The 576,716-nt window shown below is 39.6% G+C and overlaps 5 protein-coding genes, 3 long non-coding RNA genes, 1 other non-coding gene and 2 pseudogenes across 29 annotated transcripts; 5 read left to right on the top strand and 6 right to left on the bottom strand.

Moving 5' to 3' along the window:
- The first annotated feature begins 3,924 nt into the window (after positions 1 to 3,924).
- RASGRF2 (Ras protein specific guanine nucleotide releasing factor 2) lies at positions 3,925 to 192,364 on the top strand. The gene is made up of 28 exons (XM_054715119.1): positions 3,925 to 4,212; positions 66,630 to 66,736; positions 74,631 to 74,778; positions 77,146 to 77,235; positions 82,026 to 82,279; positions 84,923 to 85,002; positions 85,392 to 85,585; positions 91,170 to 91,279; positions 91,949 to 92,067; positions 99,072 to 99,232; positions 100,066 to 100,132; positions 100,672 to 100,808; positions 108,446 to 108,528; positions 113,660 to 113,908; positions 114,525 to 114,913; positions 123,939 to 124,064; positions 126,560 to 126,649; positions 160,701 to 160,807; positions 172,637 to 172,749; positions 176,559 to 176,619; positions 176,876 to 176,979; positions 179,094 to 179,178; positions 182,162 to 182,359; positions 183,618 to 183,697; positions 185,198 to 185,315; positions 185,894 to 185,962; positions 188,094 to 188,495; positions 192,053 to 192,364. Exons 1-27 carry the CDS (start codon positions 3,925 to 3,927, stop codon positions 188,184 to 188,186), a joined length of 3,720 nt encoding a protein of 1,239 aa, XP_054571094.1. The 3' UTR covers positions 188,187 to 188,495; positions 192,053 to 192,364.
- Positions 192,365 to 195,122: 2,758 nt separating this feature from the next.
- On the top strand, positions 195,123 to 210,204 carry CKMT2 (creatine kinase, mitochondrial 2). The gene is made up of 10 exons (XM_008161989.3): positions 195,123 to 195,146; positions 198,656 to 198,827; positions 200,087 to 200,285; positions 201,593 to 201,688; positions 202,111 to 202,332; positions 203,971 to 204,056; positions 205,217 to 205,340; positions 205,549 to 205,683; positions 206,958 to 207,083; positions 209,946 to 210,204. Exons 2-10 carry the CDS (start codon positions 198,676 to 198,678, stop codon positions 210,063 to 210,065), a joined length of 1,260 nt encoding a protein of 419 aa, XP_008160211.1. The 5' UTR covers positions 195,123 to 195,146; positions 198,656 to 198,675; the 3' UTR covers positions 210,066 to 210,204.
- On the bottom strand, positions 205,369 to 207,243 carry LOC129148722 (uncharacterized). The gene is made up of 2 exons (XR_008555686.1): positions 207,161 to 207,243; positions 205,369 to 205,674 (listed from the first exon to the last, which is right to left on the bottom strand). It is a non-coding gene; the product is annotated as an uncharacterized LOC129148722 (long non-coding RNA).
- Positions 210,205 to 219,601: 9,397 nt separating the features above from the next.
- ZCCHC9 (zinc finger CCHC-type containing 9) lies at positions 219,602 to 231,652 on the top strand. Of its 7 annotated transcripts, none has more exons than XM_008161991.3 (6): positions 219,602 to 219,676; positions 221,207 to 221,616; positions 225,801 to 225,951; positions 226,191 to 226,283; positions 228,377 to 228,445; positions 230,105 to 231,652. In XM_008161991.3, the coding sequence occupies exons 2-6, from the start codon at positions 221,233 to 221,235 to the stop codon at positions 230,221 to 230,223; spliced, it is 816 nt and encodes a 271-aa protein (XP_008160213.1). In that variant the 5' UTR covers positions 219,602 to 219,676; positions 221,207 to 221,232; the 3' UTR covers positions 230,224 to 231,652. The 7 variants fall into 7 exon arrangements, with proteins under 7 accessions (XP_008160213.1, XP_054571091.1, XP_054571093.1 ...); XM_028139728.2 differs by having other exon boundaries at positions 219,603 to 219,681; XM_028139727.2 differs by having other exon boundaries at positions 219,617 to 219,787.
- Positions 231,653 to 231,711: 59 nt separating this feature from the next.
- Positions 231,712 to 245,618, top strand: LOC114230168 (uncharacterized). 2 transcript variants are annotated; one of them, XR_008555855.1, is made up of 2 exons: positions 231,712 to 231,885; positions 244,623 to 245,618. It is a non-coding gene; the product is annotated as an uncharacterized LOC114230168 (long non-coding RNA). The 2 variants fall into 2 exon arrangements; XR_008555854.1 differs by lacking the exon at positions 231,712 to 231,885 and adding an exon at positions 235,351 to 236,261.
- Positions 235,351 to 268,250, bottom strand: ACOT12 (acyl-CoA thioesterase 12). Its single transcript, XM_008161993.3, has 15 exons — positions 268,124 to 268,250; positions 265,019 to 265,088; positions 260,843 to 260,903; positions 260,204 to 260,305; positions 256,494 to 256,629; positions 248,661 to 248,817; positions 247,040 to 247,159; positions 245,732 to 245,882; positions 244,848 to 244,903; positions 244,509 to 244,572; positions 243,772 to 243,855; positions 240,118 to 240,251; positions 238,221 to 238,346; positions 236,145 to 236,271; positions 235,351 to 235,531 (listed from the first exon to the last, which is right to left on the bottom strand). Exons 1-15 carry the CDS (start codon positions 268,248 to 268,250, stop codon positions 235,382 to 235,384), a joined length of 1,665 nt encoding a protein of 554 aa, XP_008160215.2. The 3' UTR covers positions 235,351 to 235,381.
- A 3,246-nt stretch (positions 268,251 to 271,496) lies between these two features.
- On the top strand, positions 271,497 to 281,016 carry LOC103305355 (vesicle-associated membrane protein-associated protein A-like; annotated as a pseudogene).
- An 8,001-nt stretch (positions 281,017 to 289,017) lies between these two features.
- SSBP2 (single stranded DNA binding protein 2) lies at positions 289,018 to 510,984 on the bottom strand. 13 transcript variants are annotated; one of them, XM_054715105.1, is made up of 18 exons: positions 510,745 to 510,982; positions 453,445 to 453,519; positions 439,595 to 439,667; positions 431,972 to 432,033; positions 423,803 to 423,887; positions 361,056 to 361,145; positions 340,871 to 340,930; positions 330,022 to 330,088; positions 329,657 to 329,727; positions 323,996 to 324,063; positions 318,779 to 318,827; positions 314,658 to 314,693; positions 312,597 to 312,651; positions 311,320 to 311,390; positions 307,876 to 307,954; positions 303,942 to 303,970; positions 297,146 to 297,244; positions 289,018 to 289,609 (listed from the first exon to the last, which is right to left on the bottom strand). In XM_054715105.1, the coding sequence occupies exons 1-18, from the start codon at positions 510,804 to 510,806 to the stop codon at positions 289,580 to 289,582; spliced, it is 1,161 nt and encodes a 386-aa protein (XP_054571080.1). In that variant the 5' UTR covers positions 510,807 to 510,982; the 3' UTR covers positions 289,018 to 289,579. The 13 variants fall into 13 exon arrangements, with proteins under 13 accessions (XP_054571080.1, XP_054571081.1, XP_054571082.1 ...); XM_054715106.1 differs by lacking the exon at positions 340,871 to 340,930 and having other exon boundaries at positions 510,745 to 510,984; XM_054715107.1 differs by lacking the exon at positions 361,056 to 361,145 and having other exon boundaries at positions 510,745 to 510,984.
- Positions 356,807 to 356,913, bottom strand: LOC114230192 (U6 spliceosomal RNA). The gene has a single exon (XR_003616054.1). It is a non-coding gene; the product is annotated as a U6 spliceosomal RNA (small nuclear RNA).
- On the bottom strand, positions 405,387 to 405,532 carry LOC129148901 (small nucleolar RNA SNORA48; annotated as a pseudogene).
- Positions 510,985 to 519,452: 8,468 nt separating the features above from the next.
- Positions 519,453 to 531,098, bottom strand: LOC129148721 (uncharacterized). Of its 2 annotated transcripts, none has more exons than XR_008555685.1 (4): positions 530,929 to 531,098; positions 528,617 to 528,679; positions 528,231 to 528,420; positions 519,453 to 519,819 (listed from the first exon to the last, which is right to left on the bottom strand). It is a non-coding gene; the product is annotated as an uncharacterized LOC129148721 (long non-coding RNA). The 2 variants fall into 2 exon arrangements; XR_008555684.1 differs by lacking the exon at positions 530,929 to 531,098 and adding an exon at positions 529,413 to 529,556.
- Between the last annotated feature and the right edge of the window lie 45,618 nt (positions 531,099 to 576,716).

The raw sequence follows: 576,716 nt of genomic DNA, 5'->3' as shown, positions 1-576,716 counted from the left end.
TCCCTCCCTCCCTCGTCTCCTCCCTCCACCACCTCCTTCCTTCCTTTCCTCTCTTCCTCCCTTCCTTCCTTTTTTTTTTTTTCGTTAAATTATCTGGATACAGTCTCCCTCTACAAGTAGTAATTAGGGTTTCCAGATATGGCAGTTAATTGCTAACATTTTTTCTCTTAACTTGCCTAGAATAAGACAAAGAGGATTTTCGCTGTTATCAGTGAGCAATGCTTTGTTGCCCTAAAAAATCAACTTAAAACTGACCCTCTTGGGAAAGAGTCCATGAACTACAAGAGGGGAAAACAATGGCTCTACAGAAGAGCTTGTTCCCACCCCTGGGAACAGAGTCCCTTTTACCAACCTGTTTGATCAGCTGGGGAGAAAGCATCCTCATTTACATAACCTCCTGGCCCTTGGTGTTTCAAGGTGGCACAATTCCAGGGATGCAGTTTCTGTCTGAAAGAAGGAGGCTAAAAAGCCCCCAAATGCCCATCAGACATTCACTGATGTAGCTTCTGGAGATTGTTCAGGATTTCTCACTGTTTTCATCTCGTACAATCGTGTGTGGAATGATCTAATATTTGCACATTTGTATGCTCTCTTCCACAATTCAATCACTGAATATTAATTTAGAAAATAGCCATGCATCATTTGTGTGCCCGCTGCATACACATTCTCCTACTGGGTGCTGCAGGGGTTGGGGAGACAGCCTTGCCTTGGAGAGCAGCTGGTCTGGTGAGAAGCAGTGCCTACACATGGAATCCTATTCCTGACAGAGCACACAAGGAGCAGAGTCTTTTCTCTATATCGCCCGTCACCTAAATACTGTGTTGAGGACATAACAGGTGATTAATAAACAGTTCTTGCAGTGAATTTCCAGAATTAAAGCCCTCTCCCCCCCCCACCCCCCCAGTGATTACCAGCCAAATTGCAAAGGAAACCAGTTACCTTCTGTCACTGTTAGGGGTCATATGACAGCCATAACAACTTACATGGTAGGAAGTGATGATAGATAAGAAGTTGAGAAGCATAATTCTTGTGGTTCCAATCAAAAGGACATTTGAGTAGACAGAAAGGATGAATCAGCACTGAGATTAGCTTCAACACCATAGATATTGCTTAATGGGGAAAAGAATGGTTCACATCTGAAAAAACAAGTGATTAGAAGGTTTGAATACTCATTGCAAAATTGTTCTTGTATGAATTCACACCCTTAATGGTTTCCTCTGAAAACTGGAGCTCATCAACTAAGCAGGTGTCAACTCACTTATGGTTGGTTCTCGGAGCTGGAATATGACCACAGAGAAAGAAATAAAAGGTCTCCTGAGGCACTTGCCATCTCCTCTGCATTGAGAATCGTCCACATTTACTTATTGTCTCTACTCTTGTATCTCCTCTAAAGAACAACCCAGCTGGATGAAACCCAAATTAGCACAGCACTGTCTCTTACACATTTAAAATATGTAAAGAGAAATAATCACTGTTCTCATGCTACTTTCAATTGGCAATTTCCCTATTATATTGTTTTTAATAGTAGAAGGCCTATTAGGTTTTTTTTCTTCTTTTTCTAGGTAAAATGGAAAAAACACTCAACTGCTCAGTGAGGCAGAGTTAAAATATTCTGTAAACACAGCACTTACAAAACAGGCAGAACCCCTGGGCTACCAATTTGTGAACATACAACTAGTGGTACAAGACATGTGTATTGTCACAGATTCATGGCCCACAAAAGGATTTTATTATTATTATTATTTTTCACAATAAGCACTCCATTGCCAACCATTTTTATAAGTGACTAAGGGGAATAAAAAAAATGTATATAGCAGAATCAAGCACTGGTGTTCCCTGGGGCTTTCAGAAGCTTCCTACCACAGCTGCTGGGCACATTATTTCCCTTCCACTCACCTTTTATAGTAGAGGGTCTTCGTTTCCTGGATGTATCTGCAAGATTTGTTAATCAAATGAATTCCAGTCCTAGCCAGGGTGTCAAGCGTGAGCAAACATAGGACAGCATGGCTTCTGGGGATAGGTTCTGCCAGGGGCAGCCAGTCTCCCTTGTTTGGGTATATTTTTATGGTTAAAAACTCCATGCTGAAATTCTAGCTTCCTTTACCTTAATCCTGAGAAATCCCTGTCATAGACAATTGTAGTTTAATATGAACTAGTGTAGCAAGGCCCATTTGATCAAAGTCTTCTCTGTGTCCCATAGTTTCAAAATGGCCCCACACACTTTGTTTACTAAACATAACTCTTCGTCTCCCTGTGCACTGTTTTCCTCACCTTTGAAGTTCCAAACCACAACCCTCACCCCTTCTCCTTAGCTCAGAATAGCATATAAACCGTAACTGACAGATTTTCCTGAGTCTCACATTTGTATGGAACCCCCATATGTAAATATGTAATAAACTTGGTTATTTTCTCCTGTTAATCTGTCTCATGTCTGTTTAATTTTTAGACAAGCCAGAAGAACAGAGAAGGGTAAAAAGAAAATTATTTTTCCTCCCCTCCAGAGCCAACAGCATCTGGTACCTTCCTGGGAATAGGGGGGTTGCACTCCATTCTTGTTTTAAGTATAATAGTGCAAGTATGCAGGGAAGAGTCAAGGTTGCCATCATGCAAAGCCACTTTGTGACTCCACCCCCTGCCATGGAAACACATTCATGGATAAGTGTGAGTGCCTGGATGTAGCAGAGGAGTATGTGTTCTGTGTGAGTGGGTTTGGGAAAGTGTATGATTTCCATGAATATGTATCCATATGTTTGTGAGTTCTTGTGTATGAGTATGTGTGCATATTTTTGAGCGAATTTGTATGTTCATGTGTATATGTGTGTTCATGTTTATTGTGTTTGTGTATTTGAGTGTGTGTTTGCCTGTGTGTGTGTTTATGACTGTGTGAGTAAAAATGCTTTGTGTATGGGTGTGTTTTTGTGTGTAGCTTGTGTTGTGTATGAGTATGTTGAGTGTAAATGTGTGCATGTGTCTGTTGTGCACATGTGTGAGGTTGGGTGTGTGTGTGGTTTGTGAGTGTATATGTGCATTTGGGTGAGCATATCAGTGTGTGCCTGTGGGTGTATTTGTATATGGGTTTGTATTTTTGTGTGTAGGAGTGCACATTGTGGGTGTGTGTATATGTGAGTGCATACTTTTCTGTGTGAGTATTTTTGTGACTGTATTTGTGTGTATGAGTGTGTGTGTCTGTGTATTGTTTGTGTGAGCGATGTGTGTATAATTGTGCCAATGTGAGCATTTGTGTTGTGACTGCGCAGTGTTTGAGTGTGCATTTGTGTGTATATATATTTGCCTGTGTGTGTGCCAGCGCGCGTGGGAACGGGTGTGCGCTGTCGCCACGCGCCTCCACCTCCCCGCAATCCGCCCCATTGCGCCCCATTGGCGCAGGAGCAGAGACAGCGGCCGGGCGCGCCGGGTGAGCGGGCTGCACGCTGCTGTCACCGCCGCCGCGCGACTTTGCCCTTTAAATCGGTCTCCAAGCCGATTACAGCTGATCTCCCACGTGACGTTTTACCTTCTGTCTCCCGGAGCGAGTTGCCCGAGGACAGTCCTCCAGATCTGCCGCGCGTCGCGCCGCCCCAGCCCGCGGCGGGGTCAGCGGCTCCCGCAACTTTGGGCAAAGCAGCGGGTGGCCCGGGCGCCCTCCCGGGGCCGCTCTCCCGGTGAACGTCGGAGGCTCCCGGGACTTCGCCCGGCCAGGAGGGCGGCGGTAGCGGCGGAGAACGTGCCTGGACGCAGCCCAGCGCCCCTCGGACCCGCGCGGCACCGCGCCGCGCCCCGGAGGCCGGCCGGGGTGCCCTGTGCGCAGCGTCTGGAAAGGGGGCGCCCTTTGCCAACCTGGACTCCAGCGAGCGGGCCCTGGGGGGAGCCGGCCGGGAGATGGTTGCGAGGCAGGGGTGAGCCCCCCTCCCCCGTGCCCTCACCATGCAGAAAAGCGTGCGCTACAACGAGGGGCACGCCCTGTACCTGGCCTTCCTGGCCCGCAAGGAGGGCACCAAGCGCGGCTTCCTGAGCAAGAAGGCAGCCGAAGCGAGCCGCTGGCACGAGAAGTGGTTCGCCCTCTACCAGAATGTGCTCTTCTACTTCGAGGGCGAGCAGAGCGGCCGCCCGGCGGGCATGTACCTCCTGGAGGGCTGCAGCTGCGAGCGGGCGCCCGCGCCGCCCAGGGCCGGTGCCGGACCAGGCGGCGCCCGGGACGCGCTGGACAAGCAGGTACCGCGCGCCCCCCGTCCCGGCCTCCCTGCCTCTGGCCGCGGCGCTCCCCACACCCTTCTAACCCCAGAGGTCCAGGGCTCCACCGAACCCTGGGTCCATGCCCGAGCTTCCCCTGCGGCGTTAGCGGCACGGAATCTTCACGCGCCTCCCCGTCTCCATCCCTCCTTCTCCCCACCTCCGTGTCATCAGTGGGAATAGGGACTCGACTGGACCCAGTCAGCGGTCGGGACTTTTCAGCTTCGTTACTAACCACCCATTGCTTTCGGAAGGACTTAGTGTGGTAAAGGTGTTGACACCTGTTGGATTTTAGATCGGCGAGACGGAGCTAACTTATTGGGGAAAGTTAGGCGTCCCCCTGACCCCGCTGGTGCCTTCTCTTTGCCTGCAGATGTTTGACCGCTGGCTGTGCAGAGACCAAGCGGGGCTCCCAGGGCGGACAGGCACTTTGTGTTGTCTATTTTCAGTCCGTCTTTGTGGTTTTTGCCAGTTTACCTCGCTCACATTTGACCTACTGGGTCTAATTATGAAGGTAAATGTGTATTTAATTCCCTCAGGGATCACATGGGCACCGCATTCCTGCTATGTTTAAACATGTGGGTATTTAAAAAAAAGACCTCTTCACTGTACTTTTAAATGAGTGCTTTGAAAACTAATGTTACCTTTTAATTCTGGACCATGATTTTGTTAGTTTTGCTACGTACTACTCAGGGAGGAAAAAGCCCCTGTAGATTTAGTAACTCCCGCACCCCATTCCTGAAAATGCGAAATTTGTCTTTTTTTTTTTTTTCAATCACCATTTGGTTATTAAAGTTAAGCAGACTAATTTTATGCTCCCAAATGGTCCCACGTCGCTTCTAGATCTCCACCTTGGAGAAAAAGAGGCTGATTGTCTTTGCTATTGCATAAAAGCATTTCGCAGCTGAATTTTCTATGCGAGTCAGATTAAACAGCGTCTACTGAAAACCACCTAGGGTGGCTGTGGGAGGCGCTGGAGATGGGATAATGGATAAAAATGCCTGCCTACCCCCTTGGTGCTCAAAACAATGTGTAAAATTAAGATGAGTTCAAACTAGATGGATCAGAAGTTTGATGTTTTTCACGTGGGTTTCACTATAAACTATGAACAGACTTAAGTAATTAAACTTGTTATAACACTTATAAACCTGAAAATTTAAAAATATGTCTTTTGGTTTTAAGGGCAAGTTGAGGGTCATTTGAAAAGCTGATGTCCAATTTTGTAGATATGGATACCAGAAATATAAGTTTAAATTTCAAGTCATTCATTCCAGAATTTAAATTGTGAGGAGGAGAAGGGTTTTGAGGAAACAGATTTTTTTTTCCCCCCCAGGATCTATTTTTTTTTTCTATTGGTGAGATTTTATTTAAAGTTATGTGTTTCAAGGCCCTACAAGCCCCAACTAAAAGGTTTTTTAAAGTGTTGTTATGTCTAAAGTAAAATAAGAGACATTAGATTATTCTGAAGATAACAATTGACTTAATTCCAAATTATGTTTTCTCTTTGTATTTATGCTAATATCAGCAGATAGCACATTTATTTATTTGAGCTGGGGTTGGGGATGGCTGCCTGTTAGTTAATATTCTATGAAAACCAACATTTCTCTACCTGGGGCATAGCTGAACACTCACATTCAGGAGGGGTTTCTTTACACCACACTTTGCTAAAGAAATGTAACCTCCAGATAGTTTGACTTTTATGCCACTTTCTAATGGCAGTCCTAAACAGGTCATCTTATGAAAAAATTTTCTCTGTTTATCAAACAAGTTACGAGTACTTCTCAGTCATTTCATACATCTCCCAGAGGCTGGAAATGAGAACCTCTGGTGTTGGCAGAAAAACTGAGATGAAGAGAACAAGCCTTCCAAATGGATTAGCGTTGGACTGGGAAATCTGTCGCACTTTGTCTTCCCTTAGGCATGCTTCCGTGGCTTGGGTTAGTTTAGCAGATTGGTTGATGCTCTTCACCACTGCCTGTCTGGGTGTGCTTGAAGAATTAAGATGAAACTGTGATGATAAGAAACAAGAAAAACTTCCTACCTTAAACCTACAGTTTATACAGTTGGTTCCCTTTCAGTTAATTTGTGTTGCTGATGTGCTCACTTCATCTCACACACCTAGACTGCTGGGCCTCGTGAGACTGGGGAGTTGGAGGGCGGATGTGAGGCACCGGGCAGGGACCATTTCAGGGTCTGCTTTTCCCAGCATGCTTCTGGAGCGTCCCACATAAGTATCTGCATCAACCCCATAAACAAGGTTGAAGGTTAGGGCTTGACATGGTACTTAGGGAGGCAAAGTGAGTTTCCTATACTACGTTTCTATGTGACTTCTTTAGGCAAATCTCTTAACGTTTTTTTTTCTTCTATTTTTTTCTTCTGTTAATGAAATCTTTTTCTTAATATGTAAAAATTAAAGGTTTGGCTAAGATGATTTCCAAGTTGCTTTCTAATAATGACATCTGTTTCTAAGGTTATAACAGACAGGGTGAGTTTTTTGCTGTGGAGAGGATGTGAAAGATAATTTCACAAGCTTTCAAGATTACCAGTTTCTGTAATAAATACTGCATCTGAGAAGCTAAGGACAAGCGGGTGATTGAAGTACACATTCTGATAAACCAGTTAGGTTAGCAGATGTGCAAACCTATAGTAACATTATTGCCTGAGTCAGAGACATTCTGATCATTCACATGGGAGAGTGACATATTGTAATGTCACTGACAGTTACTATAGTAGATAAAATTTTTGCTATGAAATGCCTCTAATCATTCTTGCCAGTTTAAAATTCTACTCCTTCAAATAATTTTAAAATTGTAATTAATTGTGTTTTTAAGTGACCTATAAAAAGAAAACACTCATTGATTTGATTCACCCAAATAATACTTCAAAGTAAGTTGATTGACAAAAGAAAAACAATTTTTTAACCACTTCATCTTAAACTGTTTCCAGGCAAGAAGAAAAAAGGAAGGTGTTTTTCTCTTTGCAAATGTGTCTTGGTTGAAGGAATATTTACAGTGCTCCATTTTTTCCATAGTGTCCCAAGATTTCACTTTGGTAGGTTGTTGGGAGGTTGTAAGGCTCTCTTATCAACCTTCCATAGTGGCTACTTCTTAGCGGTAGTTATGGTGATATGATCAAAATGAGTTTAAGTGGTGTTCCTTTGTGTGTTGTTGGTAGTTCTTTCTAAGACAGCTCCATTTATGGAAAATAAAGAACATACCTTTCATTCCAGGTGAAGGTATTTAAGAAAGAAGGGAATTTGCATTTAGTAAGTCTATTCTGTGTGCCAGGCTTGGTGTTATCCTCCATTATCTCATCTAGTTTGAAGCTTACTTCAGCTCTTAGAGATTAGTAGTGTTTTGTGTTTTTTAAAAAAATATATATTTTATTGATTTTTACAGAGAGGAAGGGAGAGGGATAGAGAGTTAGAAACATCGATGAAAGACCTCCCACTGGGGATATGCCCACAACCAAGGTACATGTCCTTGACCAGAATCGAACCTGGGACCCTTCAGTCCGCAGGCTGATGCTCCATCCACTGAGCCAAACCGGTTAGGGCTTAGTAGTGCTTTTTGTTTTTACCTATGCTAACACTAAGGTTCAAAGAGTTATTGGGAGATAATAAAAAACTACTCCAGGTCTGAAGACTGAATAATCTTGAAGACTGCCTTACTAAGGAGCCAATTCAAATCCACTGAGCTTCAAGAAATTTCAAATCTGGGTGGGATGGGAGTTGTAGTTGTAGTAGGTGAATCACTTTTTTGTTCATTCTTATTTCCCTTTTGAAAACTACTTAAAGGGCAGTTGCAATTCTTGAGAAACACAATTGCAGACCATTACATTTTCAAAGAAAAATGGGACTTATGCTTAAGCAAACATGTTTACAGGGCATTCATTTAGCTCAGTTGGGATCTTGCAAAGCATTTGCCCTCTGGGTGACAGTGCACCTCTCAGTCAGTCTGTTTAAGTGGCTGTGTCTGTCTTGCCTGCTAGCAGGAGAGACATATAGAAACAAAGGCATTTTTATTCTTATTTTTTGGGTAATGTTAAGTGTTCTCTTCGGCTTGATTTCAGTTGTTTTTTGGGGAAAATATCTCTTTAGTTCTGGAGGTTAAAGTAGTAGCTGCATATCAGATTTGTACTGAATTAAACACATTGATTTAATTTTAGAGGGAGTAAATGTTATATGATTTCCCTGTCACCTTATGACTAGCTGCCAGTCGTTTTAGCCTTCCTGCCTTGACCATAGGCAGAGGATTTTAATCATTTTATCAAATTAGGCGGAGTTTCATGTAAATCCTGAAACATTTTCGGAGGGTGAGGAGTGTGGATGGTGGGATTTCATTCTAGTTCACGTTCTTTAATTGATGCATAATAGCCAACTCAATATTTTCTTTTCAACCATTGCTTATTGAACATAAATAAAGAAAATATGGGATAAAAATATTTGCTAAATCTTATAAAAAGTTTTAAAATATAAGTTAGGAAAAATTATTTTTTTACTGGAACTTTGTAATCATTCTTCCATGTAAACTTAAGTGAAGAAAAATTATTCTTCCATTTAAACTTAAGTGAAGTGGATTAGCAAAATTTAGTTATGTGAATTTTGGCTACTGTAAACATTACTATTTATATTATTGTACTTATCATTAAGAATTTAACATAGAAAAATCCATCTCTGATGCGACAGATTTACATAAAAATGCATTTTTATTGTGACAAATATTTTTCAAGTGGGTTTCAATAAGTGGGAGCTAAATGCACTATTAAATGGTGGAAACTATTTGTAGTGTGATGACATATTTTTTTTCCTTTTTCAAGAATTAAGATATATTCCTTATATATACTATAGAGATATATTCCTTTTATTGGGTAATGATATGTCTTAGAGTAAATGTGATAACCAAATGTTTCTGGTTTAGTGAGTCAATGCTAATAGTTTATTAAAACAATTGTTGATATTGCAGTGTGTTTAAGGCAGATTATATTTTAAATTTGATTGTTTACATATTTTCTAACAAAGTTGCCTTCTATAGTCAATATAATTTTAATTTTGTGGAATACAAAAACTTAGTCTTTAAGGTTATTTTGTAATGAAATAAGCCAGATGGGTAAACAGTATGGATTTACTCAGGTCTTAAATCCTAATTTTAAAATTTTAAAGTAGCTTTGTGTTTTTATGCCTGTTTTTTTTCCCCCTATAAGAGAGAGATATGTGTGTGTTTATTGAGTGTGCTATCTTTTATCATTAAATAATAAATATTTGTTTTGCAGTTATATGTGTTGGAGAATACAGATTTAAAATTTCAAGATGTGAGCTGTAAATCCAATCTCTTTACAATTTAGGTAGCTTTAGTTTTCAGAAGTAAGGATGTATAATGACTATATTAAATTAATCACAGTATAAATTCCTCTCTGAAATTAGTTTACCTTAATTTAAGACTGCATATAATAAAATCTTAGTTAATACTTAAAACTAGAAATTATATTTATTAAGTATCAATCTAACACTGTGGTAAATGTTTGGTTATTTTATAACATTTGGCCATTATTAAAAAAATTGACTATTATTCCAAAAATTCATTACATTTCAATTGGTATAATTTCTAAATATTAGCTGATTGAGAAATTATAAATACATTATTTTGGCTCCACCAAAGAGCATATTTTAGCATTTTCCCCCAAGAAATTAAAATCTGATTATGTATATGTTTAGGAAAAAAATAATAGCAGGTTTTTTTTTTCCTTTTTTTTATTTGAAAAAACATGGTGTTAGTAGGTGGAATGAAGATGCAGAAAGCACATGTTCTCATAGTGTTCCTTTTTATTGGCACTTGAAAAACATGATTCAATGAAAAATAAGAACTCAAATTATTTTTCCTAAACCTCCTCACAGTGAATGCAAAATATCCCAAATATACTTTTAGTGAGATGGCAAAAAAAAAAGTGTACATTTAATAATAGTTCTTTGCAAACTGTAAGGAAGAAATGAGAAAGTTGGGGAGGCACATATAAGCATAACTTACAGCATCAGAGTAGAAGTTAATGAAAGTTAGAATTCTCATAAGATTGAGAAGACACAAATAAAATAGCAGTAATAAAAGATATGACTAAAAATAAAATTGATTGATCCTTTAGTGCTTTATTGTTTTGAAATGTAGGTCACAGTTTCTTTCATTACCTCTTCCATACTTACCAAGGTGACATTGCTGAGACTTATGATGATGGAACAGCAGGGATCTGAGGACTCTGATTCTTTTCAGGTTCCTGAAATGTTTTATTTTGTCATTGTCTGATTTAATTTAGACATTGCCTGATTCATTTCCTGAACTGTATTTATGAGCCCATGCCATTTGTGTGACTAATTTAAACAGTGAGTTTAGTGCTGTCACATAGATGGCCGATGAGAAAGGAGGAGGATTCCTGGGGTTAGCTCTATGGGAATGGGGAGCTGGTAGCCTGGCTAAGGCTCATTGTGCAACACTGTAACTCATTACAAGATAAGTCACGATGAGATAATGTCAGTGACACATAGGAATAGGAGACCGCTAATACCCAATATGAATTTTCTTTCCTTTAACTTTAAGAATACCAATGTCCAGTTCAGATGGTGGTATTGTGTATGGTTTAGTTCAGGAGTTAAACTGTGGGGCTTTCAGTTTTGATGCAGCTACTTACCAGACATATGATGTTGAGCAATCTCTCTTTCTAAGGCAGGACCTCTGCCTATAAGAAGGGCATCATGATAGTACTTACCTCATCGGGTTGATGCAAGGCTCATAGGCAATAATCCACATCAAGCGCTTACCATTGGGCCTGGTGCATGGAGAGTCAGCACATTTGTCAGCTGGTGTTTTTATTACCCCTTTCTATATAATTCTTCTTTGACTTCTTTTTGTTTTCATTACTAGAGTCACTCAGGAAGTATTTTCCTTCTTTTCTCTTTAAAAAATTTCCTTCTTTTCTCTTTAATACGCACTAAAAAGAACAATTCAGGGAATGCCAATATACCCATTACCCAGCTTCCACAATGAACTGTCTGCTTTCTTTTTATTTCTGTTTCCCTACACACATTTTTGTTTTGTTTTTCTCTTAGACTATTTTAAAGCAAGTGCCGGACATCATATTTCACTCATAAATAAAGAAGTTTTTCCTTTTTGGCTTAGCCCCTGTTTGGCACTGAAGATTGTACTAGATGTGGCTCTGAAAAGAATGATATTGGAAAGAGTTTGTAAATGTGTTTCTGTTTTAATGTGTGTTATTAGGATGGTTGCATTCTTTTGTTTTTTTGATATTATTATAAAGAAAAAAACTTAAGTCAGTAGTTAATACATAAAGGTGGTGGAGTTCACTTTTAAATAAGCTCTGGAATATTAAATCCTAAAGCAAAGAAATTTGACATCAGTTGTTTAACCGTGATTATGGTATAAAGGTATTTTCACAATTTATCCTAACTCACAGGGAAATCATCGGTGATTCTCTTGCTAAGGACTCTATTCCTTTTTGAAGTCCATTTACCAAACTCTCTCAGCTGGGCAGCTGGAATGGTCTTGTTTAGAATCAAGAAGAGCGCTTCCACCTCTGATGCCATTAATAGTGTCAGGATTTTACATAGTTTTGCAACATTTAGGACGTCATCCATAAACCAATGTTTCATCCATCTTTCAAAATCAATTCCGAGACCCAACAGTTAGTCAATGTTATTTCAAGGCAATTTCTAAGGTTTCCTTAATCAAGTACCTAGTTTGTTTTTTCTACTGTTGCTAAACTTTTCTAGGGTTAGTTGGTTTCTGTCATATGGTTATTTGCTTTAGGCCCTTTCATTGCAAGGGAGATATACGAACTCAAGTTGTCTTGAATTGTGGTCACCTCTGTGTGTGGTGGGGAGACAGTGGGAATTCTATTAAGCAATAAAAGGGCGAGTCTCGCTCAACTTTTATTGTGATCTAGCTATTCTTTGGATGTTGGTACTGGCTGACCTGTTTTTCAGCATGTTTATGCCTTTTTGGTTCCTCACTGTTTTCTCACAGCTCTTGCTTCCCCTAACTTCAGGCTGCTGTGCCCCTCATTGTACCAAATCAACGTGTTGTAGCCCCTTTCTCTCCGCTTTTTTTCTGTTTTAAGTCTCACTGCAGCATCTCTTCTTTCCTCAGTATATTCAGGCTCATATTTTGTGGAAGAATCTGATTGGCTAAGTTCACATTTTGGGTCTAGACAAAACCACTGGCCTCTGACTAGTCCAAGGATTTGCCGTCAAACAGCAAGGGCCATGGATGAGGTAGTTTTATGGAAAGCGTCGTGGGTATGATAGACATTATTATTGACATGTCTATAACATGCTAGTTAATATTATTTTTACCAAAGTAATATTCATTCTAAGCTACATTCTCTTTCTTCAGTACCAGTTTTATACCCTTATCAATATACCCTTGTCAATATAAGATCTTTCCAATAATACAATTTTGATATTCTGGGCCTCATTGGCCTCCTGTATTGCCTTGGGTTCATGGTCACATTTTTCTTTACTTTTTAATATTTTAATATTCAAATATTATTTGGACATTGTTCTGTTAACAGTAAATTAAATGTAAAGCTCTTTTTCAAAGTATGGCATACATACAGAAAAGTGCACAAGTCATAAGTGTGCCACTTGATGAATTTGCACAAAATAAAAATATTTCTGTATTTTAAAAAATATATATTTTTGTTGATTTCTGAGAAGAAAGGAGAGGGAGAAAGAAATAGAAATATCAATGATGAGAGAGAATCATTGATCAGCTGCCTCCTGCATGCCTTCTACTGGGCACTGAGCCCGCAACCTGGCATGTGCCCTGACTGTTAATCAAACCGTGACCTCCTGGTTCATAGATTGATGTTCAACCACTGAGCCATACCAGCCAGGCAGTAAAAATATTTTTGTAAGCAACACCCCGATCAAGCAATTTGATGTGAAGAGCCCTCCAGAAACTAATCTCATATCTGTTCCTTTTCACTACTCCTAATCATGGGTAGCCACTATCTTTACTTCTAACATTGATTGCTTTGGTCTCTTTTTAACTTTAGCATGGACTCATGCAGTAAATACTCATTTGTGTTAGGCTTCTTTCCCTCAGCATCATATTTTTGAGATGCATCCATGTGTTGGGTGTTGCATTCATTACATTCCTTTGTAGTATTTTCCTGGGTGAGTACACAGCAATTTCCATATCCACTTTTTATCTACTGCTTGATGGACATTTGGGTTGTTTCCAATTTGAGGCTATTAACAAAAAATATGGTTATGGAAATTGTGGTACAAGTCTTTTGTGAACATAGATGTATGCATTTCTGTTGAGTGACCCAAGAATGAAATTGTTGGTTCATAGGACACGCATATATTCAGCTTCAATAATTATAGCTAAATACTCTTCCAAAATAGTTATATCAATTTGTGTTCCACCAGAATTTCAGTTGCTGTGTATCCTTGCCAACACTTGGTATCAATCTCTTTAGTTTTAAGCATTCTAATGGGTGTGTAGTTGTATCTCCTTTTGGTTTTCATTTTCATTTATCTGATAATGAGGTTGAGCGCCTTTTCAAGTATTTATTGACCATTTGACTGTTCTCTGTTTCAAAGTGCTTGTTCAACCTTTTACCCATTTTTTACTGAGCTGTCTTGTCTTATTGATCAGTAGAATTTTTCTTTTAATTTTTTAAAAATGTTTTTATTGATTTTAGAGAGAGAGAAAGATCAATGAGAGAGAAACATCAACATCTATTGGCTGCCTCCCAGCTGCTCCCTCTGCCCCCGCTGGGAATCGAGCCTGCAACCTGGGCTTGTGCCCTTGACCGACAGGGTTTTGGAATCAGGGACCTCCTGGTGCATGGGTTGAAGCTCAACCACTGAGCACGCCAGCTGGGCAATCTGTAGAAGTTTTTAATATTAAGTTAAATTATATGAATTACCATTTTTATATGTCAAAATGACTGAATATCAGAATTTCATATTGTTCATCTGAATGTATATGAAGACATGAGTCTTTTGTCAGTTATGTGTATTGCAAACATTTTCTCATACTCTGGCTTGCCTTTCTACTCCCTTAAAGGTTTTAAAATTTAATGTAGTATAAGCTGTCTATCTTTTTCTTTTTGCATCTATCTACTCATGGAATGGATGGGGGTGGGAACAACATCCACAGGTGCTTTTTGTGAAAGGCGTCGGAGCTGGGGTGCTCCCGGCTGCTCTGCGGTTAAAGCAATCACATGGATCACAGAAGACAAAGCAGTAAGCAAGAGAGTGCACTTGCTGTGCTGTCTTGGTTTGTCACATGGGATGTTTTCCCTTTGGAGGAAGGCTCCAGGGTCAGTTCTAAGAGACAAAAGATCACAATGTTCTTTCCTCCCTCACACTTCCTCGGGTCTGAGGTGTTCCTTCCCCAGCACTGGGTGTTGCTCTTCCTCTAGAATTTTGGTGCATACATGTAATTTGCACCAAAAGACTTACACTCCCCCTCCCCCGCCCTTCATCTCATCACCCCCTGCTCGAACCTTTACCTTTCATCTGGACAAGTCAGGTGCAAGAGGGTCAAGGGCACTTTCCTAAAACTAAACCAGAATTAAACTTGAATCCCTGACACACCCTTTCAGTTATGCTGCCCCCTGGAGGATGTGCCAACCAAGCTGGCCTCGGAGTGTTAAGAGAGAGAAAAATGTATCATGCCCAGCAGTGGTAAAGACAGAATCTTCAATTTCAAAATGTATCTATATAATGCCCTGTAACCCTGCCCCACTTGGCCCTGATCATTACCCAGAAAGTGGCCAAGAAAGAATACCTGCATTTAGTGATCAAACTGCCTTACTAACATATATGGACCAGGAGGGAATGAGGGAGAGGCAGTTGGACAATCAGTCCATTGTTGAGTACACAGATTAGTTTCAAGGGCCACCATGGTGTGGCCGGAAATAGGTAGCCAGGGACCTGAAGAAGTATCCGCAGTGGGGAGGCAGCAATGACGACCCTGAAAGGGTTCCGAGGTCTTATGCAGCCAATGTGCCAGGAGCAGGAAGGGGTTGACCCCTTGTGACTTGGTCTCTCCTCCTGTGAGACAAACAGGTCAACTTTAGTCAAGATCACAAGTCTGCGCTGCATGGTAGCCTCTGCGTTAGACACAGAGTCAGGCTCCATCAGCAGCTTCATTCCAATTGGTTCCCATAGGCATCTACATGAATGTTCCAGACAGTTCAGTCAGCAGTCATGGTTTGTCCCCAGGTTCATGTTTCCCAAGAAGAGTCTCTTTAAACTGCCAGTCTGTAGTTTTCCAGGTGGTAGACCAAACAGCTATGCCATTGGCAGTAGCCCCGAAGTCTCAATTTTGCCCCCTGACTGGATCAACTATGTCTGCTTTTGCTTCTGCATAGCTGTCTCAGAAGCTGTATACCCACAGGACCCCAGCAGGTACGAGTGGGTTTCAGTTTAGCCAGACTCTCAGTGAACCGGGCCCAGACATTTAGGAAATCTCTGTGAATTGAGGGCCTCATTGAGTCACTGGCTTGGCTTCAGGTAGCTGAGCAGATAAGTTCCCCGTGGAGGGATGATTGCTATTTTTTTTTTTTTAATGTAAGGCTGAGATGCTGTTAAACACAGACCACCAATGTTCTAGACCAGTGGTTCTCAACCTTTTAAATGCCGCGACCCTTTAATACAGTTCCTCATGTTGTGGTGACCCCCAACCATTAAATTATTTTCGTTGCTACTTCATAACTGTAATTTTGCTGCTGTTATGAATCGTAATGTAAACATCTGTGTTTTCCGATGGTCTTAGGCGACCCTGCTAGCGGTTCTCAACCTGTGGGTCGCAAGCCACAGGTTGAGAACCGCTGCTGTAGAGCCTAAGCTCGGTGCACTCAGATGGGGTGGGGGGGGAGGGGCGAGTGGTGTCCCTCAGCCTGGCCTGTGCCCTCTCACAGTCTGGGAGCCCTGAGGTTGCCCCAAATGGGGCTCTGTGATGGATCACCCCCGCAGAGGGAGGCCCTGCCCACTGCTGCAGTCCACCAATTGGTGGCCTAGGCCTCCCTCTTTGGGGCAATCCTGGAGGCTGCCCCCCCCCCCCCCGCTCCTCGATTGATCGCCCCGCAGGCTGGTGGCCTAGGCCTCCCTCTGTGGGGTGATCAGGGAGTGATGGCCAGGCCTCCAATCAATCACATTGCACTTGCCTTGGCTGGCCTGGTGCCAGTGGGTGTCATAGTGTGGTAGTCTGGATGGTTGTTCTGCTGTTCGGCCGTTTGGTCGATTTGCATATTACACTTTTATTATTCTAGATTAGAGGCCCAGTGCACGAAATTCGTGCATGGGGGTAATCCCCTCAGCCCAGCCTGCACCCTCTCTAATCCAGGACCCATGCGGGGGGATGTCCGACTGCCAGTTTAGGCCCGATCTGGCAGTTGGACATTCCTCTCACAATCCAGGACCACTGGCTCCTAACTGCTCACCTGCCTGCCTGCCTAATTGCACCTAACTGCACCCCCTGCTGGCCTGGTCACCCACAACTGCCCTCCCTGTAGACGTAGTTACCCCCAACTGCCCCCCCCCCCCCCGCCCACCCCTGCCAGCCTGGTTGCCCCACGCAGCCTGCTGCTCAGTCATTTGGTTGCCCCTCACTAACCCCCCCCTGCCGTCCTGGTCACCCCACACAGCCTGTTCGGTCGTCCGTTTGATTGTTTTGGATGCAATGGTCACTTAGCCTTTTATATATATAGATTTTGGAATTGAACTGGTGAAAGCATTTTTAGGTACACAGTCTTTCTGTTCTGAGCCAAAGTATCTTTTTGTATTTGTGTTTTGTTAGCAATTTTCACCTGTTGTCTCTGGAATTGTGGAGTGAAAGGGTTGAACAGTAGCATCCCGTGATTGTAGTGCCTTGGCTGTAATTTCCTGCTGTGAACACTGTTATAAAAGTTCATTTTCAGCATGCCAGCTTCAGCTGAGACCATCCTCCTTCACACTCACCTGCCATGCTCCAGTTTTCTAGGGCTAAAGATGCAATGGCATTCCATCTGATTGAATGGCACAGAATGCCCAGTGTATTGAGGCAAAGTTCTCAAGTTCAGGTTCTCGATCCATCATTAACAACTGTAAATTGTCAAGCTTAGTCATTTTCTCATCAATAGGCACAATAATTCCTATGACATAAATAAAGTGGGAATATTAAATTAATTAATAATCTAGAAAAGTGTTTTGTAAACCAAAATCCTACAAAAATATTATTTTAAATACTTCACAATTACATTTTTTTCCACTTAAATGAGGGTGGTTTGAACAGCAAATAAGTTGAAAGGTTGGTTACTACAGATGTGTATTCTGTTCATTTTTATGTTCCATTTTGAGAACCAGCTAACTTCTCTGCCCAGTTTGTAAAGCATCTTTATGAGTCCAAGTTTAAAAAGTTTTATGGAGACTATTTAGTGGGTGACAAATTCCTGAAGAAATAGTTGTAAGATTACTTTTACTAACTGCAGGAAAATATTAAAAGAATAGACCAGTGAGTGGGTTTTTCTTTGTCATTTAAATCCTTTCTGTTGTATAGATCCCTCTGACTATAATAAATATTAAATATATTAAAGTGAGATTAATAGGGGATTTATTCAGAAGCAAAATGTAGCTAAATAGATTTTGTGCTTTAAAAGTTCAATTTTTTTTTTTTACAGAGAATGTTTAAAATGTATACTGAAAAGTCAATTAATCCACAGCTTACTCATTTCTCTCCCTTTTGGTATAAACTGTCATGTTAATAGAACATTCTTAAAAACAGGCTTTTAAAAATAAAAGCAATGTTTCAGGGGATCTAAGGTACAGTGTAGTGACTATAGTTAATACAAATTGCATCCTTGAAATTTGCTAAGAGAGTAGATCTTAAATATTCTCTCTCTCTCTCTTTCTCTGTCTTTCACACACACACACACACACACACACACACACACACACACACAAAGACAATAATGTGAAGTGATGGCTTTGTTATCTAAATCTTATCAGAGTAACCATTGCACAACCTATAGTGTATAAAATCATCATGTTCTTCATTAAACTTACATAATGTTATTTGATAATTATATCTTCATAAAGCTAAGGCAAAAACATAAGTCAGTGAATGGATACAGGTAGTGTATATTTTTTGACTCCACGAGTTTTATATAGATGTGGCCGGTTGTTCTGGCACCATTGAACCCATGAAGATACCAGTCAGAATACCTGCATCAGTATTCTAGTTTTGTGAAAGAATAGCGGAGGCACTATGTAATTTCTTGCACATTTGGTAAGGGATTTATTCAGAAACAAAATGTAGCTACATTGATTTTTAAGTGAAAAATAGAGCTTGCTTGTTTATATATGATTAAGTGTCAAGAACTAAAGTTTGAGATCTTGAATCTGTCCAGGTGTCTCAGACACCAACTTATGAACCCAAAGAGACATCTGCCTTAAGTAGTATGCAATCTTCTAATTTTATGCAGTTTCAATGGAAATTAGAATAGAAATTATTTTAACATTTTAAAAGTAAATAATGATATGTGTATAATTCTACTTAGCTTTCAAATATTTTTGCCCATTTGCTTTCTTAATAATTCTGTTACTTGTGTTTCTTTTACAATTTCTCACTTTTTAAGACACATTATTAAAATTTAAATTATTTTCAAGAAAGGAGTAATGTTTATTGCGTAAAATTTAAAAATCTCAGAGAACTATAAAATAAGAAAATTAAAACCTGAAATCCTGTCACTCAGAGAAAACTATGTGTTGAATTGTTGAAGGATTTCCTTTAAGGTTTTATTTTTTCTGTGTATGCACATAATAAATATATACTTTTTAAAGGGGGGCATACTTCAGGTCACATTGTATGTTTTTGGATCCTGATTTAAAAAAAAATATTTTTATTGATTTCAGAGAGGAAGGGAGGGAAGTGCTTCCATTGAAAATCTACTTGGAAAGATGGTAGATATTACTGCCATCTGATCTTTACTGTGATTCGTGTTTATCTTTCCCAGAAGCCCCCTGGGTCCACAAGATCTTCGGTCACTAAAATTCAGGATGCTGCTTTTTCATACAACTACAACATTATCTACATTTTTGGCAGTGGGTTTTCATATTCTTCCATTGTGGTTAGAGAATGGCAAATTTGAATGTTTGGTAATTTTAGCCTGTCCTTAAATTTGATAATGCTACCTTTTATGATTTAAAAAGACCAAAACAAAACAATTAAACCCTCCTGAGTTTGGATCCTCATTCGTTCCTACCCTTAATGTTGCTAACAGCTGCCTTGCCTCCTTGGACTTACTGTCAACCTTTCCACTGAAATTTTGGCCACAATCAGAACTCCCGAAAGAATACCTCTGAACTTGTTACCCACTGTGGATTTCAATAAATGGGCTTTCTAGTTTTGATGTTAAAACAAAACATTTTTGCTGAAGATTATTTTAGGATCCTGGAAGGCAAGTTTGTTGGGAGACTGTCACTTTGAGTAAGGGAAGAAGGTCCATGGCTTTTCACCTGGCAGCCTTGCTGGCCAGCGAAGTGGGATGCTTCCAGAGAGTCCACTCGCCACATCCCCTCTGACCCCAGTCACCAAATTCTGCGGGATGGCTGCTAATGACATCCCAGTGAAATCCAGGCAGGCATTTTCCAGATATTTTGTAATCTCTTTTGCACATTTGTCTGAAAGTCACTTAAAGTTTTGGAGCTATGTATTTATATATTGGCTGTGTTACTGTAGTCCCAATACACCATCACTAGTTACTTACCCAAGTTGCTGTTACGAAGTGAAAATCTTCCACTTTAGGTTTTATTAAGAATTGTTATTTTTAATAGTATTTGTCTTATCACTGCTTAATTGATACCGCAGCATGGGTTCCAAGTTTTCCAGGACAATCTTGATTTAAAATATTCTTCTTAGTCCCCTAAGAGCATTTGGGTATTCAGGACATGGGGTCATGATTTGCTTTGGAAATTATGGTACCTGTACTTCCTGATAGGTTTGAAAAAATCACAAAGTGCTGGTTAGACTCTTAAATGGCATATTCAGCAGTCCATGATACAACTGAGATGGAAAGAGACTTCTTACAATGAGGAGTGTTCATTGTTGCTGAGGCTTGTGAGTGCACGTGTGCATGCATGCCTGTGTGTGTGTGTGTGTGTGTGTGTGTGTGTTGTGGTGCTTTAGTAACTAACCTCCTGTTTAGAAGGTATCCCACACAATACTAAAAAGCACATTTTTAAAACAAAGCATCTAGTTTCAATGGGAAAATTGCAATGTATTAAATCTCTTTAGAGAGCAATTGTGTATGAACAATGATGTGTGTTCCAAAGGGAAGCAGGACGTTTGACCAGGGATGAATTCCCTAACAGTGGAGCCCCACAGTGACATGGCCCATGCCTAAAATGGTAGGTCAGGTTGACTAGTAGTGGGGCTTTTCTGCCTCACCTCCCTGTGGTGGCTTTAGGAGGCCTTGATGTGCTTATACGCCGGACCCCCTTCATCAGAGTGCAGGCACTTCATTCCTCATGGATACAGTACACTAAGCAGGCTTTGAGCATTTGCTTGAAAGCACTGTACTGAGGCGGATGAGAGAAGTTTGAGGTCTAATCCTTGCAATCCTAAAAGTGCCTGTCTGTGGAGGAGATGAACTTGTGCGCTTGAAGGAGTTCTCTGACCATGTGTGAGGCCTAGCAAAGGCTGTGCATGTTCAGAGGAAAAGGACCTTTTTCTGACTTTGTGTCAGGGAGGGTTGCAGGAACATCCAAGGTGTTTATGCTTATACACGTTGGAATTTTAATTAAAAAGATAACTTAAAATATCTCTAATAATTTTTAAAAATTTGATTAGATGTTAAAAGGATTTTTTTTAATACACTGGGTCAAATGACATGTATTATTAAAATTAATTTTACCTGTTTCTCTTTACTTTTTTTCTATGTAGCCACTAGCAAATTTAAAATTACATATAGGATTTGCATTTGTGGCATACATTATTTTTCCATTGCACAATGCCGATTATAGTACAGCATCCAAAGTTTATTGCCCACAGAGCTCTATTTTCAAGGAGCTTCTTGAATAAACCTAGCCGATTGTTCTTAGGGAACAGTTTAGCAAGCATGACAGAGCCCTACATATATTCTGAGAGTTTGTGTTTCGTTGACAGCTAAACTAAAGGTAGATGTAAACTCTTACCTTTAAATAACAATACATACTTTGTGTTTTTCAAATGCAGATATATTCTCATTATGTATGTTTTAAAATCTATGAGCTATATTTTTACTGTGATGTAAAAATCATGACTTCATCATGTCTACTCTGATTCAGCAAGTCCTCTTCCAGGGTTTTGTCCTAAGGATACAACTGGATGAATGTGTAAAAACGTGCATATAAGGATGCTCATTATAGCATTGCCTTTAATAATGAAAAGTTGGAAACAGCTCTGATGCCCAACTGTAATGCTAGATTACTTAAGTTGTGGAATATCTACACAATGACATTGCCAGTATAAATGATGCCAGTGAGTTATTAAAGAGTACTTATAGGCAATCAGAATATTAAAGAGAAATATATGAATTTATACTTCAAAAATTCTGAAAGAAAAACAAGTTCTAACTATTCATACTGATTCTCTGCAGATTTTAGGTTATTTTAATTTTCTTCATGGCTACTTATATGTTCTAAGTTTCTGTAATAGACATGTATATCTGATATAATTAATTAAAATAATTATTTGTCATTTAATAACTAAGTATGAAATAGCTCCTTGGAAATATGAAAAGTTCAAAGTTCTAAGTGGATATATTTATATGGCATGGGAATTCAAAAAATAGAATTTACTGTGATATAATAAGAGATGTTAGATAAAAAACATTTTCCCTAGATTAGTTGCACATTGTAAACAAATGCTTCTAATAATAAGGTAAGTAGCCATTGGTAGGGAGTAAAGAAGTTTGTACGATCTAAAAAATGAAGTTCTTCTTATTTGAAAGGCTTCTGAGATCTACCCTGGGTTCTCCACGTTACCACAATTGTGATGGCCAGTGATGTTTTCCGCTAAAATAATTTCCTGAAATTTTTAAATGCTTCGTGGGTAGTTATTTTTAAGTGACCCAGTACAGGAAGGATGTGGAGCGGGTGGAGTACTATGGCAACTCCTGCCAGATAATGGAAAACTTGTTTGAAAGTGAACTAAGGCCACCAAAAGTAGTCTGAAGAGATTGCTATGTACAAAGCAAAGGCTTTTAAAAATATTATTTGATTTTTTAAAATTTATCTTTATTGTTGAAAGTTTTGCAAATGTCCCCTTTATTCCCCTCCCCAGTGACCCCCTCCCCCTATTCCCCCTTCTCCGCATTATTGTCTGTGTCCATGGGTTACGCATACAAGTTCTTTGGTTAATTTCTTCCCACCTCACCCCTCTCTGAAATAGGTCAGTCTATTGCATACTTCAATGTCTCTGGGTCTATTTCGTTTGTCAGTTTATTTTATTCATTAGATTCCAGATATAAGTGAGATCATGTGATACTTGTCTTTCTCTGACTGGCTTATTTCACTTAACATAATACTCCTTAAGTCCCTCTATGCTGTCTCAAAGGGTAAGAGATCCTTCTTTTTTTTTTTTTTAAATATATTTTATTGATTTTTTACAGAGAGGAAGAGAGAGGGATAGAGAGTTAGAAACATCGATGAGAGAGAAACATCGATCAGCTGCCTCTTGCACACCCCCTACTAGGGATGTGCCCGCAACCAAGGTACATGCCCTTGACCGGAATCGAACCCGGGACCCTTGAGCCCGCAGGCCGACGCTCTATCCACTGAGCCAAACCGGTTTCGGTGAGATCCTTCTTTTTTATAGCTACATAGTATTTCATTGTGTAAATGTACCAGTGTTTTTTATCCATTCATCTACTGATGGGCACTTGGGCTGTTTCCGGATCTTAGCTATTGTAAATAACACTGCTATGAACATTGGGGTGCATATACTCTTTCTGATTGGTGTTTCAGGCTTCTTAGGAAATATTCCTAGAAGTGGGATCACTGGGTCAAATGACAGTTCCATTTTTAATTTTTTGAGAAAACTCCATGTTTTTCATAATAGTTGTACCAGTCTGCATTCCCACCAACAGTATACAAGGGTTCATTCCCACCAACAGTATATAAGGGTTCCTTTTTCTCCACATCCTTACAAGCACTTGTTGTTTGTTGATTTATTCATGATGGCCATTCTGGCAGCTGTGAGGTGGTGCCTCATTGTTGTTTTAATTTGCATCTCTCTGATGATTAGTGACATTGAGCACTTTTTCATATATATCTTGGCCATTTGTATGTTCTCTTTGGAAAAGTGTCTAGTCAGGTCTTCTGCCCATTTTTTACTGGGTTGTTTGTCTTCGTTTTGTTGAGTTGCATGAGTACTTTATTTATTTTGGAAATTAACCCCTTATCAGATGTACCATTGGCCAATTTGTTCTCCTATACTGTGGGTAAAGGCTATTTTTAAAAATAGCTTTCTATTTATAAAATTAAATTTGTTATATAAAAAAAAACTTCTCACAAAAACGTTAGGTCCAGATGGTTACACACATTTTAAAAATTAATTGGGGTGACACTGGTTAATAAGATTATATAGGTTTCAAGTGTACAATTCTATGACACATGATATGTATATTACATTGTATGCCCATCACCCAAAGTCAAATCATCTTCCCTCACCATATATTTGGCCCCCTTTACCCTTTACTGCACTTTACCTTACCTCTGGTAACCACCATACTGCTGTCGTCTGTGTCTATGAGTTTTAGTTCTATATCCCACATATGAGTGAAATCATGTGGTTCTTAGCTTTTATTGATTGACTTATTTTGCTTAGCATAATATTCTCAGGGTCTAACCAAGGAAATAACACAAATGGCAGTATTTCACCTTTCCTTATAGCTGAATAATATTTCATATGAACCACATCTTCTTTATCCAATATTGAATCGAAGGACACTTTGGTTATCTCCATGTCTTGGCCACTGGGACACATTAATTCTATAAATGTAATAATGGAAAAGAGGGTAGTTGGAATGGGTTATAAAAAATCAGCTTTAATATCAATAGAAATAATGGCCAAGAGTCAACCTTACACAGGTTCTAAGTGCTAGACTAGAAAGAGATAGGAAATCAGTTTGGATGGAATTAATTTTTTCTTCCCTTTCAAAAGCTGGCAAATAGAGGTGGGTCCATTTGTCCTTTGCCAGTCCCCTGACAGAGGAGTCTTGCTGCCCACTCCTGGAGAATGCCCCTGCATCAGCCCCAGGGCCATCAGTTCACACTTGAGCTTCTTCAGAACCAGCAACTCCATTTGTGTAACAGAGTTGAGTGCCAGTAAATCTATAGCTTCCTAACCAATAGTTGTGTTCCCCGACTGGCTTTCCTCCAGTTTGGCAGTGGGAATGTTTTCCCAGCTTCTCCTCAGCTGCCTTGGCAGCTCTTTCCCCATCAGTCATTCCTTTTGCCTCCTTCTCCTTACTCAGTCCAGCCCTGGCTGCTTCCTTTTCTATGGGACCTCTACTCTCTGCCTCCCTTTTCTCATGGGTTTTCTGTTTCTGTAGCCCCACCTTCCTTTCCACCCACTCCTGGGTAGATGTCGCTCCCAGGTGAGTACACGAGTGTTCTGAAATATCATTTCCAGAGTCAGTCACAGGGCTCTGTAGTTTTTCTGGTGAGCCGGAGTCTGTACTCAATGCTCTTGCCCTCTGAGAACTACTGGGAAATTTGACTGCCTTTTCCATGCCACTTTTTTTTAACAGGAAAGCTCATTGCTGAAGTACTAGGTCCTTCTTCACTGTCATCCTCTGAGCTGTCAGAGCCAGGCCCCTCCACTTCTCTAGTCCTTCCATGCATTTTCTTTTCACTGCACTGGATCCTCCTTCTGTTTTTGATTTGTTAGGCCCCTTCCCAGTCTTTCCAATTTCTGCAATACCATCTTGCTGCGGGGAGCCTGCATACCTTGAGGACAGATTCCCCCAGATGCTCAGCCACCTCGTTGCACTGCGAGGTTAGTGAAGCAGTGCCTGGGGTCTGTGAGCTTCTGTTCCTTTCACAGCTTCTCCCTCAGCTTGCTGTTTTATCCATTCAGCCATTGCTTTCCCATCATTGACATCTCAATAGTTTCCTTCCACTGAGATCCCAGCAACCTTCTTGATTGGTTGTCTTAATCTGAGCACCAAGTACTCAGAACACTCCTCTTCCCAAATCTCCTTTTCTACCACAAAGTCTGGGCTCTAAACTATAAACAGCTCCATGCTGCACTGTGTCAGTGGTGTTAGTGAGAGACCCATTGCATTTCACAAAAAGCGTCCCACTGGAACATGCCAGTCTTGGCAGTGGCAGTGGCAGTGGGTGCACCCGAAGCTGGGGCAGGAATCCACACCAGTGCTGCATCTCTGCCATCTCACCTAGACCCAGAAGCTGAGATGCCCTGTGTCAAAGCAAAGGTTTATTGTGTTAGGTAAATACAGAGTGTGTGCTTCATCTCAATAGGTCTTTGGATATTCTTTGACATTTTGTTTATTTTCATGATAAAATTCAATGCTAAAAGTTAGTTTAATAGTTAAAACTTGGAAAAAGAATATGACTTTCACCATAAGTAGTCAATAGGTAAGCCCCAGCTAGCACACAGAGCTCTACAAATAGGATTTACCTTTAACATTAATCATGTTAAACATTTCAGAGACTCAACTACATTTTCTAACCCTGAAATTATACATTTTAGACAATTTATAGCTTTAGCTAAGGAAATTTCACTGGCAATATGTATATCATTTAAAAATTGATGACCGGTTTGGTGAAGTGGATAGAGCATCGGCCTGTGGACTGAAGGGTCCCGGGTTCGATTCAAGGGCATGTACCTTGGTTGCGGGCACATCCCCAGTGGGGGGTGGTGCAGGAGGCAGCTGATCGATGTTTCTCTCTCATCGATGTTTCTAGCTCTCTGTCCCTCTCCCTTCCTCTCTGTAAAAAAATCAATAAAATATATTTAAAAAAATTGATGACAGGTCCTTTAGATTATTATGACACTAATGGAGTCAAATATTACCTTTTCATCCCAATCAGGTGGTTTGTAATTCTTCTCTGTGCACCTACCGCCTCATACACACCTCTTACAGCATTGAGATTGTGGTTATTATCTGTGTATCCATCTGTCTTCTATTAAACTCTGAGCTTCTTGGCCACCCGAACTGTGTCTGTCTTGCTTTTGTATCCATGACGACCAGTAGCAGACATGTAGTTAGTGCCTAGTAGATGTTATTGAAAGAAGCAAAATAGGAGAGGAGTGCTTTGGGTGGTCAAGTTACCAATTAGGCCCCGTGTTCAAAAGACAGTAGTCTGAATTGCTCCATGAGGATGCTTTTGGGACACAAGAAAGATCCAACACTCTCTTAGGAGTTTAAGCTACATTTTGCAGGGAGAAATCTGTTAGTATTTGTTAAAGTCTATCCTTTTATCTCACTCCTCTCTACTTGAGTTCAGACCATCTTACCTCAGTTGAACTTCTAGGTGACCTCCAGACCTCCTTTCCAACCCATTCTCTGCATTGCCATCATACCTGTCTCCTATATGATATGAGTATAGCCATATTATTTCCGGCTTCGTGTCTATTACTGGCTCCTTGTAACTGCTAGGTAATCCCCCCCTCTTTGCAGGACACTGGAGCCCTCTGAGATCTGGCCCATTTATTTCCACTCTCCCCATATCTGAGCCCCAGTCATGCCACACAGAGGTAGTCATCGTTCTTTAACAGGTCACACGCTTTGCTTTTTTTCTCTGCTTAAAATGCTCTCCAGCTTCATGTATCTATCAGATCAGCTCCTCTTCTATAGAAGACCAGCTTTCTGACCCCTTCTGGTGGTCCCTGTCCAGTGCTTATAAAATCTCTGCTATACAATGACCTTCTGTATTTGTCTTTTTCTTGACATCTACTTCTTCAATTAGATGCTCAGGAAATGGAAACTCCCCTTTACCAAGTGCCAACTTTGTGCCAGGCATTGTGTAGACTTGGTTCCCACTGGATGAAAAACCCTTGGGGGTAGCAACAAGAGCTCACCCGGGGCTGAACATTAAGTTGGGCAGGGGTTTTCTTTATCTCTTTAAAATAAAAAGGCAAGGAACCTAAGTCATTTGAAGTCAAACACATTTTATTCCAGCTTCACACAAAGACAGTTTTTGGAAATAAGTGGGTGGTGGGTGAATGTGTAGTGATATTGCTCGTTGACTCTGTTTGTTTTTGAGCAAATCATTCTACGCTGGTGGGAGGCAGATCAGGGAGGGAACACAGGGAGATGGTTTCCACTTAACACTCAGAAGGTTGCCTTGGAACATGGAGAGGAAAGAGAATAAAGCCAGAACAGTGAGAGTTGTAAGTGTAAAATGTATTCTTGATTAAAGGAAAAGCATGGTGAAAAAGCTCATCACAGTTTCATTCGACATGAAATACTTCATGACATACATTCTGTTCTCCAACTGCCACCTCCATCTTTCCTGTTACTTCTTGCCTGTTTTCTTTTTTTTTTTTTTTTTTTTTTATCATGGTGTGAAATTCTCTTCTCTCATTCTGCCACTCCAGGCAGTATTTCCTTAGGAAGCTATGTTAGGGTCACCTCCACAGCACTTCCTGTTATATCTGTCACCTTCCTCTTTATTTCAGTCATAGCATATCATCACCTCTACTTAGAAGTAGCTTTGAAATAAATGTATATTATGTTTATATTTTTGTGTCTTTAATTAGTCTGTAAGGTCCCTTTAGCCAAGGAACATATTTTTCTTTTAAATTACTTGGAGTTCTTAGTAACATTCTATGAAGGTTGCTGTCAAATGTTAGAGACTTGCTGAATTAAGTCAGTTTTAAACGTTTAAAATCTTAGTTAATGTATATATAGTCTAGGCACTGATGTATCCATTTATTCAATAGCAACTGAGAGAGGAACATGCTGCCTGGCTTCAGATACTGATTTTGCTAGATATTATCAGTCTAACCTTTCTGTGCTTCGGTTTTTCATCTCTTAATGAGGCTAAAATAACATCTAGCTCATAGATGCAGCTATAACTGTGCTGAGAGAAGGCATATGTAAAATGTTTGACAATGTCTGGCACATAATAAGTGCTTGATAAATATTAACCATTGTGTGTACTTTCTACATGCAAACAAAAAATAAAACATAGTAACATGTAGTTTGTATATACATATATATATATATATATATATACACACACACATATATCCTATGATTATAAAATTGACTTATTGCAGGCATTTAAAAATTAAGGGACAATAGTAGTGAATTAGGAAGTTGAACATTATTACTGTTATTTTTTAAAAGAAAAAAAACTCATTTTTTTTGTGTTTTGATAAGGCACTCAAAATCGGATTAAGCCTGCTGTGTAAATTTTAGTCTAAAGATGCCAGATGTTAAAAGAATTGAGCAAAAACATACTTATGGAAATGTTTTTCATGATTTTGCTCATTTCTGTGCAACCATTTTTAGTTTGGACATTGTACTGTAGTGGGGGTTCCATAAAGACTCCTCTGTGTGAAATTCTGGGTTGGAGCAACCTTTATCATTGGAACAACTAATAATGCTGCTGCAGTTTGGAGCTATTACTGTAGAGTGGTGACAAAATGTTTTCATAAAGTGCCCCATCGTGTTAGCAAATGAGAACTGCAGGGCGGAGGTGGACCGTGAGCAGTGCAGTCACCCTGCGCCCCTCGCAGGCTGAAATAGCTCCATGGTGGAAGCACGGGCTTTCCTGGGGCCTTGCATTTGGAAATGTATTCCACGACTGCCAGCGTACTACAGTGTAGATCTACTGTAGTTAATCATGCCATTGGTCAATTTATAAAACTCAATGCAATCATATTGTGGTAAAATGCAATTACATAAGAGTTATAATGAGATGAGGGGTGGATATGTCCTCTGGGAACTATTCCTTCACTTCTAGAATACAATATTCTTTGTCTGGATTGTTTATTGGATTCTGAGATTCTTATGCTTATGTATTCTCCCTTCCTCTTCTCTCCCACCCTACCCTGGAGGTTGCCAAAGTGGAGAGGGCACATTGGTTTTGTAGATAAACGGTGCAGACGTGTATGTTGGGGGGTGAGTGGGAGCTATGTCCGCTGGAGAAAGGAGGGCCATTATTTTGAGCACGCAGGTGCCTTCTATTTGCTAACCACAGTCCTCCTTCGCCCAAAGGAAAGGCCCTTTAGTCATTTGACCGCCAGAGGGGTGTTTCTGCCCGGCTGGAGCTCCATTTTCCAGAGTACACAAAGCCACACTATGTTGTCTAGTAGTGGCTTGATGTCCAGGTTCTATGGGAAATATGTGAGCTCCCTCACAGCCACATGACCAACCCAGAGTGGATTCCTGGCGCCCTGAGGGTCCTCCTGACACTCCTGTGGTCTTGTTGTCCCTGGAAGCAGTGGGGAAGGATCTCCGACAAGAGCAGGCAGGACCTCCATTCTGAGCCCAAGGACTTCCGAGGTGTAGGCTTCCTGTCTGCTGGGGCCCTTTTCTCTTCTCTAGCCGGCTTGCACGAGGAGCTCTGGGTGGTAGTGGCCTGCTTTATTGAGCAGGGTGTGGGGCCAGGTGAAAGCCTCGTGGGGCCTGGGATAGGGGCTGGGACCTGTCAGGGTGGTGGTCCTGCAGCCAGTTACAAGGGCCTGCACTTGTCATGTCCCCCAGAACCCCACAGTTTAAGCTCTGAGCACCCAGGCACTCTGGGTCTGTTGGTAGTTGGCCCTTTCTACTTCCCTACCAGGTTTTTCCTTCTATGGGTCGACTTGCTGGCTGACTGATATGCCCTCATTCTGGTGGTTTTTAACCTCTATTCTGTAGGAATTTCTTGGTATGACTCTAGAAAAGAGCAGGTGCAAATTGTCATCATGCATTAGAAGTGCGGACTTCTTAGTACACGGAGGTTCACACAGGGGGAGCTGCGTAAGCTCAGGTTAGTGACGGTAATTTTGTGGGTCAGAGGGTTTGTAAATTAGACTAGAGCAGGAAAGTTATTCGCCTCCAGGAATGTCAAAACCTCAATTTCACTTTACTCTAGAGTTCTGAGACCCCTTGTTTCTACCAGTACCTCCTAATTATAAGTTCACTGGTAGAATCTCAGAATTTTAGGGGCCTTTAGAGCAGCAAGGCTTCTAAACCTTACAAAGGTCTGCAAATCTCCCTGGGGCCTTGGAAAATGCAGACTGTGATTCAGTATGTCTGAGACTGTGCATTTCTAACAAGTTCAAGAAGACCTATGAGGCATTCTGGCTCAGTAGGACCTTTTTCACTTTTTCCAGTTTTACCTCAAAGTACTACCTGTATTTTGTCTTGTTTTACTTTATTAATAGAGCTGTTTCTGGCGTTCCTATATATACATTGATTTCAGAGAGGAAGGGAGAGGGAGAGAGAGATAGAAACATCAATGATGAGAGAGAATCATTGATTGGCTGCTGCATGCACCTCCCCTACTGGGCATAGAACCCAAAAATGGGCAGGTGCCCTTGACTGGAATCAAACCTGTGACCCTTCAGTCCACAGGCTGACACTCTATTCACTGAGCCAAACCTGCTAGGGCTGGTGTGCCTACTTGCTTTTATATCTCTGAGATGTATATTGATATATATTTAAAGAATCTTCTCAACTATTGAATGTGTACCTAAGATAACATATATGAAAGAAAAATAGTTGCTTTTACTAAAAAAATGTTTTCCTTTTGAAATTATATAAACATGTTCAAATTTTACAGAAATATTTTGAGTAGCTGCAGTTTGTGCAGAAACATTACCAGGGGAGGTGTCTTTTAACCCAACAACATCATTACAAATCCTGGAGTCAGAAGGCCCCTAGATAAGAAGGTGCTGCCATGGGTAAATTTAACAGGCTGGTGGCCTTATATACAGGGAGTGATTTTTTGGGTGGGATGTGGGATGTCCTGGCAAGAAATTCCCATTAGGATGGTCATACTGTAGATGATCTTCCATATCAGTACCTGCCACATCACTTCCCAACCTTTCTGGTCCTGTCACACCCCTTCCCTAACTCCTATCCTGGACCAGAAAAGTCTCATTGCCATTAACACAGAGAATAGCACTCCTTTTTGTCTTTTAAAGTCCAGAATTTTTTAAAATTTTATTTCTCATCTGAGGATATGTTTATTGATGAGAGAGAGAGAGAGAGAGAGAGAGAGAGAGAGAGAGAGAGAGAGAGAGAAATATTGATCGGTTGCCTCTTATATAAGCCCCAACCAGGAATCAAACCCACAACCTCTTATTGTATAGGGCAGTGATGGACAACCTTTTGAGCTTGGTGTGTCAAACTTCGCCAAAAAACTGAGCATAACTCAGGTAGTGTGTCACTTTGAGGAAAAAACTAACTCCAAGACTCTAGTCGCAAATGTTTCATCCTCAGGAGCAGCAAATGTTTCATCCTTGGCATGCGGCTGCGTGTCATCAGAAATGGCTACGCGTGTCAGTGCTGACACGCGTGTCATAGGTTCGCCATCACTGCTACAACCAAGTTAGCCACCTGGGCAGGGTGAGAATAACACTCTTTGCACACATAGCGTACACACACATAATGAGGCAGAGGGGGAGAGAGAGAGAAAGAGACAGAGCGACCAAGCCCGTGCTGTCCTTGGGGGACCCTGCCTCTCAATCCCACTCAGGAGCATTGGGGCCTTCACTGCCTATCAGAGACACATCACAGGGACTTGAGTTTCTTAAGGGTTTCCGCAAGTTTACCCAATATAGTCTTACTAGAGGCCTGGTACATGAAATTTGTGCAGGGGGAGGGGGGGCGCTCAGCCGGACCTGTATCCTCTCCAATCTGGGAGCCCTTGGGAGATGTCCAACTGCCAGTTTAGGCTCAATCCTGCAGTTGGACATCCCTCTTGGAATCTGGGACCTCTGGCTCCTAACCACTCACCTGCCTGTGTGCCCTAACCACTCTGCCTGCATGCCTGATCCCCCTAACTGCCCTCCCCTGCTGGCCTGGTCACCCCTATTAACTTTTTTTTTTTTAAAATCTTATCCCCTTCACACACAATTGTATTTGACTTCCTTATTGGCTTCTCCTTCTCACACAATTTTTCTCTCTCCTTTATGTAACACTTTTTCCTACTGATTCATCATTTATGAGCTTTTCTTTCCTCCTATTTCCTACTTCTGTTCCATCATCCTTCTTCCCATCTTTCTCCTTCCCTCCCTTCCTCCCCACATTCCTTCTTTCCTTTATCTTTACCCCTGCCCTCCTTCCCCTTTTCCCTCCTTCCCACCTTAATTTTTTTCTTCACTTCCTCCCTCGGACCTGCTTTGCTCCCTCCCCCATTTCTTCCTTCTTCCCATTCTCCTTTTAAGCTCTACCGGCTTCCCTTTAAAACTTTTCTTCCCTCCCTCTTTCTCTCTCATCCTACCTTTCCCATACATTCTTCTATACTTACTTCCACTATTTTAATATCTATCTATCTACCTGCCTAATTATTCACTATCATTTATCTTTTTTCTTTTCTGACTCCTACTTTTAAAATCTGTCCCCAGTACAGAACTACACTTGCTTTTCATTATAGCTCCTACAGTTCACTCCTACATCCTCTTTCCTTCTTCTTCTTTTTTTTTTTTTTTTAATATTTTTATTGAGGTATTATATGTGTACATATCTTACTATTACCCCCCCCACCCCACACCCACACATGCCCTCCCCCCCCAGAGTTTTGCGTCCATTGTTTATGCTTATATGCATGCATACAAGTCCTTCGTTTGATTTCATAACTCCCCCACCTTTCCCAAACTTTCCCCCTGTACTTTGAAAGTCTGTTTGAATCTTTACTGTCTCTGTATCTATCTTTTTGTTCATCACTTTATAATGTTCTTTACTATCCCTAAATGAGTGAGATCATGTGGTATTTTTCTTTCATTGACTGGCTTATTTCACTTAGCATAATGTTCTCCATTTCCATCCAGGTTGCTGCAAATGATGAGAATTCCTTATTTTTTATGGCAGCATAGTATTCCATTGTGTAGATGTACCACAGTTTTCCGATCCAGTCATCTGCTGATGGGCACCTAGGCTGTTTCCAAATCTTAGCTATTGTAAATTGTGCTGCTATGAACATAGTGGTGCATATATCCTTTCTGATTGGTGTTTCTAGTTTCTTCGGATATATTCCCAGGAGTGGGATTACTGGGTCAAATGGGAGTTCCATTTTCAGTTTTTTGAGGAAACTCCATACTGTTCTCCACAGTGGCTGCACCAGTCTGCATTCCCACCAGCAGTGCACGAGGGTTCCTTTTTCTCCGCATCCTCGCCAACACTTGTTGTTTGTTGATTTGTTGATGATAGCCATTCTGACAGGTGTGAGATGGTACCTCATTGTTGTTTTGATTTGCATCTCTCGGATAATAAGTGACTTTGAACATGTTTTCATGTGTCTCTTGGCCTTCCTTCTGTCTTCTTTTGAAAATATTCTGTTTAGGTCTGTTGCCCATTTTTTTATTGGATCATTTATCTTCCTCTTATTGAGTTGCATAAGCTGCCTGTAGATGTTGGAGATTAAACCTTTATCAGTGATAGCATTTGCAAATATGTTTTCCCATGCAGTGGGCTTTCTTGTTGTTTTGTTGATGGTTTCTTTTGCTGTAAAAAAGCTTTTTATTTTGATGTAGTCCCATTTGTTAATTTTCTCTTTAGCTTCCATTGCCCTAGGGGCAGTGTCAGTGAAGAAGTTCTTGTGGCATATGTCTGAGATTTTGTTGCCTGTGGTTTCCTCTAGTATTTTTATGGTTTCCCGTCTTATGTTTAAGTCCTGTATCCATTTTGAGTTTATTTTTGTGTGTGGTGTAAGTTGGTGATCTAGTTTCATTTTTTTGCATGTATCTGTCCAGTTTTCCCAACACCATTTATTGAAGAGACTGTCTTGACTCCATTGTATGTTCATGCCTCCTTTGTCAAATATTAATTGAGCATAGTGGTTTGGGTCGATATATGGGTTCTCTATTCTGTTCCATTGATCAATATGTCTGTTCTTGTGCCAGTACCAGGCTGTTTTGATAACAGTGGCTTTGTAATACAGCTTGAAATCTGGTATTGAGATCCCACCTACTTTATTCTTCTTTCTGAGGATTGCTGAGGCTAGTCGGGGTCTTTTTTTATTCCAGATGAATTTTTGGAGAGTTCTTTCTAGGTCTGTGAAATATGCTGTTGGTATTTTGATGGGGAGTGCATTGAATCTGTAGATTGCTTTGGGTAGTATGGACATTTTAATGATGTTGATTCTACCAATCCAGGAACATGGTATGTTCTTCCATCTGTTTACTTCTTCCTCTATCTCTTTTTTCAGTGTCCTGTAGTTTTCCGCGTATAGGTCTTTTACCTCCTTAGTTAAGTTTATTCCTAGGTATCTTAATTTTTTTGGTGCGATGGTAAATGGGATTGCTTTTTTAGTCTCTCTTTCTGTAAGTTCATTATTGGTGTATAGAAAAGCCATAGATTTCTTGGCGTTAATTTTGTATCCCGCTACATTGCCGAATTCATTTATTAAGTCTATTAGTTTTTTGATGGAATCTTTTGGGTTTTTTATGTACAATATCATGTCATCTGCAAATAAGGACAGCTTCACTTCTTCTTTTCCAATTTGGATGCCTCTTATTTCTTCTTCTTGCCTAATTGCGATAGCTAATACTTCCAGTACTATGTCAAACAGGAGTGGTGAGAGTGGGCATCCCTGTCTTGTTCCTGTTCTTAGGGGAAATGGTTTTAGTTTTTGCCCATTGAGTATGATGTTTGCTGTGGGTTTATCATAAATAGCTTTTATTGTGTTGAGGTATGAGCCTTCTATTCCCACCTTGTTGAGAGTTTTTATCAAGAAAGGGTGTTGGATTTTGTCAAATGCTTTTTCTGCATCTATTGATATGACTATGTGATTTTTATCTCTCAATTTGTTTATGTGATGTATCACGTTTATTGATTTGCGGATATTGTACCATCCTTGCATTCCTGGAATAAATCCTACTTGGTCATGGTGTATGATCTTTCTGATGTACTGCTGGAGCCGATTTGCTAGAATTTTGTTGAGGATTTTGGCATCAATGTTCATGAGGGATATTGGCCTGTAATTCTCTTTCATTGAGTTGTCTTTATCTGGTTTTGGTATTAGGGTGATGCTGGCTTCATAGAAGGAGCCTGGAAGTGTTCCTTCCTCTTGAATTTTTTGGAATAGTCTGAGGAGGATAGGTTTTAGTTCTTCCTTGAAAGTTTGATAAAACTCTCCTGTGAAGCCATCTGGCCCCGGGCTTTTGTTTGCCGGAAGCTTTTTGATGACTGCTTCAATTTCTTCCATAGTTACTGGCATGTTGAGCTGTTTAGAATCTTCCTGATTGAGTTTTGGAAGGTTGTATTTTTCTAGGAATATGTCGATTTCCTCTAGGTTGTCCAGTTTGTTGGAATAGAGTTGTTCGTAGTATTTTGTAACAATCCTTTGTATTTCGTCGGGGTCTGTTGTTATTTCACCTCTTTCATTTCTGATTTTGTTTATTTGGGTCCTCTCTCTTTGCTTCTTGGTGAGCCTGGCCTCTTTCCTTCTTTAACTCTGCTCTCTACTGACTCCTTTATAAAGTTCTTCCCTCCCTCCCTCCCTCCCACCTTAAAGCTTCCATTGGGGGGGGCATTAACCCCCAGCCCAGGGCTCAGCCCCAGCCAGGTGTTCATCGCCCCCCCCGCCCCCTTCCCTGGCCTCCCCACCGCCATCCTGCTCCCATTCCCTGCCGGGGACGCTGGGCCCAGTGAGGGTGGCTGAGGTCCCCGCAGCCGGGTGCTGCTGCTGCCGCCAAAAGCAGAGCGCCTCCGCCCAGAAAGCCTTGGACTGTCCACCACTCCATCCCGGACCGTGGGCGCCTTCCAGCTAACGGCCCATGCTGGGGGCCACCACTCTCCTCCCGCCTCTGGGCGGGGCTCCTGCCCCCTCCCCCCTCCCCCCCCCCCCCCCGCCCCACAGTTGCCACCCCCTCCCACCTGCAGCCCTGCGTTTCCTTCCCTTTTCCATTCCTGCATCTTTTTCTTGTTCCCTTTCTGTTTCTGTTTCTCCTCTTGGCCTATTTGCATGCAAGCTTGCCTTCCTCTCCCTCTCGTTTCTTATCCCCTCCTATCCTATCCTATCCTATCCTATCCTATCCTATCCTATCCTATCCTACCCCAGGCCTTGCAGCTGCCTGAGCAGAGGGCAGGACACAGCCTGCTGATCTGGTCGTGATGTGACGCTGTAACAGATAATTTGAATATTTGTCTATTATTAGTATGGATATCTGTTATACTTTTTTTCTGGTGAATAAAGTGAAATCTAGTGTTCTAATTTGCAGAGGAGAATTAGATGGAGGTGCAGCCAGAGTCTTACTGTGAAAGAGAGGAAATTTAACAAATAGGAAGGAATTGGTAGGATAATCTTAGGGTACGGTGTAAAGGTTATCATCCTAAGTTTGGTTTCTTTATGGTCTTAATGGAGTTTTAAAATATAGATTAAAGTTCATGGGGAAATATACACTTTTTTTCAGCCATTTTTGAAAGTTTATTACTCTTGCCTTATTTCAAAAAAGGATTTGGTACAGCCTGTCTTAGTCTGTTTGTGCTTCTGTATAACAAATATCATAGCCAGGGTGGCTTATGAACAACAGAAATTTATTTCTTACACCTCTGAGGACAGGAAGTCCAAGATCAAGGTGCCAGCTGATTCACTGTCTGGTCTGGAGATCAAATTCCTGGTTCGTAGATGCCATCTGCCTGTGTCCAGAAGGGGAGAGGGAGCAACCTGGGATCTTTCACCGGCACTAATCCCTTTCATGAGGCTGCACCCTCATGATCTAATCACCCCCGAAGACCCCACCTCCAACTACCATCACTCTGGGGATTAGGTCTCATCCTATGAATATTTTGGGGACATAAACATTCAGCCTATTGCACAGCCCACAAAAATAATAAAATAAAATATATGAGAAGATGGGGTGGAAAGAAAAGAAGCTAGGGGTGGGGTCAGCACACAAAACATCTTCTAGAAGAGGCTGTTCACTTGTTGGGAGTGAGCTACACATTTGGCTGGGAGTGTCCAGGCTCCCTGACCAGTGGTAGGATCCATGGAGGCCCGAAGATTAAGGTGAAGCAGTTTTCCCGGTGCCTAGACTTGGAAAAAAAAACACACCTCCTAAAGAGAATACAGTATGTGTAGTGAACTACACTCTGAGCTACATTCCTCAAATAGATGGTAGACTGCTTTGTGGGGCTATTTTTCAAAAGGTCCTGGGATAGAGGCTGATGGCATGTGTATGCATAATTTAGTGAAGACCTTTTTGCAAGGGCCCCAAATAATGAAGTCTAAGTATACAGCTCTCCGACTGCCTCCGGGAATAAAATTACACCATCTGCAGGAACGGAGGGGCCCTTTAGCCATTATGCAGTCTTCTATATGTATTATTTTGTTCAACTGAGCTATCATTTGAAATATGTTAAGTTTAGTTGCTTAAAAAAGGAAGAAAATTTGTGACCAAAGCTCTCTAGCAGAAAGTCATCAACTTTAATTTTAGGGAAAGTATATACAAAGTAGATTAAATGCCATGGCTGCTACTGATCATTCATTTCCCTAATTTGTATACTTAGAGGGTTTTAGTACTAGTGTATCCTCAAGGTCCCTTTTGTCACTAAAGTCTTCTGTATTAGCCAAATTCTTGGAAGGTAAGGACTGATATTCTCAGGCTGCACAATTGAGGTGCCTTCAATAAAGAGACTATAATGGTGAGGGCAGGGTTTTGGGAAACCAAAAGGCCTAGCGCACTGTCCAGGCTGGTGATAGCATTTAGGGCTGAAGTCATAAGGGCGGGAAGTGGCTACAGAAAGCGAAGAGATTAGCTTTAGGGAATTGTCTATTTGACAGAAATTGTAGAGGATACTACCCGATCTGGTAGGTAGTTGAGCTGGAGAATGACTACCTCAATGTTCCTCTTTCTCCCTCCTACCTCCTGATGGTGGCGCCCCTGGGCCACACCCAGTAGAAAGCCGGAGGGTTTGCACACACCTCAGCTTCCAGGAGCACAGAGCAGGGTGAAGAAGAGAGTGTGTGTGTTGGGGGGTGAAGGGAAGACCTTTCCCTAACTTCATGTTCCTAAACAAACCCTATGAGTTTTTTTCTCAAGGTAAAAAAAGTCTGTCTTCCTGTTAGCTTCATGAGAAACCTGATCTCTGGTTTATTGCTGTAGCTTCAGGGCCTCACACGGGTCCTGGTCTACAGTAGGGTTCAGTGAATAAGGGGCTGCTGGGCAGCGAGGCACACCTTGGGAAACGGTGGTGAGCAAGTGGCAGCGATCAGCTTGCCATGCTGAGGAAATACAACAGAAATGGTGAGCTGACAGCGTGGCCAGGTTTCTGCACGTCTTTGTTGTCCAGTCCTAATGACATCTGTATGAGAATAGTTTTCAGACTGCAGAACAAAAATAAAACCTCCCGAAGGCAGTACATTTTCATTATAGTGTTGGAGAAAACACATTTTCTGTCTGTATATCTCACAGATGAATGACAAGATGGCATTGTGGCTTTGCCTATGTGACAGTGTCTATTGTGAAGAACCACTCTCTTACCTTGTATTCACTGACATGTTAGCTTGAAGCAAAATCAGCCGTGCTGCAAAAAAAAAAAAAGGTGTAATTTGAAATAAAATATGGAAATATACTCTCTTGAGGGAATTATAGTGGATTTCCCCCCAGCTTCTCAAACAATTAGTACATTTTTCAAAAAGTTCAATTGGAGTATATTTATCTATCTATCCTACCTAATAATAGACAAATATGCAAATTGACCGTACCTTTGCTATGCTCATGATTGGCCAGGAGGTGCGGGGGGGGGGAGGGACTTGGGGTGGCTGGGGTGGCCGACTGGGCCAGCGGGACGCTGAGCTCGTGTTGCCAGCAGCGGCGCGAGCTCAGCGTCTGCGCCATGGCTGTGCTGCGGCACAGAAGGGGCCTCTGGGACAGCGAGCTCACATCCCGCTGCGGACCATCAAAAGCGGGGGAGCTGGGTGCCTGTCCGCTGGTGCACCAGGCCTTTCAGAAGCCTCCGCCGTGCCAGAGGCTTCTGAAAGGCCTGGTGCACCAGCGGACAGGCACCCAGCTCCCCCGTGATCGAAAGCGAAAGCATGTAGGGGATCCTACACGTGCATGATTTAATCATGCTCTGGGCCTCTAGTATATATATAAAAGCCTAAACGACCGTCTGACTGTCCAATCCTCTGACTGTCCAACCATCTGACTGTCCGGTAGCTATGACACTCACTGACCACCAGGGGGCAGATGCTCAACGCAGGAGCGGAAACCACAGGCATGGAAACATGGAACAGACTGCTGAATCTCAGAGGGAAGGGGGGAGTGGGGAGCGCGGGAAGAGATTAATCAAAGATCTTACATGCATACTAGAGGCCCAGTGCATGAAATTCATGCATGGGTGGGGTCCCTAGGCCTGGCCAGGATCAGGGCCGAGGAGGCGACAGTCACCAGGTTGGGCATGGAAGGAATGGATGCTGGACACCAATGCCACCATCGTCAGCACCCTGCCACTGAGCAGTTCCCTGCCTCCCCCTCCTCCTTCCCTTGCTGCTGTGCTGCCACTGCTGTGGGCAGGTAGTGGGCCAATTGGGGCTGCCGGCTGGGAGGAGGGACAGGGCACAGGAGGTTGGCCACCAGCCCCAAGGAGGGAGCTGGCCCTCAGCCCTCCTGGGAAAGGGGCCATGTTCGCCACCACCCAGCCTAGGGCCTGGCCCTGATCTGGTGATCGGGGCCTGCCGGCTGAGGGGTAGGGACCGCAGGAGGTTGGCTGGCCAGGGGGAGGTTGGCTGTGGGAGTGCACTGACCACTAGGGGGCAGCTCCTGCATTGAGCATCTGCCCCCCTGGTGGTCAGTGCATGTCATAGCGACCGGTTGTTACAGTTGTTCTGATCATTCCAGTTGTTCCAGTCTCAGGCTTTTTTATATATAGACTAGAGGCCCGGTGCACGGATTCATGCCCCGGTGGGGTCCCTCGGCCTGGCCTACAGGGATCTGGCTGAAACTGGCTCTCTGACATCCCCTGAGGGGTTCCGGATTGCAAGAGGGTGCAGGCTAGGCCGAGGGACCCCCACCAGTGCATGGATCCATGCACCGGGCCTCTCGTCTACAATAAAATCCATTCATTTAAAATATACATTTCCATGAATTTGGACACATACATACAATTGTGTAATCACCACCATAATAAGAATATAGGATATTTTTATCACCTACCAAAATTGACTTGGGCTCCTTTGTGGTAGATCCCCAATCGAACTTCCTGTCCCAGGCAATCTCTAATCTGATTATTGTCACTGTAGCTTTGCCCATTGTAGAATTTTATATAAACTGAACCATATATAGAGTACAGTCTTTAACTTTAGAATCTGCTTTTCAATTTCTACAAAATCTTCTGGGGTTTTATTGTATATTTGTGTTTATATGTTCACACAAATGAACAATATTTATGGTAAAAATGATCTGTGTAGTAGTACAAAAGGGTTTAAAATGAAACTACAAGTCTACCACCTACTCATTCTCTTTTCTAATCCCACTTCTCAGAGCCAACAGCATTTAATTGTCTTTCCCTTTAGTTCTTCTGGAGGTTTTAATTAATATACAAAGCACTGTTTCTTGACAGTATTTATTGACATCGTGCAGTGAGAGGTGATGATTTTTCTCATTACATTACCTACTCTTATACCTCCCTTCCCCTCTTCCCACTAGTTATTAACCAAATCACTATTTTTATTTCCTCTATTGCTTACCTTTGAACCTTGAGTGCTTATTCTTGATTTTATACCTTAAATTAAATTAGCATGTTGAAGAAAATAATTACAATTACTGGACTCAATAGACCAGTGGTTGGCAAGCTGCGGCTCACGAGCCACATGCGGCTCTTTGGTCCCTTGAGAGTGGCTCTTCCACAAAATACCACGTGCAGGCGCACATGTACAGTGCGATTGAAACTTCCTGGCCCATGCGCAGAAGTCGGTTTTCGACTCTCAGAAGAAATTTCAATCATTGTACTGTTGATATTTGGCTCTGTTGACTAATGAGTTTGCCGACCACTGCAATAGACTATTTTGTAGGTAAAATAAATATAATAAATCATAAATTTCAGGATGACCATATTGTAAAACAGCTCAATTAGACCTCTGAGGTTAAAAATGTAATTTTTGTTAACATAACAAAGAAAATTCAGAAGGCAATTAAAGTAGATTTGAAAAAAGCTGTGTTTGTTTTCCTTCTTGGTGCATGAGTTCAACAAAGAGAACTAAAAAGATGTTTTATCTTTCTAGCAAGAACATGATATTTAAGTGATAAAAATGAGCTAGTCCACATTTGAGTGAAGTCATATGGTACTTGACTTTTTCTGACTTACTTTGCTTAGCATGATATTCTCAAGATTCATCCACGTTGTTGCAAATGGGAGTATTTCATCTTTTCTTATGTCTGAGCACTATTCCATAGCATATATGCACCACATCTTCTTTACCCAATCATTTATTGAAAGACACTGTCTTGGTCATAGCAAATAATGCTGCAATGAACATAGGGGTGCATATATTTTTGCGAATAAATGTTTTCAAAATTTTCAGAAGAGGGGCTGCTGGGTCATATGGTAACTATATTCTTAATTTTTTGATGAGTTTTCATACTGTTTCCTAGTGTGGCTGTACTAGTTTACATTCCCACCAGCAGTGAATGGGGGTTCTTCTCCAACACTTGTTATTACTTGTCTTGTTGATAATAGCCATTCTAATAGGTATCTCATTGTAATTTTTTTGTTGTTGTTGCTGTAAAAGGCTTTATTGTTTCAATTTTCCTGGAGAGGGCTCCAGAGTGGTGAAAAGGATGCCTAGTAGTTTCAGGGAGAGGCTCAGGCAAAAGCCAGACACCAGGGGAATACAGAGGGGCCCTTCAAAGGCCTCTGGGCTCCAAAGGCTCCAGTTGTGCTTGAAGGTGAGGCTTTCGAACAGACACTTGCCCAGCCCACCCTGGGGGCTGGCCAGCCTGTGGAGGTTAGTTAGGTGATCACCCATCTTATCGATGATTTTCACCTCCTTATCCAGGAAGTGTTTCTCCAGGAAGTCACAGAGATGAGGGTCTGTGCTGGTAGAACCCAGGACATGCAGGGCTAAAAGGGCCTGGTTCAGGTTCTTCTTCCAAGGCCATGGCGGCTTCCATGGTGTCCTGAGTTTTGCCCCACTCTTCTTGGGACAGCTTCAGCATGTCCTGGAAGAGAATTTGGCCACCGTGCTGGTTTTGCATCTTTTTTTAAAAAAAATAAGGTTGTTTTTTTTTTTAAATTGATTTTAGAGAGAGAGGAAGGGAAAGGAAAAGAGAGAAGCATCGATCGACTGCCTCCTGCACGCTCCAAAGGTGGTGACTGGAAAAGAGGTTGGAGGGTGTCGGAGGCTGGAAGAAGGGGTGTCCCTGGGCCTGTTCCATACAAACACTGTTGAAGCAAGAGACAGATCCAGGGGACCCCCAAGAGCACTGCACTCTCATTGTAGTTTTGATTTGCATTTCCCTAACAGCTAATGAAGTTGAGCATCTTTTCATAGATCTGTTGGCCATTTGTATGTCTTCTTGGGAGAAGTGTCTGCTCAGGTGCTCTGCCCATTTTTAAATTGAATTGCTTTTTTGTTTGGACTGTTGATATAAAATTGAAAGCAACAATGAACAAAGAAGAAAAACAAATAAAAACTCAAAGACACAGACCACAGTATGGTAGTTACCAGAGGGAAGGAGGGTTAGGGGGTAGGAAAGCGTAAGGAGGGTCAAATATATGGTGATGGAATATTTGACCTTGGGTGGGAGGCATACAATGCACTATACAGATGATGTATCATAGAATTGTATACTTGAAACCTATATAATTTTATTAACCAATGTCACCCCAGTAAATTTAATTTTAAAAAATAAATAAATAGCCCTAACCGGTTTGACTCAGTGGATAGAGCATCGGCCTGTGGACTGAAGGGTCCCAGGTTTGATTCCGGTCAAGGGCATGTACGTTGGTTGCGGGCACATCCCCAATAGTGGGTGTGCAGGAGGCAGCTGATCAATGTTTCTCTCTCATCGATGTTTCTAACTCTCTATCCTTCTCCCTTTCTCTCTGTAAAAAAATCAATAAAATATATTTAAAAAAAATAAATAAATAAATAAATAAATAAATAAAATAAAACACTAAAAATTAGCTAGCAATTAAGATTTTACAATTAAAGAATCCTTATACTGGCAATTAATTGAGTTAAAACATTCTTATTAACCAATGTTACAAAAAAGAAAAACAACACACACACAACAACCTTCCAGAGTAATATTTATGAACATAAGCACACTTTCTTTGTACTTCTATAAACAATCATCTTTGAAATGTTAAAAGTGGATTCTAGCCCTGTGTGGCTCAGTGGTTGAGCCTTGACCTATGAACTAGGAGGTCACAGTTTGATTCCCAGTTAAGGCACATGACCGGGTTGTGGGCTCTATCCCCAGTGTGGGGCGTGCAGGAGGCAGCCAATCAGTGATTCCATCTCATCATTGATGTTTCTATCTCTCTCTCCCTCTCCCTTCCTCTCTGAAATTAATTAAAAATATTTTTTAAAAAAGTGGATTCTGACTGAGGTTTACCTCTAGTTTGAGGAGCTGCAGAATGGTGACTTGTTGCACAGCCGAATTGTGCACTAGTGAGTACTATCACAGTTATTTTATATAGTTTTTCATTTACTATTTAAATAGATTGAGCATGTCTACCAGACACAAGGTTGCAGGCAGCATTAGTTCACCAGCACAGTCCTAAAGAAATTGTTCTAAAGAGATTGAAATGATACTTGTGATCCAACAGGATGCTTTTCTTTCAATGTTGTTAGTATGCCTTCACTCCTGGGAAATAGAATTGTTACCCAGACAATAGCCTTCCAGCAACAGTCTTTTTTTATTAGATTTACAAATGAAGTTATTCTTTATTACATTAGTCTTCTCTAGGATAATTTTAATCGAGGATAAGATACTCTGAGCAAGTGATGGGTTTAAGTGGTGAGTTATTTCCCGTTATTGGGTTTCTTTGCTGCCTAAGTTTGGATTCACTGCGGGGCCCACAGACTTCAGTTACACTATTTGGTATTCCTGCAGTCTTGGTATGTTTTATTCTTTTTACACATGAGCTCTCAGTTTTCACTGCCATTTTAGGGCTCTCTTTGTCTTCATTGGTAACAAAGTACTATAGCCTGGGTGGCTTATAAGCAACAGAAATTTATTTCTCACAGTTCTGGGGGCTGGGAAGTTCAAGATTAAAGCACTAGCATATTGCTTGTCTGGTGAGAGACTCCTGTCTCATAGATGGCCAGCTTTTCATTGTTCCTCACATGGTAGAAGTAGTAAAGGATCTCTGTGGGCTATCTCTTTAATGAGGGCACTAATCCATTCATGAAGGCTCCACCCATGACCAAATCACCACCCAATGTCCCCAACTCCTAATACCTTCTCATTGGGCATTAGGATTTAACATATGAATTTTGGGGGGACACAAACATTTAGCACCTTCAGACCTCATTGCTTTTCCTTTGGGACCATGAAGATTTTCCTTGGCACTCTGAGAGTCAAGGATTATTCCCTCCTTCTTGAGCACTGATGCTACTCCTGGGCAATTAAAGGGTATGATGGGGATGTCTGATGCCCAAGGAGCTTTCTGACGGATATAAACATATACTGTTCTCTTTTGAAACCCCAGAGCAGTTTCCTCCTGGAATCTAATTTTACCCTGACTTTTGTTGTTGTTTTTCTTGTTTTCTTGCCTCTCTTGTGCTTTCAGATTATGACCTCCTTGAGGGCTGAGAGGAAGAATTTCTCATCTATAGGCCAGCAGTACTGAGGCCATGGTAGACACTTAGACATCTGTTTCATAGAAGGGAAATCTGGGCTTCGTCTTACCTGCTGGTCTGAACAAGGTCTTTGTCTTCTGTGTCCTCTTGAATGGTGACAGAATTGGTGGTTCCAGGGAATGGAAGGAAACTGTCCAAACATTTCAGTTGGTAATGGGTTCATCTGACTGGTTTATCTATGAAGAGACATCTACATGTGGAATTAGATAATTTGGTTACCACTGTAGTTTTTTAGCGAGTGACTTTGTATCAGTAGTCCAATTGGAAACTGCTGTATATATTCAGTGGATAGTCTATATTTTTGAAAGGTATTCCAACAACCTTTCCTTCTAGTTTGATTTCCCTGGAAGAAGTAAAGGCGGCATGTTTAGTACTTCACATCCATGCCCATTTATATAGGGGGTAGTTATCAAATCAGCCTACTTCATTTCCAGGGCCTTTTTCTTCCCCACAATACCTGTAATTATTTATTTGCTTTTCTTTCCTGCATTTGCATTCTGAATACTGGTTTAGCATTATATTTTGACCAAAGTAATTGCTAAAATAGCTAGATGACAGTTAAAATCCATTCATTTTCTACCTGTTTAAATGATGGATGATGAAAAAAAGCTATAACTGAGGAATAGTTAAGAAGGATCTGGATAATAACTTGTGGTGACTTATCCATTCTTAATATTTTCTGTGGCTCAGAAGATGCCATTTTGTCATTGTGAACAACTGATTATATATATTAAAATGGAAGGGCCTTTGACTACTGTTGAGTAAATTTGCATCTGTGGAAGAAGTAAACAATAAAGAAAACATCTTTACTGTATCTTTATTTAGTAATGATATAGATTTTAAAATGTATTTGTACTTGTAGAATACTAAGATCATGTAAACAAAAGTGTATGTTGTATAGATCTGGGAATTTTGTAATTAAGCCATCATTTTTCAGGATATTGCAAGATGTTATCTCACTGGATAATATGGTTATCGTGTTCTCTGACAGGAAGATGTCAGCATTATATTACACTTATTATAACAGGTTTGGCAAGCTGAATGGCAGAACTGGCTTTGGTCATTGGGCTACTGAGGGAAAAATGCTTTTGGGGTATAAAGGATCAAACCAGATGGTAACTGTCAATGAGAGTCCCTTGAACTTTGTCCAATGGACATGAATTTAGTCAAAGTAATGATTATTTACCACATGAGAGAAAGAATTTTAATTTTTTAAAATATTCACCAAGGCAGGCAGTTTTTTTTTAAATAAAGGAAAAGTAAGTTGGTTTGTATTTAAAGTTTATTCATAAAAAAGAATAGTTTTTTTTTTTTTAGGTTTTATTGAGGGATAACAGACCAGTAAAATTGTATAAAGGCAATTTGTTTTGATTTCAAGCATCAAAATAGAAATCTATCTTGAAACACATGGTCCATGTTGAGGCTGAGCTACAGACCTACAGAAATAGAATGCCTACCTTTTCTGAATTGTTGTGGGAAAAATAAGCCTATATTTTCCTCCCCAAACAGCGGTGAGCCCAACCTTTTGACATGTGTACGATTGTGTTACGTCTTTGATCAACGTCCTGGAGGTAACAGTTAAGGGCTTTGCCTAAAGAGGTGCTCATTTAACTTTATATGAGTGGTGCTAATAAGGGTGCCAGTGAGTTGCACACATCCCCACCCCACCGCATAAAGATTCCTGCCTGAAAGCAGGGTCCCTGCCACAAAGCTGTTGGTGAAATGAGACCGAAGAATTGGCTTGTATGCCTTGCGTTTGTGTTCATGTTGGCAGGAGGGTCTGGTCAGAGCCTAAGAGCATTTGGGTTCTCGGGAGTGATTTGAGGCCTGTAGCCAGAATAAAGCTCTTGCTTGCTGCTGAACTCTAAACACAATGAGCTATTTCCTGTTATTTAATAGGGGAGAAAAAAATAATACTCAGCGACAGAGTTTTGGATGCACTTGGATTTTAGTGCTCTTTGATTTGAAAGGCGATAGCATGTGGCCTGTTCCTTGTTGCACGCCCTTTTGTTTCCAGGCAGTGATCCACCTACTGATCTCACAGTGGTGTTTATCTTCCAGTGAGTTGTGGATTCTCTGTGGGTAAGAAGCAGGGCTCCCTAAGAGGCTCTGGTTGTGTGCAGGGCCACGAGGCTGTACATCCAATAGCAACATTCTACCAACTGGCTTGTGCCTGAGAACCACCAGACATCTAATTACTTGGTCAAATCATTGGAAACAGATTCATTTTTAAATAACATACTGTTCTTTAAAGCAGGTGGCTTCAGAACCATGAGATGGTACACCCAACTATTTCAACTGGTCATTTCATCCGTTGAAATGGTACTGGAGAGTTTGCCATCTTAGCAGACAGAGGCAGGAGTCGTAGAGCTGGGGCAATGTAACCAATTGTAGTTCAGCAAATATGGAAAAGGTGTAAATGCCCTGATTGAGATAATAATCTACAGAGATAATTGTTTTCTCCTCGGTGTGATGTCATCAGTTTTGTTCTTGGAACAGAAATGCAGTGCATGCTGATAAGTTTTGGGTATTTGTTTGTAGGTGCATTCATCACCATAGTGAATTTTAGAACATTTTCATCACCTCAAAAAAGAAACCTCTCGTCACTTAACTTTCACCACCTTAACTCCTCCAACATCCCCCGGCTCTAGGCAACCACTAATCTACTTTCTGTTGCCATGGATTTGCCTGTTCTGGACATTTTTTATAAATGGAATAATCTCATCCTTTGGGGTTGGCTTCTTTCACTTAGCATAATGTTTTCAGACTTACCCATATTATAGCATGTATCATTCCTTTTTATGACTGAATAATATTCCATTTGATGGATATACCACATTTGTTTGTCTGTTCATCAATCGATAGATATTTGGGTTGTTTCCACTTTCTGGCTATTATGAATAGTGCTGCTGTGCACGGAATATACAAGTTTTTGTGTGGACAAATGTTTTCATTTCTCTTGAGTACATACCTGGGAGGGGAGAGACCTTTTATTTTGCAGTGCTTTTTTTTTTTTTTTTCTATTTGGGAAATAGAAGGAGTGATTTTCTTGGTGATATGGGCTCGGCATTGGAGAGAGCATTAATTAGGAGGTGAGAATTGTGGGTCAGAGTTCCAGGTCTGCCCCTGCCTGGCCATGTGTTAGGAAATTTACTTTGTCTCCTCAGCTGTAGAATAAGGTATTTTTTATCAGACAATCTTTGAGGTCACTTCCAAGTTAAAACATTTTCCTGAGTGATAATAAAAGCCTTTCAAGATATGAAGGCAAATATTTCCAGTGAGGTCTAAATAACAAGCCACACCCCACTAAAGTCCCTGGATGCTGTTTTTTGTTTCCTAGTTTGAAAACAACTTGGACTTTAATATGTTTTCAAATAGTTAAATGTTTGTATATTTTTCAATAAAAATAAACACGCCTTTAAAAAATTGGATGAATATAAAACCAAAGTTACTGAAACTTGTAATACCCAAAGACATCTACTTTAACATTTGGTGTATTTTTGGTTCTTTTTCCCCCATTTTAAGTTGTTTTATTGTTTATTGAACTGTAATCATACTCAGTTCATAGTTTTCTGTTGGGTTCCTGTTTTGATTGCCCTTCAGACTTACCTTGACTTCACTTTTATGCTTCTTACTCTGATTGAAAAGACATTTGAAAGGGGAAAGTTTTTTTATTTTAAATGGCTTTGAGAAAAACCACGATAGTTTTGAAAGTGTAAAGGTGTTTCCAAAAGTGTGTTTCTGTTAGAAAGATTTGTAGACAGTAGACAGAGATGATGGGTTCTTACCAGGAGCAGCTAACCCATTTCTTCTTCTTTTATTTTGACTGATTCAGATGCCATCAAAATCATGTGTTTATTCTTTTTCTCCATGCAATCTATCCAAAAAGTTTCTGATTGTGGTTTCAAATTGACCAACTCTTCCCAGAAAACATGCTCCCAAGATCCTTTCCTGTGTTGGAAGGAAGATTGAACTTGAGTTTCCTTTTGCCTAAATGCTGGTTTCAATCGCAACAAGTTGAGAATTTGTGTTGATCCTTTCTGGTTCACTCTGTTCCGTGAAACAGCCCTTCTTGTCTCGGGGGCTGGGGCAGAGAGTTCAGTCCTTCCTGAGACCTGTCCCAACCTGGGCCCTGATGCCAAAGCCTCCCTTCCTTAATGACACCAAGTGCCTTCACAAAGCTCCAGTATAGGTTCCCAGGGACGCCATCCCTTCCTATTGTGGTGGGTGTTAGCTGGGCACACACTCCTATTTATTTATTTGTTTGTTTGTTTTAGCTCATACCACCAAACTCAAGTTTCTTTTTTCTTTTTTTTTCCTTTTCCCAAACTCAAGTTTCTCCTGGTAGTTCTTTTCTGTTGTAGAAAATATTGCTTTGCATTTATTCAATTAGCCTTGTGGCACACCTGCTGTGTGTCCAGCATTGGGATTAAAGTGATCAAAGTCACATTTCTTGATTTGATAAAATTCTGTACTGTATACAGAGTCCTTAAATATCTGTCTAGAAAATGTGAAAAAAATATTGGGTGCTGGATTTTTTTTTACACCTTGACTTGAATGAATACTGAGACTTCTTGCAGAAGGTTATAGAGAGCTTGCAGATTAATCCTTGTAAAGCACAGTTTTCATTATCTCATGGTTTCAGCTCCAGAAAATATAACAACTTACTACTGTCTATAGAATAAAATTTATTTTACTTTCTAATAATATCTGCAACTCTTTAAAACCAGATAAATGAATTGAGTTAACCTTATGTACCTTCTGTTAGGGGTTTGGGTTCCTTTTCTCCTTGAGTGCTCTCATCAATGGACTGTATACAGAAGAATATCCAGTCAAATGATAAATGAAGGCAAGTTTATTAATCTGAGCACACCTCACCCCTCAACTATGTGGGACAATGTGGCCTGAGCTTGACATTGAAAGAGGAGCTTCCTATTTCCTTTGAGACTGGAGCTTTGAATCTTTGTACTTAGACCCTGCAAATAAAGAGCTAGGAAACCCCAAATCTGTTAGTGAAAATACTTTCATGTACAATAAATTCTTGGAAGAACTCATTTATGTTCACAATAACTCTGCGAGGTAGGTATGACAATTATCCACATTTTAAGATAAGAAAACTGAAGTACAGAGAAATTAAGCAACTTGCTGAAGGATATATAAGTTTATAAGGGACTTTAATGGAACTTGAACCATGGCAGGCTAGCATTGGGACCAGCAAAGTCAACCATTAATATCAGCTGCCTCTTCGCGATGATGGCTAGCCTTACTCACATAATTGCAGGTACAACTGAGATGAAAAAGGTGACTCATGCTGTTCTATAAAGCAGTGACACCAACTGCAGGGAAAACCAATCAATTGAATGGGAAATGCTGAGCAAGCAGATCAGATGTGGCTCCTCATTTGGGAAGGGGATGAATAGGGAATGAGATGTGAGTGGGAAGAACACAGAAGTGTCCCCATCTGTTGGCAGTGGCAGTAATGGAGAGGTTCTAAAGGCCCTGAGCTTCCCTGTACCATCCAGCACAAGATCTCTGCCTCATACTTGCCAGTCTGTTCACACTTAGTCTTTCCATATTCTGGACCATACTTATCTAGATGCTCCAATACTCTGAGTCTTAGCTTTTGGGAGTGATTCAAATGTATTTTGATCTGTTTGTGCAATGATCTCCTATAGTATTTATTGTCAGCATTTATAGTAAACATTTTCTATTAGGCCAAAATTAAGACGTGTGGTCTGATATACAGGACCAACTATTTCAAATGTGTAATAATCTGAAAAAAATGGCTGATGGTGGTTGCCATTTTCTTACAGCTTATTTTAACATGTGAACACATCCTTACACTGTTATTTAATCTTACATTGTTATTTAATTGTTTTATGAGTGCCTGATTTAACTCTTTAGTTAAATTGTAATATCCTTAAGACCAGACAATCATACATTCATTATATTAAACTAGAGGCCCAGTGCATGAATTTGTGCATGGTTAGGGTCCCTAGGCCTGGCCCGGGATAGAGGCCTTCTCGCCCAATCTCGATCAGGGCCAATGGGGGCCAACGGCCTGGGAGGGACTGCGGGAGGGCTCCAGGGCATGTCCAGCCCTCTTGCCCAGTCCCGATCCGCCAGACCCCAGCAGCAAGCTAAATTACTGGTCGGAGTCGTCTGCCCCCTGGTGGTCAGTGTGCTTCATAGCGACTGGTTGAGCAGTCGACCAAACAGTTGACCTATCGGTTGGACACTTAGCATATTACACTTTTATTATATAGGATATCAGCATGATACTTTTTAAAATAAGGTGGCTGATAAATACTTAATGGATTTCCTCCTTCCTCATTTTTTCTCTTTTCCCCTCTCTCCCTTCTTTCCTTTTGTAGCACCTCCTATCTCTTAGATTGTTGATATAAATATTAGAAATGAGATGGAAATGGCTAGAGTAGCAGATAGGGGCATTATAAAGTTCAAAGGAAGAGTAGAATTGTGTAGATTTGATGATTTTTGAAAATTTATTTTCTGGACATAATATTGTCTATATAGGTTCCAGACTATCTATTTCTTCTTCCTATGTGGTCCATCCTTGCATGGTGGGTTGTCTCAGCAGAATAGACCTCATGCCAAAATCCTGGGTTTTGGACTCCTATTACCTGGTTAACTTTGCCATAAGCAAAGCTTCACAACAGAGAATATGGAGCAGAGTGTGGGTGGACGAGTGTGAGTACTCCTGGGTCTACAGCTTAGGGCACATGTCTTGGTGGATTGGGGGATGACAGTCATGCCTCTTTAAGCCTATTTCCTCATCTGTAAAATGGGAATCAATCATTGGGCTATTGTGAGAATTAAATAAGAAAATGCAAAAGGTATCTTAGTCCAGTGCCTGGCATATGTTAGTTATTATTATCATACTCAGACATGGAGGCATGAACATCACTATATGCTGTCCAGGTTAAAGAAGGCCCCCTGATAGTATAAACTTCTAGAGGTTAGGGACCACTCAGCTGCTTATAATCTTCCATTATGGTATCATATATGGGGCTGAAATTGTGGTGCGAGTGCTATTCACTTGCTGATCATCATGCTTGTCACATGCAGCCTCGCATCAGCTTTGGGAAACATGTGGAGCAAAGATCTCTAAAGAAAACCCAAAAAACAGGTTTAGAAAAAACAACAACAACTATTCATAACTTGTGCTTATTCTTGAGAATCTCAATCAACAAACTAACTCAAAATTCAAATAAAAAAACTGTATATACCAAGATGTTATGAGGAATAATTGAAGACCCTCTAAATCAGTGATGGCGAACCTATGACACGCGTGTCAGCACTGACACGTGTAGCCATTTCTGATGACACGAGGCCGCTCAGGCGGCCGCATGCCGAGGATGAAACATTTGCTGCTCCTGAGGATGAAACATTTGCAAAATAATGTTTTTTCCTCAAAGTGACACATTACCCGAGTTATGCTCAGTTTTTTGGCGAAGTTTGACATACCAAGCTCAAAAGGTTGCCCATCACTGCTCTAAATGTTTCCAAAATAGGCATACAAATTTAAGGCATACAAATATATAGCTTTATAAATGTTTGGCACATTTAAAATAGCATGGAAAAATACTTAGGTTATCTTGTGACTTGAAAAACACTGGAATAACACTGTGTATACAGTATGAGCTCAACTGTATGAAATGGTTTTAGAAAATAGACTGGATTGCCTGGCCAGTGTAGCTCAGTGGTTGAGCATCCACCTATGAACCAGGAGGTCACAGTTCAATTCTTGATCAGGGCACATGCCCTGGGTTGTGGGCTCGACTCCAGTAGGGAATGTGCAGGAGGCAGCTGGATGATGATTCTCATCATTGATGTTTCTATCTCTCTCTCTCTCTTCCTTCTTCTCTGAAATCAATAAAAAATAATATTTGTTTAAAAGAAAATAGACTGGATTGATATATATCAAAATTTAACAGTGGTTATCTTTGGATAATGTTGAGATTATGGGTAAATTTCCCTCTCTAATTTTGCTTCTTTATATTTGCTATATTTATATGATATATGGGTATTGTTTTCATGGGCCAAAAAAATAAACTTTTCATAAGTAATGTACATAGGTGGTAGATAAAAGCCATGGTATTTGGCTGTATTTTCACAGTTAAAAAATTAGAGGCCCAGTGCATGAAATTCATGCACGGATAGGGTCCTTAGGCCTGGACAGCAATCAGGGCCAATCTGGGGTGAATGGTGGGGCAATCGGGGATCCCCTGCTAGCACCCACCTTGGCTGGCCTGGTGCTGCCCGCTCACTGGCCCCGGCCCCCCACTCACTGGCCTGCAGGCTGGGGCTCCTGTGTTGAGCTCTGTGTTGAGCTCTCAGCTCCTGTGTTGAGCGTCTGCCCCCTGGTGGTCAGTGCATGTCATAGCAACCGGTTGTTCTGCCGATCTTTCTGCGGCTCAGTTGATTTACATATTAGGTTTTTATTATATACTAGAGGCCCGATGCATGAAATTTGTGCAAGGGCCTTGGCCCCCGCCACTGCGGCAGCCACCTCTGCCTTGGCCCCTGCCCACCATGGTGGCCGGGTTCCTCTGCTGCCTCTGCCTCAGCCCCCGCCTGCCACTGCCGTGGCTGGGGCCTCTGCCACCTCTGCCTTCCCGCCGTGGCTTCGTCTGGAAGGAAGGCCATCCGGAAGGATGTCCAGTCTAATTAGCATATTAGGCTTTTATTATTATAAAGGATAATCAAATGCATAAAGCACTAACTGAATTATTTGTTATGTATTCCTCAAAGACAAAAGAGAGTGTGGCATAAGCTAAATGAAAGACACACTACTTTGGAGAATTTGGGAGATGTTTAGCTTTTTGAGGATTTTGGGGGAAGCAAAAAAATAAATAATGAAACTCTAGGTAATGAATGTTCGCATGTATCTATCTTCTTTTCCAGCACTATAGTTTGGTATTCTTCATCATTCTGATTGTTGGAGATTTGAGACTATCATTATTTTTCCATTTATTGAATTGAGAAAGAGAGAGAGAGAGAGAAAAATATTTGCTGTTCCATTTATTTATGTATTCATTGACTTCTATGTGCTCTGACCAGGGATTGAACCTGCAACCTTAGCATTTTGGAATGATGCTCTAATCAACTGAGCTACCTGGTCAGAGCAAGGCTGTCATTTTCTGTGAAATGTCTGACAGCTATAAACCTTCAGCCATCAGCAAATAAGGCAAAAATGTAGTTTTAATAGTGAACATCTTTTTTGGGAAAGAGGCCCAGCAAAACCATCAATAATAATTCACATTCAGGCAACATTTTAAGCTCCTGTCCTAATTCTGCTCCTATGGTATTTAGTAGCCAGGTATGTTCACCAGATGTGCTCCAAGTCCTTTTATTTATATAGATGTTTCCAGCAATTCATTGTATGTTTTTCTACTTATAAATAAATGCATGCCAAATAGCCCTATTTTTCTCATGGCTATGCTTCAGCATATTTGTTTGTTTTAAAGCAGGAAAATGTCTGGTAGAATTACTGTCTATTTACTCTAATGAGTATTTTTTACATCTCTACTACACATAGAACTATATCTATGTCTTTAAAATATATATGCTCATTCTGGCTAACTTGAAATATGCATACAATGTATGAACAACAACTACTATTAACATTTTGGTATGCTTCCTTTCACTTAGTTTTATTAATAATTTTTCATAAATGTTACTAATTCTGTATTCTCTAGCTTGCTTTTACTGCCTGTTTTGTTCATGTTGATACATGTAAAACTGATTCTTTTAAACTACTTATTCATGATATGCTGTGGTGTGTTGAGCTATCCTTTTACTAATAGACATTAGATTGTCTCTTTTTTTTTGCTATTAAAGCTATATTGTATGTGCTCTTTGAGAACATGAGTGTTTTTCTAGGAAGTAGAATTACTCAATGATGGGGTTGGCTTTTTGAATTTTCTCTATTTAGTATGTGTTTTCAGTATATTTCTTTATCCATTTACAAACATACAAATTATAAGTAAATAGATGCTATCTACATTTATTTTCCTTTTAGAATAAAGTGTTAGTTGCATTATCCCCATTGCTCTAAATCTTGCTTCTTGACTTATTGACATAATATTAAGCTCTTTCCATGTCATATATACAAAAGTGGTACAATGTTCCAGGTGGTCTGAACTCTTATAGCAGATATGCAGATACCTGCAGATATGACTGTGAATTTGTCTTCCAGAAATCTAAGTTTTAAACACCTTTGCATTTTTTATTTCAAGCACTTGCTCAAGTCTCTGTGTCAACATGTTCTCTTCGTTAAGAGGTATGAATCGCCCTGGGTGTTAACAGCATACATTCTCATTGTACACACTTTCTGCAAAAATGAGAATATGGTTGGCAAATGGAGAATAAATAAGACCAATGATTGAATTGAGAAAGTGATGAAGGGGCATGAAGTAAAAAGGTTTTGGAGGTTTCATTCTTTAGAACCACTGAAGTTAGAGGTTTCAGATTAGTTCAGGAGAGGTCAGGATAGAATGGACATGAGAGCGGTGATAAAGTGTTGTCACCTCACTGTAAGGACTGTGGCAAATGTGAATTCACAAGTGTGCTCAATCAGTGGCTCTGAGGCTAACCAGAATTAAATGTCTCTTTCTAAAGAGAATAAGTAAATGGGAGAGCTGGGAGTGGGTGAAGCCAATCACATAGGTCAGACATCCGTGGTGCCTGAAGAGAAAGATAGGAACTTGTATGAGAATTTAGCAGAACATGGAGAGGAATTGTTGCCTTTTCCTGCAAGACAGGGATGATGACTTGAGCCACCAAGCACCACATGCCTTGTAATTTATGGGAGCTCAGATCTCTTGGTCCATGAAAGTTTCTCTGTTCCAATTTTTATAGGAAAACTCTCAAAGATTTAAAGAACATATATCAAGTTGTTTTAGCCATTCTTAAAATGACAGGTTTTCTGACCCCTTGACCTTGTCGCTCTCCAATGAGCACAGTTTAATCTCCATTCTTTGTGAAACTTGGAAGCCAGACACAATGTATTTTTCCTGTTGTGCTAGAAAACCACAGAAGGAGGCAGTTAAATTCTTACTCCTTGAGCTGGATTCTAAATTAAATTCTGGCTCAATTAAAATCTAAATACGTTTAATAGAAGAATACATCTGAGCTAGTTCTTAAAAGCTGACATTGCAGCATACTGTGGATTTTGTGCATGCTAATGCTTCGCTTTATTTTCAAATTTACAGTTTGTGTATTGGGTTCTGTGGTACATATCATTCAGCAATCTCTTGCATGTCATCAAAGCTTCAACATACAGCTCTTCCCTAAGCCTTTGGGAGAATTAGAAATCTTTTCATCATGAATCTCAAACAACCACACAAAAAACCTCACAAAATCTAAACAACCAACAAATAACCACCACAACTAAAACAGCATGACCTCTTCTTAATTACCAAGTACCCAGTGTGCTGGTTTATAATTTTAATACATTCTTTTCTTCTTCTCCCACATACTGAGGAAAGCAAGAGTGTGTGTTGGGGGGAGGGGGGCGCGTGAAGAATTAATACTCCAACTACTCTGTTCTGCACATCTTGTCTGAGTTCAGGGTCCTAGGCATACTTGAGGTGACTGGTTCCCAGGTGAGATGTGGCCATTCCACCTCCCTGGCAATGACAAGACACAATTCATGCCTTTCAAGGCACTCTGAAGTGTATTATTGCATTTGATCTTCACCTTGGGGATTAGTGGGAGAGGAAGCCTCTTCTTTTTCACTTGGCCCAAGAGCAAACTGAACACAGAGGAATTTGCCGGAGTTCACAGAGGCAGGAGGGAGACTCTTGATGTCCCGACATGTAGCCTGGGGCTCCTGCTGAGCCACACTGCTTGCTCAGGTGCTGGTGTGAATCTGTGAAGTTGGCTTGTACTGAGGCAAATACACCCATGGCAAGAACTCTGAATCTTGGAGTTGAAAAGGAAGTGAACCAACAGGGAAGGAGAAAAACCTTCATCATCTTAGGTCTTTGTTCCTAAGAAGGCCTGGAGGAGGTAGTTGGATGATTTGACACAGGTTTTAACAATAAAGAATGAGCTTCTATATATAACCATGATATGAAAAGATGGAGTAATTGTAAAATCAGTCTCCTTTAATTTACATAGAATCTTCTTTGGAGCTAAAAGTGTCCATGAGAGAGAGCTGTGGACACGGACAATAGTGTGGTGAACCCTGGGCTGGGTGAAGGGAGGAAGTGGGGGGAAAATAGGGGACACCTGTAATACTGTCAATAATAAAAAATAAACTAAAAACAAAAAAAAAGATCAGACCGTCAAACCTCAGAGGGAAGGCAGGGGAGGGTCGGGGGAAGAGGGAGAGATCACCAAAGGACTTGTATGCATGCATATAAGCATAACCAATGGACACAGACACTAGGGGGATGAGGGCACGGTGGGAGCGGGGTGGAGGGGGCAATGAGGGGATAAGGACACATGTAATACCTTTATCAATAAAGGGGGAAAAAAAGAAATGATCCCAGTATATAAAAACATTTATTGAGGCAGGAGCGGGGAGTGCTTTTGCTCCTGGAGACCAAGAGAGCTGGGTCAAGGGTACAAGGCTTTAGACCAGTGGTTCTCAACCTTCCTAATGCTGCGACCCTTTAATACAGTTCCTCATGTTGTGGTGACCCCCAACCATAAAATTATTTTCGTTGCTACTTCATAACTGTAATTTTGCTACTGTTAGGAATCATAATGTAAATATCTGTGTTTTCCAATGGTCTTAGGTGACCCTGCTAGCGGTTCTCAACCTGTGGGTTGAGTTTCATTAACAGTAGCAAAATTACAGTTATGAAGTGGCAACGAAAATAATTTTATGGTTGGGGGTCACCACAACATGAGGAACTGTATTAAAGGGTCGCAGCATTAGAAAGGTTGAGAACCACGGCTTTAGACTTTTCTTCTTCAGTCAGTGCCCCACCAGCTAGCCCAAATGGTGGCCAGATGCAATGAGAAGTCCCTTGCAAGTTTCAATGACAGGAAGTACAAAAGAGTAAGAATGCTGGGAGGAGAGGGGAGGGAATGGTATCTAGACACATGAAACGTTTCCCCTTTCTTATGCCCACCTTCCTGTTATCTTCAGTCTGTCTTCTCGTAGCTCTCCCTCACCTGCTGCTGGGCTGTGGTAGCAGATCAGCGTTAGAGCGATTCTTCTGTGCTTTTCAGGGCTCAGGGATGGGACACTTTCTCATACAGAGTGCTGGTCACATATCAGGAAATGAATTGATGTTCAGGAAATGAATTGGGTGAAGTTAAACTCTTCAGAGTCAAATTTAGTATAAGGGCGCAGAAAATTCCGTTTCATCAATAGAGCAAATGTTTAAAATGTATTTTGCTTCTACTTTGCAAGCTGTTACAGAAAGAAGAAAGGGCAGAAGAGGAGAAAGAGGAGGAGGTAATGAATCATAGGAAGAATAACATGACCACATACTTTATTATTGCTTTAGAGGTGCACCTAGACCGGAAAATTGCCATCCATGTTTTTTTCCGCCTCCACATCATGAACCACTTGGAGTTTCCCCTTGACTGGGATGGCTGGTCATGGCAACCCACAGGGCTATTGGGGAAGAAATATGGTCTGGTCTGCAGAGGGCCATTGAATAGTGTGTTGTTTTTTATTAAAAAATATTTTTATTGATTTTAGAGAGGAAGGGAGAGGAAGAGAGAGATAGAAACATCAGGGTTGGGAGAGAATCATTGATCGGCTGTCTCCTGCACATCCCACACTGAGGTTTGAGCCTGCAACCCAGGCATGCCCAGGAATCGAACCATGACCTCCTGGTTCATAGGTTGACATACAGCCACTGAGCTACGCTGGCCGGGATGAATAGTTATTCACATTTTGGGGGGCTAGAAAGGCCAGACCCCAAGGTCCAGGGAGGGCTGGAGAGCTCCTCTCCCTTTGGAGCCCTCCCGTGGTCCCAGAGGCACTGCCACCCCAGGCTGCTGTGTTACTGTGATCATTAGCCCCATGTGTGTAAGTCATCAAGCCAGGGACAGTTGAGAAGGCATCCACTTCTTTATTCAGCCAGCATCTGACTATCAGGGTCAGAAATCTGACAACCCAGGAGAAGACCCTGGCCAGTTCCCGGGGGGCCATGCTGGAAAGGGGTTTGAAGAGGTTTCTGTGCCTCAGTGAATGCAGAGTGTTGGCTTTAGTTCTCTTAATCTAAAACTGAAATATTTCAAGAACATATATAATAATTGAAAACCCTGCAGTAACATCCAAATAATATTATGTTCGGCAAAGCATTTTTTAAGACATTCTTTTTCTGCTGTATACTTTTAAGGAAACCCATGGTGATTTTTAATCTTCCTTTGAACATTACTTATTTGACCAACATCATTTACATTCTCTGTTATACAGTATAAGTAGTATTATAAACACCTGGACATAGGTTTGCAAATGAATAAATATTTTTAGTGTTGATTATATAGCTGTATGTGTTTATTATAAATGATGATTCAAACAATATAGGGATGATCAAAGTAGAAATGGTCCTATAATACCATCCCCCCTGCAATTGCCATTGTTTGCTATAAATTCATTTCTAACTTGCAGAGGCTTAAGGACAGAGTTTTAAGTGAGCTTGTGTTTTCGTATTGGGTTACATTTGCTCTCTCTGCAAAAGCACATAGCATAAAGAGCAGCCAACCCATTATAATAAAAACCAGAAAACTGAAAAATTAAAATTCATATAAAGCTACAGTAGATACCAGTAGTACCCTAAACATTTAAATTTCCCAGGTCTGTTCATTATGTTGTCTTTCTAGGATTTTATAGTCATTGTATGTAAAAATGACTTTGCTGAATCTGAGAGTTTATCCAATGATGCCACGATACCTTCGCAACTCGAAAGACACTTGCAATCAAATCACCCGGATTTAGCTAAAAAAACCACTTGAATATTTTCAAAGAATGCGTGAAAATATGCAAAAGCAAGTAATCGCCCTAACAAAAATGACTGTTTAGGAGATAAATCCTTACTAAAGGCTTCTTATCTGATAGCACTTCAGATCGTGAAAAATGAAAAGCCCTATGCGATTGGAGAATTGATTAAGCCTTGCATGTTGCAAGCCTATGAAGAGGTTTTGGGAAAGCAGGCTGTCCAGAAACTGAAAGCAATTCCTATGTCCGCTAACACTGTCAAACGCAGAATTGAAGACATGGCTGAAGATACTGAAAATCAAGTTATAAAAATGGTGAAAAGTTCACCATGTTATTCAATTCAACTTGACGAATCAACGGACGTGAGTAACAAGGCCTTCTCCTTTGTTTTGTGAGGGTTGCCTGTGAAGGAGTTACAGGAAGAACTACTTTGTCCGCTCAACTTGCTGGGAGCAACAACTAGCTCTAAGATTTTTGAAGCACTTAATAGTTATTTCCTGGGACACGGAATTGAATGGAAAAAATGTATTGGGATATGTACAGACGGTGCCGCAAACATGACTGGACATCTTTCAGGAATTGTTGCAAAAGTGAAAAATGTTGGTCACCCAGACATTTTGTCTACACACCGCATTATACATGGTGAGCAACTTGCAGCCAAAAAAATGTCCCCAGAACTACACAAAGTATTATCAGATGTTATTAAAATTATAAGTGAAATTCGACACAAAGTGCTCAATTCTCAAATATTTGAGGCACTTTGCGAAGAAATGGGTTCCCATTATACTCACCTTCTTCACGCTGAGGTGAGATGGCTGTCGAGGGGCAAGATACTAACCCAACTGTTCGCTCTGCGCAAAGAAGTCAAAATCTTTTTCCAGCGGCAAAATAATCTGAAATTACAAGAACTCTTCTCCGACGATGAGTGGGTAGCCAAGCTTGCATACCTGGCAGATATTTTTTTGCTATTAAATGAACTAAACATATCCTTGCAAGGACAACTTAAGGACGTGTTCACGCTACGGTAAAATGGATGCTTTTCAAAAGAAAATGTAACTGTGGCAAACGCAGTTGGCTGAAGATCTGCAAATGTTTTCAAACTTTGATGAATACATGAGAGAGAAGGATGTCAACCGGCAGGTGGTAACCATTGTTCAACAGCACTTAGAATCACTCACAGAACCTTTTGGTCATTATTACCCAAAGAAAGAAGATCCCAGACATGGCAATATGTGGATAATAGATCCATTTGCAGCCAACATTGAAGATAGCAATTTAAGCATGAATAAAAAAGAAAGCCTCGTCTGTCATCCGATGACAGTCTCAAAGCTAAATTCCAGTCATCCTTATCAAGACCTCATTTTTGCATCTCCATTAAAAGTGAATACCCATTGCTGAGTGAAAAAGCGATGAAAATTTTGATTCAATTTTCAACAGCATATTTGTGCGAAAAATCATTTTCATCTGTCACAGCAATTAAAACTCGGTACCAGTCTCAGCTTGAAATAAATACGCTCTCGGTCTTGCAGTAACGTCATAGGAGCCAAAAATCCAAAACGTATTTCAAGCGAACAGGAGCAAATATCACCCTCTAAAAATGTGTAATACTTAAATAAGCTTTAATTATTTCGTAAAAATTAAACTTACTTTAATAAATTTGTTACAATTAAACAACCTTTGAAGATTTTGTTATGATTAAATAAGTATTTATAATGTTGTTATAGTAAATAGGTGCAATTCATATTAATAAAATGGAGGTTCTCTGATCATTATTTTACAAATGTATTTATCTTTAAAAAAAATCATATTAGTGGTCTGCGGGTTTTAAAATTATGAATTTAGTGGTCCGTGAGGTCCAAAAGGTTGGTGACTGCCAGTCTATATCATTGTCTTCATTTTGTTCATGAGGAAACTCAGTCTCAGAAAGATTACATGACTTGCCCAAGGTCTGGTAAGTTGAGTTAGCACTTGGGGGAACCAGGACTCACACCCGGGCCTGACGACTCCATAGACGGTCTTGTCAGTAGCATGAGGTCCAGGAAAGAGCTTGTCTTCTTGGGGGGAGTGACGCCAGCAAGGGTTTGCAAGCAGACACAAGAGCTCAGGATGGCTGGAGTGCAGGGTGCACAATGGCAGAAACAAGGTTAAAAATGGAGAATGGGGCCAGTTTATGAAGGGAGTCTGCAGCCTGCATAAAGTGTGCTCTGAGTATGAAAACGCCAGCAAGGGTTTGCAAGCAGACACGAGAGCTCAGATTTATCTTTTAGAAAGAGAACTCTGGCCACCTAGGTTGGGTTTGAAGGAGTTGGGTAAGACTAGAGGTAGGGTCGCAGATTTATCCTCACTACACCTAGATATGCAAAGAAAGTATTTTTCTAAATTTTACCTGACTTTTTCCTTAAGTCTCCCTCCCCAATTTCTAAGTGGAGAAAGAAAAAACCAAAACCTGCATTTAGCTGAGAGTGGTAAACTCAGTCTGCTTCAGTAATGTAAAAGGTCTCTTTTGGTAATTCGTTTTTCCTCTGCACCTCACTAAGATGGTGCCTCAGTAAGTGGGACACACATGTCCTTGAGTGTGTGTGTGTGTGTGTGTGTGTGTGTGTGTGTGTGTGTATCAGAGTTTGGGGGTTCCCCACTGGTGCCCACTGGAGTCTGGCGTTGTTCTAAAGTGTAGCTGGCATCTGTTGCTAAAGTGTAGGTCACCTGTAACATCTTGTTCATAGTCTGGTAGGTCACTCAGGGCCTGGCTGTCCATTTTGCTTACATGGTCCCACCGTGGCTCTTGCTGGGGCTGCATAGCACCCCACGAGGTCTGATGGTGCCCTTCTCCCACAGTCCTCAATAGTACACTTGGAATATCCACACTAGAACCTAGGGAGGCTCTGGATCAGTGGTCGCCAACCTTTCGGACCCCACGGACCACCAGTGGTCCATGGACCACCAGTTGGCGACCGCTGCTCTGGATAGCTAAACTCAAAACTTAGGCCCTACCTGCTATGACACCAGTTTTACTGACTTACATGACATGGTCACCACCCCATGTTGTCATGAGGAGGGGGTGGGGAAAGAGGACAGTCTGTGAGATGACATTCTGTAGATCCCCAAAGGGCAAGTGATACAGAAACTCCTTGGCTTTGGGCTTTGTCATCAACCCTTTTACCTCCTCACCCTTTTATGGGATTTCAGCCCCCAGTGGGTCTCTGCCCCCTTTTGCTTTCTGTATCTACCTGGCCACTTCTTCTCTGCATGCTTCTCCTGTGTTCCCGACTCACCTGGACTTCTCTAGGTCATCCCGTCCCCCTTCTGGAGGGGCCGTTAACCTTCCACTTTGGACTGTAACGGCAGCCAGGATACAAGGAGGGAGAGAGATCAGCTATAAGATATCGTATTTCAAAGCTGTCATATCTGTCATCTGGGATACAACTGTTGTGGTAGTCTAGGAGAGGGACAATAAAGCCGACGGAACAGGTTCTGAGGAAAGAGCTTTGGTGAAACCAAATGTGGGGCTGATGAGAGGGAGAAGTTGAGGGTGACTTTCATGTTCTTAGTTAGGACAACTGTTAGATAAAGATGTTCTTGACAGAGAAAAGACAGGAGGAGAAGGAATAGTCGTGAGGGCAGGGGGTTGGAGGAGGAGCATTAGGTAGCGGGAGGGAGGAAAGGAAGGCAACAAGTGAGTTCCGTTTTAGACATAATTGAAGTGGGAGAAATGCGGGGCCCCCATTTGGGGGAGAATCTGCTTAGAGAAAAAGATTTGGGAACAGGAGAGACTATCCAGGAAGTAAAAGAAGAGACAACACTGTCATTTTAGATGCTGAATTTATAGGTATAATCAAGGTCATCACTCTCTTTTAATTCTTCCTTGCACTTCATGATGACTCAGTGCTTTGGAACTTCTAGCTCCTGCAGTGGGCAAGGTCAGAGGACACAGAGTGTCCGCTGTGACTTTTGACCCCCAAGGGGACCTCTAAAAACCCAGGACATGTAAATCCTTGGTATACAGAACTCATGTCAGAGTGTGGCCAGAAGATACAGAGAAAACGTTGATGAGTGGCTAAAAATAAATAATTTTCAGGTACATGCAGAGGCAGTGTTAGTTTTTGTGATTGAGCTGAATTTTTCAAATTGAAATCCTGGTAACATAACTTGTATTTCTCAAAAATTTCCCCCTCATTGTTATGCCTAAGACATGGCTTAACCTTTCATGTACTCTGCTAACATAATTGCCTTGCTGTCTTATAAAGGTGGCTTTTAATTGTGCTCCTGAGCAGCAGCTGCTGTTGAGTTGCTGGTTGCAGTCTTTCCATAGATTGGGCTGGTTCATTAATTGTTTCCTCTCCTTGGACTGGGCATCTGGGCTTGGATAGTAGCCAGCAGCTACTGAAATGCCATCACTGATAGGATTGCCCTTTAAGCCACTGATTTGTTATTGTATTGCATTTCCACTCTTTTTCTCCCAAATTTAAATGAACCTTTATTGGATACAGTGCTAAACTCAATTTTTTCCATTCTCAGTGGCCCTATCAGTAGGTTATTCCTCCCCTGCCCTCCCCCCCGCCCCCCCGCTAATTCATAGCATTTAGTCCTCTGGCTGAACAAGAGGTTTAAGAACCAAAGACGGCTTGTCATTCATGGGGCTCGGGCCTGCCGTGGGGCAGTGCCATGGATTATCACAGGCATGGCCCAGGCCTCCACTGGCTGCTGATTTATGCCCAGGTAACCTGCAAAGTCTCTTAGCCATTTATTGTTCTTTTTTGGTGCTCAACACTCTTATATCCAGGATTATTGTCCTGAATGTTTTCAAATTTTTTTTTTTTTTTTTTTGTATTTAACGGTCACACAGAAGTTTGGGGGTGGGTTGGGAAGGTGGGACAATAGAAAGAATCCTGTGTTTTGGTCTCTGGTTCTCCCTCTCAGAGCAGCTCTGTGGGGCTGATCTTTTCATGCCTTAGGATGTAGTCTTGGGCAGCCCCAGTGAATTTTCTTGTTATTCTCATAATAAAAATTTCTACAGTCACATTTCCTTCCCAGACAGCCTCAGTTTGGTAATTAATATGTCCAGCCTGAAGTAGATTGGTTTAAGTTGAAATCTTCTTCTACCCCTGACTCAGATTTAGATTTAGTTTGTCAAATTGGACACCTGGCACTCCTCTCCAAACCTATACCACAAAAAACCGATTTATTGAAATTATAGAATAATTTATTTTTAGAGGTGATAAACATATTTTTTATATTTATTAAGCTTTTAAAAATATTTCTTTGCTATTGCAAATGCCGTGTTTTCAAGATTAAGTTTCCTGATTGTTGGTATTGTTACAAAGTGCAATAAATTTTTATATACTAATTTTATATTCAACAATTTTGCTGGATGTTCTTATCCTAATAATTTTCAATGAGTTTTTAATATAAACAATTATATCATCTGTGGATATGATTTTTTCTTTGCTACCATTTCTTGTTCTTTTATATTTCTTTTAATATTTCTACTAGAGGCCCGATGCATGAAAATTCATGCACTGGACGGGGGGATGTCCCTCAGCCCGGCCTGCCCCCTCTCACAGTCCGGGAGCCCTCAGGGGAGGGAAGTGACCCAGCGACCAGGGGAAGGCAATGCCCCATCACACCTCTGCTGCTGCCACTGCTGGCAGCGCAAGCCTCGGCCAGCCCTGGTTACCTGAGCCTTGGGCAGCCCTGAGAGGCTGGGCAGCCACCATCCGAGGCTTGCCTGTGCCTCGGGCCAGCCTGGGGCGGCTGGGGGGCTGAGGGAACGGGGGGGGGGACTCCGGAGGCAGGCGTGCCGCTCAGTGGGGCCGAGGGGACTGGGCGCCACCATCTTGTGGCTGTGGGCACTGCCATCTTTGAGGGCGGGGCAGTCAATTAGCATATTCCTTCCTTATTGGCTGTGGGCGCTGCCATCTTTGAGGGCAGGGAAGTCAATTAGCATATTCCCTCCTTATTGGCTGTGGGCGCCACCATCTTTGCAATGGCATGAGGGTCAATTAGCATATTCCCTCTTTATTAGATAGGATGTTGCCCTCCAGACAGAACTGGTAAATAGAAGTGGTGATAATTGCCATCCTTTCCTTCCTTTTGATTTTAGAACCGTTGCTTATAATAGTTCACCATTAGGTAAAATGTTTGTAGTAAATTTCTGGCAGATATCTTTTGTCAGGTTCAGAAATTTCACTTTCTGGTTTGCAAGGAATTTTATTCATGTGTTTGTGCAGAATTTTATCAAATACCTTTTCTGCATCTAATGAGATGTTGTGGGTTGACTCTTGCTGAAGGGGTGTTAAGATGCAACCTATGGTATCTTCTAGGTACAAAGTCATTGCCGACTGGGACTGGGAGAGATTTTACATTTTGAAATATGATTTACATAATGCAAATGCATTTTTTTAAACATATACCCGTTGTGGAGAAGTACCATGTTGCTATGCTGTCATGCTTGAAATATAAAACTAAATGTTGTTTGTATGTTTTTCTTTTCAGTATTACTTTACTGTCCTTTTTGGCCACGAAGGTCAGAAACCACTGGAGCTGCGCTGTGAGGAGCAGCAGGATGGTAAAGAGTGGATGGAGGCCATTCACCAAGCCAGGTATGGGCTCAAATCCTCTGTGTGACACTGGGTTGTCTGGGTCTTTCATGGGTATGTCACTGTCGGTGGTAGCTTTGGAAGAACTTGCAGTTCCAAGATGAGTTACCCCTCGATACTTCCCCCTTAGTCATGTGTGAGATGATTCTTTGAGTTTTCTATGGTTATTTTTTCTAGCTAAAGAAAGGCAATAGATATAACAATAGCAATGATAACAGATCACTTTTGTGGATTTGTTCCTATGTACCAGGCACTGTTCTATGTGCTTCTCAATTGAGGAATTTATTAAATGTGTTGATTGACTTATCTTTTCAACAGTCTATGAGAAAGGTACCTCTTTTACTCCCTCTAGGAAACTGAGGTCTGGAAAGGTAGTTTGTTTGCCTGAGGTCACACAGCTAGGGAGGGGCAGAGGGTCACACAGCTAGGATCTGGACCCAGCCCTGTGTAGCCTGGTTATCAGGAAATGTGATACCAGTCTCTGTCTAGGCCCTATATATCTGTGTTTTCCGATGGTCTTAGGCGACCCTGCTAGCGGTTCTCAATCTGTGGGTCATGACCCACAGGTTGAGAACCGCTGCTATAGAACCTAAGACCATCGGAAAACACAGATATTTACATTATGATTCATTAACAGTAGCAAAATTACAGTTATGAAGTAGCAACGAAAATAATTTTATGGTTGGGGGTCAGCACAACATGAGGAACTGAATTAAAGGGTCGCAGCATTAGAAAGTTTGAGAACCACTGGTCTAGGGCAACAGAAGAGTCTAATTTTGCTTCCTCCTTAGAAATACCAGGAAGATGGAAAGGAACACACTTGGCCTAAAAAGGGAATGGAAAATAAAAAACGCAGGCAGACCTCTCCCTTTATTTTCATATTCAATTCCAAAGTCCCACCCATTTCTTTGCTTCAAATGGCTCCCATGCTCACAGCTTTTTGCGTGTCCCCTCCCTAATCTAGGCTCTCCTCACTCCACAACTCCCTGCTCATATCCCCAGTATTTCAGTGGCAAAACTTGAGCTAGGGCACACTTCCTTTTTCTTCACCTGATATGCCCTCCCTTCTAAATGTCCATACATGTTGCTTCCACCCCTTCATGGAACCTCCCCCCACAGGTCAGTCCACACTGGCCCCCTTGTCCAGATTGCTGAATCACTTGCATTATTACATGTGGAATATTTAACAATTACTACAATTTAGGTGGTTTTTTTTTTTTAACATATTTCATGTGTGAGATTTCTGTTTCCTGAACTGTGTCTTGAGAGTGAGGAAGAGGATGAGGGCACATTCATTTCTGAATGAAGCACAGGCTAATTGTACAGTAGATGAACAGAAAATATTTTCAGATGGATTATAAAGACAATGAGAATGTTCTGAGTGAGTTTAGACTGATCTTTTAACCCTTGAAACTTTTCTCTGAAAGTCTCCTCCCATCCCCTCTTCTTTCCTCAACTTCTTTTTATTGACCACCTCCTCTGTGACATGCAGTAGGCTAAGTACTTCACTTACTTAAAAGTCTTTATTCCTCACAGCTAACCAGGGGAGTATTGTTAATCCCATTTTACAGATGAGAAAACAGAGTTTCATGATGATTAAGCAGATTGTCCAAGATCTAACACAAAGTTGTTTAGCTGCAGAGCTGGGATTTAAACCCAAGTCAGTCAGACTCCAGAACCTTTAATCAATGTGCAGAATTGCACCTCTCTTAGTTATTGTCTCTTTCTCTTCAGTCCTTCCCTTTTCCATTTCTTTTTCTTTTCCTTGATTCAGAGATGAAAATGGATTTATGTGAGGTCAGGGTTGAGAGTATAAGGTGCTAGTTCCAAAATATTTCAGTTCCTTTTCTCCAAAATATTTCTCAGAGATGTGCAGGGGTGGCGACTAAATGCTGTTCTCCAGGTGGGCCTGGGGGGCAGCTTGCTGGCATCATGATCTAGGCACACTGTTCAGCTGTCTTTGCTCTCAGTGGCTCTGACTGAGGGTTTTGCTCCAGAGTTAGAACTAATGTAGAATGACTTGCTGTAGAAAAAGGTCAGAGCTTCAAAGGTGAAAGAAGTATCAAGTTGGCAAGGTAGAGCCCTTGGGTCATTTCCAGACACAATCTTTGTCACCACTTGTGTTCCCTTCTACCTGGGAATTACAGTGAAGTAAATAATTTAAAACGTGTATTTGCCTATCTTTTTCATTCCAGAAAAGCCAGGTACTACTAGTAACCAAATACAGAGTATAAATTACTTTTAAAATGGTGAGATTTCAAGTAATAGATTTTTTTCTATATCATAAGAACTGTCATATAAGTGGAACTGAGTCGGTAGCTACGTAATATTGATCAAAACCAGGGCGTGTGTGATCTTGTTAGGAAACAGACTTTAGAAACACTTCAGTGGTTTAGGTAACCAAATGGTAAAAATTCTCTTCTCTTTCGATTTGAAGATTTGGTTAATAATTGATCTTTTGTCCTGATGTTCTAACTTTCGGTCCATTATATTTACGTTTCCTTTGACTTGAAGCCCAGGATTAGGTTATTTGATGGCCTCCTTTTCATCTGACGGCTTTATACCTGAGTTCTCCTATTTGACTTTTTTGCATTGTGATGCTTCTTTAATTTTTGTTTTTTAAACCAGGGAAGATAAAAACTTTTTCATTAAGTTGAGTTCTTGGTGTAATCTTGGATCTGTGAAGTTCATCCCGACTTTGTTAATACATAAGCAGAGCCAGAAAGTTAATGAAACTGATTCAGAGAAAGAACTTGTCAGCCACTTTTGCTTGGCATTGTGCTAATTAAAGCAATTGGTTGGTTGACTAAATATTTCACCTTTAGAGGACAGTTTGATGTCATTAATTAGGTACTGCTGCCTTATTAATAGAAAATGCTCAATAATTATGATTTCATTGATCCTTCTTTTTGCACCTCTCTTGGTTATGAATTTGAGCTTTTAATTAGCTAATGACTACTTTAACCTTAGCTGAGTTCTTTTTTCTGAGCAAAAATCCTCCTGCAGATACTACACAGACACAGGGTCTGTTCAGAAACTACATAGAAACAGGGACAAATCAGAACCCCTCTCTTGGTCACTGCTGTTTTCCTGGATGGCTTCTCAGTACCAGCCTGGGTGTGCTGTCTTTTTGTGCCATGAAAATCACATTCTTGCTGCTGGCTTTTGTACACAGAGCTGAATCTACTTGCTTTTAGAAGCCCTTTGGGTCATTTTCTGAAATGTAGAGTTGGATTCCCCCTTAGACCTGGCTCAGGGAAAAATTGTTTTGAAAATTAAATTCTCTTTTGAAGGTTTGATCTGGTCCAGGAAGCTTGTTTTATACTTTTGCTTGTAGTTGGCCATTATTGTATTTTGAGAACACTGACACATTTAAAGGTAATTTAATCACATAATACTGGCCCCAGTTCATGAGAAACTGCTAGCAAGACTCAGTCTTATTTTCATCTGAATGATGTGAAGCCAAAGCATTTTAATAGCAATGAAGTCTATGCTTATTCCATAAGTGGTCTGCTAATTGGGTATGAAACTTTGGATATTTCCAATAACCTGATACTTCATCTTTGTTCTCTTGGTCAAATCTGTCCACCATGGTTGATTTAGTTATCGACATTAAGACAATCAAAACCACTAACTCAGTTGATTGTGGATCCTTAGGGCTCATAGGCTGTAAAGACAATGCCCATTCATTGTAAAGGGGACAGCTTAGGAGAGGAGAGCTGGCTTTGGAGAGAGAGGAGATTAGTGAGGGTGATATAGTGTTAGAACCTCATGCTAATGTGATACATAAAAAATATTGATTAGTCAGTGGGGTGGAACTATTGATATAAGAGAATTTGAAAGCCAGAAAAAAAGTGGAAGGCAGTAATGCTGAAGCAGCCGTGAGTAATGAATGCTCCAGGGCCTTGTGCAGCTGTATTGGGTAGCTGCTGCCAGGCCAAGCACTGCTTAGTGGGGCACTGCACTGCTGTCATCCAGGACTGGATTTTCCCAATTCCCAGAGACACTGTCGTACGATGCGATGAGAGGAGGAATGTTGTTCATAAGAGTTTTCTCAATGAAATTGAGCATAATCCTGAAGCTAGTAGCAGTTTTCTTTAGTTAGTTGTTATATGACTTTTCAGTTTGTGTTTTACTCTAGTTCTTATTCTTTATACCTCATTAGCATATTGGCTATAATATTACTCTCTCATTTGTAAGTATGTCCTTAATCAAAGTAACTAGGATGAGGTTCTGGCCCATCTAATAATTCTTTGTTCAGCAAATAGGATTTTTATTCTTCTTTAAAAATAATTAAGGCTTATGATTTTATACTGTGCCTTTGACTGGACTTATCAGGATTTTATTGGAATGTTTCCATTGATCCTATATGGAATAGTGGTGGTTTGGATTTGATTATAAATATTACACATGAATATTTTACATACTTGTACATATACCTCAAATTTGCCATCTGCTGGTATTTGACAGATGAGTTGGCTTTCGCCATGTTGATTTAATGGCTTAATTTTATTATTTCCTTTGGCAGTAAGAAACCCATTTCCCCCTTGGTGGACATTAAACTAAATAAAAAACAAACAGCACAGAAATAACGAATAGGTTAGGCAAAAAATTCTTAAGCTTGAGCATTTTCTAGCAACTAGAAAATGTAATCAGATGAAACCTATATTGGAAGTACAGAAGGGAAATACCAAACCTCTGAAGTGTCTTACACTGAAAGGAAGCCGTGCATGCAGGTTCAGATGATTTGATGCAATTCTGAGGTAGACGTTCATTTACTAGTGGGAAACCCAAAGGGAGCTTTGTGATATAACGTTGAGAGGATATCTCAGTAAGAGTAGTTAGGCATCTAAGGAGACCCAGTGAAATAACTTTAAAATTACAAAAAATGAAAATTATTGTGTGAAAAACAAGCCATAGAAATAAAAAATTAGATGACTTTTTTTTTTCCATGTGAAAATGACTTTTTATTTGAATGAATATTTTGTGCCAACCCCATGTCAGGTGCTGGGCCAAGCTTTAACATTTTGCCTCGATTATTGTGGAACCTCCAACTGGTTTCCATCACTCCAACCCCTACTTTCATCCTTTCCTGTCTCAGCAGCCAGTGTGATCCTGTTAAAAAGTCAGATCTTGCGATGCCTTCTATCAAAACTCTGACATCTTATGATGTGAAGCCAAAGCATTTTAATAGCAGTGAAGTCTATGCTTATTCCATAAGTGGTCTGCTAATTGGGTATGAAACTTTGGATATTTCCAATAACCTGATACTTCATCTTTGTTCTCTTGGTCAAATCTGTCCACCATGGCTGATTTAGTTATAGACATTAAGACAATCAAAACCACTAACTCAGTTGATTGTGGATCCTTAGGGCTCATAGGCTGCAGAGTCCTTCATGCTTTAGAATCCTGTTCCCTGGTTTACTTTTATTATTTATTCTCTATCTATAAACTTTTAAACATTTAGCTCCTTTACTCTAAATGTAAGCCTCTGTTGATTCTGAAAATTAAAAAGCAATAAGGGTCATTTACATCCTTGTTATACAAATATTGTGTACCAAAGTATCAAGGTTGATGTTTGGTTCCATGGAGAATGAAAGGTAATCATATGCGATTGAATATTTTCTCCTTGAAGGAGAATCTTGCATGTGTTAACTTCTCATGTCTTTCTAGCTTCCTTTACTTTCTCTGGCTTATATTCTTGCATTCCATGTCATCTTATGCCTTTGTTTTCTGTTCTATTTGGTTGGGAAAACTCCTCATAAATTTTCTCCTGTTGTAAGTGTGGAGGTTACCAAACTGGTTTTTGTGTTTGTTTGTTTGGAACTGGCACTTAGTCTATTGATTGGTTGCCACGGGTAGGAATTTCAGTTAAAAATATTTTCCCTTAAATTCTCTTTTGTGATCTATCATCTCAAGTTACAGATTGAGAAGTATGCCATCTTGAGTCTCACTTTCTTTAGATTATCTGTGGTTTCTCTTTGGGAGCTTTTGTAATTTTTTTTCTCTACCCTTAGAGCTCTGATGTTTTACCAAGACGTGTCTGGGTATGAATTGTTTTCATTTATCCTGTCTAGATTACCTTTTATATTTGAACTGTGCCATGTTCAGTTCAGGGAAGGTTTCTTTCATTTTTTGATGCTTCCCCCCCATCACAGTCTATGTTGTTTTCCTTCTGGAACTTTCATATGATAGCGAGTAGACTTTTTGGATCTATACTCCATATTGCTCCATTTTTCTTTTATTTCCAATCTCTTTGTATTTTTGTTCAATGTTCTTTATCTCGCCAACTAACCAGCTTAGTTTTCAGCCATGTCTGGTGTAGTGCTTAGCACATTCATTGACCTGTAAACTAGAAAGCTGACAGGAACCAGGTAGTCATTATTTTTCTGACTCAGACTTTCTGTGTCTCCTGTCTCTACTCTTCTGAACATCTGCTATTCTTTTCTCTCTCAGAAGACTCACCTTTTCTGGGCATAGTTGTGGCCAAATACTGCTGCCCAAGAATGCCAACCTGAGTTGCCAGGTTCAGATCTTCTCAGTTCAAGCAAATAGGTCAGAGGCACAATCCCAGATTCTAGGGAGAAAGAATCTAATTGGTTTAGCTTGGGCCAGTTATATCCGTTTAGGCCAGTTTAATGTGGTCATTGAGGGCAGGTTTTGTGGTACAAACATAGCTGCTAGGGCCCACATTCCCAAAGATGTAAGTGGGTAGAAGACCGAGCTTATATCTCAAAATGTATCTGCTGCAATATTCTTGTTTATACACAGTGCACTATTTCTCACTAGAGAAAGTTTAGCTTGTGGTTAAGAACATGGGCTTAGAGTCAGACAGACCTTGATTGGAATCCCACTCAGCCCTGCCACCTCCTAGCTGTCTGACCTCTGAGGATCAGATTCTTTGTCTGTACAATTGGGATGATAAAACCTATCTTCTCGGGTTACTGGGAGGATGAGATGAGAATATGTATGGTATTCCCTACACATGCAATAAATAGAAATGATTGTTAATTATTGCTATCATCATACCATTTGGGAAAGATTATGTGAATGGAAGAACATCAATTTTACCATCTTGAATAGTGCAAGAAGATCTGGAGACAAAATTTAGATGCCACAGACTGGCATAATCAATAAAAATCTCAGTCAGTTTGCCTTTATCACATTTGTCAAAGAAATGGACATAGGTTAGATTATTGGAGTTAGGGCTCAAAGAATCTACACTTATTTCCAGAATTAAATTTTTTACTTCTGTTGCTTCTGGAAAGTGCAAGGGTAGTCAGTGGTCTCAAAATATTAAAGAGAGCTAAGCAAGACTGGTGGTTCTTGGTAAAGTCATCATAGTTCTTTTCAGCCAGTGCCAATTCTGTTGATTGTTTCATTTATTCTGCTTGGTGGCAAGTCTGTTCTTATTGGCTAGTGCCTTATCCAGTGCAATATTTTGAATATCATCCCTGGAAATCAAGTATATGCCATCAATTCAAAAGATTTCAGTTTCTTTGTTTAAAAAGATGTACTATATTCTTTATAAAACAATAGATTTCCTTTGCACTTTTCTCACTGATGTGCTAAAATTGTGGGTGGCAGCTGTCATTAAATGAACTCTAATAAAAAATATGTAAAATGATAGTGATTCAAATTCTATATAGTTAAAGGATGCCAAACATAAGCGAAAACTTAAATGAACTCTGTGAAAACAATATATGTAAAATGATAATTATTCAAATTATTTATAGATGGAGGATACCAAGTGTAAACCAAAGTTAATGTTTTCATAAAGTAGAGTTAGCCAAACAAGCTATGCTTATGGCTTCTTTTTAAAATGTAGTGCATGCTTTTCTAAATGGAACTATAGTAGAACTATATGACTAAATGACTAAACTACTTTTCTCCCAAGTTATGCAGACATTTTGATTGAGAGGGAAGTGTTAATGCAGAAGTACATTCATCTAGTTCAGATCGTAGAGACAGAAAAAATTGCAGCTAACCAACTGCGGCATCAACTCGAAGATCAAGATACCGAAATCGAAAGGCTTAAATCAGAGGTATTTCCCAGTTGATGGATTCTTTCTCATTGTTTCATGTTGACTGTCATCTCCTTATGATTACTTAAGGCCTATCAGGGTATATTTTTAATCCCAAACTTAGTTTCTATGCTTTCAACACATACATGGCCAGGCTACTGATCTCCATTAGGAATGACTCTAATGTCTATGTTAAAATTAGGCAAATATGCTTCAATAAAATATCAGGATTGTAGACTTTTTAAATTATTTGTGCTCCTGATGTCCTTCATTTGATCAGATATGAAGAGTTGAATACAATATTTAACTGTTTCCAGATGGACTTCTAGGGTAATGGTAATTGTGAGTCTGTCATAGATTCAATTAAATCCAAATGATAACTAAGGAAGGACAAAAAATGAATTAATAATGACTTTCCTTTCTCTAGATCTAAAGACTCCAATGTCTCCTCTCTAGAATTTTGAAAAACATGTTTAAAGTAAAATATAAGCCATGTGTTAGGGTGCATTTTTTCCCGAAGTTGGAATTCCTATATCCCTCTTCTTCTCCCGCCCCCTTAGCATGAACTTCAAGCCCTATACTCCTAAGTAGTGAGACCGATACCAGGTTAGAGCGGAAGGTGGTCTAGTGTCTGCAACAATGGCAGTGTGCCTGGTCCTCCCTCTCTCCAAGAAGCCTCTGTGTGTGTGTGTGTGTGTGTGTGTGTGTATGTGTGTGTGTGTGAGTGTGTGTGTGTGTGTGTGTGTGTGTGTATACTATATATATATACCTTTTCTTGCTATCTTGTCATTCCTTGTAGGAAGTGTTCAATAGTTGAAGATTTGAAGAGGAATGTAGAAAATGATTTTTCCCCCTCTTTCTGACCAACAGTGCATTAGTACTTCTTAGCTTTGAAGAGAAGAATAGAATAGAATGAAACCTACTACTAATTATATCCTTGTTGACAGAAATAATTCAGGTTCCTCAGCCTTGGTAACTTTATCACTTTTCTGACATTGGACAACATTTTCTTCTTTGTTTCCTCACATCTTCCTCCTAGACATACTCTGTGAATCCTGTGAGGGGTTTCACCCCCTGCTGCCTGTGTGCATCACCTCCAGTGTACAGAGCATGGGCATAAGCTGGTTCCATCTGGGATCTGCTTGCTTTTCCGGTGATGATAAGTTGCAGACCATGCTCACCATATCATTAGTGTTGTTCACTTCCCGATTCAACCCTGAAATCTGATATAGTGAAAAAAAAACACCAACAACAGAAAACTTAACAAACCTGCCTTTTAAAAACTATATCAGGCACTGTAATTTAAAACAAAATTATTGTGTTCTTTCTTTGCCACAGTAAGCTAGAGCAGATTCTTGTCTGCTAAGTGAAAGAGGTTGGCATTTCCTCTATAAGAGAAACTCAGCACCAAGCGATGTTCCCCAACATTTATCTGTGTGTGCTTCTCTGTATTCACTACATTCTATTTTAGTCTGAACATAGACTGCAGTTAAAAACTGTCAGTAGCAGGTATGTCTTGTGTGGTTGCTTGACAAGAGCCATAATTTATTTCCTACTCCTTTTATTTTCCCACTTCCCTGCCAGAACATGGTGGAGATGTGTATTTGGTCTTGAGGATAAAATATACACAGGTCAGAGGGAGCAATTATGATCCCGTAGCTCTGAGTTTGCTTGTTAGTAAATCTATAAAGGTTCTTACATTTGTAAGAGCCTTCAATAGAGTGGCAGTCCAGTGAATTTTATTACTCAATGCAGTTGAGAGGCCATCTGGTCTTGAGTTGCCCCTCGCAGGTCACAAAACTGAGCTGGAGATAGAAAAAGGTCCCAGGTTGTTTCAATCTTTTTTATGTTTTAACCTTTTCTTGGCTGGCTGGGACCAACCCTATGGGTCTGAAGCTCCCTATGCAGTTACCGTTTCCCCAAGGAGATCTGTGAGTCTGCTGTACTGTGTGTAGTTGGACGGCCACAGGCTAATTATTCCCACAGGGAAGCATGAGCATTGAGCTGACAGTCATTGCATTTGGAGACCACAGGACATTTCAGGCAGCTACCTTTAGCAAGGTGGTTGACATGTCACTCAGCTCCTGAGAAGGCCTGGCTTGGTCATCACTGGCAGTTAGGGTGGAGTTTGGTCCAACATTTCCTAACCCAGATCCCAGTTCACACTTCCACAGGCACTTCTTATAATAGCTAGTTAGTAACAAACCAATACAGGCTTGGGGTGAAGTTCACGCTTCCCCTGCCACAGCACCAAAGGCAGAGAGAGTGAATAAAAACTGAATGTTTCCTGAGAACCTCATATGCTACCTTGTAGGCATGACTTCTTATGAGTTATGGTAATAATCTAGTATTTTCCAGATCATGAAATGGACCTATTTTGTGTTCTAGATTATCGCTCTTAATAAAACCAAGGAACGAATGCGGCCTTACCAAAGCAATCAAGAAGACGATGATCCAGACATCAAAAAGATTAAAAAGGTAGGATGCTACCAGTTTCCGGCTGCGGAGTAGCACAGCAACCAGTTGTCTTGTAATAATGTCTTTGCCACCCTGTCCCTGAGCTGAGAACCTTGGTGTTTCTGTTCTAATGGCTCTGAGATTTGCCCTTCAGAGTGATCCAGACATGACTACTTTTTTGGAAAAGTTTCAGCTTGAGATTTCTTCCCAGTCCTGAGAATCCCCTTTTGGATTCTGTGGGAAGGATGCTATAACCAGACATTAAGATAATGGTGTTCCCCAGTTGGGTTAATTAGGTGCTGTTTAACCTCCTAATTTTATACTTCTTCTTATTTTGGGGGAGTGTTTTTTTAAATTGCACTCAAACGTATTTCTTTTAGCATAGTCTTTAGTGCTTATTTTTTTGAACATGTGAGAAGATTAGGTAAATCACTACATCTGCTCAGATTTCTGGTTTATTATTATTTCTTTCTTGTTCAACATCCACAGAATCAGCAGATCCTTTCCATCTTACTGTTACGTATAACTGTACAACTTTTGTAATTAACCAGACACTGGTGCTCAGTCCAGTCTACTGTGTTTGCTTTAGGTCATCTAGGTTTCGAGTTCGGGAATCTTAATAGTTCTGTGGGAAGCCCTTACTCGGTTTTGTTAACATTATGTGGAAAGCCTCACCATTAAACTGTTTATATGTTCTTTATTTCTTAATCCTGTTTTCCTAAGCTAAATAATTATTCCCTTTCAGTTGTAGCAAAATTTTAGCTAAATATTGCTTAGAATTTGAAAGAGAAAAGCTTCTTAGGACTAAGTTATAATGCTTTTAGTTTTTAAGAAATAAAAAAGTAAAATAACATTTCTTTCTTAGAATTTATAACTTTATAAATTGAATTTGGTTTATGTTATTGTGTTCCAAGATTCATATTATTGCCTTTCTTTTGATAGTATGCAGTTGCATGTAAGCAACAATATCAGTAAAATATAATTTTCAGTGCAGTTGTGGACGCTGGTCTGTTAGGAAGTGAATGAATCAGCTTTTGCTCAGCAGGAGATAACTGTCCAAATAAATAGAAAAGTTTTATTTAATATAAAATTCAATTTAGTTGATTTTAAAAAATACTCTGTTAAATGGAAGAATAACAATAAAGTAAATAGATTTTACATTTAATAACTTCCTATTTCTTAATAGAAAAAAGTTTAAAACTATTTTTAAACTTATTACATAGATTTTGAAATTAACTATATTGTTTTTCTGTTCCAAATCAAACTAATACCTGTGTGGAAAAGGCTGTTTACAAATGAATTATTTTCTCTATTCTGATCTTGACAAATATCAACATAAGTTGTTAACTTCAAGAGACCAAAAATTAAAATTGATTATAATTCATAGAAATTTGCCATTAGATTTTTCTAAATAATATACATATAATTTCTCCCCACATAATTCTATTAAAACATGGTTAATTTTTATTGTTTGGGGTAAGTCAACTGTAAATGTCTGTAGAAAATTTTTAGTATGCTGACAACATCAGTAGGTAAATGAGAAAATTTAAACATTGCAAAAGAAGAGTAGTTGTTTAAATACATGATAATTTAGACCACATGGGTAAAACAGTATGGAAAAAATAAAAAGTGTAAGACTGAATGGATAACAATGATACTAAAAAAAGATTTGGTAGTGACTTAATGCTCTCATTTATGTGTGAATTTGCAACCTGCTTTGTTGCTGAATCTGCCACTTTAATATAACAAATCCCAATGAATTATCATATAGGCTTTTTACATTTAGAAAGGACCTCCGATATATTTGGTCAATTATTTTATAGATGAGGAAAAGAGGACCAGAAGTCAAGGTCAGTCACAAGGTTAGTTGCAGAGCCTTTGGGCTAAGGATTACAACATATACCTGTTAGCTTAGCACCCAGCATTTACCTGGGCATTTAAACAATGGTCAGTAAATATTTGTTGGCTAACACACACACAGGCCAGTGCACTTCATGAGGTTTGCCTATTATTTTCAAACCATACATAGGGAATTTAGATAAATTTTTTAGAGGCTAGCATATGCAAAGGCTAATATGCAAAGTGTCCCCTCGGGAGTTCGACTGGGAGACCAGGAGTACAATTGCTTGCTATGATGTGTGCTGACCAGCAAAGGGGTGGCGCGGAATGAAGGAAGGCCCCGGCCAGCAGCCGGCAGCCAGGGAAGGAAGGCCCCGGCCGGCAGCCAGAAGGCCCCAATTGGCCCTGATCGCCACCCAGGCCTAGGGACCCTACCCGTGCATGAATTTTGTGCACTAGGCCTCTAGTTTTCTATAAAATTGATTTTAAACTGTATTTTATGTTTCTTTTCACAAAATAATAACAATTGCAAATTGTTAACATCTATTTTTTACATGTGGCTGGAAAAGAGAGTCCTTATAGTTAACAAGGGGCAGTTAAAAGAACACCAAGGTACCTTGCAGCCTTCCTAGCTGTGTGATTTACTATGAAATTTAGTTTACTCATCTATAAAAGTAAGAAGTTGGATGAGCTCATCACTAACACTTATTTTTAAATTTAAAGAAATGACATCTCAACAACACAAAAATCAAATAACCCAATTTAAAATGGGCAAACGACTTGAATAGACATTTCTCCAAAGATTACAGACAATTGGCTATATATATATGCCTAAGCGACTGTTATGACCTGAACAACTGGAATGACTGGTCGACCAGTCGCTATGATGCGCACTGACCACTAGGGGGCAGCTGTTCAATGCAGGAGCTGCCCCCTGGTGGTGAAGCCGGGTTCACGGCTGGTGAGCGCAGCTGTGGCAGCGGGCGCCTCTCTCGACTCTGCCGCAGTGCTACCTAGTGGCAGCTGCCGGCACAGCAGGCTGGGATGCTCATGAGTGGTGCAACGCCAGCTCAGACTCCTCCTTGGCCGCCTTTGTGCCACTGCTACATCCCCCAAGGAGTCCCAGATTGTGAGAGGGCTCAGGCCAGGCTGAGGGACCCCACCCTATCCTCCACCCCCTGCCATGCACAAATCCGTGCACCGGGCCTCTAATTTGAACATAATCTTTGGAGACATCATATGTACATGAAAAGATGCTCTACATGACTAAGCATCAGATAAATACAAATTAAAACCACAGTTTGATATCACTGCATACCTATTAGTATAGCTACTCTCATGATAACAAAATAATAACTATTGATGAAGATGTGGAGAAATGGAAATTCTCGTGCACTATTGGTAACATTGTAAATTGATTCAACTGCTATGGAAAACAGTATGTTGGTTCCTCAAAAAATTAAAAATAGAACTACCATATCATCCAGCAATCCTACCTCTGGGTACATATCCAAAGTAATTAAAAGTAGGATCTTGAAAAGATATAGGCACTCTTATGTTCATTTCAACATTATTTACAGTAGCCAAAATGTGGAAGCAACCCAATGTCCACTGAATGGATAAAAAAAAGTGATACATATGTACAATGGAATATTATTCAGCTTTAAAAAGGAAGGAAATCCTAGCACATATTACAACCTAGATGAACCTTGAGGGCATTATACTGAATGAAATAAGCCAGACACAGAAATACAGATAACTACCAGTATATAACTCCACTTATATGAGGTATCCAAAGTAATCAAACTCACAGAAATAGGAAGAATGGTGGTTATTAGGACCTAAGGGAAGACTGAAAAGGCGAGTTGTTTAATGAGTATAAAGTTTTTTTTGCAAGATGAAAAAGGTTCAGAGATCTGTTGTACAACAATGTGAATACAGGGTGGAGCAAAATTAGGTTTACAGTTGTGAGTACACAATATACAGAGTGTATTCTTACATTAAATAATTACTGTATTATTTTCCACATGAGCACTACTATAAAGAATAACATAAAATTTACCATCTTAGCCATTTTTAAGTGTTATGTTATTCTTTTTTTAAAATACAATTTAAAATATTTTTTAAAATATCTGATTGTTAAAGAATAAACATTCCTTTCTTGAAATGTTAATAACTAACCATGTAATATTATTATACTAGAGGCCTGGTGCACGAATTCATGCACAGTGGGGTCCCTTGGCCTGGCCTGTGGGATCGGGCTGAAAGTGGCTCTCCGACATCCCCCGAGGGGTCCCAGATTGGGAGAGGTTGGAGGCTAGGCTGAGGGAACCCGCTGGTGCATGATCAGGGCCGGGGAGGGACATGGGAGGAAGGCCAGCCAGGGAGGGACCGTGAGAGGGCTCCAGCGCATGTCCAGCCCGTCTTGCTCAGTCCTGATCGGCCAGACCCCAGCAGCAAGCTAACCTACTGGTCAGAGCGTCTGCCCCCTGGTGGTCAGTGCACGTCATAGTGACTGATCAACCAGTTGACTGTATGCCTCCTGGTGGTCAGTGCACATCATAGCGAGCGGTTGAGGGGCCTTAGCATATCATTAGCATATTACACTTTCATTGGTTGAATGGCTGACCAGATGACCGGGCACTTAGCATATTAGGCTTTTATTATCTAGGAGGATTCTGGTGTCCATTTAGGCAGGCCTAAACACCTTAAGCTTATGGAAGAAACTTGTAAACCTGATAAAATTATTATTTTTAAAATCATTTATATTCTGTTATCTGAAAAAAGCCTGCCATTACATATTCTAGGGGTGGGACCATTAGTGCACCAATGAAAGAGCAATGTTTCATATGGCACAGGATGGACACCTTTACTGACAGACTTAAAAAGCCTGTCTCACAACTCCCTGAGGTTTTCTTTTCTTTTCTTTCTTCTTCCCCTTCCCCTTCTCTTCCATCTTTTTTGCTCTATAGGTTCAGAGCTTCATGCGAGGATGGTTGTGTAGAAGGAAATGGAAGACCATTGTGCAGGATTACATCTGTTCTCCTCATGCTGAAAGTATGAGGAAGAGAAACCAGATTGTGTTCACCATGGTCGAGGCTGAGTCGGAGTATGTTCACCAGCTCTACATCCTGGTCAACTGCTTCCTCCGGCCCCTGCGAATGGCCGCCAGCTCCAAGAAGCCCCCCATCAGCCACGACGACGTCAGTAGTATTTTCCTTAACAGGTTTGTCTTGGCATAAATCAATCATGTGAAAAACCCATTTGTATTTATTAGAATTTTTACTCTACTTGTAAAAAATAGGTTTCATAAATTTCATAAATTTTGTGAGTTTATGATATTGAAAATAAGAAGGCTATTATTTGTGTTTCATTATTAGTCCAATTTGTATATCTTTATCTTGAATCTTGGCATGTAGTTTTCTGTTTTTCTCCTCTATTTGACATATGTTTTCTTATCATTGTGTGGGGGTATGTGTATGTTGGGGAAGATCATCTCCCTCATAAAACGAAGAAGAAAATGAAATGATTAATGGGTCTTTACATATGATTTATACAAAAGTACTCTAGGAAGAGCAAAAACTAACAGAGGGCCTGAGACTTTCTAGTAAATCTATTCACTCAATAAATATTTATAGTATCTTTACTGCTGAGGATTCGTCAGTGAACAAAGCAAAAAAATAAAAAATAAAAAAAAAAATCCCTGCCTTCATGGAACTTAAATTTTGATGTAGGAAGACAGACAATGAATAGTGATTAAGTGAACTGTGTAGTATATCATGTGGTGATGAGTTCTGTAGAAAAATGAAGAAGCAAAGTAGAGCCCTAGCCGGTTTGGCTCAGTGGATAGAGCGTCGGCCTGCGAACTGAAAGGTCCCAGGTTTGATTCTGGTCAAGGGCACATGCCTGGATTGTGGGCTTGATCCCCAGTGGAGGGTGTGCAGGAGGCAGCTAATCCATGATTCTCTCTCATCATGGATATTTCTCTCTCTCCCTCCCTCTTCCTTCCTCTCTGAAGTCAACGAATATATATATGGCAAAAGAGATAAGTGGGGGAAGAAAAGTGCTTGGGTGTTCCACTTAAAATTTTAGTTATTTGTTTTTGAGTAGATAATACAAGTTCACAAGTCAAAACAACATGAAAACATCAAACAACAGTTAGAAATCTCATTCTTATCCTGCCTTCGCCCACCTCATTCCCCCACTTTCTGTATGTAATCATTTAAATTAATTTCTTATATATCCTTCCAGTGTTTATTAATGTAGGTGAAATCAAATATGGATTTTGAGTCTTACTTTGCCCCTGATTACACAAAAGGCAATGTATTTTTAATATAGATTTTTCTTTCATGTATCAATATATCCTGGACATCTTTCCATATTGATATCTAAAGAACATTCTATTTTTTAAAAAATTGCTACATTGTATTATATTATGTGAATGTGCCATATATATATATATACACACACACACAAAGACTATATATATATAGTCTTCAGAAAGCCCTCAAAAATAAGTTAACATTTGAAAAAAGGCTTCAATTGGTGAGGAAGTAAGCCATATGACTATCTAGGGGGAAAGTGATGCAAACAGAGGGGACTGCCTGTGCAAAGGGCCTGAGTAGGCCTGGCTTGCTTGTTTGAGAAACTGCCAAGGTCTGTGTGGATGCAGGGGGAAGTTAAAGTATTAACAGTAAGACATTATAAGATCATTTACTTTTACTTTGAGATGGGGAAACGTTGGTGGGGTTTTGAGCAGAGAAGTGGCATGACATGAGTTATGATTTGAAAGGCTCACTTTGGCCTCTCAGTTGAGAACAGACTATAGAGAGATCAGTAAGCTAGGTGAAAGGTGGTTATAGCAGGGAGGCCTGTTAGGTGGCTGTTGTGATAAACCAACTAAGAGATGATTGTGATGGAGAAAGTGATAAGTGGTTGGATTCTGGGTATATTTTTAGTATAGAGCCAGTAAGATTTGTTGATGAGTTTGATGTGGATTTTGAGAGAAAACAAAAAGCAGGTAAAATTCCAAGGTTTTTGGCCTGAACAACTAGAGTATGGAGTTGCTATTTACTACATGGAGGAAGACTCGGGAAAAGATGAAGAGCTTTTATTTTGGAACTGACAAGTATGAGATGCTATTTGCCATCCAAGTGGAGAAATCAAATGAGCAGGGATTGGATATTAGACTGGCATTCAAGGTAGGAGTCTGGGATGGGGATATAAATTTGGAAGTCCAATAGCATATGATTAGTAAGCTGTTAGTATTAATGAGATTGCCAAGGGAGTGGGTACAGATGGATGAGAGAAGAACAAGGTCTGAGCCCTGGGTTATTCCAACATTTAAAGGTTAGAAGATGAAGAAGAGCTATAATGTGATAGTAAAGAGAATCAGAGTTGCAAGGTGAAAAACAGAAGAGTGGGTTGTCCTGAAAACAAGGCAAGAGGGAATGAATAACTATATCAAAAGGTCAAATAAAATCATAACTTAGAACTGACTGTGGGTTTAATAACATGGAGCTCATTGGTAACTTTGATGAGGGTGTGGGTCCAAAGCCAGATTGGAGAGAATGGAAGGCTTGGAATTGGAAGAGAGTATGTATAGAAAACGCTTTCAAAGGAGGGATATTATATAAAAAAAAGAGCAGAGAAACAGGGTGGTACTTGGAGATAAATAAAAAAGTGTTTGTGTGTGTGTGTGTGTGTGTGTGTGTGTGTGTGTGTGTGTGTGTGTGTGTAAAATGAGAAGTCTGATAACATGTGATTAAAAGCCTGGCTTTGCTGTTGTGAGGAAGGAGGGAGATTTCCCCACATTGGGTGGCAATGGCTCTACTCAAGACTAAATTATATTCTTTTTGCATTTTTATAGTGAAACAATCATGTTTCTTCATGAAATATTTCATCAAGGACTGAAGGCAAGGTTAGCAAACTGGCCTACTTTAATTTTAGGTAAGTGCATGCTTTGGTTTCTCTTACTCTGGCTACAATTAGGGTAAAATAATTTCAGCATTATTCAGCTGAAGCTGTTGAATTTTCCCACTGATCTAAGCTGCTTTAGCCATTGGGAATTTGTCTCATTGGCCTTTGGGCCCTGCCCTACTACTTACCTTTCCCCTGGCCTGTCATGGTCATTCTGGGCTAGAGTCAGGCTCTGCCCCGGAGAACACTCTGTCAGATCAGTCATTCAGGCATCTGATCTGGCCCCCAAGCATGTGTGACACCTGGTACTGGGAGGAGCCACTCCCTGCCACTCCCATTGAGTGAACACAGTCTCTCTCCAGTACCTTAGATAACTTACTGAGCACCAAGAGAAACTGCCATTTTACTTCTTCTTTCAGCTGATCTGTTTGATATTTTGCTCCCCATGCTGAACATTTATCAAGAATTTGTACGTAACCACCAGTACAGCCTCCAAGTGCTTGCCAATTGTAAGCAAAACAGAGATTTTGACAAACTCTTAAAACAGTATGAAGCCAACCCTGCCTGTGAAGGGAGGATGCTGGAAACGTTCTTGACCTACCCGATGTTTCAGGTGAGTCCTCTGGGATGCATTTTATGAGTCACTAGTTCCAGCTCAGTGTTCCTGATGACCAGAGGGAGATGTGCAAGGATCCCCTGTGAAGAATTATAGCACACATGCATCACCTCTCATCTTGATCTTGACCTTGAGATAATCAAATTTGTGCCTCACATTCGCTCTCTGCCTAGTATATGTAAGAAAGCCAGGCATTTTTGAGACAATTACATAAAAAATGATTTTTTTTTTGAAAAGCGGCACAATGTTCTCTTTATAGAAAGATTCCACGCAGACCTCTTCCATGAAGTCTCCTCCTCCAGCATGGTTAAAAATATTATTAGGGTTACAGAAATAGGATGCTGTGCAAATGTTCCAGGATATGCTGGTTGCATAAAAGGTTCCTGGGAAGTTGCGTGGACCAGTGGGAAAGTCTTGTGTTCCTGGCCATCCTCCCCACCCTGCTGTGATTGCTGTTGAGTCCCCCTTGGCTGGAGCTGTGGAGAGCAAAAGGAGGACCTCCCAGGTGACAGAGGCTGTGGAGGCTTAGGAGCCAGAGGCATTCGCTGGGCCGGGGACTCTTGGCCCCTCTCGGGCTGCTGCAGGGAGGCTGGGGCTTGTCGTGACATTCACTTTGTGGGATTAGAGCAACCCAAGGGATCAAGTACACTTGTGTTCTTTCCTATATCTTGGGCTTTACCATTAAGAGCCCTTGAGTGAGAATTGCAGAGGCCAAAATGTGAACTGAATTGCCTGTTCTCTTGAAAAGTGTTGATGCTGTTCTTTTGGAAAGGCATCAAGTGTTCCGATGTGGAATTTATGGGGCATCTGGCCAGCCCTTTAAATTGTCATGTGGTAAACCGAATCCCCGAATCATGTGTGTTAGGGTTTCTGTGGGGAGCTTTGTCCCCCTCAACGCTGACCCCGGTGGATCATTTTCTAGCCTCAGAAAGAAATGTTGGCCTGGTTTGTAATGGTTTGTCTTCAAGTTTGTCAAACCTGTTTGAAATCCTGGAAATTACTATAGAAGTTTAGTAAAATCTCTATAAAAACCAAAAGGATGCATTTGAAATAACTTAAGTATAGTGGAACTTGGTAATGTTATTGTGTTTTTTCATGGAACTGAATTGTTTGAACTCTTTGCCTCTCTGAGGAAATATTTCACAAGGAAAACTTCAAAGAAAAAAAGTTTTCTTTTTTGGTAACCTTATACAAAATTGTAATTTAAGATTTACTTACAGTGAAGCCAATTTTGCATAGTGCAATGTTCTTCTGAGATTCTATTTGATTTTTTGGCAATTGCCTCTAGGTAATGACTAAAATACACTAAGTTGATTCTGTTCAGCAACCCCAACTCAGGTGAATATACAAAGGTAGAGTGTGAAAGACACATGGAACGTTCAAAGAGGTTCCCAGCTCCTTCCCCACCGATGTCTTTCCAATTGCTATTTAACTCCCCCTGGTAAAACTCTCTCAATGTTTTAAAATGGCAGGCTTCACTTGCACTTTAGGTGACATGTCCAAAAGTTGAATGTAGGGTCTTGGAAAGGTCTGTGGATTTCTTAAAAAATGCTGTGATACTCTTCCACCATCTCTCCCTCCCTCCCCATGGAGTTTAAGCCCAATAACAATGGGCATTTTGATTGACCCCAAGGACTTCCCATAATACAGACAAGGACCATTGGACTGGGAATCTTCAGGAGACCTGGATGTCTTGCTTACCCTTTAATCATAGCTTTGGGAAAAATAATCGAACCAATCTAAACCTCCATTTCTAGATCTCAAAATTGAGGCAGCTGAGCTGTGATTATCTCCCAGGCACTAGCTCTCTGACTCTGTGATACCACTCGCATTACACTGGTTCTGAAAGTTTGGTTGGGTAACTACATGGTGGTGTTAGTCTAGGCCCTAACCCTCTCCGCCTCTGCCAAGACGGTGGTGGCCCCAAACCCTAGAATTTAGCTGAAGGGTCAGATGTTGAGATTCTCTGGCTTCGTCCAGACCAGGGTAACCAAAAGCCTCAGCTTATGAGAGCCATTGCTTGCTCTGGGAGAAACCTCAAATTTAAAGAATTTGGCCAGAACTGGTCCAACTGCAAGAAATGGGCAAATGGAAAGAGCACAGAATTGTGCTCTTTATTTATTTGCTTCCTCATAACTATTTTGCTTCCTTATAACTATTTTGAATAGACCAAGAGGGAAAATCATCAGAGTTTGCTGCCCAAGGGCCTCATCCTCATTGATGTCTCTCCTCTGTCTTGTTCATTTGGTGTCTCTCCCTCCTACTGTCTCTCTAAAGTGACACATGGAACACTTGGCGGTGGGGTTGCTCTTTCTAGAAGTTGAAAGGTTTTTATTGCTAGGCCCATGTCCATTCTACTCTTCTTGTTCTCCATTGGTCCTTTCGAGGTGAAATAGGTGAAATAGTCATGAGGCACTTGCTCTCTCAGATGGTCGAGGCACATCTATGTCCCTCTGCATACATTGTATTAGCAGTGGCACTTCTGCCTTGCTCTGGTGTAGGCTGGACACCTTGGGATGAGGGTGGCAGATTTCAGTTTTTTGCTATATAGCAACATTGGAAGAGATGAGCCTAGTTCATACCACCAGATTTTTTTTTTTTTTGAGCCTGTATATGGGGACAGAGGTTGGTGTGGAACAGAGAGAGGGGAGAGGTGATTGGCAACTTTTAGCCTGTGGATGTGTAGGAAAGTATTATATTCTACCTCCTCCTGGGCCCCTTGTCCAGTGAGTCAATTGCTGGGGTTAATGAACTACGTTGAACTATGGAAACACGGAGGAATTGTAGAATTCGGATGATACAGTGAATATACTAGTATCCTCCATTGAACTGTCAGATAAGCAAATCCAAGTGTTGTCAAGAAATTTGTTATGGAAAACAATGTAGTCATTAACATATTTTTTATTTTGCAAAGACAGTGGCATGTCTAGAACTGTTTAAATTGGCCTCAGCTGCTCATAAATCCACAGGTAAGCTGATCATGAAATCTACTTCTGGTGAGACCAGCACCGTTAGATGTTCACCAGAAAGTAGACACCTGTTTATGGTTATTGGAGAACAAACTAATTAATGTCTATAAAGTGACAAGTATTGTTCCATAACTGAAAGCGGAATGATGATTCACCTAGATCAGTGATTTCAACTGGTGTGCCGCAAGAATTTTTAAAAGGCGCAATACCTGACTAATTTAGTCAGGGGCACTGACCTCTTTTCCCTTAGATTGTCAAATTTAAAAAATGACAACAGCTAACACAACAATAGCCATCCGGTGTGAATGAATCAAAATTATACCTATATATTTTTTGTCAGATCGGCAAAAGATATAATGAATTTTTTGGTGTGCCACAGAATTTTAGTAATTAGTTTATGTGTGTTATGAGATGAAAAAGGTTGAAAACCACCGATCTAGACAGTACTTTCTGTAATTCTTGGGTTTTGGGGGAACAGATTTATAATCAGCACTTGAATATACAGATAAGCTCTTGGGAGAGCCTTCCACTTCTCTGCAGAACGTTCCTTGCCCACTTTTTGGCAGTTTCAGGCATGTCTGTTCCTTCGCTTTCTTGTGGAAAAGGCCAGTTACTAAATTTCAAATCTATTCTCTTGAACCTCAGCCAGGGAGCTCTCTAAAATAGATTGAATTAATGGGGGAGGATCATGGAGGTATTGACTAAACTCAGTTTAGTGAGGTTCCAGTGTACTATAAGTAGTCAGGCTCTCCCACTCCTGCCCTCTTTGTTATGAAAAACTGAGTACCTTAGCTGGTGATTTCTTTGTGGACTACTAACTTAGGAGAAAACTTTAATCAATCATGGGATTATGAGAAAGGGGTATTGGAAAGTATACTTACCCCAGGAGCTTCACCAGGTGGCACAGCCCTACAGGCTATCTCGCTGAGAAGTCTATGGGGTGGGAAGCAGCAAGCCTTCAGAGGGAAGGGTCTGCTATTCCCCACCTCCCATGACTAGGGCGTCTGTAGCACTGCTGAAACCTTGACTGGATGGCATTCCCTAGGATGTGATCCCGAGTAGGAGCTGCAGATTGATGTCTGTGTTGATGGTGCTGCCCTCTGTGCTTCACACGTAAATGTGGGCATCCAGTAAATATTAGTAAATTACCCAGTGAAGGCCACCACTGCCAAGAGAGCAAACGCAGATCTGTGGAGAGACGCACCAACACCATGTCAGGTCAGAATGCAAGAGCTACCCACGGGGCCCTGGGAAACTTTTACTTCCTTCATTCTCAGGGGTGCTTTCAGGTGTTGAGTGAGAACCCAGTCCTGGAGCAGACTTACTGGGCTAGTGCACTGGGCAGAGCTGGGCTCATGGCTGGCTCTGCCATTTACTATGAGGCCACATTGGGAAAATTACTGACCTTTCCACACTTCGTTTCCTTATATGTAAAATGGGAAGGAATCTTACGTTGTTGGAGGATTACATGCACCTGTAAACCTTGAGCACCTGATCTGACTCACAGTGAGCCGTGTTATGGTAGCTATTGTTCATGTATGTTATTAGAATTAAACCCTCTGCCCCTGATTTCTAACAAACTTTAGTTTCTAAGCCAGTAAAATTTAAATACGTTGAATCACTGAAATTTGAGTTAAAGCTCTGCTATGGTCTATTAAAACCTTCAGAGGGTTGGTGGAGTTTTTTGTGCCTTTGGCAGAATGTGGGTAGTCTGTAAACAAAAGTACAAGTAAGTAACCTCATTAAACAATACTTTTTACTGCTAGAAGGAGGATCAGAATATAACAAGGGTGAACATATCTTCTCCCAAATTTTAATTCTTTTTTTTATAAATATTGATTTTTAGAGAAAGAGAAGGAGAGAGGGGGAGAGAGAGATAGATAGATAGATAGATAGATAGATAGATAGATACATTGATGTGTGAGAGCTGAACATTGATTGGCTGCACTCCCCCTACCTGGGATAGAGCCTGTAACCCGGGCATGTGCCCTGACCAGGAATCAAACCAGCAACCTTTTGGTGCATGGGACAATGCCCAACCAACTGAGCCACACTGGCCAAGGCCCAAGTTTCAATTCTTACCTGGTAAAGAGAACGTTACAGTAGGATTGTCAATTTTTAAAAAATTATAAACAGACAAATATATATAACAGACAGACTCTAGTGACTTGATGATAACTATATCTGTTTCCCTATGAACCAATTTTCAAAAATTATGATTAAGAAATGTATGATTATATTAAAAAATCTAAAGAAACAATAACAATACTTTATTACTCTTTTCATGTGTTCCTGGGGAATTTGCGCATGTGTGTGTGTGTGTGTGTGTGTGTGTGTGTGTGTGTGATGTTTGAAATGTAGTTCATTTTAAATGTTTTAAAATATATTTCTTTTTTTTCTTCTTTATTGATTAAGGTATTGCATATGTATCCTTACACCCCCCCTTTGCCCCCCACTCCCCCACTCATGTATTTCTTAAAAAAATGTTTGTAAAACAATTACAACTATAAGAGTAGAGACGAACTTCTTGGAAGTGATGAAGGCATAGAAGAGAATGTCCCGGTGTTACTGATCCTCACCTCATGCTCACACTGGCCTTTGTTTGCATTTAGATCCCCAGGTATATCATCACAATTCATGAACTGCTCGCTCATACACCCCATGAGCATGTGGAGAGGAAGAGTCTGGAATTTGCAAAATCAAAACTGGAGGACCTGTCCAGGTATGCAGAGAACCTAGAATAGCAGCCTGTTCCGGGAAAGCAGCAAGTTAGTCTTTTGTGGAAACCTAATTGTATGTCTAGGGAACAAGAGGCAAGACACACAGCTTCTCAGATTCACCCGAAAGTTTAATGATAGCCTTGAGATCAGGTGTACTTTGGATTAAGGTGGAGAATGTTCACATTTCTTTCAGCATAATAGAAAAATGACTTTTTGTTGCATTTTTGTATTCATATTTGCCAGGGAGCTGGAGAATGTATATCTTGGATTTATCAGTAGCTTTTCAGTGTTTCAGACAGTTATTTATATCTGTGTTCCTTTAGCTTATCTGGGATAAATGGTATAAAGGTTTCTAATTTACTCTGCCTCTAAGAAATGGCACCCTAATTTCAATCTTCATTGAAAGCTTTTCAGAAAATAATATGTTGCTTTCCTGTTGCATTTACCAGCAGCATTCCCAGGGTACTCTCTGATCACTGACCCGCTGATCTGTAATCATGGTGCACATTGGCCTTGCTTTGGGTCATGGCTTGTTGAGGCCGGGACTTCCAGTCTGCTTCCCTCACAGCCCCACTTACATTGATACATGTTCCCAGGTGGGGCTCTTTGTTCACGGGCCAGGGCAATACAAAGATCTCTGATAGTGATCCTGTCTGTGTCCTGTCCGACAGGATAATGCACGATGAAGTGAGTGACACTGAAAACATAAGGAAGAACCTTGCCATAGAAAGAATGATCGTGGAGGGCTGTGACATTTTGCTGGACACCAGCCAAACTTTCATCCGCCAAGGTACGTCCTCATGCCGCGCACCCACCACCTGAGTGGTCTCTGCGTTTGTTACATTATCAGATCCAGGAAAGCCTTTGGGAGCCGGCTTGGTTTAGCTGTGTGATTAATGCGGTTCCTGCAGGATCTCCCCATGGTCTTGAGGGAGGCGGTGGTCCATGCCCACCTTCATGCTGTCTCTTTTCAGGGGCCACGAAAAACAGCAACACACTCATAGTACAGCAGGAGTGGCAGAGTCCCTTACGTTCTGACCGACTCTCCTTAGTGGGCCAGACGTTCTCTGCAGCTCCAGTGAGGACAGACCCGTCTGGCCGATGGGAGTGTCCGTGCCAGGTGGTGATAACACCCAGGCAGAGGCCCGAGAGAAAGTTGCGTTACTTAAAGCCCTTTCAGGTGGCAGTGGGGGCCGTGTCCGAAGTGAAAACAGCGGTCTTCTGTTCCCGTTTTTCGTCAGCACTTCTGGAGGCCCCGCATGCTATGTTCGAGTCAGCTGGTGGCTCCAGTGACCAGGAAATGTCACGCTAACCCCTGCCAACCTTTGGAAGTGGCGAAGGCATCTTGTCTGTGGGGTGTGCTTTGGTAGCGTCACCCCGTAAACTGAGCTTTTGAAGAGCTCAAGATACTTGTGCTGGAAACCATGGAGAAAGAAGAGCCTAGTGGTGCATATCTCTTCGCGGCTCTCACAAAGTGCAGAAAGTAAACCACGTCCCAGGTTATTTCTAAGAACTGAGGCGTCCCGGGGGAGGGGAGCATGCCTCATGGAATTGATGTGAGACAGTGGATTGTACACATGTATCATTTTGAACCTGGTGAGAAGCGGCACAGAAATTTGGGACTAGCCTTTAACGTAATTTCTGTTTACAATATTTCAATATTGTTTGAAGATAATTTGCATTTCTGTTGCATACCAAAATGTGCTGCTTAAACTATTGTTTACCTCATCAAACCAAACATTTGTGCTGTGCACATTAATTTTTGCACAGAATACTTCCAAAACGTAACACATGCAGTTCTACTTTCCATTATTTATTTACAAAGAGAGAAATCACACAGAGGTTAAAGTTTGGAAGTATAATGTAGGAAATGATACCTTTTCTCATTTTGGGCTTTCGCTATTAATTTAAAAAATAACAATAGTGGAGTATAATGCTAACAACACCAGGCCTTCTGCATGTCCCCTCTGTGGCTCTGCACAGACTGTGTCCCATATCGGCTCCTGCCTTCCCGGCACTTCCCTGCCTCGGTGTCCTTAGTGTGTTGTCCGCCAGCCTGGCGACCGGCAATGCCCTTACCCATCTCTTTCGTGCCTCTTAACGGTCTACTTGTCCTACCAGGCTTAGGTCAGACACATCCAAGTAAGCCTTTTTAACTTTTCTGCTTCTTCTCGTCCCCTCCCATGCAGTTAGAATGAATTTACCTTCCTCATCGTTTCCAAGGCCCTTTGCTCCAGGTGCATGTGTCTCAGGCTCTTGTGTATTATAAGTGCATGTCTGCATGCCTATCTCTCCCAGGAATTAGAATTCCGAAGGGCAATGCCTGTGAATTCTCTCTTGCCTGGTATAGCGCTTTCCATGATACCTGGATGATGGGTATGGGATTAAATGGAATTGCTTGTTCAATTGCAGCTTGGGTTGGAAGGTGTCTTCTTTTGTATTTTTCTTGTGTTTAGAGTTTACTGAAAAATACAAATTGACTTGAGCTTTATACTATGTGGGAATGGAAACAAAAGTTTCTCTAACTATTATTTCTCTGATTTCTGAAAGGAATTTTGATTGCGAAGGATGATTATACATAACCATTTAGTATATTTCTACAAACTTAGACTATTTTTATCCAAGTTTGTAAAAAACATCTATAATGAAAACTGCCTGAAGGTTAAATATATTGAATTTTTTTTTTCCTGGCACCTGGAAGAAAATCAATCATGAGCCACCTCTCCCTTTGACTCAAGTCCAGATGTTATTTATCGATTGTTCTGTATCACACGTTTAAGGCACTCCTGTCAGCTATTAATATATCTGATGTTATTATTGGGTTGATGTTGATTTATTGATTTGTTTTTCAGCAGTATTTTTCTGTATTGTTTGGTTTGGTTCGTCTGTTTAGGAATTATTCAATAAAGGTGGTTTTAAAAAGTCAGACCTTAATCTGAAAGTGGGAAGTAATTGAATTACAGATTGTCTGGAAAGTTTGCATTGTTTTGGTTTGGTTGTGTCTATTATCACTTTTACTAAATACCCTTTAGCAGGCTTTAAAACCCATTGAGGTGGGCTTTTAAAAAATTGTTTTAAACTTTGAGGGATTCTGTTTTCTATGAAATGTACTACAATTTATCTCTAATTGTGTGTTAGTATTTGTGTTATTTACTGTTAAGGATGATATAAGGTCTATTTCAGTGTGGTATGTATGTGCATGTGTTTGTGCAAGTGCACATGTGCACGGTTTCAATCTTAAATGACATTTTTTATTTTATTTTGAGGACTAGAAAAAATAAATCATCCAGATTCTCTGAAAGGCCTCTTCAGAATAAGGGCATTAGCTAATCTTAAATGTTAGTCCATGAGCATTTAGTAATTGAAATAACAGAAGTTTTATTATAAACTAGAGGCTCAGTACACAACATTCATGCATTTGGGGGCGGGGGTCCCTCAGGCCGGCCTACGCTCTCTCACAGTCCAGGAGCCCCTTGGGGGATGTCCTACTGATGGCTTAGGCCCGCAGGGAGTGGGCCTAAGCCAGCAGTCGGACATCCTTAGTGCTGCCTCAGAGGCAGGAGAGGCTTCTGCCACTGCTGCTGTGCTCACCAGCCTTCAGCCCTGCTTCTGGTTGAGGCGTCTGCCCCCTGGTGGTCAGTGCGCATCATGGTGACCGGTCGTTCTGCCGTTCAGTCGATTTGCATATTACCCTTTTGTTATTATAAATTGATTCCAATTATTAAATAGTTAATGAATAGGATGCAAAATGTATCATAGCAGTGGTCTGACATTGTCATTCCTTTTCCAAAATCTATTCAAAGTTTCTCAATAAATAAATGTATAAGTATCTGAGACAATAATAGGAAGATAATATAGCCATGTCACTGAAGGTCAAATGCTGTCTTCTCCATTTTTTTGCTGTATGATATTGGGCAATTTAATTAACCTCTCTTTGCCTCAGTTACATCTCCTTAAGTTGTTTATCTTTTACTAGTAGGGTTCTCCTGAAGATTAAAGGAACTAATGCTTACAAAAGCAAATAAACTAATGCCTATGAGATTATGATATAAACTTTAAAAACCAAGATCCAGCCCTGGGCTGTGTTGCTAAGTGGTTAGAGTATCTGCCTGTGCACTGAAGGTTCTCAAGTTCAATTCCCAGTGAAGGGCATGTACCTGGGTTGCAGGTTCAATTCCCAGCCCCGGTCAGGACGCATGCAGGAGGCAACCAATTGATATGTCTCACATTGATGTCTCTCTCTCTCTCTCTCTCTCTCCCCCCCCCCCTCTCTCCCATCCTCCTTTCCACTCTCTCTAAAAATCAATGGAGCCCTAGCCGGTTTGGTTCAGTGGATAGAGCATTGGCCTGTGGACTGAAGGATCCCGGGTTCAATTCTGGTCAAGGGCACATGCCTAGGTTGTGGACTCAGTCCCTAGAATGGGGCGTGCAGGAGGCAGCCGATCAATGCTCCTCTCTCATCATTGATGTTTTCTCTCTCTCTCTCCCTCTCCCTTCCTCTCTGAAATCAATAAAAATATATATTTTTAAAAATCAATGGAAAAAATATCCTCGAGTGAGGATTAACAAAAACCCCCACCAAGATCCAAATTTTGAAATGTTTCTATTTTTGATAACATAAAATATATATGAAATTTAGTAAAAGATCAAGCCACTCCAAATTGACATTTTGTATAAAATCTATTATGCAGATTCAACATTGCCTTATAGAAATGTGAATCAAGAAAATTAAATAAAGGAGCCTAAATTCAGAGTGAAATGCACTGAGAATGAGCCATGGGCTTCTCTGGTACCTTAAGCATTCCCACACTCAAAATCATGTACTTTCAGTGTTCTTTGAAATTGTAACATGGGGGCCAGCAATATTTACGTCTTCTCAAATGTCTAATCCAATAACCTGGAAATTGCTCTTCATTCTTTTTCACGACTGAGTGAAATTAAGATTAATGGCATTATACAATCAAAGAGACAAGAGATAAAAAATGCTCGTGTGAACATGGAGAAAAGGGAACCCTGTGTGCTATTGGTGGGATTGTAATTTGGTGCAGCCATTATGGGAAACAGTATGGAGGTTCCCCAAAAAATTAAAAATAGAACTACCATATGATCCAGCATTTCCACTCATGGCAAAGCTGGAAGTTACTGCCTTTTCCCGTTCATTCCATTTCCAGATTTCAGTTTTCACGATGCTGAATCCACTGCTGTGTCCTGGCCATGCCGCCCTGAGAGCTGTTTAGCCTCTTAGGCCTCAGTTTCCCTTTCTGTAAAACGGTGGGAGACCCAGGTCCTCTAAAAGATCTCCTCTGGCTTTGATTCCATCCTGTAAGTCCCATGAGTACAATCTTTTTGCTGCAATTACTTGCTCATCTACTTCTTTAAGCAGAAGTTCTGCCTTGAGCTTTCCCCATCCCTTCTTTATGCTTGAAATTTAATAACTGCCTTTGTTCTTTGTCAGTTTGCTCCCACCTTTGCCACCTCTCTCATTCACTCTCCTCTTGCCTGTTCCCTTCAATGGAATCAAGCCTTCTCCCACCCTCTGCTCCCCAGTCCCATGCTCTCCCCAGGATGGTTTCCATGCTATTTTTGAGGCCCCAATAGCTGCCTATTCTCTCAAGCAGCCTCACCTAACACTCACCTAAATAGATGGAATCTGGGCATGGAAGCTTTGAGCCCTTTACCACCTGTACACCTTTAGATCTTTATTAAAAAGTAGATGCTATTTGGAATATTCATATGTTAATGTGAACATTTTGTGACCCACAATCATAGTTTTACAATTTTGTATCTTTGAAGAATTTACTGATTTTCTGTTCACTTTATTCTGTGCTCATTAAAAAAATATAATGGAACCTAAAAAATGTATGAAAAAGAAAATAGGGCTGCCTGCAACCTCACCTCTTAGAGATGACCCACTGTTAATATTTAAGGGGTCAGGATGCCTTGAATGGTTCTCAAGAGGCTGATCTGAGCCTTTCTGAGGCTGCATTTTGGGTAAATGGTAGATTAAACCAATAGTAGAAATAATATTGGCCCAGGCCATTTTAGAAGTCAGAGGCAGGGTATTTGTACAAATCTTAGTGTTTTGGGGTTTCATATTTAATTTATGTTGGAATTTTATTTGTGGGGAGAGAGAGGTCATTATTAGGGTGAGATTATATCAAGTCTATGCAGAGCTTCTCACATGGAATGGAAGATAGTTTTGCTCACAAGAATGCCCTGGGTATAGACTTTATGTGGTTTCTTTTCCATTTTGATTCCACAAAGAATTTTTGTTGCACAGTTTAAATGTAACCTGAAGGTCAAGGTGTTAAGCAAACAACAAACAAACAAACAAACAAAAAACCCCAAAAGAAAACCAGAACTCATAGACACAGACAACAGCATGGTGATTCCCAGAGGGGAAGAGGGCTGGGGGGAGGTAGACGAGGGTATAGGGGGGATAAATAATGATGGAAGGAGACTTGACTTTGGGTGGTAAATACAGAATGCAATATACAGATGATGTATTTTAGAATTGTACACCTGAAATCTATATACTTTTATTAAGCAATGTCACTCAATAAATTTAAATAAAAAATAAAATAAAGTAAATAAAAATAAATGTAACCTGAAATAACTGTCTTTTAAAAATAGTCCTCAAGTTAACTATATTGTGTTAAATTGTATATTGTTATAATATACACGTATTGAATATTCTATTTTTTAAATACTATGTAAATTCTATCAATATACTATTTATCTTCCTTCACTGCTTCAGGAAGACTAAACTCTTTATGCTTTCTACTATGTTATTTTATTACCATACTAGAGGCCCAGTGCATGAATTTGTGCACGGGTGGGGTCCAGCTGGCCTGGCCCCAATCTGGGCGGATCGGGGCTGGGCCTGTCGGGAGGAGGATATGGCGGGAGGTTGGCCGGCTGGCCTTCCCTGATCAGGGCCCAATCAGGGCCAGGCTGGCTGGGGGGAGGGGCCACAGGTGATTGGCCAGTGGGCCCCGCCCCCAATTGGGGTGGGGGGGCCGATTGGGGTTGGGAACAGCCATGAAGAGGGGCTGTGGGCAGTGGGCTGGCTGGCCCTACCCCAGAATGGGGTGGGGGGTCTTATCGGGGGCCAGCAGCTAGAAGAAGGGCCATGGAAGATTGGCCGGCCAGCCCCACCCCCTATTGGGGTAGGGGGGTGTGATCAGGGGCAGGGCCAGCTGGGGGGAGGGGCTGTGATCCGATGGGGTGGTGGGGGCCCATCAGGGGCAGGGCCTGTCAGGGGGAAGGGCCACAGTGGGGGGGGGGCGGTGTTGGCCGGCTGTCATGCCCTTGATCAGGGTGGGAGAGTCTGATTAGGGTGGGGCTGGCTGGCAGGAGGGGCTGCAGGAGGTTGACCAGCTGCCCCGCCCCCAAATCAGGCCCCACCCCCTGATCGAGCCGGTTCGCTGGCCCATGTGGGCGTTCTGGTAGCTGGCTTTTTATATATATAGATGTGACTATACAATATGTATCTTACTGTTAAATTAATCAGTTGATTGAGATCCAATCCTCATTCTTTGAATTCAGTTTGGCTTTCTTTCAAACTTATTTTCCTGCTCAGAGATGAGTAATCAAATCTAAAGTGTTTTATAAAAATAGTAGGAATTAGTGTGACTCTTAAAACACAATATATTGTTTCTTCTGCTCAGAATGTAGGGACTTTACTTGTTCCAATGGTGTGTCCAGTGAATCATTGGTGTTGATTGCGTCAGGAAGGGCTCTCACTTCACACAATTTTAATTGCTGTGTATTCTCCACTTTCCTGATCACCAGGTTCTCTTATTCAAGTACCTTCCGTTGAGAAGGGGAAACTTAGTAAAGTTCGCCTGGGTTCATTGTCTTTGAAAAAGGAAGGAGAAAGACAATGCTTCTTATTTACAAAACACTTTTTAATTTGCACAAGAAGTTCAGGAGGAAAGCTGCATCTGCTCAAGGTACTGGTTTTACATGTTTATTTTATTTATGTTTCAAGAGACATTCAGGTTAATTTAATTATGACTTTCCCATGCCTGGTATCACAAAACGTTATCACAATTGCAGAGTGAGGCAATGTACAGTTACCAACCTTGACATTTACTATGTTGTCACTTGGATCTACAGTAATAGAAATTTAAATGTGCATTACCATTAGGAAGTGCAATTAAAATCCTAACTTGGACAAAATTATTACTAGTTGATGACTACTGAGCTATAAAAATCTTGTCAAATTATTACAGTGCCTATTTTTGTTAATAAAGTTTTATTGAACACAGCCATAGTCACTTGTTTACATTTTATCTGGGTCTGCTTTCATGCTTCTTAAAATGGCAGATTTGAGTAGCTACAATAGAAATCAGATGCTTGCAAAACCTCAAAGATTTACTTTCTGGCCCTTGACAGGAATGATTTGCCTATCTATACCTTCTGTTATTAGTGCCTGAAAATATTGGCTTTCTACTGCTCCAGTCACCTCCTGGGTAATGAGCTCCGCATTTGCTGAGCTGCACTCTCAAAGACCCCTACGGGCCCATCTAGTTGCCATAGACTGACGTGCTACATTTCATAAACATTGGGAGTGAGAGTGGTTTGGGGAGAAGAATCATGAAGTTAAATGAGCTCAATTGTTTTAACACATGTAAATTTCATTTTGGAATGTATAAAAACTTATTTATGATGTAAAATTGCTATGCTTTCTGCTGTGGCAACTTGAGTATAAGATTTGCAAATCAGAGCTTCTGAACCTCTGCATGATTCTCAAGTCTCTTAATGGAAAATTGGCTCTTTCCAGACAGGTGGAGTTCTCTCTCTAATAGAATGTACCTTGATTGAGGAGTCAGATGCAAGCGATGATGACTGTAAGTCACATTCTATCACTTAGAATTACACTAGAATTAAACATTCCTATGGTTTTTATTTTTTATAGCTAAGAAAAGCTAAGTAAGGAGGCAGTAGAGATGCTGAGAATAAACTCCCTGAAGTCATTTCTATATGAAAAATTCTGTTGAACCATCTAACCTGTAAACCTTGTTAAATCATCTTTGGGAATTCACATTTTACTGAATTTGTCTCACAATAATGACTTTTCAGTGTTAGGCAGAAAAGAAAGGAATTATATTAGAGCATTGGAACTCTGTAGATTATGGAAATTAAAGCACAAAACAAACCAAACCATGAAATGAGAAGGAGACCAGGATTGTAGCCCTTAGTAACCTACTGACCTCAGCTTTTTACCTGCTTACGAGCTTAGCAAAGCCTCCCCCATGCTGGAGAAGTGCCATATCGCTGAAATGAGATTCTGGACTTGGACACTGATCGTATTACTAGAACTACGTGGAAGCAGCTGTTACTCAGATTTTGCATTCACATCTAATTGTTTGGTTTATGTGTGTTGAAGCCAAAGGTTCTGGGCAAGTGTTTGGACACCTGGATTTTAAGATAGTGGTGGAGCCTCCTGGTGCCGCCCCTTTCACTGTAGTCTTGCTAGCACCTTCACGCCAGGAGAAAGCTGCCTGGATGAGTGACATTAGTCAGGTAAGCAAGTGGCTTTTGCCGTAGTTTATTTTCTTGTTTTGTTTTTATGTTTCACAACATTAACTTTTGGAGAGGATTTTTTTAGAGTTAATTTATTTTTATTTAAAAAGCGCATCTAGGTGCTGTGTATTACCACTATGTATCTTGATATGCTAGAATCATTCATTGTTTGTTTGTTTTTCTTGTTATGGTTAAAATTTACATGAAATGTAGCAATTACATTTTAGTTCCTGGGCATTTTGTACAATCTTTAAATGTCATCACTAGTGTTGAATGGAGTTAAAATATCCCTGTTAATAATACATTCTCCAATGACCCCAAGGATTTTTTTTTTTCTTATTTGTTTCTGAAGTAGGAAAATGGTGAGAAATACAAAGTCAGCTAACAAGGGCTATGGTGAGGAATCACAAGGGAAGGAATTGCATCAGACAAGAGATACTGTCTGTAGTGTGAAATCTGAAAATGAGCTCCTGTATTTCTTATGGAAAATAATAGCAAACAAATTTGCTTATTTTTTCTTTATCAGCAATATCCAGTTAGAGAATTGTTGTATTTATTCAGAATTTGGAAATATGTCAAAATTAGTCATGATTGTGATGACGAGGACGTGGAGAAAAGGGAACCCTAGTACACTGCTGGTGGGGATGCAGACTGGTGCAACCATTATGGAAAACAGTATGGAGTTTCCTCAAAAAGTTAAATATGGAACTGCCTTTTGACCCTATGATCCTACTTCTAGGAATATATCCTAAGAAACCCAAAGCACCAATCAGAAAGAATGTATGCACCCCTATGTTCATAGCAGCACAATTTACAATAGCTAAGATCTGGAAACAGCCCATTAGTAGATGAGTAGATTAAAAAGCTGTGGTAGATTTATACCATGGAATACTATGCAGCAGTGAACAAGAAGAATCTCTTACCCTTTGAGACAGCATGGAGGGACCTGGAGAGTATTATGCTAAGTGAAATGAGCCAGTTAGAGAAAGACAAGTATCACATGATCTCACTCATATGTGGAATCTAATGAACAAAATAAACTGTTGAACAAAATAGACCCAGAGACATAGAAGCATGAAACAGACTGTCGAATCTTAGAGGGAAGGCAGGGGTGGGTTGGTGGGTGGGTGGGAAGAGATCAAAGAACTTGTATGCATATATGCATAACCCATGGACGCAGAAAATAGGGTGATGGAAGCCTGAAGTAGGGGCAGGGTGGGCTATCATGGGGCAATGGGGGGGGGGAATGGGGGACATATGTAATACTTTAAACAATAAAGACATAAAAAAATTAGTCAGGATTGGACTTGGGCATTTTTTTTTTTACCCAAGCTCTTCACTCTATTAACCAACACAGGAGAAAAATGTTTGTATAAGGAAAATATTAAAAGAAGGCTTGATAATTATCTTTAAAGTTGTTAACTCAAGGAGGATTGGGCAAATGGAAAAGGCATATACTACAGATTCTTTAGCCTCTTTTTTTATGAAGAGTTCATAGTATTTATTATATAAGACTTAAGTAAAAATCTGAATTATACAATAGTTCTGTAAGTGCTTTTTTTCTGAGTAACTGAAAACTGAGGGAAAGTAGAAAGAGAATAAATGTGAAAAATAATTATTTTTATACATCAAAGAAATGTTTCAGACTTAGTCTCATTTGACCCTTACAAGAGTGTACTGAAGGTAAACAGCAATATTATTCCGATTTCACAGGTGAGAAACCTGAGATTTGGAAGGCTAAATGTTTGTCCAAAGTTATATAACTGAATTGAGTCAGGACTCAAATCTAATCCAGGTCTTTTATTAGCACTCTAAACATTCTTTATAGGAAAGCTGAATTTTTACGTATATACGCCCACAACTACTTTGATGGTGAATAGCTAGAAGTGAAGGTATTTCTTTTTTGGCTAACGAAGGAATGAAAATGTGGGATTTTCTATATTTGCATAATTACATTCTTGTGGTGATTTATTAATGCTTTCATTAACTCTATGTTCTATTAATACTTTAGATTATGTTTGTAATGCATCTGACCTTAAGACACTCTGAATCATTCACTGATTCTGTGACTGTTTATCGTGCAGTCACCATGTGCTGCCAGGTGTTGTGTAGGTGCCATGCTGTCAAGAAGACAGGCAGGCTAGTAAGGAACAAAAGGAAGTAGACAACTTAATGCAACAAAACTTTGTGAGTGTTATGAAGCCAAGGTGAGTAGGAAGAATGGGGAGAATAGCAGTAGGCAAAGGTGTTTTTCTAGTTGCTTCAAGCTTCTAGCTTCCAATGTACCTGGGGCTCCTACGATACACAGTTGATAACAGCTTCAAGTGACCTTAGGGTGCCCGGTGAGGCATTATCAAAAGAGAAGGGCCCTTGGGATGCGTGATTGGTTCTTTAAAGATAGGTACTCAATGCTTTGCCTGCCACACGCATTCAAGTGAGACTCTTGACTTAGATACATCTTGTGGCAGAAATGTACAACTTCCTCCTATTTCTCCAATTTGCTATGATTAGGATGTTAAATTGCATTTGAATATATCTACAATTGAACTGGAGAAGGACACTAACAGAAAGTTTTATCTTTTTGAGGGATGATAACATCATTAAATGAAATTACTTTGTTTAGTAGAGCCTTGATACTATGTGGCTTTGACACTTAGGATGGCACTCATTCACCAAATAAATTTATTCAGTGATGCTATGTGTCAGCCACTGTTTAGGTACTTGTGATATATCATGAACAAAAGAGGCAATGATGACAAACAATTCCCCTGCTTGTGTAGCTTATATTCTAGTGTAGGAAAGACTGAAAATGTAAACATAATGAATAACTACACACTATTTATTTTTTATTTTATTTTTAAAAATGTTTTTATTGATTTCAGATTGGAAGGGAGAGGAGAGAGAGAGAGAGAGAGAGAGAGAGAGAGAGAGACATCAATGATGAGAGAGAATCATTGATTGGCTGACTCCTGCACACCCCCTACTGGGGATCGAGCCTGCAATCAGAATCAAACCCGGGACCCTACAGTCCTCAGGCCGATGCCCTATCCACTGAGCCAAACCAGCGAGGGCTACACACTATTTATGTTAGAGGGTGATTGGGCAGGGTAAGAAGGTGACTGGGCTACTGGAGCTGTGTGGGTTGGTATAGTTTTTCAATCGTAGTCATCTCATTCTGAAGATGACATCTAACAACTTTAGCAGGTGATAGAAGTAACATGTAGATATGTGGTGAAGGGAAAGTCATCCCACACAGAGGGAACAGCCATTTCAAAAGCTCCAGACCAGGACGACGCTGCATATATTGAGTAATAACAGGAAAGTCAGCGTGGCTGAGTAGAATGTGAGCGAGGGAAAAAGAAACAAAGGAAGTTGTTAAGTGGAGTTGTTAAGTAAGCAATGGGACATAGAAGTTCAGTGTTTAGGTCCAGGTTCTGCCATGTAGGTGATATTTCAGGCTGCAAAACTGTTGAGATCACCCAGGGAGTAACTAGATAGAAATGAGAAGATGTCCATGGCCCCAATGAGGGATCAGGGAGAACAGCAAAGAGGACTAAGAAGGAATCGCCAGTGCAGTCGGAGGATAGCTAAGAGGGCATGGTGTCCTGGAAGTCAACGAATAAAATATATCCAGGAGGGAGTGGTCACTTGTCAACTGCTACTAATGAGTGTCCTGCGATACTTAGTGATTTTCCTGGTGTGGGGTTGGAATGGTGAGTGGTAGGGAGGCAGGGCTCCACTGCTGACTGAGCCTGGCCTGCTGCCCAGCAGCCTGCATCTCAACTGGCTTTGTTCTCTGGTTAAAGCGTTTTCATTTTCTGGGGGAAATTATGTGCTATACATACATTGATGGAATTTGTCAGTCTCCCAAGTATGTCTCTGGACATATTCATTATTAATAAGTTGAATCTATTGAATGCTTAAAATGTACTGTTTAATATTTTATGATGTACTAGTATATGTAAAAATATGGACACAAAAGGGAACTGAAAATTACTTCCAACACCCAGAACACTAAATAAATGTTTATCAAAGTATTGCCACTGATCACTCTGTTAGAATTACCTGGGGGCTTTTTAAAAATGCAGATTCCTGAACCCCCATTCCAGATATGCTCAAGGTTTAACAAGCTCCAAGATCATTTTAGTACAATTAAATCAGAAAATCTTTACCCTGAAAAATCAACTGTTTCCATCTCTAAATCCTCCACAGTCTGGCTATAGAGAAATAATTTTACAGTTTGGCTCTCAATGTATATATGTATAATTTTTGTTTTTTGCCTCATACACATCTTTCTATAGATCTGCAAATTCTTCATATTGGTGTCTTCTAATATATATATATGTAAATATATATTAGAATATGTATTTATATAAAGGTATATTCTACCACATTACTGTACCACTTTTTTAGTTTATTCAAATATTAGGTATATCATATGGGCAGTTTCCTGGTTTTAGTATTAATATATGCCATGGTGCTAAATATCTTTGAAAGAGTTTTTTCCCTTTCAAGATCCCTGGCTGTGTATCTTTCCCACAGTAGGTGAGGCTGGTACAGGCGCCTGATCACTTTCATGATTTCATAATTCATGACTCGACAGACTACCAAAATGCTTCAAGAAATACAGAACTCTTCATTTCACTACATCATCAGAAAAGAATCTACGCAGCTTTCTTTTAAGTCCTGCCACATATTTGTCACCATTTATCATATTTTCCTATTTAATGGAAAAGCGGTATTGCTTTCTACTGGTTTTAGTTTACATGTCTGTAATTATCAATGAGATGAACATTTCCCACTGTTTCTATTTCTTGTCTGTTCATGCCAGATGGACATTTATTCATTTTAGCTCTCCTTGAGACTAGGGAAATGAACATTTTCTTTCAATTCCTATTACGACTATGTTTTCTATTATTTTGTCTTTTTATTTGTCATCCTTTATTTTGCTAAATCTTAATATCTTTGTGACTTTATTTGAAGTCACTGTGCTAAGCTATCGTGTTACATTAAGCACACATGGCTATGATTTTAGATAATCAAGTGGCTTCAGCGTATTGACACAATCCCAATTTCACACAAAGCACTCTATTCAAAACTGCAGGCTAAGCCAGGGCCCGTCTCTGAAGCTGTAATTTTTAGAAGTCACAATTGCTTCAATGATTAATTGCACTTTTAGCTACACCAGTAAGGCCATTATTAACCCTTGGCACCTCCAACAAAACTCACAAGTGGCTAATGGTCTTGACCAATAATTATTCCCTTTTTCATCTATTTATAGAAAAACACAACCTTGAGACTGGAGATTTGACCATTCATTTCAATATAGTGCATTCATTTGTGCTTGTCTTACTGTCCTACAATAATGGTGTCTTAAACAAATCTTTCTGTAATTATGGGTATTAACTGAAATGCAGAATTAAAATTCACCTCTTAGCTTCTTGATTTGGGCAGATGTGTCAAAATATAGACCTGTTTAGACTAATTTGTAGCATGCTGACATGCTTTTTTTTTTCTTAAAATAGTTTCTCTGGAATCAATAGGGAATTTTCTATTTTAACCAAAAGGTGAATTAAAAAAGAAAAACTTAATCTAACCTTTCTTCCCTCTACCTAGATGTATTAAGAAGGTAAAAAACATGATGACATAGTAGACTACTGACCTTTGAATAGATATTGCCTGAAGGAAACCCCTCAAAAACCCTGCTGGAGAAGTCACTGTCAGGGACCAGCTGCATCACAATTACTTGGGGCTTTTGTGAACACACATATTCCCAGCCCCAGCCTTATCGTCATCACTGCTGAACTAGTGTATCCATGGCCCAGGAATCTGCTCTTGTTATCCTCATAATTTCAAGGTTTACTGTAGTTCACATAGGTTCAACGTTGCCCTTAAAGATAAGCGACACTTCGCTTACTTTCATGTATTTCTTGAATGAGTGAATTGAATTCATTTTCTCAAGGCACAAACTCTTCTCCCCAACACTACCAAATACATGCTTATGTGATCATGAGTATTTACCACTCCTTCCAATGAAAACATTTGCTCACGTGTGCGCGTGCACACACACACACGTGTGTACAAGCTTTTTGTTACATCACTTTGCTTTTACAAAAGACCTATATTCTTTCAAGGTGCTGTAGTGTAAGGAAGTAAATTAAAGAGGACTTAAAAATATTCAATTTTATTTCCACAGTTGGCATCCTCTATACCTGGTCATTGAAATAATGGCATAAGACATGAGGAAACAATTTTTCAAAGGAAAAACCAAATAAGAATGGCTGATATACTAAGTAGACTGAATAGTCAAGTGATGCCAGTGATCTGAAGTTTCTTATATGCATATTCACTCTTTCATTAGATGTTGGGGTTTAGGGTGAACTCTGAGTTGAGGATCTATGTGAAGTCACTTGGCAGTCAGCTTCTCCACACCATTTAATTGCAGTCATACACTGAGTGGCCAGATTATTATGATCTCTGAACGCATAATAATCTGGCCACTCAGTGTATAGCCTATATAATAAAAGGCTAATATGCAAATTGTCCCCTCAACCAGGAATTCAACCAGCAGGCAGGCCGGCCAACCGCCCATGTCCCCTCCCCCTGGCCAGGCTGACCGGACCACACCCATGCACGAATTCATGAACCAGGCCTCTAATACATACATACATATATATATATGCTGAGTGACCAGATTATTATGTGTTCAGAGATCATAATAATCTGGCCACCCAGTGTAAAGCTCCACATGGTGGTTTTAGTTACTAGAAGTAATTTCTGATTTTAAAATTGTTTAAATCTTTTGTATTTTCTGCTTTTCCCCCAAAGGGAATATGTATAATTCAAAATAAACCCTCTCTAACCCAAGATAATTGCAAAGAGAAAATTTTTAATTGATAAAGCATACATATAAAATAAAGAAGGCAGAGAAAATTAGCAAAAGTTCCTTTTAGAAAAAAAAGAGAAAAAGATGAACAGCGTTTGATGTCTGCCAGAAATAGGAGAAATTACACCATGCATCCTCACCAAACCAACATGGTGCCAATAGAAACTGCTACAGAAACTAGTAAAATGTGGGAATTTATTGGAGAAAAAAAAAAAAAAAAACCACCAGGAAGCAGGCACAAAGCTTACTAGTGAAAGAGAAGATGAATTTATGCTAAGGAAGCCACCATATCTCCTCTGCCTGCCACACACCACCCGTAGGGCAGAGAGTGAATACAGCAGGGGGTGTCCCATGAGAACGTACTAAACCTCTCAGTAAGTGCTGCACCTGCCAGAGAACTGTGACAATGTGACGTGTGGTCAGAAACCTTGGGAACCACATTGCAGGAAAACATAGTCCTTATACCTACCCTCAGGTATTGACCAGGTGCACAGTTTTGGTATCTAGACATTGAATCTGTTCATCAATGTATAAAGTTTACCTGCCACTGTGCGCGTGTGTGTCTGTGTGTGTGTGTGTGTGTGTGTGTGTGTGTGTGTGTGTGTGTGAGAGAGAGAGAGAGAGAGAGAGAGGGAGGGAGGGAGAGAGAGATGAGAAACTAAATTGTTTTGTGGCTATAAACAATTCTGGGAATATATGATCTGCCTAGGTTTTCATGCGGGTTGTAATTGTCTGTTTTTTAACTTCACAGTGTGTGGACAATATACGGTGTAATGGTTTAATGACTATAGTGTTTGAAGAGAATTCCAAAGTCACTGTGCCACATATGATTAAGTAAGTGGTGTAATACTTTCCCTTGCATTTTAATCAAGATCAAATTGGTAGAGAATGTGAAACCATGAATAAAATATTGCTTCAGTAGCATTCTGCTTCATATTGTGAATGTTTCTTGACAGTAATATGATAATTCATGACATGCTAATATAAATAAGACTATCAAAATGGTTTTTCAGATGTATAGTTTATTCACTCACAGCATAGAAACATTGTTTTTCCTACTGTGACATATGCCTTCACTCAGGAAAACTTATTGAGATTTTCAAGTTCAGTGTAAGAAGTTGTGACAGCCAGATGTGTCCAAGGTCAGAGGTTGGCAGATGCTTTTGGTGTCTTCCCAGTAGGTGTGAATCTTATCACTCAGATTTGGTTATAGAAGTATGTTTAGGTTTGGGAAACACCTAATATGAATATCTGGCTGTTCCATGGTACCATCTACCCACTGCCTGTACACGGATTTGTCCTAGAGGCTATTTCCCAGAGCTGCCAGCCTGCTCTCTGTTTTCTTAACAGAGTAAATCCTATAATTTCAAGTGATCAATAGGGAAACTGTCATTGAAAAAGAGAAACTATATCAATAGCTATGTGCCATAGCTCTCTGTATTAATGCTTTCACCTTTATGTACATTTTTCTTTCTAAATTCAGAAATTGATTTGGGAATATTTAGTAGCTGACCAATTTGTTAATCTCATTCTTTTGGGTATTTTCATTCCAAATTCTAAGAATAAAATGTATTTATAAAAGCAGTTGTTATATATTTTTAAAATTAAAAAATGTCTGTCTTCTATCCCCTCTTTGTGGACTCTGTTGGGGTCTGAGCTATTTTTGCTAAGGCAATAAATAACATTAACTTTCCTCTTCATAGGTAGTAGCTATAATTAGCATGATTCTAATGGTAAAAATTTTAAAACATTAAATATTGTGTTAGATGAAGGCAAGTACATTATACTAGTGTCATAATTACTATAGAAAAATGATGAAAAAATGATAGTATTTTAAATTACTAGTTAAATTTAAAGATATTTGCGGTAGAATTATTTTTAAACTCTAGGGCAAAGATTCCTTTAGTGTTCAGTTTTCTAGGTTTCTAGTTTAGTATAGTCTTTTAAGAACCAGATTAGTTAAAAATATGTGATGCTAAGATTAAAACCAAGCATGGACTATTAAGTCAAAAGGTCCAAATTATGACTTAGTTTTATAATTCACATTATTGGGTTAGAATTTTATTATTAATTTTCTACTCATGGGATTCTTATTTTTGCATTTCACAATATAATATCTACCATTGTTACTTGTTTAAAAAGTACTCTCTTGAAGGTTAGGCAGTCATGAAAGTCCAAACTGCTTTAGAATGAGAATATGTAAGTTGGACTTGGTAGCCTCAACCCCAGGGCAGTTGCATGCACACTACTTACATATTTTGTTGACTTTAAAAAATTAATACAGATAAAACTTCAGTGTTGCGCCTGACCGGTTATGGCTGGTACCCAAATGCATCTTCTGTCCCCTATGAAGGTAGTTTGACCAGCGTCCATATCCAAGCTTGTTTGTGTAACTACCTCCCATACAGATCAAGACTTTCCTGCCTTTGGGTACAGAGGTGACACTTGAACGAGTAGGAACCGTTCTCCTGTGAGGACAGAAACCTGTATCTTGAGCTGTAAGGATTTTCTGACAGAGTCACACATATTTTGACGCCATCTATACTATACTAGAAGTATACCCAAGGCAGTTTCATGTATTTCATATATTTCTTTCTTCTATTTCCCCTGCCTCATTGAGCCTGGTTCTCCTCAATCAGGAAAGGGGGATGATTTTGTAATTTCTGTTCCTTATGATAGTCTCCTCCGTGGCCCTCTTTTACCCTAAATCCTGTATTCTGGCCTCCCTGTGCATCTCCTTGGCAGTACACCGTGGGGGGGGGGGGGGGGGGGGGGGGGGAATGACATTTTTCAGAGTTAAAAACATTATCCTATCTTAATTGTGTCTTATTACTGACATGACATCACTTTGCAGGCACTCACTTCCTTTGAAGACTTCCTAATTACAATAGGTGATATGAGTTTGATGTTTTAAGATTTATTTTAAGTGTTTACCAAAAAGGAGTTATTATCATAAAAGGCTTAAGTAACAACATTATATCGTTCTTGGGAGTCCCTTAGGAAATAAAGACCTTGTTCGGTGTAATAAAAGAAAATTAAATAATTTAATAATATTTAATTTCTTTTCTTTACTTAAAATGAATGTGATTACAATTTTGAAGGACAGTGGTGTAATTAGTCAGTTTTATTTTAATTTCATGTTGGCTACAACATATTTTATCCTCCTAGTGTTTTGATTGAAGTAATTATAGTCAAAAGATGCAAATCTGCCCAGCCAGTGTAGCTCAGCAGTTGAGCATCGACCCAAGAACCAAGATTCTTGCTCAGGGCACATGTCTGGGTTTCAGGCTCGATCCCCTGTGGAGGGCATGCAGGAGGCAGTGGATCAATGATGTTTCTCTCTCATCAATGTTTCCATTTCTCTATCCTTCACCCTTCCTCTATCTCTAAAAAAATCAATAGAAACATATTTTTTAAAAAGATACAAATCTCAAAGTACAATTAAAATGCAAAATCGTGACATTTATTAGGTGAAAATATCCCTTTAAGTGGCATTTTACATTTTATATATATAGGTTGAGGTTTGCTTTCCTTTAATAATAGTTAACCTCAACTTTCCTAGAAAATAGATTTCTTTGGTGGAAAATGGTGGGAGAAAAAGTGACTACCTCAGTCAGGCATCTTTACCAGTAGATAGACTGATTCATAAAAGTTTCTAAGGTCTTTTTCACAAGTGAGGAAATGAAGAACCAGAAAAGTATAGTTGGTTGAGGGTCACATAGTGAGTGGAAAGAGCCATGCAGTTTTCAAGAATCCCCAAAGATGTGCTTGTGCATTTTCAAGATCAGTAATGAGACTAAAACTAGCAGCCCACCCTTAGTCGATTCCTCAGCAGGGCTGAGCGGCTCATTTAAAATGCCATTTCAGGCCTGCAAAGGAAATCCTTCCACCTGCACTGAGCTTACTTTGGGGTGGGAAGTTTCCAAGAGCAAGCTAAGAAAGCTATTGATTCCTTTTTATCCCAAAGGAAATAAATATATAATTTGAAACCCCTCCAAGTGCTGAAAGGGATAATTAAGGGCACTCACACAACAAGCCAACTGATTCTTAGCAAGCAATTACCTCATTGAACATCCCTGGCCCTGTAGCATATCTTTTAATCAAGTGGTGAAACCCAGGGCTCATTGACCGCCTGCGCTGAGATGCTGCAAGGAAAGGGAATAAAGGATCTCAGAAGGGAATGTGAAAGCTCAGGGCAGTCCTGGCAAAGATGGGCATTTCTCTGAGCCTCGCTCGGATTCAACCTCTGCTTCGAAGTTTTTCCTCTTATCAACTTTGCTTCTCCGAGGGCCTCTTTCACCCTTTTTGCAAATGCACACCACTGGCTGGGGGCTCTGAGCGAGGCAGAGGGTCTTGAGAGCTGCTGTGAGTCCTCTCCTCAGTCTGCTCTCCACCGGCTCCCAGTGGATATATCCAGTCAGGTTGAGGAGCAACCAGAGGGAGGTTTCATAGAATGAGAAGGAGCGGAGCCTCGCAGCAACCTCTGCAAGGGCTCACAGCCTATGTTTCACCCGTTACCTTTCTTATTGAGGTAAAATTGGTACATAACATTGTATTAGTCTCAGGTATACGTTACAATTTAATATGTGATGCCCCATAAGTCTAGTTACTACCCATCACCACACAATTGACCCCCTTTGCCCATTTTACTTTAAAAAATATGAAGACATTTTTAATACTGCAAAATATTGAAAAGAAAGCCTTTTACACAACTTATAGATTAAACTGTACTCATAAAATGGATAGCCTTAAATGCATTAATAATCCAGGAAGAATGGAGTGAACAAAGTGTTCAGTTCAAGATGTTAAAGAAAGAATGACAAAATAAACTGTACCGAAAGTGTAGGAAGGAAATAAGATAAGCACAGACATTAATAAATTAAAATATAGAAAAAATAGTAGAATTGGTAAAGAGCCAGTTCTAGAGGGGAAAATTCCTTATATTACCATCTATTAGTCAGTCTGGTCAAGAAATAAGGGGAAGCACAAATGCACTAAATTAGAAGTGAGGAAAAAAAATAACCACAGAAGTACCAGTGATATCTGTCTCTTCCCCTCCCCTAACCCCTCTAGGGGAGAATGCCATCCATTAGTTTTTAAGGGCCTTTTTGATATTCTGATTAAAGGGCATAAGCAAAGCCCCTCCTAAATAGGGCTGTTGGCCTCATTTCTTGACATGATTGAACTAGAGAGAGAAGGGAAGGGTAGCAGATTATGCCACCTCAAAATATGCCACTTTGCTATATTGATTATTTTGAGCAACAGGAACTTGAAAAACAGCTAATGCCAGAAGAGGCTTTCTCTAAACTCCCTTTATCTGCCTAAAGACAGAGTCCTCCAAAAGGTACTTAATTGTCACAAATCCCTTCCCAGGGAGTTTCATCAAGCAGAGAGGATTCACCCTTATCACAGGAGAGGAGACTAGACGTCAATACCACTCCCAGACACACTGTCACACACTATTTTATCTTCCATCTATTCTTCTAGAGACCCATTCATCTTCCCCCCAAATCATTTACTCTTCTTTAAGTGGCCGCCATTCCTCCTCCCCTTGCCCTGTTAAGATGGTGTTTAATCCTGAATCTAAGCCACCCCGGGGAGTTACTCATTTCTTCCTGGGTAATTCCCATGTATAAAATTGTTTGTTTTTCTCTTGCTAATCCGTCCGTTATTACCGGGGTCTCAGAACTCAGAAGGGCAGAGGGAAATTATTTTTCCTCCCCTACAGAAGGAATCCACAACATGAATGAGTGATTGTTATCTTCTCCACAATCAGTTCTGACCTCCCTAAATTATAATGGCATAGTTGATGTTTTTATAGCCCTGCCTTGTTTTATGTAATGTGTCATATCAACATTCTTTTAGCAAATGCGGTGAGTGTGTGTTTACCAGCGCATAAATAAATACTCCGTGGTCGAGAGGCACGTGTCCTGGGTTCGTTCTCATGTTCCTGCTTTGTGCGCAGGTCTGATGCCCGTCTTCATAAAGATGACATTGACATTTGCTTCAGTAAAACACTCAACTCCTGCAAAGTGCCCCAGATCCGTTACGCCAGCGTGGAGCGCCTCTTGGAGCGGCTGACGGACTTGCGGTTTCTCAGTATCGATTTCCTCAACACCTTTCTGCACACCTATCGTATTTTCACAACGGCAGCCCAGGTGCTGGCGAAGCTTTCCGACATATACAAGAGGCCTTTTACCTCCATCCCCGTCAGGTAGGCCCGGGGTTTGCCTCTCATGAAAGTGTGGCCTCCTGGTTCCTGGGTCCCCCGCAGGTGAGCAGCCCAGCTCTGCAGAGCTGTTCTGAGGGTACTGTCTCGCCTTCGAACAGTAGAAGGGGGTGAGTAGAGGTCTCAGATAGGTCTCGAGGGAAGAATGTGAGAATCCTAAAGTCCTCAGGTGGTCTTTGCTTGCTCTATGATTACTTGGAAGATAACTCCATTATTTGAGGCTTTTCTATTTTATTATTTTTACAGTTGGGTTTTTCAAACTTGAATATGCACAAACTTTAATATGTTGTGAAATTGCAGGCTCTGATTGCAGGTCTGGAGTGGAGCCTGAGTCTGCATTTCTAAAAGCTGCCCGGAGACACCAATGCTACTTGTCTTTGGACCACAGCTTAGTAGCAGGGGATTAGACATGGCCTAAAAAGTGTCTGTGTTCCTTTGGCAAGTGTGTGGAATATAGGTGGCATTGAAAGGAAGGAAATCCAGCAAAAGACGTGCAATGATATCGTGGCCTTTTAATGTCGGGAACACGTTCTTAAATGACGTCGGGGGAATAATTTTCACTTGGCTACAACCTGTTAATAGCTTTTGCTCGTGTTTCCAGGTCACTGGAATTGTTTTTCGCCACCAGCCAGAACAGCAGAGGTGAACATCTGGTTGACGGCAAATCTCCACGCCTGTGTCGCAAATTCTCTTCCCCACCACCCCGAGCCGTGTCCAGAACATCCTCCCCAGTGAGGGTCAGAAAACTGTCCTTGACTTCTCCCTTGAATTTAAGGATAGGAGCCTTGGACCTGACCACCACCTCGGCGTCCAGCAGTCCCACCACCACCCACAGCCCCGCTGCGTCCCCACCGCCGCACACTGGTAAAGTACCTTTGGATCTTAGCAGAAGCCTCTCTTCTCCAGAGCAAAGCCCGGGATCTGTAGAAGAGTGTGTAGATAACCCCCGCGTGGATCTGTGTAACAAGCTCAAACGAAGTATTCAAAGAGGTATTATCCAGTTGCCACACCCCGTGTTTGCTGGCCACCTGCTTCCCCGCCGTTCCTTCTGGAACCCTAGTTCCCCTTTCTTATGACTTTCCTACTTCTGCATAGAGCGTAGAATGTATGCAGTGAGTAGTTGGAAGGAAAAACTCCTATAGTTCCCTCTAGCTTTTGTGGAAAAGAGATCAAGGTTAGTTCTCTTACTGCCTTCTATGGTAAAAGCCGACTGCAGCCTATGGAAGAATAGCATGATCTGAATGGTATTATTGGAAGGTTCTTCATGAAATATGATTAAGGCTGTTTGGATAAAGAACCTACCTAGCCTGATACTCTGCACAGAGGTAGGTTGGGGGCACCTTCACCATGAGCTTGGCCCGTACAGCCTTCTTCTGCAGCGTCTGCCTTAAGCACCTGTACTGCTTCCAGCCTCCCCTGCAAAGGACAATCTAGCCTGGAAGCATTAAGATGGTTTCTTCCGTTTAGTTACCAAGGCAACACTCCATGTTACAGCAGAGATATAAGAAGAAAAATCAAATCTGAGACAGTGTTTATTGTCCTTGGCACCTAAAATGGTTTTTAAAAAAATAAAATAAAAAGGTAGATTAGATTATTTGTTTCCTGATTAAATTCTCTAAAGACTTCCTATCACACTTAATTAAAGTACATTCTCCCTGCCCAGGCCTTCAGACGCTATCAGACTTGGATACTATCTCCCTCTCAACCTCTGCTCCTGCTCTGCTCCCTCGTGTACTAGGCTATAGTCACATTGGTTCCCTCTTTGTGCCTCAGAAACATCTCAATCATTGCTGCCTCAGGGCCTTTGCACCTGTTTTCCCCTCTGCCTGGACAGTCTTTCCCCATGTAAGCTCCATGAGATTAGCAACCTTATCTATCTTGTGCACTCTGTACACTCAGTGCCTTGGCCAGTGCCTGGCAGGTAGTAAATTTTCATTAAATGAATGAATCAAGCAAAACTCTCAGTGACCTGTTTGAGAGTCCTATGGAATATCGCCTTACCTACCTCAGCTTGGTACAGTGTAGATAGGGATTGGAGGAGGTGACCCTTGTGGCTTCCATAATCCAGTATTTCTGTAATGTAAATTAAAAAAAAGGTTTCACAGCCAAATTAGCAAACAGCTTTATTTATTTATTTATTTATTTATTTTATTTATTCATTTTGCTGTATAATAACTGCTTTACTTACTGATAACAAAATAAAAATCAAGCAGTTAATCAGACAAAGTGTCCAAATTTCAAGGAGGATCTCCCAGATGGAAGCAGAGACCCCTGCTTTTCTATCTGCTTGAAGCTTCTCTGTACTTTCTAGCTCCGTTCTTTAATATAAGCTTCCCGAGTGAAGTACTTAATGGAATTTTAACTGGAGTGGTTGTCATCATCAAAAGTAGCACCCTTTAAAAAAGAAATTCTTTAATTAAGTTGACAAGTTAGCAACTAAGGAGGAAGAAAGGAGGGAGATAATTAAAAAGTCATTAGAACAACAGTTTTCAGCAGAATCATGATGGATTCTTCTCAGGAATAATAAGGCAGAACACAAGCTGACAAGTGCCCCTTGGGTTTGACCCAGCACCTGTGCCTGGGCACCTCCACAAATAGAATGACTTAGGGAGGCTTCCTCAGCCCTCCCTCTGTGGCGGCGTGCCCTGAGAACTACAGGAGTTTCCCAGAATGTGGGGAGTGCTTTCCACTCTTTTATTGGATTGCAGTAAATAGAGGAGGAGAAATCTGAAGATAAGTCTAGATTCTCGTGTTATGTTGAATTCGAAGAGCTTCAGGAATAAGCATGTCAGTGTCTGACATTTGTGGCTCTGAGGCTGTGGTTTGATTGCCTCTGGGGCTGGAATTAGAACATAGCAGGTGTGTTCAAGAGTCATTGCTTTGCCTTCTCTGTGCCGGTTGTTGTGCCATAGTGTGTATGATGGTAAATAAGATGGTGCCCTGGCCCCTTACACTCCAGTTATGTGGAGAAGATAGACACCACATAACTGGGAGGGCACATAGTACAGGAGGTGCAGACAGAGTGCTCTGGAGGCTGAAAAGCACAGGAGATCATGTCTGGTTGAGTAGAATCAGGACATGTCACTAACATGAGCCAGACGAATGGATAAGTGGGTTGGAGATAGGTGAACATATGAGCAAAGAGCTATTGTTAAACCCAACTGGTGAAAGCCATTTCTGAGGGCAGGAGACATCATTGCTTCAGAAGGGACAGCTTTTATATATATATACTAGAGGCCTGATGCACAAAGATTTGTGCAAAAATGGGCCTTCCTTCCCCGGCACCGCTTTCGCCCTGGCCCCGCCTTTCCACCTTCCCATACTGCGGAGGCCTGGAGTGGCTGGGGCGGTGTGGAATGCCTGCGTTGTCGTCATGGTGATGACGCAAGCATCTGGCCCTGCCCCCAGTCACTTGGTGCCGACATATGCAAATTAACTTGCCATCTTTGTTGGGTTAATTTGCATACTCACTTCTGATTGGCTGGTGGGCGCCATGAAGGTATGGTCAATTTGCATCTTACTCTTTTACTAGTGTAGACTAGTGGCCTAGTGCACGAAATTCATGCACTTGCGGGGAGGGTGAGAGGATCCTCCAGCCTGGCCTGTGCCCTGTCACAGTGCGGGACCCCGCGATCCATTGCCCCAATGAGGTAGGCCCCACCTACCCATTGAGGGTTCCTCAATGGATTGCCCCAAAGAGGTAGGCCGGAGCTGGGGGAAACCTGCGGACCCTGGGCTGGGCCACGGCGGAGGCCTCCCTCTGTGCGCACCTGCCTAACCCCCGCTGCGGCCCCATCCCTGTCCCTGACGCTGCAAGGCCCCGCCCACTCATGCCTGCTCTGCATACCACCTGCTGAGTGGTCATGACATTACAGCGTCCTGGACAATTTGCATATTCCTCTATTGTTATATAGGACTAGCGGCTCAGTGCACGAATACATGCATGGGTGGGGATCCTTGGCCTGGCCAGCAATTGGGGCTGATTGGGGCCATTTGGCCAGGGGGAGGGACTGCGGGAGATTGGCTGACTACTGCAGGAGGTTAGCTGTGGGAGCCCCTGTTGGTTAGTGCGCATCATAGTGACTAGTCAGCTGGTCGTTTGGTCGACTGATCGTAAAGGTCACTTAGGCTTTTCTATATATAGATTTTTAGAGAGGAAGGTAGAGGGATAGATAGAAACATCAATGATGAGACAGAATCATCGATCGGCTGCTTCCTGCATGCCCCCAACCAGGGATTGAGCCCGCAACCCAGGCATGTGCCCTGACTGGGAATGGAACTATGACCTCCTAGTTCATAGATCGGTGCTCAACCACTGAGCCACACCGGCCAGGCCAGAAGGGACAGCTTTTGTCCAATTCTGATGCTATGTGCAGACCTGCAGAGCAGACCCTGTCACTAGTCTTTTAGGGCTTTCTAGTAGTGAGGAAACTTTAAAAAAAAATCTCCTAAAAAATCATTCTTCTCCTTTTTGTTCTTCTTGTTCTTCTTTACCATCTAAACCATTTTTAACTGTATAATTCAGTATCATGAAGTATAGTCACGCTGTTCTGCAACTAATCTCCAGCACTTCTTCCTCTTGCAAAACTAAAACTCTATGCCCATTGAACAGTGCTCCATTTCTCTCTCCCCCCAGCCCTTGAGAACCACCATCTGCTTTCTGTTTTTAGAGCTTAACTACTTTAGATACCTCATGCAAATGGAATCATACAGTATTTGTCTTTTTGTGGCTGGCTTATTTCATTTAGCATCATGTCTCAAGGTTCATCCATGTTGCAGCATGTGCCAGAAGTTCCCTTTATTTTAAGGATGAACAACCTTCCATTACACACACACACACACACACACACACACACACACACACACACACACACATTTATATATTTATATATATACATTTCATCTTTTCTTTACCTATTCTTCCTCTGATAGACATTTGAATTGCTTCCATTTTTGCCTATAGTGAATAATGCTGCAGTGAATAGGGGAGTGTAAATACATCTTTGAGATCCTGCCTTCAGTGCTTTTGGATATCTACCCAGAAGTGAGATTGCTGGATCATATGGTGATTCAATTTTTAATTTTTTGAGGAACGTCCATATATTTCCCATAGTGGCTGCACCATTTTACATTCCTACCAATGGTGCACAGAGTTCCAATTTCTCTGTATCCTTGCCAACACTCATTATTTTCTGTTCTTTTGATAGTTTCCATCCTAATGGGTGTGTGTTGAGAATATTTTCTCTTTTTTATAATTTCCCAGAGATTTTTAATTGGCCTAGGGCCTAATATATCAATGTTCATTTTTTCTTTAATAGAGAAGCAAAAGAAAAATCTATTTCTTTCTGCATTTTAGTCTAATATGTGTCATAGTTCTAGGGGTCCTCAATTAAACTGCCCATTGCCCACCATAATTAATTCTTTTACTTTAACTCAGTGATTTTCAACGGGTGTGCCACAAGAATTTTTAAAACATGCAATACCTGACTATTTAGTCAGGGGCACTGACCTTTTCCTCCTTAGATTATCAAATAAAAAATGACAACAGCCATCACATTAATAGCTGACTGCTGTGAATGAATCAAATTTATAACTTTTTTGTCAGATCAGCTAAAAATATATTTTTTGGTGTGCCACAGAATTTTAGTAATTACTTGGTGTGACATGAGATGAAAAAAGTTGAAAATCGCTGCTTTAATTTGTTATACACAGATTTATTTTTTTTGCATTAGTCACCAAGTTCCCTGGTTCTAATTTTCAAAGCCCAAGCCCAGAGTTTATGGTGATGGCCCAATGCCATACCATAAAGCCTGTTCAGCTGACTCTAGGATGGAAGGAGGTATGGTCACTAGTAGGAATCAGTAGTTTTTTTCTCTGGAGCAAGTTAGACTCAGGGAAACCAAGATAAATGAGAAATAACTAGATCCAGCTCTCGGGGAAGGACACTAGCAAAGGCTGCCAAGACTTATCAATGCAGATGCTGGACAGAGGTGGGATCATTGTGGACACAGCTAGAGGTGACTAGAGAGCTTGTCACGTGGCAGCATTGATTGTTTATGACCAGGGGCCTTCGATGGGGAGAGCCATGAATAACGGGGTGGTAAAATTATTCGGTTCTCTCTCACATTACAGAAATAGCTGAAGTTCAGGGCTTAAGGCCTCCATTCTTCACTGGATTTCCTCAAAACAAATGATTTGCAGTTAGATTGTCAAGGGCTAGTTTATCCACGTGGTTCATGGGTTAGAAATGTCACTGTGGTGTGCCAGATCCTGGCTAAATGCAGAGCTCCTGTCACTGGGGTGATGGGGAAGTTCAGGATTGTGTCTAGGCGAGGCTCATGGCCAGCCTCCACTCCAGAGGTGTCAGTGCCCCTGCCCACCCACTCACTCACCCCCTTCTCTCTCACTTTTACCATGACGCCCCCCCTGCCCCCCAGCACTTTCATTAAACACTTTGTTCTTGGCCACATCTATGCATCTTTATTCCCACACCCCCCTGCCCCCCGTTTCTGTAGCTGTCTTCTGGTGACTTTTAATGTATTTACTTCCCATTTTGTTCTTAAAAATATTTAAGGTGGCCGTTCAAACAGGCATGTTATACAACTGGATTAAAAATAAAATAATAAAGATTTTAAAAAAAAGTTGTTAGTGTAACACAGCAACTTAATTGATACTTCTATTAGATTTTAATTAATTTAACTTTAAATAGTCACTGTTTTGGACAACACAGTTTTAGCAAATGTCATTTCTCCAAGGAGCTCCTCATTCACCCTTCTCACAGGAAGGGATCTAGAAGCTACTTATTCATTTTAAATTAACTTTTCTCTGAAAATTTTCCTTTATATTAAAATGTTTATGAATAAGTGTATGGAGAATTCATGTCGGCAAAATAATTAAACAACTATGTACCTATAATCCACACGTTAAAAAAAGATTGCCTTCAAGAGCTAAAAAACAAATACATAAAATAAAATAGGCAAGGAAATCAGGCAATGAAAAAAAAATTGCGGGAGGCTAAGTGTATGGTTAGTGAACAAATAAACACTGTGTGGTCCTCTGCAGTTCCGAGTTGCCCTGATTTTGGTTCTGAATGTAATCAGTTACATGATTCCTATTGAAACCTAAGATAGATTGGTGTGTGGGCACATCTTTCTTTTTTTTTTTTACTGAGACTTGAGAACAATTTATCCTGTGGGTCCTTATCAAGAAAACACTGTGAGTAGGAAGCTTAGAAGCAATACTGAGGGTCAGGGGGCTCTTTGCCGTTTTTCTGAATGCTGAAACCAAGGAATTACAGACTTAGTTTTAATTTTATTTTGCATTGGAAAAGGGTTCATTTGGGTCGTGAATAGTTCTAGGCAAGTCAGGAATGAAACACGTTACTTCAGCGTCAGCCGGACAAGCGCAGAGTAGGTGTGTGCACGTGTGTGGGTGTGTGTGAGTGTGGGTGTGTGCATATGTTCACGTGTGTGTGCAACGGCTGTAGAAGTCAAGAGTGCTGCTGTGCTAACTCCACTGTCTAGTCTTGAAAATTCCAATTGGCAAAGAAAAGGGAGACGCTGATCTGCCTTTAATTTGAAAGATGTTTGCTTGTGCTTTGCATAATGTTAACACTTAAAACAGTTGGCAAACTTGAATAAGAATCCTGTGCCAACAGTTTACACATTTTTCTGCTTTTTACTTCAGGATACAGCACTACACAGCCTCATTGCATAATGCCAGCTCCCCCCCCATTAGGTCAATACTGAGGCAGGGGTCTCTCTCACTGCCATCCAGCTATACAGTTTCAGGGTGTGCTCTTTGAAAAATGCTAGTGACCTTTGTCCAGTTTTATTGTCATTGCAGTTATAATGCCGGCCTTACCAAAATTCCTAGCAAGAGAACTTCAAGTGACAAGAAGGGAAATAAGAGAAATAGGAAATATCTCTAAAAATGAGTGAAACTGTGAACTTGTGAGGGGAAAACTAATGCCATTTATTTTTCCCCTAACCCAGTCCTTCAATCTGTTCTGGACTAACCCAGCATTCATTCATGCTCTCCTTTCTTGCTAGCAGGCAGTCCCACCTTCTTTTACCCTGGATTCTTCTAAAAAGCACAAATATCAGCCCAACTCACATCCAGACTCCATCCAAGGGTGGAGTCTCAATAAAGATCAAAGCAATAGCGGCAAGAAAAGAGAGCCTTCAGGGCAGGGGCTCACTGAATGGGGTCCCTCGCCCAGTCAGCATTCACTTGGGCCTCGGCTGTGCAACCTACCCCGAGCATCACTGAAGGGCCTTCATCACTGGTGTCTGTTTCTGTGTTCTTGGTTTGAAAATTGCCTGCCTGTGGGCTGAATGTGCTCCCAATTTTAGCATTTGTTTGGAACCAGCTCTCTCATTTGTCCTGTAGACAAAGCTGTTTGCATGGAACTTGATTAAAAGTGAACAGCCCAGAAGGAAATGCTTCTTTGCCCCCACCATGCTGGCATGGTTTCTTCTCTTTATAGGTGTCGATCTGCTGACACTGTTATTCTTAGCTTTCCTGTTCTTTCCGTGGATATTCAGGGCCTGTCCAGCTCTCTTACTGGGAAGTTTTTTGGGCTCAATGTAATTGCTGACTAAATGATTTTCTCACTTGCCTCAGAGGAATGAATGGTTGGATCAGAACAAGGACATGTATTTGATATTCTGCTTGTTCTTGCAGAGCAGATGCCTTCCGTTACTGAATTTTGAGGGAGTTATTTAGATAATAATAAAACTAACAGCTAAGCACTGATTTTTTTGGACTGCATTTTGCATCATTGCCAGCTTTGCTGTAATTATGTCATTCAAGGAAAGATGCTAACCATTTCCCTCCCCTGGCCTTTGTGTGTTTCAGAAAGGCAAAATTGTGGCCATATTTCTAAGGGAGTAAATCACATGCAAGTGTGAAAATGGCTTTGTATAAAGTCATTAGGAGTTTTGTAAAATTTATAGACGAAATCTTGAATGGAATGGCAAAGGGAGTTGTTGAGCGTATTTCTGCTGACAGGGGTCATGTAAAATCAGTGGAGGTGACACAGCTTTTGTTGGTTAATAAAAGCCAAAGGAAAAAATAAACGAAAGAATTGTTAGAAATTTATGAAATGTCTATAGTGTATTTCCTTGAAAGAACTCGCACGATGTTGTAGTTTTACCTGACTAATAAGCCAGATGGAAGCATCAGTAATAGCCTAGGTGTGACCCTAGAATGATGTGTCTTTTATTCATGGCATGTTAGCTGCAGTGAAGAGGCTCAAATGATCTCAAAACCTCCCAACCGTTCGTTGTAAAACTCTCCTCTTGCCTCCCGCTGATCTGTAGCTGTAGGTCTGGGCTCTCCAATAGAACTTCTGGGAGGAAGGAGATGCTCTCTGTCCATGCTGTCCAGGACTGCAGCCACTGGCCACATGTAGCTACTGAGCACTTGAAATGTGGCTAGTGCCCCTGAGGGCCAGAAATATTAAATTAACTTTAATTTTAACACAGGTCTACGTGACCATATTTGGCTAGTGCTACCAGTTTGCACAGCGTAGCTCTAGGGCCTTAGGAGTCCTCAGGAGCCACGTTGGTAGAGATGCGAACTTCAGTTGGCTTAAGGGGGCAGCCCTAGCCAAGAACTCGTGAAGTCCCAGTTTTGATCCCAGACTGATTTACACTCTGGAAAAGTTCCTCTTTCCCCACTCGAAGTAGGCGGAAAGATTCTGGAGGGCAGGAGACCGGCTCCCCATCCCCTGTTGCTTTAAACATCTGCCGTTGTGTTGGACAGATGGGGCTACCTGGAGTCAGTCAGGCTCAGCAGGGTCAGCAAGACATGGGTGGGGAAGATGTACATTTAGATTTAGTGTCACCAGCATGCTGCCAGGAGGAAGGACTCCGTTTCAGATGAAACCCCTCTAAAAATGTAGGCTAGTGCTTATTATCCGTAACAAACTTCTGTGTTTCTGTGCATGATACTGACAAGAAGCTTCTGAATGTACAGCCTGCTTGTTAAAATTCACCATGTTTTAAAGCAGCAGTCCTAGAGTCTGCCCCCGTGGAGCGAGCAGCAGTGCAGAGCTCCCCTGCGGTGGATGCCACGGAACTTTCACCTGGCAGGTCGCCCTCAACGCCTCGGCACCTGCGCTATCGCCAGCCTGGAGGTGAGTGTCAGAAAGGGACTCGGAAATAAGAAGTGAGAGATGATTTCTAGCTTCTGGGTCTTTTGTTTGCCTTACTATCTCAGATATGAAAATTATTTAGGTGCAAATAGTATCACTATTGGACCCGGTAGTGGAAAAATAAATGGTTAGAGAATATGCCAGTAGTTTCACCAATATTTATGTGACCCATTATTGCATTGCACTTTGTGTGGAGTGATGTGAATCAACAGGCCTGTACTCACTGATTGCCAGTTGAAGAATCTCAGTTTAAAACAAGAATTTCAGAATTTTATTTTACCAAGATGTTCCCAGACTCTGATACCTTACCATAAGTGTGTAGGCTCATCTGGGACACCACAAGTTTTGGGCTAAGCTTATGAAGAACAGTATTTCATCTAAAAACAAGGCATAGCTGCATGGGACCCTCATCATTATTGCTAGCGGCAGAAACCAGTATATTTTCTGTAGTTATGAAAATTAGAAAGTATTACCCATTCATTCATTTTAGAACACGCCAAATGTCCTCTAATTGGAGGAAAAACCATCAGAACAGGAGATAAAAATCTTTTCTCTCTTCATTTGCCCCATTGCTCAAATAAATATAGCCAAATAACAGTTGTTTTTGAAATGTTCCCTTTTTCCCCTCAAGCCAATTATTTCAAGTTGGAAGGGGGAAATATACAATTAGGAAACCAGATTCTACTCCAGTAACTGAAGTAAAATGTAAAGACATGTCTTTGGCTTCAGTACTTGTGCTTCAAGTAGGGCAGTTTAGCAAAAGATAGAGGAGTGTGCATGGCTCCAAACCATCATTTCATTTATAGCCTCAGCCAAGTGCTGGAAGCTGTCATCACAGCCATCAGCTCCAAGCCCAGCCGGCCTGGGTCAGGCTGTTGTCTGATTTGCCCTGATGGATGGTAGACCTTGAGACTGATTTCAGGCTACTGGTCAATTATAGGTCTTAGATGGTTCTGGTAAATGAAGGTGACAAACCAGACTTTCCTGGCTTGTCATAAGACTATTATATAATTAGCCAAACCTCTTTACCATTCTTAGAGCCTTGGTCCATCCAGGCCTTGGCGACTTTTTTGACAGTTGTTCATGGGACAGACCCCCTTGAGTTTGGGGCCAAAGCCCATGGAAGCAAACTCTACCAAGGTAAGAATTAGATGCTATTCACTTGGTTAGGGGTCTCTTTCCATATGTTTATATTCACATAAAATGTTTAATTTATAGAAACTTTGTTTTTTTTGAAATCTGCATTCTGTTTGTGGATTAACTATCTTTTGCTTCTTCCTTGATATGACTAAGTCATAGTGACATAGGAACATAGGAAGGAAGCAGAAATCTATAATAATATGGAGGATCCAAATGGGAACAGTATCACACATTTTCTCAGTGTGTATCTGAAATTTTGCCTGTTCATCTGACCACTTGCTACCTTGTTCCCACCCATGTTTTAAAGCTACTGCTGAGAGGATAGAGCTTTTCTGTGTCCTTGTGTGTGGGTACATTAACCAGCTCTCTGCTTCCCCTCTTATTTATTTTAAGCATGACTGTAGAACTTAGGGGCAAACTAATAAAAACCCTTCAGGTCACAATCACAGTGACCTATTTTCACTAAAAGCCTGAGGGAGGAAAAACAGTGATGTTGGCATCAACATTATCAAATGCTGTGTGTAAAATATCTGAGGAGGGAGAGGGATTGCAAAATGGTGCTGAATGCATTTTTTAAAAAAGTTTAGAATGCATTCCTCCCTTTAAAGGTGTTTTGAGAAGAAAATTCTGTTGGTAACATGATGTAGAATATTTAAAAAATGCTTTTCAGATTGAGATATAATTTGTATACCATAAAGTTCACACTTTTAAAGTACAACTTAGAGGTTTTTAATATATTCATATTCATAATGTTGTGCAGCTATAACCACTGTCTTATTTCAGAACATTTTCATCACCCCCCAAAAGAAACCCTGTAACCCATTAGTCACTCCCCATTTTTATTTCCCTCCACTCCCTGGCAACTATTAAACTATCCTCTATGGATTTACCTATTATATAAATGGAATCATATAACCCGTGACTTTTTGTGACTTTCACATAGCATAATGTTTCTAAGTTTTCTTCATGTTGTAGTATGTATGTACTTCATTCCTTTCTGTGGCTAAATGATATTCCATTGTATGGATATACCACAGTTGGTTTACCCCTTCATCAGTTGATAGACATTTGGTTGTTTCTACCTTTTGGCCATTACGAATAAAGCTGCTTTGGATAGTCATGTGTAAGTTTTTGGGTGGACGTATGTTTTCATTTCTCTTGAGTATACATCTAGAGTGGACTTGCTGATGTAGAATCTTATTATTTGCCTATTAATAAAGAAAGTACAGTGCATTTGGCCCAATCGTTCATTCATTACAGGAATGAAATGAGAATTTTATTATAGACTATTATCCTTCTGCCTCACCATGCCATTTCCATTCTTTTTAAATAACCAGGACAGATGGCTGACAGCTCCCACTGCTCTGTTTCGCCTGCTTCTGCCTTTGCAATTGCCACAGCTGCAGCAGGACACGGGAGTCCTCCGGGTGAGTAGGGGCCAGCAGCTAAGTACAGACACAAGGCAATCCATATTAAATCGTGATCTTTGCCTGTCAGTTTTGTTATATACTTGTTAAGAATGCAGATTCCCACATTGTAATAACTATGTATGCCACCAAATGGGTACTAGACTTATCAGGATGATCACTTTGTAAAGTATATAAATGTCTAATCACTATGTTGTACACCTGAAGCTAATATAATATTGTTTGTCAACTATAATTGAAAAATAATATTGGCCTGGCCAGTGTGGTTCAGTGATTGAGCATCGACCTATGAACCAGGAGGTCATGGTTTGATTCCTGGTTAGGGCACATGCATGGGTTGTGGGCTCGATCCCCAGTAGGGGGCATGCAGGAGGCAGCGGATCAATGATTCTCTCTCATCATTGATGTTTCTATCTCTCTCTCCCTCTTCCTTCCTCTCTAAAATCAATTTAAAAAATAGAAAAGAAAAATAATATTTAAGAAGAGAATGCAGATCCCCAGCTGCCATTCTAAGTCAGTGTGTCTGGGGTGAGACTGTTAAATAAACACCTGAGGTGAGTCTCACACAGGTAGTCTATGGGTGACACTTTTGAGAATTTCTGTATCAGAGAAGGATGTGTTGTTTCCCCATGTTTTATGGAGTTCTATAACTTTTTTAGCCATTTACCGAAAACATGTACTAGTATTTCCCTTTTAGTTGAGTGCAATGCTACAGGCATCTGCAAGGTGGGAGGGAAGTCTGTGGAGGGGGGAGGAGGAGGGAACTATTGCTTCAACTGACTCATAATTTATTTCCAGTAGCTCCTCAATGCTTTCTGAGTTGCTGTTAGTTAATTTTCAGGGTAAAGCAGGAATAATTAAAAGCACAGTATTTTAATAGATGAAAAGCATATTCATTGTCTCTGTCCTCGTCTCTCACATGCAAGGAGAACATTGTGTGAAATAATTCTGTATGTGGTTTCAACAGCCTTGTTGCTGTGAATGGCTGCACCTAAACTAACCCAATGGGTGCCGATTGTCATCCCTTGTAGATCAGTGATTGATGGAGAACCGTTGTTCACTTGCCACAAAGGAGGCCATTTCCAAAGCCTAAGAACCTATATTCAACAATAGTAACTCATAGCTACTATGTATGAATTTTTTCTACAACGAAGTAGGAACAAAGAAAGATGTTCTATAATGAACATGAACTACCGTAGTAATGATATGTATTCCATCTGAATGGAAATATTTGCAGATTGACCACATTTTACTTCTTCAGTATTTTTGCCACACCCACTGCATTGGATGTGGTCAGGCACATTGGGGTGTTTGGTGATTTCTGTCCTAAACATTTCCAAAACCTTCCCCTCAAAGTCCCATCAGCATAACACAAAACAGCTCATAATGGTAATGATATTGATATTTTGCCATTGTTGATTATATTCTATAATAATGAACATTTCTTGGTGACATCATAAAGGCGTCCTCACTAGGCTTTCAGTAGAGTTAGTTATTGACTGTGATTTGCTAAGACCCTCTCCTGGCTTTGTTCTCACAACCTGGTCTGTCTTTGGAAAAAGTGAAGCACAGAGCTTCCTCACAAGTTTCATAATTTAAATATGGTTTGTGAGGGAAATAGTTTTTTAAAATATATTTTTACTAGAGGCCCAATGCACGAAATTCATGCAAGAGTAGGCCTTCCTTCCCCCGGCTGCCAGCACCGGCTTCCCTCCAGCACCTGGAACCTGGGCTTCCCTCGCAGAGGGAGGCCCCGCCCACCTGCCTCAGCCCACCAGTCGGTGGCCTGGGCCTCCCTCTGTGGGGCGATCATGGGGCGATGGCTGGGCCCCCTTGACCAATCACATTGCATCTGCTTTGGCTGGCCTGACACCGGTGAGTGTCATAGCGTGGTCCCGGATGGTCTTCTGGATGGTCATTCTGCTGTTCGGCTGTTCGGTTGATTTGCATATTATGCTTTTATTATATAGGATTGATTTCACAGAGGAAGGGAGAGAGATATGGAAACATCATTGATGATAGAGAATCAGATTGGCTGTCTCCTGCACACATCACACTGGGGATCAAGCCTGCAACCCAGGCATGTGCCTTGACCAGGAATTGAACTGTGATCTCCTGGTTCATAGGTTGATGCTCAACCACTGAACTACATTGGCCAGGTAGAGAGGAAAATAGTTTTAAGTTAATTCAGGATGAGTCCATTTCCCCATTTGCTGGAGGAGAAGCTTCTTTTTTTTCACCTAAAATTGCAGCAAAATTTGAATAAGTTTCCAAAAATGGCTTTCTGACTTTGGCTTTTCCTGGCCTAGTGGACCAGAGGGTAAAGTAACCAAAAAAATCAAGTCTTCCTCACTATCTGAACATGCTGCCTTTCTTTCTACTCCTTCCCGCAGCTGAAGTAACCTTAGGAAGAAAGTGCATTTCAGTAATCTGGCTGAGGAGGGGTGGACTGCTGACTGATAGCCAGTGTTGCTAGATGCAGGTGATGTTCCTATAATGTGGTCTGAAGCCATATGGTTCAATTTTAGCAATAAAAGGAAGGACTGGATTTGGCAGGGTCTGTGGCCTCGCTATAAAGACAGCAAATTGCACATTGGTCAATTTTTAGTGGCAGGTTATGGTAAGACAGAGGGGCTTTCATTCGGAATGCAGACCACTATGTCCCTGAGGCTTAACCACTCAGTGGCATTGGTCCTGCAGGGGAGTCCACCAGCCCCGGGAGAACTTAGCAGAAGAGCTCAGGTTCATTGGTTGCTGAGAACAGTTGGCTCAGAGCAAACATGGGAACATGCTGAGATAATCTGGATTTATTGGCTAGCCAGGGACAGCATGATGCTACCCTGGGAAGGGCTAGACACAGATGGACAGGTGTTCAGAGGAAGAGGTGCTAGATAATGGGTAACTCCCAGACTGGACTTTGTCTTCACTTTCTGAACCAGAGGCCTTGCTGACCTGAGTGGTCTCTAGAACCTGAAGAATTGCAAAGGCAAGTAGGAGGGAAGGTTGTGTAAGGAAGTGAACACCTCAGACTTCAGTCAGTCTTTGCAGGCCTCCTGTCTGCGTGTATGGCTGCAATACGGGCCCACCTGGTGGTGCGGCTCTGCTGTGTCCTGGCCCATAGCAGGAAGCAAGGTACCACCGGCCAAGCCATGGAGTCTGCAGTGCAGAATGGCTTTCCATGTTTCAGGCTCCTCTTTAGGTTCCCTCCCAACTTAATCCTCTCCCATCTCCATCTCCCCACCGCTACCCCCATCAAATGCCCCAGGAACCTGGCAACTCTGGGTTAGAGCTATCAACTCATGATTATGCTTTCAAATATTCACTCCAGACATTTGCATGTTAAGCCATTCCTCTTTAATTATTGGTTGGAAGGTTTTCTTTTTTACTACATTAAAGGACTTTCAAATTTAGCAAGAGCGTGGACAGAAAATGTTCTTTGCAAAAAGGCCAGACAAGATGCTCATGGCAGGCCCTGAAGGCACAGAAAGCTGATGTTACTTGTGGAAGTGACCTGGGATTTTCATAGGATCAGCCAGCCCTGCCCCAGGGCTGTGCCTAATTTCCACACACACTGGAAAAGCCTGGGTTTTTTTTTGTGTATATATATATATATATATATATATATATATATATATATATATGTTATTGATTTTTCACAGAGAGGAAGAGAGAGGGATAGAGAGTTAGAAACATCGATCAGCTGCCTCTTGCACAACCCCTACTGGGGGTGTGCCCGCAACCAAGGTACATGCCCTTGACCGGAATCGAACCTGGGACCTTTCAGTCCGCAGGCTGATGCTCTATCCACTGAGCCAAACCGGTTTCGGCAAGCCTGGGTTTTCATCCCTGGTTTCTAGAGCCTAGAACCTGTCCTTTCCAAAGAAGGATGGCTCTCTTCTTTCCACCTTTGCTTGTAAATCAACAATAATATCTCTGTTGGCAAGAAAGGAAAGCCTAATTCTGTGGGTAGGATTGCAACCTTAAACCAATGATTGTTAATGCCATATTGTAAAGATTTAACAGTTTATTTAGTGTTTGCCTTCTGATTGGCAGCCAAGTTACATTAGGCTCACTTATGGATGGATCCAAAATTTGTGGGGTCTAGCTCTTATATATTTTGCCTCAAGGGAAAGAATATAAAATTACAAATACAAACATTTAGGGTACCTCCTAGGGCTTAGAAGAGGCCCCCACACATTGAGAGGCCCTGAAGCTTGAGCCTCATTGGCTTCCTGGTAGATCTGCTTATGAGTCCAGATCTTTCTTGGAATCACCACAGCTGCAAGAAATTTTGATTGTTTTGGAGTGGAGATGGGGTGGACCAATGACCACCGTCAGTAAAGTAAGAGCCCTTTTCTGTGGTGGGAGCTTTAACTCTATACAAGATTGAGATCAAGGACAATTGACGGGTCTTGTGTGCCACCACACTGATTGCAATGTGTTTTTAAGCATCTGCTTTAAAATAGAAACTAAATGAGTTCTGCATTAAAGTAGAAGCTGAAATGCATGCATTTCAGATGGCTGCTGATGCAAGGACTCTGCAGGTGCTGTTTGGATATAGTTACGATATGAATAGAAATGCAATCTAATGAATACACATATCAGGGCACATCATGGCTCTCACTATACACCTGAAGCTTTAGGATTAATTATAGAGTTTATGATATGATCTAAAATGAAATATGAAAGTGTGAGGTGGGTTATTTTTATTGCAGTACAAATAATGGCAGTGGAGGTATGACAAGCAGCTCTTGATTATCTGTGAGCAGATTATATGTTTCATCATTCTATAAAAGCCAAAGTAAATTAACAAAATAGAGGAATGGTTGAATGCATTTAAAGAAAAATTAATGGCATAGTTTACAGTTGCTTAGAGAAATAGTGAGTTCTCTGTTGGTGATTACTTGGTACTTGTAAAGTAGAGAATTCATAATCTGTTTTTACTTCTATCAAACCACTCAGATCTGTGTAGTCAATAGTAGATCTCAGCTTGATGTGAATTGGCCCTGGACCTGTTTTAAAAAATACTGACGCTTGGCCCCACTCCCAGAAATTCTGACTTGATTGGTCTGGATAGATGCGAGGCATCAGGATTTTTTAAAGTTCTCCAGGGTATAGTAATATGGAGCCAAGGTGGGGAACCACTGGACTAGAGAGATGCTCATGTCAGGTGGTCATTGCCTTTTCTCCCTGGGAACTTGCCCCATAACAAGCTAGATCATGTGGCGTACCTCTTTTGCTCATCAGATGTCTTTGATATGGCTTCCAAGCAGACCCAGGTCCTTGTTCCAGCTGGCTGAGCACCTTCTTTCCTGACTGTGTTGCACTGCCAAGTTCTCTTACTTGGTGCTGCTCTTACCTGGGCTCCACGCAGACCATTCTCCTCCATTACTGTCTCTCCTTGGCAAAGGTACAATATGGTTGATTGTCCTTGTTCACTTCTTGGATTTACTCACATTGCTTAATTGCTACTTGATCGCCCTACAGTTTCATCCATTTCAGGGCCAGACAAGTAACTGCAGCAGGGGCCGGAGAGCTGATGCCTGGGTAAAGGGGGTAGCCCCTGATCAGCTTCCTCTGAGTTTTGCCACACAAGACAAACTAGGGCTATCAGATCTGTTTTCTTTCTTTCTTTAAAAAAAATCCAGGAATATGAATATTTATATGAAATCCTCTGGTTTTAAATTGTGGAAGTGAATTCTTACTTAAAAAAAAAATACTGTCCAAACCAAGTACTCCTGTGGACCGACCACGTTTGGCTGAGCCACCAGTATGTGACCTCAGATTTACTGTGACCACTCATAGCTGGAGTGTCAGTTGACACAGAGCAGACTTCCTGAGACACGCCTACATTTTAGCAATGGGCCTCTGAACCTCCTCAGTGCCCCCACCCCCACTATTTCCTATTCCTTTATAGAAAGTCCATCTCTTCTTGTCCACTGTGGATTGACCACTTTCGCTTTCACAGGGTAATATTTTCTCAGATCTGCACGATGCTCCATTGTTCATCCCATCACCATGGAAAAGGATAATGGGGACCATCTTTCTCCTTCTTATAGATTCTGAAGCAAGTGTGGGACCCAGAGTAGTGGAGGGCCTTGCCCAGGTTCTCAATTATTAAGAATGAGGCTCAGATCTGTCCACTACCAAATTGCTGCTTTCTTTGCCTTGCTATTGCCTCTAATGCCACATTTACTTAAAAAAGAACAAGATCTTGGGAAACTTGAATTACTTAATTTTCTTATTGCCTCTTGACCCCGTCTCCATCTGTAGCACACCCATTTCTTTCCATCTTCTTCTCACATCTGTGCCCACCTGCATTCATCTGACAGATACAATAGCAGGGTAACTCCAGAGAGATGCGCATTGGTCAAATTAGCAATCTGTGGGTAGATTCTTACTTGTCTAGTAGTTGGCATTGAGGGATATGTGATTTCTTCCACAGAATTGCAGAAACTAGAGCCTTACTACAATGACATAATCTAGTCAGAGAAAGCATTTATTTCTCTATTGAGAATTGGGTTAAATTTGTAGCAAGAGATTGATTACCAGGAATTAAGTTAATGTCACATCTGTACCCTGCTGTCTGTAGCCACTTTCAGGATTTGTGAGAACACTCAGCTCTGTTTAAATAGCTTATCTATTTATTGAATGAACTTATGAGAATGGCACAGAATATGGGCTGTTTCCAATGTCTATCTGACAAGCTAAAATTGTAACCTCAGGCAGGAATCACAAATTGATTTCTGTTTCAAACCCAGAAAGTTAATATTATGTAAACATTTTATTGCAGTGATTCTCAATTGGGTGCAGGTAGGGTGGAATGAGAACAGCCAGGAACTTCTTCAAAATATACCTGTCCTGTTGGGGATTCTGAGTGGCCTCCTCCTAGAGGCAGGCACTCCAAGAAAGAGAGATGTTATTGATGGAAATGTGCTATACATGTGAATGGTATGAAAACAGAAATAGAGTTAAGAATCACCACTCTGCTCTCTGCCATTCTTAGAAAGACTGTCTCAGTTTCTTGGCCTTTCTCTATTTCCTGGTTAGTCGGGGCATAGCAGGAAACAGGCTATCTCACCTGAGTTAGTGACAGCATTCACAAGTCTAAGGTCAAAATGTTGGCCGCATGTAGTGTTTCTCGTATGGGCCCTCACCATCTTTTCATTTTCTGTGCAATCAGCAATCCACTTGTCTTAGTTCTTATTCATCTCCCCATTCCCTGTGTCCTGTTGTCTTTTTTCAAAAGATACGTTCTTACCTTTTGGAGTTCTGCACTTTTTTATACATGTATGTCCTGTTGCCAGGACTGGCTGCATTCTTTGTAGGGCCCAGTGCAACAGAAAATGCAGGTCTGCTTGTTTAAAAAATTATAAAGGATTTCAAGACTGGCACAGCTAAGCCTTAAAACAAGTGTGGGCCCTTCTAAATGTGGGCCACTATGAAACACAGTCCCCCCACCCACACACACACAGACATGAAGTCAGCCCTGCCTCTTACAGTCTGGTCAGGAGTCCAGTAGTTTTCTGATGCTCAGGGTGTGCCTTTCAGGGCATTTCAGGACTTTCCCCTGGTTCTGGAGAACTTTCTGTGGTGAAGACTGTGCTAATAGAAAACAATCTCTGGCTATGGGGAGAGTAATTAGAGAAAAAATTATCTAAACCCAGAATTCCTGATTCTCTGAAGAGACTACACATTTTTAAACAGTTAATACAGAGTAAAATACTTTCTGCCCTAGCCACGTAGCTCATTTGGTTAGAGCGTCATCCTGATACACCAAAGTTGTGGGTTTGATCCCCAGTCCGAGTACATACAAGAAGCAACCAATTAATGCATGAATAATGGAACAACAAGTCAATGTTTCTCTCTCTCCCTTTCTCTCTCTCCTTAAAAAAATAAATAATACGCAAATAAATATATTTTTTAATTAAAAACATAAAATACTTTTAACAATGAGAGAGCATAATCTCTGATGAGTCAGAAAGACTCACTATCTAATGATGACTCAGAATAATAATAAACCAAAAATAATCATCATATAAGACTGAAAAACTTTCCGGTTTCCTGGAATTTTTGATTATTTGATTATTCATGATAATGTTGTGATTATGCAACACTGCATCAGCTCTATACATGAAAAAGGATGAGATAGGATTTCAGTAATAACATTTTTCAAAGTAGTTAAAGGTTAAGTATGTGTAGAAATGTACTCCTTTTGCATAGTTAATGGTGCAAATCAGCTCAGGTTTACTGAGCCTTAAGACTTCTGAAGTATGTGGTAAGGGAGGAGTGAACTTTTGATCTGCCAGAAAATGTTCTATATGTATTCCTTATTTTATACAACCAAAGAGCATGTTATTGGCATTTGTAGCCTGTGGCTTCATAAGTGCTTGGATGACCTAAAGAGGTAATGTGATTAACATAAAATTAGCCTGTCTTATTAATTGTAAATACACAGTAATTGTGCGTAGTGTTTGCAGAGGGTCTCACTAAGTCACACCCACGTTGTACAAACCCCTGTCTTTATTGTCCTGTTGGGCATTTTTGTTTTCAAGTGGAGTAGTTGTACTTACTACCAACATGACAGTAGTAATAACAATAAAGTTATGAACTCCTATAAGATACACTATATACTGTACACTATTCAAAGCTTATTATACTAACTGACATGACACAGTTATTACACTCACTTTCAGTAGAGAAACTTGAGATACAGAGAGTAAATCACCTAAGGTCACATAGGTATAAGAGGCAGATTTTACTCCTGTCATCTGGCAAATGAAGAGAGGACCCACAGGATCTATTACTAGTCCCAACCTGTGCCTGAGGGCAGAGCTGGGCTTCATTCTTTGGGTTTTTTCAGTGCCACCATTTTGTTTGGAGAAGGACAAAAACATTTCTGTTGGGTGGTCTGTGGTTTTAAAAATATGCCCACAGGAAAGAACCAAGATGGCGGCATAGGTAAACACCTATACTTGCTGCCTCTCACAACCACATCAAAATTACAACTAAAAGGCTGAACAGCTACTACCCAGAACCACGGGAAAGCTGGCTGACTGGAAGTTCCACAACTAGAGAGGTGAAGAAAGCGCATTGAGACTGGTAAGAGGTATGGAGGCGCAGAAAGTGCTGGCACCTGGATGTGCTACTCTTTTAATCGGGAGGGAGATACAAGCTCCCACTTGCTCTGAACTCCAGTTCTGGGCAAGACTCTGGGGGACCCAGACACATACAGGGAGAAACTGGACTGTCTGGCATCGGGGCAGGAACATGAGGGTGGCTTTCTCTCAGAAGTGCTCGCAGCGATCATTGTTCCTGCATGGGGGCGCAGGATGCGGAGACCCGGGGACCTCTCCGGTGCAGGGCTAACTGGCAGCCATTGCTGTTTGCTCTGCCTTGATGATTCCCAGAGACCCCGCCCCACCCAAACTGTGCACAGAGGCTTTTACATATCAATGGCCTGTCCTTTCTCTGCTTAAAACCTGTCAAACTGCAGCTGGGTCAGAGAGCCCCAGAGCTTCCAAAAGAAGGCCCAAGGCCTGGCAGTAGCAGCCAGCCTTGCTTCACAGCTGGGCCTCGTCTGGGCACTTCCAAACCTTATACAAAGAGGAGGAATCTGCAGATGTCTCTGTAGCTCCTCTGGGTGGCCCCAGACAGTAGCTGACCTTGCACCTCCTTGGAGATCCAAGAGCCAGTGTACCCAGTGGTCAGTGTGAGACCATACCAGATTACAACTCTTCACATCCATAAGAGACACACTCAAGGGGCAGACTCAGTGAGCACCAAAGCCCCACTGAAGCAAGTCCTGCCCCATAAGGGTGTCTCCTGCACAACAGATCTTCCAGTGTAGACACAGCTGGTCATCACAGCCAATTGGCCTGGAGGTCAATTCCTCCCAGTGATATCAACAACAATCAAGGCTTAACTACAACAAAACTGTGCAAACAGCCCACAAAGGGGTGCATCAAGAGCATTCACCTCAGGTGACTGGGGAGGCTGAGCCACTGGGCCCTATAGGCCACCTACTACACAAGGCCACTCTATCAACTCAAGGAGACTTAGCAGCTACCCAATACATAGAAACAAACACAGGGAAGCAGCCAAAATGTGGAGACAAAGAAACAAGTCACAAATGAAAGAAATGGATGAAAGCAAAATACTGGATATAGAGTTCAAAACCACAGTTATAAGGTTACTCAAGAATCTTCTAGAAACCTCCAAGAAATTTGGTGAGACCTTCAAGGATATGGAAAAGGACCAATAAGAAATTAAGCATACACTGACTGAAATAAAGAATAATATACAGAGATTCAATAGCAGACTAGAGGATCCCAAGAATCAAGTCAAAGATTTGAAATACAAAGAAGCAAAAAACACCCAACCGGAAAAGAAAAAAGAAAAAGAATCCAAAAATATGAAGGTAGTGTAAGGAGCCTCTGGGACAACTTCAAGTGTACCAATATCTGAATTATGGGGGTGCCAGAAGAAGAGAGAGAGCAAGATATTGAAAACCTATTTGAAGAAATAATGACAGAAAACTTCCCTTACCTGTTGAAAGAAATAGACTTACAAGTCCAGGAAGTGCAGAGAAGCCCAAACAAGAGGAATCCAAAGAGGACCACACCAAGACACATCATAATTAAAATGCCAAGAGCAAAAGACAAGAGAGAATCTTAAAAGCAGCAAGAGAAAAACAGTTAGTTACCTACAAGGGAGTACCCATACGACTGTCAGCTGATTTCTCAAAAGAAACTATGCAGGCCAGAAGGGAGTGGTAAGAAATATACAAAGTGATGAATAACAAGAACCTACAACCAAGATTACTCTACCCAGCAAAGCTATCATTTAGAATTGAAGGTCAGATAAAGAGCTTCACAGACAAGAAAAAGTTAAAGGAGTTCATCACCACCAAACCAGTATTATATGAAATGTTGAAGGGTATTCTCTAAGAAGAGGAAGAAGAAGAAAAAGGTAAAGATAAAAAAAAAATTATGAACAACAAAGTGACAACAAATACATATCTATCAACAAGTGAATCTAAAAATCAAATGAATAAAAAGAAAAAGCCTGATGAACAGAACAAACTGCTGAATGTAATAGAATCAGGGGCATGGGAAGGGAGGAGACTGACAATTCTTGGGGGGAAGGGGATGTATGGGGTGTGTGAAGAGCTTGGACAAAGAGCTTACACCTATGGAGGAGGTCAGCGGGTGGTGGGGGGCAGGCCTGGAGTGGGGTGGGAACTGGGTGGAGGGGAGCCAAGGGGGGAAAAAAAGAGGAACATCTGTAATAATCTGAACAATAAAGATTTAAAATAATAATAATCCTACCTAATAATAGACAAATATGCAAATTGACCGTACCTTCGCTATGCCCACAATTGGCCAGGAGGCACGGGGGGCGGGACTCGGGGTAGACGATTGGGCCAGCAGGATGCTGAGCTCGTGTTGCTGCTGGTGACGCAAGCTCAGCGTCTGCACCATGGCTGTGCTGCGGCACAGAAGGGGCCTCTGGGGCAGCGAGCCCATATCCCGCCGCGGACCATCAAAAGCGAGGGAGCTGGGTGCCTGTCTGCTCCAGCACCAGCGGACAGGCACCCAGCTCCCCGCGATCAAAGAGAAAGCGTGGGAGATGGGTGCCTGTCCGCTCCGGCACCAGACCTTTCAGAAGCCTCCGCCGCGCCGGAGGCTTCTGAAAGGCCTGGTGCACCAGCAGACAGACACCCAGCTCCCCCGTGATCAAAAGTGGGGAGCTGTGTGTCCGTTCCGGCACCAGCGGACCCCCTGCCATCAAAAGTGGGGAGCAGGCTGCTAGCATTGTCCGCGGAGCGTGCAAGGCTTTGTGGGGCAGTGGATATGGCCTGGATGGCAGGTTAGGCCTAGGGGACTCTACACGTGCATGATTTAATCATGCACTGGGCCTCTAGTAAATAAATAAAAGGGTATATTTTGTCATAAAAAATATGCCCAGAAATTTTTTCATACTTCTTCCTTCAAGAGGCAGAGCTTACTTTCCCTTCCCTTTTGCATGGGTATGACTTGCTTCTAACAAATAAAATTAAGCAGAAGTGACCATGTGTGGCTTTGGAGCCTAGGTCATCAAAAGGCAAGCAGCATTTGTCTTAGTCAATCTTTCTCTTGGTTCACATGTTCTGGGGGAAATGGCTTCCATGTATGAGGAGAGGCCCATGAGACCAGCAAGAAACTATGAAGCAGTATTCTTGCCAATAGTCTTATGAGTTAGAAGTGGATCCTCCAGCCCCAGTCGAGCCTTCAGATGGCTGCAGCTCTGGTGCACATCTGGACTGCAAACTCATGAGAAACCCTGGGCCAGAGCCACCCAACTAAGCCACTCCCAAAATATTGTCCTGAAGAAACTATGAGAATAAATGATTATTGGTTTAAGTCTCTAAGTTTTAGGGTAATTTATTAATGCAGCAATAGATAACTACTACAGGTGGTTTCATAGTAGCCAGTAAATCTTGGCCAAATGTTCATAATCAAATTGAGTTTCAGGAACATATGTTCATTTTGGAAAAGGAAGCATGTCTGGCTGTTTCCTGTGGGACAGATCACCCCAAGCTTATTCCCTACCAAATATTTTGAAGTCATGGGTCTATATCTAAAACTAGTATATAGTTTAACTCTACCTCATATTTCAAGATCTCTGACTAGTCAGTCCTCTCTTTTCCCTTTACCTGTAGTGCTCTGAATTGAATAAAATTATTTTTCTGCAATTTGAAAGCTGAGAGCAGTTTGATTTTAACACAACTGTTGCTTAGCAATAAGAAGAAACTTAATGGCTCTACTCTCTTCTGCAAACTGAGAGGAGCCTCCCTGTGTAGCTATTGTCTGTCTGTAATGCTGAATTTAAAATTGTAATGCTCATTTTAGGATAAAATTGAAGTTGGCCTATGTGACACATTATACTTACTCTAACATCTCAGCTTCCCAGGGGGTTGCACTGTCCCAGTTTAATGCTCCTTTGCAGAAAAGCCAGTCTCTTGGAATTATGGGACATTTAGAAGGCAAAGACAAAGTTCTAAGAAGCTAGTAAATTCCTTATTTGTAGATGGTTTTTATTTCCTATATACTGACTTTGTGATTGTGGGACTAAAAACTTGGTTCTTAAAATACTGTGATTAGCAACTGGGAAGGGGTTATAGAGGAGTAGGGTTTCCGGAGATTTGAGGGAGTGGGAGAAGGTGGGAAGGCTAGCTGTATTGGCCTCAATACCCAGCTCTTTGGAAAGGCTCCTAGAAATGTTAGCTGCTTACATTTTTTAAAAAGCAAGTTCTAAATTTGATTGTTCATCAGAGAGCTTGGTTTAGAGACTCAGAAATCTCTGCCTGAATTAAAAGCATTATTCTTTCCCACTCTTCAGATTAAATGATACATGAGTTTATTTGATTTTGTTTAATTAGTTATATAAGTATGCCCAGTGCCATACCAGATGCTGGAGAAAGATAAAAATGAAATAGGAAGCATTGCCTCCGCTCTAAGAACTGACAAGCCAGTTGAGGAGATTAGATGAGCAGGCGGAAAGTAAATCTTAAATGATCAAGATATGAACTCCAGGATCCTGATAATAACCAGCATAATTACTGGCCATGTTGTTAAACTGCGGACTTGAAAACCAAGGGAAAATGTCACATTTGCAAAATAACAAGGCTTCAGTGCGTGACCCTGAAAGAAAAGGTTAATATAGTTTCAAAGTATTTCATACACTCTTCCAATTAGCTTGCTCAAGGAGCAGGGGTTTCTTTCTTTCTTTCTTTCTTTTTTTTAACTTTGAGACATTTTTTCCCCTCTGGATCTCCCTTTATTTCTTTATGGGTGCACCCTTTATGGTATGTGTAATAATTTTAGGAATTTAGCTGATATTAGATCTAGTGGAGACAGTATCCGTCATACTGGACTAAATTAATATTTCCAAGATTTCTACACATGCATCATAATGAGAAGTAATGAAAGATTTATACTGAAGCAAATTACATTTCAGTGGCTTCAAAAATGAGGAGCCGTAAGCCCACAGAAAACCCAAAATAGACTAGTTGAAATAGAGTAAAATAATCGTATTATGGTCTGTTTTTGTATGCATGTGTGTGTGTTGGTTTTAAAAGAAATGTGGCAAATAGTCATGGAGGACCAAGAATCTCTTTTTTCAGGTATGATTGGATCACTAGCTACAAAGGCTCTGAAGCCAGATATTGAATTATGTGTAGCATTCAAGTGGCAACAGCTCAGGTGCTACCTGCCTATAATCTTCCTCCTCTTTACAGACTTTTCTTTGTGCTTGTTTTTAATTTTCCAGATTCTGTTCACAATTCAGAATCCATTCAAAATAGTAGAGCAGCTTAGTCAGGATAAACCTTCCCCTGGCAAATAAGCTTACACGGCCAGAGTCAGTTCTCTTGGTTCTTGTGGATTGTTTATAAGATGAGGCACAGTCCCCTTCAGAAGCAAAGGCACCCAAATTCAACAATCTTTGCAAAGGCCAGAGTTGCCTGCCTCTGTCTTACTTACCTCCCTCACTGCAGTGTTAGAGATTTGAAATGATGCTCTCATTTGTTTTGTTCTGTTTGAGCACTGTGGATTCATGAAGACCTAATCTTATGCCTTTTGTTTGTATACTACCTTATGGTTTTAAAGCCCCTTAAAATAACAGCATATGTGTCCATCACATACGCCTGGGAAATGGGAAAGCAGATGTCCTCATCATCCTCTGACTATATAAAGAAACAGGCTCAGTGAGGTAAAGTGACTTACGCATGAGAAGTTATAAATTGCAAGGCTAGGATCTGAGTCCCGGTCTCTGGACAGCCAGTCTAGTGCTTATGCTATTAACACAGGTTACTTTTGTAAAGTGGTATTTCAGAGCCATATGCTTCTGATATTTCAAGGGATAATTGAACAATTAATTGGTATGCAATCATTTGGTCTCCAATTAACTGGCCTCCAATGATTTTAATTATTGATCATCTTCAAATGTGAATCTCAACTTTCTTCCCTCTCAGATGCAGTGACTTCCTGTAAGTAAGGAGGTTTAGCGGACTGCCTTTCATTCCTGTTTCCTTGGTGTGTGTCACAGTTTGTGTTTCATTTCCCAGAAGGGCTCAGGGCCTAGCACCAGAGTGTTCCTGAAGAGGGTACTTGGATAATGGTTGATACCCAGAAAGACGTTTTGAGGGAATTTGAACATTTTCCCTTGTTCTCCTAAACACTCCTTCAGATAAGCATTATGGCAAGTAGAAGAAACTCCTGCACTCACCAACCAGCTTTTACTGATTTATTTTTTCGTTTAAAAATCCACCCACCATGCATTTCTTTGAAATGCATTCTGCCATTCAACTACCTTCTATAGTGACTTAGAGATAGAAAAGCCTCTCATTTTCAAAGATTGACTGCCCTTTTATTTTTAAAAATTTAAGCAGCTTTATTAAGATATATTTCATAGATCATACAATTAACCAATTTAAACATACAATTTGATGGCTTTTAGTATTGCCCTGCCATCTTTAGTGGGCTCCTAATCTTAATTTTGAGAACACTCCGCTGCCTACGGTGGGAAACAATTCATTCGGGATCCATGGTGGACTGATTGTCTGGTCTTGCTTGGTCCATGTATAGGTCATGGGTGGAGAATAGAGTTAAGAGGCTCCCTTGCCTTCTCAGGAGTTAATAGTCCTGAGGATTTGAGCTTGTCTGCTTATGACTTCAAGAGTGGGAAGAAAGGCTGTGTGCCCCTTCCTGGGGACGGTGCTTGCTGGAGAAGTGGCCTCTGATTGCTGGGGTCCGGCGGTCTGGCAGTGAGCAAAGAAAGTATTCAGGGAACAGGGGCCACAAGGGCCTTAGAGAGAGGAGGGTATTGATAAGGGCAATTAAGAATGAGTCTCCAAGGAATCAGGATTGAAAAGTGGTGAAGAAAGTGGATTTTGGTGACAAATAAACCTGCGTCTGAGTTCTGCCACTTGTCTAAGGTGACCTAAGGCAGCCCCTCTGAGTCTCATTTTTCTCATCTTTAAAGTGAGGGTAATGACTGTACCTATGCATAGAGTTGTAATGAGGATTAACTGTGATGATTCTTGTACTGTTCTTAGCTCCACCTTTGAAACCAATTAAGTGCCCTATGAATATTTCTTGTTGTTATTATTGACTGTTTCCTCCATATGATTTATAAGCTTCTTGGGAATAGGGCCTGTTGTGTTTACCATTACCGCCTCTATTACTGTGACAAGCCAGAGTGTTGAATTGAAATGAATGCATTCCCCTGTCGCCCATTTATTCTCACTTATGAGCACACGTGTGTATGTGCATACAGACACGCTCACACACACATGCATGCATGCTACCCACTGCAAAAGTGTATCAATTGTGTGCTATCCTGTGGTCTTCTGATGAAAGGAGTATAGTTTGGGGCACTCACAAGAGATCTAGAAATGGCTTTGTTAAATGAATCCATGCTTAGTAATGGAATTCACTATAGCAGACTCTTGTGTATATTCACAGGCATTTTGGGAGAGAAGAGGTGAGGCTCCCGATATGTTTTTAAAGCAATAATGGTAGGACATGCTTAGGACTTGCATTGGACTGTTCTGGAAGGGGTAGGAGGCTGAGAAATGTTAGTGTAGACATTTTCTATGGATTCTATATGGGACATGGTGGAAAGGAAAGAAGTGATGCAGATGATTAAATTTCAAGTCCAAGGTCTGGAAGACTAAGTTAACAGTGATCTCAGTTCATAAGCTAAGTGTTAAGTGTCAGCAAGAAATCTAAATAGGGAGAACAAAAGAGAGGGGACTGAATACACTTCCAAGACGGGCTTGTCCAAGCCCTCAGCCCTGGAGCTGCACCCCCTGAGGCTATTTATGCCTCTTGTTCACTTTGGAAAGGGCTAGAGGCAGACAGATCCCTGGTTGCATTGCGAGTCAGAAGACAATGCCTGGCTCCATCTGGACCCAGTCTAAGGGAGACTGAGTTTTTGGGCAGAGGGAATGGGTATCTTAATACTAAAAATTAAGTTTGTAACCTTGTATTCTGAAAGCATCACACATTCCAGTGAACAAATCTTGTGCAAATTGTTACCAATAGGTGTATTTGCTGATCCTAAAAACATGCATACCTTTTAATATATATATTAGAAATATCAGCAAGATTTTCAGTTTCTTTATCTTTTTTTAAAATTTTTATTGAGTACTAACATTTCTATGGAAATGCAAAGGACTCAGAATAGCCAAGACAATTCTGGAAAATAAGAAACTAAATTGGAGTATGATTCCATTTTTATGTAATGTCTAGAAAAAGTAAGTCTACAAAGACAGCAAACAGATCCATGACTGCCTGGTTTGGGGTTAGAAACAGGGATTGACTACAAATTGCCACTAGGGGTATTTTGGTGATCTTGAAGCGCAAAAGTTTTCAAATTTGATAAAGTCCAATTTATCTATTTATGGATCTTGCTTTTGATGTTGTTTCTAAAAATTCTTTGCCCATCCCAATGTACTAAGATTTTCTCCTGTGTTTCTCACTGAAGTTCATAATTTTTGCCCTTCCATTTAGGATTAAGTTAATCATTTTAGCTTGTAGCCAGCCAATTGCTCCATCACCATTTGTTAAAAAGACTATTCTTTTCCCCATTAAATTGCTTTAGTACCTTTATAGAAAATCAGTGGACCATAAATGTAAGAATTTATTTCTGGACTCCTACTTCTGTTCCATTGATATATATGAATATCTTTATGCCAGTACCATACTATCTTGCTAAACTTTTTTAAAGTTTTTATAAAATTGGATTGTGGTTATTGTTGCACAGCCCTATAAACTAAATATTAGCAAATTATGCACTTAGAATGGGTGAATTTCATAGTATGTGAGTTGTATCTTAATAACCTATTAAAATTATTTGTACTTTCATTTATTTTGTCCTGTTATTTTGCTGACTTAACCATTTCATTCTTATTACTTTTATTTTCAGTGAAAAACATATTTTATTAAGGACTCTAGTATTCAAGCTAAGAGCAATGCTTAGAGAGTTTTATAAATGCCTTTGAACTCTTCCCTCTAGAGTAGTGGTTCTCAACCTTTCTGATGCTGCGACCCTTTAATACAGTTCCTCATGTTGTGGTGACCCCCAACCATAAAATTATTTTTGTTGCCACTTCATAACTGTAATTTTGCTACTGTTATGAATCGTAATGTAAATATCTGTGTTTTCTAATGGTCTTAGGCGACCCTGCTGGCAGTTCTCAACCTGTGGGTTGCGACCCACAGGTTGAGAACTGCTGCTGTAGAGACTAAGACCATCGGAAAACACAGATATTTACATTACGATTCATAACAGTAGCAAAATTACAGTTATGTAGTGGCAACAAAAATAATTTTATGGTTGGGGGTCACCACAACATGAGGAACTGTATTAAAGGGTCGCGGCATCAGAAAGGTTGAGAACCACTGCTAGAGCAAAAGTTGATATGCGTTAGGTGAGTGTTTTTCTTTTTAACTCTTTCCCAGGGTCTTATAAGAAAAATCCTCGTTACAACTCTGAAGGAAGCTTTCTAGCATTATCAGTGCCACAGTATCTGGAGCCAAATGCCAGGGATTGTAGTTTTGAAGGTGGATAATAATGGAGATTTTAATTGTATGTTTTTTTCCCTGCCTTCTTTAAAAGTTCTTATAATATCTAACCTAAAGTAGAGTTGGTTAATTCATCCAATGCTGAAGGAATTGCCCATGCCTTTTGAAGATTATGCTAAGAAGAGAGCATTGATGTTTTGCCCGTTGTCCACTGTGATCATTGCATCCCTGTCATGTGATCAGAGTCTCAGATGGTTCGAGGACTCAACTCAGATTCTGTCTGGGGATCATTGCCTAACTGCCCACTGCATCTTACCAAGTTAGTCAAGTATAGAACTTGCCTATGTATCAAAAATGGTATTCTGATACATAGGCCAGTTCTCATAGGACAAAAAGTTACCTTGCTGGTGACAGAATTGATCATACATGATGGCTGGTGTGCTGCTCTGCTGGTTTGATTTTATTTCCCTCATCAGAGAGCATTTCCTAGGTGTGATCATGAAAGAAAACAGTCTTGTGTCTGGGATGATGTTAGGGAATAAGCTCTAATGAATGAACTCACTGTGCGATTGGGATGCTATTAATCCTCGCACTTAAACCTGAGTATATGAGCTGGATCTTAGAATCTTCAGGAGCCAGAAGCAGAAATGGACCCCTAGGAGGATGTGCTGTTTACCAGTCATGGGCTTTTATAATGTTGGCTGAGCTCACTGAACATTATACAGCTGGAGAGAACCTCCTAGTCCAAATATAAATATTGTTTTGTCCCCAGTGTAGCCTCTCCACTTTACATACAAAGATCCCTGTATATGCACTGCATGCAAATGATTTGCTACTTTAAGTCCTCATAACGAAGCTATTACTATGAACATTTATTGGCACCAATGAATTCATTGGCCATATGTTAGTCCTATATGGATTATCTCTTCTATTTAAATTCTTTCATTTTGTTAGTCAGCCTTTTACTCTGAATCTATAGAACGATCTTTTGCAGTGGTTAATTTTTCATTTTAATGAAATTCAGGTTCTGCCAGGCAAACAGAGACAGAGACGGGCTTTTTAAAACTCTCACAGCTGACTATCTTCTAAACACGGGCTAAGAGGGCCTGATTCACCCAGGACTGTCCTCAGGGTGAGAGGGAAGCTTCTCTGTGAAGTCTCCTTACCTCTACTGGGGTTCCTTTTTTCCTCCCTCCCTCCCTCCCTCCCTCCCTCCCTCCCTCCCTCCCTCCCATCCTCCCTTTCTCCTCCTCCTCCTCCTCCTCCTCCTCCTCCTCCTCCTCCTCCTCCTCCTCCTCCTCCTCCTCCTCCTCCTCCTCCTCCTCCTCCGTCTCCTTCTTCTTCTCCTTCTCCTTCTCCTTCTCCTTCTCCTTCTCCTTCTCCTTCTCCTTCTCCTTCTCCTTCTCCTTCTCCTCCTCCGTCTCCTCCTCCGTCTCCTCCTCCTCCTCCTCCTCCTCCTCATCCTCCTCCTCCTCCTCCTCCTTCTCCCCCTCCCTCTCTATCTATCTCTCTCTCGGGGGCGGGTGGGGGGCGTGGGGGGGCGGGCAGAGTTGGAAAGCAAATGTAATCAGTATGAGTGTTTACGTAGAAATCAGGCAGGTTTGTTAGAAGACAGGCCTCAGCGCAGCAAACCTGAAGAGCCCCAAGGTGCAGTGTCTCTAAATGGAGAACATGCTGTTTTAATTGAATGCCAAGACTTGCTCATGGGCATTTGGCATCGGGCACTTGCTGTCCGCTATCTATGAAAGCTTGGGTGTGGGGAACATATTAGCTATTTTTTCTTGGGAAGAGATTTATTGTAAGGACTTGGGTACATTGGCTTGAGGCTGGGCTTCCTTCCAGGAATCACTTCTGAGACACCAAGTAGAACTGACCCCCCAGGGGGCACTGCCTCTGCTGTCCTAGATGGAGAGCAAGTAAGAGATGGCTGTGGAAAATTCTGCCCAAGAAGACACCCACTCGCTGCATCAGTGATCGGGACACTGCCGCTGCCTCTGTGGGCCCGGACACTGGAATGCTGCTGCACTGGCAACAGCCTTCGTCTGCCTTCCACCTGCCAGGCCCTAATTTGCATCCAGAACCTGAGTTGCAGGAGAGTCTGAGAAATGCTTTCTAGCTTTTGAACCGTCCAGTTCAGAATACAGGAAGGAACCCCTCTCAACCTTCGTCTTTTACATGTAATTCGTTATGCTTACAAAAGAAAATGTGCATTTTTAACCATCTCAATTTAATACACATATGAATATATTAGAATAATGTGCAAAACATGAAATAGTCAAATAGACACATAAGGTGCTGTCCCAAAATTAAATGCATCTCTGTTGACCCCCAAACTCACTAATTTAAAATATCTTTAGGCAAAGCAAATTTTGTGCAATATGTGGTCTAACTAGAAAAGAAACATGCAACTAGAGGGCTCTTGTGGGATTCCAATTTCTGTGCCTGTGAGTGTACATCAAGCTCCATGCTTCGATTAAGTGGTGCTTTTTTTTTTTTTTTTCTGACCTGGGCAAAGTACAGATGGGATGTGTGTCCCAGCATGAGATGCTATATAACCAGAGAGCTAGGCTGGCCAACCAGGAGGTGTTTGTTCATTCTAGAAGTCTTATAAATTAGACTTCTAGAAATTAGAAGTCTAAATTAGATTAGGAAATTAGAACCTGTGACTACTATAGTCACATCCATCGTTGATGTGAATGGTACCTGGTGACATTGTGCAGTGCAGAAACTTTGCTACTCGATGAGGTCATTATGGGGGTTAAATAAGTTAATAATATGTGTAAAGTGTTAGAACAGTGCATGCATGTAATAAACACTATAGATGTTATTACTGTTCTATCATTATTATTTTCTATAAAATGGGGATACCTCTGACTTAAAGGATTGTTGTAAAGGTTAAATGAGTTTAGTCCCTGGTATAAGTAAGCCCTGAATGAATATTAGCTATAAACAATAACAATTACAATGTTTTAACTCTTAGAATGATGCTTTCACTGTAGTGTGTTTCCTAGGCCTTCTAACCCAGAGGCCTTCTACTTCTGAAGAGTTAAGACAGAGATGCTGGCTTGAATTGAGAGAGGCTCACAAGAGCCATCATTTCTTCAAGACAGAGCACTTCTTGGCACCGTGCACATTTGCTCCACAGGGTTAGTATTCTTGACAGTCTTTCAGGGGAATCTCATCTCCAAGAAGTTAGTTTGCTTTGGGAAAATTACATTTCTAACCAACATGATTTCACACCATATTTATTCACTGTGTGAATAAGGTCTCTGCCCTTAAAATTGGGCAATGTTTGATGAAATGTATAGGTTAGGAGTCGATATGGTTCATGAATTCACATGTACATTAACCAAATACTTGGGCCTAGTTTGGTAGAAAATATTTTTGTATAAGTACCTGGTAGATCATTTCTAGATTGCTGAATCACTTCTTGGGAAATTAAATAAAAAGTACTTTCAGGATTTGTGGTTTGAAAAAGGACTTTGTCTATCTCCCTTGATGAATAGTGACAGTAACATAGACGTAGGGAATGGAATTCTTGGGAGCTTCTGTATCTTCTGGCAGTTGCATACCAGTTAGTAAGTGTTGGCTTGATGAACAAAGTATGGATTCTGGGGAAAAGGAAGATGAAATTCCCATATGGGAATTGAAGTCCTATGTAGATGTCATGAAGGCTTCAGGGTGGGACAAAGAGTAACTTCGAAGCTCTGAATCAGGTTTTAAGAATTGCTAGTAGACTATTTGAAAGTTTCAACATTGAGCATTGAGCAGCCATCTTCCATTGAAATTATACAAATAGACTTTGTCTGAAATACTCTGTGGGGACATACCAGACAGGCAGAGCCAATCCCCAGCCAGGGGGGAGGGTGCTCCAAGGCTGTGCCCCATGTTGCCCTGTGCAGGGCGTTTTCCTGAAGCCGAAGTTTCCACAAGTGTATACAAGCCTCTCTTCTCAGTCCTCAGTTACTAAACTGAAAACACTTTAACGATACCTCAAGTCTTGTGGTTACAGACCCTGGGGAGGGGAGTGTGGGAAGAGAAGTGTGGTAAATTCCAAGGCAGGGAGGTTCAGGAATCTCCTGACTCAGGAAATACCAAAGTCTTCCAATAAATTGAAAGTTTGTGTTAGTATATTTATCCACAACTGATAAAGTGAATATACAATCTTGGATTTTAAAAAGTAAAAACAATTGAACAGATTGACTGAGTTCCCACTGTGTATAAGATCTTTTGCATGCAGGCCCAGTGGTTCAGGCCTGCAGTGTGGGCCCTCAAGACAGGGCCAGTTTCTTCTGATACTTGAGTGACAGTAATGTGAGAACTACTTCCCCCATCCTGCATCCAATATTGAGCATCGTTGGAAAATCCATCTTGCAAAGAAGTCTTGGGAATATTTCCAAATTCCCAGTGCTGTTTTCCCTGTCCTTAATTGCCTGCTAGTGCTCCTCGAGGCCAGATGTCATGTCCTAACTACTTCAAACCCTACCTGCTGGTTCCAGGTGCCTCTGCTGCTAATGCATAAGCTTTGGCCGATCCACAGAGATGCTCCCATGAAGCCTGCTGTCTTAACAGCCATCCCTGGAGCTGGTACAGATCTCTGCTAACTTCACTAGGCCACTGGCTTCCACATTCCCGAAGCCTTGTGACTTATTCCAGGACACCAGCTCAGACTCTTCTTTGCTTCTGGTGACTTGACTCTTAAGAACCCCCATCATCCTTTCCTACAGTCTGAGCTGATTTTGTCTGTGCCACACAGATCTACTTGATGTATCTCAGTGTCACTGAAACTTCAAAAAAAAAAAAAGATTGGGTTGTGGTCTATTTCCACTCAGGAGGCCTTATATAAACTCATGGATACAGTCAGTGTATGGAATTGGTATTGCTCAACTACCCCATGAAGCACTCAGGACCATTGAGCAAAGTGACATTTCATTCCTCCTGCTGAGAGCTCTTGCCTGCTTACACATACTCTAAGGTTTCCTAGAGCATGATAAGCGAGAAAGACATGCCTCCGTTGTCACATGTGAGAGAGTGGCAGTGTTGAGGAAAGGCTTTTGATAGCAGAGGGGAGGGATCCAGGGAGACTGAGGTGCTAGAGGAAAGATGGGGGGCAGGTGATTGATGATGCCAGGGAAGTGAGGGTATAGGATGCATTGTGAGGACCTGAGTTTTGTCCAAGGAGACACGGAGGAAGGGACTTTAGAGGCATCTAGATAAGCACCTCTTGTTACCAAAGAGGAAACTGAGACCCTGAGAAATGAAGGGACTTTTCCAAGGTCATTCAGCGAGATAAGCCCATTAAACAATCCCAAGTCCATTATTTCTTCTATCACATCTTGCCGCTCTCTCCAGAGTTGAAGGAAGAGAGAGAGGATGGAATTACAGAGAATTTGAAGGAAAGGAGAGTTAGTGTCTCTTGATCACCCTCATGAGGTGACTGCAACCTTCAAGGCACAGGTGGGGTGGCCAGTGTGCTGAGAGGGAAGGAATGGGGTGATCCGGCAGCATGCACTTAGAGTGTTGCCATATTGTGCTGTTATCAGCACTGTGAGTCGTTGGAGGTTGCCCTTGGAGGATGAGGGGATGGCCCCAAAGCGGTTGGCATAAGGGACTGGGGGTGAATCACTGATTACTCAGCATTGTTAAACTAATTCCCTGGAGTAGAATTCTGCAGCCAGCTGCTCAGAGTCAGTCTGTAATCCTGGAGGGTCTTTAAACTGAACCCTTCAGTACACAACCAGAGGCAGGGATAGTCTCCTCCCTGCACTTTATGTAGTTTCAAAGCAGATACAGAACTTAAAATGAAAGGCTGCGGAGCAGCTGCAGGCACGAATGTCTGCGTTCTGACCCTCCACCTCTCCGCAGCCGCCTCCGGGGCACAGAGGAAAAGTGGAAGCTAGCCTGACAAGTTCTGATGGTGTGATCGAAGACACAGAGTAGGGGCAACAAACACAATAACTGAACCTGGGCAGGACCAGACAGACCTGCTATTCAGACAGAGCCGAGCCCTTCTCTGGAGAGACTTGCAGAGTTGGGTTGCCTGAACTCACTTTATGTCTGCAGATCTCCAATCTCTGCCTCTGTCATCACATGCCTCTTCCCTTCGAGTGTATCTGTGTCCAAATTCCCCTCTTATAACTATATTTCTTATAACAAATCATTGGATTTAGGGTCCACCCTGATCCAGTTTGACATCGCAACATTTGCAAAGACCCTATATCCAAATAAAGTAACATTGACAGGTTCTGAGTAGACGTGAATGTTGAGGGACACTATTCAATTCGGCACAGACCTCCACATCTGATCCATCAGTAAGCCTTAGCCCCTCTGTTTTGAGCAGTTTCAGCACTCCTGCCACAACCTGCCTCGCCGGGTTACGGCCTCATACCTGGTCCACTTTTGCCCCATCCGGTCCTCACTACACAAGGCAGCCAGAGTAACCCTTCCAAATGTAAATCAGACTATATGATTCCCCGGCACAAAACCCTCTGATGGCTTCCTAATATTAGAGAATAAAATCCAGCTTTTACAGCTTCCGGGTTGGTGAACATGTGAAGATTTAGGGAGAGTGGTGAGCCTACAGTGGGCATGGAAGCTTTTCCCACCCCTTGTCCTAGGCATCACCTCAATTTGGCTGTTCCTTTCATACTAAACCAGTGATGTCGGGGAAAAAGAGAGAAAGAAAAATAATCCAGCTCTTTAACTTGGCCTGGAAGATCTTGGTGATCTTGCTCGCTGTGTAACTTCTCCTGTCCCCATATTCACTGGACTCCAGCCACCCTGGGCTGCTTTCTGCCCTCAGTCAGGCTGAGCTGTCTCATTCACTGTTCTACCGAAACATTCTTTCTCCCAGATCTCCAGATAACCACTGTCTTTTCAATGTTCAAGTCCCAACGCACGTGTCTCCTGCTTAGAAAGGCCTTCCTCAACCCAGCCTAGTGACTGTGCTCTCTCTCACATTAGCCTAGGTACCCTCCACATAGCTCTTTCCAATATCTGAATTTTCCTTATGTACCTGTATAGAGATATCAATAACACTACGTTATATCTTTATTTGTCTCCTCCAGTAGAAGGCCAGTTCCTCTGAGCAGCTAATTAATTTTCCTTGTCCATAGCTGTATCCTGGGTCCTACAAAAATTACTGGCACAAAGACGCTCAATAAATATGTTGTGCTTACTAAAATTTTGTGTTTTGTGGCTTCTACTCTCCCTCCCAAAGTACATTTTATTTTTAATGGTAAAATCTACCATTTTTATGCATTAAAAACACTTTGTAGACATCCTTATATGTTTACAATTGAGAGGGAGAAAATGGCCTGTTTTCATACCCTCTTCCCAACCACCTCTAAACCCTCTGCTTTAGTTTCTTCAGGATACCTCAAATAGTGTTGTAGCCATCCCCTGCTCCCCTCACCCGCTACCCCACCCCCGGCACCTGAATGCACAGGTGCATACTCATTCACAACTTTATACACACCTTCCTGCATAGGAAGCTATCATTCATCTCCCACTCCCACGGAAAAGCATTTTCAGATGTGTGGAGGATTCTGTAGAAAGATATATAGCAGGATTTAAGATTATTATTATTTTGGTTTGTGGGGGAACCTTACCTAATGGCAAGGATATGAATATTGTTCCATATACACCAGGCTGAGAGCATCTTACCCAGAAGAGGTAATGAGTTGCCATCAGGGAATTCAAACTAATGTACAGGAAATCTTTCTCTCTTCCTTTTCAGACAGTTGGTTATGAAGTTGGGCTGAAAACTATCAGGAAATTTAAGGTTTGTCCTTTTTTGGGGTGTTCTTCATGTTAACTATTTCTAGAACATTCTCTATTTTCCAAGACCTCTTTAGGTAAGACTGGTTTTGCTCTCAAGAAACTCTGACCAAGAGTAGTAGATATTTGGCTTTTTTAATAGATTGCTATATTTCAGTTTTCAAACTGGTCCGGTTGTCTCCTTTGTCACCTTTAAGTTTCCAGCCTTTCTTTTCTTCTTGCCTCAGCGATTTTCTTGAAAGGCCATTGAAACTTGCTTACTCTGTACTTCTCATCAAGTCTTCAAACACCCCCTCTGCTTTGGCAGAAGCCGCCGTCGCCCTTCATACTGGCGGTTTGTTCCTGTTATATTTCTACATCAGCCTGAGACCCGATGACAGCAGTGATGCCAGGGCTGAAAAGTCACCCAGCAATAAACAGCGGCACTTGCACTCCCTGCAAACAGCCTCTTGAGCTGTGTGCTTCAGTGGAAGAGCCTGGGTTTTAGCATTGAGTAATCTGTTTATAAATCCTGGCTCTGTTTTAAGTTTCTGTGGTCTTAGGTGACCGTCAAACTTCTCTGAGCCTGTTTTCTCATCTGTAAAAGCAAGAACTATGTTTTACGGACTTGGGAGAATTAAAAGAAGAAATACACAAAGGTTCTCAATATGTTTTATTTTAAACTCATTATAAAATCATTCCTTTAAGAATCTAAGCAGAGATCTGAGAACACCCTGTGGGCAGGGCATCATGCTGAGCTGTGAGCTGAGTGGTTGGCCTGGTAGATGCACCTGCATCGTATTTGCATCAGAAGGACAGACAGACCGTGGGCCTGGCTGACATGTGCTTTGGAACCTGTAGCCCATGAGGCCTGACTCCCACCTACTTGCTTAGCACCCTGAGCAAAGTACTTGACCCTCGAAATTCCCATCCTCACCTGTGGGATGGAGCGAGTCTGCCTGCCTCTACTGTGTGCTAATTCCACAAAATAATACCTACAGCCTGTCATCGCCCCTGAGAAATGGGGCCCTCAGCTCTCTGGGCTCAGAACCCACAGGTGCCTTTCTTACTCCACAAACTGCTGGAAGGAGCTCTCAGACCCGAGAACTTCAGGAGGTGTCCATGGAGTCCCGACTGAGAAGCCCTGATACAAAATCGCTGGTGGCTTACTAGAAGGATGACGTGTAATTCTCCAGTTTAGAGCTTGCTTTCCCAGCTCCCCTGGGATGAAGTTGGAAATCCTTAGCAGGAGGGCTTGTACAGGCCCTGTGCAAGCTCAGATCCCACGGGAAATGGCAGCTGCAGGGACGGCATTGTCCCTGTGCTCTGGGTGTGCTCAGCAAGGGGCCCCAGCCAGGACTTGCATATTCTTCATCATCCTTAAAAATAAAACTTATTGAGAACCTTTGTGTATTTAGGGCTCAGACTCCCTTTTGTCCAAGACTGAGCGAGTAGTCGCCCTTCCCTGTGATTGGTCCTGGAGCACTGACATTCTGCACAAGTGAACAAATGGGACAATCATGTCAGATGAATATCATGACAAATTTGCAGGCAAGGCACCCCCATTTGACTACCCCATGTTCCCACAGCCATTCTTCTTGGACCTGCCTTACCATCTTCTTAGGAGCCCACATCTGGCCTGATTAAATGGGTTCCCAAATTGTTGTTGGGCACATGGCCACCCAGCTAAGGCTTATACTTGCTGGCTGTTCTCTCAAACGGTTGTGGCCGTAGAAAGAAATGCCAGCAACGGCAGGTGCCAGGTTTCCTTCCTGTGGTCTTTGCCTTGCTGTCCGTCTCGCTAGAAGGGTCTGCCCCAAGATCTGCCTCTACTACAAGTCTTCGATCAGACGCGGGATTTAAAGTCACAACTCCTCTCACCTCCCAACCCACTTCTCATGCTCTGTGTTTTTTCTCACATCACTTGTCTCAGTCTACTATGGAATATATTCCTATGCTACTGTTCTCCATGCTTCCAAATGTGAACCCCATGATCATAGGGGTTCATGTCCTTCTTCCAATGATGGAGATTTGGCCCCTACAACATACTCGCTGTAGAAAGGACTCTAGAGACATGCCCACTAAGACATCCATGCTGCCCATGAGAAGTCAGTTACAACCAAATTATCTGTACTCTACTCATTGTAGTGCTTCTGACATGGTTGGTAAATGCAGCAGTTTGGAAATACGTGACTTATTCCCCCATGGCCCATACCGCAGCTCTAATCGCTTTAGAGACACCAGATTTCTCTAAGTCCAGCCTAGAAATGGATATATATGAAGCAGAAACATTCAGTCCTCAGACAAGGATAGGCTCTCCTGAGGGGTCATGCTGTGTTAATACCTCTGTCCATCCTGCCCCCAGCCCAGTACCTGCCCACGCTTCCTCTAATCCACGTTGTGCAGCTGGTGCCACCTCTGCCAGGCCGGACTTCTGTTCATCTCTTCGAATTTATCTTCACTTGGTCTTGACAATGATCTTTGCTTGACCAAACTTTAGTCAAGTTTTTGAATCTTCTCCTAGGCCTATCTGTACATTTCCTTCCAAAATCCAGTTTTAGTAAGAACCCTGCTGAGTTAGTTTAATCTCTCCACTCTCCAATATCTGATCAGGTTCTTCTTCCTCCCATGTCTGACCACCTGACTGTCCTCAGCAAGAACCCTGGTAGATTGGATTAGTCAGAACTCCCCACCCCTGCCGTTTCCTCAATGATTTTCCATCACTGACAACACCACCTCCTGGGCTATAAGTTCCCAGGTGCCCACATTGTATTCAACCTTGAGCCCTTCTCCTCCGCCCACTGTAAAATCCCACGCAGGGGTCCCTGTACCTATTGGGATGGTCCTGGATAAAGTCTGCCTTACCACCTGTTAAAAAAAGAAGGAATCTAAGCAGCACACCTTTTTAAAAATCCATAAGAACAATTCAGCTGTCAGTTATTGATTTCCTTAAAAAATGAAAGAGAAGGAAAGACATTGATTTTGCCATTCTTCATCACAAATAATGATGGACCAGCTGAGCTACTTTTCCTCAGTCTAGAAAGATGCATTTTTTCATTCTGTTACAGTTAATTACAGGTAGAGAAAAAATATCAGGTTGACCTGCGTAAGAAGGAGAACTTAAACACTGAAGGATAAGGACACACTTATAAAAAAAAAGGTTTTTTAAAAAGAGGCAAAAACAGTGTAGCAGTTGTTCATTGCTCATTAGTATCTTCAGGGCCACTATGCAACATCAGTTGAAGAACAAAATGAAAATTTCCTTGGTTTTCTCTGTTTTTTCAACGTCCTTGCCCTTACTCCCCATGACTTTTTCCTAAGTTCTGCTTGTGACAGATTTCATATTCATAGTCTTCATGGTAGTATGGTGAAAGGATGACCTTAACTCAGTTATGTAGCATTTGCAGACACTTCAGAATCATTTCTACTGGGAGCGGTGCAATTTTTGATAAGAAAAATATCGGCTGAGTGTCTATGTGCAAAGCTCAAGAGCCTACAAAGATGCTTGAAATACTAGTAAAATCTCTTCTCCAAGGAGTGTATAGTTTAGTGAGAGAGGTGGCACATCTGCCAGTTGCTTTAAGGGGTAGAATGACTCAGACGGTGTCTGGGGGAAGGACCATGAAGGTGAATCTCATTCTTAAATTCATATGTATGGTGATTTGGTCCTTACCACTTTCCCAGATGACTTTTGTTGCCCAAATTAGCCAGTTTTACCAGCCAGTGCCTACAACTAAAAAATAATATGCATAAATTTGATAGACACTACAGACACTCGGGGTGGGGGGGAGAGGGGCGGGATGTGGGGCTTCCCCGGGATGGGAATGGCTGAGGGGGAGAGAGGGGATGTCAAGCAGGGAAAAAAGAAGACATATGTAAAACTTTAGACAGTAGTAAAACAAAAAAATTTTTGATAGACAGGAATCTTGGAGTGACAGTATTCTCAATGTGTGATATTAGTAAAATAAACTCTCCCGGTACATGTAGAGTTTGTTTGTGCTGTCACACTTGGCAAGTGAAAGATGTTCCAAACCCCACAAAGATTTGCTATTTGCTGTTCCAGGAATGACACAACACTCCTTGGGGGTGAATCTATGATTCTAGGACAGAATGGCCTCTACTTGGAAATTGTCACCAATTTAGCTGGGTAGTTCATGTTTAAATTAGGAATATTACCCAAGCAGCCCCCAATTTAGATGGGTGCTGGCAGGAAGGAGGAAATCTGGCCAGTTGTGGAAAATTATGGCTCTGATCCTATAGCTTTCAAGACTGAAAAATGGGGAGACAGTCTTGTCTGATCAGGAGGGTGGATCTATATGCTCTGTTACAGCGAGACCACACATGTCAGCTAAACACATGAGGCAATTTCAACTCCTGAGTAAGCGGTAGCCCCTTTTATAAAACATGATCTATCGGGATTTGCCTCAGCTATGCCCCCCAGATAGGTGGCTTGTGCATCTGGTTAAATTGTAGGTGGTTTACAATAGAACTGAGAGAGTATTTCTCTCTAAGATCAAAGACCTCTATCTGTTGCTCAAACAGTAAAAGGGGTCTTTCAGAAAGAAAATGAAGAGCTTGACTATCCTTATGACTAGCATGCTGTCCTGATGACTAGCATACTGTCAAAAGTATATTGTGAAGGCCATTGGGTCAAGGGGATGAATAGATGAAGCTATAGGTGAGAACTTTATATATTTTTTTAATAATAAATCTATTTCTTATTTACAACTGCGTGTGGCAACACTATTCTCTTCATTTTACGAGTGAGAAAACTGAGCCACAGAGAGGTTAAATAATTTGCCCTGAATTTTACTTCTTGTTCATCCTGGAGTCATATCAGCGCTGGGTCCCCTGTGAAGGGGAAGGTAGAAGGTGTGTCTTTGGAGTTTCCCTTTCCTGGTTCTTGGTGTTCCCGCTGTACTTGGAAGGCTGGTCCTACCTTTGGCTGACCCTCCTACTCTGGCTGAGTGGGCATTGAGGAAGGTCGCTTAAGTGAGTGGTCAATTTCCAAGAGAATTTTTGAACCCTGAGAGTGGCAGAAGGTGATAAACTCTGGAAAGCGAACAGATGTTCAAGAACTTACCAAGCTATGCTCTACATTAAAAAGTTCAAAAACATGGTAATTAGAAGTAGTTATGAAGAACATCCAAGTAGTATAATCAAATCCTAACCTAAATGGTAATGGAGGTTGGGATTTGAATTTATGAAAATACTGGAAACTTTATAAAGAAAAACCTCTTAAGTGGCCTTTTTATGTGTTATATTAAATAATTTGGAGAGCAGAAGGAAGTTTCTTTCAAAGTAAACTCTCCTCTCCACCCACCCCTGACACAGACACAAGGGACCAATGGTAGTAAATGCTTCCCCCCACCCCTGCCTAAAATATTTTAAATAGCAGCTCTCTTAAAATTGCTTTTCTCTCTTACCATTTCACTTTGATTTCCATCTTTCAGTCCCTTTCTCATCTTCACTTTTCACCCTTTCTGTTCTTGTCTCACTGACTAGCCATCTGTATAGTTATACATGTGCGTGGGGAGCGGTCTCATCCCACTTTTTCAGTATTTTAAGAGCATTTGACATCCTCCCCCAAAATGCTGACTCATTATTATTACCCAGCTCTCACTGCAGTTGAGGCCTGTGCTCTAATTTGATTAATATACTTTCCCCATTTCCCATCCTCTTTTTCTGCCTGTCCCTCATAGATAACATATATATTCTTACCAATTGCTTCAAAGATATCTTTTCTTGGAGCTCTACCATTTCACAGTTTGTTAAGGTGTGGTTTCCACTTATTTATCTGGCTTGGGATTCATTGTGATTCCTAAGCCTGCAGATTCATGTCTTTCATCAAGTCTGAAGAACCCTTTTCCTACAGTGCCTCTTTCTAATTTTTTTTCCTCTTCTTCTGACACATTTCTAGACACATGTTGAAAATTCTCTTACCTCTGTGTCTTTTAACCCTTCTTTTCTGTTTCCAGAAAATTTGGATAATTTTCTCAGATCTAATTTTCAGATCTCTTTCTAGTTTGCTCTTTCTTTATTCAGCTGGGTCTAATCTGTGTTATCTCTCTGTTGGATTTTAAATGTCATCTTTTCTATTTTTCAATAATAATTGAAAGCATAATTTTATTAATTTGAAGAAGCTTTATGTGGTTCTTGGAAAATCTGACTTTTAAAATACTTACTATTCTTTCCTCATGTTTTCAATATCCATTTTACACCGGTTAGTCTTTGTAAACATTTTAATTGTGGTTCTCATAGTTCTAGTACCTGAAATTCTTGGTAGTAGTGATGGGAGGAGTGGGGAATTCTTGATCCCTGTGTCTACTGATCCTTGTTCATGGTGGAGGGTTTGTGTGTTTTGTAATTTTGATTGTGAGTTTTCCTTCAGGGGCTTTCTTAGTGGTAATCCAGGATAGGCTGAGGTTGAGTGGGTGTCCCTTCAGAGAGGTTTTGTGTGTGCTTTTGTCAGGAGCCCTATGACTATCACCAGCCTGGGCCACTTTCTGTTGTAACTTCTCATGTAGAGGTGCTTATCTAACTGCATGGCTGGTGGTGTTCCTTAATTGAGAGAGGAAACATGAAGAGGACAAGGTTCGGTGGAAAGGCCATGTGTTTGAAACATCTAAGAGGAAAATGTCAAGAGGAAGTTAGATATATGGATCTGGAGGTTAAAAAAGAGATCTTGGATATAAATATTTTCTTATAGGTGATCATAGGAGGAGGTTTCTGTTGAGAGATGATAAAGATACCTTGGCTACAGGGGACATGGGGGTTATTAGTGAATTTAATGGCAACTGTTATGGTGATGAGAGGTGATGAGAAGCTTGGAGTAGGACATGAGGAAATGAAATCAGTAATTTAGACAGCTTTCAAGAAGTTTGCCAGTAAAGTTATGTAAAGCTTGAATTAATTTTTAAAGGAAATGTATAACTAATTAATTATGGTTAATTATGATTGGAAGGCAGAATCTTTTTAAAAAAGTATATTAAACTAGTTTCTTGATAGTGAAAAGGTCGCTAAGATGGAGACACAGGCCAACACAGAGAGGATTCAAAAGACACTGAACCAATATGCTTAACATATGTTAAATAACTTAATCTCCACAATAACTCTATGAGGTAGGTAGACTTACTATCTCATGCAGGACATGAGGAAACTGGTTACCAGAGAGGTGATGTAATTTGCATGGTAGGAGAACAGTTTTAATCCAGACTGTGGAGTTCATGTTCTTAACCACTACACAACACTGCTTCTCAGAATATCCATGCACAATGAAGTATTTGCATGTGGTAGCCAAGATACAGGCTCATCCATCTACAAGTATTGAAAATGCTATTAGTTATATAATCACTTTGGGGCAAAAGTATAAATTAATGCTGACCCAACTACTTGTTAAAACTTCTCAGCTTTATATTATAGAGCAAGACAGGCAGAAATGGAAGTGTCATTTGACCAGCTTTAATCAGTGACCATTAATAAACATGGACATTATTCATTTAATTGCACCTGTAATTCTGGTGGACTCATTTCTGAGGGTATACAGGTAAGTAAGCAGAGTTCACAGCAGTCAGAAGCCACTTGCATCTCACTGCCAAAATGTGTCATTTCACTGTCAAAATGTGAGTTTCATTAACAAATGTCCTAAAATAAATGACTTTTTCCAGGTTCCTGAGGACTGGCTTTAACTAGAACATGTGTGTGTTTCTTTCCTTCCTAAGGATTTAACAACACCGACAGAATATGTGACAAAGAGTTTATTATCCGTAGAACAGCCACCAATCGAGTACTGAATGTCCTCCGTCACTGGGTCTCAAAGCACGCACAGGTAATTCAGTGGCCTCATCAATTATTTTCAAGAGTTTTTTTAATCAACTTTTTAAGTCTTATACATGTACAATGCCTCCTGATTCTTTGGGGTGAGAATTTCAAACCTTGAAATTGGGATGTAGGAAGGGAAGAAATAAGAGGACACACATGCTGATCAAAACAAACACATGTGTGTTGCCAACGTCTACTGCTTCAGACCTACAAGTGACATGTCCTGTGGGCACTAGAGCCACAGCAGGGCCACTGTACTAAGCCGCACAAAAGCACTGTTCACAGGGGCCTCTCTGTAAGTGGAGTTGTGCCAGGTGCACTGGTGTTCAGTAGAGGTAAACAGCAGGTGTCCCTGGAGGTAAACAGAAGGTACCCCCTGGAGGTAAATGGCAGGTGTCCCTGGAGGTAAGTAACACCCTGGTACCAGACACGCTGGTATCTGGTAAGGGAGTGCTTTCTCAGCCTGATTCATCATTTGGGCTCCACGAAGAGCAGTTAGAGCAAGGCAAGGAAGGCTCTTGGTAATGGATTGGTTCGACAGTTCAAATACAGAGAGCTGGTTTCAGCTCATGTTCCTGGAGGCCACACTGTGTGCCCTCCTCTCACGGACTGTGGGGATAGCCTGAGCCAGTGAGCTCAGAGGAGGTGTGAATGCAACCCCTGACTTGATGGACCCTAAGCAAGCTGACCACTCTGATGCTCAAAGAAAGAATAACAACTCAGCTTTATCCAAGTTCATCTAAAGGTATGTGCTCCTTTAAAAGCAATGTCTAGCTATGAGATGAGACCGCTGGTCTGAAAACCTGGGTTATAATCAGACTTTGCCAATTAACTCCCTCACCTTAGTTATCTCTGGTTTTCATATCACAAAAAATGAAGGGCTTGAACAAGAGGATTTTTCATTATCTGAGTCATTCTGTGCTAGTTGCGTTCATTTAAGGAAGAATGTAGCATTATTGTGGCATCCTGATTATTTTGATTAATAGCTTTAAAAAAAAATGAGTAGGAAGTTGCACTCATTTAAAAAATACAGGCCAACATGGAACGATTGTGTTTTTCCTCACATGGTAGACTAACCAGGGACACCACTTCATTTTATAGAAAACAGAAAAGCTACAATGAAGCAACAGGGTGTAAATTCACCCCCAAATAATTAGATAAGCAAGTCTACCACAAAGTATTAGATAGCATGTATTCATTTCTCATTTTTTATCAAAGGTGACTAATACTGGCAGATTCTACCCTGAACTTGATTCAGGAGAAGTAAAAAGTTGCCAAGGTATAGGTGTTAGTTCTCCTTAGATGTCATGCTCAACTCCCTCCACCCCAATGTAGTGCCAGAATGCCATTTCTTTTTCTAGAACCTTCTTGCCTTTTCTTTTTTTATTGATATTTTTTAAAAAAACATTATTGTTCAAAGTATTACATATGCCCCCGCCCAACCATTGCCTTTTCTTTTCTTTAGTAACTATGTGGTAAAACAAGAATGTTTCATTTTCTTTTTCCTGATTCTAAAATTTTGCACCTGTTAATATATTCTGCCCCAGTTTCTCCTCATTTTGTGTACTTTTTCACTCATTATTACCTTTTGTGTTGAAAGCAAAGCCATGAGGCCAAGCTGGGTTCCTCCCATACGCCTGTCTATGGATTAGCAAGAGCAGAAGCCCAGGGTCGGGGCAACTGTGTCTTTCTTCCAACCCTACCACTCTGTCTTCTCTGGTGCCCTGAGCTGGTCACTTGGCCTCTCTGGGTGTTAATTTCCTCTTCTGAAAATGGGAACAACCACTACCCTCCTACCTCCTCCAAGGATGTGGTGAGAGTTAAAGGCTATGTTGAATTGAAAAGCATGAAAGGCATAAAGTACAATATAGATATGTGTGACTAAATCCCTCCAGCGTCCACATTTCATCTCCCTACAACTAGCCCATAAGCTCCTTGCAGACGGGGCTTGTCCCGTTCGTCTCTGTGTCTCCCTTCACGGGGTTCTGCAATGTTGGGCACATGGTCATAGTGGTCAAGTTGAGTTTGCATACTAATGTTGCTGTTGTTCATCCTCTTGGGGAGGTCATTCTCTAGCCTTTAAAGTTCCCAACTCAGCACAGACCGAAATCAGGGCTGCGTGTGTGGAGAATCCAACTTAAGGACATGTTTGTATAGTCCACACACTTCACGAGAGTCTCTGGCTGGGAGCCTTTGTATGTCATTTGCATGATTCCAGATGCCAAGGTGTCTGCAGGCTCCAGAGCAGCTGAGCTTTGTAACCAGATGCTCCTGTGGCTGCTTTGTCTTCTGCGCACAGACAGGTGGGTGTGAGGCCACTGCCAGTGTGGCCTGGATTCAAAGACCTGGAGAAAGGGCTGATGCGCAAATTAATACACAAGACAAGAAATATAAATTTGGAAATTATGGGGGAAGCCAGTTGTGAGCTTGGCACAAGGGACCAAGTTCCACTGAGTCTCCCTTCCCATCTGCCTTTTATTTACTAGAATACACAATTGCCTTTTAGGAATGCAAACAGACATATCAAAGGTGATGTTTAGTAAACAGTAAAGAGATCACCAGGTTTGGGGGGTGGCCTTTGGCTATTGAGCCAGCAGCAGGTAATAACAATGCAGACATTCAGCCTTCTGAATATCAAAAGCCCCATTCAGCCTTCTGACCGGACTTCTCACATTTATTATATTAATTACTGTTGATCTTGGCTTCTGGCAGGTGGGGGGAGGGATTTGAGGCTGGCTGTAGACAGTTCAGATCTGTGCTCGAGTCTCTGTCCAAGGCCTTGTATGTATGATCTTTAGCAATTTTGGTTTTCCTGACTTGTTTTATTGGCCAAAAATTTCTGAAAAGACACTCTGTCCACTAAGTTGAGGAATTTTACAGGCCACGGAATGGCACTGATAGAGGGGCCTGCAGCTGTGTCCACGGGTTACGACTCACTTCACCAGTCTTGGTACCATTTGAATGACAGGTGCCTGAGAATGAAACAATTGCTCATTTTCTTAATTGTGGGCTTAAGGGGAATATTTTTAAAGTATGAGATCAGACAAAAATTATCTACTTACATAAAAATTTCCTTCCCAAAGGAGTGTATGGAGGGAAGGTTGCTGCTCCCTTTTCTGTGTGCCCACCTCCTTCATTCAGTAACTAGTAAGGATTGAGCTCCAGAGTGTGCCAAACCCTGGGGTGGATGTAAACATGAGCAGGGTGCCAGCAACCTCTGACCTCATGGAGTTCCCAGCCATTGGAAAAGATGCCCACTGGCAGACGTTGCACTTGGCGTAATTACTGGGTGACGGGCTAGTAAATCTGCTTCTGATCATTTCAGACTTGAAGGCAGAGGACCAAAAGCCTGCACATCTTTAAGAGAGTTGCTAGGCCACTAACCAAGATAAACTAAGGGCCCGTGAAACTGACCCTGGGAGCAGTTGTGATCACCCACCTGCGGGTGAGGCAGGGACTCAATGAGTAGGTGATTCCAGAGAGAGCTGTCAGTGTAAGTCCTCTACCTCCTGGGGGAAGAGGAAGAGATCTTCCTTCTCACTTCAACCAGGTGAGAGAAGCTTCCAGGAAACGGCCCCCTCCCCTCTGTGAAGGTGAAAGGTGTTTGCTGGGGCGAAGTGAAAAAAGGTGGGTTGTTGGGAATGAGTGGCATTCATTCATGCTTCCGTGAAACAGGTGGGTCCATGGGGAATCGGTCTGGGCTGCCCTGGATGCTGTCCAGGATGACTGCCTGGAGGGGTGAGGTAGACCACTGGCAGCCCAGGGCCTGGGGGAGTGGAAAGTGACCCACAGGAGACCGGATATTTCCTGAGTCAGCGTAGCTGGCCTTAAGTCTCCAATAGAGAGAACTCTAAAAATCCCACCAAGTGCCCCATAAGAGGAAGAGCTAGTCACTGTCCATCTGCCACATTCAGAGGAGCCAGGGCCGGCTCCACCTGCTCCAGCATGTCATGCCGGGCTACGTCCTTACCCCTGGACCCCAGCCTGGATCAGAAGCCATAGCAAGCAAGTGGAGAGGAGATGATGGAGAGAGAAGAATGGGTCTCCATGTGGGCTTCCAGGCTTGAAGCAGCCCAAGCTAGGACAGGAGGGAAACATCTAAGTCTGGACTGAACTGGACTTTTGATTACTATATTAGACTGGACATTTTGACCGAAGAAACGAGATGGTTCTTATAACTAACAGGCTCTGAAAGGCTTTGGTGCCTGCTTAAAACTACATGCAGGGTGGGGAAGGATGGACTATGGAGCAGTTTAATGGGACTGGTGAGTAGTGCTCCTGCTTGGTGTTTCCGTCATTGTTTATGATACAGGAAGTGTAGGTAGCAATTTCACAGAGCTACTTTCCTTCAGGAGTCTGTTTTGTGTCACTTAAACAAATGATTTTTCTTTGCTAAAGGTGGGTGTGGGGAGCACTCCCTCCCTCTAACAGCCACTGAGGACCTGGGCTGTGAGCAGGCTCCTGCTGGGCCTCCAGGGGTCCCCAGCCAGGCAGCCGGTGGAGCCGAGCTCATGCTGTGTCCAAGGTTAGGGTCAGGAAACCCTGCTGTCCTGGAGACCCTGGATACTCTCCCTCCCCCCCCCCCCACCACCACCTGACAGGTGGGTTAGGATGGCTGCCCCACTGCTCCCGGGCCTCAGAGTGCAGTGCGGTTCCTGGGACCTGTCCCCTGCCAGTGAGTGGGTGCTGAGGGGCTACCAGGAACAAGAAGAGACAAAATAGTTACAGTGTGAGATGCTGACAGCTATGAAATACTTATTTTTTTTAATGACAAATGGGTTGCTTACTGCTTCTGCCTTGCAAATGGTTTACAAAGTCGCCACATGGGAAGATAATCGGTGGGCTACACTTTGTTAGTCTCATCCTTATCAGCCAGTGCCCATTGCTTCTAGTGGTCCACACTACTTCCTGTTGACCTCTGCATAGCGAAGCTAAGGAATCCCAAATGTCCACCAGAACAAACCAGTGTTTGTTCACAAACCTGATATCCCATGAAAGCAGCCAACGTGAAATAGGGAATAATCTGTTAACTTAATTAGGCCAGCAACTGAGGTTCCTGTTGGCTCCTCCTGATTTCAGGGGCCTAGTCTGGTGCTCACTTTCACGCTCTCACAGTAGATCCTGCCCACGTGATTTTATCTCCCTTTGTCCTCTCCTTCTCCTGCCGGGACAGACTGCTTTGGGCATCACATCTCACTTCCATTCCCGGTGAGGACTCAGGTGAGGACGGAAATCTGGAACCGTCAATTCCATCTGGATTCTAGTGTTAGCTGGCTATTGTCCTCCTCTGTAAAACTGCCAGGATGATCTGTATGGGGTTCTCATGCACAAATGAATTATGTGTCAGATTGCTCTAAGAAACATAAAATGTAAGCATCTATCGGCTAGATATGGATCTTCTTTTTATTTTTTTAATCCTGAAGATAGATTTTCGTTTCCTTACTCTTTTTTTTTTTCTGTGCAGCCCAATAACCAAGTAAGAAGCGCCTAGTTCCTGAACTCCATGCCTCAGTTTTTCCTTATCTTTTATACATCTCTATTGTTATCCTTTAAACAGCCCCTCAGCTTCCTGTGCTTGTCTGTAACAGTGCTCGGCGAGCCATTGCAGCAGGATCAAAGTCAGTGTGAAACAGAATTAAATGGAACTTATTTTCCATTCCCATTAGTTGCCATGACGGAAATTTAGCTTTCTCTGTAGAGCCAGTGGGATTCTTGAGCCTTTGTGGATGGATTTCGCTGGTGGAAAACACTGGGAGGCCCCACATGGGATTTCATGCACACCAGTCGCTTCTCATCTCTGCCGCAAGAGGTTTCCGATGGAAGTGCTGTGGGGAGCCCTTGTTTTCCCCAAGTCGCATCCTGCACGCTCCTCAGCACTCTGGGACTTTGGAAGCAGGCAGGGCGCATTCCTCAGGCCCCTCCCCGGCCAGCAACCACCCATCACGTGAGAGCTCCCTGGGGACCCCACAGAGCCGCAGAGCACTGGGGAGCTGGCTGCTTTGTTCAGGCCCCCCGGTTCCACCTCACTGTGGCCTTTTCGTTGTGTTCCTCTCCTGCCCACTCTTCTCCCAGTGCCGTCCACCTGTATTTCCTGATCGCTTTGCTCGGAGCTTCTCCCTGGATGCAGGTCAGAGGCTCCACTTCCACCGCAGTCCTGTGACTGAGTCTCTCCTCTCCATGGGGAAGGGATGGAGTACAGTCTGCCTTCCAGCTGTCTTCATCCGCCTTTTCTCCTCAAATGGAGCAGGGCACGGAGAACATTTTCCAGAGGCTTCTATTTGAGTTAAACTCAAAGATCATTTTGGGGGCATAAATTAAAAAAATAAAAAATCAGGAAGCAGTCCCTTTTCAAACATTTCCTTTTCCCTTCAATCTTTGTCATTGTCTTGAAAGCTGTAATCCATATCAATTAGCTGCCTATCTAGAAACCAATGGAAAACATAGCATCTGGGGAGGGGAGGTGGCGGGGAGGAGGGAAGGTTCTCTTTTTTCCTGATACATGCTTTTTTTAAAAAAAAAAAAAAACCGACGGATTCTCTTTAGAGGCTTGAAGATGTAAGCGTGGGAGCTATCTGATTTTAAGGCTGTGGGGCAGTATTTAAAATTCTTATAAGCACAGCTGTTCAGGTCTAGAGGCTGGAATTTAGCAACTCATTCAAATGCAGAGTCATCTGTTAGAAAATGATCGAATGGATGATATTCTGCAGTTTTTCCTTCTTGCTGAGTTGGTGTCGTTCATTGCCATTTGCCTCTGCTCAGTTATTTTTGTTCTAACATACCTTCCACAGTTTGCATTGTGCCTTTTCCTAGTAGCCTCCCACTTCACATCTGCTAAAATCATTTCCCAAACTGCCCGTTTAAGAAGAATTAGGTCGCTTATTACCACTTGTCTCAAAATCCAATCCCCTTCCCATGAACTTTGGTCCATTCGTTCAGTAAACATTGGAGAGCCACCAGGAGCACCTGTGCTTACCGAATTTGGGGGTTCATTACATCTGGGCTTGACTACCTTCTCCTGGTACCTAGGCTCTTCCATGACAGTCAGGTGCACGCTTCCTATGTGTTCCGTTCCTCTTGGACGGTTCTAGGACTTCATGAGTCAGTGTTGAGCAGCTATCGGCAAGTTTAGCATTACCTGGTATTGCTTCCTAGGGTTTCATTCCAAACTCAATGCCTTCCCTTGTGTTTGTCAATTAGGCTGTTCTCTCTGTTGTGGTGAACAAAGAGGCTTTTAAAATGTTTTTGTAGTTAGGTGATGGGAAGTGCTGGAAAACCCCGCCTGTCACTTTTCCACGGAGAAACCCTGATTCAGAGTCCAGGTGGCCCAGGGGTGGCAAGAGGGTCAGCAGGCTGGAGTTGGTGGTGGGTGGATAAGGCCCATAGGTGCAGTGCAGGGTCGCCCTTGACAGCTGGTAGCCAGCACGGCCTCCCCTGGGAGAGGGTTACAATGTTAAAGTTCTGAATAAAGATTCACCTCCTTAAAAGAGCTGAAAACCACACTGGTAAGGAGGCTTGTTACCTCCAGTTTATTAAAATGAGGAATCCCATGGAGGGCGCCCTAGTGCTGTCAGGGTGCATTTGCATAGATGTTGGGATGATCACTGGGCATCTCGGTCCAGTTTCCCAGTTGATAAAATGGCCCCAGATACTAGTATAACCCACATATACACCACAATTTAAATTAAATGTTCATCTCCTCTAGTCAAAAAAGACAGAAAACAGTAGTGTGCTTTTCATTTTTCTGAAAATCATTATGTCAAACCCCTTATGTTTGAGCCTAACACATCCTAAAACCCTTTTTTATGAGCCCTTCACTCCAGGTTTTAAAATTATTTATGTGGTTTTACTCCACTCTGCAGTATTTCCACTTTCCTTTAAAAAATTCTGGCCATTGTTAGGAATACATTGTACTGATTACGGTGAGAAAATTACTCTCATAATTCTCTTTACCCTCAAACTGTGTTTATTGAATCCGATTTCCCAGTGTCCTAGAATTCCCTTGGCCATACGCAGTATATTACTAACGATCACCCTGCTCTCCTGAAAGAATGAATGTAATTTCCATGATGTCTAAACTATCAACAGGGATTCGTTTTAAAGTGCTGGAGAATCTGATTTATTGACTCACAGATTATTTTTTTCTGTTGTGTGATCTCGTCTTATTAATATAGACCTAAATCTCAACATCTCTATCTCAAATAGTTGCTAGTATAGGTGGGAAATAGTTCCCGACTTGGCATGGTAACCAGCTACTGTGTTATGTCTTGAAGCCCAACCCACCAGCACTGATTCACTGACACCCACTTTTTCTGCAGAGTCTGTGTGGTGTAGCAGTTAAAAACCTCAGGCTTCAGCCAACATTCCCTGGACTTGAGTCCTGAGTCTGCTACCTGCTACCTGTGTGACTTTGGTCACGATACTAAGATTCATTATACCTTGACTTCCTTGCACATAACACGGGAATAATAATGATTGTAACTATGCTGCTACTGAGGGTTAAAATAGATAATGAAGTTATTAAATTATCACTTAGTGTGTGGAAAATTCTCACTGTCTTGGTTATGATAACTGTTCCAGGCACTGCTCCCTAACCTAGAGGAAATACTGGCTTTCTAATCATGTAATCACGTGTTTGAGTAGCCTCAGTAAGATCTTGGTAAAATATCCTCACCTCACAATATGTATCTCTTGAGAGGATTATGGCACCATCCATCAGTGATGTGTTCCTAAGCATTTGCTGTGTGCCACTCTCTAGTCCTTGACACTTGCTCAGGCTATCCCCTCCTGGCAGGGTTCAGACCTACATTTCCAGGCCCCGCCTCTTTCCTATGCCCCAGTCAGGCACTGCCATGCTCTCACCTGCATTTGGATGGCCCCTCCGGCAAGCCTCTCTCCCTGGGTTTCACGGGTTAATATTTCTGCCCATCTGCCCAGACTTCTGTTCCCTCTCTTCTTCTCCCCTAAAGCCTCCTGTATTGAGGTGCTCAAGAATAACAGAAAAAACGAGCTATAGTCTCCTTTGTAGAGATTTAAATGTCAAAGTCTCACATTTTCTGGTCTCTTCACCTTTGAAAATAAGATGGGGTTGTTGTTGTTTTTTTCTAATCTTCTGTCTCCTTATCCCTGCTTCATGAATTGGAAAACAAAAACCACCCTAAACAAACTGTTGCTGTGATAACTTCAGTGAATGCCTTGGGTCCTCGGGGTGCCATAGGGTTCACTCACCTGGAGCATGAAGCTGTGTGAGATGAACTTCAGCAGGCAGCTTTCCTACACAGGACCCTGCTCCCTCTGCACCGGCTGCCAGGTCCAATTCCAAGGCAATGCCCAATCCCAGATACTGTAATCACACGGCCCACGAGCGCCATCTAGTGAACATCTTGAGTGCTGCCACGCCATCTTCTACCACCTAATAGTCTCATTTCCTACTTCAGGGCCTAGGGAAATACAGCCAAAAATTAGATTCTAGATAATTACAAAATGGCTGTCAGGAAGATTTATTATGAATAACCTATCTCTGATTTAAATAGTGCAAGTGACTTTTAGCTGCTTCAGATTTCATTTTAGTGGGTAGTAGTTAATATGTTTTTGACCGGGACTTTTGAATGGCCAATTTTGCATTTTACATGCATTGGTTCAAAAAGGAAATTTTACATGCTAGGTTGTACATCAGATGATTCAGATTTTTTTAGTCAGTTTTGGAAGAGTGTTTTGCATGATTTTTTTTTTTAAGGCAAAGTCTTGCTACTCCAAGGGTGATCCTCATCACTCAGGGGCTCCTTAGAAAAGTGGAATCTCAATCCCCATTCCAGACCTGCTGTGCCAGAATCTGCGGTGATTTGTGGCCACATGACAGTCTGAGAAGTGCAGGTGTAAAGGACTCTTACCAGGGCCAGAGGGCAGACCCATGTTCCTCATCTGAGCCACCCGCTCCTTACACCTCTCCTCTCAGCCCAGTGGCCCCTGCTGAAACCAGATCATGGCTCCAGCCTTGTCTGTCCCTGGATCAGCTGAGGAAGAACTGAAATCATATGCAGGAAGTCACTTTGAACATGGTAAAAACCTGTGCAAATGTAAGGGGAAATTATGAGTGAGAACTTTTGTATTTCAGACTCATCCATCATCAGATAATCTGCTTACATTAGCTACATCAGCGGCAGTGCGCGTATTCACCTGTAACCATTTGTCATGCTCCAAAGAGTGTTTGTGCAGATGTGACCAAGTTTTCAAAGGTCTCTCTCAGGCTAATCTTCCCAGAGGTCAAATAATAAAATTATATTCTGTTTTTCGCAACAAGACCTTTCATACAATTCACCTTTCTTGGGTCTCAGAAGGTTCCCTTTGTAAAGCCCAGCATGGGGCACAGTATGTGTTTCGTGATGCTTGTTGATTAAACCACGAATTAGCCTTCAGCAAGGTCCAACACTGGCCTGAGGTCCTCATACTAATCTATTTATGATAATCAGATTATTTATATCATTAGAGACCTAACATTACTACGGAAGGATTTGATCATCTCACTAATAAATACCAACTATTCATTAAGAAAAAGACTCCTGATGGCTGAGAAATCTTCGGTAGTGCACACAGATTGGAGTAGGTGAGATCATTACCTGTTAAAATGAGGGAGAGGGTGGAACAAAGAAAAAACAACAGCCAAGGCATTACTCTCTTCTTGCATACATTTTAAAAGAAAAATCAACAGCTGAAACTGGTTTGGCTCAGTGGATAGAGCGTCGGTCTGCAGACTGGAGGGTCCCAGGTTTGATTCCAGTCAAGGGCATGTACATTGGTTGCGGGCACATCCCCCAGTGGGGGGTGTGCAGGAGGCAGCTGGTCGATGTCTCTCTCTCATCGATGTTTCTAGCTCTCTAGCCCTCTCCCTTCCTCTCTGTGAAAAATCAATAAAATATATTTTTTAAAAAAGAAAAATCAACAGCCAACAATCTGCTGGACAATATAGGTGAAATTGTAGGAAAACGTATTTGAAGTTCTATGATTGGTAAGGGGTGTTAACATCTGTGTTGCCCTGGGCCCCTGCAGCTCCTGTTCCGGAAGAAATGGTACTAATGGTCAAACAGGGAAAGTGAAATATTGAGAAAAATGTATCCCATGGTTCTCACCAAACTGAGGTGCAAAAACATTCAATTCAAATTAGGTCAGACTCTGGCACTGTCTTCATTTTTTGAAATTATGAACTTTTTTGCCCCTAATTTACTAAATATAACAAAAGTATGTTTTTTTAATTGAAATTATTGCAATTAATTCTTTTTAAAAAATATTTTTATTGATTTCATAGAGGAAAGGAGAGGAAGAGAGATAGAAACATCAATGATGAGAGAGAATCATTGATTGGCTGCTTCCTGCACGCCCCACACTGGGGAATGAGCCCGCAACCCGGGCATGTGCCCTGAGCGGGAATTAAACCATGAACTCCTGGTTCATAGACCAATGCTCAACCATTGAGTCACAGCGGCTGGGCAGGGCAAAGCTCTTTACCCACTGGGTCAACTAAAGAAGGCTCCTGGGAAAAATGGCATCACTCCCTGGACTTGAAAGATGAATAAAAATAAAAGTGGAGAGAAGGCACAGTGTTCCAGGCAAGGGAAGCACATATCTCTTTGAGGAATTCCCATCCCTGGAAAGCCTGTTAGAAATAACAACAACAGAGCCCCGTCCCAAACCAGTAAGTCAGGACCTCTAGGGGAAGTCTAAGGCCCATACATTTTATTTCCCACACATAGCTCTAGAGAATTTATCATGAGGAATGGTATCACGTATCACGGAGCGAAACCCTTCAAAATGGAAATTTAAAAATATCCATTTTATTTTGTAGGATTTCGAACTCAACAATGAACTAAAGATGAACGTCCTAAATTTGCTAGAAGAAGTTTTGCGAGACCCAGACCTTCTTCCCCAAGAAAGGAAAGCTGCAGCCAATATCCTGAGGTAAAGGCAATTGCAGGTGCCTATTAATTACGTTGGTTGATTTGTGCTGTGTCACAGGAGATGAGATCCTATACAACTAGACACTGGGGGCAGCAGGGATTCTGCTCTCAAGCGGGGAGGGTTACCTATCATCTTCATTTTCCTGCGGTCTCGGGAAGACTTCGGGCTGAGCCACATAGGTTGTGTGGAGTGCAATCATTCCTGTTTGTGTGGGCAGACAGTGGTTTACTGTGGAACCAAAAGTGAAGGGGGGAAGCCTTGAGGGTCCTCCCCTGCGAGCCCAGCAGGCATTGGCTCTGGTTTCTTGTCCTCGCTTGTGTGTGTGAGCAGGTGGCAGATTTCAGCAGAAGCCTCCTGCAGCTGGCTGTGGATGTGCCACCCAGCGGAGTCATGCATTTTCTCGGCTCGGTTCACTGGTCCTAGACCAATTTTACTATCAATGTCACATCATGTAGGCTCTATAAATCTGGACCCCACACTTCCATGTCATAAAGGCTTGAACCAAGCAGGTAACAAGCTGTCTTACAGCTTCTTGAACTAATGGTGGATTTTTTTCTAGTTCACGCTCTCTGCAGGGGCCAGCCATCGGTGGCTTTGTACAGACATTTAAGTTTCCACCTCCCGCACGGCTCTGTGGTCTGTCTCTGCTGGGAGGTGGGAAGCCAACAGCATCTGTCTGCCCTGCCTGGTGCTCCTCCCGTGCTCCGACTTCTAGCTCCCTCTTCACTTGCAACCTTCAGAAAGAATCCCTTTTTCCCTCCAGCTCTGCTCTACTGGTTCTTTGTGACAAGAACGCTTATGTGTGGAGGGGAGCCCATTTTCACTCAGCCCACCAGGTTGTTCAGAGTCCATCCGTGATGTGGCAATGACAGATTTGGGTCCGTAACGTTTCAACAACTGGCCCACAAGGCATTCTTAGCCCCATTAGCTCAAGATCTCATAGCCAGCCTTCTCTGATCTAGGAGTTGTCATGGGTTGAATTGTATCCCTCTTCCCCCAAAATATACTGAAGCCTTACTTATTTGGAAGTAAGGCCATTGCAGATGTGATTAGTGAAGATGAGGTCATACTGGAGTCAGGTGGGCCCCTAGTCCAATATGACATAAGAAGACGGCCTTGTGAAGACAGAGATGCAGAGAAGATGCACATGAAGATGGAGCAGAGATTGGAGTTATGTGGCTACACACTAAAGAATGCCAAGGGGCTCACGGAAGCCTGGAGGGAAGGAAGGCCATGCTTGGGGAAGCATAGGAAGGAGATGGTCTGGCAGGTCCCAGAGCTGAAGCAACAGGAGATGGAACATTCACACCATGAGGAGAAGCAGGGTCTGCGCAGGCCGAGCTGTGAACACAGCCTGCGGTGGCAGCAGCATGCCAGCAGCCCAGAGAGTGTGGCCTGGTCCCAGGCCCGTTGCTCCTGGTGCTGTTTTTAAGCCTACCGGATTTCTACCATTGAAGGAATCGTTTTCCAGGCACGGAACTTGGGTTCCATTTCCATCTGGTGTTTCATTTTAAATGCACAAGTATTAAACTGGTCATACTGACCCATACATGTGAGGGAAACCCAGGATCCTGGAGTGTTCGTGAAAGCTTTGGAATAGCCAGGAGACTAGAAGCAAATTCAGCCTCTCTTGGAACTGGACCAGAGCTAGAGGGGACCTCACATCTGAAGGGAAACATTTTGTGAATATCCCTCCCAGTGAATCTGAGTCATAAGTATGAGAAATAAAAACATACCATGTAGTGAAATGTAGCCCTTGACATTAGAGATTTATATGCATTCAGGTCACTTAGCAGGGATACATAAGCATGGAACATGTATTTAAACATACATTACATGAATAAAGCAAAGTGAAAATTGCTGTGATGAGCCACCCTGCCTCCCACAGTCACACAGGGGTTACTTTAAGCTTCATTGGCAGAGGCAGCTTGTTGCCCTGTCTGTGAATAAAAACCTCTGCTCAAGAATTTTGTATTTCTATAACTCCACCCCTCCAACATTGTCCGACTAGCTGGCCGCTGAGCCTCTGCAGTGTGGAGCTTTTTGTAGACAACTAATGGCCCCCAAAGGAAAAGAAGCAATGACTGACTTCTTGGAATGTCAAGTGGAATGGGTTCACGTCATAAAAAGGTGACCCCCGAAAGTTCACAAAGCCCCCAGAAGCATCAATAAGCTCCAGGAAGAGAGAAAATGTTAACTGACTTAATGGGACCGGAATGTGTCTTGGAACATTAGGGTAAGATCAGTGAGGAGAGGAACATTTGATAGAAGCTAACTAATTTCTTGACCATTTCTTTCCAAGGGAAGAATATAGTCCATCCTCATAGAAAAGATCTTTTCCTTGGGTACACAGAGTTATGTGGCCACCGATCTCTCTCCAGAAACCTAGCCTACAGTGGAAAGAATGGCAAACACTCTAGAAAACAATCACTTTTATTCCCTATGTGTCGGCCTTCAGTGTGATTTAACAGTCTTTGGAGAGAGAGTCGTGTGTACTCATTTTTTTTCCCCTCACCTATGTCTGTCCTTTACCCTATGAGGACTATTTCCTTCTGCTCACAAATGTCATGGCTAATCGCTGACAAGGAGACTGCCCCTCCTATGATCTAGAAGGATTCTGCTCCCTGGTAAAGAGTCAAAAGCTTTTGTAACTGGGGAGGAAGACGAGGAAAGGGAATTGAGTGTGTTCTGTGCTGAACCTTAAAGAGGTTCCTCCTGTAAGCCTGATTACACAAACACAAGTAACAGGAGAGCACAATTGGAACAAACCCTGGCCCGCTTAGTCAATTTCTTTGAGCTTTTGTTTCCTCATCAGTAAAATGGAAAGGATAACACTTACTTTGAAGGGATTTTTATGACACATGAGATAGTTAGGGCATGTCAAATGCTTAGCACATACCTGGCATGCCGTGGGCATAGAACAACCCATCTCTGTTGATATTTTATTTTGGAGGATGGTAGTTTTGTTTTAATCAATTCAAAACACAACAGAAATTCACAATATTGTTTCTTTTGAAACCAGTTTCCTCCAGTGGACAGGCTACGTGCTTTGAGACTGTTTAAATATTTTAATACTTTTAATATGTGACTCTGCCTTCATTTTGGAAGACTTAAAATGCTTGGCTCAGATGGTAAGTTACATAATCAGTATAATTCTGGACGCTGATCTTGTGCGGGACAGGACGTATCCCTCCCACTGTGAAACCAGCACCCACTTCAGTGATAATTAACGTCTGTATTTATTCATCTGTTCATCACTTATCAAAAAAGGATTTCATTGAGAGCTGAATGACATGTGTGGAGACACGGTGCCAAATCTCAGGGAAGTCCATCTGGGAAGTGGGGGTGAGTTCACCTGCCGGCTTCCGGCTCTCATGGTTCAGATGTTTGCCATGGAGGAAGTCCCCTGAGCTACAAGTGAGTGGGGATGGGGTGGCTCTGCGCCTTCCACCTCAGCAGGGAAGGGTCAGGTTTAGGGGACAGAGGAGCACAGATGGGGCACTCACTCCCCCTGGATGGAGTATTGCAGGAGGCCCGAGTCATCCCCAGGTTCACTTTGATGGTGGTGTTTTCCTTAACAACCTCCTATGTAACAAGTCAGCTCTCTGAACAATCCTGTGCCTTTAACATGTGTGTTTATCTGTTTCCTTAGCCTCCTGTCTCCAGCTCAGGGCCCCACAGCCTGCCGCTGGCAGCACAGCCCTAAACCCTCTGACTCTTCATCCAGGGAACACCGTGACGCTTTGCTGTTTCATTCCTGCCATGTCTACTTCCTTTTCACGGGGGAATTTTTTATTTTTATGTTTTAGAGCTCTTTCACAAGATGATCAAGATGACATTCACCTAAAATTAGAGGATATAATTCAACTGGTAAGTTCCCCCAGGGTCTTGCGCAGGCCACCTCTCAAAGGCCAGCAGTGTGCCTGGACTGAGTGCTGGCCACATGTTCCCTCAGTGAGGCTCTGGGGGGTGAACCAAATGTGCGTGGGGTTTAGCAACTGGTCCATGATGCGAATGGTCTTCATAGCTAGAGTCTTCGATGGACTTTGTACTTCAGCAGCTGCACTGAGCACACTGGAGCCTCACTGGGGTGTGTCTCACGCCCCTCTTCCTCCATATCTTGCAGACGGACTGTCCGAAGGCCGAGTGCTTTGAGACCTTGCCAGCCATGGAGCTGGCTGAGCAGATCACCCTCCTGGACCACATTGTTTTCAGAAGCATTCCCTACGAGTGAGTGCTGCCCTGGCAGCCCTGGGCCCTCTCAGGCGGGACAGCGGCTTAGCGTTGAATTATGCCTAAGGCACACGTGTGTGCCGCGGTGTGTCTTAATCTTAAAGTGCTATGGTCCCACGGAATGTCTTTTGGTTCCGGTTTATATTGGAAATGTTGATGTGGAAATAGTGGGGACTCTCAAGATGGCCACACTGTGTTTCTCTATGTATGATGATGAGCATAGAATGTAAATGCTCTACATTTTGCTACCCACTTGCATAAATCAACAAGTATTGCTGAGCTTTGACACCATGGTCTCATCACACAGCCTTTTGCTTTCTCGTGTAAAGTGAGGGGGGCTCTTTAAGCCCCCTCCCAGCTGTCATATTTGGTAGCCCATTAACAAGGCCTTTGCTTGGACAAATGTCAACTGTTGGCAGATGTTCTCTCTGAACAAAGAACTAAATAGAAGGTAAAGGAGGGGCTGGGCAAGAGATATGAACATGTCGTACAGAGAGAAGAGGACATTTGTGAGGATGGAAGGTCAGGCCTGGCAGGGTGGATGGGCGAGGGGTGGTTAGAGGGTCAGAGCCACAGCTCTGTTAGGAAGGCATGAGGCAGGGGCAGAGGACACCCCTGCAGACTTTTATGTCGTTTGTCTTCTTTCCCTATCCCTCTTCCAGCACTCCCGGACAACCCATGAACATGAAAAAAATAAAATAAAATCGGAATGTGGCCCATTGGCCATACCCAGTGACTATCTGAGGACTTGAGTTAGGAACCACAGTGCTTCTTCCCCCCACCTCCTGACCACCCTCCAGTGCAGTGAGGATTCAGAAGGAGATGAGCATGACCTCTGTGGAGGAGGAGAAAGAGTAAAGCCCAAACCTTTGTGGTGACCCTTGGTGCGGTTTCTTTCTGGGACCCTCCCCACCTCTCACCTCTGTCCCTTTGTGCTGGTGTGAACATCTACCAATTATTTCCATCCACGGAATTGGCACACCTTTTGTCCAATAGCCTTGCAGGATGGGAGCAGTACCACCAACACTACCACCACAAAGAACCTTGCCCGGACACTCAGTCAGCATTTCTGGGTTAAGAATATGTCAGAGTGATTTTATTTCTAGTTACGCTTTGTAATGACTATCCTATATAATAAAAGAGTAATATGCAAATCTACCAAACGGCAGAACGACCGGTTGCTATGATGCGCTCTGACCATCAGGGGGCAGACGCTCAACGCAGGAACTGCCCCCTGGTGGTCAGTTGCTCTCCCACAGGGGGAGCGCCGCTCAGCCACAAGCCAGGCTGATGGCTGGTGAGCACCGTCAGTCGGACATCCCTCAAGGGCTCCTGGACTGTTAAAGGGTGCAGGCCAGGTTGAGGGACACCCCCCGCCCCCCAGTGCCTAGTGCACGAATGTAGTGCACCGGGCTTCTAGTATAAAATAATTCCTGTATGTTCTACCTTGATGGTCGCTTGCTGTGATCTGGTGGCCTGCTCAAAGGTGAAGTGAAAGAGCAGGAATGTTATTTGGAAGACAGGCCTTCCACCAGGCTGAGCTCCCAGCTGACTGCCTTCACCACATGAATGGGCTGTAAAGTGTTTGTTTATTCAGCCCTTACCAGGGTGTACTGTTTTGGGCTCCTAAGAGAGCAAAGGAATGTCCTGCCCATGGAATCATATTCGTCTGGAGACAGCAGAGCAAAGTGGAGGAGAACATGCTGGTCTTGATTAACATTTTTGGTAGTGATTGATTTTTTTGGACCTTCTGCCAAGGCTTACATTTTTTTTAACAAGCCAATCCAAGGAAAATAGTCTTGGTTTCTGAGTTAGTATTTAACCTCTTTATTCCTCTGTGTTGGTCATTGTTTTCCAACTTTAGAGAAGCCTTTATAATGATCCTAACAGGGACAAAGTTCCAGAGAAAGCTGGAAACTGGAAAATCTCTTTCTTTTTTGCATGGCATGGTGAAATGCTAGAGTTGAGCTAAAACTCATTTGAGAGGGTCAGCAGCAGCAGATGTTGGGCAATGTCAAGTTTAATATATATCATATTAATAATTATTCACACAAATAATTGACCATTTTTTAAAAGTTTAATTGGTTTTATATTTTGCTTTGAACTTTCAGAGAGTTTCTTGGGCAGGGTTGGATGAAGCTGGATAAAAATGAAAGAACACCTTACATTATGAAAACCAGCAAGCACTTTAATGATGTGAGTAACCATGGAAAGAAAACCTTGGGCATGTTACAGGAAGACGAAGACCAGGGCCTTAAGATTCTTTAGCTAAAATAAAGCTACCCACATGTAAAACAGGAAGATGGGATGTTAAAGACACACTTTAGATCTCCTAAGAGCTCACAGTGATGTCAGAATTTTCAGTTAACTTCCAGATGCAAGTGGTTTACTTTTGATGGTGCCCGAGTCTGGTAAGTGCTCAGTAATGCATAGGTTGGGGTAATTATTTTCATCATAATCATTACTACTTCATAGATCAACCACTTCTGACAGAGTGAACAGCACATGGGTCCCTGGTCCCTGGTGGTGTTAGGGACAGGCAGGTTGGGTTGGTGCACCCCTCCTCATCATGACTGAATACATTCCAGGCTTGGAAGGGACCTCTCTTTGAGAAAGATTGTGGTTCTGCTGTGACCAGCAGCTGGCCTGTCTCCCACTCGCTTTTCTCAGCAGTAAGATGGAGTTGCTTTATACCCACTGACTCCTAATTTGTCCTGTTCTAATGGCCTCAGTCCCAAATTAGAACCACAGATGTTGGAGTGTCTTCAGGGCTTCCCAGGGAAAAGGGAAGGCCCTCTTTGCAGTTACAGTAAAAGAAAAAAAAAAAAAAGACTACCAGGTAAATTAACAGGTCATCTGGAATCAAAATACAAAACAGCAGTGTAGATTCCCAAGACAGTGCTTTTGCACAGAGTACTTGCAGAGTACTTACAGGCCAAGTGAACGTTAACACATAATGAGCAGCAGAGCCACTGCTGCCTACAGGACGGGACACATGGCCCACCTGGGCCACTCTGGGAAGCAGACCCCCTGCTGTGGAAAACGAACCTCCGTCGCCTGTGCCGCACACACACTTGGGGTGTAATGGACACTCAAATCAGGTTCCATCCCAAGCTCCACACCCACATCGCCACTGCTTGTGCCCTCAATTTGCAAATGAATTTATCGTTAGCACCCCAGGCCTTCCAAGCCTGTTTCTGCATCTTATTCTTTATTCTCAGTCTCAGATGATGGCCTCGCCATCCACCCACTCGCCCAAGCACAGAATCTAAAGATCCTCCTTGACTCCTTCTTCTCCCTTGCCCATCCCCACCACCGTCCCCAACGTATTAGTGAACACTAAATCTACCTATGTCTCAGAGCCTTTCCTCTCCTTTCCCACTGCTATAACCTTGACTTGGCCTTTCATCCTTTCTCCCCAGGAGCTTCTAACTCACTATCCCCTGCTGCCTCACTGCCCTCCCACCCACTCCTCACACAGGAATCGCTTCTCTGAAAGGCCAATCTAATTATACTGATTTCTTTGACAAAACTCTGTAAGTGGCTACCCCTCACCTTCCAGATATGGTTCAACTGCTCAACCTGGCCTACAAGAGCCCTGCTCACCTGTCATCCTTGTCTCTCCTGACCCCTGGGCTCCTCAGATGGCTGCCAGATCCTCCCTTGCACCATGCCTTCCACCTCTGTCCCTGTGCAAATGCTCTTCTACTTTGGTGGAAAGCAGTGGCTAACTCCCGCCGATCCTTTAGGACTCAGTGCAGACACAACCTCATTCCAAAAGCCTCCTCTGTTCTAGGCTAGATGTCCCATGTGCCTCTGTGCTCTCAACCACGCCCCCCACCCCGTGCAGACTTGGCTTTGCATTTCACTGTGTGGCATTTGCTGTTTATGCCTGCCCACCCCCTCACCTTCCCATCTAGCTAGACTCAGTGCCTTAAGGTCAGGGGTGCTAATTTATGTCTTTCTGTTTCTAGCACCTAAAAGAATGCCTGGTTCATAGTAGGTACTCAATATAAAATAAATTTTTAATGAATATGCATATTGATAATTCTGAGGCACTATATCTATCCTAAGCCCTAGTTGTTGTTTTTTTCATTATCCCCAGCTTTAATAAATGTTCCCTCAAAATTTCAAAAAAAAAAAAAATATCTTAAGTGGTTACAAAATCATCAAAGAATGTCTGTACCCATCAGATTTAGTATCTATATAATAAAAGGGTAATATGCTAATTAGACCGATGTCTTCCGGATGTCATTCTGGACATCTTTCCTGAGAATGACATCCTTCCTGACGAAGCCAGGCCGGAGGGAAGCCAGCCCAGGTCCCGGGTGCCTGCTGGCGGCTGGAGGAGGGAAGCCTGGGTCCTGGGTGCCAGAGGGAAGCTGGTGCTGGCAGCCATGGGAAGGAAGGCCTACTCTTGCACAAATTTTCATGCATCGGGCCTTTAGTACAGATATAATATTAGACCCCATATTCTCTTTTTAGCAATCAATCCTATTCTTCCCTTTTCCTTTCCATATTCTGTATTGAGCTTCTTAAGTTATTTCTTTTTCTCTTGGCTTTTATTAAAAGTATTACAGTGCTTAGCCTTGAAACTATAGGTCCTTTTTCTGCTGGTGGGAAAAAAATTCAAGAAGATAGGAAGGAGAAAATATTCTCTCTTCCATTTCACTGAAGTGTTTCTGGTTTGAGAGTTGATCAGGTTAGAAACAATTTGATTGGGGTAAAGTGTTTTCTTTCTCTGTGATAACTGAGACTTCCTAGAGTGACTATTCCACACCAAAGGGGGCAAGGAGCATGTTGAGAGTCCCCAAGAAGTAAGACCCATGATCTGCAAAGGTTGCCATTCCTCGGGGGTTAGCTCACTCTATTCCATTTCCTCAATAACTGTTGGAAATGGCTCCTTCATCAAAATTACTGATGAGCTAAGCCACCTCTTCCCCCAATAAGCTGATTCTAAGCACTGCCTCTCTTCCCTCTGAGGATGAACAGGTGCTCATTAGTTTGTTAGTATTAGTATAGACTTCAGTCACTCCAGAAAGTTGTCTAAATCTGGATTATGGTCTCCATGTCCCTTGGTACCCTGCTTTCCTGACATTTCTGCAGGTAACTCGAGTATGTGGCGTGAATGCATTACTTTGGCTCTTAGCCGCCTCTTTTGGCTTTCCCGTTGTCTCAGATGAGTAACCTGGTGGCCTCCCAGATCATGAATTACGCAGATATCAGCTCTCGTGCCAACGCAATTGAGAAATGGGTGGCGGTGGCAGACATTTGCCGATGCCTGCACAACTACAACGGCATGCTGGAGATCACCTCGGCCTTAAACAGGACCGCCATCTACCGGCTGAAGAAAACCTGGGCCAAGGTGTCCAAGCAGGTGAGCATCAGCGTGCGACACATCCTGCTGCAGAGAGGCTGGGAGACCTGAGCCAAGATAAATATTACTAATTAGGAAAAAATTAACTGAAACGAGCAGCTCAGTTGCCAAAGAAAGGTGCCAATGTGGGTAATTACTGTGTTCTTACCACTTAATTGATTCCACTCAGTGCACTTCTAAATGGTTCATTTAGAAAAGAAAATACAACCCAAAACGTTCATTATGACATACTTGGGGATAACCTCAAACAATGTGGTTGACAGGAGTTTTTTCCTGAATTACTTAGAGAGGGCACACTGATCTCAAGTGATGTCGAGTGAACATTCTCCCTCCCCCAAGGTAAGGGTGCAAATGCCTTAGGGCCAAACACCAGGGATGAGGGGCCTCAACATTCATCTCTTTCTTTGTTATTCATGTAGTGAATGTAAAGTTTTGGCGTGATGACTTCGATGTACAGATACAGAGCTTTATTAATTTTCTCAGCATGCTCATGCTGTCGTTTTCATTCAGATAACTTCAATCACAGTTTCCCCTGGCTTTTCCTCCTGGCCTTCTCCATGGGTGTTGGCCGGTGTTGGGAGAGCCCCTTCCAGGCTTATGGGACTAGGGTAGTCTGAGGAGCCTCAACCCGGGCATTCCTAGTGCTTTTCCCAGCCGAGCTGCCTGGATGCAAGTGTTCCCGAGTATGTATCATTATCCCCAAGGGCCACCCTCTTTTCCTCCCATGTGCCATGAAAGTCCAGATCAATGTCAACAACAATTCCATTTCTTGGTAAGTATCAATTGTATTTTTCTAACAGTTGATGAAGATGACCACAAAAAAAAAAAAAAAAGATTTGGAGTAGAGGATATTGGTAGGTCAATAACCAATCAACCAATATGTACTTCGATGATTTGGAAATTAACACTCAAAGAGATTCATCACGAAACCCCCTGACATGAGACTTCGCCTTTAAAAGTCTCTATTCAACATGTGCCTTTCAGTCCTCTAAGACCCAGAGTTTCTCATGCATTACTATTTTTACTTTCTACACATTTTCTTCTCTTTTTGGCTAACTGAGTGGTATAGTCAGTTTTTCTTTTCCACGTTTTTTTCCCCCCACATCAAACTTAAATATAATACCTCATCTCAATACTTTGAAAATGATATCACATCACAGAAATCTGCCATTGTGGAAGAGAACTGAGCATCTTTTGGTAACTCTTATCAAACCATAGTAGTATTTCATGATATACTAAGGCATTTGTTTCTTTCTAGACAAAAGCTCTAATGGACAAACTTCAGAAGACTGTTTCATCTGAAGGAAGATTTAAAAATCTCAGAGAAACCCTTAAAAAGTATGTATATCTTTATTAAATTATCCATAATTTATAAATATATTTAAATAATTTATATAGTGTACAGATAGAGGCCTACCTCCTACTTTGCTTTGTAAAGAAAAACAAATAAGAAACAGCTTCCATCATCTACACATTTTTCTGATTTTCCCTTTCACTTGGAATACTGTGCATATAGTAAGTGTCATATAGACATACTCACAGTATGCAGAGTATTCCAACAAGAAGAAAAATGTCACCACAGTAAATCAAACTGTGATTTACTATAAAAAATTTGATTGGATATTTCTTAAGCTAAGTGCAATAATATCCTGTGATTTTTAAAATTTAAATATTCCAGTATCTATTGATTATTTTTATCTATTTTTGGCCTTTTATTGCTGGATCTTTCACTGTTGAGAGAGAGAAAGAGAGAGGAGAATAAGAAGGAGAAGAATAGAATAGAATAGAATAGAATAGAATAGAATAGAATAGAATAGAATAGAATAGAAATATATCTTCTACAGCTGGTTTTCTCACTATCTGCACATAGGTCCTGTGATGCCAGAAGTAAAAGAAAGACTCCTAGTGATAACAACAACAACAATAGAACAATAACTATTCACTGAATAGTTATTAAGTTACAGACTCCATGCTAAGTGCTTGATGTGTTTTATTTAGGCCTCACAACTAACTAGAGACATACGTTTTATTGTCTCCATTTTACAGATGAGGAAACTAGTTCAGAGAGTTAGGACAGCATAACTTAGTAAGTGGTCAAGCTGGGACTCAAACTCACTTCTCTCTGGATCAAAGGCCCATGTCCTCAGCTCTAGACTGTGAGAAGACCCAGTGTAATCCTCCTAAAAAAACAAACTGGGTCTCACTTTAGTGTGCAGTCATAACATTCATTACATCTATAGGTTTAAATACTAACTAAAACAGAAAACCAGTTTATAACCTCTAATCACAGTGATTTTTCCACCCTGTTCTTTAAGGTTGAGTGTTGGCACTTTAATGAGGTGAGGGATTAGGGATTCCCTACCTGTGTTTACCCCTCAGAGGAGTGTAGCCAATTTACAGTACTGTAAACAAATACTGCCAACAAGCACTGTTAGCAAATATTTTGTATTTGTCTATGAGTTATCCTGTTGTTTGAACATGTCATTGTCTCAAACACATAGTAAAGCATGGACTGTAATTTGTGTTATATTCTATTGTGAGATGATGTATTTAAAACTCTGCATATCAAGATTGTCTAACCACTATGTTGTACACCTGAAACTAATACAGAATAATATTGAATGTGAACTATAATTGAAAAAAAAGATGGAAAATTGTATGTTATATATTTTTCATCACAATCAAAAATACTCTGTATATCGAATGAGTGCTTTTGAAAATGGAATTAGGAGACTTTATTCTTCAGGATGAAGCAGCATAGTTGCTTCCTGTTTAACTGGGGAGGGAAACCGACATGTGTGTGAACGAGCATGGGAACAGCTCCTCTTGGTCTTGCAGTTGTAACCCCCCAGCCGTTCCTTATCTGGGGATGTACCTGACAGACCTGGCATTTATTGAAGAAGGAACACCAAACTTTACTGAGGAAGGCCTTGTCAATTTCTCCAAAATGAGAATGGTAGGTGATAATTTCCTAATCAGCCCATTTCAATGACTTCACTGGCTTATGGAGAAGAGGCTAAGTCATGAAAGCCAGTGCTTGCTTTTTAATCTCGAGGTGGACGAGGTGGTGGACACTGGGTCTAACCCCGGATGTTGGCCAATTGAGGAGGTTTTCATCTGAGCCATTTCAGCTTGCAATCTGAGCAAAGGGGGTGGGGAATAAAGCTGGGATGGCTGTCTAAGCCTGACCAGTGATAGACAGATGCTGAAGGCTTCTTGCTCAACAACGAGGTTCTGAGCACCAACCTTAGCAGCAAGGAGCACATGGACAAAATCATCCAGAGCTTGCCTCTCCTGAGCCAGGCCACCCAGTGCCAGCTGCTTCCCTGATTGTGAATTCAGTATTTCCTTGCTGTTAGCATTTCCTATAGCTCATTGAAAGGAAAGAAAGCCCTGTGCATAGGGAATGATCGGGCAGAGCTCCAGATACCTCACTGAGGAAATGACTAACTACTCTGGGCTGGGCTCCCAGAAGAATGTGCTGCAACACAAGGAAATACTTTCTTTTTGCTTCTGTTGTTGTTTCTTTGTTAGATATCACACATCGTCAGAGAGATACGCCAGTTCCAGCAGACATCCTATCGAATAGACCATCAGCCAAAGGTAATATTGTGGTTGTAAGAGAATTTAATAAAGAAGAAATTATTGAATTAGAAACTGCAGTAGAGTTGATCAATAATACCAAAAGCTGTCTCACAGAAAAGACCAATAAAATAGACAAATCTTTGGCAAGTCTGATTTTTTTTAAAAAGAAATAAGGCAAAAGACACCAATTTATCATCAAGTTCTATTGATTTTACATCCTATATTTCTCTTGAATCTGTCTACATCACCACCACCCCTGGTCCAAGCTACTAATATCTGTTACCTGGTCTATTTGTATTCACTCTAGAACACAAAATCCATTCTACAAGTTACAGCTGGACAGAACACTTTGAAACACAAAATAGAATATGTCTTCAACTTTCATAAACTATTTTACTGGTTTCCCATTGCTCTTAGGATAAAGAAAGAAAAGACCTTGCTATGTCCAAGCAGTCTTGGGTTATGTGGTCCCTACTCATCTTTCAAGATTCCTCTCACATCATATACCTCTTTTACCCTTTCTTCTCTCCCTCCCAGCCACAACTGGCAAGCCTTCCTTCCTTCCTTCCTTCCTTCCTTCCTTCCTTCCTTCCTTCCTTCCTTCTTTCCTTCCTTCTTTACATTTTTAAGTGATATTGTTTTTTAGAATAGTTTTAACTTTACAGAAACATTGAGAAGGTAGTACAGAATATAACTTACAGCCAGTTTTCCTTACTATTTCTTGGAACTTGACAAACTTATCCTAAAACTAATAAGGAAGCTTAGATAGGCAAAAAACAGACAAGATTTATTTTTTTTTAATAAGAAGAGTAAGGGAGAGCTCTCCTTACCAGATTCAGACACATGTCCTAAACTGTAGTGAATAAAATAGGATTATATGGGCCCTGGCTGGTGTTGCTTAGTGGTTGGAGTGTCAGCCAAGGACGATGCACCTGGATTGCAGGTCAATTCCCAATCCCTTCCACTCTCTAAAAATCAGGTGAGGATATTTTTAAAAGGATTATCTAAAAAAAGATTATACAGGTACAGCAGTGGTTGGCAAACTCATTAGTCAACAGAGCCAAATATCAACAGTACAACGATTGAAATTTCTTTTGAGAGCCAAATTTTTTAAACTTAAACTTCTTCTAACGACACTTCTTCAAAATAGACTCACCTAGGCCGTGGTATTTTGTGGAAGAGCCACACTCAAGGGGCCAAAGAGCTGCATGTGGCTCGCAAGCTGCAGTTTGCCGACCACTGGGTACAGGAATACAAATTAAATGGAGCAGGATAAAGCCTAGATGCATATTTTATCTACATGAAAATCTAATCTATAATAATAAAAGCGTAATATGCAAATTGACCGAACGGCTGAACAGCAGAACGACTTCCAGACGACCTTCAGGACGAACTTAGGGGCTGCGAGGGCCAGCCTCTAGTATGGTATAAAGGAAGCTTTTTTTAAGTACTGGAAAGAAATTGGCCATTCAGTAAATGAGGAATTTTGGCTCTCCATCTTATATATTATTCATAAAAATAAATCCCAGATGACTTCATTACCTAAATAGAAAAAGCAACATTAAATGAGTTTAATAAAATATAGGAGAAAAATATTTATGATCTTTAGATTTGAAAGACCTCCTTAAGCACAGAATGCAAAGCTGTAAAAGACAAGCTTGATAAATTTTACCGCATCAATTAAAAAACTTCTGCATGACAAAAGGCAGTTGTTTAAAAAGTCAAAATTCAAGCAGAAGAATACAAACCAAATGATAACAAGGGTACCTCTTGAGGGAAGAGCCCATCGAGTTGGGAGAACACTAGAGATGTTTGGTTTTATTATTATTATTATTATTATTATTATTATTGGCAATATTATGTATGTTCCCATTTCTCCTCCCTTTGCCCACCTCCACCCAGTCCCCATTCCCCTTCCCTCTGGCCATCACCATACTACTATCTGTGTCTATGGGTTATGCCTATATGTTCTTTGGCTAATCCTTTAATTGCTTTTATTTTTTTACATTGAGCATATATTAGTAATTTTTAGTTATGTGAATTTTTAAATGTTTAAGAGAATATGTTGAATTGTCATATTCAATTCAGAAAAATGCAACATACCAGTGTTCTGAAGAAACTAACAGCTAGGATTTCCTTTTTTCTTCAGGTCACTCAGTACTTGCTTGACAAAGCCCTCATCATAGATGAAGATACACTGTATGAGCTGTCACTAAAAATTGAACCTCGGCTCCCTGCTTGAAGATTTGGCCTTGCCCTGGGCCTGGGGAATTTTCATGGAAGGGGGGACAGACAGAACTGTGCATGCCATGCCTCCCACAGTACCGTGAGGACGGGGGATGGAGACCAAAACAGGTCTCCTTTGTCCATGGAAGAAGGAACGTAACTGGATTCTGCCTCCAGTGAGGGAAGCCCAGCTGTTTGGGGTCAAAGACAGATGCTTCAGACCTGGGTGGGAAGGTGAAAAGAATGATATTTGGTAAAGTTGGTGGCACATTCTGCAGAAAGAGAATGTACGATGGGAGATGTGGTAGCCATTTTAATGACACAGGTAAGAAGGTAAATTTCAAACTGTGCCCCAAGTTCTGTTCAAACTTGGGGATGAGGATTCCGGGACAAGGCCTGTGATGATTCTCTGGCACTTTACTGGCCTGGGCACACCTACCCATCTTCTCCTGGGACTTCACTGCTTCCGCTACATTTCCTTTGTTACAAGCTTCCAGAAAAGCCCAGGCTTCCTGTGTAGGGATGGGCTGGCATCAGCAACTTCAGTCTGCAGCATGTGCATGAACATAACGGCATGTTCGGAAACTGCCTTTTCAGTCTTTAGGTAACAGGAGAGGAAAGATACGATGAAGTCAAGTGCATTTGTACATAACATTTCTTTCATTAAAAACTCAGCAGGCTGTGCCCCAGAGGATTCCAGCCAGGGGCTTCGTGGGGTGGCGGGGGGGTGGGGCTTCTTCCTGAGGCTGTGGTGCCAGAGAAGCCAACACCCTTGGAGGGGCAGGTGCAGAGTTTGCAAAAGGTGCCCACGCACCTCACCGGCAAAGCTGTGGAATAAGACAGAGGCCACAGAGTGCTGTGGGGAAGAGTGGGTTGCAATGCTAAGTGAGGCGGGGATAGCGCTTACAAATCTTTGCACCCTGCTGTGCTTGTTCGCTTCCTTCCCCCTCCCAGCAATGTGGGAATCCATTCTGATGTACACAAACCATTTTCTAGGCTCATTATGGAGGCTGGTTGTATTGTTTTCAAAGTTGGTTAGTGAGAATTTCTTCTTAAAACCCACACTTCCATGTGCACTTGGTAGACAGTTCTTCCCCTACCATCTTTGTTTTTAAATTTTTATATTTTTGAGTGGAAATATTGTATGTATATGGAAAATGGGTCCAACCACTCAACAGCTGTTATATCAGAAAACCAACGGCTGGGGTTAGTACTGCTATCCTGCGAGGGGAAAGTGACCTTGCTAGTCCCAGGATTGTCAGTTGTTGAAGAAATGGGGCTCTCTCCATGTTTACTTCCCTCTCCTCTTCTCAGGGAGACCTCTGCTTTAAAAGAAGGAAAAGAAAAAAACAACATTCAGTTATTGTTGTCTGAGCCTATTGCACCTGATATTTTCACTTCGAGGCATGAAGTGTATCGATGCTGACAATGAACAATACTGATCTGTCTGGCTATTTTCCCTCTTTCTTTGCACTGTAATTATGTTGTTAGAGCTAGTAGCTGACTGACATTCACCTGGCTGGCTCATAAAACCTGGTGGAAGGGCCAGCTTTGATAATGTACCATAGAGATGGAGAATGTACATTTTTCCTGCATGGTAAGTGCCATCTCTGTACATAACTATATATTGAAATATCAAGTAAGTAAAAGAAAATATTTATAATATTTGAAGACCATTCCAAAAAAATATTTTCAATAGCTCATATTAGCCAACAGTGTAGCACTAAACCCAAGGAGGGTTACTTATGGATGCTTTCTTCTTTTTTTACAGAAAGTTGCTTGTTTGTTCTCTTTAGTTTCAATTAAGAGGTTGAAGCATCTTGATGCATGATAAAAAGCATGGGTTGTTTGGATCCTAACAGTGCATAACTTGCAATTTATTTCTCAGTGTTCAGAGACTGAGGGCTTGAACTAATATGTCAATTGCACCAAGCACCTCAAAGTCTTGCATAAGAAAAGAAAGTAAAGGTTAACTTTCTTGACTCAAAAACAGTCTTGGAAGGTGAGTGAAAACCAGGACAATCAGTGAAAGGACCACACACAGTACTTTCAGGCAAAATAACTCCTAGAAATGTTAATGCCTTCAATTTTGCCTTGGAGTCCCCAAAGTCTTCCAGGGGGAGGGGGTGGGTCTGTGTGTGCTTTCCCTGGAAGTTTGGAGCTGTATTTATCTGACTCGTATGTTCCAGAGCCACTGCAGCCATTCTTATTAAAGAAAAATAGGAGATAGAGAAATTTCTAAACTCTCCCCGGCTTTTGGTATGCAGGTTTTCTTCAAGTAGTGACAAAGCTTTCATGTTTATTTCCTGCAGAATGTTGGAAGCGCCCCCCAGTGGTCAGCAATGGGCACTGTCAGTTGCTATGCTGACCTTTAGCATTTTATTGAGCTTTCCAAGTTCCTCCAGCTTCCTGAAGCCTTGCTGGAGCGTGGAAAGAACCCCGCCTCCAAGGGAGTTCCTTTTCATGAACTGCACCATTTCTGAGCCAGTGGGGATAGGAGTGCACATTTTAAAAGCCTCAATTTAGTCACATTTAAAATCCCCAAGAGCAACTTGTGATGTTTCCTCCAGTTGTTACAGCACCTATCCTCTTCTGCTTTGCAAGCTTCGTGTGTGTTGTTGGAGCCTTCACTCTTGGCTGCATCTGCCTATATTCCATTATATGAGACCCATTTCTCAGAGGAGATGGGAAGTCAGCCTCTAGCAACGAAGTAGCAAATACTTTTATTAGTGCAAAATTAACCCAGAAAATCAGAAGTAAAATTCAATTTCATGCTTGCAGATGAATACCCACATTTCATACTATCAATGAAGTTATCTTGCAGCTTTTAGGGGATTCCATTGGTTATCGACTAAGACATCCAGTTTTGCTACAGGGACAAATCTCTTCCTTAGGCCAATATATTATGTGACAGACTCAGGCATGAAGTAGAATGTTGTCACTTTTCCTTAGTGTTTCTCTGAAGGAACTTAAAGAGGGGAATTTTAAACTACTGTTGTGATAGTTTCAAGGGGCTCTCACACAAAGTCCCAATTACTGTTTGTCAAATTTCAGTACATCTTAAAGTACTACTTAAAAACAAATGAAACTCATAAATACTGAGTAACTTGAAAGAAAAACATCCATTACATTTCAATCTTGAGTGTGTGTGATGATGGACCACACCTCTCCGTCTCCCACGGTGTCATATGAGACAAGACTTTTGGTCAGCAATGATTGGACCACTTTTAAATTCTCAACTAAAAAGAGTAATGCAGCAAGAGGGGTTGTTCTCAATAAAATTAACTTTTATTTTAAAATAAAAGGTTTTATTTAGCGTTTCTTTTTAAAGTTTGAGTTTATTTTTCTGAAAAAAATATTTCCCTTCATTATAAAGCATATAAGATTATTTAAAAAACCCAACCTGTAAAGTTTATCATTTTGACTACTATTGAAATGGGATAAAATGATAACTGTTATTTATGGCTAAAGAATAGAACCAGGTTAATGTGCACACCCAGAAGAAATAAATGAGTAAGAGTCCTTTTCTTTTCAGTAAGACAACAGATTGTAAGTTTAAATACTGACTTGATTACAGATGCTACTGTGTGAATCCTGTTAATAAGACTTGAGTCAATGAAATCTGACCTAGTGACATTTCTTCATTTCAGTTAGTGACATAATAGTAAGGCAGGGCAGAGACAAACAGAAAGTAGAAAACAACCACTTTGTTGTAGTTATGAATACATGAATAATTCCAAAAATTCTTTATCTGGGCTGCCACACAGCATGACTTTAACATTAAGGTTGATTGTACCTGATCTCATCTGCTCAAGGAAAATAATAATTCCACTTAATACGCTGAACCACTGTCTTTTACTCACCCGTTTCCCTTTCCCCTAGAAAGGCAGTTATGACAGGCCACTGGATGAGGCTTCCCAGCGCCGAGTCCCAGACCCCATTCTACATCCACAGCTGGGAAACCTCAGGCCGTGCTGAAACCTCTCTGAGCCTGTTTTCTCGCCTACAAGTGAAGTAAATAGTAATTTATGTGCTGCCTACCTCACAGGGCTGTCATGAGGACAAAATGGGTTAGTCTGTAAACTGTAAAGTGCTGTCCAAATGTGAGGTCACATGATTACCATCCTCATCTCTCTCTTGCAGAAGATTTAAATGTATTTCTGTGTGTGTGTGTGTGTGTGTGTGTGTGTGTGTGTGTGTGTGTAAGGGACAGACCCATGTGTTACTTTGAGAAGCGTACTGTTTGTGTCCAGTTACTTTGGAAATCTACTGACTTGTGATTCCGACAGAGGGATTTGTGCTTTGGCCTAACACTTGCCGTGTGAGGTATGGGCTATGCCTATATGCAAATTAAACTTCGCCTTTCTTGAATTCTCGAATGGCTCACTCGTCTCTTTTATTCTTTTTGTATTTTTCTACAGGGTCTTCTTCATAGCAATGAGCTCCTTCAGAAATGTTTTACTTCTAAAGTTTAGGGGTCGGGGGGAGCTGAGCAATCAGGCAGGTGGGGATTCAGGAAGCCTGGTTCCCTTCATCTCATTCCTTGGCCATCCTTGCCTGTCAGTCAATTCTGGGTCCTGCTATATCCAGATTCCAACTGGATTCAGGGGCAGAAAAGAAATAAGCCCCAAACAGATTTCCTTTCAAGCAAATGATATGGCAGTTGTGTATTTCATGTCTGTTCCTGTCTCAGTGGCAAGAGCCAGCCACATGGCCGCACTGGCTACGAGGGATTGGGTGGAGCCCTGCACTTTGAAGAGAGTTGGAACGATGAGAGAGGAATAATGGCATACAACAAGGGTGGCATTTGAAGGATTTTGGGAAATCTGGAATCTCTGCTGTGCATCACGTGTAGAGGTTGCCATGCCTATCAACCACCTTCATAATATGCTTGAAGGTGACCAGGCCCCCAAAGAGTGACACCCCCTTTTCTTAACCATGTCCCAACTAACTTACATAAAATTACATTATAAAATGAAGGGTTGAGATAAGGTTTATAGATGGGCACCCTAATGTCCATTTGTGAGGAATTGGGAAAAGAGCTAAAAGAAGGGTTTCTTAATGTAACTGCCATTCTTTACACTCTACATTCCTGTGCTTTTTAAAGGCCTTATCATTTTCGCCCTTGTCGGGTGCTCGGTTGGAGCATAGTCCGGTACACCAAAAGGTTGTGGGTTCGATTCCAGGTTAGGGCACATACCTAAGTTGCAGGTTCAATCCAGGGTAGGGGTGCATATTTGGGATGCCAATTCGGGGTGCAAACTGGAGGCAACCTCTCTCTCTCTTTCTCTCTCTCCTCAGCCCCTCTCTCTAAAATCAATAAACATATTCTCAGGTGAGGATTTTTTTTTTAAAAAGCCTTTTGTTTTCTGTGTCTGGGATGTGGGCTATTTCAGGGTTTTATTTCACTTGGTACCTGAACTGACTTGAAACTGTGTGTGTGCAAAAGAACTATTTGGGAAGAAATAAGCCTAGACGCCCCTCACTCCTGTCCCCCATCCTGACCCGCAGAGCCCAGTCCCCTCAGCAGCTGGTCAGCCCCACAGGCTTCCAGTTCGCTTTTCCTTCGGCCAGGAGCGGCCCGCAGGGGTGGGAGGGCCTTGGTCCATCAGGAGAGTGTGCACACTGGGAACTCTGACCCTTAAGAGGATCATGCAATCCGTTTGCTTGGTCCCAGTCTACGACTGTTCTAATGAAATGACGTGGAAGGGCCGAGAAAATATCTGAGTATGCCAGGTGTAGAAAGGGTAAGTATTGCTTTGTAAAAATTTCAACTCAGTGTGGCAGGTCATTGTGATCACATATGTACTCACTGAGGTGTGACAGATACACAGTTAAGTGCTTGAATCCTAAGTGTACAACTTGGGAAGATTTTACACGTGTGTGCACCCACACAACACTCCCAAAGCAGGGGATTTTCCAGCCCCCGGAAGGCCCCCTCCTATGGTCTCCCAGTCAGTACCCCCGTGCAAAGGGAAAATAGGTGCTTTGCTATGGGTTACTTGGAAAAGAACCGGAAACCCTGAAAGAGAGCCACTCTAGGTGGAAGGTTATTCCCGGGCTCCACCCCCTGCTCCATCATCGGCTCTGAGCACCGATTGGTCCCAGAGAAGAAAAGGAACCAGTTGTTGGTGTGCACGTGGCCGCAGAGGCTGCCTACGTGACAGTCACCAGGGGCTAGGCGGCTCCAGTGGCAGGGCAGCTGTCCAAAGTCCTGGTGGGTCACTGCTATTTACGGCCAACCTTTCCGGTTTGCGGTGCCTGCCCCAAGGAGGGCTATTTTTAAGCGGGAATATGGCCTGCTGGGTTTGCTGGGTGGCATAGTAAGCGGGTGTGGATAGAAAGCGAGATTACCTAGCAATCTGCTTCCGAAGTGATTGTGATTTCCCTGAATCGGGGCCCCAGGCTAGGTGGGAGGAGGTCCCTAGTCCCTGGCCCAGAGCTTGATCAGCAGCAGGAGAGCGGGAGCCTCAGACATCTCTTCCTCTCAGACCTGGGCGGCTGGGGTGGGGGTCATTCTGCAGACCTGACCGCAGCCCCAGGGGTCGTGCTCCTGAGGGAAGGTAGAAACAAGTCCCCTAACTGGTGTGACCGTTTCCCTGCAGGCCCTTCCACCTTGATGCAGGGTCTTGCAGGACTGGGCAGCCAGGGATCTGGGCTGCAGGCCCCCAAACCCCGCCCAGAGCCCGGGGGCGGCAGCTTCCAGGACCACACTTGGGCGAGGGAACCATTTCAGAGAAAGGGCAGGTGCTAGAAAGAGCGCAGGGCTGGTGGCAGAGGAGTCCGGGGCTGGCCTTCAAGGGCACAGCTGGGGGAACAAGTGTGGCCAGAGATCCCGGATGGGATTGGCCAGAGGGGCCCAGCCCCGCCCCGCCCCGCCCCGCCCGAGCCTTGGCCAGGCCGGGCCCAGCCAGCTCGCGTTACACACCGCTTGGCTGTGTGCTTGCGGCAGGACGCGAGAGACTCCGGCTCCAAGGTCAGTGAGACCATGAAACTCAGCTTTATGCCTCGTTAGCGGGGGCCTTGCTAGAGCCGGTGTGGGGGGTCTGGTGAGCCGTGGCCCCAGGGCTGGAGGCCGGGACCACCTGTAGGACGGTTATCCTGGCACTTTGGTGGTAACTAAAGAAGCCCTGGGCTGAAGGCTCCCCTGTCCCCTGCACACGGGCACAGGGACAGGGGACAGGTCCTTCCCGTGGGACAGCTCTGTCTGCATGAGGTGCCGGAACCCCACCAGCACCCTGCTTTGCAATGCTTGTTTTTGATAGAGAATCAGGATTTTTTTCTTGATGGGAAAAAAACACACACATCTAAATGCCACTGGATGTGGGATTTTAACCTTCAACGTTCCCTCCCTTGTAATTTACAGAGACTAATGGGTTTGTTTCCGGGAGAGGTTTTCCTCCGCAGCAAGCAGAGGTGCAAGTCAATGGCTTGGGATATACTAACTGGAAAATGAACTTTGCGAGGCCCCCAAAAGGAGCTCATTACCAGTCGGCCCAGGAGCTGGATCCAATTTAAACTGGTTCACATTATTGCTAGAGCATCGTTCTTGAAATGACGAACACATTAATAACGGGCCAAGTACTGTTTCTTCCCCACTGGAGGGGAAAACTGCTGGGCATTGCCTGTATGTGTTCGGCTAGTCGGCTCTCGGTGAGCTGCTGTCAGCCCTGTTCTTGTTTCGTGAGTGAGTGACATCTGTGCCTTTGAATGACCTGGTGCATGTGGAGAACTGGGCAGCTCCGGTGAGGATTTGCCAGAACACATTTGCCAGAACAAGCCAAACCCTCCGGCTCTCCTTAGTGCTGCCCTTCAGGCCTTCCTGCTCTGCAGACCCCTCCCCCCCGCCCCCAACACACAGGGTCAGCTGGGGCCACGTGCATGGCGGTGAATGCCCCCATGACAAGGCCACGCTAATGCAACTGGTGTGCTGTTACCAGAGGGCCTTTTTCCTGCCTGCAGCTCTCACACTTCCCATGCCTGGTGTCCTTGGTATGTTCTCTCTGTGGAGAACAAGACCACCTCAGGGACTTGACTGACCCAGGGGCTTCCTGACCCAGAGGGCTCTTGGAGAGATCTGGGCGTTCCTGGGCTGTGTGAGCACCCGCTTCCTCCTTCGCATCTATAAGCACCTCTTCCAAAGACCCCCGCCTTTAGCGCTGAACCTCCTGTAGGTGATGGGTTAAGGCGCCAGCCCAGCAAAGCACAGGAGTGCCACATGCTCCCGTGTGCTCTGCCAGCTTCAGGATCAAATCACATCCTCCGAGAATGGGCAGGTGGATTTTCCTAAAGGACTGGCTGAGGAAAGTTCAGGAAACTGTGGGGGAGGGAGAGGATTCGGCCTGGGGGGTCGTGGGTGCTCAGAGGCAGGAGGGGGATGGGTTCCTGGCTCGGAGGCCTTGGGTCTCCATCTCTGTGGCAGCTTCAAGAAGGACCTTTTTGTCTTCTCAGAGGAAACCCAGCAGGAGCGTGAGTCAAACATTCTTGGAGTTCCTGCTCACTGAGTCAGGAGCCCCAGAGGAGGCCAGTCTTGAAGGTGACTGCTGGAGGTCACATCTACCCTGCCTGAGAAGCCACAGAGAATCCTAACCTTGGGCAGGCCAGGAGGCACCTCCTCCTTTACAGCATTTCAAAGGACTAGATGTTTCCAACCGCCTATTTTCTGAAAAACCATGTACCCTTAGAGGGGAGGCTGGTAATGGTCCTATGTCTTCCTCACAAGGAATCCTAGGCAAGGCCTCTGTCTTGTAGGTAAAGGCTGTGAACATCTCCTGCCTGTGACTTCCTACTTGCTGAGTAAGACAGAGATGCCCAAGGGTGCCCAGTAGGTGATGAGTGATGTGAATCCTTTGCTCTCTCAGAATGGGAGGAGACAGCCGTTTTCTGCTGGCCTAGGAGGCTGGCAACTGTGGGAAGTGGTTCAGAGTGTTCTGTGGACCTGGCTCAACCCTGGACATTCACTATTTTGGGGGTGATTCTTTCTGGATGGAAAGCTGACACGTGGTCTTGCCACTGCCCTCCGTCCCCAAGGAGCTCAGACACATGGGCACTGTGTCCAGCTGGACCAGAAATGACTCTGAGTCAGCAGAAAGGCACCCACGGTGTCTCCATCCAGGATATTCAGGACAACCAGGAGGCTCAGAATTGAGGCAATGGCAGAAGTCAACACCTGCACGTTCCAAATGTCATGGAACCAGACAAAACCCTTAGACCCGGACCCAGACTCTCAGTACCCTTGCCTGGGGCACAGAGATATACAGCTCCTGGGCACCCTGACAAAAGGGCATAATCTGGTGGTCCTTGTTTTTTAATGGAGAGGGTGAGTGTAGGAATAAAACACTATTATTGTCTCTGGCTGTCATCTTGCACCCCAGGTAAAAGTCTCCTTGGCTTGGAGCTCAGCAATTCTGCCAGATTTTAGTTCTGATGCTGTAAACAATGCTGTATAAGTCAGGAGTCACAAAGGTGTTCCAGGTTAGGGAAACTGAGGCAGACAGCTTCTTCAGAGCGAGAAATGACCTCCTTCTTCACCCCTGCAATCCCTAGTTCTGTACAAGGGAGGAGAGAGAAGGGAAGGAGACAGAAGACAAGAACAAATCTCAGGGGAAGGCAGACTGGCCCAGCAGGCTGGCTGTTGTGTCGGGCACCTGGCATCAGAGTGGAGTGGGCAGAGGTACCCCTGGCGTCCAGGCCACTTCAGCAGGAGTTTGAGGACAGGGAAAGAGAACAGGCTTAGAAAGAATATTCTGGGACTCGGGGAGAGTCACATGCTCTGAGGTGATAATCCTATGACGAGGAGCTGCTGTGATAAATGCATTGCTGTGGTCTTAGGGGTTTAACGGGAGTGGAGTGATCTGTGGCACTCCTAGGTCCTCAACCACAAAGGTCATTTCCCCGGTAACTGCTGGTCAGTGAGGGGCTGTCTGTAGGTGCTGGGGTTTGCAAGAGGCTTGAATCCAGGGCTAAAGACAAGCCTGGGTTCAAATCCCAGCTCTTCAAGGTGCTGGCCCTGAGATTTGGAGGTCATGAACCTCAGTTTCCCCACCTGTAAAATAATGCCCACTTGGCAGATTGTTGCAAAGACTAAAGACAATGTTCATAAGGCCCCTTGCATGGTACATGCCTCATGGTAGGAGCTTAATAAATGTTAGTTAAAAAAGACAGTGAGGCTTGCTTGGGCATGAAGGGATGGAAAGGACCTTCTGGGTAGCCAGAAAGTGGAAATCCTGTTTGGGCTCATTTTTCCCATATCATATCCCTGGAGAAAGGGTCATGGACTTCAGGGAGTTTGACATTCCCAATGTGTAAAACCAGCCAGATTCCCCCAAGCAGTGTGAAGGGGTGTGGGGGAGAAAGGAAGAAAGAGCAAAACAAACCAGAAGTCTGGCTCTGGCTGCTGCAGTTCTTTCTCGTGCCGGTTCATCTCCACGCTGGCGTCCAGGGCCATCCAGTGAGGCTGTCTAATCCAGCTTTTCTGCTTTCCAGACACTCAACCAAGAGGAAGGATGGCCAGTGCCTTCTCCAAGTTGCTAACTGGCCGCAATGCTTCTCTGTTATTTGCTACGCTGGGCACCAGTGCCCTGACCACTGGGTACCTGGTGAACCGGCAGAATGTGCGTGCTGAGGCCCGGGAACAGCACAAGCTATTCCCTCCCAGGTAAGTCCTCTTGGCTTTCAAATAGCTCCAGGTGCCAGCCCGAACTCTGCTTTCCCCTGTGGACACTGCCTTGGAGGACAGCGAGGTGGCGAATACAGGAAGTGTAGCGTCACCATTCCTGCCCAGAGCTTGCCGTCTAGTTGGATAGGAATAGTCACAGTTAACATTTGTTGAGCACTGTTATGTGTGTTAAGCACTACACATGGAGTATCTATGTTATTTATTCGCCTTAGCATCCCTTTGTGATGAAACGGAGGCTTAGAAACATTAAATAGTGCCTAAGTGCACACAACTAGTGCAGCCAAATGCAAATTCAGGGACACTGGTTGCAGACTCAGGCCTCATCCAGGGCCACAATGCCTTCTGGAAGATGTAATGACAGAGTGCTGATTTTAAGTGTCAGCTTTAAAGGGCATGGCAGGCGAGATGTGGGGGCGTGGCTTGAAGATGGACTTGTTTCTTCAGCCCTGGGAACCTGGCCAGGACTGAGACAGCACACACTAACTAGAGCTGAAGTGCCGAGCTGACTAAGGGATTCCACATGCAGGGGTGGATGGGAGAGGCGGGGAAAGCCTGGAGTTTCTCAGAGACATTTACTGGTTCTTGTGGGAATCAGGGTCTCTGAGGGGATGACCGGCTCCCACCATGCACCTCAGGAATTCCTGAGCTGAGATTGCCTGTGTTTGAGCCTGTGGTGGTCCCCCATCCCCTATTCTTCAACCAACTTATATCCCAGGGTAGGACATTTTATTTCTTTCTATGTATTATTCCGACAGATACTTACTGAATGCCTGTTTCAATAGCCAGACTCAACAAAGCAGATAGTCACAGAGCTTGCATCAGAGAAAGAGGGCGGATAAATGGCTGCATTTCTGTGTGGTCCCACCTGCAGGGTTTCAGCCTCTACCACTAGACCCAAGGCACCAAAATGCACCTGTTGTACTTTACCAAAACTTCTGGGTTCAAAAGTGCCTGCCACTCAATTTATTTTCTAATTATTTTCACTCTACCTCCCTTTTACATGAACATGAGCCGGTCTGGGCCGCTGCAGCCAGGTCCCTTTCTTTGGCAGTTCAGGGGATTTTGTGTTTGTTTGTTTGTTTTGTTTTACGCTGGCTTACAGAAGTCATGGCTCCTAGCCAAGTGTCTCGTGCTTACTGGCTAAGGAGAGCCTGGGGGAAGGATGGGCAGACACAAAGCCCATTCACAGGCCCCTCCCTTCAGGCTGCTCCCTGAAAGCCTGTCCCCTTGGTGCACAGTGCAGACTACCCTGACCTTCGCAAGCACAATAACTGCATGGCCGAGTGCCTCACCCCCTCCATCTACGCCAAGCTCCGCAACAAGATGACGCCCAAAGGCTACACTCTGGACCAGTGTATCCAGACTGGAGTGGACAACCCCGGTCACCCCTTCATAAAGACTGTGGGCATGGTGGCTGGTGACGAGGAGTCCTATGAGGTAAAACTATCGGCTGTAGGTTCTGGAGTGGGAGGGGGAGGCTCTGGGTGCAAGTCCCTTTCTGTAGGGTTCCAGCTTCCTGCCTTCTCAGGCAGGGCTGCCCTACAGGGAAGCCAGCAGAACATCCGGAAAGCTTTCCGGAGCAATGAGGTCTGCAGCTTCCCAGGGACAAGGCTTCCCTTGCTGTCGCTCTAGCATCCCTCCCAGGGAGGAATTGGTTGCATGACAGAGCTCTCTGAGGTTGTCAAGGGGACGGATTGGGAAAATATGTGCTTTTTATTTTATTGGTGTGTATTCACCGTAAGACGCTAGGAGATGATGTGTTAGTGGCTGGGCTTTACTGAGGGTGGAGGACGGTGTGGTGTGTCTTTAGTTCGAGAATTACTCATTACACAGCCACTGCAGCCCAGGCTTCTGAGTTCAAGTCTCTGGGAAATCCCATAATCTCCGCATCCTCGTCCTTGGCACAGAAGCACAGGATGGCCCGCCGCTGGGGAGCTCAGCCACCGGCTGGCCCTCTCCACAGAGCAGCCTCTAGTCCTGGCAGCTGCCTCCCCGAGGCCCCCTCCTTGCCCTTCTGTTGCAGGAGCTGAAGGCAGTTCCCTGGGAGGGCAGCCTTCAGGAGGAGGAAGGGGCCGTCTTGAGGCTGGTAGCTCCCTCAGGCACAGCAATGCAATTCGCAGCTCTGGGCTCCCCAGAGTCGCAGACTAGAGTTAGCTCCCTGGCCCCAACACCCCACCCCCACTCCCCACAGCTCCCTAAGCCTGCAGGGTGCTCTGTTATGGCTTCTCTTAATGTTCTTTTACTTAAAGGTTGCTCCTAAAGTTTTTAGTTTTAAAAAATAGATTTTGCACGAGGTATGTCGGGTTGGGAAGGTCCTCACAGCGTGAGGGGTCCCTGCTCTGCCCTTAACTGATGCTGGATGCTTTTCTTCTGGTGCAGCCGGAGGGTTCCACGAATGTATTCTGTTGCTTAAACTCTAGAAACTCACCTTCCCTTTGACCACAGAACCACTTAGCCTCTGATCTAGCGGCTTCTTTTACCCCGCAAAGGCAAGACCTCCAGATCCTTAAACGCAAGATGTCCTTGTTCAGTCAGATGGCAGGGAGCTTAGAGCAACCTTTAGGGAGGAGGGTACCACGGCGGAGTCCTGCCCCCAGGAGGCTTTCTCGGGTGGAAGTCGACCGTCACCATCATCACCTTCGTCGTTACTAACTGCTAACCCGCTCACACCATTTCCTGCACGGTCGTCTTTTCCTAGTAGACGAACCAGTTAAAGAGAAACAGGAGCATCTTTCCTCCTGCAGGTGTTTGCCGACCTTTTTGACCCTGTCATTAAACTCAGGCACAATGGCTACGACCCCCGGGTGATGAAGCACCCCACGGATCTGGACGCATCCAAGGTAGGCTCAGCCGCCTCCGACCCTCCTGTGCAGCGGGCGCTCCAGGCCCACAGAGAGGAGCGCCCTCACCGGAGAGGGGCCCCTGGGTCAGATGCCCCTTAAAGTCCGTGACACCGGAGCGCAGCCTGCTTCCTGGAGGGCCCCGAGGTCAGGGAAGTCCCAAAGGTGGCGGTGTGGTCAGCATAGGCCTCTCCTAAAGCAAGTCCTTTCTTCGCAGCGCACCTAACGGGCTGCCCCGTCTCGCCCATCCCCAAAGCCCCTGCCGCCCGCTCCCACCCACGCCCAGTCCCAGAAGGTTCCCGCACTGTTAGTTGTGCAAATGCGCCCAGTGCCTGCGGGTCTCTCCGGGGGTCCCTGCCCGGCGGTGGGTGTGGCCGGGGGCCGGGCCGGGCTGCTGCGTGACCCCCCCGCTCTGTCCGCAGATCACCCACGGGCAGTTTGACGAGCGCTACGTGCTGTCGTCCCGGGTGCGCACCGGCCGCAGCATCCGCGGGCTGAGCCTGCCGCCAGCCTGCTCCCGGGCGGAGCGCAGGGAGGTGGAGAACGTGGCCATCACGGCCCTGGAGGGCCTCAAGGGCGACCTGGCCGGCCGCTACTACAAGCTGTCCGAGATGACCGAGCGGGAGCAGCAGCAGCTCATCGACGTGAGTGGCCCCCGCACCAGCACCACGCGGGCCGCCGGGGTGGGGCTGAGCCCGGACCCACGCGGTGCCGGTGCCGTGCGGTCTCTCCCCGAGCTCAGGCCCTGCCCTGGCTGGGAGCTCGTGAAGATGAGGCCTTAAAAACTTTAGGTCAACCCACGCAAATACTCTCAGGGTAAAATCTGCAGAGGAAGCTCCTCTGTGGACTGGGAAGGAGTGGAGGGGAATGGAGGATTTCCCTCCAGCTGGTAAAAGAAAACAAAAAAGGTGTGGAAATCCTGTGCCACACCCACAGAAAGTGGCGGAAACTAGGAAAACCTGGACAGGAGCTTATCCAGGTGGAGGCCCGCCCTGACTGGCAGGGGAGCCAGCCTCTGGGATGCCTGCCGCCTCCACAGCTTCACTCCAACACTGGAGTGGACAGAACCAGGCCCCAGAGCACAGCTAAAACAGGATGGCAGCTTCAAAAGTAACTTTTAACTGAAGTCCAAGGAGCAGCAGAAACAAATATCTGTCATTTCAGAAGATGCAACGTCACAAAATATGCCTCATTTCCAAACCAGGCAGGCCAGTCTCCTGGTCTCTGCAGCCTCGGGCCGACCCTCCCCCTGTCCCATTACAGAATGAGCCCTCCTGCACCTCACGTAGCCACTTCTGGTTTCCAGCGTAAGGAACACTGTTTTGGGGGCAGTGACTGTCCACAAGTCTGTCCTGGCTCAAGTCTCCGACCTCTTCTACTTCTCAGAGATTGAAGAAAGACTTCCCTGCCCATAGCCTCTTGATTTCTGACTTCGTGTAACAATACCTGAATGCGTGGTATCCATAGTCACACTCTTTACTGTGTACACACAGAAGGAAAAATGTTGGTCACTCAACATTGATTTCCATATGTAGAGTAGTATATTGTAGTTGAAGGCACAGCTTGGGAGTCATTCAGGTCTAGGTTTGAATATAAGCTCTACTTCCTCCTAGCTGTGTGATATCAGATAGGTTATCTTCTCTTTCCGAATCTCAGTTTTTCTCACCTATAAAAGAGAATGATTATACTTGCCTCATAGTGTCGTTGTGAGACTTAAGGAAATAAATTAAAAGCACATAGCATAGAGCCCAGCACAGAGTAAGCATTGAATTAGTGGTGGCTCTTTTTATTTGTAGATCCTATTTCACAGGTCTAATACGTTTTAATGAAAGGAATGATAATAAATGAATCAGTAATGTCAGAAACGTAGAGAATGGGGGCTGTGCAGAAGAGACTTTTCAGGAGAGTGCCCCTTACTCACTGCCCACTCTGCCACTGCATGGGGCTGGTGCTGGTGGGGTTTACACACTCCATAGCGATGAAGTGTTTCCATTGGGCTAACCCGGTGGGTTTCAACCTTAGCTCTACACTAGAATCACCTGAAGACCTTTTAAAAAGCCCACTGTCCAGGCCACACCTCATATGGTCAGACTCTCTGGGGCATGGGCATTAGTACTGTTTTTTTAAGTTCCCAGGTTATTCTAGTGGGCAGCCAGGGCTGAGGACCACGGCCTGAGAGACCTCAGCCATGATTACTGAGTAGGAACTTGGACACCCGGCACTTGCAGTCATGCCTGATCTCACCCGTTTCTCCTTTCTGCTTTGTCCCTTTCGGCCTGCAGGACCACTTTCTGTTTGATAAGCCAGTGTCCCCTTTATTAACATGTGCTGGGATGGCCCGGGACTGGCCTGATGCCAGGGGAATCTGGTATGGACACAGCGTTTCACATTTGCAGTGTGCGCAGAGGCTCTCCTGCAGGCCGTCTGCTTGTCCTAACCTGAAGTTGCGGTGACGTGCACTTGACAGCATGCCCAGCTTGAGCTAAACGGAGAGAGAGTATTTAGAAACTGTGCGTGTGTGTATGTGTGCGTGTGTGCGTGTGTGTGTGATGTTTCTAAGATATGTAGGGACATTGGCTGGTTTGCATGAATTATGCATGAGAAAAAAATTATATTTTTTAAGAAAAAATTAGGTTCATAATATTTGACCTCACATAAAATGTTTCATGACACTAAAACAAAAGAGCAGAAAATGAAAAGTAAATATTGAGGATTTAAGCAAAACCGAATGAGGAAGAATGGATACCGAGTACACATATATTTGATCTTGGCCAACAGTTTTCAGTCCACTTTGATTCCTATACCTTGGTAGGTTATTATGACACTACCCGAAAGAGATGAGATTAAAGTGTTCCTGAGCAGCTGCTCAGTGGGAGTAGATCAGCAGGATCTATATAGCAAACACAAGTAAAAATTTTCTGCACTTCCGATACCTTAGGCTGCAGGTAAAACCTTTTTTTTTTTTTAAGGACTACAGATTTTGGTTGACTCTATTAGGAGATAAAACACTCCTGTTAGCGTCAAAGCCAAATGTTACCATAGTTGAATTATTGTCATCCTCATCTGAGGAATGAGGGAGATTATATTCTTGTTGAGCAAAAACATGACATATATAAGGGTCGGCGTGGTCTTATTCTTCATTCTGTCATTGTAACAGTATTTAAAAAAATATATTTTTATTGATTTCAGAGAGAGAGATAGAAACATCAATGATGAGAGAGAATCATTGATTGGATGCCTCCTGCACACCCCACACTGGGGATCAAGCCTGCAACCCGGGCATGTGTCCTTGACCAGAATCGAACCCGGGACCCTTCAGTCCGCAGGTCAACGCTCTATCCACTGAGCCAAACCAGCTAGGGCTGTAACAGTATTTTATAGTACTTGTTCAGGCACAATTATGAGATTAGGGCCATCTAAGAAATGAGGAAGATGAAATGAAGCAATCAAGCCACAGAGGTAATGGGAATTTTCATGTGTTGAAACAAATATAATTAACACTCAACACCATATTTCTCTCTTCATTAGGCATAATTTTGACAAGACATTTCTCATCTGGATTAATGAGGAAGACCACACCAGGGTAATCTCTATGGAAAAAGGAGGCAATATGAAAAGAGTATTTGAGCGATTCTGTCGTGGACTAAAAGAGGTAAGATGTTATCAGAGATTTCTGAATATTCACTAAAATAAAATACCTTTATTTTCCATTCTTAAAAGAAGACAATGCAGTGCCTTCCAAGATGGGGCTCATGTATCCTAGGGATGATGGCACTCACATACACACACTTCTCCCTGACGTTTGGGGTGTGCTGAATGAATGGACATTGGAGAACTCCATCATTTGTTCACTGTTGTAGGTAGAACGCTTGATCCAAGAACGAGGCTGGGAGTTCATGTGGAATGAGCGCCTCGGATACATTCTGACCTGCCCTTCGAACCTTGGCACAGGATTACGGGCTGGTGTCCACGTTAAGATCCCGAAGCTGAGCAAGGTAATGTGATGTAGCCAGCAGCCCTGTTGGGCTCCTCCAGCATCCCCTCAGAGGGGACTGCTTTGTGGAGGGAGAGAATGTCACTGCCCATGCCTTAATCCTTACTTTCTGCACCTACAACCAAAAATAGTGAGCGAAGGTTAAGTTTACCACGAAAGACATTTGTTTCAGCAGGACAGAGGTGAAGGGGCTCTAAGAAAGAGCTGTGGCTTCAAGAACAAACGTTCACGTTCTCCCTCCTATGGCAAACCCGGAGAGATAGAAGGGCTGCTCTGCTCCTTGGGGTTCCTCCCAGCTCCTTCTCTGTCTCTCCTAGTGGAGAGGGTCTCAGACCTGAGACTGCACCGGACTCACCGGAGGCTTGTAAAAACACAGACTGCTAGGCCCACCTGCCGGATTTGCATGTCTACCCAGTTCCCAGGTGACGCTGATGCTGCTGGTCAGGAAACTGCGCTTGGAGTTCCACTGTCTTGGGACTTGCCCCCTTTGCATGGTTACCATCAGGCCCCACGTTGGAGCTTATGGGAAATGGAGAGAGAGAGAGCGCGCAAATGTTTCCATGTAAAGATTTCAGGTCTAGGCCTGGAGGCACACATCATTCTGCTCAGACTTAGCAAGAACTTAGCCAGTGGTCACTTCCTCAGCTCCACTGTGGAAGGGAAGGAAAAAAGGATTCTGGTGGGCAATTAATTTCTGCCACAGCAAGTGAACCAAATACTTTAAAACAATTTTAGAAAATGTGCTTTCTGCCAAAAAGGTATGAAAACTTTTATTGTTCAAAATTCCAATTCTAGAAAAAAATGCTTGATGTGATTTAACGTCATGATTTAATCACATCAGTGATAACTATTATAAAGATGAATAATGAAAACTCACCAAAGCTGGCATCCAGAGGTGACAAAAGCAGTATAGAAATTAACAATAATACACTTGAAACCTATATAATTTTACTAACCAATGTCACCCCAATAAACTTAATAAAATTGTTAAGAAAAGAAGTTAAAACACAGCTCTGCAACCTTCTAGATGTGTGACCTTGGGCAAGTTAATTCCTCTGAGCCTTAGTTTCCTCATCTGTGAAATGGGGGTGAAAGCAAAACCTACTTCATAGGGTTGTTGTAAGGTTAAGTTCCAGCACAGAGCCATGGTATAGTAAATATATGCTTAATAAACACTAACTGTTATTAGCTTTCATTATATGTCTTTTCTACGTGAAAGTGCCGATGACAGTGCATGGGTTTTGCCCCTACAACACTGTGTTATCCCTGTCCCAGGATCCCCGCTTTTCTAAGATCCTGGAGAACCTGAGGCTGCAGAAGCGTGGCACCGGCGGCGTGGACACTGCGGCCGTGGCAGACGTGTACGATATTTCCAACATAGATCGAATTGGTCGGTCAGAGGTAACATCTCTCTCACTCTCTGAACATGAACTAACAAAATCAGCCTACGAGAAAAAGAAGTAGCCTAACAGCCTTACCTTATTCACAAAACCCGAGACCTCCTGAGTCCCAGTCACGTTAGTGTTTGGTTCTGTAGGGCTATTCTTCCACAGGAAACACTGCATGAAGGTAAGCACAATGTCAGCTGGGACTGGACAGGCAAGCAAAGGACGCGCAGTGGGACTGTGGTCGCCAGCCTGCCCCTGGGAGCTATTCCAGGTCTTCAGCAGCAGGAGCTCTATTATGCCAAAGGACAGTAGTGGTGCCTCCCTGTGAAGTCAGGGAACACGTGTGCTCTCTCACTGAGGGTGATAAAATAGTGGATTTTTCTCTTGATTTTCCTTTGGTGAATGAAGGCCACATACTGTCATCTTCATTTAGGCATTTTTAGATACCTGATACTTTCTGAAACATTATTTTTAGGGCTACAGATGAGAAATAAGCTATGCACTAGGTATACATATGATTATGCTCATAAAATAACCCTTAGGATTCTGTGAGTATATAGGATGGAAAGGATTCATACACTGCATGCAGGCCTGGAGCGATGCAGGAGGTGACTCGTAAAGAGCACACTTAAGCAACATGCAGCTGAATCCTAAGCAAATACTGACCTCAGTACATTCTATCAATTTATCTGGATGTGATCCCATTGGATGTATTATGCCCATCACTAATTTAAAAGCCTCTTCTTATTACATACAATGCTTAGTAACTCAGTGGCTGGTTATTCAATCTGTGGATTATCGATGCTCTTTCTTGCCAGCTTTTGAATATTTCATTGCCTATTGGTATGCCTCCCAGTAAACTAAGGAAAAGAAAGGAGAAAATACTCAAAACAATTAAACCAGCCTATGTAAACCAGCTCTGGCGAAGAACTTGAGGAAGAAGCAGCTAAAAATGCCACAACTTCTGAAATGTGCTAACTAATGTGTGGTGTAGTGAATGAAGAAAATCTGGGCCTAGCCCTGTCTGCTTGTAATATTAACTAGATTTTTATTAATGGAAAGCAAGGTAGTCATTGCTTTGAAAACATTCTATGTCTAATTAAGTTAATAGATAATCACAATAAAAGCTAAAAAAAAATACCAAAAAGTATTCAAATTTAACCTAACAACCCTGAGATAACCATCATGGACATTATTCTGAATTACCTCCCACTTTTATACTTATTCAAAAAAAGTTTGGGTTTTTGTTGTTGTTGTTGTTGTTTGGTTTTTTTAAACAAAATTTGGTATTATAGTATATATTTGATGTTATAATACAGCTTTCCCCAATGTATTATATCATGAGCATTTTCCTATATTACTCTTCAAAAACATAATGTTTAATAACAGTCCATTAAAGATAGTCAATTATCTATTTAATATCTCCCTGATAATTTGATGTTTTGTTTGGCCATCTCTATATATAAGTCTATGCCAATCTCTTTGCATAACAATAATCACAATTCTGATTATTTAGTTAAAATAAAATTCATAGGAAAGGAATTTCTGGGTTAAAGATGAGGGGTCCTTATAACCAAGTTCCCTATCAGGAGATTTATACCAAGATACAGTCCCACTGGCAATCAATGAGAGACCATCTCACTCCACCCTCTTCAACACTGGGATGGGTCAATTGGATGAATACAAAATATGCTTAGTAATGACTAACTTCCTGATCCAAACCTTTCATGGAGCCTCGGTTTCTTTCTTTTTCAAAAAGAAAATATACTTTTTATTGATTTCAGAGAGGAAGGGAGGGGGAGAGAGAGAGAGAAACATCAGTGATAAGAGAGAATCACTGATGGCCTGCCTCCTGCATGCCCCCTACTGAGGATTGAGCCCACAACCCAGGCATGTGCCCTTGACCAGAATCGAACCTGGGACCCTTCAGTCTGCAAGCCAGTGCTCTATCCACTGAGCCAAACCGGCTAGGGCAAGCCTCAGTTGTTTTAGGCATGAAAAGAGGTGGGCAGGGGACTGGATTCCCTCATGCTTAAGGTATGTTCAGATATAATATTCAACTATCCCTTCCATCCTTACTGTTCATCCTTGAGTTAAATAATGTATTTTAGTGCTGTCTGGCATTATCTAACTAGTTACTACCTTAGTTTGGGTCTCTGCAGGAACAGTGCAAGTAATTTGTTAGGGAGGTGACCCCAGAAAAAAAATTCATATGTAGGTCTGCTCTAATTTTAAAAACATCAATATTTGTAAACCAAAGTTCTAACATTTTTTTCAAAAAACAGAAAACTTAAGTTTATCTTAATATCATTCACCATTTCTTTTCAGTAGCAAACTTGTCTGGTGAGTAAAAGCATTATTAAACTGTTAAACATTTGATTTTAAACCAATTTTCAGAAAGACATTTACTGTGTAAACGATAATATCTGAACGATAGCATATTCAGTGCTTGGATAGCCTAGTGGGAGGCCAGAATTCAGATCCAGGCCAAAGAACAACACAAGGGTGTCACTGTGTAATTTCACCTTTAGACAAACTCTGTTATTTTACAGCTGAGACTGATGGGGGGAAAGTATCTGAGATGCAAACTGATGGTTTTCACATATGAAAAAAGTTCTCACACACAAAGTAGTAACCCCAACTTAACTAAAGAGACATCATGAGAAGCCCTGTAAAATGTCTCTGCTTCCCATCTCTGACAGTGACCAACAGACATCCTTCTCCCACAACCCCATAAAGAAAAAATGAGAAAGAAGAGATGGTTATAGTCTATCTAATATGGCAAGTTCTCATTGTCCCAGTATTGTTCCTATTGATCAATGCATTGTATGTGTCTCCTATGAAAATTAATCATTCATCTTTTCCACTGTCACAGGTTGAGCTTGTTCAGATAGTCATCGATGGAGTCAATTACTTGGTGGATTGTGAGAAGAAGTTGGAGCGAGGTCAAGATATAAAGGTGCCACCGCCTTTGCCTCAGTTTGGCAGAAAGTGAACTTTCCCTTTCCCAATTTATAAGTAATCTGTCTGCTGGTATGACAGACAGAAAGATATTTCTACTCTGAGAGTTTTTGTAGACTTGGGAAAATGTAAAATTGTATGTCTTATCTTTAGAATAAAACTCTCCTTAATCTCTTTGGTTTCCCTGATTTTTTAAAAATGTTACTAAGAAGGGCAAGTAACATCCAATTACAAGTAGCAGGAAGTAAAAATATTTTTTAAGGCAATGATAAAAATAATATTTGTAAGTCACCTCATTAGAACAAAAGACACTTTTATCACCTAGGAAATTCCAAGGGATTTGCGTGTCATGAACTGGAGTCAAAGACCAAATATTACAACAAAAAATGTTCCTAGCATTCTTATCACTTAGGAAATTACAAGAATTTTAGAAGCTCTGTGACAGGAACAGGAGGCAGATATGTATTATAACACACACACACATACTATATTATTTCACAGGCTCTATTTAATTATTAAAGTAGATTTCAGAAAAAAAGGATAAAGGAGGACATTTCATATGTACATACATGTAAATTCACTAAGAAGACTTAAAAACTCAAAATACATGTTCATTTAATAGCAAGTTTCAAAATGCATAAAGCCCAAACGGACAGAACTGGAAGAGGAAACAGACAAGCACACACACACACAAACTCCTCTCTCAGTATTCCATAGAACAAGTAGACAAATTATCAGGAAGAATACAGAATATTAATTGTGTTTGGATCTGCCTAGAAGCAGATGCCAAGATAGGATTCAACATGCAAGCTGTTTTTGTGAGGAGGGAACAGAAGAAGGAAGATGCATTCAAACAAGCACAGTGCTAGATTGACAGGGAAGGAGGAAAGATTGGGTAGGAAAAGACTACAAAACAGTTCCAAGAAAGTTTTATCCAGGCCAATGGGAAGTCTTCATGCCTGTTGGAAGGGTCTTGTATCTTCTAAAGCAAGGATGAGCCTTGCTCATTTATAAGCTGAAAGCAGAATACAGGTAGCGTGGCCTTAGTATGAACACAATGGTTGATCCATAGGGGCAGTAACTAGAGTTGTCAGCTCGACTATGCAAGGGAAGATCTCAGTGATACATTTTCATGGCCACCACAGTCCACTCTTTGCATCAATACAGACCCACTTCAGGGAGAAGCTTCTTCATGGCTCCCATGGATCTCACTTCCTAAGGAAGATCTTAGAAAAGGGGGATTAGCTGTATAAACTGAAATCCCATTGCTGCAACTGCTATTCCTCCTCTACCTCCTCCATTATCCACTCTAAATTTCCCTAATCTTTGTCTTGGCAGACTTTGGTGGCTTACTTTGTTGTATGAGCCAAGCCTTCAGTCCTGAGGCCTTGGCAATTATATCCTTCTTGGGCCTGGTTTTCACCTGCCGTTATAATAGTACAAGGGATACCACTTGTATCACAGGGGTTCCACATCTATTCCGCCCCGTCCCATAGTGTAAACACAGCTCTTCTCTGCCATCAGCCCTGATCACCCCTTTCACAATGATGACGCCTCTTCTCACCTGCGGTCCCAGACATGGTAAGTCTTATTATCTAATCTAATAATAGACAAATATGCAAATTGACCGCACCTTCGCTACACCTAAGCCACGCCCACCAGCCAAGCCACGCCCACCAACCAATCAGGACGAGTATGCAAATTGCCCCAACAAAGATGGCGGCTAATTTGCATATCAAGACAGTGTCGAAAGAAGCCAAGAGCTGCAAAGGGGAGTAAAGCTTCGAAGAAGCAAGCAAGCCAGGGGGGCGGGGGGAGGAGAAGGGAGGAGCGAAGTCAGGGCCGTGGGCGAAGGGAAACGAAGGCGGGCTGGAGGAGAAGGCGGGGCCGGCGGCAAGGGCAGAGCGGAGGCGGGGCTGGGGGCGAAGGGAAACGCGGGCGGGCTGGAGGAGAAGGCGGGGCCGGTGACAAGGGCGGGGCGGAGGCGGGGCCGGGGGCGAAGGGAAACTCGGGCGGGCCGGAGGAGAAGGCGAGGCGGGCGGCAAGGGAGGAACGGAGGCGGGGTAGAGTGCACCAGGAAATCCCATTGCAGGAATTTTCCTGCAACGGGAAAGCTAGTTACTAAATATTTCATAACAACTTTTTAAAATTTTAAATTGAATTAAGCCCAATTTTTAATGTAAAGGGATACATAGCCATTAATTGAAATGGAGGAAAACGTTCGTATAAATTATGGAATATCTACTGTATTTAATCCAATAATCAAGATAGAAATAAAATAATCACCATCTTTCTACATTAGAAATATTCCTTTTTCTTGTATATGTAAGAAACTATACAGGCACTTAAAGTTTTATTGGGAAACAACAAAAGTGACAGAGATCCCACAAAACCTCAAAAAATTTAAAAAGGCAAATAAAACTACCATCTAAGCTTTAAACTAGAAAAATCTGCACATAATGGAGATTAGCCATCTGTAAGACTAAAACCAAAGAATTGCCTGGGATCTAAGAGTAACCTAAGAACTGCAAGACTGCAATCAGATGGTTCAGAAAAGGAAGCCAAGTAAATTACGTTTTATCCTTTCTGTAAAAATCCTATATGAAGCTAAGGCAATGGGTTATCATAGAACCTGGAAACAGAGGATGGAGGGATCACATCTGGTGGACAGGCCTTTTGCATCATTGGAGAAGGCCCCACCCAGTTGCTACAAACGACCAATTCTTCATTTGTTCCTATTGTAGATATGGGATTGGATTATCTGACCTTCTTGCTCTGGGCTCATATGTTCAACAAGTCATGTATTCTAATGCTGAAAATACTAGAGGTCAAGGGTTAAAGAGGTGTACCATAATTAATCATGTATTCATTCTGTAAGCATGACCTACACTTGACAATGAGTAAATATCATTTAAGAAATGTAATTATGGAATTATAAAAGCAGGATTTAAGAAGAGGGTTTAAAAAACAGTTTTATGAAACAGAGTTATAGCGGAAATGCAATGAACTGACAGTCATTTAGTTTTTAACTTACACATCAGTCTCCTTCCTTTTAAAATGTACTTAACTTATATAGGCTATTTCTATATTCAATCCAAAGATTCGGGGGAGAAATGTCATAGTTTGGCATCTCCACAAAATCTTTGTTTGCACACAGCTCAGTTGTCAGTATAAAAGCAGCTCTGAAAATAGGTATCTCTCTTAACTAATGTAGGTGGGGCTGGAAAAGAAGACACTGGGCTCCTGGAACGTAGAAGCTGTGCTGCTGAAGTCCCGGGCAAACAAGCGCAGAGTAGCTGTAAATAGAGACATGTAATCTGTGATCGCTCTGCAGACATGGGCCGAATCACTTGGAACTCATCAGTGTTGATGAGGCACAAACTGCATTCAGGTGCACTTCAATCAGAACTAGATTATACCATTAAAATTAATGAAGCACTAGAAGACTTTAATGAGCAAAAGAGGGTTGGTTTTAAAGTCTTTTATGCATTTTACGAATTTGACAATTTGCTTGATGGTGTAATCACATCTCTCTCTGGTAGACAGGTAAAAAGTTTTGGTTATTAAAGGTTTTAAATAACACATTATATTCAACACATCTTTTCAACTTTTACTTACATGGCCTAATGGTTTAGTTTAATTAAAACAGATCAATGTATCACCCTGTTGTGTGGGCTTTTTAAGTAGAAACTAAACAATTGTTCTCTCTCAGATTCCAAGGTTTCTCATTACATAGCTGAGATATCGATTTTCCCTCTTTTAAACCGCTAGCACACTCAAAGCCAATAAGGCTGTTTTTTTTTTATCTTTTCTAGGAATATATTAATCATGAATACATGTGTGGAGGAATCCAATCACCTCCAAATATGGTTTTACTATGAGATTCAGAATATAAAACTGGGAAAGAAAGATGAATATTTGCCAGGTATCAATGTGTGTTTTAATATTAGCCTAGCACTGTGATCGGCAAACTGGGGCTCGCGAGCCACATGCGGCTCTTTGGCCCCTTGAGTGTGGCTCTTCCACAAAATACCACGGCCTTGGCGAGTCTATTTTGAGGAAGTGGCGTTAGAAGAAGTTTAAGTTTAAAAAATTTTGCTCTTAAAAGAAATTTCAATCGTTGTACTGTTGATATTTGGCTCTATTGACTAATGAGTTTGCCGACCACTGGCTAGCAAATAAGAGAATGAAATATAGTAGTACCTCCTCTTATCCATGGGAAATACATTTCAAGCCTCCCAGTGGATGCCTGAAACAGTATGTCTTATCCTCACAGGCTGCTGGCTGCTTAAAGGCAAGGACTCTATCATTTTTATACATCTAGCATTTAACAAGGTACTGGCAAACAGTAGATATAAAAAAGTGCTTTTCCTCACCTACTCCATTTTGTAGAATTCCATTGGTAACTGACTTCCCATTATTCTCTCTGAAGGAACAGTCTAAGGCCCATGTCAGGTAGTATTTCTTCAGACAAAGGAGGGGAGGAAGTACTCACTTCGGAGACAAGAGCTTGCAAATCTTACCACTTACATGTAATTTAGGTTTGAGTATTCTTTTGAAGCACTTGACACTCCAACCACTAAAACACATGACTAGAAACTTGAGAGACAAACCAGAAGAGAGTGAGATGAGCGTAAGGCCATATTGTGATTAACAGTTCCCATGCTATTGTTTCTCATGTTTAAGAAAAGACTATGAAAAAGATGCAAGCTTTTTCAGAGAAGAACACAGCCTTCCTATTATTCCTATTCCTTATTGCTTAGCAACCTCAAGCAACTTCCACTAATGGGTTTCTCCTGTTAGACACTTCAGAAACCATTTTCTTTCACGTCTGAAATAAAGTAATACAGGCGTACCTCGGAGACACTGTGGGTTCAGTTTCAGACCGCCACAATAAAGCAAGTATCGTAACAGAGCGAGTCGTAATATTTTTGTTGGTGGAGGGTCTTGCCTTCAGTTTATAAAAAAATGTAACACCTGTGAAGTGCAATAAGGTGAAGCATGGTAAACAGGGTATGCCTGTTCTGCTTATAACTTCATTATTGAGAAAACCAGCAATACAAATGGAAAAAATAAAAGTATAGGGTCACCTTTATGTGTATGCCAGGTAAGAAAACTATCACCGAAGTGTGCCCTATGGTAATCACTTAACTTCTCTGATACTTTGTTTACTGACCAATGTCATTTAAAAACAATGACATAAGATTTTTAAAGGTATGTGTTTCTAAAGGTATGTATTTCTATGTAGTTGAAAATTCTCCTGTGTTGTCTCAAAACTCCCATGGATTAAAAAACTCTCTAATAATTATTCTAACTGTAATGCATACTCATTAAAGAACATTTATAAAATGATAAAGAACAGGAACTCATAATTCTATTACCCATGGGCCTTACTGTAAGGGTTCATAAAGCAGGTAAGAAAATCACTGAGAGATTTTTAAGAAAAAAGTTGTTAGAATGTCACAGTCTGGACCTCATTTTTATTTTCAACAGTAGGGTCATTAATCCTTTTCCTTTCTCTCCTGCTTTATTTTTCTGTGTATTCAAATGAAGTTCAATAAGTGTCCAGACAATTCTGAACACTGCATTAGGTACATTTTTCCATACACAGCCCTCTTCTCTAGATCAATTTTATGGGATCTACTGTATGATCTAAAAAGCTATGTATAGTTCTTCACTGCTTAAGCTCTAAAGGATAAAATGCACTTTAATTTGGTTAAAAAAAAACACACGACTTTAATTTGTCAAAATCTGATCCTAGCCTTCCTTTCTAGATTCACTATCCTCCCTCCCAAACTACTCTATAAATAGGTTGTTTTGAAGCAGCTCATGCTAGTAGGAGACCCAGGCTTGGCCTTGGACACTCCTAGTCCCACAGTACCCACCGGTAACTTTAGCCAGGCTGGTTAAGCACCTCTTACTCTGAGAATCTAGGCAAGAATGAGGATTTAAATTCTAATGGTAGTGGCTCCACTTCCAGGTAAGATGGAATGAGCACACTCCCTCTGTGTCCCACTGAATGCAGCTATAAAACACAATGCATGGATCAGCTATCTGAGGACACTGGAAAATAAATAGTAGCAGGCAAATTAAGGAAGAATAATTCTTGAAGACTGGAATCCAAAGTACTGCTGACCTAGTTCTAAGTTTACATTCTGGATTTTATTGGGACACTGTAGACATCATTTTGTATATACTCTGAGTTGTTTTATTCATGAAAAAAATTTAAGCAGGCAATTAACTTGTTTAAACTTGTGTTATGGTGGGTAGCAATCCAGATCTCAGTTCATTTCTTTAAGCCTTTGAGCTTGTCTTGTGCATGTGGGTTCAGGGATCAGCTTGAGACTTGTGAGGGGTTCATGTACAGAAGTAGAGGAATTCTCTTTGTGGCTCTCTTCCTTCCAGGATTCCCCCTCACTATCCGCTATCCAGGTATGGCTATTGCATGCTTTTATTAATGGTTCCTTCAGCCAGAGAGATGATAGTGGGCTTTCTACTGCAGTTTTAGCTACTTATGCACTATGTGAGTGTGGCCCACCCCAGGGTAAACACACACACACACACACACACACACACACACACACACACACGGGACTCATTCATGTGGTAGTTGCTTCTTCAGATTTTGACTCCCCTCTACAAGTGTCTGCTTTTATTTACTCTTCATAATCCCCATGTAGTTGTTTTTTAATATTTTGTCCAGAATTTATAGTTATCAGGATAAGAGATGTTTTGTAGAAATTTTGTATCATCATAATAAACTATTTTTGATTAAAACATAAAAATCTATTGCCCATGCAAAAATTGCATTAATAATTTTTAAAAAGCCTCACATAGCCCTAGCTGGTTTGGCTCAGTGGATAGAGTGTTAGCCTGCAGACTGAAGGGTCCCAGGTTCGATTCTGGTCAGAGGCACATGCCTGGGTTGTGGGCTCGATCCCCAGTAGGGGGCATGCAGGAGGCAGCCGATCAATGATTCTCTCTCATCGTTGATGTTTCTATCTCTTCTCCCTCTCCCTTCCTCTCTGACATCAATTAAAAAAAAAAAAAGCCTCATAGGCAAGGGTAACTTAGTAAAGTCTGTTTTAAAGTGGGTTCAAGCAAGCAAATAATCCCCTGCAGTTTTACAAAGTAGTAGAGCCCACACATTTGGACTGAGACCTTGGTCCAAATCCCGAGTCTACCTCTTACTGGATGTGTAACCTTGGATAAGTTACTTCAACTCTCTACACTTGTTTCCTCCTATTATATGGAGAAAACAATAGTACTTACCTCTCAGGATATTGGGTGGATTAATTAGGTGATGAATGTAAAGCATTCAGCACAGTGTTAAGTACCTATAAAAATGTTCAAAATTAGCTATTATTAGCAATAATAGTAATATTTTCTCCTGAATCCCAAAGGATTTCTATGACCTCTTTACTCAATTACTAATCCTTATTTGATGTACTTTCACAAAAACAAATTGAGATCATGTTCCTTCACTTCCAGAAATGAATCACTTTCTACAGTTTAAAATTCAGCACAAAACTAAAAAGACAAATTTTGGTGAATGCACCCTCTAGTGGTGTACATTATGTGCAAGTACCTGGCTTCTGTGAAGAAAATCTCTTCATGAAATATCACTAGGTTAAAGCTTAGAACCTGAAGCCTGCTGTTTGAGAACATTATAGTATGAATAGCACTCGCCTACATCTTTTATAAAGCTCCCTCTCTTCCAGAGCTGCAGGATTTGTCTTTTAAAAATGTCACCTTAACACCTAGAATATTTGTGATTGTTATCATACCAAATCCCACCACTTCTACAGTATTGACTTTATTATTTCCTCTTAAAGAAAATCGGTTACTTTCTAGTTTGCTTTAACAAACATTAGAAAGTACCTATTCCTCTTTTAGTTATCAAAAATGAACTGAACACCAACTATATACCAGGCAATGGGGATACAATAAACAACCTATTGGACAATTCTCTATATAATTACACATTTGAAGTGCTGTAATGAAGTATAAACTGCCATGAGTGTGCAATAGGGGCCTGGCCTAGTTTGGGACAGAGGGGCACTGAAGGATTACTTGAGAATAAAAATGTTAAAAGCCTTGAAGGGTGAGTAGAAATTAATTGAAAGAAAAGGATTGCCATACAGAGAACATCGTATATAAAGGCCTGGAGATAGCAAGGTGCATAGGGCATTAGCTAAATAGAGGGAAGTTTCCTTTGCATGGAGCTTGAAGAAGAGGGGGAAAGATTGTGCAAGGTGAGGCTAGTGAAACAAGCAGGGACTCAATACCATGTTAAGGAGTTTGAACTTCATCTTAAGAATAATGGAAAACTATGGAAGGGTTTTAAGCAAGAGGGCAACATCTGATTTACATTTTCACAAGTTCACTTGGCTAAGGCATGGAAATGGATTTGAGGGAGTACACATAGGAATGCCCCAACCAGCATTCCTGTCAGTAATCCCGGTGAGACATGTTGAAACCTGTGACCAGGGAGGTAGCAGAAGAGACAAAGAAGTGGACAGATATTTAAGTGAAAAAATGGATCGAGTATGAAGGTGGGGATGGGAGCAGCAGTTCTGGTGAACTGAGTGGATAAGATAATGCCATGTTTGCCTAGCCAGTGTGGCTCAGTGGTTGAGGGCCGACCTATGAACCAGGAGGTCAGGGCATATGCCTGGGTTGCCTGCTGGATCCCCAGTAGGGGGTGTGCAGGAGGCAGCCATCAATGATTCCCTCTCATCATTGATGTTTCCCTCTCCTTTCTTCTCTGAAATCAATAAAAAAATTTTAAAAAAGATAATGCCATGTTTCCCACTAGGTACAACTAACTTGTGGTGGTGTCCGTTTGAGAGGGGTTGTTGAGATGATGAGTTGTTCCGGAGACCGAGGTTTTCCTGTTAAAAAGGGAACTTTGGCTACAGTGTACTCTTTCAATGGAATAATGCGTGGACCATGAGGCGCCCAATGGTCTATCCAATACAGCCCCAAGTCTTTTTTAGAGATCTATCACAGTGAGCCACTCCCACTACGCTAATTTTTAAAATTTTACATCTGCTTGGAAAGCCCTTAATTTCCGCCTAAAGTCATTTCACCAGATTGTGTTTCAAAGTTCAAAGGTCACCTCAAGGCAGCCTTCCTCGCGTCCCCACCCCTCCCTCCCCCTCCGATCCTCCTGTCCATTTGCCAGCACGGAGTGAGCACTCTTCAGCTTTGTGCCCCCGGCCTCCAGCGCAGCGCCCTGCAAATTCTAGGCGCTCCACACACTTTTAAAAAACAACATATTTTTATTGATTTCAGAGAGAGGTAGAAACATCCATGATGAGAAAATCACGGATCGGCTGCCTTCTGCATGCCCCACATTGGGGGTCGAGCTCGCAATTTGGGCTCGGTGCCCTGATCAGAATGGAACCAGCAATCTTTTAGTTCCTGGGTCAAAGCTCAACCGTTGAGCCACACCGGCTGGGCCGCACACTTTTACTTGAACCCATTTTCCCGAGAGCCAGTCGGCTGAACTGCGCAACAGCTCCAGCGCAGCCCGGCGGAAGTGACGTTATCCAAGAGGCGGTGCTTCCGGTTCTGCGAGCCGCCGTAGGGGGCGGGCTTCTCTGGCACGCTAACTCTGCTGCTCTGGAGGATTCACGCGTGGTAAGGTGTGCTCGGCGGAACGAGAGGGGGCCCCGGGACCCCCCAGAAAGCGGTAGAGTGCCCTCCGCGGTTCCTGGGACGTGGCGGGAGCGCGGAGGCACTGGCTGAGAGGTACCCAGGAGCCCCCGCGCCAGGTGGGGGAAATGCCGGGCTGCCTGCCCGGGCCGCGGGCGGGGACGGCCTCAGCTGCGGGGCGCTGGCCGCTCGGACGGTACGGCCAGTCCCGCGGGGCCCTGCCCTGCGAGTAGACCCGGACGACCGGGGCTTGATACACAGAGTCTCCCCCTTCCCACGTACTCGGGGGAAGACTAATTCAGGCGCGCGCGGTGAAGTGGCGCACAGCACCTCGCACCCATTTCTTGTTTCCGCCCCGCAGGTGTGGGGAAGGGATGTTTGGAACTCGGGAGCTGAGGTGTTTGTCTGTTGTTGCACGGGATGCTCCTTTAAGACAGGTGCAGCCTCACGGAGGATGATGTGATAGACCCGGCATCGTCACGTGACTGTGAACACTAATATAGTTCCCTTATCAATCTGCCGAAAAGAGTTGTGATGACAAACCACGTCAAAACGCCGGATTTCTGTATACAGTTTGCCAACGCAAATTGTTTGCGTTGAAATGGCATATTAACAGGATTGGAAGAAAGTAGCCCTGGGACTTAGCGGTAGGAAAATAAACGACTAGGAAAGCTGCAAAGTTTGGGAAGAGTAACTTCATTCATTGTCTTATTTGGTGATTTAAATTTTGCGGAATAATTTGGTTTCTTATTTTCCATTTTAAAAAAATATTTTCCAGTTTTAAGCAAGTATATTATAGTAGGCATGCTTTTTAAAAATATGTATATATTTAAGCAAGTATAGTAGGCATGCTTTTAAAAAAAAATATATATATATATATATTTATTGATTTCAGAGAGGAAGGGAGAGGGAGAGAAATGAAACATCATTGATAAGAGAGAATCATTGATTGGCGTTTCCTGCACGCCCTTGATTGGGTATCCAGCCTGCAACCCCACCCCTAACTGGTAATCCAATTGTGACCTCCTGATTCATACAGGTGGATGCTCAACCACAGAGCCACACAGGCTGGGCTTGTTTTTTGTTTTTTTTTTTAATTGGTGTGGTAGCTTCTCTGGTAAGGGCTGGATTTACATTACAGGCATTATAGAATTAAATATGTAGATCTCTAAATGAAGTAAAAACCCATTTAAACTTTAACATGGCATATGTGATATATAGCATGTATCTTTTAAAAAAATACATTTTTATTGTTTCAGGGAGGAAGGGAGCGGGAGAGAGAGAGAAACATCAATGATGAGAGAGAATCATTGATCGGTTGCCTCCTGCATGTCCCCCACTGGGGATCGAGTCCGCAACCTGGCAATGTGCCCTTGACTGGAATCAAACCCGGGACCCTTCAGTCCTCAGGCCGACACTCTATCCACTGAGCCAAACCAGCTAGGGCTATAGCATGTATCTTAAGTTTAGTTTATTTCTTTTAAATGATGACTAACTGCCATGCTTGTCTTAAAGATTGATACAGTACCTCTGATGAAACCATGACCAGATGGGCAAGAGTCACTACCACACATAACAAAAGACCCTTGCCTGCAACATCATGGGAGGATATGAAGAAGGGGTCCCTTGAGGAAAAAAGCCAAAGCCTACCAAAGAGTAAACAACTTGAAGCCAATAGGCTGTGCCTTAAAAATGGTGCACACCAAGCAAAACACAAAAAGAACAAAAAGAAAAAGGAGTACTTAAATGAAGATGTGAATGGATTCATGGACTACCTAAGGCAAAACTCACAGATGGTTCACAATGGGGAAATGATAACAACAGACAGTCGGGAAGTACGGGAAGAAATTGCAGTTGCTTTAAAGAAAGATAGTCGCAGAGAAGGAAGACGGTTAAAAAGACAAGCAGCAAAGAAAAATGCAATGGTAAGATTATCACTTCTACCAAAGTATTACTTTAGATGGCTAGAAACTATTAATCATATACTCAGACATATTTAGCAGTTTGATTGCTATTATGTACTAAATTATAAAGTACCTTTTTAAGGGCTAGTAATAACTATTTGCTAGATACTTAATGTATTCATTAATTACCACAACAACACTATAAACATGGTGTTCCCATCTTACAGGTAGAAAACTCTAATATGTAGACAGGTTATGTATCTTTCTGAAAACCACATTTGATTACTTAGAGTGCTGACTGGCACTATGTAATTATTTGCATTTTTTAATAAATGTGAACCTAAATGGGCTGCTAACTCTGCAGGCCAGCCAAAAAAAAATTTTTTTTCAAACCCAGAATCTGACTTCGAAACTGTTCCCACATTTACCTTCAAATAGCCATTTTACAAACAGCCATTTTAAAAAAAGATCAAAATAAGTAGGAAGGTTAAGTACAACAGGTTAAATATGTGTGGTTCCCATTACTTAGAAAGGATGTTTTTCTGTTTCTGTCCATGAAAAACTTGAGACACAAGGAGATCTAATAAGAATCACAGTAGTTAGTAACTGAGCAGCAGAGTTAAAACTTCTTGAGACCTTCCCTAGTCATTGTTCCCTCCCTCTCCATTTTACACTCAGATAATGCTGGGGACTGCAGGTTTATTTCTGTGGTGCCCAGCTGTAGATTTTATTTTATTTACTAGGGGCCCAGTGCACGAATTCGTGCACCTTGAAAGGAACTGTGGGCCACAAGGCTGCGGTGGGCACAGGGACGGGTCTCGGCCCATCCTCTGTGCCCCTGCCTGGCACCTCCCACTGTGGCCCCCAGTCCCCTGTCTGCCGGCAGCCCCGCTCCTGCTGCTCCCATGCTCTGACAGCACCAGCCCTGCTCGCACCCACTGATGGTGCAGAGTGCCAGCAGTGGGTGCGAGCGGGGCCGGCGCCATCAGCAGGTTGAGCGGTGGCTGCTGCCCCAATCGCCCCACAGGAGCAGGGGGAAGTGGAGAAGCCCTGAGGGGTGATTGAGGCTGGCAGCCGCCGCTTGCACCTGCTGAAGGCGCTGAGCGATCGGGGCTGGCGCCTGCAGCAGGTGCAAGCACCAGGCAAGACCGTGGCACGAGGGAGCAAAGAATTTTCAGTAACCACCAGAGGCTTGCCCCAATGACAGCGACCAGCGCCTCGCCTTGGTCTGGTGCCCCCACTCACCTGCTCCACTGTCCCGCCACAGCTGACGCCCACCATGTTCTGCGCTCTGCCGCCTGCTGCTGATGCATGCCATGTTCCCCACATGCCCCCTGGTGGTCAGCGCACGTCATAGCGACTGGTTGTTCGGTTGTTTCGCCGTTCAGTATATTTGCATATTAGCCTTTTATTATATAGGCTAGGATTTTTCTCACCGTAGGATGTATTTATTGATTTGAGGGAGAGAAATATCAACGTGAGAGAGAAACATTGCCTCTCGTACACTCGTATTTGCCCTGACCTGAATTGAACCTGCAACCTTTTGGTGTACCGGATGATGCTCCAACTGACTGAGCCACCTGGCCAGGGCCTTCCCTAGATCCCCACAGGAAATGAAATGTGTAGTATAATTCCTTCCCTTCTCCCCTTTTTAAGTGAATTTCAAGAATCAGGATTTATTATCATTTTACACTTTCTTTTTTCTTTTATTAGTAAATGTACAGCACTGTTAATAGCAGTGCAGGTTTGAAATGTTATAGCCACCATACATGTAGCTTCTGACATTTGCAGGATTTGTTCTGTGCAGTGCCATTTAAAGATAATTATTTAGCCCTGGCCAGTGTGGCTCAGTTGGTTGAGGGCCGTCCCATGCACTGAAAGGTGGCTGGTTGGATTCCTTGTTGGCACAAACTCAGGTTGCAGGTTCAATCCATAGTCAGGGTGTGTGCAGGAGTCAACTGGTCAATGTTTCTCTTTCACATTGATGTTTCTCCCTGTCCTTTATCTCTAAAAAAAATCAATAAAAACGTATTTTTTAAAGATAATTTTTTAGAGACAATACTAATCAGACATTCCTTATGAATGAATTGGGATAGAAAAGATAATTTCTGTTTGGATCAGGATAGTTTTAAGTCAAGATAACTTAAAGATAATTTAATTGACATAAACACTATGGTGAATTGCATACTATTTGAAAAAGCTTAATATGACTTTTTAAAAAAATATTTTTATTGATTTCAGAGAGGAAGGGAGAGGGAGAGAGAGATAGAAACATCAATGATGAGAGATAATCATTCATCGGCTGCTTCCTGAACGCCCCCAACTGGGGATCGAGCCCGCAACCCGGGCATGTGCCCTGACAAGGAATCGAACCCTGACCTCCTGGTTCATAGGTTGATACTCAACCACTGAGCCATGCTGGCTGGGCTATTATGACCTTTTAAGAGAAGTTTTATGTTTGTAGTTAAGGGGGAAAGATTTTTTTTTTTTAAAGTAATGCTTTATGTTAAAACATATACTTTAAAGACTATGGCTTGTTGTGACCCACATTCAAATTTTTTTGTGTGTAATTTTCTTAATACCTGATACTTAGCATCAGTTCTTAGTTGCTAATAAATTAAGATATTAGACATTTAGTAGTGCGCTTCCCACAACCCCATCTACATCAAATATAAGGATCAATCAAGAAACTTGTATTTGAAATTTATATAAAAAACTAATCGGTTAGCTGTCAGGTTATTAGAGACCGCCTTAACTTCACCAAAAATCCAAACTTATGTTGGTGATCCAAAATTTAGCATTAACTTTTCCTCCACTTGTAGAATAAATGCATTTTCTTTGTTTGGACTAGCTCAGTGGTCGGCAAACTGCGGCTCGCAAGCCACATGTGGCTCTTTGGCCCTTTGAGTGTGGCTCTTCCACAAAATACCACGGCCTGGGCGAGTCTATTTTGAAGAAGTGGCGTTAGAAGAAGTTTAAGTTTAAAAAATTTGGCTCTCAAAAGAAATTTCAATCTTTGTACTGTTGATATTTGGTTGTGTTGATAATGAGTTTGCCGACCACTGGACTAGCTCATTCAAAATGTAAAAGTTACCGAAGAATAAAGGGACTCATTCTTTTCCATTGTTATTAAACAGAAAAAAAAGAAAGCAAGGTTATAGTTGTAAAATGTTATGTTTTATTTTGCCTGTTGAATTTGCTTTTTTAAAAACCTGTGCTTATTTGGAAAAAAAAAATTACAGATGAACTATTTGTTATCCGAGAAGTACATATATCTTTTTCCAGTTTAAATAAAATAGTTTAAATATCTACCATCTTGGATTATGACTGATGTTCTCATTCGTTGCAAAAAATATCCTCCAAATTACTGGAGAGTATGTAATACAAGCAAACCATTGTTCTGTGTTATGTTGGAGGCAAATAATTCATCTTAGAATTATTCCTTTAAAATGAATTGTATATACATTCTAAGAATGAAATATCTATTTTTGAATATTAACGAATATGTATTATAAAGATATGAAAACCGTAAGGTATACTTTTTTTTTTTTAAAATAGATTTCAGAGAGGAAGGGAGAGAGGTAGAAACATCAATAATGAGAGAGAATCATTGATCGGCTGACTCCTGCATAACCCGCACTGGGAATGAGCCACAATCAGGGCATGTGCCCTGACTGGGAATTGAACCGTGACCTCCTGGTTCATAGGTCAACACTCAACCACTGAGCCACTTTTTGGTATGAAATATATTTTATTATTTGAATCATAATTTAAATCGAATTATTTAACTCAAATTCATTCAATTATATGAACTTTAAAAGTGAAAGTATTAATTTTGAGGGATAATTTTTATGGCCATTGTCTACTCCAGAAAACTGTTTTGCTAGTCAGACATCCCCATTAATGAAATACATAGTCCATAGTTGCTTAATTCATTTAAGTCGTTATCTCCTACAAAGCCACTTAATAACTTTATGTCTGAGATTGACTGATTGAGGTTTTTCTAAAACACTGAGACCATGAGGAAAATGACATTTCTTATTGTTTAGCATTGGGTGAAACAATTCTACAGATAAAATTTGAGATTTCAGAAAAAGTGCTAGATATCCTTAAAATGAGAAATGTTTTAAAGATATTTTTGATAACAAGAATTGATAAAACCAGTGCAGTTTTGCATTGTGGAAACTCACATTTTGTTTTCCCAGGTATGTTTTCATTGTAGAAAACCTGGCCATGGGATTGCAGATTGCCCGGCCGCCCTTGAGAATCAAGATATGGGCACTGGAATATGTTATCGGTGTGGATCTACAGAGCATGAAATAACTAAGTGCAAGGCTAAAGTAGATCCAGCTCTTGGTATGTTTTTTTCTTATCAATTTTTGATTTGCTTAATCAAAAGTGGGAAAGTGGCCAATAAGTAGCCAACTGGGTTTTTCTATTTACAGGGTTGAGTGTGCCAAATTTTTAAATCTTAATGAGATTAAAATTTAAATTATGTAGATACATGTTTTCTTCTCGGAGTATTTTAAAATAATATGAATTATATGACTTGTAATATGTATAACCAATTAAAAGGAACTGTTTGATCCTTACAGGTGAATTTCCTTTTGCAAAATGTTTTGTTTGTGGGGAAATGGGGCACCTGTCCAGGTCTTGCCCTGATAATCCCAAAGGAGTCTATGCTGATGGTGAGTACTCTTACCTTTGTATGCCAGAAGTTGGAGTCGTCATGCAGAGTTATACTTCATCTACACTGTTAATAGTCCTTGAATATATATTTTTTAAATATATTTTTATTGATTTCAGAGAGTAAGGGAGAGGGAGAGGGAGAGGGAGAGGAAGATAAAAACATCAATGATGAATGAGAATCATTGATCGGCTGCCTCCTGCATGCACCCCACACTGGGGATTGAGCTTGCAACCCAGGCATGTGTCCTGACCAGGAATCGAACCATGATCTCCTGGTTCATAGGTCAATGTTCAATCACTGAACCATGCCGCTCGGGCTTGAATAAATTTTTGAATAAGTAGCAAAACCTTGAGAATTTTATTATTTTTATTGAGTACTATTCTACCTACTGAACTTTTTGGGTACTATGACTTGATGTATTAATAAATCAGAAATAACTTGAGTGAGTATTTCAAACTGCTTACTTTAGCATCATTATGAGAATATATCAAATTTCTGCTTTTAAACAGAATAGAAGTGAAGTTATAATACTTCAAACTAATATAAAATTTTAAATATAAGATTTAAAACATAGTGTGAATTTAATCTCAGCCTAGCATACCATTTTGTATAAAGGGCTGCTATGCACTATTCATATTTGTAGTAGTTTTTGTTTCTGAATGATTTCCTTAGTTAATTGTCTGGCATGGCATCATGTAATTTTCTTACCTTTAGCTCAGCTAATGTCTCAAGGTCCTCACAATAAAGTCTGATGTCTAAAACTTTAAGGAGATGGTCATTTGTTAATGTGGATCAGATATTAATGTGATGGCTGGTACCTTCAGGTTCTAAACACCTCTTGTGTCATGTCCTGGGTTCCATTGGAGAAGTCCAGTGGAAAAGCATAGTTTTTGGAATTAAACAGATTGGTTATAGTCCAAAGCGCCACTTATTAGCTGTGGGACTTTGGTTATGTTATTTAACTTTTCTCATCTCAGTTTCTTCACCTATAAAATGGAGATGAAAAAAAAAACAAAACCCTGTACGTGTTTCATTGATTCTAAGATGCATATTTTTTCACATTTAATATCTCTGAACTCGGAATGTATCTTACCATTGGTAGGTCCCACATAATTGACATGTTTTCTTTTTTCTGAGAAGTATGTAAAAGAATGACACATCTTATAATCAATGGTATCTTAGTTTTAATGAGTTATGGTATTTACAAAGATGGATAGTCAACCAAAATGACTAGATATAAAAAAAAGTACATCAAGAGGAGTAAATCACATAGAAGTGGGAGCTCAACCAGGTTTATATTCTGTAGGGTCATTTTCCTGGATAAATCACTTAACATTATGAGCATGATCGTGATCATTCTTTACCATTACACAACAGATTCATTTTAGAAATCATGTGTGTTGTAATTTACAGTCCTGGAATGTTGCTTAAAGTAGGTAAATGGTCCTTTTAATTAGGGTTAGAATCCCTGGCAGATAGAATGCCTGGAAACATGGCTCTGTGGGACATTTTAAGAAGGATTGCCCTCAAAGTCAGAATTCAGATGAGATCTCTGGGCTTCCATTTAGAAGGGGTAGAATTAGCAATCCACTATGTTAATTTTCATTCCTTTCATAACTGCTCACCCCCATCTGATCTATATAATAGAGCAGTGGTTTCTAACCTTTGTTGACGGGGGTGGTCATTGATCATTAGGTAATGTGATAAAAAACTGTGGACATCCTCAACAAATGCATCAGCACACAAATTTTGCTCACAAGTTTAAGAGTTCACAAACCCTTGCCTATTTAACCATGGTCCTGGCTTTTATGCAGGGGCTTTTGGACACTCCAGGGAACAAGTGCCTGCCATCATCTCTCTCTCCTCTTTCCCACTACTCCCCTGAAGGCCAAGTGGAATAAATGGGTAGGTGAAGTTAGTGCTCTGTGATGTCAGAGGAATGGAGAATGACCTTATCAATAGGAATGGTGGCACCCACCTATGTTCCTGGCTGACAAGTTGTGAGGACCAAATAAGATATGAAAGTGCTTTGAGACATTAAAAGTCCTAAGTAAGTGTGAGAGATTTTCAATGACTTTGTTCTTTTACTAGGTGGCTGCTGCAGACTTTGTGGCTCTGTGGGACATTTTAAGAAGGATTGTCCTCAAAGTCAGAATTCAGGTGAGATCTCTGGTCTTCCATTAAGAAGGGGGAAAATTAGCAACCCTCTATGTTTTTGCTGCATTTTGTTATTAATAACTCACTGGGGATTTTAAGGCAACCTAGTTTCCTGCTGCAGTGATGACTCAATCATTTCTCTGTCAGCTGTAGACACAGTACCAACTGGGCATTAGATGCTGTTCTCAGGTTGGGAAGAAAGGGACCATTAAGCCCTGAGGACCCTGATCTTACAAACATCTTGTTCATAAACATTTATATTTACTTAAAGAAAAGTATAGATTCACTAAGAAAATAAGAAATATGAAAATAGCTTTCAATCCTGTATAATAAAAGCCTAATATGCTAAGTGTCCAGTTGTCTGGTCAACCAATCAAAGCGTAATATACTAATGATATGCTAAGGCTGCTCAACTGCTTGCTGTGACATGCACTGACCACCAGGGGGCAGAAAGTCGACTGGTTGACCAGTCGCTATAACGTGCACTGACCACCAGGGGGCAGGTGTTCCAACTGGTAGGTTAGCTTGCTTCTGGGGTCCGGCTGATCAGGACTGAGCAAGACAGGCCGGACACACCCTGGAGCCCTCCCGCATCCCTTCCCAGCCCCTATCGTTCACCCATGGGGTCCCTCGGCCTGGCCTGCACACTCTTGCAATCCGGGACCCCTCAGGAGATGTCAGAGAGCCAGTTTCGGCTCAATCCCACAGGCCAGGCCGAGGAACCCCACTGGTGCTCGAATTTGTGCACCAGGCCTCTAGTAGTCTTATAATTGAGTATCCTCATATGTGTTTTGCTTTTTGTGTACCTGAAGGATTCAGAGTTGGTCGCAAAAACTACTGAAAATATTAAAATTGTGTTGTCCACACAGTATCTGCCCAGTTATATTTTCTTCCTAATGAAATACTACCTACCCCTGGTCACCAGAAACTTCATAAAGCTTCACTATACCTATGATAGATTTGGGGAGAAGAGAAGATCATATTACCTATTTTACCTAGATTAGAATGATGATAATTCTGTGTGAAAGAAAGCAAGACAGTAGGATACCCAGTAGTGCTTCTTATGGAAAAAAACCCAACATTTCTTTTTATGTCAAATAGTGATGATACAAATAAGTACCCGTTTTTACTTCCTACCCCTAGCGTTTAAATTTGATAACCAAGAGTTCTTGTTTATAATGTTGTCTAGAAGATAGTGTTTACTACATTGTAGGCAGTAAGATTGAAATGATGAAGTGGAATTTGAATTCTCCTTCCTGGGAGGATTGCCACTTCCCAAATGACAAGACTGACAAGCAGATGTTGTATAATTTCACAGGTGGAATCTTGTGCATTTAAAAGTGATGCTTCATATGTCTTGCTGTTTACAGACACTTGGAATTCATTGACTCTATAATGATGAACTCTGGGAAAGAATGAAAGTGCTTTCTCATCAATTTGTGCATTGCAAAGCAGTTGCTACATTTCCCTAATTGGGATGAGAAATTGCCTGTGGTACTCGGAAATCAAGGGTTATAATCAATTAAAAATTACTTACTTTTCTTCCGTGATGGAGTATTCCCTCCTTGTGATTATTCATGTCAAAACTGGTTTCTTTGCTAAGCCCAAACCAATCTATGACTACAGTTTTTCTTACATTCTGACTTTTCTGTTCCTTTACAGATCGAATGGTTACAGTTGGTCGCTGGGCAAAGGGGATGAGTGCAGACTATGAAGAAATTTTGGATGTGCCTAAACCACAGAAACCCAAAACGAAGATACCTAAAGTTGTTAATTTTTGATAATGACTAGTACTATCATAAGTTACCATCTCATTGTTACATTCTGAACTGGGCCTTCTTCACAAGTTGGAGCTGGGCTCCCTTGGAGAGGCCTGTATTGTAGATATCAGTATGATCTGAGGAGGTCAAATAGTTAACTGAGTTCTGACCAAGGAGTACTTCTGCTCGGAGAAAATCACTGAAGAGAAGCGTAAGATGTTTAAATTGGATTCTTTAAAAGAACTTTTTTACCAGAACTTATGTATAACTAAGTGGTTATAAACCTAATTGTAACAATCATCTTTTTTAAAAATATATATATTTTATTGATTGCAGAGAGGGAGAGAGAAACATCAATGATGAGAGAGAATCATTGATCGACTGCCTCCTGCACACCCCCCACTGGGGATCGGGCCTGCAACCCAGGCATGTGCCCTTAACTGGAATCGAACCTGGGACCCCTCAGTCCGCAGGCTGACACTCTATCCACTGAGCCAAACTAGCTAGGGCCAATCATCTTTTTCTTAAAAAAATTATGCAGCCCTGACTTGGTGGCTCAGTTGGTTGGAACATCGACCTATACACCAAAAAGGTTGTGGGTTCGATTTCCAGCCAGTGTGAGTAGGGGAGGAGGCAACTGATTGATGTTTCTCTCAAACATCGATGTTTCTCTTGCTCACTGTCTCAAAAATCGGTGGAAGTATATTCTTAGGTGAGGATTTAAAAAATAAAAAACAAAGTATGTATTCATCTCACAGCCTGGGCATGTGCCCTGACCGGGAATCAAACCTCCTGGTTCATAGGTTGATGCTCAACCACTGAGCCACACTGGCCGGGCTGCATATTTAAAATATTTAATAAAATGTATTTGGTATTTTTCTGAATACCCAATTCTGGATTTAACTAGTCATTGTCTCTTAATGCCCATTAACAATCTCTTTGGAATCACAATCTTTTATGAACCCAACATTAATTTTTGTTTCAGATTTCACATAAAGAATTACATATTTTTTTGAGGTTAAAATTGAAGAGTATCTCACCTTAGCAGCTCTTTCTTTGCTCTTGATGTTCAAGAAAGAAATTCAGTTTGGAATATTTAGCCAGAATAATAGCACATAACAGACTGTATATCAAACTTAATAGCATTTTGTTCACATGTTTTAGATGAGTCTGGGTGCTTATCACCATAATAGAGTTAGAACACTAATCAGAGACCCATTAGTGTCTTTGTTTGATTTGATGAATACATGCATACTTAATCCATATATTTCACAAGGCTTAGGGCTCCTATTGTGCTGTATAATGCAATGACTCTGGTGGATTGTGTATTTTATTTGAAATTTTACCTGATTGGATACATTTGTAACCGAAGGAAACAGCTGTGATTATTTACTGATGCTTCAAAGGCAAAATATTTACCAAATAAAAAAACCACTTTTCTCTGTTTCAATATCTAACAACTCAACAGTTCTAGTCTTAATAGGAGCTGTTCTTTTATTTCAGTGAGAGGAGAACATGGCAGGATATGGCTCAGCATCCCAACGCCTAAGGAAATGGTGCCATGTAAGAGGAATTGCACACGCATACATCTGTGAAAGGACAGCAGTGCTGCCTCTAGTCCAAATTTGTTTCATTTGTCCTGTCAGGAGCAAAGGGCTCCAGCCTGCCAGCTGCAAGATAAGTGTAAGGTTTTTCATATAGGTTTCGATGAGGAGATGTTAGTGTCCATTTTGTCTTCCTTGGGTTACTTTTGTTAAATTTTAATGGTCTATAAATAAGTGAAATAATTAGAAATAAACTGCAGGTACCAAATGTAATTTTAAAAAAGGGTAAGGACACTGGCAATGGAATTCATCAAATTCTGACATCCTGAGAGATTGTGAATTTCTTGAAAGGAATTATAGATGTTTATTTTCTTAGCTACAAATGCCTAAATTATAAAACAAACATATATTCATTATTTCCCAGGAACCTACTATGTTCCATGTTCCTGGTATTCTCTTAGGCACGTGGGATTGTGGCAGTGAATAAGACAAGCAAGACCACATGCATTCTAATGGGGCTTTAAACAGTCTTACCCCTTCCCCTTTTTTGCTACCATTATATTCCAAGCTATTAGGCTTGAATCGCAACTTGCTCTTTTCTCGGCAATCCCCACTCCCAACCCCCATGGTCAACTCTCCCTTATGTCCTTCAGGCCTCTTTACAGTCAGCTTAATAGTCTTCTATGACCAGTCTTAGAGAAAATATCTCCTTCCTCATCCCAATAACTTTTCTCTAATTTTCTGCATAATTTATATCCCCACCTAACACTATTCTTCACCAGATTATAGGTTACATCAGGACAGGAATTTGGACTTGCTCATTAGTATATCCCGAGAAGTACTCAGCATATAGAAACTTCCACTTTTGTTGAGTGAATTATATTAACAAGTGACATAATGGGAATTAACAGAAAGATGTTGCAAATGATTGTATCTACTTTAGATAATAATGGGAAGGCCTTGAGGGGGAGATTTTTCTTCTGAAATCTGAATGACAAGAAGGAACCAGTTGTGAAGATAACGGGGAAGAGCATTTAGGGAGAGAATTGAGACTGGCTTGTCATATTCAAGGGGGAGAAAGATGTGGTCTTTTGTGACTGTCTTCCTTCACTTAATGTTTTTAAAGTTCATCCATAACCTGTTGTATAGGTATATAGCAGTGGTTCTCAACTTCCTAATGCCGCGACCCTTTAACACAGTTCCTCATGTTGTGGTGACCCCCAACCATAAAATTATTTTTGTTGCTACTTCATAACTGTAATTTTGCTACTGTTATGAATCGTATTGTAAATATCTGTCTTTTCTGATGGTCTTAGGCGACCCTGTAAGCCTAAGACCACCGGAAAACACAGATGTTTACATTAAGATTCATTAACAATAGCAAAATTACAGTTATGAAGTAGCAACGAAAATAATTTTATGGTTGGGGGTCACCACAACATGAGGAACTGTGTTAAAGGGTCGCGGCATTAGAAAGGTTGAGAACCACTGGTATACAGGGAGGTATATAGGGGTAAGGCTTGGATATCTTGATGTGAGATAATAGATAAATGCAGTTATACTGAAGCCAATATGACGAAAAGAGTGAGGAATAAACTAGTAGGAAAAGGTCAGATAGTTAACAGGGATCATAGTTTATAGGCTCTACTAGTTAGTTCTTGCTGTGGAACCACCACAAAAATCTCAGAAGAATGCAATAATAAACCTTTACTTAGCTCATGCCTGTGAGTCAAATCTAGGCTGGGCTTACTTGGACCACTGCTAATACCAGAGTTGGCTTGGTCACATCTGTATAAAGTTTGGTTTGGGGTCTGCTGATCTAAGCCAGGCTCAGATGGAGCAGTTCTGTTCCACGTCTCTCTTCCTTTTCCTGGGACCAGCAGGCTAGCCCTGGCATGTTTTTCTCATGACAGTGTCAGAGATGTAAGAGGGCAAGTGCATTTGCAAAAACACTTCGATTGCATCATATCTGCTAACTTTCCATGAATGAGTCACATGGCCAAGAAGATGAGAAATAGACTAGTACACTCCATTCATGGAGGTGGGGATGGTGGTGAGTAAATATTTCTGAAAAATAATCTAATATACCACAGCCTTATTGACCATTATAAGGTGTTGGCTTTTACTGTGTGATGTGCAAAATTGTTCATGTTTTTTTTTAAATATATTTTTATTGATTTCAGAGAGGAAGGGAGAGGGAGAGAGAGACAAACATCAATAATGAGAATCATTGAGTGGCTGCCTCCTGCATGCCCCCCTACTGGGGATTGAGCCTGAAACCCGGCATGTGCCCTTAACTGGAATTGAACCTGGGACCCTTCGGTCCGCAGGCCAGTGCTCTGTCCTCTTAAGCCAAACCAGTTAGGGCTATTCATGGATTTTGAAAAGAAATATGGCATCATCCAACTGCTGGGTTGAGAGTGGAGTAAAGGAAGAAGCAATAACAAACAGGTTATAATTCAGGTGAGAGAAGCTGGTGCTTTGGATTAGGGTTGTGGTAGAGTTGATTAGAAGGACTCAGGTATTGGTTATATTTTTAATAGGGCTATAAGGTTTGCTGACCAGAGGTGGAGATTTGACAAATGAACAGCAGGATGTATCTAACCTCTTTAAGTGGTCTAAACTCTAATGGAGACGTCCTTCAACTTAAAAGTTATCCTGTAGAGGGGGCTGAATTAACATATGCAGGTTTGTCTTATGAGTTAAGGTAAATCACAGAGTAGAAATAATGAATGTTGAAGTCAAGGGAATAAAGTGCTAATGTAATGGTTATGAAAGAAGAGCTCAGTTAATATTCTCTTTCTCTGCAATAACACATTTTGCAGGTACTTTTCATGTGTATATATCGCAGTAGATACTAAATTGGTCAGCCACCTTGAATATATGTTAAATGACACTAGTAAAGTAGTTCCTATTACTAAAATTGATTGGCTCCCATTATGCTTTAATGTCTTCCTAATTTAAAGCTCTAAAACATGTAATACATCTTGTCAAATGCTCCTGACATACAGATGCCTGCGGTGCATGGAACAATCCCACACTATTAATCAGCTAACCAACTTGTCATCTTTTATTTTATAAAATTTCAAACAACACATTTCACCTCTGTAGTCTAAAAATATTTATGGTTATTTTAACCATATTTGTACCATTTTACAGAACACACAATATTGCACATGGCAGTTTTCGAATGCCTGTGCCCATGGACGGGGGCATCTAAAAACAGTTTTAATGCTCTTTTAATGCTAGCCCAAATCAATGGTCTTTGACCTGAGATGCACTTTGGTTTTTAACCTCTTCCTAACTGCATTTTGCTTAGGCCTGTGGTCGGCAAACTGCGGCTCGCAAGCCACATGTGGCTCTTTGGCCCCTTGAGTGTGGCTCTTCCACAAAATACCATGGCCTGGGTGAGTCTATTTTGAAGAAGTGGCATTAGAAGAAGTTTAAGTTTAAAAAATTTGGCTCTCAAAAGAAATTCCAATCGTTGTACTGTTGTTATTTGGCTCTGTTGACTAATGAGTTTGCCGACCACTGGCTTAGGCCAATAGTGGCCGAAAAGCTTGCCAAGTGTCATGGATAAGGGTGCTTGGAATTAAAAGTGGGAAATCAATTACAGGTAATTGAAAGTTTATCACTTAAAATATGCTTATTGACCCATCATCAGTAGCATTCTCTATGAATCGTATACAGGAACCTGCTGTCTCTTCAATGGATTTTGACCAGCCACCAAGATTTCCAGCAAAGTAAGGCAAGATGCTAGCAGAAATCTGGTTAAAATAAGATACCTGTTTCAAAAAGAAAATATGGTATTTCAGTTTCTTATTGACATGGAGCTTTTTCAAGCAGAGAACTGAGTCTTGTTTGTATAGGGAGGCTATTAATCCTACTCTTCGGGGACCTGGAATGGATCTGAAAGGATGACAGGATTCCCCTGGTATGGACACACATTGTAGAATTATAGTTAACTAGAGGCCCGATGCATGAAAATTCATGCACTCAGGGGGGGGGGGGGTCTCTCAGCCTGGCCTATGCCCTCTTGCAGTCCGGGACCCCTCGGACTAAGCTGGTAGTCAGACGTCCCTCTGGCAGCCTAGGAGCCCTTGGGGGATGTCCGACTGATGGCCTAAGCCGCAGTCAGACATCCTTAGCACTGCCACAGAGGTAGGAGAGGCTGGCTTGTGGCTGAGCGGAGCTCCCCCTGTGGAGCGTCTGCACTGCATTGAGCATCTGCCCCCTGGTGGTCAGTGCACATCATAGCAGCTGGTCTTTTCCTAGTCATTCAGCCTTTAGGGTCAATTTGCATATTACCCTTTTATTATGTAGGATTAGGAAGCATGAGTAAAAGACTTCTCATATCTGTAGAAACAAAGTAACCTGCAGATGTTTCATCAAACTTACAGTGCATGAACTGCTGTCAATAGCATGGATGAGAAAGCCAGCACATGTGATTTCACTTCTGACGTACTGTGGAGAAGGTGGGACCGATGGCAGAATGACCGACTTCACTGCCACGGTGTAAGTGTTACTGAAAGATAAAAGGACACTTTCCAAGTTCTTGTGAGAGACGAAGTATAGTTGTTAGAACTATTCTAACATTCTATATGGCTATATTCAAGCCATAGTAATATGGACCAGAAGTGTTTTCTAAGAATTATATATACTTTCAGAATTCCACAAAGATGGAACCACTCTCCAAACTGGTTTTATTGTGCCCTAACGGGTTGTAATTTCACTTTCCTTTTAAATGAAAGAATAATACCCATTGTTTTAAAGAAGCCCCAAACAACAAGGAACCCTACAGACTAGGATATAGAAGTTTTCTTCAGTTCACCCTAGTCACAATGCACTCCCTTCCTCGAAATAATTACTCTTAACGTTTTGATGTGTATTCCTCCAGACCTTTTTATAAATATATGACATTTATGTAAGAAAATGCACAGATAATAGATTTTTACATAAATATAATCATTTAACAAATATGTTTCTATAATTTGATTTTTCACCTAACAATCTTTGGAGGTGCCTCTAGTTACTTTATCCTTTTAAATGCTGGCAGAGTACTCCATAGCATGGCTCTACCACAATTTATAAGATGGTATTTGGTCTATTTCTAATACCTTTTGCCATAATAAGTGATATTACACTGAACATCCACATGCATTATTATATACTAGTGGCCCAGTGCACAAAATTCGTGCATGGGACGGGGTTCTCAGCCTGGCCTGCACCCTCTCCAATCTGGGATCCCTCTCGCAATCCAGAACCACTGGCTCCTAAGCGCTCACCTGCCTGCCTGCCTGATGCCCCTAACTGCTCTCCCCTCCTTGTCTGATCCCCCTAACTGCCTATCTGCACTCCCCTCCTGGCCTAAACCCCCTAAATGCCTATGTGCTCTCCCTTCCTCTCTGCGCCTTCAGACCCCAGCGCAGGAGTGCTGAGAGCTCTCTGCGGAGGCCCTGCCCCTGTCCTGACGCCCCCTTCCGGGCTGGATGGCACAGCAGGCCTGCATGCGCTTCCACCAGGGAGGGGGAGGCCGCCTCGGCCTGTCCTGGTGCCCCACTCTGGGCTGGGTGGCGCCACAGGCGCGCACTTCCGTGTGTGTGTGTGTGTGTGTGTGTGTGTGTGTGTGTGTGTGTGTGTGTGTGTGTGTGTGTGTGTGTGTGTGTGTGTGGGTATGTGTGTGTGGCTGCCGTGGTCCGTCCTAACACCCCCCCCCCTCCGGGCTAGGCGTGCCACGGGCCTTCGTGCACTTCTGCTGGGGGTGGCGCAAGTCCCCGCCCCCAACCCCACCCCCCTAGCTCCTATGCGCGCTAGGTTTGACTGGTCCTGACTTGGACACAGTAATGGACAAATTAGCATATTCTTTCTATTATATAGGATGTGTGGGATTATTTCTACAGGCTAGCTTTGACATCAGGAATGATGCTGGCCAGTTTCAGTGGTAGACCTTAACTGTCCTGGCAGCTTCCACTTGTCTCTTTGAATACTTGCTCTTGGGGCCCTTCTGCCTAGAACCTAGGCAATGCGTGTGGAGAAGTACAGTGCCCAAGGAGAAGCCATGGGAAGATGCCGATTGACAGCCCTAGGGGGCAGCGACCATTTGGATGTCTAGCACAGTGAAACCTTTGTAAATCCTAAACCAATTCCTGGTATTTTATTTGGCTTTTACTACATTTTTACTGATAGTGGAATATTTCAATGGTTTGCTAAATATCAGTTTTACATCTGCACAGAGAAAAAAGGGAACTGCTTTAGGAATCTTGTATGGTGCTTTGTACATAACTGGCACTTAGCATATGATTATTTGGATTGTGTGTTTTTTTAATAATAACTAAAATACATCTAAAAAAATTTCATATGAACATCATTCAAGACCAGAAATGCTTACATTGACTTCCTTATTTTCATATCAACTTTTGCTTTCTACTCTATACTATAAAACATTGCTGTAACACTTGAATTTCATTTACTCACCTATCTTTAAGAGATCTTCGTGATACAAGTACGACCAAGTCTTTGGGTTTGTCACCATTTGCTATAGGACAGGTGATATAATATATTTGGTCATCTTCACTCACCCAGTCTATGACTTCACAGGACCTGTGTAAATAGATCAGTGAAAGAAAGGCTGTACTTTTCTACCTGATAGAATAAGGCAGTTAATTCTTTTGTTTGCATAACTTCATTATTGATGTCTACATTCACCCTTCTGCTCATATAACCATCCCTCCAAAGCCAGCATCATTTCTCAAAGTCCATCTTTAGAAAGCTGTTTGGTCAGAAGAAATAACTCCGCATGTGATGGTGAACATGGTGGCCACCTGAGTCTAAGGTCACTGGCCACAACACTTCAGAGAAAAGCATTTAGCTGTTTTCCACAAAAATTATTTTCTGTAGGATCAAGTAATAACATTTTGAAGACTAGTGAATTATATGGACAGTCCAAGAAGAACTCGGGTAAAGGGATATGGTATATTAGGACACTAAGTTTGGAATCAAACAACTTGCCTTTGAATCCTGGACTGCCATTTAGTAGATGTGTTATGTTAGGGCAAGTCACTTTATTTTGTCACTTTATTTTTTCCATCTCTAAAATGTAGATAATAATACATATGGGGTTATTGTGAGGATTAAATGCAAACACCTGGCACAGTACCTGAATTATAGTAGGTACATAAGTAAGTTGAATAAGAACTCATTCCTCCATTATTCAAGTTCAATATGGCTAGAATGTCAGGTGACATAGCAAATAGAGGGAGAAACATTTGGAAAGAATTAACACCAAAGTTTAGGCATTGTTCTTACTAAAAGCTTTGTACTTACAGAGTATCTACAAATACTGATGCAAGAAAATCGTGAAGTGTTTCTCTTCTCTTCGAGTGTTTTGATAGCATTAACTATATTGTATCATTTAGGCATCTATGCAATGTAACATGACTCTGGAGCTGTTTCACTTTTGTGGTATTACCTATTACATCGTATTAATCATAATGAGGTTTAGTCATTTTAAAGATGAACCTCTACCTCATGAGGATTAGGAAGTCAACAGTAATGCTTACTATTATAGGAAGCCCACCTCACCACTCCTTCCCTTTCAGCAAGGTGTCCTGGAAGCCCTGAGTGGGCCCAGGAGCTGGAACTCCTTGGAGAAGGCGGTGTGGCCTGAGTGCGGTCAGTCCCTGTCGGTACAATTGACAAGGTACACAGCTCCCTCTTCCAGGAAAGGAGGGCAGGTGGAGGGACTGAATTAGGGATGCGGGAGACAGAGGTAACAGAAGTAAGAGGTGTAGGCTGACAGGAGTGGCCCCTGATCAGGCAGGGAGAGCAGGAAGGAATGCCTTTCACCTCCGCACTCACACAGCTTCCTCCCAGCTTCTCACCTGGGAGTGCTGCTTCACAGAAAACAAAACAAAGGGACCACCCATTAAATATCAAGAGTGTGAAGTGAAAAGAACAGTTCGATAATCATTTCCTCAAGAGCAGTGAAACTGTTCAAGTGTGGAATTCAGAGCCCGATAGACCTGGGCTCCAATTTGGGTTCCATCGCTTTATTGCTGTGCTGTCTTGGCAATCTCTCTCATTAAATGAAAATACTATGAAACTTGAACAGTTATTAGCAGGATTACAATAGATGTGGGTAAAGCATGTCAACTCCAAATAGATGATAAGTGATTATAATAATTTGGTTTTGTGTTTCTTAATAGCACCTAATGCCATTTTCTATGCAGAGCAAGCTTTACTAGTAAAAAATAGACTTTAATTAATAAAACAAGAGGTCACGTGTTGGGCAATGGAGATGCAATGCAATCTGGAGGTTATCTTTTCTATCATGTCGGGGTTGATTAAGAAAATATTTTAAATTTATTCTTACACATAATGGGGGTCCCACAAAGGTCGCTTGGTAAAGTCAGACAATAGATGATAAGCCAAGTGTGCCGGTTTTTCCACGTGCTTTTCAACCCAAACAGATAAAATATCCTGTTCTTCCAGAGTATATATTTTTATCTAAAAGAGAAAAAAATAAATTACAAAAGAAAAATGGATATTTTTACTTAAAAACATCACAGATGTGCCCTACCAGTGTGGCCCAGTGGTTGTTGACCTATGAACCAGGTCAACCTATGACCTATGAACCAGGAGATCATGGTTCGATTCCCTGTCAAGGCACATGCCCGGGTTGCAGGCATAATCCCTAAGTGGGGGGCATGCAGGAGGCAGCCAATCAATGATCCTCTGTCATCACTGATGTTTCTATCTCCCTTCCTCTCTGAAATCAATAAAAACATATTTCTAAAAAACCACCATGGACATACACATGTAGTCATAGGCTGCTGGCATCCAAATAACAATGAAGCCAATGATGGAAACTTAACTTCAAACACTTGGATGTCTAGGGCTCTAACCAGGATGCTGTACTTCTGTATTCTCCAAACAACATAAGACTTGAGGGTGGGTTATTTAATTATTGTGCAATAGTTCAGGAACAACAAAATATCATCAGATTGTTAGGCTGCATCTCCTGCTAAGACCTTGGAGCCGAGGCTGCAGATGTCAGGTGTACCTTCTAGTGGGCTGAGGTGACCCCAGGAAGTCAGCTGACCACCTGTAGAACCAACTCAACCACTCAGTGGAGTCGCTGAAGTACCATGTTTCTTCAGCACAAAGCGTTCTTTCATTAGTGACTCATAGGGCAGGCCAATTCCTGGGTTTCTTTCTAATGCCTGTTATTCCTTAGCTCAGAGGAGGCCCGTCTTAGAGAGCCATGTGACTTATACTGAATCATTAATGTATCCCTGTTACTCTGAACTCTCCTTCTACTGTGCTTTTGCCAATCATCAGAGACATGTGTTCCACTAAGCACACATTTCTCCCCTGCCCATTTAAAATCTCCATCTCTTTCAGGGTGCTTTGAAGTTAGTGTTGAAACTTGTCATCTTATAATAATTCCCATGGCAACAAGCTGTGCGGAGACAAACAAACATAGGGTTAAGACTTCCCTGCAGGAATCAAGCAGATGGAAAAATCAAGCTGTGAGGGAGAAAACCTTTGTATAAACATAAATATCTTCAAGAAGAGAATGAAGCAATGAGAAAGTGACCACAAGCGGCTCAGAATGGAAAGACGGGACTATTTGCTTATTCCGTTTTACCTCTCCCGTTGACCTCAGTGCCAAGCCCGTCTTTCAATAGAGCCCACAGAGGAGGACATAATGTCAGCCCAGAGCTGACCAAAAAGCGAGAAAACCACGCACAGGGCTCCAGTTGGTGGCCAAGACTCACCCAGCATGGGTATGCCTAACTGCCCCTTGTACAGCAGGAGTAGAAGGAGGTTCATTGGTGTAAATTCGGAGAGAAGTCACCTTGTCAAAGCTTGGTGGCCTTGCAGCTCTAAGCCAGGCTGCTGGAGCTCTGCAGTCTCAGAGGAGGTGAGGGCAGGTGGCCAAGTGAATTCCATACCCTCAAGCATGGTCTGGCCTTAGGGCAGCCATTGTCTAACCAGGGTGGAGTGGGATATAATACTGGGCTGAGTACTTGTTGAGGGTTGAATTGTGTCCTTTCCAAATTCATATGTTAAATTCCTCACCCCTAGGATCTCAGAATGTGACCTCATTTGGAAATAGGGTCATTGTAGATGTAATTGAGTTGAGGTTATACTTCAGTAGGATGGGCTCCATATGACCTGTGTCGTTATATAAAGGGGAAATTTGGCCCAGCCAGGGTGGCTCAGTGGTTGAGCATTGACCCAGTAACCAAGAGGTTACCAGTTCAATTCCTGGACAGGGTACATGCTCAATTCCCAGTAGGGGGTATAAAGAAGGCAACCAATTGATGTTTCTCATGGATGTTTCTATCTCTCTATCCCTTTCTCTAAAATCAATAATGTGTGTGTGTGTGTGTGTGTGTGTGTGTGTGTGTGTGTGTGTGAAATCTGCATCCAGACATGCACACTGGGAGAACGCCACATGAAGATGAAGGCAGAAATTGGGTGACACATCTACAAGCCAAGGAACACCAAAGATTGCCAGAGAACCACCAGAAGCTCAGGGAGAGGCCTGGAATAGGTTCTCCCTCACTCCTTCAGGAGGAACCAAAGCTACCAACACCTTGATCTTAGACTTCTAGCTTCCATAACTGTGAGACAATACATTTCTATTGGTTAAGCCACCCAGGGTGCGGTACTGTTATAGCAGTTCTAGGAAACGGCCACAGCACTTTTCCTGGAAGCTGCTCCCCAGGTTGCAGGCACATGCTGCTGCTTCCTACCCTCGAGCCAAAGCAAACATCAGGCTGAGCAGTCACCTTTAAACCCTGCCCCTGCAGACCCCTCTAGACTTACCAGTGCCGAGTACAGTACTATGTGAGTGAAGGATATTTTGACCATTCCTCAGAAGGTGAAGGTAAAGGTAGCAGGAAATCCTTCCCATCGCTGCTCTGTCAGAATCAATGACAGATGCAGATGAAGCAGACAAGGAGAGGCAGAGGTTGGTGTTGGCTCCCTTTAGACCCTCCTACTTTAGAAAAGCCAACTTTTGCTTAGTGAAAAAATTCTCCAAGACCAACTCTCCAAGAAAACCAGTTCCCTTTCATGCTCAGAAGAATACATGTTAAATTCCATTTGTAACCAGATCATATGAGTACCCTATTTCAGAGGCTACTGCTTCACTGATGATGAGAAACAGTGCACATGTTTCAGAGAGCTGGCATTATCGAGCATCTCCTGAGAGTCAGCCACTGCTGTTCTGGGACCACAGTGGTGAGCAAAAGGGCCCTCAGAGAGCGTGCAGTCTAGTTAGTGTGGGCAGAGCTTCGAAGGTCTCCCAACATACCTCTGAGACCAGATACAATTAGAGTCCAAATGATGCGTGTTTAGTTAGATTTGATGACACACAAAATATTGTAAAAGGTGTTAAAAGAGACACAAAGACAATTTTCCTTCTTCAAAAGTTTATAATCTAGTTAGGAGAAAAGACCGTGTGTAAAAAGCTCTATTGCTATTAATTCTGTTATCAGTTCAACGTAGCTGTGGAAGAAATGCCATAAGACAGTGCATAATTAATTGACAAGCTGATTTTAAAGAAGTAATTGTGAAGGGAGTTCCTAGAGGGAAAAGTTCCTTCAATCAGGGCTGATAGGAGCGGCTTTATGGGAAGCATTTCTGCTGGGTCTTGAAGACCAGCTAGGATTTGGGCAGAGGGAGAGGAGGAGAGAGGTGGAATATGACAACTAAGCTGAGAGGTGAGGGGGTGCAGGGTGTATTTGAAGGACCCCAAATCAGCCAGCATGGAGTAGTAGAGACAGGGCTGAAATGAGGCTTGACTTTTAGAAATAGTTTTCCAAAAAGATTTTTTACTTTATTAAAGGCAGTAGTACAAGCAGAACCACCACCACCATGATCATTTATTTTTTATTTTTTAAATTGGATTATGGGGTGACATTGGTTAATAAAATTAAATAGGTTTCAGGTGTATGATTTTTATTTGTGATGTATAATGAGTTGTTTGTGCATATACCTGGATGCCTCCTACCTTTTCCACAGCACTGGTGATCTCCCAACCACTTTTGGCCACCAGCTTTTTGAAAGCCTCCACATTGTCATCACTCAGGGATACCTAAAATGCAAATATTTAAAAAGCTATGAGTTCAATGCACAGGTATGTGAACAAATATTTTCTGCTTAGAAAATGGGGACTTTTAGAGCCAAAGTGATTATGTCGAGTTTAAAACTATGCTACAGGTAATAACTTCTGTCTCAAACTCTTAATTCAGAATTCAGACAAGGTGACATGAGGCCTGTATGTTTAGCAAGTTAATATGATTTTAATTGGTGTGCTAAGCAAAGACAAGATTGCCCTTTAGTATAACTTATTAATAAACTTGGATTTTCCTTTACATTTTATGGCCCAAAACATGAAAACAACTAATACTTGGTTGTTGTGTTATAAAAATGCAAGCTGGTGGGCATGTCATTCAGCAAAAATCGTGCTAAGACAATGTCCTATGCTGCTCAGATGCATTTGAAGGCAGAGCATCCTGCGTTTGTAATATGGGAACTGTACCTACAGTTCAAACAAGGCAGCGACGCAACTGGTTGGTAACCAGTTACTGACAGCTTGGTTCTGTTTCATTGTGAGATGACTGGTTGCTATGATTCACTTTTTCATCTAACCTGTGTAAGCACAACCTGAATCAGTTAAACAGGGAATTTCTGTTTTTGTAACGATGTGATCTTTACACGAAGAGCTCCAAATCATAAAACTGTTACCTGGTTGCGAATATCCCAGTGTATGCTAAGTGGAATCTCTTGTTTGTGGGAAATAACATATTTTCTGGGAAAAAAATAAAAATGTTAAATAACAGTTTTCTTCCCTGTATTTAGCACCCAACAGTAATCATCACACACTTTCTTGAGCTGAAATCAGCAGTTTAAAACGCTGCTTTTACTGGTGGAACAATCAGGAAGAACAATTTTCATCACTGTCAGAAAACATCAACCTTCTCTCCTTTCATTATGTGGGACAAGACTCACAGAGAGCAGCTCTTTGTTATGCAATTTGCAAGGTAAGATCTTACACCATAAAATCCTGATACCTAGGTCCCTTACCTGCCCAGACGAATTCTCTTGCGTGCAATAGCTCCACAATACCGTCTAAAATCATCCTTTAATTAAAAAAAAGTAAAATCAATAAATTTCTAATACTTTAGTGCTATAATCTTAAGTCTCTCTCTCCTAAGTCAGTTGAAGAAGCTAACTGGGACCCAGTGTCTGCGTGAATGCTGCTCAGGTGAGAGTTGGCAATAAGGCAACTGCAGGTAGTTCCCATGACCGTGGAGCAGCACCGAGAAGCAGATGTAAAGTGGGAGAAGAGAATCAGAAGTGGGAAGGAAGACAATATGCTCCCAAGAGCAGTGCATGGCCCAGTTGAGGTGAGGTAGGCAGGGCCCCCATTGAGACAGCATAGGGGTAATATCTGGACTCCATCTTGGAGGCCTGACTATGGCTCCTTGCTCAGAAACCTTCCCATAGTTGAAATTAACCTAATCACACCCTTAAAGGGAAGAATGCACAACAACATCCCTTCTTCACATCGTGTTCTGCAAAATAGTTGCTTTGTCTATTAAAGGTAACTAGAATATTTGCCCAAGCATTATTTCATAGGCCCTTTGAGTGGTCCACTGACCACGGAAAACATCTGTGACTGCCCCGGGATCAACCACTGCCAGGTGACGATCATGGGACAACTGACCTCCTCCTCATTCCCTAGCCCTACACCCACCCCAAGCCATCCACAAGAACCCTTCGGGAGCGCGACCTCTCCTTTGTGGTCGACTCCCTTGTGCACAAGCTCTTTTCAATAAACTCTACCTGCTTGATCTTGTTCTGAGTGCTCATTTCTATGACATTACAACTCAAGAACCTGGCATTTCAACAAAGGATTAGAGTACTTTGGGGGGAAAAAGAAAAAGTCCATGGTGCTAGTAACTTACCTTAGACATGGGTTTGATTTTGGGAAATGTGACCAGTTCTTCCTTATCATCGACAGCATTATAAATGAGGAAAGCACTGTTGATGTGACGGCCCAGGCCCTCAGACCACTCCTGGCAGTCAAAGGCCTCCACGCGCACTCCCACTTCGACACTGCAGAGGGTGACACAGGGCGATGGGCAGAGGACCAGAGCTCACTGGGCCTCCTCTGCCCACCTCCTCCTCCTCCTCCAAGCATGGAAGGAAATGAGGGTCCTGGTTTTTCCTCTGTGGTCTGCAAATCTATGCAACTGTTAAAATCCATTTCTCCAGGTCGACAGATCAGATGTGCAAGCCCCTGAGGGCATTTCTGCTTTACTTTCCCACTTTCAGGTGCGAAAAAAGGCCAGTTGTGAGTTTGTATATATTCATGAACATATTTTGGTAATGGGGAGGGGAGTTTAAATTATGCCAAAGTCAAGTTTTCTCCCCTCAAAATAATAATTCTGTGATTAAAAAGCATCAAACACTGAAATTGGACAGGAAATACAAATATTCTTTTTTACATTTAAAAAGAAAAAAATACTAAAAAAATACAAAATAAAATCTTTTCTTTGTATATTGAGAGTAATAAAAATAACTGGAAAGTGGCTTGGACTTCATGGTGATAAATGGCAGGTCCATTATGAATAGGTTGACCATACCGCCACTGGGACTCTTGAGAATGAAAGGAAGAGTTAATAATTACAACAGGTATAAACCAGGACCATTCTGGTCAACTGAGGCATACAGTCACTCTTATTATGAGAGAGAAAAACCAACCTACCACAATTTACTCAGTATAAGGAGGCCTCAAGCAGAATATAGGGTTAAAATGTGTACCAATTTTGAAAATTGAATGAAAAAAAAAAAGAAATAGAAAGAACTTGGTTATTTTAAAATAGTCCCTATAAAGCATCGATCAGACTGTCAAACCTCAGAGGGAAGGTAGGGGAGGGCGGGGTAAGGGGGAGAGATCAACCAAAGGACTTGTATGCATGCATATAAGCCTAACCAATGGACACAGACACCAGGGGGGTGAAGGCATGAGTGTGTGTGTGTGTGGTGGGGGGGGGGTTGGGAAGGTAATGGGGGGGATGAGGACACATATGTAATACCTGAATCAATAAAGAAATTTAAACAAACAAATAAATAAAAAAAATAAAAGAAAAAAATAAGACAAAAAAATAGTCCCTATATTCACCTCCAGATTGAAATAGAAATTTTAAAACATATTTATGTGCAAGTTTAAATTCGTTTATAGCAGCCGAAGACCAGGGCACACACTTTACCAGGTCTGAAACGTATTGTTGACGACGGCGTTGAAGACAAGACGATCTCCCACTGTGGATGGGCCTCGGAACTTAAACATGTCCACAGACTTCAGAAGCGGATGCGCTCGACAGAGGCGGCTGATGAAACAAAGGGAAGGAGAGGAGAAATAGATCATTTTCTCCCAAATATTTTCAGGAACCGCTGATTCGCTTCTCAGGCACAACAGACCAGTGTTCCATGTACTTCCTAAGTAAACATCTTTTAACGCTAGTGAAACAAATGGCTAGGTCATGTGCGTTGAGGGTGGTTCTGTACACCGCCTGCAGATGCTTTGGGAAATACCATGTCCCCAAGCCGTGGGGTCTTTACCAAGACGCTGGTGCTCCTCTGGCGGCGACAGTCCTGCCCTGGTTTTGTCCCCCGTGAAAGTCCCTCTGAAAAACAAGCTAATGTCTTTCATTCTAATTTGAGGGCCATATTCATCCTGGCAGCTCACGGCTACCATCACAGGGAGCAGGGACTGCCAGGGTGGAGCGGGGCACAGTGCGAGAACTGCCAGCCAGTGCCATCCACACCAGTTCCTTAACTTCACAGTGAACAGATTCACCCACCTATCAAAAGACTGAACATTTTTCCCTCACAGAAAAATTACCTAGACTGCTGCACAAAGCCTAAAAGGCTACAAGTTACTCATTTTACAATTTTTTGTGTGTGGGAACTTTTTGAAATATCTAGAAAGAATATTTAATCTCAGAAATACTTCCATTATTTCTATATTTTAGATTCCCACTGTGGCCATTCAATTACTCTAAAGAATTGTGCCTACACTCGCTGAATAGACTCTGCCAGTTAATTATATTGTAAGCTTTTAAAATAGAAGAGGTTCAAATGCTTTCTTGTCATTAAGAATGACAATCTCATTTTAAAAACAAGCTGTCTTTTATTTGTGCATAATTTATAGGAAGGATAACTATAGGTTCCTAACTATAGTAATAACTACAGGCACATTAATAATAAAATTCTTGTAGTTTTGGGAAAAATAAAACCTTAACAGTTTTCAGTGGTTACAAAAATTGTCAGAAGGGCAAATCTTGTTGAAATGCATTTTCAGAATACACATGTTCTTTAAAGCTGATAAGTTACTTACATGTTCTAAGAATAAAATAACCTTTTTTGAAACTGAGGCAAATTTAAAAGGATTCTTTCAATTCTTCCCCTTTTTCCTCTTATTTTTCAGTTGATCCATTAGTCATAATGACTCCAACACACCTTTGAAGGTCAGACCTAACTGTAAATTGCCGTTAAAAAGTTTGTGACTTGACTATTTTTTAAGTGTAAACGCTATCTCCTATTTCTATTCTGCATCTACTTTGTTATAGCCATTGTTACAAGGAATTTTAATGTCACAAGGTCAACATTCATAATTCAGAATAAAGTATGAGAACTGTCACTTCATTTTTGTTTTTGAACCAAGTTTATCTGAAGGTAAACAGGTAAATGACTAATTTTCTCATTTTGATAAAAGACAACACTGTCCTCTCCTTGTCTGCTTGACTTGCCCAATAACTGGATCTCAGTCCCTTTCTGCTCTCACCCCACTGGTCCCAATATCACATGTCGAAGGTCAAAACTGAGAACCTTGCAGAAATAGTAGCCACCGTCTCCATCCAAGCCATAATCTGGCCACCAAATGTATTTCCATGATGGTTTGCATGGGGTGGGAGGACAAGTTCAATGCTCTGAACAGAGGTGCCCCTGGTAGAAACTGCTCCTTCCTCTTCATCACAAATGAGATCTGAAAGGTGGACGTAAACATTAATGATGGCGGAGTTCTCCACAGGACGGGAGACTACAGCCTTGCTTTCCCACCAGCACTCTCAAGCCATGAGACTTTTAGAAAAGTTAAATTATTCCCAAAGACTTAAAACTCCTGAGGAAATAAATAGGTTTTATTCAACAGAATGACTTTCATCTGAATGGTAGATATTCAGAGTGAATTGGATAATAGATCAGAAAGGGCCTTTCAGAGACTATTTTCCAACCTACCTTACAAGTCCACCAGAATTTTGATTAAAAAATGATTAAATTTAAACTTGAGTTGTTTGGGGTGGAGGATGAAAAAGTCAGGGTAGGAAGGGGCAGAAAGAAATTTGGGGACTGATGGATATGTCATTATCTTGATTGTGGTGACGGTTTCATGGGTGCATACGTGTCTCAAAACTTATCAGATCACTTTGTAAGTTATACGAATGTCTAATGATTATGCTGTATACCTGAAACTAATATAGCATTGTATGCAAACTGTAATTATAAAGCTTATCAAATTGTACACTTTAAATATCATGTCAATGAAGTTGTTAAAAATAAAGAAACTGGAGTTACAGAGGGCCATAGACACGGAGAATCTGGAATAGCTTGCTGTACTATATGAACTTCAGAGCAGGAATGTGGCTTCCCCTGGTTACTGTTTTGTAATGAATGCAGTCACGAACAGAAAAGACACAATATGTTGTACTTCTCAGTGTCCTTCTGCTTCTTTTGAATCATATCTGCTTCATTTACTGACAAATTGGTTTTTACTCTCAACAATGGAGAAATCATTTGCTTTGGCTGCAAAGCAATAAATGTGTTCAATTATGTTGCCTGCATCATCAAATGAATCACCAGGCAGGCTTAAGTCTCGCTCGCTGTTGTTGAGACGGTAGAGGAAGACTTCCGAATCAGGAGGTACCATCCTGGCTGTCCAGTCAGAGGCAGAGCTGAGCTTGCAGTGTGAGAACACAGATGTGCCTTGCTGCTGTTGGGAACTGGGAATGGGGCCATTCTTGGTGGAGTCACATGTGAGCAGAGAAATGTGGTTCTAGAGACTTTTAACTCCATTTCCTAATGGAATTTTAAAATTTATAATTAATTGATGGTCTTTTTTTTTTTCTCTCCCCCCCCCCTTTGTTCAACTGATCATTTCAGTCATCTGCTTAAAAACATGTTTGTACTTCCCATCCTCCTAGTATAAAATCCTTCCTATTGCCCTAGCCCTTCCTTTTTGGTCTGTCTCCCTCTCCATCCCAGCTGGTCTGATTACCACTAGCACCTCTCCCTTCTGCATCATATTCTCTCTCTCAAAATTTCCCTCTGTTTGTTCCAGCCACAATAACTCTTTTCAGTTCAACTAAATGTTGCCTTCAACATCAGGGCATTTGCACATGTTGGTTCCTCTTTCAGTAGCAATTGCCCTAGCCACCACCACTACCACCTTCTTCCACTTACCTCCTATTCTCACTTGGCTCATCTCAGTCATCATTCTCTCAGGAAAGCCTTCCCTGACCTCCGCGGCCAATCCCCACTCTTACAAGCTCTTACATGTCCCTTTATTCCACAATTATAGTTTTATGTTTATTTGTGTGATTTTTGATTATCTGATTCCCTAGGTCCTAAGATCCTTTGAGCAAAGACTGTTTTGTTTTTTGAATTTTAAGATAATTTCCTGAATAGGTGCTCAGTAAATATTTATTGAATGAAGAGATGAATAAACTTAACTTGGCTGATTTTTACACATTCATAGTCCTTACTATCAACAGATTATTTTTAGGTAACAAAATAATAGCACTGAAATATACTTCTGTTGCTGTTTATTAGAGTTCCACTGCTCTCCATTTTCACTTAAACAGTATTGTAGACTCTTCTATTTTCCCCCAATTTTGTGAGAGTGAAATAGTATCTCATGTTGGTTATAACTTGCATTTTCCTAATAATGAGGTCTGACATATTTTCGTGTGTACATCAAAGTTTTTCACTAAACTTTCTTGTTACCTCTTAATGAAATGTCAATGGCATTTGCTTCACACGTTACTTTTCTCCCATTCTTTTTTCTCTCTCCTTCTGGAATTCTGATTAGATGCTTGTTAGATTTTTTACTCCATTCTCTGTGTCTCCTCGCCTCTCTTATATAGTTTCCATCCTTTGCTTATCCATCTGCATTCTTGGTAACTCCTACAGATCTATATTTCAGTTCACTGTCTTACCTGTTGTTTAATTCATTGAGTTTTAAATTTAAATCATTATATATCCTTTTTGTGTAGAAATTCTGTTTCTTTGTCAAATCTTCTAGGTCATTTTCTTGTTCCTGCAAAATGCTTTTGATACTCTTTTATCTCCTAAAATAAATTAACATTCTTACTTCATATTATTTATATAATAAATTCAATATCTGTAGTCTTTGTGGGCTTCATTCTATTGTCTGGTGCTTCTTCTGGGTTTTGGTGACTTATTTTTATTTCTTATGATATTTTTTTTTTTTTACTAGGAGCTCATATTCCTAGGATCTTCATCTGTGGGAATTCTTGAGGGCTGGCTTTAAAGTAATCTCTGCACAGAGAATGCACATTTGTGGCTGCAGATCATCAGGGGGTACTGCAACACAACACCATTTCACACGTGGTCTGTTTCAGGCCAAACAAGTAATGTGAATTCTGACACAAAATCTGCATGAGCATGTGCTTCTGATTGAGTTCTCAAAGGGAATTTTTCCGTTCCACCCAGGTGAAGTGTGAGGCAGGAACGCATCCCTAGCAGAGCTCTCGCAGCGTTGGGATTTTTCCAGTTGACTCATTGAGGATATCATCTTTTGGGGGTTGCAGCTTCAGGTAAGGTTCCCTGATCCAACCCTCCACCTAACATGGGCCCCTGGCTTGGTTTCCTGAGCCCTTTCAGGCCCATAGCACACAAGGTCTAGGACTTCTAGCACTTACAACGTCCTCCCACAGCAAACGCCAGCTCTGTGTCTCCTTACACTGCTGCATTTTTTTCCTAATTATTTCTAGACTTCAAGATCTTCTCCCATTTTTCTTCCTGATGAGATGTGTTTGCAAAGATGTTTGTAGATATTTTATCTAAAAATTTTAGTTTTTTCCAGATATTCAGTCTGCTGTAATCAGAATTAGATTGTTTCCTAAAGTGATCTTTAAAAGGCATATGAAATCTTAACTCCCTTCCACCTTCTCTCTCTCTCTTTTTTTAAATCCTCACCAGAGGATATGTATTTTACTGATTTTTAGAGAGAGAGGAAGGAAGAGGAGAGAGAGAGAGAGAGAAACAATGATGTGATAGAGAAACATCGATTGATTGCCTCCCCTACATACCCAACCAGGGATCAAATCTGCAACCCAGGTATGTCCCCTGACCAGGAATAGAACCTGCAACCTGCCCGGCCAGTGTGGTTCAGTGGTTGAGCATCCACCCATGAACCAAGAGGTCACCTGTTTGATTTGCACTCAGGGCACATGTCTGGCTTGTGGGCTCAATCCCCAGTAGGGGGCATGCAGGAGGCAGTTGATCACTATTTCTCTTACAACCTTTTACTGTATAGGAAACACTCCAACCAATTAAGCCACCCAGCCAGGGCTCTCTCTTTTTTAATAACTGATTTTGTTAAATGATGTTCTATATAAACATCCCAAACTAGTATTAATCTAAGTATTTTAGGTTAAATTTTCTTATTCAAATGGTTTATTTTTCTTCCAAATAAATTAATATAAACTATCTCTACAATATATTGCTAAATGTAAAAGAGAAAGGTGCATAATTGTTTGAATATTGTGTTACCAGTATGTGTAACAGTAGTTGTCTCTGAGGAAGGGAATTGAGTAACTGGGAGACACAGATAGTAGGAAGACTTACCTTTTAAGTAAGTGCTCTCCTATACCCTTTGAATTTTTCACCCTGTGCATGTGTACTGTTTTTAAACAATTCAAAAATAATTATAAAATAGGAAATTAATAAAGAGGGAAGGTGGAGGTGGGGTGGGCAGGGGGAGATTAAATCGGGGAACTTATATACATGTAAGTATAGCCCATGACACAGACAATAGTATGCTAAAGGCTTGGGAGGGGTGGGTGCAGGGTGGACAGGGTCAATGGGAAAAAAACACACAACAAAAACAAAGGGGACATCTGTAATACTTTCAACTATAAAGATACAATTTTTAAAAATTAATTAAGAGAAGGCCTTATAATGTGAGAGACATTGTAAATACTCAAATATAAAGCAATTCCTTCTTTTCTGAGAAATAACTTTTAAAAAATCTACTCGATTCCTATGAAGACATACATGGCACACACTGGGACACATAGAGGTGGGTACTAGGGCAGACCATATGCGCATAAGCATCAGCTGCGACATGTATACAGAAATATACTGAGTATAAGTGACTCCAGGGCAAAAGCATGCCTACTCGCAGGTAACTGCCAATCAATGCAGAGACAGGGCTCTCCCAGGTTCAGAGGCTCACAGTTCTGCTGTGTACACAAGTTAAGCACAGTAAACAGACCTCATCCTCTCTGCAGGCTTCCAAATATGCATACTCACCCAGTGGTCTATCAACACTTGTACTTTGGATGTTCATTAGGTATTGTGTCATCATTCTACTTGGACAATTTCACATTCATTCCACATGTTCAAGTCATTGTAGCCCTAGTTTTCTTTCCCTTGCCAGAAAAGACCAACACAGGGCAATGCTCATAGAGATTTGATTCTTTACTAAATATTATCATGAAAATGCTCCAAATCTTTAACCAGATCTAAGTCTTCCCCAATATGCCCAGCTTCCACATGCCAGTAGTACATGAGCTCATTCCAAAACAGTCTGGCTTTTACATCATCTAATCTCATCTTTTCCCTGTTTCTTCTGTAAGAGAGTGATTTGAATTCAACTTTCTCACTTTTCTAATGATATGCCTTTCAATCATACATCTTGAAAGATTCCAATCTCTTATGTCTGATATGATAACCAATACAGAACCCTGGGTTTTCTGAAAACATAGTTCAATAACAAAGATGATCTAGCTATCTTCCTTCTGAACATTATGTCCTGTCCAAAACAAACTCCAATCAGATCCACAGGGCAGCAGGTCAACAAATCACATGCTCTATGGCAACGTCAAGCTCCTGGGTCTGGCTCTTATACTAGTACTAGTAGCCCTGTGCCCGAATCCGTGTGCGAGTAGCTCTCTGCCGCTTGCCTCAGGGGACCGCCTGGCCCACCACCGCTTGTAGGTCTCTGCCCCACATAGCTCGCTGCCCTGCCCTCCTGTAGCTCTCCACCCACTGCCCCGCCCTCCTGTAGTTCTCGGAGGCTTGTAGCTCGCTGCCCTGCCCTCCTGCTATTTGGTCGTTATGCCTCACGGTGTAATGACCATTTGCATATTACCTCTTTATTATATAGGATACCTAAGAAACATTGCCTTTAAGTTGTGATACCTTTGAAAGCTAGTAAAATTTCTAAAGAGACAATCAAATCAATAAAGTTAGGTAAAGTGGTTTCGAGCAAAGGAATGTAGAATAATCTATTTTATGGGTAATTTAAAAAAGACATAAAAAATCTATAATTCTAAATTAAACCAGACATATAGATCTGATCTGCCCAACTTCCTCACAAACTGAATAAACTAAAGTCAATTGCAATCATTCTACTTTTACATTGAATGACTGTAGCAAGTACCTGTTATTAATTCAGAATGTACTGTTGGTATTGTAGAGACAGTCTTTAACTGTTGTTCTAATCCTACCCATGAATGGGGACCTCTTAAATAACAATAGTAATAATAATAGCATTTTCCATATGCTTGACACTGTTATCAAGAATCTATCTGTGTTAACTCATTTAATCCTCACACAAACCTATCGAATAAGTACCATTATTATCCTCATTTTACAGTTCTTATTGTTTATTTTTAACCTTGCATCAGCCAGCTGGGGAAAACAGAGCAGAGTCAGTGGTCTGAGTATGGGCAACAGGTACAGAGATAAGAAAATAAAAAGAGCAACTTCCTGTTGGCCATGACCAGTGGCTGCAAGAGGAGAAAGGTGACATCCCCTTTACTCCTCTAATACAGGGTCATCAGAAGGTCTCCCTTCTCATACTCTATTTATTGCACTCATATTTCCACTAACCAGGCTCTTGCCAAAGTCACCAATGATTTCCCTAGTCCCAATTCAGTGGAAAAATGTTATTCCTCACTTCCTGGAACACTGGTCATGGCCAACAGGAAGTTGAAGACAATGCCCATTTGAAGACAATGCCCATTACCAAGTTGACTTCATCATTTATTTACTGTGCTGAGAAGAGTGAGTCAAGCCACTGGTCATGGCCAACAGGAAGTTGCTCTTTTTATTTTCTTATCTCTGTACCTGTATCCTGACCCTTTCTTGTCTTCTCCTTTCCTTATCTTTTTCCTGTGTCTGCTTTCAGAGCCTCTGTGACACAGTTCTACCTTTTCATGGCCGCCTCCTTCCACCTTGAATTTTCTCTCTAGTAATGATCTTATTCCCCCGGTTCAGCTATTTGATTACTTTAGCAAAATGCATTTAAAACATATTTTAGCACTGAGGTCAACTTTACAAAAGGAGACTCACTCTTCTCAGCACAGTAAATAAATGATGAAGTCAACTTGGTAATGGGCATTGTCTTCAAAAGATCATCCATGAGTAGAAGCCTTTGAAAAACTTTTTTCCAACCCAGAGGTTGTCTGTGAGGTGGTCCCAGGACCATGATGATGTCACGTGGGAAAGAATAAAGCCCACAGGTGTCAGTCACCCCTGCCTCTGCCTTTCCTCCCTCCTCTGGCCTTCATATGCGTTCACTCTTCCTCCTTCTCCTTTTCCCACATTCTTATCCTGACCCTTTCTTGTCTTCTCCTTTCCTTATCTTTTTCCTGTGTCTGCTTTCAGAGCCAAGGGGGTGGGGGTGGACCCTCTGTGAGCCTCTTCACCCTCCTACAGCGGTGATGAGAGGGGCTCGGGCTGGCTCACTCATTTCACTCTTTGCTCTCTACCACAGGTCATCTTCCCCGGGGCTGCAGGAGATGGGAGTCAGATAGGAAGGGCAGATGAAGGGCAAGGAGACTTCCTTTCCCTGCCATTCTGGCCCCGTCAGGCCTCAAAGAGCCCAGGAAATCACCGCCAAGAACTGAGGAACTTTGGCTCATCGTAGTGTTACCGTGGAAGAGCCGAGAAGTAGGAGTAGAATCTTATCACTTCCATTCATATTCCCTGTAATCTTTAGCAAGGTTCCTCACTACTCAGTGTCAGGTTTTTCCTCTGTTGAGATTATATGCGGCCCATATGAAATAACAGATGAGAAACTGCTTAGTAAACTGTGAAGCACCAGATCATTGTCCTTCTTTCCTGCGTCTATCATTACTGAGCACACAGTTACTAATAGGAACAGCATGGTCCCCACGGCCCTTCCACATCTCCTCCCCTGGAGAGCCTCTGACTTAAAGCGGGGTTAGGTGTCAGCAGTTCTATTCTGAATGGCCAGGCCCTTCCTTCTTCAGTCACTGGGTTTGCTGGAAAAGATCTCTAGCATCACCAGGACTGAATTGTAATAATAAGATGAGAATAAGTGTGCCCTAAAGAAGGACCCTGCACTGTCACAGTCATATAGTTCAAGTTCCTCTAGGTAGATGTACTGACCCTCAAACTTGCTACTCTTCTCCATCAGGTTTTTAAAAGTCTCTTCATGCCGTAATCGCACTTTCCTTCTCTCAGAAGCCCGGTTATGTTCCACATGGTCTTGTTCAGTTAGAGGTGTGACTGGTTTTAAATGAATCTAGAGAAAAAAACATTTACCTCTCATCGCGTTGTTAAATTATAAAAGCACAACATGACATTTGCAAAAAACAAATGATATGCCACATTGTTTTCTAACTCAAAGTAAATAATGTATGGGTGTTTTCACACACATTTCCTTTTGACTAAAAATTTTCCTTGAAATATTTTTAAATTAAAAAAATCAATATAGACAATTATTTCTTTGCCCAAGATATGCACTTTAAGCAGTTTTTCAAATATTATTTCTCCTGATTTTTAAAAATTTTACCAGAACTACAAAATAAGAAATTCTTCAAATTAATGAATGAGGAGATGGACTTTGATGCCACTTAATTCTTATCAGGAAATGTTTTCTGCCTGGCTGGTGTTGCTCAGTGGTTGAATGTGGGCCCATGAACCAGGAGGTCACAGTTTGATTCCCAGGTCAGGGCACATGCCCAGGTTTCGGGCTTGATCCCCAGTAGGAGACGTGCAGGAGGCAACCAATCAGTATTTCTCTTTCATTGATGTTTCTATCTCTCTATCCATCTCCCTTTCTATCTGTAAAAAAAAGAAAGAAAAAAATGTTTTCTACCTTTTGCAAAGTTTAGACATCAAAGGAAGGAATAAGGATATCTTAGAGAAAACTATTATTTACCAAGAAATATTCTCAATTTGGAAATTTCATCACATGATGAAAACATCTATATATATAAAAGCCCAGTGACCAGAACAGCAGAACGACCAGAATGACTGGTGGCTATGACATGCACTGCAGCAGCCAACCAGCCTAATCCAGGCCCCAATTGCCACCTCCACCTCTGCCAGCTCGGCCCCCATCAGCCCCCAACACCCCAATTGGGGGCGGGGCCAGCCGCCAACCACCCACGGCCCCACCCCCCTGCTGGCCCGGCCCGATGGGCCCCCATCAGGGTGGGCTGGCTGGACCCCACCCGTTCACAAATTCATGCACTGGGCCTCTAGTTATCTAATAAGCAAACTTAAAGAATTAATTTGTCGGAATCAAGCTTTAAACAACCTCTAGAAGCCTGGAAATATGATGCAATACTACCAAGGGCTCAAGCTTCTTCAGAAATGCCTGCCTGCTGACCTGTGAGTGTCAGGAAGAGGCACCTTGCAGCTGGACTGTGGTAGCACCATGCTTATTTCCAGGATACTGAAGGCCAGTGCTCACCCTTGGCCAAGGTACGGATGAAGTATCTAGTGATTTATAATATGCTGCTTCAAGTCTAAACTCCCTTGGACTGCCTTGCCTAATTCGTTTAGGAATGGATAGACTGATAGCTTGCACTGGTTTAACTGCTTTCACAACCTTGTTTTAGTTGGACAACCAGAGGGGTATGAAAAGGTCACCTTGTAAACCAATGCAGATAAACTACATTTTGGGTGACTGAAGAGGACCCTGAGAGCAATGCCTGGCAGTCTTGAACCTCTCTGCTGTTTGCCTATGGTTTCTTTCTCCATTAATGGACATTTGGTTTTGTCCAAAACATCCATGGAGACATCTGGTCCATGCCCAAAGGACCTTGATATTTGGTCCTGTCCAAAACATCTACACTTACAAAATACCCCTGGGTTCAAAGAGTCTATAATGTTTACTAGTATTTAGACTTTTGGTTTACAGATTAATAAATTTAAAATGCTCTCGTGTTTTATTGGTCCAATAATTGTGTAGTGGCTGTATTGCCAATAGTAACCCTTCTTGCCTTGGTAGCCTAGCTGGTCATGGCACATGTGAAGGACCAAATATCAAGGAGCTTTTGGCATAGACCACATGTCCTGCAAGTTCTTTCTCCTGCTGTTCTGCCTCCTTTTAGGTTGAATAGGCTTTGCACGAGCATGCTCTATGGGGTCTTGTGAGTCCTTCAATGATCTAGCTGTGCAATTGTTGGACTAAGCCTAGTTAATCATTGCCCATCCTGTCCTGGAAAAAACTCACTTTGGACAGAGATCCAGGTAGGCCTATCTCTTCAAATCAAACACTGATCTTTCATGGCTCTCTTTATGATATTCTAAACAAGAATGTCACCAAGTGGAAAATAAATTAGTCTGGGAAACATGCTTTACAGTAAAGGTTATCTGAGCCAACCAATTATGGCAGAACCATAAGGCCCCTGACTTCCCAGAAATGCTTTCAGAAAAACAGTTCTTCAGTCTCAGCAGAAACTGAAGTGTGACTATTCCATTCTGTTTCCATGAGTCCCTGAAGTTGGAGTGAGAAGTCTAAAGCTGGAGGGAAAATGATGGCCCTCGTTTTCTCCTTCATGTGTAGGAAGAAGTGGTTGGGGAGACTCCTTTCTGTCACTTGCTCTCAGATATGGGAACTCTGCACCCACCCCCACATTCTCTCACTCCCAAGAGTCTGGAGATTTCTGGGGACTTCAGGAAAAACAGAGTGGTTGGCAACACCTATCTCAACATCTTAAATTTCAGTGAACATAGGATCCTTGGGATACTTTGTCAACGTATAGATTCCAAGTTTCTAATTCAGTAGGTCTGGGATACAACCCAGAAAGCTGTATTTAAATAATATAATAGCTTAAGTGAACTTCAGTTTGAAAAGCAATGCCTTTGGGCAATGTGAATTTGCCTGTGGCCTGTTTAATCTTGGGAAGAGAGTAAGGGAAGTGTCCTAGTGTACATAACTCTGCAGGGACATCTGCTACCTGGGACCATTGTGGGCTAACTCAGGTCGGCCCATCTCTGTGACTCCTTGCTCAAGTGAGACGTAGCTGTGGAGTGTGGCTCTGTCGTTCTTTCTAATGAGTACAGTGGGAACATTGCTTGTCCCACCTCTAAACTCTGAGGCAGTCTGAGAAGGACACTTTGGCAGAGTGAGAAGTACTGCTTGTCACTTTCAAAGTGGAGCTAGGAGAAGCCACTGTGCCCACCTCTGGAGCAATCCCTGCAGTGAAAGGCTTCGATTCTAAATTGAATTATCACACTTAAAAATACTTAGACTAGATTGGGATCGTCCCTGTGGCATGATGACTTTAAAAAGAAAAGCCAAGAAATGATAATGAATAAATCTCCAAAAGACCATGGAAAAGCTGTCCTGGGCAAATGGCCAGGCTAGTCCACTGGGCACATACATTAGGCCAAAGTACTTCCTTTAAGGGCGTTTTTACCCCATATGCCCTGAAGCTTATTTTTAAACTTCAATAACTCAGCAACTTTGACATCCTTCCTTCAGGTATAAAAAAGTGATTGGACCAAAACATGCAACTGCTCACTAAATTGCTCTTGCTAAAATAAAAAAAAAGATATTTTAACTCAACTCGGAGTTATATAACCCCAAAAGAAAAGAACTAAACCAGTAAGCAATATTTTTGAGAAACTGATATGACCTTTAGATAATTTAAAACACAGTATTTTTCCCTCTTTCACACAAACTGGCTACATCTTTTGTCTAAGGTACTTAATACTATAACATTACCACAGACTGATCTTTTATGATAAATATTGATGAATAACAAATCTTGGGAAAGCATTTCTCATGCTAAGATGAATGTCCTTTTCCTAATAATCATTCTGATGCAATTTTTAATATGTCCCTCACACAGAAAATTTACCTTTTCTTTTCCAACTGGTTTGGCTACAAATGTAGAGAAGGCCACACTAACAAGTTTCTCAATGCCAGTGAACGTGTCCTGCACGATGACCTTGATGCTGATCTAAAAGGAAAAGAAAATAAATAAACTTTCAGCCATCCAGACAACAGATGGGATTGCAGCATTCAAAATTCAGTTATGCACGTCACCATTCTTTTTCTTTTGGTTTTTCAATGAAACTAGCATTTTAATTTATTCTTAAGCAATACTCTTGTTTTAATCATGTTCTATAGAGTTGGGAAAATAAACTATTTTTCCTGATTATAGAAAGATACATATTTGCCATGGAAAAGTTGGTAAATATAAAAATAAATGATAAAATAGGAATCTAACTATCCAGAGGAAATATCAGTAACAGTAATCCCACCACTCAGATTAATTTTCTTCCAGTTACATATATACATGAAATATAAAATGTATATTATTTATTCATATGTAAAATATGAAATGTATGAGTCTGTGTATACATGCACACAAAATTACCATATTGCATTTACAGTTTTATATCATCATTTTTTAAAAAGTTGGTATTATGTGACAAGCATTTTCTAATTTCATTACTAGCACCAACAGACGGAAGTAAGGAAAGGGGCCTCTTACCTCCATGCTTGTGCTGAATGCTCTAGTAACTTTTGCTTTGATGGTTATAACTTGTCCAACTCTATTAAACAACAACAACAACAAAAAAAAGGATCTCAGTAATCCTAGCATAGCTCATTCCAGGCTTAAAGGAACTTTAGTTAAATGCATGTGCCATAGAGCAGTTTCACCTTATCACACTCATAATGTTTGTGCGTGAAAAACTCAGGTTAATGATAACATAGAAAAGACTGCACTAAAAACAGATGCCAATCACTGTGAACCACACATATGTTAGCTGACTACCTCTATTTAAACAGCAAAGGGCCTTGGCAAAGATTGTGTGCAAAATGACTTCCAAATCTGCAACAGATACTTTGACAATATGGCAGCTGTTTTCTTAAGAGAAATCAAAACAAACACATAAACAAAACCAATACAATTGGTATTTATTTTAAAATATTAGTTAACAACTAAGTAAATAAACTACGAACAAGCTGGCCCTAATACTGATCAGCTTTACTAGGTTTACAGGGGCCCTCAGTGCTGCCAGGTGATCCATTTACTCCACATTATTGCTGATGAAAATCTACATGTCATTTAAAGCCTACATTCAATGCTACCTCTGTCATGAAACTCCACTGATTTCCCAGTCAAAATGCACTTTTTAACTACCCCAAAGAACTGAGTTTATATCTCATCCTAGGCATGTACCTATTATACTTTCTATTCTGATGATTATGTATTTATCTGACTCTCACCAGACTGAACAACTGCCACACTCCAGAATTGTGCCATTATCATTCACATATCCTATTGAGCACAAGTGGTACTTTTCATATAAGCAATACGTATTTGTGAATTTAAAAAATATCTAATATGGCTTACAACTAAATTATATGGTTCCCTATATATTGCTTTCAATTTTCTTTTTTTTATGGTGCAGGTTGCATATAAAAAATACAAGTTCACTTTTTATCAACTTAGTGACCACAAATTCTTTTTGATAATACAAATGCAAATTGGCAAAACCATATTTCAATGATGAGGCTATTAGTTAAGCATAAATTACAGAATTTAGGATTGAAAAGTACGTGATAGACATGCCATTACTCTGTACCACTGGCATTCCTAAATTTAATAATGGTGCTTTAATCTATTCCCAAATAAGTTTGAATCCACAGTAATTTGTAATTTTGCTGAGATAAAAATACATATCAATATTTTCTACTTAGTATGTGAGCTTAGTCAATGCATCTGGTTCTATTTAACTTAATTTTGTTTGTATATAAATAAATAAATGCCAAATAGATAAATGTAAGCAGTTAGGTTGGAGAGATGAACTGGGCATCTCATTGGATAAGACTACTTAAGGTTTAAAAACTGGTGACACCTACCCCATGGTCCTAGAGAACTATCCCAGACCAGAAACAACCTGTTCTCTTCCTTTTTCTTGTAAATTCTGCTTATGTCTTTAAGGATCAAGGTATTTCACATAGAACAAAACAAAACAAAAAAACCACCAAGACTAGCCCTGGCTGGTGTGACTCAATGATTAGAGTGTCAGCCCATGCACTGGAGGGTCATGGGTTTGATTCCCTGCCAAGGGCACATACCTGGGTTACAGGTTCCATCCTGGCCCCGGTCGGGGTGTGCATGGGAGGCAACCAACCAATGTGTCTCTCTTGAATGATCTTTCTCTCCTTTTCTCTCTCTCTGTCTCTCTCCCTCCCTCCCTTCCACTCTCTCTAAAAATCATCCTTAGATGAGAATTAACAAAACACACACACACACACACACACACACACACCCCAAATCCCCCAAACCAACCAAGATTATACAAACATAAAATTAAAGAAATTAAGTAGAACCATATAATCCTAATTGATTAGAGGTATTAGTATAAACCAGTGATGGGCAACCTTTTGAGCTTGGTGTGTCAAACTTCGCCAAAAAACCGAGCATAACTCGGGTAGTGTGTCACTTTGAGGAAAAAACATTATTTCGCAATATTTATAGTTTAAATAACATAAATGTTTCATCCTCGGCATGCGGCCGCCTTAGCGGCCGCGTGTCATCAGAAATGGCACTGAGACGCGTGTCAGAGGTTCGCCATCACTGGTATAAACTCTTTAAAAAACACATAATTCCTAATTCTGTCCACTGAAAAGGCCTAAACATAATGACCAACTCTATATTGATGAGAATGTTTCCTGCCCAGATTGTGATCTCTATTTATCATTTCTTTTGAAGAAATTTCTGATTCTGAGTTTGTGTGAGAAAATCTATAAAATGAGCCCATCTTGTCATACCAGAAAGCAAAGGAGTTATTAAAGAATTCTAACTTTGGGGTTATGTCCAAAACTCAGAGTCAAACTGAAGAAGTTTCCATTGTCCAAAGACAGGGCAGTGTGAGCATCCATAAGAATAATTATATCAGGATTGAAATGCATCAATTATGTTAAAAATCATGGGCTCCTAATGATACTATTCTATATAATAAAAGGGTGCTATGCAAATCAACTGAGTGGCAGATGACCAGTCGCTATGACGCACACTGACCACCAGGGGACAGACACTCAACACAGGAGCTGTCCCCTGGTGGTCAGTGTGCTCCCACAGGGGGAGCGCTGCTCAGCCACAAGCCGGGCTGATGGCTACAGAGAGAGAGAGAGAGAGAGAGAGCGAGAGAGAGAGAGAGAAGCGGAGATGGTGGGAGCGCTAAGGGTGTCTGACATCCCCCGAGGGCTCCCGGACTGCTAAAGGGCGCACCAATGTCGTGCACCGGGACTGTAGTATAAAGAGAAAGAATTAAGTCTATCTTTCCTGGACAAACTTTACCTCAGGGTAGCAAAGTAATTAAAGAGATAAAGGGTCTCTCTATACAAATATTTCAGAAGATAAATGAAAAAAAACCCCACATAGAATTAGCATTACTACTATTTTACCAATATCTAATAAAATAATGGTTCTAAATAATGATCATTAGATAGTATATGCTCTTGACAGGAACTGGTTTTACTGAAATATCAAATTTCCATCAGATCAATTTTTAGGCATAACTATCTGTTTATAAGAAATACAAAAGTATGTGAACATGCTGAACAGGGATACAATGAGAAAATGCAAAATGTGGTAAATTCTTTAAGACAAATGACCAGGTTTGTTTACAAAATAAATTGCAGTGAAATGTCAAAGGAAAAATTATATGTTAAAAGATATAGCAACCATATTGGATCCTGATTTAATAAATGAATTGTTCAAATTTTAAAAAAATTTGAGACCATTGGAAATGATAATTTCTGTTAATGATATAGTAATTGTTATTATATGTTCTCTAAAAGAGCCTTATCTTTTAGAAATATATACTGATAATGCAAACACAAAATGGCAAAAACATTTCAATGATGAGGTTACTAGTTAAGCCTAAGTTACAGATTGTAGGATGGAAAGTATATAATAGATATTTTATTACAATGTACTGTTGGCATTGCCAAATTTAATAATAGTGCTTTAATTTATTTCCAAATAAGTGTGAATTTGCAGTAATTTTTAATTTTTACAGATGATCCCTTGGAATTATGTCAAAATAGTCCAGGTATGTGGGAATCTAGAGGGGAATTGATAAAACCAGAGTGTTCATGAGTTGATCATTGTCATAGTTACTGGCAGGTGAAGCGTCTTTGGAGATACATGGTACTATTCTCTCACCTTTTGTATATGTTTGAATATTTGTATATCTTGAAATTTTCTACAATAAGATATGGTAAGCACATGCACATTCCCACACATTAAATGTTTTTCATAATTTAACATCTTTACTCAGATAAATTAATGTTTACCCAACAACCTAATGATGCCATTCACTATCACAGAGATACTTATTATCATTAATTATTCTTCTAGTAGAAGAAGGAGCCATTAGGAATCAGCTTCAAGAAATCCTGCTATGCCTTAGACCAGAATGCATATAATACATAATGCCAGCAGCTATTTCTCAACAAGATCAGGACTGAATTTACACTTAAGTAAGTTTATTAAAAGTAGGTCCTGCAATTTTTTTTTACTGACTTATACTGGGTCAAATGTTATTTATTTTGTTAAGAAATTGGCTACCGACTTAACACGATTAAGCTTGCATGTTTTAAATGCACCAATACACTCAGGAGAAGGGCACGGAAGAGCAGTTCCCCTTACCTAGCTGTCTCCTCAAATTGAATGTCATCCACTGAGGCTGTCACACAGGAAACCCCAGCATGTTTCTCAGCTTCAAAAAAATAGGCAAAAATGGGCTGCATTAGTAATGTTTGAATATTTCAGCCTAGGGGGGAAGGAGTACAATTTAAGTGGGTTTGTTTTAGTAACTCATCCTCTCATTCAATGTAAGACTCCTGTGCCCGCACTCCGGATGGTCTGAATCATAACAGCTCCTTTGCTGTGTAAGTTATATTTTTCCACTGCATGAAAATTACTATAGTTTCTTCTTTGATTTGAAATTCAATACCAGGACCCAGCATATCAAGTAATTCAAATAGCAATTTTAGTAACTTGGTGCCAACTTTAAACGTTTTGCTAGGTACTACCTTCCTTTTGTTTTCAAAACAAAGCATCAAAGCTGTATCCATTATCCCACACAACCAGCAGCTAAATGTAGTTAAGCCACTCAGCCAGTGTAAGCACTGAACGGTATGGGAGACCTTGAGAGCACACCCCAAATCAGAGAGGAACTTCTCTGGACACCAGAGAAACACAGTAGGTAATTAGTGAATGTTTGTTATTTTTTTATTAGTAGATTCACACCAAACTCACTGTGCATTAACTATATTGCAGGAGGAGAGTACTGACGAGGGTGGAGCGAGGTTAGGGAGGAACTCCAGTTATTTCGATGTTCTATGTCTGCATTTAATTTGTTGAGAGGGTTTAATTGTTGGTTTCACTTTATATAAAAATACCAGATTTCATTCTCTTTGGGAAAATTTTGGACATGTGCTTCTGCCAGAATTTGACTTTGAGGAACACTCACTTAAAACCCAAACAGAATGATTGGCTCTTTAAGAACTTTTAACCCCGCCGAAACCAGTTTGGCTCAGTGGATAGAGCGTCGGCCTGCGGACTCAAGGGTCCCGGGTTCGATTCCGGTCAAGGGCATGTACCTTGGTTGCAGGCACATCCCCAGTAGGGGGTGTGCAGGAGGCAGCTGATCGATGTTTCTCTCTCATCGATGTTTCTGGCTCTCTATCCCTCTCTCTTCCTCTCTGTGAAAAATCAATAAAATATATTAAAAAAAAATTAAAGAACTTTTAACCCCATTTTGGAGACTTTACTCCCGGTGCCACATTATGAAAACAGTGAATTATACTGAATTTGTATGCTTTGTGGGTTACTTTAACTGCAATGTATAAGAGGTAAGGAAATCGTCTAAGTATTGAAAACACTCCTCCCTATGATTCAATTCTGTAGAAAACTGGACATTCTGGTTACTAGTTGGAAAATAACTGTCCTTCCAAACACGAACATAACATGAACTGAGTTACCAGAAAACTAGCCACAGCAGAACTCTGAGTGATGGAACGGAGAGGATGAGCTTCTCACCTATAAAATTTAGTGAGAGGAAGAGGACATGAAAACATCAGAGTATAAACACAGGGCGAGCAAAAGTAGGCTTGCAGTTGTAATACAAATAAATACTACAATCATTAATAAAGAATAACCTAAGAATAAACTGTGTTTTACATACTCACAACTGTAAACCTACTTTTGCTCACCCTCTACTTACTGTGGGATCAATTTAATTCAGGGTATCAGACTTTTGTCAAGTTCCCACTGATTTCCAGAGACTTATCTGAATCAGTCCTATCTTTTACCAAGTCTATTCAGGGGCAGAGGGCCAGCCACAGTCATTGACCTTTTTGTGCTTTAAGATTTCCAGAAAACTAATGGACCCTTGCAGATATATTCCGCAAAACGTTGACTAATAACACTCATTCCCATTACCTGACACAAGGGAATGGGATGTTGAGCTTATGAAACTATTCTTGCTAATAAAGTGTTATCATGTACACCAACATGTTACCAATTTTGAATGATTTAAATGATAATCGAAGTGCAATAACTAATAAAAGACTAAATTTTTATTGTATATATCAGGTATCTACTAAGTATCTGTAGCACTCTACTAGATTGCACTAGGGACCAAGAAGCAAAGACCTATAGTAATAGTTAGCATTTGTTAAGCATTTATTATTGGCCAGGCCCTGAGCTTAAGAACTTAAGCATGTCCATTACATGAGGTTGGTACAATTATTAGTTCCATTTTACAAATGAAGAAATTTTGGCTTAGAAAGTTTGGTTCAAATAAACTCTTATAAATATGTATTCTCTACCGTAGGTTTGGACATTTCTTAGCTCAACCGTTTAGGTTGGAAAAGGGCATTGCGATAAAGTTGACCAACGGGTGCGCATGTCAACGTGGTTGGAAAGACTCCTCTAAGGAAGTGGCATCTAAGCTGAGATGTGATGCATGGACAGGGCCAAGAGAAGAATATAAGGGCAAAAGGAAAGTCAGGCACAGAGGACCTGAGCAGAGGCCACATAAGGGTGTGTTAGGCAACACACTGATGCAGAAACAGATCTGAGAAGCGAGTGATCCTCTGTTTCACCAGACAGTAAAGAGATGTGCAGAAACAAAACCAATACCACTCCTTTAAGCACATTTTTGTTACTGTAGAAAATATAGTTCTTTTTTTTTTTAAAATGTAATGGGTCCATTCCTGTTCCTTTTAAATGAATTAAGTTTTAAAACTTTCGAATAAGCTCAATATGGATAAAAATAACCCACATAAGCAGAAGCTTTCTGGGGTCCTCATTTATATAACGCGGTAAAGGAGTCCTAAGACTAAACGGTTTGAGAGCTACTGGCCTAGGTCATTCCCAGCGTTGGGTGAAGTAGCTTAATCAGGACGGTCCTGGCCGCTCAGGGCTCACAAGTCAAAACATCCCTCTCCTCACTCATCCCGGGTCCTGGTCTCGGCGCGGCTGGGGAGCCAGGCGGGGGCTTCCGCACGCCCGGGGATGGGTCACCCAGGATCCTCCCAAGTCCTGCCACCCTGCATCCCGCCATCCGCACCCTCACACCCCAGCCCGCCTCCTAGTTCCCAGACACCCTGCCATCCCGGACCCTCCTCTGCACCCCCAGCCCCCCGCCCCCCCCCCCCCCCAGGCCCCTTACATTCCGGACCCGGACAACCCCACCGCCCCCCATTCTGGACCCCTTCCGGCCCACCCGGCCCGCCGCGCCCCTACCTGCCAGGCAGGCGGTGGTGTCAATCCACTTGAGCAGCTGCCCCGCGCTCAGCTCGCCTCGGGCGTTGGCGTGCGCCGGCTGGATGGCCTGGCTCATGTGCACCTCGCGGGGCGCCGGCCTCTCCATGATTCGCCGGAGAGAGAAGCCCCTCCGCCCGCCGAGAGCGCCCGGTCAGCCCCGGGCCGCCCGGATCCAAAGGGCACCCGCGGCGCCGCGCCCTGGCCCCGGGCCCACTCCCTGCCCGGGCCGGCCGCCCGCCGGCTGCTCTGGAAGAGGAGACTCAGGTGCCAGGAATATCGCCCGAACATCGCGAGGAGGGCGAAAGCGGCCTCTCTTCTGTTTCAGAAGCCAAATCTGGGGCAAACTGGGTTGGCAAAGCCGCGAACAGCCTGGGGTTCCCACCCCTAAGGGGAGGAAAGCAGTACCTTTCTCGGAAGAGCGCAGAGGATTAAATGAGATAATGTAGGCAACTCACAGCACGTGCGGGTGTGTTTATGTGGTAAGCAGTGAGGGCTGAGGAACTTGACAGGTGATGAAGGGTTAAGAACTGATTATGCTGAGTGAAATAAGCCAATGAAAGAAAAATACCACATGATCTCACTCATTTGTGGATAATAAAGAACATTATAAACTGATGAACAAAAAGACAGATACAGAGGCAGTAAAGCATCAAACAGACTGTCAAATTACAGCGGGAAGGTTAGGGCGAGGAGGGGGAGATAAGAGATCAACCGAAGGACTTGTATGTATGCATATAAGCATAACCAATGGACACAGACACTGGGGGGGTGAGGGCATGTATAGGAGTGGGGGGGGGGCAATGGGAAGATATGTAATACCTTAATAAAATATGTTTATATGTTTATATGCATGCATATAAACATAACCAATGGTCACAAAACTATGGGGGGTAAGGGCATATATGGGAGCGGGGTGGAGGGGCAATGGTAAGATATGTACACATATAATACCTTAATAAAAAAAATTGGAAAAAAATAAATAAAATAAAAAAAGGAAAATAAAATAAAATAAAATAAAAAAAGAATTGATTAGTTAAGTGATGTCCAGAGAATGTAGGCCTTTTGCTTTAGACACTGATTTTAGAGTCTTTTTTTTTTTTTTTGCCTGGCTGTTGACTGTCAGGTAGAGTGAGTACCCACGCCTCAAGCCTTCATTCAAAATCCACCTTCTGATTCTTAACATAGTATAATGGTTCCAAATAACCCTTTGTTGTTGATCGATCATTTTGTTATAAAATTACCCATGCTGCTAAACAAACAAACAAAAGTCCTGAGTTTTGCAGACACATCAGAGTCACTTAACAAACTAAGGCAACCTTTTGGTTTTAATCTAGAGAATTTATGATTAGAAATTGTCACCTTATTACTAATGATACCAGCAAATCCCAAGAGAATCTCTTCTTTATGGAAGACAAAATCTGGAACGTTAAATGAGAGTTTTCATTCTCAGCCTTTAGCACATAAAAGCTACTACACTTTTTCTAGAGCGGGAGTCAGTGACTTTACAAAGCAGTTCTCATTAAGGAAAGGGTGACATCAGAAAACCACCAGCGTACAGTATGATTCACGGATGTCGTATTGTTATGGGAGAGCATTTATGAGCGAAGAGACGGAAGCCCAGAGAGCTGAAGCAATGCGCCAGGCATGCAGCTGACTGAAGAGGAGCAGCGAAGGTGGCAGAGCCCCTGGCTTAGCTCAGGGCTCCTGACTGTCCAAAGCAGCTGACCACAAAAGCTATCGGACCCCAACAGATGGGTGGTGCTTTTTCATCCCTGTGTAGGTGGCCTGCCAAGCCCCAGCCTGGAGATATCAGAATGGAGAGTGTTAAGTTTCCTTCACCTTTTAAAGATTTTTTTTTTTTTTCAATGAAAGAGAAGGAAACATGGACTTGATCACCTTCAGAATCCTCTCTGAGTAGGTTTCCATCCCATATCAGCATAAGAATTAGATGCAGTCAGTTAGGCAAGCATGAAGTTTGCCTTTTATAAAAAGCACAAAAATAACCTTTCTAAGCAAACAAATGAAAAAGCTTAGGCCGCCAAAATGGTCCTCTCATGCAGTTATATAATTATTTCAATGACAATGTTATTATTCCCATCTCTTTTGGCCCTTCTCTTTGGAAAATGCCTATAGAGTTCTTAATACTATTTTGGCAGATTAGATTATTGTTCAGTGAATACTTACTCCATTTTCTGTTAACTCCATGGGAGGCATTTATGCATGTTGTGCTTGGCCATGTGAGTTGCTTTGGAATGGAGTGTGGGGAAGTAAAAATGTATCAGTTCCAAGCCAAGCCCTTCCAGGCACCACATGTTCTTGGGAATGTCTGACCTCTGCCATGAGAAGATTATGTGCCTAAATAGCCGCCCATCAGCATCTGGGTGCCAGACTGAGTTCCCATGTTGCAGAGCCATTCTAGCCAACCTGCAGACTTGCAGCCTGAAGCTGAGCCACCCAGCAGACATGCAGACTCGTGATGGAGACATTACTTACTGTTGTATGTCACTGTGATTAGAGAGTTATACATCAATAACTGATGCTTCCATGCATGAATTTCATTTATTAATATTTTAGGAAATTTATTAAGTTACTGAAAATAGAATTTGTGTTTAGGTTGGATTGTATTATTTGGGTTTAAACCGCTGACAAAGTGGTAGTATTACTTATATGCTCATATACTTGGTTTCTGGTAAACTTGAGGAATTAAAAAAAATATTTTCAGCACAGGTGTGAGAAGTTGGCTTTCCAAAGTGATTATCTGGAAGGGGACAGCTTGTATCTGTATCTGTATGTTAGGGATGTTTGATCAAAAAGCAGACACAGTACACAAACTCACTATTGTGTTTTCTCATATGTATTATCTCCTATTTACATGTCTTTTGATTATGGTTTCCTATCTTTTGTTGGTTTCACACTGATTTTCATTTTAATAGCCTCAGCCTACAACTACTATGCTTATGTCTTCTGAATGGTCTCTTTTTCTCGTGCACAATGAAAATGTCATTTTTGCTATTATGTTTGAAGAAAAGGCTTCCATTTTCTATTTCTGTTTAGAGACATCTTTTGAAGATGAGCAGAATGTGAAGCCAGCTTGATTTTTAAAGGTCATGCACAACGCAGGAAAGCTGATTGGGAAGCGTGTGGCAAGTATGATAATGAGAACATCTTCAGAATGTTGGAGTGGGAAGGAAGCCGGACAGTCTGACCGCCTCATTCTGGAGATGAGAAAATGAAGTGTTTGCCCTGAGTCACACTGCAAGGCAGCGATCGGGCTTTGGGAAAACTGAGAGCAAGAAGCACTAAGTACAAGAAAAGAGAAAAAAGTGCTTCTGCCAGAAACAGACCCTCCGACATGAATCTGAGAGCAAGCAGTTTATCTGGGAGGGGAAAGCGGGCTCTCGGGCAGGGCTTCGCCTCAGTAGGACATGAGGACACTGTGATGGATGCTGGAATGGTGAGCGCTGGAGGGATGCAGGCAAGGCACAGAGAGCCAGGGTACTTCACCGTTCTGAACATCAGAGGCCGCTGGGAGGCTTTTCATTTTAGGAGACGAATCCCAGGCAGAGGGTGAGGTAATTTAAAGTATTTCATGTAGAAAGACTTTCCGTGTTTGGAGCCCATAAGCAGTTCATGAAAGAAGTACTTTAAGGGAATGCTAGATCATGGCCCATGTTAAGGATTTTTTATATTTGCATTTTTGAGAGATTTTGGTCTGTAGTTTTTTCCTTCTGTTTTCTTTTGCTTTCTTCCCCCCCGCCCCCACCCCTGTTTTTGTCAGTCTGGAACCAGTCTTCATTTGCATAACCTTGCCCCTTGGAAGCTTACAGGCCAGTTATTTCTCAGTTTGGGTTTGCCTGCTATCTTATCATAGCTAGATTAAGTTTATGCATCTCCGGCAGGGATATTAAGGATGATGCTGTGCATCTTACCTAGTGGTGCACAGTGTGATATGTCCCATTTTTGATGATGTTCATTTTGGTCATTTCATTAAAATGGTGTCTCCAAGCTTTTCTCCTGGAAATTGCCCCATTTGTAGTTAAGAAACATTTTGTGTGGAGGTACATTGGAATTATGTAAATACTCATTCCTCAATAAATTTTTTTGATTTGATCATTAATTTATTTTTATTTCCACGGATCCATGGTTTCTTATTTCATTCACAAGCGTGCCCACCCACAGCGGTACTAGACTTGGCCGTGACCCTGCAGCGAGGCCGAGCCTGTGGTTTATGTGAGTGAAGGGCACAGGTCTCACATGGCAGAGCAGCAGGGGCGGCCCCACAGAGCAGTGCTGTACCCCGAGGGACACTCAGCCAGGGCGTGGTTCCCGGGAGTGGTGCTGGCAAGCTAAAACGAATCTGGGGATTTTGATTCTTTAATTCAGGAAGAGGAATTTCCTGGTGGCAAGTGGATAATATTTATCCCCATTAGGAAGCATCAATCTGCCCTGAAGAGACCGTCAGATTACATTTTAGGGATGAAACAAGATTAGTTCTGACAGGTATATAGATCCTCAAAGAATGTGCAATAACTCCTCATAAAACAGCCTAAAAACATTCTTTCTGACAGTTTGACATTTTGTAAAAAGCCTTTGTGACTGAGCATGATAATATCCTGCCTTAAATTTTATAATTGTTTAACACAAGCATGATTTTTTTCTTCAAAGAGATTAATTAATTAATCTATTCATTCAACGCAAATTATTTTGAAAGTCTAATACTGTATTGACCAGACACGGGGCTAAGCATAAGGGAAGGCTCCTGTTCTCAGGGAACTCTTAGTCTGGTGCGGAAGACAGATGAACAAACCAGCAGTGTGCTGTGGTAAGGGGGTATAAAAAGACACAGCACACAGTACCCTGGGAATACAGAGGGGAGGCTCTCCTCCACCTGGCCATCCCCAGACGGTCTTCACACTCTGTCAATCAAGCAGCAGGACCTAAGCATCCTAAGCAAAGGGAACTGCTTCAGGGCTCCCAGAATTGACTGGATATGAAAAGGCAGGCAGTGGGCAGGAGCAAAGACTATGCTGCAGGGCTGGGAAGCACAGCAAAAGTTGCTTATGAAGATTCTGGTCCTTCCTTCCTTGTGGAACTTGGTCAAGATGGAAAGTCCCAGGAGAGAGCATCTACCTGGCTGAGCTTAAATAATATGTCTACCCTTGACCCTAGGGCTGGGGAAGGAAAGGACACAGGGAGGGGTGAGATCTGTTCCTCTCGCAGATCTGAGATGAGATAGGTGGCTGCCATTACCTTCTAAGATTAAACACAGAGGGAGAGAACTTACTCCTTAAAAGGACAGTGAGTTCTAATCAGGAATGGAGAATAGAAGCTAGACACATTTTAAAAATTACCAATGACTCATATAAGGCATGGAAAGACTATGGCTCAGTGGTTGAGCATCAACCTATAAACCAGGAGGTCATGGTTTGATTCCTGGTCAGGGCATATGCCTGGGTTGTGGGCTCGATCCCCAGTGCGGGGCACGTAGGAGGCAGCTGATCAATGACTCTCCCTCATCATTGATGTTTCTCTCTCTCTTTTCTCACTCTTCCTCTCTGAAATAAATAAAGATATACTAAAAAAATTATTTTCTACTGAGTGATTGATTCCCTTAATACATTTTAACAATATTTATATTTAATTAAAAATAACTTTACATTAGGTGGCCGTATTTTGTAGGTCAGAAAAATGTTGGAACTAACAAAGACAAATGTTTTTTGTTTTGTTTTGTTAATCCTCACCTGAGGATATTTTTCCATTGATTTTTAGAGAGAGTGGAAGGGAGGGGGAGGGAGATACAGAGAGAAACATCGGTGTGAGAGAGACATATCGATTGGTTGATTGGTTGCCTCCCGCACACACCCTGACCAGGGCTGGGGATAGAGCCTGCAACCAAGGTACATGTCCTTGACCAGAATCAAACCAGGGACCCTTCAGTCCATAGGGGCAATGCTCTATCCACTGAGCCAAACCGGCTAGGGCAGGAGTTCCCTGTTTTGATTCCTGGTCAGGACACGTATCTGGTTTGCAGGCTCGATCTACAGTAGGGCGTGTGTAGGAGGTAGCCCATCAAGGTTTCTCTCTCATCTATGTTTCTCTCTCTCTCTCTCTCTCTCTCTCTCTCTCTCTCTCTCTCTCTTCCTCTCATAAATCAATAAAACAAATTGTAATATTTAAAATAAAACAAAAACTTCAGCATGCAAATCTTTGCGGAGAGTCTGTTTCCAGGGGATAGCCCGCTTGTAGACAGATTTGATTGGGAGGAAGAGTCCTGTGGGGGATCAAGTGAACTCAGTGGCCAAGAGTTTTAGGTTTCCACAGCTAAACACAGCTGTACAATCACCTACTGTGACCTTCTCCTCTGAGTTTGGGGTGATCTATTATGCAGTATAGGATCCAGCGTAGGACATATTCAATGAAGGGAGTATGTTCTTCATTGCAAGCCTGTCCCTAAAAATTGTGGATCTTAGAGCAGGAGTCCAAACGGAGGCCCCCACACACGTCTAAATATTTAAGATTATAAGTACGTGAGCAAATTGTTAAATAAACTCTGTTCTGTCCTCCCATCCAAAAAAATACATTCATGATGACAAAATAGGAAGTTGGCAAAATAAAAAACTCAACTCAATTTATTATTACCCATATCTGTTCTGTTGATGGGCTGGTGCTGTTTGGATGAGAAATTTACCCAGCTGCTATGTGCCACCATTACAAATACTGTCCTAATTTCCAAGTACTGCCTGAGTCAGGAAATAGAACATGAAAAAAAGGAATGAAAAAGGAAGACAGTACTCCTGGGAAATACTTTGGTATGCAGAAGAATACTTAAAGTTTCAAGTTTTTAGTCAGCCAGTGTACCTTGTTGACTGAAACAGAGCAAAACTTTAATATTTTTCAATTTGGAAAAGGAAACTTAACAGTTTGTTTTAAGAAAAATATGATGTATATTTTGGCATTTTAAAATAAACACTAAATTTTTACTCATATGATAGAATCAATCTAAGAATTGTTTTCCTTGTAATGTTTCTAATTATAATAGAGATTCATTAGATTCTGTTATTATTAGTAATTATAGCAACATTTATTGTTATGTGTGCCAGGCAGTATATAAAGTGATTTATATGCATCATTTCATGTAATTGTCACAGGATTGGTATAGGTACTATTAATAATTCCCATTTTATATTTGAGAAAATAAGCCCAAGCTAAGTACCTTGTCCAAAGTCACATAGTGGGAAATGGTAGAACCAGGAATTGAATCTGAGAAATTTGACTGCAGAGTCAACCTAATGCTTGAGATCATGATTATACTTTTCTAGATATATTGTACTATTTTATTTATTATGCTTTATGTTATCCTAATTACATTCTTATTTTTATAATCAATTTGAAATTAATTTCATCCTTAGAGTTTGTTTTATTAAACAACTATAACTTCAGAAATTCAGCATAGTTTATCAAAATGTTGTTTGCAAAATGAAACTTTATTCTAAAATGTACCCCAAAATGCAAGACACAAGTACCACTGAAAAAGGTAAATGCATATGTATAGACAATGGTGCAACTTAAAAAATATGTTAGCCTTTTTAAGAAGTCTTCCCCAATAAAACCCAACATAAGGATCTTTTTCTGTTTCAAACAATTTAAATTATACAAAAAAACCTCTAGCACAATTCCAAAAACATAGTCAAATACAAAACTATACACAACTGTGAATCCAAGTACAAAAACAACATATATATGTACATTTGTTGAATCTGCGCAGATATATAGAGTGCATCAAATTAATTGTAGTCTAATTCAGGACAAATTGTACATCAACTAAAGAAAAAGATCCCCAACAAATCATAGAATGATGAATTAAGACTTTGAAAAATGGCTGTCAAAGGATTTATTTCCAAAATCTCCCATATAATCTGGCAACTGTCTCTTCTTTCTCTTCCCCTACCTCTAAAATATATGATTCGGTTTACTCTGATGTTAACCATTGCATGGCTTATTAAGACTTTGGCCATTTTAATTAAGACCTTTTCATTATATTTGCTTTCCTGCAACGTTTTTTTTTCATCAATATGTCTTCTACATTCATATTCTAAACATCAGATACTAAAATCTCATTGCTACATCAGTGTATTATTATTGTAGCTTTCTTCCCTCAAGTGGACATTTAAAGTTCTCAGCAAATGAATGAAAAAGTACATAGATAACCTCCACAGAACATGACTTCATAAAAATAAATTTTTATACTTTAATACCTCAGTTCTTAAAATATTATTAGTTACCAAGTCAGAGTTTTAGAGCTTAGATTTAATAAAAGTTCAGAATGTAGTCAAGAGGACAGAAGTTAGAACTATAAAGATGTAGGCAAATATTTTTTATTCTTGTTAAATATGTGAATGGGTTTAATTGATTGGCAGAGGATATATTTAATCATATCACCTTCAACTCTCATCACCTCTTGTTTCTTTCTTTATTTTAAATAATTGCTTCTTTCTTTAAGAATCTAAAATTATCTGTGAAGATTGATATTATTACACTATTTCTCTGGCATTTTCAATGAGAACTGACTGTTAACATAGGCAAGTGAACTAAAAAATAGTGGTTAATTTTCAGAAAAATCAGGTCCCCAAACTTGCTTTTATTGGAAGGGGAAAAAAAAAGATTTAAAAATTAGTTTTCAGATTATTTCTCTATTTCAATACAATTTTCTAACTATTAACAAGATCTTATTTTGACATCAACAGTGCTAGATATAGCATTATTAGTAGGATTATCAAAATGTAATAGAATTAAGAAGATATATTTTATCATTGTTACTTCTTTGAGAAACTTATGGTGCTCAGACATTTTTCAACTCAATATTCTTATTTTAGAGGTGAACAAACTGAGGGTCGGAGAGAACATAAATAACGTGTTTAGAGTTGTATAGTGACAGCAGGATTGGCCCTATTCTGTGTGATGCTACAGTGGTCTGTCACTCTGTGATACTATCTAAACTGCTAATAAGAGGTCATTTATTTCTTAATTTTTAGAGATTAAATATAACTTAATAAGCAAAACTAATAAAACTTTGAAAGGCAATATTTGAGTTGCTTTTTTTTCATTTGTTTGTTTTTGTTAGAGGTTATACATATTCATCATTAGGAATATATCTCAATTTTTCTGTTTGGGGTCAAATAGCAATAAAGCAAAATAACTGAGATTATTTCAAGCTAAAGAGCTTCTCCATAGCAAAAGAAATAATCAACAAAATAAAAAAGCAACCTATGGAATGGGACAAAATATTTTCAAACCATATTGTATCTGATAAGGTGTTAATATCCAAAATATAAAAGGAACTCCTACAACTCAACAGCAAAAGTACTGATAACCCAATTAGAAAGTGAGCAAAGAACCTGAATAATTATGTTTTCAAGAAGACATACAATAAACAAGAGGTATATGAAAAGGTACTCAATATCATTTTTCATCAGAAAAATGCAAATCAAAACTACAATGAGATAGTAGGATCTGTTAGGATATCACTTATTAAAAAATCAAAAGATGAGTGTTGACAAAAATGTGGAGAGAAGGGAACCCTTATATACTGTTGATGAGAATGTAAATTGGTAAAGAATTACAGAAAACAGTATTTAGGTTAAATAGAACTATCATAAATTAAAATTAAAAATAGAACTACCATATCATCAGGGTATTATCCATGGGAGTTGAAATCAGGATCTCAAAGAGACACTTGCATTTTCATATTCACTCAAGCATTATTCACAATAGCTAAGATATGAAAATAACCTAAGTGTCTATTCATGAATAAAATAGATAAGGAAAATGTGTACATACATACAATGACCATTAGTCAGTCTTAAAAAAGAGGAAATCCTGGCATTTGCAACAACATGGATGAACCTAAAGGACATTATGCTAAGTAAAATAAGCCAGAGACAGAAAGACAAATGCTGTATTGTTTTAATTATGTGTGGAATCTAAAACAGTCAAATCCATAGAAACAAAGAGTATTATGTTGATTGCCAGTGGTTGGGCAGAGGGTATAATGAGGAGGTGATGTTCAAAGGGTATAAAGTTTTGAGTACCAAAGATGAATAAGTTCTGGATATCTAATATATAGCATAGTGTCTATAGCTAACATATATATATATATGTTATATATATATATAACATATATATACATATATATGTACATATATACATACATGTATACATACATATACATATATATGTTATATATATATATATATATACACTAAAATTTTTCTAAAAGGGTCGGTCTTCTGTTAAGTGTTCTTAACACTAAATATGATACTACACATTTATAATACTTGAACAAAGCTCATTTATAAAATATTAATAGACATTTGTCTCAGTGTTATAATATGATATGTAGCATAAAGAAGCAGAACAAACTCAGGATCTTCAAGAATCATATGCTTACCTAATGACATGCTTAACATGTATCAGTAGAAGCCAGCAATCATGTTTAATAAACAAAATACAGTCAGATCATTGCTGAGCTCTTATTTTCTACTAGAGGCCTGATGCACAAAATTTGTGCAATGGACTCAGTCCTCGCAGCCCCAGCCAGCCCTCGCAGCCCCTCGCAGCCCCTCGCAGCCTCAGCTGGCCCTCGCAGCCCCAGCTTAGTCCGAAAGGTAGTCTGAAAGGTTGTCTGGAAGGTTGTTTGGCTGTTCGGTCTAATTAGCATATTAGCTCTATATTATATAGGATTAGTTATAAACCTCTTTGTTTCTTTTCTTTTTTTTTTAAAAAATATATTTTATTGATTTTTCACAGAGAGGAAGGGAGAGGGATAGAGAGTTAGAAACATCGATGAGAGAGAGACATCGACCAGCTGCCTCCTGCACACCCCCCACCGGAGGATGTGCACGCAACCAATGTACATGCCCTTGACCGGAATCGAACCTGGGACCTTCCAGTCCGCAGACCGATGCTCTATCCACTGAGCCAAACCGGTTTCGGCTGTTTCTTTTCTTAAAAGCTGCTAAAACCCAGATAGTGAAATTAAAAAAAAAAAATCCCCCAAACAAAACCAAGCTAACACAACATGAACTATAAATTCCTAAAAACATTTTAATAAAGAATTAGAAGTTGGAAGTAAAGTTAACAATTAGCTTACAAGTTTTGTGGTTGTCTATGGGAACTGACAGAGACTGGGGAGTTGGTACAGGGGAAGCAGTGGTGTGGTTCATTGTAAGGAGCTGCTAACGTGAGCTGTAGTGACTGGAGGAAGCACCTTCTGCTGACACAGTGATAGGTGTTTAGTAACAGTGCTCCTACAATAGGACTCCAGGGACCACTGGGGAGGGGGACTAGCAGGAACAGATTGAGAAAGATTACTGTTAATTTGATTGGATGAACGATGGAGCTTATGGTAAAGATACCCAGTATAGTTTTCCCCAAAGCAAAATATCTTGGAAGACTGCTTAATGGATAAATGAATTCTTTTATCAAAATGTAAAAATTAATTACAGGAAATATTACAGAAATTGTGAGATGCCATTACTACTTTCCATAGGAGCTTAAGATCTGTATCAACTTGCGTTTTGAGTCTTTTTTGTCTTAATAATGTTTCTCAAAAGATTGGACTCTGTTCTTCCCAGTGCTTAAGTTATTCCTTGAGGAATAAAGTAGGTGTTTCAAGAATAACATTAATTCTTTTAAGCTAGTAGCTACATATGAAGGCACATTAACTTGTTAATAATTCTAAATAGTGCCTTAACTACAGAGATGAACTGTAGGTACTAGAGATAACAGGACTCCCAAATTCTCTCTAGAGAATTGGGGGGAGGGAGGAGGAAGAGAGAACATTTAAGGCAATTCAACTCACAAAAACTATGTGAGTTTTGGCTAGGGGCTCCCGGCTGCACATAGGTGGGCACAGAGGGTCGCAGTGGCCTCGGTGGCTAGTGTGTAGCTGAGTCAGCTGTGAGATTGGATCTGGAGCTGCTGACTCAGCGACATAGCTGCAAGTGTCTGGTGCTGGACCCGTGAACTGGCCCCATCAGAGAGTTCAGCTGAGCTGCCGCTGCCGCTGCCCCCATCTCCAGCCAGCTGTGCTCTGTCGGTGTCCGCCTCTAGGGCCAGGGCGAAGCAGGAGCAGATCCTGGCCCTCGCCCCTCCCACAGACCTCAAATTCAAAGGCTCCTTCACAAATGTAGTCACTACAGATCTTAAGTTGTGGAATCCACCATATAGAAAGTATGCTTCCAAGTGGAGACTACAGCACCTTTTCAGCACTGCGTGAGGCCCAACAGTGGGATTACTGACCCGGGGTTGACTGTGACTGCTTCAGTAATGCCTCAGCCTTTTGACTCTGATCCCAATGAAAAGAATAAACACACGTTTATGGCGCAATTTTTGCTCCACCAAACATTTCAGATATGGAAGCTGTGTGGAAAGAGGCGAAACCTGATGCGTTACTGGATTCTAAATTGAGATGTTTTTGAAATGCCCAATGAAAATGATAAATTGAATGACATGGGACCTGGCAAAGCTGTTCCTCTGAATGCATCTAAACCAGATGGACTCACACCAAAACCACAAAGTTTCACTCAATGACACTGAAAGTGGGAAGGTCATGGAAGAGTGTAAAAGACTTCAGGGAGAAAGGATGAAGCTATCAGAGGAAAATCGACATCTGAGATGAAGGCTTAAGGCTCAGAAAGGTAGCAGCCTTGGATAAAACTGGATCAACCTCAACTGCATCCTTTGGAGATGATGTTGCCAGTCCTTTTCCTTTACTTCTTGCTGGAATTGTGGCCATTTTCATTGGATTCTTTCTAGGGAAATTCATCTTGTAGCTTGAAGCATGCAGAGTGCTATTTCTTTTATTTTCTCTTGACCAGAAAAAGATATGCTTACCTACCATTTCATTGGCAGTATAGTCCATGGTGACCACTTTTTCGTGTGTGTACAGTGTCATATAGGCTTTGCCTTTCTCTTATGGTTAGAAAATACAATAAATAAAAAACAACTGTTCAGCTACTGGACTAAGTATATATTACCAGATCATCACTAACAGATGTCAGTCCTTTATGAAATTCATAAAGAATTGTTTTTTCTTTGTGGTTTTAATAAGAGTTCAAGAATTATTCAGTCTTCTAAATGTTATTTTAATAAACCCTTTAAAAATTATCTGTTGCTGTTACCTCTCGAAATATGATTTTTGTTGTTGTTGTTGTTGTTAATCCTCACCCGAGGATATTTTTTTTCCATTGATTTTTAGAGAGAGTGGAAAGGATGGGGAGAGACACACAGAGAGAAACACTGATGTGAGAGAGACACATCAATTGGTTGCCTCCTGCATGCATACCAACTGGGGCCGGGGATTGAACCTGCAACCAAGGCATGTGCCCTGAACTGGAATCAAACCCTGGACCCTTCAATTCATGGGCTAACACTCTGTCCACTGAGCTAAACATGCTAGGGCTATATGATTTATTTAGATTGCTAATCTCACTCATTCAGGAAGTGAGGGGAAATGGTGCCTCTTACAGCATAAATTTGCTCCTTTACCTTTGCTAATATCCTGGTAGAATTTTTCTTAGCCCTTGTGAGGCAATTGCTGACTGAGTTTTTCATCCTTACAATCCTGTCCCATGGTATTTAACATAAAACAATACTGTAAAAAATTATGTGAATTTCTTATTGAGCAAGTTAGGTTTCAGTTGACCAAAATAATGCATGATTGGATGACTAATTCCTTCACCGACCTGTAAGAGTATTTTCTATGTGCTCTTTGTTGTGAAAGGAAAACAGGCTTCTTTTTTAAGTCCCCGTTTTTACGTTACAGTCCCCATCCCACCACCTTAATTTGTGCTCTTTGGCTTAAACATGGCTTGAGAAGTAAGAGTCCCCATGATTCAGGCAGAAGCTGTCAAACTTTCAGCCCCAGGAAAAAGAGTGTTGTGCTCAGATTGGGTAAGCAAATGGATTTCATTCAAAGGAAGACAGAGGAGCCAATTCTGCAAATAAATTTCCAGGTCCTTTGCAATGAGACTCCTCCCCTGGCCTCATCTCTTCTGGATGTAAAGGTCAAAGGAAACCTCCCACATCTACCTTCAGATCTCAGTGCATTAGCTAACTATCTCAGGAGAATAAAGCTCCTCTAATGGGAAACTAACCTTATAAATCTGTGCTTGCATTCCAGAATTGTGTAGACTATGTTTTCCAGTTGAAAACAATTCTACATAAAAACATCCTCAGAAACCAGTGCTTTTACATCTCTGACTGGTTTGTCTTATAATTAAGAGTTAGGAAAAATATTCCACATACTCTTTTAACAAACTCATTGAAAACAAAAATTAGTGGTCAAGTAATTAAGGAATGTCTTGATTTTTATCTTTTAAATGGTAAAATCTAAATCCAATATATGAAATAAGAAAGCATTTATTCAAAAGAGCTTGAAAGTTGAAATATATTAATAAATCACTATTTGCACACACATATACTCTCTCTGCTCAAGGCAAAAATTACTTAGTATTTTTCACAAATCTCTTTTGGTTAAGTTCCTAGTTTTCCAATTCTACAAATCTTGTGTGTATAGGTGTTTTTTTATAATCCTTTTATTTATTTATTAAATATATTTTTATTGATTCCAGAGAGGAAGGAAGAAGGAGAGAAACATCAATGGGAAATAATCATTGATCAGCTGCCTCCTGCATGCCCCCCACTGGGAATCGAACCCACAACTCTGGCATGATTTATATATTTAATTGATAGTTAGGAATGAATTCTTAATCTAAATTATAGAACTTTTCCTCCTATATTCTTTAATTTTTTCAATATATTTAAACTAAAATAATAAAAAATCCAGACAGTTTGCCCATTTCTCCCATCCCACCTCTGCCTCTTGTAACTACCAATCTGTTCTGTATCTATAAGCTTGTTTTTTGAGGATTTTTAAAAAAGATTCCACATATAAGAGGGAACATACAGTATTTTTCTTTCTCTGTATGACTTATTTCACTTATATTCTTGTTTATCCAGGGAGCAGTGTGCAGAACCTACATCAGAATCTTCATGTGGGCAATGGTGAGCTGAGGCAACCATGTGGACAAATCATCAGAAAGATGAATGTACTTGATAAGCATAGTTTTGGACCAATTACCTGCATAATTGCTTCAGATTTCCATCATATGTACTCCTATTTGGAATAAAATACCAAGTTTTTATCCACTGATACCTATTTGCTAATAATATGTTTTTTTTTTAATTCAAAGTTTAGTTATCTGATCACACAGAGCCAACCACTCATCATAGCCTTTTCTTAAATGTATAGAAATTCTTGTATATTACAGACTCCTGATGTTTACATAAGGCATAATGTCTATTTCAATTATATACACAGATGTCCACATTTGTTATATTTTGATTTACCATTCAGAAAATACAGGGTGGGGCAAAAGTAGGTTTACAATATTCATATGGAAAATAATAAAATAATTAAAAAAATAATAATACAAGAATAAACTGTGTTTCATATATAATTGCAAACTTACTTTTGCCCCACCCTGTATTTATGCTAGCTTCATATGAACAATTTCCTTTACTTTTTAAATATGTAATAAAGCAGAGGCTAAGAACTAAATGAAAAGAAGGGTAGAAACTAAATGAAAACTTGTATTTTAAAATTAAATGTGAAAACATGTGCCAAATTAAGGGACATTTATGTACATATTTACGGCAACTTTTCCCATTACATGAATAGCTCAAATACTTGTGCAAAACATGAAGTGATAATTCCATTTGAGAATAAATGCAGTAATGGACATGTAGTACACCTGCACACGCACACAGATGCAAAATTTACAAAATGTGTCAGGTAGCTGGTGGCCATGGTGGAATTAAGATTACTGAGAGTCATCTCAGATTCCAATTTATATTTATACATACATTGTACAATTATAAAAACCTTACAAATAATCCTATTTTTTTCCAGGAAGACAATATAGGTAACAATTTAACACATATAGTAAGAAAACATCATAAATTCATAAAACCACAACGAGGTAAATTAAACAATTCAATAAGCTGATGGCTATTATGAATAAAGAACTCACAATAAAGACTTTTCCATTTTTCATGTTTGACACAATAGCATGTCCTTTATTTATTCCAACATGTAGTTTGTTAAGTTTTGAATTGTCTAAATGTAAGGAAAGTAAACCATTCTGAAATATGATCTGATAGAAAGCCATGTACACATTTTAATCAGTAGTTTATACTAAGATAATTCCTAGAGTGTTGCTAAATTTAAAGTTTGTAAACCGGACTGATTATTTGAATTATTGTTTCCTAATAAATAGATGGTTAATTATATTTTACTAAGCAATTTTACCATGACATGATAGAAATTTAGCTGACTATGTATTGTATTGTGTTCTGAGAACACTGTGAGGAATCCAAATTTCACTTTTTTGGCAATGTACTGAGGTCATTTGGTGCAAAAAAGAGAGTGGGATAAAGTTTTAATGTGAACTGGGAATAAATCCTTTATATCACTTTTCTAGAAATATTAACACTCACCTTTGTCATGTTAATTGCAGTTTATTTTAAAAATGAAATGCTATATATTCCTGGGAACAGATTATAACATTTCAATGACCGGGATAATAAAAAATAGTCCAATTTATCCTGAGGATAGTAAATCCACAGAGAGGGAAGACATAAACTAATTCTATACATGAAAACACTTAGTCCCACTTTAAAATTTACAATACCTATAGAGAGTGCTGTACTTAATTTGTAAGGATGTAGACAGCAAAAATATTCACATTAGGCTACGTACAGAAAGTATGCTTTTCTATTCAGGAAGACCAATTATACTAAGTTAACAGGGAAAACTTAACAGAGGAAATTCTGTTTAGGAGACTTATTCAACTGAGAATTTCTTTTTAGAATATAGTTTAGAAGAGTAATTAGAGAGGTCTCAGGTGTTTTTCATCTGTAGGTCATCTCTTTCTATCTGAATTACAGTTCCACGGGTAATGGTGAAATAAATTAAGAATGTCAATTCTACTTATTGTAAACAAATGTCAACATCAAAAAACTATACTTAATTACTGCACGATTCCTGGCAGTGAAGTGACTAATGATGAAATGATCATTTATGATCTTACCTTAGATGCAGTGCCTTCATAAGGGGGCCTAATGTGGATGAGCTAACATGAGTAGGTTAAAGCTGGGCACAGGAGATCCATCTGCTTATGTCTGTCCTGCTCTCTTTTCATCCTAAATCACTTCCATCACTTACTTTACCAATGAAATAAAAAGCAATCAAAGGAAAGAATTATGTTGAATAGTAACCAGTTGTGCTATAATAATGTAAATCATAGTGGGAGTGTTTTGTGAGCCAACTTCACACTACCACCCCCAACACACTTGTGCGCACGTTCGCGCGCGCGCACACACACCCCCCCCCCCCCCCACACACACACATTGAGTATGCAAAATGGAATAATATTCCTAGTGGTTCACCATTCTTTCTTTTATGTTTCCAGTATTTCTCAAGGCATGGTTCACAGACCCAGGGAGCCCCTTACACATGCTTACAATTGGGTACTACTCTTTTAAGCAAACACAGACTCCTGTTTCTCACAGCAAATAAAATTATTCCACCTCGAGGGGTTAAACAAAAAAGGACTAATCCACTTTTTGGAAATATTTTGGGCAACTTTTCCTCCTCCATATCGAACTTCTCCCTCACTATACACTCCTGCGCCACTTGTCTCAGTTTTCAAGAAAGGGAATTATAGTACCTAACACATCAAAATGGAGGGAAAACCAGTGTCAAAATGCTATAATGCTTACCAAAGTGAAGTAGCTATGCTTTGTGGCTCTGTTTCTAATTAACTGTGATAATCAAGAAATGGGAATTGCAATGAATTCCCCTGGTAAAACTGTATGTTATATGAAGAAGAAAACTGTAAGGGCTCAGAAGGTAAAAATGTTCAGTCTGCAACTTATTTCTACTGGAAGGTGCAGGGATTGGGAGGGAGGGAGGGATGGAGAAAGCCACGCAAGAAACCATCAGGTCAAGTATGAAGGACTGGCAAACTTTCTGCCAAGGGACTTCTGGATGCTCTGCTGCTGCGTGTTCCCAGAATGATGATGTGAAGAAATGGTGTGGACAGATGTAGGCTTCCTATGTCCCAAACTGAACTCATTTATTCCATTGGCTGTCTTTCAAACTACAGGAAGAGTGGTAACTGAATGACCTATGAAATGCAATAGAGTTCAGACATCTTAGAGAATCATAAAAATAGAAATGGAAGTTTTCTCTATTTTATTCCTAGAAGGAAAGGGGTGTTTTGGGTACTTTCTGTGACTCGGAGAGCAAAATTAATATATTAATCTTTGGCAGTAGAGAAAACTTAACCTCAGATTCCTAGCTGTGTAATTCATATTCATCAGTGACTGAGTCCAAACTGGAACATTGAAAAGGAGCACAAAGATTGACCCACTGAACATGTGTGTGTTACCAGATCAATGGCCCTCCATAGCCTTTGTTCCCATGGGCAACTTGACTATCAGAAAGACAGCTGGTTAAGATTATACATACCTTAGAGAGAATCTGACATGTATTTTCAACCATGTGAGTTAGTCAGAATGCAAAGCAGAGTAATGAGAATTAACGTTTTCATCTATTACTTATTTTCACATTTCATATGTGTATTTTCTATGTTCAATGTAGGCAAGAATTGCTGACATTATTACTGTGAGGTGAAATATGTAGAAGTAACTCAGGAAAAGGTATTATATATCAAAACAAACAAACACATGGGTGGAGATGGAAAACACAAGAGAAAACATTGTCCTCTTATAAGAGAAAAGGAGAAGGTTTAAATGATTTAAAACCTAAACAAAAATTAATATACAGATATAGTATCCTCTATTTGGTACATGAGAAAAGTATTTGATATTAAAATTAAGTATCCTTATTTTATGGTTCTCTTGAATATAATTTTTTCCTTAAAAATAAAATGTCAACTATTCTGGGAATTTAAAAAATTTGAAATAACTATTTTTAATCTGGGTTCCAAGAGAGAAAAGTAAGTAAATACTTACGATGAGTTGATTGCAATACCCTGAAAAAAAGTCAAATTTTACATTTTTTTTTTTACCAAATAGGCTAGAAATAATGGGACCCATATTGCTAGTTATATTCCAATATTACCCCCTAAAATAAGGGCCAGCTAAAATAAGGTTCATGATTCTTTGTGATAGTAAGAAACAATACCTTCTTAGAAGGCAAATAAAAGAAATTCAAGATCAGTAACAATGAAGAAAAGACTCAACCAAACATTTGAAAATTCTAGATTGAGCTTAACCACAGGACTGCCGGTGTTCACACAGTTACCACAAACAGTGAAGGTTAAAATTATTCTGGTAAATTTATGTGCCGGTACAAAGTGTCATCTTGAAGCTGCCTTGGCTTGAGTCAAACAGACCTTTTAGTGCGAATTCTTCATGAAAGTCCTTGAGAGCCTGAAGCTGTTCTCCAGTGCGCAGTCCTCGATCTCTGCACACGATGTAACGGCGACTCCTTTGATTAGAACTTAAATCCGAACATACATTTAACTTGGCCTCTCTCTTTCCCTTCCACAGTTCTGCCCAGCATCCCTGTGTCATGCACAGGCAAACTCTTTATTATCATAAGGAATAGATCACTACAAATTTTAGAGAAATAATAACCTGGGTCAGGAATTAGCAAACACACCGCCAAATTTTCACGTTAGAGACCATGAGCCTAAAGAAAGAAGGAGTCCTCTTACCAGAAATTAAACAATGCTTTTCAAAGTCTCTGGAGATTGACAACATAGTGGATGTTTATCAATGGTTGTTTATATCACAATTTTAACAGAAAAGATTACCAACTTATCTTTCAGAGTCTACAATTAAAGTTGTCACACTTTTCTATTATGATTTTGGTGTTTGTACCTAGGATTGCACACCAAAAATCCCCAAAGATCTGGAAAGTGCCATGCGGCAAGGGGCTTTCGTAAGAAAAGTGGTTAAAAATTTTTTTTCTAGCATTTACTCATTTTTTTCTGAACAGTGACACAGTGTAGATGTAGCCTGCTGAAGTCAATGGCCAAATGGAATGCAGTTCCTCTAAGTGATTTCAGTATGGGTCTGTGTCCTGGGCAGAGAGCAGGAGCTCTGCAGCCAGTGAGCGTGCACAGCGGGGACCCTGCAGGTCCTCTGCTGCTGGGAAGCCGCACCTGGGCAGGAAGGCAGCACGCCAGAGCCCTGCGTGTGGGAAAAACTCATTCCTCCTTGTGCTGAAAATCTCAGTCATTTGAATGCACCTCCTCTGCAATGTCCATGTGGGAAATGTTCACAAAAGGTCGGAATAAAAATCAGATACCATTTCACATTAGTTTGTTATTTAAAATTTAGCTCTAGTATTCCTGGTGAGAAGTGACAGATTCAAGCAAATGGTTTTTCTGATCTCTCTGGTTTTTATCGTGGTATAAAGAAAATATGTTGCTAAAAACACGACAAGCCCCGTCACTTTATTGCTATGCCCTAAGACCTAAGCAACTGGTACTAATTAAGGATTTTCTGTATCATCTAAGACAAACAAATCAAGAATTTCATCTAAAGCAGTTATTGCAGAAATATACTGTTAGGTCCCAGTTAAGCTTTTGTTGACGTATTTTTTTTTAAACAAAAGGTACAAAAATATTTTCACTAAAGGTAACTGAGAAATTGCTTGATTTGACATAAAGATGAAGACAGTTTCTTCTTCTTCTTCTTCTTCTTTTTTTTTCTGGAAACAGTACACTTTGTGATTCACAGGGTAACTTGCATCAGACGCGATTTAATGAAAGCTCTCAAATAAGCGATTTTATTCCTATCCATGATTGCAGACATTTACAAAACCATAACATCTGAGTTCACCTTAAAAAATAACTTATATAAAGCAGTGATATACACAGCACAAAATAGTTCAGGGAGGGGCAGGAGCAACTTTTAATAATTAAAATGTAAACGTGAAAAAAAAAAAGGATGGAATAAAAGTCCCTACTCATTTCTACTTAAGATGTCATTGTGATAGTATTTTACAATGTCCTGTGGGCCAATGTATGCATGTGTATATGTCCATATAACATACACATATACAATACATCCTCTTTCCCACACATATACATACACAGATAATTATTTGCAGTTCATTTTAGGGCAATTCTAATATGCCGCTCCGTACAGTTGTTTGAATCACATTTGGACCCGCTTTCTTCACAAAATAGGGGAGAGAGCAGGAAATAAAAAGGTTGGTTTGGTGTGACTGAGATTCCTTTGTTTAACTGTACACTGTGATGAATAATTTTCTTCCCTAGTAGTTCTGTGAAGGGCTGACTCACTGTGGTTTTCATGAGGAGACTTGGTAATGGATCACACACTCATTGTCATGCTAGGGGAATACTAGAAAGAAAGAAGAATCCATATTTTAACAACAATTCTTTTACAGACCACTAATGTTCTTCGTGGTAAACAATAGTAACTATGAATTTTAATGTCTTATAATCTTTTATACTCAAGCTTTTAACCTCATACAACATAAAAATAAGAAACTATAAAAAGAATAAATGCATATAGAGTTGACTTAGTCCTGAAATTTTTAACATTTCCTCTGGAAAGTAACCATTCACATTCTCTCCCTGGACTCTAATTACCCAGTTCTTCAGCCTTTTCCTTCCAGCAGATTCACGGGCATGTGTTATAATTTGGGTAAATCCAGTTCAAGGCTGAATCATAATGAAATAAGGTGGAGGGACAGTCTTGTATTTACTAGCCATGTAAACTTGGGAGGTTACCTAAGCTTTCTGCACTTCAGTTCCCTCACCTCTACAATGGGTTTAATGATACCACCCACTTTAAGGGGGTTTTGGGAGGATTAAATATATAACCCTTAAAACCATGTATTGATTGACTACACGGCAAAGACTCAGTAAATATTTGATTAACAGTGTAAGGGAAATAAAACAAAAATAACTCCCAGCTGGCCCTAAGAAGTTATCAATAAAGCACTTAGACTATTTAAGAGTCTAGCTGTACTTAGCATATAAGCATCTTCCCTAATCTAATCTCAACCCACAGTCTTTTCTGGGTGGGTGTAGGGCATTGCTGTTACATGTTTCTTGTCGGTTTGATTTGGGTGAGGTTTTCAGAAGTTTGCAAGTGGTCTCGAAAATGATTGAGAGAGGAATCGAGAGGAATTATTTGGATGATTATGCCAATCTACCCTCCTGTTCTTGAGGGACAGACTGTGATAGGAAAGTTCTAGAGCAGCACCTTCCAACAGAACTTTCTTTAATGATGGACGTGTTTTAAGACTGTGCTGCCCAACATAGAGGCCACTAGCTACATGTGGCTACTGAGCACATGGTATGTTGGTAATGCCACTGAGGAACTGACATTTTAATGTTACTTAATTTACTTAAGTTTAAATATCCCCATATAGCCAGTGGCCCACCTCTTGGACAGCATAGTTCCACAGCCTCTGACGTGAGGGCAGGGCCTCCACTCCCAAGAGCGTTTCTAGATTTAAATACACACGTGCGCCCTGAAATACTACACATGTTTTAGTAGAAACCTATGAGGACCAGGGCAAAGGGGAGTTCCTTTTCACGTGTTAATAATGATGGTGCCTTGTGGACAGAGGCAGGTACAGTCAAGGGGGTTGGTCCCAGGTCCCAGGTCCCAGGGACTTAACCTGGACCAGTGATGACCCTGGAAAAGGGAGCATACACGTCACAAAAGGGAGCAGATGGGAAGGAATGACGTGAATTCCACATGAGCTGAGGTACTGAGGAGCCAGACACAAGGGGAAAGGCGTATACTTAGATAAGGATGGGCTTATTAATGTAGAAAAAATGAGATTCCCAAGGAAGAGCAGAAGGTGACCACAGCTCAGTTGGCAGAAGTCTGGACAGACAGTCATTAGGCGTAAATCCAGGGCTCAGATAAAATACACCCATTGATCCTGAATAAAGGTGGATGACCAGGCCGGAAAACAGGCCACTGGACTATAGGGGAAGACTGTGCTCATCTTTTAAACACAGGTCAAATCAAGAAAAATCTACTGGTTAATCATGTAACAGCCTCAAATTTCTTTTCAGTATAAGAAAGCTACATTGTATGTTGCTGACTCTGTATGTTGTATTACGGTGAATAGGGCGATTAAAAAAAGGAGATTGCCAGGGAAGAGAAAGGGGATTCAGTTTGATAGAAAACTTCTCCCCTTTACCCTTGATAATGGCAGCAAAAAAAGCAAAGCAAAGCAAAGCAAAACCCAAACCCAACAAGGATCACGAGCAAGGACTGATGAAATGGAGCTCACCCCTGACCCGGTGCTGGAAGGGGGTTATGCTCCCATTTCATCAGAAGGTACCATGCAAATCTCCCACCATAAACAATGGCAGCAAGCTTCAATGAACTATGCACAGCTTTTGATGAAACGGAATTATATTTTGGTATTTGACTTTCAGGTGTAAGAATAAACAACAGGAAAATAAATGGATAGCAAGGTTTTATTAAAAGTAGAAAAACTTAAGAGAATATGGCAAAAAAATGGGCACAGAAAAATGTAATCTATGCTTTCTATAGCTACTGTTATTTACAGTAAGAATCGGTGACCCCGTCAGCGCCGTCCGATAGGACTTTCTGCGATTGATCGTGGATGTTTTCTGCGCTGTCCCATGCAGCAGCCACTAGCCACACATGGCAACTGACTCTTACAATGTAGTTAGTGCAGGGTAGGAAGTGAAATTTTAGTTTTATTTTATTATAATTAATTTAAATTTAAATAACACAGCCAGATTATTTCAAGGCAAATATTTTATTGGGCATATTGTGCCAATAATCTAAAAACAGTATAAGATACTAAAGCATTTCAGAAAAAAACTTCAAAGGAAATGTCTGGGGAAAAAAAAAAAAAACTTCTGGAGAAGTCATAATGAACTCCAGAGACCATTTCATTTAATGCACACCCTGGGTCATCGGGATTTTAGAAATTCTTCAATCCTTTTTCATAGGATTATTCCAGCCGATTCTCATGTCACATATGTCATGTCATGTTAGGGAATGCAGTTATAGATATACTATAGCCTTCTTTCTAATATGCACAGTCAAAAGTATAGGTGCAGGTAAATAAATATATATACACGTTCTCTGCATGTCAAGCGTGTTTGTTAGTTGCTACCATCTTTTCATAGTGGCAATTGTTAAGATTTTTATCCTGTGATATTTCAAACGTTTTACAGAAAAATGAAAACTTGTTACAGATTCACTGGGAAGTTAGGAGAGCGAGGCTTGTCCGGGGAGGAAACTAAGTGAAAAAATAAGGCACAAAAAAAAAAAAAGAAAAAAAGAAAAAGAGAGAGAAAGTAAGGGTCAGTCAGAAAGGAAGGAAGCAGCAGCTCCAAGCAAGCAACTCAGAAAAATTAGCAAGCATCTGCTAATGGTGTCTGCACAGTCTGAGTAGCTGTGAAATGACACTCTGTGTGTACCTGGTGCAGGGTAATAGATTGCACGGGTGTCTGAGGGTCTACATAGTGATGTGTTGTTTGCACGGCTAAGGCTACAACCTGCTCATCTGCTGCTGCTTTATTGGAAATGCTTCAACTACGTAAAACGAAGGAACATCACAAGATTTCTACAACAGCTCGCAGAATGTGCATGGAAAAAGGTATTCTGCTACTGGTTACTGTTCTTCAGAGGAGAAGTGGCTTAGAGTTTTCCAGAAGTAAAGGAAGAGTAGGTGTTAAATGGGGTATCAGATTTAGGGACATTAAATATTCATGGTGCACTGTCCTAGGCCACACTGTAATGTGTTCCTTGTGTGGCCGCCTCCGTATGTGAAGACACACTGTCATGGGAGCGGCAGAATCCTGGGATATCGGGTTGTCCTGTTTCAAAACTGTTCTGAGTCTGGTTCTCCTCCAGCAGATGATAAAATGGCTCTGATGAAGCTGCTGACAGCATTAGTGTTTGGTTTGGCACCAAGAGAGTGAAACCTCAAGTATAATTTTCAGCACATACGAGCTTGTTTTACCTTTTTATGTAAAATATATTTTGAAATGAACATGCCTTGGTATGTACTAGAGAATCTATGGTTTTCCCTTTAGTATACCCCTTTTACGCGCATGGAATGTGCATGATATCCATTAAATCCCAAACAATGTTCGTAAGTTCCTGTTTAATCACGTCAAGAACACCTCAGATCTCACTATATTTCTACTTCTACATACGTAGATAATATTTTATTTTCTTAATGAGAGATAAGTATACTGCAGCTACTCTGAGCTAAACTAAAGTGAGATCAATTCAGTGTGTATGTGACTATGTAAAAAACAGTGGCCATATGTGATTTCTTTGCAAGAGCAGAAAATGACAAAGGCAGTAAGGGCGTAAGAGATGATCTCGCAGTTTGCTTATGATTCCTAATTGATACCATGATTTTAATATCATGTTTGCTCAGTTGATTATAGTTTAATGCCATGGAGAAAATATTCTGCTAAGTTAATTCAAGAAATAAGGTTAAGTGTCTTTTTTTACTTGAGAAGCATGAAACATTTATTTTTTGAACTAAGCCTTTTTGTATTCTGTATTTTCAAAAGCAAACATTTCATCGAATTTACACTAGGGGGCATCTTTGTTTCTTGAAATGAAGACCTTGTTTAGGATCTAAAGAACAGGAGGCTGAATAGTGAAACATTCCCAATTCACATTTTTCTGTGTAAAGCATGTTGGCATTGCAAGGTTTCTGCCTTCAGGTGGGGAATCTTTGTTTCTAGAGGAATTAAATGAAGATGCACATGTGAAGTGACCAGGATAGTGTGTGTACATAAGCACTCAATAGATGTTTGCTTCCTTCCCAGGCCTCTTTCTGTGGTTTAACTTCAAGATAAAGACCAACAAATCTTCAAAAGGCAGACTGCTCAGCAATATGTGCTTTTCAGACTTATGGGCATTAAAAAAACCCCACGAACTTTAAATGTTTATTCATTGGAAAATTTTCCTTTGAAAGTACGTTCTTTTTCTTTTTTCTTTTGAAAGTACGTTTATTAAAGCTGGGGACAGTGAAACTAGGAAGGTCTTAGGATAGAAGCAGCAACAGGGGAGAGCCTAGGTGCGGCTGCTCTGGCTCTGGAAATGTTGCAGGAAAGACATGAGCCCAGGCGGGGCTGCTGCCAGCTCACTGGGAGTCGCAGAAAAGGGGCCGTGTAGACATTATAACTTATTGGAGGTACCAAGTCTACTTCTTCCTAAGGCCTTCCATTTGTCAGCAAGGAATCTCTTTTGTCTTCCTTCCTCTCTGCTCTCATTTCTTGATCTTTAAAAAAAAAAAGTCTAAACAAAAATGTGTGGTGATGTGATAGAGGAAACCACAGAAAACAGTGACATCATTCGTAAGGCAGAGCCCTCACCAGGTGAACAGGAGAACGGAGCCCCGGGGGGACCTGCCACCTCCTGGTGGGGGTGCCCTTTCTAGACCACCACCCAATTACTGTGCCTTTGGAGACTTTTCTGGTGGGGCCAGGAGCGAGGGAGGGAGGAGAAAAGGTGGGACTGTTTTCCCTAACTCTGCAGAGCATTTTACCTTCTTCTAGGCCTCAAGGGCAGGGGTCAGGGTGGGCGAGGCCCTGCTCCAGCTGCTCTCTGTTCTATGCACAAATTCACAAAAGGACCTGCTGTTTGACGTGAACATACTCCAGTTGGGGTTAAAGGGTGAGGCTGGCGTGTATTCTGCACAAAGACACTTTTAAAGTCCTGTTATATCTGATTCTTTGGTCACCATAGGGAGAATTCTGATGCCAACTCTGAGGTGGCACCCCCTTCCCTGTAAACAAGGCAGCAGTCAGGAATGACAGATGGGGGGGGGGGAGGGGAATAGAAGGAGAGGGGACAGCTCCTCCGGAGTTCAAGTCATGTGGAAACTTTAAAAAAAGTTTTCTTATCCGATCTATAATAAATAATTTCCTGTATGCTTTTAAAACACCTGGTTTACATCTATGATAGTACTTATTACTCTGACATATGGTTTAATTAGTTTTGTAAGTATGTTCTCCCCATCTGATTATATTTTTTGAGGTTAGGGATGTGTTATATTTATCTCAGAATACTTTGTCCTTAACCTAGTGCTTTGCATAAAGCAGGCTCAATAAATGTTGAATTGAACTGAAGTAATTATCATATACCTCACTAATTTATAGCATTTTGTTGCTGGAAGAATTAGCATAAAAAATAAATGCATCTAATTAGATCAAGTAAACATTAACTAATTATTTAAAATTAATTAATTTGTCCACAGTCTTGCAACAAACTAATGAAAGAACCAGGGTCTAAGAAATAATTTCCATAATCCTAAGCATTATGATAAACTACATAGTTTCTCATGTATTTCCTATTTCCTCATCATGAATGGACTATTCTTGATTTTTTTTAATATGAATTTTTATGTATGCCTTCTTTGTCCTTACTAACATACATATACACAGAGTGGGGCAAAAGTAGGTTTATAGTTGTTTGTATGGGAAATAATACAATAATTAGTAAATAATAATAATACTACAAAAATAAGCTCCTTTTGCCTACTCACAACTGTAAACCTACTTTTCCCCACACCTGTGTTTATATATCCTGGAAATAAAACACACAAACCAAAGATCAGCATAACTGCATTTCTAGTTTTAACAGAAGTAAAGTCAAAAAGGAGGGCCAGTCTTATCCCATGCAGAGGCGCTAGGTCAAGAAGTAAAAGAGTCCACAGAACACCCAGTTTTGGGTTCCATTTGGAAAGCACTGTTCTGTGCAAAAGTGGGTAAGTTACTAGCCACTGCTTCAGACTCTGATGGTGTCTCCTCTACTAAAGGTTGAATTAGGCCAAAAGGAGGGTAGCTTTTCCTTCGGATTCTGTTTGCAGTTTGGTAGATCCTCCATAATCAGCTTTAGAGATGGCGATCATGTGCGGAGGCACTAGCCCTATGACTGTGAAATTCGTCTGAAATCCTTTCTGCTGTGTCCAGTCCCGTAGTTCTGAGCAGAGAATGTGCAGCAGCTGCAGCAGCACCTACAGAGCTTTTGCACCTTCAGGGTTGCCCAGCCCCACTCCTGGAAATTCTGATTCACTAGGTCTAGGGAGGGTTCTGGCAAATTCTATTTTTAAAAATTCTATAGATGCTTTTAATGTGAAATATTAGTTTAAAAGTCATTGTATTGTATAATAACACCTTGAAAAAAGACACCACATTGTCTTTTTAGTCTCACCAGTGCCTAGCACAGCCCATTGCACATGCTCAGTAACTGTTTATTAAATGAACAAGTGAATTCTATTGCTTCTCTTTTTGTTCTTATCTACCTCTATGGAGGATGAATGATATTGCCTTTGCTTAACACTATACTCACACTAAAAAAAAAAAAAAAAGCTGGGTAGCCAGTTTAGGTTAAATGTAAAAAACAGGTTAATAATGTAAAACCAGGGAGTGAGGTCTAGTGGAGTACAGACATCTAGATAATTTTTAGAGCCTTAAGGACAGACAGCACTAAGCACAGACCTGGGTCTGCAGTGATCCAAGACATTTTAGTAATGAGAGAACTTACAAAAACTATCAAATATGCAACCTAATTCCAGTGTGTTCCTGATGGTGGATGTTCTGTATGAGAAAGTTAGTATTGTAATTTTTGTTTTTGTAATTATGTACATGGGAGTAAAAAAGAAAAAGTTTATTTTTAAAAAATTTTCAAAGAAATTTCACTTCATTTTCTGACTTTTAAAAGATCAATCTATTGAACTCTAAACAGTTGGTCAGAAAAAGAAATTTCACTTCATTTTCTGACTTTTAAAAGATCAATCTATTGAACTCTAAACAGTTGTAATAATGGCTGTATCATTACTTCTAATAGAAGAGCTTCAGAAATAAAATCTGGATATAATAATGTAGTCAAGGAAATACTTACACTCTCACTCTGAAAAGGATTTAAGAAATTTCCCCCCATTTCGCTATCATCCCTTGGAGTGCCCGGTTGATTACTCAGGCTCATATTATTGGGAGAGTTCTGTAAACAAGATTTAGAAAACAAGGCATTGTTGAAGATTTTAATTTCCCTCTTGCATTGTACTGTTTCAAAATTGGAATCTATAGCAGCATCTCTACGGACAAAGCCGACTTGTGATTCTAATCTTAGAGCATGTTTTCTGGTTCATTCTTTGAACCTTGACAAGTACTAATGCTTTCCCAAATGAAAATTAAAAAACACACAGAACACCCGAAATAACCCACCACAACTCTTTTTCTTAGTCTCAGAATCAATATTTATTCAATTTCCCACCCTCAGCTTACAGAGTTCCTAGAACTCTGGAGAGTTTAAAAAACATTTCCAGCAGGGGCATGATGAAGAGCCAACCTACTGACCAGGCATGACGGAATGACACCTTCTCTTGGTAATTTTATTAGTCAAACGTCAAAAGATCACCGTTTTTATAAACATTTCCCTTTCATTCCACATACGGTTTGCTCAGTAACACTATTTTAACCATGATTTTTATATGAACCATAAGGATAAAAAGAAGATAGTTAACAACTATAGTTAAGAACAAGAGAAATACCTTAGGACCTGAGAATACAATATGTGCTTTTAGAGGAAAAGAAGGCTCCGAGATGAACCTGCTTTAGAACCTTTTTCTACCATTAGTTTAAGAGATGATTTACTTTGAAACGTTCCTTTAAGATAAAATGGCTGATATTAGCAATCTAATCAAACACTAAGCAGTACATCACTTCATGTTCTATTTAAATTTGCTAGTCTAATTATTACCGTACAATTTTAGCCCTGTGAGGTTGTCTGCTACTCCACATCTAGAGGAAATACCAACTGAATGGCATTGGCGTACAAAGCACATTCACATTCACACAGTAATGTGACTGTGACTGTGACTGAGGGACTTTGGAGGTCCAATTTACAGACTTGTAAAAAGAAACTTCAAGGTTAAAATTTTTAATTTTTATTTCAAGTGAGAGAAATATTTAATTTTTTTTTCCTAAGCCATTGACATTGTATGCTGTTTTTGGCTGTTTAAAAGAATATTACACTGAGGATTTGACTTAACTCAAGACAAGTTATGTCATAAAATTTAAAATTGTATGAGTGAGAATGTGTGCTTTTTTAAAAATAAGGCTAAGCTGCAGAGCAGACACAGGTACAGGAACCGGTGGCGTTCCGCTTTATGTTGTCCTGCTGCGCACCCCACACCAGCTGGGGAACCATGTTTAATAGCAGAATGAGAACTCCTTTTTTTTCTCTTTAAATGAATTCTTCTTTAAAAATGTTAGTTTTCCAAGTATATTGAAAAGCAAATCTACATTGAAATGAACATGGATAACTTGATTTCCAAAAATACTCACAAAAAATGTGAGTAAAATTTAATTAAATGCAACTAACAAAGCTATACTTATTCATGATTGAAGTTACTAACTAATCAACTATATTGGGAAAGTGGGAATGATAATGCTGACTTAGATAAAAAATAAAAGTAAATTTATACAAATATTTTAAGATTTACCCCAAATCTAGGTCTTTTTGGTGAAGGCAGATTTCTGTCATTTCATATATATGGAGAAATGGATAATCTTAGAATAAAAAATAATCTAGCATCTATCTAAGGGTATGTTAGGATGCACCTGGGCGCTGAAGACTTCTACATATTCAAACAAATCTAGGACATGTGCCCTCTCCATTCCAGTGTAACACTCACATCCCCAAGCTCCTGAGGCGCCCCAGAGGGGCAGCATGTCTGACTGAGTCATGGCGTTCTCAGACGCTGCTGCACTTGTGCCATATCTCATTTCTGGATTTACAATTCTGAAAGTTTATCTAACTTAAAATCTGATTCCTGACTCAAAGTGTTGATTTTAAAATATTTGAAATTTGAAAGTAATATTGCACTACTATTTAAATATCTAGAAAATATTTAGAAGAAATGTTTTAAAAACACTCCCAGTGTTATTATTTTTGTTTTTGGCTGTTTGCACACTTTTGTGTGGGGTTATATAAGAACACCGAGAGGAAGATTAAAAGGACACATTCAACATACAAAACTGAACTAATATCAGATCTCTGAAACCTACTCCTTTCTAGTTCACTGGGTATGTTTGAAAATCTTGAAATCTTTTTTAAAAATCTGAAGTAATCTCTACGAAATGCTGCAAAAACCAACAAGAGTTTCTAATGGGGCGTCTTAAGGAGATTGTGCTGGCCACGATCACTGAGCGACATGATGAAGATGAAGTCACTCAATACAGGCCCCTGAGCAACAGCCAAGACCGTTCCAAACGCCAGGCTGGAGCAGGTCATGAGGGCGGGTGGCAATGAACTGGGTGTACATTTCAGGTAACGGTAGGTATGTTTGTGTGCAGTGCTCAGGAGACTTTATCATAAAGGCAAGAATATAATGCACAAAAAGGGCTTAGGTGGGTCAAAAAGGCACTCCAGTTGCTTAAGCATGTAATTAGGGAGTACAGAGCACAAAAGAATACAAGCAACATTTACTTTTAGCAACATTAGGCATTTTTGGTTGCATTTGCTACTTCAGTTAATGTGTACTTTATTCCTTACTTATACTCTAAGAATTTAGCTTGAAAAACTATAGTTAAAATTATATTAATGCCATTTTCAAAGGATTTTATTTCATTCTCACTCACCTCACCCTTTTTTCAAACTGGAATGCTCCCCCTACTTAAGCTATGACATCATACACAAATGCTATTTTAAGTATTCCTGTGCCTGTGCGTGGGCTCGCACACACCCAGTTTCTTCTGGCTAACCCATTTAATTCATTTAGCTCTCTCTTCTGTGATTTGTACCTTGCAAATATTCTTCCATATCATCTCTTAATTATTGTTAGTTATTGTTCCTTCTCCCACCTATCCCCAGAAATTGCTCCAAAACTTTCAAACTGCTATTTAAAAGGGGAAATCTTGTAGAAATTTGGGCTCTGTCTATAATTGGAAGAAAATAATATTGACAGTATTCTAAGCCCCTTGGAAGTGAATTTTGAATTGATTTCTCACAGGCAATAGCAAGGTTTATAGAGTGTCATTTTGACTTTGCCATTTGCCCCAAAGAACAAACTGCCAGTCCTGGTTCCCCCAGGGGGTTCAGTGAGCGAGAACTCAGGCTCGCAGCTGAGATGATGGCAGAGATCTGTAGTTGTTAATGGGCAACCCTGCAAATGGTGTGGAATATTGAACTGGAACTAAGGTTCATGAGGTTAGAAAGCTTCAGGTAGGAAAGATTCCTTTGATAATTTATTAAGCATGACATGATCAGATTGTGCCTTCTGATTTTTTTCAAACTAAAAAATGTAAATGTTAAGTATCTTAATGTGAACTGCAGAATTTATTTAGGTGAATTCCTTCTAAGAAAACAACCATATGCTCCTCTCTAACCCTAACTCCTAAGACAACTCCAAGGCATAATAGCTTGGTTCCACTGATTAAATGAATGACTCCTCAGTTGCAAAAGGGGTGACAAGAATTTCACTTTTCATTAAAAAAGGCTTCTAGCCCTAGTTGGTTTGGCTCAGTGGATAGAGCCTCTGCCTGCGGACTGAAGGGTTCTGGGTTTGATTCTGATCAAGGGCTCATGCCCGGGTTGCCAGCTCGATCTCCAGTAGGGGGCGTGCAAGAGGCAGCCAATCAATGATTCTCTCTCATTGATGCATTCTCTCTCTCCCTCTATCCTCCCTCTCTGAAATCAATAAAAATATATTTTTAAAAAAGGCTTCTAAATTAAAGGTGAATTCTGCATTATGAGAAAGATGCATATAAGTTTTACTAGGTAATCCTCAACTGAGCAAGAGTCATGTTAAAACTCTTTGTTTGGAGCCCTGAGCTCATTTCGCCAGTGGAACAGTGCTGTCAGAGGGGAGTTGACAGTGTGGGTTCCTAGCCTTGTTCACAAAAGGTAGCATAATGAAAAGGAAAACATTTAGTATCTGTACAGTGCTTCCTAGCCCTTAGCATATGGTTCTCAACAATTTTATGAACTAGGTAAGAAATGAACTACAAGCTCTACCTCTTATTTTAGAGCGAAGAAAGCAAAGCCTAAGAGAAATCAAGTAACATGTTGCCACCAAAACTTGTAAGTAGTAGAACCAGGCTTTCTGATTCTCAATTCAGAATCTTCACCTTACATATAAAATGCATAAAAAATAGAAAAAGAATTGAAATGGTACTAAAAAACAACACTTAAAATGGAATAAGAAATTTAAAAAAATATATGTAATATTGATGCTTGATAAAATACAGGTTTAATTGGGGAACTGGGGAGAAGTAGCTGGAGACCCTAAGAGGGATTTTGAACCAAACTGCTAAGCAGTAGTGGTCAAGATTATCTTCTGATTCACAAGCAAGGGTGTCCAGGAAAAGAATAGGATGGGAGGGATCAAACCCAGGAAAAAGGCAGACAAGAGTTTTGTGCGGCAGTTGGACAGCGTTGGAAAGGAAGAAGGTGGGAAACTGAGTTGGTGACAATGTGCATAGCTTGGAGTAAAAGACAAATAACTAGGCAGTGAATGGAAAGAGGTGGGGAGAAAAATAATTGGGGTGGGGGTGGGGGTAATACACATGATGCTGCTGACTAGGGAAAAGGTGACTGGAGACATGACGGGCTCTGATGGCACCGTCACCCTGACAGCCTTGGGCAGGCTGGTGCAGGAAGGAGCTGCTTAGGAGCTCATCTGAAGGTGGATGCAACTAGTCATTTCTAGTGCATTGCTAAGTGGCTTATAGATTACTTGGAGATGACGATTATGTTAATTGAAATGTATTTGAATTCTGATTTGAAAAAGTTTTTCCTTATTGTTTTTGTTTGGTCTCCTTAGTTATATTGAGCTTCCGGAAGGCAAAGACCTTATCTTGTTTACCTTTGAATTTTGAGAGCCTAGAAGAACGCCTTGGCAGCACTGATGTTTACTGAATGAAGGAACTGCTGCCTAAGTATGAACCACTTGAGGGCAAAGATTATGTTTGTACTTAAAGAAGTCTATCGTATCTCCCCACCGTGCACAAGGCAGTACCCAGTACACAAAAGTATACAATGGGTGGCTCACTGATGCTTAAAGAATAAGCAATACCTCACTAGGCAAGAGAATGTGATCAGCAGCATTGTTTCCCAGGAAAAAAATTTGTCTCTGGGAATGGGAATGGGAAAATAAGCATAGAAGGAACAGCAACAGACCTGATATGGGGCAGATTAGAAGATGGTATTTAATTTGGCCTTATGGCACTATTTAAACATTTCAAAGTACTTAATAAGTTACCAAGTACTCTCCAATATAGAGTTGTTTACAACTATCTAATGTACAAAGTTATGGGTTGCAGTGGAAATTTTAGAAGATGGCCTTAAGTAGTTCGGATGATGCCACTTTTGTGTAATGAAGAATCCTCGTTAGATACGAGGGTATGCTACTGAAACCTAACGTTAGAAATTTCACTGGTGACCACAAAGCACCATTCGGCTAGTATCAGTGGTTAGGCACCGAAGGGAGCTGATGTAATCACAGACATCGAACTGGTGACGGAGCTTCCCAGAGAAAAGGCCCTGCTGGAGTTTTACAGGGACTCTGACTTTGAAAATGGACTTTTGAAGGCTTACCCAATACTATTTCTCACAGAAGTAAGCTAGTGCCGTTATAAACATTTACCTGTTTTTAGAAAAGAAAAAGGCCTTCCTGATTGATCCTTGACACGGACATCCATAGTGTATGTGGGACATATAAGCCAGATGTGTAGGTGTAATGTCAGAATGCCAATTAAACTCTCTCTCACTCTTTTTCCTTTTTAGCTTGAAGTATTTAAAAGGTTTTGCAGCTCAATCTTATTTTATTTTCCTTGGCATTGGGAATTTCACATTATTCTACATGAAAATAAATTAGAAGTAGAATTAAAAATTTAAAGTCATCCTTTAATGAATTTCTGTATTGATATAAAGTAGACTTCTAAGAGTCATTCTAGTGGTAGTTAATAATTAGTTCTTATCAGCCATTCTAAATATATTTTTGATCCACAGAGAACTATTTAAAATTCATCATGACCTAAAAAGTATTTAGGTACTCTTCTTCAAAAAATATAAGGCATCTTAGCAAAGGATTAATTTTAGATACTCAAACTCTTGAAGAAAAATGCAGACACATGCTCTTTGAAGGCTTACTTTCCTACTTGTATTACTATAATTTTCCTCTAATTATTTTCATACTCTATTTTGGGGAACTAGAATAATGATTGGGGACATCAGCATTTCCTAAGGAAGGTTTGAAAGACAAATGAGATGTGTAAACGCAATGGCCTTATAACATATAATAATCACTTTTTCAAATTTACCTCTTCTCATGTTTCTATAGACTTCTTTACATTTTTAAAAAATTACCTAAATTATGTCAGTTTGCTTTACAAATATATAATAACATAACATGATTAAATTGGCTATTACTTGGGTATCCATTAATCAGGGATAGTGCATACTGTAAATGAACCTTAGCATGGTTAGGAACATTCGTGAAAGATTCATATTTACCCTTTCCCACAGATTATATACATTAATATTTTAAACTTGCAGTTAGTTAATTATATCTCACCTTCTACTTTCAAACTCTTGTTTAAGAACAAAATTCATAAGGTGACTCTAATAATCTTAATGAGAATTCTGTGTGAAATAAAATACAGACAAAAACCAATACAGAATACATAGTACCCACCTTGGAAATACTGTCCATATCTCCCGAGCCTGAAACAAAGTACAAAAGAAAATAAAAAAGTCTTTATGAGGTACTGATTTCATTTATAAATTAAGTACTTCTTTAATACGCAAACTTTTGTTGTATTTTCCAGTGTACATCTCCTGAATTTTTAATCTTAAAAAATTCCTTTTTTTACACTGAATGGTAAGTATCATTTGATGGTAAATACACGGAAGAGTTGAACCTCTAGTTCCTAATCATTTAGGAGTTTTTCTGTTTGTAATGGCAGCATAAAGGAAACAATTGTTATCATAAATTCCTGTTAGTAAAATAATGGAGAGATTTATATATACTACCAAATTCAAATTTTTATTATGTATGTATATATGTGTATGCTTTTAACTAGAAAGCAAGAGAGAAATCTCTAAGTATATTTTGTGACATTATGCTTCTAAATCTGATAAAATATAAAAAGGACATTTTCAATAATACCCAACAAGATTCTGAACCACATTTTAGTACAATAACCAAAAGCAAAGTATTTTAAATATATCACATATTTGACAGCAATCAATATTCACAGCAATCTATCAAAAGTAAAATGTCTTCAAAATATAATATTATTTTATTTTGATTCTTGGGAGAAATGAATAAACAATAATAATTTCTTATTTAAGCAATGGAATCATACATTATACTTACTGGCATAAAGAAACAATAATCAGATCTTTGCCCCAGTATTAGTTTTATTTTAAACTAGAGGCCCAATGCATGAAGTTCATGGTAGGGAGGAGGTGGCGCGGATGAGGGGGGAACTTCAACCCGGCCTGTGCCCTCTCACAATCCGGGACCCCTCGGGGGATGTCTGACTGCTGGTTTAGGCCAGATCAGCAGTCAGACATCCCTCTTGCAATTCGGGACCCCTCGCTCCTAACCTCCCACCTGCTCGCTCCATACCGCTTGGCTTGCTGCTGCTTAGTGCTGCTGTGGAGGTGGAGAGGCTCCCGCCACCGCTGCTGTGCTTGCCAGCCCTGAGCCCGGCTGTTGGCTGAGTGGCACTCCCCCTGTGGGAGCGCACTGACCACCAGGGGGCAGCTCCTGTGTTGAGCGTCTGCCCCCTGGTGGTCAGTGCGCGTCATAGCGGCCGGTTGTTCTGGTTGGTCCCTCGTAAATGTCGCTGGGCTTTTATTATATAGACTAGAGGCCCAGTGCACGAAATTCGTACACGGAGGGGGGTTGTCCCTCAGCCCAGCCTGTACCCTCTCCAATATGGGACCCCTCAAGGGATGTCCGACTGCCCGTTTAGGCCCAATCCTGGTGAGACATCACTCTCACAATCCAGGAATGCTGGCTCCCAACTGCTTGCCTGCCTGCCTTCCTGATTGCCCCTAACCGCTTCTGCCTGCCAGCCTGATCACCCCCTAACCACTCTGCTGCCAGCTTGTTTGCCCCCAACTTCCCTCCTCTGCCAGCCTGGTCACCCCTAACTGCCCTCTCCTGCAGGGTTGATCACCTCCAACTGCCCTCCCTTGCAGGCCTGGTCCTTCTCAACTGCCCTCCCTTGCAGGCTGGGTGCCTCCCAACTGCCCTCTCCTGCAGGCCATCTTGTGGTGGCCATCTTGTGTCCACATGGAGGCAGGATCTTTGACCACATGGGGGCAGCTATATTGTGTGTTGCAGTGATGATCAATCTGTGTATTACTCTTTTATTAGATAGGATAGAGGCCTGGTACAGGGGTGGGGGCCAGCTGGTTTCCCCTGAAGGGTGTCCTGGATCAGGTGGGGGTTCCCTTGGGGCGTGGGGCGGCCTGAGCGAGGGGTCTGTGGTGGTTTGCAGGCCGGCCATGCCCCCTGGCAACCCAAGAGGAGGCCCTGGTATCTGGAATTTATTTTCCTTCTACAATTGAAACTTTGTAGTATGGAGCGGAGCCAAGCCTGGGGCTCCCTCTGAGGTCTGTTGGGATTATAATTGAAACTTTGTTGCCTTAAGCCGGTGGGCCCGGCCAGGGTGTGCGGAAAGCTTTGCTTCCCCTGTTGCCAGCGGCAACCCTGGCCTGCTCTCTCAAGTTCCATTCTGCCGCCCTTTGTTTGAATTTGTTTACCTTCTATAATTGAAACTTTGTAGCTTGAGTGGAGGCTTAGGCCTGGCAAGGGCAGGCGAAAGCTTGGCTTCCTCTGTTACCTAGGAAACCTTGCTCTCTGTGGCTGTAGCCATCTTGGTTTGGGTTAATTTGCATGCCTGCTCTGATTGGATGGTGGGCGTGGCTTATGGGCGTGGTTTGTGGGTGTGTCGGAGGTATGGTCAATTTGCATATTTGTCTATTATTAGGTAGGATTAGTTTAACAATTAATCTTCCTTGCATAAAAATATTATAGTGTTTTATAGTACAGCATTCAGTCAACAGTCACAAATAAAGTTAGGGCTTATTAACATGATTAATTTATAAATAAGCAGATATAATAGCTAAACACTGAATGTACATGTGCAATTATGCACATATATAAATATGCACAATAAAGTTCATTACAGAGGTGATAAACCACATGCCAAGAATATGTGAAACTCTTCTGTAAATTCTATTGTAGTGAATAATATAATTGAGAATGCTTTAAGACCAAATATCATCTTTTTTGTGTAGTTAATTCTCTAAATTAAAAGATTGCAAAGTAAATTATTTTGCAAGAAATTAGAAACTAAAATTCTAGAATGGTACTGTCCGTTAGGACTTTGTGTGATGATGGAAATGTTTTCCTGTGTTGTCCGTTATGGTAGCCATTAGCTAGTTGTGGCTCTGTGCACCTGGTACGTGGCAGTGCAACTGAGGAACTGAACTAGTATTTTATTTATTTTTAATTTAAAATTAAATAGTCACACATGGCTAGTGGTTACCATAATTGGACAGTGCAAATTCAGACTTTGAAATATAGGTAAAATAAGTATGCATCCTTTAAAGCAGAAAAATCTACCAATGCATTGCAAATGATTTTTTGATTATTGAGGTTACATAGCTTTTCAAAGAATCAGAGGAGGTCATTTCGTGACCTTGGTGGGGTTGTGAAATCTGTGTATAATCTAAATTACTCATGGGCATAGTTTCTCCATCTAAGTAAAAGAAGGTCCATTTCAAAAGAAAAAAGAAAAAGATCACAAACCTCCACGTCCATCAGCAACTCTTACATTAGTTTATAATAATGGTACTTAAACACATAAACATAGAATATATATTTTTTTGGTTTTGCATTTGGCCTGCCTATACACGTGGGCTCTGTGACCTAGTCAATTTTGTACCATTTGTTTCTGTCTCTCACTATTGTGAAACTTTGTGTTCACCTTACAGATACTTGGCTTCGTTTGGCAAGAAGGCATTGTTTACGAAGTAGGTTTTCAACCAGTAGTCACACGACTTGAAATCAGCTCTATCACTGAACACACACACACACACACACACAAAAAAAAAAATGTGGACAGTTTTCTCTCTTAAGAGAATCATTCAAATTATCCAGAATATGATACCAATTTTATTTTAAAATAGAGACAAACATTAAAATACTGATAAAAGTTAAGATCCTTGCAAAGAACTAGTTGCTCTGAGATGGTATCTATAGACCTTTGGAAACAGACACCTGTTGGGAGGATACTGCCGTCCTGCAGGCAAGAATGCATGATATACATGTCCAAATCAGCAGTGCTCCTTTTATCACTAAACACCCAGATTTGATAGGTTAAAGGAAATACCTGTGAATATGAGCTAGGTTAGAACAAATCTCACATTTCTGATTTTCAATTCCTCTATAGTCATCATAAACAATACACTGTAGATTAAACTATCAGGATGAGGTAAAAGGTGAAGCATTTCAAAATGAGTTTCTGTACACAGAAGAACTTTGCAAACTGTAATGCCCACTATGTAGAATGAAGGTTTTGTTTTGAATTTATTTGTAATATCCTTACCTAAAGAGCCATTCATGTGATGTGACTCCATTCCTCCCAATCCACCCATGGGTCCATCGGAACCAGGGCCCATTGGAAACTATTTAAAAAATGAAGAAAAAAGCGATGAGAACATTGAAAACAATTGTTTATATCAATGTTAAAATATCTGTCTTTAACATTTTAAGATAATTCCACAACTTATTTTTATTTTCAAGTTATAGAGATTATTTTCTGGATATTGTCCAGCCTTATAGTCTCTAACTGACTGCTCTACCTCCCCCATCTCATACTCTCTCTGTTTGGACCTTCAGACTAATCCTTGTTCAGAACCACATTTTTCTTCTTCAGGTGTCCTCAAGCAGGGAGCATATACAGTCAGTGCAAAGGATAAACATTCTCTTCTATGCTACTGCCAAATTGTGCTATTATGAACAAGAGGTGATTTTTATGAAGTTGCTAAGATGATTAATACCTTGTTAATAAGAATGATCCAACATTATTATACCAACAATAATTTTTTAGCAGACAATCTATTTTTGTTCAAATGGACATAAGTAATTTCATCTTAAAGGTTAAATACAGGGCATGGCAAAACTAGGTTTATTGTTGTTTGTATAGAAAGTAATACAATAATTAATAAATCATAATACAAGAATAAACGCTGTGTTTTACGTACTTACAACTGAAAACCTACTTTTGCCCCGCCCCTTACATTCAGCTCCTTGGGGAGAGCTGAATATAGCTAATTCTCCTTGGCAGTCTCAACTATGTCAGTTCAATGACAATCATTCTACAGCAGTTATAATTAACATTTTAAAAAGCAGTGGCATTAACTTATTTTATTTTCAAGTGAAATCTTACTTTAGAAGCCTGGTAAAAAAACAGATGTGAACAGATGTGCTGTGGCAGAGCTGGTGGTGGCGAGCTCACGGCCTGCCCACTCCATCTTTCCCTCATCTCCCTGAAATACTTTTGAGGAAACTCAGATCCCAGTTTGAAGATAAGCTATCCATATTATCTTATTTTTACAGTAAAGACAACCTACTGAAAACACTTTGCTCTTAAAATTTCCCATGCCAAAAGCATTTCTTCCATGTTGTATGGTAGAGAATACTGAATGCGATGTGTGCATGTGTATGTGTATTTATGTGTGTAGATTGGGCAGCGGTAGCTACTAATCACATGGGCTTTCGGGGGGAAAACAATTCCCCTCAGCAGATAACCTGTATACCATCAACTGTGTGGAAATAAGATGGCTATCCATCATCTATGATGATACAGATTACACGTTATACATTTTCTCAAAATAATGTCAATTCTGTTTCCGAAAATTTTGTTGCCTAAAAGCACATGGATTGATTTTTAGTAAACAACTTGGAATGTGTATGCCTTAACTGATAAGTCAAGGAAATTAATTTTGGACTTACAACTGCTATTCAGCCTTTGTCAAAAGCATGGTTCTGGGCTTAGAAACTGGTGCTGGTGAGGCCAATAGTCCAAGGACTTAGTTTGGTCTTTTTATTTGGTCCCCATAGACTATAACTATATGTACATGAAGCACATACAACTCCAGGCCTAGCCCTCAGCAGGAATTTTCTTTTACTACCTCTGGCTGAGATGAATGACATTTGAAAAAGTGACATGTTCACCTACTGTTCTTGGATCTCTTATCTTTGGATGGAGTTAGAGATCCAGAGTGGAACATACTTGGATGATGTCAGCTTAGCTGCCCCCAGAAATGTCTTCAGTACCATATGCTCTGGGTTTCCTCCTTTGCTCCCTCCCTTTCAAAAACCAAGTTTTAAGATATGAAATTGCAGTGTAAAAATTTTTCTATTTTTTTGCTGAATTTCCAAAATGAACATTGTTCGTTATCATATTCAGTATTCTTTAAAATATCTGTGAAAACACATTTAGACATAATTGATAGGAAATTGTTTATTTTCCTGAAAAGCAATTTATTTGATGCTATAAAGAGAACAGTGATAACTGGAGGCAGTACTGCTTAACAGGAACAATATGCAAGTCACAAATGTGAACTTGCATAAGTAAATTTAGATTTACTAGCAGCCATGTTTAACAAGTAAAAAGAAACAGGTGAGGATAATTTTAACCCTTTGCACTCGCTTGCTTTTTTCTCGATTCCTTTATTCTACTCAGGATTTAATTTTTTAAATACCCTAGATTTTACAAAGCGTGGCAGTAGAATAAAAAACTGGAGTTTCTTTTCATACAAACTTATTTATTTGGATTTTTTAATATTTCAAATTATTGATACATTCAAAGAGTAATTTGCACTTGACATCCGAGTGCAAAAGGTTAATAATATATTTTATATCAAAATTATTATCACTTCAACATATAGTCGATATACAAATTTTAATGAGATATTTTACATTCTTTTTTTATACTAAGCACTCAGTGTGATACTGACAGCACATCTCCTTTCAGACTAGCCACTTTCAAGTACCATCCCTACTGGACAGATTTACAGTTTCCCTTCTGTCTTTACTGCTAGGAAGCTCTATTATAATAATTATTTCATTCTCAGTTTTCAGTACCTATGAAAATTCCTTTATGCCTTCTTCTTTTTCTTTAATTGAACTACCCTATATTTATTGTACATATCTGTGTAGTAACTATATTCTGTTAGAAATATGTTTTGTTAACATGTAGGTCTTGTATCATAGATAAATAAAATATCATTTTCTTGTAAGTTTTTGTGGAAAAAATCACAACCATATGCTTTATTAAAACATCCAAATTCTTTCAGCAGAACTGCCTCAGGTCCATGTTTAAACTCCGGATTTCAAAATCTAGAGAAAAATAAGTATATCCAACTTCCTTATTTCTTGTCAAGTTTCTCAGGATAAAAAAATAATAAAATATGATCACAATGAAAAAATTAGTAATGCTAAAATGAGGTAACAATTATACATTACCTGTCATTTTCAAATAGTATTAATTATTAAGTACTTGAGATAAAATAAGACTATACACCAACATTTTATAGTTAAATAGGTTTACTTTTACATTTAAATTATATTGATATGAAATATTTTATATGTTATATATTGTATTTTTTTCAACTCAGAACATAGATTTTTATTTTCTTGATATCCAATAAGCACCTGGATTATAAAATATAAACCTTAAAGAGTATCCAAGAAATGGAATGCACTAAGAGTTTGTCTTCGGATACATTACAAAATTTTTTTTTTATATATATTTTATTGATTTTTTACAGAGAGGAAGAGAGAGGGATAGAGAGTTAGAAACATCGATGAGAGAGAAACATCGATCAGCTGCCTCTTGCACACCCTCTACTGGAGATGTGCCCGCAACCAAGGTACATGCCCTTGACCGGAATCGAACCTGGGACCCTTGAGTCCGCAGGCTGACGCTCTATCCACTGAGCCAAACCGGTTTCGGCTACAAAACTTTTTAAAAATTCATACTTACATTAGGCCTGTTAGGTCCAGGAGGTACTGCGTTCATTAAAGTATACATGTTGTCTCCAGAGTTGGTTGAATCTGAAACAAAATATTACTTAATTAATATCTTTCTTTATAATCTATATCCAACTCATCACAAAGTAATAATCTAAGATGATCTGGACACCGAACTATTGTCTGTGTCCATGGACTATGCATATATGCATATAAATTCCCCGGTTAATGGTTAATCTCTCCCCACCCACTTTTACACCCCTGCCTTCCCTCTGAGATTTGTCAGTCTGTTCCATGCTTCTGTGTCTCTGGATCTATTTTGCTCCTCAGTTTATTTTGTTCATTAGATCCACATATGAGTGAGATCACGTGATACTTATCTTGCTCGGACTGGCTTATTTCACTTAGCATAATACTCTCCAGGTCCCTCCATGCTGTCTCAAAGGTAAGAGATCCTTTTTTTTTTTTTAATACTGCTGACTACTATTCCATTGTGTAAATGTACCATAGCTTTTTTTATCCACTCATCTATTGATGGGCACTTGGGCTATTTCCATGTCTTAGCTATTGTAAATTGCACTTCTATGAACATAGGGGTGCGTATATTCTTTCTGATTGGTGTATCAGGTTTCTTAGGATATATTCCTAGAAGTGGGATCACTGGGTCAAATGGCAGTTTCACATTTAATTTTTTTTTTCAGGAAACTCCATACTGTTTTCCATAGTGGCTGCATCAGTCTGCATTCCTACCAGCAGTATTAAATAATGATTACAGGAACACCCTTCTATTTTAGTTAAGAAGATTAAAAAAATTTTCCACACTACATGGTAGATCTATTAGCTAATTAATAAATATCTACATATATGCAGGATAAATAATATTATAGGTACATGTACATCTATCTTAGTAAGGTAATAGATTGGTGGGTCAGATTTGCTATATTAAACCTAATGGATCCATGCATTTCATGTGTTAACTTATGCAGACTTTTTCTAAGTTTTGAGATTTGGTACAGTCTCAAGGAATCTTTTAGTCAGATAATTATTGGACAATTCATACAGATCAATACAATTTGCATCCTGATTATATTTTACCTACATAACAGAAATTTTCTAAATGCTTAAAGCAATTGGACAACAAGGTGTTTAAGAACATGATTTCTTCCTACTTGCTACCTCTACTCTATTCCTTATCCATCAATGAGACAATGAATACTACTAACTTTCAGAACAATTTCTCTATTTTATTCTAATAATCAAATGCCAATGTGGCCAGTCTGATTACAATACCTGCTGGACTAGGCATGATGGGTGTTCCTGGTGGCCCTCCACCTCCCGGAGGACCCTGTAATTATACAAAATTTCAGTAAAAATAAGGCATTTAATTGAATAATATAAACAAACACAGACGAAAAGTTAGACTTATTTTAATAGTAATACAATTTGAAAATGACTTTTCCCCATAATTTATTTTCTTTTAATGTACAGTCATTTTAATCTTATGCAAAATATAGTTCAGTTTAAGTATGTTGAGATTGTTTTGACAAGTTTCCCAAAACAATGAGCCTATAAACTGATTTACTATTCATGACTTAATCACACCAGGTATAATGAGGTTAAGGAGAAGCCATTTAATCAGGTTTTTACAAACCCATAAAAGAGAAGTAATTCATGTGTATTTGTGATTTAGTTCATTGTAATTTTCTCATGTTTTGTATCCGTGGCTCTTATAGGAAATTAACAACCAAAAGGTATTTCTGTGTTTAAGAAGTACATTGATTCTATTTCTTTCTTCTATCAGTATCAACTGTAAACCTCCTGGAGCATTGCACCTTCATCTGTCATATCACATCCATCAGAAATGAGAGGCAATGCTGACTAACGCTGAGAGTTACTAAGGCTGCAGCCACACAATCCACCTGAAACGGAGATTAGGTAATTCCAAAATTATTCAGTAATTTCAGATGTACAGTAGTCAAAATAACTAGTAAGTGGCTAAAGTTTCACTTCATTCTGAGTGTGCAGACAGAGTCTATTGATTATTTCAAATGACATATGTAGTTGCTATTTAATAAGCAATTTAAATTCCTACTCAAATAAACATCTTCAATTTCACAAAACTACAAGGTGTCCCAAAATGTATACACACTTTGAATAATTATTAATTCCAATAGGTGAAATCTGAAAATAAAAAAAAATCAATTGAGCTATTAGCTATTAAGTGTGTATACATTTTTTGGGACACCTCATATATATCAGGCTTATTCTTAAGTGATTTTAAGAAAAAATAGGTTTTATCCCATTTTTCTTACTTTAATTTTTGTTTCATAGAAAATGTGAAAAATATGAGACTTCTTTAGTTTGTATAACTTAAGGAAACAATGAGCACAGGTCCAATGCGGCGTGTGCTTTTCACTATATTCACACCACACTGTTTCCATGGAGGGTCAAGTACTCCTTTTTCCTACTCCAGTTAGCCACCACTTCTGAACATTTCTTCAGGAAAGATTTTCCTTTTTACAATCTTATCCTTGCTTCCCTGTGAGGCAGTCCCCCTTAAATACAGGGTGGGGCAAAAGTAGGTTTACAGTTGTGAGTATATGAAACACAGAGTTGATTCTTGTGTTATTATTAATTAATTAATGTATTATTTTCCATATGGACAACTGTATACCTACTTTTACCCCACCCTGTGTTATAATGGCCTTGAGATGCAGCAAGGATTATATTGTGATGATGGTTAAAAGGTCATTTGCAAGTTCAAGAGCTCATGTAAAATCTGCTCATTTGATTTGAGGTATATATGAATTATTTAAAAAATGTAATAAGTCCTAAACGTTAATAAGAAAAATAAGTATTTTAAATTTCTAAGAATGAAATAATAACTTAAAATATCCCTCCTCATTACCAGTAATTTTTTTTTTTTTTTTTTTTTTGCTATTTGGTTATCTTTGTGATTGGGAGAGTTAAATGCCTTCTTAGTCTTTGTGTGTGGGAGGTGGAGAAGTAGGGGCGTAGATTATCCTCCTGAAGAACTGCAAATTCAAGCATATCATTGTGTAACTGGGGAAGGCTTTCTTCATGATTGGGCAGAGTGTATTGTACAGGTTTACAGAAACATATGCTAAAGTAAGACAGTACTCAGGGCAATCTTAGCCAGATTGATAACTGTTTCACTAATGAACATCAACATATGTACTGAGGTTGGCAGACGAAACAACTCAATACAAATCAGATGTTCACATCTTGGCCAATACACAGGGGCTCTTCTTAACATCTGGACAACAATTTCATTGCCCAAATAAAACGTAACATCAATTCTTATGAGCAAAGAAACCCAAATGTACTTACTACATAATTCCCAGGAGATGCTGAGGAGTATGGTATCTGGAACATAAACAGGACAAAAAAAGAGAAAAGTTTGATTTTTGTGACAGTATGGAGAATGACCTAAAATGAATCTATTTTATAACTTTTATCAAGTTGTTGTTTTTTAAAATTTTTAGATAGTTTTTTTTATTGATTTCAGAGAGGAAGGGAGAGGGAAAGAGAGACAGAAACATCCATGGGAGAGTATCATTGATTAACTGCCTCCTGCACGACCCATACTAGGGATCGAATCTGTAATTCAGGCATGTGCCCCAACCGGGAAGCGAACTGTGACCTCCTGGTTCATAGATCCGACACTCAACCACTGACCCACGCCGGCCGGGTCTATCAAGTTTTAAAATGTATCACAAAGGATAAGAAAGGATAAAGGCATTTTTATCCGAGTGCTAGAAAACTCAATAAATGCAATAGTTTCTTGAATTTACAAAAAAGAGTAGACTTCAGTCAAGAGGAGTTTAGACAGAATTTCAGCTAGCTTTAAGTTATATTGGTTTCAGGCCAGTTGTACTCACTGCTTGATACTAATGACACAGTTTGTAATTAGAAAGATATATATTTGTGCAGCTAAAAACCAGAAAGCAGAGTTTTTCAAATTAGTAGCTTTTACAGATGCAACTTCTAATTTATGTGTATTCTGAGATACAGTGTTTTTTGTTCTTAAAGACAGGTTTCAGGGTACTACATTCATGCAATACCTAATATATAGACCTCATCTTTTCCCCTTTCCTTTATAATTAACACTAGAAAGTATTATAATAAATGCAAAAGATCTTGTTACTATTAAGTCTCCAAAGACTACTAATTTGTGAGGACCAGACATAGGTAACAAATTCCCTCTTTCTCTTCAAATTAAGCTCTGAACCAAGTGCTTTTCTAGAGATTAAAGGATGTCACTATAACATTGCTATGATAATTTTAAAAATAAAAACTGGAAAACATATATAAAAATAAATTAAATCCAAATATTTTCTTTCTTCACACAAGCTGACTCGCTCACTAACACGAAGATTCTGCCCACCCAGAAGAGGCATTTTTGCCTTATTCTGAATAACTTTCTATCCTCCTGCAGTCAGACAGCCAGGGCCAGAATACTAGCAGGACCTTTAGCAGAGCGAACCGAACATAGTGCCTGTACCTGTAGCCCTCCTTCCACCCCAACCCCTTCCATACAATTAAACAGAAAAAGAATATGAAACCGTAAGCAAGCAGAAGGCAGTACAACAAAGCTATGGTTTTCTGTTGGTGAGTATGTCTTTGATTGGGGAACCTTTTAATATTGTTATTTGAAAATTCTCTCCTCATTGACTGGGTCCTTGATTTGCCTTAGGCACAGACCATGTGTCTCTGAGGCCCTGGGTTGGTCTGCCTATGGGTAACTCGGCACTGCAGATGGCCATTGCCAGAGGGCCCAGCGTCACTGATGATGAGTATGACTTCCACTGTGAGTCCTGGGCAATAAACATTCACTCAACTCGGTGAGTGAATACAACTTTGCTCTCTTGGGCCCCTGTGAGTTCGTGACCTACTGTCCATCCTTTGCTTTGTATTATTTTAAACTTGTGCATCTGCCCTCTTCAAGGACCAACTTATCCACTGGCTCCAACTTTTATCTCCCTATAACTGGCTCATGTTCTTCCCCTCTCTCTACTGCCTACCATTTTCCTAAGCAATTTCCAAATACATGCTAACCATCAATCTTTGGCATTTACATTTCACTGCCTTCCTTTATAATATTTCAATCAAAATCTTCTCCCATCACAATTCCTCCGTGTTTACTAAGTCCATTTTCCCCTACTAGCTTACTAATAAATTGCCTCTGCCCCTCCCCATGCCCCTATCAGCATTTTATTTTTCTCCAATATCTTAAATTCATTATCCTAAAGCCTACTTTGTTAATTTCCACTCTCTAGCTACCTTTTCTGTTTTACAGTAGGGATTTCCTGGAAAGAAACACAAAACAAACTTGACAAGGTCCAAAATGTAATCATGTTATCCAGCTTCAATCTAGCCTACATGAGTATGTGGAAGCATTTTGGCTCAGCCTTTATGGAAGCCCTGAAGCATTTCAGTAGTATGCCAGTAAATCCTGCAAACTCCTGGGGAGTTGGGGGGTTGGGGATGAGGGCCCATGTTGTAGTCAATTTCTATGGTGTAAATATTCCCACATGGCAGATTTCAAGCTACCAGTGATTGACAATCAGCTCACAAAATTCCTGAACATTTAACAACTGACTTTTGTGAGCTGGCTCTCATGATGATTATACCATCCTGAGTTGGTACCTTCTGTCATACATTAAAGGCATCAAATTCTTGCTATGCCTTCATCTTCTGATCAATACTTTATTATTTATAAATTTAATTTTTTATCCATTTATGTCTGGTAGAAAAAAATATCTTTCTGTTTTTTCCAAGCTAGCCTCTCCTGACCATCCCATTTCTCCCAAGTCCTTGCTCCTTTTATATTTTTATTTTTTCCCTCTTCATGGCTCCTTCAAATACAGTTAAATATAATAATCATTTAAAAATACTTTAAAAATTTATCTCATCTAGTTGTTCAATGTATTTCAATTTTTACCCTGTTGAGCTCTTTGATTTTGGCTTGTCCTTGCTATTTCTACTTTATATTCTTTGATACCCTCATTAAAACAAAAGGAGCATTTGGGCTCCTACCCCTAGCATTCTACTGAATCTGCACTCTTGAAAGTTACCAGCAGTATCTGACAGCCTAGTGTGAGAGAAATAAAATATAACAACGTAGATAGAAGTATTATGTGGTACAGAAGGTGTATTTGAGCTGGGCAGCTGAGACTTACAGAGAGTGGGTGACCACCAGAAAGACAAAGAACAGCATTAAAGATGAAGGAAGGAAGGAAGGAAGGAAGGAAGGAAGGAAGGAAGGAAGGAAGGAAGGAAGGAAGGAAGGAAGGAAGGAGGGAAGAAAAAAGAAAAGGAAAAAATGTGCAAGTGTAGTTTATTAGGGAAATGATTATGTGATTTATTTTTATTTTTATTTATTTTTTTGTTAATCCTCACCCAAGGATATTTTTCCATTGATTTTTAGAGAGGCTGGTAATATAAATTATTTTTTCTCTCTAAAAATATGCCAATTACTTGAGAAGAAAGTGGTTTTTGCTTTAGAATAGTAATGGATTTAGGATGATTCTTCCTATACAACACACACCTCACTTTAAATTTTCTTGAAGTTTAAATTAACCTTATACGTTGACCAGTTTCATGTTGATTTGGCAGTAAGGCCACTGTTAGCCAATGAAGGCATCTCAGTGTATATTAGAAAAGGCATCCCCTCTGGGCAGATGTTCATAGACTTCACAAGCTGTATTTCAGTCTCTTGCTGACTCTCTTGGTTCAGGCACCTCTGTGAAGTGCACACACTTCATATATACACAGCAGACCTCGCTCACATAATGAAGAACACAAGATTTCAAAGTCAAGAAGGAGAAATATCTGCAGGATCATTACATAAAAACCCTATTAATTTTAAGATTGTAAATTTAATTTCCAACCTGTGCATACTTTATGTGACATTATTGAGAGAAAAATATTTGTGCAAACCACTGCCACAAAACATGTGAGGAAAATCCCAGATAGATGTGTAAGGATGGTAATTTAGACCACAGGCCCAAGACAAATGCACACTTGCTTCCTGGGGCAGCAATGGAGCAAACCTAGGTGTCACTAGTACAGAAAATATAATCACAAGAACCCTGATTGAGATTGATCTTATCTGACAACTTAGTGATTATAGTTATTTTAGAAGATCAAATCATTTTATAATAAATCATTTTACATAAATCTCATCATTTTATAGGTTTCTGTAGTATACTTAAATTACACTTTTATTTTTGAAGGTCTGTTAATCTATACAGAATGCTTGTTTACATTAAACATTAAGTGAAAAAATTACAATTATGAATATTTAAAAGAATATACAAGATGTATAGTTTTTAATGATTACCTTTTAAAAAGATTAATATAATCAACTGCAGGTCTTTCAAAAGCAACAGACTTTTGTTGTTAAATGCTAAAAAGTGCAAAGAAAATTTAAAAATACATATACTCACTGAATTGGCATTTGTTGGGTTTGGCCAAGGTCTGCCACCACCTGGACCCCTACAAGACAATACGATAAATAAAATTTTAACTATGCTTTGAATGTTTCACAATAATACCATGAAATATTAACATTTACAATACAGTCACCAGGAAGTTCTAGTGATAAGAACATTTTTTACTTTTCCTGAGAACAACAAAAGCTATAGGGATTGTAAATTATGAAAGAATTTTATCATTTCACAACACAATTTTCTTTCTACTTTTAATAAGTCCTGTTTCACTTTAATATTAAGTTCAGTTATTGTAATAACCACTAAAAGTTGTTATCACCTATATCAGTAAATATATACATATATTTAAATCATTAGAAAAACACACTATTGAAGTAAAAAGTCTTAATTATGAAATAGGTACTATAAAATATAATCTTGTAACATCAATATAAGTACCCCATGTATCTCATTAAAAATAAAAATAAAATTATTTGTAAAATATCTAATATATAAAAATGATTGTTAGTTTTAAGCTACAAATAAATGTACACAAAAGTGTCTAAATTTTCCCTCTTTTAAAAAATCAGATTATCACATATTAATTATACATTTATATATCAACCTATCTTTCAGTGATAATGACAATTTAGTTAGTATTAAACAAGAGAACCCCACTTCTTGTTGTAATAATTGTAGTGGAACACAGTGGCCAGAATAAATCTTGGGGAAAATAGGAGGTAACCTATACCAATGTATGTCAATATATTACTTAATTTTAGGGTGAAGAATGATTTATATTCTATAGTCTAAAAGAACATCACATTTTTAAGACAAAATTAATGCCTAACTCAGAAAGTTTCCTTATCTTCCTGCTTTGGTATTAAGTATACCTGAACAAATACTGCCTGATAAAAAGTAGACTACTCACCGCTAGTCCTCTGTAATTAGGGTCACTAGAAATTCTCCCCTCTAATCACAGTGAGAATTTTTAACTAAGAAAAAGTCCCCTTATTCTTATTCTGTGGCTTGTAAATTCTACCTTAATTACTTTTCATATGGTTTGTTTGATGTTAAATAAAATACAATAAAGAACTGAGAAATATTTTTCTGAAAACAACATAAAAGTATGCTATATCCACATAATGGCAAAAAATTGTATACAATTATGTTATATATTATGTTCAAATAACAACTGTATGAGTAATGTATATTTAAAGTAAAATATTTTATTTGTTACTTTACAATTTGTTTAATGTTATACTAACATGCTAAATTAAATGTTAAACATTTTACTTAATTAAATAAAAAATAACAATTAACCAGTTAACTGCCACGATATTTTGAATTTAATTAAAAAAGGTCCGCCATTTGCGTCTACAGACATGGCATATGAATGGTTAAATGACATTAAATTAGATGTTAAATATTAAGTTTATTATAAGTAACAGAATACTTCTCATACATTTCAATTATTTGACAAATACCAATCTAATCTCATGTATTTCATATTAAATTACATTTTAATATAATTGGTTAAGTATTCATATGAATAAATTAAAGTTCCCCAACTTTACCATTGCATTTGAAAACATTTTAAGTTTCATAAAAGCACTAAATAAAGTGGGGGTTACAGGAGGAGTATTTTTATTAGGACAACTACTAAGCTCAGTCATTCCCAGTACTTTTGAGGGCCACCAGTATCATCAAGAAAATAATCAACAATCTATAACATAGGTATTATTTCAAATAAAATTTCATTTAAAAATAAAGAGAAAAATGGAATTGAAAAAGTCCATATGTCTTAGTAAGGGTATGTGGATATTACAAAATCAAAGCAACCATGATTACCATGCATAAAATTCCTCTTTTGTTTTGTAATTCAGTCATTTTATTTCCAGATAACAACTACACACACTTTATGATTCTGTAAGATATGAATAGAACAAGAAGGTCTAGAGTCTTTGAAATACCTCATCTTTTGTTTCTATAAATACCAAGGTATACAACATCCCATTAGAAGTGCTTTAATGCTGAATCCTAAATTCTTTGTGAATTTGTAAAAAATGTAGTTAATTAAAATATATAGTTTCCTTTAAAAACAATCTATAATGCATTGAAAACATTTACATTGTTTTATAAATTCTACCTTAAATTACTGAAATTGACATTAAGTTTTTACTTCTAAGGATATAACTAGTTATAGAAACAATAAAAGTACATATTATTTAATTTTTAGATGATACTATGAATAATTTATCCTGAGTTTAGAGCATGAAATGTAAAAATTATATCAGAATAACCATATTTTTTGGAGGTGACCAACTTTTTTAACAAAATTATTAAAATTCTGTTTCAAATTGTGTTTTCTTCAATAAAGAGATAAAGTTGCTAGTGAAAATACAGTATTTAATTACTTTAGTGACCAGGGTTTGGTATTTTTCATTGTCATTAAACTTTCATGGCAAACAAAAAAAGTGATAAGCTAAAGAAAACTCATCCAGATAATGACTCTCTGGCAGGTCTCTTCTGACCCAACATTCAAGTATCTTAGACTATTAAAAATGTAGCTTAAGTTAACACTGTTATAATGCCATTCTTTTAATTTTTAAGATACCCAACATGTAAAAAAGTAAAATGAAGAAATAACAGAAACACTTACTTGTCAAAACACAGTAAGATTTATTTTGTTTAAAAGATAATAAATTATGAAGTAAAATTCAATAAAGTTTACCCTATTGAGTATAATGGAGATAATTTTTTTTAAATGTCTCTTTAAATTCACTTTGTTGGGGCCAATATCAATACAAAAATTAATCTCTCTGGTTTGATCTTCCATACATGAGAACTTTTCATGTTAGAGGGACATATATACAAATGTAAACACATACATATTTACACTTCATCATCCTTGAAGGAATCCTAATTTACAGAAAACTGAAAATGATGTAGGACCTCGAATAAAAGTCAATAGTAACAAATAATGGAAATTTGAGTCTGTAAGTCTTAAAGGTTCTTTAAACATCAGAAATTATATAATTAGTAACATATTATATAACAAAAATACTTCAAAGTATCTGGGTATATTTAAATGAGAAACAAATTCAAAGAAACAAAAATAATTATATTAAAACTAGAGGCCCAGGTATGACATTCGTGCACTGGGGGGGGGAGGGTCCTTCAGCTTGGCCTGCACCCTCTCGCAGTCTGGGACCCCTCAGGGGATGTCCACCTAAGCCAGCAGGTGGATATGCCCCGAGGGTCCTTAGCGCTGCCTTGGAGGCGGGAGAGGCTCCTGCTACCTCTGCTGTGCTAGCCAGCTGTGAGCCCGGCTTCTGGCTGAGCGGCGCTCCCCCTGTGGGAGTGCACTGACCACCAGGGGGCAGTTCCTGTGTTGAGCATCTGCCCCCTGATGGTCAGTGTGTGTCATAGCGACCGGTCGTTCTGCCGTTTGGTTGATTTGCATATTAGCGTTTTATTATATAGGATTTTCATCCATATTTTTAGTCTTCATACTCTAGGGAATTAAATGTACCCATATATATATCTATATATCTATTTAAGTATGTGTAATAAGGGAACTAGACAATTTAAGCAGATATTTGGGTCTCATAATTATATGTGTGTATTTAATTATAATGAAGAGTCCTAAAGTATTATGTATATTCTTTTTTTTAATAAATAATATATTTTATTGATTTTTTACAGAGAGGAAGAGAGAGGGATAGAGAGTTAGAAACATCGATGAGAGAGAAACATCGATCAGCTGCCTCTTGCACACCCCCCACTGGGGATGTGCCGGCAACCAAGGTACATGCCCTTGACCGGAATTGAACCCGGGACCCTTGAGTCCGCAGGCCGACGCTCTATCCACTGAGCCAAACCGGTTTAGGCATATTATGTATATTCTTAATATTTAATGACAATTCCGGATTGATCATGGTATTAAAAATGTATATTCTTTAAAAGCTATTACATTTTAAAGTCAGAATCTCAGGTAGGTAAATTTTATATATATACCTAAATCTTACTGTTAAGAGCTTCAGCTTTGATATCAGCACAAAATATCACTCTCTCCTTTTTACAGCAACCATTAATAAAGGCTAAGCCTTTGAGGGACTTAAGAAAAGTTAGACTTCATGTCTATCCATTTTTACTTTAAAAGTGAAAAGATGTGATAGGAAAATTTGACCTACTTTTCCCCCTTGTTCTGTTAGTTTTCAGTCTGGCTGTTACCCACCTATTAACCTATTTTCTATTTTAGGCAAAATTGCTTTACATGAAAATCCCTGTGTGTATCTCACAGTATATCTTCAATGCCATTAAATGATGGCAGAGTTGTTTAACTTGACATGTAAGTGACCAAAACATGGATTATGGAAACAGATTAGAGGAGACTACCCACAACCCTGTATTAAACATCTTTATCATTTCTGTAAGCTTTCTTTAAGCCACATCATGGAACTGATCCTCTAGTCAATCAAAGTCACTAACAAACACCTTGAAGGAATCCTAATTTACAGGAATCCTAATTTACAGTTTATGGAACTTTGAGGGCAACTTGGATAATTAAAAATTCTTTAACAAATTGCATGATATTGGCTGATAAAAACAACCCACTGTCTTTGGGCTTAAAAGGCCTTTTCATAAAAACAAACGAACAAAAAACCCAAACTGTTTACTCCTTATCTAAGTGCTCCTTGAATTTTCAAAAAGAAATTCATCCTATACTATGGAAGTTCTTTAATACAGAAGATACTACCAGAGAGAACTCGTTCTGTGTTGAGAGTGGGCCCAACAAAGCAAAAGGCACATATAGAAGAGCCGGAAATGCCACTCTTAGGAACCACTAGGTACCTATTAAAATGAAGTTACTAATAAATTGTTCACTTCTGGAGAGTTAAGACATGATCTCTTCATACTTTTGTGTAGATGATATGGAGACTCTGTACTTATTTATTTAAAAAAACTTCATTTTTATGATAATTAAATAAAATATAAAAGAAAAAAGAAACAGGCTAAAAGTTGGCATTTATGGCATCTGAAAATGGAAAAGAAGTGAAAGGTACAAGGGAAGGAAGAAAACCATAGAGAATATGTTCTGAAAATGAAGCAAACACTACAGCTCATGCTTACTCCACTTTTACACCTCCCAGAACTGAAGAGCTCAAACTGTCTTACAAATCAGTGTGGCGTTTGAAGACGGAAAATAGGATAATACAGCATTTTGCTTACATGTTCATTCCGGGCATTCCAGGGCCACCTAAAGCATTCAGTGGGGGTCTCATTGCACCTCCATAGTTCTGTAATGATAACCAAGGGTCAGACTACCACAAAACAAAAAAACAAAACCAAAGAGGAGGGGGGAAAGAAAGGAGAGCAGGTTAATGATTTCCCTACACAACTCCTGACTGGAGAAGGCCTGTGCAATTCATTCTCTGAAGGGTCCACTCTTGTACTTTTGCTTCTATTTTAACAATTACTTTGGTTTGTGTCTTTAAAAATTATGTAAATATGTAAGGTCATTGTAGCATGGTAAATGATTAAGGTAAAGTTGCAATGATATTTAACGTATCTTTATTAATTTGCATATCTGTACAACAGTGAACTTTAAAACATTTCACAACTTTCAAAATTGTTTTTAAAGAAAATACTTAGTCAACATGTTTGAAATTGTCAGACCCAGAACATTTACATAAAGTCTGGAAAAAAATACCTCCAGGTGAACTCAATAAAAGAAAGTTGAATGCAAACTTCTGTTCACAAAATAATATATCCAACACAGAAATGCACTAATACCAATGTACAAAACTATATGAAAACTAAAGTAAACTCAGACTATGTATGCATAAATTATGATTCAATAGATTTCTGTCATTCAAATGATAAAAATATTTTAATGTTTTAACATGCATATTATATTAGCTTACTTTAATTTCCATAAAGGCCAAATCATTCTTATTATTTCAATAAAATGTACATTAATGAGTAATTTTATCTGCTACTATTAGTTCAACAACTATTTCTATTAGGAATCCCAAATCTTCTCTATTTTGTCATGATAGATCTTCGAAGTGCCTGGGTAACTCATGTTGAACTTCACATGAATCATTTCCACTTCATGCTCAGCAGGACGGAAAGTACACTGAATAGTCTCTCTTATGGCTGCCCTTTACATTCTTTCCTCAGTTCTGTGGACTGACCTCCACACAACAGTCCTGGATAAGAATCTCCAGGAGCTTTGATGTATCTTCCTTTGCTTTCAATTCCTGTATCCAGTGAGTTACCACAGTCTATAGATTCTACCTGTGAAATAGCTCTTGAAGTAGGGCTCTCCGTGTATCACTAATATTTGTCACTTACCGAGACTACTTCACTGTCTTAATTGGTCTCTCTGACTCAGCCTCTCCCCCTTTCAAGCTATTCTCCATACTGCCCTCCAAAACTCTGGTCCTAAAACTTAGTCTTCTTCAAATCATTTAAAAGCCATGATGATCGCACTGCCTACCAAATACAGACTCGACTCTTCGGCATGGCTCTATGGGGTTATTCACATATTTCCTGTCCTCATTTCCTACAATTCTTACCTTCTTCCCCTCATCCCAACTACATCCTGCAACCTACTGAGTATCTTGTGGTTTGGAAACAAGCAATACAAATGTACTCATGTTAACTCATGTGCTGTGGCCTTCTGTGTAGTAGGTGCTAAGATGACCAGGAAATATTCAATGGAGAAAGTCTGTTAACTCCAGAGAGTAAGCCACAATTTATAAATAATTTATTTACTTACATGCTATTCTCATTGTTTATTTCTGTTACTTTCAGGAAATCTTACTTAAACATCCTGATTTCTTGTGCTACGGGACAGTAGAATGGTTTCTATCCACACTTTGAGTCAGGGGTTTATAGGATAGCTATTTCCTTAACCTCTGGATCAAGCCTGGTGGAGGCGGCGATAATATTAGCAAGGAGAAGAATGTCATTGGGAAAAAACCTGAATGGTAAAGCATAATAGAAATGCAACACAAGGCAAGTTTCCCCTTAGTTTTGGTCTTAGAAGATCTGTGTTTTATAGTATCAAGGAAAACATTAGTCTTCCTCATAGCTCTGGACACAGAAAGACATTGGGTTGAATCTCTCAGCCCCTGCCCCATTTCCTCTGACCCTCTTTCTACACGTGTGATCTTGGGCCAGTGATCCTCCCAATGACCCACTCCACCTTAACTTCCTTATCTATAGAGTGGTGACATCTTTTCCCTTGTAAGCTTGTGGGAGAATAAAATGAAATCATATAAACACCTATGACAGTGCTTGGTATATTAAAAGCATGATACCTGGTGCTCCAAAATTATAGTTGCTATTTTTTTGTCACCATTAATAAGGGACCAACTTTAAATGAGTTCTCATCAGCTTCCCTTGAGCTCTCAAGCCTAACAGAATTACTTAGCTTCTTTATGTAATGACTCCCTGATAGAGCATGCATATTTCCTTTCTACATTTTTTTTTCTGCTGCATAACAGTTTTTCTTTATGTTTCTGCTCCTGCTGCTAAACAGCGAGCACCTTGAAGGCAGAGTCTGTTTTACTCTTCTTGGTATACCCAGTGCTCAAGTGTCACAGGAAGTAAGAAATTATTCAACTTATAATTTGATAGGTTTATAAAATATTTACATTTTGCGATTAATTTGAAGCAAAAAGAAAACAGGAATATAAGAAAGAATGACAACTAGCTTTCCAAGTGGTATCAACCAAGGCAGAATAGAAAGAGCTAATTTAGAATCGCTGAATTTTAAAGTTTATGGCAGCTATACAATTCCATCTGGTTAATCTCACTCCCAAAGCAATGTTCCTGACAAAATGGCTCTTCAGACGCTGCTTGGAAAGTTTACAGAGTTTTTCCATTATTGGGCAGTTTAATTTCTAGAAATTTCTCCCTTATCCTGAACTGAATTCTACCTCAATCTTATATTTGAAAATACAGAAATCCGTTTACTCTCTTTACGTGACAGCCCATCACGTATTTCCATCTCACCATTTCTCCACCTCAAATATCTGAGTTGGAAATCATGGTATGTTTTCATTTGTATGCAAATCAGTTAGCCTTTAGATTTCTAGAAGAACTAGAAATAGTTGGGTAGTCTTGCTGAATTTTTCTGTTAATTACATGGCACCTGCTGAGCATAGAACACAGACAAGCTAAGTATTTCTTAGCACAAAAGCAAGTAAAAAAATGACTTCAAATTTTGGTATTAGGAAAGCAATTTTTCTTGATTAGATAGATAATTTTGCTTTTCTATTAAAAAGATAGTGATATCATTTTTAAAAATGATGTGTTACCACTGAACTTTTAATTTAAATAGATTAATATATTGGTGGGAAAAATATGCCAGGATTTAGAGCAAACTTTATTTCTCCATCCATGCAATAAATGTTAATTACATGTTTGCTATTGTCCTAGGGGTGTACTTTGTCTAAATCAGCATTGTATAAGAATCACTAGACAATATGTAATTCTTTGTTCTAGTAATTAAATTGTTCCAATAGATAACTATTACCCCTCCTCACCACACAGATCTAAAGCTCAAAAAATAATAGCAATAGTACCTACGATAAGAACAAGATGTATATTTTGTTGGTGCATAAAGCCAGAAACAACATTACGCTTTTTTAATTCAACTACAAAAAAAGCAGGTGCATTCCACTCTTAGGTGGCATCTGTATGATTAAATGTCTGTTATGAAAGTGGTTTTACTATTTTCTTTCAAGAAACACAGCTAACCTTTATTACACATTTCACAGTTTATAATGCCTATGTTTTATATACCAGGTGTTATGAGTAAATACCTCACAAGAATTCCCCATTCCAAATGATTTTTACCTCACTTTTTATCTATTATTCATTCATACAATTCCTGTTTTCACTTAAGTAAATGATATATATATATATATATGTATATATATATATATATATATAAATACTTTCTTTAGCCTTTTATACTTTATATATTGTGATTTACAAAATGAGTGTAGGTATTTCTGGCTTCTTAGGTAAACTCACACAAAACACTTTATTTCCCTCAAATTATATAGAAATAGATAGTAAGGATACCAATTCAAATTGAAGAAATAAACTACTTTCTTTGTGTTTGAATATGCAAAGAAAGAATTCACACTTATATGATAAACTTACTTATTAAAACTCATTAATAAGAGATTACTCACCATAAATATGCTATCTTACATTGAATTTTTTACTTGTAACAAAACATAGAGCTGTTTATAAACCAAAACATAGACCGGTATGCTTTGTATTTCAAACACTGCAAAACAGACTCTTAAATCAGACTCTAGTTTTCAAACTATTAAAAATATTGGTCTAGGAATGACAAAAGCTTAAAGAGCAGCTACCTGAAAAATAAGTGAACTGAATTAAGTCTGATTAAATTATAAGCATGCAGTTTTGATGTATCTTTAAAATATATCTATTATGGAAATCTTTGGGGAAAAAAAGCCTTTACATTCTGTGTAGCCAAATTGGTTGGCTTAGTTCATTAAATATTTAGTTTATTAAAAACTTCTGTATATTCAATCTATGAAATATCCTATAGATTTTATGAATTCTAATTACTATTAATAGCTTATGATGTTTGGTCACAAATTTAATAATTTGCTAACATGAGTAGTAACAGGGAAAATAATTTAAATATCAAAATCAGACTTTTATAAGATATTAAGAAAGCACATAAAGACTGAGCCTAAATGGAAGAAATTATTATTTTTTCTGACTGAGTATCTCACATATATTTAATTTAATGATAGAAATTATTCTTTCCTGACTGAGCATCTCACTATCTCACATAGTATTTTTCCCCATGTAATATGATATTTCTGAAAAATTAGGTTATATGCACTTCATGTTTCAATATAGTTCATATATTTAATTCTGTATGTTGGTTAAAAACTCCTAGGCCTAAGTCACATCATCTGGGTGTTAGATTCTAAATCTCTGACTCCTTTGGCCACACAACAAAATCTTAATTTTTTAAAAGTAGATACATGAGACAATTCTTAAAACTGTCACTAATAATGCTTTTCTTGAAAAGGACAAATAAAATAAATTAATTCATTCTTTTAACCAGCGTTATAACATGCTAACCTCTGACCCATGAGGTAGATATTTTAATTTCTGGATTTGGATTAGTTTCTTTGAAATATAACATTATAAAATTAATTTCTACCCCATGTAGTTTTCACAAGGAAGACAAAAAAGATATTTCAGCCAAAATAAATAATATCCTGGAACAGCATCCTTAAAAAATATCACCAACAGCTAGGATAGATTTGACCTCAGTGTATACTTCTGGGAAATTTTGATAGATAAATAGGCTAACATCTGATGTTTACTGATAGCACTATGCTTGTTCAGCAAGACAAATTTCCAATGGTTATTTCCAAATGATTCTCTATTATTTCCATATTCTATAAAGAAATATGGTAGTATAAAATAGTCAATGACAGCCTCCAAAAGACAGAGAAATATTTTATATTGCTTATTTTAATATTTTTAATCATTTAATTTATATGGCTATCTTTTATAACAATTTTCTATAAATTTTTATATATTTCCTCAATATAACTAACAAAAGGATAATAGTTATCTTTTTATAATAATTACTATAATGTATTTTCTCAAATGTACTGAATGCATATGTGACAGCACCTATAAATATGGTTTGCTGCTACATCAATATGGACGTTACAGATACTATATTCTCAAGAGCCTAACAACTGTATTATATATCAAACCTTTAAGGCATACAACAAAAGCCAGGACATAACATAGTTTGTTTATATAAAGTAAAGGCAAAAACTCAGCGTTTACTTTCTGATTATTTACCTGTGGTCCTAAGGGCACCATTCCTCTTGGAGGAGTCATTCTCTGCATTGGCCCACCCATATTTGGATGTCCTAAAATAAAAGTAGGAAGGTATTAGCTAGGAAATGAGCATGGGTGCCAAACCAGAGGGCAGGAGTCTCCTCTCAGCGTGGTGCTTAATTATTCTGTTTCTCATGTTATCACTGCCTTCATCATTATGCATAATTAAGACATAGCTAAAAATATAAATCACTTGGCCATGCCATCTGCAAAAATGCAACTGGTATAATTATGGAAGATTTATTCAAATAAAAAATTCCTTAAAAAAATAAAAGATTTCCTTTGAGATTCTGCACATCTATTTCACTTTTACTTTAAACAATCACCTTGTTGTCGAGTTGGGTCCATTCCACTGGGAAGTAATGGCTGACTTCCTGGGACACCTCCAAGTGCCTAGCATTTTTAGTAAAAACAAAATAAAAAGCAATACTGTAAATATTTATAAAACAAGGGCTTTAACAATTCTCTTTTAAAATTCCTATAATTACAGAATGCATTTGATTATTTCACAAGATTTGTTATATTTCACATTCATTTATAAATTTTATAGGTCTATAAACCTAATATAAGTTCTTAGTTCTAAAATTATTCTGTTTTGCCCAATTTTGTGGCAAGCAAAATAAGTATTTTGGGGGAACAAACATCTAGGCAAAAGTTGTCCTACATTTTTCAAATAAGTATAATGCCTTTGCTCCAAATTAATTTACTAAGGGTACTGAGATAAGTAATTTTGCTTCTTAAATATAAGCTCTGCTTCTACAGAGTCTTTTACTCATTTGGGATTGCAAGAGCAGCAGGACTAAAATGCCAAGGGGCTAATGAATACTCTTTTGTAGTCACATTTTCCCTAAGAAACTATTAATAAAAATAATATTCCAATTAAGTTCACACAATTTGGCTGCATCGAAAAGGACAACTAGAATGGAAAAAGATGGAGATTAACAGGCAGAGCTTATTTATGCGGGTGCAAAGCAGGATACATACTGAACTGCAAGTTTCCATAGTTGTCTGAGCAGCTGTTAGAGCTGAACAAAGCTGTAATCGATTTAAACCCATTGATCTTATGAAGTATATATGTATACACATATATACATAATCCTGACAATTGGCAAGATTTTATAAAGATTTGTTAATTTAACTTTAAGCAGGATAAATCTTATCCAATTACTTAAAATTTCAAGTTATTTCCAAAGAATTTAATATGAAAGAATTTATATATGTAGATCAGAACTCTTTACTTAACAATCACTAAGGATGCAGTAGAGAACTGCCATTTCTCAAGCCATTTTATAATTACTTGAATTTTTTTGCTTACAAGCACACTCAATACATATTTATTGAATTCCTGCTTAACCTTTCCAGCCTAATTTCTTGCCATTGCCACAATGACATTCTAATTTCCATCCATACCAAATTTCTTTGTTTTTTTTTTCAATTCATGCATTCAATCAACAATAATATCTAATTGTCAATCATCAAAAACAAGATAAAATAAGAACTAAAACTAGACAATCTCTCCTCTCAAGGCGCTCACAGATCCTTGAGTGCCTATTGCTGACATATTTTAGATCCCAGATTCCGGATCACTTCCTAACAAAATTCTTTCCTACAAACCCAGTCTGGGGTAAGTTTTCCTTCTATTTGCTTTAAAATATGTGTAATTGTTTTTAAAGTTCAAACTTACAGAAAAATTGCACAATTGGTATGAAGATTTCCATGCACCCTGACACAGATTGCCCAACTGTTGACATTTCACCACATTTACCCCATCGCCCTTTCTCCTTCTTTCTCTATGCTTTTATCCTAAGTCTTTTCAGAACCAATTGAGAGCAAGTCACAAATATTGTCTCCATCACATCAAAGTACTGCAGAGTATAATTTCTAAACATGGATATTCTCCTATATAACCACAACACAACTCCTCAAGACAGGAAATCCACAGATACAATACTACTGTCCAAGCCACAGACCTCATGCAAATTTTGCCATTTGTCTAAAAAATGTTTCTTTTTTCTTTCTGGGACCAGGACCTCAATGAACACATATTGCATTTAGTTGTCATATTTCTTCATGTGCTTCTAAGCAGTAATAATTCCTTAGCTTTTCCCTATCATGTCCTCAAAAGTTTTAAAGAGAATGAATATTAAAATTCTACAGGAGGATCTGATGTCTCTTCATGACCTCCTAGACTAAGGTAATTTTTGTTTGTTTGTTTGTTTGCTTTTTTTTTTTTTTTAAATCAGGAGCACCACAGAAATGGGGCGATGCTCTTCCTGGTGATTACCTTATAGAGCACATGATGTTGACTGAGCCCATTACTAGTGATACTGACTTTAAAAATATATATATTTTAATTGATTTCAGAAAGGGAGAGGGAGAGATAGAAACATCAATTATGAGAGAAAATCACTGATCAGCTGCCTCCTGCATGACCCCACTGGGGATCAAGCCTGCATCGGGGGCATACGCCCTGACCTGGAAACAAACCATGATCTCCTGGCTCATAGGTCGACGCTCAACCACTGACCCACACTGTTGACTTTCATCACCTGATTGTGTTGGTCTCTGCTAGGTTTCTACACCGTAAGATCATTATGTTTCCTCTTTGTAAGGCGATTACTTTTAGTAGTAGAGCTATTCCAAGTTGTCAATATCCCACTCATTGTTTATCAACCCACCAGTTTAGCATCCACTGACAACTCCTAAGCACTATGATAGTTGCCAAATAGATTCTTTCTAGGCTTATAAATTGGAATTCCAACTGTAAGGAAGAGCTTTCCTTTTCTTCTTATTTATTTATTTGTATAGACTTATTGATTCCTATTATATTCAATACATTGTAATCTATTACTATCATTGCTTACTTTAATATTCATAAATGCTCATCATATTTTGAGTATTTCCTTACTGGCAAAAGATGTTCCAGGTTCATCTCATACTTTTTCTGGCCTAATTTTGGAATCAATCTTTTCTCCAAAGGGCTCTGATTCCTCCCACTGAAGAATGGTGTGTAGGCATCCAGACATGGGTTCTCCAGAGTGTGTATTATTAGTTGGGTGCACTGCTTTTAGGTCTCCTCGGTAGACTCTGAGCTTAAAAAATCTATGTACGTATGTGCATATGCGCACATATCTACATCTATGACTAATATCCCTCCTCTCTGTGTGGTGTATATGCATACCAAAAATTCATACTAACACCGATTCAACACCTCCAATTCTAATCCAAAACCTTAGGTTTTTAGCTTCTTTCCTTCTATGTTTCTAATTTCTCCAAAATTATTTTCAATAATTTTTCTACTTATTTGCTTAATCAATGTGTTTATTTGTTCAATAAAACCAATCTCACAACCACTACGGCCATTTGTTCTTTTTGCTATGTCTGTGTGACTCCCCACTGCCTCCCTGAATGTTTGAGCATGCAGGGAAGGTAAAGTCTTTGTATGTGCTTTTGTAGGATCATATACCTCACTTTCATAGAACTTAAATATCATCATAGTTTGTTTTCTTCTCTATATCTCCAATAGACTATAAGCTCTGAGAGAGTATGGAACCTATTTGTGCCTCTTGGCTCAGAATAACCAATATTTATTTAAGGAATAGGGTGTAAATTGGACAATTTTAGGAATCATCAGTGATAAAATCAATAAGAATGGAATAGACTTCAAAGAGAAGGGAAAAAAGATCAAATACATAATTATTTAGAAATACCAAAGGGAGATAGAAAAGGAAATTGAAAGTGAATAGGTATGAAATTAAGAGGGGGACCAAGACCAACATTTCAGAAAGCATGAGGGGAGTTTCAAGAAGGAAGAAGTGGCCAACTCTGTCAAAAGTTATAAAGAAGCGAAATAAGTCAGACAGAAAGGTCAAGAATCATATGATTTCACTCATATGTGGGATATAAAACGGAAAACAACAAATGAACAAACAAGAAAAGCAAACCATAGTATGGTGGTTACCAGAGGGGAGGGAGTTTTGGGGAAAGTAAAGGTTAAAGGGGGTCAAATATATGAGGATGAAAGATTTAACTCTGGGTGGTGAACACACAATGCGATATGCAGATAATGTATTATAGAATTATACATTTGAAACCTATGTAATTTTATTAATCAATGTCACCCCAATACACTTAATAAAAAAGAGACATTTTAGACAAAAAAATGAATTAGAAGGACAGACTATATATGACTAGTTAATATATATTTTTTTCAATTGTGAGTTTGAAGTTCTTGCTTTTATGTCTCTAAGTGGTTAATTTTATACTCTGGACTTTGATTCTGAATTTCTAAATCTCACTGGACATGCCATGTTTTATCACAGGAAACTATTTTCTTGCAAATTCTGCTTTCTGTTGTTTATCTTGGACTACCAGAACAATTGACAAGTCTTTCTCTGTTTCTAGTCATTATTTTAAAATATAACATAATCCTACAGAAATCTTGATCAATGCCATGTCTTTCAAAAGTCTGTCTTTTAGAATAAGTAAAATCTTTAACTTTTAAAACACTTTTATCAGTCCTGGAATGACAGACAAGGGCATCAATAGGGCATAATTGCTGCATTCTTTAAACCATTAATATCAGGGAAAAAACAACTTTATAAATCTTGTTGTTGATATAATTTTCTTATTTTTAACATGTTAAATGTACTCCATTCAGACTTGTTTAATAAAAAATTTTGGCATACATTCTTCGTTCTATAAAAGATCTTCACTCTGACAGACAAAATAACACTCATGATGGAGGTGTTTAATAATAACCAGCATAATATTAACAACAATGGACACTTGTGAGATGGTATATTTGTGTCAGGAATTGTGTTAAGCTCTTTATATTTATTATTTCATTCAATGCTCACAACAATGCTATGAGGCTATTATTAATTCTTTTTTATTATGAGAAACTGAGCTGTAATACATAAGTAATCTGTTTATTTGTCCATAGTTATACTATTGTTAAGTAGTAAATCCAGGGCTTCAACAGATCAACATACTGCAAAAGTTCTACAAAATAAGCTTTAAATTCTAGAATTTAAAAAAGGATTAAATAATACAAAATTTATTAAAACAGAAATACTTAAATGAAGGAGTTTCTTTTTAAAAAGATTTTTTATTAATTTTTAGAGAGAGAGAGGAAGGGAGAGAAAGAGAGAAACATCGATGTGAGAGCGAAACATCCATCAGCTGCCTCCTCCATGCCCCCCCACCAGTGATTGAGTCTGCAACCTGGGTAGAATTGGCAACCCTTCGGTGCACAGGATGATGCCCAACCAACTGAGCCACACTGGCCAGGGCAGGAATTTCTGGATTCAAACAAGGATTATTTCTTTTACAAAGAACATGAAATCAATGCTAAGCCCCTCTAGGAACTTGAGATTATGGTGTATATTTCCTTGAATATCACCATATAGTCTACTCAGAGAGACTAAATGTTCAATGATGAGGGAAAACATTTATTCATTTTTAAAGTTTTTATGATATAATTCAGTTAACAATTTTAATGTACCCAAATTTTTAATGGGCCTCCTCAATTATATGAAATGAAATAGAATAATAATATAATCAAGAAAATTTAGAACTAAAAGGGATTTTAAAAATACTTGAATCCACTCTCATTTGACTGGTAAAAAATATCAAGACCCAGGTTAAGTGACTTGCTCCAAAGTGACTTGCTGAGCATTGCTAGCATTTGGACCTAAGATGCTTAACACAATTAAGGTCCTTTCAACAACATCACTGTCTTTTTTTATAAAAAGGCAGTATGAATAGAAAAGATATTGAAGTACAAAAATGTTATAGTCAGTGTAGCAAGATATTTGTCTCCAAAGCACAACTCATCATTTGATATATATTTACTTATTTTTCTTTTTTCTGTATCGCAGTCACTGTAACTGCATGGTCTAATTCTTATCCCTTTGCCACATGTTACTATTTAAAATAATTAAAATGACTAAAGTTAAAATTTTTGTTCCTCAGTCACTCTGGCCACCTATCAAGTGCTCACAGGTGCTCAAAGCGCTAAAGCTCCTGCATATGACAGTGCCGACTCAGAACATTTCATCATCCCAGGCAGTGCTGCATTAGAATGCCCAGTCCACAAGAAGAGAGATTTTCATTAGTTTGTTTACTGATGTGGCCCCACACCTGAAATTGTGCCTGGCACATAGTAAACCTCAACAGATATTTGTTGAATGATTGAATATTTCTAAATGAGATTTTGTACAGCTCTATGAAAGGTCCAATCAAAAATAGGGCAATGCAATTTTTTCCCCATTGGCTTACATCCTAAGAGGATGTAACAAAGCAGCTTTAAAATAATTAGATATGTTTTGAGAAAAGTAATAAAATAGTAAAAAAAAAGAGTTCTATATAACTGTAACTTAAATTAAGACTGCATAGCATTCACTATGTAAATTTTTCTTTGTTTGGGAAGGAGAATGAATTTCTTTTTGTCAGACACTGAATTTGTTAATTTCCTTTGTCCTATAATGGTAGAAACTGATTGGAAATACATATATCCAAGAAAACACTCATAATTCAAATTCATAAAGAAATAATACATTTTTCTTTTTTAGATTTCACATAGTAACTTAAATACATTAATAGTATAATTATCACTAAGAAACAAATAAATAAGGAGATCCCAGTTGATAGAAAGGGATATTTTTGAACTGGCAAAGAAAGTTACTTTACGCTTTCATCATTAACCACTAATTTATGTTAAACACATGCAACATATTTAATTTTTAAAGTTAGAGATTTGCTGTAGTTATCCTCCTTACAATTTTAGCTATAAGACTCCCACTATTTACTCAATGTAGAACATATTTCTCTTTATGCAGCTGAAGTCTTTCTCTTACATTTTCATATTGTCATTAAATAAAAGTCAAATTCTACACATGAAAAATGTTACAAAGAAAATTATTGGTAAAAGAAATGCTAAATAGCATTTATCCTGGATAAGAGAACATGTGAAAAAGAGTAAGTAGGTAAGTATGTAACTTGTTTTAAATACCTTGGTTATATGGGACTACAGTAAATTTATTTTCAGTATAAAAGTAAATGTCCCAATTATTTTTTTTTTCCTGCTCAAATGCCTGCTGATTTTTTCCCTACCTGAAAAGCGATGAAGTAAAGCCTTTTTAAGATTTGTCTATACTCAGCATCCATTATCTTTTTCCTTTTATATTGTAAAAACTATAGATTCAATATTAGTAAAGGATAATCTTACATATTGAATAACCAGAACTAATATATTTTTTTCTAGTCACAAATTATTACCTGCTCAAACTTTAAAAGTAAAAAAATCATTCATAATCTTACCACTCAGAAATAAAAAGGGTATAGTCCTTATACTCTTTGTGACAAATGTATGTTTATGGATGGAGGCATATGAGTAAAGGAAATTCGCTGAGTATGTACAGTAATATAGCAAAGGTGATGTACTATATACATCTTGGGCTTTCTTTTTCACAATTATTCATAGATTATAAACATTTTATCATATCTATAAATTTAATTCTATAGCATGCCCTTTAATAGGTGAATACTATTCATGATTTAGATATACCATAATTTATTTAACCACTTATCTATTACTAGAGGCCCAGTGCACGAATTCGTGCAGGGGTGGGGTCTAGCTGGCCCAGCCCCAATCAGTGGATCAGGGCCGGGCCTGTCAGGAGGAGGAGACGGCGGGAGGTTGGTTGGCTGGCCCGCCCCGATTGGGACCCAATCAGGGCCGGGCCGGCAGGGGGTAGGGTTGCGGGTGATTGGCCAGTGGGCCATGCCTGATTAGGGTGGGGGAGCCGATTGGGGGCGGGGCTGGACATGGGGAGGGGCCATGGGTGGTTGGCTGGTGGGCCCTGCCCCTGACTGGAGTGGAGGGGCCGATCAAGGGCGGAGCTGGCTAGGGGGAGGGGCCACAGGCCGATTGGGGTGGTGGGGGCCCATCAGGGGTGGGGCTGGCTGCGGGGGAGGGACTGCAGGCGGTTGGCCTTCTGGCCCCACCCCCTATTGGGGTAGGGGGTGATAATCAGGGGGGACTGGCCAGGGAGGAGGGGCTGCAGGAGGTTGGCCGACTGCCCTGCCCCCTATTGGGGTGGAGGGGGCCGGCCAGCCCCACCCCCTGATCTGGCTGGTTCGCTGGCCGCAGTAGGCATCATAGCAACCAGTCGTTCTGGTCATTATGGCATTCCTGTCACTGGCTTTTTATATATATAGATTGGACAAATATTTTTGAGAGTTTCAGCAAAATAGTTAGATGTTATGTGCTTTTGAATACCCAAATCAGCTTTAGAATATAAAATTGTCAATAGCATTAATTATGTGTTATTTCTATTCACATACCTGTTGACAGAGTTTTAGAAATGGACAGAAATAGAGTATAAATTCTCAAAATTCTATAGGATCAATAAATCAATAGTTTATTCTTGGTGTGACTCATTAACAGTGTGTATTTCTGGCTGCCTTGGTTTTCTCAGCATGGTGTTGAATGAATATTGTGAACTTTTCTGATTAGACATTTTATCTATGAGAAGGATAAAGACCTGCTCTACTCCAGGCTGTGGACACTTTAACACCAATGGCCCATTCTGACAGCTGAACCAATTCCAGTGTAAAACTGTAGAGTCAAAAATGGTTTTTGGACTTAACATCTGTGCTTCATATGTTTTCTCATGTACATTTATTCTTTACTAAATTGTATATTTTTGTAAGTTGACTTTCCTTTCATCATTTTAGAGACTCCTTCATATACTTTTTGGCATAGTGATATTATACCATATTCTAAATACCCAGTCCTATGAATATACAAACAGTATAAATATAAACTATTGTGAATTTAATCCACAACCATGAAAACCATCTCAGGAGACCTTCCATTAAATTCTATAGTCTAATCATTAAAAATTCTGAAGGATCTGCTTATTAAAGGAATGTCTATTAACATATTCCAAATGAATAGTCAACACCATTAAAGAGGTTAATATTTCACTTTTTATTTTCTTAGACATAATCTATCAATAAAACAAAATTTCATTAGTTTATGATCACTATAAATGAAGACCAAATAAAAACTATTTAATATATTTGTGTTTTTTTATACATTATTTGAATTAATCACCAAAAACAGTTTTGCCAAATCTACTGTAATGACTACATAATGAAACGGAAGAACTGTTGTGTTGCTTGAAAGGGTCATGCTCCTAAATAGGTTAAACATTTCCTAAAACTGTATGTTTACACTATTAACAGAATTAATATACTTAGAAAATTATTTTTAAAAATAGTATAAATGTAAATTATTATACATTTGCAAGTTATATGTTTGAATTAATAAAGTTAACTAAATATTTGTTATTGGGGGGACAGAAAAGGGGCCACTCACAGAAGAATACCGTTGTTTTAAAATATTCTTAGGTCAAGACTTGGAAATTCTTGAGGAAAAAGAGCCTGTATCGTAAGTCTTTATTACCTTTAACTCTTTAATTGCCTCTTTTATAAATCCAGATGCATTATAAACTTGTTCTTTAAAAAATTCTAGATTTACAACTCCACATGCCCACAAACAACCCACTCCTCTTCCTAAAGTGTTTCATGCTGTCAGTCTCTATAGATACGGAGCCTAGCACAGTGTCTTATAAATAGCCGACATTTCAATAAGGCTAAATGGATGCAACTCTAATGATTCTGTCAGATTTTCATCATTGATATGGAATACATGGAAGTCAAAAATTCTAACAATACACTACTACAAGACATACACATTTCTTTCAGGTTTTCAGGCACCTCTTAGATGTATATAACATACAAAGTGATGGATGCGAAGTCTGAAACACCATAAAGACTTCAATAAAAGATGCAACTTCTTGTCTTTTGAAAAGAAATTTAAGAGACTCAGGCACCTATATACGCAGACCTGTCAATATATACAGGTTCACCCACAGAGAAAACAAAATTCCCGTATGTTTGAACACTTGGCATCTGTGCACGTCTCTTATTTCATGCATGTTCCCACAGCCCCATGTTCTGAATGTAAATTCAGTCTGAAGGAGAAAACTCCTCCAGCTGCTAATGTGAGGACTTCCAGCACTGCTTTCTGCTTAACGCTGTCCCCGGGGAGTGAAAGGGTGCTGGCATCCTTACTGTGCACCAGAAGCAGAGAACCAGCAAGCTAGGACACTTCAAGGACTCTGCATGATCTCAGTAAGAGTTGTGAGAGAAGCAGACTCTGTTGCTATAAAATGTATTAGGAAGCACAACTTATCTTGTTGGTCAGGAAGGAAAGTGAAAATAAAGCACAAGAATAAAAAGCGAACTTATTGTGATAACGGGTTTACTTTAAATCTGGGAAAATGCTGAGGTATACAAATAACAGAATTAGAGAAAGTGACAAAACAATTATCTTGACATAACTATTCCATACAGTTAAACATTTAATTTATTTTTGTGTTATCTGTATCCTAAAATTAAACTATATACTTCTTGCAAGTAAAAATTATGCTTTATTTGTTTCAGCAAATAAATATTTATGATGCTGATAAAAAAAAAAAAAACTATCCAAGGACAAAAGTTTATAAAAATCTCAGAGCTTCTTTTTGGTAAAAAGTTGGAAGATCCATTGTTAATTATTTAAGAATAGATCTAACCCTTCTAGAAGCAGCTAATGATATGCCTGGTATGTCAATATAATTGGGCAAAATTGATATAAATGTTATAGCCATGATACTGAAAACATACTTGAAAAATAAACCAAAGTATGTTCATAGAAAAGTTTATTGCCATCCTTTAAATGAGAATATAACCAGCATTTATGAAAATTATACATATTTAAAAATTAGGCTCAAAGTACATGGTAGACTCCAAGAGTCAGCAAACTTTGCAGGTCTCTCTCATGATCATTTGATCTTCCTTCAAAGCCACAGACAATACATAAATGAATTAAGTGTGGCTGTGTTCCATGGAAACTTTATTTACAAAATAGTCATCCAACCTATGGATTGTATTTGGCCAACCCTTGAAGTAGATTATATATTACTAGTAGTAGCATTAAATGGGATAAAGGATAATTTAATATTTTCATAGGTAAAAATATTTGTGACATTTTCCAGATCTTTATTGATTCTTAAACAAACAAACAAACAAACAAAAACTTAAGTAGCACATAAATCTTACCTGGTTAGGTATCCTCAATGGGGGCCTTGGACCTCCAGGGTACCGAGGTGACATAAAAGGCTATTGAAATAAAACAAACAAATAAACAAAACCAACCAAACAAACACATAAAAAACCAGCCCAGTGTAAAATACGGATCTGAAAATAAACTGCTTTAAAAATTTTTAGAATTATACAAAACATAAATCAATTTACTTCCATATGTGATTGCTTTCAGTAGAATAAATTCTTTGAAAAAAAATTACCATTATATTTTATTTTTCTGTAGCTTATCTGGAAAATTTTCTGAGAAAACTGTAAAAAACACCAAAATGACTAAAGTATAGTAAAAAAAAATTTTAAATGTGAATTATTATTAAGGTAATGATATCTAATTGGCAAAAAGAATTAAGAAATTTAGATAATTGAAGCTCAAGGACTTCAGGAAGAGGCTTACTGGCCACATCATTATACAAATTGGGTTCTAAGTATATGCTTTTGACTGAACTATCCAGTTTTGCTATCGATTTCCTTTAATAATTTTAAAGTTGCCAACTTTCTTCACCTTTTCTTTTGTAGTTCTGTTTAAAATGATAAAGATACTTCTTTTCTAAAAGTCACTGTGGTAAAAAGAGCTTTGGCTTTACTTCATCAAGGGTTTATTGTGATTTAAAATTGATTATAAATGTTTAAAGTTGAAATTTTTTATATATTTTGAGCCTAGCAGATTATGAAGTATGTACCTTTAACAAAAATTGGTCTCATATTAAAATCCTATTCAATTTATGTTGTTAGATGAATCAGAAGCTGCTAAGATATGCTGACCCTGTTAGTCCAAGAACTGTCTGAAAAACATCCTAAAAGTGTCATTTTAGTGATTAGTCAATGTTGAGTGGAAGGAAAATATTTTTGATCAGTCAGATTTGGGCACCAAAATTTTTGAAGTTATTCCAAAAATTGTTAAAAATTCAATGTTTATTATATTTTGTATAATATAATTTTGTCTACTTATATCACAATACTTAAATGTAAGATTATTCTTTACATGGAATATAAGCAAATTATCAACTATAAAGTGTTAAATATTATAAAGTAAAATATTAAGAATGAACTAATATAAATAAGTCAATTTAACAAAGGCTTGGGCAAGCCAGATTACTTTATATAATTAAATTCCACATTTATAATGTATTTTCTAGAAACATTTTTAGAAATTAGGTCTGTAGTTCATGGCTCCATATATTTCCCAGGGCTATTTTAAAAGTAGCATCTGAAAAATAAAATCCTAACATATTTAGGCTATAAAGCATTTTTAATATTAAATTAGTGCTATTATGACATAAGCTCTTAATATTCAGATTGATCCTTACATTAAGTTATCTGTTAACCACCTACGTCCTCAATTGCTTACTTGCTGAGGTAATGACACAGCAACAGAACCCAAAAGAGTTTGTATACTAGCAACTGAGAATATTCTATATGAATATTTGTACTTCACCATTCAGAAATTAATCTGTTTTCAAATATAATTTAAGATAGTAAAACAAATTTAAATTATTTATGGTAAAATATTAATCTAAGAGATTTCCTGTAACAATATAAAGTCCATCTACTGACAGATGTGAATACTCTCTACCTTAATAACCTCAGAAGGGTAGGTTCTTCAAAAAAGTCCTTGGCTATGAAATGTGCTTACTCTTTATATTTGGTGCAAAAAAATTGTTTTTAATAGTTTGGGCATCAAATACTTGCATAAAGGGGTCATGAGGTGAATCAACATTTTAACTGGAAAAGTCTTCCCCTTGAAAAAGTTATTCCTGTGTGTGCAAAACACATTTGACTAGAAGTCAAAGCTCTGGATTCCAGCTTTTGCACTCCCACTAATTAACAGAGGGGCCTGAGCCAGTAACCTTTCAGTGCTTTAGTTTTTTCAACCTTAAAATGAGCGAGTTGGACTGATCTCTAAAGTCCCTTAGAAAAACCAACAAAATAAAACCCATGATTCTGTGCTGATTATTCCCAGCATTACCTTTAAGTATAAATATTAGTATATTGTAAATATCTATAAGTATTTGAAGTGTGTGGGAGTGGGAAGGGGGCAGGGGTGGGATCATAAGCTATGCTCCTAAGACACAAACCACCTTTATTGAGGAGCTGGGAAAACTTATTTCCATGGTTTTCAGAGAAAAAGGAAAACCCAGTTGAAGAAAAAAAATACTCCAACAAACAATTATGCTCTTTGTTCAGAGCAAAGGTCAATAGGGAGAATTTAAAAAGCTGTACTTATTGATTAAAAGGTGTGCTCGAGATTAGTTCATTCAACAAATATTTATTAAATACCTACAAAGGCACTGTTCTAGCGGTTGGACATATCAGTGAATAAAGCAGATAAAGATCACTGTCCTCTGCTTAGGATTTTTCAAGGTTCACAGTCTTGTAATTAATAGGAGAAAGAATTTTCTGGGAAACCTGTTTTCTACTATCAGTCCACTAATCTGGAACAAATAGAATGTTCTCTTCACCAAATGGCAAGTATCGATGAAAACTCGAAGAAAATAATATTTCAATCTGGTGCCTTCCCTCAAAAGTCATATTACATCATCCCTAGTTTATAGAGCTATTAAAAAGTTTCCCAAATTAGACAAAATTCATGGAGTAAGCTTCTTTATATGATAAATAGAGTAGTATAGTTAGCACTGACGTATGGAAACTACATTTACACGCACAAATTCTTGTTTCTACATTTTTACGTTGTCTGCCCAGAATGAATGGGATAACTCAAAGTGAATAAAAATATATACAAAATCAGAAAAATCAATAAATATTTGATGACAAAATGAAAGGGAAGAAGACAAACAGAAATACAAATCAAGTGTCCATCTCATTTCCTCAAAATAGTCTTTTAAAGAAAACAACACAACGTTTATAATCATAACTTACTTCAGCATAAATGTCATTCAATTTTAAAAGATTATTAGTTTCCATTATATCAAGAATTATTCATGGACTTTTATACTTCGGCTTTTCTTATTTTATTTTTTTAATATATTTTATTGAATTTTTACAGAGAGGAAGGGAGCGGGAGAGTTAGAAACATTGATGAGAGAGAAACATCAATCAGCTGCCTCCTGCACACCCCCTACTGGGGATGTGCCCGCAACCAAGGTACATGCCCTTGACCGGAATCGAACCCAGGACCCTTGAGTCTGCAGGCCAACGCTCTATCCACTGAGCCAAACCAGTTAGGGCCACTTCTGCTTTTCTTAAATTCTATTTTCTAAAGAGAGATTTTCCTTTCTTCATTGCCCTTTCTGCTAGTGGGAAGTAGTAGTCTCCCTCTTACATGGTCTTCCATAAGCAACTTAGTGTTTTATCTCAATCCCTAAGATCAGAAGCAACCAGTCCTTTCTCTTTCCCCACACTAGTTGGAGATAGATTTCTCAGTCAATTCTTTCCTTCTGTGAAGATCCCAGACCTCCCTCCAAGGGAATGGTTTCATAAATAATTTACCAGTACTAAAATTACAGGTGATAAGGACCATTTTTAGGCCCTAACTCCTTACAAGATCAAAGTGGACATCTTACATTGCTCAAATGTTGTTAACATTTTCTAACATTAATAGCTTTAAAAAAACCTATAAATATGATTTATCCACAGCAGAATAGTCTCTGTTTCTTGAGAATACTCTGTACTCTCCTTTCTCTGCCAAGTAAATTTCTACTAATCCTCCAAGGGCCAGTTTACATGTCATTGCCTCTTTAAAGAACCTTCCTAGGCTCCTTTCCCTCTACTTCCTTAGCACTCTGTTCACACCATAGTCATAGAGTACACTGCGGGGAGACATGTGCCTTGATATGTAGAAAACCCACTTCAGAGGAAAGAGCACAAAACCGTATCAGGCAGTCATTACCTTAATGTGAGGCGGCAAAATGTAATCCTATCTAATAAAGAGGGAATATGCTAATTGACCCTCATGCTGTCACAAAGATGGCAGCGCCCACAGCCAATGAGGGAATATGCTAATTGACTGCCCCACCCTCAAAGATGGAGTGCCCACAGCCACAAGATGGTGGCGCCAGTCCCCTCAGCCCCCCAGCCGCCCAGGGCCGGCCCGAGGCGCAGGCAAGCCTCAGATGGTGGCTGCCCAACTGCCCAAGTCCAGCCTGAGGTGCCGGCAAGCCTCAGATGGCGGCTTCCCAGCCACCCAGGGCTGGCCTGAGGAGCAGGCAAGCCTCGGATGGTGGCTTCCCAGACACCCAGGGCTGCCCAAGGCTCAGGTAACCAGGGCCAGCCAAGGCTTGCACTGCTGGCAGTGGCAGCAGCAGAGGTGTGATGGGGGCGTCGCCTTCCCCTGATTGCCGGGTCACCTCCCACCCCTGAGGGCTCCTGGTCTGTGAGAGGGGGCAGGCCAGGCTGAGGGACCCCCCACTCCAGTGCATAAATTTTCATGCACCGGGCCTCTAGTTTATCCATAAAATAAAATTGGTATTTCCTAGATCCTTAAAATTGATGTAGCAATGTATAAATCACCTTAAATCTTATTTTAAATATTTCAACATGACTTTAGAAACCCTTTAACTCTTAGGGTTTAAGAACAAATTGATAAAGAAAAATTTTAATCATTAAAAAGTAAAAGATTTAAAAAAAATATATATTTTATTGATTTTTTACAGAGAGGAAGGGAGAGGGATAGAAAGCTAGAAACATTGATGAGAAACATCGATCAGCTGCTTCCTGCACACCCTCCACTGGGGATGTGCCCGCAACCAAGGTACATGCCCTTGACCAGAATCGAACCTGGGACCTTTCAGTCCACAGGCCGACGCTCTATCCACTGAGCCAAACCAGTTTTGGCTAAAAGATTTTTTTTAAATACCAATCATTTAACCACTTTCTATATACTATGTTTTATTTTATGAGCATAATTTAGAACATATCAGTGATGAAGAGAAGAATAACACTAACTTCTTTAGAGGGAACAAATGTAGCATTTAGTTCATGCTTCTGAAAATTTGGAAGTCTGAGGTATATTCTAAAATATATAATTATGCACAATTTATGTAATTCAAAGTAACTTTGAACTTTTTTGAGGACAAAATTATTCATGTGCGATTTGCTTCTAATTTTGAAAAGAATAATGAATAATACTTTTCTAAATGACTGAAAGAAATACTATACAATTACCAAGTTTAAAAAAATATGAACTTCAAAACAATTTAGCAAGTGAAAATCCCTTGAAGTTTTACAAGTTCTTTATTGTACAATTATAGTAAAATCGGAATTTTATAATTTTATTTGAATATGCCTTTTGACACATTTGTAGAGTAGAAAGTTTTACTCTGTAGAGTTTAAAAGCTTATTTCATGTACAACAGACCAAATTTCTTAACTAGCACTTTAGTTTTCTTAACTGCTGTAACATTCTGCTACAGCAATACATTTATAGAATAAAGGCAGATACACATACTTCATTCTTACAACCAACTGACCACAAATAAATTGTCTGACTTCGCACTTCTTCCTAGGCCTCCCATCAACTGTGCAACCATTCCCTTAATGTAGAATTCTTTACCCTGGCTACCACTCAACCATGAAAAGCTGAAGAGGCAATGGTATTTCAGGTAAGCAAGTTAATTTGCATATAAAGCACTAATTAGCATGTGATCTGGATTTACTGGAGGAAAAGAAATGTGACAACTGAAATAAATACATTCACTAAGCTTTATCTCTCTTTTCTTGAACATTTTTGGGGGAGCTTTGATAATATATGTAGTCTTTAGTCTGTGTTTTGAAAGTCAAATGCCGACAGGGAATAGTAGAAGCTGAGTGGGGGAATGGCGGTAAATGGATGTGGTATTATTAGAGGAGTATCACCAGTATAATCAAACTGTTCATTATAATGTGATAACTTCTAATGAGGTTCAGGAAGGAAGCCGTTAGCACATCTGGGAGAGCATACACCGAGTAGCATTCAGTAAATATTTGGTTGGTTCCACAGCTGGCTCATTGACCCAGTGAATGAGCAACGTTGATGGAAGACTGTAAAAACCAGCAAAAGATGAAATAAAGCTTGGTTCTCGAGTATAAAATCTCACCTGACCAGTTTATTGTCTTGTTAAAAACAGCTAGTATCTATTGATATTATAAACTGTAAGCCACAGTATTGGCATAGTATACCTGGTTTTCTAGGGGAAATGCTTATAAAATATGTATAGAGGGAGAAATTCTGCTTGCTTAAGTAGGATACGTTATATCTTCCAGAGGACCTGATAAAAGTAGGCAATGAACAAGTGTTGGAGAGACCAAGAAGATACTGAGTTATAATTACAATATACATATCAACAACATATAAGAGAACTTACAATTTAGATGCGTAATAAGGCCTTTTATTCTGTTCTACTGCTTTTAGGTTTATCTTACTATTTCTGGGATGTCAGAGTTTAAAATAATAATTCTAAGGCAGTTTTATAGAGTACTAATATTTAGTCATAACCTTTTGGCAAAAAAAGAATGTCAGCTTAATTTATGTATGATTTGGCAAAGAAAGTATGGTACCTTAATGATCTTTTTCTGAAGCATAGGCCAGCCATGAAAACTGCTAAGAACTCCATATAGCAGCTTATCTCACAGTTTGTCTCATAAAGTGCTGTGTTTATACATGAGACAGTCTTTGTAGACTAAACTATCAAAAAGCTGTAATTCTTAGGTCTCAGAAACATGTTTTAGCTGAAAGGGAGCAAAGTTTGCCACTCCAAAATATGCCTCTTTGAGGTATTGATCATTTTAAGCTGATTATTTTTAAGAAACCGAGACCCAGGAAGAACCTTTGATCTCCCTAACTGCCTAAAAGAAAATTAGGTAGAGGACCTGCTCCAGGAAGGGAGCTCTCATAGGTAACAATGGACACAGAGGTAAGTTTAATATGAAGTAGTATGTGATAGGGAGGAATCTAGCAAGCTCCCTTTGATCAAAGTCCTCTTTGTCCCATTGTTAAAGATGGCCCAAACATTTATTTTTCCATCTCCATGGGAATCGTGAATTGCCTTCCTCCCTTGTGGAGCCTCAAGCCATTACCCCCCTCCCCCGCCTCCTTCTCCTTAGCTCAGTATGACATATAAGACTCAACTGCCTGGTTTCCTCAGGTCTCATATTGTTATGGAACCCTATATTACATATGTAGTAAATTTGGTTATTTTCATCTGTTAATCTGTCTCATGTCAATTTGATTAGACCAACCAGAAGAAGAAGGAAAATTTTCCCTTCCCCCACAGCTTATATATTTTCTTTCCATTAAAAAAAGGCTCAGATTTGAGTAAGAACATTAAACATTCTGCTGTCTTCATATCAAATTGTCTTTAGCACATAACCATCTTGAGTCCAAAAATCTGTTACAAAATGGTTATTTGCCAAAAATTAATCAGCTTTTAGGCAGAAACACAAAGTACAAAGTGATATAGAGCCTGAGAAAATATGGGTTATCTTCAGTAATTCCATTAATTACATAAAGATCAAATATCTAGCTTATTTGGTCCTGGGCAGACATGGCTTTTAGACACATTTAATCTTTCTTCTGATATTCTGATGTACTGTTTTAAGCAGACAGAAGGGAATAAGACACACTCTATGACAAAAATTATTTTCATATCTTTCAAGGGAAAAAACTCCCCAACATAATTTTAGAAAATGATAAATATGACAGGTTTTGATTATTTACCTATAGTCCTGGAAAGTTAATACAAATATATTCACTGTAAGATTTACCCAAAAACATAAACTTAAAAAAACTAAATATTACTTTTTATTCAGTCTGTGTCCATTTTTTTTTAGTTAATGCACAGTTCTTTTGGCTGTGCATGATTTTCCTATACAGATTTCTATTTTCTACTTTGCTATTCTATATTTCCCTTAGGAGACAATCTTTTTTTCTTAAGTGTGTTGTTTCTTAAAGTCATGTGCTACTGAGAATATTATTTTGAAAAATCATTACAGAATGTTGTGACTTAACATTTCATTTCAGACATCTTATACATAGTAAGAACATTCACATGTTTTTATATTTGTAATTCCATGAGATACTTTGTGAGATTTCTTCATGAGTTCTTTTTTTCTGTAGAAAAGTAATGAAGCCTAAATTATGCAGCAAATGAATTTTGTCAAAGTTACTTTACAATTTATGTATTTTAATTGGTCTAGTTTCTTTTCTGTTTTTCATGAAAATCTCCATCAGACATTACTGACACCCCAGTGAATAAGACACTCTTGATTAACACATTTTAATTCCAACTAGTATTAAACTAATTTAGCTCACAAAATGACATACTTGTGCTGGCATATTCTGCTGATAAGCATAAATATGTAGTTTATGTCTCATACATCTTAGATATTCTATCATCATCAACACAATTAAAGCAACTCATAAAGTCACTGCAAAATATTAACAGATCCAGTTTCCTAGATGTTATTTTGGCAATTCAGCACTGAGTTATACTTTTGATATGGATTTAGTCTAAGCATCAAAATTGCTAATTTACATTATGGCCTTTTCAAAAACATTCTATTTCTGAAGCCTTCATTACTATATGTTAGATACATGAATGGGGACTATGCTGGCTGCTGGTCTAATAAACTATGTAAGTTTGATAATATTCTACAAAAACTTTAATATTTTGTTTTAGATTAACTTATACTCACAAACACACATAGACACATTTTTCTGGTGTCCGTGGGACAAGTAGCTGGAATCCTACACTAAGTTAGCTCTGTGCTGCCTCCCACTACTGACTGAAGTCACAAGGACAGATCGACCTTAGTGTATTAAAAAACAACAACACTATGGGTATGAAAAGAAATATTTGAGATTTATAATTTAGGATAAATGATCACTGGTTCAACCAAAAAAGAAGTTAAAACAATAATTTTTATATGTCACTCTTAATTTTTCATTAAAGAATGCAAAAGTGTACCCTTCTTTGTTTTCCTTATTTTATAGTCAGACTTCCATCTAAACCAGCGGTTCTCAACCTGTGGGTCGCGACCCCTTTGGGGGTTGAACGACCCTTTCACAGGGGTCGCCTAAGACATCCTGCATATCAGATTCATAACAGTAGCATTACGATTCATAACAGGAGCAAAATTACAGTTATGAAGTAGCAACGAAAATAATTTTATGGTTGGGGGTCACCACAACATGAGGAACTGTATTAAAGGGTCGCGGCATTAGGAAGGTTGAGAACTACTGATCTAAACTCATTCCAGATGCAAGTGTGTGAGAGAGATCATTTACCTAAATGTACCACTGCAAAAGAAAAATGCTACTTTGCCTGATCCTTTGAACATTGTGATATGCTAGGAAAATTTCTACTGATTAGGAGTCCCTTCAAATTTACAAGCAATGATAACATTTGTTAAAGAAACTATCCTATGGGGTTTGTGTTCTGATACAAGTGGCAGATTGTATACAGGAGTGGGAAAAAGTAGATTTACAGTTGTAATACAAATAAATAATACAATAATTAATAAACAATAGAAAATAAACTCTGTTTCGTGTACTCACAACTGTAAACCTACTTTTGCTCACCCCTGTATATTTTTACTTTCTTTAGAAATAAAGTGATACTCTCATAATTACTTGGTTACTTACCTGTAAACATGAAGTCTATACTTGAAATTACTCATGTCTAAACTATATAAAATGGTCTTTCTACAGAACAGAAAGACTTTCTAAATTACTAATGCACCAAAAAGTCTTTTGAAACTAGAGTTTACTGATTTGACTAATGTTAAAAAGTATAAAAATAAGCAAGATGAGAGAATTCAACTTGTACAAACTAAAGTTATTTCTCCATCTCCAATTTAAAATATACATTTTGGAATACATGTGTCTTAAATAGATACATGTACACAATAAAATTTATAAGACAAATTCAAGTAGAAAAAATATTTACAGATGTCAAAAGTGTAATGTCGGAAATCGTTTATAGGATATAAAAATGACAGAAGACGGTATTCACACTTGGGAGAATTCTAAGTAATCAATTATTTTTACTCTTTCTTGATATGTATCCTACTGTGCACAAAGGACATCGGATTACTCTATTCCCTGGGGTTATAACTTGGACTCCAGATTATACCCGGTTGCTGGCAGATCGATGACACCTGGCAATGGCTACACACTCTCTTCCCAGGGTGCCAGCAGAGCTGTCCCTCCATGGGGATGAGCAGTTTATGACAGCTGACTCTTCACTCCCAGCAGCATTTCTCTGACCTCCCTGATCTCCCTCCATGCCTCATTTCTCTTTCCCTTTAGAGCAAAACTCTTTGAAAGAGTTGGACATACTTGTTGACTCTAGTTTCTTTCCAGCTTATCTGAGTCCACTTTTACGAGGGTTTCATCCCCATCACTCTATTGAAACTGCCTTATCAAGGCCACCAATGACCTTCTTGTTAAAGCCAGGGGTCAACTGTCAGCCCTCAACCAACGTGGACTATCAGCAGCTGATCATTTCTCTCCTTGAAACATTTTTTTTTTCTTTTGGCTTCCAGGATAGCGCATTGCCTGGTATTCTTCCAATCTCGTAGGCTGCTCCTTCTCATTGTTCTTTGCTGGCTCCTCCTCATCTCCCTGACTTCTTAGCATCAGAGTGTGGGGGATCCTTGTAGAGCTCCTATCTCTATCTATACTCACTATCTTGGTGATGTTATCCAGGCTCACAGCTTTAATTATCATCCATATGCTAATGACTCTCCAAATTACATCTCTAGCCCAAGCCTTAAACATAAAACTCCAAACTTTGATATCTTGTTCCCTATTCAACCTCTTGTGAAAATCTAATAGCCATCTTAATCTTAAATTCAAAATTAAACTTATTTCCCCTCACACCTCCTCTTGAAGTTTTACCTACATGAGAAATGTCAACTCCATGTTTCCAGCTGACTAGGCCAAAACCCTTGCCGTCACCCTTGATTTAGCCTTTTCCCTCATATCACAAGTTCAAACCATCACCGAAATCTGTTGGCTCTAGCTTCATAATATATCTAGAAACCAATCATTTCTTACCACTGCTACCCTCTTAGTCCAGGCCATAATAATCTCTTGTCAGAATTTTGCAATGACGTCCACACTGGTCTCCCTATTCCCATCCTTCCCTCCTACAGATTAATCTGGACATAGCAGCCACAATAACCCTGTTCAAACCTTCTAATCAGAGTCAAACCCCAAATCCCTACGATGACCTATAAAGACTACCTGATAAGGATTTCTGTTATCTAAGACTTCATATCTAACTCTTCTCCCCAGCTGACACTCCACTTGAGCTACCCAGACATTGTTGTCCCTGCAAAAAGCCAGCCATGCTTTGAACTCAGGGGCTTTATGCTTTCCTGTCCCTCAGCCTAGCACCCTCCTCCCAGATATGGAATGCATGTTCCTTCATTTCCTTTGGGTCTTTACTTAAATGGCATCTGGCCACTCTACCCAAAATTCCTGCAAGGCTGCCTACTTTCCTTTTCGGTTTCATTTTTCTCCCTAGCCCTGACCATTATCCAGCATATCATATGTTTTAGAATATTTATTTTGTTTATTGACAGTCTCCCTTCGTAGACTCTGAGTTCTATGTGGGCAGGGATTTCTATTTATCTTGTTGACTGCAGTAGTAACTCTAGTAGGTGAGGGTGGGAAGCGCAGCAATATTTGTTGCTGAATGCTCTCAGAAATCTTAGCCAGTGGTTCTCAAATTTCAGTTTGTAAGATTTATCTGTTAAAAACAAAACAACAAAACATAAAGGATTTCTCGTCCTACACCCCCACTCCCAAGAACTGGGACACACCAGGAGTGGGTGACTTCCAGGACTCTCACACCCGCAGTGCACAGGATACACTTGGAGAAAGTGCTCTGGACCCCACCCGCTGGGTCTCCCACAGGCTGTCGAGTGGTGACCATATTCCTATAGAACAGGAGGGGACAAATCATGGCCCATGGGCCAGCTCTGGCCCCCCACTCGTTGTTGTAAATAATGTTTTACTGGAACAGCCATGCTTATTAGTTTACATAGTGCCTATGTCTGCTTTTTCACTATAACAACAGAGTTGAGATGTGCGTTTAAAGCCTAAAATATTCACTAATCTGGCTTTCACGTTTTGTGGACCCCAGATACAGAACATAAGGTAAGTTATTCCTGAGTACGACCTAATGATAAGCCATTTTTTTAAAAGTTGAAAGCATCCTAATGTATACTTAAGACAAATCTATCCCACCTACATAGGAAATTCATATTTTTCCTTATCTTTAATTTCTCAAACAATAGACCATTTTTACTTCTATAATCAACCTTAAATAAAAATAAAATTGTGTTATAAATAGCTTTTGCATGTTGGCAATTTGGTATACATATTGCCCCCCCAAGGGGCTCTAATGAAAATTTTAGCACTCTGGGAAAATTTTCAGTTAGATATTTTTCAAAAGAAAAACTTTAATTTCAAATTATTTGAAAAATAGATTAGCTCTCACCACAGGAATAATTTTAAAATATGGTATTTTATTGTTTAATATTAAATATCTTGACACCTGTAGCATGAAAGTGAAAGCAAAACAAATATTGGTCTAGGATGGCCAAGCTAACCTTTCCCTCCAAAGGAGAAACACATAAACAAAAAAGAAGGATTTCTGAGAGAAAACAATTTCATTCCATCCTGATAGGGAAACCTCAGTGAAGACTCTAAGCCCGACTTTCCCTCCTCGGCTCTCTGTCCGTCCAGTCACTGCTGCTAGGACTTCAGTTGTTTGAAACTGCAATTTGTTAAAAAGCTCACTTAGGTGCTCAAGCTGAGCAGTTTTAATTTATTTTAATAGTTGAGGCCAGAAAAAACTATTACCACAACTGCAGGAAGGCATTATCAAAGCCAGCAGCTGTTACGCCGCTTTTATCTTTATACTAGAGAGAGACCTGTTCTATTTTTAATATTTAGAATCTCTGCCCTTTAAAGTTTCAAAATTACCTTTGTAAGAAAATTAAACTTAATTTCTATTTCTTGAACTTCGATAAGTAAGTAAGCTTTCCCACCTCCATTCTCTAACTCCTGGTGCATTTAGTTCTGAGAAATGCCATTTTTAATGTTGGGATTTTAAAACGATATATACATTGATAGTGTTAGTTCAATAAGTCAGTTCTGCTTGGGATTTTCAGTATCTTATTTATTCAAACTAAGAAAAGATATTCGAACTAATCTTTTAGTTTGTTATCTAAGATCAAAGATAGTATCTACAACTTCTGGGAGAGGGAAAGGGAGCGGTTCTCGAGGTTAGAGTATTTCCCAAGACTAATTTCTGAAACAGCCGTGGTCAGGAAGGAAAGAGGAAAGACAAACAAACCATTGGGAGTGAAGACAATATGAAGATTAATAACAACAGAAGGGAACTGAGAAGGCATGCAGACTATTTAACTATGTGTATACATAATCCAGTAAACCAGGTGCCACTCATAATAAAATAGCTGCATTCTCAGAGTCTGATTAGGAATAGCAGAGCAGGTGGGTATACTTGGTTCTGAAGGTATCATCAAAATGCAGGGCTTATTTCCAGAAATAGGTTAAATAAATCGACCTCCAGAAGCATTTAACCAGGGCTTGCAAAAACATTTCTTTCTGTTTTTCTTTTTCAGTTTCAAGTGTTAAATAAACATTTTTCTCATTTTTGATTCATTTTAACTTTTTTCTTTTAACATATTAAGACTATTGCCCTAAGCTAAGCTTTGTTTTCATCTTCATTGTAAGTGATTTATATTGAGCTTTTTCTAATCAATAATACCACTGAGGAGAAAGGGGGACATTTCTTTCTAATTTTTGTTCTTCTTATTGCGTTATTACTATGTCGAAGTGTTAGGTCAGTCTGCTACAGTGCAGTCTTGCTAAAAATAAAACCTTTGGAAAACATACCCTGAAGAGTAGAGACATCTGCAAACCACCACTAGATGGCAAGGCAGCTTTACCATTGCTCACGTCATGCCTGTGAAGAAAACATGCCTTACAAACCTGCCGCTACATGTTTCCTGCCTTATCAGAGTTGCGATCAATTCCGATTTTAAAACATGGATGACCATCTTAGTATGAAACTAAATTACTTGGTACACATTATCTTTAACAAGTATTTATAATCTTATTCATGTCAAAGCCTTAAATTTACAACCCAACATCAATAGACCATTAGTTTGCAACAGTTTCAGTTAAAACTAAAGATCCAGGCACTAGAATACAGTAAATGTATCAACATGAAAATCAAAATAAAACATAACATGGTAACAATGAACAAAAGGCTATACAAAGATCAAAATTAGATGTTTACAAGTATACCCCATATTAGGTCTATGCTCAAAGATATCTACATCAGTATTTATTAAAATATTATATTGTGGTTTTATATACTACATATATATTTAGTAGAATGATAAAAACAACATATAGGCCCAGCAAATGTGGCTCCATGGTTGAGCACTGACCCATGAGCCAAGAGGTTACTGGTTGGATTCCTGGTCAGGGCATATGCCTAAGTTTCGGGCTAGATCTCAGTAGGGGGCATGCAGGAGGCAACCAATGCATATTTCTAGTTGTTTCTATCTCCCTTCCTCTCTCTAAAATCAATAAAAACATATTTAAAGTTTAAAAAAAGATATAGTTTTCTTCTTAAAAGTTTTCTTATGATAAAAAGAAGAAAGGAGGGAAAAAAGTATTTTCATCCCCTTCCTCCAATTTTTTTTGGTTGAAATAAGAAATGTTCTTTTTTATTTTTTAATGTGGCACAAGTTATAGTAAATTCACAAGAGAAGTTTTCTTGTTACTCAAATCTATAAAATTATAGTACTTCATAAGGTAAGAAAGTTAAGACTTTTAATTTTTTTAAAGCACAAAAGAATGAGAACTTTTTTTATTTTATGCATTTTACTAAACTATTTTGATTATTATACATAACTGAGAAGAAAATCTAATTGGTTCAAGGAACACTGCTGCCTACACAATAAAATTATAGGAATCAAACTTTGCCTCTCTTTTAGTAAGAATGCTATGAGAATGAATAAATAGCAGATTGACGCTTCTAATACATAATTCGGATTTGCTAGTATTCAGTGAAACTTCTGAATAAGATTCTAGCACAGGCGCAGGCGAGGCAGATTACAAACTCAGTTCTGAGTGTACTGAGTCCACTATGCATACGTTCATTGTACCACAATACTGTATTTTCTTCCACTCACATTGACAAATGAACACACAGGCCAACGAACATTTAGGTTTGAAGCCTAGTAGAAATTTAAGAAAGTCTCCTTCCCTCTGACCCCCGTAGCAAGACTTCCCAATTTAAGAAAGCTGCTCTAAAACCCTTCACCAGTTCCATGGTAGGATACTTTGAGACTTTATAGGGTTTAGTATAGAAATTATTCCTTTGATGAAAGACTCAAAGTAAATAAGTATATGTGACTTACTTTAAATGGCTTTATTTTACTAAATTGATATCTCCTTTGCATGCCAAACTATTCCCATTGATTTTACTTAATTGGTTTCCTACTCAACAACAGAAGCTCTCCCATTTCAATAAAAACATCAAAGTGTAAGTATGAACAACGTTAATATCTGTCACAAATAGAAAGACACTAATCTCCAGTCTGCCTTCCAGGATGGACTTGTTCAATGTATGAGGTATTAATCATAATTATTCATTTTAGAGTTTAATTGCTATTATTCAAATGGAGTTGTTATATAATCACAAATTTAGTTTGTGATAATTCCACTTGGTAATGTATTTAAGTCAGAGATAGAATAAAAGGGGCCTGCAATGTTAACAGGGATAGAAGAAGTATATTTGTCTACTTAGGAGAAATATTTTAATGTACTTCTTATGATATGATCACATAGTAAGTTAAGCTCCAAACTACTAAATCCAGTGTTTTATATGCTAGTTACAAATTCTTTCTTTTAAACATGGAACACTTCACGAATTTGCATGTCATCCTTGCGCATGGGCCATGCTAATCTTCTCTGTATCATTCCAATTTTAGTATATGTGCTGCCGAAGTGAGCACCAAATTCTTCTTTCTTTAGTTTCATTTATTCATTAAAATTCGAATAGGTTCAATTCTTTCCTGCTCTAGTCCCATTCCAGCTGCCCCCAAATAAGCTTTACACTTCTTCACTAACGATGGGGATTTGAAACTATTCTCATACTCTAGGTAACTACCGGAGTTTAATATTTTTTTTGTAACTGGACTAGAAACTGGTGTGAGAACTTGAATTATAATTGTTTGTTGCTATTTCTACTCAGAGAAGGCAGCTAGTCTTCACTAGCAAAGGGGATGGCCAGAATCATGCTGAAGTATGGCCCAATCACAGTAGGAAACCAATGCTGATATTTAGGAAATACTTGAGTAGTCTGATCCTATATGTACCAAAAGATACATCCTATTTCTTTTTAAAAACTTTGATAGTTTGAATTATTCAATATTTCAGAAAGACATTCCTAGGGAGACTGGACATATTTCATCCCGTTGAACGGGAAAAGAGTATTTAGGATTAGCTGGAATGGTCTCCCTGAATAGAGGGATGACATGTATCAAACTCAAACATATCTAACATTTTTTTCTAAGTCCTATCTTTCTTAAGTTAGATAAAGAAATTAAAATTTTCCAGACGCCCAAAGTTGGAAACTCAGATTCATTATTTAAAAAAAATTTTTGATTGATTTCAGAGAAGAAGGAGAGGGAGAGAGAGATAGAAACATCAATGACAATAGAGACTGCACGTCCCCTACTGGGGATCAAGCCTGCAACCCGGGCCTGTGCCCCGCCTGGGAATCAAACCGTGACCTCCTGGTTTACAGGTCTCCGTTCAACCACTGAGCCACGCCGGCTGAGCCTCAGATTCATTCTTGATTCCTCCAGCTCTTTTCTACTCCTAATTTGGTTTAACCAACTGAGACCTAGCAAACATCACTATGAATTGCTGCTTCCTTTCCAATTAGTTTTCAACAGATTCAGTTAAGAAAACTGAAGGTCTAGCAACTAGAATACAGTAAATGCCACTGCTCTTGAAGATGTCCACAAACTGTCTCCTTTGGGCTACTGTCATAGCCAACCAACGATCCCCCTGCATCCCGCTCTGTAATGGGTTCTGTTGCCTTTGTTCATCTTTTGAGTGTTAGTGTTTTTGGAGTTCCGTTGTTTCCCCTCTCACCGTCTCATTCTGTACCTTCCCCATGGACAGTTCATGAAGGCACTGTGGATTCAAGTGCCCTTAATATGATGATAATCCTGAAATTTTTATCTCTAGCCTAGACCATTAGCTTAGGCTTCAAACCTGTAAATTCACTGGCCTTAAGAGATATCTCTTGGAGGTCCCACAGAAACCTCACCTGTTCACCTCAATCCTACTCCTCACTTGTGGGCTCAGAAAATGAAACTTCCATCTGCCCAGGTGAGAGCCAGAAAACAGATACTATTCTTGGAATTCTTTCACTCATAATCTCACATTTATTTGTCACTCAAATCTGTTCATCTTTCTCCATACTCACTGACACTCTCAGTCCAGGCCATCATTAAATCTCCCCTGGATTCCTGTACCAGACTCCTCAATAGTCTCCCTACCCTCAGGCTTGTCCCACTGCAATCCTGGCTACACACTGCAACTGGAGCGATTTTTCTAAAAATGCAAATATGGACAGGCCTCTCTCTTGCTTAAAATCCTTCAATAGCTTACTGCAGCCCTTAAGATCAAGGTACAAATGCTTAACTAATCTATAAGGCTCCTCAAGGTTCCTCTGGAGACATCACTAGCCACGGTCCCTTTAGCTAATTAAGCTCTGCTTTTACATTTGGTCTCTCTGCTTTCCACTCTGGGTCTTTGAAATTCTTTTTCCTCTTCCTGGAATATTCTTTCTCTCTCTCCCTGCCTCCTTTGCCAAACTCATCTTTAGATGCCAATTTGGATTTCATTTACTATTTCCCTGAAATGCCCCTCCCAAGATTGGTTTTTAGCAGCCTTCTGATTTGCTCTAAGAGAACACCCTATTCATTTTATATGGCCATGTTCTTTCTATACTCTAATTGCCTTCTCTCTCTCTCTCTCTCTTCTCTCTCTCTCTCTCTCTCTCTCTCTCATTAACCATACCATGAGTTTTTTGAGGGCAAGGGCTTTGTATATAATGGTGTCGTAGGTGCCTAACAAAGCCTGATTACACTCTATAGTTTGAATTCAGGTCCTTCTAAAAGATGTCTGACAGCTCTTCCAGGCCTCCTGAATAAGGATTCCAGTTTTAACGTGGCATATAGGGCCCCTCTCAATGTGCTAGAACCGTGGTCGGCAAACTGCGGCTTGCGAGCCACATGCGGCTCTTTGGCCCCTTGAGTGTGGCTCTTCCACAAAATACCAAGGCCTGGGAGAGTCTATTTTGAAGAAGTGGCATTAGAAGAAGTTTAAGTTTAAAAAATTTGGCTCTCAAAAGAAATTTCAATCGTTGTACTGTTGATATTTGGCTCTGTTGACTAATGAGTTTGCCGACCACTGTGCTAGAAGGTATCTTCCCAACTTCATGTCCAGGAACTCCTGCCTAGGCTCCCTCTACTTTCTGTGTATATTACTCCGAACACCTCTGCACAGGGTTATTCTGATGCCTCCACACTTTTGCTTATACTATTCCCACTTTGTGGAATATCATTCCTCTGCTTGTTTCCTGAACAACTTTTTCCAAACCCCTCTTAGCTCCAATTCAGGCAGACTTAATGGCTCTCTTCTAGGTCATCACGGAACTTTACGTTTTCCTCTGTTACAGCACTGATCTTGCTGTATGACAGTTACTTCTCTTCAATGCCCCACTGGCTAGACAATGAACTTCAGGAAGATACATATTACGTATACACATTTCTAGATGCCTGCCACAGTGCCTGGCTTCTAATAGGACTCAACTATTTATCACATTGAAATAATTAAAGCACATTTAACTGTTTCAATTTCTCTTATTAAGATTAAGGCAGAAGACAGGTAAGGGGAGAATAGATCATTCTACAAAGTATAAAAAGTGAAAATGTATAGTTTTATATACTTTGTTTAACCCTAGGAAGAATTTGGCTTCCTTCCCAACCTACCCCTTTATGTATCCTTGGCAAGAGGAATAAGAGCATGAGGGGGGAAAAATGAGCTAGAAATGTTTTATGAGTAATGATCAACTTAAACTTTAAAGGAAAATTTAATGGCAAAAGCCCAGAAAGCCGTGATTTGAATCCCAGCCCCGTTACTTTCTGACCTTGTGCAAACCGCTATATCTACCAAGCCTTGGCTTCTCCATCTGTGCAATGGCAATGATAATAATACATATTTCACATCTAGGGTTATTGTAAGGATTAAGAGTTTATATATGTAAAATATTTAGAACAAAGCATGGCAAACAGTAAGCAGTTATTGTGTTAGATATTGTTATTATAGCATATTACATTAATTCTTATAATGCCTTCAACTCTAGTTTTTAACTCCTAAATTCTTCCTAATTTCCTCAAAGGGGGGTATAAAATTAACCAGGTAGTAAAATAAATGAATTTCAAAATCTTTGTTGATTTGGGTTTAAAAACTGTCAAATTTAAGATGTGGATGTCATAAAATTAAAAAGGGATGTATTGTAATTCTTAAATCACTATCATCATTGCTAAAATAAGAGTTCTTATTAAAATTTTATAATGCTAACATGTGATGTAATGATATTAATAAAAATTCCAGCTTAAAAGCCACAAAGATGATTTTCAAATATTTTGATATAGCCGATAATCTTGATAAGTAAATAGGTTATGATTTAGCCATATTTTTTTTAAATTACAGCCAAATCTTGATTACCTTTAGTCTCTGGAGACATGGATAACTTAGATATTTAAAATCCATTTCAGAACTTCATCTTTAGCCTCTTCTCCTATCAAACCTTTACCAAGTTCACTTAATGGGCTAATTTGCATTTCAACTCCTTTTTTTCTTCTGGAACAATGAAATAGCAAAATAAATAAATGAATTAAGTTTTGACAATAATATAGGAAGGAAGGGCTAATGTCTTTGAATAATCAAGAGTTGGCTGCACAGCATTATGTTTATCTTAAGAATAAAAATAGTCTCATTCTCCTTCATATCTTTAAATAAAATCAAACAGGAGTTCCTATGCCTTAACATTCCTAGTCAGAGTTTCTCTGAGTACCTGAAAGAACCCTGGTGGTACAGGACCTACTGGCATGCCATCTCCTGGGGGAATGTTTCCTAGCACTGGACTGGGAGCTGCTGCAGCACTCTGCAAAGAATAAAGGAGAAACAAACCTATATCATTACAGAGAAGGCACAAAACCAAAGACTAATGATAATAGATTGTAGGAGGGGAAGCTTTTCATTCCTGGGAACAAATATTGGTAATTTCCCCCTCTACAGAGGTAAACGAAGATACAACAGTTAGTTTAGTATATGACTAAGTTATTTGGTTTATACAGGCCTCTAAATTTGCTGAAGTCACAGAACTGTAATAAGATGTTATATTTGAATGACATATTGAAAAAAACAAATAATATAACAAAATGATAAAAGTTTAAACAAATGCTTTAAGGCACAGGCATCTGAAATGGCAACATCAGTAACAATAGGTAAATATGTAAGCAGTAAGTTTGAAAATGGTAGTTGTAGGAGATGGAAAACAGAACTATCTTTTTAGATTATGCTTTTCTGTGTGTCATAAATAAAGTTTCTGCCTATAGGTGGCAACACATTATTTATTCTCTTTCTGATAGACTACAATTGGTAGCTAAAACATATTTGATAGTAAAAATAACATGGTGAGTGTAAAAAAATAATTAGGAGACTTAATAAGAGAAAGGAATTAGATTTGGAGAGAATAGTCTCATATAAACAGATTATTAAAAAAAACAGGTTGAAAAATTAAGTCTACTTCACTTGCAAATTATTTCATCGAATCCTAGGGCTTCATGACATAGGAGTACAAAAACCTTTGGGTTTAGACTTTGTAATCAAATCAAGGTTTTAGATTTAATTCTTACACAGAGCAGTAATATACACAACTGTTCTACAACCATGGATTTCAACTCTCAACCTGGGTAGACATATCACAAACACTGAGAACAGTCAAGAGGAACCAGAAATATGCTAAAGACAGATTAGTATAAATCTAACTGTTCTGCTATGAAAAGAACTCAAAACAAACACTGGATCTAGTGGATCTGTGGCACTACCCTCATTCATGTACTAATATCCCAATAGAAGATGTAATATCTCAGTATGTTTGTAGCATATATCTCCCAGTATATAAACTGATAAAAATAATAATGTTTATTCTATAGAACTGGCAGTTATTAATAATGAAGGCCAATGATTTTATTATTTCCTGAGGAAATCTAGGTGTAAATGTGGCTATTTAAAATGTTGCTTACATCTGATAAACATCTGATAAAGCATATAACTAAACATCTGATAAAGCATATAACTATAAAAAAATAATATTTCTTAAACATTAAGATGAAACATTAATATATTATTCTATTTTAAGCAAAAGCATGCAATTTAATGTAGGGTACATTAATTGAATACCTACCATTTGCCAGATATTGTTCTATATCATTTCATATGTCAACACTCATATTTTTTAAAAACTGAAAGACAAATTTCTTTTTTTAATTTTAACTAAACTTGCATAAAGATTAAATATAGAATGTTAGAGTAAAAGGAAAATTTACCACCTAATATGTATTCTCTTTTAGTGTAAATGTATATGATTAAGGCAGATCTGGGAAGAAAGCTTTGATCTGCATCCTTTGACAGTCAGGGGAAGCTGCTCTTAGTACCAAAAGCTAGACACTGGATGTCATTATTGTTCTAATTAATTGCAGAACAGAAACTTGTTTTTGCAATAAAAAAGACATAAAAAGATACAAATTTGTAAACCACACTCACTTAACTATATATATATATAAGCCTAAGCGACCGTCCGACCATTCAACCATTCGACCAGTAGCTATGATGCGCAATGACCACCAAGGGGCAGATGCTCAACACACAGGCATGGAAACATGGAACAGACTGATGAATCTCACAGGGAAGGGGGGGAGGGTGGGAAGAGATTAACCAAAGATCTTATATGCATACTAGAGGCCCAGTGCATGGATTTGTGCACTGGTGGGGTTCTTCGGCCTGGCCTATGGGGATTGGGGGCTGAAACTGGCAGTCCAATATCCCCTGAGGGGTCCTGGATTGTGAGAGGGCACAGGCCAGGCCTAGGGACCCCACTGGTGCACGAATCCTTGCCTCTAGTACTTGTATAGAAATGAATACTAAATGTCGATCAGGTTTACAAAACCAAAACAGAATTCAGTGAATTACTGCAACTTCCTAGTATAGTTTGAAGATGAGATTTCTCCCTTAATTCTAGTTGCCTAGAAAGTATATAAAAGAAGATTTTGCCTATCCAAAGGTAGTAAAAATGTTTGTTTGCAACTAAATTAAAATTTAAGAAGTAAAGATGCTGGGTCATCATTGGCTCCTTTACTTTTCTGGGGGACTACATAGTTTAAAGATACCTAAAATGCTAATATTTCCTTCCGAGTTCTTTATTATACATGTTTCTTATGTTTTTTTCCAGGTATTATTTAAAAGTGAGACATAATTGTCAGATGAAGATTTAAGCAATCTAAATCCTTAAAGTGACTTTAAATTTTAATTTCATGACTTCAAAATTATTTAATAAATTCAATCAAAATATATTGTCAAGGACTCTTTTAAGCTGTGCAATATAGCAGTTAACATCATTGCCCTTTATTTTTGCTTTTTAAAAAAAAGTGAAATATACATATTTTTATTGTTGAGAGTATTACAGATGTCTCCCATTTCCCCCCACTCTGCCCAGCCCGCCTCCCCCAGGCTTTCACCACACTACTGTCTGTGTCCATGGGCTATGCATATAAGTATGTAGGTTCTTTGGTTTTTCTCTTCACTGTTTACCCTCCTCCCCCAACCCAGAGATATGTCCATCTGTTCTATGCCTCCATGCCTCTGAAACATATAAAGTGGCTAAGAATTGGTGATCTAAATATTACAGATGATGTTTGCCATGCAGAAGAAAAAAAAGAGTGCTGTGATTAGCTGGTAATTTCTACAAAATGCTAACTTTTTCATATGAAAGCCAAGAAGCATGGGAAATTACAGAAAACAGAAAGGGAAGCAGCTACTGATGCTAAAAAATGATTTAAGTACAAGAGAAATGCAAAAAGACCCTGATAAACACAGTGATGATTTCATCCCTAAGAATACTTCAGGAGGCAGCCTTTGATTCAGTTGTCAGTTTTCAGGACAGCAGCCATATTTCCTGGTTCCTTGAATTCTATATTCAGCTTTAATCAGAAATAATAGATTATAAGAAAAAGGTCTGACATAAGGGATTTGTTTTGAGACCATTACATTCTAAATGATATCTTCATATCTGTACATGCACCCCAAATATTAGATGCCTAGCTATTGGATGACACAAAATTTTGAACTTGGTGTAAATAATCGCCAAAGTGATGATTATAAATTATTAAGAAAACTCTTATTAATAGCAAATAAAAGTTTCTGTTTAAAAATGAAATGAAATGGGGATATTTATGATACCATTATCATCATTCATATATTGTATTTACTAGGTGTACCAGTTAATATTGCGAATTTTTTTCAATAGATGGAGTTACACATATGTTGATATATATGTAATTTGATATGTATGCTATTTTGTATTGACAACAAGGTTCAAAACTTCATATGTCAAATTTTCTGAAGGTGTTAACATCATAGATATTTTTATACTTAAAAATGTCAAATTTTGTGCCAAAAAAAGAGCATTTGCGGGAAGTTTTAATTCATTACTTTATTTTGAAGAAAAGTACTGCTGAATACTTCGGGAAGCTTATGGTGAACATGTTCCATCTCAAGATACTTGTGAATGCTGGTTTAAACGCTTTAAAAGTGATAATTTCGATGTGAAAGACAAAGAACATCCAGGTCAACCGAAAAAGTTTGAAGACCAACAATTACAAGCACTACTGGATTAAGATGCGTGTCAAACTCAAAAACAACTTGCAGAAAGATTAAACGTTGCTCAGCAAACAATTTCCAATCATTTACAAGCAATGGGAAAGATGTTAAAGGAAGGAAAATGGGTGCCACATACACTGAACGAAAGACAAATGGAAAACCGAAAAGTCATCAGTAAAATGTTACTTCAACGGCATGAAAGAAAGTCTTTTTTTTGCATCGATTTGTGACTGGCGATGAAAAGTGGATTTATAAATCCCAAATGCACAAAATCATGGGGTGATCCAGGTCAACCATCAATATCGACTGCAAGGCCAAATCGCTTTGGAAAGAAGACAATGCTCTGCGTTTGGTGGGATCAGGAAGGTGTGGTGTATTAGGAGCTTCTAAAACCAGGTGAAACCATTAATACTGATTGCTACCAACAACAAATAATCAATTTGAACCATACTTTGATCATGAAACGACCAGAATGTTCCAGAAGACACAGCAAAGTAATTTTGCTTCATGATGACGCACCATCACACACTTCAGAACCAGTTAAAGACACGTTAAAAGGTCATGCCTGGGAAGTATTAACCCACCCGCTGTATTCACCAGACCTTGCTCCTTCAGATTACCACTTTTTCCGATCGATGGCACACGCACTTTCTGAGCAGCACTTCAAAACATACAAAGAAGTGGAAAACTGGGTCTCTGAATGGTTTGCCTCAAAACAAGAAAAGTTCTATTGGGACGGTATCCACAAATTACCTGAAAGATGGGGAAAATGTGTAGCTAGCGAAAGACATTACTTTGAATAAAGCAATTCTGACGTTTCTCTTGAAATTATCGTGTTTCCTTTGATAACAAAATCTACATTATTAACCGATACACCTAGTATAAGTTCAGCCCTCAAGAAGCATTTATTGTGTTCATATGAACTTCTGATGTTGTGTAAATTGTTATTAGAGCAATAAGCCTGCATTATGGCCACATGACTACACCATAGGCCAATCTGTGAGAGCTTTTCCATTAAACATCCCTCCCCCCACCCACAATCTAACATTTTAGTCAAGCACTTAATAAAGTGACCTTCAACAATATTTCAAAAACCACAGTGTAAAGAGAAACACAAGGAAAAAGTGTTAGGAATATTAATGTTGTGCCCTCTTTCACAAGTTTGTAACTGTTACTGTTATTGTCCCTGTTTTTCCTTTTTTAACTCAAAGATGGAAGACTTTGTCTTTTTTCTACACTGTTGATTCAATGTAAAAGTCCCTGGGCTTCTACTTGAGAGTCTAAGTATTTTAACTACTCAGACTGGAACCTTACAGGAGAAATTGGATGAGTCACCTTTTGAGGAAAAAAGAAATTTCTCCTCTGTGGTAAGCAGAACAGCCACCCAAAGATATCCATGCAAACCCCAGGGCCTGTGAATGTGGCAGCCTCTAGCCGAGAGCAGCCTCAGGCTGACTCCTAAAACCCCAAGGAACTACCAACAAATTACATAAACTTGAAAGTGGATTCTTTCCAGAGCCTCCTGATAAGAACCCAGCTGGCAAACACCCCTTGATTTCAGCCTTGCAAGACTGGAGTAGAGAAACCAGCACACTTACTATATCAGACTCTGACCTACAGAACCGAGAGATAATATATTTACAGTGCTTTAAGCTGCTAACCTGGTGGCAATGTATGTCAGCAGTACCAAACAAATACACCTCTCCCCCAAAATGACTATTTCATTTTGAAGGACATTTTTAAGGGCATCTAGAAACTAGGGAATTCTATGGCTCCTTAGAGGAAATTGTACTTGACCTGTTGCACAGTGTGCATTTGCTAGTACTCCCATTTTTATCACATCAAGTGTCTATCAGGTTAAAAATAAAAATATCTCCTAGGTTTAACAAAGCTTGGTTCTGTGGTTTACCTGGTCTCACAGTTCTTTCAGTGGCTTTTAATTGTGTCCCCCTTCAGCAGTGCAGAGTGGGGAAGCACAGTGAGAAGAATGGCATATGCAGCATCTCTTCTTCAGTTACAACGGCCTGCCAGACCTCTAACTCTGCTTTTCTCTTCCTCATAAAGGAATCGCTCCTTAACTATTAACAGAAGGTTCCACCAATCCCATCTAGCCTCTAGCCAAGTTCATTTCTAGGGTAGGGAAAATATAAAAACAAATGAAACCACAGTTTGAAGATCACCACCATGTAAACTTTGCTAACGGTCCCTGCTCTGACCCTGTGCACTGATTCAGAGTTACTAGAATGAAGACTCAATCCTTGCTCCAAAAGAGGGTGCATTTCTTTCTTCCATTTGCTGGGCTGCCAGCCTCAGTTCCCACCTAACTAGCATCTCGATGGCTCAGAGACCAAAGCCAAACCTTCTATTGAGTTCTCTCCTCATATTACTTCTGAGGGGATATGTTCTGCCACTGGACTTCCATTTCTATAGCTGAATCCTCAATACTTGATGTTGGGTTCCCTAGTTGCCAATAGTTCCCGCCTGGATCTCCACTTGTCATTTCTTACCATGCTGCCCCTGGAGCATAGTATTTGCCACCTGCCGAGCATTCCCATTACTCATTCTATAACATCCTAATGATGACCATCTGCACATACCCTCTGCCGGTTGCCTGCTACCAGTCTCCAAAATCTCCAAGGCTGATCTACTAACCTGTCTTCACTTCTCAACTGTCTACTGCAGGACCTCTCTCAACTGCTTACTCTGTCATCCTAAAATGGCCTTGTCTTAGAATCCAAGGCTCACGTGTCCTCACTGCACAACCACAGAGCCTCTATTTTAGGAAGGTCTTTTTTTAAATCTTTGTCACAGAACAGATTAAAGCCATGGAGGTACAGCCTGTATCAATAGCATGAATCATTGCAATTTTTGTTTGTTTTTCCCAGGATGAAGTTAATCATTAGGTACTCATCTTTTAAAAAGTCATATCCCTAATGAGACAGTTAAATATTTATGCAAAAGACATATTTCCTCTGAAATAAATTTTTTCTTTTGAAATTTACAGCTTTTGTAGGAAGAAATTTAAAGTCAATAATTGTGTTTTTTTTTCCCTTAAACAGCATTATTAGCATGAATCGAAAACAATATGTATCTAATTACAACAAATTTCCAAAAGCTCTTAAATTTTATCTAGAACAAATGATTAAATATGCTTAAGTAGGTATTCTAATAAGTTTATAAAGGAAATTTCAAATTATTTCATTATATCACAATATTTTAGGATTATTCCCATACTAAAATTAATTTTTAAAGCTACAACATTAATTTTATTTAAAATATCTCATATCCCCAAGGAGTTGTTATTATGGATAAAAAGAGTACTTGAAATTAACTTGAGCAGAAATACTACTGTTTAGTTTTAAAAGATGTTAATTACTGCTTTCTTAAAAGTGGCATAACAAATGGATTATGAGAGGCACAAAATAAAAATAGTAAGATAACAAATAAAAATATCTGTTTACATTGGCTCCAAACTGGAAATAGGGTTAAGGCACTGAACCAGTTTTCTAAATTATTTTTATAAATATATAGTAAAATTCTGTTCAATTCTGCCACTGGATTTGAAACTTTTTAATTGATGCCACAAGATAAAATAAAACATTACCACATGTTAGCACATGTAAACACGCAGACGAAGGGATACCTGTAAAGCGTGCTTTTATATCAGTGTAACGTTTTGGTGGTGAGATCATCTAAGCACACCTTAACAAAGATCCTAAGGATAATACATAATAATACAAATAACGAGGCTAAAAAAATGAGAACTTTATCTAACAACTGTTACTTTCTGTTTGAACAGAGAAACAAGAGGTAAAGACAGTAATGCTTAGAGATTCACTTTAAAATTTAAAAAATCAGTTTCATTCGACAGTGGTTGAGACACTTTTGGCCAAACTTCATCCACCTTCAACTACAGTGCTCTATAGTAACCACCGATACCTGCAAGGTAGTCAGTCACCAGAGGAAGATAGTTAAATACAGTTTCAACATAAAGAGATACTGTGACTGTTTTAAACAAACGTACCATATGTTCAGACAGCACTCCATCAGGCTTAGAGTTCTTAAAAAAAACATACCAAATCTCATATTGCAAAGGGGCACTGGGCTCTAGAGCATGCTGTCACTCCTTAAAACATCTGACAGTTCCTCTTTTAGAACTATCTGCCTTCAGACACTGTAGCACATACCTTGGATATTCTCAAGATAAGAAATCTTTATCCTTAAATGGTAAATTTACATTTTGGAAGCATGTAAAATTCATTTGGTATAGGGTCTTATGAATAGCGGGTAATGGGAAGGATAAAAGCATTTTGAATTAAAATTTTAAAAATATGACAGGTTTCTTATAGAAAATGGCATTAAACTCAAATGCAAAAATTTTAAGTTTTTTACTTTTTATTTTTAATGATAGTTGACATACAATAATATATTAGTTTCAGGTGTACAACATAGTGATTTGACATTTATATGCCTTAAGAAGTCATCACCATGATAAGTCTAATAACCATCTATCACCATATGAAGTTATTACAATATTGTTGACTAAATTCCCTATGTTGTACACTACTAGTATATACACAGGAATTATTTTGTAACTGGATGTTTGTACCTTTTAATCCTCTTCACTATTTTTGGCAACCATCAATTTATTCTATATGAGTCGATTTCTATTTTGTTTTGTTCATTTGTGTGTTTTTTTTTTGTTTTTAATATTTTTATTAATTTTTAGAGAGAGAGGAATGGAGAGAGGGAGAGAGAGAGAGAGAGAAACATTAATGCCAGAGTGAAACATTGACTGGCTGTCTCCTGCACGCCCCCTACAGGGGACTGAGCCCTCAACTTCGGCATGTGCTCTGACTGGGAATCAAACTAGTAACCTTTTGGTGCAAGGGACAACGCCCAACCAACTGAGCCACACTGGCCAGGGCTGATCAACCATATTTATTAAAAAATGACTTTCTTTTGCCTGCTAATTCAATGCCATCTTATAAATATTAAATTTAAAATGCCACAGTACCTTCTATAGAGTTTAAATATATACATACATTTTTTTCAAAAATCAGTCACACACAAAAAATCAGTCATAAAGAATGCTCTTAGAAAATATTGGAATAATGATTGGTAGAAATTTTGAGCTAGACTAATCATCACTTATACTTTGGGCTTTTAGAATACAGGGTAAATCTTGAACAAAAGAATAAATGGAATCTACCATGAAACATATGTTCAGACAGCACTCCATCAGGCTTAGAGTTCTTAAAAAAGTGTTTTAACTAGATCTAATATGTATCCTGCCCCAACAGCACTTCCTGGCATTTGTATGAATTAAACAGAAATTAGTAAAAATGGGTCCTTGTCTCTTTCTCCATTGAGTTTACTATTGCAGCCATGAAATGTTTTAAAATGTATAATATTAAGAACATAGTTTCAACTTTTTTTAAAAAAAATGTGTTTTATGATTTCAGAAAGGGAGTGGGATAGAGAGATAGAAATATCAACGATGAGAGAGAATCACTAAAACCCAGACATGTGCCCTGACCAGGAATCAAACTGTGACCTCCTGGCTCGTAGGTCAACATTCAACCATTGAGCCATGCCAGCCGGGGTAATCTATATATATAAAAGCCTAAGCAACCAAACGACCAGTTGACCAGTAGCTATGACGTGCTTAATGCAGGAGCTGCCCCCTGGTGGTCAGTGCGCTCCCACAGCCAACCTCCCATGGCCAGCCAACCTCCCATGGAACTCCCCTCAGCCGGCTGGCCAACCTCCTGTGGTCCCTCCCCCTGGCTGGCTGGACCCCCCATTAGCCCTGATTGGGGGGGGGATGGCGGTCAACTTCCCTCACTCCCTCCTCCTGACTGGACCGTAGTCCCTCCCTCTGGCCGGCCGCTCCTCTTCCCCGCATCGACCTTGATCACCAGACAGGCCGAGGGACCCCAATTATGCACGAATTCGTGCACCAGGCCTCTAGTCTTATAATAAGGCCCTTCATACTCTGAATCTGAATTGGGTTTCCCGGCCTTATATCTACTACCTTCCTACATGTTTCCAACATCCTGTTAATTTTTCATAGGCATCTGCTCCACCAAGTTAAAACTATGAGCCTCTTGGAAAGAAGAACAGTGCCTACCTCAATATCTTCCTTATACAATGAGATTTGAAAGTATCTATTGAAAGAATATATGAACAATTCTTATAAAATTATTTTGATTAAAGAGTTATTATTATGACAGTGATTTTACTGAACACGCTGACTCTGTTAATCTTAATATGGCATTAAGATTTTGTTAAAGTACCATAAGAAGTCATAATCTTAAGGTCAATGGGTTTTGGTGTATCCATCCTCTCCTTTAATGCCCTTTTCCCCCTAGAGAGCAGTCTTTTCTCCAGATGAAACCCCCTCTCCTTTTTTATGTTATACTTCCCCTACTCTCCCTCCCATCCCTCATTTTAAATACACATGTCCAGATTTTATGACTCAAAGAAATAAAAGAATACCGCTGATATAATTACTCCCGCTTACTAATGGACTGGTTAAACTTCGGGGTAAATGAATTTTAGCCCTTAAACATTAATTAGTACTTAGCTACATTTTATATTCCAAGTCCACTTTCTGACATTTGGAAAGCATAACTATGCTTATGATACTATATTTATCTTTGATATTATCCAACACTAAGTATTTTTGTCTAACTTTTCATGAGTTTGGGTCTTGAGTCTCTATTAAAATGGCAATTTCTTTGAAGACCACAATAAAGTCTTATCTAAAGAAACCAGCACCTTAGACTTAATAGCTAGGTGTTCAATAGATTGTTATAAAAACATCATATTAAATTACCCCAAATTTTTTACCAAAATAATTTTTATTAATGAGGAAATGAAAAGCAATAGTTTAAAGGTTTTAAAAATATGAGATAAAAAAATCACACTGATCCATTATTTAACCTTTATTTTGAATTTGCACAAATAGTCTAAAACTTTAAAATAATTCTTAGTTGACTTTAACTGAATGGAATGGGGTGATTTGATTCTTGACATAAATTTAAAATGATCAACAAATGTCTACTGATGTAACCACGTGAATATAATTTCAGGATTTGGCTTCTTGTTCATATTCTATAGAATCATGGGTAAGAACTTATCAAGCTAGTTCTGAGCTTCCAAAACACAGGCATGATATTTTATTATAAGAGAAGTATAGTAAGCATAGAAAAAAGAAAACTCATATTATTATAATTAACTAGGACTTTTCTTTTTATTATTAAAACAGCTAATTAAATAGCCTCTAAGATTTTTTTTCCTTCTATATTATAAAAGGCCTGTGGCCCTAGCGCCGTAAACGACCAAAGACCGGCGCGGGTGGGTGGGGCTGCGCAATTTCACGCGCTGGGCTTCTAGTTACATTATAAAATACATTTGATTTCAGGAATTAGAAAAACAGACCTTTTCTTAAATATATGTATCTGCTTCATAACAATAAATTTGATGATCTGTATTCAGAAGATATTTAACACATGTGTAAGCACAAGTTTTGTAATTAATGGTATTTCAAGTGAAGCATCGTAGGCATCCCAGTTCTGGAGTTTTATTATACTCATAATTTTCAAACTTTTAGAAATGCAAATGCTGGTTTTACACAGAGTTAACCTATAAAATTCTGGAAGTCTAAAAGCAGTCTTTCTCAATGGGAAAGCTTGAACAACAAATGTCTCTCTAAGGGAAATTTTCTACTTATATTCTAATATTAATTAAAAATATATTTTTTACATAAATGTAACTGAATTTCCTTCAGTCAAGCTATTAATGTAAATCTTGCTTACATTTTTTTATGGTAATGTTTCAATGAAAGGATTTAGTAATTGTATTTCAGTACTGAATAAATTAAGTATTCTAGAATTTAAAAATATATAGTTCATCAAATTTAGAAAAAATTAGTTTATGCTTATTTTTATGCCATTGCCGTTTTGATATCATATATATTTTAAAAATACCAACAAGACAATTCTTTTAAAATGTTGACATTAATTTTGAAAATGTAAAATAAATAAAAATCTTGACACCTACCAAGTATTTGTAAAGTAATTATACTTTATATGCTAGTTATACATTCCAGAGAATTTCTAAAAACCTGGAGCAGGCTATTTTAAGAAAACAATTAATTTAATATTAAAAGATATGAATGTTAACTCAACATTTCACTAACCACCTTCTATGTAAATATTTGTGATCATTCTCAGAATCTTTTTTCCAGTTATACTTATTTGGGATTAGGAAAAAGTTGGATGCAGATTTACTTTGTTTTGTAGCATGAAGCTAATAACATTAGCTGGGTCAGTCCTTGAATGTGTGAATATTTGTGTTGCTTGTCGTATTGAGAGACACATAAGCAAACAAGGCTCTATAAAATATGTTGAGCACTAGTTACATTCACGTGACTCAGTTGGCTTCACAAGTATATATCCGAATAAACATCCATATCTAAGAAGCAGAATAAGCCATATATTTAATTATAATCAGAAACTATATGAAGAAACCAGAGATTTACACAGTAAAAACAAAGTAGAACAAGATTTACGGAAAATAATGTAAAGGCGTGCTTGTGTGGGAGGAGGTGGTAGAACACAATACAGTTTAGGATAGTTTAATTCTTCAGTTAATTTATGACTCAAATGGTGATAGGCTTTTGCTAATTATAAAGAGCAGGAAAATAGCAAGTAGATTCAGAAATTATAAATTTTTTCTCATCCATTTTTCACAGCAATGTATAAAACACAGCATGTAATACTATCCCTTCACTTGAAAAGGCAACATTAAAAATAGGTCACAGCTTCTGATGGAGGTTAGGAACTGCCAGGGGGAGGACTACGGCACAGCAGGAGTTCAGGAAATGATAATGATGAGAAGGCAGTACTGCTGAGAACCAGACCGGAGGCTTGAATTCTCCCTCTGCCCCTATGGCCTACCCTAGGCCATATTTTCAGGTGGCCTTGGGTGCCTCACTTAAACTCTCAGTGATTTGACAAACAATAATATTGAGTTTACATTCCTTACAAATGTAAGCTCAAATACAGCTTTGATGAAATATGCATGCAATATATATTCCTTTACTCATGACCCTAGACTTTGTAAACTACCTTTCAATGTTTTATTTTCTCCAAGACAACTTGTAGATTTACATAAATCACAAAGGCTAGAGATCAGTTCTAAAAATATGAAATTCTTTCAGAAAAAAAGATTTCTTTAAGAAAGAAAAAGGATGGGGTTGGTGTAGCTCAGTGATTGAGCATCCACCCATGAAACAGGAGGTTACCATTAGATTCCCTATCAGGGCACATGCCCAGGTTTCAAACTCGATCCCCAGTAGGGGACATGTAGGAGGCAGCTGATAGATGATTCTCTCTCATCACTGATGTTTTATCTCTTTCTCCCTCTTCCTTCCGCTTTGAAATCAATAAAAACACATTTTTTTAAAGTTTTAAAAAAGAAGGAAAAAGGGGAAAAACACTTTAAAATAGTTTTATTTTTTTCCTCACTTCATGTGGAACAAAACTTGAAAGCAAAGTTGTGAAAATGGACTAGAAACTTGATCTTTGACAAAGAGTGGAATGCAACTTAATACTTGTAGCATTATAATAATTTGGAAAGCCGACTGAAATAGTTACCTTTCAAAACTCAAAGAATGATTTAGAAAGTCACTTTACTATCTCAGAGTAGTGTTTGTCAGTCCTTTAAAATCCAGCTCCCTACAGGACTTTGTCACTACTTTCTGTATATCCCTATCAGCTAAGATTTTGTTAAATTTTATCTTCTACGTAGCTTTTAAACATAAAAAAAGTTATATCAAATATGTATTTTTAATTCCCTAAACTTTCTTTCCCCAACAAGATTTTGATGTACTCCCTCCTCCACCTTCCACTCACAACCCTACTAGCCATTCCCCAAATCCAGATTGGGCTAGGATATTTATTTTGTTTTTACTCAAAGCATTAATAAGTATTATTACTGAAGTAAACTTAGAAAGCTATATGAGATGGTTAGCTATTTTTTAACAGTCATATGAAAATTCAGAAAAATGTGTAAAAAGAACAACTCTCCTTTATGTTTCAATTACTTGGAAATGTAGCAACAGCAACATCATATATATATGATATAGCTTCATTTATTTATATATGAATGAAATTATGTCATCAGGGCAGCAGGGAGTAGAAATGAAACAATGACAGGATCTTGCTGTTTTAGCAGAATATTTACAGTTTCGTATTCATTTTTAAACACATGTACTAAATGTTTGTATAGTTAAGTTTCTTGTGTTCCTTTTGTGTTTTTCTTTCTTTTCTTTCTATCTCCTTTTCTTCATCCCTCCTTCCTTTCCATCCTCCTTTCCTTACTCCTTCCTTTTGTCCAATGTTGGGTTTGGGCTGAGACTACAATTTCAACAAGAAATAAAAACTGCATTATCCAGGAAGGAAGCTAAAATGTTTCCCTTCCCCCAAATGCCATTAGAGACTTCCTGAATAAATGAAAAACACATTTATTAGGGGGAAAAAAATGGTGCTTGTACCAGCAACAAAAACAGATTCCGGTCTGCATTATAATTAAAATCAACTTGAATAATAAATGTCCGATATGGATATGATCTATTAGGACATCTGCACATCTATAGCTAATACAGTTTGCTAATAAGAAATATGTGGTTTTTTTAGTACATTGTCAAATAACAGGCAATGGGGCTTCTGCCACTTGCCTCTAAGATACTTCATAACATAATGGACTTCATTAACAGGAAGTTTATTTTAACTATAATTATTACTGAAAATTTTCATTCAAAATCATCCCATACTGTCATATTCATCAGTGGAATGCATGGATATAATCATATACATACATATACATATATATGTTATATATACAACATATGTCTGTGTATGTGTGTTTAATTATAAATATACTAGAGGCCCGATGCACGAAATCGTGCACGAGTAGGCCTTCCTTCCCCCAGTTGCCGGCACTGGTTTCTCTCTGGCACCTGGGACCAGGGCTTCCCTTGCAGCCTTCGCTTTGTCTGGAAGGACGTCCAGAAGGATATCTGGTCTAATTAGCATATTATGCTTTTATTATTATAGATAATTGAATTTTATATAATTATTTACATATTTGACAAATGGGCTCATATTTTACATTTTATATGAAAATGCTATGCATATCCACATATATTCTTGCTTTGAGGCTCATTTTTTATTGATTTCTTTTTTTTACAAGAGCACATTGAAATTCCTCTTACAATTTAATTTTATTTTATGGTTAATAATTATCAGCCTATTTGACTCATATTTAAAGTGCAAATAAAACAAGGGGTTTTTTTGGCTTTTTTTTTTTCATTTGTTTTGCATGATAATTTATCAGGCAAGTCAGTAGTATGTACCCTAAGCTTCAATCTTGGGATTGTTCTCAAGAACTCATTTGGTCATTATAAAGGTAAGTACCACTCATAGTGATAATTGAAATAAAAATATATTGACTCATAAGATGAGATTTGATAAAAAAAACAAAATGGGTTTCTCTTCTGTTTCAATGACTCCTAGCATAGTATAGCCGCTGAAATCAACTCAATGCTTGTCAAGATCCATTGAACTTTATAGTGAGCACCTGGTAATACCACAGTGCAGATGTCGGAATAGAATATCACAGTAAAACAACTTCAAGTCTCATGTGGTTAATAAGAGTACTTCATTGAAAAGATTACTTTCTGTAATTTCTGCCCAAATAAAAGCTGTTCACCTTTTTTAAAGGCATAATTGTGACTTTTTACAAAAGAAAGCTCCCTTAACTTCTATAATATATCCAAGTTTAAGTTTTACTTATAGCTAATTAGCTGAATTAAAAAACAAATCACTAATATACAGCATTATATATGAGTCACAAAAGTAAAATAATTTTCCATAAATTAAACTTTATAAATCTATGTCTTTGAAAATGAGGAACAAAGTCTAAGAGTAATTTATAATTTAACAACTATATCTTCTCTCCTTTTTTTTTGGGGGGGGGGGTAATTTTGTTCTTATATCAGATGCTAGTTAAATATAAGGAATGAAAGGACCTGAAAATGTTCCTAGGGGCATCATCAAAAAAAGTTCTCCAACTTTTTTGAGAAATGAACAAGAAGCATTTTCTTTATGTATCATCCAGGGCATCTCACCTTAGCTTGACACTGCAAAATGCACTATTCTTCCCGTTCTAATTTGCTTTTATGTTCTCACTAGAGGCCCGGTGCATGAAATTCGTGCACGGAGGGGGGTTGTCCCTCAGCCCAGCCTGTACCCTCTCCAATATGGGACCCCTCAAGGGATGTCCAACTGCCCGGTGGGATCGGGCCTAAACGGGCAGTCGGACATCCCTCTCACAATCCAGGACTGCTGGCTCCTAACTGCTTGCCTGCCTGCCTTCCTGATTGCCCCTAACCGCTTCTGCCTGCCAGCCTGTCACCCCCTAACCACTCTGCTGCCAGCCTGTTTGCCCCCAACTTCCCTCCTCTGCCGGCCTGGTCACCCCTAACTGCCCTCTCCTGCAGGGCTGATCACCTCCAACTGCCCTTCCTTGCAGGCTTGGTCCCTCTCAACTGCCCTCCCTTGCAGGCTTGATCCCTCTCAACTGCCCTCCCTTGCAGGCCGGATGCCTCCCAACTGCCCTCTCCTGCTGGCCAGCTTGTGGTGGCCATCTTGTGTCCACATGGGGGCAGGATCTTTGACCACATGGGGGCAGCTATATTGTATGTTGCAGTGATGATCAATCTGCATATTACTCTTTTATTAGATAGGATAGAGGCCTGGTACAGGGGTGGGGGCCAGCTGGTTTGCCCTGAAGGGCGTCCAGGATCAGGTGGGGGTTCCCTTGGGGCGTGGGGCGGCCTGAGCGAGGGGCCTGTGGTGGTTTGCAGGCTAGCCACGTCCCCTGGCAACCCAAGAGAGGCCCTGGTATCTGGGATTTATTTTCCTTCTACAATTGAAACTTTGTAGCCTGGAGCGGAGCCAAGCCTGGGGCTCCCTCCAAGGCAGGCAGCCATTTGTGTTGGGGTTATAATTGAAACTTTGTTGCCTTAAGCGGGTGGGCACGGCCAGGGTGTGCGGAAAGCTTTGTTTCCCCTGTTGCCAGCGGCAACCTTGGCCTGCTCTCTCAAGCTCCATTCTGCCGCCATTTGTTTGAATTTGTTTACCTTCTATAATTGAAACTTTGTAGCTTGAGTGGAGGCTTAGGCCTGGCAAGGGCAGGCGGAAAGCTTGGCTTCCTTTGTTACTTAGGAAACCTTGCTCTCTGTGGCTGTAGCCATCTTGGTTTGGGTTAATTTGCATACTCACTCTGATTGGATGGTGGGCGTGGCTTGTGGGTGTGTCGGAGGTGTGGTCAATTTGCATATTTGTCTATTATTAGATAGGATACTAGTCTACTACTAGTTGGTTTGATTAATAATGCAGTAACACATGTTCATTGTAAAAAAAATCAGAAAACATAAAAACCAGCAAGAAAATAAAAATCAAGTGTAATCTCACCATTTGGAAGCAACTGCCATTAACTTTTCAATATAAAATTTTAAAATAGAAATGAGATTAATGTATAATCTATATCAGTGTGTAAAGTGTTATTTCTATTTAGCAATATATCCTAAATATCTTCTACTTTTCTAATTCTATTCACACTTTTAGTGTCTTAATTTCTCTTTTTCTCAAAAATTTTTTCAAAGTCTTTAACTGCTTTATTATTCTAGATAAGAGGACAGCAAACTCTTTCTGAAAAGGGCAAAATAGTAAACATTTTAGGTTTTGCAGGCCATATAGTCTCTACTGCAATCATTTAACTCTGATGTTGTTGTGCAAAAGCAGTCGCAGATGTACAACAAGATGGCTATACCCTGCCCTAGCCCGTTTTCTCAGTGGTTAGAGTGTTGGCCCGGGGACTCAAGGGTCTCAGGTTTGATTATGATTCTGGTTAAGAGTATGTACCTTGGTTGCAGGCTCCATCCCCGGGGTGCATGCAGAAGGCAACCAATCGATGTATCTCTCTCACTTTGATGTTTCTCTCTCTTTTGTCTCTCCCCCTCCCTTCCACTCTCTATAAAAATCAATGAAAAAAAATATCCTCGGGTGAGGATTAACAACAACAAAAAAGGCTATTCCCCAATAAAGTTCCAAATAAAATTTTACTTAAAAAACACACTCAGGTGCTGGGATGTAGTTTGCTGACCCCGTACACAACTGCATAAAAAGAAATATTGTATATCATAATTATTATCAACTCTAGTAGAATATTTTACACATTATCTGTATACTCAACCTTTTCTATCAATATAAATTTAACCCAGCAATCAATACCAAGGAGTATATTCATTTCCTGTGGTAATTGCAAATGTGATTCTTCTTTAAAAAATATTTTTATTGATTTTAGAGAGGAAGGGAGAGGGAGAGATAGAAACATCAATGATGAGAGAGAATCATTGATCAGCTGCCTCCTGCATGCCCCCTGTGGGATTAAGCCTGCAACCCAGGAATGTGCCCTTGGCCGGAATCGAACCTGGGATCCTTCAGTCCCCAGGTTAATGCTCTATCCACTGAGCCAAATCAGCTAGGGCGCAGATGTGATTCTTTAAAAATGGTAGGAAATCCTCCATGCTGGAACAGTACCAAAAAGACTTCCCCCCAGCTCAGTCTGTATCTTAGAAACCTGAATTTCAACAGCAAAGTAGAAGGATGCTCTTCTCTCTCCCCTTTAGGTAACAGAAGTCCAAGTTTCACCCCTGTTACAAATCTATGAATGATAGCCCTAGCCAGTTTGGCTCAGTGGATAGAGCGTCGGTGGCCTAGGGACAGAAGGGTCCCGGTTTGATTCCTGTCAAGGGCACACACCTGGGTTGTGGACTGGATCCCCAGTGGGGGGCGTGCAGGAGGCAGCCGATCAGTGATTCTCTCTCATCACTGATGTTTCTATCTCTCACTCCGTCTTCCTTCCTCTCTGAAATAAATAAAAATATATTTTAAAATATCTATGGAAGTCAGAGAAATTGAGATTGAAGGAACTGGAATAGCTGGAAACCTACAAATTTATATGCATCCATATTCATTTTTTCCTTCTCTACTATGACCATGAAAGAGGTCTTTCTCCTGTTAGGAACCCTCTATTTATATTTGCTATAGATTCTATTTCCTGCTGCATTTTCATCATGGTTCAAGAGCTCTCTCTTTTTATTCCCTTTCTCCCCCAATTTGTCTCTTCTATGCCTCTCTCACTACTTGCTTGATCTCATCAACATTTGAATGTATTTTAAGACTTGCTTATCTTATAAAAGCCCTTACTAAATCTTTTTTTAAAAAATATATTTTTATTGATTTCAGAGAGGAAGGGAGAAAGAGAGAGAGAAAAACATCAATGATGAGAGAGAATCATTGATTGGCTGCCTCCTGCACACCCCCCAGTGAGGATCAACCCGGGCATGTGCCCTTTACTAGAATTGAACTTGGGACCCTTCAGTCTGCAAGCTGACGCTCTATCCACAGAGGCAAATCAGCTAGGGGCATAAGTCTTAAACAGTACTTTCCCACTGACCCTACTCTTCCTTTTTACACCCAGAATTCACAAAAGAATTGTTTACACTTACCTTTTCTTATTTATTTCGCATTCTACCCCAATCAAGTGTTTGCCCCCATTGACTGGTCCACTAAAACTGACCAAAGTTATTAGTGAAAATTTTATAGTTAAATCCATCTGTCACTTTTATTGCTTGCTGGTTAAGAGCTAAAATTATATTGTCAAATTACATGAGTTCAAGTCTTGATTCTGTCACTTAGTAGCTATGTATTTTCTTGGGCAAGTCACTTCCTCTCTCAGAACCTCACTCTTCTTATCTTTAAAATTGGAATGTAATATGGCTCAAAGAATTGTTGTGGTCCACAGTAACCTCTATATAAATGCTAGTTATGACTGACCTCTCAGCAGCATTTGATAATATTACCCTCTCTCATTTCTGAAAACATTTCTCTCCATAGCACATTTTCTACATTTTTTCTTACCCCTTTGATTCATCCTTCCTAACCTCACTTTCATGTTCCTCTTCCTTATCAGGCCCACTTCTCTACACATATTGTATCCTCTCCCTAGTCAATCTCTTCCATTCCCATGGCCTCAATTACCATCTGGTGTCTTTCCATGTATTATCTCACTTTAATACTCTTCTTCTTACTGAGGCACCTGTATAAATTGGCTCCAGGACTTCATCACTATCAAAGAGTATCTCAAGTAAATTAATTTTCTCATTTACTTGAATAAATAAATTTTTAAAATGCTAAAGTAAAATAACATATCATATAATATAATACTCTGATATTCCTCCCCCAAGAATATTTCCTTCCTGCTTATTATGGGAACACCCTATGAAACTGGAAAATAAAAGTTGAAGAGATAAGAATAGAAAAAAGAAGCAAAAGTTTTGTTAATAATCTTTTAAAAGCTAGAAAACAACAATGAGTATTACATGTGGATATAAGTAACTTTTAAAATCCTGTCTTCTTATTCATGGGAGTAAGAAATAACAACACAGTATCTGAAAAAAGAAATCCATGCTTTTCCATTTACTAATTCTAAAACAATAATTCTACTTAATAATTTCTAGGTCCAAACCAGTAGCCTTAGAATATATGCCAACAAACAAATAGTGTCAAATAAATAAATACATGAGTAGGCAAACATAATTATTAGATAAAACTCTTCTACTAAATATGAAAAAAAAATTGGATTGAGAGGGGGGGAAACTAGCTAGAATCAACTGCATTTTGTTTTCAATGACACTATATTACTGAGAAATCCTGAGGTTTGGCAATGCAGAAGGAAAGAAATCAATAAAGCACTACAGAGTAGAATTGCTTCTAGATAGCAATTGTACAGTGTGAATGCCCCTCATTCATCATAATCTGCTCAAATTAAAGATTCATTTTTAAGGTCCTGAGAACTCACTAAAGCAATGCCATGACTCCATTTTGAAAATCACATAAAATATGAAGGCAGTCTTGAACGTGACTGAAACACTTAAACCTTTTTATACTTATACTAGAGGCTCGGTGCACAGGATTCCTGCACTGGTCGGGGGCATGGCCTGTGGGGGTTGGCCCGCTGTGGGATCACTGCTCATCTCATGGTCCTCCCACTGTGGGAGCACACTGACCACCAGGGGGCAGCTCTTGTGTTGAGTGTCTGCCCTCTGGTGGTCAGTGCGCATCATAGCGACTGGTCGACCAGTCATTCTGCCATTCAGTTGCTGGGCTTTTATTATATAGGATAACAGTGATGACTAAGCCATGCAAAAAGAAGTACAATTCTAGCAAAAAGTATTTTCCATTTTCTTAATTTATCTCAGTTCCCTACAGCAAGTAAAATTCACATTCTTTCAAATCCCATTAACGGAGAGGACTATAAGAAACATTCACTTCTGTATCTGTTATTTTTCATGTAAACACATATCTAAACTAGACAAAAATATGGCATTGTAACTGAAATGAGTGATTAAATTGGTTTCTGATGCCATATTAATGACATTAAAAACAACCAAGCAGAAAAAAGCCAAACAAACTATAAAAAAAATTTAATCATATGGTATGCATGTAAGAGCAACCATTACATGTCCTAAGGATCTTATGAATAAAGCAACAAAATGTATTCCTTTTTAGTTATCCTAAATAGATGTCTATGTGTATATACAAACTCCAAAAGGAACTACAAAAAAGCTATGAAAACTAAAATTTAGTAGTTTAGCGAGGTAGGAAAATGAATATCCTATATATGAGCTATGAACAATTAAATATTGAAATTTTAAAAGTAACTTTTATTATACCACAGATATCATAAAAATATTTTGCTATAAATCTAACAAATATGTGTGCTAAAAACTACAAATCCTATCTAATAAAAGAGTAATATGCAAATTGATCATCACTCCAACACACAAGATGGCTGCCCCCATGTGGTCAAAGATGGTTGCCCCCATGTGGACACAAGATGGCCACCACAAGATGGTCAGCAGGGGAGGTCAGTTGGGGGTGACCGGGCCTGCAGGGAAGGGCAGTTGGGGGGGACCCAGGCCTGCAGGGGAGGGCAGTTAGGGGCAAATAGGCTGGGAGGGGAGCAGTTAGGCATCAATCAGGCTGGCAGGGAAGTGGTTAGGGGGTGATCAGGCTGGCAGGCAGAAGTGGTTAGGGGCAATCAGGAAGGCAGGCAGGCGAGCAGTTGGAAGCCAGCAGTCCTGGATTGTGAGAGGGATGTCCGACTGCCTGTTTAGGCCTGATCCTACCGGGATTGGAGAAGGTTCAGGCTGGGCTGAGGGACATACCCCCCTCCGTGCACGAATTTCGTGCACCGGGCCTCTAGTCACTAATAAAAGGAATGAATGAAGACAACCAAATGGAGAGATATACAGGGTGCAGCAAAAGTAGGTTTATAGTTGTGAGTATACGAAAGACAGTTTATTCTTATATTATTATTTGTTAATTATTGTATTATTTTCCATATGAACAAGTATAAACCTATGTTTGTCCTACCCTGAATATTGTTCTAGAATGGAAAGACTCAATATTGTTACTATTTCAATTCTTCTCAAACTATAGATTCAACACAATTCTAATCAATATCCAACAGGTTTGTTGTACAGAAATTAAAAACTGATTCTAAAATTTATATAGAAATGGAAAAGAACCAGAATAGCCAAAACAATTTTGAAAATGGAGAGCAAGGTTAAAATCATACTACCTGATTTTAAGGTTTATATAAAGCACAACAGTCCAGATAACATGGTTGTGGTAAAAGAATAGAGGATCTACATATATATGATGATTTTGACCAAGATATAAATGCAAGTCAATGGAGAAAAGAGAGTATTTTCAACAAATGGTGCTGGAACTGGATATAACAAAAAATAAAATTGAAAAGAATCTTAATCCAAAATTGAACCGCATATAAAATTAATTCAAAATGGTTCATAGAGCAAAGTGTAAATCCTGAAACTATAAAACTTCTAGGAGAAAACATAGGAAAAATTTACCCGTGGAACCTAGGGCTAGGCAGATTCCTTAGATATGTAACCAAAAGAAAAAAAAAATGACAAATTGGACTTTATCAAAAGTAAGAACTTTTGCTCTTTGAAGGACATTATTAAGAAATTATAAAGACAAGTCACAGCAGGGAGAAAATACAAACAAAATTTTTTATCCTGAATATGTAAAGAACTCTCAAAACGTAAGAAAACAAACAACCCAGTTTTAAAAATGAGTAAAATATGTTAACAGATACTTCACCAAAGATATAGAGATGGCAAATGAGCACATGAAAAAATACTCAGCATCATTAGTCAATAGGGAAATGCACAAAACCACATTTCTAATAAAAGGAATGAATGAATACTCAGCATCATTAGTCAATAGGGAAATGCACAAAACCACTACATACCTATTAAAATGTCTATAACAAATGAATAAACTTAAAATAACCAATGCTGATGAGAATACAGAGCAACCAGAACTCTCATACACTGGTGGTGGGAATGTGAAATGGTACAGATACTTTGGAAAGCAGTTTGATAGTTTCTTATAAAGTTAAACATAACACCATATGACATAACAATTCCACTCCTAGGTGTTTAGCCAGATGGAAACGGATAAACAAAAAAAAATAACCCTCCACAACACTCCTATGTTTACATGAAAGCTTGTTCAGGAATGTTTATATTGGCTTAATTCATAATTGCCCCAAACTGGAATAACTTAAATGTCTCTCATAAATGAGAAATGGATATATTTATACAATGGAATGTACTCAGCAATAAAAAGAGCAAATTACTAATACATGCAACACCCTGGATTAATCTCAAATACATTATGCTAAGTGATTGAAGCCAGACTCAAGAGGCTATATGCTGTATGATTTACTAGTATATGACAATCTAGAAAGGCAAAACTACAGAGACAGAAAAGAGGTCAGTGGTTACCAGCAGCTGGGGATGCAGGGGAGGGGTTAACTACCAAGGGCTAGGGGGAAGTTTTGTAGGTGCTGGAATTGTTTCATTGTGGCGGTAACTAGATTACTCTGTGTGTCACAACTTGTAGAACTATCTAAATTATGCATTAATATAAAAGGTAGAAAAACACCATAACCAGGCAATGAAAATATTCAGTAAGTTATGTGATTATGAATGTAGGTTAAAAAACATGATCTCATATTTCAACGAGTCCTGGATGCTATTCAAAATTGTAGAATTATAAGGCAATATTCTATCACTTTGTAGATGAATTAGCATTTAAAATAATAAAAAAATAACTGGGAGACTATTGTATACACAGGTGATATGCAAGAATAAATAAGGCAAGCATGCCCTCCATTCTCAAGGCCATCTCATGTACTGCAAACATACCTACTTAAAACAACAATACAAAGTAAGATATATCACCAACGTATAATCAAAGTAATAAGACATTATGGTGTGTTTAAGGAAAAAATCATGGACTTTGGGGACAGACAGATAAACAAGCCTAACTTCAAATCCCATTTATGTTACTCACTTAAATTAGAAATGTCACTTAAATTACCTTGGTTGATTACACAAGAAGTAACAGCTCCTTTCTTGGCTTCTAAATATTCTATGACTACTCCTTCCCTCCCTCTTTCTCCCTCCTCCCCGAAAGCCAAGGTTTTCCAAAAATGCCAGTCTGAGAACGTCAGGTAACTGTTTTTCTTAAGAATAGTGTTCTTATTAAGAAAATCCACATGAATTAGTCCTACCAGCTTCCTCCTCTCATTTATATTCCCACAACACTCAATTGGGGATGCACCATTGATCTATTATTATCAATGAGCAGTTACTGTCTCAGGAGCGGCCAATCTCTAGGCTAATCAGTGATCTGTGAGGCAAGCAGGCTTGAAGAGCTTTGGTTAGAAAAAGTGATGGTAATTTGTTTAGCCAGTCGGACTGAATAATCTGATATAAATAAGAGAAAACTGGCTAATCAGCAGCAAAAAGAAGAGCCTATGTATACAGAGACAAGTAGAGTGTGAGTGATTGTGGGCATGCAAAAGTAAGTGTGTGTGCGTGTGTGTGTGTGTGTGTGTGTGTGTGTGTATAGACCTCTGCCATATGAGTGCCTGTTTGAAATGGCTGGGTGATGAGAGATAGAGAAAGAAGCTGGAGCCTAGGGTGGCCTTGGTACCTGATAGTTTTATGAGTTCTTATAATAAAATTCCTTTTTCTTTAAATGGCATATTAGCCCTGGCCAGGTAGCTCCATTGGTTAGAGTGTCATCCTGATATGCCAAGGTTGTGGGTTCAATCCCTGGTCAGGGCACATATAAGAATCAACTAATGGATGGATAAATAAGTGAAGTAAAAGGTATCTCTTTCTCAAATCAATCAATAAATAAAATTTTTTTAAAATGATATATTAAATGTCTCATTGCCTATTCCACCTACCCTTAAACACTTGCAGAAAGAATTGTCCTAGCTAAGGACTATATACTGTTGATTGGCCCAAAGGAAGTACCTGTTCCAAAGCAGCCTACCCCCCGTCAGATTCTTATAAGACTCTGAACCAAGTTACCCATGGTCATACAGACAACAGTTGATTCGCTAGCAAAAAGTCATGCAGACTTAGGGTGGTAGTTAGCATCTTGAGATGCAAATGAGGTTATGAGTTATCAGAACTCCAAAAACAGGCAGAGAAAAGAATGGGCCAGTCATTTAAAGCTTTGGTATTAAAAAGCTCTCTCCCAGTTCCCTGCTCCTTCTAATGCCAAAACTTATCTTTCCCAATATACTCATTTCAAACGAATTAGCTCGAGAAACATCTTCCTAGTAGCTGCCAAAGAAGCAAATCCCTACTTTTGTCTTCCTTGTCTCCTTAAAATTTCAAAAGCAATACCATGGCACCTGAAAAGAACCGGTTCCTAAGCTTTCTACCCCTACACTAATCAAAGTAAAATTTGCAATATGACAAAGTACTCATTATCCCTTTTCATATGTAATGCTTAATTAATGATTCTTTACCATACAGTAGGAGCAGTTTATTAGTTTCTTTATTTCTTCTAGGTAGATATTTCTAAATTAAAAAGTTGAGACTTTTTTCTAAACAATCCAATAATGAAGCACAACATCTGAAATTAGTATTTCTTTAAAAAATTTAGACCAAGTCACTTAAGTAGAAGTTAATGTCTGTCAGTTATCATCCTCTGATGGCTATTATTTAAAAAAAATTCCATACATAGAACATAGCAAAAATAATTTTACAAGCTGTAATAAACTAATTTCCTCACTTCACTAAAACAGAAGCCCTCTGGCCTCAAATTTTTAAGATCAAAAGGTAATTTTTCAAATGGCTCACAAGCATTTTCTGAAGCACCAAAATACATAAATAATATAGGTGTCATTTTGAGTAATGTAATAATTGTTCCCCATTATACAGTAATATGAATCTACACCAAATTACAAGCTTATCTAACTGTGTTCCCATGGCATTGTGTGCATTCTTCTATTATAGATATATCAAGTCATATTATACTTGTCTGAGTCTGTCTCTTCATAGAACCAACCATATACTTCATCTTAGAGTCCTTAGCACCCATAATAGTGCTTACCTCAGAGGAGATGCATTCAAAGGATTTGATAAATGAAATAAATATCCATTTGGAAATTTTAGTAAAATGATTAAGCAAAGTTGGGGTACTAAGCCTTAAATATGTAACATTTCACACCTTTCGAAATAAAACATTTCCAGCCAATATACTCAACTTTCTTCTTGATCTGGCTAAAAGGAAGACTGTATGTTCATATTTCTCAACTTTTTTTCTTAAAAAATACTCAACTCAGAATAATGCTTTCCTTTCATCAACCACTTAGTAGTAAGAATTCAGAGAAAATATCAGGCTCAAGGAGGACCATAATAAAGGAAAACTCCCGAATTACTGAAAACATATATACAACTGAAAACAATAATATGAGGGTAAGATTTGGGATTATTTATTTGTTAAAGACAGCCTGTAATACATCTTAATTCCATTTATTAACCTATTGACACATTTACACTTTGATAAATAACTGTGCCTTGTTTTTATAATGTTAATGTAGTGTACATATAAGGGCCAGGTTATAAACTGAATCCTTATGAGAGCAAGGAAACTTGACTGAAATTGTGCACCATTATTCAGAAGGAAGAAGAAAGGAAATAATGTAGCTATCTACATACAAACATCACTGCCATTATTAAAATAATATAAAGCAAGTTTTTAAAAACAGTGAGCCATTAGGATGCGCACATATTTTTAAAATGCAACCATTTCAAACTCTCCCTTTGTACAGCATGACAAATGAAATGTTTCTGTATAAATAACAAGCCAATATTTGAAGTTGGGTATTTGTCCGGTGTAAATGGTCTTAAGAGATCTGGCTTGTAGGAGAGTCAGTGTTAGAGATACAAACATATATGTGAAAATACCATAAACAAAGGTATGTACAAAAAGGCAGGAAAAGGGAACGAAGAAAGGGGCGACGGAGGGGAGATCTTCCAAAGTCTTGCCCAAGTGTCAGCCTTCTGAAGCTCTTCTGAGTCAGAGGGCTGTCTGAGGAGTCCAGTCAGATGTTACTCATCCGAGTCTATTACAAATAAAGGCAGACGGTACACCAAGTACCTTAATAATATCAAATGAATTTTCCTAGGAAAAAAAGGACGGCTGTGGTTTTTTTTTTTTAATTTTTATTTTAAAATTATATTCAGTAAAATTCCCTCTTTTTTTGGTTTACATTTCTGTGAGTTCTGACAAAAGCAGAGTGTAACCATCACCACAATCAGGATACAGAACAGTTCTAGCACCCCAAATTTCCCAATTCCCGCCTGCTGTCCCTATGTATCCTGAGTCTTATTCCGACCTTAACCTTTAAATGCTGGTATCTTTTGCTTAGTGAAACAGTTTAAGAAAGGTGAACTGGGAAGTGAGGACAGGGAAGGAAACTACTGTTAGTTAAACTCTTAAAAATCATTAAACAGGGGCTACATTTATATTCCAGAAGTAATCTTCCATGACTCCATGATATTACAAAGCAAAATAAAATACAGAATCAGACCCCTGGTTTTCTCTAAACATTTAATTACTCTCCAATACTGAGAGCCTCTGCTGTAGTCATGTCAAATTGACTTTATTCCAGAGTTAAATCAGCAGCATCCTGAAAACAATTCCACTACTCTCTCCGAATAAGGAGCAACTGATACGGAGAGAGTAGGAAGGCCTGGGGTGGGGCAGGGGCTGGGTGGAGGAGGGAAAATAGGGGACATCTGTAATAATGTGAACAATAAAAAATAAACTTAAAAAGGCACATCAGACTGCTTTTTGGTGGCAGGTTTTTTTTTTTAGTTTTTTTTTTTTTAATTCTCTCACAGGTAGAGCAACAGCTGTTAATGAATAGATCTAGTCACTAGAGAATTTCTTTTAGCACAGTTTGACATCATGGCCTAAATTCAAAGTGACATCAAATTAAAGCTTGTTATGGAAATAATCACGGCAGTGTAAAATGGTCTAGGAAAACCTCAAGTCGGAGTTTTCAGACATATCATTTCAATTATATCATTGTTGACTCCAGCTAGTTTCAAATCTTTCAGATAAACTAGAAGGACTTAAAAATGTTTAAAACTTTGATTTTTTTAAAAAACGCTTCCCATAAATGGGCAATAAATTAACAATAAACTCTTCATTGAAAGGACACACGACTTGTCTAACAGAGCATGGGGATGGTGTTAATGTCTTTTCAGAGGCTAGGTACCTAACTTAATGGTTTTCTCAAGTTTCCAACAGTTAAAAAATAATATACAGAGTGACGTCAGCAAGATGGAGAAACAGGAAGTCCCAGCCCTTGTCCCCACACAGAAACACTAATTAACAACCACACACAGACCAGAATACCTTTTTGTGAACCCCAGAATCCAGTGAAGAGGATGCAGCATCCAAGAACAGTACAAAACAGAACTGCACTGAAGAGCAGTTTCTCTCTGTGTCTCCCTCCCACCCCAAGTCAGCACGGGTCAGGGTGGGAAAGACCCTTCAGCATGTGATTTCTATCAGGGGAAAGGGAGAGCTGGGGGTGCGGTGGGGGGGTAAAGCCAATGTTCCCAGTTCCCAGTCCTTCAAGGCGCTGCTCAAGACAACTGCTACAGTCAGTCTCTCCTCACAAGTCCTGAAAGATGCAGCACGTTGGAATGCCTCAGGGTAGCTAGCAAGAAGGAAGAGGGGTAGGTGACTCTCAGTAGCCAGCGAGCTCCACAGTGGCTGATGTATGTGAATTACAGCCGACCAGCCAGCGATCTCAGCAGCCACCGAGGATCTCCGCAGCCGGCAAGGTTCTCAGCAGCCTGTGCGGCTATGGGCAGCCCATCTGGTTCTGTGCGCCTGGAAGAAGGCTCCTAAGCCTGACGCTCTCTCAGAGGGAGAAAGAGGAGACAGAAGTGGATTTTGTACCTAACATCCTGGCATCTCACTGACTGGGGGAAAGGGACCAAGTGGCTGTCAGTACCAATAATGGCTTTGTGGGATTGGGAGAAGGTGTGCAGTCCTGAGAATTCTCCTCCAGGAGGGAGGGAGAAGGGTGGAACACCCACATTCATACAAAATGTTTGAAAGACTCCCAGAATTTCTAGCTGGGCTGAGTGGTGAAGGTCCTTCCCTGCCTAAGTCAATCCACAAAGACAGAAAGAAATGACTATTTCTTCAAATGTTCAGACATCAATGTAAAGCTTACAAAAAACCCCACAAAGAATAAGGGAAATATGACACCAACAAAGGAACAAAGTAAATCTCCAATAACATACCCTAAGTAAATGAAGATCAATGAATTGCCGGACTAAGAAATGGAAATAAACATCTTAAAGAAGCTCATTCACACTGGATGGCCGTTGGTTCTTTTTTTTTTTTTTAATAATCTAAGAGAAAAGAGGTCAGTGCCCCTGACTAAATGGTCAGGTCTCACATGTTTTAAAATTTATTGTGGCACAATGGTTGAAAATCGCTGCTCTACTGCCCTGACCACCAAACAATCAGCAATGCTGTGTATGGTTGCACAGGGTATACGCATTGCTTCCTGCACAGGGGAATCTGGCTGAGAAATCAAAGGAACCTGGAGCTGAGCCCACCTCATAGTTATGCCATGTTTCTGCACAATGACCCAGATAAAATATAAAGGTAAAATACGTAGAAAATTGCTGAAAAATGTACACTGTCCATCATTAAAGTAGCTCATTGCAGTATTATCGGAGGAAGATCTCAGATAGAATCTTAAAGCCAGAATTAATCCTAGGTCATTACTCTCCAATTCCTCCTAATGAAACCCACCATATACCATTCTAATCCATACTTAAGTACTTCCATGAACAGACATTACCACTGTTAAAAGATCTTTGTTTTCAGCTAAATTTACTTCCCTAGAACTTGTGTCCTTTGCAGTTATTGCTCTTATACATGATAGCCCTAAATGATTTTTGAAGACAATATCACATGTTTCTTTCTCCTCTTCATTGCAAAAAAATTTAGTTCTTTAATTCATTAAATGACATATTTCTAGACAGTGGCTACTCCAGTATTTCCACATAGGACAGGTTAAGGGACTTGAAGTTTCTTTTGCAGAGTAAACATACAGTTTCTACTTAGCTTTTACATGACACTATTTTTGTCTCCCTAATAGTTGTCCAATTATGCCAAAGATAGATGATAGCATTTACTTGGTTTCTGCCACAAATCAAGCTGTGACACATTCGTTTGCAGGTTTTAAACAAACTTTGGTTTTCTTTTTTTCTTTCTTTAAATTTTTTTGGGGAGGAGGATGGCATTAGCGAGGCTTTGAGGGTTGGAGTGCAAAGGGCAAAAATAAGTTTTGTAGCCCTTTAATAGCATCATCCCCTTAAAAAGTTGTGTCCAGGAGAAAAATCAAAACAAAATAATGTAGAACCATGCCTTCTTAGAATACTGGAGTATTATATTTAACCTATAATTATTTTTAAGTCTCAGTCATATTTTCTCTAATGAGTTGCTGTCAAGTCAGGCCTCCTGATATGTACATTTATTTTTTAACTTAAATATAAATTTGGCTCAATTTATGGAACTGGCTAATATTGAATTATATATTTTTATAAAATTCAAATACATTAGTTCTATTAGGTGTATGAAAGACTCAGTTTCTTTTTTAGTTATCAGAACAAAGATTGCTATTTAAAATAAAGTATTTAAATAGCTTTAAGTGTCAGAAAGTCCTATAGGCAGAATGTTTTGTATTCCTCCGGATGTCCTTCCTATTAGAATTCCAACAAACTAAAAGAAACTTAAATTTTAATAATATTATAAATAAAAAATGCCTCAGAAAAAAATGAACTAGCTTTTATCTAATCACGATAATCCATTTAATTCAAAATAAACTTTTATACTTTTCTGTGCTTTCTAACTCTTCTACCTCAATGAAATTTATTAGTTACATAATAAAAAATGTCAGCAAGTGTTTTTAATTTTAAAAGTTCCAAGTAATAGGAAATCATCAATTTGAGAAAATCAGCTACAAGTCTCATACAAAACATTTAATGAAAAGGGCATTCTACTTCTCACATCATTTTGATGGTCCAGTACATACTTACTTTCTAAAGGATATGAATCAATGAGTTTCCAGGAAAATACTGAATTATCAATGAACCTGAAAATAAAGCTGGGTAACTAGGAATGTTCTGAATTTAGAGCCTTGGGGACAAGTATTGAGGAATAAATCTGTTTTGGTTTCTAATGCCAATGAATGCCTTTGTGGCAACTTTAAACCACAGGAATTATCCCATTTGGAGACTATAATTCTCTTAGAAGATGTGCTTTCCAATTAAGGACCACATCACAGGAAGGCATGTCAGTAAACATTATGGCTCCATGGATAAATCCAAAGGGAAGATTTAAATGGTCATTAGCAAGGCAGCTTATTTACATTAGATTTACAAATTTACAAATAAATTCTAGCAATAAAGAAATGGCCCATTGGTGTAAAGGATATAACAACAGCTTTAAGTGAACCACGGGATCGATATATTTTGGAACTGAAAAGGATCTTTAGATATCATGGAAGAGGCATAGAGGAAAATCTTCCTTTTACAGAGATAAAGTGACTTGTCCAGACCATAGCCAATGAAAATGTGACTTCTGCACTTTACCTCCTTTAACTTGCCTCCTCCTAACCAGACAATGCCACCCCCACAGACTGGATCACATAACTGGATTTTCAGTATAAGAATGCAACATATGTACTTCGACCATCCCTGTCACCTCTATGAGTTGTTAGACCAAACCTATGTCCCTAGGCATAAGGAATGAGAAAAACAGACATGAAAACTATACCTAGCACATACTAGTAAGTGTTCAGTAAATACTAGTTACCATTATCATATTAATTATGATTATTAAAATATACTCCATGGAGAGTTCTACTTCCAGAACAACAAACAAGGTGCATTAGATCAATCCTATTTTAAGTATGTCTTAGACAGAATTCTTTTTCATTATGAGGGTGTGTTTTTAGTATATGTGCTGCCGAAGCGAGCACGAGGGTGTGTTTTTTATTGATGTTTTTTAGAAAGAGAGGAAGGGAGATGGAGAGAGAGAGAAACATTGATTATCGGTCTCCTGCACACCCCCTACCAGGTATTGAGCCTGCAATCCAGGCATGTGCCCTGACCAGGAATCGAACTGGCAACTCTTTGGTACAAGGGACAATGTCCAACCTACTAAACCACAATGGCCAGGGCTATATAGAATTTTATTTTAAAAAATTAAGGCACCAGAGGCTACTGAGGTAGTAAAGAACTCTGGAGTCATTAATAGGAAGGGAAGTCATCTCAGACAGGTGAGCCTGGCATTTGAGGGCGATATTGAGCTCAAGGCTTTGCCAGTGTTAAAGGAATGACTGAGAGGCTAAGAAGGGGAACAGAGGTTTTAATAAACTGATGGTGTTATGACATAAAAGGTCGGATTCAGAGCCCACCAAGGAGAATATAAAGCTTGATATGGGCTGGGACCTCAAAAGTTATACCTTGGAGTGAATATGAATCCAGAAGCAGACCATCACTAACAGGAGATAAAGGCTACTTTAAATCACCTCACTCCCTTGGCTGGTTTACAATGATCTGGAATTGCTAGAGCCTCTAGACTTGTCGTTTGCCAGAGGCAAAAATAATCCTCTTTGGAATATCACTGAGATCCTCAAATTGTCTCTATTATTTTTATATACAACTTCTGGGGCACAATAACAAATATTCAGGTATAAGAAAAGACAATAATACAAAACACCTGAACACCAAGAGAAACAAAAGAAAATAGAAATCAGACCCAATGTGGATTCAGATAGTAGGGATGTCAGATATGGGCTTAAAAAGCATTATGCTTATTATGACTGCTAAATTAAGAAACAGTATTAACAACATCTGCAAAAGGTGGAATAGTAACATCTGAATGGAAATTCTAGAACTAAAACATACAACTGCCAAAATTAAAATTTTAGTGGATGGATTTTAGAGCAAATTCTGTACAGATTTAAAAAATTAATAAAATAGTAGATGAGAAGAAAATATCCAAACGATAATATGAAAAAAAGAAAAGTTGGAAAATACAGAAAGAAGCATAAGCTATGGCAAAATATCTAGTACACAGGTATTTGGAATCCCAGAATGAAAAGATTTATTTAAAATAAAAGGCAGAAGCAATATTTTAAGATATAATGGCTTAAACTTTTCCAAAACTGATTAAAGACACTAAGCACCAGATTTAAAAAGCACTACAAACTCCAGCCAAGTACAAAGAAATAATACCTGGTCACATAACAGTAAAAACTGACAAAAACCAAAGGCGAAAAAAATATTTTTCTTAGTTTTCTGTTTAAAAATCTTTTTCAATTATAAATGACAAAATATCTTAAAAGTAGACCCAGAAATAAAACAAAAAAAGATGCAAGTATACTGACTAATAGCTGAAATCTCAAGTGAATGGAAGTCAAAATACATGGCAATTTTAACACACCAAGAGAAACCTGTAAACCTAGAATTCTATATCCAGCAAAAAACATCCTTCAAAAAAGGTATAATAAAGAAAGCCCAGGAAGTGGTAATAATGCTACTTTATATTATACTTAAATAAATCAAAGATGGATATTGTTGCCTCTTGGATAACCATTCAAAGAATAATAAAGTCTTAAATTTAACAAATTAATTGTGGGAAGTAGGAAGAGGGATGTCATAAGAAAAAAATAATCAAACCAAAATAAACCAAGAAAAAAGAAACAAGTAACAAAATGGGCAGAATAAACAGAATATAGTAAAATGACAGATTAAAACTCAAATATATCAATAACTAGAGGCCTGATGCATGAAATTTGTGCAAGGGGTTCAGCCCTCGCAGCCATGTCGGCTTGCCTTGGCCCTCGCAGCTGTGGCTTCGTCCAGGAAGGTCGTCCAGAAGGACATCCGGAAGGTTGTTTGGCTGTCTGGTCTAATGAGCACATTACACTTTTATTATTATAGATTATATTGAATGTAAAGAGAATAAATGCTCTGATTAAAAATAAAAAGAGATATTGTCCTGGCTGGTGTGGCTCAGTTGCTTGGGCATCATCCCTCAAAATGAAGTAAAGTCAAGGCACATGCCCAGGTTGCAGCTTGATTTCTAGTAGGGGGCATACAGGAGGCAGCCAATGGAAGTTGTTCTCATAAAGATGTTTCTCTCTCCCTCTTACCCCCCCCCCCCCCCTTTACTCTCTCTTTCTAAAAATTCATTTAAAAAATTTTCAACACAAAACAAGATTGTCAGACTAGATTTTTAAAATATCTAAGTATATGTCAATAGCAGGAAACAAGCCTTAAATGTAAGGATGTAGATAATCTTAAAGTAAAAGGACAGAGAAGGGATATACTGTGTAGCTATCAACCAAAAGAAAGTGAGTGTAATAGCAGACAAAGTAGATTTTTCAGCAAAGTGTAATTGCTGAACTCTGGGACAGCGTTCTATAGAAGTGATGGGAGAGAAGACATAAGTGAAAAGGGAATTTGTGCAAGAATTCTACATCTTTGCATTCTTATCAATTCAATGCATATACCACATACCTTAACATCAGACCTGAGAAGCTAGAGCTCTATATGTAAAAGAAAAGGAAACTGAGATTTCCTTTAGAATCTCTCCTGAAAGATTAAGTATGCCCAGTTTCAGGTTACACAGCTAATTTGCAAAGATAAGTTTAGTTCATATTAGCATACAGACTCCCCAGTGCCAAGTTACATGGTCCTGACATTTCACATTTCTACATCTCCTTCCTACCACACAGAACTGAAGAATTTACCAAATATTATCTTAAAGCCTATTTTAATTTTTTAAAAGCTAGTAAAGCTTTATTATGTAATTATATCCTTAACCCTAGATAAATGAAACGAATACTAGGCCTCTCTAGACAGTTTAATTATACGTTTCCTGATTACCGAATAACATAACTCAAATTAATATTACTGTAAGAGTAAAGGAAAAAAACCGATTAATAAAGCGCAGGAGCACAGCCAGTGTGGTTCAATGGTTGATTGTTGATCCATGAACCAGGAGGTCATGGTTCAATTCCCTGTCAGGGCACATGCCTAGGTTTCAGGCTCAATCCCTAGTATGGGGCATTCAGGAGGCAGCCAATAAATGATTCTCTCATCATTGATGTTTCTGTCTTTTTCTCCCTTTCCCTTTCTCTCTGTGAAATCAATAAAAACATATTAAAATAATAATAAAATAAATAAAAAGTTAGGCATAGTTTTCTGCAATATTTTTCTGAGCAATCATTACAAAGACATTTTCCATTAAAAAGACAGTTCTTGTTTTTTGCTTCAATATATTTCTAACAGTGATTTCTGGTTGTCTCCTCAAATCTCTTCATCTCTTACAAAATTACAGACATTTTCAATTGGACACATGTTCATGCAGCTCTAGACTACATTTCCTGGCCTCCCTTGTACTATACATGGCATATAACTAAGTTATGGCCAACAAGATCTGAGCTTAGTGATATGCACAACTTCCGGTGAAAGGAAGGTGGGTGCCCTCTCCTTTCCCTTCTTTCCTCTCTAGCTGGCTGGAATGTGAGTGAAACTGGACCACTAGATGGAAAGCCAACACAGCAACAAGAAAAGATTCTCTGACAATTCTGGGGTTACTGTGTCAGCCCAGTAAAAAATAAACTTCTATCTTGTTGGGAGGGGTCTCTTAATTTCAGTCTCTGACCACTAATCCTAAGTAATTTAGAACTAGAAAGTGAATCATCATGGAGTGGACTGTGTTTTCACACAAAAAGCCAAAATCAGGAAATATGTTCCTATTCTTAGTCTTAACTTCAAAACAAATATAAAACAACATAATACAAATAAAAAGACCAAAAAAAAAAACCATTCAATTCCCTTACAATATAAATTCATGTGTTACTATAAAAAGATATATAAATATGCTCTTCACATTGATTAAACAAGGCTTATATAACCTATGCATATAAACAAAAATATATGCATCATGATTATATATGGTTTAGGATAAATTTGACCTAACATTAACATACTAGCTATAATCTGACTAAAAATTTAATTAATAAGCTTGCTTGCCCTTTTGGACTCCAACGAAAGAGGTTTTCCTTGTTTCTCTGTTTGTTTTTGTAATGATGTCGAATCCCCTGTTTTCTTAAAAACCAGTTGAAGGAAGCTAAAACTATATAACTTCTTTTCTCAGTTTCCCAAATGCAATCATTTTATTGACTAGAGGGCTAAAATTCTTCTTTACTACCCTTTAGTTTGGCATTTGATGACAAACCTAATGTACTATGGGTCATTAATGCAGGATACTAACCAGAGTTCAAAACTAAATTGCATTAAACATATGTAGTTGGACCCACCTGGATTCATGTGTTTCTAAACACCTAAAGGAAGTTTTAAAAAATTCCGTTCAGAACTAACTGAGAGAACCAAAAGAACTCTGTGGGTGGTGTGTGCACAGAATTATTCACCATCTTTCTCAAAATTGAGGTTTAACTACCAAACACAGAACTCTACATACTAGACTGAAAAAAGGAAATCTTTAATGCACAGAGGCAAAGTCGTAGACGTGGCCTTGTATGATTCCTTCTTGAGCTACGCATGTGGGTTCCACCCTAGACTTGATGTCTGGATGCACACTGAGTTTAGGAACTCCTCACCTCCAACTTTTCCATTTATATGAGTCCACTTTGCAATGTATTACTGATTTCTGTCTTTGCTGTAAGTCTGGAGGTTCCCTCGTCTTTTGTCTACCTCTGACGCATGGCGTTTGTGCGGGAGAAACACTTGTCTCTGCTGAGAAAGGAAAACATCACTCTTCTATTGGAGCTACGTTAATCAGTATGGTGTTCTGTTTCCCAGGGTCACACCCTCAGCCAGACTAATCTGAGCTCCCTTCTTGTATTGCTTAAGGTTGTATATGTTCATTAACACATTGGTCGTAAAGAGACTATTTTTCTTTTCTATAATAAGTCTTTTAATACATATTTATCAAATTGGTTATATGTTCATATGCCTTCAAGTGAAAAATTTCCTAACATTTAACGATTACTTCTAAGTTGTACATTATTTATGGAGGAAATAAAATATTATTTCTTGGAGAGAAAAATAATCTTGTGTAGCAAAAATGCTATTCTATTTATTTTTAGGTGGCTCTGAAATCACATCCTGACAGTGGCCATCAGTGACTAGTTAAAGATAAAATAAGAATTGCAAAGAATAAACTTAAAATATACTATGTAGTGGCTTGCAGATAGAATAAGAAAAGCGTAAGAACAAAATTAGAAGGAAGGCAAAGTCATTTGTCTTAAAACCCAAAGAAACTCATTGATATTTTCCCACAGAAAAAAATGACAATTTCCACATAACTTGTCAAGCAAAAAGAACTTAGTAGTAACTCCACATAAATTATTACATCCTTTTTCCACTTCTTTTGCTTCATATTGAGATTAACTTTTAAATGCAATCCAAGAACTTAATAAAAATCGTAGACATATTAGTTACAATAGTAACAGCAGAAATAACAGCTAGTGCTGTTAAATCCATACTATATACCAGATTGTGCCATAAATGTTATATGGATTACCATATTTAATCCCACTAACATCTCTATTAGGTACATATTATTATTAGCCACAGCTAACAGAGAGATAAAAGATTTAGAGAAATTACTGGTAAATAACTTCACCAAGATGAAATAGCTTGTAAATGGTGCAAATGGGATTTAACCCCAGGTAGATAGACAGAGAGCAATCTTACAAATTTTTAAAAAATATAATAAGAGCATGTCATAAGTCTCTAATTACTCATTTAAATTAAATTTTCCTTTATCAACAATTACACATGTCTAGACTAAATAATAGGTCAAAGATACCACATTAGTGACTATTTCCAAAAAAATATCAGAGGATGCTTGCATTACAGAGCCACAAGAATTCCACAATGGGTTATTCTATGAAGTGCTCTCTTTTCATTGTTCTCTCTTGCCACCCCAAAATCCCAAATAATTTCAGTGCTCAGAAAGAATCAAATTGGTTATAAAGCCACATTGATCTATTATGTTAATTAGAAAATACATTTTACTTATAAAGAATTGCTGTATGTATGACTGACTTTCATTGCTTCTAGATTTTAAAAAAATGTATGCAATTTAATGAGGACAAAGAAAAAGGGCCAAAGATAAAATGTACTAAAGGAACAGAAAGCAAAAAAAGGAAAAGAAAGATGAGTTAGGGGGAATGTAAAAGAAGGAAAAGTGAAAAAAAAAAAACAGATAAATAGAAAATGAGTATTTAAGAATGAGAAAGATTACAAAAAGTAAATTACACATTTACAAAAATAATTTACACAAGTACTAGTAAAGGTAAATTGTAAAAAGTAGACTGATAGCAAAAATGAGAAATTAAAACGGAGAAAAATCTGTGTCTATGACCATTCTTTTCTAGCAAGCATCTGCTTACCTGATATCTCTTCATTACTTTTTTCCTAGACATCTGTTCTTTGGTAGCTATTCAGACACACTGCTTGTTATTTTGTAGGTCAGGAAAATAATAATGAGATATCCTTAATGATGATATTCCCTTAGTCACAGTTTCTCTGTTAACATTTATTTTTTATTTTTTAAGTATATATACTAAAACTCAAGAACTTAAATGGTTATATAAAATATTAAAAACTATGTTTATTGTATTTTAACTTAGATGTATTTTAATACACTATTAATCACCTTATATTGCTCTTCTACAATGTAATATTAGAAAGTATACTTCCTTTCAAAGTTAAACATCCATATTTCTTATAATAGGCAAAGTTAGAAGGCTCTTTTCTACTTGCCAATAATATATTTGTTATAATGAAACTAGAATAAAAAAGAATGGTTTTCTGTCTCGTCTTTTTTCAGGCTAAGATTCACTTATATAGATATTGCCACTTATCCTAAAATCTGGAATGCCTCTCTCAAATCAATGTTTCTCTCTCTGTCTCCCCCCACTCCCTTCCACTCTCTCTAAAAAAAAAATCAATGGAAAAAATCCTCAGGTGAGGATTAACAATAAATACATAAATACATAAATAAATACATTAATTAATTAACTAATTAATTAATTAGCCTATAATTCAGTGAGAAAAAACAAACACCTCAACAGGAAAATGGGCAAAAGTTTTAATGCATATACACAGTATAATATGCAGGAAAACTTGGCTGATGTAGTTGGAAGTAGAAAAAAGGAATACAGAGAAAAAAAAAGCAAATAATCATGAAACTGAGTGCCAGGGGAAAATACCTGAATTTCTTCCTAAAAGCACTAAGAAATTATTAAACATTAAGTAGAGGAATTATTTGATAAAGTCTGGTAGCGAGGAAGGTGGCAAGTGGTAAAATATACTTTGGAGGATACTGGCAGAGAGAGAAAAGTGTCAAACATTTAAGTTTCAAATCATGGAAGAATCAGACAAAAATGGTATCAAAAATAGAATTATGAAAACTAGAAGGGGAAAATGAGATTCTAGTTCTTTTCTCAGTAGGTTTTTTGTTTGTTTAGGTTTGACTTAGGATAGACTTATTTAAGTTATTTTTAGAACATTGAATTTTAAGTGGCAGAATGATATCCAACTGCAAATGTTCAATGGACCTATTGGAGAAGTAAGGCTAAAGCTTGAGAGGGATTGGGGAATCAATCAATCATTCTGATAAAATGAATTATGAGGGCAAAAGAGAACAATTAGCATAATAGCAGTTCAGTATGTTAAGGTATAAGAAAAGGAATGATAAAGGAAAAAGGAGAGTTCACATTACATTAAATCATATGGTCTCTGTTAATATGATTTAGAGATGAGTTACTTCATTATGTTTTTAATTTTAATCTTAGCTGTTCCTATCCTTATCCACTGTAGGAATATCACATGATCTCACTCACTTGTAGAATATAATGAACAACAAAAAGTGATGAACAAAAATAGATACAGGGACATAGAAGCATAGAATAGACAGTCAAACCTCAGAGGATAGGCGCGTGCGTGTGCGCGCGCGTGTGTGTGTGTGTGTGTGTGTGTGTGTGTGTGTGTAAGTGTGTGTAAGAGATCAACCAAAGGACTTGTATGCATGTATATAAGCATAACCAATGGACACAGACAAATAGGGGGGTGAGGGCATGTGCTGGGGGATGGAAGTGGCCGGGGAGAGGTCAATGGGGAAAAAAGGAGACCTATGTAATTCTTTAAAAAATAAAGAATAAAAACAAATTTTTCCTGGTTATAAAAGCTGCGGTTTTTACTGTATAGGTTCAAGTAGCTGACAGTAAAAACAGCACCTGTCCCCTCAGCACACAAGCATCCACATCAGGTAATCAGATAAAGATTTCACAGTAAGGAGAGAAGCTGTCAAACAGCCCCTGGATACTACCTGGTGAACAGTGTACCGGTTCCTGTCCTGACCAACTGCCAGCAACAGTTTTCAAATTAATTAAAACATATGGTCATTAAATTCACAACAAGAATGCATTACAAATAGGCCTCTTCTGCACTACAGATGTATTCATAAGAAGTTGCCAGTAAATACAACTTTTAAATTGAAGAGATGGTTTATCTTAATTTCTGATCTTAATTTGGCAGTGACTTTCAACAATTCAGTTTTCAGTTTATCTGCTCTCTAGTCCCCCCAGTTACGGGTTTAATGTTCTATAAATAATATTTAGTGTATTAAGAAAGCTTACTATTTCAAAAGGCCTTGCAAAAGGGTTCTGTGAAACAAATTAAAATTACCGTCTCTTGGATTCCACTTTGAAAATTTAAACTGTGGGGAAAGGGATGGTACGAGTTTGTGTATAGAGGCTTTTCTGTAGAATAAAAATCCTTGTGTTTCTATTCAGTTACAGTCTCCATGATGAAAGGTATTAAAGCAGAATCATACAAATGGTTTACTACTGTTAATATTTTTCAGAGAAATCCATCCAACTGTACAACATTAGACAGTATTTACCTGTTTCAGGGGGGAAAAAAGAGGTTGTATTAGTAGGTGGACGAAACAGAATCACAGTGATATATCCTAATCAGTGGAGAAGCTGCATTAGGTCATATTCTTGGCATTGCTCAGGTAAGCAGTAAAAGGCTACTAGCCATGCTAGCTCCAAATTCAACTCAAGCTCATGAAATGAATTTGAACAGAGTACCTGAGCCAGGACTGCAGATAAATAAATAAGATAAATAAGTGGACAATTCAGCCAAAAGTAATGCAATGCAAAATCAAAATACATACTGGTTTTCTATTTAGTTCCAATTTCAGACTTTAATCTTTTTGGCTGAGAAACAAGTATCAGTATGTACAGTCTCCAATCTTGTATGTTGACACCCCCATAATTGTTTGTTTCTGCCTTCTATTAGAACTATGTAACCCTCATATATGGGTTTTGAATGGGAGATACTGATATCTCATTACAGATAATAATAATAATAATAATAATAATAATAATAATAATAATATTGATATCCTAGTATAGTCCCAGGCCTAGTATATACCTGCCCAATGTCAATGTATTTATGAGGCAAAACATTTTAACTGGGAGTTACTTCCTAAAACATCCCACATGTAGGTGAGAAAAAAACATGTTTTCTGGATCAAAGGCAATGACATCATATGCTAACACCAAATGCTGATTTTATATTGCTCAACCTCTAGTTCCACCATTATCCAAGTACCCTAGTTTTTAAGGCCTAAAAGATTAAAGGTAACCTTCTATATAATGATGTTCATAATGAAGGTCTTTAGACCATATAACAGTGAAGGAAAAAATATAGACCAAATACAAAATATTCTGTTTTTCTACCTAGAGCACGAAGTAAACCAAGAGAAAGTTAAGTAAAAGCACAGATATTATAGGTCAAATATGCAGTCTACTGCTCAGATTCTAGTAGGTATATTAATGGTCTGGTATCTAATAAGTACCAACTGATTGCAAGTCAATTATAGCATTTATTGCCGAGATCTATGAGAAACAGAGAGAAAAGGATTAGTGGATGAGGTACCCTACAGGTGAGATCAAGAGTCCTTACGGGTCAGAAATTTGAAGCTAGAAGTAACCATGAGCACATAACTCTGAGGATATGTAGCAATACTAGAGGCTGTGGGTTGGATAGAAGGTTTGAGCTGACATCTGGGTTAAATGTAAAATGAATGTGCTTGACTGGATGATCCAAAAAATCACTTTTAACTCTAATAATCTGTTACTTTAAAATTTATACCTGACAATTTTGTGGAGGCTGTACTATATTAATAGGCACCTTCAGAGCCTAGAGAAAAGATCCAGTAAAAACAGGAGTAACTCCACTAAGTTAAAATGTTCAATTTCAGCTTTAAAAAATAAAACAGTAGAGAGAAAAAACATGAAGACAGAGGAAAAAGTTTCTGCTAGGGGAATCTATCATTTAAGGCTACTTGTCTAAAATTGAGCATAATACAATGATTTTTTAAAGTATATGAGTATGGGAGGTAAAGTATATTTTATATTTTGAAGGAAAAGCTAAGAAGAGTAGTCTTTATAAAAAAAACTTTATTGTTGAAAATATTACATATGTCCCCTTTCTCCTCCATTGGCCTCTCCTACCCTGCCCCCACCCCTGAGTCTTGTTCTCATAATAGAATCTCTGTGCCCTGTCTCCTCAATATTTCACACTTGACTGCTTCCTTTTGAACAAGGATATAGACAGAAAAATGCAATAAAAAACATGAGGTCATATAATTGCTTCAAAAACAAATACCTTGAATAATTTAAACTTTATTCTAGCTATAACTTCTAACAAAAATTTTTAAATTTCGAAATTTAAAGTTTACTAGATTAAAAATATAGAAACATCCTTATGGGTGCTGGTCATGTTCTATCTCAGCTAAGGCCTTTTGCTTCGACCAGTTTTTCAAAGGCCTCCTTTTTTTGTATTGTTAATATATTTTATTTATTTATTTTGCTGTTGACACTATTACTTATGTCCCCATTACCCACCCCACCCCCCTTTCCTTTGCCCATTTCCACCCAGCCCCCGCCACCTCGTCCATCTGGTCATCACCACACTATTTATTGTCTGTGTCTATAGCTTACGCCTAAAATGTTCTTTGGCTAATCCCTTCACTTTCTCTCAGCCACTTCCCCCCTCTCTCCCCTCTGACAGCTGTCAGTCTGTTTCATGTAGCATGCCTCTGTCTCTATTTTGTTTTTCAGTTTATTTTGTTCACTATTTTCCACATAAAAGTGCGATCAACGTCTCAAAGTAAATAGCTTTTCCCTTGGAATATAAGCTGAGTTTGTTTAAGCATTAGGTTAAAGCTCTTGTTGCTTTGTCTAAGAAAAGCTATCTTCACGTGACAAAACTATTCCTCTTTGTTTGGGGTTGAGGTCTATGAGCTGTTATTATATTTTCCTTTACAAACTTAAAAAATATTAAAAATAAAATCAATACAATAGTTTAAAAATTATTTTATTTTGATGAAATTGCATTTTAGAAAATTTATAGTACAGAAGATGAGAATTTTTCCATTTTAATCATTTAAAAAAGTTAACTAGTTCAATATTTATTCCCATAAATTCACAAAAGCAATCATGTTTCTGAAAACAGTTTATATTAAGCCTAATGAATATACACTCAACTTTTATGTCTTCTATTACACAGTTTAATTCCCTTCCTAACATGTATTTCTCATAGATAGAATATATATAAATGACAATTAAATGTGAAGAAAAAATTTATGATTATTGAAATTTGATAGTAAACACATATGATCAGATAGATTACTCTTTTGACATATAGATATTTTATTTATTTATTTATTTATTTATTTATTTATTTATTTTTATTATTTTTTTATGTGCCTCAGGCATGAAACAGCTCTGGCCACCGACACAGGCATCAAGCTAGGATGAATTAAGGACTGTACATCTGCTTTGCCCCTGATTGATATAAGAGCAACACCACCAATCAGGTGTCTCCTTGCCCATTGCCAGGCGGTTACATATAGATATTTTAAAATATAAATACCAAAGGAACTGTTCTTACAGCTAAGTGCATTAGAAACATAAATGGGTGCTACCCACATGTGTTTCCCCTTCATTCTAAAAAGTAGACATTTTGATGCATTTGTCATCTACAATGTGGCTTCCCATTGTTGCCCAACTAGTTTCAGAATATACTGTTACTGGTTACAGGTACAAAAACTATTACTTGTCTTTTAAATAGAACATGGCATTTTTGTTCATATTACTTAGCAAATAGCCATCTATATAATTGAGAAATTTCATAGCTTTTCCAGCTCTTAATTCAAATCCATCTTCACCAAATGCAATTTTCCATCAAACTAGGGTTATTACATCAGATGCTAAACATAGTATTTGCTATTCGTGAAATTTTTTATTAATCCTCACCTGAGGATATTTTTTCCATTGATTTTTAGAGAGAGTGGAAGGGAAAGGTAGAGAAAGAGAGAGAACATCAAAGTGAGAGAGACACATCGATTGGTTGTCTCTCGTACACACTGACTGGGACCGGGGATCAAGCCTGCAACCCAGGTACGTGCCCTTGACTGGAATCAAACCCGCAACCCTTCAGTTGGAGGGCCAATGTTCTAACCACTGGGCAAAACTGGCTAGGGCTTAAATTTTTAATGTAACTATATTATAGCACTCTATATGCTCAAAAACTGGTTTGAATCAGGTAAATTATAGTTAGTATAACACTGATATGTGTTATTTAATAAACTTTAAGGGTGTTTCTACACATATCATGAATCCAGAGAAAAGACACTAAACCAGCCAATCACTGAGCTATTCATTAATAACTACGTGGTTTTAGATCAGTTATATATTCAAATATTTGGTCTAAGATTTTAATGTTTCATGCAGATGTTTACTAAGAGTTTTGTTGTATTAGATACAATTATTAGTTAGCTGAATTTCTAGTAGTTCTTGCAACTTACCTTGTTTTTGAAAGAGTTTGAGAATATACTCAATTTTCACATTAAGGTGAATATTTATACATAGTTAAAATGTGCTAAATAGCTTTAGACTAGTCATAAGGCACTCATGAAATATGTTCTATCTCTTGTTAGTACAAAGAAAGAACTTTTTGGTTATATAGCTTTGCTATCCTGGACTTGACAACACTTTAAAATTCTGTTTAAACCTTAGAGAATATTGCAAAGGAACAAAGTACAGAAGATTCATTCTTATAAGGAGTTGTTTTCCAAATAGTTGAGTACGTGCCAGAGGACAGCACAGGAAACAAAGGCCAAACAAGGAACCTATATGACAGGAAGGAAAACCAAAACCAGCACATACTAGTATATAAATGTTACAGCATACACTGTAAAACAGGACAGCTAAAATGTTTAGCAGGAAGAGGACCCTCTGGTATGAATATTCAGTGAGGTGGTAGGAAAGCAGGTAAGAGCAAACTGAGGAAGATACCTAATACTGCTGTGCAGAAATTCTATACATAAAAATTATGTTAAGCATATGCATAATCTAACTCATTAGGATGAGGCAGTTATAACTTTTTAAAATAATGGCCATAAATACTTTCACATAGCTTTTTCACATATATTATATTTCTTGATCTTTAAAACAAACCTGTGAGTTAAGTATTAAGATTAGGAAACATAACAAAAGAGAAATGTCTAATACTTATACCTCATATAAACTATTAAATAGGAAAAGTAGGTCTTCCTAGAAATAGTTCTAGAATCCACAAAAACATAAAATAAATATAAGAATCAGGCGTCTGTGTCTCAACAGCACCTACACAAAAAATAATTGAATTTACATTTGCTTCAAGGTAATCCTACCTAATAAAACAGTAATATGCAAATTGACTGCACCTTCACTATGCCCAAGCCACACCCACCAGCCAATCAGGGTGAGTATGCAAATAAACCCAACCAAGATGGCTACAGCCACAGAGAGCAAGGTTTCCCAGGCAACCGAGGAAGCCAAGCTTTCCGCATGCCCTTGCCAGGCCTAAGCCTCCACTCAAGCTACAAAGTTCCAATTATAGAAGGTAAACAAATTCAAACAGAATGGCGGCAGCCACGGAGCTGGAGAGACCAGGCCAGGGTTGCCCATGGCAACAGAGAAAGCAAAGCTTTCTGCACACCCTGGCTGGGCCCAGGCCTCCGCTTAAGGCTACAAAATTTCAATTATAGAAGGTGAATTAACCCAAACAGAAATGGCGGCCGGCCTTGGATCATGCAGGAGGCTTGGCTCCGCTCCAGGCTACAAAGTTTCAATTGTAGAAGGTAAATAAATTCCAGATACCAGGGCCTCCGCTTAGGTCGCCAGGGGGCGTGGCCGGCCTGCAAACCACCACAGGCCCCTTGCTCAGGCCACCCCACGCCCCAAGAGAACCCCCATCCTGATCTGGGACACCCTTCAGGGCAAACCAGCTGGCCCCCACTCCTGCACCAGGCCTCTATCCTACCTAATAAAAGAGTAATATGCAGATTGACCATCACTCCAACACACAATATGGCTTCTCCCATGTGGTCAAAGATCCTGTCCCCATGTGGACACAAGATGGCCACCACAAGATGGCCAGCAGGGGAGGACAGTTGGGAGGCACCCAGCCTGCAAGGGAGGGCAGTTGGAGGCAATCAACCCTGCAGGGGAGGGCAGTTAGGGGTGACCGGGCTGGCAGAGGAGGGAAGTTGGGGACAAACAGGCTGGCAGGGGAGCAGTTAGGTATCAATCAGGCTGGCAGCGGAGTAGTTAGGGGGTGATCAGGCTGGCAGGCAGAAGTGGTTAGGGGCAATCAGGAAAGCAGGCAGGTGAGCAGTTGGGAGCCAGCAGTCCTGGATTTGAGAGGGATGTCCGACTGCCCGTTTAGGCCCGATATCACTGGGATCGGGCCTAAACGGGCAGTCGGACATCCCTCGAGGGTTCCGAGATTGGAGAGGGTACAGGCTGGGCTGAGGGACACCCCCCTCTCCGTGCACGAATTTCGTGCACCGGGCCTCTAGTAATGTATAATTATCTCTCCCCTCCACGCCCCCCCCCCCATCTTCTATCTTCCCTTATTCATGGTATTCTGTTTTGCTGACATTATCCTCTGTCCTTTTTCCCTCCTCTCTTTACAATACCTATCTTTAATTCAATTCCAGTCACCTCCTTAAAGGCTTCCCCAGTGAATCCAATGTACTCTCATTTCTTCTTTCTCCCCATACTGCATATAAGAAATTCCTAAATCTAGATTTTATTCTAAAATTTTATTTGTAAATCATTATTTGAAACTTGGAATCGAGTTTTATGTAAGAAAACTTGTTATAAAATTTCCAGGTGCCTCACAAAAGCCTTTTAAGTTCATAATAATAGAAACATTACTTGAGATAAAAAATTATTTCATAATATTATAATAGCTTATAACAAGTGCTAATGTTTGTTCAATTAGCATAACATGTGGGCAGGCTGGGAGGAGTGGGATTGAGTAAAAGAGAAAGAAACTCATGGTGATTGTGGGGACGGGGCGGGGGCACCTAGAGGAGTGTATAGGGGCAATAAATGGTGACGGATGAAGACCTGACTTGGGGTGGTGAACATACAATACAGTGTACAGTTGATATGTTGTAGAATTGTGCACCTGAAGCCTCTATAATTTTGCTAACCAATGTCACCCCAATAAAGTCAATAAAAAGGAAAATAAAGAAGAGAGTGGGGAGTAGGTATAGCTATAAAAGAGCAACAGAAGAAATCCGTATGTTCTGTACCTTGACTATGGCGATGGATAAGTGAACCTACACAAGATAAAAATCACACAAAAGTAGATATATACACACACACACACAAATGAGTATAAGTCAACTGGGGAAATCCAATTTAAATTAGTGGATTGGTCTTGTAACCAAGAGGCTAGAGGATAGCACCTGGCACACAGAGAGGTATTCTCAGTGAGCAGGGCTGGGTCATGATCCAGGTACTGGTTGCATGTACTCTGCTGGATAATCAGATCTAGTTATTGTACTAGGGTTTTTCAAGATGTCACCATGGGGAGAAACTAGGTAAAAGGTCATTGGGATTGCTCTGTATTTCTTACAAATGCAGTTGAGTCTATAATTATCTCAAAATGTTCAATTAAAAAATTTAATTTAGCACAATCCACCCCATGTTCACAATAATCCACATCCATCCCAACACTAAATATACTCACTCCCTTCTCCACAACCCCCAAAGGCTCTTCCAAATTATAGCATTAGTTCAAAGTCCAGGATCTAATTATCCAAATCAGGTCAAGATGCAAATGATGTTCTTGGGTACTGCAACTCAAGTATAATTCATCTCAATGTGAAGGCCTGTGAACTAAAAAGACAAGTTATCTGCCTTCCACACATCCAAAATACCCTGTTTTCACAGATAGTCACGATAGATACTCTCATTCAAAAAGGTGAGGTGGAGGTATTGGAGGATAGGAGGTATGTAAATGTCACTGGTCCATAATTATTTTTATTTTATTTTTCAATTATTGTCGCCATCTTTGGAAAATTAAAAAGCCACAGTGGATATGAAAAGATTGATCAGGTTCAAGAGGAAAATAGCTGAGGCTTCAACTAATGACAATTCTAGTGAAGTGATAATAGTTCAAACAATAAAAATAATACTAAAATAATTTCTCAAAAAATGTAAAAACTAGAAAAATATGACTATTTGTTATTGGGTTTGCCTTTTATAGTAATAAAAACTGAGCCCTGCCAAGCATGTGTGGCTCAGTGGTTGACCAAGGGGTCATAGGTTTGATTCCCAGTCGGGGCACATGACCAGGTTGCAGGCTCGGTCCCCGGTGGGAGATGTGCAAGAGGCAGTTGATCGATGTTTCTCTCTCATCGATGTTTCTATCTCTCTATCCCTCTCCCTCCCTCTCCCTGTAAAAGAAATCGACAAAACATATTTAAAAACAAAAACTGAGCCCTTACTGCTTTTTTATTAGTTAAATTTTATAGAGTCTATATATAGTTCCACTCCATTATACTATCATTTGGGGGGAAAATATACATAAGGGTCTGAATGTCCTTCTGAAGAGCTTATTGTTACCAAACAATTTACACAAATAAAATTTGAACCTGGTAATGAAAATATGTGTATACCATCATTCAAAATAATTTACCACATTGCACAGGAAGGAAAAATGTTTTATTAAACTCTATACTACTGACACTGCAGGAAGAATAACAGATGAGCACACTACTTCAAAAAATATAACTTATTACTATTTTCTAAATTCAGAGAAGACTGCATACCTACCATAACCATAATTTATCCATAAGATGCCCCTTACTTAAGACACAGAATTATTTTATGTAGTATTAGAGAGAAAAATGCTTCCAAGTAATTAGACTATGGCATGAAACTTTCTATTAGTTGATAACAAATGTATACCAACATCTGAAATGTTTAAAAATACATGTATTTTTAAGAAATGCTTCCTAGAATTTATGAAATATTGTACCCATTGACTTAACAGGAAGGATATTATTATGTGAAATCTTCAGCATTTCTTCAACTGGTCAAAGTATAAATGCTGGGATGTCTCCACTTGTTTTTGCACAGTGTGTTTATACGGCAAAAAAATCCCAGATCTTTCTTAGAAAATCACCTGACTCCTAACTTAAGGAAAATTATTAAATTTGATTACTGTTTAACAGAATTTAAATTTGGAAAAGGAGGCTGAAAGTTGATTCAGAGAGAATCTGGAAACTAATATGAGCAGGTAAGTCCCTGAGCAAGGGCACCAATCATTTTTATTCTGGAAATGAGCACCTCTCAGACAAGACAGAGGAAATCAGTAGATGATCCAGCTCTACGCCCAACTTTGACACAGGAAAATATAGGAGCTGGCTAAGAGCAACTGAAGAGAGTAAAAAGGCAGAAACTTCCCTCAGCAACACCTGCCTTAATTAAGCCTCATTGGCACTGAAGAAACAAAGCTCAAACATTCATCAAGAACACAACAGCCTAGTTTCTCTCAAAGGTGGAATTAGCCTAAAAGTCCCAGCAAGAGAACAAGCTGATGGAAAACTAAGCGGCAAAAGGCAGCTGAGGAGCAGGAGACCCTCTGAGAGCCAGCTTGGAGAGTGCCTCCTTATTCACATTGCCCTCCCAGAGAGACCGTTTGGAAAGTGAGAGGTGCCCAAGGGCACCAACAAGATCCAAAGGACGAGCAGGGGTGCCAGCTCAATCCCATTGGAACTGAACGTGAAGAAGCTTGAGCTCTATCCAATTAAGATAGGAGTTAGGAGAGAATGGATTCCCTAATAGGAGATTTACAATGTTCCACGCACTCCAATTTCCCTGAAACCCCTCAAACAAACACATAAGGAAGGAAGGAAGGAAGGAAGGAAGGAAGGAAGGAAGGAAGGAAGGAAGGAAGGAAGGAAGGAAGGAAGGAAGGAAGGAAGGAAGGAAGGAAGGAAGGAAGGAAGGAAGGGAGTTGGGACTGTGGATGTGGAGATAAAACCAGGTAAGTTCTATTGTTTTGTTACCTCCTGTATGTCTCTGTAGTGAATGAAATTAAATTCCTAGACATAAAGAAAAAAGTAGGCCCTATGGAAGGAAATATTGACAAAGGAAAATGGGAAAAAAAAGATCAAAGGCTATATTCCTTGTCTGGAAAGGACAAGACGGATATATAGAGAGGTGGCTGTGATGGAAGTGGTCTACAGATTTAATGTACAGCAAGCTCCCAATGTCCGCTCACAAAGACATTCTAGGTTAAAGCAAAAAGGAAGGACATAAGTCTGGTGTATGTGGCTCTGTGTTGATAAGATTTGCATATGGAAAATATCCCCATCATTTCTAATACACATTAAATTAAGCTGTACTATTTATTGTGAACAATACAGAAGTCATTTTGTGATAGCTAAAGATTTTTCCATTTCCTTTATGTGTTTGAGCTTTTGTCCATAATAAAAGTTATAATATGACTTTAGTTCTGAAACATTTTCCCTTTTCATATCCATCTTAGGGCTGATAAAGGAAAGATAATGATGAAGAAGAGGGACAAGGGGACAAGTAGGATAAGGTAATTATTAAATGAAAGCAAGAAGGAATATTGAGTGGATCACATAAGATTAGTCAATATTTCCATGGGCACTTTGTTTAGAAATAGCATGCCTACTGCATGTACATTCTTTCATCAAATATTAATTGAGTACAAATTAAGTACAAGCCACTAGACTACCAAACTGAACATATCTTTTTGCAGTCTTTATAGTAGTATATGTTTACTTCCTTGAGGTTTGAGAATTTTCAAAAATTTAATCATTTATTTTACAGGCAATTCAATACATGCTTGCTAAAACAAAACTGCAATGAAGAAAGAGGGCTAATATATTCAGATTTCCCTATCTATTAATCTAAGTTTCAAACACTTCTGGAAGAACCCATGGATCATTTAAGTCCATTTAGTTTTCCTCCTAAATTTGAATCTACTCCCCCACCCCATATAATACATGACTGATTTCTAAAATGAAATTGTGGCTATAAAAATCATTCAGGCATGGACATAGTTTGAGTCTCAAGTCTTGCTTCAAAAACCATAAACAGCTTTTGAATATCTTAAGAACTCAAGATAGTATATTAACACCAAAACACATTTTATTAGTTGCCCTGGGATATAGAATTCAAGTTGGAAGCATCCTGAAATGGTGAACAGATTCAGTAAATTTACTGGGTTACAGAACACAACAGCCATGCTATTTACATCAGTGTAGTTAGTGTGATAAGTATTTACCTCTCGTGTTGTATTTTTCCTGTCTTATTGCTAGCCCCTTCCTTCCTATCGCTCCTAAATGTGAGCATTTCCCCCAATTTGCAACCCAGGCCTCAATTCTTATTTTACCCTTATTCACACATTAATTTAACCAACTCATAGAGCTGAACCTACTTTCTCTGTTCTTCCAAATTTCAGATTTCCACTATGGTATCACAAGTCTCAGTTCATAGGTCAAGTTAACTACAAATTATTTTAAATTATTCTCTCTTTCTCAATCGATATACCTAGACAATCTCCTCCTTTTTATTCTTCACTTTAATTCCTTATTTTCCATTTCATTTGCCACCATCCTAATTCAAGGGCTTTTTAGCTCATACCCACACTGTCAAGAAAGTCTCTTCACAGTCTCTGCCTTTAGTCCTTTCCCTTCTTCAGTTCCTTTTACACAGATTAATGACCCTCATATATAATTTACTATTTTTAATATGCTCAAAAATGACTATCTCGCAGACAGAACAAAAGTTTCATCCAGCATAGTTTAACAAGTACTGAATGACAATGTGGAAAACATGAGATTTTTGTTTAAACCTCACTTGATTTTTAAACAATAGCATATTCTTTACTTCTCTGGGCATCAAGTTCCTTATCTCTCTATATAAAAGCCTAATATGCAAATTTTCCCCTCAGGAGTTCAACTGGAGACCAAGAATTTGATAGCTTGCTATGATGTGTGCTGACCACCAGGGGGCGGCGTGGAACAAAGGAAGGCCCTGGCTGGCAGCCGGAAGACCCCAATAGGCCCTGATCACCAGCCAGAACTAAGGACCCCACCCGTTCACAAATTTCCAGGCCACTACTGGTAGTCTAATATAATAAGTAGGTTGGACCAAATAAGCAGTTTTAAAACTTTTTATTTAACATATTTGGACTGTTTTAGATTCTGAGGCTGTAAATATGCAAAATAAATATTTTTTTAGAAAACAGTTGCTTTTTCAAGAGTTTTATCCAGCACCCAAAGGGAGTTCTTGAACCCTGAGGGAGCAGAGGGCAGACAGATGCAGAAATAGCTGTTGAAATGGTGTTGCAACATGGCAAAGACTTGAACTAAGGCATTTGCAGTGGGATTAGAGAGAAGACATGTACAGGAAATGTTTAGGCAATGTAATTAGCTGGTTTTGATGACCACTTGAAGATAACGGAGAAGAGTAATAAAGAGAATAAAAAGAAGATTCATTTATGGCATGAGTAACTAGCTAAATGAAGATTCCATTTAATTAAAAGGAGAAAATAAAAGAAATTGGGAAAGGGTAAGAATGGAGCTGCTTTATTTAAAATAGAAGGAGGTAAGTGCTTTTCTGGTAGTGTTCTCTCCCTTCTCACTGCTAGCACCACCCATGGCCTTTCCACTGTACCCCAAGAGTCCAGAGAACTCAGCATGAACCGCTAGAAAGGATAACTTCATTGTTTCCTTACAGTTTTAAATTCTACCTTCTGCTACCTAAGCACTGATCCTGTGTTTGATTTTTCTAATCTGGTCAAAGAGGTCAGCTTACTATTCCTTAAATACATCTTATATTGTTCCAACATCAGCAGTTTCTCTGATATACCTCCCCTCACATATCTCTTCTTATCCAAATCCTAGTAATCATTCAAAGAGCAGTAAATAGTCACAGTGTCTAAACTCATACAGTATATCAGTTATTATCTATATTATACTCACAGCAATTAACACAAGATATACAGTTCACATACCACTCTAAACAGATTATAAAGATCTAGAGGGAGAAATCTTTAAAATCTCCCATAGCCTCAATCAAATCAACTAGTACATAAATGGGTTCTCAAAAAATAATTAATAAAGAAATGATATAAAAATGATCCTAATTATGTCTACCAAAATCTCTTCCCTCATGATATCTTGCATAGAATTATATTTGTTAGTAGTTGGAACATTTTCTTCTTTAAAAATCCAGATATTTTAACAATATATCATAGACATTTTATTTTTTTCTGATGTGTATAAATTACAGCTTTTATTCACTTGTTGAGAGACACAAAGGTTTAACCTGATGTATCCAGAAGAGACTGACAAAATTTTTTTTAATTTACTTTTATTGTTGAGAGTATTACAGATCCACCTTTAACATATCTGTCCTTTTTTTTTTTTTTTTTTTTTCAAGAGATTCTGAGACTTTCCTGGTAGAATTCAAAGACTCAGAAGTTAGCAGCTGAGCTTTGGGAACTGATACTATCTATGATCTGCTATGGCTGGCTGCAAATAATTCCTTGTATTACAGTTGTAGTTGTCTGTAGACTTAAAACCAAAAGCCAGGGGGAAATATCAGGCCAACTAATGTGAAAAAAACCACAAACTTAATACTCAAAATAAATGCAATCAAGTTTAGAGACATTTCACAAACTCTGAAAACATATAATGGATTCTTATTAGTACAAAAGAGTGTCATGTCATTAGAGCCCTATCTATTATTTGTAGGACAAGTAATTATCATTTAAACTCCTAACATATATTCTGTCAAGACACAGTACTTAGAATTGTGAGGCACTTATTTATTTTAAAAAGAGGTATGGACCCCTGACCTCAGTACCAATGCTCACCGAAATAAAAAACACAACAATAATGAAAAATGTGGATTGGTGTTAAGGGAAACATAAGTTTTGCCAATATTTTTGGTTTCTTTACTTCAAATCAAAGGAAAAAGAAATAAAAACAAGACAGAGACTTTCACTTTTTTAAGCTGTCCAAAACACAATCATTTTCTTTCTTTATTTACTTTGATTCTTGAGTTGTAAGTTCTTTATACATTCTGGATACAAGTCCTTTACAAGCTACATGGTTTGCAAATATTTTCTCCCATTCCATGAGTGCTCTTGCTTTTATTTATATATTTTTCTTTTCCATCACCATTTATCCCCCCTGTACCCTCTCCCAGCTCCATCCACCCTCTCCCCGAGCACTAAAATGCAATCATTTTAAATGAGGTTGTATAATATATAAAAGGTAAACAAAGTGGCTATAGAAATATGACTTCAAATCTAAGGTATTTAGATATTTTTTTCCTTTTAAAAATCTCCAGAATAACTTATTTTATATAACTTTTATGAATTTCATACCTCTAACAAAAATTAGAAATGCATGCTATTTTTGAAAGTACCATATTTCTTGTTTGTTTGTTTGTTTGTTTTTTAATGCTCTGATGTTATGGGCAACATAATCATAGGTAGTGCAACATTAACATCAAAAATAGTAAGAAGTCTTTCCATATTCATCTTTTCACATTCACCAGAAATTCTATTTTAATAAAAATGAATACATCAGTGGGGGTAAAGGGGCTTAAGATGACATTCTTTTAAAATAAATATTTTGAAACAATATATTTTTCACATTGAAACAAACTATTAAAGTCATCCCTGTTCTGTTTCTTTGTCTCTTTTCATTTATTTTTTATGATTTTACAATGTCTACATAATGCTTATATTATGCTAAAAAGATTTTAAGTAAAGTAGAAATCTTTCACTATGCTTTACACTGTCCTTGATTCTCTTCCTTTATTCGTGTTGGCCACGGAATGACTGAAATAATATATTGCCCTACAGGAAATCTCAGGATCAACAGAAATAGGAAAAATAGCAGAGAGTCATTAGCAATACTTAGTTGCCAACCAGAATCAATCTTAGCAAACCAATGGCATACTGGGAATAGAGACACGCGTACACCACAGAAAAAGTGAAGAATATATGTCAAGCTAGTCCCAAAACAAAATAAATATACAACTTACTGTATGCTAGAAAGAATATAGGGAAGTTTGTAAGGTTTATATATGGCAAAGGAAACTTAGCTGGAAATGAAAACAAGAGTACTAATAATATGACAGATAAGAGTAAGGCAAAAAAATGAATCTCATGTACCTGTTGAGGTGAACAACAACTTATACATTGACTGATAAGCACTGATATATACCTGCAATTGTTTTTATCATCTTAATGAATTTTAAGTGTAACTTTACTTGTTCTTAGCCTTCTAAGATCTCTAGTTTACATGGATTGTTTAGGAGAATTATGGTGCAATTTTACACCATTCATCTAAGCACTTACTAATGCCACTATATGCCAAAATCTAAATACACATCAAAAGGTATGTGTACTTACTCTCTCCACATCTATAAATTTTCACTGCTCTTGCAATATAATACTATACTATCTCTCTCTACATGTGTTTCTACTTGGTATTTCAACAGTCCTGAGAAAGCTCTCTTTTGCTAGATGTTAAGCCCAGGAGGAAAGGGACTATATCTATTTTGCTCACTGCTACATTCCCTAGTGCCATGCCTCCCGAGATATAAAGCCTGTGCCACCTGCTTTGATTCACTTGTTTTGTCTTTATGAGTTGCTGTCTTATCTTAATTTGTTTTGAAATACGAAGTGAGTAAAAGTAGCATTAAATGACCTTTCCACAACTACATATTCAGGTACATTAAGATAAGAAATGACAAATATTTATTAGATTATGTTTTATTTAATCATTCATTTATGCAAATATGTTTCCCAATGTGACTGGCACATCTCACATCAGGTACCATGTTGGGCACCAGGAATGAAAAAGACAAATAAGACAAAGCCTATTCCCTGAGGAAGCTCACAGATTATTAGAGAAAATATCTCGTGACAAACATCTAATGCACAGGGACATTAAGGAGGGACACAAAGGATGTTATGGGATCACAGCAAAGAATGCACCTAACTCTCTGCAATCGTTTCTAGAGAAGTATTTTCCTAAAACATATATGATTATCTGTAAAAAATCTTCTTGAGGGGTGCATAAAGCATTCTTCTCCTATTATTTTCTGTATATATCATATGTTTAGATATCATTTTAAAAAACTATCCCATTACTATAAGCCTATAACCTAATCCTTTCTAAATGTTATAAATACTCTCTTTGGCAAGAATACAAAAATTAGCCACATGTTATCAACAATTATGGTTTAAGCCTATCACTTAAATATTTCAAAGATTTGAAACATTTCCAATTTCCCTGACTACTGCATTCTCTTAATATTTATTGACCATCTATTATTTGACAGACCCCAGAGAAGAACAAATATAATTCTCTGCTTCTCACTATAATAATGTGATTTCATTACCATTACACTAAAGCAATAATATATTTTGACTCTGTCTTTGCTTTAGGACCATTAGGGAATCTTCCATTCATATCAGAGATCTAAAATTATAATCACTGTATATGTTTTTCATTAAAAATTTGGTAGCATATATTTATACTTTTCCTACATATTTTTAAATGGATGGAATAAAAATTAAATTGTTAAATAAAACAACTCTATGTTAAGCTGTAGCAGAAAAAAAATCTAGTAAACATAATTTAATTCCACATAAAGGCAATGCCTGCGATTTCAGAGTGAAATAAAAATATGATAATGGGAAGAAAAGCTAGTCCAATGAACTTTACATGTTAATAGATATTATATTTAATCACTTGAAATAATGGTTTACTTTTTAATTATAATATTGTAATAGATAACAACAAATTTATATCTCGGATGAACTTGGTTTACACTCAGGATAAAAATAATAGGGCCAAGCTAGATAGCTCCCAGCCATGTGGCAAAATAATTGTTCTATAGTAAAGTCTCTATATTCTCTTTCAAAGTAAATTCCTAATTATTAAATCTTTTGCCAGCATTTCTGATTTTACTCCCCTCTGGAAAATCAACAAATAGACATACTTTACAGTATCTGTAATAACAGAGAAGAAACAAACAGATTTGTTTGGAGATCATCCCTAGATTTTTCTGCCATCACTTCTCTAGGATGAACCACTACGATGCCTGGAAACACATTAAAAACCACTGTGCATATTCTTTTTCTAAAGTTAATCATCTTAACTGTGTTTTAAAACTCATTATTTTAAAATTAAAAAAAAACAAATATAGAAAAACCACACGAAATAAATGTATGGCGCTGTGACATTTTATAAAACAAACACTTGGTTATTATAAAGTAACCACCATGGCAGCCAGGAAAAAGAGAGCCCTGCCAACCTTCTCAGAAGCCCTTTCTTTCCATGAGCCCCATCCCAATCCTAACCTCTGCCTACCTCCCAAGCAACCATTATCCTGACTTGTATAGTAATCATTTCCTTGTGTTTTTTATAGAGCTGTCATCCAAAAGTGCATTCTTACCCACTATTAACTGTTGATTTCTACATGCACTATTAATTTACATATAACACTGCATACAGTTGCTAAATACTATTTAAGTGAACGTATTTTACAATATAAATGCAAGAAGATCAAAGTTTTACCTGTCTTAAATGTTTTATCCTTTTATCATAATAAGTATGGACAAGATGATTTCTCAAGGAAAAGGGTATTAACACTGCATCTGTAACTATTTGGCAAATCTATAATAAAAGGGTAATATGCTAATTAGACCAGATGTCCTTCCGGATATCCTTCCAGACAACCTTCTGGATGCAGCTGGGGCTGCAAGGGAAGCCTGGGTCCCAGGTGCCAGAGAGAAGCCAGTGCTGGCAGCCAGGAGAAGGAAGGCCTACTCTTGCACGAATTTTGTGCATCGGGCCTCTAGTGAAATAATAAAGTAACAAAAATCCATTATAAAGAATCAATGCTCAGAAAACAAACCAAAAACAATTTTTTTTTCTAAAAACCAAAAGCCAGAAATGTTTCTGGGATAATAATTATCCAAAAACGATTATTAAATTATAGAATGACTCAAAATTATATCTATTCAATTTTTAGATATCTCTTTTAATATGTACATATACCAAAAAAAGTATTTCATGAGAAATGCTGAATGACTATGCATAGAACATGGTGGTATGAAAACATGACCACCACAACTTTAAATTTTATTTTACTAAGTATTTCATTTTCTAATTTCAGAAGAGAAATTGGAAGTCAATGAAAGGTAAATTTTAATCTGCTTTAACCTTTTGCACTCGGATGTCGAGATTAAAATTACTCTTTGAATGTATCAATAATTTGAAATGTAAAAAAAATCCAAATAAGTAAGTTTGTATGAAAAGAAACTCCAGTTTTTTATTCTTCTGCCACGCTTTGTAAAATCTGGGGTATTTAAAAAATTAAATCCCGAGTAGAATAAAGGAATCGAGTAAAAAGCAAGCGAGTGCAAAGGGTTAAAGTAACTTTCCTGAATATGAAATTAATATTAACTATAAGTATTTGGAAAACACAAAAATACTGGTTATATATCGACAGAAATAATGCATAATGTCAATATCAAAAGACAATCCCTTTAACAGTTGAGCTTATTTTTTATTAAAAGGATTATTCATTATTTACTTCATCATACCGCCACTATTTCTTCAAAAAACAATAGTTTATCTTTCATTATCCATTCAATCTTATTAAGACTATAAAATAACAAGACTACTTTTTAAACATAGCATAATTTATACATGCAAGTATTTCTTTTTTTACTTTAAAGATACAGCTAATGAAAAATAAATTTTTCAGTAGGCTTCCTTAACTTCCTTGAAATTCATTCGGTATACATATTAATTACTATTATAGAAATGTTTCCCAATGGATTCTAATACAGGAATATAATGTTCTAGAATTTTACCAAAATCTTACTGTGTTCCTATTTCTCCTTTTCTTCCCTGAGTCCTCACACTTCTATGTTAAAAATGAGTTATATTGATAATTTTCAGAAATTGTCTATTAAGAACTCAGAAAATCGAACTCATGAAAATTGCCATAAAAGTGTGCTACAGAAGACAAATGTATTTCTAAAAATCCAAGTGTAATAAAAATTATACAAGTCAAACTCTATCCTTTTACCAACCTCCATTAAAAAAAATTTTTTTGGAGATGTATCACAAGTGAAAATAAATTGGCTTAAAAGTATAATAAAATGCTATCTAAGAATAAATTAAATCTTTTCAAATTAATATTTAAGATAAAATTAGAAAAATCTGATAAAGCATGTGTTAATATTAATAATAAATTAAAGAACAAAATACTGACCTTTTTTTAAACTACATATTTTCAGGCCAAATTACGTGATAAGAAGTTGTTCTTCCTTTAAAATCTACTCTAATTTCATTCCTACTTCTGGTCAATGCTCATTTCAAAAACTTGAAATACTGAAGTGGGTTTCTAAAGCTAATAAGAATGAATACTTTCTGAAATATTGAAAATGCCTTATAAATGCAAAATGATTATGATAATGATGATGATGATGATGGCAATGACAACATCAGTGATGGTTTACATAACACTTCTAAGGAAGAGATGCTAAATTAATTCCGTAGTCCCTGTAAGATTTCCATGATGAACAACAGCAGGGTGCATCTTTCCATACAATGGAATTTTGAAAGAGTACTGAGATAGTTAATTTTTTAAAATGTAGATCCACAGCCTGGATGGTGTTGCTCAGTGGTTGAGTGTCAATCTATGAACCAGGAGGTCACAGTTCAATTCCAGGTCAAGGCACATGCCCCGGTTGTGGGTTCGATCCCCAGTAGGGGGCATGCAGGAGGCAGCTGATCAATGATTCTCTCTCATCATTATGTTTCTATCTCTCTCTCTCTCCTTTCCTCTCTGAAATCAATAAAAAATATATATTTTAAAAATATATAGATCCACAAATATATGTCCTTTAGAGTAGAACACTGGTGGTCAGGGAATGGCGTGTGTGCTTTGCTTGATTTTTTTTTTTTCTACTTAAAAAAATCCAGTCTCTAACTAATAAAAATAATTCCATCCAGTTGTCAAAATTGGTGGGTATTTAAAAAACTTTTCCCACCATCGGCAGGCCAAATCTAGGCATGTCTTTCCTGGTGGTAGAGAGAGATGAGACCAAGTACCCTCCTCTAGCCAGGTTCCTTATACTCCTCCTGGTTGGCTCTCTGCTTTACTTCTGCCATCAGCCAAGAGTAAAAAAAGGAAAATGAGTAGTTCTGATAGTGTGTCCTGGGCCCTGCTTATCTGCTTTTCTCTCCTTTTTCTTTATATGCAGTAGCATGTTCCACTCATCTTGTCCTGGAGAACTATGGTTTAATACATTGCAAGCTTAGTAAATACAATCCATATCTGATTAGGTAATCATGAGCAGTCACACTTAAATCAGTTTAGTAAACGTTTCAAGTATTACACAGTCCCTGCCAGGTGCCAAGGATTTTCACTTCTCTTAGGTCTGCCTGCTCTTCGTTGTGCTACTTCTGGGGTTATAATTCTGCTGGCTATTTCTACTCTTCAGTCTAATGCTGAACTATTTCCTTTGAAAGAACAGGGTCTTTTTCCCTTTTGAGCCCTGGTTCTGGTTTTTAAGGCTACTTACCCACTAATGCTTCCCTTCTACCAACTAAACTAGGTTAAGTTTTAGATACTTACTATCAGATATTTTCTCATGCTGAAGCTGCCAACTCCATTTCCTCCAAACCAAGGAAACTGGGTTTCCTTAGTCCCCAACTCCATCTGTCCTTTTACAGTCAGTTCTATGAACACAGTTGTTTTCCCAGCCCCTTCACAATACCGTCTCTTCACTATTAAATGCGGTTTTTCCCTCGAGAAAATCTTCCTTGTTTCTTCATCTCTCTCTCTCTCTCTCTCTTTTTTTAACTATTCTTCTCCCTGATACCATCAACTCTCTAAAATCGCATCTGCAACCTGGCTGGTGTGGCTCAGTGGTTGAGTCTCGACCTATGAACCAAGAGGTCAGTGGTTCGATTCCTGATCAGGGCAGCTGATCGATGTTTCTCATGTTTCTCTCTCATCGATGTTTCTATCTGTCTATCCCTCTACCTTCCTCTCTCTCTAAAAAAATCAATAAAATAAAAATATTTTTTAAAAATCACATCTGCGATTTAGTTCTTCTAAAAATATTTTGATATACTAGTACATCACCCAGCAAAGGACAGTCCACTGCCCTTCTTTAAGAATCTTTTATAAAAATCACATTTTCATTTTTGCACAGAATCTTTTGCTCTCTTATCTTGTATTTCCTTTAATTCACATAAATTTTACTTGTGGGACTGAATTCAGTGATGGGGACATTTAGCCTTATGGCTGCAATTACTCTTATTTTCGTGTTCCTGGGGCACTTCAAAGCTCTTACGATATGTAACGAAAATTAGCAAAAAGAGAATATTTCTATATATATTTAAAATCTTATGTGCAATATCATTTACATAATTCTTATGACTTTGTGAAATAAATAATTACTTACTTAATTCTTATAAAGGCAAAATTTCACAAGTCAGTCATGCTTACGATAATACCCTTAATAGTGTGGAGTTAGGACTACTCTCTTACCTTGAGCTTCTTTAACAAAACTCAAAACCCATTTGTAACTTAGTTTTTAAGTTATGAGCCTATTTTTCAAGAAAACAACAACAATGTCTTAAGCACCAAAAGAAAAGAATAGATGGCCCAATGATTTTTCAAGAGCAGCAGTTACAGAGAAAACCGACAAAGTATCAGTAAAAGTATATATGAACTTACATAATCATGGAAGGCTTTTGCTTCACTTGAATGTTCACATGTTTCCCGTCTTTCTGGAGCTGCACAGTAGAGATCCCAAAATACACTACAAAAGTAATTGTGGTAACATTAAGAAAATCACACCAAATGAGAGATAACCATGCTAAAATAGAAGACATATTATTTTTATATAAATGTGTTTTGTTCAGGAGAAATATTTCTTTCAAAGACTTAAATACGGGCAAAAATATTCATGCAGTTATAAGGTATAATCTAGCCATTGTTCAGAAATGCTAATATGATTTTTCTAAAAGGATAAAATAATTTTTTGAAAATTTGAAACTGTCTTTCTTTTCTGTATACATGGCAAACATGATTGAAACAATTATAATAATTTTCACATTTTCCCATGAAAAACTAAAACAGTAAAAAATATCCTAATTTAATCACTAAAGGATAAAGTGATTCATTAATTTTTTTCAAGATTATTTTGTTGTACAACTCACAAGCCAATACCCTAACCATTAAATTACATTGGTCAAACAAATACTTTTTTTTTATAAATGTCCTCTTGTTTTCCCTTGCAATTAATTACCAAAATAGGTTATTAATTTTGAAAATTAAAAAAAAAATCCTTGCTGGTTTTTTTTCCTCCTATTCAAGAATAATGAGAAAAAGCAAGAGGAAATTGGTTGGGAAAAAATAATTATACTACTTACTCTGGTCATCCTTCCATCTATAAAATTAACTATGAGCATAAGCAAGGAATTCCAAAATCAGGAAAGCAAATGTCTAAAAGTATTACTGGCGATAAGCCAGCGCTGCTAATTACTAGCTCAAGTTGCTTAAACAGATTGGAAATATAATCTCCTCCTTTATAAAATGGAGTTGTTTAGAAAATTAAATTATATGACATAAGCACAGTATCTAATTCATATAATATCAATGCTATATCAAAACTTACGGGATGCAGCAAAAGCAGTGCTAAGAGGAAAAATTAAAGCTGTAAATACTTACATTTAAAAACAGAATGATCTTAAATCAACAACATAACTTTAAAAGTTAGGGAACTAGAAAGGAACAAATTAAACCAAAAAGCTAACAGAAGTATATAATAAAGATTAGAGTAGTGATCAATGAAATAAGAGACTAGAAAAACAATAGAAAAAAATTATTGAAAACAAAAGTTAGTTCTTTGAAAAAATCAACAAACTTGACAAACCTTTAGCCAGATGGACTAAGAAAAATAAAAGATTTGCCCTAGCTGGTTTGTCTCAGTGGATAGAGCGTGGGCCTGTGGACTGAAGGATCCTGGGTTCGATTCCAGTCAAGGGCACATACCTCGGTTGTAGGCTCGATCCCTGGTCAGAGTGCATTTGGGAGACAACCAATTGATGTGTCTCTCTCACACTGATATTTCTCTCTCTGTCTCTCCCTCTCCCTTCCATTCTCTCTAAAAATCAATGGAAAAATATCCCTAGGTGAGGAGTAACCAAAAAAAAATTTTTTTTAAGATTCAAATTACTAAAGACTCTACCAAAAAACTGTTAGAACTAATAAATAAATTCAGTAAAGCTGAAAAATATAAAAATCAATATAGAAAAACTGTTCAGTTTCTATACACTAATGACAAATTATCAGAAAGAGAAATTAAGATACAGAATTGCATCAAAAAGAATAAAATATCTAGGGATAAACTTAACCACAGAGGTGAAGGTCTATACACTGAATACTATAAGACACTGATGAAAGAAATCAAAGAAGATACAAATGGAAAGATAGTCCATGCCATGGATCAGAGGAATTAATGTTGTTAAGATGTTCATGCAACCCAAAGCAATCTACAGATTCAATGCAATCCCTATCAAAATTCTAATGGCGTTTTTCACAAAAAAAAAAACAACAACTCTAAAATGTGTATGGAACCACAAAAGCCTCTGAGTAGCCAAAGCAATCTTGAGAAAGGAGAACAAAGCTGGAGGCATCACACTTCCTGATTTCAAACTATTTTACAAAGCTGTAGTGATCAACAGACACTGGATTCTTTCCTCTACAACCGGAGATGTCGGAGGCTAAGATGATTTTCAGTTCCTCTAATCCTTACACCTATTAAGCTTGAAACCAAACTATTATCCTTGAAATGTGGTGAATTCATCATCATGAACTATACTTTATATTTACAATCTCTCTATTCTTAAGTAGAAACAAGTGAAAAATCTGTATTTTACAAATGAAAAAGAGAACCAAACTTGAAAAATATAAAAATATTTGCTCTTGTATTATTAAAAATTTCCCCACACAAATCAAAGGGAAGCGCAGGATTCCCAAGTTGAGAATTCTCATCCAAAAACTGTTTTCCTTCTATCCTGAGGATGTGAGAGAAATAGCTATTTATCAGTATCTCTAGGGAACACAGGAAGCAAAATGGTTGTCAGAGAAGTCTACAAGGGTGAATAAACACCCCAGATATGTCCCAGAAGATGGGATGCTAACATAATTATATAACCTATATGCCACTGGCCAGATTCAGGACCATCTGAAAATAAACATTGACAGAAGTAGAAAAACCTTTGGGGAAAACATTTTTTTTTTCCTGAGGAACAAGCCATGTTATTATAAATTTAAGTCTCTTAATAACTAAAGAAGTTATTTCTCTTTGGCCCAAAATTATGTTATCAATGAATGAAGAAAATTATCCATTCCTAAGATTAAGGAGGTTTTACATAAAATATACATGTACCTGCTCATCACCTTAGACCTTCCACATACATGTACTTGTCTTATTCCTTAGCATTACTTAATACTTTTTAAATGCAAGCATTAAATTTTGCCCCACTATCACAAAATTCTCACAATACTTCTGGGTTAGTAATAAATTCATATTTTAAAGTATCAAAATAGCTTGTATTAATAAGTATGAGCTAAATTCAAGCATCACATACTAAATCATATTTAGCATTTAATCTGCCTATTATTATTCCCATTTTATAGATGAGGAAACTGAGGCTTAGGAAGGCTAAATAACTTAAGGGTCACAGTTAGTGGAAGAGCTCTGTTTAAACTTTTTAATTCTTACATTATTTTGCCTCTCATGTGAATACGGTATTAAGAGTTCTTATTTCGCCCAGCTGGTGTGGCTCAGTGGTTGAGCATCAACCCAGGAACCAAATGGTCGCTGGTTCAATTCTCGGTCAGGGCACATGCCTGGGTTGCGGGCTTGATCCCCAGTGGGGGCCATGCAGAAGGCAGCCAATTGATGACTTTCTCTCATTGATATTTCTATCTTTCTCTCCCTTTCCCTTCCTCTCTCTCTAAAAATATCAATAAAAATATTTTTTTTAAAAAGAGTTCTTATTTCAAGATGCCTTATGCTGATTATGGGCAGGTTTATACAGCTCTGGCAGTCTGAGCAGCAACAGTTCTCATGAAAACGTGGTAGGTACCTGTCCTAGATAAGACAGCAAGCACTCTGTTACCCTACCTTTGACCCTTGCACTCGAACTCATTTCCTGAGTATCCTATGGCAACCATCCCTTCATGCTATCAGTAGCTGCCAGTGATCCATGGATGCCCCCATATAGACTAGACTTAGAAGAGACAACTTTCCTGAGTCCCATTTATATCTACTGTCTGGAATTAGTCACTCATGATGCTTAAAAGGGAACTGTAATTAATTTCTTATTAATAGTGGGCACTAAATTCTGTTCTGTGTTTAAGAAATAATATCTATTGCAGAGACAAGCACTGGCTGAAGTTCTAATTCTAAATCTGACCCTGAGGAAACAGTTTTGTATCTTAGTTTCTTTATGTAAAAAGAGAGAAATATGTTATGCATTTTCAGGTTTTTATATAGATACAAAGAAATGGTATATGCAAAAGTACTTTTATAGGTAGTACTAGAGGCCTGGTGTACAACATTCGTGCACTTGTGTGTGTGTGTGTTGGGGGGGGGGGGGGAGGGAGGCTAGGGAGGGTCCGTCAGTCTGGCCTGCACCCTTTTGCAGTCTGGGAGCCCTCGGGGGATGCCGGCTTAAGCAGGCAGTTGGACATCCTTAGGGCTGCCGCCTCTGCGGCAGCGGCTCCCGCCACCGCTTCTACACCAGCCATCAGCCCAGCTTGTGGCTGAGCGGCTCTCCCCTGTGGGAGCAGACTGACCACCAGGGGGCAGCTCCTGCATTGAGCATCTGCCCCCTGGTGGTCACTGCGCATCATAGCGATCGGTCGTTCCGCCGTTCGATTGATTTGCACATCACCCTTTTATTATATAGGATGGCTAAGAAAAAAGTTTCTTATTAACTGAGTAAAATTTTTCCTCAATTTCCTTTTTAATCCTTTGCATTGAAGATTCCATCAGTTTTTTTACACTGCTTCTCTCCAGCACATTTTGCTCTGTATTCCACATTTCTTTTCCAGACACATTTTCCTTTTCCTCTATAACCTGACCACCTCTGTTCTTTGCTTTCTCTCTTGCCACCACTTTTTTTTTTCCCTTCTCATCATGACTATATCCTTTATATCCTAGTTGTCACCTACACTGTCTTATATTGCTGCTTAGTTTAATTTAATTCAAATAAATAATTAGCTAAGTGACACCTATTACAAGCCAGATATATAAGATGAGTAAGAACCAGCTGACAATTATAAATGTTATACCATTCTAGTGAGCTAGTTGACTAATTTAAATGCTGTTGTTTTTATATGGGTATTTGGTTATTCTTAGCTATTCCTGATGTCATCCATTAGATTCTATAATCATTAAGAGTGCTAACATACTGCAAGATGTGACCTCCTAGAGCCAGGTGAAAAGACTGAATTCTCATAATAATTATTATTAGTTTATTTTCTCTGCAATGTAATATATTTTATTTCAGGATATAGATACATTGGCCCAACGTTATTTCAAAAGGTGTTTTATATCTATAGTTAAGTAAAAATGAGACATAATTTAAGCCATTAAACCTTTAAAAACAAAGTTTTTGGAAGTATATATTTTTATGTTACATAAATTGGAAAGGGGAAGTTTCTTGGCATTTCTTTTTCAGAAATTCATTAAAGAGTTGGAAGCTTTTATTAAAGTGTACAAAATACACTTTAAAGACATAAGTTTTCAAAGGGGATTTGACCAAGGTAAAGGTAATGAACATGGGAGGCATGGGAAATAGTACAGCAATGGGCATTGTGCAAACTGAGAAAGAAAAAAAAATAGTGATAATAGAAATCACATCAGAAACAAGACAAAACAGTTCCAGAAAGCAAAAACACACACTCTGTCCCTTCCTCCTCTCTCAGGCCTTTGCCTCTCCTTTCTCCTGTACTTTATTCTGCATTTTTGTGCATGTGTATTTCTCTTTACACATCTTCAACCTCTCCCCCTGTTCCCGCAATCTATATACACGCTCAAAGCTTTTCTATTTTAAAATCTAAAGTGTTAGGTCATGTTCTATTGTTAATCCTAAAACAGCTACACATGCCACCACACACTTCAACTACTCTCAGCAACCCTCGAACTCCAGAAGTGCATTACAGCAGCCTTCTTAATTTCACTTTCACCATTCCACTGAAACTGCTCTCCCAAGACCACCGCATTCGCCTTACTTCCCGATTCAGAAACAGCTTTGGGTCTGTTTACTTACACTTACTACAGAATTTAATCTTTCCTTCTAATGCCTTTCCTGGTTCCCATACATTTTTCTCTCCTGATTACCTTCCTTCCTCTCCAATTATTTTCCTTTGAGGATCCTCTTCATCCATCCACACTAACATGTTGACTTTCCCCAGGGTTCCAACCCCAGACCCTGCTCTTACTTGTTACATGGGCAGTTTCAGTATGGTCAATGCTGATCATTCTCAATCCAATTAGGGACCTGTCTCAGAGCCACAGGCCCAGATCTCTGACCTTGTATAGGGCATCTCTATCGGAATTTCTCACAGGAACCTCAAAATTTAGCCTCTCCCAGTTAAATCGTGGTCTTTTCTAAACCCCGTTCCTCTCTCTCTATATTCCTCACTCAGTCGGCATCACTGTTCATCCCACCATCCAAATCTAGAACCTGAGAACCTCCTCCTTCACCTCTAACGATTGTACTCAGCGTTCACTATCTGGGATCCATCACCTAATCACCTTTCAACTAGACAATTACATTGCCTGTAAACTAGAATCTACCTTTGTTCGCAACCCTCTTAATCCATCTCTATGTTGATGCCAAGTGAGTGTCTAAAAGTATAAATCTAATCGTGTTATGTACCTTGTTTAAAATATTTGAGCTTTATTCCAAAACCCTTGATGTACTCCTGGACTTTGTAATCTTGCTCCTGCCTTTGTCTCTAGCCTTATGTTCTATCACTTCATAGTAGTGCACCTACAATTCAACTGGTCCAAGCTACCTGTCATTCCTTGAATGCATGATCATCTCTTTGAAGACCTCATACTAACTATTCCTCTACCAAAATACCCTTCATTCATCAGCTTTCAGTTCAACTCAGATCCACTTTCTCCATTCAGGCTTTTCTAGTTCTCCCTAGCTAACGTGGGTATTCCTCCTGCACTGCTATTATAAGCAGCACATATCTCACTTACAATGCTATTGACTGTATTTCAGAGCTGCACCTCCAGATAGTTAAGACCAAAAAAGCTAAAGTCTGACAGAAGCAAAAGGCCAAAGGATTCAGTGAGTTACTATCAACCATCTACAGTATGAGACTAGGTTAAATTCATGAGAAAGGGAGTAAAAGGGAAATAGGTGCAAAAATAGAATTAATCCTATAAATGGGAAACCTCACTTTGTTAGCCCGCTTATCCAATAGGGACAGATGTCTAAATGGTTTCATATGCCACTTTGTAGACCTAGTTGGAAACATTCAAAAGGCAAGGGTGTCAACAGGTGAAGAGACTCAATTACATTCAACAAACAGTTAAGTATTTACATTCTAGATCTAGGAATTATAAACAGGTATTATATAAAATGAAAAGTGGACTTTTATAATATTATATATTACAAGACATTGGTCTCATGACCCAGGAAAGCAGCACAATGATAGTGCTTAACTGCAATGAACCGTTGTTCCAAATACAGGAACAGCTCTGAACCAAAGGCCTGCACCTGTTCCTGCCACACACACACGAGACAAACAAGGGAAACCCACAACCACAACTGACCAAGTGCGGTTCCATTCACTACGGAACTTCTAGTAAGGCATGTTTTCAGGAGAGAGGTGAAAAAGGTGATGGCATTTAATAACGTGCCAAGGAAACCATGTGCAGAGCACTAGAAGAGATCTTTAGTTTCTTCTTTTAAATACGCTGCCGAGAGATGAGCATATAAGATACTGAACAGGAAATGCTTCTAATTGAAGAAATGAAAAAAAAAGGAAGAAAAAAAAAAAAAAAGCCTAGCTGGTTCATGCAGATACCTGCAGTACCTACTGATTGCTATTGCAGAAAAGTCATATCTAAGTATACAGGTGCTACAATGAAATCTGTAAGTTCCAATATCAACTGGGCCTTCAATACAGCCTGACAACCTTTCTGTGTGTTCCTGGTCAGTTCTTTATCTCTGAGTCTATATGGAATTATCTTAATTTCTTTTTTACTATCCTTCCCTCTCCTCAAAACTCACCATCACCACCACCACCATTAGTATTTCAGCTTTAAATGAGATCATGAGGGTGGGGTCCTCATGATGGAATTAGGGCCATTATTAAAAGAGATATCAGATAGCTAGATAGCTAGCACCAACGTGTTCCCATGCCCCTCTATAGTACATGAGAACACATAAGAAGGCAGCCATCTACAAGCCAGGAAGAGATTTCTCACCAGAAACAAACCATACTAGCAGCTTGATCTTGGACGTCTAGCCTCCAGAATTGTGAGAAAATAAACTTCAGTTGTTTAAGCCATCCAGTTTATGGTATTTTATTACGGCAGCCCAAGCTGACTTATACTGAATCATACATAGAGTTGGAGATTCCACATACTGGTCCCAATTCCAGCTTGGTTCAATAGGAATATCTTTAAGTTAAGTAACACTAATGCTGGTTTTGAGTTTGGTGTGTTTTTTTAAACACTATCTTTCAGAAATAATTATAGAAAATGAAAAAGAATAAAAGAGAAGCCTGGAATCCTAAACAGCTTTAGTGTCGGCATCCTGAAATGTATGGTCACTCTGGTAAAAATGAAATAAAGATACTTACCACCACCAAGAATGTAAGAATCCTGGTGGCTCCCCCAACGTGATGTTTTTTTCCCATCTTATCTAAAATGAATAAAAGAGACATTAAATACTTTTCAATTAACACTTTCCGCACACCTATTACAAAGCAGGATTTTTCCATTTAAAATATTAAGGTAATATATAAGATTTTAATAATTTTCATATTATTCTTTACTCAAGTTTTACAAGTACTCATTTTATGTATTAATTTGTTGACTGCATAGTCTGTGAAAGAAGATGCCACCATTATTTTTCCTGAATTTGTTCCCCATCGTGCCAGAATTCCAGAAGGTATTTCAGGATCTTAAGGTACTTCAGCATGTTAAGGCACATCAAAACCAAAGGTATTACCAATATGAAAATCAGTTATCACCACTAACCCAGAAATTTGCAAGAGACTGGGCTTAATATGTACAGACTCTAAATTATGCCTTAAGGATTGAATTTTTTAGTAAAAAGGCATATGTCTTTCCCTAAAATAAGAGTTTTTACAAAAATGCTGATATTATCTTTCCAATTGCTTATACTCAGATAAGTCTAAGTCCACTATAATAAAAATTTAAAACTATGGCAATAAATCCCCCCAAAATTAAAAGTCCTAAATATTGTTTACAAATTAAATTTAGAAATTGGAAAGCAGGACGGGTATTTATACATGGCTTTTCTAGGCACTGGATATCAGTAAACACAAAAGGTAAAAATCTTTGCATTCAGAGAGTTTACACTTTAGTGAAGAAGACAGACCATAAACAAAGAACCCTTCCCCCCAAAAAAATTGTACTTATATTAGAAGTAGAAGGTGACAAATGTTACGAAAGAAAACAAAGTAGTGAAGGGAGGATAGAGAGAGCAGGAAAACAGTAAGAAGTGACTTATAATTTTTAAAAGTTGATCCAAACTCAAACACAATCTTATATATTTGCCTTAGTTTTTTTAGTTTAAATAAATAAAAATTATTTAACAACACCCCAATTAAAAAAAATATGTCCATAGGCTCTTAATGTTAGTAGGAAGTAAACAACTATAATTATACATTCAAGAATTCCTTTCTACCACCTACTATGGAAGATATTAAGACTTCTTATAGCAAAGGAATTTTTTTAAAAAGTTTTAGAATAGGAACTCAAAAGGGGGCCCTAAATGTAAAAAAAAAAAAAAAAAAAAATGGGGGGAGGGGATGGGGAAGGAAAATAACTCTCTAAGGAAGAGATGGAAAAACTTAAAAGCAATTAAAATAATTGAAACTGGCTGCATTTATTAGAGTTCCAAAGAATGCAAAATGTAAACCGATGGGAACCTTAAAGTACGCTAATAATTTCCTCTCAAAAACACAAAGAGAAAATTTCTAAAGATTAGAAAATTATACATGTGATAGCCATTTTTAAAAAAGAGCTAAAAGGAGAAATTCTAGGAATTCATGAACTTGAGTTTATAAAGACTAAATAAGAATGAATCAGAATGTTATAGTCAATGTAAGCCAGATCCTTTCATTTTCCTAAGTAGTAATAAATAATTTTTATATTTATGCTACTTTTTATCTGATAATTTCCACTGATCCATAATACATCTCCTTGGTTCATGAAAAAATAAGAAATAGTACTTAATGAGTCTTATGAGGAGCACAACTCTGATGGACTACTAAAGTTGTAATTTAATCAAAAGCCCGTATCTCATCTTTCACTTTTTTCTCTAACCATTTTTTCACCAGTTGGTGTCTTCTTGAAAAGGTATAATAATGGACCTTACAGATGTGCCCCAAACACTAATATTCCTAATCCCTCGAATCATCCTAATCACATAAACAACAAGCTTTACAAAGTAGCATCTTTACATTTCATCTCAGTTCATCTTTACTTTACATATTATGACTGTTAAAGTAGACAGTACTATCCTCAGTTATAAGGAGAACGTGAGGTGACTTATGGAAGAGTTAAGGTGGCATGACTAAGAGAATCTAAGCCCTACTACAACACATCTCCCTCTTGCACTTACACAATGCCCACAGTCAATCACCAGCTTCTCCGGGACATAAAGCACTCTAGGAAAATACCTATATGATTTAGGTTTGATGTGGTCTTTCATCAGAGAAAGTCTAAAGGGAATGCATTTGTATTTTAAACAGTATTGCATCTTACTATTCCTTAGAGAAACTCAAAATGCTTCACATACATCATGTTTTCATCCTCATAATATTCTTCACTATATAGTGAGTGAAGTTCATCTTTCTCACTTTGAATTGCAAAGCTGTGGCAGAAGCAGCTAAAACTTTGGTCCATCATATTAAATTTAACACAAAAATTATCCTTTTATAGTTAAGGAATAAACAATAAATGCTTTGGGAATTTCCAAAGGAGAGGATTCTACATAGGAATATGTTTCCATAGTGAATGGGTTTCATTTGTTTGTTTCTCTGTTTGTTTTTGGTTTCTAAACTAATTAATACTCAAGGTATTACTTATTTAGAGAAAGCATGAAATCATAGGAACACAGAACCCTGATCTATAGAAAACCAAAGCACATTCATTGAGTGAGCACGGTTAGAAAAAAACTGAAAAACATTCACCAAAAGTGAATATAAATCAATTTTGATACATACTACACAACAGTGTGAAATCATTAAGAAGAATAAAATATATAGAAAAAGGATCATGCTATATTGTTTTTCAAGTTGGAAGTTTGGAAGGTTGGAGAAAAACATACATAGTATAAAATTTTTTCTGTTTAAAAAAAGTGTGCATATATATGAGTGCATTGGGTGTATTCATATTAAAAAAATCATATCAAACTTATAACTACGATTTCTAGAAAAGAATAAAGGGCTTTCACTTTAAAATCATATTCATCTATATAGTTCAATTTTTTTAGCTAAGATGCATTAACGTGGATAGGGTTGAGGAATGGCCAGAAAATACCTCTAACTATCAATAGTCATTTTAGAAACTATTCTGCTATTTATGAAGAGGCATTGTCTGTTGTACTGAGTTTCATGGGCTTCAGGCTTATTTAAGTGTTTGAGTGGCAGCTATCAATTTCTCTCAAATCCCAGCCTCAAAGTATCCTAGGGCTTTTTAATTTTATTTTATTTAATCATCCACTTCTCTTCCTTCCATATTTGCCCAGCTAAAAGCTGTATTCTCCTGTAACTTGCAGGTAAATCTCTAAGCCCATTCCCACTGCCATATTCTGATTTGAAGGTCTCATCTCTGATTAAGCTATGTCTTTATCATATGATCTAGTCTTTTTAGTATTTCTATATAAATGCAAAACCAAACACTGAATCATCTGGGCAGAGGTAAGACATGCCATGTGTTTTATAAATAATAATTACAAATTACAAATGTATATACTATCTGATATAGCAATTCTTCTTCTAGTAATTTGTCCTATATATATGGTCATTTGTGTAAATACACACACACACACACACACACACACACAGTATCTGTAATTGCAAAAGACTGGAAATAACCTAAATGTTCATAAGTAGAGGGCTGGTGAAATACATCATGGCACATTTCATAGAATAATACCCTATAACCACAAAAAGACAATTATGAAGTTTCACAAACCAACATAAAATGACTGAAATCTAACAAGTGAAACAAAAATCAAAGCACAGAACAGTGTTTAAAATAAACTAACATTCATGTAAACAAAGAAAAAATGATAATCATACAGGGGCACACACATGAGCATATACACACACATCTCCTTAACTTTTCATCATCACTTGCTTTCAGCAAGGTACACTGGTCACTTACCTATTACCTCTCAGCCCCACACCCACCCTTCTCTACTCCATTCTACACTGGTGCTGGGATTCTGAAAATTACATTTCCTGGGCTTCTTGCCAGCTGGTTTCCTGTTAGTTTCTGCCATCAGGAGACACTTGCAGGGGATCAAAAGGCAGGAGGAAGAAGAGAAGCTTCCTGCCCCTGGCTCCCCAAATGAAGCAGCTGCTGGCTGTAGCAGCAGCAACAGCGGCCGGGGTGGGCACTTCTGGAGGTCAGCAGCACCTTTCTGGAGGTTCTGGTCTTGTCAATGTGGGACCTCCCTAGACCCCTTCCAACAGCATCGCCAATAGCACAGCAGCAGGTTTGAAACACACAGGACCCAAATTCTCAGAGTATTCCTAAGTCCTTTCATATTTTTGAGAACAAAAAAATTAATACCATAAAAGGATAAAGCTAGTTGCTATATTAAGAGCCTGTATACCTATGTATACATTTGTTCCTAGACAAAATTCCTGAGACTTAATTTAGATATAACCTGCTGTTCCCACCAATTTTCTAAAAACTTGCATGTATAGAAGTATGGGTGCATCTATACACTAAACTAAATGTGTAAAAAAACAATTTTTTTTGCACTTTAATTCAAAAAAATTAAAATAAATAGATATATAACAGGAAGAAAAATCTGTCTCTACTCTGAAGCAAGTAGTCTAAAACTGTGCTGTTTAACATGGTACTCAGTGACCACGATGTGGCTTTTTAAATTTAAAATTAAATTAATTGACTATTCCTCAATTGCAGTAGCCACTTTTCAAATGCTCAATAGTCACATATGACTAGTAGAAAACTTACTAGACAGCACAGATTAGAGATCATTTCCATAATCACATAAATTTGTATTATTGAATAGTGCTGTTTTACTTTAGAAGGAAGTAAAAGTCCTCTTAAAGAGAAGTACCTTTTATTGGAAAAGCTCCTTGATAAATTCTTTCAATTTTTGTTTTTATTTTTTGGCCCAGAGAGGCAGAAGTCCCCTAGGAATGGTTTGAAAGTAGAGAACAAATAGTTAATATTTTACATACTAAAATAACAAGAATTTAGGAGATTGCTAATTGACTCTCAGGAAGAAGTTGGGGAGGGGGGTGTGGGAGGATTCAGGAAAGGAGAAAATGGGAGAGGTTCTGAAGAGCCAACAAGATGGAAGGCAAACAAGAGCTAGTGAAAAAGTCCCTGTGGCAAGGAGACCAAAGAACTTAAAGATAATTATGTCTAATATTTTAGTTAATGTTGCTGTCTGTACTGTACAATGCTTAATATTCAATTTTCTTCCAACCTTCAGTAAGAATCTTTTATACACAAGAGCAATGAGTTAGTGGAGCTTTGAGGCTGTAAGGAAATAGAAAACTTCAGGCAAAGAAAAGTTATCGGCCATAAGAAGGAGAGGCAGTGGGGAAGTAATACTTAGTAGGAGCAAGAAATTATAGCAAGAGAACCCAAAGCCCCTCCCCCTGGCAAGGCCCCAAAACACTAGAGAGGACTTGAGACAACCCTTAATAGTAGGGATTAGAGCTGGAGCCATGTTGATAGAAGAGGTAACCCCAGAAGGTAGGAGGAATGTGGGCTGTCCAAATGACAGACACTTGGACCACACACAAAAAAACTACACTAGATAGAAAAGAATTGGCCAAGAATTTAAAAAAATAACACCGTGAAAACTTAGTACATGCTAGGCCCTTCTAAGCACTTTATATATGTATACTAACTCATTAAACCTCAGCACAACTTTTAAACTGTTATTATGATTATCTTTTTTTTAAAATATATTTTTATTGATTTCAGAGAGGAGGGGAGAGGGAGAGAGAAATAGAAACATCAGTGATGAGAGAGAATCATCGATCAGCTGCCTCCTGCACTCCCTACAATGGGGACTGAGCCCATAATCCGGGCATGTGCCCTGACCCGGGAATTGAACCATGACCTCCTGGTTCATAGGTAGACACTCAACCACTGAGCCATGCTGGCTGGGCTCAAAGCCTTCTAATTAATAATTTAATAAGATAAAGACATACTAAACTTCTGCTTTGATTTAAATTAACTTTGAAATCAAAGTTTTATTACAATGAATGTATTCCATCTATGGTAAAACAATTGACTTCTTATATGCTGTGAGCAAACTTCTCAAATTCCTTAATTGCAAAGAGGCCCTAATCGTTCATATTTACTAATTAATTAGATACAAGATTGCGGGGCTATGAGTGTTTGTTTACTTGTGCGTTTGTTTGGAAAACAAGTGAATCTCAAGAAGACTATACCTCAGATGGGGCACTCTAAAGGGGTTGCGTGTTGTGTCCCTGATCTGGTGGGGGACAAACTGTGAGATCACTAGAGACAACATGATTTTGAGCAGTACTGTCCTACAGAAATATAAACATGAGCCACAAATGGGAGCTGTATATGTAATTTTAAATTTTCTACTAACCATATTAAAAAAGAAGGGTAAAATAAACTTTAATAACAAATTTTTTATTTTACCCGATATATCCAAAATATTACCATCAGTGTAGGATCAAAATTTTTTTAATTATTGATATTTTATTTTCTTTTGTTCACACTTATGCACTTCTTAATTGGATTAGTCCTGTTTCAAGAGATCAAAAAGGCATATATGGCTAGTGGCTACCATGCTAGACAGTGCAGACACTAGGGGAAACTGGAGGCTTTGACACTGACATAGACCGAGGTTTGAATTCTAGTTCCACAACACACTAAGCTGTGTGACCATGAGCCAGTTATATAAACGCTTTAGTCCCTGTTTGTTCTCACTAGTAAAACAGGAATAATATCATTTACTTTGCAAATTTCTCATAAGAATCAGAGATAATATATATAAAGTGCCTTGCACATAAAAAAAAAACACACACAAAAAACTAAATACTCAACCTCATCCTATATAATAGAGAGATAATATGCAAATAGACTATTAGGCCCTCACAAGAGGGCTGCCTACGAACAGGCTGGCAGGGGGGTTAGTGAGGGACGACCAAATGACTGAACAAGCAGGCTGCGTGGGGCAACCAGGCCAGCAGGGGGGGCAGTTGGGGGTGACCAGGCCGGCAGGGGCGTGGGAGGAGGGCAGTTAGGGGCGACCAGGCCGGCAGGGGGGCAGTTAGGGGCGATTAGGCAGGCAGGCAGGCAGGCAGGCAGGTGAGCGATTAGGAGTCAGTGGCCTGGGGATCGGGCCTAAACCAGCAGTCGGACATCCCTCAAGGGGTCCCAGATTGGAGAGGGTGCAGGCTGGGCTGAGGGGACCACCCCTCCGTGCACAAATTTCATGCACCGGGCCTCTAATCATTATATAAACTGAAAAGGAAAAGTACCATTGCAAGAAAACTCAAATTCAATGTTTAAAAAAATGTGGAGAGAAATAGAAAGAGAAACAAGAACTTGAAATAATATTATCAAATGTTTTCTAACTGAAATCCATACAAAATTAAAACAAACAAAAAACATATTTTTAAAATTGTGAATAATGCCAAAATAAAATATTGCTAGAACTAGAGACATGGTGGTGTTTGCCTTATTTTTGAAAGCAAATTTGCTTTCTTGATCATTTTTGCCAAGGCTAATATTAGTTTCCATTTCTAAGGCAGAAAATGGCTGGACAATTGAATAGGTTATTGGTATGGAAATGGCATTTGGGGATACTAAAACTGTTTACAAATAATCTACAAAGACTACATTATCCATACTGATAACTGCACACTCATTATATAATACATAAGGATTAATTTCTTTCAAATAACTGTTACAGTGCATTTTTCACTTGTTTACATAAGTTATCAAAATACAGGCAGAAAACATATAAAACATACCTCTGATAAAAATGTTTGGGCCGATTTCTGAGCTCCTACATGGAGCAGATATTCATATACGTAGAGTGCTAACCTGGAAAATGAATAAAATATTTATTGAGAAAAGGAATATTTAAAATTAATTCTTTAAATAATTACAGGCCTTTATATTACAAAAATATTTTACACACTTAATAGTGACACAAATCTTCCCATATCCTTTCAATGGGAGCTTAGATATTATATGTTCAGAAAGAACTTAAACTAATTAAAGTAGCACACAAAGAAAAAGACAAATACATCCTTTCTTGGCAAGAAATGTCTAAATATAAATTTGTGTCTCGTATCATCTCACCATAACCTCATCCCCTTTGTTATACCTTATATAATTAATAATTTATAACCAAACATTAATAATCATTATAACTTGTTTTAAGATTTAGTTATAATCTTTCATTTGTAAAATAAATGAATTAACTCATTGGACCTTTCCAACAACTTTATGTCCTTCCATTTTTTTGGTGCGTGTAATGTAAACTTCAGCTGTTTGCACATCCATATGCCAAAACAGGTGTTGAATGTCCATTTTAATACCTGTTCTGCAACCTTCCTTTATTCTTTAGTTTTGATTTTTAAACCAGTAATATTTTACTTTATAAGGCATTCAAATGAACAGCAAACCACAGTATTAAGTAAACTTTAAAGATATCAGATCATATTAAGCATTTGGGTGCTTATCGTTTAAAAGTTAACTCAAAATTACATATAAATTTATCACTCAAATACAGAATATTAAGTATGCAGTATATATAGTACTCTCATTATCTTGTGGATTCAGAATTTTTAAGCTACACCATGTGGCTCAATTTCAGTTGAGCTGTTAACAAAATATTATTCATAAACCCAAATTAGTCTGAGGCAGTATTTCTAATGATATTTTGGACCAGTGCCCAGATAGCTCACAACAGTTCAGTTTCTGCTACACTATGTTTACCAATATTGAGCCAGGTTTACAGTAAACAAAACAATGTAACAATGACCACAATTCTGTACAGCAACACCACTTCTCTTGCCAAGTGAATTTTTGATTGTTAAAGATTGATAGCACATGCAGAAATGAGTATTTTCTTCATTATCATAAAAACATATCATGTATTTGTCAAAAAAAGAGAAAACCTGTGCAAATCTAGTTGCTCTGTCCATCGATTCTTTCCCCATTCCAAAACTGCCAAACACTCAAAATGAGAATTATACTAAGCAGCATAAGGGAGTAGACATCTGTTGAAGTTACTCGTAGATGAAAAGCATGTTATTGACAGTGGATATGTATCTAATTTACTGGTAGAAACATCTCCTAACTTCAAGTTGAATTTCACTTCCTAGATCTATGCTTCTCAACTCTTTCTCTACCCTAACACATGAGGACTGTATCATGCTCTTTTTGGTAGCAGTATCTCCCTGTGGAGGTGCGGCTCATCCCTAGAGTATTTCATATGGGGTACAAAAATTGGAATATTCCTGTAGTTTCAAACAAACAAAAACAAACAAATCCTAGTGGTGATTCTTAAGCACACATATCCCACACACCCTGTCCCTCCATTAACCACTTCCAACCATATCACATCAGTCATTGACCATGATGGCAAATTTCATCTCAGAAAGCATATTATTTAGGATTTTTTTTCCCCCCATAGAGACTGTGAAGCCTCATAATTGCCTGTTAGTGTCAGCATCACCCTACTGCCTACCTAAGAAGAAACAGAGCCTCAGGTGATTCCTTGTGGCTTATAAAATCTTGGACCTAGAGCCAAACCAGTGGTGCAGGCTAGACCAGATTTCCAGGCCTGACTCAAAGTCTGAACAACAAGGATGCTCCCCCCAGCTTGAAGAAGTTGGAAGTGAGAGGCAGAGAGTGAAACGGAGGCACCGTGGTGGGCCTGCCAGGGAGAAAACAGCCAGAGCATACTTGTTGCTGTGTCCTCGCAATACACATCTTTCCTTAAAGGTAAGCAAATCTTCCTTGTAATATCTTCTTTGTACTATTAAACTGGCTCATATGTTTCTTCTTTGTTTCCCCCCAATTAATTAGGTAACAGAAAGGATACCTCTTTACTAGTAGAATTAAAAGGAACAATCCCCACTCTTTCTCTATGGGTCTAGGACAGTGATTCTAAAAAATGTATTGGTAGGACACAGAATCATTGGGAAAAGGGGGTTTCAAACTACATAACTGGATATTCTGAAGCATCTTCCAACGGGTGTAGCTGTCCTCCTACCCTTAGAATCTATAGCAGCACATCGTTACCAACAGGGTGATGAAGTGGGATAGGACTGAGAAAATCTATCTAGAATGCCACCGCATATGTCCATGTTCTGCAACCTCCCTTGAACAAAACTGATGTTTCCCAGGAAGTCACGACCTATGCTCCAGAAAGAGTGGCAGGGAACACTGCATGAGTGAACAATTAATTAAACTCGACTGCCACTATGACTCCTTAATACATCACCAGGAAATTGACAATATTTTAACAATCGCCTGTGCGCATAGGAGTCTCCAAATCTCTTTAGCCCTATCCTCTCTACCAAGCTCCAAATCTGCTTTTCCAAACTACTGTTTGAAGTAACTAACAAGGTATTTCTCTCTTAAATTGACCATGTCCAAAGTTAAATTTGCCTTCTTTATCTGTGTACAGTACCTATGCTCACCTTGAATGAAACACGATCTGGGTCTGTTTCTCCATTTTTAAAATGGGAAGAATACTACTTGAGTATTGTTGAAACTACTAGCACAATAAATAGAAACAACTATTATTATAATTTCAGCTAATTCCCCCACATCCAGTAATATATACCAAGTCATATACTGGATTCTAATGCCACAATCTCTCCCACATTGGCCATTCCTTTCTATTCCCACTTCCTGCTCCTGAGGAACCACTAAGAGCCACAGCAATGGCAGGAGGACTATTTGCTCAGCTTCAGATACAGACACTGCATATTTCCCATTAGCTCCCGACAAGAGAGGTACTAGGGCCCAAAATAAGAATCTCCAGAAGGTTTGGGGGGGGAGGGGAAGCCTTGCAATAAAAGATACTGTTTGAACAAAATGATTCCAAGGGAGTGGGGAGTGATACTTGCCCATCCATGAGGTAAATAAATCACAGCATTGTCCCTTACCTAGTGACATGAGATCACCAAACACGAGAAGACAACATTTTATTTAGATCCAATTTCTATTGAACAGTAAAAATTTAAAGATAAATATTACAAATACAAATATGTAAACTATGTATACTTTTGAGTTAACATTTCCTTTTTAGCATCCTTTAAGAAATTTAAGGGGCAAACATGTGTACCTCCTTCAGAAGCCTGGGGGCAGCTCTGCTTACAGCACTTATTACCAATCATAAAGGTAGCCCTGTGTATCAAGTAAACGATAAAACTTTGCCACTCACACTACTTAAAAATCTAAGATATTTAGCTAGAAAAGAATTAAACCTCTGATATGTTACCTGCAAACTCTTTTTCCCAACTTTTTTTGTTGTTGGACTTAATTTTGGTCAGGGTTTTCAATTTTTTTGGGGGGTGGGGTGGGGTGGGTTTGGTGGTGAGGGAGAGACATTTAGGCATTTTTGATATTTAAATATAGAAATAACTAATATGAAAAAAATTCTAAACCCTTATAGATAAATAGGCAGAGACAATAACAAACATCATAACTAATTTTAAAATGTGGAAACTGTTAAATATAACTAGGAATCAAAGGAATATATATTAAAGCAGCTATGCGATTTAAATTCTCACCTTAATACATAAAATGTAAGGAAATGGATATGCAAATACTGTTGATTGCAATAAATTGGTATAATTCTTTACAAACCAATTTGGCAATAACTTATACATCAATAACTTTTTAAATTATATTTTTATTGATTTCAGAGATGAAGGGAGAAAGAGAGATAGTAACATCAATAATGAGAGAAAATCATTGATTGGCTGCCTCCTGCACGCCCCCTACTGGGGATCTAGCCCACAACCTGTAATCGAACCTGGGGACCCTTCACACACAGGCTGATGCTCTATCCACTGAGCCAAACCAGTGGATTAGAGCATCAGCCTGTGGACTGATTTTGGATACATCAACATTTCGGGTTCCATCCCCCAGTCAGAATATATACAAGAAGCAACCAATATGCCCAGCTAGCATGGCTCAGTGGTTAAGCATTGACCTATGAACCAGGAGGTCGCAGTTCAATTCCCCGTCAGGGCACATCTCCAGGTTGTGGGTTTGATCCCCAGTGTGGGGCGTGCAGGAGGCAGCCAATCAGTGATTCTCTCTCATCATTGACATTTCTATCTCTCTTTCCCTCTTCCTTCCTCTCTGAAATCAATAAAAATATATTTTAAAAAGAAAAAGGATTCAAATAAATATAAAGCCCACCAACTAATGAATCGCCATTTGTAATTTTAAAACTCTAATTCACTATGTGTTAATTCACTATATGTGCAAAAGTGCAGGGAAGACAAGGTAGGATAACTTCAAAATCTGCTGTTCCTAATTTCTCTTGAAATTAATCTACTCTAATGCACCTTAACGCTCTTGTTTCTTTCTGTATCTACAGCACCTAAAATAATAAGTACCCAATACATATTTTTTAATAAATGAATGACTCTCTGAGATAAAGCATAAAGCACTTATAAATCCTTTGGTGTCATCCAACCAAGGCATCAAAAGGAGAAGCATAAGATATCCCCTTTAGATAAACTATTTAAGCATTAGCATCCTCTCAGTATCTTTAAGATTCAGCATCTCACAAAAAAACTATACTGTTTAACATGCATGCTACCAAAACAATTCCTTCACACTGATTCTTAATCCCTATATATAAAGGGTGATTAAAAAAATAACCTAGTCCATTTAGTTGTGGGTGATATATTTTTGTTGTTTTAGTTATTTTTAACAAAACAAATTCTCAAAAGATACTAACCTTACTTTCACCTTTTTATTTCCTTGCAAGGTGAGTGAATAGATAATAAAAAGATGGTAAAGGGCTAGAAGAGGGGTCTTTTAAAAACTCTGTATAGCCAAAACCGGTTTGGCTCAGTGGATAGAGCGTCGGCCTGCGGACTCAGAGGTCCCAGGTTCGATTCCGGTCAAGGGCATGTACCTTGGTTGCGGGCACATCCCCTGTAGGGGGTGTGCAGGAGGCAGCTGATCGATGTTTCTCTCTCATCGATGTTTCTAACTCTCTATCCCTCTCTCTTCCTCTCTGTAAAAAATCAATAAAATATATTATAAAAAAAACCACACAAAAAAACTCTGTATAGCTGCTGCCAATTAGCACTGGTGAGTAGCTTGTATCCAAAATCCTGCATCCAAAATCCATGCCCGCCCCCCCCATCTTCTGTCTTTAAATCCCAATATCAGTGACCAGAGAAGCCTCAGCTCTTTAAGAGTCCTGTTGGATCTAAAAAAAAAAAAAATCTCTTTTATTCCTGAGCCACTCACTGTATAATTCCAGTGTTGCCCAACGACACATGTCAGTGTCCAAATGTGACTCCTCAGTTATAAAATGCCAATAGTTTGCTGGATCACAGCTAGCTAACAAGTAGCAAAGAGCACTTGGCAGCCACGGAGAGGCCGCTCCTGGGACTATCAGTAGTTATTAGTAGTGAAACTAGAGCAGCCTGATCAAATTTTCAGCAGAGCGCACACCCTGGTGCTAAGGAGGTGTGGAAATTAGAAATCTGTTTCTAACGTTGTCTTTTTAAAGTTCTTTGTCATGAACAGTGAAGTTACAAACCAAATTAGCAGTATAAAAAAGTGTCTGTGCAACCATGAAATAATACTAATACCCAGGCTTTGTTTTAAAAATATATATTTTGTTGATTTTTTTTACAGAGAGGAAGGGAGAGGGACAGAGAGTTAGAAACATCGATGAGAGAGAAACATTGATCAGCTGCCTCCTGCACACTCCCTACTTGGTATGTGTCCACAACCAAGGTACATGCCCTTGACCAGAATCGAACCTGGGACCCTTGAGCTGCGGATCCGCAGGCCGACACTCTACCCACTGAGTCAAACCAGTTAGGGCCCCAGTCTTTGTTTTAAACACACTTAAAACATTCCTTTTTTGTATAGTCTCAACATCAGTTTGAGAGAAAAAGATACCTGGAAAATATACAGATAGTGTAGATACTAAACCGTTAAATGTTCCAGGGCAGGGATAATTGCATCAGATAAGACAAAGATAAGAAGAAAAACTTTTTAACAATTAGATGAGTAGTGGGTCATAAAAAATACTACTTGGCTGGTGTTTCATTGAGGTCCTTATTATAGGTAAGTTATGCTAGGAGTATGAATTTGGAATGAAATGATTTGGTGTGCTTAGAAAAAGAAACATTTGCCTTATATAGACAAGCAGTCCACAATTAAAATGACTACAATCAATTTTGGGGAATTAAAAAGGGCTAAAATATAAAAGTGAAAATGAATAAAAGACTAATTCATCAACAGTTGGTAGAAATTTGGTTATTCATAGAATTAGTTAAAATTTCCATCCAATCTGTTAGCTAAGCTACAGGCACTCGAAATACAGTACTGGTTATACTTGACAAAGCTACTTACTCCACTTCAATCACCTTGAACACTATACTTTATACTCAGGCTCCCATTTGCCTATGAAATTGACATACACAATTTAAGTCATGCTTTATTATTCAGCATTAAAAGGAAGTGTTATCAAGCCATGAAAAGACGTGGAGGATCCTTAAGTAAATAGTACTAAGGGAAAGAAGCCAATCTGGAAAGACTGTATGATTCTAACAACACGACATTCTGTAAATGACAAAACTATGGAGACAGGAAAAGGATCAGTGGTTGCCAGGCATGGGGGGTAGTTTGGGAAGAATGAATAGGTGGAGCACAGAGAGTTTTAGGGCAGTAAAAGTATTCTGTCTGATACTACAATGATGAATACATGCCGTTATACATTTATCTAAACCCATAGAATGTACAACAGAAGAGTGAACACTAATATAAGCAACAGACTTGGAGTGAAAATAATGTGAAAATGTAGGCTCACTAATTTGTAATAAATATACCACTCTGGTATGGCGTGTGAACAATGGAGGAACATATGCATGTGTAGGGCAGGGGGTATATGGAAACGCTCTGTTCCTTCTGCTCAATTTTGCTAAGAATAAGAACCTAAAACTGCTCTTTAAAAATACTTTTTTTTAAAAAAAACATGATGGCAATGGATAATGGAGTTTCTTACTTCCTTCTCTATATTGTCCTATATTTTGCAAATTTTCTATAATCAGGAAAAAATTATTTTAAAATTTAGTCCTGAGTTTGTATCTTCTTCGCCACGCTTATTATAATCCACATGTAACATTTTTAAGTACAGATGAACAGTAATAGTTTAATCTAATAATAAATTATTTCAATATATTATAACCAAGAAAACAAGCTCTTTCCAAATAATGTAAATTACATATCCCAAGAAAATAAGATGAGTAGAAAATGCTTAAAAGCAGTCTAATGTTTTTCTTGATTACCTAGCATAGCAAACACTTATTCAGAACTTCTGACTTTACCGCTCCTGTTTTTCTTAATTCTTCCTGTTAATTCTTTTTCCTAGTCTTTGTACATGCCATTTTGGCATTTATATTTATTCTGCTTCACATCTGCTTTCCTTTCCCACTCATACTGCATTCCCTACTACTTCTTGCACCTTCGTTTTCAATGTTTCCCTTTGTTTGACTTCACCACAGCCATATTCCTATGCTCATCTATCTACAATACTTTTGATGAAATGTGAATACTTTAAATATGAAAATCATGAGAGGCCCAACTAAAGTATTCACATTAATATGCAACATTAAGTGAGGCTGGTGCTTATAATCCATTTTCCACTTTCCCTAGAGCAATTCTGGAATTTCTTCCTCATAAGAAATTCCAGCAATGTCTCTGATCTGTACTCCTTAGGGCACAGGCAAAACAGGGAAGAACTGCTTCAGAAAAACACACCTTGGACACAAGGACCCAGAACTCTTAATGTCATCGAAGGAAGTGAGCACGCGTTTAAAGGAAAACCCCAACTCAGGAAAAACACAGGATAATTCTTTCCCACTGATTTTCACAGGGAATAAATCTATGGTCATCTTTAAAAATCATTATTTGGAACTTTTTTTTAAAGTTCCATATAAAATAATTAGAATCACAGGGTTGTATTTTCCCTCAGGGTTTAATGTATTTCCTAGTGTTAGTTTGAAACATGTAGACATTTACAGCAGTTGATCTTCCAGGCCATTTATTCATCTCTTTATTATACAACTGTTAGACATCTATTTTGTGTAAAGTACTAAGAATCAATGAAACATCATTAACTTAGGACCCATTAATGTGAAATTTGTGGCAATATGGTCAGAGAATGCATCTAGATACTAAGAAAGAGTTCAATAAATTAGTAGTATATACAAAATTCTAAATATCTAATGTCAGAAACAAAAAATACTTTTAACATCCTGAGAAACTTTACAAATCAACACTTATACTCGTCATCATCAATACTTAGCAAGCTCCTGCTATTTTCTAGGTTTTAGACAAAAATAAAATGAAGATACAAATTTTTCCCTCGAGTAATTTTCAGACTTGTTAATGGGACAAAACATGTAATTAAAAGTAAGATCAGGAATAAAAAGTAGCATATGATGGGTATACAAACAATAAAAACATCTACATTTCAGAATAAGGAGAGACCATGGTAAGACTCTTGAGAGACAGGCTTTAACTGACAGAGGAAATAGCACTTAAGCTAGGTATTAAAGGAAATAGGATAAGCAATAAGAAAGGGGGTTTTAAAGGAAAGGATAATGGCATGAAAGAATTATCTACAGGCACACCTCAGAGATATGGCTGGTTTGATTCCAGACCAATGCAATAAAGTGAGTCACATGAATTTTTTTGTTTCTCAATACATATAAAATGTACTTTTACACGATATGATAGTCTAGTAAGTGTGCAATGGCATAATGTCTAAAAAATGTACATACCTTAATTTAAAAATAATTTATTGCTCAAAAATGCTAACCATCATCTTAGTCTTCAGTGAGTCCTAACTTTTTGCTGGTCAGGGTCTTGCCTCAATGTTCATGGCTGCTGACTGATCAGCGTGGAGGTTGCTGAAGGCTGGGATGGCTGTAGCAATTTCTTAAAATAAGACAACAATGAAGTTGGCCACACTGACTTCTCCTCTCATGAATGCTTTCTCTGTAGCATGCAATGCTGTGTGACAGCATTTTACCCATAGTAGGCCTTTCAAAATTGGAGTCAGTTCTCTCAAACCCTGCCATTACTTTATCAAATAGATTTATGTAATAGTCTACATCTTTTGTTGTCATTTCAACAATCTTCACAGTATCTTCACCAAGAGTAGATTCCATCTCGAGAAACCACTTTCTTTGCTCATCCATAAGAAGCAACTCCTCATCCATTAAAGTTTTATCATGAGATGCAGCAATTCAGTCACATCTTCAGGCTCCAGTTCTAATTTTTCCTTCACTGAAATCTTGAACCCTTCAAAGTCATTGGTGAGGATTGGAATCAACTTCTTTCAAACTCCTGTTAATGTTGACATTTTGGCCTGTTCTCATGAATCATGAGTGTTCTTAGTGGCATCTAGAATGGTGAGTCCTTTCCAAAGTTTTTCAATTAACTTGCCCAGATCCATCACAGGAATCACGATCTATAGGTGCTATAAGGCTTTATAGCATGTATTTCTTAAATAATAAGACTTTCAAGTCAAAATTACTTCTTGATCCATGGGCTGAAGAATGGATGTTGCATTAGCTGGCATGAAAACAACATTAATTTCATTGTACATTTCCATCAGAGCTTTTGGGTGACCAGGTGCATTGTCAATGAGCAATAATATTTTTAAAGGAATCTTTTTGTCTGAGCAGTAGGTCTCAATAGTGGGCTGTAAACAGATGTGCTGACATCCAACCTTTGTTTTTCCATTTACAGAGCACACATGTAGAGTAGACTTAGCATAATTCTTAAGAGCCCTAGGATTTTAAGAATGGAAATGAGCATTGGCTTCGATTTAAACCCACCAGCTGCATTACACCCTAACAGGAGACTCAGTCTATCTTTTGAAGCTTTGAAGCCAGGCATTGACCTCCTCTCTAGCTTTGAGAATCCTAGATGGCCTCTTATTTCAATACTAGAGGCCCGGTGCATGAAAATTTGTGCAAGAGTAAGCCTTCCTTTCCCCTGGCTGGTGGCACCGGCTTCCCTCCGGCACCCGGGACCCAGGCTTCCCTCCCCCGGCTGCCAGCAGGCACCCGGGACCTGGGCTGCTTCCTTCCAGCCCAGGCTTCGTCAGGAAGGGCGTCCAGTCCAATTAGCATATTACGCTTTTATTACTATAGATAAGGCTGTTTCATCCACATTGAAAATCTGTTGTATAGTAACCACCTTCAGTAATTATCTTAGCTAGATCTTCTGGATAACTTGCTGCAGCTTTTACATCAGCACTTGCTGTTCCACCTTGCACTTTTAATGTTATGGAGACTGATTCTTTCTCTATGTTATAGAGACAGCTTCTTTCCCTCCTGAACCAACCTCTGCTAATTTCAAACTTTCCCTCTGCAGCATCCTCACCTCTCTCAGCCTTCACAGAATGGAAGAGAGGTGGGGCCTTGCTCTGGATTATGCTTTGGTTGAAGGGAATGTTGTGGTTGGTGATCTATCCAGACCACTACAACTTTCTCCATGTCAGCAATGAGGCTGTTTCACTTTTTACCTTTCATGTGTTCATTGGAGTAGCACTTTTAATTTCCTTCAAGGACTTTTCTTTTGCATTCACTACTGGCTGGTTGGAACAAGAGGCCTAGCTTTCAAGTCTGTCTTGGCCTTTCAACGTGCCTTCCTCACTAAACTTAATCATTTCTAGGAATTAATTTAAAATGAGAGACATGCAAGTCTTCTTTTCACTTGAACACTTAGAAACCACTGTAAGGTTATTAACTGCCCTAATTTCAATATTGTGTTTCAGGGAATAGGGAGGTCCAGGAAAGGGAGAAAGACAGAGGAATGGACAGTTGGTGGAACAGTCAGAACATACACATTTACTGATTAGTAAATTCACTGTCATATGTTGGCGAAGTGCATGGTTCGCCTAAATAGCTACAATAAGAACATCAAAGATCACTGATCACCATCACAAATATAATAATAATGAAAAAGTTTGAAGTATTGTGAGAATGACCAAAATGTGACACAGAGACCTGAAGTGAACAAATGCTCTTGGAAAAATGGTGCCAATGGACTTACTGAATGTAGGGTTGCCACAAACCTTCAACTTGTAAACAACACAACATCTGCAAAGTGCAATGAAGCAAAGCACAATAAAATAAGGTATGTCTGTATATTACATGGACACTGGTGGCCAAAATAAAATTCTCTATGTACCTAAAAACAATAAAATGGTTTCATAGAACAGTCTATATATCAATATGCAATAGAAAGATTTTACTCTATTATTTAAATACTAGAGGCCTGGTGCATGAAAATCATGCACTCAGAGGTGTCCCTTAGCCTGGCCTGCACTCTCTTGCAGTCTGAGAGCCCTTGAGGGATGTCTGACTGAGGGCTTAGGCCCAGCAGTCAGATGTCCTTAGTGCTGCTGAGGAGGTGGGAGAGGCTCCTGCCACTGCCACTGCGCTCGCCAGCCGTGAGCCCGGCTTCTGGCTAAGAGCACTCCCCTTGTGGGAACGCACTGACCACCAGGGTGCAGCTACTGCGTTGAACGTCTGAGCCCTGGTGGTCAGTGCGCATCATAGTGATTGGTCGTTCCGCTGTTTGGTCAATTTGCATATTAGCCTTTTATTATATAGGATAATATAGTAATAATAGCAACTTATATGTATAGTGTCTTATAGCTTATAATATGTTCTTACATTTGAAAGTGTAGTATTATTTAGTAGCCAGGCATTGACCTCCTAGTAGTTTTATTTTATTAAAAACTAGTGGCCCAGTGCAAAAAATTCGTGTACTCGGGAGGGGGGTAGATCCCCCAGCCTGGCCTGTGCCCTGTCACAGTGTGGGAGCCCCGCGATCCATCACCCCAAAGAGGTAGGCCCCACCCACCCATCCGGGGCTCCTCAATGGATTGTCCCAAAAAGCCAGGCTAGAGCTGGGGGAGACATGCACCTGCCTAACCCCCGCCATGGCCCCGCCCCCGTCCCCAACGCTGCAAGGCCCCACCCACCCGCACCTGCTATGCATGCTGCATGCTGAGCGGTCATGACATTACGGTGTCCTGGACAATTTGCATATTCCTCTATTATTACATAGGATGTCTTCACATAGTTCACCTTTAAACCTTTAGACTTATATTAACATAAGCTAAAATAAGCCTTCTTATGTATATTTGTAATTAAAAAAAATGTTCATTAAATGGCATTCCCTATGGTATTTCCTAATTATAATTTAGGTTACCATGAAAAACTTGGAAATACAGAAATTTATTTTGTACCCAAAAACATAAGCAAAAAGCCACAATATTTTTAAATATCATAAAGTAGAATCAATATTTTTCAAATTTAAAGTTATTCTGATTCTTTAGTTTAAAATAAAAATAATGTATTTATATCTAAAATAATTTTTAAATGTAATCAAATCAAATTAGATAAAAGATAAAAACAAATCAGGGGAGGAAAAAAAGGATTAAACACAACATGAACCTCTACTAAGTTAATCTCCAGATAGCCAATTTCTAATCAATTGCATTAAGAAGTATTTAGCACCCATGGCTGCCTAAATCAATGAAAAGAAAGTAAGCTAAAAGATCTTAACTTCTTTAAGTCCAGATGTAAATAATCAAACTAACTCCTTGATTTTAGATAAGCAATCACAGCATAATCATCAAATCCAAAAATAAAACTAAGGAGATAACTAATATTCTCTAGATTCCTAAATTCATATCCCAAAATATTAGGCACTCAGAAATACTGCAGTAAATCTGGTAAGATTAGCTTAAAAATAAATGTAAATCTGTGCTTGAATCAAAAACCTTGTGCAGGATAGACAAATATTATTTAACTAGAGGCCCGATGCATGAAATTTGTGCAAGAGTAGGCCTTCCTTCTCCCAGCTGCCGGCACCAGCTTCCCTCTGGCACCTGGGACCCGGGCTTCCCTCACAGCCCTGGCTTTGTCCGGAAGGACATCTGGTTAATTAGCATATCATGCTTTTATTATTATAGATAACAGCCCCTTTGAAAAGACAGGTTTTGGTTGACTGCAAATTTAATGTAAATTAATAGTGTATTTGACTGTGCTGCCGAAAGAGCTAATTTTATTTTTAGATGAATTAATACAGTATAGAACTTTAAAAGGAGAGGTGATAATCCTAGAAGGATGAGAGGGGAAAAAAGATAAGTCATGAGCAATTGTTGAAAGTATCAGTGATGCATATCCTGCAGAAAGAAAAGCTTCAGATAATAGGTTGTCAGCTTCTAGAGGGACAAAAAAGAGTGGAACTAAGACCAATAAGTTATAGTGATAAGAAGGTAAATTGTAACTCCATAAGCCAAAGATATTTTTTGTAACCATTTCAGCTATTTAAAAGTGTTATGAAACATTTTGGGATTGGGAAATGTGAGTGTCCAATTGGGAAATGTGAGGTTGAAGCTGGGAATACTGCAGGGGCTTTATTCACTGAATAGAAGTTTAGACTATATCACTTTCCCAAGTATAAGGTGGAATAATCCTATTATTACTAAAATATGGCCAAAAGCAACCAGTGTGGACCAATGTTCCAAAATTTCCAAACCAAAAATGTTAGATAGAAACTATACCTTTGGGGAAAAACTGGTCCTACCAATCCAAGATTATTCAACTGACTCCAAGGAAGTTGGTTCCATGGGCAAAATCTGACAAGTAGAGCTTCAATTAGTAAATGGAAAAAGGCACTGTATAATACTATAAAACTCTATCTAAGAACATGCAATTTCTCAATGTATTTACTCTTTCCAAATTCCCCCAGATGTTAGCTTTTCAAAGAGCAGAGAACTGCTATGCCCTATATTAGTTTAGTCCTTTTAACCTAAACTACTCTATAATTAGAAACCATACTTTTATATTCAAAAACAGTTGAAGGGGATAAATTACACTAATATTGACAGCTACAAAGCTAGCTAAATAGGAAATGTGTTATAATAGGTTCACAGTACTAAATGAAATTACTATGCTATTTCAGTGTTTTCTTGGCATATCAAAATATAAGTTACAGAACTTAAGTAAAATATGTTAGTAGGTTTGCCTTCCTTAATTGATTTCCCTAAATATTTGCACAATTAAATGTGTTTGAAAGCAGAATGGTTTGCAGATCAAAACACTGTCAGGTACACAATCTATTCCTCTATCTTTTTTTTTTAAATGTTTTTATTTTTATTGATTTCAGAGAGGAAGGAAGAAGGAAAGAGAGATAGAAACATTAATGATGAGAAAGAACCATTGATCGGCTGCCTTCTGCACACCCCCTACTGGGGGTTGAGCCCACAACCCGGGCATGTACCCTTGACTGGAATCGAACCTGGGACCTTTCAGTCCACAGGCCAACGCTCTATCCACTGAGCCAAACCAGCTAGGGCTATTCCTCTATCTTTTAACAGTTCTCTTTTGATTATCCATGTCCATTAGTAATGTCCAGGAGAAATACCATGAAAGCTCCAAAACAACAGACTAGCCAAATTTAAAAAGCTTTAGTAAGTTTCTATTCTCCTCCCCCAAACACACACACACACACACACACACACACACACACACACACACACACATACGTTAACCTCTTCTGTATCAGAGACTGTTAGTTGCCTCCAAGGTCTCTCAACTGAGTAGTAAGAAGCCAAATTTTTTGCTGGACATATTAATATATTCCCCAGCTAACAGATAACATTCTCCTATTTCTCTTGAAGCTGAGTATTTTTCCTTGCCTGAACTTTGGCCAATAAGATATAGACTGAAGTTGGAAGTCTTACAAAGGGGGTAGATTCTTCCACGTTCCCTTATCCTACTATCAGTCAGTAAGGTGGGTGTGATGGCTGGAGTTCCAGCCTCCAGCTTGAGCCATGATAATGAGATCACTTTAGGAATGCCAGACGCAGTGTTCCCCTCACCCCCCCAAAATTCCTATGTTGAAACTATAATTCCAAAGTTATGGTCATTGGAAGTGGGGCCTTTGGGGGATTAGCAGGTCATGAGGGTGGCATCTTCATGAATGAGATGAGTGCCTTGACAAGAAAAGGCCAGAAACTAGCTAGCTCTCTTTCCTCCATGTGAGCATATAGGGGAGAGGCTCTACAAGATGAAACAGGGTCCTCACCAGAACCAGTCCATGGCACTCCGATCTCAGACTTCCAGCCTCCAAAACTGTGAGAAATAAATTTCTGTTCTCTATAAACCACTCAGTCTACGGTACTTTGTTAGAGCGGCCACATGTAGCTCACTAAAACACCAGAAAAAAAATGTGGAATATAGATCCCTGACAACTGCATAGAACTGCCATTTCAGCCTGGGATTCTTAACCTTCAGACTTCTTTCGTTTAAGAGAAAATAAATTTTAATCTTATTATTATTTATGGTTTTCAGTTATGTGCAACCTAATCAATTCCTAATTAGCAGGTGCTGATAAGTCAGGCTTACTCTCCAGTCTTCTCATATATGACTTCCACATAACTCTTCCCAAACTGCTCTTGCTGCAGTGTCAAAAGTGGTCGCTATGCGATACTTCTCTCCGTTCACTTCTTTAGTGTATTTGATTCTGGTAATAACTCCCTCAGACTTAAAACATCAAATCACTCTCTACTCATCCTCCTCCATATCTTAAATCATTCCTTTGTTTGTCTGAGAAGCTTTTTTCTTCCACCTACCCCTAAAATGTTGGCATTCCCTAAGATTACTTCATGGTCCTCTTCTCATTCTACATGTTTTCCTCAGACCTACTATGCCAATCAATAGAAAACAGTTCATATTTACACCACCAAACCTCAGTCTCCAACTCGGAATTTGCTAAAAGCGCCAGATTGACATATTCAACTGTTTACTGAGGATAATCACCTGAATATCCTCCAGACAACTTAAATACCACATTCCTCTCCGTTCCTCCTTTTAGTTAACAACACATATCCATTCAGCTGTCCAAACCAAAAACCTGATCGCCACCCTCAATTCCTTAATCTGCCTGATTTGCAGTTACTAAGTATTCTAGATCTTATTGCCTATGGCTCATCTCTACGTACTCTGGCAATGTCCTCACCATCACTTCCCCAGATTGCTGCAATAGTATTAACAATGGTCTCCCTTTACCCTAACCTCACTTCTCTCCATAGTGAAGTCAAAAGATCATTAAAAAATATTAATCTTTTAAAGATGTTTCTATGCTCACTGGTGGGTCAGACCTATTAGATAAAGACCAGATACCCTAAGTCAGGCGTCCTCAAACTACGGCCCGCGGGCCACATGCGGGTGTTTTTGCCGTTTTGTTTTTTTACTTCAAAATAAGAAATGTGCAGTGTGCATAGGAATTTGTTCATAGTTTTTTTTAAAACTATAGTCCGGCCCTCCAACGGTCTGAGGGACAGTGAACTGGCCCCCTGTTTAATAAGTTTGAGGACCCCTGCCCTAAGTGGCAAATGTGGCCTGCCCAGATTGGACAACTGCCTCTTTCTACAAACTCATCTATCTAAACCCACGTAGTATACCCCTGTAGAAACCAAATTAAACAGTTCTGTGATTGGCAGTCTTTACACAGTTCCACAGCATAGAAATCTCCCCTTCCGTTAAACCAGGAAAATGGTTTCTCTTTCCTGAAGAGTCTAACCCATGTTTCTTAATTGTGAAACCTTCTCTGACCACCCTCTTCTCCTCCCAATCTTCCTTCTCCTCTCTTTGTACCACCATTTGTACCACTGTTAAAGGAATTATGCAAATAAATGATTACGACAGAGTATTTTATCTAGTTTTTCTTTTAGAATTTGAGACTTGGAAAAAATATTAATTATCTTTGCATCTCTGACCTGGTGGATGTTAATAGAAAGAAGGACGGAAGAAAGGAGAAAGGGGAAGGGAAAGAAAAAAAAAAGGAGGAAAATCTACTTGAGTAAACCTCGCAACAAGTCAATGAGGAAAATTAAGACCAGGGAAAATGTTTAAATGTATTTAAGCTCACTCAGCAATTAATATGTAGGGTAAAAAGTATAATCATCCATCTTTCTCTCAAGTGTACTTTAGACTCAGTATATACTAGTAATTCCCCTCCTTTCAAGTCTATTCTCCTTTTCCCCAATATTTCAATAATCTCCACTTTCTCTAACTGTAGCAGGGGATTTGTTTCTAAAATTAAAGTGTTCTCAAGGCATAAAAAGTTGACCATCACATTTCCGGTTTCCAATCTGGCAAGTAAGGATTTAAATGTCTTCATTCCATCCTAACTAGTAAAAAGCTGAACAAACTGAAAAACCAACTCTTGTTATACCTGTAAAATCAAACCAGCAACCTAGCTATGTGCCTGGAATTGAACCCATAACCTTTTGGTGTCCAACCAACTTAGCCAGAGCCAAAAGTAACATTTTAAAAACTGATCCATGTATACTATGGACACTTAAATATTTCCTAATGATATTACAATCAAAAGGAAGTGTCAATAAAAGGAAACCCTATACAGGCAGAACCTGACTTGCAAATGTTGATCCTGCAAATCTGCTGCATCTGAGAAATTCAAGCCCTTGACTAGGCAGACTGCCAAGATCCCAGTTCCCTTTTTGGGCAGCTATGTAAAACATTTCCCTAAACTTCCTTGTTCTGCCACCTCCAACCTACTCTACCCCACTTCTTTAATGCCAGCTTGACCATATCCCAATACTATCCCATCTCCCCTGAACTTCCATCCTTCCTTTTTAGGTGCCAAAGATGTCCACCTCCAGAATGATCTTTCATACATGTGTGTCCAGGTAATACTTCAACCATTTCCCTAACTTCCAGAAGCCCATAACTCCCTCCTGTCATAGCCGTGGAGGACACTCCTTCTCCTCTGGCCATTGCCTCTACCACAGCAGGTGAAGAAACCTCTCACTGCCAAAGGGTTCAGAGAGGAAAGGGAAACACTCCATATAGAGAGTATGGAAGTCAGGGGGAAAATGAAGGAACATTCTTCTGGTTATTGGAATTACTTGCAAAGCTAACTAGATTCTCTAACTTTTGAGCTTTTAAAAAATTGTTTATTTTTCAATTATAGTTGATGTACAATATTGTATTAGTTTCAGGTGTACGACCCAGTGATTAGACATTTATATAACTTACAAAGTGATCACCCCGATAAAGCCAGTACCCATCTGACACTATATATAGTTATCACAATATTATTGACCATATTTATTCCCTATGCTCTAATTTACTTCCCCATGACTATTCTGTAATTACCAATTTGTACTTCTTAATCCCTTCACTTTTTTCACCCCTCTCCTCAACCCCCCTCCCAACTGGCAACTGGCAAAATGTTCTCTGTGTCTATGAGTTTGTTTCTGATCTGCTCATTGCTTTTTTTTTTTTTTTAGTATTTCCACATATAAGTTAAATCATATGGCATTTTTCTTTCTCTGTCTGACTTATTTCACTCAGCACACCTTCCAGGCCCACCCATGTTATTGCAGATGACAAGAATTCATTTTTTAATGGCTGAGTAATATGGCATTTGTCAGTCAGAGAACTTCGATTTCTCTCACTATGGATAAACCTTATACCCAAGCTCTGATACCTGGGAATCAGAGCACTTATTTACATAGTCTTGCTGTTTACCACAACAGACAAGCTGGTCATTTTAATTAGGGATTTTTGTCACCCCCCCCCCCTTTTTATATCCCCAAATATCTTATTCAGTATTCTTTGTGTGGTGGCTACTTTATTAAAGTGGTCCAATATTTAATTAAGGATTAAATAGTAAATCAGTTTGCCCATTAAATTATAAAAACCTTCATTGTTTACAGAGCTTTTTAAAATTATTTAAATAATTGAATAGACATTTAAAAATTAGATTTAAAAGGGAGCTTTGAGGACACACAAGTTATTTCAAAAATATTAAGCCAAAACATATGTACCAATAATGACAGAATACATATGTAGTGCCAGCAACCCAGGAGGATCCCCAAAGCTCAGGCAGGCATCCTAACCAGAATTGCAATGCCCATCAGATGAACACAAACATTTGACATTGATAAAGTGAGTCCCTGGGCCAGCAGAAGCACATCAGGCTATCTGAGGAGGCCCAGAGGAAAACACAAAACGTATTTCCAGGAAAAGAAGTCAAAATCATTTTTTTAAATTCAATTGTTTAAATTTAACTCCTCTTTCACTTGGTAAGTACTAAGTCTAAGTCTTTGTCTTTATTTTCCTAGTAACAGAAAGCACTAGATTTATTAATGTTTATTAATGTCTTCTATTGAAAGAGAAAAAGCAGCCTAATAAAAATCAGCTCACTTCAGAGTATCTTTCGGCTTAAATTAGTTTTGCTGCTGTTGTTGTTTATCCACAGATCAAGAATTGGGAGCCAAGATTTTCCTTGTTTACCTTGTTTCCAAAATGTAGACAAATTCTACATTTTGTTTCCTTATTTATTATATTTTTCTGTGCAATAAATATACTGATGTAGAGCTGAAAGTATTTGCTACCTAAAATGAATAAATGCCAACAGTACCTGGCTATGGAGCTGTCCTGCTGTTCAATATGTGAATAGAAACTGAGCTGAGGCCGTGAGTAAACCCAAGCCAAGGAAAAAGCCAGGCAATCTGAGCCAAGAGGTATGGTCACAAAGCAGCACTGTGATTTGTCCTTCCTAAGCAGTGAGGTGGAGGGCTGGGGATTCTCCTTCTTACTCATCTGGTGCCCTGCTGTTCTCCTTTCTCATGCCTTCCACTGTGGTATACAATGCATGGTAACATGATAGTAAAAGGTATGGCAGGCTTTCACCATCTCTAGTTCACCAACTCCTATAAAAATTATAATCTGACGTATGCTTTCCCAGTTACCTACAAGTCTCATGAAATACTAGGGGCCCAGTGCACCAATTCGTGCACCTTGAAAGGAACTGTGGGCCATGAGGCTGCAGTGGGCACAAGGACAGGTCTCGGCCCATCCTCCATGCCCCTGCCTGGCCCCTCCTGCCGCACCCCGGTCCCCTCCCCTGTCTGCCGGCAGCCCCACTCCCACTGCCTCCATCCCCATGCGCTGATGGCACCATCCCCGCTCGCACCTGCTGACAGTGCGGAGCGACTGGGACCAGCACCAGCAGTGGGTGTGAGCGGCAGCTGCTGGCCCAATCACCCCTCAGGAGCAGGGTGGGGTGGAGAAGCCCTGAGGGGCAATCGGGGCCGGCAGCCGCTGCTCACACCTGCTGATGGTGCTGAGAGATCGGGGTCGGTGCCGGGCATTGGCAACGGGTGCAAGCGGCAGCTCCGGTGCCAGCAGCGGGTGCAAGTGGTGCCAGCACTGGCAGCAGATGCGAGCGCCGGGTGGGACTGCGGCATGTGGGAGCAAAGAATTTTCAGTAACCACCAGAGGCTCACCTGGATGACAGCAATCAGTGCCCTGCCTTGGTCTGGTGCCCCTGCTCACCTGCTCCACCATCCCGCCGTGGCCGATGCCCGCCATGTTCCGTGCATGCCCCCTGATGGTCAGCACACGTCATAGTGACTGGTTGTTTGGTTGTTCCACCGTTCAGTCTATTTGCATATTAGTCTTTTATTATATAGGATCATCACCAGCTCCTCCTACTTCCCTGCCACACCACCATCTGTTTGGTTCTAACACATATATTACATACAAACCCACAGTTTTCCAAATGTTGCATATATATATACAGACACACACATGCACCCACAAATGCTTCATACACACAAACACACACACAATTTAGGACTTAAAATGTTTTAGATGTTTGCCATCTTTTCCATTTTGGAAATTCTGAGCCAAATTTGAACTAGTTTATTTACTGCTGGACCATTTAGAACCCTTAATGTACTAATTTATATTAAGAATTTGTTGACATAAACATAATATGTCACATTTTCAAATATATGTGACTACAAAGACTTTTTTAATGAAACATTTTTCACAGCACACTCCTTGGAAAACTCTTATCCAAACTACTCAAAACAATATGCTATTTTATAATTTTATTTTATAAAATAGGTATATTTGTATAAATTAGGACACAAATATAAATATGTATATAAAACAAATCTGAATATATGAATTTATTCACTCATTCATTTACACACCCATCCTACTAGCCATTCAACAAAGGTCATATACATGTATACAGTGCCTATATATGTGAGAGATAAAGAAACCTGGAAATATTTAACACACATTTTATCATTCTCTTATTAATCTCCCTATAAAATATTAGATTTTTAAAAAGCCACTTAATATGTTAGAATTATTAAAGAATCTATTAACAGAAAGCATAATAGAACTGACTCTCCTTAGGAAATTGTAAGTGGTACACCACGGAAATATTTTCTTCACAAAATGCCATAGATATATTTTAAATTATATTTGTTCTACACGATTTTGCAGAAGCAATTAAAATAAAAAATAATCAGCTGATCTTCATAAGTCTAAAAAGTTTAAATAACCAGTAATAAAATAACCATATACTTTAGAATGTAAAAAACATAAACACACTAAGACAATTAAATTTATCCTAATTAGATTTAACTATTAATCAGCAATTGTGTAAAACCAATTACTTAAAACGTTTGCTTCTTATGTCAGAATTTTTGTTAAGTCAAGTCCTTCTTTTAGCTCCCTCATCTTATTCCTAGCTTTTCTTCTGTAAAACTATAGGAAAAATCTCAAAATTATTTGACCATAAATACTCATACCACATAAAATTTAAAAGTGGTCAAACATTCTAATTTGGATGTTTTGGAAACCAAACACACCTATAATGAGTCTGGACTTACTTGTTTTGAACAATTACTTATGGCTCCAGTCTCTACACTTTTGCTTGGGATACTCCCCTGTTCTTTTCCCTTCAACTATGCCTGATCAACACAGCTTCCTGGAATTAGTTCAAGCCCCATTCTGTGCAGTTATTTTCAGACTAGTGGCCTGGTGCACGAATTGAAAGGAAATTAATTAGAAGAAATATTTTAATATTGCTATTCGCCCTTTCTTTATAATAGAAGTGTCAACCAAATTCACGATCGACAATGACAGATTGAAACACATGGGTGTGATTGGCGCCAGCAAGAGCTTTCTCGCATACACGAATCAACTTAGCCTTTTATAGATATAGAATAAACTTGCTTAATTAGACCTGCTTTCTAATTTAGCTAAACTTTTTCCAGCCCAGTGAAGCACCCCAACTTCTCTTTCAGGTAATTGTCAGCAACACAGCAGTAAATATCAACACGAAGCAGATTATTATTATTATAGATCACGCAGGGAGAACAAAGGGTAAAATATTTAACTGCAGCAGTGTTTGACTATATTCTGTGCAGTGAGAAAACCTGAAGTCATTTTCAAGGTCCATCATTTCTTACTTCTTTTCAGTCGGGTCAAGTTTCTAAACTTTCTAAATCTCCGTTTTCCGGCTAATGAAAAGAAAATAGGATTCTACCGTGTCTCCTATCAACCTACTCCAGGACTTCTGTGAGGATCAAATGAGATGAGGCATGGGAAAACGCTTCACAGATATTTGGTTAGTGTGAAATGTTTCCACCTGGCTATAAAGCAAGTCGTGTTCATGGGCTGAAGAAACTCCAAGGAGGCTAGTCATCGCTAGGAAGAGGAATCCGGGAGTTGCTATGTGACTTCATTACCTGGCGCCCACAGCGACTGTTTCTGGGCTGGGCTAGGCTGTGGGCCGCATTTTGCGCCATGGGGGTCTCTGCAGCGTCAGCTGCGATTTGGTGGGCTGTCGCTCAGGGGTGGTGGCGGGGCCTGTGTCCCACTTGGGGGGAGCCCCTGCCCAGCCTAAGAAATGGTCGTTGCTTTGTGGGTGCCAGGTCCACGGTGCCATTTCTCTTTGTGCATCACGGCAGCTCCTGTGTTGAGCATCTACCCCCTGGTGGTCAGTGCATGTCATAGTGGATGGTAGGATAGTCGGACACTTAGCATGTTAGACTTTTATATATATAGATGATTCTACCAAACAGATAGATATCTTTGTCACCCACCTCAGAATGCACAGTATTTACGTTACAGCCTGTATCACAGCATGTATTATGTTACATATTGTATTATTACTTTATACTACTACTTAACTTTTCACATATTTACAGCTTTTCATCTCTGTATATACTGTAACCTTTGAAGACAAGAAACATTTCTTTTCCTTCTTTGAATCCTGCACTACACCTTCAACGGAGTAAGCAAATAAATTATGTCATAGAGTAATAAAGTTTCACAGCTGGATCTGCACATCTCTCATTTTACAGATAAAAAGGAAGCCTGGAAAGGTGAAATAACTTGCCCAAGGTTATTCGATTAGTTGGGAACTGAATCACAGCAAAACCCAAGGGTGTAAATCTAATCTAGTGTTCTTTGCTTTAGCCCATGTTAAAAGAAAGATATTATGCTAAAATACACTTGTTCACTTTCCGGTTTTAATAAAAATGAAAAGCTAACATTTGTGTATAACAAGAGCTTTGCATTGCCTCAGAATTACCATTTTCTTCAATATTAATCATTTGGACCATCCTGAGAATGATGATGATGGTGACTATACATGTTATAATACATATAATATGTATGTGATTGGGTCAAATGTCTACTGACCTAGAACAGCCTTTATTTTGTGTAAACTTCTTCCTTTTAAACCATGATACAGGGGTTGGAGGTTTGGATGGGGGAGCGGGGATTCAATTAAACTAAATAGGTCTGTTACTCAAGTTCTAGTAATTTAGGATTTTATCTAAATAACAGCAAAGAGTTCCTTGTCTCCTTCTGAATCTACCTGTCCAAGATGTCTTCTCCCCATTGGTTTATGGAATAATATTTTTCAAAACCAGCTACTTGATAGTCTGATTAACCTAGACTTTCCTTCAGAGACTCGCCTATCATCTGCCTAAGTCCTCAAGGGGAGTGGGGCCACTTAGACGCACAGAACAGCTGGAGCATGAGGTGACATGCAGATTTACTTCAAGAGATGAGCCCCAAGAGAAGTGCTTAGTTCTCAGTTAACTGGGCATTGAAACGTAAGAAAATTCCAGGGTAATAAGAAATATGGGCATTTCCACAAACTAATCATTAGACAACTCTGTTGCTCTAAAAACTAGCACACGTATAGTTCTGTCAAAAATGCCTTCCACTATCATTAAATTAATTTCATCTGAGGTAACAGAGCAGTGAGGATCCAATGAGGAGTTTCCGTTAAGTTGATGGAAATAAAAGTCTTCTTTTCCACATCTCCAGTCAGACTTTATCTTTTTAATTATTTCTTGTTTTTTATTTTTATTATTATTTGTTTCCCATCAGGCTTTTATTAGAAAGAAGGTTCCAGAGCATCCTGGCCGCCCGCTCCAGCCCAGGCCCTGCACTGACCGGGTCTGCGGTGGGGGAGTCAGTGAGCAGAGGGTCACTTGTGACAGGAACAGAATGGGTGGTTTTCTCAGGGTGGTGAGCAGCTGCCTTCCTCTGGATCAGTCATTTCCAGTGCTGCTTTGGGAGCTCCTCGGTCCCAGACCCAGGTCCTCTGCACACAAGCGGCAGCTATTCACAACTGGCACATGATAATACGTAAAAGCTTTCTTTAAAAAGCAAAAAATGCCCAGCCACTATGGCTCAGTGGTTGTGTGTCGGCCTATGAACCAGAAGGTCACGGTTTGATTCCCTGTCAAGGGCACCTGTCTGGATTTTGGACTCAATCCTCAGTGTGAGGCATGCAGTAGGAAGCCAATCAATGATTTTCATCACTAATGTTTCTATCTCTCTTTCCCTCTCCATTCCTCTCTGAAACCAATCCTACCTAATAATAGACAAATATGCAAATTGACCGTACCTTTGCTATGCCCGCGATTGGCCAGGAGGCGCGGGGGGGGGGGACTCGGGGTGGCCAGGGTGGCCGATTGGGCTGGCGGGACGCTGAGCTCGCTTCGCCAGCGGCGGCTCGAGCTCAGCGTCTGCGCCATGGCTGTGCTGCGGCACAGAAGGGGCCTCTGGGTCAGCGAGCTCATGTCCCACCGCAGACCATCAAAAGCGGGGGAGCTGGGTGCCTGTCCGCTCAGGCACCAGGCCTTTCAGAAGCCTCCGGTGGGGCGGAGGCTTCTGAAAGGCCTGGTGCACCAGCGATCAAAAGCAAAAGCGTGGGAGCTGGGTGCCTGTCTGCTCAGGCACCAGGCCTTTCAAAAGCCTTCGCCGCGCTGGAGGCTTCTGAAAGGCCTGGTGCACCAGCGGACAGGCACCCAGCTCCCCCGTGATCGAAAGCGAAAGCGTGTAGGGGACCCTACACGTGCATGATTCAATCATGCACTGGGCCTCTAGTAAGAATATATTTTAAAAAAAAAAAAAGTAGCACTTTCTTTAGAAACACTTCCAGCAAGATCAGGTAGCCCAGCTACAGCCTTGGTACAACTTAGCCCCTCGCCCCCAAGACCAGGATTTAATTTTTTCATTGATTTTTAGAGAGAGAGAAACATCAATTTATTGTTCCACTTATTTATGCATTCAATGGTTGATTCCTGTATGTGCCCTGACCAGGATCAAACCTGCAGCCCTGGTATATCAGGATGATGCTCTAGCCAACGAGCTACCTAACCCGCCAGGGTTCCAGTCATACTTACTAAAAGGTGTTATGGGTTAAATAGTCCCTCGCTCCCTCCCAAAAAAGATGTTAGAGTCCTAGTCTCTAATACCTCAGAAATGTGACCTTATTTGCAAACAAGGTTATTGCAGATGTAATTCATTAAGATGAGGTCATAGTGGAGTAGGGCGGGCCCCTAATCCAATACGACTGGTGTCCTTATAAGAAATGTGGACAGAAAGACAGGTATAGAGGGAAGATGATGTGAAGAGACACTGGGAGAAGACAAAGAGAGGCCTGGACACATCCTTCTTTCAGGCCCTCAGAAGGAACCAATCCTGCCGTCCCTATGATTTCAGACTTCTAGCCGTCCCTATGTGAAGATAAACTTCTGTTAAGGCACCTATTTTGTGATACTTTGTTACAGAATTCCTAGCAAAGTAATACAATAACTAAGAAATTTTTAAAAGTGTTTATAAAATAAAATGCAAAATTCCAAAGTCCTAGATCCTAAGTTTTAAATTAATAACTTTTGGCTTAAATCTCTGCCTATACCTCTTTCAGGTTGTTGTAAGAATAGGACTTAATAATGTTTGGGAAAGTCCTTGGAAATATACAAAGTAACAGAAGATTTTAGGTTTAAAAAACAGCAAGAAGTACAAAAAAGGTATAGGTGATCACCACATATTTTCCTCAGAAATGAGAGGCTAATGATTTCAGATGTTTAATCAAAAACGGAACCCCGTATTTGTTAAGTTTTAAAACTGAAATTCCCCCCTAAAATACAAAGAAAGAAAAACACTCAAAACCATTCATAGATCATATAATAATTCATCTAACGTTTGTTTAGAATCTACTATATTCCAGAAGCTGTGTTAAATCTTACAGATGCAGAGCTCAAACACATGGGCCCTGACTTCAAGGAGCTCCCTGTACAGCAAAGGGCACAGGGAGTGATCACACACAGATTCACGTAAGCTATGGCAGTGTACACAAAGTACAATACAGCAGATACCTACATTTGTACCAATATTTTCACAGAAAATGTTTAGTTTTCTGGAATTGACAATGCTTTAGACAACATATATAGCAATATTTCAATGCATTCATTGGAAAGTTGTTCAATTTTCCTTAACTCTTTTGATCATTGCTTCATGTTAGAAATAGAAAACTTCATCTTTCAGATTTCTTTACCACAGGCTTAAACAAATATTGGGGTTATTTGTTTCTTTAAATTTGTATTATCATCTTCTTATGCAGAGGAAAAGAGTTATAGGTTACACTAACAAACTGGATACCCTATATAATAAAAGCCCAGCGACTATAACAGCATAACGACCAGAACAACCACTTGACCAGTCGCTATGAGGTGCATTGAGCACCTCTCGGTCCCTCCCCCCATCCCTCAGGCTCTGATCACTGGATGGCAAATGGGGAACCATGGGAAACCAGGGTGGGTGGTGGTGGGGCAGGACTGGGGACTGGCAAGCAGGTGGAAGGCAGACCTCTTGGTCCCTCCCCCTGGCCCACAAGCTCCCATTGCTGGATGGCAAATGGGGAACCCCGGGGAATTAGGGTGGGCAGCAGAGAGGTGGGACTGGGGTCTGGTGAATGGGCAGTAGATGGCCCTGATCGTAGGCTAGGCCTAGGGACCCTACCTGCGCACTATTTCATGCGCTGGGCCTCTAGTTTATTTTATAAGAGAAAACCAAAAAATTAGTTTGACAATCCTTACTGAAAAGCCTTCTAAAATATTCCCATTCTTCTCTAGTTTGTATGCATGGGCAGGGTATCCCAACTAAAGGTGTCTTTGATGGCAAAGGATTTTCCAAGTCCTAAGGAGTTAGCTGAATATCAGTGATGCAGGCATGGTCCTTTAAATACTGAAGGAACAGTATACTGTGTTAATCTTTACCCCTACGTGGAGGATAGCTGGGAGAGGCAGGGGCTAAAAGTCAATTTAAAGGCAATTAAATCCACAAGAAAAACACTTTTATTGTAAATTGCTTTTATTTTTTTAAGAAAAATAATATGTGAGATAACTGATCCATTTGAAATCTAAGTTAAAGGTTGATGATGAATAGTTTGATCAAAGAGCCAAACTACACAGGAGTGTAAAAGTAAGCATCAAACAGTAAAATGACTTAAAACATCTTTATCACCCCCCCCCTTGTTTATTTACATCTATGAAAACTTGAAGCTGTATTTGCAAAGGCTAAAACACAAAGCAGATAATCTCTCAATGGATAACTAAGTTAACACTATCAGGATCTGGAAGTTGCAAAGCAGCAGAAGTAATAGTTCCCATTTTCTGGAAGTTTGAAATTCAGTGAGAGCCCTGGCCAGCGTGGTTCAGCTGGTTGGAGTGCCTTCCCATACACTGAAAGGTGATATGGTTAGATTCCCAATTGGGGCTCATCAGTGTTTCTCTCTCTCTCTCTCTCTCTCTCTCTCTCTCTCTCTCTCTCTCTCTCCCTCTCTCTCTCTCTCTCTCTCCCTCTCTCTCTCTCTCTCTCTCTCTCTCTCTCTCTCTTCCCCCCACTTCCTCTCTCTCTAAAAATCACTAGAAACATATCCTCAGGTGAGGATTAAAGAAAATATGTATATATTAAGACTGCTACACGCTGGTGAGTCACAGCAGCGGAACATGGAGATCCAGCCCCCATGCTACTTAACCTTTTAGATTCTCTTGAGAATCACAGGATCTAAAAATATTCCCAAATGCCTCTCAACTTCTGGAGAACTCTTCCAACTCAGACAACAAACAATGGCATTTTCTAACAGACTGTGATATAGATAAGATGTTTTGGTTTCCTGAATCAGTGTAAGAAATCAAATACCTTAGTAAAAATGAAATCAAATATTGCCTAGGTTCACTGATGAAAAATGGACAATTGGTCCAACAAAATCTGAATCTATGCCCATGGATATCACTTCCTTTTTAGGGTTTTTATCTAGTCCCTGTGCTCTGCCTCTACACTGGTCCATCTGGACATCCTAATCCTCGTTAAAAGTTATGGTCTGAAAACAGAAGAAAAAAAAAACCCATTCCTTCCCTCAGTTCTCAGGACTGCTGACATATTCATTCAAGTATTCATTCAACAAACATTTACTACACAGATAATGTATGCCAAGTCCGATATTATTTACTGGAGCTTTCAAATGTTAATAGAAAATGAAAGGAAATGAACAACAAAAATACTATAGAATATCCTGGCTTACATTCTAATTAATCATGAGGATCTTACTAGAGTTAGCAGGTACCCCTGGCATGAAGGGCTTGTCAGAAATATGGCTAAGATAACTGTACTACAGCCCTCCAAAGCTGAAAGGGAACTGTAGAGGCACACTGTGAGCTCCCTGCTTTCCAGCTAAAGGTCAATCTCCTTACTCTCTTCCGCATGATTTCACTCTCCCCACATCCAGGCCAAGAGAGTGATTCTAATCCTGCCACTTAATTCTCACTTCTGGACTAGAAGACCTACCTTCTTCCTATTTAACAACGACAACACTCTCTCACAGGAATGACACACCTTACTGAGGAGAGGCAGTGGAGAACTGAGAGGAGGAAGGGCGAGTCTAGAGGGCAGAGACAACGGGCTTCCATCAGTGGCTGGCAAACCCTTTTATTATTTTTTTCTTTATCTAATTGACATTTATTATAGCACAAGTAACCAAACAATGACAGAATATAGGTAATTCTCAAGTATATATAGAAAATCCACTAAGATATACCATATGCTGGGTCATCAAACAAGTTTCAAAACACTTCGAAGAATAGAAATTATACAAATGATTCTCTGATTTCAATAGAACTAAACTAAAAATAAAAACAGAAAAAAATCAGAAAAATCTCAAATATCTGGAAAAATAATAATTTCAAAACAAACCGTTTTTTCAAAGAAAAATGGCAGAAGTAATCAAAATATTTCAAAATGAAACACACTATATCAAAATTTGTGAGATGCAAATAAAACAATGCTGAGAAACAATTTTATAGCATCAAAAACTTACATTGCCAACATTTTCATATGTCCAAAATCAGTTATTTTAGCTTTCACCTTAATAAGATAGGAAACTAAATCCAAAGTATAAGGAAGCAAGTAATAAAAACTTTAAATCAATGAAACGAAAAACAAACAAGAGAGGAAAATCAATGAAACCATAAGATTCTAGTTTAAAAAGATTTATATAAATGATAAACCTCTAGCTAGACTAATCAAGAAAAAAAGACAAATATTTTTATATCAACAACAAAATAGGATGTCACTGAACATTTTCTAGAAAATTAAACAGACAATAATAGATTATGAATAATTTCCCTGCCGACAAATTTGACAACTTGAATTAAATGGACATATTTTATATATATATAATATATGTATACACACACACACACACACACACACACACACATACATCCTATATAATAAAAGGCTAATATGCAAATTGACCAAATGGCGGAACAACCAGTTGCTATGATGTGCACTAACCACCAGTGGGCAGACGCTCAATGCAGGAGCTGCCCCCTGGTGGTCAGTGTGCTCCCACAGGGGGAGCGCCACTTAGCCAGAAGCCGGGCTCACAGCTGGTGGTGGGAGCCTCTCCTGCCACCTCTGCGGCAGTCGGACATCCCCCGAGGGCTCCTGGACTGCAAGAGGGCGCAGGTTGGGCTCAAGGATGCACCCCCCACCCCCTGAGTGCACAAATTTCATGCACTGGGCCTCTAGTATCCTACCTAATAATAGACAAATATGCAAACTGACCGCACCTTTGCTACACCCAAGCCACACCCACCAGCCAAAGCCACGCCCACCAACCAATCAGGACGAGTATGCAAATTACCCCAACAAAGATGGCGTCTAATTTGCATATCAAGACAGCGTAGAAAGAAGCCAAGAGCTGCAGAAGGGAGCAAAGCTGCAGAGAAGCAAGCAAGCCGGGGGGAGGAGAAGGGAGGAGCGGAGGTGGGGCGGGGGAGAAGGGAGAAAAGCAGGCAGGCTGGCAGAGAAGGTGGGGCAGGGGAGAAGGGAGGAGAGGAGGCGGGGCCGGGGGCGAAGGAAGAAGAGCGGGTGGGCTGACAGAGAAGGGAGAAAAGCAGGGGGGCTGGCGGAGAAGGCGGGGCGGGGGAACAAGGGAGGAGAGCAGGCAGGGCAGGGTAGAGTGCAGCAGGAAACCCTATTGCAGGATTTTTCCTACAACGGGAATGCTAGTATATATATATATATATATAAATTCATGACAGTATTATAGATATATCCCATCCCCCCCCCCCTTGACTCCTCTCCACCCAGACCCTATCCCCGACGCCCAGGTCTTCACCCCCCCTATTGCCCATATCCATGGGCTATGCATATACATATACAAGTTCTTTGTTTTTTCTCTCCTCATCCCCCCATCCCACATTGATGTTAGTCTGTTCTATACCTCCATGTTTTGGGTCTTATTTTGTTGGTCAATTTACTTTGTTCATTAGATTCCATAAACAAGTGAGATCATGTGATATTTATCTTTCTCTGACTGGCTTATTTCACTTAGCATAATAGTCTCCAGGTCCCTCCATGCTGTCCTAAAAGGTAAGAGATTCTTCTTTTTACAACTGCATAGTATCCCATGATGTAAATGTACCACAGCTTTTTTATCCATTCATCTACTGACGGGCACTTGGGCTCTTTCTAAATCTTAGCTATTGTAAACTGCGCTGCTATGAACATAGGGGTGCATATATTTTTTCTGATTGTGAAGCCTTGGAATCTCCTCCTGGCAAACATTTTTAAACATTAAAAGTTAGAAGAGGCTTAATAATAGTTGTGGTATTGAGACCAAATCTGTGTATTATTCTTGAAGTAGTTATCATCTTAACTATTCTGGAAACATTCAGACAACAGCTAGCAAGTGGATAGCCTAAGATCATTGTAACAGAAAAACAATTCTAGGCACTAGTTACAACACACTGAGCAGGTATTTTATTTCTCTAAACCTCTGTTTCCTCATCATATAATGTTAATAAAATGTATTTCATATGGTTGTTACAAGTGTAAAGTATACCAATGTTAATGAAGGACCTGGCTCAGTGTGCTACATGGTGGAAGCACACAGTAGGTCTTCTTTACGTATGCATAAAAATTACAACATTATAGAATGGATAAACACTGTGACTCACCCATATTCTCATGTGCATGCACAATTACAATATTCTATTTTCTTTTAAATGTTCAGCTCTAGTGAATCTTTTTCTAATGTATATGGCAAAAGTGCTTTCTTCCGCCTTTGAAACTCCATAACACTTTGCAACATCTCTCTGGTAACACTGTAATTATTTGTATGCATATTTTATCTCTTCTATGTGAAAAAAAAATCAAAGTGAAGTCATAAACTCTTTTTTCTTTATATCTACTAATTAAATAAGTTTTTCAAAATAAATTAAAACAAATCTGGTTTTAATGCTCATCCATTTAGAAAAAAGGGGCTACCCCGAATAATAGAAGCTTCTATAGAAGTTACAAATGAGTAATTAACTCCTTGTTTGGGGTCACATAACTCCTTCCCAAACTGTTATACAGTGTAATATATACGTATATATAAATTTATCTCTTGAGAAGATTCTTGGTTTAGAGAAAGGGGAAAGATTCATAATAACCAGTTAATACTAGTATAATGATGTCAATGTGGTTGATTATTGTTAGTAGTAGAGTATAGAGGTTCATTTTCCTCAACTCTATTTTTCTTCAAGCTGCAGTCACCATTAAAACATAGGTGGTTTGGAGAAGCAAGATGGCAGTGTAGGAAAATGCCTATACTCGCTGGCTCCCACAACCACATCAAAATTATAACTTAAAATACAGAACAACCATCATCCAGAACTGCCAGAAAGCTGGCTGAATGGAAGTCCTACAAACTAGAGCAGTAAAGAAGGAAGCACACAGAGACTGGTAGGAGGAGTGAGGTGCGGAATGGGCTGGTCCGGCACCCACATGGGCCACTTTTCACCTCTGCAGGGCCCGCCCAGAGGAGCAAGGGGTCCCAGCCCCACACCAGACCCCCAGCCCAGGGTCCCAAAGCTGAGAAAAGAAGTCCCCACGGGCAGTAAGAACTACGGGCTGTAAAAACCAGTGCTGATTGGGGCTCAGTGACACACAGGCTGCTGGAGACCCAGCTGCTCCTCTTAAAAGGCCAGCACCACGAACTGAATTTACAAGCTCCTGCTTGCTCTGAGCTCCAGTGCTGGGCGAGGCTCTGGGGGACCCAGACACATATGACGAGAAACTGGACTGTCTGGCATCAGAGTAGGAACTCAGGGGCAGCTTTCTTCCAGACAAAGGTGCTTGCAGAGGTCATTGTTCCCATTCAGGGACCTCCCCAGTTGCAGAACTGACTGGCAGCCATTTCTGTTTGCTCTGCCCTGGTGATTCCCTGAGACCTAGCCCCCCCAACCCCCAATTTACAACCCCACCCAAGCTGGGTGCAACAGCTTTACATATAAATGGCCTGTCTTTTCTCAGGCTAAAAACCTGTCAAACAAGCTGCAGCTGGGTCAGGGAGCCCCAAACCTATCAATAAAAGGCCCACGGCCCACACTAGCACCTCAGCTGGGCCTCATCTGGGCACTTCCAAACAATACAAAGAGGAGGAATCTGCAGATTTCTCTGTAGCGCCTGCTGGGTGGTCCCAGGCAGTGACTGATTTTGCACCTCCTTGGAGATCCAAGAGCCAGTGTACCCAGTGGTCAGTGTGAGACCATACCAGATTACAACTCTTCACATCCATAAGCGACACACTCAAGGGGCAGACTCAGTGAGCACCAAAGCCCCACTGAAGCAAGTCCTGCCGCATAAGGGTGTCTCCTGCACAGCAGCTCTCACACTGTAGTCACAGCTGGTCCCCACAGCCAATTGGCCTAGAGGTCAGTTCCTCCCAGTGACACCAACAGCAATCAAGGCTCAACTACAACAAGACTGTGCACACAGCCCACAAAGGGGTGCATCTAGAGTGTCCACCTCAGGTGACTGGGAAGGCTGAGCCACTGGGCCCTATAGGACACCTACTACACAAGGCCATTCTATCAACTCAAGGACACTTAGCAGCTACCCAATACATAGAAACAAACACAGGGAAGCAGCTAAAATGCAGAGACAAAGAAATATGTCACAAATGAAAGAAGTGGAAGAAAGCAAACTATTGGATACAGAGTTCAAAACCAAAGTTAGAAGGTTACTCAAGAATCTTCTAGAAACCTCCAAGGGACTTAGTAAGACTTTCAAGGATCTTAGTGAGAATGCCAAAAAATGGAAAAGGACCAGTCAGAAATTAAGCATACACTGACTGAAATAGAGAATAATATACAGGGATTCAATAGTAGACTAGAGGACCCTGAGAATCAAATCAACGAGGAAGCAAAAAGCACGCAACCAGAAGAGCAAAAAGAATCCAAAAATATAAAGATAGTGTAAGGAACCTATATGACAACCTCAAGTGTACCACATTGAATTATGGGGGTGCCAGAAGAAGAGAGAGAACAAGATATTGAAAACCTATTTGAAGAAATAATGACAGAAAACTTGCCCTACCTCGTGAAAGAAATAGACTTACAAGTCCAGGAAGCACAGAGAACCCCAAACAGGAAGCACAGAGGAACCCAAAGAGGACCACACCAAGACACATCATATTTAAAATGCCAAGAGCAAAAGACAAAGAGAGAATCTTAAAAGCAGCAAGAGAAAAACAGTTAGTTACCTACAAGAGAGTGCCCATACGACTGTCAGCTGATTTCTCAACAGAAACTATGCAGGCCAGACGGGAGTGGCAAGAAATATTCAAAGTGATGAATAGCAAGCACCTACAACCAAGATTACTCTACCCAGCAACGCTATCATTTAGAATTGAAGGTCAAATAAAGAGTTTCACAGACAAGAAGAAGCAAAAGAAGTTCATCACCACCAAACCAGTATTATATGAAATGCTGAATGGTATTCTTTAAGGAGAGGAAGAAAAAGAAAAAGGTAAAGATATGAACAACAAATTGGCAACAAATACATATCTATCAACAAATGAATCTAAAAATCAAACAAATAAAAAACCTGATGAACAGAATAAACTGGTGAATGGAATAAAATCAGGGGCATGGAAATGGAACAGACTGACGATTCTCAGAGGGAAGGGGTGGGGGGGGGCGGTGCAGGAAGAGATTAGGCAAAGATTATATACATGTATGCATTACCTATGGACACAGAAAATAGGGCGGCCAGGGCCTGAGGCAGGGTGGGAACTGGGTGGAGGGGAGCTATGGGGGGAAAAAAGAGGGACATCTGCAATAATCTCAACAATAAAAATTTTTTTAAAGAGAGTGGTTTTACTCTATGTTCAAACCGTGAGTATACCCAGTTATATGTGCACAGTTAGAAAATAAGAGTTTGTATGAAAATTAAGGGAATGAATAGCTCTGGATGCCCTTGTTTTCCAAATGGAACAGCATTAATCCAAGTGCAGTTACTATTTTTACTTTAACTAGTTTTATTGAAACTCTCGAAGGCTTATTTCTCTGCCACTTTAAGCATAACCTCAAGATCACCATTACTTAGGAGCTTCAATTACTGAGCTACATCTCAGAGATACCTCAATAAATGCTATACCCCAGACAGGTAAGTATTCTGTACAGACTATTGAACTAGACATGGCATATGTCATTAGCATGGCACAGAAAAGGCACTGTATTGAGGAACATTACAGGTGGCTGTTTGTCCTCTGTTCTTACCACATTCATTTCCCAGAGTTGAGGATGGAGTACATATTTATCCAACAGTCCCTCACTTTTCCATCTTCTCTCTTTCCTATGTTTTTCTGCTGAGAGTGCTACTTGCTGCCTCCACCACAACTTCTAGCAATGCTAATCAAAACACTCCTCTCTGCTGCTGGCTTCCCTCTTCTCTGCTGTCTCAAATCACCTGCGCATCCATGAGAATGCAAACTAGTCACTAAAAAACAATATAATTGACACATATATGCAAAAAGTTCCCACATAAATTTTAAAATAAATGTGTTGAGATCTGCAAAAATCTTACTAAAATTTTGATTTGCAGTTGCATTATATTTATAGATTAACTTGGGGAGAACTGACATCTTATAAAGTTAAATCATCCCAGGAATTTCTCTCCTACTAGTTATGTATTCTTTTATGCCCTTTAATAGAGTTTTAAAATTCCTCCAGGATTCAGTCATGTGCATTCTTTTTTAGATCCATTAGTTGATTGTATTTGTTGCTATTGTGGATGTTGCTAAGTTTAGTTTTTAAAAAGAGGGAGGCCTTGCCCTACCAGACTTGAGGACATAACGCAAAGAGCCACTGTCATAAAAACATCATGATACTAGACAGAAATAGATAACAGATTAATGAAATATGAGAGAGAACTCATATATGGTGAGGGGTTACTATACATCAGCAGAAAAAGTACAAACTGTTTATACTTTATAGGAAGAAAAATAAAACCAAACACTACATTTTACATCCTATACCAGGCGTCCTCAAACTACGGCCCGCGGGCCACATGAGGGTGTTTTTGCCATTTTGTTTTTTTTACTTCAAAATAAGATATGTGCAGTGTGCATAGGAATTTGTTCATAGTTTTTTTTTAAACTATAGTCCGGCCCTCCAACGGTCTGAGGGACAGTGAACTGGCCCCCTGTTTAAAAAGTTTGAGGACCCCTGTCCTATACTAAGGTAAACTCCTGAGGAATTAGAGAACCTGATGTAAAATATAAAACTATAAAGCAAATAGAAGAAAATGTAGGGGGATTTGTGATAACAGGATAGAAAGGATTTCTTCAGACCACAATAACACAAACTATAATGTGTTGATTTGTGTGTTGCAATGTGATGATTTAACCACTTGATAATTAAGGATTCCTTATCAAAGGAGAATAACAGGCAAAATTAACAGATTACATTACAATGTCTAACATCAACAAGGGTTAAATGTCCAAGATATTTAAGCAACTCTTGATAGTAGGGGAAATGGGCAAAGGATATAAATAGCAAATTTACGTTTATCCACTCAGCAAATATTTAAAGTACCTTTTTTTTTAAGTGTTAGGGTTATGTACAACACAGATAAGATCTCTGCCTTCAAGAAACTTGGAGAAACAAACAAATATTAAAATTCATATATTATGTTTTGATGTGATAAATACTACAAAGAACGATAAAGCAGAACAAAGAAGGTGAGGAAGAATACTCTTTTAGATAAGATGGTCAATGATATGATATTTAAGCAGACATCGAAAGGGTTTTCTAGGCAGAAGAAACAGCAAGAACAGGAGACTCAAAGGGTAATAGATAACACTGTTTGAAGAGATAACCAACCTTACTAATAATCTATACTAATAAAAGGGTAATATGCTAATTAGACCAGATAGACCAGATGTCATTCCGGATGTCCTTCCTGACAAAGCTGGGGCCCCGGGTGAAGCCGCCCAGGGTCCCGGGTGCCTACGGCTGGCTGGAGGGAGGGAAGCCAGGTCCTGGGTGCCTGCGGCCAGCCAGAGGGAGGGAAGCCTGGGTCCCGGGTGCCTGCAGCTGGCTGGAGGGAGGGAAGCCCAGGTCCTGGTTGCCTGTGGCTGGCCAGAGGAGGGAAGCCTGGGTCCCATGTGCAAGGGCCGAGGCAGAGGTGGTTAGGGGCAATCAGCCAAGCAGGCAGAGTGATTAGGGGTGATCAGGCAGGCAGGCAGTCGAGCAGTTAGGAGCCAGCAGTCCTGGATTGCGAGAGGGTGCAGGCCGGGCTGAGGGACACTCCCCTCATGCATAAATTTCGTGCACTGAGCCTCTAGTCAGAAAAATAAAAGTGTAAGTAATGAAATACTACTTTACATATATCAGGCCAGCAAAAATATAATGTGAGATAATACCAAGTATCAATGGAAATGGAAGGAAAGGGAACTCTCATGTGCTGCCAGTGAGTACAAAGTGGTACAGCCACTGAAAAGCAAGCTGGCAGTAGTTGGTCAAATGTACTTGTGCATGCATACCCTATAATGCAGAGAGCTTCCTCTGGAAAATCAGATTCACCTAAAAGAGGAGGACATGTATGAAAATGGAAATCACAGAATTGTTTGTAGTAGCAGGAAGTTACAGGCAATCTAGGTAACCAGCACCAGAGGACCACGTAAGTAAGGTATGGTAGATCACCCGCTGAAATACTTGCAGCACTTACAAGCTATTATATGTGTGTGTGTGTGTGTGTGTGTGTGTGTATAAATAAATATATATAGAGAGAGAATCATATGGATAGTATTGAGCACTGAAATATAGAAAAAAAAATATCAGCTTTGCTATGGAAAAATACAATTTATAGAAGCGGAGCTGTGGGGAGGGGTTCCCAAGGGGAAGAGTGGTTAGAAATATGCAATAAGCAAGGTTAGGTATGAGTTGGTAATTGTTGATGCTGGACAATGGATATATGGGATTTTGTTGTACGATTCTCTCCATATTTATGTCTGAAGCTTTCTATCATGAAATGCATTTTTAGGGTGCTGAGTGAAAAGAAACATGTATAGCAGAATATCATTTATATAAATTAAATTAAAACACCACCATATTTTTAATGATACAGACATATAAATGTCTCTGAAGGAAGAAAAATGAAAATGGTGGATAAATGAGAACTATCTATACTAATAAAAGAGAAACATGCAAATTGACCATCACTCCGCTACACCCACCAGCCAATCAGGAGAGAGTATGCAAATTAAACCAACAAATATGGCAGCGGCCAGGGAGCTGGAGCAAACAGGAGGCTTGGGTTGCCCCTGGTGATGGAGGAAGCCAAGCTTCCTGCCCAACCTGGCGGGCCCTGGCCTACACTCAAGGCTACAAAGTTTCAATTATAGAAGATAAATAAATCCCAGATACCTGCTTCCAACTGGCCCTGGCCTCCACTCAAGGAGGCACTGAAAAAAAAAAAAGAAAGAAAAAAAGAAAAAAAGGAGGGTCTGGGAGCTTGGGTCGCTGGGGGGCATGGCCAGCCTTCAAACAGCCATCAGCCCCTCACCCAGGCTGGCCAGGCACCGCAGTGGGGACCCCCACCCTGAAGGGACTGTGGCCAGCCTGCAAACAGCCATCAGCCCTCACCCAGGCTGGTCAAACACCCCAGCGGGGACCCCCACCCTAAAGAGGATGTGGCCAGCCTGAAGACAGCCCTCAGCCCCTCACCCAGGCTGGCCACACCCCCATGGCCCGATCCCTGTAAACGGGCAGTCGAACATCCCTCGAGGGGTCCCAGATTGGAGAGGGTGCAGGCTGGGCTGAGGGACACACCCCCCCCAATGCATGAATTTCGTGCACCGGGCCTCTAGTCTACATATATAAAAGCCTAAGCGACTTTTATGATGGAACGACCAGTCGACCAGTCACTATGATGCACACTGACCACCAGGGGACAGACGCACAATGCAGGAACTGCCCCCTGGTCAGTACGCTACCACAGTGGGAGTGCCACTCAGCCAGAAGCTGGGCTCAGGACTGGTGAGTGCAGCTGTGGCAGCGGGAGCCTCTCCTGACTCTGCAGCAGCACTACTGAGTGGCAGCAGCAGGATCAGCAGGCCGGGATGAGCAGGCGCAGCAGGTTGGGCTCCTTCCTGGCCACCTGCCACTTGGCACACTGCTACATCCCCTGAGGGGTCCCAGATTGCAAGAAGGCACAGGCCGGGCTAAGGGCCCCCTTCCCCCTTCACCCCCCCCACCGCCTCGTGCACAAAATTCGTGCATCAGGCCTCTAGTTTTAAATAAAATGAGAGGAACCTTATACTTGCCAAAGCTGACAATGTGCCATTATCTGAGGAGTTTAGTTCAATTTTTTTTTTCACCTGGGATTAAGAAAGAAAGCACTAAGTAAATACAAAGTGCTCTAGGTTCACAGAGCAGGGATAACTAAGTCTGACTTGGGAGGAGGGGTATCCTTGCCCCACACCATAGACACACTGAATCAGAATCTCTGAGACTAGGGAAAAGGTATGACTGTTCAAGTCCCATTTCACAGAGGAGACACTAAAGGACAGTAAGTGCAATACATTCGAAGCTCATAAGCCCACAAGTAGAGAAGGTAGAATTCAAGCCCAGAGCCAGAACTGCCACTATTAACTCACTGTGCTACCAATGCTGCATTATTCTAATTTAACACCTGCACACTGCCACCAAAATGAACTTCTTAAAATATTACTTTATCCCACAATGCCACTGTTCTTAGCAACCACAGAAAAAAATTAAATTCTGTATAGATTATGTACCGCCCCCAATCATTCCTCATCTGCTTCTGCTACAAATATCCTCCTTTTCTCCAATATAAATCCTCTCTTCCAGTCACACTAGTCCTCCTTTCAGAGTACCTACACCACCTCCAAGCCTCTAAGCACCTTTCCAAACTGAAATACCTCTACTTCCTCTATATCAGTGGTTCCCAATGTGGGGCACACTCCCCACAGGAGGGCAATTTGATTTTTAAGAGGGGGCAATTTGAGAATGAGTTACTAACAGTGAATTTTTTGCATTTCTTATGGTTCCAGGGGCCTCATACACAGTATGTAAATATATATTGTGACATATTTATGCATTTCAGTTCTCTATTATGTTTTGAAACTTTATTTGCTATTTTTTCATATCACTTCATATCATTATTATTTTTTAATAATTTCTTAGTGATGTCTTCCTCAGTACTTCAAACTGTCCTTTCATTCTTTTATTTTTCTCTTTCATGGATGCCATGTTCTTTGGAGGCTTGTTTAGACCAAGTTAATGGCCTTTTAGGCTTCCTCCACAAGTTCACTTTTTGAATAAGAATTATATGTCACAGGAGGAGGGGACATCAGGATTTTAGAGATGCTTAGGTAGGGCATGGCCAAAAAAAAGTTGGGAACCATTGCTCTATACTTATTTGTATCCCATATATCCTGCAAGGTCCAGTATTCTACACTTCCGCAGCATTAACTGAAGTCCCAAAGCTACTCCAAGAAGCATCCCTGATGACTTCAGCACACACCTTTTCCTTCTTTAATTTCTTTTGCACTTACTCACTGTGCCATTCTATTAGCACCTATTACAGCAGCACCTCATTTATCCAGCATCACTGGGAAAGGAAAGTGTTCATCAGAACAAATTTTCCAGACAGCTTAAGCATTAATTTAGGAAGCAACAACGGAGAGTGAGATTAATTTAGAAAGCAGCAAAGTACAGTGACTTTGCTGACTTTAGTTACGAATAGATTTAGGCTCAAATCTCAGTTCCTCCATTTATGAGCTAAGTGGCTTCAACAAGTTTTTAACTCTGTGTTTCATCATCTATAATGTTGAGGATAGACTACTAACTTCACAAAGTCGTTGTGAGTACAAAAGAAATCACATGCAAAGAATGTGGTACAACGTTCTTTAAATCATGGCTACAACGGTATTCCAACTACTATTATACACTGAAACAAAATCATTTTTACGGAAATATTCATCAAATGTAGTATATATTTTCAGATTTTTTTCAGAGCACAGTGAATCATCTCTTGACAACTCATTCAACATTCACTCATTCAATAAATATTCAATTCAGTAAAGCTTGTAAGACACAATATCAAGATACAAAATTCATTTCTATACATCTTTAACACATTATGTGTCAATTATATCTCCATAAAACTGGAGGAAAAACTATATTACTAACACTGGGATAACATTACATGTAAAAATAAACAGAAGTAAATATTTATCAAGGGGCAATTATGTGCAAAGTGACTAAGCATTCAATTGTGAATTCAAACATGGTCTCTGCAGTCATGAAGTTTAGAGTCAGCTAGTCATCAAATAATTTCACTTTGTGTTTTAGAATAGAGAATTAGACAAGGACCAGATCATTAAGGGTTCTGCAGGCCACAGTAAGGATTGTGAGTTTTATTCTAAATGTAATGAGGAGGTGACATGACAGGATACATAATGTAAATGCACCAAGTATTTCAGGAATTGTAGACTTTTTTTCTCCTTTTTTAGAGTTAATTTGTCTAATCTGACTTACAGTTTTCGTCTCAAAACAAAAGCAGCAACAGTGATACAAGAGCAATGATTTTTAAAGTTTTATTGAAAGGAGTAGCATTTTTTAAATGAAACATTTCTTGTACCCCATTATATAAAATATTAATAATGGAGTTACTCTAAGATAGCCTCATTTCATATTATAGTTTGGTTCTCATTTCATACTGTCACCTCCTTCAGTCCTTTCTGGAAAAGAGTTTGAAAATATGGGTATCGGATTAAGAGCATTAGCCTAGGAATCAGAAGATTCCAGTCCTAGTCCTGACTCTTAACTTCACAGCAAAGTAACTTTGTGCAAGCCATTTAATGTCTTCATTCCCAACCTCTCCTTTATTAAAACGGAGATAATACCAGACATACCACACACAATAGGAGTGTGAATCAAAATGATAATATTCATGGGGGAAGGTAGTCACCAACTACATTATAAACTAGAAAGTACATCTTTTATTGTTTTTGTAATAAATAAATTCTGTTTGCTTGAATGACGTCCAAATCATATTGAAATATTCATGCCCCCAAGCATAAATTAACATTTACAAATGGCCAAGCCAATTTACAAAGTGGTAGGTGTAGCATCAAACAGGATCAACATATTTATTGAATCCCTACTATATTTGAGGTCCTTTGGAATGCAATAGCCAATTGCAAAGAATAACTAAATTTGTTGCTTAATGGAAATGAATTTTATCTTTTAATTACTAATTGAGTTTTTAAAAAGTCAATGAGTTAAAAGAGTAAATAATATATTCCCCTAGATTTCTTAATGCTTTCAACATGTTAAACTTACTTTTTATAAATCGCTGAATTAGGTTATTTTGTCCTTAAATAGTTCACCTGAACTAGCCTATTTTCAAATCGGTTGGAGTCTCTCTTTTTAAAATGAAGAAAAATACTACCTGAAGCAGTTAGACAGTATAAAATAGTCAATCTTCAATGCATTAGAACTAGAAAAAAATATATAATATATACATGCAGCAAGATGGACATACATGCAGCAAGATGGATACACCTAAATCATTTCCTATGGGGCTGGAGACTGTAGAAATGGTGAATGGAAGTAGATAATTTAAAAGGCCTAATTATAAATGATTAGCCTGATCTCACTTCTTAATCTAAAAGATAAAATGGTAATAATTTTAGAAAATATAGTTGCATAAAATAAATTTTGACAGACACAGGAGAGAGACAAAAAAAAAAAAAACACCCACTTTTTCCAGTGATTGGTTGTTTTTTAATTAAGTGAACGGTTGTATTTCTATCCTGTTACATGAAAAGTCATCACATTTTACTCTACTTTTATAACAAATGCTTTACATTCATTATTGAAAAGCCTCTACAGGATAACTGCATTTTTAAAAGACATTTTACCTAGTCAGAAACACATCTGTAACTCTAAAAATCTGCAGGCTTACTTGAGTTTAAACTCTACTGAAAAGTGAAATTCTCATTCAGAGTGACCAACTGAAATCCACTTATCCCTTGTTAACATAATTCTGATTTATATCTTAGCTTTGATTTTACATCATTGACTGTATTTTTCTTAAAGAAATACAACCTTCTCATAGTAAGGAAAGAGCTGAGTCCAAATCTAAGGAGAAACTCAGGCTTCTCTTAAGTGGTAAAATTTCAGAATTTTCAGTTTGGATTACAAAATGATGAACATTTTATCTCCTGTTAGTCTTTATTAAAATATATCTAATAAGTAAACAAAAATAAAATCACTTCTAGTAGAACTTTTCATTGTGATAAAAAAAACCCATAAAATTTATCATCTTAACGATTTTTTTAAAGATATGTTTTTATTGACTTCAGAGACAGGAAGGGAGAGGGAGAAATAGAAACATTAATAACGAGAGAGAATCATAGATTGGCTGGCTCCTGCATGCCCCTGACCGGGAATGGAACCGTGATGACATGAGCCACACCGGCCGGGCATCTTAACCATTTTTAAGTGTACAATTCAGTAGTGTTAAGTATATTCACATTGTTGTGAAACAAATCCCCAAAACTTTTTTATATGGCAAAAGTGAAACCCTATACCCATGAAAAAATAAATGTTCAATGGTTCAAGTATGGATTCTATAAATATTGAAATATTTTTACCTTCAGTTTCTAACTGCTTTTGCCTGAGTCTTTGTCTATAAAATAGAGTAAAACATCTACCTCACTGGGACTGCGTGATAATGAATGAAGTTACTGATTTAACATCCTATGTTCCTTAGGTCATTCATTTATGTTAACAGTTTATTATTAAGAAATTATACATTAACTCTTTATCTTTTTTAGATGACCATAGGTTTAAAGAATACTGGTAATGACTAATATTTCATGGAGAATTATTGCCCTCAAGAAGTAATTACAAAACAGTCTATGTGATTACCAAGTTAAATGAACCTTTGGCAATATCCTATGGAAAAGTATCTCTGCTTATGCCAACTCAAGGAGAAAGATTTCCTGGCTGCCTTAAAAAGCTTCAGGCAAAAATGCTTATTCATTTCAAGTGTTCCCAGTAACCATTACAAAAAAAGAACCTTAAAAAACAGAAAGTCAATTACCTTATCAAAATAGAGTTCAATATTTTTTTTCAATTTCCAGGATTCAACACATCTATGGAAAAGATCGTCCAAGTTAGGAAATATCCTTTTCCTTTCCTTTAAGAACAATGAACCATTTATTTGTAGATAACTTGGTAGGTATAGTACCCAAAACTTTGCTTCTCCTTGTTGGTTCTGTGTAACTTGGGAGGGTGATATGATAAAACTCAAATCGAATTTTCTTGTAATACAACATTAATTTAAATGCAGAAGTAAAAAGGTCTATCTTCAATTACCATGTCAGGAGGAAAAAAATGTTGCTGCATTAACTCTGCAGTGAACTGGAGCATCGGATTTCAAAGCCTTAAAACTGGCTTCAAAAGATAGTCATTGATTTGCTGTCTATGTCAAATCGAGGTTATCTCTGATATCATCCACTTGTGTGAATTAGAAAATCTTTTTTTTTTTAGAAAATCTTTTTTAAAATATATTTTTATTGATTTCAGAGAGGGGGAGAGGGAGTGAGACAGAAACATCAATGATGAGAGAGAATCATTGATTGGCTGCCTCCTACATGCCCCCTACTGGGGATTGAGCCAGCCACTTGGGCATGTGCCCTGACAGGGAATCAAACCATGAGCTCCTGGGTCATAGGTCGACTCTCAACCACTGAGCCATGCCAATCAGGAAGAAAATCTGAATAGTAAACCTTAAAATGCTACATCAAAAGAAGAAAAATATACTCAATCATAATATAAATTTATTTAAGAAACTGAAATAAGCAAAAATGAATGGCATATGATATTAAACCATCTGCTTTTCCATTTTTTTCTTAATTCTTTTTTCTAAGTTTTTGAGTATGAAACCTATAATTCCCTTTTTTCAAAGTAAAGTGGTAACCCATGACCCATAGTATGGATAAATACTTCAATAAATACATATTAAAAATTATTGGACTTTATGCAACAAAGTAATAATAACTTTACAGCCTGGAATCCAACACATGCAATAAATAGTAACACCAAAGCACTCTGTAAATTTATTCTTAGCATCTGGTAAATAATGTTTTTAAGATTTTAAATAAAATAGTTTGCTTTTATATGTTCAACTCCCATCAAAACTCTAGCAAGATTAAATGGAATCCATCATACTTATTTTTTGAACTAAACTCTGAATTATAATCTATCAGAAGAAATTATAATTTGCTTTTTTTCCATGTTTTGTTGCTTTTTATAAGAACCTCCCTTTTTATAGGTACAATAAATTACATATGCAAATAAATAAAAGGGAAATAAACAATCTTAATGCTGCTTTTATATGGGACATAAAGCTCTGCACAGCCTGGTTACTTCTGAGTGGTTCCTATAGGATAAATACTAACTACAGATAAAATTGAGGTTTTTTTGCAGATACTAAAATGAAGTATTTTATGCCCTTTCTAGAAAACATAAAAAAGACACCCCCTGGATAAGTGATCTCTTGTCACTTTTATAGAACTAGGAAACAGCACATTCAAGACACATTCAACTCCTGAATAATTCTTTCATCATTGCAAGGAAAAGGTCTTGAAAAGTAATTCTAAATTATAAGACTCTCCAACTTGGATAATTTCAAAATATTTAGTTTGGTAAAATACTCTAGTAGACCTGTTAATAGTGTAGCCTTTGTTGTCAAACAAAATAAATATGCCCAGAATCCCCCAATAATAGATACAGGTCTTATTAAGCTCATTTAAATGTCAATCAGCAAGATAAAATACTGTCGATAATCAATAGGGAAAAAAAAAATAGGAAGGCCCAACAATCTCAGGATTCTAATAAATGGAAATATAACTTGAAAGTCAGCCAGAGAAGAGAACAAGTCATATAGCAATAAACAAATATAGTGGAAATAGAGAGGGCTCCCATGACTTTCAAACATCAGAAAAGTGAGTCGCCCTTAGTCATAGTAATTTATGGCGGTAGGGATCCCCATCAATACATCAACAGCTGGAAGAAAAGGGTCAGAAACACTCTATTATAGCCACACAGGTAGAAACTCTTTAGACTTAACACTTAAGTACTGTCACTGATAAACTATATATTTCATATAATGTGAATTTATTATCATCTATCTAGATTAGATTACTTAATATCAAACAGGCCCAAGAATTGTCCATTATAGTCCTCCAACTTGTTGACAGATCATATCTGTTAGGAAATCTAAGAAATTATTAACCCTAAATGTCACTGAATCCTTTTTCTCTTCCTATATTAACTCACCTTGATCTGGCCAAATGTCACAATTAGAGAGTACTTGCCTATAGCTATGTAATTTAGGAAACTGCAAAATCTCCCATAAGCCTGTCATAATGGCTATTTTTATCTAAGTAGGGCCCTGAACATTAAATAGTACTTATTTCAACTTGTTACATTTCCATGCATTAAAAAAGATATGAAATTAGCCCTGGCCTGCATGGCTCAGTGGCTAGAGCACTGGCCCGCACACAGAAGGGTTGAGGGTTCGATTCCAGTCAAGGGCACATACCTGGGTTGCAGGTTCAATTCCTGAAAAACCAATCAATGTGTCTCACATCTATGTTTCTCTCTCTCTCTCTCTCTCTCTCTCTCTCTCTCTCTCTCTCTCTCTCTCTCTCTCTCTCCTCCCTTCCACTCTCACTAAAAATTATTGGGAAAAATATCCTGGGCTGAGGATTAACAACAACAAAAGATCTGAAACTAGCCCTGGCTGAGTAGCTCAGTTGGTTAGAGCATCAACCCAATATGCCAAGATTGTGGGTTCAATCCCTGGTATGGGCACATACAAGAATCAACCAATGAATGCATAAATAAGTGGAACAATAAATCAATGTTTTTTTCTCTCTAAAATCAGTAAATTTAAAAAAACATACCTTTTTTAAAAAGAGCCCTGGCCGTGTGGCTCATCTGATTGGAGCGTCAACCTGTACAGCAAAAGGCTGTGGGTTCAATTCCTGGTCATGGCACATATCTAGGTTTCAGGTTCCATCCCTGGTGGGGATGCATACAGGATACAACCAATTGTTTCTCTCTCACATCCATATTCCTCTCTCTCTCTCTCTCTCTCTCTCTCTCTCTCTCTCTCTCTCACCAATAAACATATCATATCCTTAGGCGACGATAAAAAAAAAAAAAACTGATGTGAAACTATTCTCTGCCCTGTAAAAAGAAAGAAAATCTGAAAAATTTTCAAACATCAGCAGTATTGCCATTTGGAAAAAATCAAATGTAACCATAGAGCCATCAGAAAATGTGCATGTTATATCACCAATACCTAAAGTAAATGGACAAAAGGATGTCTTTTTATTAGAATTTAGAGTTAAGACCCTTATTTTATTTGGGTTAAAGCTACTTAAATGAGTTGGTGGGTGATATGGAAAAGTAATAACAACCTATACCTATTTCTTTGCCTTTTATAATTTTTAAAAATACATAGATTTAAAAAGGTCATTGTTTACTTTAATTTGTTAGATCACTTCCATATTAATAACTAAGAAAAATGTGATAAAATAGACAACATAAAGTATCTCTAAGCAAACTTTAATATTTTAAAGGTCTGCAAACCTAAAATAATATATTTTTCATCTTGGTTTTTGTTTTCAGTTTGACACAAATATCTCCCTCCCTTGACTTCATTCTAAATGACAGTAGGCTACTATAAAATATACATAATTAGTATACATTCCAAAGCTCCTAGCCTTGCCAAGAAGATAAGCAAAACAGATGAGAAATATATACATATATAAACAAATTGTCAGTACACACCATATAGACAATGGCCAGCAAAGGAAAATTGACTTATTAAGCCTCATGAATTTGTTAAGTAGAAAGACTTTTCTATTTTTAAGAAGTATTTATATGGAAAACATTTAAAGATGGTATGATACTTAAGCAGTACCATCACTGCCTCTCCAATCAATAATTGGTTATTTTACAACTAATATCAAGACCATTGCCCTTGAAAAATGTATACAGAATGTGCAGGCATGCCTGGTCATGAGATGCTGGTCTTTTTACTCTGATTCCAGGCTTCAGGATGGCAAGGACCACATTTGCTTCGTTCACTGACAAGTACCCAGTGCTGAGTAGATGCTCAGTGAATATTTTTAGGAGCACCTAAAGCAAGGAGCTTCAGTGCTGGAGATTGTCTAGAGAATCAGGAAAAGCTAGGTCATTGCAATCACTGCTTCTCCAGATGAAACTGCAACTCTAGCAGAGAGAGAGAGAGAGAGAGAGAAACATAGATGTGAGACACATTGATTGGTTTTTCAGGAATTGAACCTGCAATGTGCCCTTGACTGTGGGTTCTAGCAGCACACAAGCCTCGGAAAGACAGGTGGGCACATCTGAGCCTGCTACTCTGCCTGGCGCCCATGAGCTCCAGGATAAAGTCCACTCACCTTAACTTGAACTGCACATGGTCATGATCTGGCCCCTTTCTACCTTTTCAGCTGCATTTTCTGATAGTCCCTATACTTTCCTCTTTCTAAGAACCTCGCCAGTCCCTTCTCAACATGCCCATCATGGCCTGTACACAGGACTAGCCACTTAATGCATAGCCCCTCATTAAAAAATTATTAAGAATGACAAAGATAGATCATATGTTAGTACACAAAACAAGTCTACAAGTTCAAGAAGATTGAAATCACATCAAGAATCTTCTCAGATCCCAGTGGAATAAAATTAGAAATCAATTACAGTAAAAACACCCCAAAACATTCAAACACATAGAGGCTAAATAGCATTTATTAACCCTTTGCACTCTCTTGCTTTTTTCTCAATTCCTTTATTCTACTTGGGATTTAATTTTTTAAATACCCCAGATTTTACAAAGCATGGCAGTAGAATAAAAAACTGGAGTTTCTTTTCATACAAACTTATTTATTTGGACTTTTTTATATTTCAAATTATTGATACATTCAAAGAGTAATTTTAATTTTGACATCCGAGTGCAAAAGGTTAAACAATAAATGGGTTACCAACGAGATCAAGAAAGATATAAAACACTTCCTGGAAACAAATGGAAATGAACACACAACAACCCAAAATCTCTGGGACATAGCAAAAGCAGTCCTGAGAGGGAAGTTCATAGCACTACAAGCATACCTCAAAAAACAACAAGAAAAATGAGCAATAAACTATTTAGCCCTACTACTTAAAGAACTAGAAAGAGAACAACAAGAAAAGCCCAGAGTAAGTTGAAGGAAGGAAATAATAAAGATTAGAGCAAAAATAAATAATATAGAGACTAAAAAAACAATACAAAAAAATCAATGAAACCAAGAGCTGGTTCTTTGAAAGGATAAACAAAATTGATAAACTGTTAGCCAGACTCATCAAGAAACAAAGAGAGGACCCAAATAAATAAAATCAGAAATGAAAGTGGAGAAGTAACCACCAACACCAACAGAAATACAAAGGATTGTAAGAAAATACTATGAACAACTATATGCCAACAACCTGGACAATGTGGATAAAATAGACAAATTCCTAGACAAATATAATCTCCCAAAACTGAATTAGGAGGAATGAAAAAACCTGAATAGGCCAATAACAACTGATGAGATAGAACCAGTAATCAAAAAACTCCCACCAAAGAAAAGCCCAGGTCCAGACAGCTTCACAGGGGAGTTTTGCCAAACATTCAGAGAACACCTGTACTCCTCAAACTATTTCAGAAAATCCTAGAGGAAGGAACAATTCCAAACTCTTTTAATGAGGCCAGCATTATCCTAATTCCAAAAACAGATAAAGACACTACAAAGAAAGAGAATTATAGGCCAATATCCCTAATGAACATAGATGCCAAAATCCTCAACAAAATATTAGCAAATTGCATCCAGCAATATATTAAAAAGATCATACACCATGATCAAGTTGGATTTATTCCAGAGATGCAAGGCTGGCATCATATTCACAAATCAATAAATGTGATACATCACATAAACAAATTGAAAGACAAAAATCACATGATCATATCAATAGATGCAGAAAAAGCATTTGACAAAATCCAACACCCATTTTTGATAAAAACTCTCAGCAAAGTGGGAATAGAGGAAGCATATCTCAATATAATAAAGGCCATATATGACAAATCTACAGCCAACATCATACTCAATGGGAAAACACTAAAAGCATTTCCCCTAAGAACAGGAACAAGACAGGGATACCTACTTTCACCACTCCTGTTCGACATAGCACTGGAAGTGCTAGCCATAAAGATCAGACAAGAAGAAGAAATAAAAGGCATCCAAATAAAAAAAGAAGAAGTAAAACTGTCATTATTCACAGATGACATGGTATTGTACATAGAAAACCCTAAAGACTCCATAAAAAAAACTACCAGACTTAATAAATGAATTCGGCAATGTAGCAAGATACAAAATTAACATCCAGAAATCTATGGCTTTTTTATACCCCAATAATGAACTCACAAAAAGAGAAACTAAAAAATAAAAATAAAATAAAAAATCCCATTTACCATTGCAGCAAAAAAATTAAGATACCTAGGAATAAACTTAACTAAGGAGGTAAAAGACCTGTCCTGGGAAAACTACAGGATGTTGAGAAAAAGAAATAGAGGAAGACACAAATAGAAGAATATACCATGTTCATGGACTGGTAGAATCAACATATTAAAATGTCCATACTACCCAAAGCAATCTATAGATTCAATGCAATCCCCATTAAAATGCCAATGACATATTTTACAGACCTAGAACAAACTCTCCAAAAATTCATATGGAATAAAAAAAGACCCTGAATAGCATGCAACAATCCTGAGAAAGAAGAACAAAGTTGGAGGGATCACAATACCAGATATTAAGCTGTATTACAAAGCCACTGTTCTCACAACTGCCTGATACTGGCACAAGAACAGACATATAGACCAGTGGAACAGAACAGAGAACCCAGAAATCGACCCAAGCCATTATGCTCAATTAATATTTGACAAAGGAGGCAAGAACATACATTGGAGTCAAGACAGTCTCTTCAATAAATGGTGTTAGGGAAATTGGACAGATACATGCAAAAAAAATGAAACTAGAACACCAATATACACCATACACAAAAATAAACTCAAAATGGATAAAGGACTTAAATGTAAGACAGGAAACCATTAGAATCTTAGAGGAATCCATAGGCAGCAAAATATCAGACATATTGTAGTAATATCTTTATTGATACAGCTCCTAAGACAATGGAAACTAAGGAAAAAATAAACAAATGGGGACTGCATCAAAATGAAAAGCTTCTGCATAGCAAAAGAAACCATCAACAAAACAAGAAAGCCCACTGCATGGGAAAACATATTTGCCAATGTTATCTCCAATAAGAGTTTAATATCCAACATTTACAGGGAACTCATACAACTTAACAAAAGGAAGATAAACAATCCAATAAAAAAATGGGCAAAGGCCCTAAATAGACACTTTTCTAAAGAAGACATACAGAAGGCCAAGAGACATATGAAAACATGCTCAAAGTCGCTAATCATCCCAGAGATGCAAATCAAAACAACAATGAGGTACCATCTCACACCTGTCAGAATGGCTATCATCAACAAATCAACAAACGACAAGTGCTGGCAAGGATGTGGAGAAAAAGGAACCCTCGTGCACTGCTGGTGGAAATGCAGACTGGAGCAGCCACTGTGGAAAACAGTATGGAGATTCCTCAAAAAATTAAAATGGAACTCCCATTTGACCCAGTAATCCCACTTCTGGGAGTATATCTCAAGAAATCAGAAACACCAATCAGAAAGGATATATGCACCCCTATGTTCATAGCAGCACAAATTACAATAGTTAAGATTTGGAAACAGCCTAAGTGCCCATCAGCAGATGAGTGGATTAAAAAATGGTGGTACATCTACACAATGGAATACTACACTGGTGTAAAAAGAAGGAACTCTTACCATTTGCAACAGCATGTATGGACCTAGAGAGCATTGTGCTAAGTGAAATAAGCCAGTCAGAAAAAGATAAATATCACATGATCTCATTTGTGGAATATAATGAACAACATAAACTGATGACCAAAAACAGAGCCAGAGGAAAAAAATATTTTTATAATATACTAGAGGCCTGGTGCATGATATTCGTGCATGGGGGGGGGGGGGGGGGGGGGAAGGGGGTCCCTCAGCCCAGCCTGCACCCTCTCCAATCTGAGACTGCTGGCTCCTAACCGCCTGCCTGCTTGCCTGCCTGATTGCCCCTAACTGCTTCTGCCTGCCAACCCGGTCACCCCCTAACTGCTCCCCTGCTGGCCTGATTGACGCCTAACTGCTCCCCTGGCTGCCCAATTGCCCCCAACTGCCCTCCCCTGCCAGCCTCGTTGTCCCCAACTGCCCTCCCCTGCAGGCCTGGTCACCCCCAACTGCCCTCCTCTGCAGGCCTGGTTTTCCCCAACTGGCCTCCCCTGCTGACCTGTTTGCCCCCAACTTCCCTCCCCTGCTGGCTTGATTGTCCACAACTTCCCGCCCCTGCCGGCCATCTTGTGGTGGCCTTCTTGTGGTGGCCAGCTTGTGGTGGCCATCTTGTGATGATGTGAGGGCATCACGTGAGGGCATGAGGACCACCTAGGCTTTTATTAGTATAGATAGAAGTAATCCTGTTACTTGCAGGTTTTTAATATTTCCTACAACTTTTGTGATATTATACTATGTTAGTACAGTTTTTGTAATAATATATTTAAAATTTTTCTTGAAATATCAAGGTTTATTGCACATAATATTATTATATTTAAAATAATTTTTCTTGAAATATTAATGTTTATTGCATGTAAATGTCTAATTATTTTGTATCTACAATCTGGTAATAGATTTATTTTGTATATTGTAAAAAAATAAATAAATAAATAAATAAAATAAAAACCACTGCCCTTATTGGAAGATTTTTCAAATAAATGCCACTTTACTCAAGTTCCCAAGAGAAAAATCAAATTGACCTGCACATGCTCCTCATTGTTGATTTGAAATGAATATAAGCATATTAAACTAATGATCAAATGAAAGTACTTAACAAATTTTGCTTAGAACAGTAGCGGTTGCAAACTTTAGTTAATTCATCTCATGCTGGATATTGCAAATTATATTAAATATATACTGACAAAACTTAATTTATTGCCTTTTATAACTATATGACAAAAAGTAAATAATAACCCTGACCCTGTCAGTTACATTTTGAAGCTCTAATAAAACAGTCATGAGATTTATGTAAAGGGCAAATATGCCATTAATAATGTTACATAGGACTCATTCTAACTTATACTTTAAAAGATTTTAATTCAAATATACTTTTTAACAAATGATAAGAAAGAAATAGCTTCTACCATCTTCCAAAATCATCCCTCCCCAAACATACACACAACTAAATCGCTTCCGAGTTTCTGTTTCTAGAAAGGATGACATCTCTCTCTTCTAGACTCTCCCAAGCACAAACTGTTCCCTATGTCATGTTTACTTCTCTAGCAGGGTTTATCTTGCTCACTGCTCTATCTCCATTGACTTATACAGTGCCTGGCAGAGTGAAATAAGCAAATGATTTTAAAAGTTGTTGTTTTTAAGCTTTTGTGTCTGAAGGAGGGGGATTTACTAGGAACTTGGAAAATGACAAATGTTCATAAATGTTATATTTTGTTGCCTTCCCCCCTCTTACTTAAAAGGGTACTTTTTAGTCAGGTGGTTTAATGTTTTTCTTTATAAATAATATCAAAAACTTTACATACAGGTGTGAATATAGAAAAGTCAGAATTTTCATCACTTTATTTGTATTTTAAATTTTTTTACTTTGAATATTTACTACTTAAATAATAACTATTTTTAAGAACAGCTTTATAAACATGCAATCATACATTGCACATAGCAAAGTATGTACTTTGATACATTTTGAAATGTGTATACATCCATGAAACCATCATCACAATCATGATTATGAACAAATCCATCACCCCGGAAGCTTTTGTAATCTCTCCTTCCCAACCCTCTCTGGCCCCTCCCACTATGCCTCCAGGCAACCACTGATCTGCTTTCTGTTAACAAAAATTAGTTTGCACTTTCTAGAATCTATATACATAAAAGCCTAATATGCTAAGTGTCTATTTGGTCAACTGTTTGGTCAACCACTTGACCAGTTGCTATGACGTGCACTAATCACCAGGGGGTAGACACTCCAACTTGTAGGTTAGCTTCCTGCTGGGGTCCAGCCGATCGGGACTGGGTGAGATGGGCTGGACATGCCTTGGAGCCCTCCCACAGTCCCTCCCTGGCCGGCCAACCTCCCGCGGTCGTACTTGGCTGGCAGGCACTGATCGGCCCTGATGGGGACTGGGCAAGACGGGATAGACACACCCTGGAGCCCTCCCGCGGTCCTGGCCTCTAAAATATTTCTTCTAATTAATTTCCTTTCAGTGTGCACGAATTTGTGCACTGGGCCTCTAGTACATAAAGAGACTCAAACAGTATCTACTTTATAAAAAGTATTTTAAAGAGTAATATTCTGCACTATTAATAGGGGTTTTACTCAAGTATTCTCATTTATCCCTTCTATCAATTTAAAAAGCAGGAAGGAAATTTAAAGATACTCTACAGCAAGCATGTGAAACTCTCAGCCTGCAGGCCACATGCAGCCCACAATGAATATTTTTGTGGCCCAGCCAATATAATGGTATGTAAGAAACATTTTAATAAAAATTTCATAGCATCTTTTTTTACAATATCCTGTTATACATAATTATTAATAATGAACTACAACGTTCGCTAATGACTGATTACTACAATCGTGTTACATTCATTTCCCTTACGCACCTTATGCACAGGTGCACCATTTCTCTCCACTAATACTAGCAGCATAGCAGCGAATATTTTAGCAGCCAATTGCCATGTCGTTAGTCTTGTACTGACTTGTATGCTGTGCGCAACAGGAAATATTTCGCTTTCGGAGAACAAGAAAGATAGATTTGCATTATGCTTATTAATTTGTGCAGTTATTCAGTGTCTGGTAAGTTAATGTTCAAGAAAAATATTAATTTTTATTAAAATGTTCTATTATTTTACATTAACGATTACTAATTTATTGCAGCCCTTTGTATTCAGCATATCTCTATCGAAATAAACCTTCGTTTCTATGAAAAATTAAGCTTTTGTTTTTTTGCGGCCCACTTAAACTTAAACTTTGTTTATTAGACCCGTGTTAGCCTTTGAGTTTGACATGTTTGCTCTACAGGAAGGAGTTAAAGTATGCTAACCAGGAGAGATTTTTAAAATACTTTCCCACTAGATTTTTGCTTTAAGTTATGTGCTACTGATTGGTAGCCAGAGTAGACAGCTATTAAGCTTTTCAACTATTCCAAAGTCATTTCCCAATCATCATTTGAAAATGTCCCCTTTATCCCAATCGCCTATGAGTCATAAAAGCTTTTAATAAACAGTTGACAAAAGCTAGCAATGTAACCCCACCAAAGTATCTTACCTCATCCTAAAAATAATTTTTAAAAACTCACAGTCACTTTCTAAGCCCATCTACTAAAGCTAAAACCACCTTTACCTCCTGCATTCTTTTTCCCTTCCATGTTCCCTAGAGCATTCCAGTACTGTCATCTTTAATTTAAAAAAAAAAGGTTCAAAGTAATTGACAAAACCTCTTTATAAGATGATAAAACCAAACAGTGTTTCCCAACTAATGCTCCACCTCATTCAAAATTACCCAAGTAAAAAATTATATCCTCTTCTAGTTAGTCTTCTCTCTGTGCTTTTTTCCCAAGTGGAGGCTGTCCACATGTGATGTCTCCACTTCCTTGCCTGATAGCCAGCTCCAGAAAGCACTGCATGTTAGCGTGGGTCCACGCCACTGAAACTGTCCTCCCTGTGGTCACAAATGATCTCTCAGTCTAAAAAGTCCCCTTCCTTGACTTCTGTGATGCCAATCCCCTTACAAGTTTCCTTCGTATCTCCCTAGTGTTCCTTTTCGGTCTCAATCTCAAATTCTTCTTCCACCAACCCCTTAAGTATTCCTCAAAGTCCCATCTTTAAGTCTTCACACTTTCTCCCTTGACATTCATTCCCATAAAGATGACTTCACTCCCATCTCAGGGCTTCAAATGATAGACAAGCAAAGAAAAGTGGGCCATACATAATGAGTAAGACACATTAACTAGTCTATGTTGCTTAAAGTTGGGGAGGTAGGAGGGCATAGCATGTGTGCAGCTTCTGGAGTGTTGGTAATGTTCTTTTTCTTGATGTGGGTGCTTGGTTACACTGGTGTGTTCAGTTAGTGAAGATTCAGTCTATAGACTTATGATATGTACACTTTTCTCTATACTCTAGTAAATTTCATACTTCAATAAAGTTATTTTTTATGTTAGGATTATTTGATTTTTTTTTAATCCTCACTCCAGGATATGTTTTTCATTGATTTTTAGAGAGAGGAAGAGGGGAGAGGGAGAGAGAGAGGGAGAGGGAGAGGGAGAGGGAGAGGGAGAAGGAGAGGGAGAGGGAGAGGGAGAGGGAGAGGGAGAGGGAGAGGGAGAGGGAGAGGGAGAGGGAGAGGGGGAGAGAGGGAGAGGGGGGAGAGGGGAGAGAGAGAGAGAGAGAGAGAGAGAGAGAGAGAGAGAGAGAGAGAGACAGTGATGTGAGAGAGAACATCAACTGATTGCCTCTATACATGCCCCAACCAGGGATGGAACCTGCCACCTTTCAGTGTATGAACGATGCTCCAACCAACAGAGCCACACTGACCAGGGCAAGTTATTTTTTTAAAAGGGAGAAAGAATGAGCTAAACTTCAGTTCAGATTCCAGGTCTGACATGTGTTACTTGGCCAAGTTACTTATCCTATTAAAGCTTTTGTTTTCTCATCATTAAAATGGAGCCGATATCATTAAAATGCAGATGATAACAGCTACTTCATAGCACTGTAAAGAGTAAAGTAACTTCCAAACAAGGTGCCTGGCACACAGGTACCTTCTGCTTACAAATATTATCTCTTTTCCCCCTTCCTTCTCAATTCTGTATCTCCAGCCTAGACACACTTCCTCCACACCCCAGCTTAAAAACCACATACCCAATTTCCTCTCAGAGTGCTCCATCTCTAGGTCTGAGTGGCACCTCAAACTGAACTCATCTTCCTCCTTACACCTATCTGTCCTTCCTCTGCAGTCCCTTGAAGCCTAAGACTGAAACTTCTACCCACAATTACAGCATCTCAGAAAGCCTGATTTCCACATTTAGGCTACCAAGTCCTATGTACTCCACATCCTAAGACAGCCACGGGGCTGCCAGTGGTGTAGAAAAATGATGTACTACTACAGTAGCTTACTTATTACAATGGCTTCCTAACATATCTGTCTCCCCCTTTACCCCACCCTACATATTACTTCCAGAATGATTTTTTTCTAAATTACACCTCAGAAGATGTCACTTATCTGCTTAAAATTACTTATCCCCCAGGCCACTCAAGGTTATTCTCAAAATAGTTCCTATCTAACTTGCCAGGTTTATCCCTTACAGCACATCCAGCCGTACCAACTTTCTTGCAGTTCACCATCTATGCCATACTCTTTGATGCATCCGTGTTGCTGTATTTTTCTCTCCTAGAATACTCTTTACTTGCCCCCCACCTAATTCGGCTAATTCTTATTCCTTATTTAATAAATATCCTCTTAGAAATAGCTCCTGAGACTACCGTAGCCCTAGGCTGGATTCAACACCCTTTTTCACAACTCCCATAGCACTTTGTGCATATCATTATAGTGCTTTGTTAGCCAGTGTGATAATCACTGGTGGTGAGCCCCTTCTGGATAGTGAGCTCCCAATGGGCAGAGACTGCTGTGTTATTCATATCTCAGCTCAAGAGGGCTCAACGAAGGCAGACATAAGAGGGACAGTTAATATTTCTTAAACAAATAAAGGAATGAGAAGACAGCAGAAAGCAGAAGGAATATTATCCCCACTTCATAAAATGCATACAAATTTACATTATCATTAGACTAGAGGCCCGGTGCACAAATTCATGCACAGGTGGGACCCCTCGGCCTGGCCGGCGATTGGGGCTGTCTCGCCTAGTCCCAATGGGGGCCGATCGGGGCCTGCTGGCCAGGGTGGAGTGGGAGATTGGCCGGCCCCCATCAGCTGGGGGAAAGAGACCGTGGGAGGTTGGCTGTGGGAGCGCACTGACCACCAGGGGGCAGCTCCTGCATTGAGTGTCTGCCCCCTGGTGGTGAGTGCGTATCATAGCTACCGGCCGGTCATCCAGTCATCTCGGTCGCTTAGGCTTTTGTAGATAGTTAAGTGGGTTTTTTTAAACTAATTTTAAATGCTATTTTGACAAAACCCAACTTAAAAACACTATTTTCTCAGGCCATTCATTCAATACAAAGAAGTAGAAGACTTGGTTTCAAATTTTTTAAACATTAAAAAAACATTTTCCTATATATTCTCCACTGGCCCTGCCATATCTACTCCCTACACTTCTGCCCTGCTCAGATCTGGGAGGCTGATCTGCAGCTACAGAGTATGTCATCCTGGCTCCCTTGCCCTCTGGCTCCCAGTTGGGTTCTACAGAAAGGAGGCTTCAGCTGATGAACGGGCAGGAAAGGAAAGAAGATCCCCTCTTTGCTAGGCCTCCAGCCTCTGTTTACAGTGATTTCTCAGTATCTGTGGTCCTCTTCATAAAACCACAGCCCCCGGAGGGTGACATTTCTGCAAAGACCACAGTGCTCACTGGATCCTGGTTAACTGCCCTCTCCCTTTTCTCCTGCAGATCTAAGGCAGGTAACTCTTCCCTTGATGCTAATTCCTCGGTGTTCCTCCATCCCTTGTTGGTTTTAATCCTGCACATACCTTTATTAAACTCTCTCCAACTACCCTTTTAAGGAAGCTATCTTGCTGAGGATCTGATACACAGAAACACTTGGTCAACTCGCAGCATTGTTGCCAGTGCTTGCTTATAGTATGATCTTATTAATATCCCCATCTCACAGAAAAGCATCAACAGCCTTTAAAGTTTTAATAAAAACATGCCTATACCCTAATCTTTCTAGCCCTAAATTTATACCTAAGTCCAACTCACTTACATAATTGACCTAGTACCAATTTGAATTCAAAATGAATTAGTAACTCATTCCCCAGGTTAAACTACTTGCAAATTATTCCCAATATATACACACAAACACGTGTGTGTGTGTGTGTGTGTGTGTGTGTGTGTGTGTGTGTGTGCCTATGTGTATATAATGTATTTTATGGTAAGAAACCTCACTCAGGTTTTTCCACTACTATATTTCTAAATAAAAAAATATATCTGTTTAATTCAGGGTTTAAAAATGCATATTGAAATACCTTTAATAGCTTCCTAATAGCTATTGCTTAAATGCACTGATAAAGTATAATCATCACATAATTTCAATCCAATTATAAACAACAAATGAATGAAAAAATAAAACTAAGGAATTGTTTCTATTTTTTTCTAATAGTCAGTACTACAGAAATGACTATGTAATAGATTCAATATGGTTATACTATTGCTCATGGACCACATGGAATTTTCCAGATGCCCTAGTCCAAAAACAAATAAACAAAAAAATAATAGGCCATATGTTGGTTGGAAGAGACAATAATTATAGGAGACTCATAATTGAAGGAGAAAGTTTTTTCCTAGACATTATATATTCCTTTTCTTTTGATTTCTGACTCTAAAATTCACCAACTGAAATAATGTATGTCAGATAACTTTGCCTCTAGATACAGAAAGAAGGAAGAAACAGCTCTACCTGAAATGGTAATCTGAGCTCCTATCTGACAAACATTGCATCCAAGTTCTTAAGTCTCAGATACCAGCTAAAGAATTTGGAACTATTTGTGGAGCATTTTTGGTTGCTGTCATTCTGCCCAACTTATTAGCAGCTGTAAATGTTTTCCTTAACCTTTTTCTTTAACCTCTCTTTTCTATTGCCTCTCGCCCCAACTAAAAGTGGAACTATCCACGCATTCCCTTCCCACTCCCCAGCCTCACAACTCCCATTGCTTTTATCCCACAATAAGCAATGAAATACACTGAGGCAAGATAGCTTAAATGAGCAATGGAGTCATATGAAGTTGCTAGAGGGATTAAGAAAGAAAAGAAGCCAAACACAAAAAGACAAACACTGTATAATTCCATTTATACAAGGTATCTAGAATAGTCAAATTCATTGTGACAGAAACTAGAATGGTAGTTCCCAAGGGCTTGGGAAAAGGGAAACGGGGAGTTATTATTTAACAGATAAAGAGTTTCAGTTTGGGAAGATGAAAAACTTCTATAGATAGATGGGGATGGTTGCACAATAATGTGAATGTACTTAATGCCACTGAAATGTATACCTAAAAATGGCTTAAATGATAAATTTTATGTTATATATATTTTACCATTACAAAAACAAACAAAAAGAATATTCTATCAATAATCCATACCAAGATTCTATATTGGAAAGAGGTACAAAAGGAAAAACAATCCTTTCCTTTCCCAACCCTTATCCCAACTCTCCAAATTGAAGCTAATTGGTAAGAAATAGAGAATAGTTCATTGATCAAAATTAGCCTGAGCCTTCACAAATTTGAAATCCCAACTACCCCAAATCCCAAACCAATTAACTTATATAACAAAAGCACAAGGATTTCGAACAAAAACCAGACTTTATTTATGATATAGCATATTTAGGAGTTAAGTAATTGTATAGACTTGTGCTTAATGCACACTATAGCAATACTTTCTATTTAATCCAAGTATTGGTACAAACTTTTAACTACCATTGAATTCATGATTCTGCCTACTTAAGCTATATATGCATGAATCTCTCATTTTAAAAGAGGCAGCTGTAGTATAATGAAAGAAACACTGACCTCAGAACCGAAAATAATCTTAATATGATTCAGCTCTGCCACATAGTATCCCTAGTACCCTCTCTAGGTAAATCTATTTCCACTTATAAATCTCTGTAGTCAATTTTCACCAAACTCACAAGATCATTGTGAGATTTAAATAAATCTTGAAACTATAAAGTAAAATTTCATTATTAAATTTGTTAAAAGATTCTAATACAAATTTATATTAAAACTAGAGGCCTGGTGCATGAATTTGTGCACCAGTGGGGTCCCTTGGCCTGGCCTGCAGGATCAGGCTGAAACTGGCTCTGTGACATCCCCGAGGGGTCCCGGATTGCAAGAGGGCACATGGACCCCACCAGTGCACTGACCAGCCAGGGAGGGACGCAGGAGATTGACCAGCTAGCCTCTGTTTACAGTGATTTCTCAGTATCTGTGGTCCTCATGGGAGGGCTCCAGAGCATGTCCAGCCCGTCTCACTCAGTCCCGACTGCCGGACCCCAGTAGCAAGCTAACCTAACAGTCGGAGCGTCTCCCCGCAGTGGTCAGTGCATGTCATAGTGAGCCGTTGAGCAGCCTTAGCATATCATTAGCATATTATGCTTTGATTGGTTGAATGGATGACCGGACACTTAGCACATTAGGCTTTTATTATATAGGATATACACATATTTCATAGTAAAACAATTAGGTAATCTGTTATCCTAAAGTTCACAGGGAGATTAAGTGCCTATATTACAGAAAACATTTCTTAGAGATTATACATTAATTCTGGTACCAAATATTAGAAATACTGGGGAGAAAATGAGCTAGATATAGTGATACCCTGTAGTGAATCTTCAATTCATTTATTCCACAAATACCTAATCTGAATTCCAAGCACTATGCGAATCAGTGGGAATATACTGGAGAAAACAACACTATGGTTCTTCTCCTCAGGGAGCTTCCAATCTAATTGGGAAATAAGACATTAAAAGATCACACAAGTAATGCATTAATATATGATAGATATGACATAAGGAAGAGTAGAGGTTGCTGTGAGAGCACACAGTATGAGAGTCTAATCCAATTTGGGCAATTTTATGCCAGTTGTACCATCCTTTGTGAACCCAATAGGCTTTAAGTGTTCAATAAATCTTACCTATTTCTATAGCCAACATTATTATAAAACCCACATGTCCCACTGTCCTAGTTAGGAACAACTGTTTGGGAGATAAGAGATAGACAACCTTATTATCTAGGAAAACCCAGGTAAACTAGACCCCTCACCCAATTCCTCAGTAAAAACCAAAACCAGGCCCCAGGAAATATAGCTTATCATCCAAACTTATTTCATACAGTATTTTATATATACCTGAGCAATTATGCTGATGCTGAGAGGTTTCCTCAATGGTACTTTAAACCTGCCTGAAATGTTTTAACTCCAAATCTTCTCATAACTGATTCTTTCAATATTACTCAGGGTTCTGCATAAATGGTTCCCTCTCTAAGAACCTTCCCCTGACTACCTAGCCTCCCAGGCACTCTTTAAATTACATCACCCTACTTCATTACTTTTACAGTACTTCTAACTATCTGAAATTGCCGACTACATTTATTTACGTTTCTCCTTGAAAATTGAAAATAAGTTTCATTAGAGCGGGGACCCATTTTATTCTCAACGTATCCTCAAGATACATCTTTGCCAAGTAGCCCCAGTTTTGTTCAGGTACAAGGGAGCAATGTTTCCAGCCCAGAGGATGAAGGATGACTGATTTAAACCAATTATGGTAACCTTTTGCTGGTAATTGGTTTAGGGGAGGGAATGGCAGTTCTCTTCAATAAGGCATAAGAAGATATCTGCTAAGCAACTTCAAGAAAAGGATTTCCTTGCCGATTGTGAAACATGAAGAAGGAAGAACCTTGCCCTTCTCCCTGCCTTTATACTTGGTTGTATGAGAAAATGATGCTGGGAATCTGATGCAGGGATGTTGAGAGGGAAACCATGAGGACTGCAGAGAAACTGATCCTGAACCCTGGATGCACTTGATTCACTGAATCAACTACCAAACTACCTCTTCCAGGCATCCTGTTATGTGAGATTTATTTTTAGAACCTGATCAATTAAGCCATTTTCTATCTCCTGATTTGATACCTGCAGCCAAAAACATCATAAACTCTTAAGCTTCTGTTTGTTCTGTAACATTAACAGAAAATAGTACCTACAGTCTAGTGGATTCTTAAGGGGATTAAATGAAACAATGCAAGTAAAGACCAAATATAAACAAAATACTCAAATGATAACATTGTTGTTATTGTTACTGTTAAACAATAACCTTCTATGACAAAACTCCACAAGCTCTTTATGTAGTAGTTAGAATTTTGTTATTTTACAGAAAACATTCATTTTAATCCTGTGTAAATAAAATCATTTAAAAAATAATATGTTTACCTGGCTTTCTTCTATCAGTAGCTCTTGGTTCTTTCTCAAATTTAAAGTGGAAAAAAAACAAAAAGGAGAACCAAGGCAAATATCAGATCACTAATGAAAAAATAACCATATGAATATCAGGGGAGAAGCTGTTTTTAGCGTCAACTCCTCTCTTCACTTACATGGACTAAGCCATATATAAATTTTCATCTTACCTTCCGTTCTTACCTTCATAAATATTCCAACACTATTTTAATATGGCTTAGATTATATTAATCAAAAATGAAAACTATTTTAGTAATTAAAACTATACTATATTAATACCTACAATTACAAAAAATATTTTAAAGCAGAAAAAAAGAGTAACTGTTATACTTCATTTCCATATTGTTTTCTATGCCAAACTACTTATTTGATATGCCATGAAGAAAAATTAATACAGAAGATCAAAATTGGAGACCTCCAGGTTATTGGTTCAAGCTCACTCCAGCTAAATTGTGATTTAAGATGCTATAATAGTTCATTACTGTCAGAAAGCTGTTTACAGGCCTACATAACCTAGAATAATCAAAATTCTTAAAGTACAATATTAGGGTTGTTCTGTCATTATTAAAGAAGAGACGAAGAAGAGGGAACAAATATTAAATCCTCCATTGGCCCTAGCCAGTTTGGCTCAATGGATAAGAGCATCAGCCTGGGGACTGAAGGGTCCCAGGTTCGATTCAGGTCAGGGGCATTTTCCTTGATTGCAGGCTCCAGCCCCTCCCTGAGCCTGCGGAGGCAACAAAACCAATAAATGTGTCTCTCTACTCTCCCCCTTCCTTCCACTCTGTCTATCAATGGCAAAATATCCTCAGGTGAGGATTAACAACATCCTCCATTGCACTGGAACTGTCCAGGGTCTTCTGAGTACAGATAAATTTTGGTCCTGTCCATATTACAAAAACATTATTAGCTTTACTTTTCAAAATCTTTAACTATTAACCAACTTTGACAAAAACTGTGTTTCCTATTATGACCAACCATACTGATAAATTTGGGCAGCTGCAGGACTATGAAAAGTTGCCTGGAAAAACTCTTTTCTTCCCTGAGTGAACCATTTTTCACCCATTTTTCAATGTCCTCACACAATGAATATAGTTTAAGGCAAGTAAAAATAGCCTCTACTATTTCTCTAACATTACAGAAAATGAGTGGACCACCCTTCGGATCACTTTTTGTAGACTCTATGGGTTTTACTATAATAGTCAAGTGAATCTCACAGTCCTACTCATATTGTTATAGACATACTAGAGGTCCGGTGCACGAAATTCATGCACTCGGGGGGGGGGGGAGGGGTGTCCCTCAGCAACCCTCTTGCAATCCAGGAGCCCTTGGGGGATGTCTGACTGGTGGCTTAGGCCCGCTCCCCAGGGGAGCGGGCCTAAGCTGCCAGTTGGACATCCTTAGCGCTGCTGCAGAGGTGGGAGAGGCTCCCGCCACTGCTGCTATGCTCACCACCATGAGCCTGGCTCAGGGCTTCTGGCTGAGTGGTGCTCCCCCTGTGGGAGTGCACTGACCACCAGGGGGCAGCTTCTGCATTGAGCGTCTGCGCCCTGGTCAGTGTGCGTCATAGCGACCGGTTGTTTGCTGTTCGGTCAATTTGCATATTAGCCTTTTATTATATAGGATGTGAACAAAACCTTACGTGATCAATGTTGCATATGTAAAATATATATAAAATCTGATAAGCAAAGTTTAAAATCTAAATATAACCACTGATTTTTTTATTCCAAATTCTCTTCAGATATATCCTCCAATATATCTTATTCTGTTGCTCCAATGCTACTTTAAATCCTTCCTTGGGGAAACAATAAGTTACTAATAAAAGTAATATTTTAGCATACATTTACAAAGGCTCACATATTACTAACCAACATGTCACTAGCATGCAAATATTTCATATAATTCCCATCCATTATCAAAGCAATAATAGAGAATATACACAATAGTGCACAATAGTAGAGAATATTCCCATGTACTCCATAATAAAATTATAATTATCTTCAATACATATTTTTAAATTATATATACCCAGCAGTAGTATCATATCTCTTAAATCTAGTACATTAATCCTCAATGCTATGTACCAATTAACATAACAGTTATGATCTCTATGGAAGAAAGAAGATTCTAAATTTAAAGTATATTTTTCCCAAATTTTACTTTCAACTCTAAACTGTTGGGGTGAAATGTTAATAAACTGCAATCTATGTATTCCGCTGCCAGCCCTAAATTGTATGTTTTAATTTTAAAACAAAATAATTCTATTTTCTAGTAGTAACTGAAGATGAAAAGACACATGTGGTTCACTACTACAGAGCAACTAAAATTTAATGATTTATTTTCATCCGGAATTGGTTTTATAGGGCAAACTAGCGCTAAAGTGTGGGAATAAACCTCTCATTTTCTTTCTTCTTTTTGTAATGAAAAATACATTACAATATTAACCCCTTTCCTAAGAGTCAATATAAGTACCCAGATAAAGAATGCTAGAATTTAACTCTTAACATCTTACTCATTTTCTTTTCTTTAGGTTTGTTCCTTCAAAAACTCATTGGGGGCGGGGGATTCTTCTAAAATAGTAAAAAAGAGAGCAATCCAAAGAAAAACTCTCACAACCAAGATGTCATATTAGATAAAAGTTGTTTAGCATTTTGGAGGAAATATCCTCCTTGCACTGGAATTATCCTAGAAGAAAAAATCTGAATAAACAAAAAGTCTTCACTATCTAGGCTTCCAACTTTCACCCCTAAAAATTCTGTGCCTTCATGATCTCACTCATCTAGGGGAAATAATGAACAACATAGACTGATGAACAAGAACAGACCCAGAAACAAGGAGGCATGGATCAGACTGTTGGGCCTCAGAGGGAGGGTAGGGGAGGGTGGGGGTAAAGGGGAGAGATCAACCAAAGGACTTGTGTGCATGCATATGAGCCTAACCAATGGTTAAGGACAACAGGGGGGTGGGGGCATCCGTGGGGAGGGGTGTGGGATGGGAATGGGGGGATGAGGACAAATATGTGATACCTTAATCAATAAAGAAATTAAAAAAAAAAATTCTGTGCCTTCCCAAACCACACATACATCTGCCATCCATCAAAATGAAGGGTATAAGCATCAGGGTTAACAAATGGTTAAGTCTGCACATCTGATCAAGTCTTTAAAGTCTCTTATATATGATTATGTAATGCTGTTCCCTAAATCTATAGCATCCTACCCTAGATCAGGAAGCCAATCTGGTAAACAGAAAAAATTATATCTTTCAGTTTCAACCACAGGTTCTAAAATTAAAGAAATCTTTGTTAGAAACCCAGGTAAGGAGCAAGTTACTTTTCTTTTTCTTTAATGGATAAAAAAATCACTATCTTTTTTCTTTAATGGGAGAATTGGAGAAAATATACATAAAACGCTGACCACAGCAGCTGTGGCATGTAGAATGACAAGTAATAATTATTGTTTTGCCTTTATTGGCTATTTTTGAAATACAATTAAGCTACAGAATGTGGAACTCAAACTTTTAAAGTCCTTATTTTGGAGGTCATTTTGGAGGTCAAAAGATTTTTTTTCACATTGTAAAAAATTCCTTTGAGTCTAGTATCTTCATTTATTCAAATATTTATTTGGTGCTATTGACGTATGAAGGCACTACCCTAAATATCAAGGATACTTCAGAGAAGAAATTTGAATTATCATCCTTTGCCCTCAAGAAACTTACATTTTAGAGACTAGACATTAAACAACCAATTATATAATTACTTAATTACAACTGTGTCTGTGCAAAAAAAAAAAAAAAAAAAAAAAGCCTGCTAAAGGGAGAAATAACCTAACAAGATTAGAATTTAAATTTCTATACAAATATCCCACCTCCCTCCAAGGATTCTCAATCATTCCCTCTATAATTAAGCCTAATCCAAACCTTTGTATAGACTTGATCTGTCTGGTTTTTAAAACAATAAAATAAGTAATTAACTTGACTGGCCATTTTTTAAGTTTATTTTCTAATTATAGTTGCCTTACAATATTATATTAGTTTCAGGTGTACAACATAGTAATTAGACATTTATATACCTTATGCAGTGATCCCTCCGTAAGTCTAGCAATCACCGGTTACCATACATAGTTATTATGATATTACTGACTATATTCCCTATGCCATTTTTATGTTCAGAACTATATACCAAAATTACTAAAAAATATGTAAAACCTACAACTTAATTTCAAATATTCTAATGGTGACTTCTTAATGAAAGAGAAAGCAAAGATATAATAACACAGGTAAGCACTTGTCAGCTACCTTGTTACTTGGTGTTTAGTTTGGTAGATCTGACAAGTGCTGACAAGATCTGAACTCTTGTTAAAAAACACATTTCTTGATAGATTATAAAACTAATATATTTAGTTTATGTGAATACCACTATTCATAATGACTCCTTTTTCAGAATGTTTTTTATTAAAGCAAGATAAATATTTACATATTTATTACTGAAAAAAAATTACTTCTGTGATTTTTAAGATCAGAACAATTCTAATTTGCTTACTGAAAGAGTATTTTTTGCTCAGGTACCTTTTTAATTTGCCACCTTAAAAAAAGTTTGTCTAGTCCAGCCAGTGTGGCTCAGTGGTTGAGCATCGACCTATGAACCAGGAGGTCATAGTTCAATTCCAGTCAGGGCACATGCCCAGGTTGTGGGCTCTATCCCCAGTAGGAGGTTGCTGGAGAGGGCCAACGGATGTTTCTATCTCTCTCTCCATCTCCCTTCCTCTCTGAAATCAATACAAAATATATTTAAATTTTTTTTTTGTTTTAAATCTGGTGACATCCATTTCAAAGACAACTCAAGATTACTATCTTCAGAAGTTAGTACATTGTTGCAGAACAGTGCCATTAATATCCCAAGTAAATATGATGGGGAAACTGAGCAATCAGATCAACTCTCCCACCAAAATGAAAATTAGTTTATTCTGTAAAATAAAATCTACCTCAGCATTGTCTTAGATTCAACAATACTCACCTAGTAATTAATGCAATAATTAACTCAGAACAGCCATTGTCAATGTTCCAAAAGTGGCCTCTTCACCTATATTTAGTTCATAAGGAGAGCCAGTGGAGGTTCCTGATGCCAATTACAATGAATGGAAGACATATATTTAAATCTAATAGCACCATCTAGCAGAACTTCCACTACTTTGCTTACAAGAAAGAGATGTTACTTGGTGTTCAGTTTGGTAGATCTGACAGCAAGCGTGGCCATGATTTGTTTTCATGAAAGAATCACAGAATTAGAACTACAAAGGACCAGACACACCAGGTCCAACTTCCTCATGAAGTATCTCAGATACTAATTTTTTTTTAACAATTTAAAAAGTTATCATGATACAGATTAAATTCAGCCATTCCTGGGAATCCAACTAAAATTTAAAATTACTTTTATTCTCAAATTCAACCACCCTCAAAACAAATAAGATTATACAGCAACATATTTCAATTGCTTCAATCCCATATGCTCTGTAATCATTAAAACATCCTCCTCTAAATGCTTTTATTTTATCAGACATATTACAACCAAAGGATGCACACAAATTAGGCTGTTTCAAAACTTTGATTCCAGTAACTGCTGTTTCTAAACCAGGCTATGATGCTGTCTGTGACACATTCCTTGTCACAGCAATAAGCTCCTGAATGTGCCTCCTCAGAAAATACCTTTGGGGAAAATAAACAACAACAACAAAAAATCAGCATCCCTGCGTTAATTTTTTGTTGTTGTTGTTTTGCTACATCAAGGCCTGCCACCCCCAAATCCTCTGGGGATTGTGTGTGCTGCTGCCAGCACGAGGATTAGGAAATGTTCCCATCCCTAGGGCACAAGAAACTTTCAGGAGAAGGCTGTATTAACTGCCTAAAGCAAACAGGGAAACCTGCGCATTGGCCTTTTGATTTATGCAGCTATGTCCGTGCGCAAGGTAACCCAAGTAGCTTTTGGGGAGATGGTCTCAGACTCTTCCCCAGTCTGGACCCCCTGGGGAAGGGAGAGAGCACAGTCAGTGACGAGGTAAAGCCTCACCCTCCGAGTGGAAGTGGTTGGTTACCAGGAACCAAGGGTCGGCTGCACACACAAAAAGAGGGGTGTCTTCCTCAGTGATCACAGTCACCATTCGCTCTCGTTTTTTTAGCCAACAACCAAACCGCCGTTACAAGTCCCAGAGACGAGCAGCAGACAGCCCTGCGTGGCCGTGTGCCCTGACGGCGGCATCCCGGGCGAAGGGGCGCTTTTCTCGCCAGCCTCCTCTGGGCTCCCACCGAAGTTAACACCTGTATCCCCGCCTCACAACCCAACCAAACAAACTCCTTCCCACGTCCACTCTTCCCCCTTCCCGAAAACGCCTTTTCGGACCCGTGCCCCCTGCCCACCGCACACAACCCTCCGCGCGCCGGCTGCCGCCGCTTACACAACGCCCCCTCCGCGCTCCCCGCGACCCCCGCCCCGCCGGCCGCCCGGGCCACCGCAGTCCCCAGATAATTGGAAAGCAGCAAGTCTCCCCCCCAAAAAAAGTTCGCCAGTGGCCGCCAGTTGAGAGGCAAGAAAAGCAAGCCTACTCCGGCAGATCCCGCTCATCGCCAGCACACTTTTCCTCCCCGGGAACTCGGTCCTGCTCAGACTCCCAAACTTCATCGGCGCCCCTGGCGCCCACCGCCCCCGCCCCAGCTCGCGGAGGTGCGGCAGCGGCGGGCGCGGCGTCCCTCCCGGGGCCGGGGAAAGCCCCCACGCCCACCAGACGACCCACACCCGCACACGCCCTCCGCGCCCCGAGCGCGTCTCCGCGCCCCGCGGGGCCCTGCTCGGCCGCTCCGCGCCAGGCTTCCGCCCGCCGCGCGCCCGGCACCGCCGCCCTCGTCTCGCCCGGCACTCCCAGCCCAGAACCCCGGCGCCCGAGCCCCCGCGGCGGCGCCCCTCGCTCGGTCCGCCCGACCCCAGCCCGTCCCTCCAAACACCCACGATCCCCCACCACGCGCCCTCCTCCAAGCAGCCGCCCCCTCCCGCCTTCCCCACGACCCCCGGCAGCGCTTCGGATCGCTGTAGCCCCGGACCCCAGTTCTAAAGTTACTTTGTAAGGAGGTGAACCCACGGGTTATTTCCCTCGATCACCCAAACAAGTTTCCATCCTCTCCACCAGCACCGCCGCCGCCCCCCAACTCCCTCCCTCCCTCCCACCCGCAGCCCCCCGCGGCCGCCGCCCCGAGAAGAGCACCTTAGGAGACAGCCGCCCCCCGCACCGCATGCCCCCAGATCGCGTACCCCTCCCCCTGCCAGCCCACCCCCGGCTCTCCCCCGGCGGAGAGTGTCTGTGTATCGGTAGGTCTCCCAGAGAGTGCGCGAGTGCGTGCATGTGTGTGCGCGCGTGTGCAGGCGGAGGTGGGTGAGAAGCGGAGACACTTACTTCTCCCGGGCCTGGCTGTCGGACGGGACGGCGCTGCTGTTACTCTTGCCTTTGCCGTACATGCTTGTGCCGAGAGCAGCTCCCACTGTCACGCACCTGTCAACCCATCACAGCCTCCTCGGGAACAGCCCCGTCCCCATGGCGACCCACGCAGCCACCCCCACTATTGGCCGCTCCACGCCAAAGCTCCGCCCCCTTCGCCCAGGCAACGCGCGAGACTGACAGACCTCCTCCTCCCTCCGGCCTTCCCTAGCGCGCGGCGGCGGCTACAGCCAGAGAGGCGGTCTCCTCCCTCCTTCCCTCCCTCCCAGGCTCCCTCCCTCCTTCCCTCTCCACTGCCTCCCTCCTCCCGTTCTCCTTCCCCCCCTCCCCCCGCCGAACCCCGGCGCAAGGGGGGAATTAGAAACTGCTCTAGAAGGATTTTAAACAACTGGCTGTTCTCTCCGCCGCCGTCCCTCCCCCCGCGCCGCCCGCGCTCGGCTCCTCACTGGAGAGAAGGCGCCGGGAGGAGGGGAAAGTGCGGCCTGGAGTTTCTGGCCGGAGCCGGCAGAGCTGTACAGCCTCGGCGGCCCCAGACTTCGGGGCGCCGGCCGAGTACACCGGCAGACCTTCGGCCCCAGCCGCCCTTGGGGCCCCCCGCCAGCCTCTCTCCCGCTCCTCTCCCGTGGAGGACCGGGCGCCGGTACCCAGCATTGATCTCTGCCGCCCTCAACCTCCTCCCTGGGGTGTCGCCCCCGCCCCGCTCCCCGAGGGCCAGCTGGCGAGGGATGCACGCGCTGTTCCCTCGACCTTCTGGCGGAGCGACCCGGAGCGACTCGCTTACCCTCCTGGGGAGTGACTGCGCCTGGGGTCACTGGCGCCGCTGGAGTGGCGTCGCCTGGCTCCTGGGACCGCGCCCTGCGCCCCAGGGGAGCACCCGGCCTCGGGCCTGCCTCCTCTCCTTAGAGGTGAGCCTGCCTTCCACGGATGGCTGGGTGACTCCGAAGGCCTCTGGTTCCCCTACCCCTGCCCCTGCACGCCCAGAGCCCCTGTGGTGCTCCAGGCACCAGCTCCCCTGCCAGATCTGCTGCCCCAAAAGGCCCCAGTCGTCCCCATCGGGCCTGGTTTTCCAACCTTGATGGGGGATGCCTACTCATCCTGACCTCTGGAGTGGGAAGGGCCATAGAAGGCCTTTAAAGCCATCCTGCCCTTGTCCATCAGAATGGACCCCAGCCTCGCTCCAGGAGCTGTGCCAGAGCTGAAAGGCTGGCTGAGAATATTTCTGAATCCAAGCCCCTCATCCCGTCCCACGTCAGTAAATGTGCAAAAGTTTCTGAAACGCAACCTGGTTCCCGAAAGAACGCCATAATGTTATGTTGTGGAGGTCCTTGGATGTAAAATCAAAGTGCAAGTGGAGTTAGAAAGACTAGATGGGCATCAAACAGGGAGTGACAGGGAAGAGGGGCGCAGGTGGGAGTGCAGGTGGGGGCGGGACGGGGGGAACATCAGAAAAGGATGAAATAGCTGTGGGAGGGGAGACAAAATAGATTCAAATGGGAAAAGATGTACCTTTCTATTCCTCACATACAGCTTTAAGCTTTTAGTAGTAGGATCATAAAAATTCATATGAAGATGGGATGGGTGGAATGGAGAGAAATGGGCTTGTGTGGGCATTGACATCAAGTTATAAGAATAAAACGTCAACAGAAGGTTAAGGAAGGGCAGCTAGTAAAAAATGAGAGAATCAGAAAAGGGTTTGGCAACCAAACATATCAAAAACGGGATGGAAATGAAGAAGGACCCTGTTATACGGTATTAAGGAAAATGAAAAAAAAAAATTGGAACAGGTAAAGTATTTCCTTCCTTGATAATTTTTAAAGAAGTATCATTTCTGATTGTTCTAACAGGTCTCAGTATCTGAAGACACACCCTAGTAGAAAACTACGAAGAAGTTGGGAGGTGGGGAAGAACTGTATGCTGTTTTAGTCTCTGCTACTAATTTGTGACATTGATGTCTTTGTCGGTTAAAAAAAAAAAAAGATAAGAAAGAAGAATAAAAGAAACAGCATTAAATGAAGAAGCTATAGAATATGATAGCAAAAGAAGATGACCAAAACAATAGAGGACTGACATTATAATAAAAAGATAAAAGAAAAAATACAAGTGCTTTTACTAAAAGGACAAAAATTCAGCCCGGCCGGCATGGCTCTGTGGTTAAGTGTCAACCTATGAACCAGGAGGTCATGGTTCAGTTCCTGGTCAGGGCACATGCCCAGGTTGCAGGCTCCATCCCCAGTATGGGGCATGCAGGAGGCAACCAACCGCTCAGTGATTCTCATCAATGTTTCTTTCTCCCCCACTTCCTTCCTCTCTGAAATCAATAAAAATATATTTTTAAGGACAAAAATTCTGCCAATAGAAGTAGAGATAAAGAAAGTGAAAAAAAAAATACCAATAGCTTCAGTTGATTAATTTTCCAAGAGAAGTGATTTGCCATTTCTTACTAAAAGTCTCCTTGCTGTTTCTAATGACCTACAGTGATCTGGTAGTGGAGACATGGCATTCACAGTCTCTGAAGAACTAGGAGTGATGCTGAGCCAGGAAACCTCTCTTTTTAAAAATGCTCAAATGTTGATAAGGCTTCCACTGTTTCCAGACTCTGCCTTCAGGTTGGCATTATGTCATTTGTTGTTCAATTATCTACTTCCATTGGCTTCAGTCCAGAAAATTATTATCATTCAGGGCTCCATCACCCATAGAATATTCCCTTAAGGTGATGCTTAGAGAATGCTGTCAAGGAGGGAGTTCCTGGCAGCTGTTGATCCATGCTCCTGCCCACACCTGGAATAAGGTAAGGTTTCCATTAAAAACCAAGAGCCGGGCCCCTGTGCCTCAGGGGTTGAACTTCTACCTAGGAACCAAGAGGTCACCATTTGATTTCAGCCCGGGCACATGCCCAGGTTTGGGGCTCAATCCCCAATAGGGGGCATGCAGGAGGCAGCCAATGGATGATGTTTCTCAGTCATAGATGTTTCTATCTCTCCCTCTCCTTTCCTCTCTCTCTAAAAAAAAAAAAAAAATCAATAAAAACAAACAAACAATGGGCTTTGTGCTGTTATCTAAAAACAAATTAGTTATCATCCTTGCACCAATGTAGGGATTCTCTAACCAGGATTCTCAGTTGTGGCACATTAGAATTGCTTTAGGAAGATGTTGTTGTTGTTATTCTTTTTTGTTTGTTTTTAAATACAAGATCTGGGACCTCACTAGAATAAATCAGGCTAACTAAATCGGAAACCTCTGGGATGGACCCAGGCATCTGTATGTCATATGTAACCAGGGCTGCTTAACTCTGCTCTTCAGTATCCATCTAAAGGCAGCCCACGGGCACTATCAGATCTCAAAACAAGATTTTTAGGTTGTGGCTATACATAGCAGATGATCCTCCCCATGTAAGGCATTAAGCCATCTTTACAATGGACTTTACTTTCTACTCATTGAGCCAACAAATTGGTTAATAGCACGAAAATGTATCACCACATGTGTTCCTATAGTACAAGACCACAAATAGCCATGGTTTATTTTGCTGTTTCCTAAAGAGAAAGGAAAATGAAAGAAAATAACACAGGCTGTTTGCTGTCTGCTGCTGTAATTTATTCATTTGATTGTATTTTACCCAGATTTGTTACATGGAAGAGTCCTTTGTGTAATGGCATATTTTCTGATATTTTAAAAATAAATTGTAGATCTGCACAGTGGCTCATGGAATTCAGAACAAGTTGCTCTTAGTATCGGTAAAGAATAAAATGCTAAAAGGTCTTAGTTCAGAGCTTGCCAAGTTAATGTCGGTTACCTTTACAAGAATGTTATCATCCAATAAATAAACAAAGTGAAAACATGACTATTCCTATATGTGGTAACCTTAAAGCTTTATAGTAATCAAATCAATTACCATTAAAACATCTCAACAGCTACCTGAACAGTCTCTCTTATTTTCCTCTTAATGTTTACACAGGTAAATAAAATGCTCCTTTGCCCTTGTTCAGATTATTTTGAATACGAAGAATGTTCTTTGCATCAGCAACTGTATCTCGTGGGACCAATACTGTAATTAATGAGATTTGACAAACACATATTCAGAACCAAATTTGAGATCCCAGACATAGAAATGAAGATCCATTGTTTAGTTTTCATTTTTAAAAAGGGGAGAAAGATAGATTTAAAGCTTCCTAGTGTAAAGAATTACAACATATTTTTTACAAGTTTTGGGCTTTTTAAAAATCTCACACATGAGGCTGATTAATTTTGGGAGGCTGGATTTGGTGTAGGGGAGTGCTGACCATCTGAGATACCAAACTGAAACATTTTGCATTTGAAGTGTGTGGTTTTTTTTTTAACTTTATTCTTTCAGATATAGAATATAATCATTAGGTCTCCCCACTCCCGCACCCTCGCCCCCATTTTGTTTAGACACTTATGCACAATTTTCTCTTTCTGGAACTTGCATCTTATTCTTGGAAGTCTTTATCATTTTAAAACAGGCAGTTCATTATACCCCACTACTCAAGCTCTAGATTAACTGTATATTTCTTTGATCCTAATTTTTTCCTCTAAAACATTAAGGTTAATAATATCTATATTCTTCCAGTGCATGGAACTTCAAAAAAATTTCCCCTTACTATATAGAACAAAGAGATTAACTCTTTATGTTTAAATGGAAGCTAATAATGAACTTAATTACTTGTATCACATAGAATACTTAGTATGTTAACATAAAGAAAAATAGGATAAAAATATTTATTTAGAAAAAATAAACTATTCAGACATTAAAATGAAGTTTTCTTATTTTGGGGTAATGTTTTTCAAATCAAAACTGTTCTTTTACAAAACTCCTTAGTTTATGAAAATAATGTTTTCTGACTTCTATTCATATCACTTTTCATTTCAAATCACTTAACAGATATCCATCCACTCATTAATATTCAATATACCCCAGTTAATTACATTTTCCTAACCAGTTTTTAAGCTGGGTAAACTGAGTCCTAGAAAGATTCATTAGCATGACCTGATCCTTAAAGCAAATAGAACTAGTTCCAGGATGAGAACTCTGTGTTCCTGGCTGACAGTCCTGTTCCCAGACCACGAAGCCGCACCTCTTTCTCTCAGAAGTGACTATTCCACAGAGGAATGTGAGCAAGCTCTGAGATGTTTGTCACTCAAACTACCATAGGAAACTTCATTCCCAGGAAGAACAGACCAGCATGCTCAGATTTACAAACTGCTCACATGCCATGTACCAAAGTAATTGAATGAACAGTCATTATAACCATAATGCTACACAACGTGGTCTCTTATACCAGAATAACAAATGAAATGGGGCCTCAATTTAACATTATTTGACGCAGTGTTATTGGTTTAACATCAGTTAATCTGAGGCAATGACTGTTTTCTTAACCTATTGCCCTGGATTTTTAAAATCGAAACTTAGATGTTTATAAACACCCACGGGTTAGGAAAAACAATGTGCAGATCTACCAGTTCTAAACAGTTCCATCTCTGGAGTACCTAATCTTTTTTAGCACTATTATGAATTTGCGATTTAGTGACCTGGAATAAAATAAAATAATCCTGATACAAAGAATTGGCAATAAGCTGAAGATGAAGAAAAATGAAAAAAACAGGGCTACCATGTATGGCAGTTTCACATATGTTAGCACATTTTGCAAAACAAATTCCAAGTGTTGCAGTGTTCACTGGCTGGATTTTTGTCATTAATTGTTGAAAGTTATGTAATAGGAAGTGTGCCAAAGAGTGTTCTTTATTCAAAAGTATTACTATGTTTTTTTTTAGTGCATTCCTAAGTCTTCACACAGTTTTTCACCTGCCGAAGTTAGGCCAACATGATGCCTTTGCATTCTCGGAGTTGACAAAAGCCCCTGTCTCAAGAGACCAGCTGTGTACCATTCCAGGCAGTGGCATTTCCTTCGGTGAGGAACAGAAACAGAAAAAAAAAAAATACCTACTACATTTGCTTTTCATAATTTGTCAAAGTAATCGGGCCCTCTTAACCAACTGTGGCAAAAAGAGAAGATGACAAAGTGTTCTACTACTGTATTTTATTTACCAAAATAGTTTATGAATAAGGGGTTAAAATGTATTATATTTTTAACCTCTTTAGCAGTATTAAAAATTTAAGATGTGCTGAATATAGCCATGTCCAACAGTAAGCTATAAAGTTTAAAATCTTAACAGGGTCATGTATACTTGCCAAAGATATGGAGGGCACTTCAAATATTTTATTTTAGAGTACTCAAAAAGTCTTTGGGAAGAGATTAACCAAAGATCATATATGTATATATGCATAAACTATGGACACAGACAAGAGTGTGGCAAAAGTCTATGGTGAGGCAGGGGCTGGGTGGAGGGGGCAAAAGGGGGGAAATGGGAGACAACTATAATACTGATACCAATAAAAATTATAAATAATAAAAATTAAGTATTTGAAACCCATTGTGCCCCATCCTATATATTGCAGTAAATTCTGGAACATGCCTAAGTATTTTGTGGTAGTAATTGCTACCTGCATCAGATTATGAATGCACAAACCAGATTCCTCATCAGATAAATAATTGTATAATCTTATTATTATCAACTTCCCAAACTCATCAGGTCTTTTCTCCTCAGACCTAAATTCTTCAGGCAGAGAATAGAAGGGTCCCCCTGCCACATGGTGCTGTTATTGATGATTATAAGGCAAATTCCCATTAACCTCACTCCACTTCTAGGTCCCAAGTTGTCTGTGGTATTGGAGGGTCAGTATTAAGAAAGTTAAGAAAGGATAAATTTTTGGCATAGGACATGCTACTGCTACTCTGTCCTCCCTTTAATACTCATGGGATTTTTAATTCTTTGAGGAAAATCTCAATCATCTACTGCCCTGTGGATACTGCTTAGGGCTAAAGTTGTTGCTACTCTCTGGGTTAAGGAGCGTTTTAGACAAGAATACTGCCCTCTGGAATATTCTTCTTTGGTAGGATGCTTGATGCTGAAGGGGAAATTAAAGGCTTCAGGAGCACTATATCCATTTGCCCTAGCTTTTCGCCCTCGTCCGGTTTCTGAAAGGGAGACAGAAAAAAAAACTCACTCTGGTGATGGTGATGGATGTAGGTGGTGTTCGGAGAAGGGTGGTGAAGCAAGAACCCAGTTCTGGGCACTATCTCCCACCACTCTGACAGGGTGGTCTATACCCCAGCTTTCCTGTATTGCTTCCTTTGTTCTTGCCTCAGCTTTGTGTCCTCTTAGCAGATGCCAGCTCTGTTCTACAGTTTAGGTGTTTTCTTTATTTTAAAGGAGCATTTGTGGCACAAGGAGACATATGCCACATCCATGTCTCAGGAATTTTCTAAAGGGTTGTAGGGGGCTGGGTAACAGGATTACCTCTCATCACCTCAGTTTCCAGTCAGTGCAGGTTCCTTCAAAGGGCTTTACCATGTCATCTCTCACCTTCCCATTACTTCTTTTACCTGTTCTTCCTCTGTCTTCTCCCCGCCCCCTTTTTTTTACCTTCCCCTTAACAACTGACAAATGGCAAAATATAAGAGAAACTAGAGGCCCAATGCATGAAATCGTGCAAGAGTAGACCTTCCTTCCCCTGGCTGCTGGCACCAGCTTCCTTCTGGCCCCCGGGACTTGGGCTTCCCTCGCAGCCCTCGCTTAGTCCCGAAGGATGTCTGGTCTAATTAGCATATTACACTTTTATTATTATAGATAGGGACATTCAGTGGGAACATATTAAATTGAAATATATGAATCTGCTATTTTTGTGAGTCAAAAATGGTTGACTAATGGCAATGTTATATGGTTCAGCCATGCAAGAATTTCAGTTCTTGCAAGCCATGCCACAGATTTCTTACCTAGTAACAATACTAACATCTATCAAACTCTAGCAGTGTGCTGCTGGGCACTGTCTAGGTGCTTTACATAGAGTACCTCACTTAATACTTTTCACAGTCTTTTAAGGTAGGTATTGTTATTTGCAAAATTTTTCTGGTTCATACAACTAGTGAGTAATAGGATTGTAATTTGCATCTAGGCAGTCAATCTCTTCAGGTCCTCTCAGGAATCTGATACATAGGTCCTTCCAACCACCCTAGCCCCTTAACCTTTACTCTTTCATATACTACTAGAAGCCCATTGCACGAAGTTTCATGCAATAGACCTTCCTTCACCTGGCTGCCAGCACCAGTTTTCCGCCAGCAGCAGTTTTCCTCTGGCCACCCGCCGATCGGAGCGCCTCCCGCCAGCGCGATCGGCCACCCCGAGAGGAACTCCGATCGGGAGGCACTCCGATCGGCGGGTGGCCGGAGGAAAACTGGTGCTGGCAGCCGCGCAATCGGCCACCCCAAGTTCCGCCACCGGGCGCCTTCCGCGGGCTCCATCGGTCCTCCCGCAGTGCCGGCCATTGGGGCCGGCGGGAGGATAGGGGCGGGTGGGGGGGGGGGAGGGAGCCGGGACTCGTGAGTCCCCGCCCCCCGCTCCTCCTGTCAGCCCAATTGGCCACCCCAAGTCCCGCCCCCAGCCTGCCGCCTGCCCAATCATGGGCATAGCAGAGTGATGGTTATTTGCATATTTCCCTTTTATTAGGTAGGATGATTCTCAAAGGGCAAGCTTCTCTGTGAATTCAGGTTGGATTAAATACAGGTGGGACTACTCCAGTAGGGTTTATTGGATTTTGGTTCAGCATGGTAAGTAGCAAAGAATTATGTTCTTACAGCAAAACCCCATGGTTAGGCAAAATCAGAAACACCGAGCCAGCCACACCCTGCTTTATTGCAGCCATGTCCTTTATCAAGTACGTCATTTCCTCCCATTTTGCCTATTGTAAAGTGAATACCTTGGCTCACTATAAGATATTAAAAGGAGGAATGATCTATTTCTCTTTTGATGTTAAAAGAGGCAAGTATTTTCCTTGCTCCTAATAAATTGGTCAGTTTATGTGTTCTTTTCAATTTTCATTGTTCATCAACCTTGTCATTCCTCTTTCAGTCATCACAACTCCCAGATCTAAGTGGCTGTGTGATCTGTGGTAGATGAAACCTGAAAACCAAGCAAGATCTTGATTTAATTCACATTCTGCTTAGGCAAAGGGAGACCTGGATCACATCACCATGCATCCACTGGATCACTGTAAATAAGTGCCCTACCTCTATAAATGGTAAAACACACACACACACACACACACACACACACAAACACAAAAAAAAAAAAAAAATCACCACCACCACCAACAACAACAACAAAATTGATCCACTGCACCTAAATCAGCAGATTACAATACCCTTTGGGTTTGGGGCCAGTTTTCATGTGTGGTTTTCCTTTTCTGGTGGATTACTGTAGATTGTTACTTTTCCTTCATCTCTTGGTGTGTGTGTATGTGTGGTTTTTTTTGGCTTCGCTTCTTCCTTCTATTGTTGTAGCTGTCTTTTTCCTCTCATCACTTTTCCTGTTGCCTTTCCCATTGGGTGGGGCCCCCATCCAACTCACTCACTGTCTGGCTCTAGAATCCTTTTGGTCCCAAAGGAGAACAATCTTGTGCCAAATAGTCCCAATCCTGGGACATCAGAAGAAGGATCCCATAGACTAGTACCTCTAAAGTTTTCCTGTATTGATTTTATATTAGAATGAAACCCAAGGATGCCTGATTGGGGGGTGGGGGCGTGGAGGGAAACCAACAATTCATTCTCTTGGCCTCCTAGCCCCAGACCATTCTGAACTCTGACAGCACCAACATCCATCAAATCAAACAATGAAATCAACTTTGGTTACTTAGCATAATAGAAATAAACTTGTAATATTCTATTAGTGAAGGATCAATGTCTCCTGTCTTGAAAATAAACATCAGAGCTTGGCCTCAACATTTATGTAGCAGCAAGAGACCATTATTTTGTGGCAACATTCAATTACATTGACATCAAGACAGATTTATTAAATTAATAAATAGTACATGATTTTCAGCCTTTTATTTCTAACCCTCACCCCCACGTCCCTCTGCAAGGTGAGCTTATGAAACCCTTCACCCATATTTTTGACTCATTATCTATGACTTTTATTCCTTTTTTATATGTCAGTTTATACTCAAATTTATTTTTTAAATATCCATATTTTTCAGATGGCAAATTTTAATTGGTTATTAAGAACAAAGTTAATAATGAGAATCATCGAATTGTTGATTGTTGCAATATTTCCCTGGCATCATATTTGAAGAGGAAGTATTTCAGATGTACTTTCCAAAGTTCTGAATGTAGCTAATGGCAAAAGCCCAGGGTTCCTGCAGTCTCTTCCTCTAACTTCCAACCTCAGGGCTTTTGCCCTGGCTGTTTCCTCTGCCTGGAATGCTCTTCCCTCTGCTCTTTGCCTGGCTGGCTTTTTCTCATTACTCAAGTCCTCTGGAATGTCATTCCACAGAGAGGTTTTCTCTGAGGGTCCTTTTTAAAGTGCTCACTCTCCCATCCTTAGTCCCTCTTCATCATGTTGCTCTGTTTTGTTTTCTCTATAGTCATATGTCACTATCTGAAGTGCTTATATCTGAGTTACCCTATTGGGGACAGCGGTCTTGTGCTTCTTCTCATACTAAATCCCTATGTCCTAAAACCCAAAACAGCACCAGGCACTCAGTGGCAATCAATAAACAAATGTTCATTAAATGACCGATTGGCTGACTGAACGAATAACTCCAAATGTTCGTATGTGAATTACCTTAGATCCTTGCTCTGTAAGACACTTGTAATATATCATCTTTCCAGCCCTCTACCCTACCCCTACAGGCTCTGGGCTCCTTATATTCTCAGGAACAATAGGAATTGGACAGAAAGCATCAGCACATTTTCAGATTTTAGGCCTTGTCTTACTCTAATTTATTGTTCCAGCGTCTAAACCACTTTAGCAAAATTCTGGTGAGCAGGATATGAAAGAGAAATATTTCCTCCTCTTTTCCATCACCACAGATCTAACTTGCTTGGAGTTCCAAGTGGCTTATTATTGCTGACAATAAGGAAGTAAGTAGCACTCGGTCATCATGTCATTCTCCTTTTCAAAAACCTCGGAGCCTCCTCATTTATAGGATAGCCTTCTATCCACTCAGATTTTTATCCAGTCTAACTCATGTGTACCTATAGTTTTCAGTACATTGTAGTTATTTATATACTAGAGGCCCAGTGCATGAATTCATGCATGGGTGGGGTCCCTCAGGGTGGCCTGTGGGGATCGGGCTGAAACCCACAGTCCAACGCTGCCGGCAGCTCCTACCTGCCGCTCCCACTCATCCTGGTCCCACTGCACCTGCTGTGGGCTCGTGCCCAATCAGTCCCGATCAGGAGAGGCTCAGGCTACGGCAGCAGCACTCACCAGCCATGAGCCCTGTGTCTGGCACCCTCCCGAGGGGAGTGGCCTACAGGATTGGGCCAAAAGAGGCTCTCTGACATCCCCTGAGGGGTTGCAGATTGCGAGAGGGCACAGGCCAGGCCAAGGGACCCCACCGGTACACAATTGGGGCCGGGAAGGGACTGCGGGAGGGCTCCAGGGCATGTCTGGCCTATCTTACTCAGTCCCTGATCGGCTAGACCCCAGCAGCAAGCTAACCTACCAGTCAGAGCGTCTGCCCCCTGGTGGTCAGTGCACATCATAGCGAATGGTTGAGTGGCCTCAGCATATCATTAGCATATTACGCTTTGATTGGTTGAACAGTCAACCAGTCACCAGACGACCGGACACTTAGCATATTAGGCTTTTATTATATAGGATGTCTGTCTTCCCTACCAGTGTGTGTACTCCTTGAAAACAGCCTATTCATTCACAGACATTTACATTGTACCTCCAGGTTGAGCTTCATATGAAGGAACATATTATTGAAAAAGACGTTTTTTCAGCTTTCAAGCCCTACAATTTCTATCTCAGTGTGTGTCCTGACTTTGGGAAGTGATTACTAATGTTTCTGGAATTAAATTTTAGTCCCAGTAGCTGAAGTCTGACCACCTGTGTTTGAATTCCCTCCTCCATTAATTGTTAGCTATATGATATTAAGCAAGTCACTAAACCTTTCCATGCCTAAATTTTATCAACTGCAAAATGAGATGATGTTACTAAGTATGTGGTAGGGTTATTATGATAATTGAATGAGTTTAGCACAGAGCTTGGCACATCATAAGTTCTTTGTGAATGTTTGTGAATGTGTTCTGCTAAGTGGAACTGGTCTATAACCATACACAAATGTGCCTGACACATCTGTTAACACTATATCACTGCTGTCCCTTGCCTTGAATGTCCTTCCCTATTCCTCCCTGACCCTTAATGCCTTTGAAAGCTATTCTCTGCTTTTATAATCTAATAGAGGCCTAGTGCACGGATTTGTGCACCAGTGGGGTCCCTCGGCCTGGCCTGCAGGGATCAGATCGAACCAGCTCTCCAACGTCCCCCATGGGGTCCCGAATTGTGAGAGGGTACAGGCCAGTGCACGATCAGGGCTGGAGAGGGACCACAGGAGGGCTCCAGGGTGTGTCTGGCCCCATCTCACCCAGTCCCGATTGGGGCCGGCCGGGGAGGGATCATGGGAGGTTGGCTGGCCGGGAAGGGATGGTGGTGTTCAGCCATCTTGCCCAGTCCTGATTGGGGCTGATCAGTGCCAGGGAGGAACCGCAGAAAGGCTCTAGGGCGAGTCCGGCCCACCGCGTTCAGTCCTGATAGGCCAGACCCCAGCAGCAAGCTAACCTACCACTGGGAGCATCTGCCCCCTGGTGGTCAGTGCACATCACACTGGTCGAGTGGTCTAGTGGTCGAGGAGACACTTAGCATATTAGGCTTTTATTATATAGGATATCACATATAATAATAAGCTGCCTTGCCTTAGCTGGTTTGGTTCAGTGGATAGAGTGTTGGCCTGTGAACTGAAGGGTCCAAGGTTAAATTCCAGTCAAGGGTTCATACCCGGGTTGCGGGCTCGATCCCCAGTAGGGGGCATGCAGGAGGCAACCAATCAATGATTCTCTCTCATCATTGATGTTTCTATCTCTCTTCTCCCTTCCTCTCTGAAATCAATTAAAATATATTTTAAAATAATAATAATGATAAGCTGCCTTTTAAGAACTTAACTTTTCCTGTGTCTTATCTCCCCAGTGAGATAAAATTGTGAGGATAATGCTGTGATTCTTCAGCAGAATTCAAGATGGTCCTACATTCATAGCATGTATGCTCTAATTCTTATCTCAAGGTAGTAACTGGAGAATGGAATGCCAAATTCAACAGCCTGTTTATGGGTGGCAGTTGGTCACTATGATGACGTTATTTCAAATTTCATAGACTCAAGGATGAAAACAAAAGTTTTTATGTCATCTAGTTACATCTGCAAAAAGGAAGTTTCCACAATGCCCCTTAATTCCAGTGAAGAAATTCTTCCTTATCTTTAAATATTGACACAATGTAAGTACTTTTCCTCATTGAATCAGCAATAGTGATGGGAAAAAAATTAGTCATCCTCCTCCTCATAATAAGCCTACATATACTTCAAGACAGTCATCAACTAATTCCCTTCTCCCAAATGAACAATCAAAATATTTATTTGCATAGCTAATATCACAAGCGGTCTAGGCAAACAGACAGAGTTGCTCTCCTGTGAATACTGTCAGCTTGTAGTTCATGGTTTAGGCGACTGCTCTGGAGTGAAATAAAAACCTCTTTAGAGACTTCTACTGGTCAATCAACATTTAAAATGTTTTTCTAAGCAACTCCTCCTAATTGGAATCTTTTACGAGATTTTTTTTTTGGTGATAGAATGGTGATACTTAATACAGAATAGTCATCCACTCAACAATCATTGAGCACCTACAGTACATAGTATTGAGTAACACAGTATTTGGCTAAGCAGTGGAGGGGATGCAAAAAACTGTTAGCATCAGTAGCTACCACAAAGAAGTTTAGTGATGCAAAAGTTTTCTGAGTACTTATTGTGAGCTGGGCACTGCCCAAGTACTAGAAATATACAGATAACATTTCTTTCTTTGAGGAGCTCATAGTCTAGAGGGGTAGTATTACAGTCTTATAAGTTTGACAGTCTTATAAGTGCTATGAATGATGTTAGTAGCAATGGGTACTCTTGGCGGGCAGAGGAATACTTCTTCCTACAGCCTAGATGAAAGAATAAGACAACTTAATAATTTTTTTTTTAATTTAAAAACATGAAGAAAGGCATTTCAACAAAGGGAACAGCATGTACAAAATCGAATGGGGAAGAAAAATCATGCACATTCCGGAAGCTACAGGGAATTTTTCTGAAGTAAGGTGATTGGGAGACAGTTGTGAAGATATAGCTAGAAAGTAAGCAAAACTGATTCATGGAGAGGCTTATTTGTACCATGAAAAAAGATCTTGGGTTTTAAATCCTTGAATAGTTGTGGAGCCACTAGAGGATTTTAAGCAGTGGAATGACCTGATCAGATTTGCAATTTAAAAAAATTACTCTGAGAGTTGTGTGAAGAAGAGAGAGAAGGGGAGGTAGAGGCAGGGAAATGGAGGGATTATCACAAGGATCCAAGTAAAGACTGATGAAGAAAGGACCCAAACTAGGTGTCATACGTGATCTGGAGACGCAGAAAAATGAAAAAAAAAGAGTGTCCCACAGTTCCTTCCAACAAACAAACAATGCTCTCCAATCAAACAAAAACAAAATAAAAACTAAATCCACAACCAAACAAAAAAAATATTTTTAAAAGGTGGATAGGTAGACAGACAGATATGCAGGTACATACATATATAGGTTCAAGACAAGGAATAATTCAAAATCCTGGCTTAGATCATTCAGACCTTGACTGGAAAGCCTCCAGATTCTTAGAATCTGGGATGAGTTTGGAACACAATATGTTTACTAAGGATTAACTGGGTGAAAGGAAAAGGGTGGAAGTAGAATTGGACAGAGGAAGAAGTCAACCCCAATTGCAGGCCTGACAAACCTTCAGACAACCTGGTGGCAATATCTAGAGCAACTATTATCCTTCGTAGTGTCCTATGTCTGGCCAAAATAGTTTTTGTTCCTCAGCCTCACTCATTAGATGTGAGCTGCCTCAGGAAGGGCTTAATCTCCAGAGAACTGGTTCTTAGCAGCTGCAGCAGACCCTGTAGAGGCCAACACACCCCACGGCTGGGTAGCATGTCTTCCTTTGAAAGAGGCTGTCTGTGTCTCCCAGTCCTGCATACCGTTTAGATGGAGCTCAACAACAGAACTAGGCCATCTTCCTGGCCTAGGTAGAACAAAATCTACATCATTCAGCCACGTGGTTATTCCTCCTACCTTTAGAAGTACTATTTTCAGAATTATAGAAATAGCAAGATGTGTTGAGAAAATAATTCAAAACTGAGTTTAAAATCATTTATTAGTAATAAAAGACCAGTGGGAACTGGAAGAAGAAAGGCAGAAAAAAATTAACATTGATGTGAGGATATTATTCTCTTACATTCCTTTATGTAAAGTGGAAATCACAGAATTAATAAAACATACAAGGCAATCATGTAGCTTCATAGAACTTGAAGGAACTAGCAGTGATATAGAGCAATCCTAAACTATAGGAGAAAACTATGTTTTTTTTTCTCCATCCAGTCAGTTATAGCCCCACCTGAGGGACCATCACCAAAACATTTAAATTCTTTTTGCTTGATTAACTAATAATTAAATAGCACTCATAACAGGAATGCTGTCATGTAGAGATTATGGCACAAGGTATAGGATGGAAGTGGAGATAATTTTTAAAACCAATAGAATGACTAAACAAAGACTGGCTGGTTAGTATTTAGAATATCAGTCTTTTTCAACATCATGGCAGGGCGAGGGGCAGAAAATAGTGAAGATCTTTAGTTGTGATTCCTGTATCTTAGTGCTCTGTACTGAGTTCATAAACTTCTCATCCCCCAGAATTTATTTCTATGGTTAAAACTCATTGATTTAGACCCCATACACTTGTGATGTTGCAGGAATACAGTTGTAGTGTCATTCTGGATGAGAAAACATTTTATAATGATTTTTCCCCTGAAAAGAAGGGGGTTTCTAATATTCCAAGCATATCTTTGGATTATTGTTTCAGCTATTATTTCCATAATGTCACGGATGTTCATGATTCATTGCCATGGGCCAATAATGACTTGTATATTTTTAAACTAACTGACCTGTTCTTTTTTCTCTTTTCTTTTTTTGGTTAATCCTCACCCAAGGATATTTTTCCATTGATTTTTAGGGAGAGTGGAAGAGAGAGGGAAAGAAAGAGAGAAACTTTGATGTGAGAGAAACACATCGATTGGTTGCCTCCTGCATGAACCCCAACCAGGGCCCAGGCGGGGGAGGAGCCTGAAACCAAGGTACATGCCCTTGACCAGAATCGGAACCAGGACCCTTTGGTCCGGAGACCAACACTCTATCCTCTGAGCCAAACTGGCTAGGGCCTAACTGACCTATTCTTAACATATATCATTTTTCTTATATTATGCAAATTATTTGGACAATAATAAAATAGCATTTACTTTTAAAAAATTATTTTTCACTAATTTGGATGGAGTTTGCTGCTCTTCTGTCACACTAGGTCTATTGTAAGCTCCATTGTCACCCTTTTCCTCAACCCAACTAATGGGGTTCTGCATTCCTGCCTTGAAGGCATGCTGTATGCCAGAGGACCTCTGTCCTTCTTGTACTAGGAAAAATCAGATTACTGCAATAATACAGATAGATGTGAGGAGAGGGAGAGGGAGAAGGAAGCTCAGAAGTGCGTAAATGATAACATCCAAACTAAATATAAACATGCATGTGGCTCCCCAAATATCTGAAGGGTAACTATGCCACACCAGTTATCCTCAGACATTTTGGTCTTTGAGTTTATCACAAGTTATATTAATTACCTCTGGGAAATAATGCACTTACAAGTTATCATCTTAATAACATTTTAAAAATTCCAACAAATCAAGTTAAATGCTTTGGTTTTCAGAATGTATAGCTAATGAACAACTACATTAGATGCCTTTAATTTTTTTATTGCGAAGATGATCTTGACCTTACACACTGATCTATCACAGTTGCTACAGGAAGGCCCTGTAGCCCAACCCCTTCACCTCAGTGAACACAGTTAGCAGTGGACACTGGATGCAGGACCTCCACTATTGTCCTCCCCAAAGTCAGAAACTTCCACTGCCACTCTTCCAAGAGAATTGATTCTGTGAAGCACTTACTTCCTCCCATTGTTCTCTTCCAAAACCATTTCTCCTACAAACAAGGTGGACTGGCTGGGCCTCGGTCACAAATGCACTCCGTTGAGAGAACATGAAAGTGCATTTGGGGCCTGTACATTGGGGAGGCAGGATTCATACTGTGGAGAAATCCTCAAACATAGAAAGGATGTCCAGTGGCCACAGAAACCTAGGCATGAATTGCAACCAAATGGAAAGCTTAAAACTTGTCCATCAAGTTACTGGTAGTGACTTACATTTCTCTAGCCATGGAACTGGGGGAAATTCTGGACATCCCAGGAGAGCTGGAGAATGAGTCAGTTGAGTGCTGCTTGCTGCCATCTTTCCTTGTGGCCCAGACTGTTCCAGATTGCAGGAAGTCCCGGCACAGGCCTCTGGCTGGGCCTTTCTCCAAGAGCTGACCCTCAGCTACTGCACAGGGGCTGGCTGCCAGAGCAGCAGGGAAAGAGGAGTCACATACAAAAAGGCACAGCCCGTTCTCCATTACAATTTAGATATTTAGCTGACACACAGTGGGGAAAAGAACAAGTTTTCAAGCCTTGTTACTATGCATATGCTAATTATTAGACAGAGGGGAACATTATAATTGAGTTATGAAACAACTAAATAAAAATAAGAGTACCTGACAGAGAGCTTCTTTACATGACGTTTTTACACAAGAATAAACAATGTGTTCTTTGTAGAGCTTAAAAAAAAAAAGAAACAGGGTTCGTTTTATTCTGTAAACTACAGTCTCTTGTAACTAAGACTAGTGCTCATATTTGCTGACATCTTGATTTATAAAAACCTGAACAGGTTCAATTCCAATAGTTCTTTTTTTTCAAGCAACAGCAGAGAAAGGGGGGAAAGATTGATGCCCCCCTCCCTAAAAATGGCATATGCAAAAGCTTTAGAATTCTCTTTGTTCAACCCTGGGTCAGATTTCATGAAAAAGTAATTGAAATTCCTTTTGCTCCCATTTTTCCATGCATGTATGGAGGCCTGTGTTTCTAATGAGCACAAAGAAGCTTCCTTCCACAGAACTTCATCTTTGAAAGATGAAATAACCTGTTTCCCTCAATTCTTATCAATCTTGTTTCTCTATTTTATTTATTCTTCTTCCTCAACCACAACAAAGAATTGTGCTAATTAATTCACTGCTGAAAAATGCAATCTAATGCCTAGAAATTGGTGGCCTATGCTAAGTGGTCAAAGTGGAATCTAAAGCAGAGAAGTAAAGTGTACTGGATCTGTTTGCATTTTTCAACAATGACTCACTATTGGTAAAACCAAGAGTAATTGTAGCTCTGAAATGGCAAATAAGTGGTTCACCCTGTATTTAGATTAACAAATTTGTGTAATATACTTTGAGTTCCTTTGTCTAAAAAGAAAGACAACAAATAAAGATAGTAATTTATTGCCCAGCCAGTGTGGCTCACTTGGTTGAGTGTTATCCCATGCACCAGAAGGTCACGGGTTCAATTCCCAGTCAGGGCACATGCCCATGTAGTAGGCTTGATCCCCAGTAGGGGGCATGCAGGAGAGAGCTAATGGATGTTTCTATCTCTCTCCATCTTCCTTCCTCTCTTTGAAATCAATAAATACATATTTTTTAAAAAGATAGTAGTATTTAGGTAAAACCATTTGGAAAAAGTCCTATATAAACCATGCTTACTCATAAAATCTTACTTTCTTTATATCAAATGATAAAAGTAAAAAAGAAATGAATATCTAAAGTACAATTTCTGCTCAGAGAAAGCAACCAGGTGATTTTTTAAATGTCTCTAAATTAGACATTAATTTGTGTTTTCTACAAAGAAATTCCCCTTCACCAGGTAGCCACTAAACCTCAATCTATATATGAATATGATAAGGTAGTACCCTCCTTGTACATGTTTGCCTGTATAATTCACCTTCCTAAAATCATCTATGACTTCTACCATTAAAGTAATAGACAACAGAAATTACTTTAAAAATGGACTTGTGATTATAGCAGATCTACTTTTGCTACGGGTTCTATTTTCAAACAAATAGATCAAGGACTTAAACTTCATTACTGATCCAGGCTTAACATAACAGGATATTCCAAATAAATGATATTTTAACAGGTTACTTAAAGTCCCCCTCCTCTAGATCAGTTTCTGAACCAAAGAGATTGAATATTGCTCAAGAATACTACCCAGAATGCTGTGAAATAATTTAATAATAGTTTACCCCAGTCCTGGAGCCAAGAGGGCCAAGAAACTGACTGACCCACGTTGCTATTGCCCATGACCCAGTGGCATGTTCTGCCCATCACATGAGATAGGCAGTGGAAAACCTTGATAATCAAGACTTTTTGCTCTTCTATGGAATGAAACATTCAAGTTGGCACTGGTGACGTTTTAGGCTTTGTCAACAGCGGGATGCCTTCAGTTTTTGCCAATGGGAATGTTAAGTGACAGCTAATAACCTTGGATGGAATTAGCCCCAAATGCATTGTCTGCAAATCAACCAGAGCCCACTTGAACCTGCAGCATGACAATGACCTATCTTATCCTGATTATCCAGCTTATTAATGTCGGGCTTATATTTTCCTCCCTTGATTCCTTCTTTGCCTTGGCCACTATACTGTTCTCTACCAGAGAGAAGATTTAGAAAGAGAAAAAAAGTAAAGTTAAAAATTATGAATTATTTTTAATTACCTGTGCTGTGAAAAATAATTTGGATTGAAGTGTGTGGAAAATAAAATAAATATGGCTTGAAGGTTATCTATGGGTTTGCATCCTTATCCCTATTGCAAGACCAAGTTAATTAAGAAATAATATGATATTTTTACATATATTTACCAAGAAAAACATTACTGTTTTCAACGTACTTTCATGTCACCATCTCATTAAATCCTCTTAAAATTCCTATGATATACGTTAAGCAGGTATTATTTATATTTATTTTAATATCATCATTAAGCACTACCTTTTATAGATGAAGAAACTGAGGACAATATGTTGATTGTTTTTTAGTAATGCCCAGCCAATAGTGATAAACTTGAAAGTAGGTACCAGCTCTTCTGTCCTATGGCCCCAGATGCTTTCTACTTGTTCATCTGCCTCTGCTTTCTGGACATCACACAGTTCTTAGCTGAAAGGGCCTTATATGCAGTTATCTACTTCATAACCTGCTGTGTTCCAACAATGCAGTTGTAGAACTTAGAATGCATTATCTCACTAGAACAAGAATGCCTATATCCCTGTGCCAGTTCACAAGAACCTATGCGTAACCCACAGTTAAGTGTGCTACTTTAAGACAAAATGTGTTTCACAGAAGAATTTCCCTCAAGGAAATTTCAAGGAAAAAAGTTCCAAGGTCAAATAAATTTGAGAAACACTGCATATCATATATCCCACTCGGAGATTCATAATGTACATTTGCATATTAAAGACTTTAAGAAGTTCTGCAGGAAAGAAAACTGCTTTAAATTTTTCCATTGGAATTCATCAACCCTTTTTGACTTTGAAACCCTTTTCATCAACCTTCTTTGACTTTGAAACCCTTTTATCGAGTAACAGATTTTAATACCCAAAACTAGAGTTTCCCAAAACACATTTTTGAAATTGCTCCTGAAGGAAAATATATTGAGTTACAATTTGAGATGTTAGGAGCATCTTTGCTGTTCTGAGGTTGGGGGTTACCCTGAATGTAATACAGATACCAGTGATCATTCCTGTGATATCAGTCTGGGGCTAAAATTGGGTCTTGGGACTTAGAGTAGAGTCAGATATTGAAAAATAAGGAATGGAACAATAAAGGACAGGAATGAGATGAGAGCAGATTGTACATGGCTGGGAACACATGACTGGTGAGAGTGACAAGGGAGCAGCTAACTTGAAGATTTGTCCTGCCTTCTTCTTCTTCCTCAAATCCTACTACTACAGACACTCCCCTAGACCAAACCATGAGTAGGAAGTAGGGATGAGGCTGAGAGAAGGAGCAGTAGTCCCAAGTATTAATGTCTGCCATGGAAGGTAAAGACAGACAGGAAAGGCACATCAAACAGCTGGAGCAAAACAAAGAGGGCACTGGTAGGAGCAACTGGTTTTCAATTGTCATGCTCAGGAAAGGATGGAAGCCAGAGGCTGCCTTTATAAAAGCCTATGTCCTCCAATAGCCAGATGACTATCCAATGTATCATCTCTACTGGCACACTTCTGGAATAAAAGGAGCACTATTAACAATCATGTGAGGTCAACAGATGTAAACAAGGACTATTCCAGGCACACCAAGATATGTGTTGACCTTATCCAATATTAAATGATATCCAAAATTATGAAAGAGTTATTTGGAAATGGTGCTTGTTCCTTTTGTAACTAAGGACCATGGCATTCAGAAGGGAAAAAAGATTACAGATAGATGATTGATTGATTGATTGATAGATAGATAGATAGATAGATGATAGATATGTATTGGTAGCATGAATTATAATGGATTCCACTTTAAATAAGTTGTTTAGACAAAAATGTTTTCATGATCTCCTTTAGCAAACATTGAGCATCTGTGTTGTGAAAAGCAGTTTGGGTGGTGCTGTGGAGGTTGTAAAGATAAGCGATACATATTAATTCTCTCAAGGAGCCTCCAGTCAACGCAGTGGGTTAGGAGATGTACTTAAATGGCCAAGCAGCAAGTAAATGATTGGAGATGGTCAGAAGAGAGCTAAGAAAAACATGCTGGGGAAGTTCTGAGGAGGATAGAGCTAGAGAGGCCTTGGAATTTTGGCGATATTTGAACTAGGCTGGGAAGGACAAGCCTGGGGTGCAGGGAAGTGGAGATAGAGCTTTCCTGGTGACAAGATAGCACCAGCAAAAGTAGAGAGGAGGGTGTTTGGGATAGGAGTGGTCCAATTGGGCAGGAGTATAGGATTTGTGAAGGAAAATCATGGGAGATGAAGTGGAAAACTCAGGCTGGGGCAAGCTTGTATAGGGACCTGAATACCAACCTAAATCAAGTAGAAATAAATAATTCAGGAAATGATAAAAAAAAATTTTGACTGTATAGTAGTAGTCTAACCACCAAGAAGAATGTCAGCTCCTTACCACTTTGGAAATCTTTGGAAATGTTGAGGCCAGCTCTGCACTTTCACATGGTTGAACCTAGAAAGCTGAAGGACTTGGAAACATTTGGGTTAAGTACAAGAACTAAGATTCTTATCAAATCTAAATTAGACAACTGAATTAGTTTTCTATTGCTGCAGGAAAACATTACCACCAATGTAGTGCTTAAAACAATAGAAAGTTATTACTATCAGTTCTGTAGGTTGGAAGTCCAACATAAGTCTCAATGGGCTCAAATCAAGGTGTCAGCAGGGTTACATTCTTCTCTAAAGGCTTGAGGGGAGGGTCTATTTCCTTGTCCTTTTTAGCTTCTGGAGGCCACTCAGATCCTTGGCTCATGGCCTCCTCCATCTTCAAAGCAGAATGGTAGGTGGAGCCCTTCTTACACCATATCACTCTAACCTCCTCTTCTGTCTTTTCCTTCCACTTATAAGGACCTTTATTATCATATTGGGCCCACTTGAATAAATCAAGGGAATCTCCCTATCTATTGATTAACAACCTTAATTCTCCTTGGCCGTGTAAGTAACACAATCACAGTTTCCTGGAATTAGGACTTGGACATCTTTGGGGGGCTATTAATCTGATTGCCACAGCAACCTAAGGGTCAGGATCATCCATGCTTTTTTCACTTTCCCCATTCCCTTTTGCCCCAGGCATGGACAAATGACCTCATCCTTTATTCTTCAAGCGACCTCTAATACTCATTGTTGTGCATAATGTACTTTCACTGAAGATTCATGGATCACCTAGAGCAGTGGTTCTCAACCTTCCTAATGCCGCGACCCTTTAATACAGTTCCTCATGTTGTGGTGACCCCCAACCATAAAATTATTTTTGTTGCTACTTCATAACTGTAATTTTGCTACTGTTAATGAATCATAATATAAATATCTGTGTTTTCCTATGGTCTTAGGCGAGCCTGCTAGCGGTTCTCAACTTGTGGGTCGCAACCCACAGGTTGAAAACTGCTGTTGTAGAGCCTAAGATCACCGGAAAACACAGATATTTACATTACGATTCATTAACAGTAGCAAAATTACAGTTATGAAGTAGCAACAAAAATAATTTTATGTTTGAGGGTCACCACAACATGAGGAACTGTATTAAAGGGTCACGGCATTAAGGTTGAGAACCACTGACCTAGAGTGACCACAGCACAGTTTAGAAAAGCACTTCAATTCAAATATAAAACTTCTTTGCTTCTAAGGTTTTCAGCCCTGGGGAGTTTCTTTTTAGCGATTTTCCCCTCTGGTTTGCCCATTCTCTCCATCTCCAGGGACCTTTTGTTCACCATTATTCTCTCTTCTCCAAGCCCTTGGCCTGCCAAATTACCTTCTTCCTGATCCTCACTGGAAATGGAATATTCCTGTTACTTTATTATTTAAACCAATTTGGCTTGGTTTGTCTCAGTCTTTCCCATCTAGCTCATGTCCTGGGCCTTCCCTTTTATTACTGAAAAGGCCCATCAACATCTTTGGAGACAAACTCTGTGTCTGCAATCTATTTTAACTCTTTTTAATAGTAATAATTTTATTCTCCCTACATGCTATTAGGGAAGGTTTTAGAAAGAACATCCCCTTACCATAACAGGTGGGTGACCTTCTGTGATACAGGGACTAATGGGACAGTGGTTTACAGGGAAATGAAACCAGCTGGCACAGTAGCACCTGGGATGGAGAAATCAGCCCGACTCTAGGAATCTGGGGACCTGGGGACCGATTCAGTTGTGCCTCAAATGACCTGGTGACTTGGGGCAAGTCACAAACCTCTGTGAGTCATCATTTTGACAAGCTGTAAAACGGGAAACTTGAGTCAGAGATTCTCTGAGTTCTAAACTTCTAGTTCTCCAGAATTTAGTCTTTGCACTATCTGGATGTCAATGTGGCTCTTGGAGAAATGAGCTCTCAGTGATCTGGATAATGTTCCGTCAGTGGGTCACTCCCAAAAGTTTAGAGGAGTTTGATGAAACACTGAAGGTGGGGTTACATATTGAAGATACTTTCTAGTGCCTCAGGGATCTCTGATCATACTGTAAATACCTCCTTGAATTAGTGTAGTTTATGTTCGTAGCCTGGCGAGTTTATTTGACATAATAAGCGTTTGGAAGCAAACCAGTGTCACAGGAGCTTTTGGGATTCCCAGAAACTCTACTACTGTGACAGCTTATGCTTCTTGGATTACATTCAGTTTGGGGACCTTAAGCTTTTTCTTTTATTTTTGAAAGAATTGTTGAAATGGTCACCAACCTGTAGAAGCCACAGTGGTGGACTAAAAGGGAAAATATGACAAGACTCGGTGTTTTTTTAGAAAGATTCATCTAACAGTTAGGTATGGGTTGGGATGAAATAGAGGGTGATAGGCGGCAGGAAAACCAATTAAGAGACTGTTGTAAAAGTTCAGGCATAATAAAAATGTAACAGGATGCTGGATGGGGCTTTTCCTGTTGTCTCGGGGTTTCCGCCCAAGCGCCACGGCTGAGGACAATAGGCAGTAGGAGTCCACAGTCTAATGACAGTTGCTAAACACATCCGCCCAGAACTTGCTAACTGGTTCTTTGACCGTCCATTCTATCATGCTCCCATCCTATATAAGAGAAGTTAGTGAATCATTAAAGAGAACAGTCTGGATGGGAAATGGAAGTTTTGATTTAGATTGGACTAGACTTTTTAAATCCTGAAAACAAGACCATTGTCTAGTCTCCTAAAGTAACAGGAAAGTACACAGAATCTGTCTGAGGTATCATCCAGGGACAGGGAAGAGAGATAAAACAACATATTTGAAGGCAACGAAATTTAAAAATAAAGTGATTTCCTATTTGTACCTCATAGAGCCCAGCTCCTATAATAAACTGGTATGACAGCAATAGTAAAGAATAACAATAATAACAGCAATAATAATGACCATTTGTTACATGTTGGCACAGTTTGCCAGACTCTGGGTTAGGTGCTGAAATACATTATTTCATTTAATTCTTACCACAATCTCAAGAGGTTATATTTAGTGCCCTTTAACAGGTGATAAAACTGAAGCATAAAGATGTTAAGTAATTTGCTGAAAATATAGTTAATAAGTAGCTGATTTTAGAGTCCACAACCCATTTAGGGCTAGAATAGGGTCACAGTTATAGAAGAGGAAAGAAGCAAGAAATTAATGAATGAAATATATGTGTTTATCACTGTGATCTAAAAATGAGTGACATAATTGATAAAAAGCAATAACATAATTTATATACATTGATAACACTTCAATTATTGTGCAACACACTAACAGCATTTGTTACTAAATATAAAACTAGTAAATGCATATCTTAAATAGCTTGCTTTTGGTGGGGTTTTTGTGTGTTTTTTTTTAAAGAAATATTACCTGTCCATTTTGAAATTAGGGCTCTGTAATATGATCTATATATTAATTTGCCATTTATCCCATGTAAATGTTTTATTATGCTTAGGATACTTGATGGAAATGAATGAGTGCATGTTCATTGTCTTATTGATGATGTAGCTGCTTAAAACAGACACCTGAATTCAAGAATAACTGCTACACTGTGAACTCCTTGAAGTAGAGATCTTATCTTACCCATTATTGAGCTGTAACCTTCACACTCATGAGATAAGTATCTGACACGTTGTAGATGCTCCTTAATCTAGAACCTTTTAATTGAGCACCTGTTAGGTTCCAGGCACTGAGATGAGTGTTATATGTATGTGACAGAGCAAACCTTTTTAGAGGGTGTGTTCATAGCCCTTGTCACACCACTGCTGAGATCTAAGGAGAATTCTGGATTTTGCTCTATAGAGTCTATTTTATGCCTTCTGAGGGGAATTAGACATTTGCCAGATTCAGAATTTGTGATATAAAATTGAGAGACTGAGAGCCAGAGAGACAGAACTAATGAAGTGGGAGGAAAGGGTAAGAGAAAGAAAGGATAGCCCTATGAAGGCAGGACTTTGGGGAGACAGATGGGGAGACATTATTCTAAGAAGTGCTGTTGTAGGATTTCCTTTGTTGTGCTCTGAGAAACCCAAGTAAAGGATATAATTTGCCTCTAACTGTTCCTAGCTTTTGTTTCTTCTCCAAGATAGGAAAATGGGGGCCCTGGGTTACATACATATTATTTTTAATCCTTAAGACAACCTGCCCATGGAGACATTATTGTGTTTAATTTCTAGGTGAAGAAAGAGCCTTGGAGCACCTGAATAATTCTCTCAGGGCTGCACAACCAAGGCTAGGATTTGAATCTAGCTCTTCAGGCGGGCCCAAAGCCTGCTCTCTCCACAATGCCATGCTACCTCCCCATAACCATCTGTTGAACTGAATCAAAAGGCTTCCCTTGTGCCCTAGCTGGTTTGGCTCAGGCCGGTGGACTGAAGGCTCCCAGGTTTGACTCTCGCCAAGGCACATGTCCAGGTTGCGGGCTCATCCCCAGTAGGGGGCGTGCAGCCAATCCATGATTCTCTCATCATTGATGTTTCTATCTATCTCTTCCTTTCCCTTCCTCTCTGAAATCAATAAAAATAAAAAGTAAAATAAACAGGCTCCCTTTGTGAGGGACCTCTATTTGTTCTGGTATCATACATAAATGGGAAAGGCTTATTTCTGATATTTGATTCAAAAGAGAAGAGCTTATCTCCTAGCCTGGAAAGCAGGCCCGCTTGCCCTGTGGGCTCCATGGTTCATTTTGAAGTCCAGTCACTCCGCATCCAGGAAATGGCATTGTTTACCACAAAGGTTCAGCTAAAACGGTGGCTAAAATTGCTCTGTGACCATTCATGTTTCTGGAAATCAATTTTCTGTCCAGGTAGCTACCTGATACAAAGAAGTGAGGAGTAAAAGGTTTCTTAAAACTGCCAACCAAGTTACCCCAGGCCTTTCCAATGGCCAGGGAGTAAACAAAATTGTATACACTTGTTTTGGTGAATTATCATTTAAATGCCTTCAAGTAGTGTTGTCATCCTCTGTCACCATAGAAACCATTGTAAAATTTCTTAATAAATACCACAGAAATAGGACTACCCCCATGGAAATGGATAGTGGGTACAATGGACCTATAAGGAAATAAATGGCTGCTTGACAGAAAATAATGTAGCCCATTCAAAGAAATCTCTTTATGATCCACATCCTAATGGACAAGCTGAGTACATGAACAGGTAGGGGGAAAGGTCCTGAATGTATGAGATGGTTTTGGAATTAAGAGTTTGCAGATACCACTTTCCCAAGTTGAGTAAACGTCTTCTCTTGTTGGGGAATATTCCATGGAGGCATTAACAGTGATTTCATCTATATTCAGAGAGTACATGCCACAGAGCCATCATGGACAGACAGGAGTTGTTTAAAAATGACTTGACAGGAAGAAGCAGGCAGCCTGCTATGCCAAAATCCAGAGTGCTTTTCTTCAAGGTGAATCATATTCCATTCCAAAATGTCAAGTAGATTTAGTCATTTTAATCTTTTTAGTAGATTAAACTTGAAGCCTTTATAAAAGCTAAAGGACTGAACTAAAAACTCCACCTTTGATAAACTGCATGATCTTGAAAAAGTTGCTTGGCCTTCCTAAGCCTCAGTTTCCCCATCTCCAAATTGAAGGTAGTGCCTATATTTGTGGCAGGATTAAATAAAAAACCCGTGCAAAGCACTTAACATTGTCTTCAGCACTTAGCAAGCACCCAATATAAATATTAGAAATTATTACTTATCAAAAGGAATAATAAATGTAATTACGAATAATGTTTGCTCAAATCATCAACATGTATTGTTAATTTTTACATTCTCTCTTCCCCTTGAACCCGTAGGCAATGTATGATCTTAAATAATTGAAAAGAATGTGCTGAGGGATAAAGAAAGGCACAGCCTATATAATGTCTGCGTAGCTCTGATCAGTCTGGTGTTGGTAGATCTGGAAGTTTCCATGTGACATGGGCATCCTTGCCGTATTTCCTCCTGATGCTTGAAAAGAAAGTCTGTTTTTGTAAGACCTTAGGCCTGATTTCCAGTGGGAAAAGGGCTGAAGAAATTTGGCTTCATTTCCAAGTATCTTTGCACTTTTCCCAATTGCACAGAACCTCCAAGCTTCCCCAGATTACCTCGTTTCAATGACATCGAATCTTTCAAAGGGAATGTAATAATTCCACAGAGAACTTAGCATTTCTGACAGCCTACCTCCCGCTGTCCTCGGTGCTTCATAAATTATGCTGCCTCTGAATGTGAGCTGGGCAGCACCGTTTTCCCGGCCCCTCATGATTCATGGTTTCTCTTAACTATGTCAGTGCCTCCTCAGCAAAGCTGTTTCTTTTGGACAGAGTATGATGTGACCTGCTTCTTGGAGGGCAGCTTACTAATTATGTGCTGATTTTATATTCTGATGATTTTTTTTTTTTTTTTACAATTTCAAGGTTAACTAATAACTATTAACTTTAGGAATTACTTCTATATTCAGAAAACATTACCATTTAATTAACAATCTGCTCTCTGCAATATAGTGTGACCTGAGAAGCCATTTTAATGGTTCTATGCTGTTATCATTAAAATTAACTAACAAACCAGAAGAATGGTGCTGTTCAGGTCAGGTACAGAGAGACCACAGTGAAAAGAAAGTGAAACGAAAAACAAGTATCAGACCAAAAGATGAAGACAGCATGGACAGCCCCTGTGGCAGCTCCCCTGTTTGGCTCTGCCCAAGCAGGCCCCTGCTGACCTGCAACTCCCTGCGAATTCCACACCTCGGCCCTCAGAGCACAGGGCTGAGCTGGTTTGTTGGACAGTTTAATAATGGAGGCTTAAAGGACATAGGATGAAAAGTTCCTGGAAATAACTTGCTTCTAGAGTAACTTCCGCTGTATCTATTATCTTTACAAGAATATAAATCCATTCTTATGAACGTCTCCCTTCCCGAGCCTCCAGGACCTCGCAGGAGTCTTCCCAGTTACATCAGCTCTTCCTGACTTAGGAGCCTCACACCAGGAAATGGCATGGAAATTGTTACTTGGAGGCCTTTCCAGAATTTCCCTTGCTCCCTTCTACCAGGAGAGGGTTCTACCATTGCCAGGATGCTTCTTTGGACTTAGGGAGTGCAGAATTGGGAGAAAGGGGGTGGGAGAAGAAGAAAAAGGTGCATGGATATGGCTAGGAAAAAAGGTTTACAGGATGCAGAAAAGGAGATTCTAGAAAAGCTATAGGATGAAACCAGTGGGAGGACAAAGGGTTTAAACAAAATGGTTCTGTGGACTTGGTATTGACAGCACAGTGTTTGAGAGAGGCAAGCATTTAAATTATTTTGAGGTTACCTTTTAGTTGCTGGGCCATGTTTCTCAGACAATATGATGACCCTGAGGTTGGACCTCCTGATGTTCTGCCTCAATAGAACTACTTTGGGAATGACTGACTGTTTACCTGCTGCTACCACTTAGTTCTCCTACTGCCGGGCTCCATCTGACTTCTGAAGGTTACACATAGGAACCGCAGCGTGGGTGTTGGTACAGGACTCCCTATACGACTCCAATGTCCTGCTGTTGCTAAGGCTTTTCCAGCCTTGCCCACCAGCTCCATCCTGCGCCTCTCTCTTTATAGGGTTTTAAGAGACCCAGACTTATAGGGAATAAAGATATGGGGATCATGCTCATAGAAGCTTTAGAAATGGTCTCAGGTCAGAAAGCTAAAAGCCACTATGGATTAAGTAGCAGGTTTTTGTTTTGTGGGTTTTTTTTTTTAACCTGAATTAATAACCTATTATTTAAACACTAGAGGCCCGATGCACGGGATTCGTGTAAGAGTAGGCCTTCCTTCCCCCCCTCCCCCCGCCGGCACGGGCTTCCCTCTGGCACCAGGGACCCAGGTTTCCCTCACAGCCTTCCGGAAGGACGTCCAGTCTAATTAGCATATTATGCTTTTATTCTTATAGATTGTTTCTTTGGGAAAATTGTGTACTGATTTCCAAAAAAAGAATGTATATAGGGATTTTACTAGTAAAAAGATAACCCAATGTAAGTCCAGGGTTGCCTTTTAACGCTTTTTGGGTAATACTAAAAATTGTTAAATTTAGTTTTTAAAGGACAGACTTACCATTTATATTTTAAAAATATGTGTATGTAGGTATGCATGTAAATAAACCTATTGGATATGTACCAATGTGCTCATAATAATTATCTTTGGATGGTAATATTATAACTGATACTTTCTTCTCTATAATTTTATATTTTCCACACTGATAAAACAATAAAGATTTTTCTTTTTCTTAAAAAAAAAACAAGACTGAAAATAGAATTTATAATAACATCCAAAAATTTTGTGAATATTTGGGAATAATTTAATAAAAGAAGTACAAGATTTCTATGCTAGAAAAAATACACAGTATTGCTGAGAGATTGAGGGGGGAAAAAAAGACCTAAATAAAGATAAGCATGTTCATGCATTGATAAACTCAATATTGTCAAGATGTCAATTCTCCCCCAAATGATCTAGAAATTCAATGCAAAGCCAATCAAAATCCCCAAAGGCATTTTTGTAGAAATTGATAAGCTGATTCTGAAATATATATGAAAAAGCAAAAGACCTAGAATAGCCAAAACAATTTTAAAAAAGAACAGAGTTGGAAGACTTAATCTACTTGATTTCAAGAGTTATTATAAAGCTGTGATAGTCAAAATGAAGTAGTATTAACAAAAAGATAGATAAATCAATGGAACACAATAGAGAAGTCCAGAAATAGACGCACATTTATAGGGTCAAAAGATTTACAACAAAATGCCAAAGAAATTAAATGAGGTTGAAAAGATGGTTTTGTCCAGTAAATGGTTCTGGGATAAATGGATACCCATATGTACAAAAAAGTGAAATGATTCTTATCTCATATCATATTCAGAAAATTAATTTGATATGTATCATAGACTTAAATACAAAAGCAAAACTAAAAAGCATTCAGAAGAACATTGGGGGAAAATCTTCATGATGAAGGGTAGGCAAAGATTTCTTAGATTGGACAGAGAAAGCTCTAATCATAAAACAGAAATATTGATAAATTGGACTTTATCAAAGTCAAAAATCTCTACTCATCAAAAGATATTGTTAAGAAAATAACTAGGCAATCTACAGACAAGGAGAAAATATTCACTATGTTTGACAAAAGACAAATTCAAAGCACATTGATATTTTAACAATAAAATAATAATACACTTTTTAAAATGAGCAAGAGACTTGGAAACATCACAAAGGAAGATTTATAAATAGCCAATAAGTACATTAAAATATCTCTTCATCATTAATCATCAGGGAAATGTCAATTTAAATCACTGATATACCACTACAAATCCACTAGAATGACTTGAACTTTAAAACATCGACAATATTCAATATTAGCAAGGATGTGGAGTAGCAAGAATTCTCATAATTGCTGATGAGAGTATAGAATGGTACAACCACTCTGAAAAATTGTATGATGTTTCTTATAAAGTTAAATATACATATCTACTCTATGATCCAGCAAAGTCACTCCGTGTTTATCCACAAGAAATTAAAACACAATGTTCACAAAACAATTGTGCTATATTCAGTCATTTTATTTATTATACCCCCCCCCAAAAAAAAAATAATAATCTGGAAACAACCAGATAGGAGGCTCTTTCTGGTCAGACCCCTAGCTCTCTGTCCATTGTCATCTTGCATAAATCCCCTTACCTTTCCCACTCTTTTACTTAAACTCTAGTACATGAATCTCTCTCATGCTCATGCCTCTGAACAGTGTAATTCCACCTGCCCAGAATTTTCTATCCCTCTACTCCTGTTCTTCTAGTCCATTCCTCCAGGATCAGCCTGAGTTCTCCAAGTTGCCTTCCTTGCTCCTCCTTACAATGTTAAGCTTGCTTTCCATTAGAATCCTGGAATGATCATGCTTCATGATAACCTTTTATGTGCATGTTCATCTTCCCCACTAGCTCATAAACTTCTATCTTTATATTTCCCTTGCACCTAGCATTACATCTAGTGTACAGATATTAAAAGAATATTTAAGTATCTGCCAGACTAACTTACTTTGCATCTAATATTGAAATAAATACAGGGTGTCCAAAAAAATGTATACACACTTTAACAGCTGATAGCTCAATTTTGAAAATGAAATGTATTTTAATAAACACTGCCTTTATAATTATTTAAAGTGTGTGGATACATTTTTTGGACACCATCTATATATTTCTCATTTACTATTATTTCCAAATTCAGGTAAGTTTCATAATAATGTTGCCAATTAAATACTCTCCCTGGCATGACCCTCTATCCCCTAAGCGGTGCCTGTGGGAAAGTTGAATAAATACTACTGTGATCCTATTAGCCAATGTTTGTACTGTGTGTAAATTACCACAAGTTCTAATTGACTCTTACCAGTTGCTCTTAGCCCATTCAATTCTTTAATGATTTACATGCTAATGGAAGATTCTTAAGCAGATGATCCTCTGAAAAGTATGCCTTTTGCTTTTTATAGTGGCCTTGGCATGTAGGTTCCTAATTGTTTAATTTATAACCTACATAGGTCCAGAGGAAATATATCACATTTTAAAGCAGATACTTTTCAAAAAGAGTTGTTTTTTGTTGTTTCTGTGGAGGGCTTTCCGGCGCATTGTATAATCTTCAGCAGCATCCCTAGCTTTTACTCATTAGCAGCCAGGATCACCCCCAAACTGTGACTACCAAAAATGTCCTCAGGCCTCGCCAGCACGTCTCCTGAGACACACAGTTACTCCTAGTTGAGTACTGTGCAGTGTGCTGGGATCAGACAGATTTTGGTTCCCATTCACACCCTGTCACCAAGGGATCCAGGTTAAGCTATTACCTTTCTATACTGAGTTTCTTTACTCTATAAAATGTGAATTGTAGGAAAAATCGTGAGTTTTAATGGACCAAAAGGTTGTCTTCAATGAAAACAAGTCATTTATGTCCAGTCTATCCTAGGTTTTCTGAATCTATGGGAACTTCCATTGTCTTTGAGCTACTTCACAATTCTGTTACTTGTAAAAAATTGATTAAAATGTAGTTCTTGATGATAAAAGCCCAAATTGTGTTGGAATGCAATCAATTATTTGCCTGTGGATATTAGCACATTTTTCCTATTTTTGCGCCTATTTGAAAATTCATTTTAATATACCTTATTTGACCACATATGTGCAATATTGTGCATTCTCCTTTGAATTCATTGTAACATCTTAGTGGTTTCCTTATTAATTAATTAATAATTAAATGTGATCTTTGATGTGTCAAAAAAAAAAAAGAGATGGTTGCTTCTACAACAATCCACTCATTCTTTTAGTGATGAAAACCTGAGACACGTGTCTAAAGACCTCAGGAGCAGAGGTTTTTAGTATGCAAATACTCCAAATACTCCAACTAAATCACTGCTCTCCTGATTCCTTACAACTCTTACAGTTTTATATGCATTAATTCCATAAATGAGGGAAATAAAGTGAGTACTTTGGAAGCAATGGTACTGCCTACATCGCTACTCAGATTCTCTGGAATCCTTGTTTTCACTGTAGAAATTTACTAGTTCAAGTGCTAATTTATGCTGCAACCCATTTGGTGACAATATTTGGAAAAGGATCTCTGACATCCAACAGGGACACAACTGCCCCATCATTTGCAAAACCAAAACGTACTTCGTTGGTTAATTGATAGGAGGCATATTTCCTATAGAAATAATTATTTATTTTAAAAAGTTTTACTATTAACTATCCCATAGGTGTTTCATTTTTAACCTACTTATTGAAATGAAGGGTTCTGCCAGGAGCCCATAGCTAAAAGGGTTTCGGAAGTGGAGACAATTTACTGGAACCCCCCAAAGCACTGCTCTGAGATCTCAGAGAACTTGACTTTGGTTTTCTCTAGTTCTCTGCTCTGATGTGTACGTGACTTTAGGGAGCTCTTGGGTCTTCTTGAATCTCCTTTTTTGGGGGGTATCTATAAGATGGTTGAACTAGAAAGGCTTAGATTATTGTCAGATTTAAGATTCAATGATATTTTAATTTTTTTCTCTATGAGTGTTCTCTTGAGAACCAAAGAGAATCAATATTTCTCAGAGGGTCTCAAGTATAGAAAAAAATATGTTGATGTTCCGAACTCTCCATTCCTCCCGGGTTATGATTCCTCTGCTCTTTTGACTGGGTCCTACCTCCCCTCTTTGGTTCAATAACAGGACCGCCGTTGGGGAACCGATACTCTGGCTCCGGTTCTTCCTCAGGTGCAGCTCTATCAAGTCCCCTCACTCTTTGCTTCTTTTTCCACGCAGGTGAGTCTCCGAGAACCTCTTAATGAACTATTTCCTCATCACTATGGGCTAAGGGATCTTTATTTTTGGGGTGCCCCATTGTTTTCAAGCCTAGGGATCCTCCTTTATTGCTTTCCTTTTCTCCAATTCCTTGTCCACCATCTGCTTCTCTTTCATGGCTGCATGTTTCTTCTTTCAGTGTTGAGGGCGAGGTCAGCAGCTGCAGAGACTTGATGAGTGCCTTGCTCTGTGTGGACGCATTTCCCTGACAGCATCGATCCTGGGCACTTGCGCTTTGCAGGCAGCTCCAGAGAGGAGGAGCTTGTGCTGCAAAGGAGGTAGAATGTTGTCTGGTCAAGGTGAGTTTGAGGCAGGCTACTAATCCCCTCTCCTTTGCTCAGCTGTTAATTTTGCTTAAATAGGAACTGCTCGCAACTTTTTTATTTAAAATCCACTGCCCGACAGATCTTGTGATGGCAAGATTCAAAGACAATTTTTATTGCTAAGTTATTAGTCCTTTGAAAGAAGGAAAATTTGATGTTTAATATTTAAACAGTTTCTATTTTGCTGAATTCTTTGATATCTGAATGTTAGCTGTGTAACCATTTAAGGTCCATTTATAGAGACTTTTCCAGGCATTTAAAGCACTACAGGAATTTATTTGTAATGCTCTTGCATGAAAAATTGCCATCCATTTCTTGCCATGGTGGTCATTGCCAGTAGATGTGTCCATTAGGAATGAAATAAAGCAATGTTTTATATTTTGATGCATTTCAATTTGTCCATTATACTACACTGTTCTTTTCTTGAGGGCAGAAATAAATTCCTTTCATCCTTAAAATGTTATCATTTCTTTACATTTTAGAAAAATTAACAGAATTTAGCACAGGGAAATTGCATTATCTCTGGACAAAGAAGATAACTTCAATTGAATTTTCATTCACTTATTTTTTCAATTTTGGTTTAAGGATGAGGAGTCATTAAAAAAAAAACTGGCACAAGTGTGCCTGGTTGTAGACCTGACTAAGGATTCATTCCCCATGCATTTTTAAAACATTCCTTCAAGACATCCTCACCTTCATAGGGCCTGTGCTTCGAGAAAATGTTCCAGCTCCCCAAAACTGTCACATAACATTTTAAAGGCATATTTTGTTACCTGTACAAAATTGAACTACAATTACTTTACAGCCCAAACAATCTATTCACCTTATTCTTTTCATGGTATCTATAATTTCTAGAAATTCGTGCTATACCAACATAAGAGAATGCAATGACAAGCTTCCAATGGAGTGTGGAACTCATCTTTAGGTACAACACAAAAATGTGGTACGTGAAGGGAAGCCAAAACCCACTATGGTTTCAAATTAGCAAATTCATTCATGAATGCTAATTGTGAATTAAACTGTATATTTAAGACCACTATCACAACAACTTTCTTCCATAATTTCTGTCCATTTCCATGGACAAAGAGGCAGCCTAATAGGGCAGAAAGACCTAGGTTTTGATCTCTAGTACTGGGTGCTCCATTACTTTCCCAAATGACCTTCAGCAAATCATTCATCCAGTTGGTCACAGCTTCCTTAAGTGTAAAATGGGGACATATATTTCCAGAGCAAAGGAAACGATATGAAAACCCTCCACAAACTGTAAAGTCACATTCACGTACTTTTTTGTTTATCGTTGGAGGTGTATTTGGAGTGCCTGCTTCACTCAGAGCCCCTTCCTGTAAGAACTGCTGGTACTTGTAAATCCTTACTAAACAGATAGAGTAATTAATCATGTTTGTGCCTCCCTCCCTGGTGACACTGGTGGACACCTGACCAAGAACACCCAATGGCAATGAGGAATCAGATCTTCTCTTGAAATTAAAGAGATTCAATAGTGTCCTCAGGTTGCAATCTGGTGATCATGAGAACTTGGGATTTATGGTGGCCCTTTTCAACTGTGAGCATGCTGATAAGTAGAGCGAGAATGCTGGAGAATGGAGTAAATGTGCAGAGAGAAACAAACACAGTAAATCATGAAGTGACCGGGGAGAAGAGGAAACACCCTGGTTCTAGGTCTAGTTCTTAATCCAGTCCACGGTGTACATTGATTATTTTTTTCCTGGATGTCCAGAAGTTGGCCCCATTTTAACAGCACAATAAACTCCCCTTGAGTGGCTTTCTCTTTCTGGCAATGAATAGAGTTTTGGCTAAAACATTAATACCACAATTGAAAAGGTCACTACCAAGTACACTATAGATTTTATTGTACCCAAAACAAAGGTTTTCAACTATTTTTTTGTAGCTACCAAGATGAACCTCTTCCAGATATGCTTTTCTAATTATAAGATGCAGACTGGACCATAGAAGATTCAAGAAGAAGCCCAATTTGTCACACATAGATTTACTAACTAGGCTGAGAATCCACTTCAAGCAATATGAGATGTGACCCTCCAAATAAATTCTCTCACTCTGATCCTCTCTATATGAAGCTTCAGATCCGTAAAAGGCAGCACAGTATAATGGAAATAACAAATTTTAGAGGTAGACCCAGATGGAAATTCTGGCTCCTCTAAATATGAGCTCTGTGGATTTGGTCAAGTTATTTAACTTCTCTTAGCCTCAGTTTCCTCATCTATACATTGAGAATAATATTTCCCTTTTAGTTTGTTGTGAAGGATAAATGAGATAATTTATGGAAAGAGTTTGGCATGTGTCAGGTACTCAGCAAATGTTCATCACCTCCTTCCCCTTACTCACCATGTAAATCCTATTTTCTTCCTTTATAATAACAAACCACATAGTATCACTCCAAATTAATAAGCAGAAACTAGGAAAAGAAAACAAACAAACAAACAAACAAAACACCCTGTTTCTCACTTCTTGACCTAGTCAGCTAAAAAGCTTCTTACATTGTTGTCAAAAAGAGGAAATATATAGGACTTAAAATAAGCCTTTAGGCAGAAGGGACTGAAATTGAAGAGAGCACCACACAGGCCCCGTTTAATTTATATACACATATTTTGGTCAACAAATTATCTTTGCAGTGCAGTAACATATGATGCTAATACATATCCAAGCCAGTGTGTGCTTGTGTCTACATGTACAGATAGGGTACAGCTGATTTTTTTATCCCATAAATTCAAGATTGACTTGTTAAGTATATCTGCTCATTTACATGAATAAAGCTAGAATGCTTCACATAGCAAACAGGCTCACTGCTTCAATGTTCAGTAATAAAATCTATTAAGCTTCATAAGTTGTTATTTAGCTTAAAAGAGGACTATTTTTGATACAGAAGCCCTATGAGAAATATACTATACTAGTGACCCGGTGCACGAAATTTGTGCACATTAAAAGGGAATTAATTAGAGAAAATAGTTTAATATTGCTATTTGCCCTTTCTCTATAATAGAAGTGTCAGAGATGAAAGAAAATTAGTAAAATGTATATGAAAATCTTCCTCCTGTCAGAGTCTGGAGCACGCCACAGGAACCAGAGTCAAGACCCCACCCACCCATGTGTGCCTCGAAATCATGCGAGACCCAAACCCATCCAGCCCCACCCCCATTGGGCTAGATCCAGACCCGGCTGGACCCGTCAAGCCCCGCTGAGTGGGGGTCACAGCCTCAGGTGGCCTGGCCCGGTGCCGGGGCGGGGAGTGCAGCCGGAGGTCCCCTGGTCCAGGCCAGGGCAGGGGGTACACCTTGAGGTTCCCGTCAAGCCCCGCCAGGCAGGGGGTGCGGCCTCAGGTCCCCCCGCCTGGCGCCGGGGTGGGGAGCATAGCCTCAGGTCCTCCATCCCAGTGCCAGGGCGGAGGCATGGCCTGAGGACCCCCAGCCCAGCACTAGGGCGGGGGGTGCAGCCTGAGGTCCCCTGTCAAGCCCTGCAGGGCGTGGGGCGCAGCCTCAGGTCCCTGCTGATTGCTCATTAAGGCTTGTTACAGGAACTCAGCCTCTGCTGTGGGTGCAGCCATCTTGTGTTACGGAATTCCTGCCTCTGCTGTGGTCGCAGCCATCTTGACCATTATGGTGATGGTCAATTTGCATATTCCCTCTTTATTAGGTAAGATGATATCACAGGAAATAATTTTTGGAGGGCCGTGACGAGTCTAACCAAATCATTTCAGGCATCTCCAGCCCTGTCAGTCCATGGAACACTATAGAAAAGCATGTGTGCTCATTAAAATGTCTGATTTCCTTGGTGACGGATCTAGCAAATAATCTCATGGAAGCCAGACTTCAGTGGCTATGACCAGTTTGAAGCCTAAGATTTGGGTTGCATGTTTTCAACATAGAGATGTAATAAGAAAGGGAGCAGGAGGATCATGTACTACTAGCTATATATAAGAATAATTATTCCTCAAGCAACCTGATGGAAAATGTGTAAGAATCAAGAAATACTTTTGTAAAGGTTAAGACCCAGACTCTCTTCATCCACCTATATCTAGCCCTAGTGCCAATAACTTTAAAGTAGATATAAAATATAGAGAAATATTTATATTATAAAAGATGAGCTTTATTAAAGATGAGCTTTATTAAAAATGAGCAAAATATCAATCACACTCTACTATATTGTATCCTTATGTTACTGTTCTTTTGTGATTATGGAAAAATATAACTCCATAAAGAATAAGAACAATGCAGTTCTATTTATATTAGTATTCTTATGCGGTGCACATTACATGCTAATTCAACATTTTAAGGAGAGGTATCAACAATGACAAATCAAGTTTAAGCAGGTTACTTAAATTGGGAAAATTGATAGCATAGCAAAATTAGTAGACCATAATCCACTGATCCATAGTTTTACACCAGCCTCTCTCTATTTGAGGTCAATTTAGAAAAGTTTTCAAGCAACTACTCTAAACTTAACCCCCTTTTCCATTTTGCTGTTTGATTAGTGTAACTAAATAAATTTATGATATAAGCATTATGACTCTCTAAAAAACGGCTCTCTCTCCAGCCCCTAAAAAAATCCTTACTAATTTAGGTTAAAAACAAAATAATGGCAGCAAAAGTCTCTTTAAGTTTTGCAATAATCCTTCCAGTACTTTTGCATCCCAAAAGGCTCCAGATGTGACCAGCCACTGCAAAGTGGTAAGTTGTTTATCAGCATTCTACACTGGGAACTGGCACCTGTAATTTTACTCTTATTTTGCAACAGCATTATTTAAAAAAACACCTAAAAAATGACCAAGTGAAGGTTTTGTTTAATCACACATACACCCTTCAGGATGAAATGCCCTGTCGGCTGTCTGTTCTCCTGAATGTGCCGACTACAGCAAGCAGCTTCCTTTTCTGTTGTCTGTGTAGCTATTAGCCTCCTTCCATAGGGAGTTTCTGTTGCTAGCTGTGGCTGGAAAATAATGGTGAAATGTACTCACCGCCTTTAAAGAATCTATTGTTGGTCACTTTTGATAATGCAAATAATCACAGTCCTTTTTTCTTTCATTCATCCTTTTTCTTTCTTTTGCCTGTGTATTGTTAATAGTTGTAGCTAAAAAGAGACTCCTTGTCCACCTCAGTCTGGGGTGAATGTTTAAGAAATAAACATATTTGAATCATGTGATGACAATTAACTACTTTGTTAAGCCATAGGTCCCACTTCACCCTTACCTTCTCTTTTTTTTTTAACCCTGGGGCTCTGTTACATCCTGCCTACGGTTTTCTTAGCTGCCTGCTTCAGCCTATTCCCATCTGGCCAGTGGTTTAGAAACATGACAAGCTACCTTTTACTTGCTGGCACTTTAATAATGCAGATTCTTGGAACTTCACTTTTGCCTGACTGCTGATTTCTAACCATATAAGGCAACAGACCAGTAATGTGGTACTGATGTAAAGATCAATCCATGCCAGAAGTTTGCTTTTTTTTTTTTTTTTAACAATTTATTGTCTTTGTTCCTGTACAGTGATTTCCCACTAAAAGGCTTGAAAATAGGTCATTTTTAGAAAGTCTTCTGTAAGGTCTTTGTGTACATGTGGGGAAACTGAGGAGCAGAGGGTTTAAGTGGAATATCTGGGGTTGTAGAGTAAGTCATCACCAAGTTGAAGTTGGGACTCAGTATTCCTGACAGCTGATGGTCAGCATGGTTCGCTTGATTGTATTTCCTTTGGAGTTAGAGCTCCACAGAATTCTCCTTTCTGGTTTCACTTGGGCTTTGACTAGTTTTGTTTCAGCTTCTTACCGACGGTGATTAAATACATATTGATACATCAAAATAACCTTAAGACCAAGGACAGTCTAGATAAGTTTATGCAGGAAGTTATAATTGCTGCTTGATGTGCATAAGCATCCTGAAGCTCAGAGTGCTAAGAGTACCTAGAAAAGCCTAGGGCTAGCTACAGTTCCTGAGTTAACTGTTAAATTAGCTTTAGGTGTCAGTGATGGTCAAAAGGTTTACATCCACCCAAAATAACTTCTTGCAAAATAAACCTTATACCTAGCAGTTCACTTATTCCTCAATGTTAGGAGGAGTCTCTTGCCAAATATGCAAGGCTGTGAAATGAGTCCCGGTGTATGGGAAGACAAAAGGATGTGGCGTGGTTACATCCCTTCTCTAAAGTAAGACCTCATGCATGACCAACCAGATGAGAGTGACCCTGGTGCCCCATGAGGGCTATGTCAGGATCCATTCATGTTTTATAATGTATGGGGTCCATTATTACACATGCCTCTCCTCAAAAGAGTTGGGGGATAACCCTAGTTTCTTGCATATCATTTCGTTTTAAAAGGTTATTTCTCAAAATTGGGGAAAATTTCCATCATCAGAGGTCTCAAAGATTAGTTCTTTAATGGAAAATAAAATACCTTCTAGTAATACTAATTATTTAAAAAAAATAAAGTGAGACTTAAAAGCTGGAACCAAAATATCCTTCTGATTAGGATGTAGATGCAAAGACCCTTACCTTCCCCATCCTATGCTCTCAGTGGAAGAGAGTCTCTTGGGAACATAGAGAAGTCTAAAGAGAACCAAGATCTCCCCCTGAATCAATCAGAAACCCTTGGAGGAGTACTAGAACCACCTGTCTCTAATTAATCTCCTTGACTGTATTCCCTCAGCACTTACACAGTCATAATTATATTTATGATTGTAATTGCATTATATTACAGTTTAGATCCCCTTATAATAAATACCATAATAATAAGAACCTCACTATTGTAAAAGATTTCCAGGGAAGGAGGCCTGGCTGATCCTGAGAGAAGCCTTGGGTTCTAAAAATTAATCAATCGATAAACCAACAAACAAAGGATGCACTTGTCATTTCTCTGAGTTCAAGTGTATATTACATTCAGATCCTTGGCTTAGCGCCAGAGAAACAACCTGTTTCCTGTTCTGTGAAGGCAAATATAACCTTTGAGTCTATGGCACAGGTTTAAGCCAACAGTCAGCCCTCAAAACAGGAGCGTGAGCTGACCAAGGACTCCAGGGTTCTAACAAGTGACACATTACTAAAAAAAGCACTTTGTACTGAGCATGAAACAGAGCCAACTGGGCATTTGATTCTGATAGACATATTTTATAGATGGCAGTTTGAGCCAGGAACCCTACCCCCTAACCATCACCACTAGAATCACTTGCCAACCTTTTAGTCAAACGCCTATTCAGGAAGGGTGTACATATGGCGCCATGTAAGGAAGAGGAAGTATTTGTGAACAAACCATGCCAGTACTGAGAAATCTATTGCAACAGTCTAATCTGTGGTAGCATTAGAGAAAGCAGATTTCACTAATAAATAAAGCTACTCCTTATCAAATGCTTGACAGGTACCTGCAGATGTCAACTAATCAAATCAGATGAAGAGACTGATGCTGTGGAAAGTTTTGTTTCTCTAAGCACATCCAGCTAGGAAATGATAGAGCTAGAATTCAAAGCCAGAGATGCTCTTCACCATTACACTATTCTGCCTGTTGTAGAGAAAACTATCTTCCCAACAACTGAAAACCATGTTGGGAGAGGTATTCAGTCCTCTTAATCGATCATGGCTCACAAATTGGTGAGAATGAAAATAAATCTAGGAGAATTAAAAAATTTAAGGCCATACCCTGCAGCCTTCAGTAAAGATGATGGTCGTCTGACCAAAAGGAAGGCTATGGAGGTTAAAGTGAAAATCAAATTATTGAATCAACAATGGAGTTATATAGTAAGTGTTCAACATTATTTAATTACTACTTTAATAGTTCTTCATTTACAAATTAAAATTTGACATCCATTTCTCTTACTAGATTCATTTTTATTATATTGCTCTCATCAGAGGAGAGAAGCTATTATCTCTTGAAAAAAATTTAATGATCATGCAAACCTCATTCTTCGACATTTTTGTAAAATTTTTGGACTTCGTAGATCATTCCGGAAATAACACCAACATTAGATTAATGTTCCTATTATTATTTGTAGTTGATGGTTTTCCTCAAAGTTGAAAATTTTATAATAATTTTATTCAAAGAAGTTATCATTGGAGCTCCAAAATATCCATGACAAGAAAGAAAGCCATCAGGAGCTTCAGATAAATAACAAATGGGACTGTGGCTTTAGAAGATGCTGGAGTATTTAAAGTTCTCAAGAATTAAAGGATGTGCATCAGAATAAAACCAGGACATTTGCTCTGCCTAAGTGCCCCCTTTACTGCCCAGATCACCTGCTCTAGAAGACCTTCTTAAGCCCATCTCAGCTTCAGGAATCACCCAGCCCCTCACAGCACTTTGCACACTATTCAAACATAGCAGTTATCACACATATACCTTGTTTTGGTTTGGGTTGGCTTTATTTCATCTAATGAATTTTTTTTTTTTTTCTACTCAAAATCTCTCCCATTAACTTCAGGCAAATAAACAAAATAACAACAAAACAAAAAAACGACATAAAAACAACCCAAACTCTTCAACGTGGCATTGCAGGCCATTTCCGATGCTTTCTTCTCTAGGCTCATCTTTTTGCACTCTTTCCTGCCCCCCCACCCTGTCCCCCCTCCCTTTGTATTTGCAGCCTGGTGTAGCTATGTTCCTTCTGCCCTCTGGGTCTAGGACCTGTTTCCTTACTGGAATGCTGCCTCCACCCTTCCCTTCCCCCAACACTGTTTGTCTGGCTGGCTGCTGCTATTGTCACTTTCTCTGGCAAGCCTTCCTAGACCTTTCTCCCTCAAGAAGCGGTAGGGTAATTTTTGAAACTGTTCTCATCACAACAAATATATTCCCCCAATATACACTTAGCACTCTGAGTTGATCTGAGTGTTTTCTAGTCCTTTCCTATTAAATAGTAAGCTCATTGAGGGCAGGTACTGGGTCTTGCTCACCCTGTAGCCCCAGCTTCTAGCCCATTGCCTGGCAGATAAAAGACCCTTAGTAATTATCTGCTGAAAAGATGAAGCTGGATCAGTATACGTAATTAAATTCAACAAATATCAAACAATAAAGGAAGAACACAAGGGGGATATCAACATGTGGTTATCACACATATTTTTTTAAAGATATACATCTTCCTGAGTCTTTCTATATTTATTACTAGTGGCCCAGTGCACGAAATTCATGCATGGGGAGGGTTGTCCCTCAGCCCAGCCTGCACCCTCTCCAATCTGGGATCCCTCGGGGAATGTCTGACTGCCATGCCTAAACCAGCAGTTGGACATCCCTCTCGCAATCCAGGACCGCTGGCTCCTAACCACTCACCTGCCTGCCTGCCTGATTGCCCTTAACCACTCTGCTTGTTGGCCTGCTTGCTCCCAACTGCCCCCCCCAGCCTGCTCACCCCCAACTGCCCCCACACTGCTGGACTGCTCGCCCCCAACTGTCCCCCACCAGCCTGATAGCCCCCTACTGCCCCCTCTGCTGGCCTGATTGCCCCCAACTGCCCCCCAAAGCTGACCTGCTCTCCCCCAACTGCCCCCCCCCTTGCTGGCCTGCTTGCCCCCAACTGGCCCCCCTGCCAGCCTGCTTGCCTCTAACTGCCCCCCTGCTGGCCTGACTACCCCCAACTGCCCTCCCTTCCTGGCCTGATTGCCCCTAACCACCTCAGCCTCGCCACCATGGCTTTATCTGGAAGGACGTCCAGAAAGTCTCCTGGTCTAATTAGCATACTACTCTTTTATTAGTATAGATTATTTTAAATATATATTTTTATTTGTTTCTGAGAGGAAGGGAGAGGGAGAAAGAGATAGAAACATCAATGATGAGAGAGAATCCCATTGATTGGTTGCCTCCAGCATGCCCCACACTGGAGATTGAGCCCGGGTATGTGCTTTGATTGGTAATGGCACTGTGACCTGCTAGTTCATAGGTTAAACGCTCAACCACTGAGCCATGCCGGCTGGGTGTGAGTCTCTCTATGGACTTCCTAACAATTTAGACTCCTACGAGCCTATAATGTGGAGGTACCAATAACCTGAAGTCATCTATAGATCACGAGGCTCCGCCCTCCTTCCTTGGAGACAGGATTCAGCCAGGATTAGCTGGCTCATTCGGTTCTATCTACGGAATATGAACACCTTTTGCCATCAATGACTAACTGAAAGTAACTGAGATTTAGATGTAAGGCATATCTAGAAATGTTGAAAATCTTTTACTTTTCAAGAAAAGGAAAGATTATACAAAGGTTAAAAGATTCGTAAGTGGGGTGAATAGCATAAAAACACAGGTCAACGTTAGAAGCAGGTGGACATTTACAATGACAAAACAAAGTATAAATAGCTTTGTAGTTCACAACCATTTGGGGCCAGTAGTGTTCAAGATAATTTTAATTATTAAAAAGAGGGAACATCATAAAAAAAACCAAAATTTTTTTAAAAAGAAAGAACATGATGAATCTAGGATAAAAATAAAATATTATTATTAAAATAGTGGTTTAATGAAAGATTACTTGTTTTTATTTAAAAATTTTAAAGCACACAGTAGTATTACCTTGAATAAACGTTGCTATTAATCTTCAGCTGTTAAATGATTTTCAACAATGAGAAAAGGCATAATATCAAAGAAAATGTTCTAAAACAAATTAAGAGAGGAAGACTACATAAGAGGTGAAACTTCTTACTGAAACTGGTCAAAGGAAGATGCAAATTATGAGTTTACCTAAAAAAAGTAGGAACCCATTTTAAGAAGTAAAGCAAAATGAAGGCTTCAACCACCCAAATTCACACACCAGTGATTTAATTGGAAAGGTCTTTCCTTATAAACAGGATTAATTCCAATTAATGGAAAATTCAAATTATGTTTATAAACACTAACAAAATGCTATCATTCTGTAGCATATTACTTGCACAGCACCTACCCTAAAAGACGTTTTATGAAAGACAAAGGTTCATTAATTTTGCTAATTCTCCATTTTATAGATGAAGAAACTGAAGCATAAAGCATTTAGAAAACAAGCCACTACAAGTTTCCAGGAAAGCTGAAGAAATTCCTTCCCTTTTAGTTCTTTGTTCATGATATTCCCCCAAGGGGAAAAATTAAAAGCAAGACCCAAGTAGCACAAAATGAAAAGGGGAAAATTTTATAAAGGTCTACAGCAGCAATCCAGAAAAGGTGTGGAATTGAAAGTAAGTAAATATTTACAATTGCCATGACTTAAATTCCCTTCTCCCAGGTCCTTCTAATAAGGCATAGATTCAAGGTACTGCCTCATCCAGAGGAAAAGCTTCATGGTACGAAGCTCTGGTTTGTAGCTTCTGACATCCTCTTCTTTCACACTCGGTGGATATTTAGCATCCTTGGAATGAGCAAAGTTCACGCCATTGTTGACACCACCAGCCACAATATGACCTGGCAAAGTGGGGTTCCTTTATGGAGGCCTGCCCTTAAGTTATAGGGCCAGCTCAACCCTTGACCTACTGCGCTGGGACTGAGATCTCAATTAGAAAAAGCCCACAGCCCAGCAGGTAAGATCAAAAGGCCTGTCTGACCAAACAGCAGAAAAATATGCCTGCTGAGATTTTCTATGAGCAACCCAGAAGCCATTGTTGTAAGTGATCTTCCCAGACCATGTATATAGGTGAGTGTGTGTGTGTGTGTGTGTTTGTGTGTGTGTGTGTGTTTGTGTGTGAGAGAGAGAGAGAGAGAGAGAGAGAGAGAGCGCCAGAGAGCCCAAGGGACCTTTGCTGTTGCTCCCTGCCTACCATCCAGAGGAGCTCCTACAGTAGTTACCCAGCAGAGCCTAGGGCAGGAGAGGAGTCCAAAAGATGTGGTTGGTGAGGCAGGAGGGGCTGGGTCACAGAGGGCCTGCATTGCTCTCCACACTGAAGAGCTCAGATTTCATCCAGAAGGCATTTGGAAACTGATTAAGATTTTTAGCAGAGAAATGCATTTAAGAACCATCATTTTGGCTGACTGCAACGTGAAATGAAATGAACAAGAACTACCTTGTTCATCATTGTAGCACAGTGTCTGGAACAAAATAACTAAGTAGGTGCTCAATAAATGTCGTTGACTGGATGAGTGGATGAATAAATGATTGAATGAATAACTTTAGTGGGGGAGAAAGAAGAGCCTGGCAAAGAGCTCACTGTGTTGAAGGTTGCCCACAGTATCCTAATCACAAGGCAAATGAGATTTCTTAATGTGTAGGAGAGGGTAACAGTGTCTACTTCAAAGGATTGATTACGCCTTTTGGATGCTTTCATTATAGTGGAGGAGGCAGAAACAAAGGCAATTAAGTAAACTATTAACAAGTTGTGATTGGTATCATGAAAGAAACCAAAGGCCAAGATAGGGAAGAACAAAAGAGACCTATTTAGAGGATATGATTGAGGAAAATTTCCCTGAGGGTGTGATATTTAAGCTGTGCCCCAAAGGAAAAGAAGGAACTAACTATGTGAAGAACCAAAGGAAGAGCTTTACAGGAAGAGGAATAGCAAAGGCTCTGATACAGGAAAGAGGTTGTTTTGTTCCAAAAACTGCAAGAACAGAGGGATTGGTACTCAAAACCTGAGTGAGAAAATAACCGAGGGCCTGGGAGGTCAGGAATTGACAGCTTCATCCAGCCAACCCTTTTCCCTGTTCCAACTGGAATCAGAGAGAGGTAGCAGAATAGACAAGCAACAGGAAATATGAGAATTTCAGACCGGATTTACTCTAGGCCTTCCTGGAGGAATCACCACAGCCTAGAAACACTCCAAAGGGAAAGGGGTTTGGGTATTGAAGACAAAGACTTCAACTTTCTGGAAGAACATGCCTGGGCAACCAGTCTTTGTCCCTAGGAAAAGTATCACTCACCTGCCTCACTGAAAGAGGAGGGTTTTAGTTTTTTTGTGTTTCTTCAACATCGTAGACCACCCCAACACAAAACCGACAGAGGGAACAATGTGAAAGGTAAATACGGAGTGTGGGGAGGTAGAGAAGCAAATCAGTAAAGAGAGGATTATCCTTCTTTTTTGGCCCTGGCTCCCCATCATCCTCACTCTAATGGAGAGGGAACTGACTGGGTGTGGGAGCAGGTAGCCCAGAGGGAAGACAGTTGTTTTTGTTTTTGTTTTTTTATCTCCTATCTTCCTTGAACTTGGTGTATGTTATATTTTTCTCCTGAATGAAGGTACATCTACATAGATGTTCCCCGTACAGTGGGAAGAATATTTTCTAGTATTCTCTCTGATTAAAGCTCTTCAGATTTTGCCTGCAGCTCTGTAGTTCCATAACTTGTCTAGGAAGAAACATTTTGTAGCTGAAAGCAGATGGGAGGAGGACGTGTGTATCCCCTGTGAACTGGGAAAGTTTGTAAGATGGACTTGTAGCTAGGGTGCCTCTGACTGGCAGGTAGAACTTCTCCTCTCTGAAACTCATTCACATTCAGCACAAGAAATGTGGGGGAAATCCCAGAGCCACCATTGAGCAAGAAATAACTTTTCTATAACTCTGTGTTTTTCCAAGATTAGTGATCATTCGTGGATCATGAAATCAATTTATAGTCTGGACTATCATTAATTAAAAAGAAATAAAATAGAATAGAAAACAGTAGAGTTCTTTGGTAAGGGGTCAGTATGTTCCATGAAAGTAGTTTCTGAAATATGTGTGTGTACACACACACACACACACACACACACACACACACACACACGTGTTTACTGGTCACAATGTCAAATGCATTGTTTATTGTGGGTAGTGATCAAAGAAATTTGAAAAAAATACTGATAATTTAGTTTCTAGCTTCCATTCCCACTCAGAAGTAGGGAAAAACGGTTCAAGTTGTACATTCAACACTACTCAGCGTCTTTCAGTTTCAAAATATCTATTTTGGGAGTTTTTATGACCATTCTCTCCCTCCCCTTTTACTTCCTTCTCCTCTTTTTTCTTAATTTCTTTTTTTTTTTTTTTTTGTCTAAAGTTTTACATATGTCTCCTTTTTCCCCAATTGACCCCCATCCTCCAGCCATTCCCACCCTGGGCAAGCCCCACTGCCCCAGTGTCTGTGTCCATTGGTTATGCTAATATGCATGCATACAAGTCCATTGGTTGTTCTCTAACCCCCCTCCCCTACCATTTGTCTCTAGATTGGTCTATTCTTGTTAATCAAATTATGTTGATCATTATATCCCACATATGAGTGAGATCATGTGATATTTATCTTTCTCTGACTACTCATGTTTCTCTTCCCTTCCTTCATCTAGTCAGTCTCAGTCTCAGTGCTTGGTCTTAATGATATTAGAACTTCAAGGCGACCAACCATCCAACAGTAAACCACCAACTTACCAAGACGGGGAAAGCAACAGGAAATATATTTTAAAATAACACTCCAGCATAAGCTAGTTTGCTCAGTGGGTAGCGTGTTGACCTGCAGACTGAAAAGTCCCGGGTTCGATTCTGGTCAAAGGCATGTACCTTGGTTGCAGGCTCCTCCCTGGCCCGGGCCCTGGTCAGGGCACATGCAGGAGGCAACCCAATCAATGTGCTTCTCTCACATCCATGTTTCTCTCTGTCTTTCCCTCTCTCTTCCACTCTCTAAAAATCAATGGGAAAATATCCTCAGGTGAGGATTTAAAAAATAACAATAATTAAAAATAAAATAATATTCCACACTACATTTATAACCTAGCTGAGGCTCAGATTTCCTTATTTGTTAAATGTGCTAAAGATCAGATAAGCTTAATATTTAAATGCCTTAATGTTACATTTTAGGTCTACGATAAATATGACGTCTTTTGTTCTTTGGGCTCTTCTGTTGCTCAAAGAATTTCTCTAAGCCAGCCCTTACTCTCCGGGAACTCAGGCTGAGATATGGATGTGTATGGCACATAGAGGAGCTAAATGAAAACAAGTCAATACATCAGTGGAGTGGAAGGTATTTATATCATACTCAGGTCAAGTGCATTTTATGGCCTATAGCCAAAGGTCTAAGATACCTTAACTGATGAATCCCCCAGGAAACTAACTCCAACATATTCATATTTTTTTTAAAAAAAAATTACCGTATTCAAACTGCATGGGCACAACAAAATTAGGAGTGGTGAAATGTCTGTGCCTGAGTCCCCTGCCTACCTGCCTGCTCCCTCTTCTCATTGAGCACGTGGTTATGCTCTTTTCACAACCTAATCCCCAACCACCCTTAGAAGATTCTGATGGCATGTAAAGTAAATGACACTTCAACAAAACCCATTCTCACTGGTGTGTGTTCCTGTGAGACTATACATATATATAAATTTTTTTTTTCAAGAAATTTCCAACAGGATCAAGGGACCTACAGGAATCTTCATTGAGCTTCTAAGTATGGCATAGTAGGTGAGGAGTGGAGTGGAAGAGGAAGAGGGCCTGAGGACCCATCGTCTGGCCTGCCTGCTCACAGGGCATGCCCTCCCCAGCTGAAGACCCTCTGCCCTGGCCCTGAGAAAATGCCTCCACTCTCCCTGGACTAAACCTTGCCTAATAGGACTAAAGCCCCCCAGGCCATTGTGCTCTAATAGGTCCGCCACTTAACTGCTGTATTGGTCACATTTCTCCAGAGAAACAAAACGGAATCTGCTAACATGATTACGGAAGCTGGCAAGTTCAGAATCTATAGGGTGGGCCAGTGGGCTGGAGAGTCAGGAAGTAGCTGCTGTTACAGTTGAAAGCTGTTTTTTTTGCAGAATTCCTTTTTCCTTGGGGAAGATCAGTCTTTTTTTTTTTTTTTTTTTTTCTATCTAGGCTTTCAACTGACTGGATGAGGCCCACCCACATTATGGAGGGCAATTTGCTTTATCCAGTCAACCAATTTAAATGTAAATCTCATCCAAAACTCCCTCACAGAAACATCCAGAATAAAGTTTGACCAAATATCTGGGCACCCTCTAGTTCAGCCATGTTGATATAAAATGAACCATCACAACTGCTAAAGCCAGAAAGACCCTTCCCCAACACACCAACCTTAACCCAATGGTTTTCAACTCTGGCACTCTATGAAAATTCCCAGATTCAAATGTTATATTCTAGCACATTCCAAGTTATTCAAGAGTTAAATTTTTTTTTTCATGGTTGTAATTCCTTCTCTTTATTTGACTCACAGAAGCATCATAATGTATTGAGGGGATAGGATGGTTTCACACAGGTGTTCTCAACTTTTTTTGCTTTCAGGACCCTTTTACAGGCTTAAATTTTAAGAATGTTAAAGAATTTTTATTTATATGGGTCATAGCTCTAATGTCATGCTTCAGAGAAATGTATATATATATATATATATATATATATATATATATATATATATCATGTTAGAAATGAAAAATCAGAGATTTAAAAATATGTTTCTGAATTTCTTTGAAAATAGTAATCTAACAAATGTGTTAGCATAGATAAAATATTCTTATGAAAAAATAACTGTTTTCCAAAACAAAAATAATTGGTGAGAAGTATATCATTCTTTTGTATTTTTGCAAATCTCTTTAATGCCTGGCTTAATAGAAGATGGAAAGCTTTTAATATTTGAGTTGCATTTACCCTGTTCTGCTGTGTTGGTTAAAATATATGAAGAAAACCCAGCCTCACACAAAAAGTGTAGCTGGAAAAAGGAATGCTTGCTCAGGGCTCCTTGCACCACACTTTGAGAACCACTGGCTTCATAGAACTACCTCTTCCAATGCGGCCCTCCTGGTCTCTGCTCTCTCAGTAATCAGCTGTGCCACCTTGGGCAAGTCACTACACCATTCTGGACTGCAGTTTTCTCATCTAAGCAAGGAAAGGAATTAACATATTGCCAAATACCTACTATATGCCAGGCACAGTATACTAATATATACCATTTAATGGAATCTTCATGACAACCTACATTCTAAGCAGTTTTCTGGTGGTAAATGTTTAACATCTGGGGAGGAACTTACCCAAGATGCTTACCTGGAAGTGACTTACATTGCAGAATGGGACATGGAACCCAGAATGGCATACACCAATTTAATCTGCTGCCTGTGAGGACCAATGCTCACTCTGATTACTTCTTTCCCATTTATATATAATGTTAGAAATGAAAAACCTTTTTCCATAAACCCTTCTATTGAATTAATAGATTTTTTTTCTTAACGTAGGCTGTAAATTATATTCAGCAAAGTGTGGTTGACCTTAAATTACTGGTTTCTGTTTCCAGCTCTCCTCTTCCTCCACCCAGGACATATGGAAGGGGTGAAGTTAAGGAGAAAGTGTCTGGGGAAACCAGGGCAAGAGAGGGAGGGAAACAGACAAAGCATAAAGGAAGAACCAAATGTGAATTTGAATAGTGAGGTATAGCGCCAGAAGTGAAGGGGCGGGGTTAGGGTTAGCCATGCCCTTGGAGGTCAGGGGATAGGGTTAGCATGCTAGCCTAGGGGAACCCTGATTTATTTGCCAATTTCCATGTATAAATACTATGGCCAACCTCAGGCTGCAAACTCAGCATTTGAACAAGCTGTTGGGAAGAAATACACACAATTGGCTTTCAGGAACCAGTACCAATGTGAGGCTCTCCTTTTTTTACAGCGGAAGGAGGAAACTGAGGCTTGAGAAATTAAAGGACCTGACCAAGAACATATAAGAACAAATACATCCCTGGTACAATAAACAAAGTAAATTTCAGATTATATTTAGTATAAACTCAGTCACACAAAAATACTAGTATATCTGTGTATAAATTAACTGTATGTAAATGATAGAAAAAGTCCAGACAGCTATACACCAAACTATGCATACTGATTTTTTGGGCTGGAAGGGAATGAAATACAAATGAAGGTGGTAAAGAATTTAATTTTTATTCTCTATATTTCTATATTGTTTTAATTTTTCACTGTTTGCCTGTAATTATGCATTCCTTGTATAGTTTAAAAGAAAAAGTCTCTTTTTCAAAGAGATTTAGGAATATGATTAGATATTTTATTATACAGCCTTAACAGATACGATTAAAATTTTTCAGTTGTGGGCTGGCAAGCAGAGAGAGAGGGCGATTGAGAGAGAGAGTTTGAGACAGAAAAAGACTATACTGTATATTGACGTAGTACCTCCTCTACCAGGTCCTTTCGCAATTCTCTATTTAAATAATTTCTCTCTAGTGGCTAAACTTGAAGTATTGAATATAAAATGTCTTATATTCTCTGGCTAATTGGAAAGGTCAGTTGCTTTTTGAGTAGACTAATATTAAAATGAACCTTGAATCCCATATATAAGCCAGGTCTCAGGTCTTAGTTTGTCAATACTTACTGAACCACTTAGCTCAATTGGCTAAATCTGGGGTCAGCACAAAGCAAGCTTCAAATTGTTAACCTTTTATTCCCCAGGTATGTATTTGTGTGTGTGTGTGTGTGTGTGTGTGTGTGTGTGTGTGTGTGTGTATACTCAAGGCTATGCATGTGTTGGTGGGGGTACTTTTGATGACTTAGGCTAAGAAAGGGAAAACAGAAAGGCATCCCACCAAGATCATTTTCTCACATATCCCACAAATTAATGATTAATTTGACCTGACAAATTCTTCTTCTAAGGCTAAGAGTCATCAATACTTGAGCATAAATTAATGTAGCTAGGGAATTGTCTTGCTTTTATCCTAACAACAAAAACTTAAAGAATAAAACATTTTAATTAGAGAGGAGGGGAAAGTGTTTTTGGAGTATGGGACACCAGTTGGGGCAGGAGGATGGATGTCTAGAGTGGTTTGGTAGCACAGGCAGCCTAAATATGAATCTGGGCTTTGTCATTTGCTAATTTGCTTCCTAGGTTAAATTTCTTAACCTCTCAGATGCCAAATATTCTCTACCATCAAATAAGAATTGTATAATTTTCAGGATTGTTGTAAAGGCATATATGTAAAGCGCCTGATAGTGACAGTGCAGTAAATAGCAGTTATAATTTGGACAGTAAGAAAGGGTAGCTGGAACGACTTGAGGGAAATGTTCTGAATCAAGATACATTTAAGCTTCAATTCCATAAATAACTTTTTAAAAATAATCCTCACCTGAAGATATGTTTTTTAATTGCTATTTTAGAGAGAGAGCAAGAGAAAGAGAGTAAAGCATCAATATGAGAAACTTCAATCAGCTGCCTTTGGTATATGCCTCGACTAGGAATCAAACCCGAAACCTTTTGGTGCACTTGATGACGCTCCAATCAACTGAGCTACTTGGCCAGGCTCCATAAATAACTTTGAATTTAAGCACCTACAATTTCAGATGTCAAAGTTGGAGCCAGCTACTTTCTGAAAAGGGGGTCCTTAGTTAGTAATAGGTATACCAGGAGCTGAAAGGTACAGAAAGGGATGTGTAAAGAAGACAAAGGAAACCACTATTCTGTTGTCACAGAGGGGCCACACATACCTGTCTCTCAAATGTATGCCTGTGGGCAAGAGGAGATAGAACATGGGTGATGGCTGTTCACCGTATTCCTGTAACTCAGAAAACAACCCCATTGGGCAGCCCAGGAAGGTTGGTCCCCAATGTCATCTTTCTAGAGCAAGAACGTGTCATGTTAATGTGTGCCGTGTCTCCCCCATAAATAGCAATGATGGTACTGATAACAAATTAAATGAGGGAGGCCAGTACTCCTCAGGAACTCACAATTCAAATAGTGGGCATTTGCACTGAGAAGAATGGAGTGTGTGAAAGGCAGAGCCCACAGACGGCAGGGAGAGATTCGTTTCTGTCGTGTCATCACTGACACTGGGCATTTCTGAGATTGTTGTGATGGTCAAGAAAAAAGCCTGAGAGGAGAAAGTGAATCTTTTGGAAAGATGTGAGGTTGCTTAATATGGTAAACAGAGGAAGGGTTTGAAGGAGGAGAATAAGACTGGAGTGATGAGAAAGATTCCTCAGAGAGGATTTGAACTGGCTGAAGCAGAGAGGAAGGAAAATGAGTGTGCAGCAGTTGAGGTACAGCTTGACACTGGTGAAGGTGCTGTGATGACAGTGATGCCAATGATTGCAAAGATTATCTACACCAATAAAAGAGAAAGATGCAAATTTACCATACCTTTGCAATGCCCACCAGCCAATCAGGAGTGAGTATGCAAATTAACCCAACAAAGATGGTGGGTTAATTTACATACACAGATGCCAAGCGGCTGGGGCAGGACATAGGCATTCTGCACTGCCCCAGCTGCTCTGGGCCTCTGGGCTACGTGGGAAGGCGGAAAGGCAGCTCCGGGCCTGAGCAAAGGCAGAAAGGAGGCTCTGGGCTGGAGCAAAGGTGGTGCCGGCAGCCAGGGGAAGGAAGGCCCATTCTTGCATGAATCTTTGTGCATCGGGCCTCTAGTAAAGAATATAACATTCAACTACACTTATAGCTTGTAAATTTCTTTCATGTTCATCCTTTTACTTATGAGTTTCTCCCAAAATGCCCTGGAGGTACATAGAAACAGTAAACAAAGTCACCAACTGAAGGCATTTTTGAAAAAATAAACAGACTGTCAATATCAGATCTGGGATGGGTGGAGACAGGAGTGTGGGGGTTGGAGGGTGGAGGGTTTCTAAACTATTTCAGATTCATCACCACTTTAAAGGTGTTCTTGACTGTCTGCCAAAACAAAGATTTTGCTATTAAGAACAGTTAAATATATGGTTTTTCTAGGACCATGAATTATCCCAAAAATGGCCCTTTATATCATTCAGGTAGAAGCTCCATATTCCAGGTACAATGGTGAAAATGCAACACACTTAATGGTCATCCAACCTAGGTAAACTGTCTCTGTGCACTGGCCATTTTCCCCCCTCTACTACACATTATAGTGAAATACTTGAAAATCTTAATGAAAATAGTTGCTGTAAAAGCAGACATAAAAAATTAAAATGGCAAGGACAACTGCTGGCAAAAGCATTGTAGATTCCACAAATTACATTGAACACATTAATTCTCTGAAGGAATTTAACACGACTTCTCCCATTCTGACTCAAAAATTAATTTCTGTATATTGTCCTTGAGATTTGGATTGGGAATGAAAAGGAGAAAACTGTTGAAAGTGTGAAGATTTTATATGAATTAATCAACCAAGAGTTCAGACACTGGGGACTGAAGATTAAACTTTATAGTTTAGAAACCCAAGGACAGTACTTTTTCTTGTGAATGTATCTCACATAAAAAAGAAAAGAAAATTCTACTGTTATATATGTCTCATTTCCAACATTCAAGTGAGGAGGTAATCTTTCTGATAGGCCAATGAGAAGGTACAAAGAGGTTAAACAATTTATAGAAAAGTCAAGGAGGAGTCAAAATCAGAATAATACGGCCCCAGTGATGGCATTATCTGCATTCCAGATGCGAAGATAATTCGTCCCTCTGTCCATTCATGTTAAAGCCTATAGTGGATGAAACATTTCAGCCTTAAAAACTCAGAGGTTATTATCCAATGGGTTTTTGGTATTCAGAAAGAAACTTTGAAGGCCATAGTCACTGCTGTGTTATTTCAGGAGTAATGGCACTTTCACAGACCTATGACCATCTCTGTCTACCACTGACAGCCTGTTGAAGCTGTCAGCCACTGCTTGAAAGAATTCAGTCTGCAGAATGTCAAGTACGAGGCTTGCATTTAAGTCCATCTGCGCTGGTCTTCCTCAGGCCCAGTCACAAGTACTCTATGTTTCTAAGATATGTGTTAGCCTACATGCCTCACTGTGCGGTAAGAGCTTACTTTGTAAGAATTGCTTACTTCAGATATCATAGAGTATCTGAGCCTTTTCCAGAAAAAATCTTTAAAAAAAATGTGTGAGCAAGTGAAATTATAGGATCTGTTAATCTTCATCACTTCCAAGCGCCATCGACTTATGAAATAGTCCTATACCACATGCTATGGTTAGGAGTTTCCTGTCCCATAGAGTGAACAAACTTTTCATTTCTGTTGTACAAAGTCGAGTTGGTGGACTGGACATAAAAGGAATGCCAAGGGGTAATTCATTCTGTTCTAGACTTTAAGACCTCTGAGGACATGGTGATTTTTTTTTCTCTTGCACACCTCTCTAAGACTCCCATTTTCCTTGTTCTGTGATAGATTTTTTAATGTATTCAATCAACAATTATTAGACACCTCCTCTGGTTAACCAGGTTAGAAAAAAAAAAAAAGTGTAAGAAGTGGTCTTTGCCAAAGACTTCACAGTGGAACTGAGCTTACAAGAAACAGCTAAAAACATGTGCAAGTATAATAGTACACAAGGAAACTATGCATCTAAGTATTAAGAGAGAGTCAGCATGACTGTAGGACTGGAAACCTTAAGGAGTAGCTTTCTCCACCTTTCGGAGCTTTCTGAATATTCTATTCCTTCGTTCTTCCTGTACGTGAAAAACCCCAAAGAAAACAGAATTTGTTCACACTGAAAGATACTGAGAATTTTCCCCTTCTGGGCAGATGCAATAGACAGACTTTTCCCTATTCGTCCCATTAAGAACAACTAAAAGCCTTGGCCATTATATATAAAGCAGAGATAAGAAAACTCTGAAAGGCAAAAAGAAGGTGGATTCATAGGGACATCAGAATCTGAGGAACGATGTGGTGGTGAGTTCCCTGGGTTTTTCTTTGCTCATTTATCCCAGGTTGGAACTGAAGAAGCCAGGAACTCAGAAACACAAATGGGCACAGATGACAAAAGCTCCAACAAAAGCCTGCTCCCTCTAGCCAAAGGACAAGGGAAGGAACAGCCAGGAAAGACAAAACTATTAGACGTTAATTTGGCTCTACTCTAGCCAAATATCAAAGAAAAAACTGTGACCCACCCATATCCATACCAATGAAAGTCAAGTGGGACCCCAGACTTTTACCCTCATGAGGTTGTAATGAGGTGCCCCAATACTCTTGCTGCCTGGGGTCAGAGAAGACAAAGTAGGGAGCCAGGATATTCATTGGCATTGGCTGGAATGGAGATTTCATTTTGATAGTAGACTATTGTTTTGCAAAATGTTCCCTGGTATCTGGGGGAGCTCTCTGAATTACTTCTTACCACTGCATATGAAGCTACAATGATCTCAAAATAAAAGGTTTAATTAAAAATGAAAGGAATTGGGGCTTTTATTTATTTTTTTATGGTGCTAGTCCAGGGTTGAAGTGAGGGCCTCACCCCAACTCGGCCTTAGCTTCTTCAGAAGGACTGAACACCTTACTGGCAGCTGGGGGAAAGGCAGGAACTGAGGCATTATTTCATTCCTATGGTTAGCCAGGTTAGAAAAAAAAAAAAGTGTAAGAAGTGGTCCAAAGGATAATCCAAAATAATAATTTAAAAATTAGGAGTGTGTATTAGTTTTCTGTGGCTGCTGTAACCAGTTACTTCAAACTTGGTAACTCAAAGCAGCATACATTTATTCTCTGACAATTCTGGAGGGCAGAAGTCTGAAAGCAGTTCTTCTGGGTGAAAATCAGCGTTTGGCAATTTCAGGTGGCTGTTGGCATTCCTTGGCTTGTGGCCTCGTCACTCTTCACATTACTTTCTCTTTTGTGTGTACATTAATTCCCCATCTGCCTCTCTCTCATAAACATACTTTGTGTGATAGTACTTCGTGCCCACCAGTAATCCTCAAGATCTCTTCATCTCAAACTCCTTAACTTAATAACACCTGTAAAATCCTTTTTCCCTATAAGGTTACATTTAAGGGTTGAGGAGTTAGCACTAGATATCTTATTAGCAGACTATCTTTAATTTTCAGTATAAAATATTATCCTGCTACCACAGTGTGCTAAGCAATCCATTGTGTAAATACAGTGTAATATATTTAACAAATGTACAATTTACAGAATACTTGGGTGTTTTGTTTGTCTTTACTATAAACATTAATAAGGTTGTTTTTGTGTTAACAAGTATTTGCTTAAGCATCTACTCTTCGTCGGTTTCTTTTCTAGGTACTGGGGATAAAGCAGTGAACAAAACAGGCCAAAATCCCTTCCCCATGGAATTTATATCCTGATGGAGAATGAGAGACATGGACAATGAATGAACAAATAAAATGTAGAGACTGTTAGCTGATGACAAGTGCCAAGGAGATAAATAAAGCCAGGAAGAAGTATAGGAAGTATTAAGGAACTGGGTGTTGCAATTTTAAATAGTAGGATGAGGGAAGATCTTGCTAGGAGGATGACTGGCAACTGAGAAAAACCATGAATGGATTTGAGGGTCCAAGCCCTTTTAATTTACCTTGAGTTGTAGTGTGGCTAGAGCACTAGCAAATTCAAAAGCCTAAAGTACAGCAAGGACTCCGGGTGGCTAGAGTGGAGTGAAGGGGTTGGTAGGGGCTAAGATGTATCTCTTAGAATACTTATTTACTTATTTTTCAATAGGATTAAAACAAGGATTATTAATTTGTGAATGTTCCCATTCTTTTTAAAATATATATATTTTTTTATTGATTTCAGATAGGAAGGGAGAGAGAGAGAGATATAGAAACATCAATGATGAGAGAGAATCATTGATCAGCTGCCTCCTGCACGCCCAACCGGGAATCGAACCATGACCTTCCAGTTAATAGGTCAACACTCAAACACTGAGCCACACTAGCTGGTCTGAATGTTCCCATTCTTTGCCACCACCACCCCTGCAATAGTTTCAGTCTTCCCTAGTCCTCTGCCCTTAGGAAAGGCACATTCTTGGTCTTCTTGATCCAAAAGAAGAGAGGAGAGTTGTCTGGGGGTGGGGTGGGAGGAGTCCTTTAGGGCAGAGTCTTTGAGGAGCTCAGTTTCGAAATACAGGGGCAATGTATTAGAGGAGAGGATGAGAAGGGATTTGATATGTAATTTTGTGAGTCCATCTTCTCCATGGTGTCTGACACAACAAATAACAGGTGTGACTTATTCAGAAATTACTTTGAACTGTGAATTTACTTTGAATTACATGACTGTATATTCTAGGACACCATCTGGGAACTGAGCTTCACGGGTCATGGCCTTTTATCAGTATAAATTCCTATGAGTCAAATTGCTAGGCCAAGTGAAACACTCTAAATTTTGGTATACAATATCAGATTCCCCCCTAAGAAAGTTTATGTCATTTTGTTCTCCACAATTTCACCACGCCGAGTATAGCACTCTTAATCTTTGTCAATATGGTATGGGAAGAATGAGTTCTCAATAGTATTTGAAAAATTTGCATCTTGGAAATGTGAGAGCAACATTTTTTCCTATGTTTATTGACCATTTATATTCCTTTTTTGGCAAATTGTTCATACCTTATGACCCTGTTTTCTTTTGGAATAGGCATCTTTCCTTATTGAATTTGTTAGAACCATTTGTATTTGGGGGATAGTATGCCTTTGCTTGTAAAACACTGCAAGTAGGTTTCCCAGTGTATCTATTGTCAGGGGTTCTTGGGTGTGTGCAACAGGAAGTGACTGGCTCATTCCTGCAGAAAAATAAATGTTTCAAAAGGATATTTGGTAGATCACAGCATCATTGGAAAAGCTAGAAAACTGGACTCTAAAAATAGAGCGGCACCAAGAGAGGCGGGGCAGACAGCAGCCCAAACCCCACTTAGGAACTTCATAGTAAGGACCTTGTTAATACTGACACCGGACGCTGAAGCCACTCTGGGCACCTCTGCCCCCACTGGCTCTGCAGACTTGCTGCTGCTGCCACCAAAATGGAGTGTCCTGTGTCCCAGATTCAGAGTTCCAGGCCAGAGCCTCTGTCACAAGCTGCATCCTAGTTGCCAGGGAGCTGAAAAGGTGAATAAGGGAAATTTTCCTGTCCTGCAGTGGAAAGTGAACCCGGCATTTCATCGAGAGCCCTACAGCAGAGAACCCCCCAAACATAAGAAGGGGAAGTCAGAGGCAAGCAGACAGGGAGAGGCCCTTGTAACCAGCTTGTTGTTTAACTTTGTTTATAGTGCTCTAAGCTTTACAGAGAATTTAATCTTGGGGTGGGCATAATCTGAAAATATATTCCTTTATGATTTCTGATATTAACAACTCTGCTGTGACCTTTACCCTCTCCACCTTCCTGCATCTTCGAAGAGGAATCAACTAGGCCTGCATTAATTCTTTTTAAGGACTTTCCTTGCCTGTATCAAGGGCTTCGCAAACTATCCTTTGAGTTTTTAGGCAGGTCTGATATCCCAGGCCTTCCTCTCACATCAGAGATGTCCTTGACCCTGAGACGTCTGTGGGTCTGCTCTGGACCTGAGGCTAATTATCCTAGATGGTAGCCCTATCACCTTTTAGATTGGGAATGTATTGCCTCTCAAAATGTTCAACATTCTGCCTTTTAGAAAGGAGAATTTTTTTTGACCTGTTCATCAAATATGTGCTTTCACATCTAGGGAATCCCCTAATTCTCCTACTGCTTTAGGTATATTCAGTTAGTTTCAATTGGACTAGCAAAACGTTGCAGGATACTTGACATTTCGATATCTTAGGCATTAAATTGAAAAGCATCTAGAGGCTCATTTTCATACAGTAGGCCAAGTTCCCCTTTCCTACTCAGAGGCTTATGGCACAGTCTTAAGGACACCTTGAATATTTTTCACTGGTCTTTCAAGGCCTTAGTTATCTTCACTGTTCTTGTGTACATGGTTAGAATCCTGTCTACACATGCTGAACACGCTGAACTATCCTAACATGTGATAGTCCAGAGGAGTTTCAGGGGATTCTCTGGTCATTCGGTGTATCTTAAGAAAGCTAACACCCTGGTTCCCTGTAATGGTCCTCTCCAGACTCAGCTGTGGGAAAGGGGGATAAATTAGTGGGTATGAAGATGATGTGGCCACACTCCTCTCTAGCCAAGGTGCTCCCTGAAGAGAGAAGCCCAGCATGACACCATCAGGAACAGGGCTTGGGCCATTGTAGTTAGAGCTATGCCTGGGGTTACTGGAGTCCATATGGAGAACATCTAATGTAGTTGAGTAAGAGGCCTCAGAGACCAAAATCCCTGTGGGTGATGGAGGGGACCCTGCCAGAAAGGTAGTATCTAGAATGTTTGGAGATAGGCCCTAAGTGGTATCCCAAGCAGGGATCTAGGGAGGAGAGGCCTATAATTGGGTGGATGGATCAGAGCTACTGGCCTAGGGCTCTGGGGTTGGGCAACAGCCCCCTGGGGTCTGTAGTGAGGACTTAAGGCCCCAGGCAGCTCATCACCACACAGCTTCAGGCTGATTGAACAAGTTGGAGAAGTGATCTTTAGAAAGGGAGAACAAGCAAGGGGTTGAGACTGAGAAATAAACAAGTTTGTTAGGGGAGAAGTAGTTAAGTGCATGGTCTGTGCAGCCATCACAAAAGAGGTGTTTAAAAAAAATTAGTTATGCCGGGATGGTGTGACTCAGTGGTTCAGCGTGGACCTATGAACCAGGAGGTCAGGTTTTGATTCCCAATCAGGGCACATGTCTGGGTTGTGGGCTCAATCCCCAATAGGGGGCGTGCAGGAGGCAGCTGATCAATGATTCTCATCATTGATGTTTCTATTTCTTTCTACCTCTCCCTGAAATCAATAAAAATGTGTTTTAAATTTTAGTTATTATTACTACTAGAACTAGCACAAATAATCGAAGCAAAGAAGCCACAGGATGCTCCTAATGTGGAGTCATCAAAGTTATTCTTATTCTTCAGTTCCCTCTGAGTACAGACAAGATTGGTCACAGGCGTGGGGTGAGGCTAAGCTTCTGGAGGGGGATGATGAGGTGGAAGAGAGCTGCAGAGGAGAGGAGCAAATTCTTGCAAGTGCTGTTGGGAGAGTGGCATTTTCTTTTTTGGCAAATGGTCGCACAGTCATTGTGCTCTATGGCCCATCCAGTATCTCTGGCTTGGGGCCTGTGTTAGAGATGTGAGTGTGGGAGGCCCTCAGCTATCCAGCGGACTCCGTGAGAGGCTGCTCCTCGAGACGTCCAGGGTGTGCCATGGCTAAGAGTTACATCATCCCCCTCTGGCCTCATGCTGGCCCTCTTGCTGGGCCTGCAGGTCCCTGGAGTGAAGATGGAGTTTGAGGCATTAAAGTGCAGACTCAGTTTCACAAGTCATGCCATCCTGTATCCCTCCCATACACATTACAGACAAAACAGGGCTTTTAAAAAGAGCTCTTTGCAATAATGGCTACTAATAATGGCTACTATTGTTGGAAAGTTTAATCATGAGCCAAGGCACTGTCTCCGTACCTGAGTGCCACTTATTGATGACCTACTTCATTTAGTCCTCCTGACAACTCTGTGAGGGAAGTCCTGTTCCTGTTCCCATTTTGCAGATGAAGAAATAGACCCCAGGGGGGAGGGTGGGGGTGGGAGTCAAGTAACTTGTTAAGATCAAATGGCCAGCAAATACAAATAGAGCCAGAATTCCAGCTCAAGTAATTCAATATTTGAGCCTGAGCTTTTAATGAGAAGAAACAAAAAATGCTTTGGAGTTGCCATAGGAAAGGAAATACTGCATTTTGACAGAAGTGAAATATGGGCTGTTTGCTCCCTTCCTTGGTGAGCTGACACCAACTTGAAACATTTGTTCCCCCCCTGGGCAGCATCTGTTTTGGTCCTCCAAGGACACTGATTCACTCTGTGGAGACTCTCTCTGGGAGAGGCCAAAGTTTCTTATAGCTTCTGGGATCACAGAACCCTTTTCAACAAGATCCCTCAGGCCCAGGCCCCTAAAAACTATGTAATAAATTTACCATCAAAACAATCTCACTTGGTCCCTCCGAGACCATTATGCTACAAACAAAGGTAACATGATATTCCAATAAATATTTCTCTTGTGAAGTCATTAAGGTTTTCCCCCTACACTAAAGTGTATTCTTCAAATTTAATATAATTTCATAGTTCCCCTAAATCATTCATGGGTATATATCCAACATTCAAGTGTTCTACATCCTGTCATTTGAATAAGAATAATTATTAAAGTTTAGGCTGAGTGTAAAATGCAAAAGCATTTTATTGTTTTTATTATTTAAAAATGTCATAATGAAATATTTTAAAACGTTTTAGCAATTATCTTTTCATTGCACAAACCTGCATTGTCAACTATGCCACATTAAAATGTTAAATCACTATTTTCATATCAAATTACACACACACACACACAGAAATTGTTGAAATTCATCTTTTGTGCATGTATTTCTCTGCAACATTCTAGTACACGTGCTCTGTGGTGGTTGAGAGGTACTGCATTGCACAGGGAACACCACAAATTTTGGAGGTCCCAGGGTTGAAATAACGGAGGTCTAGGAAATGTGTGCTTCTTCATTATTTTTAAAAATCGATATAATTAGCTATTTTTTCGGGTTCCCATACTCAAACAGGACATCAGTGGGAAGCTAGCAAACCCCGAGCAGCTGCGCTTACAAAAATGAAATGGTTCAGGGTAGCCATTCTGGAGGCTGTATGCTTTGGGCATCAACGTTGTGGCCTCTCTAGTCCTGCTGGGGCAGCTGCACTGGGCTCTCACTGGCAGAGGTAACAGTAGAACATCAGGGCAGCTCTTGTTGCCCTAGGACAAGTGTTAATGAGGAAGAAGCAAGGAGATGAGAGATACTACATTCAGGCTCTTGCCTTTCAATGACTCCTGCATGGTTCTCACAATATTATCTATAAAACTGAGCTGCGTGTTTGATCACACTGAATATAATCATTACACAGAGGACTTTGACCTGTAACTTTGTCCCAGGAGGTGATTAAAAAACAAAACAAAAAAAAGAGTACATTTTTAATAGATTTCATGAGGAGCTAATTATATATGACTCTAGTTGCTTATGGGACTCTATCAGACAAGGTACACACTGGGTCATTAACTCACTTTTGAGCCCTTGAAATCACATGATCTTCTTATCTATGCATATCTGTTTAAAAAACAGGCTTATTATTGTCAAAACTGCAAATTATCTGAATAGTACCAACACGTTACGCTATAAACCAATTACACTGCTAATGGGGATTTCTGTCAGAAACTAGCTGTCTTATGGGTGGCTAGTAAATACTTGACTACTTGAGTTATACTGGTGTTATTTACATTAATACATCAAATCAGCCTTAAGGGATGCTATGAATTAAAAGCTTATAACCTAAAAGAAATTTAAGGTTGTCTTATAGTGAAGAAGTGACTCCTTTTATTTTGCCTCCACCTCCCCTTCTTCACCCCCCCCCCCCCATCATATTAACATTTTTGTTTAGTTTCTAGGTATCTTCAGTTTGATTCCTCAGGAAACAGACAGAAATGAAGATATGTATACAAGCATTTTTATCAGGGTGTGCTTTGGTAAACAACACTTGTAAGTGGGTAAGGAAAGCAGGATTGGGCAGGAGGAGAAGTTGTACTGTGATGCACTTGCAAGGCCTCAGGGAGTCTGAATGTGGATGGCCTGTCACAGGTGTCCCCAAATTGAGGCAAGGGAGCTAGGACCAGGTACCCTTTATCAGCCAGTCATTGGATATGAGCTACCCTTGTGGAAAGAAATATAACTTTGGGCAGGACAATTCCTTTAACTAAGGGAAGTTCCTGGAGCGGGACTCAGCTATGAGTCATCAACAGGTAACACCCTAGTAGCTGAGAGAGTAAGTGTGAGTGGAACATCCCTGAGCCCACTGTCCTGGGTAATATCACAAACTCACCATGTGGGAACTAAACTCAGCCTCCTCCTAACAAGTTAAATTTCCTTCTGACTTTCCTCTCTTTGTTATCAGCTTCACCATTTTCCTTACCCAAGGTAGTAGATAGAAATCTGAAGAGTTCTAAAAATTGCCTTGGGCGATTTTTAACAGTCTGTCACATTTAATTTCCAGCATATTTATCCTTTTAAACAATTTTAAATAATTCACTACAAAGTGAAATCTGGCATAAGTCCTATCTGTCTTTTACTCCCTGAATTACTGAAGAAGCCAAAACAACAGATTTCTAGGCAGTTTCTAGGGCCTAGTTTTGGGACTGGTGATAAAACGAAGGAATGGGGAAGTAGCTGTCTCTTTTTCCTATTTTAGAGAAGAAAGCTTGAGTCCTTGGTTGAGCAAATAAATACTCAACTATTCTCTGGAAGTCCAACTCTGTTTATAAAAATGCAAATGAATGACCTTGAGAAAGAATGCTGTTATTTTATATTTAAAAATTTTAGTGAGCTAAATGTTTTCAGAGATTTAGATTATTTTAAAAAACCTT

Source organism: Eptesicus fuscus, chromosome 4 (genome assembly GCF_027574615.1).
Source record: "Eptesicus fuscus isolate TK198812 chromosome 4, DD_ASM_mEF_20220401, whole genome shotgun sequence".
Lineage (NCBI taxonomy): Eukaryota > Metazoa > Chordata > Mammalia > Chiroptera > Vespertilionidae > Eptesicus > Eptesicus fuscus.
This window is presented reverse-complemented; position numbering and strand designations above follow the sequence as displayed.

Bases quoted from the DNA above. Each gene is read 5' to 3' on its own strand.
- ACOT12 (XM_008161993.3), bottom strand. From the start codon at position 268,250: ATGGAGAGGCCGGCGCCCCGCGAGGTGCACATGAGCCAGGCCATCCAG. The intron at 247,160-248,660 runs GTTCTCAGTTTT...TTGTTTCATCAG, and splicing joins GTGGCTACTATTTCTGCAAG to CCGCCTCTGTCGAGCGCATC. The intron at 240,252-243,771 runs GTAGGAGGCATC...TTTCTCTTTTAG, and splicing joins TCACCAGTGCTGTGGAAAAG to ATAAAAATATATACTCTGGA.
- CKMT2 (XM_008161989.3), top strand. From the start codon at position 198,676: ATGGCCAGTGCCTTCTCCAAGTTGCTAACTGGCCGCAATGCTTCTCTG. The intron at 198,828-200,086 runs GTAAGTCCTCTT...CTTGGTGCACAG, and splicing joins CACAAGCTATTCCCTCCCAG to TGCAGACTACCCTGACCTTC. The intron at 205,341-205,548 runs GTAAGATGTTAT...TCACTGTTGTAG, and splicing joins TCTGTCGTGGACTAAAAGAG to GTAGAACGCTTGATCCAAGA.
- ZCCHC9 (XM_008161991.3), top strand. From the start codon at position 221,233: ATGACCAGATGGGCAAGAGTCACTACCACACATAACAAAAGACCCTTG. The intron at 225,952-226,190 runs GTATGTTTTTTT...TGATCCTTACAG, and splicing joins TAAAGTAGATCCAGCTCTTG to GTGAATTTCCTTTTGCAAAA. The intron at 228,446-230,104 runs GTGAGATCTCTG...GTTCCTTTACAG, and splicing joins TCCTCAAAGTCAGAATTCAG to ATCGAATGGTTACAGTTGGT.
- RASGRF2 (XM_054715119.1), top strand. From the start codon at position 3,925: ATGCAGAAAAGCGTGCGCTACAACGAGGGGCACGCCCTGTACCTGGCC. The intron at 85,003-85,391 runs GTAAGTGCATGC...TTCTTCTTTCAG, and splicing joins CTGGCCTACTTTAATTTTAG to CTGATCTGTTTGATATTTTG. The intron at 172,750-176,558 runs GTAAAGGCAATT...TTTATGTTTTAG, and splicing joins GCTGCAGCCAATATCCTGAG to AGCTCTTTCACAAGATGATC.
- SSBP2 (XM_054715105.1), bottom strand. From the start codon at position 510,806: ATGTACGGCAAAGGCAAGAGTAACAGCAGCGCCGTCCCGTCCGACAGC. The intron at 340,931-361,055 runs GTACTCAGAGAA...TTATTTCAATAG, and splicing joins TACCACCAGGGTTCTTTCAG to CCTTTTATGTCACCTCGGTA. The intron at 311,391-312,596 runs GTATTGTAATCA...ATTTTGTTTCAG, and splicing joins CATCATGCCTAGTCCAGCAG to ATTCAACCAACTCTGGAGAC.